Genomic DNA, 576,716 nt, shown 5'->3' on the forward strand with positions numbered 1-576,716 from the left:
CTCCTTTTTTCATCACACATAAGTGTTACTACTTCTAAGACACCAAGAGTGAAACTACGGCCATGACATGTGGCTTCTATGAAGCCTAGGTGAAGGGCAGTCAGTCCAAACCTAAAGGAAAAAAAAAATAATAATATCAAAATGTATTGAGAGTTACTCTCTCTGGCTATAGGGAAAGAAAAGTGAAAACTAGCTTTCTGTGTTTTGAGAAACATTTTGATCGACATGTTTGCGCTAAAATAATTCTGGTTGAAAATGTCCAGTTACAGTGACCATCAATGGTAAAGGCTAGAAGTGCATTATAGGCTTCCCACCTCTAACCATTAATGCTAAGGAATTGGAATGAGTTGAACATCCCGGGTTCTGTTTGATTCAGGTCCTAAATCTGAACCTTGTGGAAGTCAATAAGACTTGAATGTTAAAAAACAGTAATAGCCATTTTCTAGACTAATAAGCAAGTGATTGTAAAAACTAGTTGCATGAGGGTGCCCTTAACCTGACTGTGAAATGGTGCATCTGTATGATATGTGCAACTTTATGCAACAAAACTGACATACAAAGAAAGAAAAACAGCCATTTAAATTTCCAATAAAAGACAACTTGTGTCTGCTTATTTCTGTGTGTAAACAAATGACCAGGGATTCCATTCATTTATATCAGACCCCATCCTAGATAAGGGTCTGGTATAGATGAAGCCATTTGCTCAATCACTTCAATACAGGGCACTTATAATCTCTTCCTGCCCAGACCAATTTTCAGCTTTCAGTGCTCTCACATTCTGAATGACAATTATTCAGTCATGCAACACTTTACCCAAACAAAATTGTTATAATTTTTTCTACACCAATAGAGATTTATTTTTGTGGCATTTAGTCACCACTGGGTTTTTTATTTTTAGCGATATAAGTAAAAAATTACTGAAAATTTCGAAAAATAAAAACCTTAGTTTCTATTATAAAAGTCAGCAAATAAGTAATTTATGTTCATAAATTTGGGCCACAATTTATACTGCTACATATCTTTGGTAAAAAGAACTCAAATTAGTGTATATTATTTAATCTGTGTGAAAGTTAAAGTGTCTACAAGCTATGTTGCAAATCATTAAAAAATGATCACACCTGTTGAACTGACATCTCATTTTTTGAGGCTCTGGAATGCCATTACAGTACAAATACCGCCCAAATTACCACTTTTTGGAAAGGAGACAGTCCAAGGTATTTAGTAAGAGACATGGTGAGTTTTTTAAAGTTGTATTTTTTTCCCCAATATATATATATTTTTTTACACAATAATACCAAGTTATTACTTACACACAGCATAGTCATGCTTCCAATGACACCCCTAAATACATTCTGCTACTCCTCCTGAGTATGGCGATACCACATATGTGAGACTATTTCACAGCCTGACCACAAAGAGAGGCACACCATGCACAGAACACCATCAGGTGTTCTAGGAGCATACATTGCACATCTAATTTAATTCCTACCTATCACACTTTTGAAGGTCCTGGAGAACCAGTACAGTGCAATTGCCCACAGAATTACAGAATTTTGTAAAGTAAACATCCCAACGTATCATCTATGAGGCATTATGAGTCTTTTGACTATGTTATTTATTCCACAAGTTTTTGGAAAATGTGGAAAGAAAATTAAAACTCATTTTTTCTTACACAAAAGTTGTCAATTTTATAAGATTTTTCTAACACAAAAAATGTACATAGCAAACCCAACACACACCAAAATACATTCTGCTACTCCTAAGTATGGCAATACCCCATGTGTGAGACTTTTTCACAGCATGGCCACATACAGAGGCCCAGTATGCAGGGAGCACTGTCAGAACAATGTCTGCCTACCTGACGCAAGAAAAGAAAATCCAGTGGCCATCATGATCTCATCACTCACCAGCATCATATGACATCTCTGGGTCCCTGCCACTAAAAGTAAACAAAGGGGTAGGGATTTCTATTATGTATGATTCCCTGTTGCCATATTTGTTCAGTGATGTCAGCGTTATCCTCACCAGTAAATTAATTGGGCTAGGTAACTCCCTAGTTGCTAAGGACACGGTGAATCCTGGCTGGGTTTACATTTCTGGGTGATGCAATTGGCATTGAACTTACATCAAGGAACATTAATATGTTTATATATATATATATATATATATATATATATATATATATATATATATATATTAGAGGTTGCCAATCTTTTCAAAAACAAGATCTATACAATTTTCAATGAGAAATCCACTGTCTAACTATCTCCCTCAATCAACATACAAGGTCTACCACCAGACCCAGTACTGTTTTGACTCTGTTACTACTGAGGACGTCACAAAATATATTTCTTAAACCCACCTAACCACCTGTTCCATGGTCCATATTCCTGCTCTCTTTTACATGCTCTAACTCACACATCTTCAATCTCTCTGTCTACTGGTATCTACCCCACTCCTTTCAAATGGCTTGTTAACAATTGTCTGAATGGCTACCGAGCTGATAATGACCTTCTTGTTCCCCTAAAGTCTTGCTTCCATCCCTTGCTTCCACCCACATCATTCAGCTGAAGCTACCCTAATAAAAGTGACTTAGGACCTACTAACTGATAAAACAAATGGTCACTGTTTAACACCCATACTCTTAAGCTTTTATTACTGCCTTTGATACAGTTGACAATCCACTTCTTTCAACAAAACTCCACTCTCTTGACCTCTTAGTCTGTGTTCTGTCTTGATTCCCCTCCTGCCTTAGTCAGTGTCACCTACCATTCTATTTAATCCTCTCTTATTATCTTTCTGTTGGGGTCTCCTAAGGCCCTGCCCTCAGACCCCTTCTACTCTCTCTACACTTCTTCCCTGGGCCAGTTAACCCTCTGAGCGGTATTCCCGAGTGTGGCTCGGGGTGAGATTTTTAGGCTACGATCGGTAACCCCGAGCCACACTCGGGTTTGCTTCGCTAGATGCAGAAAGAGGTTACTTACCTTTTCCCTGCGATCCAGCGATGTCTTTCCCCTGTGCACGGTGGCCGGATGTCCGCCCGATGCACTGTGTTCCCCTGATTTCCTTCCCTGCGAGCGTCGCGACGCAGGGGGGCGGAACGGGGGGGGGGAGACGGCGCGAAATTCAAAAAGTATAAGTAGCAACATAGTAAAATACACTGATACAATTGGATAGAAATTAAAAAGAATATACAGTGACCTTTGATTGCCCCCATTGCTTTCTCCAGTGCCCTGTCTGCAGATTGACTGTACCTGTGTCTGCAAACTGCACAGCGATCATGGCAAAGCGCGCCTCTACCTCAAAATCACTATGCGACCTGCTGCAAAACAGCAACAGCGATATGGAATCACTTGCGGAGGAGCTGAGTGACTGCGACGCTTGAAAAAGTTTGTCATCAGACGCAGAAAGTGATATATGCGACGATCCTTTGACTGTGCCCAGCGATGTGCCCAGCGATGTGCGGACTTGGTGCGCAATTGATTGCAGTGAGGAGCACGTAGCGCCCCCAAGATTTCCATTTACAGGAGCACCTGGGATAAAAGTGGACGTTGAGGATGACAACCCCCTGGAATACCTCCAACAGATGAAGTGATCGCCAAAATAGTTTTTGAGACGAATCGATACCAAGAACAACAAGCTGCTACCCCTCAGCGATTTTCAAGGTGCAGAAAATGGGAGCCTGTAACCAGCGACGACATTTGGAAGTTTATGGGCCTCATCATTTTACAGGGAGTGGTGTGGAAACCCCTGCAAAAATGGTACTGGACAACTAATAAATTATTGGCCACACCTTTTTTTGGAACCATCATGTCGGAGTATAGATTTTCATTGATCATGAAATATTTGCACTTTGCAAATAATGAGGACCTTGATGAGCGTTCTCATCCAGCTCCAAAGCTGAAAAAAATTTGGGAGGTTTACCAGCTTATTTTGCAGAACTTCCAGCGGACCTTTGTTCCTGAGCGAGACATTACCATCGATGAAGGTCTCATGGCCTACAAAGGTCGGCTCAGCTGGATACAGTTCATCGCATCAAAGCACGCTCGCTTTGGCATAAAATCTTTTATGCTGTGTGAATCCAGCTCTGGATATATCTGGAACTCAGTCCTATATACTGGGAAAGGGACCAAGTTCTGCGAGCGATTCAGCGGTTTCGGGATGGCAACCGCTTCCGTTCTTTCATTGATAGAGCCCTTGCTGAATCAGAGCTACTGTGAACCATGAGGCCTAACCGGTGTGACATGCCGTCAGCATTTACCAGCAAAAAGCTTGGGAAAGGAGAAGTAGCTGCATGGCAAAAAGGGAAAATGTTGGCACTGAAGTGGCGGGACAAAAAAGACGTTTCCCTTATGAGCACAGTCCATAACACCTCGACCGTCATGGTACATACCAAAGGTGGCAAGGATGTTATGAAGCCACAGGTTGTGTTAGACTACAACCACACGATGGTAGGTGTGGACAGGACTGACCAGGCCATGACCTTTAACCCAGCGATGAGGAAGCAGCAGAAAAAGTACTATAAAAAAAATTCCGACATCTTGTGGAACAATGTCTCTGGAATGCCTTCATCCTGATGAAAAAAAAAAAGTGACAGGCCTATGGTCCATGCGGACTTTGTGTGGAAGGTGGCAGAACTAATCTTTCTGAAGCACCAAACGCCAATGGCGGTAAACCAATCTGGACGTCGGGCTGCTGGTGTTGTGAACCCTGAACGACTGACTGGTTGTCATTTTTTGGACCACATTCCACCTACTGAAAAAAAACAGCACCCACAAGGATGTGTGTGGTTTGCTGCTCCAAACGTGACAAAAAAGGAAGAAAAATTTGTAAAGAAACGCGTTTCTATTGTGCCGACTGCGACGTTGGACTTTGTGCTGTACCTTGCTTTAAAAATTTTCATACCCGAAACGTTTACTGAATAATTATTTTGCACCCTTGTTTGACCCCCCAAAAAATCAGAGTATCTGAATATATTATTTGTTGAGATTTATTGAATAAAAAGTATTGTTATTATTAAATTATTATTTGTTATTATTTATTATATTATAATTTATGATTTTATGTTTCAAACTTTATCATAGTCTACTAGAGACTCTGGTTTGGACAGATTTAGGTGAGTTATTCCTAAGAATTACAGGCCTGCAATCTAAAACGGCAAATTTCCATGAAAAATAATGGTACCGCTTTCAGCACCTTTTTTCTGAAAGAATCATACCGCCAGGGAGGTTAATAACTTCCCATAGCTTTCAATACCATCTTTAATCTGATGACAGTTAAAGATATTTTCTAATCCTCAGCTCACCCTTTTGCATTACTATTTTACTGACTGACATATCACTAGCATAGCACAACTATCAAGCTATCATACCAGGGTGCTATGTGCAATCCTATACTCTGACAAATCTGTCAGGCCCCGCATCCAATCATTGACTAAATATTGCCACATTAACCTCCTTAACATTCCCAAAATTCTCAGCTTCCTAACTAATAACACCACAAAGCTACCAATTCACTCCTTGGCCATCTCCTGCCTCAACTATTGCAACACCATTCTTGGCTTACCTTTACACAGGCTGTGCCCCTTTAGTCTATCATGAATGTTGTTACTAGATTCATCCACCTTACTAACCAATCTTCAGCTGCCTTCTTTCTCTATCATTCCTTTCACTGACTTTCATTAGCCCAGCGTTCAAAATTCTAAAAGCTAACAAAAACATACAAATCAATCCACATTTCTTTCTCCAACTACACCACCCGAACCGTCCTCTCTGTTCCTCCCAAGCCCTACTGCTCTCCAGTTCACTTATCACCTCTTCCTTGCTCACTTACAGGACCTTTCAAGATCATCTCCTATCCTCTAAAACTCCAATCTGTCCAGTTATCTCTTATCTGGCTTTGGAAGATCCCTGAATACTCATCTCTTCAGGGTAACCTATCCTGGCTCCATCCATAAACTCCTAATTCCCCCTTCTCCTTCATCCCTCACAGTAATTATATTTTATACTACTTGCCCCTCCCATTGAGATTGAAAGCAGCCACAAGCAGTGCCTTCCTAACCCTCTTGTATTGCACTAGCCAATGGCAGAGAAGGTATCTAGTGCACCAAATTGTTTGTACTGTAATTGTTAATGGTGAGGGGATGCACTGGATCCCTTTGGTGCCACTGTGCTATTGGAGGGTTGGGCTCCCTTCAGGCATACCTGCCCTCAATATATAAATGACTATATACTGTATATATATATATATATATACAGTGAGGAAAATAAGTATTTGAACACACTGCTATTTTGCAAGTTCTCCCACTTGGAAATCATGGAGGGGTCTGAAATTGTTATCGTAGGTGCATGTCCACTGTGAGAGACATAATCAAAAAAAAAAATCCAGAAATCACAATGTATGATTTTTTTAACTATTTATTTGTATGACACAGCTGCAAATAAGTATTTGAACACCTGAGAAAATCAATGTTAATATTTGGTACAGTAGCCTTTGTTTGCAATTACAGAGGTCAAACGTTTCTTGTAGTTTTTCACCAGGTTTGCACACACTGGAGGAGGGATTTTGGCCCACTCCTCCACACAGATCTTCTCTACATCAGTCAGGTTTCTGGGCTGTTGCTGAGAAACACGGAGTTTGAGCTCCCTCCAAAGATTCTCTATTGGGTTTAGGTCTGGAGACTGGCTAGGCCACGCCAGAACCTTGATATGCTTCTTACAGAGCCACTCCTTGGTTATCCTGGCTGTGTGCTTCAGGTCATTGTCATGTTGGAAGACCCAGCCTCGACCCATCTTCAAAGCTCTAACTGAGGGAAGGAGGCTGTTGCCCAAAATCTCGCAATACATGGCCCCGGTCATCCTCTCCTTAATACAGTGCAGTCGCCCTGTCCCATGTGCAGAAAAACACCCCCAAAGCATGATGCTACCACCCCCATGCTTCACGGTAGGGATGGTGTTCTTGGGATGGTACTCATCATTCTTCTTCCTCCAAACACGGTTAGTGGAATTATGACCAAAAAGTTCTATTTTGGTCTCATCTGACCACATGACTTTCTCCCATGACTCCTCTGGATCATCCAAATGGTCATTGGCAAACTTAAGACGGGCCTTGACATGTGCTGGTTTAAGCAGGGGAACCTTCCATGCCATGCATGATTTCAAACCATGACGTCTTAGTGTATTACCAACAGTAACCTTGGAAACGGTGGTCCCAGCTCTTTTCAGGTCATTGACCAGCTCCTCCCGTGTAGTCCTGGGCTGATTTCTCACCTTTCTTAGGATCATTGAGACCCCACGAGGTGAGATTTTGCATGGAGCCCCAGTCCGAGGGAGATTGACAGTCATGTTTAGCTTCTTCCATTTTCTAATGATTGCTCCAACAGTGGACCTTTTTTCACCAAGCTGCTTGGCAATTTCCCCGTAGCCCTTTCCAGCCTTGTGGAGGTGTACAATTTTGTCTCTAGTGTCTTTGGACAGCTCTTTGGTCTTGGCCATGTTAGTAGTTGGATTCTTACTGATTGTATGGGGTGGACAGGTGTCTTTATGCAGCTAATGACCTCAAACAGGTGCATCTAATTTAGGATAATAAATGGAGTGGAGGTGGACATTTTAAAGGCAGACTAACAGGTCTTTGAGGGTCAGAATTCTAGCTGATAGACAGGTGTTCAAATACTTATTTGCAGCTGTATCATACAAATAAATAGTTAAAAAATCATAAATTGTGATTTCTGGAATTTTTTTTTTTGATTATGTCTCTCACAGTGGACATGCACCTACGATGACAATTTCAGACCCCTCCATGATTTCCAAGTGGGAGAACTTGCAAAATAGCAGGGTGTTCAAATACTTATTTTCCTCACTGTATATATATATATATATATATATATATATATTAACCAAAAAAGAGAGTGGCACTCACGGGTCTTGAAAGGTGATACTCTTGAGGAAGACGAGCTTGTGCCTCATTGAAGAGTCAAATTAAACCGCCATCTTGCGTTCACCTTTAAAGACACGTGAGCAACACTCTCTTTTTTTTGTTTATATGCACTACAGTCTTTGCTGTGAACCCAGGCCTATTTAGTATCCCTGATGTGTGTATGGTGACAACCATTGGATATTTTATATATATATATATATATATATATATATATATATATATATATATATATATATATATATATATATATATATATATACACACAGTACAGACCAAAAGTTTGGACACACCTTCTCATTCAAAGAGTTTTCTTTATTTTCATGACTATAAAAATTGTAGATTCACACTGAAGGTATCAAAACTATGAATTAACACATGTGGAATTATACATAACAAAAAAGTGTGAAACAACTGAAAATATATTTCATAGGTTAGGTTAGGTTTCATAGGATAGGTTACAGTACAAAAACATTGCCCCCTGCCCCTTAAAATCCATACCAAACCCTTTTCCAGGCATGCAGTCTGGATGGCCAGAAAAGGGAAGGACAGTGAGCTTTAACCCCCCCCCCCCCAAAATGACATACCCTATGTTGAAGCAGACAAGGGCCTCATCCTCACAACCCTGACCCAGTGAATGTGCTTTTGCTGCTGCTGTCTCTTTCCCTATTAGAAAGACATATAGTACCATACTTTCACAGTTGACCTGAAAAAAACAATGTTTTGGCTAGAGCTGCCCCTAAAAGAGTGCAGAATTCCCAATGTGTAAACTTTTCCAGAGGAGGTGGAATTCGCCTGAGGGAGCACCAGAGAGAAAGATTCCCTCTAGGTCAGGTATTTATTAAAACTGCCTGGCCTAAACTATAATAAGAGAGAAAAAGAGCAGTCCACGTGGAAATTAATATAGAGATATACTGTCTCACAATTTCTGAACAAACTTGCCAGCTGGTAGGGCATAGAAACCTAAGGCTCAACCATGTTGGCTGACATGCATCTAATCAGAATTTTTTGCAGAGATTCTGTAACCTTATTGTATTAATTAAAATTAATATACAGTATATTTAGTTGGTTAAAAATGCTATCATTGTTCATATAATTATTTCAAATGCTACCATAAGTGGAACTACAATGTATCTGAGCACCACAAACCCCCAAAAAAATTTACTTTTAATATCCAAAGCAAACGTATCCATCCATCCATGTCTCCCTGCTTTATTTTGTTGAGAAATCACTTTAAAAAACAACTCCCTAACATTTCTGGCCATGGCCATATTGAGTAATGGTAGGTGATGCATGTAGCATTTACTTCTTGGATTTCATCAGCCCTTAGTTTAGGCATGCAACAGGGTGTGCTTAGCTGAGAAGACCCCTTTTCCTCCGCTAAAGACTTCTGGATGCATAGCATCATTTGCCTAAGAAAGAAACTGAAGAAACACAAAAAAAAAAAAATATGGTATCCATTCTTGTCTATTTACTAATGCTAGCTGCATAAGGAATAATAATAGTCAATGTTGATAGCGAGAATGATGCCTTATAAAAACCTTGGTTTATAAAGTTGGTTCCCAGGCTCAAGCTGGGTAAATCTATTCTCTATGAAGGGAGAGCAATGCAAGGTTTAAAGAAAGTGGTTCAAAGCACTGTGATAGACCCACCAAAGAAAACAATGAAGATTCTCCTTTCTGTAGCTATACAATGCCTTGCTCGGATTTTGAAACTCATAACTGTGAAGCCAGCTTCTGTGATGAGAATACCTGTTGACTGGAAATAAAAGTAAAGCCCACAGATAGTGTCACAGAGGTCACTGGGCAGCTTTTTAAATGGTAATGTTTTTAGGACAGAAACAACACAGGTCATATTTGATCATTCATCCTAGAAGTAAAGGGATTTTCACCACATGTCATCTGGCTGAGGCATCAACAGACCTAGGATTAAAATCTTCACCAAGATGAAGATTATTATATGAATAAATGGTATGAATATTATAAAACCCTTATAAAACCATTACGATTATTGTTATTTTTAGGTTATAATTGTCAAAATATAATTCAAACTCAAGTCAAAATCCAAGTAACATATTTGTCCTTTTAAAATTGTTTTCATAATAAATCTGTAACACATATTTATTTCATCATTTGTATAAGATATATTTACAGCATTAACTCATCAGAGCAAATATTTGTAACATGGCATTTCTTATGTAGTTTCTGTAACAGTATAGCCACACCAACATTTATAAACCACACAGGCTGAAAAGTCATATCATTATAATCAGAGTTCAAAGTAAATACTGTTTAAAAATAACCCACTAAACTTAGCAAATTCAGCTTTTACACCTGTACACCCATAACAATGAGTACGTTTTACATTTCTACTATGGGACTGTTTATTTGCCAGTCAATAACTTTGTAATTACCTAAACTGGAAGTTCACCCTCAAAATACTCTGTGAAAATTAAAGTGGAACTTTACCCATAACAACTTGATACAAAATCATTGTTCTTTAGCAAGGAACATACAGTACACTCCACAATAATAATTATGCTATCAAAATTAGTGTGTGCTGTAAATTGGCTCTAGCATTGCTTCTGTTTCTTCTTGCTCTAAGTCGCCTTTTTGATGAAGCTCAGAGCAATCACTTCTTTATTGAGAACTCTCCTTGGTCTCAAAACTATATGTCACTTCCTGCAATTAATGTGTTTATTTCCAGCCTTAATTGTATGTCTTGGCTCAGCTAGAGGGGAAGGCTTCAGTAGCTGACAGTTCTCAGGTTCACAACTGCTGATGCTGAAGGAGAAAGTAGAGACTAACACAGAGATAAGAAAATACACTACCCTTGTAAACTTTTGTGTCTTCCTTGGCAGCAAAGTTTATCTTATTACTTCCCCTACTGTTTTTTTCTCATTACCTAATCTGTCTTCCATTGACAAAATCTCTGTTATAAATCTCTAAGTTGGCCAGTGACTAAGTGATTAGAACTTCTGCCTAGCAACACTAGGATCGTTGGTTCAAATCTCGACACTACCTGCACAGAGTTTGCATATTTTCCCATTCCGAAAACAAGTTTCCTCTGGGTACTCTGGTTTCCTTCCATACTTCAGAGACATACTAGTGGGTTAATTAGCTCCTGTGTAATATAAGTACCTGTAATAAATGCATTAATCAAAATTTGGCTGGTTCAGCAGGGACTGGCTGAATGTTGATTCATGTGTGGACAGGCCTATTGTACTAAAGTCGATCTACTGATTGACTTCTGTTCAACCAGATTGTTTGAAAAATTCCACACGATCAGTGCTGTCTGCTATAATCATCAGCACTGATCAGTGTACTCTAATGCTGCCAGAACAAAATCATTCAGTGGGAGTAATTCCCCATATCTACACTGAATCTGTGAATAAGAGAATCAGGTATTTTTTTAAATTTAGTTGAACAAAAAAAATTACTAATGTATGGGCTTAACCACTTAAGGACCGCTGCACAACGATATACGTCGACAGAATGGCATGGCTGGGCACATGGAAGTACAGGTACATCCCCTTTAAGAGCCCAGCCGGTCCAAAGCTCAGTGACCACGCCCACGGGACCCGCGGACCCGATCGCTGCCAGTGTCCCGCAATCGGGTCACAGGAGCTGAAGAACTGGGAGAGGTGAGTGTAAACAAACCTTCCCCATTCTTCGCTGTGGCTTGTCACTGATCGTCTGTTCCCTGTCATAGGGAACGACGATCAGTGACATCACACGTTCAGGCACGCCCCCCTACAGTTGGAAAAAACACATTAATACATACTTAACGCTTTAGCGCCCCCTAGTGGTTAACCCCTTCACTGCCATTGTCATTTTCACAGTAATCGGTGCATTTTTATAGCACTTTTCGCTGTGAAAATGACAATAGTCCCAAAAATGTGTCAAAAGTGTCTGATGTGTCCGCCATGATGTCGCAGTCATGAAAAAAAAATCACTGATCGCCGCCATTACTAGTAAAAAAAAAAAAATGCCATAAAACTATCCCCTATTTTGTAAACGCTATAAATTTTGCGCAAACCAATCAATAAACGCTTATTGCGATTTTTTTACCAAAAATATGTAGAAGAAACTGAGGGGAAAAAAATGTATATATTTTTGGGGGATATTTATTATACCAAAAAGTACAAAAATATAGAATTTTTTTCAAAATTGCCGCTCTACTTTTGTTTATAGCGCAAAAAAAAACCTGCAGCGGTGATCAAATACCACCAAAAGAAATCTCTATTTGTGGAAAAAAAAGGACGCCAATTTTTTTTGGGAGCCACGTCGCACGACTGCGCAATTGTCAGTTAAAGCGACGCAGTGTCAAATCGCATAAAGGGGCCAGGTCCTTAAGCTGCATATTAGTCTGGATCTTAACCGGTTAAGATGTCAGCAGATCGGCTTCTACTCACTCACTGAATATCTGCACAGTGTCAATAATAAGAGCAACTGACGATGCACAGAGTAGGGTGAGACCATGCCTCTGGATTTTAAACAGCATAGGCACTTATTTTTTAATGTTTTACATAGCCATACCTGCAAAAGAGGTCATCATGAAGTGATCTATCAGGATTTAATTTACTGACTAAAGTTCCACTTTAAACCCTTTAAACGGTTGCAGACATCCCAATAGATATGAATCATGTATAAGCTGTTCATACCTAATTGACATAAGAATTTTGTATCCTACATGCAATTGGTTTGAACGATAGCTGAACAAGTAATTCCCTATACATATGGCACCCATATTTTGAAAACTTCAAAAAACTGTTTGAAAAAAAAAAAGTTATTCAAACAGATTGCAGCTGACAGGTTCCTCAGTAAGATTCCTAGGGATACTAGTTTGAGAAAAAAACTATCCATTGCTTTTCACAGGTGTAGACAGTTTACAAAATGATGATAACCCAAACCATTAGCTCTTGATGCCATTGTTTAAATTATCTCCAACAACATATGTACATGAAGTATTCAACTCCACACTGACATTTGGTGCTGAGCATGAATAAATATACCTTTGGTGTAAGGGTTCTGTATGTGACAGAAGAATCATTGGATGAAATATGATGCCACTTATGGCATTTAACAAATAACTACAGCTTTATCATGTAAAAGTCTATTTTTTTTAACAATATATATCATAGAAAACACATTGAACTAAGACACTGCAGTTTTATGGGTGAACTTTTTCTTAAATCTGAATACAATAGTGAAGCGTGAGTTTTTTTTATTATTGTCTATAGCCACATGCCTAGTACACACGGCGATGGTTTTCCTGACAGAATACCTCTCAGCCTGCCTTGCATACACACGGTCACACAAAAGCCCAGTGAACTTTTGACTGCCAAGAACGCAGTGACGTAAAAGACTAAGACGAGCCGACAAAATGAAGTTCTATGCTTCTGAACATGCGTCAAATTGTTTCTGAGCATGCACGTTTTTTTCCCCTTGGAAAAGCATACAGATGAACGGTTTTCCCGCCAGGATTTTTTCCTGACGGGAAAAAAAGAGATCCTGCTTTCTTTTTTTGTCCAGCAGTTTTCCCGTCAGTTTTCCCATCAGAAAAACTGCGATGGCGCATACACACGGCCAGGATTCCCAATGAAAAGCTCTCATAGCAGTTTTCCTGTCAGAAAAAACGGTCGTGTGTACGAGGCAACACTGTACCTACTAGAACATTGTTCTGAGTGAAAAACAACGTTTCATTTTCCTTATATTGCTTTAGATATTTTCTAGTAGATGCTCGACAGTAATATATGCAGAAGGCAATCAACTGGGTGGAAACAAGAAGCTCTTAGTGGTCACTGGCCCAGGATCTAAGTGGAAATCACTAAAAGGTGATGCAGACAGCAATATAAATATGACAAAATATCTAAGGTCTCTAACTTCAAAACAAATAAAAACATTTTGTCTGGTCTTCCACTTAAAACATATCTATACATGTTAACATGCAAAAAAAAAAAAAAAATAGCATACATATCTTATCTAACTCTCATCTTCTGCATAGGGCATGATGTCACTAAACTTCCTTGGAGATTCCTGGAGAACCATGAGCTCTTCAAATCTCACAAAAAGACAATCCAGCTCAGTGCAAGAGTGTCTTTTTGTGAGACTTAAAGTGGAAGTAAACCCTCCTATCGTTTTCAGCCAAGGAAGCGGCCATCTTGACCTCTGTTTAATCTGCAACTGCCATGATGCTGTACATGTGACCCGTTATGAAACCAGCCATTGGATGGTTTGGCAGTTTGGTTGGGAGCACAAACAAATGTGACAGCTAGCATTTCCGGCATGCCGGGAATGTTAACTGTTTTTGTAACTATCAAATTGAAGGGTTTACTTCCACTTTAAGATACCCATTATTCCCATGATCTCTTTAGGAAGAACATGACATAACTCATACCTAGATGTCATGAGTGGAAGACAGGGTAAGGTGAGTATACATGTCTAACCTTTTCCGTAGGGTTACTTTTTTCCACTAGCAATTGTTACTGAGGGAGGGAGGTCTCTGAGCCAATAAGTTGACCATGCTTTTACTGCAATGTCTACTTTGGAGTCCACTTTTAAACTAGTCCTTCTGGAATGGATGAATAAAGAATAACAGTAGGGCTGAAATGCTTAGATTTCCCTGAGAAAAAGCTGCTCCAAGCAACCTCTAGTGCTGGCCAGTGGCCACCTGACCAAAAGCATTTGACATTTGGCTGTGTGATCATTGATGAGTGGTAGAACTGGATTTTTGACTGTCTGATCCTTACATGATCAAGGGGCTAGACTTTTGGTCATGAAACCAATGCTAAAAGAAACCTGAAAAAGCATTTCCTTCTTTTCTCCCTTCTTTTACTTTTACCTAAATGTCCAAGCAAGAGATTAAAGTTAAAGGAGTTGTAAAGGCAGAAGGTTTTTTATCTTAAAGTGGTTGTAAACCCACTTGTTTGACTTCTACCTATAGGTAAGCCTAGAATAAGGCTTACCTATAGGTAGTGGAAATATCTCCTAAATGTGAGCTGTTTAGAAGATATTTCACTTGTAGTCCGCCGCTAATCTTTACTGTGCATGCGCGGAAAAGAAACAAAACTAAGTGCCGTTTCTTCCCCAGCCAGTGTCGTGAATCACGGCTCCCATGCGCATGCGCGGGAATGACGTCATGCGGCTTCGGCAAATCACAGCACCGGAGTCAGCAACCCGGAAGGAAGAGAAGGCAGAAGATGGACGCTGCCTACTATGGGGACATCGCTGGATTCTTTTCCAGGTAAGTGGCACATAATGGGCTAGTATGCGATGCATACTAGCCCATTATGCGTTTCATTTGCAGGATGTACAGTGGACTAAAGAGGAAGTAAAGCCCATCAGGGTTTCCTTCCTCTTTAATGCATTCTATACATAAAAAATAAAAAAAACATTATTTGTGTAGCAGCCTCTCCAGTACATGCACCATTTTTTTGCAACATAGCCCATAACAATGCATTACCATGTATGGATGCGCACTACAATGCAGATGCATTAAGATGCAATTGAGAACAAATGGCACATCATCAAAAGAATTCAGATAATGTGCATGTTACCACACCCAAACAATGGACTATGCACCCTAAAAGGTTGATTTACTATGCACTTCACAGCTTAGTAAATGAGCAGAAGCTTGTCTGACTTCCAATCATGTGCAAGTAAAATGCACATTTTTTTTATTTTGCTTGCACATGATTGGGTATTCTTTTCAAAGTGAAGCTTCCCTCGCTTACTAGGTCCTGAAGCAAATGCACTTTCAGAGTGCAGTCTATTTGTCTTTATTAAATCAACCTCTATATGGCCCCAGCTAATTGTGGAAGCGTTAAGTGAAGTAACGGGGGCAGAACATAGGTGCTTATTCATGAAAAATGGAGATAAGAAAAAGCGCAAAACATTGGTTGTTACCCAAGGGGACCAGAATGCTTTTATACTTTTACATATAATAAAAGTTGAAACCTTATTGGTTGCTTTGGCAAAATATCATTGTGTTTATTTTATTTTGTCAATTTTTCATGAAATAGTTTTATCAATCAAACAGCTTCCAGGTTTTTTGTCAAGACTTAATTGAACAAGCTAAAGTTAGAAGCTGATTGGCTACCAAGAATCGATGCACCGGATTTTGCACTCCCTAGTTTTAACACATTAACCCTATACTGTTCACTATAACCAATATGTATACCATGTTTACATATTTTTTTATTTTCAGTAGGTAAGAAGTCTGTGTTTTATTACATGTTAAATAAATTAGAGACTGCGCACTGCATATATCCTGCGAGAGGGTGGCTCTATTGAGCGAAATAACGTACCTGTATGTTGTTTCATGCATGAGATACTGTGGGCACACGCACGCGTAAACAAGGCAGATACCTGTTCTGACAGCAAAGTATACAAAGATATTCTGTTCCTAGTAAAAAGGAACAGCGATCTCTGTGTTCTACCTGTCAGTCCATCCCCCACACAGTTAGTACACACTAGCAGGGAACACTTTCAACCTTTTGATCGCCCCTGATCTTAACCCCTTCCCTGCCTGTGAAATTTATGCATTAATCAGTGCATTTTTTTTTAGCACTGATCACTGTATTGGTGTCACTGGTCCCCAAAAAGTGTCACTTAAGGTCAGATTTGTCCATCGCAATGTTGCAGTGCCGCTAAAAATCACTGATCCCCGCCATTATCAGAAACTCTGTGATAAATAGTATCCGAAATATGGTAGTTCATCCGTCAAGAGGACAGAGGTATGTTAAGCAGAAAAAATGGGGGAAAAAAGAAAAGCCTCCACATGGCATAAGTCTTTTTTGGGGAAAAATAGCTGCTCCTTTCACCAGACTGATCCTGACTGGGAGGGGCTCATTCGTTAACATTTTATATAAGGCTTACTTTCAGATATATGCATTACCAGTGAACACACTGATTTTGAGTATAATCCTTTCTCACTTCAGGATCATAGACCTATCAATGGTTCATTTATATGATTTATATGGGTCTCTTTTTGCACAGTGAACACACCGATTTTGAATTGAATTTTTTTCCTTTAGGATCATAGCCACTACTCCATGAGTAAGCCTTTGGTTTGTTTACATATTTTGTTTTATACATATATGTCACCATTTGTTCATTTATTGGACACACCAGAGTTGCTTATATTAAGAATTACACACCCCTTGTATACCAGTTGTTTTATTTTCCACAGCACTGCACATTTTACTTACACTTTATTATACAAATAGTCTTTTTGTTTGTGTCAGCAGCTTAGTCAGGTTCATTTTGGCAGCACAGTAATATCCCACATTTACAAAGGTAGCAATAACAACCTAACAGGTGTTCTAATCCAATGTTTCTCAACTCTATTCCTGAAGTACCCCCAACAGGTAATGGTTTCAGGCTGTCCATTATTTTACACAGGTGATTTGATCAGTTTCACTGCTTTAGTAATTACCACAGTAATTTCATCTGAGGGAAATCTTGAAAACATGACCTGTTGGGGGTACTTGAGGACTGGAGTTGATAAACATTGTTCTAATCCACTCCGCTCTATCCAAAACTAAAAAAAAAGGTTTGCCTTCAGTTATGTTTTAAACTTTTTTGAGTAATAAAATCATAAAAAAATCATAGCTGCATAAGTCAAGCAACAGAGATTTTAGCCTGGTAATTGGCAGACTACAACTGGGAGAGTTACAATATATATATATATATATATATATATATATATATATATATATATATATATATATATATATATATATATATATATATATATCCCCTAGTTACAAACATCTGACTTACAAATGACTTCTACTTATCTACTCACAAACGGAGGGCGACAACAGGAAGTGAGAAGAAATCTACCCCTAGGAAGGGAAAATTCACTCCTGTAAGAGTTATTATGGGAAAAAGGTACCCCCACTGATGCTTTATCACCAAGGCTTGCTTCCACAACAACCCAACATTTTCAAAATCTAATGCCGCGTACACGTGATCGGTCCATCCGATGAAAACGGTCTGATGGATTTTTCCATCGGTTAACTGATGAAGCTGACTGGTGGTCAATAGTGCCTACACACCATCAGTTAAAAAACGGATCGTGTCAGAACGCGGTGACATAAAACACAACAACGTGCTAAAAAAAAATGAAGTTCAATGCTTCCAAGCATGCGTCGACTTGATTCTGAGAATGCGTGGATTTTTAACCTACAAATGATCGTTTTTTTCTATCGGTTAGGTATCCATCTGTTAAATTTAAAACAATATTGAATTTTTTTAACTGATGGATAAATAACCGATGGGGCATACACACGATCGGTTTGGTCTGATGAAAACGGTCCATCAGACCGTTCTCTTCGGTTTGGCCAATCGTGTGTATGCGGCATAATTGTCACTGGGACAGAAAGTGAGGTGAAATCTTCTGAACAGGGTCACAGACAGCAAAACAAATGTTACAGGGGTGATAACCCTTTCCTATGTTTTCCAGAAAGCTTAACTTGTACCTGTTCCGACTTACAAACAGATTTAACTTAAGAACAAACCTACAGACCCTATCTTGTTTGTAACCCACGGACCGCATATATATATATATATATATATATATATATATATATATATATATATAGAGACATTTACAAGCATTTTATGTGTGCTATGTGAGAGAAAGGAACAGAAAGAGAAAGATACATATTGATGTAAAGTTCAACCACACTAAAGATCAAAAAGTATTCCTTAGCAATATACCTGTTTTTAAGTCGGTTTAATCCCAAACATAGGCGTGCGCAGGGGGTGTGGCAGGTGTGCCTGGGCACACCCTAATAACTCTGTGCAGTGCTGATTACCCCTTCTGCCTGGGATTTCCCCTGTGTTACGCCCCCCACAGTGCTGCTGGCTTCCATCTACCCCCCCCCCCCCGGCTGCTGTGAGGATGTTTCAGGAGGGAGAGCAGGGGAAGGGGCTAGTCAATATGTAATTTACTTGCTCCTTTTCTAAATTAACATAGTGAACCCACTCACTGGGCCAGATCCACAAAGAACTTACGCCGGCGTATCTTTTGATATGCCGCGTAAGTTCTACGATGCACCGTCGTATCTTTGTTTTGTATCCACAAAACAAGATACGACTGAATGTGGGCTCAATCCGACTGACATACGTCTTAGTACGCTGTCGGATCTTAGGTGCATATTTACGCTGGCCGCTAGGTGACGCTTCCGCTGATTTCCGCGTAGAGTAAGCAAATGAGCTAGATACGCCGATTCTCAAACGTACGTCCGGCCGGCGCATTTTTTTACGTTGTTTACGTAAGGCTTTTTCCGGCGTAACGTTACCCCTGCCTCTATGAGGTGTACGCAATGTTAGGTATGGACGTCGGGACAGCGTCAAATTTTCCGTTGTTTGCATAAATCGTTCGTGAATTGGGCTTTGCATAAGTTACGTTCACATCGTCTAGGCATTGAGCGGGCGTAATTTAATTTGAAAATTCGACGTGATACTGAGCATGCCCACGTGCGCCGTTCAAAAAAAGCGCCATTTACGTGGGGTCATGCTTAGTTTACATAAAACACGCCCCCCTGTTTCTCATTTGATTTAGGCGCGCTTACGCCAGCACATTTACGGTACGCCACCGTAACTTACGGCCCAAATTTTTTCTGGATAAGGAAACTACACTCTAAGTTACGGCGGCGTAGTGTATCTGAGATACGCTATGCCTGCCTAATGATAGGCAGTTATTTGTGGATCTGGCCCACTGTGTTCATTCATAGCTGAAGTATAGTAAAGTGTTTTATTTAGTAAGTGTTTACTATGCTTCAGTTTCTGAATGAACAGGAAGCCACTCAGCACAGAACCCTTCCCATTCATTCACTGTCTAGGTCAGCTGAGGCTGTAGAGAAAGGCATGTGTGTTTGAACTTTGTGGTGCACACCCTAATGCAATAGGCTGTGCACACCTATGACCCCAAATTAAGTCTCATGCCATTTTGTTTCTTTACATTAATGTACAAATGTGTATAATGATTTTTTTTTTTTTTTGCTTCTTATATGCCCTATACCAAACCTATGCTTTGCCATTGCAGGACAAAGAAACAAGTCTGTTTTGACCCCCCCCCCCATCCTTAGCAGTATGTGTTTACATTTCCTTTGCTCCCTACCATTTTGTTTTGCATTCAAAGTAGAAGGAAATACCTGGTATGTCCAAGTATGCAGGAGCATTTGTCAGTGATAGGCCAACCAGCACCCTTATGCCACGTACACACGATCATTTTTCGGCTTGTAAAAAAACAACGTTTTTCAGCATCTAGAAAAAACGTTGTTTTTTCCAACTTCATCATTAAAATGACGTTGCCCACACACGATCATTTAAAAAAATGCTCTAGCAAAGCGCGGTGACGTACAACACATACGACGGCACTATAAAGGCGAAGTTCCATGCAGATGGCGCCACCCTTGGCTGCTTTAGCTGATTTTTTGTTAGTAAAAGACGATTCGCGCTTTTCTGTCTGTTACAGCGTGATGAATGTGCTTACTCCATTACGAACGGTAGTTTTACCAGAACGAGCGCTCCCATCTCATAACTTGCTTCTGAGCATGCGCAAGTTTTTCATGTCGTTTTAGCCCCCGCACGATCATTTTTTACAACACGAAAAACTACATTGTTTAAAACGTCATTTAAAAATGCAGCATGTTCAAAAAAAATGTGTCGTTTTTCAGAAGCCGAAAAATGATGTGAAGCCCACACATGATCATTTTAAATTACATTTAAAAAAAACATAGTTTTTTTACAAGCCGAGAAATGATCGTGTGTACGCGGCATTACACATGGCGTCAATAGCCTTGTGTGAGCTGTAAATGCAGTGACTTGTACATTACACATGGTTAGTATTCCATTTTCTCTCCCAGAAGCCAAACAGAAAAGTGACAGAGCAAAAGGAACACCAGTATATGAATATGTGAAGGTTTCATGAAAGTGAACCTGTAGTGCAAAGCTTATATTTACTTTAAATCACATTTTTCTTAGTGAAAATATTATTTTTGCTATCACTCTCCAGGACTGTCTGTTGATATAGACGAGTAAAGCCTGGTACACACCATTCATTTTTTTCCATTCAACACAGCGAGTGAATGAAAAAAAAAACTGTCAGCTTCAGTCGGAGCCGCTATACTAACTATGCAAAGTTAGTACAGTGAAGTCACCTATTGAGTTATCGTGTTCTGACAGGGGGATGCCCCCCCCCCCAGAACACTCTAATCAGCACTCTCTGTTATTGGCTGAGAGCACTAATCGGGAGTCATCGGCTGCTGGTTTTCCAGCATGCACGTACGACAGAAGCCGACCTGCAGACAGACATACATTCGGCAAACGGCGGCTGTTTTTTTTTTAACAGCCCAATGTCTCCCGACATTCAGCCCGTGTGTACCAGGCTTTACAGACATAACCTTAAACAGAAGTGTCCTCACATAGAATTGCAGTAATAAGAAACAGAGGTATATGCCTGACCGGGTCTGGTAGATTATAGCGTGGACTGGGCAACGTTGTCAAAAACTGGTGTTTTTTGTACTGCACAGTCTTATGTTAACACATTGAGATACTAGGGTTGATTTAAGAAAACTGGAGAGTGCAAAATCAGGTGTAGCTCTGCATAGAAACCAATTAGCTTCCATTTTTTTTTTAATCAAAGTTTAATTGAACAAGCTGAAGTTAGAAGCTGATTAGCTACCATTCACAGCTGCACCAGATTTTCCACTCTCCAGTTTTAGTAAGCAAACCCCACTGTTATAACAGGAAATTGGTATAACTATTAAAATAGAGTTAGTACAATATCTATCTGGCTGAAGACATATTCCTGTGGCATCAACTGGGCTTTAATCATGTAACTGTTTCTTGGACTTTAACCAGTTAAGCCCCGGACCAATATGCAGCCTAAAGACCCAAGGTGTTTTTACAGTTCGGGACTGCGTCGCTTTAACAGACAATTGCGCGGTCGTGCGACATGGCTCCCAAACAAAATTGGCGTCCTTTTTCCCCCCACAAATAGAGCTTTCTTTTGGTGGTATTTGATCACATCTGCGGTTTTTAGTTTTTGCGCTATAAACAAAAATAGAGCGTCAATTTTGAAAAAAATGCAATATTTTTTACTTTTTGCTGTAATAAATATCCCCCAAAAACATATATAAAAACATTTTTTTTCCTCAGTTTAGGCCGATACGTATTCTTCTACCTATTTTTAGTAAAAAAAATCGCAATAAGCGTTTATCGATTGGTTTGCGCAAAATTTATAGTGTTTACAAAATAAGGGATAGTTTTATTGCATTTTTATAATTTTTTTTTTTTTTACTACTAATGGCGGCGATCAGCAATTTTTTTCGTGACTGCGACATTATGGCGGACACTTCGGACAATTTTGACACATTTTTGGGACCATTGTCATTTTCACAGAAAAAAATGCATTTAAATTGCATTCTTTATTGTGAAAATGACAGTTGCAGTTTGGGAGTTAACCACAGGTGGCGCTGTAGGAGTTAGGGTGCACCTAGTATGTGTTTACAACTGTAGGGGGGTGTGGCTGTAGGAATGACGTCATCGATCGTGTCTTCCCTATAAAGGGAATGACGCGATCGATGCGCTGCCATAGTGAAGGACGGGGAAGCCGTGTTTACATACGGCTCTCCCCGTTCTTCAGCTCCGGGGAGCGATCGCGACGGAGCGGCTATAAACAAATAGCCGCGCCGTGGTCCCGGATCGCTCCCCGAGCGGACCCGACCTCCGCATGTAGCGGGGGGGTCCCGATCGGACCCCCCACCCGCTAATAGGCGAGGACGTACGTGTACGCCCATGTGCCTGTACGTGCCATATTGTGGACGTATATGTACATGCGGGGGTCGGGAACTGGTTAAGTTGTTTTCACATTTTTTTTTTTTAATTTTTTCACATTTTCCATGCAGATTACATTTTTAGCAGTTTCAAAAGAAGCAAAGCTTAAAAAAAGCACCAAAACTGAAAGGAAATTCAAATGAAATTAAACAAGGTTGGATTTTCTACCTTTGAAGTCTTCCTCTGCCAACTTTCTATCCCAGCAATATAGTGTACAACCCAGCTGTCATGGAATTCTTTCTATTCATTGTGACAGACATTATAAAAATTTTATGTAATTGAAAACTTGCCAGATTAGCTGATTTGTGTATCTGGAGCTGAAAATTAGGTTTGGCTTATTCTAACCAATGGAGTAGCTAGCCCCATTTTGCACCAATTCTTCCCTGCAATAAATGATGGATCATTAGCAAATGATTTGTTTTTTTTCCAGCCAACAACTAGATACGCTTAATTTGGTTACCCATGTGTGTGGCCAGCTTTGCCCACAGGCAGTAAGGAACCATTCTAAATCAAACGTAATGTCTTCTGATAATATAGCTGTTTGCCATTACTTACTCAGGCTAGATGAGAACAGTTGTTTGTTTGTAGAGCAATTACAAGGCAATTGTTCATGAGACAGATAAGAATAAGTAGCTGATATGCTTGATTTAAGTACGCCTGGCGTCAATAGAATCTAAATTATTTTTAACAGGCTGGAAATAGGTGAAACTGTTGGCATTGATACCTACATTTTAACAAGTAGCATGTGTTTTACGATTAATAGAATAATGTAAAAGAAATGGAATCAATAAAAATATTAAAAAACAAGTTATGGTATATTGAAAGAGCCGTTAAAAAAAGTTATGCCTGAGTAAGCTTAGGACTAAAAAGTACAATGATTGAATCATGACTGTAAATTATTGCAGAATCCCACAAATTAGCTCAGGCTATGGGGTTGATTTACTAAAAAATCTGGTGCAGCTCTGCATAGAAACCAATCAGCTTCCAGGTTTTATTGTCAAAGCCTAATTGAACAAGCTGAATTTAGAAGTTGATTGGCTACCATGCACAACTGCACCAGATTTTGCACTCTCTACTCTTATAAAAACAACCCCTATGTGTTATAATATTCCATATGCATGAATTGACAAGACAATTTGACATAGGTGGTGACAATAGGTTCAACAGGTTGCTAATATATTAACTACAGATGGTGGAGTAACCTCTTCATCCCGAATATCGACACTAAACAGTTCTTCACGCCATATTGACACTTTTTAATTTAAAAAATGCTATATTCTCTTGTTGTTTGCCTGGAGTTTTTTTCATTAGACCCTGTACACACGGCCTGGAATCCCATCAGGAAAAAAACGGGATGGGATTCCTGGCAAGCTTGTCTTGCAAAGCCGTGCATACAGACGGCCGTTCTTTTGGCAAGAACGCAGTGATGTCATTGACTACGACGAGCCGGCGCTTGTCACATTCAATGTCGTTGCCGCCATCTTGCTACACTCCACACTAAACTTGTATGCTACCGCGCATGCGTCAAACTCTTATCGAGCATGCACGGGTTTACCTGGGACAGGTAAGCATACAGACGACCGGTTTTCTCGGCAGGAAACACTCTGCCGGGAATCCCAATGGGAAAATAAAGAGCAGGGTTCTCTATTTTACCTTCTGGATTCTCGGCTGTTTTCTTGATTGGAAAACTGCTAGGGAGCATACACACGGCCGGGATTCCCGGCCAAATGCTCTCCTGGCAGTTTTCCTTCCGGGAAAACCGGTCGTGTGTATGAAGCTTTAAACAGGATTATCAGACCCCCAATATTTTTGTCCCATCCCTCAATCATGCAAAGCTGCAGGTCTCTGCCCCGTCCCAAACATGTGCAGACAATGCTTGTATCTGTTACCTTGATGCCTGGGGCTTCTGCAGTCATGCACAGGAAAACCCTTACATGTCCACAAGATGTGCCACAGGACTAGTGACACATTTGAGCATATGCAGGATCATGCAGCACTCTTGTTCCTGTCAGAGATATTGTCTCCTATGATGCATTAACGTCATTCTTGCCTTGGCAAAAAAAATAGCAAATATTCTCCAATTATGGGGGAGGAGCCAGAAAGAAAAAAAAGTTATTTTAATAGATGAAGTTTCACTTAAAGTTCCTTGAGACTACAGATAATGAGCAATGACATCACAAGGGCTGGTTTAAAAAAAATGGGGGGATACAAAAGAACATAATCAGAAATCACCCAGCAATTACTTAATAGTGAAGGTGAATTGACAGTCATGATTATCCAAGAATCTGACCAGTCAACACTGATATATCAAATCCCAATATTAAATTCCTCCATTTATGGTCAGTTTAGGAAATTCAAAGTACAGGCACTGCAAAATCCACACAGTACAGTCTGAGAGACCATTGCATTCTGTGGGGAAATTTTACCCACTTTAAGCACAGGCCTTTTTTGTAAAAATCTGTATTATTTGCTAGAAAATGGATTAAAACCCCCAAACATTATATTTTTTTTAGCAGAGGCCCTAGAGAATAAAATGTTGGGTTTTGCAATTTTTTATGTCACACAGAATTTATGCAGCAGTTTTTCAAAAGCAATATTTTTGTAAATATACAATTTAATGATTTTAATGCATACTTACACAATATAATACCACATTTTGGGGTAAAATACAAAGGATGTTATTTAGAGTTACACGGGATGTCTGGTGCTAGAATTATTGCTTTTGCTCTGTTGTTCCATGGCAAAATCTCACATGCTTGGTGCGATTGCCGTTTAAGTATGCATGCAGGTCTGGTGAATGGGGTTGCCTTTGCTAGTGGGCACAGTGGGACAGGGGAGCTTTACATTTTTTATTTTATTTCATTATTTATTTTATTTCGTATCACTTTTATTGTTATCACAAGGAATATAAACATCCCTTATGATAACAATAAGCAGTGACAGGTACTCTTTACTGAAACATCTAGGGTCTACTAGACCAGAAGTGGCAAAATACATCAGTTTCCTTCACCATAGAGATGATATGGGACATTACAGTCCACGATCAGTTCTATGGTAAGCCACTGGCTTCATTCCAGGCTCACCAGTGGGACGGTAGAGTCAGAAGAGGCACCGCCGGGTGGCGGGGGGGTAAATCCTCCCACAGCCTGTAAAAGCCATCCAGCAGCTAATTAGCTGCTAGTATGGCTTTTACAAAATGGCAGCTGTAGCTGTAGGCATCGTCCAGGTATACCAAGTGAAACTTCCAATGTAAATGTACATTAGGCAGTCTTTAAGTAGTTAATTGACAAATGATACACATGAAACAGTGCTTCTACAGATAACATTTATAATAAAAAAATTCAATAAGTGCCTGTTTAGAAGGTCCATGATGTGCCATAAGTGTACATGCATATAAATACTGTAGAATGCCTTTGGTTCTGTACTGAATATAAGACCCTCATAGCACTGTGCTGTGGATACACTTTGCTGTGTTGATAATGCATCACTGCACTTTACCTTAGTAATTGGAAGCTATAATGTGATGTTTCAACATGCCCAGTTTTTACTGCTAACTTTCATTATAGAAAAAAAATGATGCTTGAAAATAATCAATGCTCAAATCCTTTAAAAACTGCATCAACAATCACCACCAGTGGTTGAGGTGTCAGACCAATTGAAGGCATACAGATAAATAACTACTCTGCACCCTATTTTCAAAATGCCTCCTGGGACAAAAGACACTGATAACCAAGATATATCGTATGTATAAAGATACCACAGTTAATCCTAGCCTAAGCAGAAGGCTGTAGGGAGGAAGTGAAACCATAGCTCACCACCAGCTCTCAATAAGGGTACAAAGTTTTAGGTCTTTTGCTAAAGCTAATTTCTACTATCTCCTATAGAATTTCACGGCTTCACAGCAAGTCTGGGTGTTATTCACATGTAAAATAGGTTCATTCATGTGAAGAACACACATTACTTATATCTAATCCATGCTGCACTCAGCAGTTTTAGAACTGGTGGTCAATAATGGAAAGAACTCGCTTTTGGCCTGAAGAAAACAGAAGTTTGCTGCTATTTATCTTTAAAACCCTTGACCTGTAAAACAGGTCAGCTTGCATGACCTTACCGTACAAGAAGGCAGTTGTAATTTGTTAAGACTTTAGCTCAAGATTATAAATGTCCTCAATTAGTTTCACCTTACATTTAAATAAACTATCCTCACTGGCATATTAAACCCTCACAATATATATGTAGACTCACACACACACACCATTCTTATGTTTTTTAAATATTATTTCAATGTTATGGCAAATTAAAGATTGATTTAAATTAGTAGTATGTTAGTTCTTATTGGAGTTCAAGTTATTTCCTGCAGCCCACATGGAGTTGCCTCCATAGACAGTCACAACATACATAAACAGTATTCTATTGCAACCTACATGGGCCTTTGTAACAAAGCTTATTCATGAAGTGAGCCAGCATAGCAAAAACTGTTCGAGGCCATGTTAGTATATTGACATTTTTTATTTTTTAATCATTTGTAGTGCTTTATTTCAAGCATAACAATGAGGTGGGGGGCAAATCAATTCATAATACTTATAATACTATTATTACATCTTACATCTATCTATCTATCTAGTTAGTAAAATCTTTTTAATATATTTCCACATTTTGTTCACAATTTAAATTACTAGAATTTGGAAAAATGTTGCAGATTTGTAGCTTCAGGAACATCAACTAAATTTACCAAAGGATTGCATAATCAAGGTGACTAAGCACTTGTCCAACTCAATCTTTAAAATCCCTTCACCTGATGACCCTTGACAATGCTTCATAAAAGTAATCTCTATGAGAGCTGTGATAGGGCTAAAAATAAATATATAAAACAATAGTCATCTAAATTCACAAGATTTTACCAAGAGTGCATAGCCATTAGGGTTAAGGATTGCATCATGCTTTTGTTTTACAGACTGAAAAATACATGTGCAGTGCTTTTTGTCCCACAGGCATAAATTGTTATACACTCTTATTAATTGCTGTTCAAAAATTAAGAAAAAATTGGCAGCATGTAATTTTCAACATCTAGATATAGTATATTAAATGATGGCACAGTATAGCAATCACGTGATGTGCAAAGAAATCACATGATCCCCCAGCTATTCAAAGCCAGGTACCCATAGCCACAATCCACTTTGTCCAGTGGCTAAATGCGACTAACTTAGAAGAGGCAGGATCCCATACATGTATGTGATCCTTCTTGGACTTGCCACTCTACAGCAGTAAATTTGCTGTGGCTGGGTGACAAGCGGTTATCCAAGATGTTGAACATACAGAGCATGGCAATTAAGCTGGCCATAGAAGGTCTTTTAATTGATTTTTAATTTTGATAGCTTGTCAATTAGAAATGGGCGAACAGTTCGAGCCAAGCATAAGTCCGCCCTGAACTTTGCCTATTCAACCGCTTGGCGAACATCCTAATTTGTGGATAGCCTGGCGGGATGTTTGCCTGCTGAGCACCCCACAACAAACTGCATGCTTCACAGTGCATTCTAGGGCCCTAATTAGTGCAAATTAGCATTGGCAGAGCCCTGATTGGACAAAGTGATGATTACTTTCTACAATTACGGCTGAATACTCGTACTCATACTCACCCCACACTATAAAAGCTAACTTCCCATAGCCAGCTCTTGTAGTGTGTTGGAGTGGATATAGATAGAGCGGGTCTTGTTTTGCTACTAGCAGTTAGTGTGTTCACTGTTCACTTATTGTGACTCTTGAGTGCAGAGTGTTCATTTTTTGTTAGTATAGCGTGTGAGAATAGTGTGTAAGTGTAGTGTGTTAGTGTAGTGCAGTGTTTAACATAGCTTTACATAACATTTGACTAAGTTTAGTATGTTAGTTTATTGTTAGACCCCTTTCACACTGGGGCCACGGCCCCACTCATTTTACCGCTGTTTAAGCATCGATTTTTGGTTGCTAGAAGGCATTAGAAACTCCTGTGTTGCAGCGCTTCCAAAGCACTTTTCAGGCAATTCAGAAGCGCGGCCCATTCATTCCAATGGGTAAAGTGTTTTGGAGCGCCAAATACAGCGCTCCCAAACCACCCAAAAGATGCTGCTTGCAGGACTTTTCGGAACGTCCTGCAAGCACACCGCCCCAGTGTGAAAAGTCACACTTGAATGAATGGGAGGCGGTTTTCGGGTGCTTAGCAGAAGCTAAAGCTAAAGCACCTGAAAAACACCCCAGTGTGGAAGGGGTCTTATACACACGGTCTGACTTTTGGCGGAAAGAAAGAGAACTGGTTCTCTATATAGGGTCCATCGGACTTCCGCCTGTCTGACTTTTTTTCTCGGAAAGTCAGACCGTGTGTACGAGGCATAATTATAGTGTCTGAGAATAGTGTGTTTTTTGTGTCTCTTTTTTTGTCCCCTGACTTCCCCCTTTTTTTAATTGTTAGCCGCAGTTGATTGCAAATTGGTAACCCGTTTTTTTTGTAGTTTTTACATTTCTGTCATTGTCAGTCCTCAATTTAAAGTGCACAAACGCCACTTTTTAGGGAATAAAGTGCATCCAATTACACATTTCCCTGTGCCTATAAAATTTGGGTATCCCCCCCCCCATCATGTTTTAGAGGCCAACAAAGAGAGGCAGATGTTTCCATGCAACTATGAGGGGACCCACAGGCAAAAGTGGACGTGGTCCATCCTCGGGCATAACACCTTTGTCTCTGTTAAGTGATTTCGTCCATGCTATACAGTCACAGTATGTAGAGGAGGTGTTGGACTGGCTTACTAAACCCTCCTCATCCTCATCCTCATCTAGTGCACAGTCCACCGCAGCTGCCAAAGCAGTTTTTTCTGCCTCCTTGTCCGCAGCTGCTCCTGCCATAGCCCCAGCAGGAGTCAGCTGAATTATTTGAACACAGCATCAGTCACTTGCCTCTTGAGGATGCTCAGACAATACTTGATTCAGATGTTGGTTCTGAGGTAGAGGAAGGGACTATCATAAGCCAACATAGAGGGAAGAACAATGTTAAAAACAATAAATTGTCAGTCATATACCCCCAGCCACAGTGTTTTGCCAAGTTGGCTCCAGTGATGAGGAGGATGGAGGGGATGCTGATGATTAGGTCACTGACGTGACTTGGATGCCAGGTGGAGCAGAGGAGAAAAGTGAGGGAAAGAAACAACCCCAATGAGGCATGATGTCCTCCAGAGGCAAGCATCATAGAAGAGTAGAGAGCAGCCCTCTATGCCATCTGATTGTGAAGCTGTTGTCTCCTGGCCCCTCTTCCCAGAGCTCAGCTGTGTGGGCCTTTTTCAGCACATGTACAGTCGATTGCACGGTTGCAATTTGCAATCTGTTTTTTTATTTTCTAAATAGAGTCCTATAAGCTAGTGCATAGAACAGCTTACTGAGGAGAAACAGGAAGTGAGAAATTCAGACAAAGAAAACAAAGAAAAAAAAACATTTAGAAGGGAAATCGAAGGAAAGGGTTAGTGAACCAACAATCCACTAGCTTAAAGGAACCTATTTAGATAATAAAAAAACGAACCTTTAAAACCCCTTTAAGTGTTTTTGAAATGTGTAATCTCTACAAGATTGTCTAGGCTGCCTAGCTATGTGGGTATAAAATTTTTTCTTGAAGTTTTTTTTTGGCACAGTTAATACCCAAAGACCAATTTTTCTGCACCTGTTTGACAATTGCATCCATTTTTTTTTTTTTTTTGCAGCTAGGTAAATTCTTGCTTTCATCAAGACTACCTCTAGAAGGTTACGTGGTGAGGACACCAACACCCAAAGACCAATTTTTGCACATCTGTGTGACAGAGGCATCAAATTTCATTTTTTAAAATCTTGGCCTGAGTATAATTTGACTTCTTCACACAAGGCTTGCTCACTGTGGTGCTAAACATTGTTATTTCCATCCAAAGTCTGCCAAAGAGACACCAAAATGTATCCTAAAAATCTCTAATCTTGTTCCGAGTGCACTAAATTGTTTACTAAATAAAGAAAGCTTGCAGGGAAAATAAATCTAAATGTAATTTATAAATGTCAGTTTTTCTACAGCAGGTTATATACACGTTACAGATGAAAAACAATACAGACAGACTAATGGGACCCCCCAGGAACTATATTTAAATAGATTTTTTATTTTTTAATGTTTCACTTTAAGCATTATTAAAATCACTGCTCCTTTAAAAACAATCTTTTTTTAAAGTGTTTTTTTTTCATTGGTTCATGTCCCCTATGGCAATTCCAAGGCCCCCATACCCATTTGATGGACAATAACTTGCATATAAGCCTTCAAACTGATTTCTCCTGTTTAGGTCTTATAGACTTCAATGAGGTTCATTGTTCATATCAAAACTTTTGCAAAAGTTTGAGAGTTCTGGCGCAAACCATACAAGGGGTCATTTGGCCCATCTCTTTTGTCAATATTAGGATAGCACTGAACGTATGTGTAATGGGCTATATGGTGCCGTTCATATATGACTTAGATAGCATTATTTTATTTTATTTAAAAATATTTTATAATCATTTTTTATTATATTAATTCATAATGTCATTGTAGTAGTAGTAGTTTTTTATGCATAGCTGTATTTTATACTTTATATTTTTTGTCATAATTATGTTTTTATTGTGTTCGTGTTTTTGGGTGTAGTAAGATGGCTGTAGCATCAAGTTAAGGATATTAGAAGCCGGGTATACCCATTTTAGAGTTTAAGATGGCCGATTTTGGAAGGGAAAGTGATCTTTGGGACTTACAGGTAGTGATGCCAAGCATTAGAGCAGGAAATGCATTGTTGGGAGTAGTAGGTACAGTATAAAACAGCACTAATGGGATATGGTTTCAGCCTCTGATGATGCCTCTGGGAGGGGTGAAACAGGTTGGGTGGAGACCTTTTCTGACAATACATCCAGACAATGGAAAGCACAGTGTGGCAGTACTTCTAGTTTGGCACACATGTTTTATTAAGTGAGTGTAAACCAATTTTGCAAAAGTTTTTAGTAAACCTAATCAAGTCTGCCCTTCTTGCTATTTGTTCTACATGTGAACATCAACCCTTAATAGGATTCAAGTGGTGGATAACTACAAAGCCCAGCAGTTCCAATTAATTTTCACTGTTGCGGATACTAACACCAGCTTTTCTTATAATTCTATATGCCTGGAGGGACAATTTAAGGATATATGATAGAGAGGAGGAATAGTAATCCCAGCAAGTCCAGGATATCTGCAATCTAAAATGCATCTGACTTCTAACATTTATTTGTTAGGGTCAACAACACTAGGTGAGTGTGGGACCATATGAGGGGAGCATATCTGATAAATTAAAGTTTGAAGAGGAGAAGAACTATTTCTCATCTCATCATTTTTTTTTTTTCGTTTTAATTTTTTTTTTTCTGTTTTTTGGCCACTTAAGGACTGAACCTCTTTCTGAGATTTGGTGTTTACAAGTTAAAAACAGTTTTTTTATTACTAGAAAATTACTTAGAAACCCCAAATCTTACATTTTTATCTTTCTTATTTATTTTACTTTTATTTTTTTATTTTGACACAGTTTTTTTTTAATTGGGTCACTTTTATTCATATTACAAGGAATGTAAAAAATTATTTCATTTAAAACAAAAATTGTCCCTTTGAGAGCATTGGGCGGAAGTGACATTTTGACAGGATGAGGGACAGGACCAAATCACCTACCGCCGCTTATCGGAGCCATCAGCACCCCACTCCCACCACTGATAAAAGTGATCTTGCAGCGAATCCGCCGCAGAGACCACTTTTATCTGAAAGCGGAGCACCTGCTCTTGAAGAGGGTACCGGGGTTATGGTAGCTATATATAGATATAGATATATATTGCAAGGGGTTCACTCCAAGTGTAGAACTTTAAGGACTAGTTGTTTCTGCTTCTAAGGGCTTTGTTTGCCCATTTTTATTAAAAGAAAGTTCAGCAAACATAAACACAGGTTTACCTCACAGGGGCTTTCAGCATTCCTTCAACGCAAATGACATTCAGCCCTTTTGGCTCTCGCTTGCAGCACTGCTGCTCTGGCCTTACACTCCAGGCACTTGTCTGTCTCCTACAGACTGTTCACCGACCAACTTGGTGCACACAGCTAGCAGCCTCTTGCTGCACTGGCTCCCACTTGAAGCCCTCCTGACTCCTGGGCCAGACTTCCTGTCTGCCAGGGTGGAGCCCAGAACAATGGTCAGGTTACTACTAAAAGCCCAGCAAACACCTGACCAATCTGTATGCTGGCTGTTCTGAATACCTGGACCCAGGATTGGATATTTCATCCCACCCAGATCACTTAAGAAATCTCCAGGTCCCGAAACAAACTTTAAAAAAACACTGAGGAAACTGAAAGGCCTGTTTCCTTTTCATGTTACAAGCTCCCTGGAGCTCCTCAACCCATCCGGTTGAGAATTCTGGGTCACAATCTCCTTCTAGACACTGGCAGGACAACGCTCTGCCACAATGTATGTATATATATATATATATATATATATATATATATATATATATATATTTTTTTTTATTATTTTTTTATTTTACAGGTACTTATATAGCACCATCAATTTATTCAGAGCTTTACCTAAATATTGTAAATTCACATCAGTCTCTGGTCTCAAGGAGCTTACAATCTAAGGTCCTTAACTCACATTTATTCATACACATATTAGGGCCAATTTAGACATGAGACAATTAACCTACCAGAATGTCTTTGGCATATGTGAGAAAACTCATGCAGGAACAGGGAAGACATGCAAACTCCATAGAGGTAGTGCCACGGTTTGGATTCAAACCGGCAATCCTAGTTCTGCTAGACAGAAATGCTTACCACTTAGCCACTGTGCTTACCCAAGTGGATATACAGACTTAATTTAAATCACCAAATCTGTCTAATAACTGGTGTAATTACCTTTCAGCCACATATAGATATAGAGAATTAATTCCCAGAGTGGGAAACTCACAACATAAAATTTAAAAGTATTGTTGTACCCATTGTGCAGCACTACTAAACTAATCAGAGCCTTCACATGGTTGCTCCCATGTACACGTATAATCACAGACTATATAAAGAGAACATTTTTAATCCAATTACCACCAGTTGATGAGATTATTTACATTAAAGGAGTTGTAAAGTCACAGGGTTATTGATTTTAATGTATTCTATGCATTAAGGTGAACACCTCCTAAGCTGCAGCTTCTTACCTGAACCCGATTGTACTAGGAATGAGCATGAGCTCAGCAGCTCCAGACGCTGTCTCGGGTCCTCATTGGATAGATTGATAGCAGTAGGAGCCATTAATTCCCATCGCTGTCAATAAAATCCAGTGACATGGGAGCCAGGGGCAGGGCTGAGTCCTGTTGTCTGTGTCGATCGACGCAGCAGCAGGACTCTGGAGCGCACCTGCATGGGTGCCCCCATGGAAAACGGCTTTCCGTGGGGGCACTCACCAAAGAGGAGGAGCCAGGAGTGTCACAGGGGTACCCCAGAAAAGAAGGATCAGGGCTGCTCTGTGTAAAACTCTTGCAAAGAGCAAGTACAGTAAATATGACATGTTTGTTGTTTTAAAAAAAAACATAAAACAAACCTTTTCAATTACTTTAACCACCTCAATATAGGGCACTTTGACCCCCTTCCTGCCCAAGCCATGTTTTAGCTTTCAGCACTGTCACAACTGCGAGGTCATGCAACACTGTACCCAAATGAAATTTTTATCATCCCCCCCCCCCACAAATAGAGCTTTCTTTTGTTGGTATTTAATCACCTCTGCGGTTTTCATTTCTTGAACTATAAACAAAAGAAGAGTGACAAGTTTGAAAAAAACACAATATTTTTTACTTTTTGCTATAATAAATATCATTTTTTTTTTTTTATAATTTTTTCCTCAGTTTAGGCCGATATGTATTCTTCATATTTTTGGTAAAAATTGATTGGTTTGCACAAAAAGTAGTGTCTACAAAATAGGGGATAGATTTATAGCATTGTTGTTATTATTTTTTTACTAGTAATGGCAGAGATCTGCGATTTTTATTGTGACTGCGATATTGCGGTGGACATATCGGACACCATTGAGACTATTTTGGGACCATTCAAATTTATACTGCGATCTGTGCTATAAAAATGCATTGATTACTGTATAAATGTGACTGGCAGGAAAGGGGTTAACACTAGGGGGCGATCAAGGGGTTAAATATGTGTCCTAGGGAATGATTCTAATTATAGGGGGAGGGGACTCACAAGGGGAGGAGACCGATCGGTGTTCCTCTGTACAAGGAACGCACCATCGGTCTCCTCTTACCTGACAGGACATGGATCTGTGTGTTTACACACACAGATCCACAGTCCTGCTCTGTTACTGGTCAATCGTGGGTGCCAGTCGACATCGCAGCCACCCGACATGTGCATCCGGGTTCCCCCTAGAGGCCCGGGAAGGCGAGGACGTCATATGATGCCCACCCAGAACAAGAGACGCAGCCTTCATTTTGCAGCCGGCGGGCGGCAACGGCTAAATTGATTGCATTGAACTGTACAGCTATAAAAAATAAAAAAAAATTCTCAGGTGTGCAGGCTATGTTCCTTATAGATAATGCAACTGGAGGGGTTGAAACAACCTAAGGATACCATTAACAATGAAAGAAAGGGAGCTCTTGCCACCAGAATCACTAGTTAATAAAAATGCAATGCGTCATTCAGCCCATAAATATATGATATGAAATATGAAACTGTAATGCCGCGTACACACGATCAGATTTTCCGTCGGAAAAAGCTTGGATGGTTTTACCGATGGAATTCCGCTCAAGCTTGGCTTGCATACACACGGTCACACACAAGTTCTCTGAACTTTCAACCATCAAGAACACGGTGACGTACAACACTACAACGAGCCGAGAAAATTAAGTTCAATGCTTCCGAGCATGCGTCAAATTGTTTCCAAGCATGCGTTGGAATTTTGCGCGTCGGAATTGCTACAGACAATCGGAATTTCAGATTGGAATTTTTTCCATCTGAAAATTGAAGAACCACCAAATTTAAGAACCACCAAATTATCGGAAATTCCGATAGGAAAAGTCCGATGGAGCCTACACACGGTCGGAATTTCCGACCAAAAGCTCACATCGGACTTTTCTTGTTGGAAATTCCGACCGTGTGTACGGGGCATACGTTTTATGTTCTACAGAACAGTCTACTTCTTCAAAGAAATTTTATTGTACATAACAACAGCATCATATAATGACATATTACAGTACATATTCTCGTACATTATAACTAGGTCACATTGATAAACAAACTTAGAGCCATATAGTTACAGCATGTACCATATTTCAGGTAGAAATGTACAGATTCAAGCAACAAAAAACAAAAACAGTGGCATAACTTCCATAGATTTCAGACGTGTCCTCCATTGAGTAGCATCTCTTACTATCCTACCGTCTAACGTATCAGCAGACTTCCACATCCATCCCCATTCATATTGCAACTATCGTATCTATTACAATCTTTGCTGCATGAATCAACTTGCAGCCCATAGGACCGGCTCCTTCCTTCCCTTCGTGGGCCCCTCTCTTCAGGTAAGACCCTGTCTTTCAGGGCCATCTTTCCACCCCCAGGAATCGCTAGTGACCGTCCTTTTCAGGACAGCCACTCCAGCGATCCAAATTGCGGCTGTTTACCTTCTCTTAGAGCCGCATGCACCCCAATCAGTCACCCATAATCACCCTGGCCACCCGCCACGATCTGCGGCTCCTTCCCGCATCGGCGCCAGACCAGGCCTTATTCGCGGCCGCCGCAATTAGGAAAGACCGCGGCTTCAGCCGCAAAAAGGAGCACTGACAGCCTGGAAATTTTCCTGGAATTGTCAGGGATCATCCCCCTATCCCTGGAGGATCCCATCCTCCCCTGGATTAACAACCAGCTCATACCCACCAAGCCAAACAGCCCCCAAACCTGAGGCCTGTGGCCCGGTCGGCGGCCATCTTGGTACTCCTCAGCTACAGTGACACCCTTCTTCCCCCCCTTCCCCCCCATTCCAAACAGTACTTGATCCAGGGTTTCGTCCGATCGCCTTTCAGGGATCAGGAAGGAATTTTTTTCCCTGCGGCAGCAAATTGGCTTAGCACTGCCAGGGTTTGTTTGCCTTCCTCTGGACCAAGGCCAAGCGAGAGGATTCAGCGAATCTTCCCTCTATTGAAATTAATCCCCCCCCCCGTGACTGGCAACAATGGTTAAACTGCGATACTCTGCAGAAACGATTTGGGGTCTGAGACAATTCGCAACAGTATTACCAGCTGTCACCAAAAAGGCCTTAAAAATAGACCAACTTTTGAGATTCGATCAACGATCGACCATCAAAAATTTCAACCATTTAACCCAGCTCAAGCACATATCATGTGCTTTGATCAACACAAGATCGGCAGTAAAACACCGATCAGAAATCCACGATTTCTTACTACAAAACGATCTAGACTGCCTCTTTATCACAGAAAGCTGGCTTTCAGACGACTGCAACACCATTCTTGGAGAATTGGTGCCAGAAAATTATCGAATTATAACGGAAAACAGAATAGGGCAAAGAGGAGGAGGCCTGGCGGTGATCCATAAGTTTCATATTGCAATCACTAAGCCGGTCCTTCAAAATCCTCTTCCATTTATGGAAACCCTTACTCTTCAACTTCAAACTAACCCCCAGGAGACTGTTCACATTCTCCTCTGCTATAGGCCACCTGGGCCAAAATCGCAGCTTCTACCATCATTAACGGAGTTCATATCCACTTATACCCTTAACAGCAAACATCTTTTGCTGCTCGGGGACTTCAATCTGTGGGCCAACTCCTCACAGGATCCCATTGCGGATGCCTGCATCGATCACCTGGAAGGATTAGGACTACAGCAACTTATATGCGGACCCACGCATGCTTCAGGTCACACACTCGACCTAATTTTCAGACAAAATCTGAAAATAAACATTTTGGGAAATTAACCTTTGCCATGGACAGACCACCATGCAATTAGTTTCATAATTTCCAAAATTCCACCAGTTATAAAAGCACCCAAGCCGGTGACAATACACTGGGCTAGATCTCAGAAGAAGCTCCATTCGGAACTCTTCAAATCTACCTTGGGAAACCGAATCGAAACTATTCATCCTCAGTTAACAGCCTCAGATACACTGGATGCCATAAATGCAGCTCTGCTACAATCAGCCGACTTAGTAGCACCGAAACGCAAAGTCCGCATCCGGAAAAAAAAGTCCGGCTGGTTCAACAACCAGCTGTCCCTAGTGAAGCAAGAGCGCAGAAGGGCGGAAGCCGCCTGGAAAAGAAGCCCTTCAGAAGATCACCTCATCATCTACAAGGCAATAACAACACAATATCATAAAGAAATCTTCAAAGCCAAGAAACATCATTTTTCTATGACGATTAACAGCGCCATGAACCGCCCCCGAGAACACTTCAAGATGGTCACCCAGACCATGAATCCGGGATGTCTTGAAGTCCCCAATTCAGACACCCAAGAGTTCTGTAATGAACTATCGGATTTCTTCATCGACAAAATCGAAAGAATCCGGGTAAGTATTCTGCAAAATAATACCCCCCTCAGCCCCCTCTTCAATCAACTACAAAACACCAACAGAAACCTTCTACAATCAACTAAGTTCACTCTGGAACCCATCTCCATCGATACCACCAAAAATATCATTGGTGCGTTGCGGAACAGCACAGCACCCAATGACATCATTCCCACCAAGCTGCTGAAGGAATGCACAGACATTCTGGCGCCTCCCATCACACAGATTATAAATCAGTCATTTAAGGAAGGCATAGTGCCATCCCTGCTGAAAGAGGGCACAATCCAGCCCATCTTGAAAAAACCTAACTTGGATCCCAAGGACCCAACTCACCGCCGCCCCATAACAGGCCTAAATATTCTCTCCAAGATAATGGAGAAAATAGTGGTACAACAGCTGCAACAGCATCTGGATACCCACAATCTACTCGATCCATTTCAATCAGGTTTCCGTCCCGGACACGGGACAGAAACGGCCTTACTCAAAATATGGGACGATGCCCTCGAGGCCGCAGACGAGGGAGAATCCTGTCTCCTGGTTCTGCTGGACCTAAGCGCAGCCTTTGACACAGTAGACCACAAAATGTTACTGATGCGACTGGCCGAGGTAGCCAGAATCGCAGAAGGTGATTTACCATGGTTTTCCTCCTTTCTTGAAAACCGATCACAAACAGTGAAACTGGGATCTTTCACGTCGGAAAAACGCACGGTGCCATGTGGAGTCCCCCGTGGAGTCCCCCAAGGATCCCCCCTGTCACCGGTACTGTTCAACATCTATCTTCGCCCTCTCTTTGATATTATCAGTAGCCAAGAACTACTTTATCACTCTTATGCAGACGATACGCAATTGTATTTTCGCATCTGCAACAAAAAGGATCATCATCTCAGTTTAGAGAAATGTCTCTCTTCGATAGAAAACTGGATGACTAATGCCCCGTACACACCATCACTTTATGTGATGAAAAAAAACGACATTTTCTGTGAAGTAAAAAATGGCGTTTTTGAAACTTCAATTTTCAAAGACGAAGTTGCCTACACACCATCGTTTTTCTCACAATGTTCTAGCAAAGCGAGGTTACGTTCTCACCACTTTTTCCATTGAAGCTCGCTTCATAAGCAGCTTCTAGGCATGCGCGGGTGAAAAAACGTCGTTTTAAACGACGTTTTTGCTACACACGGTCAATTTCTGTGAAGTAAAAGTTGACGTTTTGAAAAACGACACATAAAATTGAAGCATGCTTCAATTTTTTTTGGTCGTTTTTTAGAAGACATAAAACGACGTTTTCCCCCACACACGGTCAATTAAAGTGACGTTTTTAAAAACGTCATTTTTTTTCATCACATAAAGTGATGGTGTGTACGCGGCATAAGAGTTATCTTAAACTCAACAGTTCCAAAACAGAACTTTTTATGTTTCACGCCAGCCGAAAGAGTCAACTGGCAACAACCTGGACACCGCCGCCCATTCTGGGCCAAAGCATCACCCCTAGCTCAAAAGTCAAAAGTCTAGGAGTCATTTTTGACACCTTCATGACAATGGATGCACAAATAGGGTCAGTAGTCAGCGGATCACACCATTTGTTGCGCCTACTACGCAGACTTATTCCATTTATCCCCAAAGAAGACGTAGCAGTCGTGGTGGGAACAATCGTAAATTCCAGACTGGACTATGCAAATGCCCTTTACCTCAGGCTCCCAAAGTACCAAATCGCTCGTCTGCAAGTCGTACAGAATACGGCCGCCAGACTGGTGACTGGGAAAAGGACATGGGAATCAATCTCACCTTCGCTGAGAACCCTTCACTGGTTGCCAGTAAAAGACAGAATTGTATTTAAAGCACTCTGCCTGACACATAAGTGCATCCATGGGAAGGCGCCGCAATATCTTTGCGACAAGATAGAGCCTCACAATTCTAATCGCGTTCTGCGATCCACTGACCAAAATCTGGTCAAGGTGCCAAAAACCAAATACAAGTCCAAAGGAGAAAGAAGGTTTGCTTTTCAAGGTCCGAGACTATGGAACGCTTTACCAACCAGCGTTCGGTTGGAGGAAAACCACCTGACTTTCATAAGACAGATTAAAACTCTGCTCTTTTGATGTCATGAGACACGAAACATCAAGCGCCCAGAGGCGATTCAGTTCGCATGTGCCGCGCTATATAAGTTTTTCATTCATTCATTCATTCATTATACTGCCACTTCTCCCGAAACTTTCTCAATCCATCCCGCCCACACTATCTTAATTTTTTTAGGGCATCCTCTAGCTATATAGGTCAATTTGTACATTGGTAGGGCATTGTTCACTAATTTCATCCATCCTCGCAGAGTTGGAGGTGACGGGTTCCGCCATTTGAGAGCCAGCGCCTTCTTAGCATAACAAAACAGTATTCTAAGCAGGGTTTTCTGCGGGGTGGATATTTCTTCTTCCTCCAGATCTCCCAAGAGACATCTGGCCGGAGAATAAATATTTGGGAGTTCCAGGGCATCCTCTAAAAATGATAGAATTTCCCTCCAAAAGCTCTCCACCCGGGGGCACTGTCATATCATATGAACAGCATGACAGCGAGGGCATTCCGGGGAGGCCCCCCTACCCATTCTATGTAGTCTCAGGGGGGTGTAGTATATTCTATGAAGAAAATTAAACTGAGTCAACTTATCCCTGGCCGAAATCATCGAGGGCACCAGCGTGTCCAAGACCTCTGACCAGGACTCCTCCGATAGGGACGGTATGTCATCCCGCCATTGTGTCGCCACCCTCTCCATTCTAGGGGAGGAAGATGTTAGTATCATAAAATAATATCTAGAAATCAGCTTCAAATGATCCCCATCAGTGAGTACCATCTCCATACTGGAAGGGGAGAGCACCACCATCTTCAAAGAATTCTTAAACTGGCCAATGGCTAAAAAAAGAAATAGCTAAAGGGACAACACCAGTTTGACGTGCCTTGCGCAGATAATGGCACCATGTATGATCAGTAAAACTTATCTCCATACAACGTGGATTTATTGCAACTATCTTATAATTTTTCAGCACGTTGACAATTTCTGTTTCCTTTTGCTGAAAATAGTTCTTCTAAGTAATGAAATGTAACTTTACAATCCCTGTGCATGCAATCTAGTGTTAATTATTTTAAATTATTATTGTTGCAGCTACACAGCAACCATTTAGACAATACATGGATTTCAGTATCATAGTAACAGGGACTGCAGCAATCTTAGCAACAGGACCTTATGAATCAAACCCCTCACATAATTGTTTAAATAAATATATAAAACAGAGAAATCTTCCCATCATAGACATTTCCTAGCACAGGAGGTGGGAAAATCACTTCTACTGTAACAAGCTATAAATCCTTCACATGGAGTATTATCCTTCACCAAATCTATCCAAAAACGAAAAAAAAAAAAAAAAAAAGTAGTTTTTGCTAAATCACATATAAATATAACAACTGCATTTAAAAATAAAACTGCTTCTTTTTTTTTTTTTTTTGCATAATTAAGTATTGTACTTGATATGTATGCCCAAATTGGCACTTTGTAATTTATTTTATAAACAATGACACCTTTGCCTACAGCTTTTTGATGATCATGCGGTCATCTGCACAAGCCTATTAACACTTTCATGCTAACAGCTACATCTGTCCTCCTTGGCCTAGTCTTGCATTAATCTCTGCCACTTCATAAACCTGTGGGGGGTTATTGCCATTTGCCTTTTCTTTGTGTTTTTTGTTTCCCTCACTGCCTTTCTTTATTATTTTGTGTTTTAACCTTTTAAATCATCTAAGCAAAACTTGCAAACTGAGAGAGAGAAAAAAAAGAAGGCGGAAAGAGAAGGGATAATCTGCTTAAATAAACAACTGCAGCAAACTGCCATCCTACTGGGAATGGTGACTCTGCAATTATTGCTGGCTCTATAAATGCAGATGTCATCAGATTTAATTTCCTATGTGATCCCTCTGATTAGGGAGTATAGAACATTGGCTGCAGTAGATAACACATTAGCTTTTATTTAATCAAATTAAAATACACTATCAAAAGAAAAGTTGAACAAAAATGTACATGTGATCATGTTTTTTCTGCCCTTTTAGATCCCCCATGCACACAGACAGTGATTTGCTACATAGAAAATGAGCAGTATTTCAATGTAGTATGGTATTGATTTGAATGTGATCACATTTCCCTCTACTATACAAGCATGTGAACCCACTTGTGTGACATCATCCTTTATAAGGTTTGTTGATTGGAGGTACGGATTATGGTGAGGTTCAGAGCTTTGCAGATTATCTTAAATTGTGAGAGCCAGGCAGCCATCTGATAGCACTGTAGTGCATTTGTATGCATTTTTCCACTGCATCAAAATACAGAAACAGTGAAGATACAATACAAGTTTATCGTGCCACAGAGGCTGCATTGCAGTAAAAAATAAATAAAAATCATCTGCCTGTATTTTTCAACACATTTTATCACTATTCATAAATGCTGCATGCTGTATTTGTCGGTGGCATTAGAATCCTTAAAGCGTTAATAAAAACAAAAACAAAAATGTAATATATTGCAGCGTACCAATCATTAGATGTGATTTTAGGCTTTTTTTCACCTCTGCAACACACCTGTGTTAAAGTGCCCCCTACTCTGGAAGAAGGAGCACAGGGGGCACCTCTGGGCAGAAACATTGTCAGTCTGAGAGGAGGGGAGTGTTAAAGTGATACTAAAGGTTCAAATTTTTGTTAAAAAAATAACAAACTTGACATACTTACCTCCACTGTGCAGCTCGTTTTGCACAGAGTGGCCCCGAATGCTGTCTTCTGGGTTCCCTCGGCGGCGCTCGTGCCCCCCCCCCCCCCCCCCCACATCAGATAACTTGCTAGGAGAAGTGCTCTCCCAGGGGGTTACTTTGCGGGTGCACTCCCATGTCCAGCGTTCGGTGTCCATAGCCGCCGAATGCAAGACTCGGCCCCGCCACCCGGTGCCCGTGTCATTGGATTTAATTGACAGCAGCAAGAGCTAATGGCTGCGCTGATATCAATCTATCCAATCAAGATCTGAGATCCCCCAGACAGAGAGACTGTGCGTCCTGAGAGTGGGACATTCCAGGGCTCAGGTAAGTAAAACGGGGGCAGGGGGGCCAGTAACTGACACAAGTTTTCTCACCTTAATGCATAGGATGCTTTAAGGTGAAAAAACAGGCCCTTTAAGCCTAGTACACACAATGAGATTATCAAATGAATGATCTACCGTTTTTTTTCATGCTAGTCTCCATATCAAAAATGAATCTTCTATATATATAAAACTCAACGTGTGTGTGTGTGTTTGTATGTATGTATGTTCCAGCATCACGTCCAAACGGCTAAAGATATTAACATGAAACTTGGCACACATGTTACTTATATGTCAGCAACAAACATAGGATAGGTGGTTTAACCCTTACCCACCCCCATTTGCCATGGTCGGGGTTTTCCTTTAAAGTCCCATTCAACTCTATGGGAAATACATGTTACTTCATAACTTCCAAACGGCTGTAGATATTTCGATAACACTTGGTCACATGTTACTTATATGTCCACTTAAACTATAGGATAGTTCATTTATCCCTTAACTACCCCCATTTGTGAGGGTCTGGGTTTTTGTTTAAAGTCCCATGCAAATCAATGGGAAATGTATGTTCCCACATAACTTCTGTACGCCTGGAGATATTTCAATAATACCTGGTACACATATTACTTATATGCCAAATAAAAATATATGACAGTTAAATTAACCCTTACCTACACCCTTATATAAAAGATGGGTATATTTATATTACTATGATTTTCCTCCCCAAAAGGTTAAGATAGGAAGACCGGGCAACGCCGGCTATTCAGCTAGTATGTTACTAAAGTATGAAAAAGTGATGTAAGGTATTTCTATTGTATATTTATATGAAAACTATACTAATTAAGTGAAAACCCTATGATCTGGTATCATATGAGAAAATATTTCATGTTTGTCCCTTTAGAAAATGTTGTACGAAATTTTGTACGAAAGCTGTGTACTAACGATCATATTATTGTACAATCGCTTCAAAAGCAGTATTTTTTGCACACTATTCTGATTGTGTGTACAGGGCTTTATATGCACTAGTAGATTTAAATTAACAAATCTAAGCCAAACTTCAACTAACACGTTTGGGCCTAGTACACACTAGTAGTTTTTGTTTGTTCAACCCAACAGTTCTAAATGAATAAAAAAAACTGACAGCTCTGGAGGAGCCGTTGTACTATCTGATGTGAGTACATAAATCTCCCCCGCTGTGCTATTGAGTACTGAATGGGGGCGGCCCTCTCATTTTGGTCAGCGCCATTGGCTGAGAGCACTGATCGGCAGACCTTTTTCGGTCATGCCCCATCAACAGAAGCTGGCCAAATGGCCACCTTGTGTCAGACCAGCTGCAGTACATCCGGGCCAAATGTGGGCCAGTTTCTATTGAACCTGTCGATGCCAGCCAACATTCTGCCCCTGTGTACTATACTTAACCACTTTAAGACCAGGCCTATTTCTGAAATTAGTTATTTACAAGTTAAAATCTGTATATTTTGCTAGAAAAATACTTAGAACTCCAAAACATTATATATTTTTTTTAGCATAGATCCTAGAGAATAAAATGGTGATCATTGCAATATTTTATGTCACACTGTATTTGTGCAGCAGTCTTACAAACGCAATTATTTTGGAAAAAATGCAATTTTGAATAAAAAAAAAGAAAACAGTAAAGTTAGCCCATATTTTTTGTATAATGTGAAAGATGATGTTATGTCGAGTAAATAGATACCAAATGAAGAGAAAAAGACCGCCGCTCCAGGTGAGTGCAATGAGCAATCCATGTCCTCCTCAGACACCGTGGGTGCTGGCAATGCACAAGGCAAAAATTAGGAGAAAAGTAGATGAACAGCTGCACACCAAAAAATAACCTTTAAAGGCAGCTTTTTTTTGTGCAAAAGGATAAAAGCACTACAAAGCACAGCAAGCAGTGGGATATAAATAGCTGACACGGTTCTATGACTAAGCACTAGACCTCTGTGCGAAATGCGTCAGCTATTTATATCCCACTGCTTGCTGTGCCTTGTATTGTTTTTGTCCTTTTGCACAAATAAAGGCTGTCTTTTAAAGGTTATTTTTTGGTGTGCGGCTGTCCATCTACTTTTCTCCTAAATAGATACCAAACATGAAATGCTTTAAAATTGCGCATGCTCGTGGAATGGCAACAAACTACAGTACTTTAAAATCTTCATAGGTGAGCCTTTAATTTCTTATACAGGTTACCTGTTTAGAGTAACTGAGGAGGTCTAGTGCTATAATTATTGCTCTCACTCGAACGATCGTGATGTTCCCTTCAATGTGTGGTTTTAACACTGTTTACATATGTACGCATGACTTACGTGTGTGTTCGCTTCTGCACGCAAGCTCAGATGGACGGATTGACAATTATTCTGTCCAAAGGTGTCTCTGTTGCTCCTCCGTCCAGAATGGAGACACCCTAAAACAGAAAGTGTGTTACTGACCAGATCACCAGGTGAATGTCAAGCTCAAAATAAAACTAATTTAAAACAGCCACCACATTTAAGGATTGGTAAACTCCAGTATATTACATTTTTGTTTTGGGGTTCAACCACTTCAACCCTGGAAGATTTGGCTGCTCAATGACCAGTCCATTTTTTGCGATATGGCACTGTGCCAATTTAACTGACAATTGCACGGTCGTGCAACGCTGTACCCAAACAAAATTGGCAACCTTTTTTTCCCACAAATAGAGCTTTCTTTTGGTGGTATTTGATTATCTCTGCAGTTTTTATTCTTTGTGTTACAAACAAAAAAAAGAGCGACAATTTTGAAAAAAACACAATATTTTGTATTTTTTGCTAAAATAAATATCCCCAATTTGTTTTTAAAAAAGCATATTTTATCCTCAGAATATTCTTCTACATATTTTTGGTAATAAAAATCACAATAAGCATATATTTATTGGTTCACACAAAAGTTATAGCGTCTACAAAATAGGGGATAGAATTATGGCATTTTTATTTTTATTTGTTTTGCTAGTAATGGCGGTGATCAGCGATTTTTATCGGGACTACGACATTATGGCAGACAGATCGGACACTTTTGGGACCATTCACAATTATACAGCGATCAGTGTAATAAAAAAGCACTGATTTCTGTGAAACTGTCACTGGCAGGGAAGGTGTTAACACTAGCGGGCGATCAAGGGGGTTAACTGTGTTCCCCCGTGTGTGTTCTAACTGTATGGGGATGGGACTGACTAGAGGAGATGACAGATCGTGGTTCCTAGCTAGTAGAAACACAAAATCTGTCTCTCCTCTCAGAACAGGGATTTGTGTTTACACACACACGTCCCTGTTCTGGCTATCACGCCCGCAAACGCGCATGGCCGGCGGTCATCGGCAGAGAGCACTGATCATAGTGTTCTGGTGGGAGGGCCACCCCCCTGTCAAACACACAGCACCTCAGCGGGGAGATCGCTGGACTAACCTTACATAGTTAGTACAGTGTCTCTGACCAGAGATGTCAGTTTTTTTTTTTTAGTGCAACTGTAGTGTGTACATAGCTTAACCGCTTGCCGACCAGCCGCCGGCGGCAGGTCGGCTCTGCTGGGCGAGATCACGTAGATCTACTTCATCTCGCCGAGCAGCCAATAGGGGCGCGCACATGCCTGTTGGGCGTGATCACTGCCAGGCACCCGCGATCGCTCATTACAGAGCGAGAACCCGGGAGCTGTGTGTGTAAACACACAGCTTCCGGTCCTGTCAGGGGGGGAAATTACCTATAGTCTGTTTCATACAATGTATGAACAGCGATTTGTCATTTCCCCTAGTCAGTCCACCCCCCTTCAGTTAGAACACACCCAGGGAACATACTTAACCCCTTCCTCACCCCCTAGTGTTAACCCCTTCCCTGCCAGTGGCATTTTTATAGTAATCAAGACATTTTTATAGCACTGATCGCTATAAAAATGCCAATGGTTCCAAAAATGTGTCAAAAGTGTTTGAAGTGTCCGCCATAATGTCGCAGTACCGTTAAAAATCGCTGATCATCGCCATTATTAGTAAAAAAAAATATTAATAAAAATGGCATAAAACTATCCCCTATTTTGTAAACGCTATAACTTTTGTGCAAAGCAATCAATAAACGCTTATTGCGATTTTTTTTTATACAAAAACTATGTAGAAGAATACGTATTGGCCTAAACTGAGGGAAAAAATGTATATATATTTTTGGGGGATATTTATTATAGCAAAAAGTAAAAAATATTAATTTTTTTCAAAATTGTCGCTCTATTTTTGTTTATAGCGCAAAAACTAAAAACCGCAGAAGTGATAAAATACCACCAAAATTTGTGGGGAAAAAAGGACGCCAATTTTGTTTGGGAGCCACGTCGTATGACCGTGCAATTGTCAGTTAAAGCAACGCAGTGCCGAATCGCAAAAAGTGGCCTGGTCTTTGACCAGCAATTTGGTTCGGGGCTTAAGTGCATAAGGCCCCTTTCACACATGCAGACCGTTTGTCTCATCAGTTCATTGCCTTTTTTTTTTTAAACGTATGAAGTTTACATCAGTTTTTCATCAGTTTTTTACCAGTTTTTTTGTCCGTTAGGAAGAAAAAATAGGATGTTGACATCCATTTACATTCGTTTTTCCATTGAGATGCATTGATGTCAGTTTTTCTTGATGGAAAAATGGACAAACAGTCCACATGTGTGAAAGGGGCCTAATGCCGCGTACACACGATCGGTCCATCCGATGAGAACGGTCTGATGGACCGTTTTTATCGGTTAACCGATGAAGCTGACTGATGGGTAAAAAAACTATCGTGTCATAACGCAGTGACGTAAAACAGAACGACGTGCTGAAAAAAACGAAGTTCAATGCTTCCAAGCATGCGTCGACTTGATTCTGAGCATGCGTGGATTTTTAACCGATGGTTGTGCCTACAAACGATCGTTTTTTTTAGGTATCCATCGGTTAAATTTAAAACAAGATTGCTTTTTTTTAACCTATGGATAAATAACTGATAAAGGCCCAGACACGATCGGTTTGGTCCGTTCTCATCGGTTTGACCGATCGTGTGTAGGCGGCATAAGTCCTTTGTGTTACTCCATGCTTTATCATCAATGTCCCTAATTATTAACAAGATCAGATGCCAGTTTTTAAAAAGAAGTCAGAATCTTTTAAGACAAACCTCTAGATGACAACCTCCAAGGACTTTGTGACTGAAAAATATGATTATCTTACTTATCATTCTCTACATTTCACACATACAGGGCCAGATTCACAAAAGAGATACCCCTTCGTATCTCTGTTTTAGGGCCGTTCTAACTATGCGACTGTTTCATAGAATCAGTTACGCATAGCTAGCCCTAAGATGTAATTGAATTACACCGTCGGATCCTAGGATGCAATACTTCGGCCTCCGCTGGGGGGAGTTTGCGTCGTAAACCAGCGTCGGGTATGCAAATTAGCAGTTACGGCGATCCACAAAGGTTTTTCCGGTCGTTACGTCGTCGCAAGTTTTAGATTCCCGTCGCAAACATAGGGCTGCTATTAACATGGTGTAAAATTACTCCACCATGTTAAAGTATGCCCGTCTTTCCCGCGTCGCTTTTGAATTTTTTTGTTTTCCCGGCGTAAGTACGTTACGCACGTCGCAAAACTCAACACGTTGGCGCGTCGTAATTTCACGCAAAGCGCGTCGGGAAACTTGCGACCGGAGCATGCGCAGTACGTCCGGCGCGGTAGCGCGCCTAATTTAAATGGTACCCGCCCCATTTGAATTGGGCCGCCTTGCGCCGGACGTGTTTACGATACACCGCCGCAAGTTTACAGGTAAGTGCTTTGTGGATCGGGCACTTAGACTGAAAACTTGCGGTGGTGTAACGTAAACGGGTTACGTTACGCTGCGCCGCAGGTACGAGAATCTGGCCCACAGTTTCTGTGCTGTATTACCTATTGCTGAGAATGGCATATGGCAATGGAATATATATATATATATATATATATATATATATATATATATATATATATATATATATATATATATATATATATATGTATATATATATTACAAACACTTACAGTGTATATATATAATATACAATTTAAAATGCAGTAACATAGTATCTCTGCATTGTTTGTGTCAAAAAAGCCTGCTTCACACAGAGAAAGGTTAAGGCTACATGTAATTATATACTAGATACAGACCAAATTACTCTCATGTACAGATTCTTTGATTTGCTTTTGTGTGAGCAAGGATTGTGAATGGTGATCTTTCTTCATGATAGCTGTAACGTAGTATAATGACTCCATTTGCATATCCAGTGTTGTATTCTCTGCTCAGCACAGCAATGGAGCATCATTTATGTGTTGTGCACACCATTGTTTAAAATGTATAATGGCAGAAAATTAATTAGGCAAATGCAGCAAATAATCTGAAAATGGCATGAATTCCTTTACAGAGTGAATGTCTGTGGTAATCCCTGCAATACAGACAGGAGCCTCTTGTCATTGAAGACCTTTAATCCAATGCCTGAAGCATGAAAGTATTCTGGAGTCTGGATAGAACAAGTGTGGGAATCACCAAAATCAACTTTTTCTCTTAAGCAGACATTTTATTTACACAATACCATTACTGATCAATAGAAATGTTGAATTTGGCAGATGCTAAATGGTGGGAGTGACAAATACAGTTCAGGAAGCAAAAGAGTTTGTGAAAACTGATTTTCTTTCCCTTTATTATGTACGTTAGTTAGCTATTAATGGCACTGATGACAGGATGCTTCGGGTTTTATCACACCGTGAAATTAAATCTTTAACGTATTAGCATCTAATGCTGCTTAATTAAAACAAAACCTTTATATCACTTTAAATAATATGACCTGCAAGGTTGAAGGTCTCCTGTGCGTTTTTTTTTCCCTCTCCACATTCAAATGAAGAGGTTAGGCTATTGCAATTAGATTATGAGATTTCAAAGCTTCTGCAATTTGCTCAATTGCTTTGAGATTGAAGCACATTAGAGGGGAATGGTCTAACCTGCTTTGAGTATCTTGTTTGTGAAGGCTTACTTCTGCTGTGTTTACAGGAGTAATTGACTAGAAGCATGGCATGGAAAATTGTATCTCTCCAACTGGAAAGGGATTTGACACATCCTCACAAACCCTTTGCTTTGTGGGGGGGTTTGGTGGGTGAGACTGGTGTAATTTGACTAATGGAATAATCAGGGGATTTCCGAAGAGGCTGGAAGTGTGCTGATATGTTTGAATTGGAAGAATCCTGTGGAGAATCAGCAAATATGATTTATAATCCCCAGCAGAGTGACTCTTGTCTTGAACAGATTGCTCTGAGAGCTCTAACCAGGAAATTCCCACTAGGATTGTCAAGAAAAAGGAGCATGGTTAAAGAATAAATACAAGTCAAGTTTATTGGCATGCTGTTTAACTAGTGACCTGCCTATGAAATGTGCAGTGATGTTTCATTGACAAGCTGGATGCTGTGCTGCTGTTGTTCTCTTTCAATAAAGTTCAAGCCAGCCTATGCCTTTAAAGGTAAATTCTGGCTGCTTGCCTTCCACATGCTTGGTGCAGGTTTCTGCTCCCTCCTCTAATCTCTACTAGATGTTTTTTGCATGTGTTATGTGACAGCAGGAAAAGGCAGTGGGTTGAGCTTGCCTGTTCTCCCATTGTCAGTTTGCCTTTGCTGTTCCAGGGAAAACCTGTCTGAGAGATCCTGTATCATCTGTGTGCATGTGGACAGAAAAAAGTCAGTAGTACAGCTCTGTAAGCTCCTGTCTTCCTTTCATTCAGCTCCCACACAGTGAACTGAAGCACAAAGAGCTGTGATTCCTCCACCGGGCAGCAGCAGAGCAGAGAGCAGAGGAGATCCTTCAATGAAGCAAATGGATCTTTAAGCCCCAGCACTGCAGCACTCATTCTTTTTTCCTCTCGCTACACAACAGTTGTGCCTCATTATCCGGTGCCTGCTTCATATTGCTCCAGATTGCCTGAACTTTGCAATCTTTTTCCAGACGGAGGGATGGTGAGCTTAATTGTACCTGTGTGGGTGAAATGAAACTGACCTAAGTCACCTGTTCCCCAGACTTGTAAGAACCCTTAAGACTGCAGCAAGGGGACACCAAGCTGCAGAGAGATCTAGGATCTGCTTGCTCCTCAGCATGGGCTCCTTTACTGGGATTGCATTTCTTTTCTTGGGAGTATCAGTAACAACAAGGGTGAACTGTCAGAATGTCAAAAATAACGTGCCAAGGGTCAAATTATCCTACAGAGGTAAGCTCTTTTTTTTGTGCTCTATACTTTTTAAACTAATCCCTAAGTTTATTTGCTTTGCACGTGGCTACAATGCAGCAAATCACCGAAATACTAGATTAACCCTGATCAGCATAAATGCTATAGAAAACACTTTATTTTCAGACAAATTAGAATCTATTTGGATGTAAACTCTGTGCAACTCCTTTGCCATTTATTTGTAGGGAACACAGTAACCGTGACTGTAAAAATTGACTGAGTGGATTTTTTTGTGATTTGGTAACATAAGAAGATTAATATAATGTAGTTTATGCTAGTTGGGACTGGTGCCAGTTTGTGGTTTACTTAATTTCTTTTGTAAACAGGTCTGATGGGAAAAGCATTTTATTTAGAATAAACTCACTAGAGATTTATCACACAAAGGCTACAACAATCTGGAAAGAATAAAAGTAGCTCTGGAAGGCTTGTAATATATAGCTGTGTTATGAAGGTGAACATGCCATAACTGTAATTGGAGTGATATTGCAGCCTTGGAAGAGAAGATAAATGTACTGGCTCGGTTTCTTTTGCTTTCTACCACACAATGGAAATGAACCTATAAGGGCTACGAAATGGAAATATGGATAGAAAGTAGGAGCATGGGGAAAGAGAGGCACCTCATGGAATGTAGCACACTCTGCTTGTGGCTTTTAGCAGAATACTAAAACAAGCCAGATTTGTTTATATAGCTGTGGTGTGGGGATAAGCAGCATAATGCATGGTAAAATTGTGTACTGGAGGAAATAAGTTCTTTTTTATGGTACTAGCATGCCATCTCTGTGATAGGAAGATATGACACAAGTGTGAAAAACACATCTGTGAGAGCAGAATGCTGTTTTCACACTTCATTTCAAAGAAGAAACTGCTTGTACATACATTTAATAGTCCCGTCACGTTTCTGCCTTTTGTAAATAAAGTACTGTCTGTGTAATATATATATATATATATATATATATATATATATATATATATATCATTTTTTTTCTCTCTGTTTTATTGTGATGCATTTTTTGCCTAACTTTTGCTAAATTTCTCATCATTTTATCTTGTATATGCCTTTGTCTAACTGCACAATTTAAGTGTGTTAACAAGTCCTGGTAATAAAGCTGTCACATATAATAAAATGAGCCTTAATTGAATGAACTCCTTCAAGTCTCATTTTCTGCTGATTTTCAGTGTATTCCTTTACAGACTGTCACTCCCCTCCCCATAAAACAATTCATAGGCAAAACAGGTATGAAGGCAATAAAATTCCGCTGGAAGATGAGCTTAGCATAATAGACACTAAATTAGAAGGTTGTGAGCTGCCTTGTGTGAACTAAGGATTCCTGTAACTTCTTCAAGCTTTGATTGAGATCAAATTCTATTACATATCTCCTACAATTAGTTTAGGTTCCTTCAGATTGAGCACTTAGGTTTTTTTTTTTTTCTTTTAAGGCTCAGCTAAGTGAGAAGACACATGCAGAGTAAAAGAATATAATTTGTACTTGCTTTTTTTTCTTTTGTTATTTGTAGCATCAATAGTCCTTTCTTTCCTTGTGTATAATTGTTTTGTCGAAGTGCAATGCTTGTTACCAGTCGTAAGTATTTTGTTTTGAAGAATAATAGTGATTTTGGGCTTTTTGTTTTTTTTAGGCTAATTAGATGTCAAACACATCTGAAATGTGCAGAACACTTGTTCTAAAAACATTTCCAGAGTGATTCATGAAGGGGTTAAATCCCTGCCAGACCTAATTTCCTATGGTCACTAGTTTTCAAAGGTCCATTTCTGGCTCTGTCATTTCTCAGACTGCCAAATGCATGTCTAAGTGGTAAAAGTTAACATGCACAATTCGTTTTACTTAGGTGTCTGAGGCTGGAATAAAAGAGGACCATGAGAGTTAGACATTAACCACATGTTTACTTTCTGATGTCCTATTAGTGCAAGATGCATAGCTAGGCAGGAGACTAGGCTAACACTTCACCTTTACCTAAACAAATAAGCAATATGTAATACTGACTAAATTGCAGGAAGTTTGGCTTTCCATTTGGTTGTGCAAATGTTGTAGAGTGTAAATCTCCAATGACATCTTTAGAACAGACTGAATTTATGAAGTCCCTTTAAGTATAGAATAGTTGTTCCTTACACTAAACACATATGAACTTATTAGAATATGAATGATTAATTCAAAAGATTAGCTAATTAATTATGTTTTTGAATTTTTTGGAATACTTTATATACATTGTGATCTATGCAACTGTTAAATTATACCATATACTGCACATTGGACATGCGTGTATTTGCAACAAGACAATTTAAAGATTTGCCTGTTTTTTCAAACTAATTTACTTGATTCTAGTTTTTGAGTCTTTTTTTCTTGATTGGAAAACTTTGTACTAATTGAAAAAAAAATGTCTACTCAAAAGCAAATTAACTTATATAGAGTTTTAAAAATATATATATTTTTTTGAATTCCAACTTGAGGAATGTGTCAACAAGAAACCACCACTAATTAGAATGAGGTTTCCATCAAGTCAGTTGGTATCCAGATTATTGTTACAGGAATGGTATACTAAATTCACTATGGGCAGCCATGTTGAATAATTCTCTACAGCATCCAGGATTGGAGCATTAGTGAGAGCTCGTACTCTCAAAAGCAACGTTTTTGAAAACTTTAGTAAAAGGGTTAAATGGTACATTTTCCACTGTTGATTACTTGCAAATTGACACACAAATTAAGAAAGTACAAAAGAAATCTGCTACATCTCCATCTGTCTTTTAATATTATTCTGTCACCCATGACATGATACTACTGTATTAAAGTGATATATTGCTCAACGCGTGTGGCTAAATGAGAAAATGTATTTCCAATGTTTGCTATTTAAAGATTTAGTACCTCTGAGACTTTTTTTTGCACACAGTTATCATTGACTGATGTTTGGTACCTAGAACAAAATTATAACATGTTATCAGAGTGTCCTTAAATATAAATTATCTATAGAATTCTCAATAACTGCATATGCTATTAGCTTCCCCAACACGTGAACACTACACATTAAGGAATGAGCAAAACTTTAAAATAATTTCAAGCATGTTTGCTGTGTTTGAACATCTTTAAGTTGAAATCTCATACCATATGAAAGGAAGTTTTCTTTGATGTTTTACAAAAATCAAAGTTTTGACATCTGATGGAAATAACAATGATAGTTTTAAAATCAGGAATGTTCTTGAATTAGTCTTGATTGTCTGCATATGTAAAGTTATGCAACCTGTATTTATAATGTTCGGTAACATAGGCAAATCTTCTTGAAATTAATAACTCTATAGTAAATTGACTCAGCAGTAGAGCGTTAGAGATTGACATTGCAGTGGCATGTGAATGACATTGAAGATTTCTATACTTTGTTGTATTCCTGCATGCACAATTGTGCCTGAAAATGAAATATCACATGTCAAGAAGCTTATTCATTACTATAAGGCAAGTCTAAAGGTGAAAACCCACATACTTTTCCTTTCAGTTTTATATCTACAGTACTAATGTGACAAATTTCTTCCTCATGTTTATTCAAGCAATAGTCGTTCATCCTGCACCAGAACAGTGATGTTTAAGCCATGCCTTTGTTTTGGCCTAGTGCTTGCATATGCCATTATAAGGGTATACATCTCCTGGGCTCTCCTTGTTATTTTCTCAATTATACAATGTAACCATCTTGGTGCACTTCAGTTGGTGCACTTCAGTTTTCCAATTTTATGTTGCCATGAGTTAATATCTGGCTTTGCTTTCTGGTCTACAGTCCAATAGCATGATGTGTTTAAACTGATGTCGACTTCATAACTTTTTTAAAGAGTAGTTTTATTTTAAAGTAAATTGTTTCTGTAGGGTGTGGTTTTACTTTTTATGGCCATAAAAGGAGTTTGTGAATTCACAAAAACCTGCCTATTACAGTGGTTATTTGTATGTTTGATGAACGCATGAAAGTGAGAGTATCAAGGCATCTCCCCTTGCAAAAATAAAACCTACTAAAAAGTTAGTGACCTCCTTTACCCATGAAAGTTAGGACCTACTTTTCTCATCTCAAAAAGTTATTGGCAACTGAATCACTAGCAATGTTATTTTTGTTTTTAGCTCCCAAAGACTAGAAAGCACCTGCTTTGCACACACTCTTTTCCTTACTCTCCAATTACCCAAACATGGCCGCTGGTATGGGTGCTTATAAGGGACAAAATAAAACACAAAGCAAACTTTTTTACTTTACTTGGGTTGTGTGTTTTGCACTGTGTTATGTTGACCTGTGTTTTATATGCATTGACCTTCATTGCATTGCATTAAACTGCATACATGTTGCATTTTAACTCAATAAAATGAAATGCAGGTCAATGAAGTAATGCAGTGAACAGGACACATATAAACAATTGTTTTTTAGGTGTCCTTGCATTTACCAGCATGTTACAGCTGCGCTAAAATGCAGATCAATGTACTAGTGTTAATTAGCCATGACATTTGGGACTTCCTTTTCCCATCTCAAAAAGTTATTGGCAACTGAAACACCAGAGATGTTAATTCTTTTTTTTAGCACCATAAGAGTTAGCATTTCTGCCTTTACAGTTATATAACACGTTTTAAACATGTTCATTGATGGCATCAGATCACTGTTTTGATGTGAACACAAAGGCAAGGTGATCAAATGTTAAATTAGCATGTTTGGCCTGCCAGATTCTTAATACATTATGCTAATGAGGATTTTCTACCACATATCTTATGAGAATCTGTAAATTAGGATGAAAATCCTTTTAGGGACATGTGCCAGGCTAATAAACTAATCACCCACTGGGCCTGTTTATTACCGCCTACAATTTACATGCCGGGTGTGTGTTTGTGCGTGCGTGCGTGTGTAAGAAAAATAATTTATGCACAGCTTTAGAACAACAAAAGCATGAGTTGGAGGTGTTAAAATCTGACTGGGTAAACAGCAGAGTGTTGAGAGTATACCATGCAGCACAATAATGATAATAGACCAGTTTGGAGTATGTTAGAACACAGAACAGCTACATCCAATTGCTGCTATAATACACATATAACAAGGCAGCATTAAAACTATCCTAACTTTTAATGGCTAGTCAGGATGTCTTTGATACAACTTCCCTAAACTGAAATGTATATGTTAGTGCACTTTCTGATTTTCAATGATTTTAATAAACTTTTTCTCCAGTTTGTTAAAGCAGTATTGCCTGTTTACAATTTCAGTGTGATTGTCTGAAATAAAGCTATGATAGTGTTATAGATGACATTTAACTTTTAATCTTATATGGATTCTTTTTTTTTTTTGCAAAGTTTAACGTATACAGATGTCAACATTTCTCTGTACAGTATTATCTGTCTAGACATTGAGCTTCAAAAAAAGAAACCAACATGGGGAAATTTAAAACATTTCTGATGCCTGCATTACTTGGTCTTTATCTGAGATCCTCTAAGCTCTGGGGTCTAAACATGGCATTCCTTTATCGAGGGCTTGTATTCTTGCCACTTGACATACGTGCAGTAAATAGGAGCTAGTGTTTGTTCACATTGCCCCTGGACTTGTTCGGCTTTGTTCATCAGCAAAATTTATTTTACCCATGTAGCATAAAAGCCTCGATCCTTGAAAGGACAATGTGAGGTCAAGAAAATTTTCATTTCACAATATCTCATTACTGCCTGAAAACTGAGCCCTGTATGCTCTTCTAAAGGTGTGAAGTTAATCATAAAGAAATGTATTATGTCATGTTATCTATGCCCTAGAAGGTGCATAATAAAGATCCATAACCTAATACTTTAGGAAACATTTTTTCAGAAGAGTGTACACATTTTACTTATCAGTTAGTCGATGACTGTTAACAAGTAACACTAATCTATTTAACTTGACACAGTATCAGATAAAAAAGTAACCCTTACAAAAAAAAAAAGAATCACCTTTAAAAAAGCAACATTATTTAAAGGAGCCCATTCTGGCTTTGTTATTCTGAAGAATAAATTAACTTTCACGGAAAAGTGTTCATTTTTTTGTAGTATATTTATTATTTATTCATAAAGTTAATTATTAGTAGTAATTTAGATGGTTTATTGATTGTCACTGATTTCTTCAGTTTACCAGACTTTCTTTTAAAAACATTGGTAAGTTTAGCATGCATAGCCTAGTAGTTGGCTTGATGGATGAACATTGTTTATGGCCAGATTAAACAGTATGTACTATGCACTTGTTTAAAAATTCATGTGAACGAAAGTGATTCCCCATGCAGTGTATAAAAAAATCAGGATTCCACCAGAAAAAAAAATGACAGCAAAGCACAGTAGGCATCTCTAAATCTCTAAATACCTGTAGCGTAACTGAAGGGCTTGCACAGGGAACAGCAGTAAAACTAAAAGTCTTGCTGAGCATAAAGAAGCATTCTGACCCCAAAATTTGACTTATGACCTGACCCCACTGAATTTTTTTTTTTTTTTTGAATAACTGCTGCTCCACCATATGTATTTGTAGCAGGGCTGATCACTTATATTTTACGCAGAGAATTTTTTTTTTTTTTTAAGCAATAGTTTTAAAGAGACTAGTATCAGCTTTAAAGTGTCATAGTTGTGATAGTGCAAGTGAAGATGGTTAGGTTAAGGGCTATGGGGTTCAGATAAATTATGTTAGTTTTAGGAGGTGGGTACAAGCAAGGCTAGGCTACAATAGTGGCTGAAGCGTCAACTGCAATAGGCGGAACTGGGACTCTCCTGCCTATGCATCACTCAGTTAACACAAAACATCTGGAATCTCCATATAATATCTAAGTTTTGTATGATAAAGCAGGTGCCCCATTTAAAAGATTCTGCACAGCTCTCTAAGACTGGTTGATTTTGGGCTGCTACTGCTCCTGATCCACTGCTGCTTTTCCTCGGAGGCTCAAGGCAGGAGCACAGCAGGCTTGAGCTGGGAACCAGGTGGCATTTCCTTTGAGTATCAGAATGAATGGCATTGCATCACACCAATGCATGACATTTTTCATGTAGCTCATGTTTAACCCTTAGTAACCCATAGTTGCTTTGGCATCCTCATCTTGAGCGCCAGAGGACCTTGTTCAATTACTGGGTACAGGTATCTGCAGCAGGAGGGTAATCAATTGACTCCTATGGCTGTAGTGGAATATACAGATATCAGTACATAGGACCCACTCTGGCAAACTCTGTAAAGGGTGCCAAGGACTTTTAGGTCACAGCAGCAAGAAAATTGTGAGGCCACAGTCTGAAGTCTATATTGTTATTGCATGCGTTGTTTTAAAGGGCAAGTAGTGTCTTTAGTCATTATTTTTAGGAAATAATTAGTTTAATACATTTGCTAATACATTTACAATTACCTTTTTAATTGTAAGTTTATCTTATGTCCATGCATCAGCAATTTTTTTTAAACTACCGTATTTATCGGCGTGTAACACGCACAGGCGTATAACATGCACCCTAACTTTAAGAGGGAAGTTTCAGGGAAAAAAATGTCCACAGCCCCCTGCGTTAAAACACGCAGGCACAGTTTACCCTCTATTTTCAGGGTAAAAAAGTGAGTGTTATACGCCAATAAATACAGTAATCACTTGTTGAAGAGAACCAGTCCCGATTAGACCTATGTAGGAATCTGAAGACTTAGCTTTTTTATGACTGCACAAGCTTATTTTTGGAAAATAAAAATATTCGATACCACCTCATTTAGTGTTACATTTTGTCTCAACTAAACAATATAGCTAGAGAGCCGAGGAGCTGAGACGTCACCTGAAATATGCCAACTGTCTGAGCAAATATACTCCATGCTCAGTGTGCGTTTAGTTAGTGGACAGGCCAGCAACTGCCAGACTTTAGGTGACCACTGATTTCTTCAGCAATAACAGCTTCCATTTTTCTGCCTTGACATGCAGTATGGCATGGAATAAATCCAGAAAAACTATTTTCCAGCAAATGTTTCTGCTAATGTACATTCCATGGTAGGGAAACATGATTTATAAATGATATAAAAGTATATTCTTGATATGTTGATATTTCAAGTTTTTGGTGAAGAGTACCAGCTACGAGAGAGGCAGCGTTAAAGATAAAGAAGACATTTACAGGCTGATATTATACTGCCATATTGTGGTCTGTAATTGAAGAAACTCATTCCAATTTCCTATTTTTTTTAATCATTCTGCAAAAAACAACTTGACAGCTATGAGAAAACCCCCACATATACACATACCCTCTGACTCTGCTTTGAGAAATTTGCTTTCCAAGGCAAAGTTTTTGGTTTTCTACAGTAAAACAAAAGTGAAAACAGACATTGAGAGAAGGCCTAAAACTGTGTGGATGTTGGAATTCAGGTGTGAAAATGTCATTGTGGGAATACCCTAGCGTCACAAAAAATTTCCAGCAATTATCCCACACCGCAAAAGCAATTCCTATTATGTTGACCTTTGATAACTGTGGAAGCATTTAATTAATTTTACCTTCTGTTTAAAATCAGGTGAAATAAGGGAAAAAGACATGGACAACATTAGGTCAGGATTTAAAAACGTTTAGGCTGCAGATGGATAGCTCACTTTTTGTTATATTATTTATTAAGAAAATGCAAGTATATTTGAAGTTTTGCCAGATGCTTTCTTCTCTATTTTTCTGAACTTTGTGTATTTTTTATGATTATTAATATTTTGTTATATATTACATATTTTTTGTTCTGTACTTACTGTATGCTTGTTTTTTTTTCATAGCTTCAGTTTAGTAAAAAAAAAAACTGTCAAGCTATTTAAATTACAAAGCTTACTGGATATAAATAAAGAACCTGTTAAGGGGGTGGATTAGACTGAAGCTGAAGTAAAGCCACTGGAATTAATAACTTCTCAAAGAATAAACATCTCTAAAAGATTCCACTGCTAGTGCACTATGACTATGTTTCCATGGAGATTAATTGGGAAGAATTGAGTAGTTAAATAAATACATGCAACTTGTCTTTGTATCTAGCTAAAGCGCATAAGATACAGGAACAATTTTCACTTCAGTGAGTTGGAAACATGATTTAAGCCCACCATTTACCAAGGCTGACTTTGAAAAAATATACTTAAGAAAATATACACTCTTTTAGTGTGTAGCATTTTTGATGTAGTAGGTGGTAAACAAAAAATGTAGCGCTAAATAAAATGTGGGATGCCAAGTGGGGTACCGACATTAAATAGTGCAAGTGCACATATCTGACTGACATGAAAGTCAGAAATAAAGTTCCATATAAAAAGGGAAAACAAAAACACACACACAAAACATGTAGCCAAGTCTCTGTTGGGAACTTGAAGTGGATCATCAATTAAACAATTGGTGTGAGGTGTAGGGTGGATAGATGTCCAATGATTGAAGAAACAAACAGGTGATCAATTTGTCTGCAGTAATCTATACGAATCACAATGACATCAGATGTATGGTAGGTATGAATACGCTTACCGGATAAGTTGGACTCTGATACTGTACAGCAAAAGAGTCAAACGGGCATAGTGGTCATTAGGGAACTGGGACCACTGCAACCAGGTATAGGACAAGAAGTTTGTGGATGAAACTCCAACTGGCATGGACACCAGGAACCAGTGATGTTCAAATGGCGTGCTGTAGAACTGCAACGGATTCCGGATGGGATCCTTAGACTGCGTGTCCAAGGGTACAAGCAATGAACTCAGCTGAAGCTCCGGTCAGACCATGAGATAAAATAAAGAAAAAAGGGGGCTCCAATAGCGCAGGTCAATAAAACCAAATTAAGGTTTATTCAATAAAAGTCATACATGAATGATGACATAAAAGTAATCACGTGATGAAGCAATATGGGGTGCTCAATGGCGTACCCGACGCGTTTCGGCCACAGAAGCGCTACATTTTTTGTTTACCATTTACTCAGCTTTGTTTGTTTGTATGTAGCAGCTTAATCATTGTTTTAGTTAGCGCAGTTTTTTCCCTATTTTTGCATTTTTGATGTAACCATAGCTATTACCGCAAAATAGACAGTCTATCTATGATCTTAGCTTATTATACTGGTCCTGTGATTCTCAAAATGGAAGTGAGGTATCAGCTAAGTGCAGGGGTAGGCAACCTTAAAGAGATGGATATCTACCTGAACAACATGGGAAAAGTCAAAGATCACTGGGCACAGTGTCACCTCCTCACACCTGATTTAAAGCTCTAATTGCCATACTACTATGTTGTAATCATGTGCATTAGAGGGCTTAAATCAGGTGGAGAGGAGGCAACATACCACCTCCACACCACCTGTCAAACTCAGTCGGATAGCTTTTCACAGGAACAGCAGTGTCTGCTGCACTTGTGAATAAGCCCTTAGTTGCATTTGGCAGCGGCACCCTTAGGGCTCGTTCACAAGTAAAGTTGGGGGGTAAAAACCTGCAGTTGAGTCCGTTTTACTGCCCCCAACCCCTGCCCTATTTAGTGGGTGCTACCGCCTGCCAATCGCAACCCATTCAAGTAAATGTATGCTTCTGCAAGGTCCAAGGGGTTAAAAAAGGTGGTGAGAAAGCAACAGAATGCTGCCTGCTTTAACCCCTTGTTTGCTGTACTGCACAAGATTGCAGATAATAGCCTCATTCACTTGAATATGCCGTGCTTGGCAAGTGCTAAACCCACAAACCAAGATAGGGCATATAACTCCTGCTGCTGGGATATGTGTACACCCCTGACCACTGCAGCTAAAGGGGATGCGGTTGGGGTGGGGTTGGTAAAAACACATTTTAACTATGGGTATTTACCACCCCCCAGAGTTCAAATGTAAATACTTTTCTGAGCCCCCTGTAATGCTGTGTACACACGGTCTGAATTTCAAACAACAAAAATTTGAGAGCTGGTTCTCAAATTTTCCGACCATGTGTACACAATTCAATGCACAAAAATGATATGCATGCTCGGAATCAATTTGACGCATGCTTCATTGAACTTCATTTTTCTTGGCTTGTCGTAGTGTTGTACGTCACCGCGTTCTTGACGTTTTCCGTGTGTATGCAAGACAAGTTTCAGTGAACATCCATTGGAAAAAAATCCACAGTTTTGATGTCGGAATGTCCGATCGTGTGTACGCAGCATTAGGCTGCTTTCACACTGTTGTGCTGCAGTTTACCTGTACAGTGGGTCCAGCACAGTGCATCTGCAACTTTCCTGTGCTAGCTGCGCTTTGCCATAGACTTCTATTATATCCTGCAGGTGTGGTGTACTTTCATAAAGCACACCAAAACTCCTGCATTCAGAAAGTGCACCAAACCCACAGGATATATTTGAAGTCTATGGTTAAGTGCAGCAAACCCACAGGAAAGCTGTAGGTACACTGTACTGCACCTGCGGTGTGGCTAAACTGCAGCACATCAGTGTTAAATAGCCTTATATTATTATACAAAGTGTATTGCTGCTAGCTGGGATAAGAGGTGGAGTGCAGTTGGTATTACTCTGCATGGGATAGGAGCCAGCACCAAAGAGGAGGCATTGGCTTATTCGGCTCTTGCTCCCTACTACAGCTTCAACTTTACAATTAGTCACTCTGCATTGCATTATGATTGATGCTCTGGGATGGTGGGACAGCAAGCCCAGACTGCGATCTACCAGTCACCTAACTGTGATTTAACTGGTAGATCACGATCTACTGGTTGATGACCCCCAGCTTAGGGAGACCTGTTCCTACTGATTATGAAAAGGCAGAGGAACAGAAACCAATATATTATGTTTCTGTAAATAGGGAGTCCTTTAAACCATTTGCCTTTTAGATGAGGAAAGGTTACTCAAAAACGCTCATGCATAATTTCTCATTGTGAATATATGATATTTTCAGTCCCTTTTTTTCTTTACCGTATAATATTATGTGATCCCTTGACTTATTCTCACCATAAACTACTGCTCTTGCAGTCACAACACTGATGGTACCACTGTAAAGATTTAATTGTTTGAGAGAATGCGTGCGTTTCCAGCTCACATTTTGGTTCAGGACATTAAGCTTTGCCATTTCCATACTAACAGCAGTTATGCCCTTAGGCAAAGGATTTGTGTGAGTATAATGGCAAAAGAGTATGACGCTGATAACAGCAGAGGCTGCATGAAGAGTTAAGTGTAATGGTTTTTGGATGGTTCCATTAAAGTCTCTTGAAAAGCATGGGAGAGAATTTTTGTTAGGGCTCTTTAGCGTCTTTGAAAAACATCTATCAATTGTTTGAAATGGCTATTCACAAACAGTCTGTTCCAAACTGACAGTTTTAAAAGGCATGCTCCCCAAAAAGCTTGAAGCTACATGATTGTCTCATTTGTTCACATTATGGAGAAGCCAATTCACTACTGGTACCATAGAGGAATAAAATGTTCTGTTGATTATGATAGGATTATTATTTGTATTATTATTATTATAATTATTATTATTATTATTATTGTCATTATCATATGTAACATCATTGTTGTTATTAACCCCATTTGATTTAGGAAGCATGGAGATACAGCTTGGTTTACTGCAAATGGATGAAGTGAAAAGGGATGAGTTTTATACTTGCTCAGTTGAAATTATTATTATTATTATTATTATTATTATTATTATTATTATTGTCAACAGTTTGCACAGGGCTTTACAAAATGAAGGAAGACAGTACAGTCATAATACAGTTCAATACAACAAGATGGATCAGAAGTCCCTGCTCATTAGAGCTTACAATCTAAAAGGAAGTGTCAAGTGATGCAAAAGGCAATAACTGCTAGGGATGAGCTGATGAAGAAAGGTACAGTTTATTAGTTAAAGGCAGGATAGGCTTCTCTGTAGAGATGGGTTTTCAGGGATCACTTTAAGACAGATAGAGTAAAGCCCTGTACACACAATCAGATATCTGATGGAATCTAATCCGATTTTTTCGTCGGATATCCGATCAAGCTGACTTTCATCAGTCTTGCCTACACACCATCAGTCAAAAATCCGACCGTGCCAAAACGCGGTGACGTACAACACTACGACGAGCCGAAAAAAATTAAGTTCAATGTTTCCAAGCATGGGTCGACTTGATTCTGAGCATGCGTGGATTTTTCTCCGATGGAGCTCCACACAGACGATCAGATTTTTCTCTCTGTTTTTTATCTATAGGAAAAATTTAAAACATGTTCTATTTTTTTTCATCGATGGAAAAAAGACCGATGGGGCCCACACACAATCGGTTTGTTCCGATGAAAACAGTCCATCGGTCTGTTTTCATCGGAAAAACCGATCGTGTGTACACGGCTTAAGAGATAGATTGGGGTAAGGAGTTCCAGAGGATGAGAGAGGCACTGGAAAAGTCATAGGCCCCGTACACACGTCCGAGGAACTCGACGTGCCAAACACATCAAGTTCCTCATCGAGTTCAGTGTGGAAGCCACCATGTTCTCGGCGGGCCGACTTTCCTCATTGAACAATGAGGAAATAGAGAACATGTTCTCTTTTCGGCCCGACGAGTTCCTCGCTGAAAAGTGTACACACGACCAAGTTTCTCGGCAGAATCCAGCTCCGGTCGAGTTTCTGGCTGAATTCTGCCGAGAAACTCGGTCGTGTGTACGGGGCCATAGAGGTGACCATGGGAGGAGTTGGTAAGAGAGCTAGCGAGAAGTAGATCTTGAGAGGAGCAAAAACTATGGTTTGGTTTGGTGTTTTAGGATAAGGTTGGTGATGTAGCTGGGGGGCAGAGCTATGGTTGGTGATGTAGATTTTTTTTTTAGTACTTTGAATTTTATTCATTGGGCGAGTGGATATAGAAACTCTGATTCAGTTTTAAGTTTTGACAATTGCATTGTCTATAAGCACATAAATTCTTCAGCATGTAGATGTGTGCCCCAGACAGCAATGTTAATAACATTTTAGAACTGATAGTACAAACCCATGACTGACACAAAACTCTTTTGTTCATTTATTCCCTTGAGCAATACAGTCACAATATGAGGGGAGGAGAAGTAATTAGACAACTACACCTTTGAAAAGTTGCCTCAGGAAGGGGAAAGTAGAGACAGTGCTTACATAGAACATTGAAAGCTTGTGTTTTGTATACTCTAACACATTTGGAAATATTTTACTATGTGATACAGTAATAGGCAAGTCTGATACACAAACAATTATGAAAATGTAAATTATAGCATGGGAAATGTCAAATTATCTACACTGGTCCCCATTGCATATGTAGCTTTTTCTTAGGGAGTTATATGTTTAAGAAATACTGAAAAATATGCCTGCAATAAATATGTGGAGCCCTTTTTGGGAAACTTGATAGACAAGAAACATGATGGTAGAGCACTGGAATTTCAAGTAATATGTTGGAGAATACAGGTTTTCTTTTCATGCACTAGAACTAATCATGTGGTAAATGTAGAGCCTTTCACTTCAAATTAGTGTGGACTTTCACTAAATATGTAACTGATTTAAGTTTTTGTAGTAGACAGTGAAGAAAATATGAGTTAGCCTGCACCAAGCACATTGTAGCATCTTTGCTGCTCATTATTTAATAATTGACATTTTAACAAAAAACATCTTCAGTGATAATACATCAAATACTATACAGTATAATGGGGTCAATTCACTAATGTTTACCGCATGCAATAACATGGCCATGTGTCTATTTTGCATAAATTATTGCATGCAGTAAATAAAGTCCAATTCACCAAAAAATAAAAACAATGATTATGCAGTATTTACTGGAAAAAAAAACGTGACAGAAAATATTGTACAAAAAAAAAATGAAGTAAGCTCCTAAGTCCAATTCACAATAGAACAGAGAGTAAAAAAATCATGCTGGCGGTATCACATGCGGTATTTGTCAGAAACAGGCTGGGAGCCCCCCCCCAATAGCTAATTGATAAGGAGCAGGCTGGAAAGCCTGTCGCTGCATGCTTAACAACTGTTGACTCATCAGCTGTCAGCGGAATCTCCACTGACAGGTGAATGTAAAAAAACATGCCCATAATTAAAAATTATGAAAACAAAAACAGTGTGGGGGTCCCCTCCAATGCATACCTTGGGTCTGGTAGAAAATTTAAGGGAAACCCCATGCCAAAATGTAAAAAAAAAAAAATGGTGTGGGGATCCCCAAATATCCATACCAGACCCTTATCTAATCATGCAGCCTGGCAGGTCAGGAAAGGGTGGGGGGACAAGCGAGCAGCATACCCTAGTGCAAAGCACATTGTTCCTATGTTGATGGGGACAAGAGCCACTTCCCCATAACCCTGGGCTGTGGGGGTCTGCATGATCTGGATTAATAAGGGATCCTCCCTCCATGTGAATGAGTAGGGGGTACCCCTACCCAATTTACTAAACAATGTGTAAAAGTAAATAAAGACCGTACTCAAGATTTTGCCAATTCCTTTTTTTTATATATAAAAAATGACGCTGCCATAGCCAGAGCTGAAAAAAGAAGAAAAAAGCTCTGCTCGCCACGAATGCTCCCGTGGTCTGGCTGCCCTGCCGTTTAACATTTCTTAAGTAGCTATGGGGCAGGGCCACCCGGCGACATCACCTGGTGGCACTCTTGTGACATCACCAACCAGTGGGGGAAGCTCCTTTGGGGCATTTCCTTAATTTCCTGTTTGATAACAAGCTTGTCCCCAGTAGAGGAAGTGAGGAAAAATCACTATTTTTTAAGGTAAATAGGAGAATAGTAATAACATTTTTATTTGTATTGCCTGTTGCACAGTTTTCTTTATTACTGTCTGGTAAAAGGTTGTCTCCAGAAAGTGAAGGGAAATCTCCTTATAAAGCAATAAAACCTGACAGGGGTTCCAACCTTTCCTCATTCTATATAAAACTAAAGCAAATGGTTCTAGGTATAGATACACTTTAAGATTGCAAAGCTATCCAGTATTACGTGATTGTAAGGACAACTGACTATTGATAAACAAACTAATTCATAAATCAAGAAAATTAAAAAAATGTTTCAATCAAATGTAAAATATATATATAAATACTCCTGATTTGATCATCACTCCAGCTCCCCCCCCCCCACTTCCCTTTATTAGTTATATGCATTTGATATGTGATTATAATTACCACTAATTTAGTTCTTACATTTTAGTAGAGTAAGGTAATGCATCATGGGAGCAATATATATAAACTAATTATAACTTCTCATCGATTACCTATGCTATTGGTTACCTATATACATTATACATCTTAAACTGTTATTAAGAAGACTGATTTTTTTAAATGGTGGTCTTAGTTTGAAATTCATAGGTGATACTGTTACTGCAAGGGTGTTTGTCTAACTTTTCAGTAGCATTTGTTTTTCTAACCCTTACATTCACCTCTGGCCATCAAACGAGCAGTCAGTTTGCTGCAGGATTTTTGGAAAACCAAATCTCATGCAGCCTGTCACAAATAGACAGGGGATCTGAGTGACGTGTTTCCATTATCTGAGTGTATGTAGTCTAATGAAAGGGATTAGCCGCAGAGATAAAATCAGACCTAGATTCCTGGTGTCTGCATTTTCCACGCTTTGTTGTTGCTGTAATGTAATGATTGTAAGTACCTGCTTGGAGGAGAAAGGGATCTTACATAGTGTTAGGTGGTTCCTAAGTATAGCACCATATGTACATCGTTGTGTTAAAGAAAAGTCCACTTAAGGCATTACTAGAGGTCCCTTGTAATAACCGTTCACTAGCATATTCAGTTGTGTATCATTCTTCTATGGCACATTGAGTGGTGACAGAAATATGTTAAACTGAATGACTCTGGAATGAGGTAAAGAAAATTTGTCAAGTTTACAAGTCTCGTAAGCTGTCAAGCTGCATATTCCCAAATTCTGCCAGTATCAATCCATACATTTATGTGTAGGATAAAAACTAGGTTTTAGATAAGACTTGTTACTAGACATGTGCATTCGTTTTCGTCCGAATGCATTTTCGTCCGAATTTCGGGTATTTTCGTTACCGTTTTAACAAGCGAAAACGAACGTGCAGAATCCGAAATCCGAAAGATCTGACATAAAAAAATGCTTTATTTTTGTTTTCATTGCTACAACAGTATGATGTAGATAGGAGATTTGATATGATGCTGGCAATAGCAATCTGTGTTTATCGAATCTGCGGTCGAATGTGCCTAACCTTAACTCTTTTAGTCCAAGATTATTCTACATAGAGAGGAAAGATTCGACATAGAGAGAAAAGATTCAACATTATAGAGACAGTGTTGGGGTAGACCATTCAACATGAACGACAGTCTGTCGAAAGTTCTAAGAAGATTCGACAAGCAGCTAAACTGTACGACGCTGCAATTGTACATTTGCGGTCAAATGCTCGGCCCATAGGCTATAGAAGAATTTGAATGTTGGTTGACTAGTAATAATAATTTATAAATAGAATTTATTACTAGTCATACAACATTAGAATTCTTCTATAGCTTGTAGGCGGAACATTCCACCGGAAATGTATGATTCGACATACAGTTTAGCTGCTCCGTCGAATCTTCTTAGAACATTTGACAGACACCATAAGCCTTCAATGACAGATTCGACCTTAATTAATTTGGATTGTCAGGCAAATGCATTTTTTACGAAACAGAATAAATAAAACGAATTTCGTGAGTAACTAAATAAATGTATTTTTTGGACGAAAACAATATCAATTATGTAATTTTTTGTTAGTTTAGGCGCTAGTGAAAGAATATACGTTTTATAAGTGTGATGGCTACATTTGTTTTCTTTTTTTCTAGCTTTTTTTTTCATTTGTCACCTGGTCATCCTGCAAATGCCATGCTTCCTGTTACTTTATGGCTACACTCATTTCTTAATAGTGCTTTGGAAAAAGCCACAGATGTCCCATTGACCTTCTGTTCATCTCCATGATCTAGTGCAGGGGTCTCCAAACTGTCTAAACAAAAGGCCAGTTTGCTGTCCTTCAGAATTTAGGGGGGCTGGACTGTGGCCAGTGAGAGTAGAAAATTCCCCCTGAATCAGTGGAAGTAAACAATGTCCCATCATTGGTTTAGTGGAAGGAATAGTGCCCAATTGTTGATATCAGTGGGAGGAATAGTACCCCGTCCTTGGTGTATGTGAGAGGAATAGTGCCCCATTGTTGATATCAATGGGAGGAATAGCACCCTATCCTTGGTGTAAGTGGAAGGAATATTGCCCCATCATTAGTCTCAGTGGTGGATGGAACAGTGCTCCAAGGGCTGGATAGAGGCAAGCAAAGGGCCAAATCGGGCCCTAGGGCCACAGTTTGGAGACCACTGATCTAGTGGATGGTTGTGGTCAGTATTTTACACAAGAAAGATAAGGATGTTTGTGCTTTAATTTCAGCTCACATAAAGTGACAAGGGCACTGCATTCTGGCAAGATCTGGAAGTACTTTCTATATTTGAATAAAATGTTCTGAGTCTTGAAAAATAACTAATGCAGCCACGACGTGGTGACTGGGAAGCTGCAATATATTACATTTTGAGTTTACAACATGTACTATGACTAAGACTAAGCCCATTGGTAGGATAAAACGCATTAGACGGGCATGGCTTTTGGACGAGATGAAGCTGTTTTACACTAAGACTGGGTGGTTTGCTGTTGTGCACTCAGGTGCTTCCTTCTGACAGATATCTTATATTTTGAGTGCAGCTATGTTATACCCTCAGAGTCAGAGGGGTCCATTTTTAGAAAATGCATTGTGCAAATTCCTTAAAATTTTCACAGCCATAGCGAATAATTTCTGTACAGTGTCTAAAATGTTTTTTAACCAGTGATTGTTGGCTTTATCTAGTGGCCAAAATGCAGTATTTTCCTTAATGAGGCATTTCAGGAAAATGCTGCATTATGGCCACTATAAGGAGCTGATCATAATAGGAAAATAATATATTGGACACATTACGAGGTTTAAATGCTGAGGCACTCAAACAGCATTTATTTATTTTTTATATATGCATCCCATGGTGTATCTGAAGCCAACATGTCTGACTTTTTTCTTCGCTAGAGAGGTATATGGTTAGAAACTCCTGTCTTGTTTTTCTTTTTTTGTGTCCCTGTTATAAACATGTTATAAACATCCACCCTCTCTGTTTGTCCCCATTACTACTGTTACCCAGACCAAAAGAGAGGGTAAATGACAAAAAAATTATCTGTAATCAGAACAGTAATAGAGGGAAAAGCTTACACTGGGGGCACTGGACATGACAGCTGACAGCTGTTTCCTTCACTTTGAAGTGATCATCTTGCTTCCTATAGGACAAAACGTGAACCCAAATCTCACCAATGAGATGGCAAAAAAAATGTTTTTTTCCTTTCCTTACTTAATCCAAAATAGTGTCTTGAAGATTATTGATCTATGAGTGCATTTACACAGAATGGCAAAACTAAGGAAAAATGAAGGGCCTAGTGTTGTGACCCATACACTCACAATTGTATATCCATTATTACTGGGTGTCCAAGCTTGTGCTGATCAGCCTTTTAGAAGAAGTAGTTTGCTCACCATGGCAATAGGAGCATGATCCCAATTAGATCTTTTCATCTGACTTCTAAAATATATAGCATGAGCACCTTCTTGAGAGATGAAACTGCTCCAAAAACTGCTGATCCCTTGGCTTTGCTTCAGTCCCACCAAGGGCACTGGCTATGCACAGGTGCGTTGGATAGAAGAAGATCCTGGACTGCCGCACTCCTCAAAACGATGTCTCCACTGCACAAATGAAATCCAAAAAACAACCAAAGCAACACGAAGTGAACAACAGGAAAAAGGTGGCCGACATTCCTCACATCATGCAACGCTTGACATCAACTATGAGTAAGCGTCGCATGGTGTGAGGCATGTCGGACACCTTTTTCCTGTTGTTCACTTCATTTTGACTGTGTTGCTTTGGTTGTTTTTTGGATTTCATGTGTGCAGTGGAGACATCGCTTTGAGGAGTGCGGTAGTCCAGGATCTTCTTTTATCCATGAGCACCTTCTTATTTCTGTGAAAAAAAGAAATACACCCCAATAAAAAATACAAGAAAAAAAGTTACTTTAAGCTCTCTTGTCTACAAAGTCATATGGATTTTAAATATGTGCAAATAAACAGGTGTTGGCATACACCTTATTAGTTGCCTTAAACTTACATTGGTAAAATGACCCCCCTTTTAAATGCACTAAAAGCATAAATGACATTGACACAGAGCCAACATGGCTCATTTAAAAATAGGTGAGAGCTAGACTTACGAGGCAAGTTCACTGAAATAAAAGCATGGAGATGAAATTGGCCACAACAAATGCTAAATGGGAATTTCAAGAGTAGGAAACGGCTTTGAAATATTTCCTTCACAGCCTGAATAATAATTTTAGGCTATGATGACAAAACCTTGCTTTAATGTGTGTTACCAGCACTGTGGCTCACAGAAACTATGCAGCCAGAAGCCAAACATGTGGTTGTGATCAGGCTGCATATACCGTGCGTGTCTGAGGTATGGGAAGGTGACAATATGGAAATGTGCGAGTACAGCGTACATTATAATTTCACATAATCTATTAAAAGAATAAATACTATAGTTGGCTTGTTCTACTTAAGCTTGAGATAGATTTTTCCTTTTACTTTACTAAAATTAGAGAGCTTTGCTATGTTAAGATATAGTTTTGACATCCTGTTGTAATAATGACAGGTTAGGTACCTAGAAGTGGTATTTTAACTTGATATTACAGAGAATAAAATTGGAAGCACTACACCCAAGCAGGTTAAATAAAATAACAATTATTAGGGGCAGGAAACTTCAATGATTCCAAGATGAATTAAACCGTTTATATTTTTTTCTGCAATAATACTTTCTAGTCTTTCCCCCTCTCTCCAAAAAAGTTAGGTATGTGGTGATTATTTTGTTCTGTGATGTACACCAAGGCAGACCATGGGCCGGATTCAGATAGGAGATACGACGGCGTATCTCCTGATACGCAGTCGTATCTCTGAGTGCGGGTCGTCGTATCTATGCACCTGATTCAGAGAATCAGTTACGCATAGATTTCCCTAAGATCCGACCGGCGTAAGTGTCTTACACCGTCGTATCTTAGGCTGCATATTTACGCTGGCCGCTAGGTGGCGCTTCCGTATAGTTGCGCAAGGAATATGCTAATTAGGTATTTACGCCGATTCAGAAACGTACGTCCCGCCGGCGCATTTTACGTAAAGTTACCCCTGCTATATGAGGCGTAGCTAATGTTAAGTATGGACGTCGTTCCCGCGCCAAGTTTTAAACATTTTACATCGTTTGCGTAAGTCATTCGCGAATAGGGCTTTGCGTAAGTTACGTTCACGTTGAAACCAATGAGGCTTTGCGGCATAATTTCCAGCATGCGCACTGGGATTCTTTCACGAACGGCGCATGCGCCGTTCACAAAAAAACGGAAAATACGCGGGGTCAAGTGAAATTTGAATTAAACATGCCCACAACATCCCCATTTGAATTAGGCGGGCTTACGCCGGCCCACATACGTTACGTCGCCGTAACTTAGGGCGCAAGTTCTGAATCTGAATACGGAACTTGCGCCCAAATTTACGGTGGCGTAACGTATCTGATATACATTACGTCGGCACATAGAGCATTCTATCTGAATCCACCCCCATGTTTCTAAGGGTCACGTTTCAAGTGAATGTAAATTAAAACTATATTTCTATAAAATCAAAAAGTTTTTGTTTAGACATGGATTTGCAATCTGAAAATTCTGGTATGACGTTTTGTGGTCTGCTTAGTAACAATCAGTTCAAATTTAATACAACTTTCATTGAAGCCCTCCTGTTTACTAAACTTTTCAATTCAATGTATGGGGCATGGACAATAATGGCCATTTACCTGTGCTTTATTGAATTTATCGAATGTTTGAGCATTCTAGTTCTAGCTGAGCTTTGGTGTCACTAGTTTCAGCAAAGAAGTTAAGAGACTTGTTTGAAATAGTCACTGTGTACAGGGTTGCTGTACTACGTAGAGAATGCAGCTTGGGGGCAGGGAAGGAGGTCAGATTATTTATGGCCCCCTCTTTCTAGATCTGATTGCCCATGAACTAGTGTCAGTCACAGCAGAAGATGAAGTTTTTTTTCTTTGCATGTAAACTAGTGTAGTCCTTTAAGTTTATAACTATAGGTGCATTTAATATGTGTGTGCATACTCTTTTACTTTTACTCTGATACCCTTTACTAAAATCTAATGAAAAAAATTGCCTTCAGAAGTCACCTAATTAGTAATTAGTCCATTTGTGTACAGCTGTTCTGTAAAGCTCTGAGGCCCCGTACACACGACAGAGTTTCTCGGCAGAATTCACCGAGAAACTCGGTCAAAACCCGGATTCTGCCGAGAAACTCTGTCGTCTGTACAGTTTTGGCTCGATGGAGCCGCCGAGGAACTCGACGAGAAAATAGAGAACATGTTCTCTATTTTCTCGTTGTTCTATGGGAGAAGGCGGCCCGCCGAGCTCCTCGGCGGCTTCATCCCAAAACTCGACGAGGAACTCGACGTGCCAAGCACGTCGAGTTCCTCTGTCGTGTGTACGGGGCCTCAGAGGTTCCTTAGAGAACCTTAGTGAACAAACAGCATCATCAAGGCCAAAACAGGTCAGGGATAAAGTTGTGGAGAAGTTTAAAGCAGGGTTAGGTTATAAAAAAAGATCCCAAACTTTGAACATCTAACAGAGCACTGCTCAATCCATCATCTGAAAATGAAAAAATTATGGCACAACTGCAAACCTACCAAGACATGGCCCCTATGAAGTTTGGAAGTTCCCATAGACTTGTATGAGGCCAACTGGTTTTATTAATTAAAAAAGTATAAGGTCTGCGAGGGGGGGGGGGGGGGCATGCAATGACTGAACAGCAGGGATAGATGAGATTTTGCTGTGACTGATCTAGCAAAGGATACCATAGAAACATACCATTGAAAAAAAAAATATGAAACAAAGTACATTTGAAATAAAATGTCAGGGTCAGCTCCAGTGAGCATAACTGTTTTGTTGTAAACCAGTTTGCTTTTGGTAAGGTAGGAGGTCATTCACATATGGAGCATACAATATTAGACACATGGTTTCATATCTCCTGCTACTAAGAGATTTATCTACTTGGCTTCTTGTTTATCGGAAGCTTGATTTTAATGTAGTTTGAAGGTCTGACTAATTAAACATTATTGTAATGAGCTGATTTAGGTAGGTCTTTTTTAATTTACATATTGTATAGGTAAGTACTTTGGTCTAAAGGGCTGCTGATACTGAGAACATATTTTTTGTTAGCTGCAGACTATTTTACAGATGGGTTTATATGCAATTTATAGTGATTGTAAATTCTGGATTTTTTGTTATTAAAATAAGAAATATGTTATACTTGCCCGCACTGTGCAATGGTTTTGCACAAAGCAGCTCCAATCCTACTCTTATTGTGTCCCCCCGCTGGTGCTCCTGGTCCCTTGCCACTGAGTCCCCCCTAGAAAACTGCTTGCTATGGGGGGCACTCATGCTTGCTCACTCCTGAGCACCGCTCTGTGTGTCCATTGACACACACACCAGCGATGGACCCTGTCCCCCTTTCCATCAAATGCTGCCACTGTGCCCATCAAAAGCTGCCACTGTGCGCATTAATTTCCATCACTGTGCCCATAAATTGCCACCACTGTGCCCATCAAAAGCTGCCGCTGTGCCCATCAATTGCTGCCAGTGTGCATCCCCGCCCGCCTGGCACTTACCCTGTCTTTGTGGGGCAGCAGGTCACAGCGGCGGTGTCCTCCATGCTCCTTGATGTTTTCTCCCATCCTCTGTTCCCGCCCTCTGCTATGATTGGATGCCTGATAGGCGTCGAATAACAGCGCCTGTCGTTTCAGCCAATCAGGTGACAGGTAACAGACCCGGGCACCTAATTGGCAGAAATGCAGTTCAGTGTTAGGAAAGCGAATGTTCATTCGCTTTCCTAACACACAGCTGAGTGAACTGCGACGCCCAGCATGGCGCTCGCTGTTCACATTTTTTAACGCCTATTAGAGCCTACGGCTCTAGTCAGGTGCTTCAAAAAAATACGCCGCTGCTCTAATTCAGGCTCCCGGGTGCCTGAATAGGAGGTGGCATCAGCGAATATAGATAGATTCATGCAATTGGTGATAGAGGGGTGGCAGGAGATAGGGGGCGGCACCGTGCACCCCTTATGGACACACCGCCACTGCTATCTGTGCTGCCAATCAGTGTCCATCAGTTCTCATCAGTGCTGTATATCAGTGCACACTATCAGTGTCTATCAGTGCTGTATATCAGTGCACACTATCAGTGTCAACTCATCAGTGCCCTTCAGTGCTGTCTCATCAGTGCTTATCAGTGAAGAAGAAAAATTACTTACTTACAAAATGTTATAACAGAAAGTACCTTTTTGGTCTTTTTTTTAGCAAAAATAAAAAACACAGTGGTGATTAAATACCACCAAAAAAAAGCTCCATCTGTCTCAAAAAATCATAAAAAGTTTGTTTGGGTACAGTGTTGCATGGCCACGCAACTGTCATTCAGTGCTGAAAGCTGAAAATTGGCCTGGGCAGGAAGGTGCTCAGTAGGCAAGTAGTTAATGTTCATATAAAATAATGCATATTTTTTTGTAATAGGCTTCTATTGATTACCTTCTGGAAATGCAAGTTGCCTGGATGCTTCTGGCTTAAGTGCTGATCTGGAACATACGTGTATCATGTGAAAGTCAGAGGAAAATCAGGAATCATGTTTTTCATACCTGTTTTGACTTAGCGGCTAGGTGCGGTTACTATAATGACAGATGAACGGCGGATGCAGCTATTCGCAGCTGTCTATTCAGCCAGTGATTACCTGTGATGATCACTGACTGTGTTGAGAGCCACATACAGACATCTGCCACTACAATTCACCCTGGCCTTAATCACTGGCATGAATGTAGCTTTTTAGAACCTGTAAGGGTTGGCTTGAAGTTGTACAGCATTTGTAAATATATTATTAAAGCCACACCTCCCTGTCAAGGCTCTTCTGTATGTGGCAGTCCTAACTCTAGTCTATGAGAGCCACCATGTTGGAGCATGCATAGCAATGGATAAATTAGAAGTATATGTGGAAGAAGCCCACTGCCCCTTAAAGGCACACTACTCCAGATTGACACCAGTCCATGAAGGCATTTTTATGTTGGCATAGCGCCTCACAAGATCCAGCCCATTGCTTGCATTAGGGTCAAGGGCTTTTGAGAAGTAGAGTTCTGTGATATTTGCAGGAACTTGTTTACAGCACTCTGCTAGTCCCACCCACCAGCAATGATTATCCAATGATAAAATTAGTGGGTGTAAAATAAAGTATGTAAAGAAAACTGGTTTAAATTAATAATATTAGCATGTTGAAGAGGGAAAAAATAGTAATCCACCAAGTCAAAATATAGGCAGGTTAAACTTAATCTTCAACAACATTACTTTTAAATAGCAAATAACCATAATAAGACTCCCCAGTCTATGCTGTTGAACACTCTATTGTCTGATATATGCCATGTATGCAGTTCATGTTTTAGACCTTACCGTATATACCAATTTCTTATATTACCCAAATTAATATGTATCAAAGCAAGTCCTGTCCTCTTTGTGTGTATGTGTGTGTGTGTCTGTGGGTTTTGTTTTTTATTTCTGACTGCTTAACGGAAAGCTACTTGTACTTGCTTATGTATGTAGGCTGTTGTTTGTATCGGTATTTAATTATTACAAAGAAGATAGCATGTGTTGTCATTACACATGTTTCAGATCAAATACCCGTTCATAACATGTTGAAGCTTTCTTAAAGTGGTAGTAAACTTGTTCTGCCTATTTTTACCTACAGGAAAGCTTATAATAAAGCTAACTTGTAGGTAAAATTAATATTTCCTTAATATGCACCATTTAGGAGATATTCCAGTGAGCTGCAGCCAGTGACATACCCGGGCACTCGGGAGTGTTGTCATCACGGCTCGGTCAGTCGGAAACCAGCAAACCCAGGAGGAAGACCGAGTAAGGATGAAAGCCCTGTCAGCAGTGACATCGTGCCACTGGAGGGCTTCATTTTAAGGTATTTCATTTGCTAGTATGTGATTAAAAAAATGTATACAATGACCAATGATTTAAAGCGCTAGTAAAGCTTGTTCTATGTGATGCATACTAGCACTTTTGATCTTACCTCGCAGAGTAAAACAAGCTTTACTACCGCTTTAACTCTTTTCTGTAAATTACTGTAGTCAAAAGAAGGAAGTGAAATATCTTCATTTGAGAATCAGCGCGTGCCTCTGACAATTTCTCATGTGGGAGTGAAACTGTGCGACCCCTACAAGTGAGTGTGAATGTGCAGGATAATAACTATCAACCTGTGGGTGGAATGCAGGAGGATACAGAGTGCATATCTAATCATCAAGAGATGTGTGCCTTGGATACCAGTTCTAACAAGTGTGCTGCAAAGTTCAAAAGGATATGTAAGCTTAGTTTCCAAACTTTAACTTCACTGAAATATGTATAAAAAGGCTAACCAAATAAATAGTTAAGAATAAGTCATCTGGACATTGTTAGCATATCAAAGTGATCAGTCATGTCAGTAAATCATTCTACTATATCAGCCAAGCATGAAAAGTGTTTGTGTATCCGTAATGGATTTATGACATCCAGACTTTTCAACAAGAATAACGTGAATGTGCATCAAATACTGATCATAATGCTTTATCATATTGCTTTAATCCACTTAATGCAATTTATGCACTGTATGGTCAAAAAATTGTTGACACCTGGCCATCACAATTAGCTCTATGGCCAATAAATATGTTATGATAAACATTCCTCCAGTGTTTACAGTGAAGGCACTATACGGCATACAAAGTCATTTAGGCCTTCCAACAGTTTCGGGGAGGCACTTGTGACACTGTTCCTGTATTAATTCACGGACCTATCATTAACCTCACTGGACACCTTCTAGTTGTATCAGAATGCCAACTGTGTATCAGATATCAGTACCTGACATCACAGGAATGGAGGCTGTTATAGTTGCAGAAATAATATAAACTCTGTAATAGCACCTATGGTTTTAAAATTGGATTTTCACCGCATGTTTGGTCACATTGAGCATGTCTTGAAGTTAAACACAATGCATTTTTTTTTAAAACCAAGACAGCATCAGATATATTTTACATAATCTGTAAAGTGTAACAATTATAGGTATTACTGCTCACAGGAAACACAGGGCCCTCTCTCCACAAATGCACATATCCACAATCTGTTTTGCTCTCCACAAGGACAGAGCCATATTGCATACGGCATCTTCCAGAGTTAACATCTACTCCATTCCTGCTCTGAGGTGCTGGTTTATAGTCACAGTTATGTAAATCTTATGCCTAACATAGATCAGCCCCCTGCTACCGCCTTCAGTAGGATGACTGTTGGAAAGGAGATGGATGAAATGCTTCCAACAAGCTGAAGCAGAATGATTACTGCCTTGTAATGATAAAAAGGTATAGTTTTCTTGGAAAATGATACTATTGCTGTATATTCTTGTATATTGTGAAATGTCAGAAATGAGCTATTAGCTATAAATTAGCTACTTCAAAAACATTTATAATTGACCTCTAGTCAAAAGTGAATGTTTCCTTATTTGTCTTATGGAACACTGCCTGTCTGGGAAATACCTACGGTTTATCCTGGCAAACATTATGTGTAGTCAGCTGCTATGCCAGCTTAACCCCAAGGTTTAATGATGTACTTTCTTTTTTTTTCAGTGTAGCATCTTTTTTTTTTATTACAATAAGTTTTTATTGAATTTTCGACGATATACAATAAAATAAAGACATAAAGAAATGGTCTAAAAGTCACATTAGTTGCCAAGTAGGGCCTAGCAGCAGTAATGTCACGTACACACGGCCGTTTTTCTTGCCCTTGAAAAAACAAAGTTTTTCTCGACATGATTCTTGTCAAGCCTGCCTTGCCTACACATGATCGTGAAAAAAAATGCTGGAGCAAAGCGCGGTGATGTACAGCACGTACGACGGCACTATAAAGGGGACGTTTCATTCAGATGGCACCACCCTTTGGGCTGCTGTTGCTGATTTTGTGTTAGTAAAAGTTTGTTGAGAGACGATTCGTGCTTTTCAGTCTTCATGCTTTTCAGTCTGTTACAGCGTGATGAACATGCTATCTCCATTACAAATGCTAGTTTTACCAGAATGACTGCTCCCGTCTAATAACTTGCTTCTGAGCATGCATGTTTTTTCCCCGTCGTTAAAGCCTACACACGATCATTTTTCACAACGTGAAAAACAACAACGTGAGATACAATGCGAAAATTTAGAGCATGTTCCAAATTTTTAATGCCCATTTTTCATGTCGAGAAAAATGCTCTGGAGTCCACACACGATCGTTTTTAATGACATAAAAAAATATTGCATTTTTCACGTCATGAAAAACGGTCGTGTGTATGCAGCATAAGTAATGCCAGTTCAACAGTTATATAATACAGATGAAAGAAATTACAGCTTTTTTAATACATATACCACTATGTTAGCAGAACCGAGTGTCAAGTGTACCAATCCACCCAAGCCTTTCAATTTTTATTAAGGGAGGAGCAAGAGGCTTCTCTAGAGTTAATTAAGATTAACTTGGGCAACAACTTCAGATGGTTTTGGTGTTAGGTCATCCTTCCAGTGTCTAGCAATAACCAATTTGGCTGATATCTATCTTTTCTGAATGAATCTGTATCCTATCCTGTGAAACTATGAACGTTGTTATCACCTTTTGAAGCCAAAGTATCTTTCTGAACCCACTGCAGCCTTGCCAACACACATAGCTAAACAGAGAAGAACCTTACAAACACAGAAACATGAAGAGATGTTACAATACTCATGGAAGCTTTAAAATAATCCTGCCAAATCTGGCTTTACTGAATTCTTCTAAAGCTCACATCAGTATTAATTAAGTAGACTTTCTGACTTTAGCACTTTCTTGGAGAGCATTACAATTTGACTAATAGGATTTTCTTGTTGCCTGAAGTTACTCTTTAACTAAATTCAAAGTTAAAGCTAGTTTCAACTATAGTTGGCTTATTTTATTATACCTAATTTTTACTTTGCCCAAATGTAGAATGAAGTGAGCTACTTACCTGCGGATCTTTTTCCTGGCAGTTTTCATATGTGAAAAACTACGATGGAGCTTACACACAGCGGGGATTCCTGACCAAAGCTCAATCGCAGTTTTCCTGTCGGGAAAACCTCTTGTGTGTAGGGGGAAAAACTTACCGAGCAGGTTCTCAGTTTTCCCCTGGGGGTTCCCGGTGGACTTTTTACTGCCGGGAATCCCATCAGGTGTACTAGGCATTAGTGTACACCAGGCTTTAGTATACAGTATAGAATAACCACTGAAATAAATATTTAGGACTATTTGATTCATAATAAAATCATTATATACAACTAAGGTCCCTTTCCCACGTACGGATGCTGTGAGGATACGTACCGTTCTTATCCGCTTGCTCAGCGGGGATCGCTCCGTTGATCCCCGCTGAGCCGGCAGATGACTGTGAGATCTCCGCTCTCCCCTATGGGGGGATCGGATGAACACAGACCGTCTGTCCGTGTTCACCCGATCCACTCTGCAGACGGATGGAAAAAAATGATTTTTTGCTAGTTTATTTGTATGATTTACTTGAAAGCTAGTGCAGAACCATATAGGGTGATCATTATCTCAACATTATGCTACATCTAACCTGTGCATACCATCCCATTTACCCCACTAGGACAATCTCTGCTGTTCATCAAAATCTGGCTGAAATTGATAAATTTGACATATGACCATCTTAGCTTTCCATATACTTGGCCAATTAAGAACCATTTTTTTTACAACCAGATTATGTTCTTGGATATTTAGTTAGACACCAGCTACCTGGATTTCCCCTGGCCAAATGCATGTGAACCTGGCAGTCAGAACAATAACCTCTTCAAAATGACACAAATAAGCAGAAACATATAGTGTTACGCATGTATCACTAAGCTGTATATAAAGAAGCAATTTTATGCAATTTGTTTGCAGCATAATTACAAATAACCCATTAATTTTCACATAAATGACTGTCAGATACTTTTGAAAGGTCACATTACTATCTGGAGCACCATATGTCCGACTGCTATTTCCAAGATGGAAGGTTGTAGTTTTATGCATCTGTTTCTATGTCAGACACATTCTCTTATTTAATGAAGTGAGATGAAAATTTTACATACTGGAGTATTTATTTTTCATTTCATCTACTCTCTTTATGTATTGTATGTATGAAACATTTTTTTTTCAATTTTTTTAATACCATCGCTTATGGTCCATAATTTTTATAATTTTTCTGCAAATATTTGGGTCTTAACTGGAAGAAAAAGCTTTTCAGCTTGCTCTCTAATATTTTATGACACCTGAAAATGCATTATGCTAAGACGCGCTTCATTTCCAAATCTAATAAAGGAAAAGGCTTGATTTATGTATTGTAAAATAATGTAAAGGAATTCTTTTTGATGGCTCCGCTGGCTACGTGTATTGGAAGCATATTTTATTTGTGGGCAGCCCGCTTGCAACAATATTTGAAATGTGATTTAAGTTGCCTAAAAAGAACCAAACCTGGCAAGACAAAGCTTGGCTGGAGCACAATATAGAGGGACTGAATAGATTGATAATCAGTATGGGGTGTCCTGTGAATACATTCCATATGCTACATGTTTAAACCATCATTTAACAGTAATTTAACACTCACTGGTAGAGCTCAGTATGCTGTAAGATAAATACTGTTCATAAAAATAATGGACAATAAGCAGAGAAAGAATAAGGAAGGTTAAACAAAGTGCAGTAAATATAACATAATTAAGTATATATTCACTATAAGCTCAACTTCCTATTACTTTACCATGTGATGCCAGGAGTCCTTACTCATAAAACACCTGATCTGAATTTGTCATAATGGGATCTTTGCCCTTTTTTCTGGTTTTATTTACCAAAAGTATTCTGCAAGAAGGCTCTTTATAGTTATTGGTCATCGTGTTTAACTCATTATCCTGAAGAAATGTGAAAAAAAAATCACTTACGTTATTAAATTTTTGAGAAGCAAGCTTGTGCACCCTAAAGTGATGTTTGATTTCTTGAGGGTATAAAACATTATATAGTAGGATGTTTCAAGTTAATTATTTCATCATTTTTTATAAGACCAGATTGAAGTTGCATTCTATTACATAACATTTTGACAAGGAACACATTATATGTCTTCACTTATATCGATAAAAATAAAAAACTAATATAATTTTGCTGATTACTGTCACCATGGGAAGTTATTTTTCTTGTATGTTAGCCTGAGGCCTAGTACACACGAGAGGATTTATCCGCGGATACGGTCCACCGGACCGTTTCCGCAGATAAATCCTCTCGAGGATTTGCGAGGATTTGGATCCGATGGAGTGTACTCACCATCGGATCGAAATCCGCGCCGAAATCCCCTCGCGATGACGTGTCACGCCGTCGCTGCGATGATGACGCGGCGACGTGCGCGACGCTGTCGTATAAGGAATTCCACGCATGCGTCGAATCATTACGACGCATGCGGGGGATCCCTTCGGACGGATTGATCCGGTGAGTCTGTACAGACCAGCGGATCAATCCGTTGGGATGGATTCAAGCAGATAGATTTGAAAGCATGTCTTCAAATTTCTATCCGCTTGAAATCCATCCCAGGGGATAAAAATCCGCGGAAAAAAATCCGCTGGATTGTACACACCAGGGGATCTATCCGCTGGAGCCGGTCCGCGGATCAATTCCAGCGGATGGATCCTCTCGTGTGTTCGGGGCCTGAAGGTTGCGCATACACAACCTTTTTTTTTTTCTTTCGAAAGACTTAAGGAAAATTAAAATATTTGACCTAAAATGATTATCAAAGATTTTACAAATGAATGGAGATTTTTACTAATGATAAAAAAAAAAAAATCCATTTATGGATATCTTATAACTAGTTACATTGGTCCAGCTTGGGGCAATATAATATGCATATACCATACCTGGATGATGCCCCTGAAAGCTGAAGATCACTGAAGTAGACAGTACTACTCCAGTGATTTACACTTGCTTCTGGGTCTTGTGCCAAGCGGCTGTCCTGATGCATTTTGAACACAGGGGTCAGCAGCTTGGCACAGCTCCCATTCAGAGACTGCTTTACGTTTTTTTGACTGAATGAAAATCATTCCCTGATTGAGCAAAGTGACAAGCATAACATCATTGCCTCTCCAAATGGCACCCATGTACAGTTGCCAACATCCTGTGTTCAATAAGCAGAAGTGTAGCTGCTTAGCATGGAAGACAGAGGTAAGTGGAGAAGCATTGTTTATTGCGGTAATTCCCAGCTTCCAGGGTCATTGGCCAGTTATGGTATATGCAAAGTTGCATTGGTCCAAGACACATCAAAGTCAGTGTAAATTATCTATACCTGGAATTTTTTAAAGTAAGTGCAGCTCCCCCATCAGCCCCCATCCCCATTCTTACCTGAGTCTAAATTCAATTCAGTGATGTGCACCATAGCCAGGGCTCTCAGCTCTCTCACTCCTCATTGGCTTAGAGACAGCATTTTGAGCCATTGGTACCCACTGCTTTCAATCGCAGACAGTAAGGAGGGGGCAGGGCAAAGTGGTAACGAATGGTTATTTGAGTTACTGTTGACTTTTTATCATTTTGAACCAATCTGCCCATTCTCCTCTGATATCAACAAGGCATTTCTGTCCACACAACTGATGCTCACTGGATATTTTCTCTTTTTCGGACCATTCTCTATAAATCCTAGAAATGGTTGTGTGCCAGTTTTTGAAATACTCAGACCAGCCCATCTGGCACCAACAACCATGCTACATTCAGATTTACTTAAATCCCATTTCTTCATCATTCTGATTCTCAGTTTGAACTTGTCATCAGAAGTCTTGTCTTCACTATGTCTAGATGTTTAAATACATTGTGTTGCTGCCATGTGATTGGCTGATTAGCAATTTGTGTTACCAAGCAATTAAACAGGTATACCTAATAAAGTGGCCAGTGAGTGTGTATTTATCACTGGTAATGTACTGTTTGTACAGTCGTGGAGTACTTTAGATAAAAAAAAAAAATCAAAATATGTATTTGACATGTGTCTGACATATATGTCTCAGAGATACATCATTTTAGAAACATTCAGATCTCTGCACAGCAGCATAGTGATGACTTTAGGTGCCTCATGGTGCACTGTGAAAAAGTGTGGCATGTCTGCATTTTATCACACAGCACTTCACATCATGCCAACATTGTGGTGTGAATGGGGCACATAGAAAGCAACTGTTTTTTTCAATGGCATTGATACAATGTAAAAAAATGCACATAATGTGAACAAGCCCTAAATATAACTGACAAAGGCTGCACTATATGACAGATGTCATTTCTGTCAGGGTGTCACTACATACAGTGTATGTGTATATATATATATATATATATATACAGTGATACCTCGGTTCACGAACGCTTCTGTTCACGAACAACTCGGTTCACGAACAGGAAAGTTCATAAAAATATGCTCCGGTTCACGAACTCCGCCTCGGTTCACGAACAGGAGCCGCGGCCATTTTAATGCTATTTCCAGGCTGTCACATGGTCGTGACTTTCTGTAGGAAGACCGTGGAGAGAAGAAGACACACAGAAAGAAGTACTGTGAGTACTCTGCAAACATTTTGAGTGATTTTTAGATTTTTGGTGTGCTTTTTAGCACATACAGTACTGTACTGTACTACAGTACTGTCCTTGCTGTATTGTACAGTTCACTGAAGGAGATCCCCCTGATGTCCTTATGGAGGGGGACTCTCCCTCCAAACAATAACTGCCTCCCACCTGCCTTCCTCCATGCCAGAAGTCATCTCAAGCAAGGTTAGTGTCCTCTCTTTATACATTACTATACTGCACTAATGTGTATTGTAATTTGTTTCATATTTTTGTGCTTCAAAAACCCCCAAAAAAAGGTCAGCACGGATTAACTGGATTTACATTGAACCCTATGGGAAAATGTGCCTCGGTTCGCGACCAATTCGGTTCGCGACCAGAGTCAGTTCACGAATTAAGTTCGTGAACCGAGGTATCACTGTATGTTGTAGACTGAAAGTGTATGTGAATGTTAAATGATCCATTTTCTAATAACGGAAAAAAATCCTAAATTTAGAAAAAAGCAAATACAAATTGTCGCCTGAACATTTATTGTATATTTAAGGAGTCCTGAAAACCGACTTGCTTCTTATGCCGCGTACACACCATCACTTTATGTGATGAAAAAAAACGACACTTTCTGTGAAGTAAAAAATGACGTTTTTGAAACTTCAATTTTCAAAGACGAAGTTGCCTACACACCATCGTTTTTCTCACAATGTTCTAGCAAAGTGAGGTTACGTTCCACCACGTTTTACCATTGAAGCTTGCTTCATAAGTAGCTTCTGGGCATGCGTGGATGAAAAAACGTCTTAGAAAACGACGTTTTTTGCTACACACGGTCAATTTCTGTGAAGTAAAAAGTGCACTTTTGAAAAACGACACATAAAATTGAAGCATGCTTCAATTTTTTTTGGTCGTTTTTTACAAGACATAAAACGACGTTTTCCCCCACACACGGTCAATTAAAGTGACGTTTTTAAAAACGTCATTTTTTTTCATCACATAAAGTGATGGTGTGTACGCGGCATTAGGATGAAAGCATGCAGGTGTTATGGAGCCCTATCTGCCAATGCTGGCAAATGTCACTGAACACTTTCAAAAGCATATAACTAGAGTTATATGCCATGCCACTAAGCTAGAGCTCTTTCAACATAGCACCTAACTTCTTGCTCCTTACTTGGAGCACTTTCCCTCTCTTGGAACAAAATAGCAGTGTCCCTGTTTCCAGCTCTGATATCCCTCTTTTTTTCTAATACAGTATCTAGATCTCTATAATAAAAAAATAAATAATTTTTTTATAAAGTCTGACTTCATGTTTAATTTTACTTTAAGTAGTTGATTTAGGCCGAGGTGGCCAAAAAAAACTACTTCCTTTACCAACTGATGCAGCCGCTGTTAGCACTTATAAACTGTATGTATCAGCTTCATAAATTATGCAATGGTGTGTTTCAGCAGTGATACAGGGACTTCCTGTCTGATGCTGGGTCACAATTGAGTCAGGCAGAGAGATGTTTAGCCATTCACAGAAAGCTTTGTAATTTTATTAATAAATGCTAATCTTCCTCTAATTGGCTGAGGTAGAAATTGTGACATCATATGCCCACCGGAGAACAGAATAGAGGCCTCACTGCAGTAAAACAGACTCCTTTTTTATTGTCCGTCTATAAAACGGGATACAACAGGAGGAGTGGAACTTTCAAATTTCAAGCTGAAGAGTGAGTATACATTGAAACATAATGCTACTCTTTTACTATATCTTCCCCTCCTCCCTTCCAGGACTGTAATCCTTGAGCTCAAACGAATTTGTTAATAGACACACAATTACATTAAAAGATAAAAACATACACGTTCTGTCATTTAAAAATTTAAGAAAGAAGTGCCAACAGCATCAAGACTTATGAAATTAGAACATGTATGCATGCATAACCTAGGTTTAATAAACATACATTATTTCAAGATGCATAGAAAATATCAAAAATACCAAAAAAGTTCACATTGCAACAGATTTTTTTAAATCACAAAATCCAGACTTGGGTTTAAAGATTTCATTTAATAAAAGAGTCTGCTTTACTGAGTGTGGTCATCCACTATTATGTTCTCTGATGAGAAAAATCTATTGTAGTTTTAACCAATAATTTTTTTCGGTGTATTATTTGTTCTGAAATGTGTAACTTGGGACATGGCAGAGGTGTGTCCTTTTCCTACACACTTTGTGCATAAAGATGTCCCTGTTTATTCTCTTAAAATGTTGGGAGGCACGATTTTAAACCAGCAATAGGGTTTGACTGTAATGAATAAGGCTGAAACACTTCACTTGGCATGCACGTTGCTGCACTGCAGTGAGATAGATCCTGTGTACTGAGCTGTTCGGCTCAGCACTTCAATTATTCCCAGTTTGTGGTTAACACCTGGAAAGAATTAATGCTACATGCACGCTAGAGATTATGGTTGGTGTAGTATGTGGCCACAAATATATTTTGCCTATAGCTGCCAAGCCCGTTTGATATAATGGCAGGTCACTGGTAGCCACATCTATTCATGGTTCTCCACACACCCCCAGCGATTACTTGTGGTAATCGTTGCTGGATGCACTCTGATCACCACAGGTAATCACTGGCTGTGCAGAGAGCTGCAGATAGCTGTGACCGCCTGTGACCTGTCATTATAGTGAACGGGGCTGACAGCTGCACCTAACCAATCTTATCCGCAGCTGTAAACAAAGGATTACTGCCGCTGCAATTCCCACTGGCCTTAATCACCAGAGTAAATGAAACCTATGTTTTTGTAAAGGCTCTTCTAGAGTCCCCCACTGGCACTGTCCACCCTCGCTTTCGCGTGGGTGCCCACATAGCGTGACTCAGTCTTGCCCGCTGCTCCCTCCCTCACAGGATTTGATTTACAGCAGCAACTGCCGGTGCCTCCTTTGAGACCAGGAAGTGAAAGGAAAAGACCTGCAGTAAGCCACAGTGCTGGATTGCTGACAGGCCCATGTAAGTGTTTGGGAGGGTTAGAGGGAACAGTTAGTGAGGAGTTTTTGGAAATGCATTGGGGTTAAAAAAAAATAAAAAATTCCAAGCACTTTCAACCCACCTGAACACAGCATGCCACTAACACATTTAGGGCTGGGTTCACACTTAAAACCAATGCAGTGTTTTCAGGGACGAATCAGAATCCAATTGTTGCCTGAATTTGTACCTGAGACAGAGCCAAAGATGCACAGGCACCCTGGTGATGTGTGAACCGGCTCCATTTCATCCATTTGGCATAAGTGTGGACCCAGCTTCAATCAATGTTCATAGAAATTGTTGGTGATGGTTGCATTCTTCTATTTTATAACTTTGAGATAGAAATTGATTCAGATTGCTTGAATATTAACAAACCTACATTACTAGTGACTCAAGAAGACCACATTACCGTTGGCTTATAATGATTTAATTCAGGGGTAAAATTAATTATTTTTCAACAACCTATGGAGAAAGAGATACATAGAATGGTTATTAAAAGTCAATAGCAATTCGGACGTTAGGGATTTGAATTGCAATTTCATTTTTGTTTAATACCAAAGAATGGCCTCCTGCGGGATTTAAATGTATTCTTTTTGTTAACTTAGCCTTAAGGAAAGCTTGTGTATTTCCTTTGAACCTTGTGATACATATTTAAAAGTGGTAACATGGCCCAGGGTCAGAAATGAAACGTGCACTCACTGAAAAAATAGAATATTCTACCTGGGGAAGTAGTATAGGCTAATTCATCTTTGATTTCCTAATGGTCCCAGCTGTGCAGCTGACCTATACAGGGCTCCCATCACTCCCTGATGGGGCAGGCTATACAGCAAGGCCATGGAGCAATGTAGGAAGCAAATTGAGCAATCTATCATTCCACAAATAAGAGCAGGGTTAAACTGTTCAAAAATTACTTTTCTTTGCAACTGCATTTATAATGCATGCAGTCAAAGCTACAGTATGTAATATGTTGGTTCCTTGTTTATGAAAGATGTGCAATCTAGGTAGTCTGGCCTGAAAGTGTTAAGTATTTTTTTTTTTAAATGATTAGTGCTTTATAACTGATTACTATTTCTTTCATGTGATAGCTTTGCAGATAAATGGTTCCTGAACTTTATAATGTTTCAACATTTTTCTTTTCCTTGTTTCACTGTTTAGACAATGTGGTGTTCAGTACTAGATATCTATTTCACATTGTATGTGATTATAAACAAATAGGATTTATGCTTGAGGATTGAAACAAAATCCAGTGACTATGATGGGCACATGAGGGATGTTTTATATTATGTTCGGAAATGAAAAACAATTGCGGTGTACAAGCAATGGGAAACATATTTGTAGCACCAAAAGTTTTAGCCTTAAATTGCACTTGGAACTTTAACAAGTGTAGTCTGATCAGTTTTGTTAATTTTTCACAGAAATTTACTGGATTAACTCTGGATGGAGTTATGCTGAGCATTTTAAATTAAATGTAACATATGATCTGTGTATAGAAAATCATATGTTTAGAAGTCTCTCTTCCTTGTCAGTGCATACTTTGCATAGCTAAACATTGCTAAGCACATAATATACAATTTTCACATTTTAACCAGCCCTGGCAAATAATGCTGAAGCTGATCAAAAAAAGGGTTAATACTAACACTAAAAAATACACCAATAAAATTACAGCCTGCATAAAAGCTGGAATGTGATATATGGTTGCTGCCAGCTATGAAATTCTTCCCCTCCCCACATCTCCGGTGCCACCAGCAAGTATGTCTAGCCACTAGGTGTATATGGGAAGGAAGAAAGTAACTCTCTATAATAGATTGGAGACTTTTTGTAAGTCCTGGTGGAGCCTATATACAGTAAAACCTTGGTTTGCGAGCATAATTCGTTCCAGAAACATGCATGTAATCCAAAGCACTTGTATATCAAAGCATTTTTTACAGGGTATAAAACAGAAGAGAGGCACCTCTAAGTGTAGCAATAAGTTGCTAAATGTTGTACCTTCATTAAATGTAACCATAATGCTAGACTTAGAGGCTCCTCTCTTCTTTTTTATACTCAGTTGTGACATGATCCTAATCTTATATCAAGACATGGCTTGTATATCAAGGCAAACTTTATTAAAACATTTTGCTTGTCTTGCAAAATGCTCTCAAACCAAGGTTTTACTGTATAGTCATTATTTTATGTTGGATAGGTTAAAATACATATTAGGTACATTTTTTCTTGTCTGTGTCCTGCTGGGAAGAATTAATTATTTTCCAGTTCCAAAGGGAATTAGATTTTAAATAGTTTTTGAATTATTTATTCTCCCCTCCTGTTCTGGTAACAACTCACTTTCTGTCTTAGGCTGCGTACACACAGTCGTTCCAAACCGATGAGAATGGTCCGACGGGCCATTTCCATCGGTTCACCGCTGAAGTGGCCTGATGGTCTGATGTGCGTACACACCATCGTTCCAAAAACCGATCTGGTCAGAACGCGGTGACGTCAAACACACAACGTGCTGAATAAAACAAAGTTCAATGCTTCCAAGCATGCGTCGACTTGATTCTGAGCATGCGCGGGTTTTGAACCAATGCGTTCTGTACTAACCATCGGTTGGGACCGATCGGGCAGCGGGCCATCGGTTCGATTTTAAAGCATGTTTTAAAATTTTGGACCGAAGGACAACAAACCGATGGGCTATACACATGGTCGGTTTGGACCGATGAAACTGAACCTCGGTCCATTCTCATCGGTTTTGTCCGACCGTGTGTACGCGGCCTTAGAGTCAGTCACCTGTCCACTGGGATGACTCGATAGAATGCATAAGAGTCCAATACATGTGTGGGTGAGGCTTCAGTTGATTCCACCTGCCACAAGAACGATTAAACCCAATTTGATCTCAACCCTGAAATAAGACACACCCTCACGGTTTATGTGACAGCTGATATTTACTTACTGCAGGAACGTTTTGACAATGGCAGTCCCTCAGTGATAGATTTACAGAGCGGTTAACAGACAGGAGGTAGTATCACACAAACACTTATTCTAAAAGAGTGTTGTCAAGGATTCAAAGTGGTACTCAGCTCCCACCTCATGTTTGTTTTTTTATCTGTAGTGCTGCCACCTCTTCAAAACACATACTCACCTGCACAGAAAATCCAGCTTTATTCCACTGAAACCACTGTTTAGGTGGCCTACATGGGGTCCTGCACTGCCATCTTGGTACGCTTCAGCTGTTTGCCTCTTCTGGTTGCACGAAGCTAGCTACTGATGACCCGCTTGCTGACCCACCCACCCCTAGCTGATCTTCCCAGGCATTCTGTGTACCTGATCATGCAGCCTCCTAGGAGATGTGCTACAAGTGTAACACTATTCGTTTCACTCTATGTGGCTACTGGGGGAATGATGGTGCCACCTGCATAGTATTTAGGAGCAGAGTCTTTACAATCTGTGTGATCAGGACAAGATCTCCAACAAGCACAAGTGCCTGCACTCAATTGAGGTCTGTGGATAGCAAGTGAAATCCCAATTGAGAAATGTATCATCCACATAGACAGTAATCCACCCAGCATTATATTTGAAAGTCCATGTATTGAAGAAATAACCATGTATTGAAGAAATAACATTCAGTGAACCATCCAACACAAGGTATGTTCCAAACAGGAACATGAAATCATTAACAGTCTCTATGCATGGGGCAGCTGCAACAACTTGCAGTATGTGCTCTCTCAGCAGGAATACACTGTTCTATTTCTGCCACATGTGCTCTCTCCTCACCCACACCTACCCAAAAATCCTTGCCATACCTCTGCTCTTCTTTATGACCTCAACCTCGGTGCAGAGAGATATAAGGGCCATATTGGAAAAGGGCAAAACAAACACTGCATAACAGGAGTATACACTTGGCATATGGGCAAAGAAATTATAGCATCACTACACAAGTAAATCGGGAGCTTGCAGGACCAGATGCATATGTTTAAACAGAACTCGCCCAATGAAAATTGTATTTGTTTCCCCTTTACCTTTGGAGCTCTATATAGGCTGTGTTAATATGCATGCAAGCTCAGTGGATCCAGCAATGTCCTCTTTTTTGCCATTGCTCTCCTACTCCTGATCCTTTTCTGTACCGCCATTTTCTTTTTTATGTCACTGGGAGCTGGCTGTCTCTTCCTCTTTGCCAACCCCCAATGATGTGTTGCCAGATCTCACACATATCCAGAGAACTGGTGCTGTGTCTGCTTACATGTTGGTCTATTAATGGAAGAAAATAATGCCTCTTGGGATATCAATGGTACATATCCCTGGAGACATTATTTTCCTCCATTCATAGAGCAACATGTAAACAGATCTGGTATCACCTATATTTACTTGTTTTTCTATAAATGGCACAAGTAAAGTGATGCTGCTATCCAAGAAGGCAGAAGGGGAAGACTAAAATGTCATTCTTGCTTAAGCGTGAACAAAAAAAATAAAAGTTTGAAAAGGTTGGCTTTATTTTTTTAAGTTGAGGGGAGATTTGACTGGTGCAAAATGCTATTTTTAAGTGAAGATCCTCTTTAACAGGACATGAGCAAGGCCCTTTGACATTGCTTAGGAAGAGTAAATGTAAAGCAGGCTATAGATGGATCGAAAAATTAATTGTCAAACATCAAAACTTTTGTTAGATTTTTCAATGCGATTATGTCATCATTGTTTTTAAAATGTTGTCCTGTGAAAACCATATGTTTTCCCTTCATTACCTGGAAATGATGCAAGGCAGTTTGACCGTACAGACACATACCAGAAAATAGCACCCTGATCAGACTTCATTTGTCTGCTTCTTTTCATTGGTAAACACCTTGCCTGCAATTCAATTACCATTAAATATGGATTACACATGGAGACAAGCTGCTTACATCTTGAAAAATTAATATATTCCTTTCAAGATAACCATTCCATCCTATTCATAAATATATCTTCTTTGCAAGGGGACAGTGAATCCTGGTCAAGAAATTTTGTGGCATGGAATGTTCTTTCCCTTCCCAGGCTTTCCTGGCTCATGAGCATTTATTTTTCCATTTGTTCTCCCCAACGTATCTCCCATCAATGATTAGAAAATCATTTGGTCTCCCACAAATTTCCAATTTGTTTGATCATCTTCATTTAGCCATCTTCAATGGTCTCACGAAAATCACCTGTCACTGTGGGCACACAAATTATTGGAAAATTGAACAATAATTCTTTCAACATTAATTTGTATCCATTTTTCGACCATGTATCCGTGTATTTTTGTCCAAATGGGCATTGGTCATGAACTTGTTCTGCATACACACGGCATGACATTTTCAGCCAACATTCACTAAATCACATGGTTTTTCAGCTCTTTACCACCACCCTTTGGGCAACTTGTGCTATTGTTGGCTGATGTTTAGCATTGGTTCTGAGTATGCGTGTTTGTCCTTTAGATTTTAGTCTGATGGACTTGTGTACACATGATCAGATCAGACATTTGTTGTCCCAAAGTTTGAGAGCATGCACAGCCAACATTTGTCTGTTGAAAAACCAACAATTGTCTGATGGAGCATACAAACGATCGGATTGCCCGATAAAACATGTCTGTCGGACCGTTGTGGTTGAAAAGTCCAATAAGGCCCGGGAACAAACCCCTTCTTGGAAGACATGTCAGGTAGATGTTAACATCTATCTATGGTCTACCTTGAGCAAAATTGCTGCTGAATTTTTGGAGACCGTTGCTCTTTACTGGAAAAACTTAGGAAACAAGATATGTGTAATTTAAATAAAGAAGCATTATAGTCACACTACTGTACATTTATGTACCTATAAGCTGGGCTAAGGAGGGTTATTTAAAAATAACTCTAGACAGATATAAAGGGCACAAATCAGTTCAGCCCTGTGCACGATAATTTGTCAGTAAATATATACAGTGTTATAAAAGCAAGTACCTGAAATTGACATAGGATCAACCTCCTGAATTATCTGTACAGGAAGGCCGTAATGTAAGAGGAAGAAGCAACACAAGAAGCCAGCCAGTTCATATGCCTACAAAGGCATACTGATACAGTGAGAATCAGAGTGACAAAGAGATGGGCTCATTATTAGGCTACTTTTCCTTTCACTTTCCAGTCACAGGCTGGTCTGGTCTAACCTAGGATCAGATGAAGTGAGTAGGATGATGCTGGTGGACAGACTCAGGACATATAGCAGCAGAAACAAGTAATTGGGGGATTTTGTCTTTCAGTATGTAATTGTTTTTTATCTCTTTTTTTTTTGTTGAATGAGTTCTGTTCTCACATCCAAACTCTGGCTAAACATTATGGTCAACTTTAATTGCTGCACTGTTCAGCAATGGTGACCTGTTTCAATCATGCTCCGCTAGCAAATGAGCTTATTATTAGACCTGCTTATGAGACAACATTTTGAAAATCACACATTTTGCCTGGAGATCATATTGCCAGAACCTTCCTTGAACAATTTTCTCAGGATTAGCTACCTAGTCTCTTAATTTTCTACAGAAATGTTTGAGAATCAAATTTGAGTTAGAAATGCAGCTTGCTAATTGTGATTCTCTCGCTCTGTCTCCTTGTTTTTAATGCTTACTGCACAGACAGCTGAAAGGCATCACTTCTTACATGCAATTTTCAGTACATTTTGGCAGTGATTGTTGAGTATGCTTGCAATCAAGAATAAAAAAGGGGGTGTTTGTCTCTTTAGAATTGAATGGTAAATAACAAACAGCTTTTGATTTCATGAATCTATGTAATTATTTGTGGATAGTAAAAAATCACATACAGGAGACTTGTTAAAGTACAGCCTGAGCATTTTGTTTCCCTGACTGAGAGGTGGCTACTGACTAAAATATGAGCAGTTGTGGATCTTTTTCATAGTGTGAGAATTGGCGTTATTCAGTTACACACGAAAGTCCACAAGGCACATTTTGGTCTTCTGAATGTGTCTCCACAGTGCTGAGGTAACATGTAAATGTTGCTATGACTCAGCCTAAAATCAGCATGATCTAATTATCAGCTTCTCCCCAAAGCACCAGGTGCAGGGTTTCCATATCTACAGCCGTGATATACCTAGCACTAGTACTTAACAAAATAGCAGGTGCATTGTGTCATCGTATAGAGCACTTCTTTCAATACCAGGGCAAAGTTCATAAGAATATCACCACACAAACTAAAATGTAGACAAAATCACTCATTTGCTAATGCAGATTATAGCTGTAAAAACAGGCATATATGTCAGCATGTTATACACGGCTGTGTCAACAAAGACCAAGCTTCATTGAGTTACCTTGTTTTGAAATGTAAATTTTTGTTATTGGGTTTCCTTTTTTTATGCTTCCTTTTTTTTTCTTTGCAAAGGTGTCTATATCAGTGTTATGTGATGCACCATACTCTCCTGCAATAGTTTGTTATTTGAGATCACTAGAAAACGCAGTAAGGTCAATATGCTAAGATGACTAAAGTTTATCACAAGACTTGTTTTGATTGCCGAAGAATTACTGTTATCAAAGATGATTAATTCTAATCTAATCAAAGAAGGCAAATTCTTGGGTTAGATATAGTCTCTAGGAATGCTTGGAATAGTAAACATGACTGAGAATAGTGATTTGAGATACAAAGAGTCGACTAAACAGTTAAATTGGATGTAATTTTTTATTTTATTTTATACCTTTGGGAGATTTCCCTTCACTTCTTGTCCCAGAGACACGTCAGGAAGTTAGGGAAAATCTATATAAAGAGAGGGATATCTTCTCCTTAACAGTTTTTAATGGTGCAAATGTACCTATTGAAAGATTTTCCTCACTCCCCGGTCTTGTGACAACTTAAAGTGGAACTTCCCTCTCTTGATTAACATTGACTATTTTGAATCATTATGCTGATAGCATTAGTAAATAGATAGGAAAGTATATCATATTTACTTGTTATAAACAGTTTTGTTACATTTTCCATGCCTAGGCAAATTATGTCATACATCCCAGGCGTCTTCAGGAGGGGAGAATAGGTTTTCTCAGCTAAGCACAACCTCCTGCCTGTATACCAGAGCATAGGGCAGATTGATTCCAGGAAGTATATGCTACGTGAATCATCTGCCCTTACTCACGATGACCAGGCCAGAAATGCTAGTGAGTGCTCTTCTAAGTGATTTCTCGGCAAAATAAAGCATTGAGACATAAATGGATGAGTTAGATTGCTTTGAGTGCTCAGATTGGTAAAACATAACTGAGTGCTTATGTTAGAAAATATTTGTCTAGATCCCCTCAGCTTGGACCCTAGCAGACCCCCTTAATCCAGTAAGTCTTGTTGGGAAGACATTGTTGTTCAGGGTGAAATACTTGTCTAATAGCTTTTCAAGCTTCTCCTAACAAAGCCTCTTTCTGACATCCTAAAAAGCAAAAGCAAGCTCTTGTAGAGGCCAAAAGGGTTCATTATAGCTCTGGTAGATTTCACTTGATTGAAAATTTTGTATTAAGGACCTTTTCACACAGGCGCCTCAACTAAGCGGAATACGGGGGATCTCTCTCCACTGATCCCCACTGAGCAGGCGGATTACAGGTCCGCTTTGCTATGTAGAGCAGACATGGACACAGTCCCGCTCTCCTCTATGGGGCAATTGGATGGAAATGGACTGCCTGTCCATTTCTATCTGATGCTATCCGATCCGATCGAGGGATGGGGAATGAGACCACCATCTGTTTGTTTTTGGCAGACAGGATTTGATCACATGTGTCTGCTGACATCCGCTGATCCATAGAAGAAACTGAAGGGTCCAATCAGGTCCACCTGAAAAACTTACAGACATTCAAGTCAGATTCTAACTACAGCAACCCAGTAACATGAGCCAGCTTCAGTGTAGAGGAGTCTGATCTTTCCTTAAATCACACATGTGCATCTTTTATTATCAGGTTAGATTCACAATGATTCCCAACACTTCAGTCACTCATTCAAGCCTGATCAGATATATTCTTGTCCACTGTTCTTAGGGAGACATTTGCCTGTCTGTTTAGAGATTTAAAATCTATTAATAAAAGAATGAAGGTGGACGATCCGTTTCACACAAAGTCTCACAAATGCAACGGTCTTATTAATGTTTGTACAAAAAAAAATTGATAATACATACTTAGGCATCTAGGAGAGCTGAGCCCTCCAAATCCTGCTAGAAGGTACTCCAGCCAATTGTCTCCCAGAAGCATTTAATTTTTTTTCTACAAACTTTTTTTTTCATTGGCTTTTAAAACTATTGGCATGCAGGAGGATGGAGTTTATATGTAAAGCGACCATTATATGTTCATAAAATGTCAACCTCAAAGGGAACCTCTAGTGTTTTTGAATTTTTTTTTCATATAAATGTAAATTTGGTTAGCTTAATGTGAATATTTTTTTCAATTAGTTTTAGGTTTTGAACAAAAAAAATTTCTTCTACGTATACTTTGTAAATCTATACAGACATGGGGCATCCATTTTTGCTATGTACAGTATGTTCATATATATGTTCTTCTTACTGGAAAACTGGGCAGCCTTGCTACTTTCTTTGAAAAGCTTAATCTGCCTGACGGGAAACTATGATCACATCTCAACCAATAAACAGTCTAGGCAAGCAAAACCAGATAGTGAGTTTCTAACAGATTTCAGCCTATTGAAGCTGTGATAAAACCAGATAATACTGTGATAAAATCAAATTACTTTAATCTGAGTTCTCTGCATCCACTTCAGCAAAAGCACACATAGATCACCTCACGGGGTCAGTGCAAAGGCATTTGGAGAGGACTTCCTAAAGCCACTAAACATTTCTCTCTCTGCTTCTCTCTTTCTCACTCTCTCAGAGACATATTGGAATCTGATTGGTGGTTGCAAAAAACGTCTTAAACTTGGGTTCACACTAAATGCGGGTTTGATATCGTGCAAGATTTCAAACCGGCATTTCAGTCCGACTTCTGGGGCAATTTGAAAGACATCTGTGCTGGTTCATGCACAGATGTCTATTGAAAATGCCCCTAAAGTCAACAAACGTAGTGAAGAAATTACTTTTGGGAATCGGTGTGACGCCGCAATTTGGCATGCGATTTGACTTGTCAGCCTGGTGTGAACGAGGGCTAATACAGGTATTTGTTTGCACAGACTTTCTATATGTGAGTAGCAGTAATCTTACTGCTGCCTACAAGTGTATCTACCCTTGTGAAAAGACAAGCGGGTGCAATGCTTTGCTCAATTGCTCTATCTCCCAGAGCCAGATGCAGGACTCTTGCATGTCTCCTGGTCTCCGGTGCAGGCCTTTTTTGGGCATGATGTAGCTTTGTAGTAAAGTGAAGATGAACTTGCGCTATAGATGGAGCCCCTATTAAATTAATCCTGTTGCCTTCTATGCATGGGCTAAGCACAGATCATGTTTTACCAATGGCACAGAAAGGTAAGCAAGTATTTGCTAATACAAGCTTTCTGTGTTTAATCATTTAACATTAAAATAACTAGTGATGTATTGTATTGGGACATCACTAGTTATAGAGAGCATCACATGAAACACTTGTCATGGAATGTATTTTTTTTTCCACATTGAAAAATCTCTAAGCAATGAACTGTCAGTTATACTGTTTCCTGTGGAGAACTGAAATTGAACCTTTCACCTCAGGTTCACCCCACCTATTTATCAGTTGATAGAGAGAGAAGGGCACTGATGGCTCAAGCAGCGCAGGAAATTGATTAATGGGTAGACGTCTTTCAGCAAATCTTTATGGAAGAGATATGTTCTGTCTATGAACAACCCAATGTATTGGGCTGTTTTCATAAATGCAAAGAAACATACATTTGGTGCAGGATTCGTTATATGCTTGTTATGTCAGCCTAAGCACTACATCATTTACAGACACATAGAATGACGATTATTATTAATTTCTCATTCAGATGCTTAAAGAGTTCCTGTCACCAACCTAAAAAAAATTGCAGGTTGAGGCACAGAATAATGAAGTATTTTACATGCTTACTTGCAGTGTTTTTCCTTTCTATAAATTATTTTTATTCACTTGCCTGTTTATTTTGCTAAACCAGAAAGAGTCAATTTCCTGGCCCTGACCCTTCCTTATGTGCACATCATAGCTCTATCATATTCTGGAATGTCTAAATATTGTCTAGCTGGTCCAGCTTCTCTACCCCTTACTTCCTTACATAACCTTTTAGGTTGCATTCAAACTTGCAAATGGGTCCATTAGCAATTAAATGCGGGAGACCCTGCAAGGGTTCACAGAGAGTAGCTGCGAGCGCCAGCCCGATTGAAAGCATTTGGAGGTTGACCATTACATTCAGCCTGTCACATGTAATCGCTCATGGAGCAATTACCCGCAAATGATCAGCCCTGGATGCACGCTGTCTGCAATTGGGGCCTTATGCCGCGTACACACGATCAGGCTTTTGCCCGGCCAAATCACATCAAAATTCCAACGGAATTTCATCTGAGAAAAATAGAACATGTTCTATATCTAAACTCCGAAGGAATTCATCGGAATTTCCGATGAAAAAACTCAGATAGGGCTACACACGATCGGAATATCCGATGGAAAAAGTTTGTCTGACTTGTGTATGGGGCATTATGTAGCTGCTAATGGAGGAATGAATGTGAATATTATAGAGCTTCATCTGAGTATGAGCTCTGGGTCTGCTGAAGCTGCTCACATCACATCTAAGATGGCCAGTGCCCAGTAGTGGACTTAGGTATTTGGATGTCTACAAAAGGAAGGGTTTTACAGGTAAATTACATGCATAAAATATATTAAATGTAAGCATAATTTTAATGGAAGATCTTTGCTGAAATCAATGGTTTGCTGATACTGTCTCTTTAAAGACAAGACAAATAAGTTACAACTGGAACCGTTGTGTACAATTTAAAGTTTGGAAGCTATATATCAGAATTGCTGAAGTTTTAAAACACAGATCTGCCATTTATATTATGGTTGACAATTATTCTCATCTATAATGCCAGTAGAATTTTGATTGGTGTGAATCGTGGGCTGCTATGAATGGCTTAAAAAGATTTGTCATTGTTAGCAATTGAGCTAGGTCACGGTTTGTCTAAGAACCATGCAATGAATGCACCTTGTAGCGTGACTTGTAAACAATGCAGCAAAAATAGTAGCACTATATTGAAGGTAAAATGTGAAGTGCAATGAGAGAATGGGCAGCAGGCAAAGCTGAAGCTGTTATTGAAATAATGAGTCTCAGTGGTGTGCTGGTTAGTGCTTGTTAAGAGCTAATAGATATTTGTGTGGGTCAGGAGCAGTGTGTATGTAATATGCCTGCAAGTCAGTTTGACAGAACTGGCAACTGTGTTTTCTGGGGCTATTTTATTTCCTGTAATGAGATTCTAGGACTGTACAGAATGGCATCATTTTTTTTTAACTGCAATGCTGTATAAACCCCATGCCTAAATCAAAAATTCATCAACTATACCTCTACAATTCATATTTAGGATAAATCTTTCTGAGCACCTTTCTGTTTTCTTTCTGCACTGAAAATCATGAACTCAAATCAGAACAGGAGTACATTAGCCTGAGTAGTACCAAGATTCTTTGAAATAATCTGTTATAATAAAGCATTGTTTCCTTGGCTGTGGGCAGAATTGCATTATTGAGCCCCATAGAAAATGTAGATGACACAGATAAGAAGCTTCGAAGAGAAAAAGGAAACCTCACACAGCCACAAGTATTCATGTATTAAAATGTAGGATCTGGTTTTCCTTTGAGCCCTGGAATGCTGCGTGGGGCGATCAGTATTTCTTTTACTTATGATTATGTCACAGTGCTTTGTCATTTCGGAGGTTATCTGCTTTCTAGTGGTATTGTGACTCTTGTATACTTATATAACCTAAAAGGCATAATGAGTGATTTGGCAGGACAAACATGTGATTCTGTTTCATTAATTTAACAGTTGAGGACAAATCATAAAAATTTGATGAGTGATCCATTTTGAATTTTGTTTATGATGTTTTCATTCCAGTCTGACATCCAGCATCATTCTGTGCACAGTTTTTTTTCATTCATAAAAGCAGCGCTATCTTTGAGAAGTCACTAGAGAAATAAAGATAAAACCAAAAGTGACACTGTACCTATGTAGGACAAATAGAATTATTTTAATTTTGGTTCTCTCAGGAGTGAGGAAACGCAGCCCCAAGTCACAGCACAGGTTCACTTTAAAACATATGTTCACTTTAGCCCCCATTCACATTGTAACGCCGCGTACGCGGCGTATTTTGCCGCGATTAGGTTACTTTTTTTTTTTTTTTTTACAAAGAATTGCCATTGATGTCTATGGCCGAACGCCAATGCCGCCTGAAAAAAAGGGTCCCGCTTCATTGGATTTGATTGACAGCAGCGGGAGCCAATGGCTGTGCTGCTATCATTCTATCCAATCAAAGCCAGGACTCCGTGGAGAGAAGGACGGCAGGGACGCACCCATGGAAATTTGGGGCTCAGGTAAGTAAAATGGGGGGCTAGACACTGCAAGGTGTTTTTTCACCTTAATGCATAGGATGCATTAAGGTGAAAAAACACATAGGTTTACAGCCCCTTTAAAGTAGAAGTCCAGTGAAATCCTATTGAAACTTAAACCTGCTCCTAACCCCCCGTCTAAGCCTGACTCTCACTATCCTGTAGAGGAAAGATGCTTCTAATTACACTCATTGTGATCTCACTAGCAGACAGCTTCAGTGAAGAGGAGAGATTGTTGACAACGGCTGCAATGCCTATGCAGCGATGTCACCCATAGGCTTACTATGGGGAATCTGTTGTCAGCTCTTCCTCCTCTATCCTGAAGCTGGCACTGGAAGTTGATCATGTGACCAGACTCGGTCACCCAGGGGATAGATATGTATACACATTTTCCTGTATCCAGGGTAATTAAAATAGGGCTTATAATGGGGGTCAGAGCAGGTTTATTAAGTTTTGACAGGATTTGACCGGGCTTCTATGATAAAACATGCAAAGTGGGAAAATATTTTTTTAAGTGCATTTCAAGACTGTTGTTTTCTGCATTTTTTTAACTTCCATTCTGAATTATACTACATGTGCAGTGTAGACTTTATTTATTTAAACAGTTGGGGAGATATCTTCCCAGAAATTTCATCTACCTTTCTCCTACACTGTACATCAGCATACTTTGCATCATTTCTTGCTACACAGTTGGCAGCCACCCAATGCTGGATTTTTCCCTAGGAATAAGGAAAGAATCAAACATAGGTGCCCATATTACTTGGAAAAAAACTGAGCAGCATTTGTTACTGTGACAGATGCGTAAGCCATCAAATGTGTTCGCCATAGATAGTGAATTAATACTTCTATGTGAATACTATTGCAGAGTAATGACTTTATTTATTTGTACATCTCTAAGCCATTAAAAAAGAAAAACAAACTCTGTAAAGTGCTTGTAAGCTATAGCAAGGGACATTTCCTATTTGCTCATGTTAGGTCTGGTAAATTGTATTGCAATATTTGTCTGATAGGAGTAAAAACACCTAAATGTATGTGCTCTCTTCTCCTGATTGCATGATGGTCCTTAGTGAGGACTACTGAGCAACTCCCCATGCTATGGAGATAAAGCAAGGTATTGGTTTCCTGTAGTCTTAACACTCTGTCTGTCTTAAGATAACAACACTGCTTCTACACAGATATATATTATAAAGTGAAAGAGCATTATCACCCTAGGATAGGAGTGGCATTGCCCTCAAGTTTAAATAAAGAAAAAATAAATCTAATATAGCCATCACACCTAAGGACTGGTAAGCTTCAATATATAAAATGTTTGTTCTTGAGCTTCAAAGGAAATATGTGGAATGCCATGTTTTACCTATTTCTTAAAATGTTGGCATTATTAGGCCTCAATACTTTTTTAAATAATTGACCAAAGAAAAAACATGCAAAAAGTGAAGTCAGTGCTAGTAATCTTGCATACCTGTTCTGGGTCACAGACTCAATTATTGAACTCTATGGATCACCATGGCAGTTGAACAACTACTAATTTAAAAAGAAACAGTCAGCATTATCAGCTCATGATGTTCACAGTAGAGGTTTACTTTAATTTACAAGCTGTCAATGTAATGTATATACTTTGTCTATAGCATGAGCTAAAGGAAGTCTGTGTTATTCAGAAACCTTGTAACAGATTCCTCCTTACTAGCCGACATCCATTTATCAAAGGGTCAGAACTGCTTTCCACACCTAATGACAAGATCATGCTTACTAAGCCATTTCTATATGAAGTGTCATCCATCTTTACTCAAATTAACATACAGTTGGTTATATCAGACACTGAATGTATCTGCTAGCCATCAGTGTGACACTTTTACAGGGGGAAAAAGTCATCATATTTTGTATTCATTTTGGGCTCCTAAATCTTTCACCAGCCAGCTCATAACTCTGCTGTCTGGTCACTGTGTATAGGGGTTTTCATAAATGTAGGGATTCAGTCTGAGCTTGTAACTATACAAACATCTGCTTGTCCTAAAATATATTTTTCCAAAATTTGCAACAATTTGCCATGATGACATGGTCTTAAATGGACTGTGTGTTTTGGCTTAAATCACAGCCAAAATTATGAGCTTTTTGGCATTTGTCATTTGAGCACAAAGTCTACCCTTTAGGCTTTTACTGACAGAGCTGCCCTAACTATAACATGTTAACTTTTTTTTATAAGTTTCAGAAATAAGGAAGGTGGTGACATGTGGAGAATCTGCTCTTTTAAACTAGATGCCACAATTTTTTTTTGTTTGTGCCTACCCTGTTTTACACTAATTCACAGAAACATTATTCCATGTGACTGCTACATTTTTAATGATTCCACATGTCTATGAAAGTTAAGTCTTGTACACACGGCCGGTTTTCCCAACGGGAAAACTGCAAGGAGAGCTTTTGGCCAGGAATCCCGGCCGTGTGTGTATGCTCCTCACAGTTTTTCAGATGGGAAAACTGCCCAAAAACTGCCTGTTTTCCTATGGGGAAAAACTGCAATGGAGCATACACACGTCCGGGATTCCCGACCAAAGCTCCATCACAGTTTTCCTGTTGGTAAAACCGGCCGTGTGTAGGGAAAAGACTGACTGAGCAGGTTCTCGGCTTTCCGCTCGGGAAATCCTGCATGTGTGTACGGGGCATTAGAGTCATGGGACCCCAAAAACATGTTTTTTTGGTCACCGAAATTATACTTTTTTGAATTAGCATTTTGAAAAAGTATTTTAGAGATTATTTTTTGCAGTTGTTGTTATTCACTTTAGAATTGTAGAACAAAGGTGTGAATAATTGCTAAAGAAAGAAAGATACTACCAAAAGCGACCATGTGCCGACAGGAAGTGGTTAAAGACAAAATATAGTGTGTTCTGTGTAACTTTATGTCACTTTAAAAATGTTTAAATGCATGTGTTTTCCACCATCTAATTGGCTGAGACACAGCAGCAGTGCCATTGGCTCCCACTGCTGTCAATCAAAGTCAGCTAGCCAATCAGGAGGGAGAGGGGGCATGGCCGAACGGAATCTCAGTGTCTGAATAGCAAGCTGCTTGCTGTGGGGGCACGTGACGGGAGGCAGAGGCCAATAGCAGTGAAGAGGGACCCAAGAAGAGGAGGATACGGGCTGCCCTGTGCAAAACCAATGCACAGAGAAGGGAACTATAACATGTTTGTTTTTTTGAAAAAAAATTGACTTTACAATCACTTTAATTCTCTTTAACAGAAAATATCCATAGACTGTTGTATATAGAAATTTGTATTGCCATCAAAGACAATGAAATGCTCAGCTTCTAAGAAGTAGTGACTGTTAGATTTTCTTTCAGAAGCATGACAAATCTCTTACATGTGAATGGAGAGTTAAGAGTTTGGTTCATATGCTTATCTGTTTTGTGTCCACAGCTACATTTTTGCATGACATATATTTTTTTTTTTAATTTTACTGCTATAAATCACCATTTCTTCTATAGATAGCAATTATCTTAGATACATGTAATGTTCCCTGCACCAATTATTGAAATTGTGTGCATCTGTGTCTTTGATTCATTTTGTAAAAAAGTTTAAGATACTCTTCTCTGAATGTTCCATATTTTCATGTTCCTCTTGTGCTCTCTGTGTTTTCCCTTTTGTCCCATAAGGTTTTCTTCCACATGCTATTCCCATTTTGCCTTAGACACCTCCCTTCTCTCTTCCTTCACTCTCACCTTGCATTCATTGTCTGTATTAGTCAGTATATCCCTAGAGAAGCGGCTATATTACATTCTCAGGTTTTCATGCAACCTTTCAGTTTATAAAGGAGTTTGTCTGGTATTAATAACAGGGCCTATTATGCATTAACTAGCCATGATATTGCCTGTTGTTCTCTGGGAGAAAAGTATTGTAAGATTTCTTCCTAGTCTGTTTACTAAAAGCTAGTCAAGGAACAGCTGAATAGGTGAAAAAATATATCAGTGTAACATCACTGCAAGAGAGAAATTGCTACTGAAATGTAATATTTGACATTGAATAAAGATAATATAGGCAGAGGAATTCAATAGGGGTTATTTACGAAAGGCAAATCCACTTTGCACTACAAGTGCACTTGAAAGTGCAGTCGCTGTAGAAATGAGGGGGACATGCAAGGACAATAAAAAACAGCATTTTTGCTTGCACATGATTGGACGATAAAATCAGCAGAGCTTCCCCTAATTTCAGAGCTTCCCCTCAGATCTATAGTGATCTACAGCGCAAAGTGGATTTGCCTTTCGTAAAGAACCCCCAATCAGTGCTAAATGTGGGAGTAATTTGTCGCTGTAAATGTATAGACTGCCAGTTTCCCGACTTTATCTGCAGTAGATGAATGCTGTGGTTGTTATATTGTCTATGGTATTTACAAATAAGTGCATTGTGTTTACTTTTTTTTTTTTTACATCACAATGTATCCATATACAAGAGATATGCAATTAGTGAACCTCCAGCTGTTGCAAAACTACAAGTCCCATCTTGCCACTGCCTCTGGGTGTCATGCTTGTCGCTGTCAGAGACTTGCTTTGCATCATGGGACTTGTAGTTCTGCAACAGCTGAAGGTCCACTAATTGCATATCCCTGCAATATACCTTTCCTTCTCTGGCCGTCTTCATCCACTTTTACACTCAAGATTCAAGAATTTCCTAACATTATAGGCTAAGAACAAGTGACCAACAAGGGTAATAATATGACAGTGACTGTGTACAGTCTATGAGGAATCCTGTTCGAACAGCCAAATGAATGGGTGTTTAGACAAGTACATCTCATGCTGCAGTGTGAAATATTTAGTAATTAGTGTTATTACCACTGCTATATGTGATGGGTTCCTTATGGTTGTTAGGAAGATGGCACCTACAGCCCTCCTAACATCCAGTGACTCATCTTAGCCTGGGAATTCCTGACTGACAGGTGAATGTAAAAAAACACAAGGGACACTGTAAAAAAAAGTGATGTGGGGTCCTTCTTAGTCTCAGAAAGTTATACCATGCCCTTTAGGTCTCATTCCTGAACCATACCAGGCCACATGCACTCAAAATGGGGGGTAGCTTGCCTGGGGAGCACCTGGCAAAAAAACTTGTCCTCATGTTCTTGGGGTCAGTGAGCAGGGGATTTATTGAAATCTGGAAGTCATCTTAAATAAATAGGGTGCTCAGATATCCCCCCTCCCACATATGAATGCGTAAGGGGTACATCCTTATGCTCATTCTCAAAATAAAGAGCCAATAGTAAATAAACATGTACACAATGTTTCTGAATAGTCCTTTAATTAAAAAAGAAAACTTTCCATGATGTATACTCATGCCAATCACAATGTCTGAGGCCTCGTACACACGACTGAGTTTCTCGGCAAAAACCAGCAAGAAACTTGCTGGGATTTTTTTTTTGTTCGAGGAAACCGGTCGTATGTACATTTTTCGACGAGGAAACTGTTGAGGATCCCGTCGAGCCAAAAGGGAGCATGTTCTCTTTTTCCTCGACGGAAATTGAGAAAATTGTCACGTCGAGTTCCTCGACAGCCTAACAAGGAATTCGACGAGCAAAACGATGTGTTTCACCCGTCGAGTTCCTCAGTCGTGTGTACGAGGCCTGACACCCATCAAAAGAAAAAAGTCTTAGCCCGATTAATTCCCATCAAATATCATATCCTGGTCCCCGTCACCACAATAAAAGCAAGGGGGCAGAGTCTCTGGGTGACATCTTTGATATTATATGGACGTGACCCCCCCTTGGCATTTTTCATGTTTTGTTGCCTCACAACCTGGAATTAACATGGTTTGTTTGAGGATTTGCATCATTTAAATAACAGAACATGCCCACAACTTTGAAGATTTTTTTTTATTGTGAAGCAAACAACAAATAGGACAAAATAATAGAAAAAGACAATGTGCATAACTATTCACCCCCCTAAAGACAATACTTTGTAGAGCCATCTTTTGCAGCTATCACAGCTCCAAGTCGCTTCGGATATGTCTCTATGAGCTTGCCACATCTTACCACTAGAATTTTTGCCCATTCCTCTTTTGTGCTTGTGAACAGCAATCTTTAAAATATAGTTATACCCATATAAAGGTCAGCAGCTACAAAAAGTGTAGGTGCTGACTTTTATTAATCGAACACTCACCTGTCCCAGGTTCCAGGGATGCAGGCATATGAAAGCCCCACTCGTCTCCCCCTCCTCTCTGCTGCACCAGCATCGTGACTTCACAGCCAGGCACACACTGTGCACGAGCCGCGCCACGCACTGTGATTGGCCGTGGCAATCATCTGGGACCTGTGACATGTCTCAGATGATTGCCGAGAGGGAGGGGGAGAGGTGAACTTCCTTCTGGTGTTGCAGAGCTCCGGGAGGAAGTGGGAGCTGGAACCCTCTAAAAAGTTGGTTTCCGCTCCCCCCCCCCCCCCCCAAAAAAAAATGACATGCCAAATGTGGCATGTCAGGGGGTCACCTGCCCTTAAAGCGGAAGTTCCATTTTTGTGTGGAACTCCGCTTTAAGTCTGACCCTCAGATTTTCTATTGGATTGAAGTCTGGACTTTGACTAGGCCATTCCAACACATTTACATGTTTCCCCTTAAACCATTCCAACACCAAGTGTTGCTTTAGCAGTGTGTTTGGGGTCATTGTCCTGCTGGAAGGTGAACCTCTGTCCTAGCCTAAAATCACACACAGAGTGGTACAAGTTTTGCTCAAGAATATCCCTGTATTTAGCGCCATCCATCTTTCCCTTAACTCTGACCAGTTTCCCAGTCCCGACTGCTGAAAAACATCCCAACAGCACGATGATGCCACCACCATGTTTCACCATGGTGTTCTTTGGGTGATGTGATGTGTTGGATTTGCGCCAGACATAGCATTTTCTTTGATGGCCAAAAAGATACATTTTAGTCTCATCATACTAGATCACCCTCCTCCATACAGACACTGTAACTTCTGAAGGTAATTGGTTGCACCAGAGCTTTTTATGGGCTTCATAACAAAGGGGGGGAATACATACGCACATGTCAATTATAATTTTTTATTTCTGAAAAATAGTTTTATATATATATTTCTCTAATTTTACTTCACCAAATTAGACTATTGTGTTCTGATCCATCACATATAATTCAGATTAAAAAACAACATTGAAACAAAGGCTGTAATGTAACAAAAAAGGTAAAAAGCCGGGGGGGGGGGATGAATACCTTTGCAAGGCACTGTGCATTCCTAAAATGGTCCAAAAATATTTGACAAGGCAAGTGTCTCAAAAACATCAGATGTGCTTGCTGTAAAAAGCCGTATGTCTTGTTCACAACACTGCCTTGAAGTAGTAAATACAATAAGGAATAATTTTGTTTTGTCATAGTTTTTATAGGCAAATGCCATAATTTACATAGGAACATATCTAACACCCCTTAGACATAGTAGAGAAGTGAATGTAGTAAATAAATACTATGAAAATGGTTAATAACAAAATCCTGTATTAACAACATGTTTACACATTTTTTTTTGTACTATATGCATACAATCTGCACAGGCATTTTCCATCATTTACTAAATCCTCACCAGGAAACAAGTTGAAATTTGATCATCAAAGGTCAAAATGAATATATTTAAGACCAGATAATTTCTTGGAATCTTTCATATAATGTAATTAATAGCATGTGGTTTCTGAGCAAGAGTTGAAAAGACATTTAAAGATATGTGTTCTGTTATGGATGTTTCAATAGGAAAAATTTACAAGCAAGCTATTATGTAGTATGTTCCATTGTATGAGCACATCAAGGGAGAGATGAGTCCTATTTCTGCACAAATAATTCCCCCACCTCCATCCAAATAATTAGAAGTGTGTGCTTATACAAGAAAACATTTCCTTAAAAAATTGAGGTACTGCACTGCATACCTGCATCTTAAAATGCTAGTTGCTTGGCTGGCTTCAATAGGCTAAACACTGAATTTACGCAAACTTTTTTTTTAAACAGCACAAGGGACAGTACATACTATCGATGTTGAAATCTAGTCTTCCCCCACCCCACAGTGGTAATATGCAGGTTCTGCAGGGGTTAACAAAGCCAACAAACCTGTGACAGGCACTCATCAAGATTGTTGACTATGCTTGCCCTTTCTGCCCCAAAGCTTTATTCATGAAAACTATGCCATAGCTTCAATGAATAAAAATATATTTATGAATGGAGGATGGTTAGACTTTGATTCCTTTTTAACCACTTCCTGTCCGTAGGATGTAATATGACATCCTGGACTTTAAGTGGAGATATCTGAATGATTTTGGCCTCATTCAGATATTTTTTTTTTCAACCGACAATTCCCTCACATTTAAAAGCCATTTTAGTGTCCCCCACCCCTTCCCACCACCCTTCGGTGCTTCTTCAGGCTCGCCCATGCAATCAGCCAGCCAGAGAATGAACATGCTGACAGCAGCGTTTTACCATAGAGCTGACCACAGACCAGATGGTCCCTGGCCATCTCTATGACCCCTGGGGGCCGTAAATGCCGTCATGAGGTCACTTCCGGTGCCGACAGATGAAAAAACCTTACCTTTTTTTTCTGGAAAGCCTGAGATCTTTTTTTTTTTTTTATCTCAGGCTTTCCAGTATAGAGGAGGGATGTGGGGACTTATAGACCCCAGATCTCTCAGTAAAGAGGACCTGTCATGCCCTATTCCTCATACAAAGGATGCTTAAATTCCTTGAAATAGAATAAAAGTAATACAAAAATAAAAATATATAGGGAAAGTGTAAATATATATTTTTTATAAATAATAATAAAACAATTTTTAAATCGACCCTGGTACCTCATGCTTGCACGTAGAAGCGAAATCATTTATTGGTCACGTCCCCGCATATGTAAACAGCATTCAAACCATACATGTGAAGTATTGCCGTGAACGTTAGAGTGAGAGCAATAATTCTAGTGCAAGACCTCCTCTGTAACTCTAAACAAGGTAACCTGTAAGAATTTTAAAGCGTTGCCTATGGAGATTTTTAAACACCAAAGTTTGGCACCATTTTTAAGGTGTGACAAGTTAGGTATCTATTTACTCAGTGTAACATCAGCTTTAACATTATACAAAAAAATTAGGCTAAGTGATTTTTCCCCTCAAAAATAGCATTTGAAAAATTGCTGCGCAAATACCATGTAACATAAATTATTCCCTAGGGTCTCTTTTATTTATATGTATGTATGTATGTATGTATGTATGTATGTATGTATGTGTATATATATATATATATATATATACACATATATATATATATATATATATATATATATATATATATATATATATATATATATATATATATATATATATATATAATGTTTGGGAATTCTGAGCCATTTTCTAGTGAAAAAAATATGATGCTTACATGTAGGAGAGGAATGCCAGGATTGGCCCGGTATGGAAGTGGTTAAATATAGGCATCACACTGACCTTTACAAAATCATGTCATCTCTGATCACTGTCAATAAAATATGAATTGAGAGTGGTCAGAGCCGATTTGATATATAAATAATTTGCTGAGCAGCTACCCTACACCACCAATAGCCTGTCTGTAGAGCTTACGCCAAAAAGTATATCACATATACCTTAAGATTAATTTGTATGCAAAAAATGTTCTCACCATCAGGATTTGACACCTATATGTAGAAAGTTAATCACATAGATATTATAGCCAAGCCCTCTATCACACTCTCCTTGTGGAATGCCAGCCGATGCACAAAATCCTCCTCTTCGGGAGACATCTCCCTTCTTGATAATTCAGCCTTCACCACATAAAGCAATTTCTCAAAAAGACACAAAAGGGCCATCTTATGCGTAAAATAAAGCTTATTGCCTGCAAATTAGTACTCCCATGAAATAATTTGTGATACTGTATGTAATGGCACCTACAAATTCACTCCATCACCTGATCTTACTGCAATCGCTTAAGCCATACGACTCACTGGACGACTTTGCTGAAACTCTTCCCAGTAGTATGCTGATGTCACAGATCAATGCCGCTTGATGTGTTGCATCCCAGTGAGACTTCCTCAGAAGCTTTTTTGCACAAGTGTGGTGATCATAAGGTGATATTGAATAAAGAGCATATTGGATGAGTACTTATAATTTCTTTTATTTTTGTGGACACTTAAATTAACTTTTAAAGCCCTGTACACACGATCGGTTTGTCTGATGAAAACAGAACGATGGACTGTTTTCATCAGACAAACCGATCATGTGTGGGCCCCATCGTTTTTTTTTCCATTGGTGAAAAAAAATATACCCTGTTTTAAAATGTTCTTATGGATAATAAACCCATAGAAAAAAAACGATCGTCTGTGTGGAACTCCATCGGAGAAAAATCCACGCATGCTCAGAATCAAGTCGGAAGCATTGAACTTCATTTTTCTCAGCACGTCGTAGTGTTTTACGTCACCGCGTTGGACACAGTCGGATTTTTGACTGATGGTGTGTAGGCAAGACTGATGAAAGTCGGCTTCATCGGATGTCCGACGAAAAAACCCATCGGATTAGATTCCATCATATATCCGATCGTGTGTACAGGGCATAAGTGTTAATAATCACATAATACTGGAGCACAGATGTGTGTGACACTTTTAGGTAGAGTACTATTTTATTTTTTTGGGTTTTTTTTCACTAAATTTGGCATCTTGAATGTATTAGTATTTTTTTATTTCTTTTGGTGCATATATATTCACATTGTGATTTCATCACTATAAGAAGTAGATCACTATTTTTTTGTCATATACTGTAAATCAGAGCCGAGGTGATGCCTTTTCCCATCAAGTCCTCTCACTTTTAATTGATAGAAGACACCATATAACCACATTTACCTTGAGATGGGCTTTAATTTCCTTTGGAAATGAAAGGATTCCACACAAATACTTTTGTGAATTTAACTTTTTGATGTGAAAACTCTCAGGAGATAAAATAACAAACGTATGAAAAAAAATTCAAGTGGCTTTATGAATTGTTGCTAATAGGAAAGCCATCTGCTTCAGCTACCTGATATGTAAATACAGACGTAATGTTATTATGACTGTTAATTTTTCAAAACATGTTTTAGCTGTACAACACAATTCTCAGACTTAAAGCTGCATTATATTATTTCATCATTTGAGATTTCTTAGCATAACTACTGTATCTACAAGGAAAAAACAAGATAAGCTAGATTTGATTTCATATTAAAAGCTGTGACATTAGTCATCACAGCAGGCAAATTACATTATATATTTTCCAAGCAATTTTGCTCTTTTGTGAAGAATGAAAAAACCCATAATTTGTTTCAATTAACAAATTCTAGGCATGAAACACTTGGCATCTCCTCAATTACAAAACAGACTTTTGGCCATATTGTAAAAATTAGTGGAATTCCTACTGTTGGAAACCATTAATTGGCATTTTAATAAATGAACATCAAACACTACATGCCAGGAGGCCCTATAAAATGGCATAGCGGCTGAGTCTAAAGAACAGGGAAATCATTTATGTTTGCAGTAATTTATATTAGTCTAGTCAGGGAAATAAAATTGTTGTATTACTGGCCTTAGCCCAAATGTTACAAAACAAAATATATGTAAAGACATCATCCTAAAGTAATCTTTCAAAGCAAACACTGGCATTTGTGATTTACTGAAATAAAAACAAAGCACAAAATGTGTTTTTAATGCAATATTAATCATACATTATTATATTATTATTAATATACAGTATTTATATAGCGCCAACAGTTTGTGCAGCACTTTACAACATAAGCGCAGACAGTACAGCTACAATACAATTCAATACAAGAGGAATCAGAGGGGCCTGTTCGTTAGAGATTACAATCTAAAAGGGAGGGTCAAAGGATACAAAAGGCAATAACTGTGGGGGGGTGAGCTAATGGAGAAAGTGAAAGTACAGTTGTTAGGTGGAGGCCGGATAGGCTTCTCTGAAGAGAAGGGTTTTCAGGGATCACCTAAAAATGGATGGAGTATGAGATAGTCAGGCATATTGAGGTTCGATAGAATGCGAGAAGCTCGGGAGAAGTCTTGGAGGCAAGCATGGGAGGAGGTGACGAGGGAGCTAGACAGCACGAGGTCTTGGGAGGAATGAAGAGAAAGATTTGGTTTGTATTTTGCAACTAGGTTAGTTATGTAGCTGAGGCATAGTTGTGGATGGCTTTGTAAGTTATTGTTAGTATTTTGAATTGAAGCAGAAGCCAGTGGATGGATTAGCGGAGAAGAGTAGCAGACACTGAATGATTAGTGCATTGGATGAGTCTGGAAGCATCATTTATGATTAACTAAAGGGGAGATAGCCTATGTAAAGGTAATCCAGCAAGGAGGAAGTTTCAGTAGTCGAGGTGAGACATAACAAGAAAATTAATTACATGATTTATCTCTAAATTTCTGCCTTATGCTATAGTTTTTTAATACTAAAAATGGATTCCACTGTAATGGAATTCCCCCATATGTTTAACCACCCCGTGTTTTATAAATAGTCCCACAATTCTACAATTCACACTGTGAACTATATAGAATTATAATATTTCCTGATTCACAGGAAACAGGCTTGCCAATTCAAATGAACCTTAATTTAATAATATGTCTAATAGCATTGTCAATCTCCCTGCTTATTCAGAACAACCATTTCAAGGGATGCCAAACTCAAACACTCCCACATGTCACTTCAAAAAACCTCTACTTGGTGTTTTCAGTGATACTAGAAACAGCAAATGGGGGGAGGGATGGCAGTAGAAAGTAGAAGGTTTGAAGTGTTGCTTTCTTAAAGCGTGTGTAAAAAAAATGCAGTCCCATACAGAGCCATATAATAATAATAATAATGCATCTATAACACATGCACATTTCATCTTGTTTTATCCCTTTATCCACTTCCCAACCACCACACGCCGATATGATATAGGTTGGCAGAATGGCACGGGTAGGCAAATGGGCGTACCTTTGAATTTTCGCCCAGCAATACAAGTGGGTCATGGCTAGGGATGAGCCGAACACCCCGCCCCCCCCCCAGTAGGGATGAGCTTTATGTTCACGTTGAATATGAGTTTGACCCAAATATTGGCTATTCGCCCGTTCGGCGAACAGCGAACAATTTGAGATGTTTGCAGCAAATTCGAAAAGCAGCGGAACACCCTTTAAAAGTCTATGGGAGAGAATGATAGAATGTTAATTTTAAAGGTTAATATGCAAGTTATTGTTTGGTGACCCGGGTCCTGCCTCAGGGGACATGTATTAATGCAAAAAAAAGTCACTGTCATGTCACTTGCAGCTCAGCCCCCTTACAGTTAGAATTACTCCCTAGGACACACTTAACTCCGTCATCACCCCCTAGTGTTTAACCCCTTCCCTGCCAGTGTCATTTACACAGTAATCAATGCATTTTTATAGCACTGATCGCTGTATAAATGACAATGGTCCCAAAAATGTGTCAAAAGTGTCCGATGTGTCCACCATAATATAGCAGTCATGATAAAAATTGCAGATCGCCACCATTACTAGAAAAATGTATAATAATAAAAATGCCATAAAACTACCCCCTATTTTGTAGACTCTATAAAGTTTGTGCAAACCAATCAATATACGCTTATTGCATTTTTTTTACCAAAAATATGTAGAATACATATCGGCCTAAACTGAGGAATTTTTTTTTTTTAAATTGGGGATATTTATTATAGCAAAAATTAAAAGATATTGTTTTTTTTTTCTAAATTGTCTCTCTTCTTTTGTTTATAGCGCAAAAAATAAAAACCACAGAGGTGATCAAATACCACCAAAATAAATCTATATTTGTGGGAAAAAAAGGGCATCAATTTTGTTTGGGTACCATGTTGCATGACCGGGCAATTTTCAGCTAAACGACGCAGTGCGGAATTGCAAATAATGGCCCGGTCATTGGGCAGCCAATTCTTCTGGGGCTGAAGTGGTTCAAGACCCTGCAAGTACACAAACATACCTGTTGATCTACCAAAAATGCACTCAGCTACTAACTCCTACTGTGGCTAGAAACACACAGCAATTTTGGGGACTAAGTGTTGTCAGCCTTGTTGAGTAGTTTTGCCACACAACCACTGTTACTCTTGGATGTCTGACACAGGACAGCTCTGAATTTTTGAAAAGATCAAGAGGTTTTTTGCACTTATGAAACTGATATAAAAATATATAATATAAGTATTTTAATGGTATATTAATCATGTCAATACTGTGCACCCCTTCCTGTTCAGTGATTAAATACCACCAAAAGAAAACTTTATTTGTGGGGAAAATGATCCCTAAAAACCCTTCTCTTCAGAGAAGCATTTCTGGACTCCACCTAACAACTGTACTTTCACTTTCTCCTTTAGCTCACCCCCCACAGTTATTACCTTTTGTATCCCTTGACCCTCCCTTTTAGATTGTAATCTCTAATGAGCAGGCCCCTCTGATTCCTACTGTATTAAAGTGTATTGTATTTGTACTGTCTACACTCAAGTTGTAAAGCACTACTTAAACTGTTGGCACTATATAAATCCTGTATAATAATTTAGTGTGAAGTGGTGCATCTGTAGGATGTACTACAGCATAAGTGACATTTAGAAAGAAACAAAAATACTATTTGCTACTAAATTAAATTTCTCTTTTGGATTGTTCTATTGTTGTTAAAAAAAAACCAGCATGGAGACACTTCAAAATAAAGCAAATGACATCAGGAGCTGGGCACTGTCCTTTGGACCATGTATGAATGCCAACAATTTTAAAATACTGTTTGGTGGGGAGCAGCTTTTTTTAAGAGAAGCTACAGTCTGTAGAAAAAACAAAAAAGTATATAAAGACACATACCTGTCCAGGGATTCCACGATGTTGGCAACCCGAGCCGACTTGTCAATCAGTTTCGGGTGCAGGTCCTGGCTGTGTAAGTTAGGCCTTGTACACACGATAGGATCGCCAGAGGAGAACGGTCTGAAGGACCGTTTTCATCGGTCCAAACCGATCGTGTGTAGGCCCCATAGGTTATTTAACCTTCAGTCAAAAAAATTAGAACTTGCTTTAAAATTTAACCGATGGACGTCAAAACCGATGGTTAGTATGCAAAAGCATCGGTTAAAAACCTGTGCATGCTCAGAATCAAGTCGACGCATGCTTGGAAGCATTGAACTTTGTTTTTTCAGCACGTTGTTGTGTTTTACGTCACCGCATTCTGACACGATCGTTTTTTTAAATGATGGTGTGTACGCACGACGGACCATCAGTCAGCTTCATCGGTTAACCTAAGACAACGGTCCTTCAGACCGTTGTCCTCTGGCTATCCTATCGTGTGTACAAGGCCTAAGGCCTTCACAGCCTGTTTCCTACTGCACATGCTCAAGTCATGCTGCACTTTCTGAATGGTACCACCATTTTGTGGGACCTGTGTGTGTCTCAGAAGGCAGTGGGCGTAAGGACTGGAGGAAGGGTCAGAAATGTCATAGATCGCCGATCGGCGATCTGACCCGGAAGTGGGAGCAGGTACTTGTCATGACCAGGTACCCGCTCCCCCACCCAAAAAAGTGCCAAATGTGACAGTGGATGGGGGGGAGGGTGTGAAACATGGAGCTTACCCTTAGAACTTGCTTTAAAATTTAACCGATGGACGTCAAAACCGATGGTTAGTATGCAAAAGCATCGGTTAAAAACCTGTGCATGCTCAGAATCAAGTCGACGCATGCTTGGAAGCATTGAACTTTGTTTTTTCAGCACGTTGTTGTGTTTTACGTCACCGCATTCTGACACGATCGTTTTTTTAAATGATGGTGTGTACGCACGACGGACCATCAGTCAGCTTCATCGGTTAACCTAAGACAACGGTCCTTCAGACCGTTGTCCTCTGGCTATCCTATCGTGTGTACAAGGCCTAAGGCCTTCACAGCCTGTTTCCTACTGCACATGCTCAAGTCATGCTGCACTTTCTGAATGGTACCACCATTTTGTGGGACCTGTGTGTGTCTCAGAAGGCAGTGGGCGTAAGGACTGGAGGAAGGGTCAGAAATGTCATAGATCGCCGATCGCCGATCTGACCCGGAAGTGGGAGCAGGTACTTGTCATGACCAGGTACCCGCTCCCCCACCCAAAAAAGTGCCAAATGTGACAGTGGATGGGGGGGAGGGTGTGAAACATGGAGCTTACCCTTTTTTGGGTGGAGCTCTGCTCTAATATGGCTTAAAATAAACCATTAACAATGCACTATTCCTTTAAAAAACATGTTAGGTGGGACCTTCTAGTGAAGTTGTGCACACATAAAAAACAAAAAAGGCATAGCATTCCCCCTAAAAATACATACCAGGTCATCGTCAGGAGAATTATGCTGACAAATGCCAAGTAGCATTCCTTGGCATGAGTGCATGTAGACAGAAACCGTTGCAGAAAATCGTCAGCACTGTGATACCCCAAAGAATGAAAAAAGAACCATAAATGTTAAAAAAGCTTTAGCAAACAATGTCCTCCAATCAAAATGTATGTCTACCATAAGCAGTAATGTTTGCAATAATCTTTGTGAATTGACTTTTATCATAATGGTCATTAAAATAACATAGAAAGTGTGATAATAGCACATGAAGTGATAAAACACCACTACTTACACAATCAGCTATGTAAATTGTATTATGCTAATGTAGTGTGCTCAGGATACAAGTGGCACTGTTTTCCTCTACCACAAGTTTCTGGTATGGTCTCATTGATGTAGCAGCAACGTATTGAGGGTGCCACCAACTAAAACATGAGTCAGATGGTATATTTAAAGAATAAAATATAATCCAAAAGCTAGTTCCAGATGAGTGTTGTGGTTAAAATAAACATGCAAATGTTCCCAGAGGGTGGAGTAAATCATATTTATCTCAAACTTCACGAGGGGAAGGGTGTTGGTGTCTGTGTGATAGATTTCTGTCTTAAAGTAAGACGTCAGAAGGTCTCTGCTTTGCGTCCTCTTGAAAGGAAGCTGGAATGACGCCCTAAAAAGAAGCAGTATTGTAATTAATGTTGTGCTACAGAGATGAAAAAGAAAGGAAGGACAGAAAATGAAAGCCTACCCTCACTGTTTGATATATTGTCTCCCTTCTCTTTATCAGCATGCAGCTTAATTGCTAGAAGTTAAAACAGAGACATACTTGTGTACTGTACTTTATTGTTCTTTTCCTTGGGAAATTTATGATGTGCTGATAGCATAGGAAATAATTCAACATGCCTTACTACATACTTGCCTGGCCACCCTTGGGGTTCTTTCTATATGTAATCCATGTAATGCTACATTACTCATATTTATTCGATATGGGTCCATGTGGTTTACTTGTAAACCTTATCCAAGCAATTTATACAGAATTTGTCTTTTTTAAAAGTTATCTTATAAATAATAAAGATCTGCTTTTACTTTTAACAGTTCTAGCTCTGCATTCTGCAAGTGATAGGTACTTTTCATTTGGGCTGCAAACCAATGTCTCACGCAAAATATTCATTTTGTGAGCAGTAAAAAACATTGAAAAAGGCAGCGTTATAACAAAAAAGGAGCAAAAATTACAAAATTGAATAACAAAAAAAGTTTGAATATTCAGTATGTGCTTAATTCCGCATGTATGTCACTAGCACACTACTAGCCTTCACTAATGATTGAAGAGCAGCTCACCAAATATAACTGACCTATAAACAAACTGCAAATCAAAGCAGGCAGAAATCTCTCATCCACGCTATCAACACTCTCCAAATCATCTTATAGTGAATAGCCAGAGAGATTTTGTAACTCCATGTAGAAATTTCAACCCATTTAATCACTAGGAATTACTTTGATGAAGTTGTTCTTACAGCTAAATACAGTACATTGGGCAAAAATTGATGGGGGTCACCACAATGATACTGAAAATAGTACATTTTGCCTGGAGTTCAGAGCTACTTATGATGACATAATGTCTGGCCATTTTCACCTACTTTCATGCTTTGTCAATGGTACTGTGCTGCATTATCCACATGAGAGTGTCCATTTTTTTTAATACATTTTTAAACATAATTTTACAATTGGAACCACTTTTATGCTGTTTTCCCTTTAACTGATAATTATATGAGGGGCGTTCTCTGGCAATCCACTTTAAGGCCTCATGTGCACTGCAGCTTAAAGATGCTCAGTACAGCTTCTTTTTTTTTTTACTGAGCTAAAATACAGCCCATTAAACAAGCGCTGTGTATTCTGCAGTGAAAAAAAAATAATAGAAAAATTTGCGCTAATTTTTGCCTAATCGAGCATGTTCGCTAGCAAATTCTCACAGGTTTTCCATTAACATTGTCAATGCGAGAACAAGCTTACGCTCATGTGTGGAAATGTGCATGCATTTGCGTGAAAATTGCGCAAACGGATATGTGTGAAAGTGCATAAGTACATAAAAAAAGGCCTAAGAAGATTTAGAGGTTGTTATGTGGATACTACTTTAGTCCATGTTTTTACCTGCCATTTGTGTGGAGGTCAATTATATTTGGTGAGCTGCATTTCAATTGTGGGTAGAGGCTCATGGTATACTAGTGCTGTGATTGTGGATCGAAATGCAAATTCACTGGTTGGAACTGTTTGATCATCTGTTTTAGTATGGGCATATTTATAGTGTGTGTATATATATATATATATATAATTATTTTGTAATTTTTTTTCTAGATAACAACTTTTTTTATATAGTACATATCATCTTAGCCTGGTGTTGATCACCAATTTTGAGCATGAAAGCCTTTCTATCCATTTGAATGTGTAAGTACAGTCAAAATCAAACACAACATACACTACATGATGCAGTCTGTCACTACAATGTTAAAGGATCACTAAAGAGAATTTTTTTATTTAAATAACAAACATGTTATACTTACCGCCACTGTGCAGCTCGTTTTGCACAGAGTGGCCCCAAACCTGGTCTTCTGGGGTCCCTCGGCGGCTGTCTCGGCTTCTCCCTGCAAGAACTCAACACCTTCATGCGAGCAAGCTCGCATGGTGTGGAGTTCCTGCGTGCGCGCTCCCGTGATTCAGCTGGCGGCTATTGTCGCTCACTGTATCACTGGATCCCGCCCCCGGCGTGACACGTCATTGAACATGATTGACAGCAGTGCAAGTCTATGGCTGCGCTGCTTTCAATCCATCCACTCTAGCCAATCAACAGTGAGGCTCAGCGGCAAAGAGGATGTCGTGCGCGAGTGTGGGACTTTTGAGGGCTCAGGTAAGTAAAACGGGGGCTCCGGGGGGGGGGGGGCGGTATTGTCGGATGTTTTTTCACCTTAATGCATAGGATGCATTAAGGTGAAAAGACATGAACCTTTAGTGTCCCTTTAACACAGCATCTTTGTGATTTCTCCTTGTACCAAAGTTTTATTACTTATTGATCCTTCCAGTAGATTCATATTTTTCCAATTCCTTTTAGGCCGAGTACTCACGAGCAGACATGTCCGATGAAACCGGTCCGCGGACCGTTTTCATCGGACATGTCTGCCCGGGGACTGCCCGGGGACTTCTGTCCGATGGCTGTACACACCATCGAACAGAGGTCCGCGCGTAAACAATACGCGGGGCGTGTCCGCGGTGTCGCCGCAACAATGACGCGGCGACGTGGGCGGCCTGCCTTTAAAATGCTTCCACACATGCGTCGAAGTCATTCGACGCATGCGAGGGATGGCGGGCGGCAGGACATGTAGGTAGGTCTGTACAGACGACCGTACATGTCCGGGCGGACAGGTTTCCAGCGGACTGTTTTAAAGCAAGTCCAGGAAACAGTTGTCCGCTGGAAACCTGTCCGATCCGCCCGAAAATGGTCCGCTCGGGCCTACACACGGCCAAACATGTCTGCTGAAACTGGTCCGCGGACCAGTTTCAGCAGACATGTTTGGTCGTGAGTACGGGGCCTTAAAGTGATTGTAAACGATCACCTTGTAAAACAACCCATTCCGTGTATCTATACACAACCGATTGTGTATAGATTTAAAATAAAAACAGTTATAAATATATATATTTTATTTTTTTATAAGTGATCACAATCCCTTTGTTCTCAGCTGCATAAGAGCTAGGGGGAGGAGAAGCACCAGTTAACTGATCTTCCCAGTGAATGGCTGTGCAGGACAAGTCAGGACAAGTCTAATCAGGACAAGTCTAATCCTTAGAGGAGAGCACACTGAGTTCCCAGCACAACTAGGGAATTGACCATGATGAGCTCTCCTGCCCCCGCCCCCCCAAAAGAAGATAATAGGATACTTTTTCTTACAAGTACATGGTACAGCAGGCACATATCAGGAATTTGAAATGCTGGGGTAACAAACACAGGGTGACACAGAACAGCAGCATTGTCACCCTGTGAAAATAATGGTCTTGGGTGGACTTGGGTGAAGATTTAAAGAGTAACTCCACTTGTGTTGAGAACAAACTCATCTGGGTGATTTATATACATTGCACGGATTTAAAAAAACTTTTTTTGTAAATTCCTACATTTTTTTTTTGTTTGTCTGTGCCCATGTGCATGTGAATAGGAGTGACTTCATAGTAATCAGTCAGCTGCTGCACTTGCAGGGTGCTAATAATGAAAATGGCAGGGTCTTAATCCTTTTAGATATGATTTCCCTTTGGGAGTATCTCACAAAAATGGTAATTTTTGTTGCAAAAGATGCCCAAAATATGACTTGTCTCTTCATGGAGACTTCTGGGAAAATCAGTAAGCCAATCACACAAGCTAGAAATTACAAATCTGGGGGGTTCCGAACACCCCTTGTGTACAGAACACGTTCAGGTTGCTATATTACATTGCATTTTACAGAAAATTACAGTGCTGCAGACTGAAAAGGAAATGTAATTTTTAATAACATTAAATTACAATATGACTTGTGTAGCAATAGTAAATTATATACCCTTTACAGAGCTTTTTTCCTCAGAAAATAGGTGCAGGAACTCAACCACAACCTGTTCAGATATCACAAACAGTAGAAGGGTCTTAAAGGGGTATTAAATACCAGAATTGCATTACATACATAGTGCAGAGTTCAGGGGGTTACAAAGCTGTCACTTGTAAACACAGAAACCAGACTTCTGTGTTTACAAGTGATTGTGGAGAGCAGGCACCAAAGGGTCTGAGCCAAAGGTGGTGGAACTGAGTTCCCCCAAGTTCCCCCTGAAAAAAAGCCCTGACCCTTTATAGTATGTATTTTTTGTATTCAATATTTTTTGTATTTTCTATTTTCCCATTAACGTGGAGTTATCCTTTAATGTACGTTTATTACAAGCCTGTTCAATTAAAGACATAAGCTGATGCTATCATAATGTAAATGTTACTATGCCCTCTTTTTCCTTAAAGCCTGCCTCCAGAAGTTTGAAAAACAATCTACCCTTGCAGTGCACCCCCTTCCTTCCCTTCCCCTTCACTGTAAAGGATGCTTGTCAGCTTTAGGGGATGAGGATGTTCCTGCAGGCGTTGGTCCTCTACTTCACTTCCCCTTGCCATCCTTACATACAATGCAGAGCTATTGGTCCTGTTTTGTACTTGATGATGTCATCATGTAGTCATGGCCTGGAATGTCTTATAGAAGATGTTTCGGGTAACCAGTCCAGGGAGCCTGCTGAAACAAAGAGTATGGTAAGAATTAGACCAAGTCAAACATAAAAACAGTGCAGTGCAACTATCACAATAACATTAAAGATTAAATGCACTTATGTAAGTATAACTCTAAAAAATGGTACAGTGATAATAGCACCAATTAATCGTGACAGACACCACAGTGTGATAAGTGATTCACAACTCTTCTATATTCATCTTGTGTCATGTGAACCCACACCTCTAGGTGAAAAACCTGCTCACCTCCAGATTAGACCCCACCACAGGGTAAAAAAATCACGTATAACAATCTCAATCAGCATGGTTATCGGCTCCTCCTCCTCCTCCTAGTCCTGATTGCACAATGTTTTTTCTCCTTACACCATGCTCAGTCTGTGATATCAGACGATCACTTACACTTGCCTCAAAGCAAACAGGAAGCACATTTGGGATGCCTTTTCAAAATAGATACTTTTACTCCTACCCATCAGAAACCCATGACTATGGTGGAAATGTATGAGCCTTATGGCCAATATGTGCAAGCAGCACCGGTGCCCGTAGAAGTGCCAGACATTCAGGCCAAAAGCAGACGAGGACAGCTGAGAGACTCCGGGTAGAAGAGGTGGCAAAGGAGCAGTTCATACACTCATTAGGCAGCTGTGTGATGTGGAGCCTAAGGAGCCACTATTTTTCGCATTCACCACAACCTGCCTCTCTCTACCCCGCCTGTCAGCCTAGCGTGTGTGCCTGAATGGCATTTTGTTGTTTATTGATTCATTTTTTGCTTTAGACATTTGTCCTGGAAAGTTACGCTAATTTCACTTTTGAGTTTAAGTATTCGACCTTAATTCTCATCACCTAGAGTTAATGAACATCTAACCCTTGCAGTGCAGGGGCTCCACTGCATACGTATTTTTTTTTTTAGTCATTGCTGGAGTTTTGTTATAAACACTTGTGCATAGTTTGCCTTATTGTAAGACAAGTGTGTCACTTATTGTTATGCAAAAAATGTAATTCCATATTTTGCCCATCATTTAATAACAAGCATTCTTGTAAGCATGTTAATTTGCACTGCTGGCTCATTCCTTACATTTTTTTTTTCTTTTTTTTACGAAGGCTATACCTTTTTTCGTTTTCCTGTTGTCAGGGGCTTTGCTAGAAACAGATTCTGTTCTCATTAAGAGTTGTTTTACTCTTTTGTTGTGTCTTTGTGTTTAATCAGACTTTTTAGAACTGGTTTTCAATAATATGTTATTGTTTCTTGCTATGTTTCTAATTCATAATACCTTCTGCCTTTGGTGTTTGCCTTTTAGGAAGCTGACAGCTAATAGAAAACAAATGTCCACTCCAAAAACTTTTCCCCATGGAAAATTATGAAGACCTCATATAAAAGCGGTTTATGACTCTTAGGGGCACAATGAAATATTGTTGACCCCAGCTCGTTTTGCTAAGCTTTAAAGTAGTTAACGGCATGTAACAATTTTATAACTCAATTTCTTTTCATTTAAATTAAGCACCCGACAAAATCAGGTAGCTTTAGAATATTTAATGCATACTTCCACAGAAAATTGGATACATTAAAACCGTTCTTTTGACATTGTGAAATCATGTTTTATATGACCAATTGTATATTCACAATGTGGTTGTACTAATATATTGCTAGAAAAGATAAAAATACAGCTACTTTATATAACATTGAGACTTAAGGAGAAGTTTGGGGTATATAAAAATGCTCATACTCGCATCTATGACACTGATACTGCAGCTGTCCCAGGTCATCTCTAAGAACTGGGCAATTACTTGGCCACTGATCACTCACTTCTTGGTCTGTCGGTCACTGCTCTCCTCTCTGCTCCTCCAATACTCACTGGAGTGCTGGGTTGGGGGGGGTGGCAGGAGCAGCTGGCTTTGGCTCTCAGCTGCTTGCTGAGAGCAGGAGCCAGCTGTCAATCAGGCAGCTGGGTAGGTCCTAGCAATATTTCTGGGAACTTTCCAGAGTGGGCAATAGCCACTATAAGCTGACTCTGGGTCTCAAGAGAGCAGAAGTAAGTGCACTCCTATGACCCAGAAGATAACTATGGACAACAAAATGGCCATACTTCTCCTTCAATAGGAGGGTAGAAGTGAGCTTGCTATTTGTTTTATTGGTATGTTTATTTATTTAGGTACATTTGATAGTTGTTTTAGTTGTCTTTGTGTACTTTTAAGGCAAATTACTTATTACATATTTAACTGACTGTGCAATGCAGATTCAACAGTCGAACCCCTGTTACCTTAAATTGACCAAATGAAAATAGAAATATGGAAGCTGCCATTGCAGAAGCTATAAATGGGTCAGATGTCACTTGAAGTCTGACAGATGCTGACCTGTCATACACTGTCACCCACCTTCTGTGCATGCAATGTAAAATGTAGTTGACAGACATCAACTGGGTTTCTTCAATTGGCAAGTAAAAAAGGGAGACATTGATATCCTTCAGGGGAATTTTTTTACATTTATAATGACTGAATGTTTATATTCCTTGATAAGCCCAGTTTTGATTGGTTCTTTTTTTGAAAGCGAACATTTTAGCCTCAGGCCCCGTACACACGGCCGAGGAACTCGACGTGCCAAACACATCGAGTTCCTCGGCGTGTTCAGTCCTGGAGCCGCCGAGGAGCTCGGCGGGCCGAGTTCTCCCATAGAACAACGAGGAAATGGAGAACATGTTCTCTATTTCCTCGCCGAGGTCCTCGTCGGCTTCCTCGGCCGAAAGTGTACACACGGCCGGGTTTCTCGGCAGAATTCAGCTCTGAACCGAGTTTCTGGCTGAATTCTGCCGAGAAACTCGGTCGTGTGTACGGGGCCTCATACACACATATTATATATGATCCGATGGATTTTTTCATCGGATATCCGATGAAGCTGAATTTCATCAGTCTTGCGCATGCGTGGATTTTTGACCGATGGAGTTCCATACAGACGATCTGATTTTTCTATCGTTTTTTCATCCATAGGAAAAATGTAAAACATGTTCTATTTTTTTTTTTTACCGATGGAAATCAAACCGATGGGGCCCACACACGATTGGTCTGACCGATGAAAACAGTCCATCGGTCTGTTTTCATCGGACAAACCGATCGTGTGTACAGGGCTTTTGAGTTTAGGTCTTAAAATGTCATGGCTAACACAATAGATATAAAATGCTAATTAGCACATAACTTTAATATGTAAGACAACAAAGCCTCACAGATCTTAAAAAGCTACTGATTCAGAAAATACATAGCACATCAGTAACACAATTTATACTTACTTTAATAAAATAATTGAAAATTGCTTCCAAATACTAATGGTAATGTATGAATAGTGGAGCAATATGACTGTGGCTATTTCTCTTAGCAACAAATCATTCCTTGTTTAAATGTGTTTATACAGGAAACAATGATCAAATCAGATTTTTTGCTTTGAGCAACACTTCTACTTTAAGACTAAAAATATTTATTATACATTTTATTATGCAGTCCTGTTGTATTGTTACAAGGTGTTCATAACTTTAAAATTATGTAAGCTAGAAAAAAAATCGACTTTCTTACACAGTGCTAGCTATGTCTTTTTCCAGTAGTAGTAGTAACAGTAGCAGCAACAGTAGTGTTTCTAAGCTTGATCTTTTTTTCTTTTTAATTAGTGGCATACACATAATCTTTCATATTGTATTCATAAGTTTTATCAGGTTTCATAGAAGCCAGCATGTCTTTTTGCAATACCAGTATACCAGGACAGACTACCCTGCATGCCATCGATAATCATGATAGTATCCCTTGGAGTAGGAACTGTAGAGTCCTGACTTTCAATATTTACAGCTAAATTATCATACATTCAGGTAGAAGCAAAGCCCTATATCGCAGCAAGACAAAAACATGGTGGCAAAACAAAAATTTCATACAAGATTTTGTCAGTGTACATATTGGCTTGGGTATTGAAACATCTTCCTGAATTTACAGTAGTTGACATAGTACGCATAATTTAACATTTATATCAGGTGATGTTAAGTGCAAACTGACAAATCACATTTCACTTCAGAAAAAAAAAATATATATATGAATACTGTATAGTAAATATGTGCTCCCATAGAACATATATCCTCCCATACAATTGAACTAATGCCTCGTACAAACGATCGGAATTTCCGATGGAAAAAGTCCGACAAACTTTTTCCATCGGAAATTCCTTCGGAGTTTACATAGAGAACATGTTCTGTTTCCTCCGATGAAATTCCGTCGGAATTACGATGTGAATTTGGTCGGACAAAGGTCCGATCGTATGTACAGTGCATTAGGGGAATACTTCTAACCAACTTAAAAAATAAATGTGCTGTAAGTCTAATTTAAAAAACACATTTTGTAGTTTTTACCTTTTAAATACAGAGACCACACCATCTTGTTAATTTCCCTTTTTTATCAATCTTGGATTTATATTTGCTAGACAATCGTAGTGTTCCTTCACACTTGGTTACATGTTGATGAGTTGCTAGTCAGTACTCATGAACTGTTTCCAATACTAACATACATCTAAATATCCTCTAGGTATTTTTATAGTGGGATTTTCTTTTCTTTTAACATAGAGAGCATAATTAACATAGAGCATGTTCAAGCTTTGCAATATTGGAGTGTAGATCTTGTTCCCTGTAGAGCTTACAGTACATTGATGAAAGTAAAACATATGTGATGACAAGGCAGAAACACTTTGTGACATGTGCAGATAAGGTGGCATGAAACTCAAGGTCACAAAAAGGGTCAGCTTGCAAGACAATATTAGAACAAAGATCTTTTCAAGTCATGCCGTATGTCTTATGTCTCCAGATATATTCCATTCATCTACACAATCAAGAATGTGCAATAATGTATGTTTTCTTAACATTTATTTGCAATACTGATGTACCATAAAATTAAAAAAATGTCGCATAATTACTTCCATCTTGTATTCTTACAGAATACTGCGTAATTGGGGAATGCATTCCAGCTTCTTGCTGCAGCATAAAACAAATCTGTTATTATAAATTACCCAATATTAAATCAAGGAAATTGACTGTATCCTGTTCCTAACCATTGTAGTCCTTATGACTGTAAAAGGTTTGGCAGGAATGTGTGAAGCATTTTATTGTCCTTCAAGACCACTAAGCCTGCACAAATACAGTGCCTGCTTTTGATATGGAAATAAGTTACTTGAGATTTAAATTAACAAAAAAAGGACTTTCTTAAGGTGACATTTATTTGTGAATTTGCAGATAAATCATTGATGTGTGAACAAAAGATAATGCATAATAGTTTAGTGGATTGCTAGTAGAAATTTGGTCCTAACTCTAGTTTTATTTTAAAGAGGACCTTAAATAAAAATGTATTCTGAGAAAATGTAAAATATACTTACTTTACACCCCCGCCTCCTGCCTGCTGTGCCTAAGTGATTCTAAAATTGCAGCTTTCCTTCACCTGTGCCTACAGGAAGCAGCCAGAAGGCTTGGTGTATGGAGAGAATATTTTACATTTTCTCCTAATGTTCGATATTTTCTTTGTATTTAACTCAGAATTTCTACATGGTGACTGTGGTCAAAAGAAAAGGGGATCTGGCATTAGCTCTGCTTTAAGACTTCTATTGCTTCTCTATAGCAACCCTAATTATAATCGATGGTCATTTTTCTTTCACTTTCTGGATTTTGGAAGTTTCTAATATTTATATTGAAAGATCTTCTCATTGAGGCATCCAGGATATTCTGCTTTTGTATTTTTTATTTTTATGGAAACCATGGAAAGGATGTAGGTTTTTTCGGAAATGACATTGGTATAGATATTATTAGTTTTCTGCAGAAGTATTTTTTTTAAGAAATACGGTATTACGAATGTTTGTTGCTTTTACAGTGTGTCAGAATTCTGAAAATGTAGTTCATACAAATTTTAGCAACCAAGTAACACTTTTAAATTCTTTACAGTTCACAAGTAATTTTAGTTTTTTTGTAAAGTGTTAACATAAAACACAAACATATTATACCTCATGCTTATGCATTTTTATGTGAGGTTTTACTATTACTACATTTTCAAAAATGGAACCAAAATATTTAATTAAATGTATTGATATAATCTACACTATTGACGACAACAACAGTAGGTCATGGTCAATAATGCAACTGGTCTGTGAAATCAAAGTAATATGGCTTTCTTCATCTTGTAATTAAGGTTAAAAGTTCAGTTCCCCTATAAGGCTATGACATCTAAACATTTAGGACATGGTCAAAGTGAGCATATGACCCTTGTGGCTTATAGAAACATCTACCAAACCTCCTTTGTGGCAACTGGTCAGCATGTGTAGGTCAGAGTTTGCATTATACTTGTTTAGAAAGCTTTATTTAGGGTGAGGTTAGGGCCTTTAATGCTTGACCAGTTGCTTTTTTTACCTTTGAAAGGATCCTAGCACACTTCTTTCATTGCTCAAAATGTATTTATTTATTTATACTGTGATGCAATTAAACCTGGTACTAAGTGAAGTTTATTTACAGTAGTTGGGGAATATTGTCAAAATGTATCTTACTTGTTTCAGTTTTCAATGAGATAAACTCTAGGCAAAAAGCTAAATGCAGAGGTGAAATCTATATAAGGCAGCTATATTATACACTTATATGTTCTTCAGATATCTTTGAAAACAGTGATTGTCTTTAAAGTGGAACAATACTCACCTTGGATCCAGCGATGCAGAGCCCCTAAACTCCCTACCTGGCCACTGACATCTTCGGCTTCCAGGTCTCAGTTGTCATTGACGGGGCGATGATGATGTCACTCTGTGTGGGAGCTCAGTTAGATTCAGCATTGCCAAATTTGTACAGTGAGCTGCGCGACTCACTGTTCAAGGGCGGACAGGCAGTTAAGTAACTTTAATGCAGAAGAGAGACAAAGCTTTAAAATGCCTGTCTGTCCACCCATTTTAAAATTCAGGACTAAAGTTCCACTTTAAGGTACATTTGAAAATAAAGCCTTAACATGCTCATAAAGCCTAGCCATTGTTTACCCTAATGCATTCTCTGCATTAGGGTAAAAAGAGTCCCAGTGTTTGTATCAGCGCTGCGTAAATTGACGGCGCTATATAAGGACCTGAAATAAATAAAATTAATCCCCCCTCGCCCTTTTTATAAATACCTGAATCCTAGCTCGATCCAGCACTGGGGCAGTGGCTCCCTCTGATCACAGAGACAGTCAATAGATGCCCACATTCCAGCTTGGGGTCAAGCATACATGCCTTCCCCAAAGCAAGTTGTTTGCTATGGGGCAGATGGAGAAGAAGAGGCATGGAAAACACCAGTGGGGGACCCCAGAAGAGGAGGTTTGGGGCCACATTGTGCTAAATCATTGCACAGAGCATGTAAAGTATAACATGTTTCTTATTTAATTAAAACATCTTTTTATTTTGAGCTTTGAATAGCGTACGGAAGGTTTTTTTCCATTACTTCCTGTCCTGGAGACTGAATAAGAAATGAGAGAACTTTTTTCCAAAATGAGGGGAATTCATTCTAAAGCCCTTTACACACGACCAGGATTCCTGGCGGTAAAAAGTCCGCCTCGAATCCTAGGGGGAAAACCGAGAACCTGGTTGGTAACTTTCCCCCTGTACACACCAGAGGTTTTCCCGTTGGGAAAACTGCAGTGAGAGCTTTGGCCGGGAATCCCGGCAATGTGTATGGTCCACCGCAGGGAAAAAGCAAGTTCTCATTTTTCCTGACAGGATTCCCGGCAGTTTTCCTGTCGGGAAAACTGCCATGAAGCATGCACACGGCCAGTTTTCCTGGCCAAAAGCTGTCATGGAAGTTTTCCCGATGGGAAAACTGGTCGTGTGTACGAGGCATTAGACAGCCAAAACAAGTGTCCCCATTAAAAGATTTTCTTTCACCTTTGTGATTCTGGTAACATACTTAGTATAACATTTTGGGTTTCCTACCACTATCAGTCTTGGTGTTTATGGTCACAAAGACAAATAAAGTGCGTGAATCTATTCAGAGGGTACACAGATGACAGGGAAGCTAACCTTTCCACATTCTGGGAAAAAAATGTTTGGCTATTGTGAATTTTAAGGAAGTTATTAAGTGTTTTTTATCAACTGCAGTAGCGTTGTAGTTCAAGTATATACTTCAATTATGAGGATTGACACCAGATATGCAGCTAACAGAAAAAAAAGTTTCAGTTCCCTGTTTTTTGCGCTTACACCAAAACATTTTTTGTAGTACCATACAACTTTAGAGTGAATGTACTTTATTTTGTTATACAGTTTATTTTAACCAGTTTGTTTATATTTTTCAGAAATGGTGGACTCCAACAGTCTAATAACATTCAATGGCTTGGCCAACAGCTCAAACTACAACACATTTGTATTAGATGAAGAGCGGGGAAGACTATATGTTGGAGCTAAAGATCATATATTTTCTTTCAATGTGGCAAACATCAAAGAATTTCAAAAGGTATTTATTCCAAATTCTGCCTGTTTGTTATGCAGTGCATTCTCAAAATATTTAGAAACCTTTCTTCTGATGTGTTATAATTATGATCATGATAAATATGCATCTTTTTGTATTTCATGGAGTCAATCACAGCATGTTATGTGTTTGTGTTTCGTACCTCTATATAGATAAGCCATTTTAATCTGAAGAGCATTGTAGGAAATTGAATTAAAAACATATATATAGTGCATTGTTAGAGTTTTGATTTGAATCAGTGATGATAAAGTTAACTGAATGTACATTGCATACATTTACAGTGGTTTGTATAAATGTTTGTTTATCTAATGTATGTATTTGATAAGGCCTTTTTAGGAGCAGCCATCCAACACTTTGATGTGTTATCTAGAATGTTTTATACTTACATTTTTGTTTTCTCTGTGCACAAAGTATACATTTGTTTATTTAACCCTTTCCATTTTCACACCTGTTTACCTATTATAGACCTAAGTACATTTTTCATTTCAGCAAAGGGCCTAATGTCATTACGTATGATACTGAAGTAAAACACTTATTTTTTTTATTTTTTTTTGGGGGGGGCACAAGAGGTAAGATATGCTGATGGCAAAATCAACATTTAACAAAAAAAATTATATGTTGCATATAGATAGAAAGACATAACAAAAAAAAAAAAAATTGGCCAGTTTTTGTTTTAATTGTGATATGTGTATATGAGTTGTACAAGTTATGAGGGTGCAAAGCGTAAGAATCCATTACAAATTGAATAAAGGCATTTGTAGGCTTTGTTCATGCAGAATTTGTTGTCTGCAATAGAGAGCATACTGATAGCTGTCCATGTGATTTAGCTGGGTAGAGCAGGCAAATTGTGGGAGGGAGCCCTGGATATACGCGATATGCCAAAAGTACTAATTTACATATTTTTTTCTGTCTACTTCATTCGCTAAAGTCCACAACTTGTTAACCACTTGCCAACCAGTTGCCGTCATTCTACAGCGGCGGTTCAGCAAGATCCCGCGAACTGGCGTAGCTGTACGTTGGTCCCTTTAAGTGGGATAGCAGGCACACGTGCGCCCCCTGCATTGAGGGGGTGCCGATGCTTGTGACCGGCAGTCACGATGTTCTGTTCTGTGAAGGGAGAGAGATTGTGAGTTCCTAAAAGCTAGAAACCACGATCTGTCATTTCCTCTAGGTCAGTCCCCTCCTCCCATGGTTAGAAACACACCTAGGGAACACAATTAACCCCTTGATCGCCCCCTAATTTTAACCCCTTTCCTGCCAGTGGAATTTTTACAGTAATAAGTGCATTTTTCTAGCACCGATTGCTGTATAAATGCCAAATGTCCCAAAAATTTGTCAAAAGTGTCCAATGTGTCTGTCATAATGTCGCAGTTCAGATAAAAATCGCAGATCACCACCATTACTAGTAAAAAAATAATAATAAAAATGCTATAAATCTATCCCCTATTTTGTAGACGCTATAACTTTTGCGCAAACCAATCAATATACGCTTATGTAGAAGAATACATATTGGCCTAAACTGAGAAGAAAAAATGCTTTTTTTTAAAAAAAAAATTGCAGAGATGATCAAATACCACCAAAATAAAGCTCTATTTGTGGGAAAAAAAGGACGTCAATTTTCTTTGGGCACACGACCGCGCAATTGCCAGTTAGAGACGCATTGCCGAATCGCAAAAAATAGCCTGGTTATAGAGCAGCCAATTCTTCCAGGCTGAAGTGGTTAATAATGAAATAATGGGTACTGTGAAATAGTATATAGCAATGATTCCTAGCTCAGAAATCAGCTCATTAGAATGAGAAGTAATTCTCTTACATTTTGGTTGCTGTACTTTGTTGCTTACACTTAAAGCGGAGCTTCACCCAAAAGGGCAAGTTCCACTTTGAGGCCTCCTCCCCTGTTTCTCATTTACAAATTACACCTTTTGGGTGGGAGAGCGGGTATCTGGTTTTAAAAGGTACCCGCTCTCACTTCCCCTTGGATAGCCTAGGCAATCCGAGTAGAAGTTCTCCTCCCTCTCTGCAGTCTTCTGGACACATCAGCGATCCCATTCACAATGCACAGCATGCGCAGTGGACAGCCTGCTGTGAAGCCGCAAGCTGTCACAGCTGGGTGCCCACAGTAAAGATGCCACTGCCAAGGACAAAATATCAGTGGAACAAAAGGCTCAGGTGAGCACAGTGCTGGACCCTGGGACAGGTAAGTATTCAGTTTTCGTAGCTGCTGACTTTTAATTTTTTAAAATAAGACTGGAGTTCATCGTTAAGTAATATCACTTAAGTGTACAGTAGAATTTAAAACACATGTACATGTGTTTATAGTAATAACTAGAAGTAAACAAACAGCAATATCTGCATAGAACATAAAGTCACCCCACGACCTTTCCTAAACTAGACCACTAATCCTGAGCCCAGGCCTATAGGTCGATACTATACCATTTGTGATGGATCTTCTAGTTCAGCATAGGCTGTGATCGATATTGCATTCATTCAGAGGCCACCCATGTAGTAATGAACTTACCTGTGAGTCCTTTCTCCTTCTCAAAGGCTAGTTAAAGTGGTTGTAAAGCCTCAAGGTTTTTCACTTTAATGCATCATATGCATTAAGGTGAAAAACTTTCTCTGCTGAAGTTCCCACCAGACCCCCCCCCCCTTTTTCTTACCTGAGCCCTATACGATAAATCGATGTGCATGAGCGCAGCTGCTTCAGCCACTGTCCCTCTCCTCATTGGACAGATTGATAGTAGAAGGAGCCATTGGCTCCCACTGCTGTCAAACAAACACAGGAGAGGTGGATGGGGCTGAGTCCCACTGTCTGTATCAATGGATGCGGGCTGTTAGGGAAAGTGGCTTTCTGTGGGGGCACCCGATGAAGAGGAGGGGCTTGAAGCACCAGTGGGACACCCATAAGACGAGGATCAGGGCTGCTCTTTGCAAAATGATCACACAGAGGAGGTAAGTATAGGCATGTTTGTTATTTTATTAATCTGCTAGTATGTCAGTGCAATGGTAAGATGCCTGCTCATTACAGGTTTATTGTTCAAGTATATCTAAAGCTAATATGTGTGTCTCTCTAGACACAGTAGTTTGTTTTGGCTTCAGATATGCTTTAAATGTTAATACAAGGCATTCCTCTATATACCATGTGTGATAGAATTACAGCCATATGGTATAAAAAAATCTAGTTTGGAGTCATTTAGCATTAAAAATTATTCGGAAGGAATGTTATGACGACCATGAATGAATAATAATCTAGTCAAAACACCATCTTTCACATTATTATCAATTCAAGTTTCATATTCCAGAGGTCTGGCTAAGAGGTCTATGTCATATGGTCTGTAATCTACCTTCAGCTCTAACAGTCTTTAAGTGTGACATGTCAAATAAGGTGCATAGCTTACAGACAGCAGCATATGGAGCCAGCTGACAGAACAGAAACTGTGCTGTGTTTTGCACAGTAGGTAGACCACATATTCACTTCTTCAAATTGCAAATAAAATGTAGTTTATAAACCTTACACATTTTCATAAACATAAAATGTCATTTTCATTTTTTCAGGATCAAATGTACAAAAATTTAAAAAAAGATACGGAAAATAATATTTATAGAAGTACACTTTAATCAGTTGCTAATTTTCATGATGCATTCAACACAATTTAGTGTATGTGCTGTATTTACTTGCAATAACTAGTATATTGTGGTGATTTTTTTAATGTTTAGAAGCCTACATATTTTTTTCTTTCTTGCTTTTATTATTTAGGAAGAAAATACCTCCTATAGAAAATCTGTCTCTACTTAAAAGAAGTTTTAGTGCAAGATAATGATGGATATTTACCCTTTTCGATGCACATTCTGCAGATTTCTGCAGTCTTTAATCACTGCATTTGCTTTTTCATTGAACACACTAAAGTTTGTGTTGAATTCTTGGTCTCCCACTATGTGCTGTGGCTCTTTCTGCTGCATATGTCGGCCCGGATTCAGAAAGAAGTTACGACGGCGTATCTCCAGATACGCCGTCGTAACTCCGAATGCGGCCCGTCGCAACTAGGCGCCTGATTCATAGAATCAGATACGCCTCACAGTTGCCTAGATATGAGCGGTGTAAGTCTCTTACGCCGTCGTATCTTAGTTGCATATTTACGCTGGCCGCTAGGTGGCGCTTCTGTAGATTTACGCGTCGAATAGGGTAATGAGCTAGATACAACGAATCAGAAATGTAGGTGCATAGTTACCCCTGCTCTATGAGGCGTAGCCAATGTTAGGTATGGACGTCGGGCCAGCGCCAAATTTTGCATTGTTTACGTAAGTCGTACGCGAATAGGGCTGTGCGTAATTTACGTTCACGTCTAAAGCAATCACTATTTGCAGCGTAATTTGGAGCATGCGCACTGGGATACTTTCACAGACGGCGCATGCGCCGTTCGTTAGTAATGTCAATTACGTTGGGTCACGACTATTTAGCATACAACACGCCCTCTACCAGCCTATTTTGAATTACGCAGGCTTACGCCGGCCCATATACGCAAGTTCTTTCTGAATACGGGACTTGCCTCTCAAAGTTACGGCGGCGTAGCGTATATGAGATACGCTACGTCCGCCTAAAGATAGGCATGTGTATCTGAATCCGGGGCGTCTTACCTAAAGTTGGTCATAGATGGGTTGAGATTTGGCCATTTCAGCAGAAACCAGCTGCATTCCAATGTGTGTGTGTATTCGTACCTGTTTGACCAAAGTTTAGATCGATGTCTGTTGACTGGACACGTTGGAAAACTTTTTTTGATGTTTTCTGTTAGTAGCAGGAGCCACTTTATAGAACAAAATTGTCTCTGTATGGTGGATTCCTTAATCCGGAATCATTTTTTTTTCATTCTAACCATTTATGTCCAGCTTTAGCCTTCTCATGCAATAGTTTTTGCAAAGTATGTGCCTGAAGCCCTGTACACACAGCCGGGAATCCTGTCAGGAAAAAAAACGTTGGTTTTCCTGACGAAATTCCTGGCAAGCTTGCCATGCATACAGACGGGCATTCAAAAGAACCGCCGTTCTTTTGAATGGGAAGAACGCGGTGACATCATCGATCACGATGAGCCGGCGCCCGTCACATTTGATTACCGTCGCCGCCATCTTGCTACACCCTATGCGGGTTTACCTGGGGACAGGTTAGCATACCGACAAACGTTTTTCTCAGCAGGAAACACTCTGCCGAGAATCCCGATGAGAAAATAGAGAGCAGGTTCTCAATTTTTCTCGTTGGGATTCCCGGCAGTTTTCTCGATGAGAAAGCATACACACACACGGTTTTCACAGCAAAAAGCTATCCCAGCAGCTTTCTTGCCGAGAAAACCGATCATGTTTTTTATTTCTGCCATCAAAGACTAATGACTGTTGGCAGTCTGATCATTCCTACCATTTTATTTAAATCCAGTGTACTTCTGGATGTAAAGAAACTCTTAAAACGCCTATCCCCTTTGAGTTCAAGAACAAATTATGCAAATTCAGACAAACAGTTACAGCAAAAGCCCAATCCAACCTTCATCCAATTCAGATTTATGATCTCTAGTGTGCTCACTCTCTAAATATAGATAGCATGAAGTAGAAATTGTTAAGCTTATTTAATAATGCAACACACAAAAATTGGAAACCTACTACAACCATTCAGACTTTTGTTCAAAGTGACGTTATTGAAAGATGAAACTTGATACATTATTATAGGTTACTGCACATTGCACATCATTCTAATTCTGTATACTTATTGAATAAACCAAACAAAAGCATGCCTTTCTCCAATCTAAATACATTTGCAGTCTTTCCAACTCAGAAAAATCAGTCCAGCCTATAACCTCGGCATCTTTAGACAATTTGTTAAATCTCTGAGACTGTTTCATAAGCTTATTTTTTAGTATCCGGAATCTGACTCTTAGGAGCCATATGCTACTAAGACTGTAGTGCCAACTGAGTTATGTGCCAGATTTTCCATTAGACAGAAAAGCAGATCAGCCATGAAAATAGAAGGAAAATAGCCCAGTGTGTTTTTTTATGAACAATACATGTCTTTCTAGTAATAATGGAGCTTAATCACACTACAGTTCCATTTTACTACATTTAAATGCTTGTTAAATTAAATCAAGAAATGGGATAGCTAGTGAAAAATTAACATTCACATAGTTATGATCAGGTCATCTGCTGACCTGAAATTAAAGTTTGGGATGTAAAGTGAATTGTGACCCTCAGTTTTAAACTATCTGTTTTAATGAGTTAACAATACTTTTGTTGGATAAAGGCCAACATACTGTACATGAACGTATATGATTGCAGAACCCACTATGTATTGTGTGACACATTTCTGAATTGGATTAACTGTAAATGATTAGGTCCTTATTTTTATGGCAGCCTTAGGTTTTTTAGTGCCATATTAGGCATATTCAGGAGTATTTTTTTGTACTTGTCAATATTTGTGTGTCATGTTTAGTGTAAAATAGTCACTATTTTGGAATATTCTTTGCATATGTAGAACATAATGTAATGAAATTATGAAAAATGTAGGAAAATGTCATTTCCCCCCCTTAATGACCAGGCCATTTTTTGCGATACGACTCTGCGTCACTTTAACTGACAATTGCACGGTCATGCGATGCTGTACCCAAACAAAATTGACAATCTTTTTTTTCCACAAATAGAGCTTTTTTTTGGTGGTATTTGATCACTTCTGTGGTTTGTATTTTGTGTCCCCCAAAAAATGTAAAACAATTCATTTCTTCATCAGTCTAGGCTATATATTTTTCTACATATTTTTGTAAAAAAAAATGCAAAAGGCATATCATGATTGGTTTGCCCAAAAGTTATAGGCCCGGATTCACAAAGGACTTACGACAGCGTATCTCCATGTACGCCGTCGTAAGTCCGAATGTGTGCCGTCGTATCTATGCGGCTGATTCTTAGAATCAGTTACGCATAGATTTGGCCAAGATACGAGCGGCGTAAGTCTCCTACGCCGTCGTATCTTGGGGTGCATATTTGCGCTGGCCGCTAGGTGGCTCTTCTGTTGATTTCCGCGTTGAATATGCAAATGAGCTAGATACACCGATTCACGAATGTACGTGCACCCGGCGGATCAAGATACGTCTTTTATGTAAGGCATCTGACCAGCGTAAAGTTACCCCTCATAAAGTAGCGGTAAATCATGTTAGGTATGGACGTCGGAAACGTCCGAACAGCGTCGTATTTTACGTTGTATGCGTAAGTCGTCCGTGAATGAGGCTGGGCGTAGGTTACGTTCACGTCGACTAAGCATTGAGCGGGCGTAATTTACTTTGAAAATTCGACGTGATACTGAGCATGCGCGTGCATGCGCCGTTCGTTAAGCACGTCATTTACGTGGGGTCCCAAATTATTTACATACAACACGCCCCCTACCAGCCTAGTTTGAATTAGGTGGGCTTACACCGGCCCATTTACACTACGCCGCCGTAACTTAGAGCGCAAGTTCTTTCTGAATATGGGACCTGCCGCTCTAAGTTACGGCAGCATAGCGTATCTGAGATACGCTACGCCCGCCTAAAGATAGGCGCTTCTTTGTGAATCTGGCCCATAGGGTATGGATTTATGGATTTATGGCATTTTTATTATTATTATTTTTATTTTACCAGTAATGGCGGCAATCTGGATATCTGTGTTTCCTCCCCTGTCAGAACAGGGACTGTGTGTTTACATACACACATCCCCGTTCTGGCTCTCCTGGCCAGCAGACATGCCTGCTATCGCCCTTAATTTATTTTTTTACCAAAATAACAAACATGTCATCCTTACCTGCTCTGTTCAATGGTTTTGCACAGAGTAGCCCAATCCTCCTCTTCTCATGTACCCTGTTGGTGTTCATGGCTCCTCCTCTTTATTCAGTGCCCCTATAGGAATTCTCTTCCTATAGGGGCACTTTTACAGGCTCGCTCCCAGGCCCCACACATCGGGGCATGGCCCCATCCCTGCTCCCTCATCACAGAGTTTGATTGACAGCAGCAGGAAGCCAATGGGAAGCTTTCTCCTTCAGAAGGATTATAACAGTGCATGTGTGAATAGTGAGCACTTGGGATTTACAGGCAGAATTCATACAGATGAATTGTAGATAACATTTTTCTTTTGCTTTTCTTTTCCATATTTGTATTGATTTTACAATATAGATTTTCAAAAGCATGTAAAAGATAATATTTGAGTCACGGCCAACATGGCCACATTTTGAAGTAGGAGTAAGAAGAACAATGTTGCACTTAGTGCACAGTACAAAGAAACTAATTGTGCATTCTAAGCATTGATCGGCACATCTACGTACAGGTACGTCCTGTACTAGTACCCAGCCATGGGTCGCGGGCGCACACCCACGGCGCGCTCCCAGGACCCGGTCCGAAGCTCCGGGACCGCGGGACTCGCGGACTCGATCGCCGCTGGAGTCCCGTGATCGGTCCACGGAGCTGAAGAACGAAGAGAGCCGTGTGTAAACACGGCTTTCCCGTTCTTCACTGTGGCGGCAGCATTGATCGTGTCATCCCTTTTATAGGGGGGACGCAACACCTACAGCCACACCCCCCTACAGTTGTAAACAAACTTCAGGTCACACATAACCCCCATTAAATGCATTTTTTGCTGTGAAAATGACAATGGTCCCAAAAATGTGTCAAAATTGTCCGAAGTGTCCGCCATAATGTCGCAGTCACGAAAAAAATCGCTGATCGCCGCCATTAGTAGTAAAAAAATATCTTTTTATAAAAATGCAATAAAACTATCCCCTATTTTGTAAACGCTATAAATTTTGCGCAAACCAACCGTTAAACGCTTATTGCGATTTTTTTAACCAAAAATAGGTAGAAGAATACATATTGGCCTAAACTGAGGAAAACTATTTTTTTATATATTTTTGGGGGATATTTATTGGAGATAGATTACTTGCTTCCGATCATGAATCTTACACCAATAATAGCGAGTGCTGAGCAGGGGAGTGCTACACTCCAGCAAAGAGAGGGGAAAGAGAGGCAGAAGAGAAAGGAGTTAGGAAATAGGAGAGGGTTAGAGAAGATGGTCCAACTAGAGGGGTGCATTAATAGGAGAGATAGAGTGTACAGTAAGTATGAGGTCAAGTGTGTAGCAAAACATTTGTGAAGCTTGCCCAAGGTTCTCAGATCGAATCAAACTTCTTGGTGCGGTCCAGGTGTATAAATGCTTTTTTTCCCTTGAGCCATGATCCATGAGATTTTTCTTTTTGCTAGCAGAGACAGTTGACTTTTTCCAAGATTTGGCCATGGTGAGTTTGGCACCCAAGAGAATGAAGAAGTTGAGAAGGGCGATATGCAGAGATTTCTGTACTGGAATACTGGAGACCTTTTGGATAATGGCAAATCTCGGGGTCCCTGGCTGGAGCTCCTGGTCCCTTAATCCTGTCGAGTGCCCCACAGCAAGTAGCTTGCTATGGGGGCACTTGAGCTGAGTCAGAGCTCTGTGTGCCCATTTAGACATGGATCCCTGACCAAAGCTCTGCCCCCTCTCTCTCTTCTGATTAGCTAACTGACTTTGATTGACAGCCGCAGGAGCCAATAGCGCCGCTGCTGTGTCTCAGCCAATCAAGAGTGGATAACGCTGGAGAGAGACAGGGTTTAGGATGGTAATTATTGGGTGCTGGTGAGAATGCTACACACAGAAGGTTTTTTATCTTAATGCATAGAATGCATTAAGATAAAAAAAACTCTGCCTTTACAACTCATTTAAGCTTTACCTTGACAGATAATTGGTTGTACATTCTGGAAAAAGACAACGTAGCTCTCACACAGATGTATAAAACACAAATCCAATAAAAAGGATTTAAAGGAAGTTAATTTCCATCCAGGTGTTTAGACAGTTTTTTCACCCAATAGCATACAAGAGCCAATCTCTGGTCAATGTCACATGTAAATGATATTGTGCAAGAATACAATCTGTAACGTGTTTCTATTTATATTACATTATCTGAGGTTCCCAGCAGAATCACAGTATGGTATTAAATGAGGATCATGTTTTATTCTATACCTAATTCCTAAAAGCCTTTCAACAAGCATGAATAATTGTCTGTGAGGATCTCTGGATTTTACAGTGGGTTAGAAGACCATTTAATACTATGAAGCATTAAGATCTTAGTGATAATCACAGGCATTATTAGCAAAGTATCCCTGCCCAAATACATAACATATATTAATAAACTATTTATAATACATATAGTAAAAACATGTTGCCACAGTTTAGCTAATATAATTTCAAATTGAACTGCTATAATAACATTTTAACATAATAATATATAAGATATATACCGTATTTATCTGCCTATAGCGCGCACCGGCGTATAGCGCGCACCCCTAATCTAGAAGGGAAATTCCAGAAAAAAATGAATTACTTACAGTTTTGGTGTCTTTCCCGTCGTCCATCAGCGGCCTTGTTTGGTCCGGCGTCCGTTTGCGGCCGTGCGCGGGGTCTGTCCAGCCTTCCTCGCGGCGTCCGTCCAGGTGTCCGTCTGCGGCTTCCTCGCGGGGTTCGTCCTGGTGTCTGTCTGCGGGGTCCATCCAGTCTTCCATCCGCACGTTGCTCGGGGTTGTGGCGGTGTTCGTTTTTGAATTAGGCGCCGAGCCGAGAGGAGCCGGATTTCCTGTTTGTTCGGCTCCTATCGGCTCCTCTCGCGTGGCTGCGGGCGTAGCCGAGCATATCCGAGTGTGCAGTACACTCGGCTTGGCTCGGCTCTAGGCTTCGGTGCTCGGCGCCTAATTAATAAAACAAACACCTCTGCAACAGTATCGGCGTATATCGCGCACCCACGATTTCCCCCTGATTTTAAGGGGAAAAAGGTGCGCGGTATACGCTGATAAATACGGTAAGTGTAATGTGACTACTGGTCTTTCTGGTTTAAATATTTAATTTACACCATTTTGAAATAGCACAAGTCACACAGGTGCATTGAGATGATGCTAAGTGGACAGATACGATGAATTGTGAGATGTAAATGTGTTCTGTCCTGTGCATATACAGCACTGTACTCTTAACGAGAGATTATCTGAGATTTTAGATTTCAGAATGGAGATAACACATTTGTCACGCTGTAACGGACTGAAAAGCACGAAGACTGAAAAGCGCAAATCGTCTCTCACCAAACTTTTACTAACACGAGGATCAGCAAAAGCAGCCCAAAGGGTGGCGCCATTTGAAAGGAACTTGCCCTTTATAGTCTGGTCATATGTGTTGTATGTCACCGCGCTTTGGTCGGATGTTTTTTTGCATGAACCTGTGTATGCAAGTCAGGCTGGAGAGGAATCATGTCATGAAAAATTACAGCTTTTTGAACGCCAGGAAAAACAATGGTGTGTACGCGGCATTAGACCATTACCGCTGCTTTTGACAAAGTCGACCACACGCTCCTCCTCAATAAACTCAACTTCCTTTGGCTCCACAATTTTTTATTTTTCCTGGTTCTTCTCCTACTTATCTCGTTGCACCTTCAGTGTCACCTAGAACTGTATCTCCTCTGCTCCTCTTCCTCTTTCTGCACGGGTACCCCAATACTCTCTCCACCTGTTCTCTCTCTACCCTCTTCCTTGGGCCAGCTGATAACCTTCCATGACTTCCAATACCATATCTACATTTATGACACCCAGATCAATCTCTCTAGTCCCCAGCTTACTCCATCAGTCTAATGTATCACAAATTTACTGAGAAAGATATCAGTATGAATATCATACCATTTATTCAAACTTAGTCTGTCTAAAACTGAGCTTGTAATATTTCCTCCTCATGTTCCCCCCATGACTTGACAATTGAGCTCAGAAGCACAGTTATTAGCCCCTCCACACATGCCAGGAAGCTATGTGTAGACCTAGATTCTAACCTCGCCTACGGGGCCCACATCCAATCATTGACTACATTTTGCCTCCTTAGCCTCTGTAACATTAACATAATGTGCCCCTTCTTATCTAGCAACACCACAAAATGACTTACTTTTTCCCTGGATTTTATCCCATCTTGACTATTGCAGCTCCCTTCTCATGTACAGTATGTCCGATTAGCTCCTACCTCTCTGTCTTTAGAAAATCCCTGAAAACTAGTTTATTCAGTTAAGTTTACCCCACTTCTACCTAATAATTGTACTGCAGCCATCTCCATCAGATTATCACCCACCCAGCTTTCTGCAAGTGAATTGGTTGGAACTGAAATTATCTGCTATACCTACCAGTGAGGTCTTTTTGTACACGTTTACACGCTGAACACGAGAGTGTAAGGCAATTTGAGTTGGTAAGTTTTGCATCTGACGGGAGAGGATTCACTGACACCGGGTGTGGTGGAAGATTGGAAGCTATTATGATTATTTTTTCACAAACCTACTTGATGTGTTTTATGGACTTAGATTTAATTAATATTTAAACACATTTATATATATTTTTGGGAATTTGTGCACATATTCACTTTTGTCGCATGGTGATGTTTATGGACATTAGCATTATTTTTGAATACCTGTGAAAACTGATATTTTTTCTTACATTGTTTACAGCGCTGCTTATATTTTATTACACTAATTTTAGGGTTTTAGAATATGTTTTTCACAGTTTGATTTTTTAAAAGTAGCTGCTTCACTCTTTTGACAATTTGATTATCACTATTTGTTCATAAGCGCAGTGGTGGGAACACAGAAAGGGCGGATCTATCTTTGTTACCATTATTTACAACCTTTTTAGTAAACCTGTTCTAAAATGCATCCACTGTACGCAAGTCATTTAGGCACATCAAGGTCTTGGGTGTTAACTAATTTATTTTGCTAGAATAATTATTTATGCTGCTCATTGAAATTAATTACTGTTTAAGTGATAAACCGCCAAGTGCATTTAGGTCCTTTGAGCGTGCTTTTCTGCCAAAACTCTACTGCTCCTGGATGTACTGGCTTTTGTGTTTTTTTTTTCTGCCACCTCAAAACATCCCTGCCTCTAAACTCCCATAAAGGCCTAGGCTAACATGCAACAGAGTTTAGAGGCAGGAAAAAAGATGCCAAATGCCCCTGGAAGCAGCAGAAAAAACGTCCAGTGTGCATGAGGCCTAAGATTTTTTTGCCTTCCTCTGGACTAAAAAAATACATATTTTTTTAGTTCTTCCCTGTTGGACAAGTGTCTTTTTAGTAGCCTATTTTACTACTCATTGCTACCAATAACATCGAATCCTGTGTTGGTGAATGAGATTGGTGCTACCTTAAGCAAAAATCTGAGTCTACTTTCTGAGTCCAGCTGCAGTAATTCTGGATAGAACAGCTGACTGTACTTACCTGGGAATTCTTTTTTATGGTAGAAGAAAGAATACATGCTTATTACATTGGCTGAATATGGAAAAGTTTCAGGGATAAAGTTTGCTGGAAAAATCATAAATAACCAATCGGCTCTGGAACATTTTATGTGTATTTTATAGTATAGTTGATCAATTCCACCCTTTTTTTTTAAATTAAGTTAATGTGGAACATTGTGTGCCTTTTAAAAGTGTCAGGGAAAAAATATATTTATTTGAGCAGAAACAGGTGCTTTTTATCTAGCACATTCTACATTAAACAATACTGCCTTGAAGAATTATTTGTTTTTGAGAAATTCTGGTCACACATGCATTGACATTTTTCCAAATACCTTTAAAGTTACCCATACAAAAAGATTTAAGTTATTTTACAAAACAAATGATTATTATGGTACACTTGTGAAAGTTTTCTCTTAAATCACTGCTGACGGAACTCGGATATCATGAAAGGACACAGAAGCCCAGTGGTTTAATTGTTCCTGCCAGCTTCTCTTCCATATGGGTTACTTGTTTTTTTTTTAAAGATAAAGTCCTTTTTCACATTTAGAAACATGGCTAGAACACATTTAAACTTTGGGAATGTTGTTCTTGACTATTATGTGTAAATAAAAAATGTAATAAATTGTAATTTATTTTAATTTTAATCTATTTAGATTATTTGGCCTGTAACTAACACCCGAAGAGATGAATGCAAATGGGCTGGGAAAGACATTACAGTAAGTATTCATAGTTCTCACATAGTAGTGTGTTCAATTCTTATGCTTGGATTTTACTGGTGCAAGTTTAACCCACATACATCCAGTATTGTAAGGATTTCTCTCCATCATTTGCTTGAATATATTTTCTTGGTTTTATTGTGATTATTACATTAACATATAACTCTAGCTAAAACTCTTAATAAGAAAGGTTAGTATTTCTGTCTTATTTTGATTGATGTGTTCACCCAAACTAGGGTTCTCCCCTTCTGTCACTCATCATGTGACAGAAAGAGAAAGACAGCAGTAACAGACTGATAATTTGTAACCTGCCCCTATTCTATTAAAGAAAATCACAATATTCAAAGTTTAAGAAATGTTAAACCAATCTAAGCTTCCTTAATCTCAAAGGGACTAGAACCACTTTCTTTGAGTTCACAGGTTTGTAAAATAATATGGTCACTGTAAAACATTCCCATTCTCCCTGCAGTATTATTTTATTTTAAGAGGGATGAATAGATAATGATGATGATATGAAAACAATTACATACGTGTTAGTTTCACTGACTGGTCCAGGCATTCCTTGATTTTTCCTTTCTGGTAGTAATTTTTACAACAGCTGTATTTCTTTAGGCTCAAGTTGTATAGAGATGCCTAATGTGTCTTTTAACACACATACTAAAATCATGTGATGTTTCAGATAACCAGTGCAGCTTAGATTTTAGGAGGAGGGAGATTGCAATTACAAGATAGTGACAGTTCTGTTTAATGGCTCATTCACACCTAGGTGTGCAGGGCATTGCACATGCATAGTTGTCAATGGGCCCTTATTGTGGCCTTTAATAAAACACACTAAGTTCCAGCACAGAAATGTAAATCGGCCACACAGGAATGAATGGTATTTCACTGACATGCATTTTCATGTACTAAAACTGATGTGTTCTACGGTGGAAAAACTGCAATAGGCAACATAATAGGCTAGGACAGACGCTTCTATATATTTTTTATTTTACACAGCTGAGGTGGTAATAGTGATTACACAGATTGTTGTTTTTGCATACATGCCGTTCTTTAAGAGGTTATTACAGTGCCTTAAGTATGTTAAACCTTTTACATACAAAGTACTATTACATATCAATGCTTTTTTTCCCCATGGCACGAGTAGCAAAAGGTTATGTGCATAAAGCATTACTGTTCGACTTCAAGTGCAAAGTTCATCGAGAAACCTTTTTTCTGCAAACTAAGAAATAGAATGTTTGTCTTTGATCTCTGTTTGAGAACACAAAACAAATGTCTGACCTTAAGTCTTTATTGTTCCTGTAATAAACCCTTAATATGTTAACAAAGGAGACATCTGTTTTACTAACTTGCAAGCCTATTTAAACTATCTTAGATAAAACATAGAATATTTTATTTAGGTGTCACTCTAGTTAAAAACACAACAGCAGAAAAAAAAACACTGAAAAAATATTCAGCTGTTTGCATTAGAATTAGATTGACACCATTTACCAAATTACTGATGCATTAGGTACTGTAATGCAGGTTGATGAGATAATGAAGCTTACAATCAACATTCATTGTCAACTTTCGTAAATTTTGCCTATGCAGAGTGTTGAGTGGAGTTGAGTGGCATAGCGCGGTCATTTACCCCATAGGATCCCAATGCGCTTAACGTGTTAATATGGCCCTTTTGTCCACGTTATACTTTCTAATTGCAATGTTTTTTGTCTATTACCAAACTACAGTTAGATCTGAACTTTAGATAACCCGCTAAATTCACAGGTGAAATATACACATGGGAGTCATTTTACCTGCTTAAGGATTAAAATTCCTGTCTAAGGCTGGCCATAGACAGTTCAAATCTGGATTTCCCTGTCAGCACTATCTGTGTTAATCATGATCATCACCCATGGCTTTAGGAAATAGCCTACAGGTGGCCTATCAGTGCCACCTATTAGTGCCACTTCTCAGTGCCCACCAGTGCCATCTATCAATGCCCTTCACTGGCACCTCTCAGTGCCACCTCTAAGTGCCACTTCTCAGTGCCCACTAGTGCCACCTATCAGTGCCCATCAGTACCGCCTTATCAGTGCCCATCAATGCAGCCTATCGGTGCCCATCAGTGCAGCCTATCAGTGCACATCAGTGCAGCTTCATCAGCGTACATCAATGAAGGAGAAAAATTACCTGTTTGCAAAATTTTATAACAAAATATAAAATGGTTTTGTATTTTTTTTTTCTTATTCTGTAATTTTTTTATCTTTTTAACAAAAAATAAAAACTGCAGAGGTGATCAAATGAAACCAAAAGAAAGCTCTATTTGTGGGAAAAAATTATAAAAATATTATTATTATTATTATTATTATTATTATTATTTTTATTAACTAAAGACAAATTGATTGTTCACTTTGCAGGGGAATTTTCCCTAGAGATCAGTAAACGAGTTGAAGCTCTGCTGACTTCCATCATCCAATCATGCCCAAGCAAAGTTCTGTTTTTTTATTTTCAAAGCACATGATTGGGCATTCTTTGCAATTTGAAATGTAACCACATTCACTAATCTCTGGTGAAAATTCTCTTGCAAAGTACAACTTCTCTTGTCCTTAGTAAATCAATCCCAATATCTTATAAATGTGTGATGCCCGTAGCAATCATTTATATTAGATGTCTCTCTTTATTCTAAACAGTATGCAAGAATAAAAGAAAGAAACTGATTGACAGTTTTAAAAAAATATATTATTCAAGTCAATTCACACTAGAAAATTAGGGCAACTGGCTTTTGTTTCCAATACATTTGAAACAGAAACAATTTCTGATTATTTTAAGTAGTGGAATAAAATTCTTACAACACAGCACACAAAAGACAGGTATAGCTACAAGCTCAAAAAGTACCATTATTTGCACTAGCCTCTCTCTGTCAATGTGACCATGTTTCTACCATGTGCCAATAAGGTGATTACACATTTGAACACCATATTATACAGTAACTGTGTTTTACAGGTATTGCATGTATGTCAGTTCTCTAAGTGCTGTGGTAGACCTTAAACATTAAGATAAACAGAGAGGTCACTTTATAGGAATAATCCAGCTCAAAGACCTCATAAACCTATCAACATCATTGATTGATGATTTAATGAGTGTTCCCTGCTTCTGGAGATAAATATTTAGCTTTACCTCCAGCTTCCTGAATGTATTCACAATTGGCAGGCTTCTGAAGTAATACCAATCCCATTCAGCCTATGATTTGTTACTACTTAGACAGGTTTTCTTCAGAGCCATACATTCGACCAGCAACATCCATGTTGCCTCTTTAAAAGTGATAATTGGGATAATTTGGGTTTATTTATTGGTACTATCCCATAACATTGTATAATAGGTTGTTAAAAATGGCTGCCGACAAAAACTTGTAAATCTTCATGGTAACTAATAAAACAGCCAACATGAAGAATAAAGGAAAGCTCCAATGATGTTATGAGTAGAGACAATTTTCCCCAAGTTATACATTAAGTTATATTTTGAGTTGAGTGGCTGACTCCTGGAAGCATTGAGACCTTATACGCATATTTTTTTTTTTCACCGAAAATGGATTTTACTGAAATACAAAGGGTTTTTAAGTTCTATAGCATTATTATGCAAGTATTGCATAGCAGGATTCTATTTAAAACTTTACACGTTAAAAAAAAAGTCTTGATATAACTAAAATGTAAACTTTAATGGACATAGTGTACTTGGCCATAAACAGGTAAAATATATCTAACAAAGGCTCTGACATTGTGCCAAGCTAGTTTTACACCCTGTCTTTATCTGGGTTTTTTCTCTGAAGTTTACAATATCTTACATAAACTGGTTGAAGTGCCACTGTTCTGGCACAAGAAGACAAGTATTTCCTGTATTAAAGCTACTCTGTAGGCAAACAGCTAATTACAACAATGAAATACATATATAAGAGATATTTTATCTTTCAAAAGATTTGTCTTTCTGTCTATCCAGTTCAATGATGTATACATCACTTCCAAGCATCATCCTGGCAGGGAAAGGGACCTGACATTTCTCTGCTGCAGGTTTACTTTCACTAAGGCCCCGTACACACGACCAGTTTCCTCGGCAGAATTCAGCTTCCGACCGAGTTTCTGGCTGAATTCTGCCGAGAAACCCAGCCGTGTGTACACTTTCGGCAGAGGAAGCCGACGAGGACCTCGGCAAGGAAATAGAGAACATGTTCTCTATTTCCTCGTTGTTCTATGGGAGAACTCGGCCCGCCGAGGTCCTCGGCGGCTGCAGGACTGAACTGGCCGAGGAACTCGATGTGTTTGGCACGTCGAGTTCCTCGGCCGTGTGTACGGGGCCTTACAGACCTCATAGCCACCCTTGTCCTGTGACTGGACAGTAAAAGGAGAAGCAACACACTATGATCTTGTCTCTTTTTCAGTGTGCTATTTATACTGCAACACACCAGGCTGGCGCCTTGTGCTGTTTTTCCCTCTACATTTCTACTTTACAGGGACTACAAGTAGAAACCAAGTCAAATTCAGATGCTTACACTACTAGCATTACAAAAATCTGTAATAATGTATTATTAATTAGAGTTACATTATTACATTATTGTCTTATTTACTTTGCCTATAGTTCATTTGCAAACAGACAAACATTAACCTCCCTGGCGGTATGATTCTGTCTGGAATTACGTACCAAAAGCGGTACAATTATTTTGCAAGGAAATTTGGCGTTTTATACTGTAGGCCTGTAATTTTTAGAAATAACTCACTTAAATCTGACCAAGCAAGAGTCTTGTAGGCATCCCGGGTATGATTTTTTTTTTAAAACAAAATGATAAATTATAATATAATAAATAATTATAACAAATAATAATATAATTATAATAAAAATGATTCAATAATGTAATCAACTCAAAATCACTGAAATTTGCTCAGTTGCAGAATTGTCGCTGTCATTATTATTTTTTTGTTATGACGAATTTCCCCACAAATCGCTATCGCACAATTCTGCAAGTGATTGTAATTTATTATCGCTGTTTTCTAGCTGATCTAAAACCATTTTTGACATAAAGGGACACTTTTGGACAATCTACAGTTTTTAGGCAGAAAGAAATGTTTTTATTATATAAAAGTACATGTAGGGCACTGGGCAGACCACTAGGGACAATGAGGGTGTGTATTTTTTACATACAGTACTGTAATCTATAAGATTACAGTATACTGTATGTAAAGTGTTTGTTTACTTTTTTGAATTTGGCGCCGTTCTCCGCTCCCGTGCGTCGTAACGTCGCAGGGAACGGAGATCGGCGGCACACGGGGAGACTGTGAATCGAGCGAGGAGGTCCCGCTCGCTCACACAGCGGGGTGGCATCGCTGGATCCAGGGACAAGGTAAGTAACTTGCCTGTGGATCCAGCGAAAGGTAAGCCGCGCCGCTGCACACTCTGCACGTCCAGCTCGAGCGTGACTCGGGGATAACGATCCTAACATTGGAAACCTACCCCGAGTCACGCTCGGGTTTACCGCCAGGGAGGTTAACTGTGCACCTCTCTAATTTAGTTTCATTTTGATACCCTGATATTTTCCATTGCAACATTCATGAGACTTAAAGGAGAAGTCCAGCCTGAAATTTTTAGGCTGGGCTTCTCCTATGGGTCACAGGTGTGCAATTCGTTTTGCACTCCTGTGACCCATTTTCAACAGAGAGTGGTCTGAAGTTCGCTCTCCACTGACGTCACAGTCATCAGTCGGGGCAGCATACCATCCCGATTTCAAGTCTTGATCCACCAGCTGACCTGATTGATGTCACTCCTAGCATCTCAGTGAGCCGCTGCAAAACCTTTCCCCGCACCTCCATTGCTCAGCGCGCCAATGAGCGCTGAGAAGTAGAGCAGAAGCGATGCTAACTGATAGTCAGCATCGTTCTGCTCAGGGAGGAGTGAGAACTGAGCCATCAGCGGTGTTTGGTGGCTCCGTTCTCAGTGCAGAGACGCCGGGGGTCAGTCTGATGCTGACTTCTTTTTTAACAGTAATGCCCTGTACACACGATCGGAATTTCCGATGGGATAAAATCTGATGGAATTTTTTGTCGGAATTCCGTTCAAGCTGTCTTGCATACACACTGTCAATCCAAATTCCGACTGTCCAAAACGCAGTGACGTAAAACACTACAACGAGCCGAGAAAAATTAAGTTCAATGCTTCCGAGCATGCGTCGACTTGATTCTGAGCATGCATGTTTTTTTTCCACACAGACGATCAGAATTTCTGATAGGATTTTTTTCCATCGGAAAAAAATAAAACATGTTCTATTTCTAAACTCCGACAGAAAAAAGTCAGATGGGGCCCACACACAGTCGGAATATCCAATGAAAAAATTCCGTCTGACTTTTTTCATCGGAAACTCCGATCGTGTGTACAAGGCATAAGTAATGGTAGGAGGATTGCAGTTAGCCACAAAGATATGGAAGGTCAGTACACAGCAATAAAATGAAACAGAATTACAGAGAGGCACAGAAGAAACTTCTCTGACTAAGGCCTATTTCACACAGGTGATCTGATCAAGTCTGCCAGTCAGTTTAACAAGTGGACCTGATCAGATGGCTCGTGTAGCCCTCTGAGACTGGCGGGTGTAAACGGACTGTTTACAGCAAGCTACCTTCAATCTGATCCGGTCTGCTAAAAAAAAAAAACACATATGGGGATCCATTCCCCTCCATGTAGGCGGATTGGATCGGAGCATGGTCAGGTGTAAATGGACAGTGGGGTCCACTTACACCCGACTACCCATAGAGCAGAGTGGGCTCTGTCCACTCTGCATAAGCTGAGTGGACAGGAGCCTGTCATTCGCCCACTGTATTCTGATTAGCAGGGGATCAGCGGGCAGATCCCTTGCTGAGCAAAGCAGATTCTGCCTCGTGTGGAAGTGACCTTACAAAGGTTATAGTCTGCTCATTGTGGTGTCTCCTCTTAGGAAAAACATTTATAAGTTTACAGGTACAGTTGAAACAAAAATAATACCATTTAACCCTGAGCAAGTCTAAAAAAAAAAATTCAATATACACTGGGACTTTTAGAATGAACTATAGGAAGTATCACACAGAGCCTGTCCTCGATGAATAAGCATGCTGTACTGTATTGGCCAATGGCCACAGCCTCTCACATATGGTTGGTATCGGAGGGTAGCACATTTGAATCTGAACAGCATGTGCTCTGTATAACCGCTGCCCCTAAAAAATTGGATAACACAGACACATGGCAATTAGCACAATAACTGACAAATGGTGTATGAATAATGGCGTGCAAATGTGCTCCAGAAAATGTACAAATGCAGACAGTGCAGTAAAGTTGGTTAATCTATCCATCACTAATGGTAATGCTGTTTTTTGGCATCTGATTCAGCAATTGAAAATGTTAAATGTCTGCATTTCCTGAAAACCGCTGTGAACTAAGTGTTGTATTCATACTTAGCACCTGACTGTACACAAAAATATTAATGTGTTCCATAGCATCAATAAACCAGTGTCATGTTCACTCTGTTAAAAGTCTTTTGCTTGAACGTTGGGTGTCTTCCAGATGGCAGGATGTGCTGCATTCTTTTGTGTTGCCAATTTCTTGGATGGATTTTTCTTTCTTCAAAACCACTGACATGATTTATAATGAAATCCAAGACATTCTCAAAATGTACTGAGTTTTATGTTAACAGTTACTTTGTGTAAATCTGTGCGTATTTTTTTAGAGCATTGGTATATCCATCATGTTTTATTATACCTGATTTCATTGTTTTATTTTGTAGTGACAGTATATGAAGTTTAGAAACACTTGTTATTACTCTGTAAAGGTTCTATTTTATTTTTTAAATAACAAGCATGTTATACTTACCGGCTCTGTGCAATGGTTTTTCACAGAGCAGCCCCAATCCTTCTCATCTCGTGTCCCCCACTGGTGCTCCTGGCTCCTCTCCTTACTGAGTGCCACCATAGTAAGCTGCTTGCTCTGGGGGCACTTGTGTGGGCTTGCTCCCGAGCCAGCTCTGTGTTTTCATTGACACACAGAGCGTGTCTCTGCCGCAACTTAAAGCAGTTGTAAAGGCAAAAGTTTTTTTTTATCTTAATGCATTCTACACACAAACCTTTTGTGTGTAGCAGGACCCCCAGAACCCCCTAATGCTTACCCTGAGCCCCTCCTCTATCCAGCGATGTCCACAATTCCCATTGGCTCCCATGGCTGTCAATCAAAGTCAGTTAGCCAATCAGGGGAGAGGGGGCAGGGTCGGGGCCCCGTGTCTGAATGGATACACAGAGCTCTGACTCAGCTTGGGTGCCCCCATAGAAAGATGCAGGCTGTGGGGGCACCCGTCAGTGAAAGTGAGACTTTACAATTACTTTAATGTAATTGCTACATACACATGCACAGCAGCTTTGGGTCCTCGGGACCTACCTGCGCAATTTCTACCCACCCTTATCTAGCAAAGCAGGGAACAAATCAGTGGTGATATTCAATTGGCTGTTACCCAGAGCAACCAATCAGATATCTGTTTACTGAAGTCTGTCATTGATACATGAATTGTGTTAAAGTTTTTATTCGTGTTTTTTGCTTGATTAAGTCTATGCGGTTGATTTTCAAGAGGTAAAAAGGCTATTCACCTTGCAAAGGAATTTTCACTTAGATAAGTTAATGTACTGCACTCTGCTGAATTTAATCTTCCAATCATGTGCAACTAGAAATAGTTTTTTTTTTCAATTCTCCTTGAATGTAATTGGACATTCTTTGCAAAGTGAAATTTCACCACATTGATTAAGTTAAATGAAAATTCACTTACAAAGTGAACAGCCTATTTGCCTTTAGTAAATAAACTCCCATGAATGTTATCACATTACTGCATTAACCAACATGACCTCAGGGCAAGGCAAGTTCCGACTTATGAATTACAGAGAGACTTGCAAACAAAGTACAGGGAAACTTATAGTACTTGGTATTAATTTTGGATTTTTTTTTCTCTTAATTATTTCACAGTCCAAGCACTTTGTGAGTGTACAGGTGGGTTTGTAGACTTTTTAGAGTATAAAGTGCAATGTATGCCAAACACTAACAACCCTTTTCTTTTTTATAAAGTCATGCAATGAGTAATAACTATGTGAAAAGCTTAATGGCATGTAGAAAATCTAATTAGATACAGAAGAGGAATTTTGAAAAGATGTCTGTGATATGTGATGTATATATATATGATGTCCCTTCATAGCAAAATCACAGTTTATACCGAGCTGGAATGGCTTTTCACAGATTTAGGCTGTTTTACTCACCATCACACCTCTACATATTCAGCGGAAGTCGGATTGTCTCACTAAGGACTAGGAGGATGGAATTAAAGTGCTGAAGTGTTAGAGAGGCAGGTTAGCAGTACTTCAGCTGTCATTGCACAGTCATCTGAATGTTGACAGATTGGCCAGTGTCAACAGCCCCAGGAGACTGTTTGTTAGAAAATGCTGCGTAGTGTGGATGTACAAATGGGGGCTGACAACAGAGAATATATCACCAGTCCTTTTTTTGGATTTCTTGAAAATGATGATAACTTTCTATAAATGTGAAATATGCTAGCAGAATTTACAATTGCTGTCTGTGTATTCTGCTTTGTGACTCCTTGGTGTTGTCAGTCTTGTTGTAGCTTTAGTTATAATGCATATACTACGTTTTATATAATACAGGGTTGCCTTAAGCTCACCATATACTTTACAATCTGACCATACTTTTCTAAGATTTACCAAAACTATACAAGAAAAAACCTATTCAAATTATATCTTTACAGGCAAGTCCTTTTTCTACATAGTTATTGCAGATTGTACTGTTAGATTGTAACTTGTGTGGTGAGCTTTAATCTTACAGGTTTATCAAATCTGACATCTCCAAATTGTAAAGCATTTCCGGAGAGTTTGCAGAAAATGAGTGTCTGCACTCTTCTTTCATTTTCAGTTGTGATTGTTTACATTATTTTAAACAAGATCAAACTAATTTCCTTGAATTGCATTTGAATCTAATCCAAGTGATAGTTTTGGCTACTCACCAGACAGGTTGTGAGTTAAATATAAAATTCCTATCATTCTATGAGGGTAGGATTTCTCTAGCAATAATAACATCATTCTTAATGCACAGATCGAGTAGAGAAACCCAGAGAGAACCATTTGGTTGACCACATTTTTAAAAATCAATCTGTAGTTAGAAATAATTAAACAAAGCTAAACAGCAAAAACTTTCCAACTTAAAGTATATTGTGAGATTTACCTTCAAGTGTGAGTTTTTGAATGACTCAGTAATATCAGTTTTCCTTTTTCTTGCCAACTTGTATTCATCCAAATGTTCAAAATAGCACAGTGGGGGTTATTTACGAAAGGCAAATCCACTTTGCACTACAAGTACACTTGAAAGTGCACTAGGAAGTGCAGTCGCTGTAAATCTGAGGAGTAGATCTGAAATTAGGAGAAGCTCTGCTGATTTTACCAATCGTGTGCAAGCTAAAATGCTGTTTTTTATTTTCCTTGCATGTCACCCTCGGATCTACAGCGACTGCACTTCCAATTGCACTTTCAAGTGCACTTGCAGTGTAAAAGTGGATTTGCCTTTCGTAAATAACCCCCAGTGTTCTGCCCAAACACAGGTTATTTAGCATAACGATGAACATAAATATCTATCAGTCTCCTGACTATTATGTAGCATAGCTCTATCTATTCCTCTTTAGGACAGAGCCTAGCTTAGGACAATTTTAGGGTAGAGTATCAGTCTTAATTAGATGTCAGGCCTCATACACACGATAGGTTAAACAGAGGACAGCGGTCTGATGGACCGTTTTCATTGGTCAAAACCGATCTTATGTGGGCCCCATAGGTTATTTAACCATCGGTTAAAAAAAAGCCAACTTGCTTTAAATTTAACCAATGGAGTCCTAACCGATTGGAAAAAAACGATCGTTAGTAGGCACAACAATCGGTTAAAAATCCATGCATGCTCAGAATCATTGAACTTCGTTTTTTCAGCACGTCGTTGTGTTTTACGTCACCGCATTCTGACATGATTGTTTTTTTAACCGATGGTGTGTAGGCGCGATGGACTATCAGTCAGCTTCATCGGTTAACCGATGACAATGGTCCATCAGACCGTTCTCATTTGATGGACTGATCGTGTATACGTGGCTTTAGTCTGCCTCAATGGCTGTGTAGGCCGGACAGACCTGGACATGCTTTCCCCAAGTGTCCAGTTTCAAACTGCTCTTGCAGAATACGGCAAGTATGCAAACACTGACCAGAGAACACACCTCTTTGTGGGAAACACCAACCTTAATTAGCTTCACACGTGTTCAGGGACCCCTTTCTTGCTGAAACAGGCAATAACTGCATCTGGTGTCAAAATATGTTTTAACAAACTTCTTTTATTTTCTCTCTAGTGGTTAGTAAAAGCCAAAGTAAACCCATTGATTTAACAGTTTCAAAAAACAGTTACATTTCCAGCATGTGCCTGGAATGTAACTTTCACATTGCTTGTGCTCTCAACCAAACTGTCACAACTGATCACATGGGCAGCATTATGGCAGTTGAAGATTAAACAGGCCAAGATGGCAGCTTTCTTGGCTGAAAACTGTAGGAGGGTTTACTTCCACTGTAAATACTCCAATGCAAGTACTTTGTTATATCTGTTAAATAGGTGCAAAGAAAAATATACCTGTTGATCTTCCAGAAATCCAATGATTCCCCAAATTCTTGGGGTTAGCTGATGACACAGAGCCTGTGCTTCAACATGTAACTTTGCACATGTTCATTTTAAAGAAAAGCTTTGATCACAGCATACACTTCCAGTAAATGATATCAGCATTGTAATAGCAATACAAACAATAGTTATTTTTGACAGTCCATATAAATTTACTTGCAAAATCACCTTTTATGTTGTGAGTGCTGCCTGTCTGTGGCCATCCCTTTACACAAAACTTCCTGGATTCCCTACATGCTTTGCAGCTTCACCTCTGCTATTTACTTTTCATTTCTAAGGACTATATATTCCATGGTACCTTGTTGCTGGTAAACAATGATTCCTGTACTGACTCTGCTTCCTGAAACTCCTCCCTCAGCTCCTCCATAGTTCAGAAGGCAGGCTCTGTGAATTGGATGTCACGGCAGTCTCTATAAACAGGGTGAAATAAATACATATCACACAATTCAAGGAAGTAAATGTGTGGGAATCTACCACAATGTAAATTCACAAAACAATTGTTAAGATTTAAAGGAGTAGGCTAAATTAATATATGATTTTACATTTTCATCATACATATGCTTGTATGTATACGTATGTATTTCTACTGTATGCTATGGTGACATCTAAATACATGTTGATTATTTAATAGATAATTCTTATTCTTAAAGGGTTTGTAAAGAAAAACTTTAACCACTTACCCCCCGGACCATATTGCTGCCCAAAGACCAGAGTACTTTTTGCGATTCGGGACTGCGTCGCTTTAACAGACAATTGCGCGGTCGTGCGACGTGGCTCCCAAACAAAATTGGCGTCCTTTTTTTCCCACAAATAGAGCTTTCTTTTGGTGGTATTTGATCACCTCTGCGTTTTTTATTTTTTGCGCTATAAACAAAAATAGAACGACAATTTTGAAAAAAATGAATATTTTTTACTTTTTGCTGTAATAAATATCCCCCAAAAATATATAAAAAAACATTTTTTTTCCTCAGTTTAGGCCGATACGTATTCTTCTACATATTTTTCGTAAAAAAAAATCGCAATAAGCGTTTATTGATTGGTTTGCGCAAAAGTTATAGCGTTTACAAAATAGGGGGTATTTTTATGGCATTTTTATTAATATTTTTTTTTACTAGTAATGGCGGCGATCAGCGATTTTTTTTTCGGTATTGCGACATTATGGCGGACACTTCGGACATTTTTGACACATTTTTGGGACCATTGGCATTTTTATAGCGATCAGTGCTATAAAAATGCATTAGATTACTATAAAAATGCCACTGGCAGTGAAGGGGTTAACACTAGGGGGCGGGGAAGGGGTTAAGTATGCCTGGGTGTGTTCTTACTGTGGGGGGAGGGGTGGCCTCACTAGGGGAAACACTGATCCTCGGTTCATACATTGTATGAACAGAAAATCAGCATTTCCCCTGCTGACAGGAACGAGAGCTGTGTGTTTACACACACAGCTCCCGATCCCCGCTCTGTACCGAGCGATCGCGTGTGCCCGCCGGCGATCGCGCCCGCCGGGCACACGCACGGGAGTCGGGGGCGTGCGCCCCTAGTGGCGGCTAAAAGGCAGGACGTCATAATACGTGATCTCGCCTAGGAGAGCCACCTTGTGGACGTATTATGACGGTGCGGCGACGGCAAGTGGTTAAAGTGGATTTAAACCCTCCATACACCCAGTGAAGTGAACAGCCTCAGATGATACACAGGGATGAACCAAATCTCCATATATAAGGTTTACATGTACATCTGCTGTCTTCACATTTATATACTGTTTTATATACTGTTTAGAAAGTTCAGATTGTGCTAGGAAATGTTCTCTTCCTGTTTAACACTAAGTGTGATGTCTGGGCATACAGCCAAGATAGCTACAATTGCTGATTGGAGGAAAGGCACACCCCCCTCTCATCATAGGCAGAGATTCTCAGAGGTGTTTTGTAACAGGGCTAGCTCCCTGCTAATATATTTATAGCTACCCCCCAACAGAAATGTCAGGCTGCTTTTATCTGATGTGTCCGAGAATTTGTCAGGAGTTCTCAGGCTGATAACTTGGTTCAAGAGAGAGCTATGGAAGAAGAGAGATAGCAAAATATTGCAAATATATGTGCCCAGCTCAAATTTCACGAATTGGGTTTACATCCACTTTAAAAACAAATAACAAACATGTTATACTTACCTTCTCTGTGCAATGGTTTTGTATAGAGCAGCCCTAATACTCCTCTTCTCAGGTCCACCGCCAGCGCTCTGGGCCTCTCCCCCTTGCCGGGTGCCCCTATAGCAAGCTGCTTGCTATGGGGTCCACTTATGCATGCTCACTCCTGAGACAGCTCTCTGTGTCTGTCCATAAGAAGCAGAGGGAATGCCCCACCTCACTGGCTGTGATTGACAGAAGTGGGATCCAATGACAGCAAATTTACACTGTTATACTCACTAATTTCAATTGTAGCAAAGTGTAATTTCTTCAGTGTTGTTACATGAAAAGATATAATAAAATATTTACAAAAATGTGAGGGGTGTACTCACTTGTGTGAGATACTTTGTGTAGCTATATATATATATATATAATATATATATATATATATATATATATATATATATATATATATATATATATATATATATATATATATATATATATATATATATATATATATATATATATATATATATATTACAAAAGCTATAGCACTTTAAGTTCACTGCTTTCTTGTTACACTTACAAACACTAATTTTGTGACTTGTTGATGTCAAATAGGATTTAGTAGAAATTATCCATCCACACCTACAGTATCTAGATGAATGAATCACTCTGCACTGTGTGACACCTGTCCCTCACATAGTAATTCCAGATTCCCTTAAAACAAGACAAAAGCTAATAGGACACAGCTTGTAACGCTGCTACAAAAGCATTTGTAAACACAAGAAAATTAGCAAAAAGCCCACCAAGGAAGAAAAGTCAGAAACAAAATAAAACAATCTATGAATGCTCTTTAGTCATCCAAATGATCATACGGTTTTCTCACACACACACACACACACACACACCTAACTCAAAGACTACATTTGGAAAACACCAATGCAACAGTTTAAACTATATGAAAACCATTACAAATAATATCCTTACTTGACAAGCTTAGTATGACCCATAATAAAAGCAATAAATCCGTAGAGTTGACATCTGCTATTGATAACTTTTAATCATAATGCATTGCAGTGTGTTACTATGGCCCATTCATTTTAAAGAAATTGCAACTGTCTAATTTTTAATTAATTAATTTATGTTTTTATTTATTTTTTACTACAGTACATCTCAGTGAACATTGTACATGGTTATTGCACAGCAATGCTCTGTAGTGCAAGTGCTATCCAATGATATGTTGAGGATTTATTAAGTGCACCACAGGGCATTACAACATATACAGTATCTCACAAAAGTGAGTACACCCCTCACATTTTTGTAAACATTCTATTATATCTTTTCATGTGACAAAGCTGAAGAAATTACACTTTGCTACAATGTAAAGTAAAGAGTTTAAAGCTTGTATAACAGTGTCAATTTGCTGTCCTCTCAAAATAGCTCAACACGCAGCCATTAATGTCTAAACCGCTGGCAACAAAAGTGAGGCAAAATGCCAATATGTACTGTGACATACTGAAGTAGAGAAGGTAAAGGTGGTGGACTGGCCAAGCATGTTTCAGACCTAAACCCTATTGAGCATCTGTAGGGCATCCTCAAATGGGAAGTGGAGGAACGCAAGGTCTCTAACATGCACCAGCTCTGTGATGTCGTCATTGAGGAGTGGAAGAGGACTCCAGGCAACCTGTGAAGCTCTGGGGGACTCCATGCCCAAGAGGCTTAAGACCGTGCTAGAAAATAATGGTGGCCACACTAAATATTGACACGTTGGGCCCAATTTGGACATTTTAACTTGGGGTGTACTCACTTTTGTTGCTAGTGGTTTAGACATTAATGGCTATGTTTTGAGTTTGTTTGAGGGGACAGAAAATTTACACTGGTATACAAGCTGTACACTCACTATTTTACATTGTAGCAAAGTGTAATTTCTTCAGTGTTGTCACGTAAAAAGATATAATAAAATATTTACAAAAATGTGAGGGATTCACTCACTTTTGTGAGATACTGTGTATATATATATATATATATATATATATATATATATATATATATATATATATATATATATATATATATATATATATATATATATATATATATAGTTGCAATAAAAAGTATGTGAACCCTTTTGGAATGATATGAATTTCTGCACAAATTGCTCATACAATGTGATCTGATCTTTATCTAAGTCACAACAATAGACAATCACAGTCTGCTTAAACTAATAACACACAAAGAATTAAATGTTACCATGTTTTTATTGAACACACCATGTAAACATTCACAGTGTAGGTGGAAAAAGTATGTGAACCCCTAGACTAATGACATCTCCAAGAGCTAATTGGAGTGAGGTGTCAGCCAACTGGAGTCCAATCAATAAGATGAGACTGGAGGTGTTGGTTACAGCTGCCCTGTCCTATAAAAAACACACACCACTTCTGGGTTTGCTTTTCACAAGAAGCATTGTCTGATGTAAATGATGCCCTGCACAAAAGAGCTCTCAGAAGAACTACAATTAAGAATTGTTGACTTGCATAAAGCTGGAAAGGGTTATAAAAGTATCTCCAAAAGCCTTGCTGTTCATCAGTCCACGGTAAGAAAAATTGTCCATAAATGGAGAAACTTCAGAACTGCTGCTACTCTCCCTAGGAGTGGCTGTCCTGTAAAGATGACTGCAAGAGCACAGCGCAGACTGCTCAATGAGGTGAAGAAGAATCCTAGACTGTCAGCTAAAGACTTACAAAAGTCTAGTGAATCTACGATATGTAAAACACTAAACAAGAATGGATTTCATGGGAGGATACCACAGAGGAAGCCACTGCTATCCAAAAAAACATTGCTGCACGTTTACAGTTTGCACAAGAGCACCTGGATGTTCCACAGCAGTACTGGCAAAATATTCTGTGGACAAATAAAACCAAAGTTGAGTTGTTTGGAAGAAACACACAACACTATGTGTGGAGAAAAGAGGCACAGCACAACAACATCAAAACCTCATCCCAACTGTGAAGTATGGTGGTGGGGGCATCATGGTTTGGGGCTGCTTTGCTGCATCAGGGCCTGGACGGATTGCTATCATCAAAGGAAAAATTAATTCCCAAGTTTATCAAGATATTTTGCAGGAGAACTTAAGGCCATCTGTCCACCAGCTGAAGCTCAACAGAAGATGGGTGTTGCAACAGGACAACGACCTAAAGCTTAGAAGTAAATCAACAACAGAATGTCTTTAACAGACGAAAATATGCCCTTTGGAGTGGCCCAGTCAGAGTCCTGACCTCAACCCGATTGAGATGCTGTGGCATGACCTCAAGAAAGCGATTCACACCAGACATCCCAAGAATATTCCTGAACTGAAACAGTTCTGTAAAGAGGAATGGTCAAGAATTACTCCTGACCGTTGTGCATGTCTGATCTGCAACTACAGGAAACGTTTGGTTGAAGTTATTGCTGCCAAAGGAGGTTCATGCAGTTATTAATTCCAAGGGTTCACATACTTTTTCCACTCGCACTGTGAATGTTTACATGGTGTGTTCAATAAAAACATGGTAACATTTAATTCTTTGTGTGTTATAAGTTTAAGCAGACTGTGATTGTCAATTGTTGTGACTTAGATGAAGATCAGATCACATTTCATGACCAATTTGTGCAGAAATCCATATAATTCCAAAAGGGTTCACATACTTTTTATTGCAACTGTATACATATACATAATTACATAGTTAGTCAGATTGAAAAAAGACACAAGTCCATCCAGTTCAACCACAAAAAAAATAAACAAACAAAATAAAAAAACACAGTACAATCACATACACCCAACTCCATACCCACAGTTGATCCAGAGGAAGGCAAAACACCCCAGCAGAGCATGATCCAATTTGCTACAGCAGGGGAAAAAATTGCTTCCTGATCCCCTGAGAGGCAATCGGATTTACCCTGGATCTACTTTACCTACAAATCTTAGTACTCAGGCAGGGGCATGATGGGGCAAGAAAGAACTTGTAGTTTCGCAACAGCTGGAGGGCCGCCAGCTTGAAACCCTTGCTCTAAATGGTACCTGTGCCAAGTGAGCAAATTCTGTTTCCACAATGTAGCAGGACAGCCACTCAGCACAGAACCCGGAAACTAGTGAAAATCACTCTAGTAGTGGGGCCTACTACAGTAATTTTCAGCTACAATGGGGGTACCACAGGTATAGTACATACATACTTGCACTGGTCCAAGCTGAACTAACGTAACTATGTAAACATTTCCATACTTAAACTTCAGCTTTAATATATCTAGCATTAATCCACATGTAAGACCTGGCTTCAGTGTAATATTCTGCCACCACCGGTTGTGAAAATTCTGTATTAGCATACATACAGAACTATTCAGACACGTTGTCTATCTTATGATATATCATTATTGCAAAAATTCTTGGCAGTAGCAGTACACATATAAACACAAAAGGTGCAGTGCTAAAAAGGGTGTTTTAAAGGAGAATATAAAGCATAAAGTTCATAATGATAAAAGTCCAGATATTGTGATTCTGAATGGTGAACAAGAAATCTTGTGAGGAATTCTCCACCAGCGGGTATGCACACACTGCCTCTTACTGTAAACTGTGGACCACCCTATAAAGTGGTCACTGGCGCTCTTTACAAATCAGATAATTTCACATCAAAACGTCAAAATAATTCCTTCCACATCAGACTCCATATGATAGAAACTCCGCCAGATATATAGGGCCAGATTCACAGAAGAAATACGCCGGAGTATCTACTGATACTCCGGCGTATTTTCAAATTTGCCGCGTTGTGTCTTAATTTGTGATTCACAAACAAGATACGACGGCATTTGGCTAAGATCCGACAGGCTTGCGGCTTCGTATGCAAAATCCACACTCACCATACAGAAGAAAAACTTGCTTCTGAATCAATATAAAAAAGAGATGTTTCCAATCAACAAGATGGCTGACCTGGTGGGTGGCGACGTCACATGATCCTGGCTTCATCCAACATGTATCATTATAAAAAAACATCATCAGGGTCATTAGTAGCAGTATACATTCTAATCTAAAAAAAAAAAAAAACACAACAAAACAAAATTTGTACTTGCAATAAATCGTTAAAGTAAAATAAAATGTAAAATGCTGACAAAATTGCTCCTTAGTCTTAGCTCACATAAATGTTTCTAACAAGATATATAAATAATGCTTATCTGTTAGAAGGACCGTGTTTAATTACATAATGAACAATTTTGCTTATTACATTCCAGGAATATATAATAATAATAATAACAGCTAAATTAAATACAAATGAAACAACCAGTATTTCTGAATAAAACATTGGTGATTGCAGTCTCTGTGTATATCTCAGTAAATGTTTCATTTAAATAAGCCCAATGGTATATAAATACATATTTTTACATTTAATTGTAAGCTATCCTTTAACCTACAGTATCTCTCTTGAGTAGAGAGAGCTGGTAGAGAGATTATACACAAGTGCGTTTTTCTGTGTGTATAATGCAATCTACACATCTAGTTTCAGGATTTGAAGAAAAATGATATGGATATGCACCTAATAGTGCTTTGTGATTATTGTTTCATGATCCAGCATGCCTTATAATAAAATACCATTGCTTCCCTTATAGATTTAAAAGGTATATGACCATAGCATAAAAAAGCAGAAAAGAAGTGGCATTAATCCTTACATAGCCCAGGAAAAAGCCTTTGTTTTCAAAACCCAACATCTGCTGCTTGTTTATGTGAACAATATGAACCTTTAACAGTCATTCCGTATTCATCCTAACCTAAAACATATATTGTTGAAAATTCCACATTTCAATCCATTTGCCTGTGAAACAAAATGTTGCCATTTGGATGACCCAATGTTTATGTTTCTTGGCTGGTGATTTAATGATAACATTTTAGATTAACTAGGGTTTGCTCCATTTCATCTTCAGCGTTGATCTTTCAGTATGATAAAACATTTCCTGGAAAAGATTCACTAATCAGTATGCGCTTACACTGACTTCAGACTGCACATGCAACGTCCGCCAATTTGCAGATTGGCTATATGAACCTTATGTGGTTACCATTTTGAAATACAGTTAAACAAAAATGTCACTTATGGTTTTATGCTGCTTTTTCATTGGAATGATACAGATTTAGCACCTGTATTCCGTACTGTAGCGCTGACCCACAGGAGTCACTGGTTATTTTGGGTCCTTCTGTCCTTCAAGAGGGTAACCTGCTCTACCTTTGTTTTTGTTTTGTTTTTTATCAAAATTTATTGGACAGAATTGCCCTGCAGAAAAAAAAACAGTTAAATACAACAAACAGCAATGCACTATGGATTAGGTTACTGTTATATTAAACTACAGTAAGAGTGAGTTTTAGTCAATAGTTTCAGGGATTACAGTCCACATTTATGCAATATATGTACCAAGTAAAAAGATAAGTCTGAGGCCCCATACACACGACCGAGTTTCTCGGCAGAATTCAGCCAGAAACTCGACCGGAGCCATATTCTGCCGAGAAACCCGGTGGTGTGTACACTTTTGGCCGAGGAAGCCGACGAGGATCTCGTCGGGCCAAATAGAGAACATGTTTTCTATTTCCTCGTTAGTCAATGAGGAAACTTGGCTCGCCGAGATCCTTGGCGGCTTCACAAGGAACTCGACGAGCAAAACGATGTGTTTTGCCCGTCGAGTTCCTCGGATGTGTGTACGGGGCCTCAATTGTGTCTAACTAAAGCCACTAACAGCTTTTAAAGAACTGACACTGGATATACTGTACTAACCATACAAGGTTGATCCAGCGATCTCCCCACTAAGCTGTTGGGTTCGGACAGGGGGACTGCACCCCCTCCAGAACACTCTGATCAGCGCTCTCTGCCATTGGCTGAAAGTGCTGATCCAGAGTCGATCGGCTGCTGGTTTTCTAGCATGCACGTCCGACAGAAGCCAGCCAAATGACTGGCTTCTGTCGGACAGACCGATACACACAATGGCAGAATGTCGGTCCTTTTTTTTGAACCGGCAAATGTCTCCTGACATTATGCCATGTGTATGGGGCTTAAGGAACTGTTCCTATAAAATTGACCACTGGATTCTATACATACTGTAGATGGTTGGTGTCTGGACCATGGATCTCCTGTTTGAGCACTCACTTCCATTTGGAAGTATCTGTCATCCCACATGTTGGCAAAGCGAACTAGAAAAATAGACAGATGCCTATCACCGTTCTAGATAACCTGGCAGTATCCTCAGTGCAAGGCTGGCCATACAATATACAAGGTGAGAGCTGAATGAGGTGCATGGTACTCACAAGTAGCAAACTCTGTCTCTCTGCTTAGAAATATGCAGCATGTCTCCCTCCAAACACAGCCACATGCTCTCTCTCTCTTTCTTCTGGATCGTGTAGGGCACACAGCAGCCAGAAAACAACATATCCCAGAAACACTACATCACATGCACAGCAGTAATTCTGGTTCAACTCAACACTGAAACAGTCACATCAAGAAAATCTTTCCCATGTGAAAAACAGATCTTTTCATAAACACTGTTGGCCCTACTGTGGGACATACATCTGTCATTTGGTGTCTGATATTGAATGTTATCCCTAAATAAGATATCCTTTAGTCATTGTGGTAAATACATTGAGCCATGTAGGGCAGAAATTGTGAAATGCATAATTTGCTTAAAAGAGTAGGGAAGAAGTGGCTTTGCCACTGAGGTATAATGGAAGGCAAGGGTGGAACAGAGATGAGCAAGTGGTATATTAAACAAATAATAATAAGACAGCTAATAAATGAATATGAGCACATTTTGAAAAACACTGAACTCCTTCTGGTACAGTATAAACTGCAGTTCTACACATTGAGATCTAATGAAAATTGAACACATCCAAAATCTGTGTTCATTTTACACTAGTATATCAGAGTGTTATTACTGTATTATTATGCAGGATTTATATAATGCCAACATTTTGCAGAGGTCTTTACAATATGAAGAAAATGGTAACAATACAGTAGTGGATTACTTTTTAGAGGAATGCCAAGAGATATATCATCTACTCCCCACCTTTTTTTAACCCTGAGAATTCCAACCCACCACACTGGAACCTCGTAAGTGCTACATGTCGTTACATTTTTGCCATGGCCACAGCATGTGTATGGCACTGAACTGTAATGCCCTTGTTGAGGGGAACTATTGGGGAAGAGGAGGTGGCATTAAAACTTTTGCTTAACTATCTGATTTAACACCGTACGGCAGTCTTAGTAAATGAGCCCTTAAAACTGGAAAGGAATGCACCTAAAAGAATACTTAAATATTTTCAGTTATTAATGAGAATAAATCTATACTATGATATATGTTCTGTGAAAGTTATCCTTATGTTTGGAACACACAGAAGGAAATGTTCTAGAAAGACTTGATTTGCTACCAAAAGTTGGATGGAAATGTATTTTCTTCCAAACAAGCACCCCCCCCCCTCCAAAAAAAGTTACCATGGGCATACGTTTTCCTTTTTATTTATTTATTACTAAATCTACATTTTTTTGTTTTCCTTTTAAACCTGTGAACCTAACGTGTAACTGAAAGGTAAGCTACTACAATACAATACAGTGTAGCTGCATATGATTTGCCTTCATCTGTATATGTAATCTATACCCTGGCCTTTTGTTTTTATTGATTCAATTTTGAACATTTCTGTGACAGTAATAAAGGGCATATGATTTCTGCTGGTCATCACATGGAAAGTGTTAAACAGTCATACAGAAAGCATTTTGTAATAAAGGATGTACGTGATTCATACTTTGTTTAAATCAGGAGAGATGGTATGCTAAAGATATATTGTCTCTCTGCAAAGGATTTTCTATTACAAGCATATGCAATTTGCTTAGATTTTTTTTTCTCCTGTGCTAGCCAAAAAGGAAGCAAATATAGAGTTTCTTTTGAGAAAATAATGCTTGGGATCTATATAAACATTCCTACATTTTGTTTGAATCTCTCTGTGTGTGGCAGATGTTTGACAGATGGATAGACTTTATTTTCGTAACTGTTCATGTAGTCTGCTTGAAATAGCTAAACCATTGTTCTCTGCATGTAGGACCTGAAGTACCAATGCTTTTCATGTTTAATGTATCAATGTAGTCTCCAAAAGTGATGTGTTTATTACTAATCTAATTTGTGAATTGTTACTTATAATAGCCCAGCAAAGCAGAGGAACATCATTTTATTATTTTTTAAGAAGCTTGTCAGATGTTGCCAGTGTGATGATATTCAAACGTAGAATATACTACAGTTTTTAATAAATGAAATTTCTACATCTAATTGCATGAAATTCAACTATTGTCAGCATGCAGATTATCTAATCAAGTGTGCTAGGTAATGTGCAGTATTTTAATAAGGATTAGCAGTGATGCTGGACAGCACCAACATTCAGAAGTTACATCCTTTAACCACTTCCATACAGGGCATTTTCACCCCCTTCCTGCCCAGACCAATTTTTTGTTTTCAGCTCTTTGAATGACAATTACGCGGTCATGCAACACTGTACCCAAATTAAATCTTTATGTTTTCCCCCTCACAAATAGAGCTTTCGTTTGGTGGTATTTGATCATCCCTACGGTTTTTATTTTTTGCGCTATAAACCAAAAGCAGAGCAACAATTTTGAAAAAACACCATATTTTACTTTAATAAATATAAAAAAAAATATTTTCCACAGCTTTGACTGATACGTATTCTTCTACATATTTTTGGTAAAAAAAAATTGCAATAAGCGTATATTGATTGGTTTGCGCAAAAGTTATAGCGTCTACAAAATAGGGGATAGATTTATGGCATTTTTTTTTACTAGTAATGGCGGCGATCTGCGATTTTTATTGTGATCGTGACATTGCGGCGGACATATCGGACACTTTTGACATGTTTTTGGGACCATTCACATTTATACAGCGATTAGTGCTATAAAACTGCACTGATTCCTGTGTAAATGTGACTGTCAGGGAAGGGGTTAACACTAGGGGGCTCTGAAGGGGTTAAGTTCCCTGGGAGTGATTTCTAACTGTAGGGGCAGGGGGACTCACAAGGTGAGGAGACCGATCTGTGTTTCTCTGTACTGGGAACACACATCGGTCTCCTTACCTCTGACAGGAGGTGGATCTGTGTGTTTACACGTGCGCCCCCTAGCGGCCGCGATGCACAGGACGTCATATTAAGTCCACTCTGAAGGACGGACAGTTCCTGCCAACGTCATATTATTATGGCTCGGTAGGGAACTGGTTAAGACCCAACTACTGTATATGGAATGTATCATCAATTCCAAATAATTAGGCTTCATGCACATGAGCAGAAGAAAGGCCGCTTTTAGAGGCATTTTTCATTTTTATGTCTCCAGACACAGCCCTATTTTGGACAATGGGTTGGATTTACTAAAGGCAAATAGACTGTGCACTTTTCAAGTGCAGTTGCACCAATTTTCCATAGTAAATTCAAATGTGGTAAAGCATCACTTTGTGAAGAATTGGGTGCAAGGAAAAAAAATGAATTTTTGCTTGCATATGATCAGATTGGAAATCAGCAGAGCTTTACCACATTTACTAAGCTGTCGGGGAAATGGGTGCAATTGCACTTGCAGAGTGTTTGCCTACAGAAAATCTACCCAATTGTATCCATGATACCATGAACATTTCAGCGTTTAGGTTTCGATTTTAGAGTAGCATTCAGATGCATAAAAACCCCATTCCTGCATTTAGAGAGGATATTACTGGCATACTTTTCTCTAATAATCGCAAAAATGTGTGTAAACGTGAGCGTATGCACATTACAGTTAACAAAATAGATTAATATTACAGTCAACAGAATGAGTTTATGGAATGAGCTTCTAAATGACATATGCCTGTACATAAATGCAAACAAATGTGTGCAGCTACATGCAAAAACAAGAATTTTTTACTGCTAGCTCCTGAAAGAAAGATCAAGCATAAATTGGAATATTTTTTATACCACATGTTCATGAAGCTCAAACTTTATCTTCTTACATTAGTGTGCCAAAATTATCTGTTACATGTAAGTATTGTTAATGTAAATGTTTTTACATTTTTCTCTCATATTTCAGGTAAATATGCCACATATATTTAAATTCCTTTATAATATAACACAGATGCTGTTTATCAGATTAGTTCAAATAGGGACATAAACACAAAGGCTGGGTCACACTATTGCGAATTGGATGTGAGTTTCGTGGCATCCACTGAAATGGTGAATGGAGACGCACCAGACTCCTGCTGTGAGCCGTTGCGTTCTTCAGTGTGAACCCAGCCAAATTCCTTTACCCAAAGCAACCAGGAAAACACATACTATGTCCACTAACTAAGGTTATTAAGCCTTTCAACAAATGCAAAAAAAAATGGATCAAAAATTACAACCATTTATAGTGTTCATGATTACAAGAGGGTGTCTCATACATCCAAGCAATGCTGTATCCTGGCCTAGGCCAACAAGGCCCAGGCCTAGGGCAGCACTTTGCAGGGAGGCAGCACGGAAAGAGTCCCCAGTTTGCGCTACACTGTTAGTGTAGTGCCAGTCTTATGGGGCGTACTGGGCTAAGAGGCAAATTAGTCTGGCGCCCCCATAAAGCGCCCGCACTGTTTCCGGTATGCGGGTGGCCGGCATTCCGCAACTATGGGGTGGCACTGCTTATAATTTTGACTGTCCTATCATCCTGGACCACAAAACTTCCTCACTGTGCTATGTTTTCTGCTGCACTATTGGCATGGTTATATCTTCTTAGTCCTCTCCATAAATGTATCAGAAATTTGTGCTTAAAGTAGAACTATAGGCAACTATAGGTCCTATTGCAGAGATTTCCCTTCACTTCCTCCCCCATAGCCAAACAGGAAGTGAGTGGAAATCTATGCAAATTAAGGGAATCCATTGCCCCCCAGGCCCTCAGAACTTTTTGAGTGTCCCCACTCGAAAATGTTTAGGGTCTTAAACAGAAAGGGATGGGGCCTTGACAGGAAGGGGTGGATCATACTTAAATAAGGGGGTGCATGAGTTTAGTCAGGCCTAGGGCAGCACAAATCCTAAAACACACTACTGCATCCAAGTGTTCCTTGGGTCATGCCCCTTCTTCAGGATAGGGGAGCCCCAATTAGGACAGCACATTATATCATACAATTTATACTAGTGTCTACATTTGTACAGTTAAATCCGCATCTGAAAGTCATTCTATTAAAACATGGCTGCAGATCATTGTATGTAGATAGAAATTGTGCACATAGCCATCCACCTGCCAAACAATATGAAAGCCTGTCCCTCTGGAATGGTGGCCTTTACATGGCCCTCTAAGGGGCCTCTCTCCCAGGCTGGAGTAGTGGATTGATACTCCCTGTTTTTTTACAATTTTTGTTTGGTTGCATGTGTTGATTTCCTTGACAACTTCAGTTAGTGGACAACAAATGAATATTCCTGTATTTAGAGGTGATCAACATCTCAGCAATTATGGGATTGGAATATATATTAGAGGATCACCAACCTATCATGAACCTAGGGGATAGTTACCCATAGTAGCCAATCAGATTCTTGTATCACTCTGAAAACGAGAATTGTAATTGGGTGCAAAAACAATGAACCATTTAAATCAGCCACACACCCTCCCCCGAAGACATAAATTCCACATTACTATTTAGGGTGCACCAATAAACCTAAAAGTCAAACAGATAATTGTGAATATTTACTTTATCAGAATAGATACCTACAGATTGCTGTTGTTTGCACTCAACGATTGCATGATTCTTTTTTCATCAAACAAATCTACATGCAAATATTCAGATGAATCTGTAGTATTTGGATTGCTAATTCTGTCATTATGAAATACCAATAATACAGATACATAAACAGACTTTGACTAACTTTTTCTAAAGTCAAATTTGGAAGCCAAATAACCTACTAGTATTTTTGTGGGTTGTGTTAGGAAGGCAAAACACCCAATGGAAACACACACAAGAACAGAAAGAGCATAGAAACTGCAGGAGGAAAGTGTCCCTGATGGGAAATGAACCCTGGATCATAGTGTTGTAAGACCACATATATAACCTCAAAGCTTTTATACTACCTCTATATTGGATCTGCATTCATTTTAATTAGCTACAATTTATATGTTTATAAAATGATGGGTAGCCTTGGATCTAGTGTGACTCATTTAGAACAATGATACAAAACAAATCTCTTATTAAAATACAATTTATTTCCTATTTGCCGAATGTGAAACGGTTAAATGTAAAGGTTTAATGCAAAAAAATGTAACAAAATCTGGTCATATTTATACAGTTAAGCACAACTATTGCTAGCCTAGACACTGGCTATAACCACAAAAGACAAATTTATGATATCTTACAATAGTTTATTTATAAGTCCATCCAACCAGTTCGATTTAGACTAAAGGGAAAGTTTAAACACTGCAGTTGACATATTGATAAGAATATGTAGACAATGTGCTTTAAATAATAAATAGGCTAAATATACATTCCTGTGCAGCGGGGTTGTATTTCTGTTTACTGAACATGCCTAGTTGTAGTCTTTGCTCTCATTGTTTATTTAAACCATGGAAAGACCTGAGTATAAAATATTAATGTATTTGTACATGTTTCTCACAGTACCGCTGTGCCAGACTGTCATAGCTCATCTCTTGTATGTTAGGGTATGGGAAGGTTTAGGCAAATCATATCTTTTAATTTACCAGTATTAATTTTATGTTTGTTGATGGTTAAATGTGCTCTTGGATGTTTAGGCCAATGTTTATCTCAAACCAAACATATGTTTCACAGAAAGAACAATGAGTATCTATCTACATGTGATATATGGGAAAGAAGAACATTTGACTTTAGACCAAAATGAATTCAAGTGCAGGCTGTTCTGTTCTGACAGCTTTGTCTAAAAGTATGACATAATGTTATTAAAAATATTAAATAGTAATTTATACACAAGTATAAGGTTGACCATACTCAGGTAGTTAACAACATGTTAGACATCAAACACCTCAACCTCTAGCATTTAAGTGGCTTCATAATTACCAGCTTTTCTCAAAAATGTAAATGTCTTGCATTTTATTAAGCATTCTTTTTCCAGAGAGAGAGAGAGAGAGAGAGAGAGAGAAAGAAAAGAAAAAAAAAAAGGAAATCATTGTAGGTATAAGATACAAGGTGCTAGAGGCACCTGCCCATAGCTGCAGCAGCCTCTAAAACCACCTAGCAGATGAGTTTGTCAACTGGAATGTACATGAGAATGCATGTTTTTTTATGGTACAGTAGCACCTTACTTTTACTAATGTACATCAACTTTTTGTATTTTGTGAACCGCAACCAAACTATTTGTTTACAAAAATAAATAAATTCCTTTACCTTGGGGTTTTTGGTGATGTCACACACACAGAGTGGTAAACATAAAGCTGAGAGCATAGGGCCAGATTCACAAAGGGGATACGACGGCGTATCTCCTGATACGCCGTCGTATCTCTGTTTCTATCTATGCGACTGATTCATAGAATCGGTTACGCATAGATATCCATAAGATCCGACAGGTGTAATTGATTTACACTGTCGGATCTTAGGATGCAGTACCACGGCCGCCGCTGGGGGGAGTTTGCGTCGTAAACCAGCGTCGGGTATGCAAATTAGGAGTTACGGCGATCCACGGCGGATCTTCCCGTTCGCTACATCGCTGCTAGTCTGGTTTCCCGTCGCAAATTTAGTCGTCGTTTTGGGTGCCCTAACTTTACTCAGCAATCGCATTGCTGTCTAAAGTATGGCCGTCGTTCCCGCGTCGAAATTTAAAATTTAACGTCGTTTGCGTAACACGTCCAGGAATACGGAAGTACGCTACGCACTTTGCCGTTCGAGAAAATGACATCACGGCGCGCAAAGCACGACGGGAATTGCGAAACGAAGCATGCACAGTAGGTCCGGCGCGGGAGCGCGCCTAATTTAAATGGCACACGCCCATTTGAATTGGCCCGCCTTGCGCCGGAGGCCGCCGGCGTAGTTTTCATTGTAAGTGCTTTGTGAATCAGGCACTTGCGATGAAAACTTGCGGCGGTGTAACTTATCTACGATACGTTACGCCGCCGCGATTCTACGTGAATCTGGCCCATAGTCTCCCAAATTGCACCTGACAAATGTTTGGGTGTCTGTGAGCAACATCAAAGCACTGAACCCGCTCCCCACCAAATGGTTCTCTGGCTAACCAACATTTATGTTCAGCTGGAGGTTATTGCTCATTATTAGGATTGTGCTGGTGCTGATGGTTTTTGTCAGCTCTCCCCTACCTCTTCCAGAAGTATAAACATGTATGCTCCGGTGATCTTACCTTGCATGTTTTGGGCTTTTCTTTGTTAAAAAATGACCCTTTAGCAATTAGATATGTTTTCTCTCTTTTGGGATTGACAGTTTATTGTGCTAAGTGTTGTTATAATGGATGTTGTAGCATATTTAAGTGCATTCAGATGTGACTGCCAAAATTTAAATAAGACCTTATCTGCCTAAGGCTTCCTACACATGATCAAACACCAGCTTTTTACAAGATTCAAGCAGAGCTAAGCGTGCTGATATCACCAAGAGCCTGCTAAAATAAATTCCATAAAACTAGCATAAGAAACTGACTCGGTCTTCATATTTGACTTATGTAGAAGACTATGCAACAATATTCAGACTGGGAAAGGTGAAGATGAAGAGCAACATTATGAGCCAAACATAGCTCTACTGGTTACATTGTGCACATGTAAATGTGCTTATAGGAAAAGAGAACACAACAAATTCATTGTGTCATTCTGAAACTCATGTGATGCTGCTCCTTTCTTGGAATAAGGTTACATAAATGGGTGTAAACATTTTACCAATCCAATTACACATGTTTTTTTCAGCAAATTTCCCATTAGTAAACACTTGCGTAAAATCTTTTTTTCCAGTACCTACATTTAGCATATGTTCTCAGGTGCAGATTTTTGGATTTGTGTTACAGATCTACTAAGTATGAACAGTGATCGGTCTCCTCCTCCGGGCAGTCCTATCCCTTCACAGTAAGGCCTGGTACACACGAGCAAACATGTACGATGAAACCGGTCCGTCGGACCGTTTTCACCGTACATGCCTGCCAGAGGGCTTCTGTACGATGGTTGTACTAACCATCGTACAGAAGTCCGCGCGTAAACAATACGCGGGGCGTGTCCGCGTCGTCGCCGCGACGATGACGCGGCGACATGGGCGGGCCTGCCATTTAAAGGCTTCCACGCATGCGTCAAAGTCATTCGACGCATGCGAGGGACGGCGGGCGCTCGGACATGTACGGTAGGTCTGTACTGACGACTGTACATGTCCGAGCGGGCAGGATTCCAGTGGACGGTTTTAAAACACGTCCAGGAATATTTGTCTGCTGGGAAAAGGCCCGGCGGGCAAATGTTTGCTGGAATTCGGCCCGCTCGCGCCTACACACGACCGAACATGTATGCTGAAACTGGCCCGCGGACCAGTTTCAGCATACATGTTTGGTCGTGTGTACGGGGCCTTAGAATCACTCCCTGTCCCTAGGACACACATTTAACCACTTGATCACCCCCTAGTGTTAACCCCTTCCCTGCCAATGACATTTATACAGTAATCAGTGTCTTTTTTTGGCTCTGATCACTGTATGAATGTCAATGGTCCTAAAAAAGTGTCAAAAGTGTCCGATCATTCCACCGCAATGTTGCAGTCCAGCAAAAATCGCAGATCACCCTCATTACTAGTAAAAAAAGTATAATAAAAATGCCATAAATATATCCCCTATTTTGTAAACGCTATAACTTTTGCACAAACCAATCAATACACACTTATTGCAATTATTGTTATAAAAAATATGTGGAAGAATACATATTGTCCTAAACTGAGAAAGAATCTTTAGTCTTTTTTTTGGGGGGGGGGGGGGTATTATAGCAAAAAGTAAAAAATATTGTTTTTTTTTCAAAATTTACAATTTTTCTTGTTTATAGAGCAAAAAATAAAAACCGCAGAGGTGATCAAATACCACCAAAAGAAAGCTCTATTTGTGGGAACAAAAGGACGTAAATTTTGTTTGGGTACAGCGTTGCACGACAGGGCAATTGTCAGTTAAAGCAATGCAGTTGCATATCACAAAAAAATGGCCTGGTCATTAAGGGGGAAAATCCTTCCAGGGCTTAAGTGGTTAACCTACCAGCATGTCTTTAGATAGTTGGAAGAAACCAGAGTCCCCGGAGGAACCCACACAGGTACAGGGAGAACATGCATACTCAATGCAGTTAGTGTGATTGTTGGTATTCAAACCAATTACCCTAATGCTGCCAAACAGACGTATTGTCACTGGTACAAAAAATTATGGGAAATTCATATTTATTTAGTTGCAGCAGTTACAGTAGGTGATAGTAAATCTTACAGTAGAAAAACCTGCTCTGGTAACAACTGTTTTGGAGGGGATATTGTTAGTTACTGCTGTGTCTCAGAGAAAAAACTGACAAGGGTCTTAACAACTACCTAACTTTTTTTGAAACAAAAACATTTAGCATTTTCATACACATTTGGGCCTCTTGTATGTGGCGTAATGCCTCGTGTATGGGCATACCTTGTGAAATATATCTATTGCTGTGGCGTTCGTGAGCCCATTTGTCTATATTACAGAAAACACTGTGTGCATGTAATCACTGATACTGGCATGTACTCACCTAAAATTTTACTTTTTGAAAACTACACCCATATGCCTGTGCAAGTACACGATGATATTAGCCGTTATTTGTGAACATAATTTCTTTTATATATTCCTATGGACAAAAATACTCTTCAGCTGTGGCTTTGGGGTGCCACAACAACAGATGAGTTTTACACTGTACATCCATATGCTTGACATTATGACCATGAGCAAGAGGCCTAAAACATTTATAATATTTTTTACTCATACACAAAAACTATATTTTTTAATTTCAACTCTGTGACACGACATACTTTACGGTTTATTTTTATACTAAGCTGTTGAAGTTATGAATATATTGATCTGTGCAGGAGAGGTTGGAATGAATGTTTTTTTAGGCCCAGAGCCAAGAAGGAGGTGAGAGTTGTGTCGTGGTTATGACACACGTCCATATACAAAACGCCTTTGGAACTGTTCTGTCTCAGATCTGAAAATCTGCTGCAAACTATTTTAACAAGCAGTTAGGTTAACAAAATATCAGTCTGCTCTCTAAGTGTAACTGACATTAACCCTGTAGCATGCCAGAGTCACACAACATCAAGTTTACAACACAACAAATGTACGACTGAATCTTAAAGTGGGCCACATATGCGCTAAACAGATTTGTTTCTCTTTATAGTTTGAATTTACCGTTTTAGCAAGTCCCTTTGGATCTACAATGAGCAAAAAAATCTGAATGTGTGTGGACACAGAACAAGGGATCCTAACATTTGATAGCTCTGATTTTAACCCCTTCCCATGTGCGCTATAGCCAAATGCCGGCTACAACGCGGACCTACATTGCTGGGAGGCCGTCAATAAACGTGCTAGCCTTTGCATTCTTCCAGCGCGCCCCCTGTAATCGCAGATTCAATGAGACTCGGGTGATCACAGATCCCGACCCCTTACCATGTGATCAGCTGTCAGCCGATCACCTGATGTAAACAGTAGATCGATAATCGTTGATTTTTTTCTCCTCACGCTAACAGTGTGAGGAGAAAAAAAAGATGATTGCCGGCTTCTGTGAAAGGGACATCAGTCCCAAAGAGGAATAAGTGCAGCCACCTCAATTGTGCCCACCAGTGCCGCCTGTCAGTGCCACCTATCAATGCCAACCAGTGCCACATATAAATGCCTATCAGTGCCACCCATCAGTGCCACCCATCAGTGTCCACCAGTGCCACCTATCGGTGCCCTTCAGTACCGCCTTATTAGTGCCCATCAGTGCAGCCTATCGGTAACCATCAGTGCCACCTATTAATGCCATTCAGTGAAGCCTATTAGTGCCCACCAGTGCAGCCTCATCAGCGTACATCAATGAAGGAGAACATTTTTTTAACAAAAAATTTAAACCACAGTGGTAATCAAATACCACCAAAAGAAAGCTTTATTTGTCAAAAAAATAATAATAATTCATATGGATATCGTTTTGCATGACCGCACAATGGTCATTCAAAGAGTGACAGTATGTATACCAAAATGTATTCAGGGGAGGTTATAAAGAGTATCTATGACTATACAGGGCACATGTTAGTGAGGGTGACAAATTAATGTACCTGTTATAAACAGATACATGAAACCGAAGCATGCACTGCCTGCAGAGGTACAGTAAGACATGGTGTGTCTACATGGAGTTACGTGTGCTCTTTCCCTGCCTCTGCAGCTATCACACAGACAATGCAGTGCAAGGGAGTTTTACATTTGGGTGGTCTGAGCCCGATGGGGATTCACATATGCTAGTTCCCCTTTAGGCCTGTTCCCCTTGTGATTGACAACATGGAAGTGGGTTGATTCATATCCAATAGAAAGCCTGCTATTGGCTATAAAATCCACCCACTACATACTGTGAATCACAAGTTGAGGGTGGATCTGATAGGGAGCTAGTGACTAAGCTTTCCCATCAGGCTCTGCACACCATCAGCATAACTGATTGATAGGAGGCCTCCTAACAACCAGATATGCAGACAGTAAGGGAGAGGAGGCCTTATGCCTTGTACACACGATTGTAATTTCCGATGGAAAAAGTCAGTTAAGAAGCCCTAACATCGGTCGTAGATTCAAGTGAATATCGTATCCTGCTGATGTTGTTGGACTTCTGCTGTATTGTCTTTCAAGGCTTGATTTTAAACTCCACTTTGTGAGTACAATGATTTATTTTAACAATTTTAATAAAATTCATTTAGCAGTATCACACTAGGTCGGTGCGCCCTCCGTTCTCTTTTTTCTTTTTTAGTACTAATGAAATACCACATTTACTGCTAAACTATGATTTTAAGATATGCCACGTTTTACAAAGTCACCATATGAAAGCATGTGGGACAAGTTGCCACAATGAAGCTACATACAGCAACCTGCTATGTTCTTTTGCTTTATGAAATGTGCCCAATGGCCCACAGTGCATACCTTACAGACTTCCGTTATCATTGGATGAAAAATAAACTGGAGGCATATACTATACACAAGAGACCTACAAGAGTGGCACTGTGAAGGAAGAGGCATCTATAAAGAAATAAAAAACATTTATTGACAGGGAAATTAATTACTAGAAATTAAAGTGTTTTTTTTTCCAAGAAATGTATTCTTTAATGAGTGCATGATTGGAATGGGAATCTGAATAATCTTAGTTATATATGCACCTAAGCTATGTATTTACTGTGCCCGAATATACTAATTTTCTATTTCTGTTTCTTTCCACAGAGAGAATGTGCCAATTTTATTAAGGTTCTGAAGGTTTACAACCAAACTCATTTGTATGCATGTGGAACTGGAGCTTTTCACCCTGTCTGTACCTATGTTGATGTTGGCCACTATCCGGAGGTAAAATTAAAAATGTGTTTATGTAGTATGTCAAGTAGATGTTAGTGAATGTGGTAGGCCATTAGCTAACCATGTCATCAGCATTGCAAAGCCTACTCCCAGCAACAGATGCCATCTTTTTAGTCAAGCATAAAGAAATGATGTATAGGCAGATATAAATATATAAACAGAGCCACTCCTGAACTTACACATTTTGTATGTTCACGCCATATGTGTGGAGACTGTACAGCAATTATTCACTGTTTAATGTGCACAAATCAAACATGATGGTTTTCACCAAGACTGGGAATATTTCTATAGTTTATTTAAACATATTAAAATACTTTTGTTTGGTCTACACACATTCTGTTGGAAGAGTTTAGTGAAATATGATACGGGTTAAGTCTATATAGAAATGTGTACAGTTCAAATGCTGTATAACCAAATATCACTGTGGTTTTTTTGAAGCTCGGAACTGTTATGGGCAATTGCCGGGGCTACCCACAACCACTTCATTCCACTTTCTTATCTGACAGATTCGGCCAAACTTCCATTCCTGCTTAAAAAATAAAGCAGGGAGTAGGGTTCCAAAAGCAATGATGTGTTGCAGCCAACAGCAATCGTTCCTCTTTTTAATTTTGGAAATGTAGTTTATAAAAAAAATAAAATAAGATGGGATTCCTCAACTGTACGGTACATGGTTTGTTTTTGGTACTTCATTAATCAAATTGATCTGCAAAATGTTGCTTATACAGTATTAATTTTTTTTACAAACATAATTCTGTTTCCCATAGCTATAGATTAGAATTCCCTTTTCACTGACCTGACTACAGCAAACTGAAAGGAGATACTGACTATTTTGAAAAAAATCCTTATAGCTATATTTAAATCACTTACCTGTAATGAAGGATGTCTTAAATTGTGCAGGCAGCAGAATCCTGTAAAAGTCTTCACTTGCAGGGATGCCTGTTTTCTTCCTGTCTCTGAACTTCTGGTGCTGTAATTATTATTATTTTACAGGATTTATTATAGCGCTAACAGTTTGCGCAGCACTTTACAACACTAGGGAGGGTTAAAGAGAAAGTACCCCCCCCCCCCCCGATAAACAGGGAGAAAACAAATTCTGCAAGAGAAAGGCATAATGAGCTAGTATAGCATAGCATACTAGCTCATTATGTGGCACTTACCTGAAATCGAAGCCCCCAAAGTGTTCCTCGTTCCCCGCCGCCGCCATGTCCCCTTGCAGATCCTTCCTTGTATCACCGCTCCAGCACTGTGATTGGCCAGAACGACGATAACGTCACTCCCACGCGCGAGACCGGCAGATCCGCGCGCATGCGCGGGAATATGGCATTAACCCAAATTATGCCATTCAGAAAAACGGCACGCTCAGTTCGCCTGCGCCGTTGTCCATGGCGCCTGTCATTATTGTAAATATCTCCTAAACCATGCAGGTTTAGGAGATATTTCTTGCACCCACAGGTAAGCCTTAATCTAGGCTTACCTGTAGGTGCAAGTTGTGTGGTTGGGTTTACAACCACTTTAACAGTGTCTTCAGGCAATGCAGCATTACAGATAGTCTAGGGGTTCCTCTTTCCCCCTCCTCCATTGAGAAACGTTATTTAATTTATTACACAACTTGTAATGCAATCTGTGAGTGAAGGCAAGAATTATGTGTCTGAATAGGCTATTCCCAATTCACAGTGTAATTAACAAAATACATTTTCTATAGAGAAGGAGGAAAAAGGAGGCATTCTGCATTGGACCATCTGTACTGCTGTTCTGCCTGTGTATACTTTATATAAGGTATAACAGTGCTGAGAAGCATGGCCAAAGCTTTTTTGGTCATTCTTCTCTTCTGGGTCACGTGTGCTTTTTTTTGACCCAGAATCAGCTGACAGCTAAAGTCCACTGTCAGCTGATGTCACAGAGCCTCTCCAGGATCTGGAAGGACCCCAACCATTTTGTTGGTATCTACCCAGCTGCCTTACTGACAGCTAGCTCCATTTCTCAGCACGCAGCTAAGACTCAAATCCAGCTGCTCCCACCCCCTCTCCAGCCAGTGCTCCAATGAGTTCTGGAAGAGAAGAGCAGAGAGCATTCCCTCCAGAGCTCGATCATGTAATCGCTCAGTTATCAGGCAGGCTTAGCGTCAGGGGACAGCTGCAGCATCACACCAATGCTGCAGAATGGAGATGACTATGTATGTTTGTTTTTTTTAGTCACCCTAAACTTCTCCTTTAACTCCTAATTATTTGTAGCAAAATGTAGATAGCATTAATATTATTTACATTCAATACTGAAGGATGTGCCTAAAGCTGCATTTAATACAATCAGCAGTGAGGACAATAAATATGATTGTTTGAATTTAGATGCAGAATTACTGCCACATTGGATTTTATTAACATAATATGCTAGCTGTGTCTTATATGTTTTCTGGAATTAATTATTTTCAGATACTTCTATTTGTTTTAACAGCTAAGTGGTTAGAAACAAAGATTGCTGTGGTCTCAGCACTGATTGGGTTCAGAGAGGGCAAGAAATGCAATGTTGCCACTGGCAGCCTTGTACTTCTATCCGTCCATCATCTATATAATAACCTTCTTCATGACATGACTTTGCATCTTTACGGCAGCTCTCATTCTTCAGCTATTAAAATGTTCAAGACATTAAGATGTTGCACCTGGGCTCAGGACAAATGTTTCTTAACTTAAACATAGAACTTCTATAATTCCTAAAGGTTGTGCCTTTTATTAAAACATATACTGAGAGAAATATGGAAGTTGCTATTGCTAATTTCTTTCTGAAAATGCTGGTTACATGGCTGTGTCTGGTCTCAATACTTCCTAAACTGCTACACTGGAACAAAAAGGCATCTAGTGAAGTCAGGGGATATCGAACATCCTGCACATTTCAACCATGTTAGTTATTGAATCCATTGAACCAATAGAAAGCCAGGCAGCTAGCATTTTCAAAATGGATAGTGGAGGCCTATATTGTTTCTCAGTGCAGGGTTCTATTAAATAAGTGTGTAATTTAAATGTAATGGTCAAAAATTCAAAACAAGTTGAAATAGCACAGAAGGTTATTACATTTTAGCCAATAATAACTAAAAGAAAGATTACAACCTGGCCCACACATCATAAATAAGGTTTGTACATGTCCCAGAACTCTGATAGCAAATCACATTTATTACAGCGTCTTTTTTGGGTACAATGGGGTGGATTCGAGAAGCAATTGCGCCTGTGTAACCATAGGTTACACAGCGCAATTGCTTACTTGCCCCGGCGTAACGAGTGCTCCTGATTTAGGAACCTTGTTAGGCTCTTATGCCCGCATATCTTAGGCTGCATTATTGCGATGGCCGCTAGGTGGCGTTCCCGTTGTGCTCAGCGTATAGTATGCAAATTGCACACTAACACCGATTCACAACGTTGCGTGAGCCCTGCGTACGCAATTTACGTTGTTTCCGTACGGCAGTTTTTGCGTAAGGCTGCCCCTGCTATTAGCAGGGGCAGCCAATGTTACGTATACCCGTCGTTCCCGCGTCACAAAATTTGAATTTTACGTACTTTGCGTAAGTGATTCGTGAATGGCGCTGGACGCCATTCACGTTCACTTTGAAGCAAATGACGTCCTTGCGACGTCATTTGCCGCAATGCACATCGGGAAAGTGTCCCGACGGAGCATGCGCTCTACGATCGGCGCGGGAACGCGCCTAATTTAAATAAATCCTGCCCCCTACGGGATCATTTAAATTGCGCAAGCTTGCGCTGGGCATTTTGCCGGCGCGCCCGAGCAATTTACGGAGCTTCTGCTCCGTGAATCGAGGGCAGCGCAAAAAAATTGCGGGGGCGCAGGGCAAAATCGTTGCCCTGCGCCTCCGTAATAAATGCGCAAATGTAGCTGAATCTGGGCCAATGTCTATAGCATACAAACAGAAATTATGCTAAGAAGACTGCTAAAGCAATTTGTATGCCATGTCGACCATGGTATAGGACAGTGATGGCCAACCTTGGCACCACAGATGTTTTGGAACTACATGCCATTATGCTCCATTACACTACACTTCAGAGTGTATGAGCATCATGGGAAATATAGTTCCAAAACATCTGGGTTGCCAAGGTTCACCATCACTGGTATAGGAATGTCTGTAAAGCTAAAAAAGTGCTATTAATGAAAAAAGTTACTTATATGGGGTGGCCCGTATATATTTATGCATACTGTACAAACTGAAGAAGTTCATATATATAGATTTATAGTTTTTCCATGCATATTTATTTAATTTTTTTTTAAAGATTTTATTTTCCAAGTGTACATACAGGTCATGAACAATTGTAGACAAGTTACAGCCATAAGTATGTAAAACATCATAATATGTCAAAAGAAGTCTTTCTCACCTCTATAACAGTGTAGTGTAATCTTCAGTACAAATAGCTTGTTTTTTTTTTTTTTTTAAAACGTTAGTCACCTCATGTGCTTAATTATATAAAAGGAACATAATAACCCAAACTTCAAACAAGAGGTAAACTCCTACTTTCCATGCATATTTTTAAATTTGTTTAGTATCAATAAAGTTTTACTAAGCCCAGGTTCACACTGGGTACGATTTGGTACGATTTGAGATGCGATTTCACATGTCAAATCGCATCTCAAATCGGCGGCATTTGCCGGCAATTGTCTGCAATGGTACCGTCCTAATCGGTGCGACGCCGCATCTGCGGCGCTGCACCGATTTCAAAAAGTAGTTCCTGTACTACTTTTTGCGATTTCGGGCTGCAATTTACATTGACATCTGTGCAGAAACCTGCACAGATGTCTCTTAAATCGCGGCCGAAATCGGGACTGCCAGCGGGAGTGAAATCATGCGAGTTCAGCTGAACTCGCACGGCTTCACTCCTGCAGCCCAGTGTGAACCAGGGCTAAAGGTTATTTTTTTTTATTAAAATAACAGACATAGTACCTATTTACCTGGTATTGCACAGAACAGCCCTGAACCTCCTCTTCTGGGGTTCCCTTCCAGTGCTGTCCACTCCTCCTCTTCAGTGCCTGCTATGGGGGGGGGGGGCAGATGTTACGGGCTTGCTCCTGAGCCAGGATCTAATCTTGGAAGATATTTTATTAAGTAAAAAAAAACTTTATCCTTTACAACCACTTTAATTTTGGCAACAGCTTGTGTTAAAGCATGACACTGTATAATATGTTGCTTCGTATGTGTGCTGTTTTCAAGAGTACCTTTTCCTCATTTGTTCAGTTCCCTGTTTTTTATTCCATATATACAATGTTTTAGAGAGGCACATTCTGTGATGCTGAATATTTATGAAAAAATATGTTGGCATGCCAAGTTTATTATCAGCCTCCCTAGATACATATAAATATATGCCCCCTGAGACCACATGACAAAGTACAATTATGATAAATGGCTTCAGGGTTCCTGTGACATTTGCATCTTGCTCTTTTTTAGCAAAATGGTTATACAGTGAACATTTTTCCTATAGAATATCTCCATGGAATGTAGAATTTTCTGCTTTACCTGTCCCCTCTGGCCTCTAATCCCTAGTAATAACCCAACAGGAAATTCCATCTCCATAGTAAAGTTTTCCTGTTGTTAACAGAAGGTTACAAACTTTGCTGGTTAAGAAAGCATAGGTTAACAGTCCTTACTTAACTGACACTTTTAGGTTTAATTTCTTAAAAAATTGGCTAAAGGGTTTGGAAATACAGATTACACTATATTGCTGAGTGAAGATTAAATAGGGTTCCCCCCAAGAGTTCCATTGGTTTTTAAGGTCACATGGATAATAAATTACACTTGGTTGCTTTGTATTTTCTGTGTATTAAAAGATTACAACTACTCACAAAATGAGTCTATCAGTTAGAAATTATATGAGTATATAATGTATGCATGTACATACAGTACAGTGTGTATATACAAACAGCTGGGTGAGCTACATGTGTCAAAGGCTAGAGAAAAGCCGAATGTACCTGGGTTCAATTTGAGACAGATTTGACAAATATTACTATAAGTTCCAGTGCCAATAGTGAAACCAGATTGAATTCAGCTGAATGGTGAAAACAAATAATGGGAATTTTCTAGAATAATAGGTGAAGTATTGTCAAACAAATGATATTTGAGTAAAAAATCAACAACAAAATAGATGAATGACACGCCATACTTTTACCTTTATATTGATATTTGGATTTCTGAGCAGACAGCAGTGGAAACTCAACAATTATGTCACTAACAAATACATCTCTGATAAGATCTGGGGGCTTACAAAAGTTCTGGTCAATGGAAATGATTCAAAATTGCCCGGACTATAACATAGTTAACCACTTCAATACCGGGCATTTTCACCCCCTTCCTGCGCAGGCCAATTTTCAGCTTTCAGCACCGTCACGCTTTGAATGAGATGTTGCTCCTTTTTTCCCCACAAATAGAGCTTTATTTTGGTGATATTTGATCATTAAGCGCCAATTTCGAAAAAAACACAATATTTTAAAATTTTTGCTATAATAAATATCCCAATAAAAAAAAAAAAAAAACTTTTTTTTATTAGTTTATTCCGATACGTATTCTTCTAGATATTTTTGGAAAAAAAATCGTAATAAACATTTATTGATTGGTTTGCGCAAAAGTTAAAGCACCTACAATATAGGGGATAGATTTATGCCTTTTTTTTTTATTATTATTTTTTTACTAGTAATGGCGGCGATCTGTGATTTTTGTCAGGACTGCAATATTGCGGCAGACAGATCAGACACTTTTGACACTATTTTGGGACCATTCATACAGCAAACAGTGCTATAAATATGCACTGATTACTGTATAAATGTGACTGGCAGGGAGAGGGTTAACACTGGGGGGCGATCAAGGGGTTAATGTGTTCCCTAGGGAGTGATTCGTACTGTGGGGGGAGGGCACTCACAAGGGGAGGAGCCAGATCAGTGTCCCTATGTACAAGGGACACACCATATGTCTCCTCTCCCTGACAGGACGTTGATCTCTTTACACACAGAGATCCACGTCCCTGGCTCTGTAACGAGCAATCATGGGTGCCCGGCGGACATCGCGGCCACCGGGCACGCGCATTGGGTCCCCAGTGATGCGAGCGCGCGCTCCACACTATGGGTTCCCAGGACGTCATATGACGACCGCCTGGATCAATGAAAGGTTTCTGCGGCCGTCATAATACTATGGGCTGGGCAGGAAGTGGTGAAGCCAATGTCACATCTTTATATAATTCTCTGTATTTTGTTTTGTTATGTGCCCCAGTCTCTGTGTTTTATAAAAAAAAATGCCATCTATACCTCATTTCAGAGCGCCGCTCGGCACTCACGTGACCAGCCACCTCTCTCCTATCTTGATTTGCCAGCTAGGGCGGGAGGAGCCAAGATTCCCCCGCTGACGTCAGTCGGGACGAGAGGAGGAGAGAGGCAATCAGTCTAAGCAGTGACAGATTTTTTTATGTTATGTTAAGTAAATAAATGCTGCATGCCCAAGTATACGTTATTCTCTTGGTGCTGTTTACTTTTAAAGAGCTATGAGAACACAAGATCATGAAACTTTTTTAGGCATGTTTAAAAATGCTTACTTACAGTAGAAATAATTTACTGTGGTTTTCTCTTTGACATCCGTCATGCTTTCCATTACAGCAATAATTTAGCAAGTGACAGATAAAAAAAAAAATCATAATATATTTCTTCCAAGGTCCTTCTTCTTAAATCATTACATAGCAATTAATCACTTGTTCTTTTCAGCTGTCATTTAGTGCATTCAGTTTTGCCCATGCATATTTCATAATTATACATTAGTGTTTTTCATTCTATTTGTGTCTAAATGACAGATATACAAGTCAGTAATTATGCTGCTGCTCTTTAAATGGTACCGTTCATGCTTTCACATGCTGGAAGGAGAAGTTGGGAACTGCCAGAAATTAGACAGTGAATGTGTCTACTTTCTTCTTATTGTGTGTAGGTATTTGCTTTAGTCTGTCATTTGGCATTGTCTGCCTGGGGATGTGACTGTCATGTATGTCATAAAATACCTTAGTGCTCGAATTGGAATTGACCTGTAAATAGATAATTTTTTCATAAATAGTGCAGAAAGCTAAGTTTTATGTCATAATTTTCAGAATTTGTTGCCTCTTGCAAAGAGCAGACTACACCCCTGTTACTGCTTTCATCTGCTTTTCTCTCTAAACGGGCAGTGTCACCTTCATTTAATCATTTTCCAGGGTCAGCATATACTTCCTTGACTGATATGATGGCTTAGAGATGGAGAAATTATGTAAATAATGGTGCCTGTACATTTGCCATTGTTCATGAATGTCAGACACAGAGCAGACCCCTGTTGTAAACTCTTTCTTTGTGACTTGCTGCAAAGTTGCAGTGTTGCAGTTTGAACACTTGGGAAATAAAGAATGGGGCAATGCTTTTTGCTGCCTGCAGCAGACTGATCACCATATATACTCGAGTATAAGTCGACCTGAATATAAGCCGAGGCACCTCATTTTACCACAAAAAACTTGGAAAACATATTGACTCGAGTATAAGCCTAGGGTGTCCATCTGCATGCCTCACTGTGCCTCACTTTGCCTCACTGTGTCCATGTGCATGCCTCACTGTGTCCATGTCTCACTGTGTCCATGCCTCACTGTGTCCATGCCTCACTGTGTCCATGCCTCACTGTGTCCATGCCTCACTGTGTCCATGTGCATGCCTCACTGTGTCCATGTCTCACTGTGTCCATGTCTCACTGTGTCCATGTCTCACTGTGTCCATGCCTCACTGTGTCCATGCCTCACTGCGCCCATTCCTCACTATGCCCATGCCTTACTGTGTCCATGACTAGACTGATGTTTAACATGGGAGTCTATGGAAGGGGTGCCCGGCTTTGAAAATTCGGTGCTCCTCAGACAACAAACTTTGCACACTTGCAGAGGAGAAATGGGGCTACACGTGTGCCAAGTTGCGGGTCCAGGGGACCTATGACCGGCCGGTACGGGGTCCCCAAATTCACCCGAGAAATTGCCGTTTAACATGGGAGTCTATGGAAGGGGTGCCCGGTTTGAAAAATTGGTGCTCCCCGGCCGTAGGTCCCCCGGACAACAAACTTTGCACACTCGTAGAGGAAGAGTGGGGCTACATGGGGGACCTAAGGCCGACCAGTACCAGGTCCCCAAAGTCCAGGAGATCAGGCGCAAAAAGGTGACTCGAGTATAAGCCGAGGGGGGCATTTTCAGCACAAAAAAAATTGTCCGAAGGACCGCTTTCATCGGTTAACCGATGAAGCAGACTGATGGTCTGATGTGCCTACACACCATCAGTTCAAAAACCGATCGAGTCCAACGCAGTGACGTAAAACACAACGAATGTGCAGAGAAAAATTAAGTTCAATGCTTCCAAGCATTCGTCGACTTGATTCTGAGCATGCATGGGTTTTGAACCAATGCTTTTGCGTACTAACCATCGGTTTTGACCTATCAGTTAGGCGTCCATCGGTTGAATTTTAAAGTGAATATTTCACTTTTATTGTTTCACTTTAAGCATTTTTAAATTCACTGCTCCCGAAAAAACTTCTATTTTTAAAACGTTTTTGCATTGATACATGTCCCCTGGGGCAGGACCCAGGTCCCCAAACACTTTTTAGGACAATGACTTGCATATTAGCCTTTAAAATGAGCACTTTAGATTTCTCCCATAGACTTTAACAGGGTGTTCCGCGGCTTTTCGAATTTGCCGCGAACACCCCAAATTGTTCGCCAAACAGACGAACAGGCAATGTTCAAGTTGAACATGAGTTCGACTCGAACTCGAAGCTCATCCCTAATGCTAAGTTTACCTTTTGTAAAAAAAATATAATAAATGCACATGATTTTGCAGGTAAAAACATTTTTTCTGCAAAATTTTACAGTTACTGACAGATCAACTCTAATGCCGCGTACACACGATCGGAAATTCCGACAACAAACATGGATTTTTTTCCGATGGAATTTTGGCTCAAACTTGTCTTGCATACACATGGAGAAAGATAGAGATTTCTTTTGGTGTTATTTAATCACCACTGATAAAATATATCACCCTTTAACAATATTGAAATTAATGTCTAAATGTCTAATACCTACATTTCATAATCAATTGTATCCTTGATTGAATGGCTCATATGCACACTGTAAGAAAATGCCTCCTCATGGCAGTCATCACAGAGTAATTAAATGTCTAATGCCATTAAGAGATTGATTGCTATTTAATTATTTTATAGTTTAATACATATATGTGTATGGAGCTTTGAATAGCATGCAGCAAAGTGTTTTACTGCACAAACGCAAGCCACTTTAAAATCTGCTTTCAAAGCAAGGACCATGTACTGTAACACCTGCACAGCTTTTGCCTGTGTTCCAGTTTTTAAATATATACTGTTGTAATTATACACCTGACATTAAAGCTATAAATAATACAAAAATGCAGACAAAAAAAGCCTGACAAGAGCAAAATAATAGAATGCTGTATAGAATCACTTTTCCTCAAGTAGGTAAAGCTCACCTTACACATACTAGGTACAAACCATAGTCAGTGTACAAACCATACTCCGTTCTGACATGCATAGACAGCAGCAGTCAAGCTGAAGCACAAATTACATGTAAACTGCCCATAGTTGAGTCCGGCCTCCCTTTCGTAGGATGTAATCCTTCTTTCCTGCATATAAAGAATATAGCTGGTGCAGAATGACACAGCGAGCAGTACAATTAGATATGGTGCTATGACAATAAAGTCAATGAAAAGAAAAGAGACCATTGAACCTGGACTAATGGCTTTCTTTGCAGCATGGAACAGCCACTTGCTGAGTGTTTGATCAATACCACGCATAATCCGATTTGAGACTGTGGTAGAGACTGTCATTATAGTCAAGTGATTAGTGCTAAAAAATTACAGTACTGCAATCCAATACCTTATATTCTTTCCTTCTAGCATCTGTTAATTGAACACGATAAGCCAATGCTACCAGTATCATTGTGTGCATTTTCTTTATAATGTGATGTTGCAGAGTTATGAGCAAAAGGCAGATCAATTAAAGATAACAAAAGACAAAGCTTTTCTTTTAGTTTTAGATACAGTGGAGAGTGATTAGAACACCTCTCATGTTTTTTGTTTTTTTTTAGCTGTCTGTGTCCCCTTTCAGCAGTTCTACCCTTTCTATTTTAAAAAAAAAAAAGAATAAAAAAAATAAAGAATGACAAAGGGGACATGTATCCCTTGCTATAGCACACTAGGGGGAAGATCACATTGTAGCACCTACACTGTGTGTAGGTGCTACAAAGAATCTGGCTATAGCATCATCTCTCCTGCTTCTATGGCAGGGTTCCATCTGGTCAGTAGTGGCTGAGCCGATCCCTCTGATCCAACTTGGACAGATTTCAATACCGAGACATGCTCACTATTTTTCTCAATTTGTGAGTGCAATATACAGTATATTCTTTGTTTTTAAGCATTTGACCACCCTGGAGGTATGAATATGTCCGATTTTTGATGCTCAAAGCGGTATATGTTTTGCATGGAAATTTGGTGTTTTATATTGTAGGCCTGTAATTCTTAGGAATAAAGCCCCATACACATGGTCAGACTTTTGTCCGACCAAAATCACGTAGTAAAAGAGAACATGTTCTCTATCTAAACTCTGATGGAATTCTCGGAATTCCAATGGAAATAATCTGATGGGGCATGCACACGGTCGGAATTTCCAATGGAAAAAGTTAGTCAGACTTTTTCCATCGGAAATTCCGATCGTGTGTACGGGGCATAACACACTTGAGTCCAGTAGACATCCCGGGTATGATAAAGTTTGAAACACAAAATCATAAATTATAATATAATAACTATAAATAATTATAACAAATAATAATATAAAAAAATTATAAAAATTATTCAATAATGTAATCAAATCAAAAACACTGACATTTGCTCAATTGCAGAATTGTCGCTGTCATCACTTTGAGTGTTTGATGACACATTTTCCCACAAATCATTATCGCTTTTGGTTGCTATTTACAATCTCCAGTTTCCAGGCAGAAAGTACAGTATTTATAATATAAAACGACATGCAGGGCACTGGACAAACCACTAGGAACAAAAGGGATGTGAAATAATTTGATACAGTAATGTAATCTGTAAGATTATAGTGTACTGTATGTGTAATGTGTTTTGAATTTGGCGCCGTGCTCCATCCCTGTGCGTTTCGACGCTGGCAGGGAATGGAGCTCGGCACTGGGAATCAAGCAGAGGAGACACGGCTCACACACACAGCAGGGAGACATTGCAGGATCCTAGTAACTTTGCCTGGATCCTACGATGCGATCCCGATTGTGGTATGGGGTTAACGCTTTTGGTACTGAAAATTTAACCCGAGCCACATGGGATTACCGTTAAGGAGGTTAATAAAAGGACATACTACACCATATGGTTGATTGGAGCCCTTCTCTCACCTTGTTTTACCCTCTCTATTTGTCCTGTTTACCATTATCATCAGAAGTGAAGTTAAAAGAAAATCCAAAGTTTTGAGTTGTTCTCAGAACATGAATATAAGGCAAATCTTCCAATGGGGACAGTAGTTTTGGCATGACGACCAAGTATTTGCCTCGCTGTGGAAGGATTTCCTCTCAGTTCTCCTTTAAAGTTAAATTCTCTTTAGTTACCACGGAGATTGACATAAAAATGTGTACAGTAAACTCATTCTGAACATATTAGGGCACAAGGCTTGTTCCTTTACTGTGTCCTATTGAGTGAACTCTTTTTTCGTTTCACTTGTACCAGCAGTATAATTATTATATTATTATTATACAGGATTTAGATAACGCCAAAAGTTTACACATTGATTTACAACATAAGGGCAGACAGAATAGTTACAATACAAAATCTAAAAAGATTATGTTCTCTGATCATATTTTATAAAAGGTTACAGTTGTGACCAACTGTAAAAATCATTTCCCAACTGAATCTATGGTTAGTTGCATTTTAACATTTACACTGAGCTACACATAATGTAAGGGGGATTTACTTAAATTGGTGAACACAGTATCTGGTACAGCTGTGCATAGTAAAGCCTAGTACACACCAGTTTTTCTTTTGCTCAACCCAGGGATCTCCCCTTCTTTTATTTTGTGTTCTGACAGGGAGTCGGTCACCTACTGGTTTTCCAGCAAGCTTGTCCAAAAGAAGCTGACCAAGTGGCCAGCTTCTGTGGGAACGGCTGCCATACACACAGGCCGAATATCAGCCAGTTTTTATCGAACTGGCCGATGTTGCCCGACATTCAGCTTGTGTGTACTAGACTTTACTGATCAGCTTCTAACTTTGGCTTGTTCGAATAAGCTTTGACAGAAAAGCCTAGTAGCTGATTGGTTACTATTTACAGATGCACTAGATTCTGTGTGCACTCGTTTTAGTAAATCTCCCCTATAGACTCTGGGCAGGGGTTTCTGGGCAAACAACATGCTCATGTATTTGGAAAAAAAAGGACCTGTTTAAACTCACTTCTGCAAAACACACTTGATTGCAGATCTGAAACATACAATTTATGTTTTCAACCTACTGTTTTTTTATTTAAAATTTCATACAAATAAATGATGTGCTATACACTGGCACTTATGAAACTATTCAACAGACACCTTTTACCCCACATGTTTCTATGCTGAGGTTTCTTTCTTCTAAGCATAAAATGATGCTATTTGGGAATGCTGAGTGCTGCTTTCACTTAACCTAAACAGTTCAAATCTCTACAAAAGGTGAGCACAGCATGTGAAGCATATTACGTTTAATCAAGTATTCAGGAACCTGATCATAACTGTTACTGTGTAGTGTATAATAATGAATAGAAGATCCTGACAAAAGAGTCACATTTTTTCCATTACATGTCAAAACATTAAAATATGTGCACTGATATTATGTGCATGTGTGTATAGTTATATAGTAACAGTTATGGGGGGGCATTAATTTTGTATGACAGGCAAAGTTTTTATCCTGCAGCAACTGTCTAATCCAAGTGCCAATGAATGGTTTGTTTTTTATTTTTTAACAATTATTAATGATAAAAGTAGCATTACAGATGAGCAAGCTGATCTGTGTAAATCCATTTCAATGGCAGACCTGCTGGTGTGGGAGCATACCATATGGCACAAAGAATTTTGGAACTGCTGTTTTGCTTGAAAAAACCTATCAAGTGTTCCATTCTCTCAGTGCAAAAAGATACATTGGTTTATAGGGGATTATCTTATACTTTTACTTTGCTTTTGCTTTTTTAAATAAGCATAACATGACATGATTTCTCACAACACCCATTTTCAAAGGGTTTATTCAGCTTTAATTGCTGTTTTCCCCGAAATTCCCCATGCATCCCAGCATCCCCAGCACATTATATACCACTCCTCTTCAGTACACATAGTTGCTCCAGTCCTTAACATAGGCCATGTGCAGCTTGTCCAAAAAAATGCCTTAATAGGTGACCCCGGCTGTCTATCATGGGGGGCAGGGGTTAGCCGGTAAGAAATGTATTTATTGGGAAGGGCAAGAGCAGATATTTAAAAAGTAAAGGAGTGGTATGTAATTTGCTTTGGGGATGCTGAAATGCATACAGGATTTTGTGGACACCACTTCAACACTGGGCCAATTCTGACACTTCTCACATATACAGTAGGTGCCTCCGATTTTGTATATCCAGCACAATGGGATCGTGCTGGATATGGCCGTTAGAGGCTGTGCTTCTCGCGCTCGCTGCCCCCATGAGATGCTGCACAGCGGGAGGAGCGTCATATCTCGGCACTGGCTCCCGTGACGGGGATCGCGGGTGGTCAATCTTGCCGCTAGCAGAGGCGAGATTGACACAAAATCGGCGGCACCTACTGTACAGTATGTAAAAAAAGCATAGGCCCATGAAAATAAAATGGTGAGTGTTGTTATTTTTTATGTCACTCTGTATATGTGCAGTGGTTTTTCAAATGTAATTTGTTTGGAAAGAATACACTTTAGTGAATTTGAATGCACAAAAATACGATATAATACCCAATTGTTTGGTAAAATATAAAAGGTGATGTTATGTCACACTTTAAAATTACGCACATTCTGTGCCAAACTATGGTACTCAAAAATCTCCAAAGCTGACACTCTATAAGCCTTTACAGGTTACCAGTTTAGAGTTACACAGGCGGTCATTATTGCTCTCACTATAAGATTCATGGAGATACCTCACATGTGTGGTGTGAACACACCGTATGTGTTCACCTTTGCGCGTCAGCATAGGGGCACAGGGGGCGCTTTAATTAATTCATTAATTTATTTATTTTTTAACCTCTTGCCGCCCGCAGTATAGCTGAAATACGGCTACAGCACAGGCCTAAATTGCCGGGAGAGCGTCCATGTAATGCCTGCACGCCCCCTGCGGGATGTGCACGGCTTGTTCTGTGATCAGCGAGTCCACTAGTCCTCGACTGATCACAGATCAGAGTAAAGAGCAGCCAATAAAAGCTGATCATGTGATGTAAACAGAAGCGGTAATCAGCTTTTTTCCCCCTCTTGCTGTAAAAAAAAGCTTATTATCGTCTGGAGTAAACACATCGATCCTGCACACTTCAGACCCACTGCTGCTAAGCAGTGCCCACCAATGCCACCTATCAGTGCCCATCAGTGCCACCTATCAGTGCCCATCAGTGATGCCAATCAGTGCCCATCAGTGCCTCATTATCAGTGCTGCCTATCAGTGTCGCCCATCAGTGCCCTTCATTGCTGCCTATCAGTGTCACCTACCAGTGTCCCTAAGTGCCATCTTTTAGTGCAGCCTCATTAGTGCCCTAAAGTGACTTTACATGTATCCCATGTAGATATGCTGCCATTAATGTAAATGTAAGTGTTTGCATGGAAAAAATACCTTTTCTGACACTGCAGCTGTGTGGTCACATGGTTCCCCTGTGCTGGCCAGCCTTGATTTTTTAGGACTACAAATGACCTCTCCCTTTCCTCATCTCAATAGTAAAGGGGGAAGTGTTCTGAACACCACAAGGAGATTTAAATACATATCAGTGATCATGGTCAGAAGAGACAAAACATAGAGGAAGTTATAAGCTCAGTGGATTTCTGAAAGGATCAACTGATTTTCTTTTGCTTATATAAAATCCTTTCAACTGTGTATTTACCAGACCAAAAGAAAGCAAATAAGAGAAATTCATTGTTAGGGTTTTTACATGCTTGTTAACCATTCCATATTTTATCCAAAATGTAAAAAAAAAAGCTTTAACTTTACCTACACTATAAGTTTCATAGACAAAAGCAAACTAGGCAGGCATGACATTTATCTGAGCTATTGGACTTTTAAATGGACTGAAATGAAAAGGGCAGCAAACTTTATTTTGTGAAGACTTTTATAACTACTATTACCTGTTCTGTGCAATTCACTTTTGTGTGGTTAAGTACATTTTGAATATTTAAAACCTATTCACACTTAAAGGGGTTTTCCACCCATTTTTTAAGTTTATTAAAAGTCAGCAGCTACAAAAAGTGTAGCTGCTGGCTTTTAATAAACTGACACTTACCTGCTCCAGCCTTCCAGCGACGCGCCGGCCGGGGGTCCGCTCCTCTCCCCCCCTCCCCGGCCGGCGTCTTCATTGTCACTGTGGGCACCCGGCCGTGACAGCTTTCGGCTTCACGGGCATGCACCCACTGCGCATGCGCGAGCGGCACTGCGCATGCCTGGGACCTGTCACGTGTCCCAGGCGATCGCCTACAGGGAGGGGCTGCCAAAAGGCGATATGACGTATCGCCTTAGCAGCCCCTCGGCGGAAGGAGGAAGTGGGACAGGAAGTCCCCTTCTCCTGAAGCCCTCACTCCCCCCCCAATGCTCATTATGCATTATTTACCTTACATCAAAGCCCCCGAAGCCATCTTCGTCTCCCCCTCCAGCTGCAGACATCTCTCCCGGAGGTTACTTCCGGGTATCGCCGCTCCGGGGGTCTGATTGCCCAGAGCGGTGATGACGTCACTTCGCGCATGTGCACAGGAGCCGTCAAATCCGGGATTATCCATTCAGAAAACCGTCATTCTCAGTGCCCCTGTGCCGTTGTGCGCCTGCGCCGTTGTGCATTCTTTGTGGCAAATATCTACTAAACATGTAGGTTTAGGAGATATTGCAAACAGGTCAGAGAGGGTTTACAACCACTTTAACATGCCACGTGTTATGGAATCCATTACAGTGTACTGCATTAAGGCAGCCGGTTCATTATGAATGGGCTTCCAATGGATGAAAATTACATGTGACCCCTTATTACCAATGCAGTACACCAACACACATGGGGGTTATTTACTAAAGGCAAATCCACTTTGCATTACAAGTGCACTTGGAAGTGCAGTCGCTGTATTTCTGAGGGGGACGTGCAAGGAAAATAAAAAACAAACATTTTAGCTTGCACATGATTGGATGATAAAATCAGGAGAGCTTCCACTCATTTCAGATCTACCCCTCAGATTTACAGCCACTGCACTTCCAAGTGCACTTTCAGTGCAATTTCAAGTGCACTTTGTACTTGTAGTGGATTTGCCTTTCGTAAATAACCCCCATGGTGTTTGCCTTGTGAGGTTATGTTTTGCAATCAATTATACAGTGCTTTGGGTTGCCATTCACAATGAATGTCACCACACATAGAGCAGGAGTGTTGCCATGCATGTGGCAACAAGCATTAATGAGCGTCATTTAGTTTCAATGGGTCCTAAGATTGTGAGCTAGGGTTGAATTTTTCTATTTTTGTTCAGGATTCCATCTCCTAAAATAAACCCTTGATGTCTCTTCACTCATTACATTCACTTGCTTCTTTCTCTTTGAAGGCATCATTTTGTCTGGCAGATATCAGTCATTAGATAGGTATGGTATTTATTAGAGGTGATCAGCTAGAAAATAGCTGTTCATCAAGCTTATAATCTTGTTTGTGAATTGACCCATTTCTTTTGAACGGCAGTTCAATTACAGAATCATTTGTTCAAGGCTGGATGAAAATGTTTAACAAGCAAAGTGGGGAAGTGACATTTAGACTTCTGATGAAAAAATTGCAACTTTCAACTAAAGATATTTTGAGCCAGCATACACTGTGCTTCACAGATGTACAAATTTATTTTTAATTTAAATGATGCATTACTGTTTTAGGAACTTTTCTTTTTTACCAGAATGCATTCTAATTACCAGGTACATGAAGCATGGGTAACCCCTCAGCATTGTCACTCTTTGCAATTTAAATCTTTTTAAGTAGCTTGGATAATGTTTCTTGCTAAAGTAATCTCCAGAGGAATAAATTATACGAAGAGTTTTATGCTGCAAACTCTTTTTTTTTTTAGATCATTTCATGTATTACTAACTTTCTGACGGTGATAGATTATGTATACAGCCATTATTATACTGCACAATAATCTTTGTTCTTTTAGACTTTTGCCTATGAAAAAGTAGAGTCTATTTTTAGTTTATAAGAAAATTAATAGTATAGCAACATTTGATTTATTTTATGGGAGGACCTTTTAGGACCAGGTTTCCATTATGAGCCATTCCACAGCTCTTTTATTATATAGCTAGCCCTCCATCACCACAGAAGGTTTAATGTGATAGTAAAGTCTTTGTTATTTTTATTAAAAAAAAAACATGTTATACTTACCTGCTCTGTGCAGTTGGCTTTGTACAGAACAGCCTGGATCTTACTCTTCTTGGGTCCCTCTTTGGCTCTCCTGGCCCCTCCCTCCCCTTGAGGGCCCCCACAGCAAGCAGCTTGCTACGGGGCCACCTGGGCCGAGCAGCAGCACTGTGTGTCCATTCAGACACAGAGCTGTGGTTCGGCCCTGCCCCCTCTCTCTCCTCATTGGCTAACTGAATTTGATTCACAGCAACGGGAGACAATGGCACCGCTGCTGTGTCTCAGCCATTAAGGAGGGGCGTCCTGGATAGAGATGGGGCTCAGGTAAGTATTAGAGGGGCTAAGGGGGGCTGCTGCACACAGAAGATGTTTAATCTTCATGCACATGCATGAAGATAAAACACCTTCTGACTTTACGACTACTTTAAAATCTTCTGCTGATTGTGCATTATTTCTAATTAAGTAAAACTGTATGCAAAACTAGGTGTTTTGTTTTAAGCTTGCACCATATTTAGTAAAAATGCTAACATGTATTTTTTGTATTTTATTTCACATGTATTTTTATCAAAAAGCCATTGCAAATTTAGGTAAAAAAAGGGTTTCAGGTACCACATTGTATACTTTAGGCTCTTAAATGAAGGTTTTAAAGTCAATAGATTATTTTTTTACCCCTTTTGGGTAGAGTGAGGAAGGTTAATCCCCCCTCCCCTCTTCCTTTTTTTTATATGTTCTATTCAAAAGGTTTTCCCTCACTTCTTGCCTCAGAGACACAACAGGAAAAAAGAAGTAATGATGACAAAGTAGTGGAAATCCCCTCTTAGGCTGGCCATGCAAAGAGCACATTTCTTTCCTGGCACAGGTTACAGGTAAAACAATTAGCTTGATCCCCCCATCAAAACTGACTGTATCCCTCTTGTTGATCCATTGTCTTCTCCAGGGGGGGGAGGAGGAAGTGATCATTATTAGCAGCTATAGCAGCCGCTAGCATTAATTATAGTTAAAACCCGGCATTCTGGTTGTTACCAGGTTGACCGATTAATCAACTGCCCATTCAAATCATATATATGGCCTGCCTTAGGCTAGGTTTACAATAGCCTTTGCCGTGAAAAATTATCTGAGACCACAATTAGGCATCCATGGGGTCATTTTTTTTTGCTGAATGTCATTTTACAATGAGGGTAATGCACCTTGAGCCAAGTGTTTGATTCATGATGGCGGTGCTGCCCCTTGCACTTTGATTTATTGCCACATGATAACTCAGCATGCCACATTCAATTTTCCCTGACATATGAACTACAAACTCTGTCTGTATTTTAGATCTTAGTGGGGTGAAACCACAGGTCTGCCACCTGTTTTTACCACCCCTCCAAGCTGCCCATGTGAAAAAGGCATTAGCTTGCAGAAAAAGTGTCTCCTTTTTTTTATATGTTCTATTCAAAAGGTTTTCCCTCACTTCTTGCCTCAGAGACACAACAGGAAAAAAGAAGTAATGATGACAAAGTAGTGGAAATCCCCTCTTAGGCTGGCCATGCAAAGAGCACATTTCTTTCCTGGCACAGGTTACAGGTAAAACAATTAGCTTGATCCCCCCATCAAAACTGACTGTATCCCTCTTGTTGATCCATTGTCTTCTCCAGGGGGGGGGAGGAGGAAGTGATCATTATTAGCAGCTATAGCAGCCGCTAGCATTAGTTATAGTTAAAACCCGGCATTCTGGTTGTTACCAGGTTGACCGATTAATCAACTGCCCATTCAAATCATATATATGGCCTGCCTTAGGCTAGGTTTACAATAGCCTTTGCCGTGAAAAATTATCTGAGACCACTATTAGGCATCCATGGGGTCATTTTTTTTTGCTGAATGTCATTTTACAATGAGGGTAATGCACCTTGAGCCAAGTGTTTGATTCATGATGGCGGTGCTGCCACATTCAATTTTCCCTGACATATGAACTACCAACTCTGTCTGTATTTTAGATCTTAGTGGGGTGAAACCACAGGTCTGCCACCTGTTTTTACCACCCCTCCAAGCTGTCCATGTAAAAAAGGCATTAGTTTGCAAAAAAAGTGTATCCTTTAAAATGATTTCCCCTCTATTCCTGTTCATTAACAACTCAAACTTTGTGTATTATTCCTTCAGTGACAATGACTACCAGAACTAATAAATACTTAAAAAAACTTGCTTACCCTTCCATACAAAAGAATTGGCTTTAGATATACCTTAATATTAGAAAGTGGGGTGAAATGAAGTGAAACTGGATCCAAGTTACAAGTGTTAAATAGTGTAAACCTGTATTCACCTCAAGCATCTAGTTGTGATAAAGGTGGTCAGATGCTTCTAATTCACCTGGAAATAATTGAATGTTTAAAATGAACACAGATTTGCAGATGTTTACATCACACTATATTATGTATCAAGCTTACAGTATCAAAAAATTAAATTGAGTGAATAAATAAACCACACTGACTTTATTAGGTCATATTAATTTCATAAACACATTTCCTTATAATACTTTAGTTTTATAATTGGACCCAGAAATGTATGTATCAAACTTCTTAATAAACACATTTAGTATGAGACCTGTGTGCAAAAAGCCCCATTTTCCATCTGTAAATTGTTCACCTAATTATTTTGCATGCTAACAGAGCAAGGTTGTGTAGGAAGAGCCTGGAATGTTTCATTCAAGGACGTATATTTTCTAAGGGAATAGGCTGTCAGCCCAGGCTCCTGCTTAACTTGTCATATCTGAACTTAAACTGATCTCACCTTTCAATGAGAAAGTCTTAAAAACAAATCTTGAGCTAACAAAAATATGGCATATGTTTTATTTGTTTCCATCTATTATATCTCAAAGTGATAAAAAGCAGAAGAGCAGTTAAAAGGCAATTATACATAGCAAAGTAACACTGCATATAGTTTGGAGTGATATATGTTTATATGACTTTGGCTTGCACAGATCTTGTAGGATAAAGTGATTTGTAAATGTGATACACACCTAGTTATTTGTGAACTACACAGACTTGAAAAAGCTTACATAATTATTCTTGAGATTTTTTTTATCAATGCTGCTGTAATTTTTCTTCTACTAAAAATAGGACTCATGCATGAGAGTTCCCTGAAGGAACAACTGTCTTTGTCCGCCCTTAGACATGTAGATATCTATACAGTAGCAATAGGTCCTTAATAAGAGGACCCTATCTGTAAAAACTGTGCCCAAAGTAGAGTGCAAAGGACTTGTCACCAGTATTGCATGTGAGCTCCCTGCAGTTGATCTTTTTCCCATTAATTACTTACCATTCCCTTTTCCACACTATGGGGTTGATTTAAAGGATAAGTTTGCCCTTGTAAAAAAAATAATAATAAATGCATATCTTTTTGCAGGTACAAAAATTGACATTTCGTATTTTTTTTACTAGGAGCATGCAAAGCATTGCACCCGCGATCAGCAGATTGCAGTTGCAATCTCAGACTCCTGCAGACTGTCAGTGTATCTGTCTGCTCATATCTCATACGGCAGTTACACAATGACAGGGAGCATCAATAAACTACCTAGAGGGCTCAAGGGTGCCTGGGTAGTTCATTGAGAGCTTCAAACCATCAGCCGCAAAGGCCATCGGTACTTGTAGGTCTCCCATTCACAGAACTCTGTGAATGAATGATGCTGCCATGTGGGCGAGGCAACACATGGCTGCATTTTATTTTTTATTGTGAAAGCAGCCATGTGAGGCCTTGCCCACGTGGCAGCATCATTCATTCACAGAGTTCTGTGAATGGGAGACCTACAAGTACCGATGGCCTTTGTGGCTGATGGTTTGAAGCTCTCAATGAACTACCCAGGCACCCTTGAGCCCTCTAAGTAGAATCCCTGGCCCTCTGTCACAATGGGGGATTGGGTGGGTGTGAGGGCTGCTGAAACATGTTACATCCTGAATATGGGTGTAACATGTTACAAAAGGTGAACTTATCCATTAATAAAACAAATGTAAACACAGTGAGCACTTCAGGGGTGAAGCCACTTTAACAAAGGGTACCAACCCTAAATATAAACCTGTTGGGAAAAAGTCCAGCTCTTCAAATTATCAACCGTATATATTTTTTTACATATATATATATATATATATATATATATATATATATATATATATATATATATATATATATATATATATATATAATGTATGTACATATAAAACACAATTTCTAAATGCTTTATGTTACCCCTATAGTAATCCTAAATAGTCCATAAAGTGCAATGAGTGTGCAAAAGATATAAAGGTCATCCAATAAAAGTATATCATTTCATGCAACAGTATGTCATTTCATGCAACAGCCAATGGGGGCGCCAATGGCCACATGGGGAGCCAATCAGCGGGTCGGCCAGACGCAATGTCAGCCAGCCACCCGCGATCGCTCCCCAGAGAGATAAAATGACGGTATGCCGGAGTAAACAAGGCAGACCGCCGTTCTATCCGAGATGAACACAGTGGGGCAGATTCATCAATAGATACGCCGGCGGATCTCCTGATCCGCCGTCGTATCTGTGAGACCCGACGGTCGGATCTGTGAGATCCCACCGTTGGAGCTATGCGACTGATTCATAAGAATCAGTTCTGCATAGATCTCCCTTGGATCCGACTGGTGTAAGTGACTTACACCAGTCGAATCTTAGGCTGTAATCTCCCGCCGGCCGCTAGGTGTCGTCGCGATTTTTTACCCGTCGCATATGCAAATGAGGAAAACCGCCGATTCACGTCCGTACGCCCGCCCGTCGCTCGTTTTCTACGTCGTTTGCGTTCGGGTTTTTCCGGCGGATAGCTACCCCTGCTTCTATGAGGGGTAGCTAATGTTAAGTATGGCCGACGTTCCCGCGCCGATTTTAAAATTTTCTACGTCGTTTGCGTACCGCGATCGGGAATACCGATGGCCGCAAACGACGTAACCGCCGCAAACAATGACGTCGTAGCGACGTCATTTGGAGCATGCGCACTGGGCTTTTTCGCCCCGGCGCATGCGCAGTTAAATCGGCGCGGGAACGCGCCTGATTTAAATTTTACACTCCCCCTAGCCGCGGAATTTGCATTCCGCCGGGGGGAGTTAGGATCCGACGGTGCAGTTTGCGAGGTAAGTGCTTTATGAATCATGCACTTGCCTCGCTAAATTGCACCGGCGGATCGTAAACCAGGTAGATCTAGCGGATCTAAAGATCCGCAGATCTATATGAATCTGCCCCAGTAATATTATCTTCCTTCTTATCAGAAACACAGATCACTGTGTTCATCTAGTGAATCCATTTCTCACACAGTTAGAAAGCATACCCTAGTCACACACTGTTTGATCGCCCCTGGTGTTAACTCCTTCCCTGCCAGTGTTATTAGTACAGTAACAGTATATATTTTTAGCACTGATTACTGTAGCAATGTCACTGGTTCCCTAAAAAGTGTCAGATGTCCGATTTGTCTGCTGCAATGTCGCAGTCCCACTAAAAATCATATCTCCGACATTACTAGTGAATAGAATAAAAACAAATAAAAATGTCATAAATCATTCCCCTAGTTTGTAGACTTTTGCAAAAACTAATCAATATACGCTTATTGGGATTTTTTTTACCAAAAATATGTAGCAGAATACATATTGGCCTAAATTGATGAAGAATTTTTTTTACATTTTTTACTGGATACGTTTTATAACAGAAAGTAAAACATTTTTTTTTCTTTTAAATTGTCACTATAAATTTTTTTTATTTATTTTCCAGGACCACTTTAAGTGAGTGGCTTTAGAATAACTGTTAAATGATTGCAATGTAAAAGTATGCTAGTTTAGTTTTAACCCTTATCCTAGACAAGGGAAGGGTTGAGCTCTACTAGGATAGAGATTTTCCAAAAAGAAGATCTCCATGTGCAATAACAGACTCCTCCAAGTGTCCATGTCACGTGTTATTGCTCCTTGGTGGGGTCATAAATGGAACAGCCACCATTAGAGATGCTTTAATTGGGAACAACACTTGTGATTAATAATTTGTTAGGCGCAACCCTTACCAATAACAAGGAACCATATTTTCATAATGAAGTAAACCTGAATAGTTAAATCTTAAGCTAGGGCTACATGGGCAATTAAATCATTTGCTACTTAAAGGTTTAACCAATTGTTGACAGTCATCTTATTTGCAGCACACTGAAAGCAATGTGATGCTAATGGGATAACATTACCTTATTATTTGCGGTCTCAGTAGCCCTAGGCTAAGTGGTTGCTTACAGTGGACAGCTTAGGCAGCTCCCACAACAAGTGGTGTAAGCTCAGTAGACACAGTACTTGACCATTGTAGAAAATTAATGAGGATCACCATGAGATTCATGAGAGAGACTCCATAATTCTTATTCAGCATAAAGAAAAAAAAATGCAAAAACAGTTACCCGTAACAACCAATTACATTTCTATTTAGGGCTCATGCACAAAGGAGCATTAAAAACATTTTTTTTGCATTCAGTCGCGTTTTTATATTAGCGCTAAAGAGCGTTTTTGTGTGTTTTCCCACGTGTTTTTGGTATTAGTGTTTTTGCATGTTTTTTTCATTAAAAACACTCCCTATATTGTAAAGACGCCTAAAGATGTCAAATGCGGCTAAACGCAGCTAGATATGACTTGATGCTTTCAGCCACGTTTAGACATGTTTTTTTGGGATTTTTTGTTTTTACTGCTGCTGGAAGCACAGGCTGTCATTTTTTTCTACTGTCCCTAAACGCTTATGCCTCTAAACGCCTCTGACTGTTTATGTGTGCATGGACACATAGGGTAACATAGAGGGGCTTTAAGAGGCAGTTAAAAAAAAGTCAAACGCTCCTAACAGCAGCTGTAAAAACATCCTGTGCGTGTGAACCCTTAGGCCCCGTACACACGCAGAATTCAGCGAGAAACTCGGTCAGAGCCGGATTCTGCCGAGAAACTCTGTCGTGTGTACACTTTCGGCCCAATGGAGCCGCCGAGGAACTCGTCGAGAAAATAGAGAACATGTTCTCTATTTTCTCGTTGTTCTATGGGAGAACTCGGCCCGCTGAGCTCCTCGGCGGCTTCAGGGCTGAACTCGCCGAGGAACTCGACGTGTTTGGCACGTCGAGTTCCTCGGCCGTGTGTACGAGGCCTGAGAGCTGGTTCACACTGGGGCGACCTGGGATCCGACTTCAAGTCCCCCCAAGTTGCCCCAAGTCGTGCGGTCGAGAAAATGAATGGAAGTGAATGGGAGCCATCTTAAATGTACACTACTGAAGTCGCTCCAACTTCAGAAAAGGTTCCTGTACTACTTCAATCCAACTTGTAGGCAACTTGTACCCATTGATTTCAATGGAAGTTGCCTCAGAAGTCGGATCACTGTCTTAACTGAAGCAACAATACAGGAAGATAACATACATTTCTCAGGCAAACCCCTCCCTCCCCCTCCCTCCCACAGAGCTAATGTTGTTTGATTGGCCACTGGAAAGCCTCCTGTCTTAGAGGCGACTTGAAGTTGCCTTGTACTGTCCTGGAGGCAACTTGAAGTTGCCTTGTAAGTTGCCTGATGATTCATACTCAAGTCGTGTCCAAGTTGCCTCCCAAAGTCGTGCTAGAAGTCGTGTTGCCCCTGTGTGAATGGGCTCTTACTGAAGGCAGATGACATAAGATAAATACTGACCGGTTGGTTTGTGCATTCCAGCCACTTGTTTTTTGCCTTAATAAATAACTTTGCAAGACTGTATGTAAACAATATTGCATGAATTAAGTAAATGTGAACAAATACACACTGTGGGGGAGATTTACTAAAACTGAAGCATTTAGAATCTGGTGCAGCTGTGCATGGTAGCCAATCAGCTTCTAACCTCAGCTTGTGCAGTTAAGCTTTGTCAATGGAACCTGGAAGCTTATTGGTTTCTATGTGGAGTTGCATTAGATTTTGCACTCTCCCTATGTTTTTTTCTGTTTTTGTTTTTAAGAAGATGATCTAGCAAGGCCCAATTAAAAAAAAAAAAAAAGGTTTGGATCAGTAGTAAGTAATGCAGAGATGAGGGGTCAGTAGTAAGTAATGCAGAGGTCATAAGTCATGAATAAGTAATGCAGCTTTTACCACTTAGCCTAGTTAATGCAAATATATATATATATATATATATATATATATATATATATATATATATATATATACACACACACACACGCCTTTTAATATAAGAAAATATATTGTGCTTTTTCATCTCAATTCTATAGTTTGTACAGGAATATCTGTTCATTTCTAGTTTCAGTATTCTATACTTTTCCAGTTTTGCCGTTTTAGTGCTGTACTTATTTACAAGATGTCATTTAAATGATGAATGAAATGCTGATTATTGTCATCACTTTGTAACTCTGAGAAATAACAACTAGGAGAGAGGTTACAATTCCAGGGATTGAAAAGGATTAAAAGGGCATGCTGACTGGAGCAAAGGGAGTCAATAGTTTGGGCAGTATTATAAATGATTTGTAGTTCCATGGATCTATTTTATACTTAGAAGTATTCAGCCTATTTGAGATTTGTTATTCTATATCAGCTTTATTAGATGCCACTTATACATGTCATATTATTCTTAATTAACGTTTAACCTTTTTAATTAGGTTGTCTAAAGTGTATATTGAAAATGTAAATCCAGGACATCTATGATGAAACACATCTTTCATTAGAGTCAAATTTGGTTATTTATTGACTGTTTTAAGTACGTTAAACATGTGCTATGACAACACTGCCTGTGAAACAGTTCTGAACTATGAACCTCTATACTATAAAGATACCAACGTTTTTAACTTCGTAGATTACAGACTTTTTTTACTTAAATTAATACTTTGCTTACATTTTTCTTGTATGATACTATAATCCATTTTTTAAAGCTCAGGGATGTTTATACAGACAACCTTTACTCTGCCTCTCTAAATATAAACATCCAATCATTTTACAGTTTTCACAAGAAATTTAAAATTGGGTATCATTGCTTATATAGTAGCATTGCTTAAACTGTTTTCCACATGCTACAAAAAAATGTTAAAATGTCTGATTTTTTGTAACTTGCTTTCCACGTACTGTACATAGTGTGTGACACTGTGGTATGGCCATTAGGCTGTAGGTTTCTTCAAGATTAGGGAATTAAGCCTGCCAGAATGTATGGAATGTATGGTGTATATGGTACAGCATTCAAAACTTGATTGCGAACCCCTCCAGTTATACCAACTTCACAAATAACACAACCAGGTCCATACAAAAGAATGGAAACCAGTTTATTGTTATCTGGTTGTATCACGGATACTGTAGCTGAGTTTCTTGCCTAGAACCCCTATAATCTATGGGCTGCCTAAATATATACTAATAATATTAAATGAAGATCCGTTGTTTCTAGCATTGATTCTGTGGTCCAAGTTTTTGACTTTTATCTGCAACCCATTGTGAAGGGTCTCCCAGCCTATATAAAGGACCCCAGAAACATATTTTGTAAATTGACACAAGTAGTGGACTTGGAACCAGACTGGTTTCTTTGTACAATTAATATATCTTCTTTATGTACAGTACCTCAATATCAAATGAGGCAGAACTTAAGGCAGTGGAAAGCTTCCTTGGAAAAAAAAACTGAACTTCTATTACCCAGCACATATTTTTAGGAAGGCTTCAAATTAGTCCTTGATGGTAATTTATTTCATTTTGAACACAGTATGTTTATACAAATTAAAAGCACAGCTATGGGCAGTGCTGCTTCACCAGCATTTGCTAGTCCATTTGTTGAGGGAAAGTTAATCTTTCAACTAAATTTAAGTCATTTGTGTACATCTGAGTATGCTATATAGATGGTGTGTTTGTCATTTGGAATAGTAGTGATGCATTTTTCTCTGTATTTGTAACCTTTTAGAACAGTATTTTCAAATATATCTTATTAAACCTTGAAACACAGCAGTGCTTTTTTATGTAATAGTCACAGTAAATGGACAAAAGCTGGATGCCTCATTTTACATAAAACCTACTGACAGGAACACCGTACTTCACTATAAAATATCACATCCCACGCATCTCACCCAGTGTCTTCCCTGTAGTTAGTAAACAAGCCAAAGGTTATTCATATGTGGTTGCAGGTTGGGATCAAGCAGAAGCATAGTTTAGGATTACAAGCCAAAGGTTGGTAATGAGTGGTAGTGAAGATATTGATGGCATCAGGAACAAAAGGAGTAAGATATTGGCTGTAGAAGAACACAATAATCTGACAAACAGGTAACAAGATACAAAGTAAGGTTGTCCAAGGGATCAGACTAAAGCCCACTGTCTGATGACATCACAAATAGTCCAGACACTGGGAAAACTGTAAAGAAGTCATAAAGGCAAAAGGTTTTTGATCTTAAAGTGCATGTAAAACCTCACATATACCCAATGAAGTGAACAGACTCAGATGATACACAGGGATGAAACAAATCTCCCTACATAAGTTTTACATGCGTATCTGATGTCTTCAGCTTTATATATTCTTTGGAAAGTTCAGATTGTGTTAGGATATTTTTCTCTTCCTGTTCAGCACTGCAGTGAAGCCTGGCCATACAGCCAAGAAAGCTGATTGGAAGAAAGACACACACCCCCTCTCCTCATAGGTAGAGACGTTCAGATTGTTTGTTGAATAGTTCAGCACACTGCTAATCTATTTACAGCATCCTCTACAACACAAACTCAGGCTGCTTTTTTTCAGTTGACAGGGAACTTTTCAGAAGTTATCAGGCTCATAACAGAAAAATGGAGCAGGCAACAGTTACGGAACATAGTGCTTTGAAGAGAGATAAGAAAACTCTGCAGATATACAGTATCTCACAAAATGAGTACACCCCTCACATTTTTGTAAATATTTTATTATATCTTTTCATGTGACAACATTGAAGAAATTACACTTTGCTACAATGTAAAGTAGTGTGTGTGTGTACAGCTTGTATAACAGTGTAAATTTACAGTCCCCTCAAAATAACTCAACACAAAGCCATTAATGTCTAAACCGCTGGCAACAAAAGCGAGTAAACCCCTAAGAGCTGATTCACACTGGGGCGACATGGGATCCGACTTCAAGTCGGCCCAAGTTGCCCCGTCGAAAAAATGAATTGAAGTGAATGGGAGCCGTCTTAATGCACACTACTGAAGTCGCTCCGACATTAGAAAAGGTACCTGTACTACTTCAATCTGGCTTCTAGGTGACTTTTAGGCAACTTGTACCCATTTATTTCAATGGAAGTCACCTCAGAAGTCGGATCACTGTCTTAACTGAAGCAACAAAACAGGAAGATAACATACATTTCTCAGGCAAACCCCTCCCTCCCCCTCCCTCCCACAGAGCTGATTGTTGTTTGATTGGCCACTGAAAAGCCTCCTGTCCTGGAGGCGACTTGAAGTTGCCTTGTACTGTCCTGGAGGCAATACTGGTCAGTCTCCAAAGAGAGGGATCATGCTTGGCTTCAAGTCTGTCACAGTACATGTTGGCATTCATGGTTCCTTTAATGAACTATAGCTCTCCAGTGCTGCCAACACTCATGCAGCCCCAGACCATGACGCTCCCACCACCATGCTCGACTGTGGGCAAGACACACTTTGTACTCACCTGGTTGCCGCCACTCATGCTTGACACCATCTGAACCAAATACGTTTATCTTGATTTCATCAGACCACAGGGCATGGTTCCAGTAATCTATGTCCCTAGTCTGCTTGTCTTCAACAAACTGTTTGCAGGCTTACTTGCGCATCATCTGTAGAATAGGCTTTCTTCTGGGATGACAGCCATGCAGACCAATTTGATGCTGTGTGCGGCGTATGGTCTGAGCACTGACAAGCTGACCCTCCACCGCTTCAACCTCTGCAGAAATGCTGGCAACACTCATATGTCTATTTCCCAAAGACAGCCTCTGGATATGACATTGAGCATGTGCACTCAACTCCTTTGGTCGACCATAGCGAGGTTCTGAGTTGAACCTGTCCTGTTAAACCACTATATGGTCTTGGCCACCATGCTCCTGCTCAGTTTCAGGGTCTTGACAATCTTTTTATAGCCTAGGCCATCTTTATGTAGAGCAACATTTTTTTTTTCAGATCCTCAGAGAGTTCTTTGCCATGAGGTATCATGTTGAACTTCCAGTGACCAGTATGAGAAAGTGAGAGTGATAACACCAAATTTACACACCTGCTTCCCATTCATACCTGAGACCTTGTAAGGCCTAGTACACACGACAAGGAACTTGTCGTAAATTAAACATCATTTTCCTCAACAAGTTCCTTGTTAGGCTTGTCGAGAATCTTGACAAGCTTTCTTTGCGTACACACTGTCAAGACAAAATCTTGTTGTTCTCAAACGTGGTGACGTACAACGGCACTATAAAGGGGAAGTTTGATTCCACTGGCGCCACCCTTGGGGCTGCTTTTGCTAATCTCATGTTACTGTGTGTTAAGTAAAAGTTTGGTGAGAGACGATTCGCGCTTTTCAGTCTGTTACAGTGTGACGAATGTGCTATCTCCATTACAAACCCTACTTTTACCGAAGGCATGCTCTCATCTCATACTTTATTCTGAGCATGCGCGGGTTTCTAAGCATACACACGAACATGTTTCTCGTCATAAACCAGCCCGATGAGAAACACGACGAGGACATTGAAACTCCCGGCGAGGCAAAAGAGAACTTGTTCTCTTTTTTTCTCATGAGTTCCACGACAGTTTTCCTGACGAAAAACATACACACAACCGTTTTTCTCTGCAAAAAAGCTCTGCCACCAAGTTTCTTGGTGGATTCTGTCGAGGAAAACGGTTGTGTGTACGAGGCCTAACACTGGGGAGGGAAAATGGCTAATTGAGCCCAATTTGGACATTTTCACTTAGGGGTTTACTCACTTTTGTTGCCAGCGGTTTAGATATTAATGGCTGTGTTGAGTTATTTTGAGGGGACAGCAAATTTACACTGTTATACAAGCTGTACACTCACTACTTTACATTGTAGCAAAGTGTAATTGTTTCAGTGTTGTCACAATAATAAAATATTTACAAAAATGTGAGGGGTGTACTCACTTTTGTGAGATACTGTATGTGCCCAGCTCAAATTTCATGAATCGGGTTTACATCCACTTTAATGCATTCTATGCAATAAGATAAACAGCCTTCTGTGTGTATCAGCCTCTCCAGAACCCCCTAGTACTTACCTGAGCCCCATCTCTGTCAAGCTATGTCCACAAGTCCCTTGACTGTTGGCCTCTCTCTCCTTATTGACTGAGACACCGCAGTGGTGCCATTGGCTCTTACGGCTGTCAATCAAAGTCAGTTAGCCCATCAGGAGAGAGATGGGGCAGGGATAAATGATAACCCCCTGTCTGAATGGACACAAAGGGCTGCAGCTCAGCTTGGGTGCCCCCATAGCAAGCTGCTTGCTATGGGGGCACTCGACAGGAGGGAGGAGCCAGGGGAAGCAAAGAAGTACCCGAGAAGAGGAGGATCCAGGCTGCCGTGTGCAAAAAACAGCTGCACAGAGCACATAAGAATAACAAGTTTGTTATTATTATTTTTTTTTTAACTAGACTTTATTATCACTTTAAGGTCACAGGATTCACCTAGACACTGGCACGATTGGTGAAAGTAGGCTAAATGAAATGATTCAGATCTAGATGTCTACTGATTCTCTTTATGAACAATATGTGATTATTAACCCAACCATCCAAGAAAATTAACCGAAATATAATTTGGTTTTGAAATGCACGTGTACATGCATGTACTGTATACCTAGGTAGAAATATCTCTCAATTATATTCCCATGTGTAGTTCAAAAAACATATAATTAACAATAATGCATGTGAGCTGAAACTAAAGTGCATTTTTATTCTAATAATACTAATAATATTCTAAATAAATACCCCCTTTTTTTAACCACCCCCCCATCCACAACCTAAAGCATTGTAATTTGCCCATGTGCTCCAATCACGTTCAATTTAGTAATGTATGGCTCCATATTCTACAAGCTTTGTGCCATGTACTCAGAAATGTCTCTTTTAATCAGCCTGAAATGAAAGGAATGCTGCAGAAGAGTAAATGTTTTTATTGCCGGGTCCTGTGGGTCTACTTGTGAATCAATTCAGAGAGTGCATCCAGTTATGATGATGGTGGTTATATGATACAGAAATAGACTTCACATGTCATCACAGTATTTGAATTGCAGCACATAAACAGTCATTTATTACACTCTAATAACCTATTCTTTTATAATGTAACAAATTGCATTATTGGGTGAATATGTAATTTAAAAGAAAAGCCTTGCTTTTGTCCTAAATGAAAGACTGCTATTAATTATTTTTACTATTAGCAAAGATTTAAAAGTAAAGTGTCAATCATGTACACAGTTTGATAATGGAATTCTACGTTGCCAGCATAAAATGCAATGTGCTGTTTGAAAGTCAGGTTTAATGACATAAAATGCACTACACATTGATTTATTCATGTGTATCTTTACCATAAATTGTTACCTTCAAGATAATTTAGTGTATTATGAAAGAAAGTAAAGCTTTGTGTTAGCACTGACCATCTTCTTTTCACCAGCAATGTAGGGCTTCATAGCTTCACTATTTATTTTTATTTTTTATGTATATGCTTTTGCATGTAGATCAGTTATTTTCTTAAAGAGTACAGTAACTCCACTTTTAAAATCAGTTTTTGTTTCAGTGCTGTCTCTCCCTCGCTGTTACAGCCAGGGAAGCATCTGATCAAACAAAATCTGTGTTTAATTTGATGCTTTGAAGAGCAGGGAGATAACAGGGGTCTGTAGACCCCTAATGTCTTCATAAAGGGTACCTGTCCCTGCCCAAAGCTAAAATAAAAGAAATGTAAATAAAATAATCATAAAAAAATAAGCACCTGTCTGTCCCTTTACGCTAATGAGCAAACGCAAACATGCAGATAGGTCCATCACCCATATGTAAATGGTAATTGCACGACAGATGTGAGGTATTACCATGTTGGAGCGAGAGCGATAATTCTAGTGTCAAAACTCATGTTTAAACTGATTACCTGTAAAGGCTTTTAGAGCATTGCATACTGTCGCCATTTTGCTGGTGTGTGCAATTTTAAATCTTGACATGTTTGGCATCTATTTACTATTTATTATTTTGATGCATGTATGAGCAGGGAGGTTGTACAGAAGTCGATCTACCAACTGTAAAACCACCCTGCTCGATTTTCCCTAGTCAATTAGCATTGCAGGCTATACTGATCAGTATATTCTAATGGTGGGACATCTCCCCTATTACAATACAATGACTCAGCGAGGTGGATTCACACACTCGATGTGGATGGGGGAATCAAGTCAGTTTTTTTTGTCCACTCCACTGGTTGAATGACAAAACTTACTAATCTATGGGCTGTATTTCTCTCAATGTGCTTGCTAGTTCCAAGAATTAATTTTAATTGAAGCTGAAGAGATTCAATGTTGCTGATCAGTGTCAACTCTCTATGTAACTTAAATGGGAATGGTGAGTCAGAAAACGCCTGCTTGAATTAGAGACTCTAGTGACTTAGAATTTAAAGTGGTTGTAAAGGCATAAGGTTTTTTATACTAAAGCCCTGTACACACGATCAGATATCTGATGGAATCTAATCTGGTGGATTTTTTTGTCGGATATCCGATGAAGCTGGCTTTCATCAATCTTGCCTACACACCATCAGTCAAAAATCCGACCGTGCCAAAACGCAGTGATGTAAAACACCAAGACGTGCTGAGAAAAATTAAGTTTGATGCTTCCGAGCATGCGTCGACTTGATTCTGAGCATGCATGGATTTTTGACCGATGGACTTCCACACAGACGATCGTTTTTTTCTATCGTTTTTTTATCCATAGGAAAAATTTAAAACATGTTCTATTTTTTTTTTACCGATGGAAAACAAACCGATGGGGCCCACACACAATCAGTTTGTCCGATGAAAACAGTCCATCGGTCTGTTTTTATCAGACAAACCGATCGTGTGTACAGGGCTTAATGCATTCTATGCATTAAAATAAAAAGCCTTCTGTATGCGGAAGCCCCCCTAATACTTACCTGAGCCCGATCTCTATCCAGCAATGTTGCGCAAGAGATTTCACTGTCTGGGACTCTCCCTCCTCATTTGGCTGAGACAGTAGCAACGCAGAATTAGTTCCCACTGCTGTAAATCAAAGTCAGTGAGCCAATGAGGAGAGAGAGAGGGGGTGGGGCTGAGCCACGGCTCCTTGCCTGAATAGACACACAGAGCTGTGGTTGGGGTTCCCCCATAGCAAACTGCTTGCTGTGGGGGCACTCAGCAGGAGGGAGGGGCCGGAAACAAAGAAGAGGGCCCCAAGAAGAGGAGGATCTAGGCTGTTCTGTACAAAATTACTACCCAGAGCAGGTAAGTATAACATGTTTGTTATTTTTAACAAAATTTTTTTACTTTAGTATCACTTTAAGTACTTTCAGACTGTTTGGCTTACACTAAGGCCTTGTACTCACGACCGGATCTGTGCGCTGGAAACTGTCTGCCCGACAGTTTCCGGCGTACAAGGCTGATTTGTGTTTTGTTCCGCTGGCGTGTACACACCAGCGGACCAAATTCCCGTCGTACCGGAACGCGTGCACGTAAACTACGTACGACGTCACTATAAAGGGGAAGACCAAAGTTAATGGCGCCGCCCTCTGTTCCTCTTTTGCTAGTTACGGGTTTGCTCGTGTTAGTGAAGGTTTGGTTAGAGCTGATTCACGCTTCTCGGTCTCCAGGCTTTGACAGCGTGTATTCACGGGTTCAGTGCGTGTGCTTGCGGTAACGTAGTTGTCATTCGGCTATAGGCAAGCAGGTTGTTTCTGCTTTAGCAGTTGCATCCTGTGCGCTCGTATCTGTTTGTCACGCGTTTGTCGCAGGTAGTGCTGGATTTGCGAGTGCTTTCTGTTTCAGTGTGTTCTTGACTGACCAGCCGGCCGGTTTGAAGCCATGATGGAGCAGCAGCGTCAATTTTCGCGAGTTGGTGCTGTTTATGGGATGGCTGCTGGATATGTTCATTTGTCCAGTACTTTGGCCAGAAACAGGGGGCGGAGGCGTTTCTGGACCAAGAATTGGTTGCGCCAGCGTGACCAGTTCTCACATATGCCTCTGCTTAGGGAACTCCAGGAGAATAATCCTAATGACTTTAGGAATTTTCTCCGCATGACGGACCCCGTATTCAACCGTCTGCTGGATCTTCTGTCCCCCTATATCACGAGGCAGGACACTGTGATGCGCCAAGCCATCACGGCCGAGCAGAGGCTTATTGCCACGTTGCGGTACCTGGCGACTGGGAGGAGCCTGCAGGACCTCAAGTTCTCGACAGGCATCTCTCCGCAGGCGCTTGGGGTCATCATACCGGACACGTGTGCTGCCATCATCAAAGTTATGCATGAGGAGTATATTAAGGTAAGTTTCCTGGCTCTAATAATGTGGCCAACTAACTTTATTTTTATTTTCCCAGATATGCTGTGTGTTTAACTAACGTTACCTTTTCTCCCTATGCATGTTGATATCAGCTTTACATGTTTTATTCTTGGCCTACCTGCATATTTGTCCCTTACCCAATATTAACCTGTCCAGCATGCTATCCTAGGGACAAACCCACCTTGCCATTTTTTCAAACAGGACTTTTTGGTTTTTGTGTCCCCCCCCCCCCCTTCAAACTTTTATTGTCCCCATCAGAGGGCTGTGGAGTCTCTTAATGAAGTGGCCCTATATATTTCATTTCCCAAATTCTCCATGCACATTTTTCTAATGCAATTTTAATACTGTGAACTGTCACAAGGATGCTTGTAGGATGTTTTTGTTACAAAGTACTAAATCTCTTTTTTGGTTTGTCCCCACAGCTACCCTCCACACCACAGGAATGGCAGTCTGTGGCTTCCCAATTTGCCCAGCGGTGTGATTTTCCAAACTGCGGTGGAGCAATAGATGGGAAACACGTCCGCATTGTGCCCCCACCCCGCTCGGGGTCGTACTATTATAATTACAAGGGTTATCATAGTATTGTGTTGATGGCGGTGGTGTCGGCACAGTATGAGTTTCTATATGTGGACGTGGGGAAGAACGGCCGGATGTCTGATGGGGGAGTGTTCGCACGGACTGATTTCTATGATCGTCTCCAAGCTGGTGGTCTGGCATTGCCACCAGATGAAGATAATGTGGAAGGACTTCCGTTTGTGTTCCTAGCGGACGAGGCTTTCGGGCTTGGTCCTCACCTCATGCGGCCTTTTCCCCAGAGGACCCTCACCTCAGAGAGGAGTGTGTTTAATTTTCGGTTGGGCAGGGCTCGGAGGGTAGTCGAGAATGCCTTTGGGATACTCACCAACCGGTTCCGCCTGTTCAGGACATCGATACATCTGGCGGAATATAAATTGGACACCGTTGTATTTGCCTGCTGCATTTTGCACAACTTTTTACGCAGGCACTCCCAGACGTACCTACCCGACATCGGTTCTGAGGCAAGACTACCCTCAGATCCCCTTCCCGGGCTGGACACTGGTCGCGCTGGCTTGGCCCCCCAATCAGCTCGTGAGGTACGCGACAAATATGTTGAGTACTTCATGGGTCGGGGGGCCATTGCTATGCCAGATCATATTTCTTTCTAATTCGGCCCCCAAAGAAAGGAATATTCTCAAAATTAATAAATAATTAGACCATTGGACTTTATACAGTTGTTTGTCATTAATGCTTTTTCTCTTTTTCTCTGTCTTCCTGGTTCTCTAACTAACTTCTTCAATTGTAATGCCTAATTGATTTCTCCACTTTTAGTAACTAACCACATTTTGCACAGTATTCACTCATCTACAAACAGGGTATTGAGTCTAGAAATAAAGAAGCAACTCCATTTGTAAATTTTGAGGTCAAGTATTTTAATTTTTGCTTGTTCATGACCCCAAAAATTATTTTATATTTTTTTCATTACTCCCTGCTTTTGTACTTTAGGAGTCAAAAAAAAATTTTAAAATTTTTTTTTTGTTTTCAGGTAATTCAACCAAAAATATTATGCAGATTATACATTTATTAACAAGTTCACTTTTTTTTTTATCAAATATAGTTAGATTTATGGTTTACATATATATATAGATATATATAGATTATATTTGGTGGGGTGTTTAGCGCCTTAATGTTTTTTTTGGGCATATTTTTTAGGCACAAAAAACAATAATTTTTTTAATAATTTTTTTTTTATTTTGGTGTGTTTTTCTCAAACTAAATTTTTAGGTGTGAATTTGGAGTCAAATCTCTACTTCACTAAATTCAGTGATTAGAGAGATTTATAATTCTATATATATATTTTTTAAAATTTTTACCGTTGTTTATTCTTTATGGTCTAAACTTTATAGTATCCCAAAATGTTCAACATGGTCAAAAAGTAACAAAATCCAAATCCAAAAATATAAAACCTCACAACAGCAGTCAGTCATGGTGTGCTTTCACACTGGAACACGCCAAAATTGGAAGATACACACATTCAGTGCAAACTCGCCAAATGTCATTGGTTCAACAGACAAATGGCCACATGTGCTATCTGACATCATGGGTGATCAATGTCTGTGTTTTGTGGGAGCAAACCCTTCCTCTCAACTACTTGAGGATGGAGGAGGGGGTTGGACCCACAAAGCACAGACATTAGATATTCTGTGATGGCAGATAGCACATGTTGGCACACTGTGTGTGTATCTTCAAATTTTGGCGTATTCATTATTCAAACTGTAAAAATGTTTTTGGGGGCGGGGGATGGGCGGGGGGTGTTTCAGTCTTTGACACGGCCCATCATGTCAATAATGTTCTTAAAATTAGATTCGATGACCATCATTCTTTGCCGCATATTGTCCATTTCCGTGCTGCATTCCAAAAGCACATTTGTTACATTCTGTTCCATGAGAAACATCCTTTCACGCATATTGTGCATTTCAGTGCTGCACTCCATTACCTGCTGAATAATTATAGCAGCACTTGCACGTGAAAATATTGGCACACCATCCTCCTCCCCTAAAACCAACAAAAAAAAAGGCATTTACAACATTATTTTTCGATGAGGCCTATCTACATATGTTTTTTTGAATCAAGCTAGGGTGACACTGACCTGATGGGCTTCTCCTTTCCACCTCTTCGACATCTTCTATCACTCCTCCTTCTTCCACCACCTCCCCATCATCTTCAATCACTCCTCCTTCTTCCACCACTTCCCCATCATCTTGGACTCCTCCTTCATCCATCAATCCACCTTCTTTCAATTCGCCAAATTGTTCTTCCGCCACTTGCCCTTCATCTGCTATGACTTCTAAGTCCAAAATTACTTCTTCCTCCTCTCTTCCTTCCTCCTTTCTTCCTTCCTCCTCTCCTTCCACATCCTCCTCTCCTTCCACATCCTCTTCTCCTTCCACATCCTCTTCTCCTTCCACATCCTCTTCTCCTTCCACATCCTCCTCCTCCTCCACATGTTGAGATGGCAGATTTTGGCCTTGTCTGGCCCTCTCTGCCTCCTCCAAATGCTGGCGACTTCTTTCCCCTGAAATAAACCAAAAAAAATGTAGACTCATCAGCACACAGATATTGGAGAGCATAAATCGCACACATTGCTTAGAAGATGCTTTCATTTAGTTACTTTTATCTTTCACCAAACCTACATTTTGCAATTACTTCTATATGGCAAGCTCTGATCCTGCCCCTTTTTAGCAAAGTGACACACATGGATGTCCCCCCTAAACTGTATTTCTGGGAGACCCTACCAAAACCCATTTTTGATTTGTGGAGACACAGGTGCTCTGCATTGCAGATGTGAAAACATCTGCTTTATTACCACTGTTTTTAGAATGAATCCTGTTTGCCTTTCCCATTCTCATACTTTTTTTTTCTAGAACTAGCTTTTACACAATGTTTACAAACAAAGTTTTTGGCCAGTGAGCCATGTCCAGGTGTGTTGTTCCTGGAATAACCGAGCCTTTCTGATAAACTATGTGATGTTACGTTGTTTACTAAGAACACTGTTTGTAAATATGTAGTTATTTATGTCCTAAAAAATAAATGACAACATGTCTTTAAAATTACAAGCAGGCCAAGGAGGCAGATGGTGAAATATACATGGCAACACATTATTGCAGACAATCCCCCCCCCCCCCCAACCCCAATATATATTTACTTACTTTTACGCAGAATTTTAAGTATTTTCTTCATCTGATGTGGCTCCCTCAATTTTAAGTCTGACCATCGTTTCCTCAGCTGTTCCTTGGACCTGGTGATCCCAAACATCCTCTGCATTCTCCTCGCCACCTTGTCCATAATATGTGCCTTTCGGCGGTTAGGGGTCTTGTATGGCCCTAATTCACCATCATAGTCCTTCTTTCGCATGATGTAAACTAACTCCACCATTTCCTGGAACCGCATATTAGTGGCTTTATATCTTCTTTTCCTTGATCGGGACGTCCCTGCCTCTGTCCCTTCACTTGTGGCATGAGAGCATCGTGCCCGCTCGTGTGACATCGCCATCTTTCCTTTCCCACAGAGATTATGGGCGTGGAAAAGATGAATTCTTACGCCATGGGCGGAGAAGAGGGCGGCGTTTAATACATACGCGGAGTGTAGAGAATGCAAACAACGTGTTTACGTCCGTTACGCGGAGAATCTTCGAGCGCATCCAGAACATACACAGTTAACGCCATATTTCCTAAACTCATTGATTAGGGGCCTCGCAAAGGTGACGAGGGCGGGGTTTCATAAATACGCGGAGTGTTTAAAAGGTTTACGCCGTGATTACGCATCTTACGCGGTAATTAGGCGAGCGTGAGAAACGAGGAGCGAGAGACAGGAAGGTAAGGAAATTAAAAATGTGATCAGCAGAGGCCTTGAAAATGTAGACACATGGGATGGGGGTTTGGGCTGTTGGTTGCACCCTTTTTAAGCTATTCTGTCTATGGGGTACCACAATGTTATTTTGGTATCCAAATGCTTTTGGACACCTCACAAAATAGAGATGTGAACAATGCTGTACCTCATTGACAAGTTTTTGAATGGTGTATTCAGATCAGGCAAAGTATTGTTCAAGTGTTGGTTGTACAGAGGTCATTAGGAAGTGTCTTTTATGTCATCCATTGTCAGGGGCATGAGATTTACACATGAAATAGTGCCTAGATGAAAACTGTCATTTGTAAGCATTGTTTAATTTTATATATTTTAAATATTTACTGCAATGTGAACAATGGCTCTGCATCTAGCAAATCAATGTTTGGTACAAGCAATGCGGCCGAGCTGCCAATCATTGTTTAAACAAGAGAGACTGTGTTTGGAATTAGATATAGGTAATAAATTTGAAGACACATATTAGATCAAGGTCAACGCTGATCCTTTGGAATATTTATTTTTCTGTGGTTTATGTTTTTGTAATCTAGACTCAAAAAGAAAAATGATTTAGCAAAAATTACAATGGACATCCTACAAAGCAAGGAATCTATAGAGGCCTTACTTCAAAAATACCAGGACACGCCCATCCTGTGGAATTCAAAGCACTCTTTATATTGCAATAAAGAGGTACGAGCGGCAGCACTAGAAGAGCTAGCAAATTATATGCAAACTTGGGTGCCAGGATGCACTGCCAACATGGTGAAGGATAAACTTGCCAACCTCAGAAGCACATACAGGAGAGCATACAAAGCTAATAAAAGCCAAAAATCGGGAGCAGCAGCAAGACAAGCAAAGGAACCCAAACTGTGGTATTATAAACAGATGGCTTTTTTGCGGGACGAAATGGAAGGCAGGAAAACGATGTCCAGTCTTTCTTCCAACCTTTCCTCCATGCTACCTTCCAGCGGACCTTCCCCAGATGACCACAGCCCTGCAGAGTCGGAGGAAGAGGGCCTGGCTGACAGAGATGCAGATCTGCCACCCTTCGATGAGGAGGTATAGTAGTTTCCTCTATATTTATGGCGTAAATAATTCTTGGTGGATTAATGATTAGATATTGTAAAAAAAAAACCAAGCAGGGAAAAAGCAAACAAAAAGGTGTACAGACAAATAGGTGTCAGGGATGACAACTGCAGGGGTCAGAAGTAGAGTGTATTCAAGTAATAATGAACAGAAAATACTAAACGAAAAAAATGAAAATGAGTGTGGTTTTATTTAGCGAAATTGTAAAAAAATTCATTTTTTTTCCACACAGGAAGAAGAGATCAGCCAGGAGGTGGCAGATCCTCAGGTGTCTGTCAGCCAGGAGGAGGCCGGGGTCAGTGGCAGCCAGGAGGAGGCCGGGGTCAGTGGCAGCCAGGAGGAGGCCGGGGTCAGTGGCAGCCAGGAGGAGGCTGGGCCCAGTGGCCTGCAGCAGGTCCACCCGGCCAGGAGAACCACCACCAGCCAGTCTTCTCCCCCCCAGGTGAGGCCATCAGGCCGAAGGAGGCAGTTGAGGCCTGTGGAGGAGGCAAGCCTCCGCATGATCCAGGAGGCAAGCGCCATCATGAGGGCCCCCCTCAACCCCACAGAGGCCTTCAGTGCCTCATTGGCCCATGATTTAAATGAAGGGGAGGAGGACCAGAGAAGACTGGCAAAGGCCCTGATGAACCAGGTCCTTTGGTGGATGCAGAGGGGCCTGCTGACCACAGACACTGGACTATGTGACCCGGCCCGGCTTGCGGAACACCATCCTCCTGCTGCCACATCAACCCCACCTGCAAGACCCCGTGTTCGATCCGCTGGAAGGCTGCCTGGAGGGAAGGCTGGAAAGAGGAGGAAACGTTGATTTTCTGCCTTCCATTTCCTTCCACATAAAGGACATCTTGTTTGTACTACCACAGTTTGGGTTCCTTTGTTTGTGTGCTGCTGCTTCATATTTTTGTGTTTGGCTCCTGAGGCTTGGAAGTTTATCCTTCACCATGTTGGAAATGCAAGTTTGCATATAGTTTGCTATCTATTCTAGTGCTGCCGTTCTTTTTATTTTTTGTGCTGACATTTGCCTGAATAAAAGGCTTTTTGCTTTCATTTGAAAACATGTCTATTGTTTGATATACTGTGGGGATTATTAGGCAGCAAACCTTTAAAATAAATATACAATGGGTAATTTACAAAGGACACACTCCTTGGGGGGGGGGGACATTTGGTGTGCCAACATGGTTTAATATTCTCTAATGAAACACCAAAAAAAAAAAAAAAATGAAAAAAACATGTAAAAAAAAAATAGTTTAAATGGTGACATAACTAGAAACAAAAAAAAAATTTAAAATAATGCACATTCCTTTACAAAAATGACTACTCTAAATTATGGAGGACCACCAACCAAAACACACGTCTGGCATAGAAAACATTATTAAAGGATTACATCACAAGCAAGAAATGTGACATTTTAGTATGGGACAACTCTAATGAAATTGCATCAGCAAGAGAACGGGGTTATTCTAGCAAGAGAAGAATTAATAAAACGAGGCTTTAAAATGTGGTTTAGTGCGCCTTTTTAAGACATTGTTCTCTTGCTAGAATAAAAGGTTTCTAATGACGAATGTGCCATATCCCAAAGAAACGCGAGTTTTACCTGAACGAGCGCTCCCGTCTCCTCATTTGGACTGAGCATGCGCGTGGTTTTTGTACGCTGCTTTTGTGTACAGACGAACGAACATGTCTGACGGACACGATTCCAGCAGACTGTTTTAAAGCAAGACCAGGAAACAGTTGTTCGTTGGAAAACGGTCTGGCCGACGATTGTTTGCTGGAATTCTGTACGTTACTGCCTACACACGAACGAACATGTCCGCTGAAACTGGTCCGCGGACCAGTTTCAGCAGACATGTTTGGTCGTGAGTACGAGGCCTAAGAGAAACTATATGGTGGGGTTGTTGTATTGTCAATTGCTATTTAAAAAATATTATTGTACATCATACTGTTCTGCATCATAAGTGGTCCAGACCCATGTATAATAGCCAATCCCACACCATTATTATTACTTGGTGCTTCAAGCTAGTTTAAAATCTGGTTGTCTGCCTATAGCAAATTTATATGATTATGTGTTGCTTATAAAATTGTCATCAGTGCTCTATAGAACAGAGACTAAGGAATAAATGTATGTATAAAGTTAATAAGAAGGGCCATCTGTGGGTATGCATTTCATGTAGGTTAGTTTACAAGGTAAACACAATTTACATATCGGCATCATGTGTATTGCCTTTTTTCTATGAACTGTAAGTGTTTAGTCTTATTTAGAAAGGCATCGCAAAGAGCAATGATGATGTACATAGTGCAGCACTCCCATAGCAACCATGTTCACCTTTCATAAGTCTGAACCAGACACTACTTAAAAAGCCTATTTGTTTTCTGGTGCATTCAATGTCTTGAACTAAATTTTTATTATTTTTGAAGAATATAGCAATTTTCTAAATAATATGATTTTTTTCTTAACAGGATAACATATTTAAGCTTGAAGATGCACATTTTGAGAATGGCAGAGGGAAGAGTCCATACGACCCTAAACTATTAACTGCTTCCATTCTAATTGGTGAGTATGTAAGTGAATTTTTTTACAAAAATATTAACTTATTCACTGTTTGTCTCTGTGGGCATGGTTTGTTTTCCTTCCAGGATGCTTTAAATGTAATCATGAATGAATGAATGAATGAAAAACTTATATAGCGCGGCACATGCGAACTGAATCGCCTCTGGGCGCTGGTTGTTTGTGTCTCATGCCATCAGAAAAGCAGGGTTTTGATCTGCCTTCTGAAGGACAGGTGGTTTTGCTCCAACCGAATGCTGGTTGGTAAAGCATTCCAAAGCCTGGGGCCTTGGAACGCAAACCTTCTTTCTCCTTTGGACTTGTATTTGGTTTTTGGAACCTTGACCAGATTTTGGTCGGTGGATCGCAGAATGCGGTTGCAATTGTGAGGTTTGATCTTGTCGCATAGATATCTTGGAGCCTTCCCATGGATGCACTTATGTGTCAGGCAGAGTGCTTTGAATGCAATTCTGTCTTTCACTGGCAACCAGTGAAGGGATCTCAGTGAAGGTGAGATTGATTCCCAAGATTTTTTCCCAGTCACCAGTCTGGCGGCCGTATTCTGTACGACTTGTAGACGAGCGATTTGGTACTTGGGGAGCCCGAGGTAAAGGGCATTTGCATAGTCCAGTCTGGAATTCACGATTGTTCCCACCACGACTGCTACGTCTTCTTTGGGGATAAATGGAATAAGTCTGCGTAGTAGGCGCATCAAATGGTGCGACCCGCTGACTACTGACCCTATTTGTGCGTCCATTGTCATGAAGGTGTCAAACGTGACTCCTAGACTTTTGACTTTGGAGCTAGGGGAGATGATTTGTCCCAGAATGGGCGATGGTGTCCAGTTTGTTGCCAGTTGACTCTTCCGACTGGCCTCAAACATAAAGAGTTCTGTTTTAGCGCTATTGAGTTTAAGATAACTCTTAGTCATCCAGTTTTCTATTGAAGAGAGACATTTCTCTAATCTGAGATGATGATCCTTTTTGTGGCAGATGCGAAAATACAGTTGCGTGTCGTCTGCATAAGAGTGATAGAGTAGTTCTTGGCTACTGATAATATCAAAGAGAGGACGAAGATAGATATTAAACAGCACCGGTGATAGGGGGGATCCTTGGGGGACCCCACATGGCACCGTGCGTTTTTCTGACGTGAAAGATCCCAGTTTCACTGTTTGTGATCGGTTTCCGAGAAAAGAGGAGAACCATGGTAAAGCATCTTCTGTGACTCCGGCGACTTCTGCTAGTCGTCTCAGTAACAATTTATGGTCTACTGTGTCGAAGGCTGCGCTTAGGTCCAGCAGAACCAGGAGACAAGATTCTCCTTCGTCTGCGGCCTCGAGCGCATCGTCCCATATTTTCAGTAAGGCCGTTTCTGTCCCGTGTCCGGGACGGAAACCGGATTGAAATGGATCAAGTAGGTTGTGGGTATCCAGATGCTGTTGCAGCTGTTTTACCACCACTTTCTCCATTATCTTGGACAGAGCATTTAGACCTGTTATGGGACGGCGGTGAGTTGGGTCCATAGGATCCAAATTAGGTTTTTTCAAGATCGGCAGGATTGTGCCCTCTTTCAGCAGGGAAGGCACTATGCCTTCTTTAAATGACTGATTTATAAGCTGTGTGATTGGAGGCGCCAGGATGTCGGCACATTCCTTCAGTAGCTTGGTGGGAATGATGTCATTGGGTGCTGTGCTGTTCCGCAACGCACCAATGATATTTTTGGTGGTATTGACGGAGATTGGTTCCAGAATGAACTTAGTTGATTGTAGAGGATTTCTGTCGGTGTTTTGTAGTTGATTGAAGAGGGGGCTGAGTGGAGTATTGTTTTGCAGAATACTTACCCGAATTTTTTCAATTTTGTTGATGAAGAAATCCGATAGTTCATTACAGAACTCTTGGGTGTCTGAAGTGGGGACTTCAAGACATCCCGGATTCATGGTCTGGGTGACCATCCTGAAGAGTTCTCGTTGGCGATTCATTGCGCTGTTAATCACCATGGAAAAGTGATGTTTTTTTTCTTTGAAAATTTCTTTGTGATATCGTGTTGTTACTGCTTTGTAGAAGTTGAGGCGGTCTTCTGAAGGACTTCTTTTCCAGGCGGCTTCCGCCCTTCTGCGCTCTTGCTTCAGTAGCGATAGCTGGTTATTGAACCAGCTGGACTTTTTTTCCCGGCTGCGGACTTTGCGCTTTGGTGCTGCTAAGTCGGCTGACTGTAGCAGAGCTGCATTTATGGCATCCAGTGTATCTGAGGCTGCTAGCTGAGGAGGAATAGCCCCAATTCGGTTTCCCAGGGTAGATTTGAAGAGTTCCGAGTGGAGCTTCTTCTGAGATCTAGCCCAGTGTATTGTCACCGGCTTGGGTGCTTTTATAACTAGTGGAATTCTGGGAATTATGAAGCTAATTGCATGGTGGTCTGTCCATGGCAAAGGTTCATTACCCAAAATGTTTATTTTCAGATTTTGTCTGAAAATAAGGTCGAGTGTGTGACCTGAAGCATGCGTGGGTCCGCATATAAGTTGCTGTAGTCCTAACCCTTCCAGGTGGTCGATGCAGGCCTCCGCGATGGGATCCTGTGAGGAGTTGGCCCACAGATTGAAATCCCCGAGCAGCAAAAGATGATTGCTGTTGAGGGAGTAAGTGGATATGAACTCTGTTAATGCTGGTAGCAACTGCGATTTGGGCCCAGGGGGCCTATAGCAGAGGAGAATGTGAACGGTCTCCTGGGAGTGAGATTGAAGTTGAAGCGTAAGGGTTTCCATAAAGGGTAGAGGATTTTGAAGGACCGGTTTAGTGATTGCAATATGAGACTTATGAATCACCGCCAGGCCTCCTCCTCTTTGCCCTATTCTATTTTCCGTTAAGATGCGATAATTTGCTGGTACCAGTTCTCCGAGAATGGTGTTGCAGTCGTCTGAAAGCCAACTTTCTGTAATAAAGAGGCAGTCTAGATCGTTTTGTAGTAAGAAATCATGGATTTCTGATCGGTGTTTTACTGCCGATCTAGTGTTAAGCAACGCACATGATATGTGCTTGAGCTGTGTTGAATGGTTGAAATTTTTGATGATCGATCGACGATCGACTCTCAAGAGTTGATCTGTTTTTAAGGCTTTTGTGGTGACGGCAGGTAATATTGTTGCGAATTGTCTCAGACCCCAAATGGTTTCTGCAGAGTATCGCAATTTAACCATTGTTGCCAGTCACCGTGGGCGGGGGTGCGGGTGTTGGGTGAGAGAGGATTCGCAGAATCCTCGCTCTCGTCAATTTTTGGTCCAGAGGAAGGCAAAAAAACCCTGGGCAAGCTTGCCAATGTGCTGCGGCAGGGAAAAAAATTCCTTCCTGATCCCTAAAGGCGATCGGATCAAACCCTGGATCAAAGACTGTTGGCTTATGGAGGGGAGAAGGGGGGGATGCTGGGTGTCACTGCTGCTGAGGTGTACCAAGATGGCCGCCAGGCAAAACACAGGACCCAGGCTGGGGGGGCAGTCAGCTTGGTAAAAAAATAATTTTACCGATCTGGTTGCTGAACAGGGGGTGGAGGGGACCTCTAGGGGTGCGGGGGCGATAATCCAGAGAGATCTGCACTATTGGTAGCAAGTGCAGGGAGAACGGTCGGCGCGCCGGTAGGCCGCGGCTGAAGCCGCGGACTTTCCTGAGGCGCGGCGGCCGCGAAAAGGAGCAGGCTGGCGCGGGCGTGTAGAAATGCCAAAAAGCGCCAAAAATACACCCAGGGGGGTGTCTGGGGGCCACCACAATCGTGGGTGGCCGTGCGGGCGGCGATGCCGGGCGAAAGACGGGGCAGAGAGCCGCAGTGTGGGGTCTGTGTGACGGCTGCCCTGAGAAGGACGGCCGTCAGTGGTTCCCCAGGATGGCAGGCCCTGAGAGACAGGGTCTTACCTGCGGAGAAAGATGGAGTCCACGAGGAGAGAAAGGAGCTGGTTCCTGGTTCCTAGGAGCTGTTCCTTGTGTAGCACAGGTATGGAGAGTCTGCCTAGCTTCTGACTGCCAGGTCTGGGTGAGAGCAGGCTCGTAAGCGGAAGGTCCGAAGCACCCTACTCCACCGCTGACACTGACTGACTGACTGACTGACTGACTCAGATGATATCATAATGCAGTACACCCTATAAATATTGTGCCATTGGTGTCTATAGATATCCAGTTTCCATTTAGTAGAAATTAGGTTTACAGATGTATTATACTGTGATTTGTATCAAGCTAAACCCCCAGCACTTTATCTAACCCCTCATCAGGTAAGGGAGGACCACCAGCCCCGGGCAACTAACAAGTCTTTCTGCAGCTGCCAAGCTCCACTTTGTTTCACAGCCTCCTGTGTCCTGTCATTTTCTCACAGAGCAGCTCAGTGCTCTGATGATAGCTGCACTCCCAGTGTGACTGTTCCTGTTGCCATCTGTATACCTCTTATTGTAACTTTGTTTCTCTGCTCTTCCTCCTGCCAGATTCTTGCCTTCCTCACTCTCAGATATTGCCCCTCCTTCTCCCTGCAATTAAGCTCTGATCCTTCTCCTTAATATCTGATTGTGCCCCTCTGTCTCTGAGCAGTCCTTCTCTCCTGTATTCCTCATTCTGTCCGATCTTTCTTCTCTCCTGATCTTTCCTGCCGCCCTGTAGTTTTCATCGCAAGTTCTTTGTGAATCAGGCACTTGCGATGAAAACTTGCGGCGGTGTAACGTATCTACGATACGTTACGCCGCCGCAATTCTACCTGAATCTGGCCCCTAGTGAGCACAGCTGTGGGCAGCAAAAAGTAGAATAGCCAGCTGCCCACAGTTAGGATGCCAGCGCTGGGAATCTGAAGGCTAGTGAAGAACAAGCCTGGGTGGGGACAGCGCTGGATCCCTGGAAAGGTAATTGTTCCGTTATCAAAGTCAACAGCTACAGGATTTGTTGATGCAGACTTCTAATTATTTTTTTTCCAGAGTGGAGAATGGCTTTAATGTGTCCCATCACCTACAGTTCAGATCTAGCAATATTATACGATTCCTAAAATAATTTCACTGCTAGTACATATGCTTTCACACTTCCAGGTCGGTCCCATTCCCTTGCTTGTGTTGCAAGAGCATACATTTTTCTGCACTGCAAGGAAACACATTGCCCTCTGCAGATGTGCACAGCTGCCACAATTGGTGGTTGGTGCAACACAATTGACACAATAAAAAAACATATATATATATATATATATATATATATATAATAGTGGGCCAGAGCACTGTGAATGTGGCATATTTTGCAATATATATGAACAAGTGGGTTGTTCCTGTGGTTGGATTCATCTGTTACAATGTGGAGACACAGCAGCTATATATTTTTTTTTTTTTTTTTTTTTTTATATTTTTCGCCCCTCCCACAAGCCACCCCCAACCCTTATCCCCGCCCTCCCACCCTCCCCTATCTCCGGAGTTCTGTCTCCTATTGAATCACTCTTTGCCCGTTCACCTTCCTACACTATATCATCCTATCTATATACCTTGGTCCAAGTTTAAAATTAACCCAATCCTGCCATTTTCGTTTAAATCCGCCTTCTCCCTCCTCTCCCATGTACCTGAGCTGTTCAGCATAATATATATCATTAATTCTACAAAACCAGCTCTTCTCTGTCGGGCTTATAGGGTCCTTCCATTGTTTAGGGATCAGACTCTTTGCTGCATCTATTACATGGGGAAGTAAGGTTCTCATGTACTGTTTAGTTGACATTTCTGTCCCATGAAACAGGCAGACCCATGGGTAAGCTATATGCAGCTATATGAACACAGCCACAAGATTTAATCTGATAGGTGTGCAGGTGTGGGTGAGTGGCCATGAATGCATATTGTCTGTGTTCAGGGTCGTACACCTGCACCCACATGCTTGTCAAATTAGGATCGATGGCTATGTTCGCACAGCTGCTGTATACTCATAGCATAACATCAGAAACCAGCCACATAAACAAACCACCAATTAACACTGCACAGGCCACAGCACCCATGTGAATGAGCCCCAATACCGCATTCACACACAAAACAGTTTTATATTTTAGACTTAGCAGGAATTTTGTACGTTTTGTTGCATTTGTGTTTGCTAATAATTATTTTAGTGTATTTTTTATCGGAAATATAATTGTAATCCTTTTTGAAGGGGCCCCATCAGGTATGCTGTCCGGCCCCCTGTAATATCTAACAACAGCCCTGCCCCTCATAAAAACTGGAAAAAGGAAGTTTCATGTTTTTTGAAAACAGTATTTTCAGGACAAACCATTCCTAAGATTTGGTCCAACTTTCATCTAAAACACAGTAACAAAACAGATACATCATTTTGCATTGCTGTATGTTTATTGCGTAATAATCAGTCAAAAATATTGGTGGAAAAAAGTGTGCAAATGATTATATTTAGTAACTAGTAGAACCTCCATTATTAGTAACAACTTTTGTGCTTTCTGTAACTGTTGTTAAGACATGCTTAGTAAGGGAGTTTGACTAACTGCTATATAAAAAAACTGCTTTAGTGCAAATTTGTGGGATGCATTGTCAGAGTTGTATGTTTTAGGTCCTATTTTAATGGGATTGACAATTCTAGGATAGAATGGAGAGAAAAAAGTCTACTGCTTGAGTTACTCTCATTTTGATGTATACCTGCACTTTGGGTCATTGTCATGTTTTAATCTTGGGTGATTATAGTATGTGTAGTCTAAAATTTCTTGCAAATGAAGATCTGAAGGAGGGGAAAAATAATCTGTATTGGCCCATTAAAAATATGTTTTATTTGGTTTCAGATGAAGTAGGCAGAGGTTTGTTTGATTATTTTCTTTGGTTTCAGATAGAGTGGGCAGGGGTTAGAATCCTTGTGTATGTGATACAGCCGACCATTAGAATACATCAGTGTGGGGAACAGACAAACAAAATCTGACAGTGCTGTTTTATAGCAAAAAATCATAAATCCTTCTGTTAAATTTTAGTCCTTGTATTATTTTCTTATTGATGTATATTCATATGTTTGGTGTTTCCCTTTTAATAAATAAAATCTGGTGTGTTTTTCCTTTCAACACTGCTTTGTAATTGTTTCTTTTGCCCTTATTCACCTGTGTCTCATCTGTTTTGTGTTTGTGGCTCTGTTCTCACCAGTGATTGCTGGTGCATTAAATTTGGCCTCTACTGACCCTTGAGCTCCAACCACTGTCTGCTTTTCTGACCTGCGCTGTCTTCAACTTCTGAGCCAGTTTTTCTGCATTGGTTAATGGTTTATACTAGGGTTGTCCCGATACCACTTTTTTAGGACCGAGTATAAGTACCGATACTTTTTTTATGTACTCGGGATACCCATTACCTATACTTTTTTTTAATGCCACATGGCAGTTTGACTGATGGTCACTGATAGGTGGCACTGACTGATGGGGATAGATAGATGGCACTGATAGATGGCACTGACTGATAGGTGGCACCTACGGGCACTGGCACTGACAGGTGGCTGGCACTGATGGGAGGCACTGACAGGTGGATCTGATAGGCGGCAGTTATGGGCACTAATGGCACTGACAGGTGGCTGGCACTGATAGGTGGCAGTTATGGGCACTGATGGCACTCACAGGTGGCTGGCACTGATAGGCGGCAGTTATGAGCACTGACTCCATTGTATTCTGACAGCCACTGGAAACAGTGACTGCATCTAACACTGGAGAAGTACAATGCTGCCCAGTCCATCTAACATTGGAGAAGTACAATGCTACCTACTGCATCTAATGAGTGAAGATGCACTTTATATGAGCTGAAAAGTGATGTGGTGGTGAGGTCATTTTAAATAAAAACATCGCTCCACCTGCCAAAGAAGCATGAAATCAGAGAAAGCCCTTGCCTAGCCGAGGAGGGTTTAAGGACAAATTACATCCAAACTGCAGACGCTGTTGTCTTGTGCATTCTTTTCTGCCTCCTTTGTGAAAGGCAAATGTCTTGTAGCAGCTTCTGGTGAGCATGCTCAGTGGGCAGGATCTGGGTCTAGCACATAACTGGCCACAGACTCGTTCTTCCACAATGTTTAGTGATTAGAGTCCGCATGCCCACTTAGGCCGCACACCAATCCGCCTACTGACTCTGCCCGATACGGCCCAACGAGCTAGTATTGGGTCAGGCATCGGGAGCATTTGTGTGAGTACAAGTACTCGCACAAATGCTCTGTATCGGTCTCTATACCGATACTAGTATCGGTATCGGGACAACCCTAGTTTATACCTACTGGAACATGTGCATACATGTACATTTATCCTGCAATCCCATGCAGTCTGGAAACTGGAACACAAAAAAAGTAGAGCAAGCATTACTTTTTTCAGAACGCACTGCACCAAACCACCTCATGCTGTTGTACCATGCATTTTGGGACTTGCAAAGATGTGTTTGGAGTGCCCGTAACAGTTCATAGAACCTGAATACTCTTGCAAGGGCAGTGCGTTCATCTGCAGTGCAGAAAGCATGCACAGAACAAGCCTTTCATGTTTTGGTGTGAAACGCCCCTCAGTCTTCTGTTGCTATCATTTTTCTGTGTACTTGTATTCTGTCTGTTCCTGTCTGTCTGAAGGTTCCCAGCTAGCCAATTCTGCAGTTTGTATATTGAAATTTGTCCAACATTACAAGTCCATCATGATCATAAAATTTAACTAATCTTTCCTATCCTTAATAGCCAAGGATGAAGCCATCTTAGCCTCTCTTTAGATCTGCAGTTGCTATGGTTCTGTGCATGTGATCAGCTAAAACACCAAATATTTGAGGGCTTGAAAGCTAGGATGAGAGCGACATTAGCACACTGACAACTGTTACAATTATCAACAGAGGCATGCCTAAAATGTAACTGTTGGAAAGCGGTGTAATTGGAAATTTAGTTCCCCAAGTGGCTCAGGTGAAGATTTCTATTAAGGTCACCCTAGTGAGAGTCATTCTGCATCAGGTGGCAACTTCTATCTACTGCCTTTCTGGCCACGTACCTGCTTACCTGTGTCACCACACTGTGCTCAGATTTGTGTTCTTCGGCGTACTCCCTCCAAGCCCCATCTATATAAGTCTGGAAGTCCGCGTTTTTGTATAGGTAAGAAGGGAATCGCCACATACGAGCAGGAGAATTAGGAGTCATGTCTTTTAAGTTAATAGATATTGGAACATGGTCAGAAATAGCTATTTCATGTATTTCAGTTTCAGAGATCCAAGGGATCACATTGTCTGTACCGAAAAATAAATCAATTCTCGTAAACACCTTATGGGGGATGGAGTAAAATGTGTACTCTCTGTCCAGGGGGTGAGAAAGTCGCCACAGGTCAGTGAAATGGACAGAGTCCATGGTAGAGGCTAACTGAGTTTAATTGGAGTGTGATTCTGTTTTAGCAATTTGTTTGTGGTGGATCTGTCTTCTAACAAGTGCAAGGTACAGTTGAAGTCACCTCCGACAATATGTGGTATGAGGGGGTGTTGTAGGAGTTTGGAAGACAGGTCTCCCAGAAAGTGTTTGCCAGGGGAGTTAGGTGCATAGACATTGGAGACCATAAAATCCCTATCACCAAATTGGACATGTATAGTGAGAAATCTACCCTGGTCATCTGTGGAAGTCAAGAGTATTTTGCAAGGAAGGCGTTTGTGTATCAAAATGATAACCCCTGGCCTTCTGGCCAACTGTGTCGGATCCTAGAACTGAACCCACCCACAGTTTTTGCATGCGGTGAAAGTCCGAACGAGTCAGGTGAGTTTCCTGGAGTAGAGCTATGTCCGTTTTGAGTCTTTTAAGGTGCCTTAAGATCTAAAGTCGCTTGATAGGGGATCGAAGCCCCTTTACAATCAATGAGACTATTCTCATGGGGGGTGGAGAGTGTATGGAAGTGTGCGGATGTAGTAGCTTTATGAGCCGAAGGCAAGCATGGGGGGCCGGACACTCTTGAGGCAGGAAAATCAAAATTCCTGGGTGGTTTGTTATGTGTTCGGCATGTGGGTATGCAATGGTCGCTATGCGGGAGGAAAAAGGTGCAGGGTAAAAAACAAAAGAGAATGGCAACATAACCATACAAACTAACAAAACAGGTAAAATAAACAGAATAAACAGAGGACTTCACTTTTTTCCTCATGGGAACCCAGTAAAAGCCAGCTAGATTTATGTTCTTAATCTTCTATGGTTTCCTTCCAGGCTCCTGTCAAAGATTTGTTTACCCCAGAGATTTATAAAACTCCTAGATACAACCTGTAAAGCTCTGGTGAACTCCATGCCCAAGAGGGCTAAAGGCTCGTACACACGGTCACACATCCAACAAACTTTCCCTTGGATTTTTTTCTTAATTGATTTGTCCAGTCACACCCATAGCATACACACGGTCAGACTTTTCTGCAAACTTTTCTAAAAATTACCCAACATCACATGGTTTTTCTGCTCTTTACCGCCAGCCTTTGGTTAACTTCTGCTATTGTTGGTTGATTTTAACATTGGTTCTGAGCATGCGTATTTGCACTTTGTACAAAAGTTGGTTGGCTTGCTGTACACACGGTCAGACAAGGCACCATCGGACTTTTGTTGCCGAAAAGTTGGTCCATTTGCAGACCCAACTTTTGTTGGATGAAACCCAAAAAAGTTGGTCCGATGGAGCGTACACACGGTCAGACAAATTAGAAAACTTGCAGATTTTGAAGTTGGTTGGCAAAAAGTGTGACCGTGTGTATGGGGCTTTAGACAGTGCTGGAAAATAATGGTGGCCACACAAAATATTGACACTTTGGGCCAAATTTTGACATTTTCATTTAGGGGTGTACTCACTTTTGTTGCCAGTGGTTTAGACATTAGTGGCTGTGTGTTGAGTTATTTTGACAGCAAAATTAAACTGTTATACAGGCTGTACATTCACTACTTTGCATTGTAGCAAAGTGTAATTTCTTCAGTGTTGCCACATGAATGTGATGATACATGAACTATCTTTGAGTACCTTCAAACTAAGGATGCCCATAGATCCTTGAAAATGACTTCTAAAGGGTAGGTACCATCTTGCATTTTGCAAGAGATGACTGAGCACACTCAGTTAGAATTGGGCTTGCTCACATGGCACTATTCCAAGATAACTTTACCAGAATCACTTATTATGTCCACCTAGGAGGATCTCAGTATTTTCAAGCGATGCTCAAAATTAGGAGCCAGTTTATGTTCCAAAAAATTCTGTTTAAAAGAATGAGCAAAATAATTAATAGAGGATAACTGCTGACCTTCTGCAAACAGCCTTATTGTTTTCCTCTCTAGAGTATGTTGCCACTTGACTATGTAGCTATTATTGGTCTCTACAATGCATCTTGTTTTATGTGTAAGTGAGAATACATCTGTTCTCCAGTTACATTTGGTTTTGTAATTCACCCATTCCACAGACGGTTTCCTTGAAGCCGATTGTTGACCTTCCTGCTTGAAATGGCAATCATTTCTTTAGAATATTTCACAGTTAATAAGCACAGACTGGTTTCCTGCGAGGATCGTTTGAGTCAACTACCAGCTTTGTGTTTGAAATTAAAGTTCACTGACAAGGAGTTGTGTAAATGGATGTTTAACATTTCCAACCTTACAGTTTATATTAGTGAGTGCATACAATTCTGACTGATAAAACTGTGATAAAGCACAAATTCTACAAGCCATCTTATAAGCTGTTTTGATAGGTTCAGTCATGGAGTGTTATCTATTTCAGTCACTTATTCATATGAATCCTTTGACATGTTTTCTTGACATCTTTAAACCTCAAAACATTCACTCAGTTTTAACCCAGTGATTTCAGATTGTATGCAACATGTTTGTAATTTTCTTGTCTTTTATTTATTTTTCATTTTTACAATAATATTTAATATTCAAATTTTTTATAGGTTTATAGTCTTAACATAGAAAACATTGAAACATTAAGAAAACTTTTTTTTTTTTTCAAATCTCTTCCATAGTGAAATGGAGCATTTCTAGGAGGAAACAATCTGTTTTTTTTTTATTATCATTATTATTATTATTAATTATTATTATCATTAGCATTATTCTCTAAATCAGCACTGGTTCTTCAAATCAAAACATTCATCTATTACATCTAAACTGTAGAAAAAAAAAGAAAAAAAAGTCAGCCAGGCTTTTTTTCTCGGAAAGTCCAACTGTGTGTAGCCTCCATCAGACTTTTTTTGGTCGGAAGTCTAACAGACCTTAGATAGAGATTCTGTTCTCTTTTTGTCTGTTGGACTTCCGACTGGCTCACTGCGGACTTTTGCGGGGTCAAAAGTCTGACCGTGTGTACTAGGCATAAGGGGGTATTTCTTCCCAATGACCACAAGCTTAAGGGACATTCTTCCCACTGACTATTGCATTAACGTATTACCAGTTGTAGACATAGTCATTTTTAGCAGGGGTTCTTTTAGACCGAAAAGTAATTTCAAGGGTTCTTCTGAGTTAAAAAGGTTGAAAAAGGCTGCTCTAGATGATATCTAGGCATCAACCCCCACCACATGCTCCCCTAACTAATCACAATGTTGGTAAAAAAAAACTAATCTAAAAGCCCACTTAAATTCAATAAAATCTGTGGTCACATAATGTGCCTAGTCCCATGGATTTTCTCTTTCCCACTGCAGAGTGCACGGGTTTTTTTTTGGTCTATATGTTGCTGCCAGGGTAAAGTGGACAATTTTTATTAGCTCTCCAATGATGGGGCCCTCTCAAGTTCTGAATTCCACAGACGTTTGATGACATTATGTTGAATGGACTGATTAGCATGGGCACAGTGTGCAGTGGTGGATCATGGGTCTCCACTCCTGGTAGAGGCTCTGGTGGGGGACACATGATAGTGTATGTAGGTAAGCAAGAAAGAAAAAAAGAGGGTTAACTTGCCTGATGTTGAGATGCACCCATGAAGTACAGCCTGTCTTCTCAGTGATTAGTTTTTTTTGTTCAGGCATTGTTGTATTGCACCAGCCCACCCCATTTCCTGTGATGGTAATCTAAATATCTGAGAACCCCCTATTTTTGAAGCAAGAGAAGTATTCCCAAACACACACATATATTTGGCCCCTTTCATTCAGAAAGCCAGAAAGAAAGAAAAGTCACAGATTTCCCTTTGTTACCTTTCAGAATTAGACCTGCCTCGGAACTTTGAATCTGACTGGAAACGTTTAATCTAAGCAGAGAAGAGAGTTAGCTGTGGCTTCAGAAAGTCTAATTACAATGGCCCTGTTAGATGGTCTGTGGAATATGACTGAACTGAACTGAAATTAATTACTATCTAGATGGGCAGTAATAGCTACTGATTTATAAAAAAAAAAATTCTCTAAAATTACTCCAATATTACCAAATATGCTGATGGGGGTTGTATCACTTCAATGAACGTTGACAGTACGGTCTGAGAAAATGTTTAGCTTTATTGTTTTCTACTCCAACATTAAATTATGTTCTTATAGCATCGGGTGTTGTGTGTGTGTGAGAGAAGTAAAAAAAGGCATGTTGCAGTGTCACGATGGTTAAAATAAACCTGTTGCTTTGCCCTGGATGGTAAAAGTGCTTGTGTTCATTGTGTGCCAACATAGTGTTGTGATTTTTCCTGTTTCTCCTTCGTAATGTGTACTCAGGTCTTTACACCTTATCCTGGACCCACAATTTTAAAGGGGAAGTAGGGCCAAAGCTTTTTTGGCCCTACTTCTATTATCACATGATCACAGGGGTGCAGAGTGAACCATCAGCCAACAGTGGGATAAAGCCTGTTGCCGGTTGATGTCACTTGGCTAGTCCAAGATTTGGGTCGATTCCAACTTCACAGTTGGGATCCACTCAGCAGCTTGGACCAGCAACTGGCTCAGCCTCTCAGTGAGAGGCCCCCTTCCTACCCCCTGTACAGCTCAGAGCTCCAGTGAGTGCTGAAGGGGCAGAGCAGAGAGCCAGTGGCTGACGGTAAGAGCACTCTGTTCAGAACAGTGGGGAGAATCGCTGGTGTTTGATCGCTCAGTTCTCATTGTGGAGGCAGTGGGGAAGAGATGCATATCGATGCTGCATCCACCTAGGCGAGTATAACTTTTTTTTCTTTTTTTGTGAAACCCATACTTCTCTTTTAAAGACCAAATATGTTAGTATACACCCATAACATGGAATGTAACCCAAAACTGCGTATAATGTTTTAAAAACCATATTTAATTATCTGCTTATATCATTTAGAGCATTCAACTGCAGCACTTATCTGACATAATGTAATTCTTCTCTTCAGCACATAACTGAACATAATTCTATTATATAATTCATATATATATATATATATATATATATATATATATATATATATATATATATATATATATATATATATCACACAATATACGTTTTTCTTCAGCACATAGCTGAGCAAATATCTGTCTGCTCCTGTAAAATGGCCAGAACATTAATATACAATGTGATAGTACACTGACTATGACAGCTGGGCTTCCCTCTTCTACATAGAACAGTAAAGGATTATCCTCTCCCACGCAGGGCTGGACAATCTGCCTGTTTACATTATAGATATAAATTGCATGTATTCTCATATATGCAGTTTAAGAAACAATATAACTATATATATATATATATATATATATATATATATATATATATATATATATCTCTATCTATCTATCTATCCATATATATATATATATGTGGATAGATCTAAATATAATATATAGATATATATATATATATATATATATATATATATATATATATAGAGATAGATAGATAGATAGATAGATAGATAGATAGATAGATAGATAGATAGAGATCTTTATCTGCTTACACCAAGTTCACATATTACAAAAATCTATAGTAACCAATCGGATTTCAGTTTACAGCAGTTAGATCAATGAGAGATGATTGGTTGCTACGGGCTACTGCACTTTTTACTTTGCTCTTTGCTTTATTGAACAAGTGTGCTGGAGTCAAGCGCTGTTTCTTAACTGACCTTATCCGTTCAGCAAAAGAACTGATACTTTCATTTAAGTTTCATTGATTTCTTTCTTTTTTTTTTCTCCCAGGCGCCTGTAGAGTAAGTGATAACAAAACAGGGATAAGGTTATATAAAGGTTGAGCAAAACATCAAAGTCACTTTACTACTTAAAGTTTTTAGTGAGTTTTTTTTTCTTGTTCCTTAAAATTACCCAGGCAATGCTATAATTAAGGGTATTTTTGTACATCACAGTGGAACCCACACACAAATTGTTAAGAAGACTGCAGTGCTGGTGCATTTTTGATCATGTACCTCATGCTGAGCAAGCAAAATCATTTATAGCACTTGTAATCTTTGAAGTATATATATTTAATTCCAGGCCTATATTTACTACTATACCGTTTCTAAATTTAATTGCTTTTACACTATTTTCTTTTCTAATTATATTTGCACATTACCTTTATTTCTTTTTGGCTTTTTCAAATTTTAAACTTAAACAATAAATTTTTTGGGCATTTCATGTAGTTTGATATATGAAAACTTTTCATAGTTCACTTTACATTGGCACATATACTGTGAAATACAGTATATGTTGAAATGGCCCTGCCTTTTGTGTGATGAAATTATTTGAATTCTTATAACAATTGCACATCCTTTTAAGGTTTATTGGTTTATTCATAGAGACCTAAAGAACATATAGCCACTTCAGTGTTTCATATGGGTGATTTTTCAGCAGAAAAGGATATATTTGGTATGCAAAGTCAGTCTTAGGCAGGGTCCTAATGGTTTCTTGCTGACCAAAGCACTTCTTGGGTGAGGATTAGATCTTGTAGGGGTGCCCCTAGCAAGTAATTATGAAGACTTTGAGTATCAGAACTGCTTAATAGTGCTCACGGAAAATGACAAAGGAATGGCAGCCTGCATTTACACATGCAAAAGGTTATTGCTTAGCTAAAGTAGGATGTTGTTGCTGAGTTTTTAAATGTCCACAACAATAGTTAGTCAGGTTGAAAAAAGACACAAGTCCACCCGGTTCAAACATAAAAAAAAAAAAAAATAATAATAATATCATACAGTCCCATATACCCAATTCTATACCCACAGTTGATCCAGAGAAAGGCGAAAAACCCCAGCAGAGCATAATCCAATTTGCTACAGCAGGGGAAACAAATTCCTTCCTGATCTTCCGAGAGGCAATCGGATTTTCCCTGGATCAACTTTACCTATAAATGTTAGTATCCAGTTATATTATGTACATTTAGGAAATAATCCAAGCCTTTCTTAAAGCACTCTACTGAGCTGGCCAGAACCACCTCTGGAGGGAGTCTATTCCATATTTTCACAGCTCTTACTGTGAAGAAACCTTTTGTATTTGGAGATTGAGGGGCAGATCCACGTACATCGGTGCATATTACCGCCGGGCGTAGCGTATCTAAGATACTGCGCATGCGCCGTCCGTGGGGGTATCCAAGTGCGCATGCTCAAAATTAAACCGGAACAAGCCAATGCTTACGACGGTGACGTCATTCTACGCAAATCCCTATTCGCGAACGACTTACGCAAACAACGTAAAAAATTCAAATTTAGACGCGGGAATGACGGCCATACTTAACATTAAGTACGCCACCATATAGCAGCTCTAACTATACGCCTGAAAGAGCCGAACGCAAACGAAGTAAAAAAAAGCGCCGCCCGGACGTACGTTCATGGATCGCCGTATCTAGCTAATTTGCTTACTCGACGCGGAATTCGACGGAAACGCCACCTAGCGGGCAGCGTAAAATTACACCTACGATCCGACGGCGTACTGAGACGTACGCCTGTCGGATCGATCCCTCATTCCGTCGTATCTTGTTTTGTGGATACAAAACAAAGATACGACGCAGGAACTTTGAAATTACGCAGCGTATCAATAGATACGCCGGCATAATTTCTTTGTGGATCTGCCCCTAAATCTCTTTTTTCCTTTAGACGTATAGAGTGCCCCCTTGTCCTTTGTGTTAAATGTAAAGTGAATAACTCAACACCAAGTTCACTCTATGGACCCCTTATATATTTGATAGTTACATAGTTAGTCAGAAGCAACCATACTTTATAAAGTGTATGTACAGTCAAAACTTTTTTCTGAATTTTGGATAGCTTGGGAAGTGTTTAGAACAGGGGTGTCCAACCTTTTGACCCTTCTTGGGCCACATTGGAAGAAGAGGAATTGTCTTGGGCCACAAATAAACTACACTAATAATAAAGCTGTGTACACACTATCCAAATGTTGGGCAGTTAAGCAGGAACCAGCCTACAATAGGTACGTATGCACAGCTGCCTGTCAGATAGAAGCCAGCCTCACAACCAGTTTTTGTTGAATGGGCAAGTTGGAAAACCAGCATCTGACCAGCATCTGATCAGTGCTGGCAGCCAATGGCTGCCAGCGCTGATCAGTGTGTTCTGGTTGGGTATGGGCAGCTTCCCTATCAGAACACAAGAGATTTTTTTAAACATGGTTGCTAAACAGTGGTGTTGCTAAGAATTCACACTCAGGGACTTCTCAAAGTCTTCTTTGAAATAAATACTGCCATTTTCTCAAGTATGATCCTGTAGACAACCATACCTCAGTCTAGGCTGAACCTTTACTTTGAGGTTTCTATATCTCGTGCATCTATGTCCCCACTAGTAATAACTTTTTTTAAAGCACAATCTTTTGCCATCCTTCCTCTTACCAGATACCAGATACTGTAGTGCATGCAGCGGCATCTCAGGTTTTGCCTCAGCTGGAGTGCCCCGGACCTTATCTGGCCTGACTCCTTGAGTGGGGACCTCTCAACTTCATCTACCATCTCCTCCACCATCCCATCCTTCTATCCTATGCCCATGGGTGGTGAGTTGCAGGGCTGGGCCCGATTATTTAAGTCGGCTGTGGTCTCCTGAGGCCTAGTGCAAAACACTGTCCGTTCATTGTGGGGGATTGGAGGGCTGCAGGGTGAACGCTGCCTTTCTGCCTTGAATGTGAACTGCTGGGGCCTAGCAAGTAATAACATCTCATACCTTTGTTATTATCTTGGTCACGGATTGTTCTCTTTTCTGGAATTTTTCCCCTGTGGCATTACCACAGGGCAGTACCATAGCAGATGTTTTTTCTGAATTTTCAACTCTAGATCACTTCAGTAAGCTGGAAGATGCGAGGAGAGCGTTGTCTCTACATCTTGCCTCGGCTGCACATTTGGAACTTGGTTCCCTGGCTGGTCGGATCTTTGAGTTTGGCGAAGCAAACTCCATAGCAAATTTTGTAGCAAATTCTAAAATGTAAACGGTGGTGTTGGAAATCCGCTGTTCAGATGTCAGTTAAGTCGTTGACCCCGAACGAATACTGAATACATTTAGAACCTTTTATGAAAAACTGTACAAAGAAGTCCCGGTATGGCCTGAAGTGCAACTTAAAGATTTTCTTCAAGCATTACACTTGTCCATCCTCTCACAAGCAGACATTGAAATGGCAATGTCCTCTTTTCCCAGTAGTAAAACACTGGGACCGGATGGTTTTCTGGGTGAGTGGTACCAAATGTATGAGGCCCTGCTTGCACCCAAACTACAGCTGTTTTTTGCGGATTGTAAAGAACAAATGTTCTTACCTCTCTCTATGTACCAGGCACATATTGTCCTCATACCTAAACCTGGTAAACATAAAAAATCAGCGTGCCTCTTAGGCCTCGTACACACGACCGAGGAACTCATTGTAAATGAAACATTGTTTTCCTCGACGAGTTCCTTGTCAGGCTTGTGGAGAAACTTGATAAGCTTTCTTTGCGTACACACTGTCAAGAACAAATCTCCTCATTCTCAAACGCAGTGACGTACAACACATACGACGGCAGGGGAAGTTCGATTCCACTGGCACAACCCTTGGGGCTGCTTTTGCTAATCTCATGTTACTGCGTGTTAAGTAAAAGTTTGGTAAGAGACGATTTGCACTTTTCAGACTGTTACAGCGTGACAAATGTGTTATCTCCCTTACAAACGCTACTTTTACCGAAGGTGTGCTCCCGTCTCATTCTTTATTCTGAGCATGCGCGGGTTTCTAAGCATACACACGAACGTGTTTCTCGTCAAAAACCAGACAGACGGGGAACACAACGAGGAAATTGAGACTCCCGTTGCTACAATGTAAAGTAGTGAGTGTGCAGCTTGTATAACAGAGGGTACATTTGCTGTCCCCTCAAAATAACTCAACACACAGTTATTAATGTATAAACCACTGGCAACAAATGTGAGTACATACCTAACTGAAAATGTCCAAATTAGGCCCAAAGTGTCAATATTTTGTGTGGCCACCATTATTTTCCATCACTGCTTTAACCCTCTTGGGCATGCAGTTCACCAGAGCTTCACAGGTTGCCACAGAAGTCCTCTTCCACTCCTCCATTATGACATTATGGATCTGGTGGATGATAGAGACCTTGTGCTCCTCCACCTTCCGTTTGAGGATGCCCAACAGATGCTCAATAGGGTTTAGGTCTGGAGACATGCTTGGTCAGTCCATCACCTTTCCCCTCAGCTTCTTTTTCAAGGCAGTCTTGGAGGTGTGTTTGAGGTCTTTATCGTGTTGGAATACTGCCCTATGGCCCAGTCTCCTAAGAGAGGGGATCATGCTCTGCTTCAGTATGTCACAGTAGATGTTGTCATTCAATACACTATGGCTCCCCAGTGCCGGAAGCACTCATGCAGCCACAGACCATGACACTCCCACCACTCCCACCACTATGGTTGACTGTAGGCAAGACACACTTGTCTTTGTACTCCTCACCTGGTTGCTGCCACACACGTTTGACACCATCTGAACCAAATAAGTTTATCTTGGTCTCATCAGACCACAGGACATGGTTACCTTAATCCATGTCCTTACTCTGCTTTTCTTCAAACTGTTTGCGGGCTTTCTTCTTCATCATCTTTAGAAGCATGTGCACTCAACTTCTTTGGTTGACCATGGCGAGGCCTGTTCTGAGTGGAACCTGTCCTGTTAAACCACTGTATGGTCTTGTAGACCAACAATACTTTTTTCAGATCCTCAGAGAGTTCTTTGCCATGAGGTGCCATGTTGAACTTCCAGTGACCAGTATGAGAGAATGAAAGCGATAACACCAAATTTAACACACCTTCCCCCTATTCACACCTGAGACCTTGTAACACTAATGAGTCATGTGACACCGGGGAGGGTAAATTGTTAATTGGGCCCAATTTGGATATTTTCCCTTAGGGTTAACTCACTTTTGTTGCCAGCGGTTTAGACATTAATGGCTGTGTGTTGAGTTAATTTGAGGGGACAGCAAATTTACACTGATATACAAGCTGCACATTCACTAAATAACATTGAAGCAAAGTGTAATTGGAATTTCCATACATCTCAGCCTTCACTGGCGAATAGAGCATACCACTTGTAACTACTAGATTTAGGTAACTAGATTATGTTGGTTATGTTGTTATTGATATGTAAGTGAGCCTGGGTATGCCCAATATGCTTTGTTTTGTAATTCTACCTTGGAAAACTGCAATAAAGATAATAAAAAAATTATAATCAAGTTCCTTTAAATTATGCTGAGTATAGTCTTTAGATAATTAGATAATTTAGCATTTAACTGAACGGTGAACTTTTCTTAGTTAATACTTTTTGGCCTGTTAAATATACCATTTAATTGGTTATGTTATATCTGTTCAATGAACAAATACCTGTTATGTCCAAGAGTCGAATTATCCCTCATTATTCTTATCTTAAACCACAAAATGATTTGTACAGTATATATGTATATGTATTAGAGATAGGAGAGTGTCCGGGAGTAGTTTAGAAAAAGACAACTTGGCAAAGTTTACAGTAGCCCACCGATTATACATTTATTTTTTTCATTCAACCAGCAGGTTGAACAAAGTGAACTGACTTGATTCCCCTATCCACCCACTTGATGTGGGAATCACCCCACTGAGCTATTGTAGTCTGAGAGTGGGGAGACTTCCAAATCAGAATACACTGATCAGCGCTGCCGACTATAGCCGGAGGCGCTGATCAAGCAGGGAAAATTCAACAGGGTAGTTATAGAGAAGATGATTGATAAATCAACTTCTGTACAACCTCCATGCCCATATTGTACATCATGGATTAACCACCGCCTACAGAGCACTTTCACCCCTTTATTGCCCAGGCCAATTTCCAGCTTTCAGTGCTTTCACAATTTGAATGACAAATATACCCAAACAACATGTTTGTGATTTTTTTTAGATATAGCTTTCTTTTCATGGTATTTTATCACCATTGGGTTTTTTATTTTTGTTAAACAAACAAAAAAAGACAGAACATTTTGAAAGAAATATGTTTTTCTTAGTTTCTGTATTTTTTCTCCTTCACTGATGTGCACTGATGAGGCTGCAATGATGGGCACTGATAAGCTACACTAATGGGCACTGATGAGGCTGCACGGATGGGCACTGACAAGGCGGCACTGATGAGCACTGATGATGCAGCACTGATGGGCACTGATGAGGCAACACTGATGATGCAGCACTGATGGGCACTGATGAGGCAACACTGAAGGCACTGATAAGGAGACACTAATAAGCAGCACTGATAGGCAACACTGATAGGCAGCAATTATAGGCACTCATAGGCATCACTGATGGGTACTGATTGATGGCACTCATAGGTAGCACTGATAGGCACTGACAAGCATCACTGACGGGCACTGAAAGGCATAACTGGTGCGCAGTGATGTTTTTGGCCTTGGTCCACTATCCACAAATGGTCAGAGGACTAATGGCTTTGCATTGATTGCAGTAGGAATGGGTAAAGAGACAAAAGAAAGGGAACACCATATAGAGAAAGGAGAAGGGAGACACAAGAAACATTGTTTGTTTGTTTGTTTTTCATTATGTTTTGCCACAAGCCCATACATTTCCATCAAGGTGCCCTGCACTTCCCCAGGTCTCATAGGACCCTAGCAATGTCCCCAATGTTCATATAACCGATTTTCACTTATATGCTGTAATGGCAGAATACATGTAAAAAGAGAGAAACACTTGGCATTATTTTGAACTGATCTAAAACTCTGTGATTGTGTTTTACATTTTTCAAATTCTTTTTAAATGGGACAATAGATGATAAGTATATAGGAACAAATAGGAATGGAGGGTAGGTATATAGGAACAAAATCTGTAATAATAGCCCCAATTATTATATTCCTAAAAATTCACTTTAACAGACTGATTTATTAACACAGTGAAGATTTGGGTGAAGTACAGTACAGCTGATGTATGAAATACGGTGATATAACTTTTAAGGGTCCAAGCATATGAACAAAAACCTTTATTTTTTCTCATTCTTCTGAAGGTGATTGGATCTTTGGAAGTGCATACATCCTCACTATTCCTCACCCAAACATCTTAACGCCAACTTCTTTTCTGCTCTTCACCTAACTTCACACCTTAGTAAAACTTTTCCTAAGTGTGAATCATCTTAAAAAAGGATATTCGGGAGGCACATTACTTCAGGAGACCCCATACAGCTATTTTTAAATATATATATATATTTTTTTGAAGATCCGTTTTCTGTGCACACAAATACTGCAAAATGTTTTTAAAGCATAAAAAATATATAATGCTGAACAAGTTTGAATTAACAATAGCCAGTTTTGTAGGTATTCAGTGAAGAATTCTAGTATTGTGCACTGTTAGCTCCATACAGATGTGGAATTGGAAAGTTTGATATTGGCATTTATGAATGTTACAAGTGACATTACATGGATCAGTTTTTATTTGGTGTTTTGTGGCACTTCGGGGTTAAGTTGGCTCTTATGCATTTACCCGAGTTCTTTATGCTACAGTAGATATCACAGTTCAGAGTATAATAAAAAGTTACCAAACATCTGGTGTGAAGGAGATTACAGCAATGGCTTTGAATGAATGATTAGTATGCTATACCTATTTTAGACGGGGTATAACTCAGTGTGCCTTCATGTAAGACTTGCTAGAAATATAATTTAAATGGTTCCAACAAATAAAATTTGCCAAATTTTGTTTTATTTCACAGATGGGGAACTATATTCTGGGACTGCAGCAGATTTTATGGGAAGAGATTTTGCTATTTTCCGCACGCTTGGAAATCATCATCCAATTAGAACAGAGCAGCATGACTCCAGATGGTTAAATGGTAAGCAGAACACCTATTATAAATCAAAGTAGATGTGGAAACACTTAGATTTTAGGTTTGGAATGAGCTATACAGTAAACTCTAAATGCTTAGTTGCCTATCTTTTTAATACACTTTATTCATATCTACAAAACTAATGACCTGAAACTTACTGAAACAACTGATAATTGTATAGCATTATGATGTTCATGTTATTTTTTGGAATGTCTAGAGGCAAGAATGATTAGGTTTTGAGTTTTAGTGAAGGCTAGCTATTTGGGAAATGCTAACTATTCTTGCTCTTGGAGGCAAGAAGAGTCACTGACAACATCATGACTAGAAATGAGGTTTGATTCACCAAGGATTCAGCAAATCCATACAACAAGCTGAAAACTGTGAATTCCTCTGCTAACCCCATTAAAGTCAAATTTTGATTTTCATGAGCAAATGTTACCTCCTGAGGGGCTGCTTGGCAAATTATTTCCAAACAAATTACATGGGGAGTCTGAAACCATTGTGCTAATGCAAAAAAAAAATGTAATTATTTTTACAGTGGCAGAGGACATTTTTATGTGGCTTTGAGAGCAACATGAAAAATTCACAAATCATTTGAGTTTAGGTGATGCATTAACGATTTACTTGCTGTTTCATGGGTGGCCTCAAGAAAAGTGTACTTTGGCAACATATTTTGGCTGTGGATTTTTTTATCAGCTTTTTTGTAGTTGATGTTGCTGGATTGGTCAGTCACTGTGTGTGCAGCCTTACCACTGTTTTGTGCTGCAGGACCTATTTGCCTCTCGACTTCCATGGACAACATTGCTGCCTCTCATTTAGGCCCATGTGTCTTTTTTTGGCGATTGTGCTTTTATTTAGAGTTGTTGTTAAAGCGGAGTTCCTACTAAATAAAATATTTTTGGGGGGATAAATATAGTTTTTAGAATATTGTAATCTTAAACACTCACCTATTACACTTTGATTGCCGCCCCAACTTTGTGGGAACAGTTTGGGGACGTCCCCTCCCTATTCCAATATGACTGCGCACCAGTGCACAAAGCAAGGTCCATAAAGACATGGATGAGCAAGTTTGGGGCGGAGGAACTTGACTGGCCTGTACAGAGTCCTGACCTCAACTTGATACTGTCCAACATCAGCGCCTGACCTCACGAATGCACTTTTGGAAGAATGGTCAAACATTCCCATAGACACATGCCTAAACCTTGTGGGCAGCCTTCCCAGAAGGGTTGAAGCTGTTGTAGCTGCAAAGGGTGGGCCAAGTCAATATAGAACCCTGCGGACTATAACAAGGGTGCCCTTAAAGTTCATGTGCATGTAAAGGCAGGTGTCCCAATACAGTTTGCTGAGTGCATTCACAGTCTGATCAAGCTCCCTCACAGCTGATGTACAGTTTTGCTGAGAATGGGAAGTTCGGTCTCATCTGACGGACATTCTTTACCAGCTACATGGGCCTCCTGGAGCATGGGCTGGGTTGCCATTGTGCCCCCTATAGTTATGCCAGTGCTCCTATTCATTTTAGTGTGGATTTAGTTCTACATTTAAACCAGGGTTGCCAACATTTACAGACAGTTTGTAAAAAGGCTGTAAATTTGTCATGCTGTATTGACTTTTTAAGTGTAAACCAGGCACATTACTTATTATAAGTATTGTCAGTGTTTCCATGTTGTGTTTATACTGTTTAACGCCTTGCCTACAGGACACTTTCATCCCCTTCCTGCCCAGGTCATTTTTTCAACTTTCAGTGCTGTCGCAATTTGAATGACAATTGCACGGTCATGCAACACTGTATCCAAATACATTTTTAATCATTTTTTTCACACATATATAGCTTTCTTTTGGTGGTATTTGATCACTGCTGGATTTTTATTTTTTTACAAAAAAAGACCGAAAAATTTGAAAAAGACAAGTTTTTTTTGTTTATGTCAGTAAATTTTGTAAATAAGTAATTTGTCTGCTTCACTGATGGGCACTGATAGGCTGCATTGATGGGCACTGATTAAGGGGACTGATGATGAGGCACTAATATGCCACACTGATGGGCACTGATAGTTGGCACAGATATGCGCACTGATGGGCACTGATAGGTGGCACTGATATGTGGCACTGATAGGTGGTACTGGTGGGCACTAATAGGTGGCACGGATAGGCTGATTGGTGGCACTGATGGGCAGCACTGATTGTTTTCACTGATTGGCACTGATTTGTGTGTGGAGGGGGGCTTTACTGTAATCAGGGCCCTGATGATCAGTGCCCTGTTTAAATGTCCAGGTTTTCCCACACGCTCTGGTTGTCTTAATTTTTGATAGGGGTTCTGTCATTTCAGGTTGTCAGTAAAAAATGTGTTCTGTCAGTTAATTTACCATGTTTTGTCAGTAAAAAATGCTTGGCAGCACTGATCCAAACTTCTTTGAAGTTTGCCAAACTCTTCTCAAACTCAAACCTTGGTCATTTTGGCTCAACCCTACACAGTGGCAGGGAGTTCTAGAAAAAAAGAATGTGCTAGCTAGTCCTGATTTCTCAGCAGTTCAATCTTCTTGTACAATACTCAATCATATCTGATATATATATTTTTTAATGATCCTGGCCCCACAGGGTCACTTTCATCCAAGAGGTCATCTGTAAAGAAGCAATTGTATATTTACCTTCCTGGAAGACCTTGGATTTAAAATCGAACTTTAACCATCAGATGAGTTGAATACTTGCTCCCCCCGTGGGCTTGTGCAACCTGTAGTGACATGCAAGCTGGTAGGAGGCACCATAGCAACCGGAGGGGGAAGAAGTATTTACCATATCCAGTAGTGTAGAATACTTGCACGGGCTGGGAAACAGGAGTGGCACCTTTTAATACATGGGCTACCAGAGAGGAAAGTATAGAAAAGATTCTTTTACAGGTGACCCCTTGACCAAAAGTGACTCTGTGAGGCAATGGCAGCTTTACATTGCAGTCACTCTCTGATCATTACTGAGCAATAGAACAGCTGCCCCTTCCACATACCAACAAACTTCCATTGTGTTCTCCAAAATGTATTCTTAGAATACTAGGTCTTTGTGAAGAAAAACATGTAGTGAAAGTCTTTAGATTGATATGCTTGGATTTTAAGGCTATCATTGACACTGCAAAGTTTCTAACCATACTGGCCAATAGTTGACCCTATACTTCACAGCAGGTGCATCTAAAACACACCAATTTTTAAAAGTCATGTGATATACACAAAAGCTCAGCTTCAGAAAAACAAAGCAACCAGCAAAGCATGGTTTTCTCTGCTGTAGTTAAATAATACTTCCAGGTCTTCTTTCAATGCCCTTAACCTGTAAAAGGACTACAAATAGGAAGCAGCATGCAATGAGTTCATCTCTCTGTCACTCTGCTTACTGTTTTCATCAGCATGCTCCTTGTGTTGTTTTCACTCTCCCAGTCTGAGCCGTGTTGTATAGGGACTGCGAGTGGGTGATACCTAATCAAATTTAAGTACTTATACTGCTTACAATAAAAAGTAAATTTAATGACATATTAATAAATACAGAGATGTGTTAAATTGTCCCTTTTATAGTTGTCTGGCGTTTAGCTGTAAGTCCTCTAAACTTTAAAGCTTAAGGGTGACAGGTGGCTTCAATCTATCTTCTCTACTTGATTGTAATGATTCTAAATGCAAGCTGTTTGGCTCGTAAGTTATATATTGAATGTCAGACTGGCCTTGTCTATGTGTGTGGTCAAATGAAGCAGTGATTTCCTATCTTTTTAGTTGTGGTCAAAGGATATTGTCTTGTTGGTGTCCTTGTGAGATTACTACAAACCTTTTCCAATTGTTAATAATAGTTGTCTTTTTCCACTGTGTTTCTGATGTATATTTTCTTTAACAAAAATGTGTACTGATTGCTAAAATATATTAATGAATTGTTTGGCTTTGCCAGACTGACCAGACACACCAACTTTACTTGAAAACATTAAGCTATATAGTATGTTGCAAATGGATTACATTTTTTAAGTGTTGATAATGAGCTTGGTTGCGATAAGAAATACAAAAAAAAATCAATGATTGAGAGATATAAATCTTACCATCTGCAGTAAATCATCTTCATTCAGACCACCACATTGAACCTTTATCTGCCGTTCAATGGAGATTTACTCTTGATTGGGTAATTTGAGTTCATGTGCATGGGCGAAGTTAAGAATCTTACCAGAAGGAAGATGTCATGACAATGCATGTCACTATGGTGTGACTGGCTTAACTGACATAGCTTTGTAAAGATCTCCTTCTGTGAAAATAAGGCCCATTTGCAAATTAATTAGTTACTGGCGGCAGCCTGATAGCTGACCTAAAGTTTTTAGAATTGAAAAACAATCGGATTAGTGTGTGCTTTACAAAAAGCCATTGCAGCATTGGAGTGCTGTTTTTTCCAATCTACTGAAGACAAATTCTCTTGCTATAGAGAGTCAGCAATGAAGGTTAAGTGTGAAATAACTATAGTAACAGAGAGACAGAAGAGCCCTATGGTCCATTGAGTTTGACCATCCCACTTGATTCTTGCTGCACTGTGTGTGTATACAATACAGCTGCAAATGGAACCCCACATGATATGCAAATTATCCCTACATTCATTAGCTGTTTACAAAAAAAAAAGATGCTAAAGAGGTTTGACTGATACGTCTTCAGAAATTCAAATGTGATGCCTAGTCCATACGTCTGGGCTTGCAATCAATGCTGTTTTCCATGTCACAGTATATGTGAGGACAAGTTAGATCCTTATAACATGTTACATAAACAATTTCAATATTATTAATACTTGAAAAGCATAGCATCATTTATTACAAAGTACTCGCACAGAACATTGTATTTTACCTTCTTTTAACCAGGTCACTCTGCTTTTAAACATATTTTTTTTTCTTTTCATTATCCTATTGAACTAGGAACATATAGGGAAACTGATTCTTTGCAGTCCTAGTTGGGAAGTATATAAATTCTACTAATTAAGACAGCAATGTCATACAATTTCAAGAAACCTTAATGCATATTTTTTAAAGGTATAACAAATTTCAAGGTACCCCATTTCACAGTTATCCTAAAACATATCAACCCAACTGCTCACATGATACCAGACTATATTTGTATGTGAGTATTTACTTATTCTCAGTCATACTGCTCCTGCAAGTACTGTCACTTTTCACCAATGTCTAAGGCCTCGTACACACGACCGAGAAACTCGACAGAATCCATTAACCTGCCTGGCGGTCTTCCCGTGTGTGACTCGGGGTGAGATTTTCAGGCTGCGAATGTTCACCCCGAGTCACACACGGGCTTGCCTCGCTCGATGCAGAAAAAAGGTTTTCTTACCTTTTCTCCGCGATCCAGCGTTGAATCCTCGCAGTGCACGGCGGGCGGATGTCCGCTCGATGCTGTGTGTTCCCCTGATTCCCTTCCCTGCGAGCGTCGCGACGCAGGGGGCGGAAGGAGGGGGGGGGCGGCGGGAAATTCAAACGTATAAAAAGTAAAACAAAGTAAAACACAGTAAAAACACACTGATATCATTGGATTAAATTTTAAAAAAATACAGTGACCTTTGATTGCCCCCCCCAGTGCTTTCCAGTGCCCTGTCTGCAGAATTACTGTATCAGTGTCTGTATATTGCACAGCAATAATGGCAAAGCGCGCCTCTGCATCAAACTTATTATGCGACTTGCTGCCAAACAGCGACAGCGATGCCGAATCCATTGCGGAGGAGCTGAGCGACAGCGACGCGTGGGAAAGTTCATCGTCGGATGCAGAAAGTGATGTGGTTGACGATCCTGCACCTGTGCCCAGCGACGTGCGGACCTGGTGCGCAATTGATTGCGCTACGGAGCACGTAGCGCCCCCTAGGTTTCCGTTTACAGGATCACCTGGAATAAAAGTGGACATAGAGGATGACAATCCCTTAGAATACCTCCAACTATTTTTGACCGATGAGGTGATCGACAAAATTGTTTTGGAGACCAATCGGTATGAAGAACAGCAATCTGCTACCCAGCAGTTATTTTCAAGACGCAGAAAATGGGAGCCTGTGACCAGCGAGGATATATGGAAATTCCTTGGCCTGGACGACGGGCTTCTGGGGTTGTAAATCCAGAGCGACTAACTGGTCGACATTTTTTGGAATATGCACCACCCACTCCAAAAAAAGCAGCACCCACACGGATGTGTGTGGTTTGCTGCTCCAAGCGCGACGCCAGCGGAAGGAAAATTCGCAAAGAAACGCGCTACTGTTGTCTCGACTGTGATGTTGGACTTTGCGCCATACCGTGCTTTAAGGATTTCCACACCCGAGACATTTATTGAATTATCATTTTGCACCCCTGTTTGACCCCCCAAAAAATCAGAGTATCTGAATATATTATTTGTTAAAATTTATTGAATAAAAACTATTGTTATTATTAAATTATTATTTGTTATTATTTATTATATTATAATTTATGATTTTGTGTTTCAAACTTTGTCATAGTCTATTAGAGACTCTGGTTTGGACAGATTTAGGTGAGTTATTCCTAAGAATTGCAGGCCTGCAATCTAAAACGCCAAATTTCCATGCAAAATAATGGTACCGCTTTCAGCACCTTTTTTCAGAAAGAATCATACCGCCAGGGAGGTTAAGAAACTTGGTGGCAGAGCATTTTTGCAGAGGAAAAGAGAGGAAAACGGTCGTGTGTATGCTTTTCATCGAGAAAACTGACAAGGAGCCCGTCATGTTCCTCGTCGGCTGGTTTTCGACGAGAAACTTGAGCGTGTGTATGCTAAGAAACCCGCGCATGCTCAGAATAAAGTATGAGACGGGAGTAAAAGTAGCATTTGTAATGCACATTTGTCACGCTGTAACAGACTAAAAAGTGCAAATCGTCTCTTACCAAACTTTTACTTAACACGCAGTAACATGAGATTAGCAAAAGCAGCCCCAAGGGTTGTGCCAGTGGAATTGAACTTCACCAGCCATTGTATGTGTTGTACATCACCGCATTTGAGAACGAGGAGATTTTGTCTTGACCATGTGTACGCAAAGCAAGCTTGTCGAGTTCCTCGACAAGCCTAACAAGGAACTCGTCAAGGAAAATGATGTGTCTTTTCCGACGAGTTCCTCGGTCGTGTGTACGAGGCCTAACCCAACTGCGCTCTATCTTAATCATACCATCTCATTGGTTGACTGGTTCATGCAGCATCAAGATACCATTATTAGTTCTAATTTAATAAGGCTGTTTATTTGTGTATATATAGGGGAGATTTGCTGTAACTGTTGCACACATAATTTGGTGCAGCTGTGCATAGTAACCAATCAACTTCATACTTCAGCTTTCTCAATTAAGCTTTGACAATAAAGCCTAGAAGCTGATTGGTTTCTATGCAGAGCTGCACCAGATTCTGTATGCACCAGCTTTAGTAAATCTCTGCCATAATGACTTGTTCCTCATATATTATCTCCACCATTTCATTTATATTGTAAGCTCTCGATGGCCTTATCATCTTTTGTAAGCTCTAGATGGCCTTATCATCTTTTGGTTAACTTCCTCATATATTATGTTAGGTATTGTTCACCACAGGTTCAGTAAACTGTGTTGATCATCATTGATCAATGCAGGCTCAACACGACATATAAAAAAACAATGGTTTGCCAAGTGTCTTATTCACACAGTACATGGGTGTTGATGTGCATTGTGTAAAAATGCAGACTTGCTGACACAAAAACACATGCCAAAGCACTGTAGCGCATCACATGTGCTATTATTAAAAAAAGTACAATGAAGCTAAAAAAAGGAAAAATGTAAACACTGCAATATATTGTAACAACCAACCATCTACCCTACACAACTCACACCAGCACTTCCATTATGCAGACCATAAAACACAACCACTGGTGTGAACAGACTGTTAAAATACACCAGCCAGGCAACTGGGCTTTTAAGAAGGAGGTTCGAGATGGTAGTCCATATGCATCTATTGTAACAGATGTATGATAATCCCTGTAGGTTTTTGTTTGTGATTTATTCAGCTTAAATATGCTGCAGAACAATTTAGAGCTATATACTGTACATGACCTGTGTACTGTGAACAGCAAGTGCAAAGATATTCACTTTTGAACATTGTCCTCGTAGTTTATTGTGGTACTGCAACTTTATTTATTTTTGGACAACTGCTGCTTTTACAAACATTTAACCTGCCCATAGACAGATTGAAATCCAGCCATTTCAGCAGGGACTGGTTAAATTCTGATCCATGTGTGGCTATCCCCATGCAACAGCCAATCGTTACATTGACTTCTGTTGAATGGAAGTCTATTTTATTGATCTGCAGCTGCTGATCAGTGTATTTTAAGTCAGATGCAATGTTTTTGGTGGAGGATTCCTCCATTCACTTCACTTTATGGATGGAGGAATCATTTTTTTGTTTAATTCAGCCAGCAGTCTGACTAAAAAAAACAATCTATGGCTACATTCTACTGTTACTATAAGAGCCCATTCACACAGGGGCGCCCCAAGTCGCGGTTGAGAAAGTCAATGTAAGTGAATGGAGCCCTTCTAATGTACACTACTAAAGTCGCTCCGACTTCAGAAAAGGTTCCTGTACTACTTCAATCCGACTTCTAGGTGACTTGTAGGCAACTTGTACCCATTGATTTCAATGGAAGTCACCTCCAAATCGGATCCCCTGTCTTAACTGAAGCAACAATACAGGAAGAGAAAATTGTTTTCTCAGGCAAACCCCTTATTCCCCCCTCCCTCCCAGGGCCGATTGTTGTTTGATTGGCCACTGGAAATCATCCTGTCCTGGAGGCGACTTGAAGCCGCCTTGTAAGTTGCCCAAAATTGCGCTGTGGCGCGCGCTCAGGTCGCCTCGCAAAGTCGCGGCCAGAGTCGTGTTGCCCCTGTGTGAACTGGCTCTAAGTCATTTATTTATCACTTATTTTTTATGATAGTTTGTATACATGGCAGAAAATAAAGTTTGGCAGGCTTGTTTGGCAGGTTGTAAAGCTTGTTGGCAGCTACACTGTTGTTCATCATATACATTGTTTGTAAATCTGTGTGGAAGTAGTAGTAATTTTATAATTGTCATGAAAATTATGATGCCCCAGGTCTGTAAGCATTAAAGATCATTGTTGTGCTGGTTATTTGCAGCAATTTGCAATAGGAGGTATTTAAATGATTTGTTAAAGTAATTTTGTGTTCTAAAGGAACCAATCACAACTGGACTCATGATATCAATATTCAATCTTTAACTATTATAAGGATGCATGTCAAGGGGTCCAAGGCGCCTGAAGCCTGATATTTGCTTCCTTGCAAATACGACTTCAGTCAGTGTGCTCTCAGAAGGTGTATAAGGTCAGGAAGGTAACAAGCAGCGATTATCAGGCTTCAGGTAACCTCTGACCCCTTGATTGCAATGGTGACCGATTTCGTTTTTTTTTATTATTATTATTCACTTCCCTGTATGATCATTTATTCCACAAAAAAAAAATCACTTCACAATATTAACTGAGGACTGTAATCTTTTTAAAGAACATGTCTGGGAATTCAGTTCAGTAAAGACATTTTGACAATTGCAGTTTAAAATTAACTACTCAATAACTCTTTCAGTCTGAAAATTGGTCATTTATGGCCATCATTTTATTGTTTGGAATAAACCATGTAAAGAGCATTTTCAAAGTTCTGTTGTTAAGTTAATGATGCGTTAAAGATGAAAAAGTGTCTAATGTTTGTAAAATGAGTACAAACACACACATGTTTTTGTTTAGACATTTCGCAGCATTAGTGTAGGTATTTTGCTCAGTACAGTTGAAAGGCTCTGAGACATGCAATGCACTGTTAACGTCTGGAGGTTCCAAACATAAAATACAACTTAGGATCAAATATGACATAATATTTTACAACAGGCTGAAAGATAGACATGCTAAGTAAGGCATGCTGCTTTCATCTGATCTTAACTCTCCATGTTTCTGTTTCTCATCTTTTTAAGAAAAGCATTGCTTGTTTGTTATTCCCTGTCAAGAGATGATTGTATTGGCCTGACTTTTTCTTATTTACAGTGTTTGATGCAAACCTAATTTTACTGAATGTGTGTACATGGATATATCAATGCAAATTTGTACATCATGTTACCATTTAACCATTTCAATACAGGGCAATTTTATCCCATTCCTGCCCAGACCAATTTTCATCTTTTAGCGCTGTAATACTATGAATGACAATTGCAGCAATGCATCCAAACAAAATATTTTGATCTTTTTTTATACAGAGTTTTCTTTTGATAGAATTTAATCACCACTGGGTTTTTACATTTTTGCTAAACAAATGAAGAAAGACTGAAAAAAAATTTCTTAGTTTCTGTTATAAAATTTTGTAAATATGTAATTTTTCTCCTTCACCGATGTGTGCTAATGAGGCTGCACTGATGGGCACTGATAGGCTGCACTGATGATGTGGCACTGATGGGCACTAATAAGATGGCACTGATGGGCACTGATAAGGAGGCATTGGTATGCAGCACTAATGGGCACTGATAGGTGGCACTAATGGGTACTGATAGGTGGCACCAATGGGCAACATTTATGGGCACTGATGCTCACTCATAGACGTCACTGATAAGGAAGCACTAATGGGCACTGACAGGCATCACAGATGGGCACTGAAAGGCAGCACTAATGGGCACTGATTGGTATCACTGATGGGCACTGATTGATATCACTGGTGGGCACTGATTGGCATCACTGATGGGGCTGCACTGATAAGCATTGCACTGATTAACAGTGCAGATGTCCCCACTGAGGAAAGCTGCTTATCGTCTCGCCTCTCCTCACACGCCGTCAGCGCGAGGCAAGGAATTCCGATAACTGGCACTTCCTATTTACACTGTGATCATCTGTAATTGGAAGCGAGGTGGAACCTGGCATGGTTAGGCCAATTTACAAAGAAGTTAACCCACCAGCATGTCTTTGGAGTGTAAGAGTAAACAGGAGTACTGGGAGGAAACCCATGCAAAAACAGGGAGAACAGGCAAACTCCAGGCAGGTAGTGCCATGGTTGGGATTCAAACCAATGACCCTAGTGCAGCTAGGTGCAAGTGCTAACCACTTAGCCACTAAGAATGGTCACAGAATACAACTTCTTTTTCTACAACTTTCTGGATTCCCTGCATGCTTTGCAGCTTCTCCTCTGCTGTTTACTTTCAAATTCCAATGTGCTACATATCCCATGGTACCTTTTAGCCTGCAAGAACTGATTCCTTTACTGAACTCACCTCCTGAAACTCCTACTCTTAGCACCTCTTTAGTTCAAAAGGCAGGCTCTGTGAGATATGTGACACAGCAGTGCCTACTCACAAGATATAGTGAACACAGAATTCATGGAGGTAAATGTGTGGGGATCCCCTCAAAGTAAGTTCACAAACTTAAAGATCCTTCTGATTAATACAAGTCAGCCAGAAAAAAATTGACATTTAATATGAAAATTAATATAATAATTTTACATGTTGACCTAGATCTGTTTAGTGGAGGCATATTAGACTAATTCAACTAATTCCACTTTCAGCAAGCAAACCCTTTCTAACTAACAGTGCTTTCAAATCATAGTCTTGCGACTGGTTTGTGAGGTTTTTTTTTATACAGCTCTTCTGACACTAATTCAACATTTGCTAATGGATGTGAATTGCTTATTTGAGAGTTTGAGCCACTGGTGGATTGATCTGAAAACCTTGCATATGGTTACTTCATTGTATTGCCTGTCAAACCTGTGTTTTTCTGCATTTGTGATAACAATTATTGAGTTTACATCTCCTACCTGCTTGCCTGTGAGTCACCAAAATTCACATTTCTATGCAACATACCTAACTTTAGTGAAGGGCCTGTGCTGAGGAGAGATGACAAAATAAATCTGCATTTCTTTCCAGTATTACAAATAATAATAACTCTGGCTTCCCTAGATGTTCATGCACTTTGCTTACCCTAACTATTCAAACATGTGCTAACCAAGAGGGGCAGCATATTTTCTGCTATGCCTTCTTCGATATAACTTTATATATAGACTTATGTATCTTCATGCAGCCTTATAAACCCTTCTCATCCAGCCTCATGGGGGTGGGACAGACATCCTGATTATATTACCACTGTAATTTTCTGTCTGTGAACATGACTCAAGACCAGCTCAGTCATTGCGCTTGGAATGCACATTGAGTGCACTCTCAGCATGGACACCTAGCCATCCATGGATTCAGTCAGGAAGGTCCTTGGACTACATAGCTTTTGGAGATTGGCGATCAGATTGCAATGTGTATGATAAGCCCAAGACAGGTTATTTATTTTACCAAACCAGTTGGGGTATATATATTATTGAGCAATTTATATCACTGAAAGTATATATCACTGAAATTTTGAGTATTGATCTGAACAGGAATAGAATGGAAACTATTTTTGGTGACTACCATGTATTTCCCTCAATTTTCTGTTGTGACTATGGAACAAAAGTGAAGGGAAATCTGCCTAATGGGACACCAATGGCAATAAAACCTGCAGGTGTTATAATCCTCCCTTATGTTATCCAAAGTGTAAAAAGGTTTTGCCTTCATTTCTAATTTAAGCAAGTCCAACACATTATGTACCCACTAAAGTAATCCTAATCTTCAGATCAAACATAGCTCTTCCATTTGTACACACCTTTCTTTATCTTGTATGCTCTCTTTAACATCACATAGATAAAAAAAATCCAGAATTAAACTGATATTAAACTGATATTTAGAATGTATTATTTTTAATTTCTCTAAAATCTTTTCAAAAGTGAATTAAGCTATTCCATTTTTTCTTATTATTAAATGTTATTAACTTTAATTGACATTGTTGTCACGTGTAGAGATTTTGAGCATATAAGAGACCTTGAGAATAAGGAATTCCTGTTACATTTTCCAAAGCAAGATGAAATCCTGTATGCTGAAAATGTTCTGGATCATGATCTGCTATTTGTTAGCAATAATGGAAACCGGAAGTGTTAACCCTCGGAGTCCATTACATTAGCACATGCTCTGTTAAATAATTTTGAACACCTTCCAAGTTTCATTTAAGATTAAGAACCAGGTGGTGGAATTCATTGGAAATATGAATTGTTGGTCATTCTGGCACAAGTAGTAATTTTTATGAGTTTATAGGGAATAGTAAAACACCAATGAGTGAAGGAGTTACAAAGCAGATTGATTTTTAGAGCTTTTATTATGACCAAGATACTTTAAATAGCAGATATCCTGTCTCAAGTGCTTAACAATGCAAACAAAGTCATAAAAAGCAAAATAGAAAAAGTCAAGACAAAGTCAAATAGTCTGAACCTGGAAAAAAGAAAATCCATCATTGCGGTCATTGTTTTTTGCCGGGGAAATGAATAAAAATAAATGCGTTCAGTTGCTTTTGTAGCAAGCTGTAGCTACAAATGAGTTTTCATTGTGCTTGAAAGATGAATTAGGCACCAGGAAAGATTCAGCTTGTAATCAGTCAATGTCTATTTTGGCAAGTCAAGAGAACAAGAAATGTGTGGTGTCATTGTACATCACAAGTAAATGGGGATGCCACCCAAATACTTCACATACGGAGATTTGTAAGTTGAACATTTACCTTATGCCAAATGAGAAGTCCTAGCCAGGCAACCACTAATGAGATTCTCTTGTTTCCTCCCTTTCCTTTGGAATTGATGCTTGGCAAATCTAGTACTACTTTACTACCATCCTAAATTAAGTTAGTGATTCAAATGTTCTGTCTAAAGCTAATGTAACCAATGAAACTGTAAAAACTGTGGGCAAAATGTAATTTGTTTACATTGTAACTATTCCACTTTTCAGTTTTAAAATTAGATTATCTTTTTTTTTTACATTTATAGTTTGCTTTGTTTAACTTAGCATATTTTTTATTGTGTTTTTTTTTTGGAAGTATGGAGGATTCCCAAATACTATTTTCCAAAAAACATGAATCATCTTGGTACTCAAATTTTTTTATCCAGGTGTTTTCTTTTTCATATATGTGTCTGTATGTGTTACTGTGTTAGGCTTGTGTTATATTTTAACTGTGGACAGTATATGTGATGAAAATCAGTTATTTTGTTGCATCATATATTTAATTTTAATTCTAAATATTTTAATTATACCTACATTACTATGAACCTGACTATCCTTCGTCTGATATTTTTTTATTCAGCTTTCAACAATTTGAAATAATAAATTAAAAAGAGCACTCACACTAACATGGTTCTTTTAAAATTAATATACAACATACGTTGGAGAGCTGAAATGCCGTGTCTTGATTTGTAGCAAAAGTAGCTTAATTTGCAACATGCAAAAAGAGAAAAAATCCTGTTTACGTTATTACAACAGTAAAAGGCTTACCTATTTTGCACATGCTGGGTAGACCCTTTATACACATAGCACTCTGCTCATTGATTTAACCTATAAAATATAAAACTCAGTATATATAGTATTTATTCAATCTATATACCAATTTTGATATGTATGAATGTGCTAAAGACTGGAGCACACCTTTACCCGCATGTCTTCAGTGTTGGTGACTTGGTTGACTCTCAGACATGTCCCCTCTTCCTTAATGGACCATCCTTTCATGGGCCCCACCATGAGGTGTTTCCAAGAGGTTTGCAAGAAACCTACATCCAACTGCACCACTTTCTCAAGAACTCAGACCAAATGAACTTCTAGGTTCATCCTCTTACTCCCTTCCAATCCCTGTGCTCTAAAAATACACCTCAACAACATTTGGTTTCTAGTATATACAGTACATGCTCCTATATAGTGCTCAATCACCAAAGGCAAGCAAGGCATGCTTGTCTTAGAAAAAATTCCTGACTCTAGACTTATGTGAGGAGACATTGGAATGCATTCATGCTTCCACTATCCACAAAGTGTATGTGACAGTCCAGGAAAATGGCTACAAGATGCAATTTCATTTGTACAGAACTCTGATGCAGATCCACAAGTTCTCTCTTTCCACATACAACCTATGCTGTAGATGTGATTCAGAATTAGGCTCCCTAATACATATCTGGTGGACCTTTCCAGTCCAAAGCCCCTCTGGTTCAAGGTTTACCATATAATTTCTTTGGTCACTAACTACACGCTAGACTTCTTTCCAGCCCAATTTCTTTTGCATTACCCTTCCTTCTCCAGGAGATCATACTTCAAATCACTGGCAATGCATACAGTGGATGCAGCCAAGCTTTTATTCCAGTGCTTTGGGTCTTCACTCAGGCCCAGCTGTCTGGGAATGGCTCTTGAGACTTCACAAAAGAGCAGAGATGGATGGATGAATCTCTAACACACCATAACCCCTCAAAATTCACAAAGAACTGATCCTTCACTTTCAAACAGGTGTGGAATGCATCTGTCTTACTGGTAATTCCCCTTGAACCAGTACTTTTTCAAGAAAACGTTCACTGGGACAGATGTCCCTCATCCCTATGCTACTATTGAACGCACCCGGGTAGCTACAGTGTTCAGTACAGATGACAAGTACATAGGGAAAGTTGGCTCCTCCTTCCCCTGCCTCTACATTTTTTTTCCTCTTTTTCTCTTTTCTTTTCCCTCTCCCCCTCCTTCTACTTCTTCTTACCCCTTTCTTCTTGATCTTCTTCTCCACACCCTCCTATTTTGACTTCACCACTTCTCTTATGGGGTTACCTGCTAGACTGTCAGTCCCTCCACACAGGGTTACCTTTTTGACTAAAAATTGTCACTGATTTCCCCTTCATGAGCAAAGAGGAATTTGTTCATTGTACATAACGGGGGATGCAAACTTTTTACATTTCCATATAATTATAAATATCACAATGTCCAAAGAAAAGGACAAATACATGTATTCCTAAATTCCTTCCTTAACAGGTTGTGAGATATACAAGAAATAAAAGTTAGAGGGCCAGCATGAAAAGGAAAGGGTAAAGAGTAGAAATAAAGGTAAGGTCTAACATCTATAGATATACAGACTAAAACATGTTTGGAATCGGACCTAAGGCCATTTATGGTAAGGCTTTATATGTTGTCTTTTATCTTGATTTCCTTTTTAATGTATCCCATACCATGGTATGTAGAAAAGCGGAGTTATATGGTTGCTCATGGTATATTTCCTGTCAGTGTATATTGATCAATGGAAAAATAAAAATGTGCCCTTATTCCTTCCAGATCCCAGGTTTGTTGGTGCATATATAGTACCAGAAAATGACAACTCAGAAGATGATAAAGTCTACTTTTTCTTTCGTGAAAATGCAATAGATGGCGAACATACAGGAAAGGCCACACATGCACGAATAGGACAGCTTTGCAAGGTAAATACAAAATATAAACAAATCTGTGAATAATGACCAAGAATAACCAGTAGTCTGTTAAAAGCCATAAATGGCTCATTATCCCTGTCTGGTAATTTACATGATGTATACATCAATGTTGTAATAGGTAGATGAAGTTGAATCCCCAAAATGGGTAACTCCCCTATAATGCTCCTAATACCCTTTCACCATATTTTAACTTATCTTGTTGGATTATATTGAAATATACAACGAGGACTAGGGGTGAGCTTTAGGTTCGAGTCGAACATGAGTTTGACTCGAACAGTGAACAATGTGGGGTGTTCGGGCAAATTCAAAAAGCCGCGGAACACACTTTAAAAGTCTATGGGAGAAATCAAAAGTGTTAATTTCAAAGGTTAATATGCAAATTATTGTCATAAAAAGTGTTTGGGGACATGTATCAATGCACAAAAAGTTTTAAAAACTGACGTTTTTTCAGGAGCAGGGATTGTAATAATGCTTAAAGTGAAACAGTAAAAGTGAAATATTCCTTTAAATTTTGTACCTGGGGGTGTCTAAAGTATGCATGTTAAGTAGCGCATGTTTCCCGTGTTTAGAATTTTCCCTGCACAAAGTGTCATATCTGAAGGAAAAAAAAGTAACTTTTATCTGTATTGCCGGGATTCAACAATTCATTAATAGCGCAAGTAGTTTTAAATTACTTTTTTTCCTTCAAAAATGACATTTTGTGCAGGGAACCAAAATTAACCTTTAAAATTAGCATTTTTGATTTTTCATGTTCATGTCCAATAGACTTTAATGGTGTTCGCGTGTTCGAAACACATTTTTTGCCTGTTCGCATGTTCTGGCGTGAACCAAACTAGGGGGTGTTCAGCTCATTCCTAATGAGGACAAGTACTGAATGTAAAAAAACTGCTGGTGTCAGCCTAAACTTGGTATATCAAGCTGCCCTTTGAAATAATCTAAACATACAAACCTAATGTATTGTGTCTAACATTATATTATGATCGTGTTATCAGACATGTCTGCTTTTTAGACTCTAAAATATATCACTTTAATTCTTCTTTTATTTCTGCTTTTATCAATTACATAAAAAGACAGAGCAGGTTACTTTGATAAACTTGAGCTCATAAATATCATTCTTGCTCACCTTTTGTTCTCTGCTTAGGGCTTTCTCTGTGCTATAAATATTTCTAGTCTTGAGTCCCAGAGCTTTTAACCTCTGTTATCTTTGAAATATTTTAACACTAGCCAAAGTCATCCTAGAACAAACTTCTATTAAGTAAGAATTCCCAAAACTCAGGGATAAGATTACAAATCTTTAATACATACAGTGTATGCAAGAATTCAGCAAAACAAGCAAAAAAATAAGTATTTGTATATGTATTGCCATTTCGATTATGTAACGTGTAACCACAGTTTCATAATATAAATATGAATATTCCTACGTAAATTTGATACACATACAGTTGGACTGCATACCTCTGTTGGTTTTATCTTTTCACAATAATTCTGCACTATTTTTGGTGTCCTTTCTTTGTCAAATAAAATATTACAAGTAGTTGAAGGCAACAGAAGGTAGATCTCCAGGTACCTGCAGAAAACCTCAACTTATTTTGGTTGGGAAATCTGAGTTTTTTTCACCTACTTTGAATGTACCCTTTCAATCAATGGGCAAGTAAGGGTGGAAAGTGACAGGCTTTACCTCTGAAGCTTTATATCATATACAAAAAAAATGAAAGGATAGGTATGGCCAAATCTCTGTTTTTTTGGGTTTTTTTTCTGCACTTCTCTTTTAAAGTTTGATCTTTTTCAGTAAAATGGTATTTAATTTTAAGATTATATCCACAAATGTATTTTATTTGTCCTTGCCTTTATGGAATAAGTTGCATGTAGACATCTTAAGCCTAGTAAACACTAGTATTTTTTTTTATTTTTAAAACCAGCAGGTCTGAACAAAAAAACCTGACAGCTCAGGAGGAGCCGCTGTACTTACTATCCCCTGCTGTGCTATTGTATTCTGACAGGGGGACAGCCCCCTGACAGAACACTCTGGTCAGCTCTCTCAGCCATTGGCTGAGAGAGCTGATCCAAAGCCCATGAGCAGACCTTTTTTTGATCATGTCCTATCAACAGAAGACGGCTGAAAGGCTGGCTTCTGTTGAACCGGCTGCAGTACAGAAATGTTGGCTGGTTTCTATTGAGCCCACCACTGCTGCCTGGCATTTGTCCCCATGTATACTAGGCTTTAGTTAGGTTGTAACAAACCACTGTGCAAAAGGACGAGGGCAGAACTCTCAAAAGATTGCCCAAAAAATTAATGGTTAAAGTGAGTAGCTTAAAGAAATACTAAAGATATATATTTCTTTCTTTAAAATAAAAAATATGTTATATTAACTTGCTCTGTGCAATGGTATTGCACAGAGTGGTCCCTTACCTCCTCTATTGGAGTCCCCCTGGGGGCGCTGTCTACTCCTCCTTACTTTGAGTGTTCCCTCTTCAAGCTGTCTGCTACAGGGGCACCTGTGTGTCATGCTCCAGCTTCTTCCTCACAGAAGTTTGACACTGCTACCTGTGTCTCCTGTGAGACCAGGAAGTGAAGGAGCAGTGCTGCAGCTGGAACAGCGCTGGATTGGTGAGAGGAGCCAGGTAAGCGCTTAGTAGTGGGGGGTAATGGAGCATGTTTTACCTTAATGCAAAGAATGCATTAAAGTAAAACAAGTTTTGACTTTTAAACAACTTTGAAGCTGGGTTTACTGTGCAGAGCAACTCATAGCAGGGGTTCAGTGCATCCCTCTTTACCATTTCAGGTCCGATTTCTGTTCACATTTTTAGATAAATTCAGAATGGTGAAATTCATCAGAAGACCCACAGGACTCATGTGCAATTTGCTCAGCATCCATCCCAAAGCTGTGTGAACTGGCTCCATTGAGATCCGGTCACAGTCTCCTGACATGCGAATTGGATGCGGGGAAACCGGCATCAAATTTGCAATAGTGTGAACCTAGCCTAAAGAGATTTTTCTGCTGCTCATTATCCATAGGTAACACAATAACTCCTCGTCAACATAGAAACAAAACACATGCTGCACTTCTGAGTTTCTGCCTGTTGAAGGCTTATACTTTTTATAGTTTAAAGAGTAACAATTATTTGGCAACAGATTGCTGTCAACTATGTTTGCACTTTTCTCATAAAAAAAACTTTGTATTACTTTATAATAAGGGATTGAGTGCCAGATGTTCAAAGTGTTTTGGAGAAAAATACATATGTATCCTTATGCCCAATGGCATTTAAATATGTTATTCATCAAGAAGTCCTCAATAGTGAATGCTGTGATGACAAAAAAACATGAATCCATATGACCAACACATTTTGAAATCCTTTCCAAATGTGCAACAAAGTGATTTTTCTCTCCCTAGAGTCTAAACACACTAACAACATTTCATAGCAATGTACTTTATATCCAAAATAAACCTTACATTGTGGAACTGTGCTATGACCCGAGGAACAAGTTTGATGCATTTTCATATTGAAATGGTTACATTGACTGAAAGTTTTATTTCAGGTGATCATTGAGAAATATTATCAGTCAGACAAGTTAGGTGGCTGTAGGAAGGATTATTTTCCCATAGCAACAATGCATAAAGTAGCTCTGTAGAAGTGTGTGGGGGGTAGGTAAGGTTAAGCCTTACAGGTACCATATATTATTTAGCCAGGGCTCCTGTTTTTCACCCAGGCATAGCTATAGTGATTACATTTTTCTAGTTGCTACGAATCTGCTTTGCTGGACACACAAGTAATTTGAACAAGAATGTGCAGAACAGGTTTTCTTGACGTGGCCTGTTCTGTGGGCTCCTTGCTTTCTCTGAGATGGGTAGAGTGTGATCCTGCACAGCACTGGGCCATGTGACAAGAAGTTGCTGTCTTGTTCAGACAGATTTGTTTCACTAGATGTCTGGAGTTGCTAGAATAATCTAATTGCTATGGTCAACATAGTCTATTTTGACACTTTGATAAATAATATCTAATCAAGGTTTATCTGCATGGAAGCTTACTAGGAGAATGTGTTGTTTTCATTGTGCATAAAATATTTTACAGCTATCCCTAGACTTGTACAGGTCTAATCTTGTCTAATTGTTGGCAGAATGACTTTGGCGGGCACAGAAGTCTGGTTAACAAATGGACCACATTTCTAAAGGCTAGATTAATTTGCTCTGTTCCCGGTCCTAATGGAATTGATACACATTTTGATGAATTGCGTAAGTATATCAACTTGTACATTGATTTGATGTGTTTTCTACATGGATGAATTAATGAGTCAGCACTTAAAGTTTTCCATTCTAAGTAAATCACACTTTTGCTGTATGTTGATATTTAAAAAGTGTTGTAATGTTACAGCAAATCATTTTGTTTTCTTCCATATACGTTTTTATTAAGAACAGAATAATAATACACAATTTTTATATAAACAGAAGGCGATTGAACATTGTGAACATATACAGCTTTGGTGTAGCCTTACTCTCAAGAATATAGAGGAACAGAAAGAATAATAATAATACAACAAATAAAAACAAGAAAAAAAAACACAGTCATCAGGGGTCTGTAACTAGATATAAACAGGGCAGTCACGCTAATCCCAACCCATGTATAGGTAGCGCTTAGTTTAAATGTACATATATGTCTATCTGTACCTGACTTGGTAGGGAAAGGATAAGTCTTTAACGTGGTGTGGGGTTGTGTGGGGGGTCAGTTGTGGCCGTTTAGTATGGTTTAGAGAGTAGGGGTAATAGTCAATCACCTGGGCTAGTATATAAGTGGGAATGTGTATGTTGGCTAGTATCACCACGGGCAGGGGGAGTAAAAGAAAAAGAGGGCAGAGGTAGCATGGTGAGGGGGCAGAGGTAAAAGGCAAGAAATAAAGGGAAGAGGAGGGGATAAAAAGAAGGGGGTGGGGGGGGGAGGGGAGATGGAGCTCCGAGGGTAAGCAAATCCTATCATTTTAAAAATATATAAATAATTATCATAAATATCCTATTTGTCTGTACAGAACATAGCTTTGCAATTTTATTTCCTTTATAAACTCATAAACAATTTAATTTGTAATGGTTCTTACTTCCAACTTTCAAGGCAGCAGTTTGGACATAGGAACCATAATGTGTCCACTTTTACTCGTCTAATTCTTCTGCGCTGCCCTGTCACCAGCAAAGCACCAACAAAACACCCAATACTTCTTAGTATAGGTAATCAAGGGACACCTCCTTTAATCTCCTGCAATTCAGCTTCAGGTGTCTAAGCAGCGAATTGCAGAGCCCACAACCTGTCACAAGAGGGAGGTGAGATCATGGTTGGTCTTGCAAAACTATAAACTCTCAAAAAGTTGTCAGCTACATAGGGATTTTGGGGATGTCCTAGATCAGATGGCAAAGGAAGGTAACAACAGGACTCTTTTGAAAGATGACACTTTTAGTATATTGTCCAGAAAAGCTTCCAATTAACTTCACAATAGAAATCTAAGTGATTGCACATTCATGCATGCAATATTTTTTTTTTTCCGATGCACTAAATATGAAATAATGTTTTTCAAGATATCATATACATTTTTCCCATCTAATGTTTTAGGGAATCTATAAAGGATTTTGGACAATTACATTTCAAATTGTTTCTCGTTTAGAAGCTTAAAGTTTGTTTTTAATTTTTTTATTTTTCATTACTTATATAAACATTTATTTTACAAATGCACTTTTAATGCAGGATTCATCCATTACTTTTTGTATGAAAAACATGCTGGGCCTTTTAATAGGAATCACCAGCACAGTCTGCTCGCTTGTTGATTGACTTAATGCTCATACACACCACAGCTCAAAATAAAAACTGCTTTTACAGGCATTTGAGCTTTTTTTTCAGCTTGAAGAAGTGCTCTTGTGCACGTTTTTATTTAGCTTCTTCAAGCTCTTTTGAGCATAAGCGTTTTTTTTTTTTTTTTTTACACAAACACTCGTAGATAGTATTTTCTTAACCACTGTATAAGCAAAACAAAAAGCGGTAACAAACATTTGTGTGTGTTTTCAAGCTTTTTTGAGCCTTTTTAAGCTCTTTGGGGCACTATCTCCTCTTTAGAAATGTGAGTTTGGTGCTGGGGGGGGGGGGGGGTCTGTCTGTAGAAACATATGCCTAAAAAAAAACTGAAAAAGCCAAAGTGTGCATGGGCACATTGGCTAACATAGAGAGGAGCTTCTAGAGCTCAAAAGAGCTCAAAAGCCTGCAGGAGCTGCTTATTTAAGCTCCTTTGAGCTGCAGTGTGCATGAGCCCTATGTCTAGCTAAAAATCTTTACAGGTTCCTATGAGCAAGTAGAGAGATAAGGGACATCCCTTCAGTGTGTGAGAAATAGAGTTGAATTGGCTAACATAGAGGGGAGCTTCTAGAGCTCAAAAGAGCTTAAAACCCTGCAGGAGCTGCTTTGTTGAGCTCCTTTGAGCTGCAGTGTGCATGAGCCCTATGTCTAGCTAAAAATCTTTACAGGTTCCTACGAGCAAGTAGAGATATAGGAGATGTCCCTTCAGTGGTGTGTGAGAGATAGGCTGCGTACACACGATCGGTTAGACCGATGAGAACGGTCTGATGGACAGTTTTCATCGGTCCAAACCGATCTTGTGTAGGCACCATCGGTTATTTATCCATCGGTTAAAAAAAAGCCAACTTGTTTTAAATTTAACCGATGGATTCCTAACCGATAGAAAAAAAATGATCGTTTGTAGGCACGTCCATCGGTTAAAAATCCACGCATGCTCAGAATCAAGTCGACGCATGCTTGGAAGCATTGAACTTCGTTTTTTCAGCACGTTGTTGTGTTTTATGTCACCGCGTTCTGACACGATCGTTTTTTTAACCAATGGTGTGTAGGCACGACTGACCATCAGTCAGCTTCATCGGTTAACCGATGAAAACGGTCCATCAGACCATTTTCATCGGATGGACCGATCGTGTGTACAGGGCTATAGAGTTGAATCACAGTAGATCAAATGACACAGGCTATTTAGTCTATTCAGTTTTATTTCAGCTCAGTGAAAAACAGTATCCTCAAGCTCCACCTGCTGCTTGTAAGGGATGAATATGAGGTATTTACATACATTGTTCAACTGTACCTGAGCAAGCAGAATGTCATTAGTTTTTTTTTGGTTTCATATATTAATAAAATATGAAAAATTGATTTGATTCTCTTTAGAATGTACTAGGGATGGTGTACAAAAGCTTGACAATATGAGTGAGTCACATTCACAGAAGGGCACATAACAAGATAAATGTGCACTGTTGTGCTATAAAGTAGATGAGGGTAAGCCCTGGTTTACACTGGTGTGGCTTTGAATCACTCTACTTCAGCACAATTTTAAAGCTGTAGATCAGTGCGATTTGCACCTCTGATTTCATTGCACAGTAACTAATTTCTACGACATGAGTCGTGGCGATATGAACTGTTCCATTGCCGGAAATGAGGTGCGACTTGTCCTGCGATTTGTAACTGTCGCATGACAAATCGCTCCGGTGTTAATGGGGGGGGGAAACTTTTAGGATGTTTTCATGTATAATATCCACCTTTTTTCTATTATAGAGGATGTGTATTTAATGAATTCCAAAGATCCTAAGAACCCAGTCGTGTATGCTGTTTTTACAACATCAAGGTATTTACAACTACTTATTTCTATTTTATTTATTTGATTTTTAAATATTCAAATGGTGACTATCATGGAAGAAATTGAGGTGAGGTGGTGTGGCAATATTACCTGCCTTACTTTCTTACTCAACCTTACTTTAGTCCTATAACAAGCATTTTTTTATCTCATTATTCTTTTGTCCTGAGCCTGGTTCTATACACTTTTAAAGAATGGCTGTGTATTGGTGGCTGGCACCAAAAGTTTCTCCGTTCTAAGGCCTCATTCACACTTTCAAATGGGACCATTTGCAATTAGATGCAGAAGACCCAACTAGGTTTCCATGCATTTAGCTTTAGGGTGAACCCCTATTGAAAGCAATGGGAGACTGACGGCTCCTACAGCTATTCAAAACCACTCACATGTAATTTCTCATGGACCTCATTGATTCTGCTGGGTCTCCATCATCTTATCAAAACAAGCCCATTCACAGGTATAAATGGGGCCTAAACTTGTGAGTTCCAAGCATTTAGTTATCCTTAAACATGCTAATAGCTTTCCATTTAGATTTTTGAAAGCATGCTGGTGAATATTCAAAGTTCATGCAAGTGCAGTTATCTTAATATGAAATATTTAGTATAGTGATTGCTTGATATAATTCAATTGAAAAGCTGCACACTGATGATCTTCACAGGCAAAAGGGACCATCTACTGAATCATGTTGGCTAATTAAAATTTTTCCTGTGAATACATCTACAGTGTGTGGCTTTTTCTTTGGATTATACCAAATGCATGGAGGAGTCACAGACTCCAAGCCAGCGCCTGATTTTTAGCATATAAGGGGAGCACTTGGAGGGTTGGAGCATTACTTTTGACTCTACAAATTACAGTGGAGTTATGTTTCTTTAATGTTAATATTTTGCACTACAATAAAGATTGTGGAAACTGTAAATCTATGTTAATGCCTTAGATTTAATCAGATTAAAATTGTTAATGATGCTGTTCTTTCTGTATTTGTAGTAATGTATTCAAGGGTTCAGCTGTATGCCTGTACAGCTTGTCAGATATACGACGAGTGTTTCTGGGTCCATATGCTCACAGAGATGGTCCAAACTATCAGTGGGTGCCGTATCAAGGACGAGTTCCTTACCCAAGGCCAGGAACTGTAAGTTGAATTAAAACCACATTAAAATGTGCATTAATGTTTTTGTATTGTGAGATGATGAATCAAAGCTAAAGCTTATGTTTAATTTTATTTATACCTGCCTAGATGTTGGCTTTAATAAATATCAACAATATCTTGAAAAAAAAAATTCTCTTTTGCATTTGAAATATTTATGCAGGTAAAATATGAACTTGATAATTTTCCCAACAGATAGGGATGCTAGCTTGTTTGTAATGTTATTGATTTTTATTCCGTTGCTATTTAAATATTAATAATGCTCAGGTCAAGGTTAAGACAAAGATTATTGATTTTTTTCCTCTATTGTGTTTTCTAAAGAAATCTACACTTCTGGTTTGAATTTGTGTTTTATAGTAGCTGTGCTTTAAAATGTGATATAATGAATTTATGCAGTGCGTAAAGTTGATTCGTAGATGTGATCAGTTTAAAGCTGTAAAGTTATTTCAGTGGGAAAATAAAGTGTTGATATATTTATGTAGACATCAAATACTCTTTATTAAGAGATGTTAATTTTCAATTGTATGTCAATTGGGAATGGGAACAAATGTGTAAATTATATAAATGATGTTTCGCAATATGCTGTCTACCAATTGTTTACCAGTTATCTGAGTTCAGCCAATAATGTAATTCTTGACTAACTACTAAACTATTGAATACAGCTAGTTTATAGAAACTGATATTATGTTCATTTACAAAAGTGTTAATTCCTCTAAATATATAGTACCTCTCACTCTGCAAATGATATACTTATTTTCTCAATCATTAAGGTGAAGCCTAAGAAAATGATATTAAAATTAACCGCTTAAGGACTGTCTAACGCCCATATACGTCGGCAGAATGGCATGGCTGGGCACAGGCACGTACAGGTACGTCGCCTTTAAGAGCCCAGCCGTGGGTCGCGCGCATGCGACCCGGTCCAAAGTTCCGTGCCCACGGGACCCGTGGACCTGATCTCTGCTGGTGTCCCACGATCAGTCACAGGAGCTGAAGAACGGGTAGATTGCCGTTCCCTGATATAGGGAACGACGATCACTGACGTCACATGTGCAGCCCCTACAGTTACAAACACACATGAGGTCACACCTAACCCCTTCAGCGCCCCCTAGTGGTTAACTCCTAAACTGCAATTGTCATTTTCACAGTAATCAGTGCATTTTTATAGCACTTTTAGCTGTGAAAATTACAATGGTCCCAAAAATGTGTCAAAATTGTCCGATGTGTCCACCATAATGTTGCAGTCACGCTGATCGCTGATCAAAAAAAATTATTAATAAAAATGCCATTAAACTATCCCCGATTTTGAAAACGCTATACATTTTGCGCAAACCAATCGATAAACGCTTATTGCGATTTTTTTACTAAAAATAGGTAGAAGAATACGTATCGGCCTAAACTGAGAAAAAATAATGTTTTTTTTAGATCTTTTTTGGGGATATTTATTATAGCAAAAGGTAAAAAAAATTTTTTTTTTCAAAATTGTCGCTCTATTTTTGTTTATAGCACAAAAAAAAAAAACGCAGAGGTGATCAAATACCACCAAAAGAAAGCTCTATTTGTGGGAAAAAAGGACGCCAATTTTGTTTGGGAGCCACATTGCACGACCACGCAATTGTCAGTTAAAGCAACGCAGTGCCGAATCGCAAAAACTGGTCAGGTCCTTTACCTGCATAATGGTCCGGGTCTTAAGTGGTTAACAATTTAGATCATTTTCAAAAGAATGACTAGTTTAAAGATAATGCCTTAGTAGATGTAGACAGATACCACCGTTATTTGGAAATATTTAAGTACATAAATGCAAATCTCTAGATACATAATATACATTTAGAGATTGATCCCAAATTTGCAAAATATAATTTTCAGACTCTCCTGTTCATCATCTCAAAGTATGGCGAAGAAACTTAAGTCCCAACTCTAGGCAAAACATTTTTTTAAAAGGTCAGCACCTCTGTTGAGTTTATTTCTCTAGAAGTCTTGTAAGATGTGCTGTACGGATCATTTAATAACAGATGTAAGTAGTTGATGATGATGGATCAAAAGCTGCTCATAAGCTAAGGGTTCACTTTGGAAACCCTCAGAGGAATTTGGTGAAGGAAAACAAGGCTGGACTCTAGAATAGCTTGGACTTGAGAATTGATAACCTTGGTTTTGCAGCTATCTTGAGTGTGTGTGTGCCAAGCTTTTTCTTCTCCTCACTAAGTTTATATTGCTGTCTGTGTCCTCTTTGGGGATATTTTTTTACTTTCAGTCTTTATCCAAAGTAATGGCTGTAGGAACAGAAATTAAGGTAAAATGTCCCCAAGTGGGTTTAAACCTTTCTGCATTTTATGCAAATAAAAAAATGTCTAGAGTAATGCCGCGTACACACGATCGGTTTGTCTGATGAAAACGGTCTGATGGACCATTTTCATCAGACTAACCGATCGTGTGTGGGCCCCATCGGTTTTTTATCCATCGGTTAAAAAACTTGTTTTAAAATTATCTGATGGTTAACTAACCGATAGGAAAAAAACGATCGTCTGTAGGCACGTCCATCGGTTAAAAATCCACGCATGCTCACACTAAATTAGGGGACGGGAGCGCTCGTTCTGTTAAAACTAGCATTCGTTATGGAGATAGCACATTCATCATGCTGTAACACAGAAAAGCGCGAATCGTCTTTTACTAACACAAAATCAGCTAAAGCAGCCCCAAGGGTGGCGCCATTGGATTTGAACTTCCCCTCTATAGTGCCATTGTACGTGGTTTACGTGACCGCATTATAAAACGATCGTTTTTTTAACCGATGGTGTGTAGGCATGACTGATCATCAGTCAGCTTCATCGGATAACTGATGAAAAAATCCATCAGTCCGTTTTCATCGGATGGACCGATCGTGTGCACAGGGCATAAGGCTTTAAACCCTGGATGAAGGTATCGGTAATGGAAGCAATACTGCTCAGGAGAGAAAAAAATATCTCACAGTCATGAAAGCATGTATAAAAATGTATATGATATATATTTTGAATATTGGAATCAATGCACACACTTCACTGTTACTATTTTATTTCATTTTGCTATATTGTATTGAGCATGATGGGACTAAGCACAAATGTTCCAAGGAACCAAAGCAACTTTGTATGGCAAATGTATATCTTTTCAAATCTTCACAGAGAACTGAGAATGAATAAAAAAAAATTGTGATATCGGTTAGTATTTGATTGGCTGTGATAGAATGTCAAATGGAAGACTATATTTTGTAATGTATTTTATGACAAGTCTTCTGGTGTGTGCATAAACAGCACAACCTAGAGCACACAAGTAATCAGGTGGATTTGTTTAACATAATATAATCCATTTTACAGCCTTTACTTGTTTGGTGTTGGCGCATGGTGACTGGCACATGACCCCCTTAAAGACATTCTGTCTTTCTGCCTGATCATTTTACAAATAAACCCTCACCAACGCCACCGGCACAAGCGGATACTAACCTTTATTTTGGTCTCCTTTTTTTGGAGCCTTTATTAAAATAATGTTTTTTTTTTATGGTAAAAAGAAGCATGTGCAATGTTTGTGCCTAAGTGACTAATTGCCAGGTTTGAGTTTAGTCATGCGAGCATAATGCGTTATTACACTATTGGACCTGGGAACCTGCCATGTTTTTTTGTACAAATTGCTTTAGTCTCTTATGATAATCTCAAATAAAAAAAAAAATCTTTCTCTCAATAATAAACTGCTAATACATACAGCTTCTTGTATATTTTTAGTGTCCCAGCAAGACTTTTGGAGGCTTTGATTCAACAAAAGATCTCCCAGATGAAGTTATAACATTTGCTCGGAGCCATCCAGCTATGTTCAATGCAGTTTTTCCCATCAACAACCGACCCATTATAATTAAAGCAGAAGTTGATTATCAGTTTTCCCAGATCGTGGTTGACCGTGTGGAAGCAGAGGATGGCCAGTATGATGTAATGTTTATTGGAACAGGTAAACTTTATTCCATCATTTACTAGATTTATTTTCTAATGAATATTTCTGTTATGAAAAAGCATTGGGAAGTTTAGACTTCAGACTAAACAGGAAAGTCCCAGTCACTGGCAATAAATATGTATAAAAGGAATAGCTTAAATATTGGCACAGGGATGAGATCACAGTAAAAGGACGTGTGTTGGAAGGATCTGTTTCGTTCTGTGAGTGTGATATTATTGCTAAATGCCGCCATCAAAGAATGCAATTGGGTACACAGGGTCAGTTTTCAGATTCCAGTGCTGTAAATCTCCTGACTCAGTTCAAATTGATGCCTGACATAAATCAGAAGAAAACTGAATGCTGGAGTTGAGGCTTTACTTCCTAACATCTTACATCTGTGGGAAAGTCTTACAGTTAGTTCAGGGAGAGGGCATTTGTGGATTGAGAATTAAAGTGTGAAATAATTTTTGGTATGGGTGTTATGGCGTTGAGCTTTTACAATTAGTTCCTTTTCTGCTAATCTGATTCTGTGGGAGCTGTAAAACATTCTTTGTCGTTCTAATGTATTTTGACCTTACTATAGCTCTTGGCACTAATTCCTTAAGGATTCAAAGTCCTTAGTAACTAGAGCTATGCTTGCTGCAATATTAAAAGTAATTCAATGCACATATTATGTTTCTTTAGCACACATGGTATAGCTAGCAACCTGCTATATACTTCAAAGAAAATGCATTTAATTGATGCATGATGCAACCTCCATAATGTATTTGATTTTTCAATTAGATTTTTCTACTGGGACTTTATTTGACTGTCCATCCTCTTCTTTTTCTAGACAGTCTTTTTCTTCTTTCATCTTTTTATGATGACTTTCTTTTCCATTTAAGCTTTCTGTAGCTATCCTCAGTTTGGAATAGATATGTTGCAGGTTGAGGGACTGTGAGGTCTGAAGACATGTGTAACCTAGCAAGGAATTTGTGTGAGACACTGTGTGACAGATGTGGGAATTCACAAGTGAAAGCAGGTGATGACCGAGGAAATGTTTAGCAAGTCTTACATGAGATGCTAGTATACTAGGAAACCGGCATTCTGTCAGTACTAAAAAATCCTGCTATATCCTCAGTACATTCTGGGATTCTCCGCTTTTTATCCTTTAGCTCCTTTCAAGCTGTAATAGACAGTCTTTCCAAATGTTCTACCATCCAGAGAAGTGCTACTCTATAATCATTGAGAGACTTTTTTTTTAGGGACCTACAAGGTTTTTCACCTCTTTACCACCGGGCTAATTTTTCAGATTCGGTGTTTACGAGACTAAAACATTTTTTTTTGCTAGAAAATTACTTAAAACCCCCAAACATTATATATATATATTTTTTTCTAACACCCTAGAGAATAAAATGGTAGTAATTGCAATACTTTTTGTCACACCGTATTTGCGCAGCGGTCTTACAAGCGCACTTTTTTTGGAAAAAAAAACACTTTTTTGAATTAAAAAATAAGACAACAATAAATTTTGCCCAATTTTTTTATATATTGTGAAAGATAATGTTACGCCGCGTAAAATGATACCCAACATGTCACGCTTAAAAATTGCGCCCACTCGTGGCATGGCGTCAAACTTTTACCCTTAAAAATCTCGATAGGCGACGTTTAAAAAATTCTACAGGTTGCATTTTTTGAGCTACAGAGTAGCTCTAGGGCTAGAATTATTGCTCTCGCTCTAACGATCGCGGCGATACCTCACTTGTGTTGTTTGAGCACCGTTTTCATATGCGGGCGCTACTCGCGTATGCGTTCGCTTCTGTGCGCGAGCTCGTCGGGACAGGGCGCTTTAAAAAATTTTTTTTTGTTTTCTTATTTATTTTTATTTAGTTTTATAATTTTTTACACTGAAATAAAAAAAAAACACTTTTATTCCTATTACAAGGAATGTAAACATCCCTTGTAATAGAAAAAAGCATGACAGGTCCTCTTAAATATGAGATCTGGGGTCAAAAAGACCTCAGATCTCATATTTAGGCTTAAATGCAAAAAAAAGAGGCTGGGCGGGACTGACGTTTTGACGTCACTTCCGCCCAGCAGAGCTATGGGGACGGGTGAAGGAGATTTTTCCTTCAGTCTCGTCCCCGCTCAGCTCCCGAACGGTCGCGATCTCCTCCGCCGCTACCGACGGCTCCGGTAAGCGGCGGAGGGTGCGGGAGAGCGGCGGGAGGGGGGGGCCCTCTCCCGCCACCGATAACGGCGATCTCGCGGTGAATCCGCCGCGGAGACCGCCGTTATCGTGTACACCACCGCCCACTGAAGAGATAGATATCTCGGTTGTGGCAGCAGCTGCTGCCGTTACCGAGATATTCATCTTTAAAAATAGGACGTCTTTTAGACATGGGGCGGTGGTCAAGAGGTTAATTATATGACCAAGCAAAGGAAAATATTTTTTTTTTCATAAATCTTGTAGCAAGGGAAAAAAGGTGTGTTATAATAATAGGGACAGGGATTTCTTGATTAGAAACTATACCCAGATTGCAAGGGAACAGGGGCCGTTTTCTACATATCTTGAATGTGCACTGCTGCCCTTTATACTTGTAGTAGTAATAATAATAATAATAATAATAATATTGACAATGATATTATCTTCATAGTGCACACTGTAAGCTAATTACCTAACAAATAAATAGTGCTGTTCCATGTCAAGACAAGTTTTACAGCTTGCACATTGCCTGCAGTCAATACATAAATTAATGGTATATGTAGAACATTAGTATTTTTTACACAGGCATGTCTTTAAAGCTGACAGAACAGTTAAGTAGTATATTACAGAAAGGGCCAAAGCAGCCCACAGGAACTGTCATATGTCCAATTGGTTACATTTTTTCAGCATTGATAACAATTGTGTGTCAATTGACAAACACTTGCCTTCTAGATAAATACATTGATTTGCCAGATTATAAGTGTAATTGTTCCCCAATCCCCAAATATAAACAGCATTGGCACCACCCATTTACTTTTCTCATCTACAAATTAATTACTTTAAATGAAATGATTGGTAAAGCCAAATAATCGTGTTCTTCAAAGCACTGTTCATAATAGCAGCAGTTAGGTTGGTCACCTCCCTATTTCTATAAGTATACAGAAAGATAAGCATGAAATTAATCTGCACAACACATTTAAGTATTAAAAAAATGGCTGCTGATTAGCACATGTAAAATGAAGCTATTAATGCCACATATTTTACAATGGGATGGTAGTGGGTTATTTTACTAATGAGTACTCCAGTAGCGCATTGAACACTGAAATGCTAACAACCCTATTGTTACTTGTGTCATCAATTTTATTATTCAGTTTGAAATGTAAATATGAATGGCCTAAATGCATCAGTACTACTCTTTCACATTATTTGGGCTAAAAGCCAGCTGTTTGTTATCTCTTGTGAGGGGGAACTATATAATCCAAAGTGGATATGTCATGGATGCCAATGTACAGCCTTCTTCCTTAGATAATCCCCTTCAGTGTCACGTCCTTAACTTCCAACATTTCTACAAGCTGTTAGCAGTCAAAACAACTAAACTGGTGGTCTAAGGCTTGAGCTGATGACTTAAAACATATTCACAGGATAAAAAAAAGCTGGGAAGGATGTTATTTTAACCAGTTGGTACAGTAGGCCAGGAAATTAAATAAAAAGATATCTTGCTTTCTGATTATATGTGATCCATATGTTTTCTACAATATGCACGCGAGTAACAGAAATAGAATTTGCATTGGTGCTTATTCTCTATAAATCAAAATACTGGCAAAGTGCAATCAATGTCTTGGTGGATCAGTTCCCTAAATTTATAGCTAGAGGTAATATTTCAAACTGTGTAAGTGCATCTGTCATTGGTGTGAATTAATGTCTCTCACATCCTTTAGCTGAGCTTCAAACTGGAGCCTATTGATCTTAAAAGGAGTAGATGTTTAATTTTGTGTGAAAGTATTTGAAATTCTACTCTAACTCGATCTGTAACTCAGATACAGTAGAGCTCTGGTACCTGAGGCCGGATCAGTCTCCATAGTGATTAACTCATTTTACCTTTGACCTCCAATGTTTCTGCACATGCAAGACCTATGAAAAAAAGTAACGTGTGTATTCTGTAGAGAGAATCAATTCATTTTAATTATGTGCCCAGAGGTTAGCTGTCAAATTTCATCAATTTCTTATCAAGGTCTACATCTGTACTGGAACATTGTGAGCTAATAAGTGCTGAAAGTTTTCATTAAAACTTTTAGTTCTTGACACATTTCTTAAATCGAATGCAGTGCTCCAAGATTGCCCTTCCACTCTGTTTTATGACTCCAATTTAGTCAATCATGATTTCACTTCTGAAAATAATCTTATGTCTTGCTGCAATATACGCATGCTGATGGATTGCTATTAATCATGGTAACATTTCAGAATTGTGTTAAATGATATGAAAGCCCTCCCTGAACAGCTTGTTGGTACGAAGGCAATGTTGCCCACCCGGTGCTATTCCCGGGTGTGTTCAGCTGTCCTGTTCTCCTGGCAAGGCAGGCTAAATTCAAGCTGTTTCTCTGGAATGACAGAGCTGCTTTGATCACAGATCAACAACAAAAATAAAAAAGCATGGATTGCACAGCGAGCATTGTGCAGATTACAGAACCTCTGCACGTTTCAGAACTAAGCTACAATAGAAATATACATTGTAAATACAACACACACATAGATAAATAAGTATATATTACCAGAAAAAGCATGTGTATACAACAGAAAAAGCAGAAAAAGCATGCATATATCACATGAAAACTGTTTGAAGCATCTAGATCGCAATTGCAAAGACAACTCCATATCATGGTTGACTGCCATCAACAAAAAGGAAGTGTGCTTGGAAATTGAGGACACACAGTCATATACTCTTATCTGGATATTTGCGTAAGGTTACAAAATACAGCTCCCATATTATGTTAGGATCAAACAAGCACTTTGTGACCCAGTCTCTACAAAATCTTTGAATGGGGGAACTACATATAGTTCACATCTATGGCTTCGGAATCACTTATATTGAAGTCAATGCACAGTTTCCTAACTGGATATAAGGAGCCAAATCATTTTTTCCTTCAACCTTTAGGTTGAACAAAAAAAAAGGATTTGATTCACCCATCAACACATTGGGTAATCCCTCCCGTGGAGCTATTGTAATCTGAAAGCAGGGAAAGTTTCCCACCATCAGAATACACTCATCAGTGAAGCCAGCTATAGTCAGTGGCACTGATCTAGCGAAAACAACCCAACAGGCTGGTTGTATGGAAGCCGATCGAGAGATTGACTTAGGTGCAACCAGTCTGCCCATGGATGGATATAAACTCTGCTAAACTAGATGAATTTTGATCCATCTATGGCCTTCTTTTCCCCTTACCAATGGGTTTATGTTTTAACAGCAGTAAAGAATCCTTTTAACCTTCCTAGCTGTAATCCTGCGCGTGGCTCGAGGTGATTTTTCATTACCAAAAGCGGTAACCCCGATCCACACTCGGGATTGCATGGCAGGATCCAGGCAAAATTACTTACCTTGTCCCCAGGATCCTGCCATGTCTCCCTGCTGTGTCTGCAGGCTGTACTTCGCTCGATGTATCACATTGCTGGGCTCCATTCCCTGCGAGCGTTGTGATGCATGGGGACGGAGCCCGGCGCCAAATTCAAAAAGTGAAAAACACATATAATTCTGCAACTGAGCAAATTTCAAATTGTTTTTGATTTGATTACATTTTTGAATACATTTTATTATTATTATATTATTATTTGTTGTAATTATTTATAGTTATGTATTATATTATAATTTTATGATTTTGTATTTCAAACTTTATCAAACCCGTGATGTCTACTAGACCCTTGTTTGTACAGATTTAAGTGTGTTATTCCTAAGAATTACAGGCCTACAATATAAAACGCCAAATTTCCATGCAAAACAATATATCGCTTTGAGCATCAAAAATCTGACATAATCAGTGCCGATCCTGACCTCCCCGGGGCCCTAAGCAAAATGACATGTCACATTAAAGTTGAGAAGCAGGGGGATGCCGAAAATGACATGTCACATCATTAAGGTTGAGAAGCGGTGAGGGGGCTACCGGCAGTGACATGTCAGATTAAAGTTGAGAAACGGGGGGGGTGGTTTTCTGCTGTCGGAAAAAAGGACATCTTACTTTAAAGTGAGAAGCGGGGGGGTGCTGACTTTTTACCTCTTCTCCCATGCAGCCAGCAAGTTGAGAAGCAGGGTGAGGGGCCTCCAGTAATTTGGGGGGCCCTAAGCGGCTTGCATAGTGAGCCTATAGGGCGGATCGGCCCTGGACATAATCATACCACCAGGGAGGTTAATTCACAATGCCTTTTGCCAGCTATTAAGCATGGCAGGGGATATGGAGAAGTTTGGACAAAATCAGATTCCTATGTTGTCAAATCTATTCTCTTATGATGTTCTATATCTTAGAATGATCATGCCCACTTTCCTGCTGGCAAATACATTTTATTAGTTATCAAACGTAGTTGTGAAACACAAGGTGTTAAACAGAATCATACTTTTTCATGCTAAAAGAGCTGGAGGCTGTACTTCATAAAGAATACCACTAGACACAGAGCAACATTTTTTTGATGACATTCCAAAAATGACTGAAGCTGTTCTGTAAGAAAAAGGTTGCTCAGCAACTGATTAGTTTTTTTATTTTTGTCTCTCTTTATTCTCTTATATATGCATAGGAGAGGGTAAAAACAATTCATTCAAACCAGTAAGAACAATAGGATCAGATTAACCCCCCTGGCGGTATTCCCGAGTCTGACTCGGGGTGAGATTTTCATACCAAAAGCGGTAACCCCGAGTCAGACTCGGGCTTGCCTCGCTGCAGCCAGAGACAAAGTTACTTACCTTGTCCCTGGATCCAGCGATGCCACCGCGCTGTGTGAGCGAGCGGGACCTCGCTCGATTCACACAGTGTCCTCCTGTGCCGCCGATCTCCGTTCCCTGCGACGTTACGACGCACAGGAGCGGAGAACGGCGCCAAATTCAAAAACGTAAACAAACACATTACATACAGTATACTGTAATCTTATAGATTACAGTACTGTATGTAAAAAATACACACCCCCCTTGTCCCTAGTGGTCTGCCCAGTGCCCTACATGTTCTTTTATATAATAAAAACCTTTCTTTCTCCCTGCAAACTGTAGATTGTCCATAGCAACCAAAAGTGTCCCTTTATGTCAAAAATGGTTTTAGATCAGCTAGAAAACAGCGATAATAAATTATAATCACTTGCAGAATTGTGCGATAGCGATTTGTGGGGAAATTCGTCATAAAAAAAATAATAATGACAGCAACAATTCTGCAACTGAGCAAATTTCAGTGATTTTGAGTTGATTACATTATTGAATAATTTTTATTAGAATTATATTATTATTTGTTATAATTATTTATAATTATTTATTATATTATAATTTATAATTTTGTTTTTAAAAAAATGTCATACCCGGGATGCCTACAAGACTCTTGTTTGGTCAGATTTAAGTGAGTTATTCCTAAAAATTACAGACCTACAGTAAAAAACACCAAATTTCCTTGCAAATAATGGTACCGCTTTCAGCATCTTTTTTCTGAAAGAATCATACCGCCAGGGAGGTTAAGGGGACTGAAAACCCTACTGCTTTTAATAGATTCAGTAAATGTGGTTGACTTTTTCTATGTCCTTTCTGTGCCCTTTTACTGGTATGGCCGTAATAAACTGGAATGCGTGTCATATATGAGGAACATAAAAAAATCCTACTCTAGTGTTGCACAGAACACCCACCTAAATAATGACCTCCTGTACAATTGTGATGGGAATTTTTTAAAGTTTGTAAATATATTATCGATAACTGATGTAAGGCACAGGCTAACAGAATCTACAGGTAAGCCTTATTATAAACTTACTTGTAGGCAACACCTAAATATATGTATGGCCTTTACTACTACTTTAAGATCTGAGAAAAACAACTAAGTTTGTATCCTCCATAATATACACAAACTCATCAAACGAGACATGTATGTGAGAAGCCTAGGTGACACCAATACATTATCAGCAATCATCACTGTTATAAGCAATACTAGTGTAAGAAAAACAAACCCTGATCAACTGCCCAGAGTAGTACAGTGTCACTATGGTATAACTACTCTGAAGACAGGATGTTAAAAAAAAAAAATTAAACAAAAGGGTTTTTAAAAAAGTAAATATTTTTTTTAATACTAGTCAGCATCACTGATCATCGTCACACCAGTCATATGATAATGCTGTGCTGCACTGGTGACAGTATGTGAAATAAATTGTGAAAAAAAATAATTTCTTCTTTTTCTAAAACATTTTGACAACAGATTACAACTTTAAAAACTCAACATGCCTCCTACTAAATACACAGGCTATTTTCCAAAAGGGGGTCATTTGGGGAGTATTTGTATTGTACTGGCATTTTAGGGCCTCAAGAAATGAGGCCATCAGCACATCAGGATTGTTCAATTAAGAAAAAAAAAAAAAAAAAAAAAATATATATATATATATATATATATATATATATATATATATATATATATATATATATATATATGTATATATATATATATATCAAGGACATGCGGTCAGGGGAGGCAGGTGATGTCATGAACATAAAAAAAAGAAAATCGGGCTTTGAGGCGTATGTAACCGGTGTGTATCTGGCTCTGATATTAGCCTGTGCCTCACCAGCCACTGACCTCACTGAACTACGTCCCTGATATATATATATATATATATATATATATATATATATATATATATATATATATATAGTTTGTAGACTCTATAACTTTCACACACAGACTAAATAATATACATTGAATTTGGTCATTTTTACAGAGGAAATGCAACAGACTACATTTTGGCCTAAATGTATTTGTTTACAACATTCTATAACAGAAACTAAGAAAATTTTTTTTTTTTTCAAAATTGTTGGTAGTCCTTCACTTATATGGCCATAAATTATAAACCCACTGTGCAGTGGATTTGCACAGGGCAACCTGGATCCTCCTCTTCTCATGTCCCTCTTCAGCTCTCCTGACCCCTCCCTCCTGACGAGTGCCCCCCCCCCACAGCAGGCAGCTTGCTTTGGGGCACCCGAGCCGAACTGCAGCACCATCTATCAATTCAGACATGGAGCTGTGACCCGGCCCTGCCCGCTTTCTCTCCTTATTAGCTGACTGACTTTGATTGACAGCAGCGGAAAAGATAACCTACATAAAAAAAAGCTGACAAATTTACCATCCGATTAAAGAAAGGTTACTATATAAATTGGTATGGATTTAGTTGTTTCTATTATTTACAAAGTGACACCTGTTTGCAGAAAGCTCTATTCTTTATTTACCATAAAGAGTCCAAAAACGATTTATGTCAAAACAGGATAAAAAATAATATAGGAAAAAAACGTTTCCTTTTCAAGCTCATGTTTACATAAAAAAAAAAGATTAAAAAAAATGTGTTATTTTGATCATACTTTTATCTTTTTTTAGATAAATAATTAATTCTCTAAGGTCAGCTGGTAGGCCAGTCTTTACATCTGTTTGTCCTTGCCTACATTTTTAGCATTACATTTTATATTCAGAGGTGCATAAAGGAAGACAACAAAATTTTACAGGGCTTTAAAACAATGAAATGTGGATGTGTCAGATTATTGCTAAGTGCTATACTTTGGGCCGGAATGTAGCACAGTAAGGTTAATGAACTGCCTCCAGCATGCAGCTGCATAGGTTGTGAAGTGTAAATTTAGCCATACTCCAGCTTGACAAGTGCCCTCAAAGATCAACAAAGATGTTATCTGGACGTTTGTACATGTGACACTTTCTGTTCTCCTTAAAGGAACTATAAAACTGACACGACTTACATCAAAGTAAAAGTTATTAATTTCCTACTTTTACATTTCAGAAGTTTGCTGTACACATGATGCTGGACAATTTAAAGGAACCAGCAAAATGTTTTGCTTTTTGTTTGTAGACCATGTGAAGTTGTTAATGTAACTCTTACTTTTTAAAAATGTCTTGAGGCACTGGAAAATATCCATAACATTTTTGGGGAATATTCAGCTCTTCCTCTAATACGGTTGTCAAATTTTTTTTTCTTAATAAGGCTTTATGGAAGAAAATAGCATTACATTTTTCTGTAATTTAATATAGCCAGGCCAGTGAAATATTTAATTGTCTACTTCTGTATTTGCCCTGATCCTGCCTTAAAGGGCAATTCTAAGCACAGTCACTGTGCTATGTTTTCTAACTGGCACAACAGAGCAAGGGGGAGGAGGTACAACACCGGACCTAATGATTACTTCTAAATGAGGCAATGAGAAAACAAAAGTGTAATACCAGTAAGACATTCAAAGTGTTCTTCATCATAGATTTCCACTAATTATAATATATACTATTATATCACAGGACTGCTTGTATATAAAAACATAGGGCCTGATTCCCAAAAGAGATACGCAGACTTAACTGCTGTTCAGTCTGTGCCTAACTTTGGAAACGATTCTCAAAAGGCTTTTTCCAAAGTTAGGCAGAAAATCTGACATGTGTAAGACACTTACACGGTCAGATCTTAGGATGCAGTACCGCTGCAGTAGGATGCAGTATGGAAATGCAGCTTTGAGTATGCAAATGAGGACTTAAGCAGATTCTCAAAGCATTTCAGCATTGTGATTTCTGCGTAAGTTCAGATTTTGCTTGCGCAAAACTAGGGCTGGTTTTACAATGTGTAAAGTTAGTCACACCTTGTAAAGGCCCATTCAAGCGACGGCATTTGGTATGCATTACTGAGGGAGAACTCCACGGCAATTTTTAAATTCAAAACCGGCATGGGTTCCCCCCCCCAGGAGCATACCAGGCCCTTAGGTCTGGTATGGGTTGTAAGGAGACCCCCCCACGCCGAAAAATCGACGTAGGGGGTCCCCCTACAATCCATACCAGACCCTTATCCAAAGCACGCTACCCGGCCGGTCAGGAATGGGAGTGGGGACGAGCGAGTGTCCCCCCCCCCCTCCTAAGCCGTGCCAGGCCGCATGCCCTCAACATGGGGGGGTTGGGTGCTCTGGGGCAGGGGGGCGCACTGCGAGCCCCCCCACCCCAGAGCACCCTGTCCCCATGTTGATGAGGACAGGACCTCTTCCCGACAACCCTTGCCGTTGGTTGTCGGGGTCTGCGGGCAGGGGCTTATCGGAATCTGGGAGTCCCCTCAAATAAGGGGGCCCCCAGATACCGGCCCCCCACCCTAAGTGAATGGATATGGGGTACATCGTACCCCTACCCATTCACCTGGAGGCAAAAAGTAAAAGTTAGTAAACACACAACACAAGGGTTTTTAAAATAATTTATTATTCTGCTCCGGAGGCCCCCCTGTCTTCTTTATTAGCTCTATTACCAGGGGGGGCTTCTTCTTCCACTCTCCGGGGGTCTTCTTCCACTCTCCGGGGGTCTTCTTCCACTCTCCGGGGGGGGGGTTTCGTCTTCCGCTCTCCGGGGGGGGGCTTCTCCGCTCTTCGGGGGTCTTCTTCTCTCTTCGCCGCTCTCCGCTGTTGACTCGGCGAACCCCGGTTCTTCTCCAGATGTCCGGTGCCTTCTTCTTCAGCGCTGGCTGCCTGCTATCTTTGTGTGTTAGCTCAATTAGTAACAGGCAGCCAGTGCGGTCTTCTGTGACGTCACCTTCTTCTCTTCTGTTCTTCTCCCCTCTTCCGATGTTGACTCGTCGCCTCTTGTCGCTGTAATGATGGAAGCGCGCCTTGCATCCCATTTATATAGGCATCACCGTCCCATCATGCTCCGGCAGGTACCCACGTGGTGGGTGCCTACCCACGTGCACCCACCACGTGGGTACCTACCGGAGCATGATGGGACGGTGATGCCTATATAAATGGGATGCAAGGCGCGCTTCCATCATTACAGCGACAAGAGGCGACGAGTCAACATCGGAAGAGGGGAGAAGAACAGAAGAGAAGAAGGTGACGTCACAGAAGACCGCACTGGCTGCCTGTTACTAATTGAGCTAACACACAAAGATAGCAGGCAGCCAGCGCTGAAGAAGAAGGCACCGGACAGCTGCAGAAGAACCGGGGTTCGCCGAGTCAACAGCGGAGAGCGGCGAAGAGAGAAGAAGACCCCCGGAGAGCGGAGAAGCCCCCCCCGGAGAGCGGAAGACGAAACCCCCCCCCCGGAGAGTGGAAGAAGAAGCCCCCCCTGGTAATAGAGCTAATAAAGAAGACAGGGGGGCCTCCGGAGCAGAATAATAAATTATTTTAAAAACCCTTGTGTTGTGTGTTTACTAACTTTTACTTTTTGCCTCCAGGTGAATGGGTAGGGGTACGATGTACCCCATATCCATTCACTTAGGGTGGGGGGCCGGTATCTGGGGGCCCCCTTATTTGAGGGGACTCCCAGATTCCGATAAGCCCCCGCCCGCAGACCCCGACAACCAACGGCAAGGGTTGTCGGGAAGAGGTCCTGTCCTCATCAACATGGGGACAGGGTGCTCTGGGGTGGGGGGGCCCGCAGTGCGCCCCCCTGCCCCAGAGAACCCAACCCCCCCATGTTGAGGGCATGCGGCCTGGCACGGCTCAGGAGGGGGGGAGGCGCTCGCTCGTCCCCACTCCCTTCCTGGCCGGCCGGGTAGCGTGCTTTGGATACGGGTCTGGTATGGATTGTAGGGGGACCCCCTACGTCGATTTTTCGGCGTGGAGGGGTCTCCTTACAACCCATACCAGACCTAAGGGCCTGGTATGCTCCTGGGGGGGGGGAACCCATGCCGGTTTTTTCTTTGAAAATTGGCATGGAGTTCTCCCTCTCAGGAATGCATGCTGAGCGACGCTGTCATTTTTTTTTTATAATTATTTGTTTTCCCGGCGCGTATATTTTTTTTCACCCGTCGCAACTTTAGTGTCCCGTCGCAATCTTCAAAGCCGCCCGGCGTCAATTACGTTCGCGCGCTGTACGTCGGGAAAATGACGTCACACGCATGCGCAGTACGGCCGGCGCGGGAGCGCGCCTCATTTAAATTTTAAACGCCCCCCGGAGAGGAGGACCGCCTTGCGACGGCGACACTTAAGTTACACGGCCTGAAATTTCTAGGTAAGTGCTTTGAAGATCGGGCACTTAGGTAGAGATTTTAAGTCAGTGTAACTTAACTGCTGAAAGTTAAGTTAGGCAGCTTTTTTGGGAATCAGGCCCATAATCTGTACTCCCTTTTACTATGTCTCTTTGCAGAATTCCTGCATATATCTACAGTTATATCATAAATCCCCTGAAACTTTTGGTGCTCTATTGCACATTTACTGAATTCCATTAAGAAGCTGGGGCTAGATTCACAGCGGAGATACGACGGAGTATCTCAGGTACTCCGTCGTATCTCTCAGAGTATCTATGCGACTGATTCATAGAACCAGTTACGCATAGATATCCCTAAGATCCGACAGGTGTAATTGTTTTACACTGTCGGATCTTAGGATGCAGCACCGCGGCCGCCGCTGGGGGGAGTTTGCGTCGTAAACCAGCGTCGGGTATGCAAATTAGGAGTTAAGGCGATCCACAATGTTTTTTTGCGTTCGCTACGTCGCCGCTAGTCTAGTTTCCCGTCGCAAAGTTAGTTGTCGTTTTTGGTGCCTTAACTTTACACAGCACACGTACGTGCTGTATAAAGTATGGCCGTCGTTCCCGCGTCGAATTTTAAAAATTCACGTCGTTTGCGTAAGACGTCCGGGAATACGGAAGTACGCTACGCATGTCGCCGATCGAAAAAATGACGTCAGTTCACGCAAAGCACGGCGGGAATTTCGAAACGGAGCATGCGCAGTAGGTCCGGCGCGGGAACGCGCCTAATTTAAATGGCACACGCCCCTTTAAATTACGCGGGTCTTACGCCGGAGGCCGCCAGCGTAGGTTTTCATTGCAAATGCTTTGTGAATCAGGCACTTGCGATGAAAACTTGCGACGGTGTAACGTATCTATGATACGTTACGCCGCCGCAGGTCTACGGGAATCTGGCCCATGGTTCCTAATTATGCCATCTTTTGTCCTTTAGCATATGTAATGGTCTATTTAAGTGACCAAAAGAGAGATGTCCGATGAAGGAAAGTAATGCCTTGTAAACACGATCAGTTTTCCTGGCGGTATAAACTCCGCCGGAAAAACCGAGGGGAAAACCGGGAACGTGCTTGGTAGCTTTTTCCCCCTACACACGGCAGGTTTTCCTGGCAGGAAAACTGCCATGAGAGCTTTGGTCAGGAAACCCAGCCATGTGTATGCTCCACCGCAGGCTTTCCCCATAGAAAAACTGCCGGCTTAAAAACTGCCGGGAATCACGGCGGGAAAAAAGAAAACATGTTCTAATTTTTCCCAGCAGTTTTCTTGTTGGGAAAACTGCTATGGCGAGTACACATGGCTGGTTTTCCCAGGCAAAAGCTGTCATGGCAGTTTTCCCGATGGGAAAACCGGTCGTGTGTACAAGGCATAAGAACCAAGTGCCAATGTTATAATACCTGACAGAGTTTTTCAGGTTTCTGGTGTTTCCAGGATCCTTTGATACATACCTTTGGTAACTGTATTACCATTTTGCTGTATATTTTAAAACGTACAATTAAGAACGGGTATACTTTGTTTTAGTGGAGTTACCAAAGAGGACATCTATATTTTGTTTTAGTAGAATAGCAAAAACTGCCACAAAACATAAGACTATGAATTTCCTCTTGTTGCATCAATGAGCAATTGTCACTCTCTTATCTATACTAAAGAGGCTTTTGTGTTAACCATTTTTTGTAATGGTAAGGCTTTTGCATATATAGTAGTTATTATTGACACAATGCTAAACATTTTTGCAGGAAAATATGTGCATTTATTATTTTATAGTGGGCCCTGCAGAGCATTGAACCAACAATCAGTAGATTGCAGGTGCAGTGTCAGTCTCCTACAGATAAGTCCTCCAGCTTTGTGCCCGTACTGTATGGGCTTTCAGTTACAATAACAGTTTATTGAGTACTTTCTTCCATGGTGACAGGTGGGACTTGTAATATCTCTATTTACAGGTTGAAAATGAATGATGCAGCTGTGTGGGCAGGTGAATGATGCAGAGCCCGTACAGCCATACCAGTTTGGAAATGTGACAGTGGGTGTGGAGAGAAGAAGCCCTACCCACTGTCACAAGGGGGAGGTTCAGGGGTTAGCGAGGCATGAGCTGGATCAGGTTACATGTTATACTAAATATGGGTGTAACATGTTCCAAAATGTGAACCTATCCTATAGTAGATACTTTTTATTTGCATGTAGTCAATTTTTATACAAACCAGCATAAATTCTCTTTTTATTTCATGCTTGCTAATAATAAAACAGAAACCATTGTGTTGTGTGTTTACATGCGATGTTAATTGGTTTCTGATTTTGGTCTTTCCTACTGTATGCTCATACACTAAGTTAACAATGATTGATTTTTTTTAGGTCTGAAACCTTCCAATGCAAATAGAAAAATAAAGTAACATTTGTTTTTATTCTAGGGTCCTAATAACAGCTCACAGGGACCACCTTTTTTCAAAATAAGCTTGCTGAATATATATTATTTGTATAACTTGCACCTATGATAACACGATGAGACACTGTACATTAATACTTTGGTCTTCTTTTTTCTTCCTTCTACAGATATAGGAACAGTTCTAAAGGTAGTTTCTGTTCCCAAGGAAACTTGGCATGACTTGGAAGAAGTCCTTTTGGAAGAAATGACTGTGTTCAGAGTGAGTATGATCAATGTTTTCTAGTGAAAATAATGCTCCTAATGAACATATCAAATCTGAAGCTTTTGCCTCTGTGCTCCAATCTGACCAAAAAATCTGCTAAAAAAAAAAAAACAGTAATATAACCCAGGATGGAGCTGCATGTTTCTGGGCAGTCACATCTCTTGGAGATCCAGTAAAATGTGTATATCCAGGGCGCTCCAAGAATTTGAATCCTGACATATAAAGTCTGTGTTGGAGAGGGTAGCAGATCTTCACACACTTTAGGCAGCACTCAGGGAGACAAGCAATCTCTAATGGGAACAGAAAAACAAGGCGCCTCTAAGTGCAGAAATATAAAACTTTTGGGGATGATGTCAGAGGAAGCGAGACAAAAACCAGCATGGAACACAAACAGGAAGAGGGCAGGAAGTGTGTCATAGAGGCAGGACGCGTTTCGGAACAGCTCATTGGTTCCTTCTTGTCACTGGCTGAAGAAGGAACCAATGAGCTGTTCCGAAACGCATCCCGCCTCTATGACACACTTCCTGCCCTCTTCCTGTTTGTGTTCCATGCTGGTTTTTGTCTCGCTTCCTCTGACATCATCCCCAGGCCCCATCACCATTGTGTTCCCTAAACACTCACAGCACAAATTGGCTGTATCTTGTGGACTTCCCTGGAAGCTTTATCATCAGACTGGGACTGCCCTGCCACTGGAACATCTTCTGGACACATTTACCTGCTACATGCCTGCTTCATCCACCATCTTGTAGGTGTTTTAAACCCTTTTAGGGGATATTAAAAGTTTTATATTTCTGCACTTAGAGGCGCCTTGTTTTTCACATCTCTTGGAGACCCTTTCTTACACAAACATGCTTACTTTGAGTGCTAGAGATGAGTGTATCAGCCTTTAGCTCAGATCACATAGTCAAGGGCGAGTGTGATCCTAAATACACATAGAAGTCATTTTGTTACATATAGGCTTTTGGGGTTATACACCACAATGCACATATGGTGCACTGAAATGCAAACTACCTGCATTGGGTTTCTCTTCAAAACGAATAGCGGTGCAGTCCATTTCATGCATTAACATGCATTGCAGTAATGTGCAGTGAACTGGATTCACAGGTCTGAATCCAACCTTACACATGTTGACCCATTGCTTTTTTGTCTGTTCTGATTTTGCTTGATTTCACTGTGTTTAGACAGACATATTTATATTTCAAACAGTGATGATGAGAAGGCTGTAAAAGGATTTCAGCTTTTCTTACACGATCAATATTCAAATATTACATAATATGGTTATGCAATACAGTAACACCAAAGCTTTCTAATTGCGTTGCCAAGTATTTAACATATGTCTTAAAACAATTTAATAGATTTGTATTTTTTTTTTTTACAGGTTGGCTTACAATGTGCTGGTCTTGTTATGCATTGTGTTAAATAGTTGTCATAGTAACAAACCTACATGCATATGCAGATGCTAAACTTTATAATAATTATAATTTATTTTTAGTTGAAGTAATTGGCTATCTGCAAGGTGCACCAATCACAGCACAAACAGTTTTGTGCCTTAGGGCTCGTCGAATGTTAACAATGTATTAGTACAACTTTCAGAACTTAAATTAAGTCTGTCTTATAGTGTATAGCCTTCTTAGCTGTTAAATGTATGGTTAAGTAAATGTTACTTGCAAATGACTTGTTGCAGCAATTTGCATAAAAAAATGCTGAAAAGCTGAACTCAAGTCCAGGCTGACATACAAAGATAATAATGTATGCACTCATGTATTATTACAAATAAATATAGTTATGTAATGTATTTGTATATGCAGTGCACTTTGGACCAATCACACTCTACTGCAACTAATGTATGGCAATGGTTACCTTGTTTTCAGATTATAAACCACCAGAATGCTATTGCTGCTCGTTCATTGTGCAGTAGGCAGGCAATCATGTGCTTCCACCACTCGATCTCTTTAGTCTTAAATATGATTCTAAAGGCATAATTTTTTTTTTACCTTAATGCAGTTTATGTATTAGGTAAAAAACCTTCTGCATGCACCTACCCCCCAGCCCCTCCTAATTGCTTACCTGAGCCCAATCTTGATCCAGTGACGTGCTTGAGAGCAGCAGCTCTCACTGCTCCCCCTCTCCTCACTGAACAGAGAGGCACCAGCATTAGTCATTGGCTTCTGCTGTTTTCAATTACAGCCAATGAGGAAGGGAGCAGGAGGCAGGGCTGATCTGTGCTCTGTGTGTCAATGGACACACTGAGATTACTCAGGAGTGAGTTTGCACGAGTGCCCCTATAGCGAGTAGCTTGCTATGGGGGCAGTCAGCAGGGGGGGGGGTCAGGAGCACCTGCGGGGGACCCAAGAAGAAGAGGATCGGGTCTGCTCTGTGCAAAAGCATTACACAGAGCAGCCAACTTCAGGAATAAAGGAAAATACCTCAAGGAATGCTCATTACCTCAAGGAATGAGAAATAAGGTGTATGACTTATCTTATTCCTCACTCAGACTTGTGGGTACTTCTTCGCTACCCTCGCAAACAATGCAGAGTCATTGTGTGACCATGCCCCAGAGCACCTTACAAAAGGAAACTTATGGGGCTGTTCGCACAGATGAAGGGAGCCTGCTGGAGTGAGGAATAAGGGAAACATTATATCTTATTCCTCATCCACTAATGATCAGGATAATTTAACTCTTGCTGTGTGGCAGAATAGCATTGCAAGGATAGTTTTGTTGTAATTTTAAGAGTTAGGCAGGCCATACATGGTCGAATTTCGAAAGAATTTTCTTTTGAAAATCTGAAAATTTGTGCATTTTGTGATCCGATGGTGCCACCATTGATTTCGAAAATTCGACCAACCAAACCTTCCATTTCACCTCATGTTCCTACAGGAAATAATTTTTGTGTCTGGGAATCTTCTTTTCTTTCCAAGAATTTTCTTTTCTTGCACATGCGCATTTTTTTCAATTACATTTCTCACAAGATTCTACCATCATTGATTAGAAAATCATTTGTTTTTTTTAAATTTCCAACATGTCCAATTATTAACTGCTTGAGGCCTGCCGCACGACGATATACATTGAAAAAATGGCACGGCTGGGCACAAGGGCGTACATGTACGTCCCCTTTAAGATCCCAGCCATGGGTCGCAAGCGCCTGCGGGAACAGTGGACCCAATCACGGCCGGTGTCCCACGATCGGGTCACAGTGAGGAAGAACGGGGAGAGGTAAGTGTAAACAAAACTCTCCCTGTTCTTCCTAGTGAGCCTGTCACTGATCATCTGTTCCCTGTCATAGGGAACAACGATCAGTGACGTCACACGCCCAGCCACGCCCCCCACAGTAAGAATCACTCCCTTAGGGCACACTTAACCCCTACAGCGCCCCTTCCTGGTTAACCCCTTCACTGCCAGTGTTATTTTTACAGTAACTAGTGCATTTTTATAGCACTGTTCGCTGTAAAAATGACCATGGTCCCAAAATAGTGTCAAAAGTGTCCGATGTGTTCACCATAATCTCGCAGTCATGATAAAAATCGCTAATCGCTGCCATTACTAGAAAAAAAATATTAATAAATGTAATAAAACTATCCCCTATTTGGTAGACGCTATACATTTTGCGCAAACCAATCAATAAACACTTATTGTGTTTTTGTTTTTTTACCAAAAATATGTAGAATACATATTGGCCTAAACTGAGGGAAAAAAATGTATATCTTTTTTGGGGAAATTTATAAATTTGAGAGCTGGTTCTCAAATTTTCCGACAACAAAATTTGTTGTCGGAAATTCTGAGCATGTGTGGACAATTCTGACACAAAATTCCACGCATGCTCGCAATCAAGCAGAAGAGCCACACTGGCTATTGAACTTTATTTTTCTCTGCATTGTCGTACGTGTTGTACGACGCCGCGTTCTTGACGTTCGCAATTTCGGACAACATTTGTGTGTCCGATCGTCTGTACGCGGCATAATGGAAATACGAACAAAAATTCTTAGATAAGATTTTCAAAAGAAAAATCTTTCGAAATTTGACCCATGTATGACCCTTAGGCCCCGTACACACGACCGGATCGATCCGCTGGGATTGATCCGCGGATCAGTTCCAGCAGATAGATCCGGTCGTGTGTACGGCCTAGCGGACATTTTCAGGCGGATAAAAATCCAGCCGACGGATTTTCAGCGGATAAAAATTTCTTAGCATGCTAAGAAATCTATCCGCTGGAATCCTGTCCGCCGGACTTATCCGGTCGTCTGTACAGACTCACCGGATAAGTCCATCCGATCCCATCCCTCGCATGCGTCGTAATGATTCGACGCATGCGTGGAAGTATTTACCTTCCAGGGTCGCGCACGTCGTCGTGGCGACGGCGCGGCCACGTCACCGCGGATGTATTCCGCTGGGATTTTGATCTAATGGTGTGTACAGCCATCAGATCAAAATCCTCCAGAGGATTTATCCGCTGGAAACGGTCCGGCGGACCATTTCCAGCGGAAATCCTCTTGTGTGTACAAGGCCTTAGGCTTTAGTGATTTAAATGTGCACCATTGGAAAAAAAATGTTCTTATGACAGTTGTTTTATAAAATTAACAAGACAAATTGGAGTCTGATATATTGAAAATGGGATAAAATGTGAATTGTTCCTCACAACATCCAGTTAGACTACAGCTGTGTTTTTTCTAGCAGAGTTTAGAATGTCTAAAGTTTGTCTGACTGGAATTGGGATCAACTTCATAGTTTTTATACATTCATTGTGCCTTCTGGTTGTAAGCAAAAGTTATTTTATGCTAACCTGGGTTTTTCTTCTCGCTACAGGAGCCTACTGCTATTACAGCCATGGAGATTTCCACAAAGCAAGTATGCAGTGGTTTTTACATTACTTACTATGTTTCTGTTGTTCTACAGCATAGCTACTAGACAACATCTAAGCAAAATGTTTTGTTGTATTATTAAATTGGCATTTAGCGTTGTTCCAGCAAAAAGTTTAAAAATGCAATTAGTTTATTAATATTGAACATGCATAATAATACATTGCATTATTTTACCAAACTGTTTACAGCATTTTACTTTTCCAGTAAAAATACATTATGTCCTTTTTAAGCTCAGAACAAATCAAAATTCTACAGCAATCACCCTGATATATGATAATATATGTGAATGTATATATTGTCACAGGTTTCATAATAATGGGTCCCATAGCAGTTACTCTAGCAGTCAATTTCAAGCATGGCTTATAAAATGGAAGTAATCATCATACATGCCTACTTAAAGCAAAGCTTTAAAATTGCCAGCACGCTGAATCAATTCTCTGCGGTGAAAATCAGGACAATCTGTTTATGTAACTAGCTTCTATTGTCACCAGCTCTACGCTGGCTTCTGTGCTTCACTATTTTTTAGTGAGCACACCTTTGTTGTTGATCAATAATAAAGTGTAGGAGGAGATAGGCAGGGCTAGAGACCAGAAGAGTTGGTTGCTGTACTGTATGTAAAAAAAAACTCCCCGGTTCTGAGTACAACATTAAGATGATCTTCAGAGTTTCAGACAAGACATATAAAGCCCCGTACACACGGTTGGACCTTTGTCCGACCAAAATCATATCTGAATTCCGACGGAATTCCATCAGAGTAAAAGAGAACATGTTCTCTATCTAAACTCTTTTTTTGAATTCAAGTATTCTTTATTCGTTTTCTTCAGTGCAAAAAACAAGGTAAACATTAAAAATCATTTTACATTTCGTATATCCTTATATCGTGCACTTCTAGGTTTACAATTTATAATACTCCTTTTACCATTCCCTCTTCCCACCCCCCTACTTATTTGAATATTTATTTGTACCCACTCTGACGGAATTCCTCGGAATTTCCGATGGAAATGATCTGATGGGGTCCTAACGTGTGTACGGTGGACTTTTTCCATCGGAAATTCCAATCGTGTGTATGGGGTATGTTTGCGTTACAATATAAGTTTAATGATTCAGACACAGTTTTGAAATCTACAGCAGATTAATTAACAGGAATATTTGACTGCTTTTGTTACAATCTTTGACTCTCTCTCTTGCATATCTGCCTAGAGCTGTGAGCTTCTGGTCCTGATATGCATGGGCCACTGGCTGCTTCTCCATTACCCAAGATTCTTCTTTTGTGACCAATTATTTTTAATTATCCAGGTAGCAGTAGGAATGTGCAAGGGAATGTAACTTACAGCAATGAGGAATTTTGGGATGCTGCAGTCAGATACGATAGATGCATTCCTATGCATTGCTATGGGTTACTGCACTGTACACATCAATATTTGTTTCAGACATATTTTAGCACATGTTTATAATGAAAAATATTTGATATCAGGCTGTTTATCTTGAATTAAAGAATAACATGACCCAGCAAGCTTTTTAATCAGAATTAAGAAGATAAACTAGATTTGTATTGGGTGGAATGCACTTCCACATTTTAAATTACTTCTTTTAAATCATTAACTGTCAATGCAGAATATTTAGCTATGTATTTTTAAACTTGGAAAGCAAAACTTGAAGTTAGACATTAAATGTTCTGCCATCCCTTGATAGTTTCTTTTCACGCTCAAATGCAGTTTTCTCAAATTCCAGATGAGGTTATGCATAATACATAGCCAAAACAATGTAGCAAAGAATTTATTTTAAATGAAGATAACAGTGGATCTGTCATATAGTTGTTATGCTGTTGCACAATACAAATGATCACATATTAGGCCTTTATCAGAATTTTTTTTTTATGTCATACAATTCCAGCTGAATATTTGGTATTGTGCACATTGTTATGGAAGCATATTACAGACATTTAAACAAATGCTACAGCACAGTTTGGAAACAGCTTGTGCAAAGCATATGGGCTCTTTTTTCTGTCTGTTTGAGTTAATTGTGTTTGGCAAAGAAACATGTTTTATTTGAGATGAGGGAAGGATCTGTTGTGCTGGCAATAGTACAGTTAAATGCATCAAAATCTATATACTTTGCATAACCCCGGAAACACTAAAGAAAATCTACAGGCCTGCTGATTTTCTGCCTTTTAAAAAGTTCTAGATTCATAGCAAGGTGAAAATGAACTGCTTCTCGCATGTTTTTGAAAAAAAAATGTATATCATACTTTCCAGACACTGGCTTCAGCTGCTGACTAAAATTAGTATTTTTTTTTTAAAGCATGTTTAACACCTTCAGCTCCAGAAGGATTTGCCCCTTAATGGCCAGGCCATTTTTTGTGATACAGCACCTTGTCGCGCACCATGGTACTCAAACAAAATTGAAATCCTTTTTTTCCCACAAATAGAGCTTTCTTTTGGTGGTATTTGATCACCTCTGTGGTTTTTACTTTGTGCGCTTTTTTACTTTGTGCGCTATAAACAAAAAAATAGCGTACATTTTGAAAAAAAAGTATTCTTTTTCGTTTTTGCTAAAAATAAATATCCCAATTAAAAAAAAATCGTCAGTTTAGGCCGATATATATTCTTCTGCATATTTTTGGTAAACAAAAATTGCAAAAGACATATTGATTGGTTTGTGCAAAAGTTATAGCGTCTACAAAATAGGGAATAGATTTTTTCATTAATTTTATTTTTTTACTAGTAATGGCAGCGATTAGCGATTTTTATCGGCACTGCAACATTGCGGTGGACAGAATGAACGCTTTTGGGACCATTAATATTTACACAGCAATCAGTGCTATAAAAATGCACTGATTGCTGTGTAAATGTCACTGGTAGGGAAGGGGTTAACACTAGGGGACAATCAAGGGGTTAACACTAGGGGACGATCAAGGGGTTAACTGCGTTCCCTCAGTGTGTTTCTTTCTGTGGGGGCAGGTGACTGACTAGAGAAAAAGCCAGATCGTGGTTCCTATCTAGTAGGAATAGACAATCTGTCTCTTCTCTCATGGCAGAACTGGGATTAGTGTATTTACACACCCAAATGCCTGTTCTGTCTCTCATGCCCGCGATCACACGTGTCTGCCAGTCATCGCTACCGCTGGCTACATGCATTAGCTTCCCGCCGTGCAGCGGGCACGCACACCAGCTATTTAAAGGGCCGACATACAGCTATGGTGATTTGGAGGAGAGAGCCAAACTTCATTATATTCCATAAAGGGACAGCTGCATTAAAAACTGCTTTTGCTCAGTTTTTTTTTTTATTTCTCTTTTCCCACTGATGTGGATGATTCATTTTAGGGCTAGTATATTTAAATGTGTGATCCTATGCCTGAAGCCTAAAGGATCCTGAAGCAGATGATGTAATAATGCACCCAAGCGGATGAGTTCCCTGGAGGGTGGGTTAGGAAGAGGGTAAGTATGAAGAGAGACTTCAGCCTTATTCACATGGGCTTTAGCCTGTATAGGAACGATGTGCACAGCAAGCTCCTACAAGGCATTTTTGGAGCTTTTTGCAAGCTTTGGGAAAGCGTTTAAATTACCATACCGCTCTAATTTAGAAACTCAAACACAGATTGTATTGGGAGTGCTGACTGTCACAGGAAATAAAGAGTTTTTTAAAGCTGCTTGGATGTTTGCTAAAAGCTGTGCAAAAGCTAGTCGAAGGCTTTGCAAAAGTTTGCTGTACACAGTAAAGTCTACTATACAAGCTGAAGGCTATCTGGACAAGGCCTTTAGGGTAGGCTATTGCTGTCTGTGCTGGGAGCTTAGTGTTCAAAACAGCCCCAATGTCCTGGTACCAAAAGTCTGAAGCTTTCCGGATCAATAAATGTGTGAAATCTCTTAAGGAGATTTAGATTTCTACAGAACAAAATAGACATATTTAAAATGTTTCCATCAGTAATATTGAGAGCTGAAAATTCCTGCCTTTTGGATGTTAAAATAAAATGAAAATTATTGCAAGACTTCTATTTTCCAATTTGTAATGCCGTTAGTGTTACATTATATGTTATTCTAAGCCTTCAGTAACATTTTACTGAACCAATACATAAATTCTATGTAAGCATGCGGTTTACTTAACCAACTTTTTTTTTCAATGTCCACTTTACAGCAACAACTGTACATTGGCTCCCCTGTTGGAGTTTCCCAGCTCCCTTTACACCGCTGTGATGTTTATGGAAAAGCATGTGCTGAATGTTGTCTTGCCAGGGACCCCTATTGTGCCTGGGATGGTTCTTCATGCTCCCGCTACTTCCCAACTGCTAAAAGGTGATAACCTTTAAGACATACTGCTTATTGTATTAGCCTTTTGGGTATTATGTTGTGTACCTCTTTTACATTCTTCTGACATGTCATAATCTCCGTAACATATGGCGCTGTGGTAGTAAGAGAAAAAGCAAAGGAAGGCAGATGGTATGTATTACGTTTTATTTTGTAGCATGAGATTATATACCTTGAATATGCACACGTCCTTTTGCCCTGAAATTGCCTTTATTATTTTAAGACTGAGGTAGCTGTCATATTAAGATAATATTCATAATAACCTAGAGGTTAGCATATTGATCTAACAGATAAGAGATAGGGGTTCTACCTGCATTACCAACGAGAAGCTAAGCAAGCAGAGTTTTATAATTGTAACAACATAACAAAATAACATGTTATGTGTAAGGTTTAAACTGGATCTTCCCACTTTATATATTTTTTTGCTCTGTAGAAAGAAGTGGTGAGTGAAAATTTAGGTTGTCATTGCTGACCTCGTCTTTAAAACATACTAGGTGCATGGCTGTCATGCTAATCTAATGACGTCAATATTTATAAGTATTGGATTGTTTTTTTTTTTGTTTTTTTTTTACTGAGCAGAGTTTTTGATCTGAATACTGTGCAAGAGCCATGTTACATGACAGCTGAAGTCTGGACAGCTTCTGTCACACTGCAAAGTTCTGCATCTCACACATACTGCTGAATAAGGGGAGGTTTGCATAGAACTGCAGCATTATGTAATAATAAAAATATAACATAGTACAGTACTTTAATTTTCAATAAAACATTTTTTTACAATTGGACACATCCTGCACACACCATCAATAAATAAATATCATTTTTTACATGAGAAAACATATAAAAAAAGCATATGGGTCAATGTGATCCATATTAAATATCAGACATGACAATTGAGAATGTGAAGTGAAGTGAAGGAATGCAAACATTTAAATGCCCGCCCCCTTAATCCTGTGCATTAACGTGATATGGGATAAATCCTGATTTTCTGATCTTCTTTACTAATCTCTAAATATGTGTTTTGGCTAATGTAATCATCATCAACATGATACACCAACAGTAGTTATTGTGGCGGAAGAGTGTAGAACTTAATAAAGACATTAATACATAATTAAATTACTTCTATTATTTGTAACAAATATATGCATGCCTCCTCTCTTTCACTAATTTCAAAGAGCTCCAACAACAGTTGAGAGGATACAAAGTTACCACTTAACTACTTGAACATGCTTTGTGGCTCAAATTTCATAATCTCATCTGTTGACTTAGTTTCCACACTTGACATTTGTTTGATATCTTCATTAGTGCTATAAATACAGTAGGTCTGTAGATTTTCCCAGCCCTATTCTTTGAATAAATAAACGCAAATTTATTTTGAAAAAAGCCTCCTGTGTCCAGTTGTTTATTTTAAAATAGAAATGTCAAATAGCCGTAGTCAGCTGTGGATTTGTTTAATAGAACAAATGAATGCACTGCTTATGAAAATCAGATTTGTAAGGGGCTCTTGTATTTAAATGTTATTGCTTTCTATTGAAAATGTCCTTGAACAAATTGAATCACCTCTATGCAATTTTGCAATCTGCTCTTAGCCTGCACAGAGTAGACTGTAAGTAATCTATTCAATAAACATCCTTCCAAGACATAGAAGACACCCTGCACTCCCCTTTCAGCCTTTGTATGAAATGACTTTGATCCCCAGCAGAAAATAACTGATTATCCCTCTATAACAGCTGACATGACTGATGCAACCAAGTGTCTCTACACCAAGAATACTTGACTTTTGTATACAGGAAGCTGAGTGAGATGATTAGAAGCGGATTTACAGCTCTGTTCGGAGACTAATCCCCTTTGCTGTGTCCTGACTTTGCAAATCCTCTAGCAGTTTTCTACAATGACATTTTACTATTTAGACCAAGCTTTGTGTGCTCAGCTTTTATTTGTGAATGAAGTCCTGGTAGTGTATAGTGAAAACATGTAAAAAAAAGGATATGTTCTTATATAAAGAAAAACAATAATTATAGATTTTGTTTTGCAAACATTTTAAGAATTATAATGGTTTTTATGATGATCATCATTTACGCAATATAATCATATTTTAAATATGCAGGTTTTAAATCAATGATACGCATTGATTGAGGTGCTGTTCAGAATGGAACATAATTCCTAAATAATATATTTACATTTGGTGGTCAGGGTAACATAGGACTGATCTTGCAGCTTTAGCAAGCAGATAGTTAAATCAATGGTTGTTGTACCTTCCAAAGCTTCTAGCAGCTGAATGTTGTATACTAGGTTGGATCTTGTATGAAGCCAGTATTGTCTTGTTCTTGCTGCTTTCTCCTGTTAATAAAGATGAACTTCAGGCAAGCAGCTAAATGCCCAGATGACATGCATACAATATAAGAGAGGTATTTTACCTAACACAGTATTTGTATTTTTGTCCATCTGATCCTGAAACTTGCACTACAGCTGCAAATACAGCAGCAGCTGAATTTTAATATATGGACACTTACCTGTCCTGGGTGCCTGTGATGTCAGCACCCAAAGTCGATCTCTCCCTCGGCTCTCGGGTGCCCCCACCACCATCTTCGGTAAGGGAATCAGGAAGTGAAGCCTTGCGGCTTCACTTCCTGATTCCCTACTGCACACACGCGAGTCGCGCTGTGTGACCCCACTGGTCCCTGCTGTCTTCTGGGACCTGTGTGTCTCCCAGAAGATTGCGGGCGGGACAGAGTAGGCGACAGACGTGGCGTAGGTCACCGTGGTGATCTATGCCCGTAAGTGGGAGAACATACGTGTATTACACAGATATCTGCTCCCTCCTCCCCCCTGAAAGGTGCCAAATGTGACACCGGAGGGGGGGTTCCAAAAAGCCAATTTTTGGGTGGAACTCCGCTTTAAGTAAGATTTATATACTAAAAACTAGCTATACTTTCTCCCTGTATATCCCACTTCTTATTATTTTGGAGCTCTTTATATTTCCTCTCAATAAAAGCTGATTGTTTCTGTTTTGTCTTGGTTTTACTTGGATGATTTATTTTCAAGAACTATTTGGTGGCTGAGTTTGCTATCATTTATATTTTTATAAATGGCTATGACTGCCCAAAAAAGTTTTGGCAAAAACAGACAGCTACAGTATATTGTATGCATATAACCGTCTTTAGGTTTTATATTTCTCAGGTGCCAAAAGTGCTAGAAAGTATTTAGCTAAGCTTTTCCTTTGCTGTATTCTGCTTTTCTGATTGCAAACAACTGTTGTATAAGTATTAGGAAACACAGTTTAAAGTAAAACTTCTTAGAGTCTTGTATTCTTTAAAAAGATAATGAGGCCACTTTAAATTCTGCAGAACTGCAGGAAAAGGCAAAATACCTTTCTGACAATGCTTCTGTGTCTTATCGAACAAAGCGTCGGCAGTCACAGCTTGAGATGTAACTTAAATCAATATTTCCAATTGGCATAGAAGGAGCTGCGTACACTTTCCCAATAAACGTATTCTGAACAGAATCTATCGATCCTTGTGCAACATGTTATTAGATGTGTAAAGGACTTGATAAAAACTATTACATGACAATGGATGACAAAGACCACTTGTCTAGATCTGCTTTATCAAATGTGTAACTGCTTGAATGCACTCTGCGAGTTGCATGCATTTCTGAAAGAACATTCCCTTTGAGAGAATCTGCAATTATGACTTGAAATGCACTCATTTGACCAAATAATACATTTTGTATTTAACTTACACTTATAAAAATGAAAGAAAATAATTATTTGAGAAGTAAATTGATAAGATAGGCAGTGTAGACCCATAGTTTGCAGCAGAAAACAAAGCAATGTGATTATTGTATGAGTCATCTATAGCTATCTAATAACTTTCTGCAAAAATTGTTGAACAGTTGTTGTCTCTTTTCTATTCAATCAAATGCTTTCCATTAGTAATACAGGACAACAATTGACTAATTTTGTCTAGTGATGACTGTATTGGGGAGTAGTAATGAGCAGAGGAATTTAATAACTTTTTGCAGCATTTGATCTAAAATGGTTTTAAATTGTTGCTATTAATGAATTAATTTCTTTCTCAATTGGTCAAAAAGGAACTACTGTATTTATTGGCGTATAACACTCACTTTTTTACCCTTAAAATAGAGCGTAAACTGTGCCTGCGTGTTATATGCAGGGGGCTGTGGAATTATTTTTTCCTGAAACTTCCCTCTTAAAGTTAGGGTGCGTGTTATATGCATGTGCGTGTTCTACGCCGATAAATACGGTATATTTGTATTGTGCACCTATTCAAAAATTGCCTGTAAAAAATTACATGTTCCCTTTTTGTAGACAAGTGGGAAATCTCAACAAAACAGAGATCTGTAGATTTTTAGATTTCTCTCACCCTGTTGAATATTTAATTTATACCATATAATAAAGAGTTAAGTAATAGGTGAAAATCCACATCTTAAAGCAGTAGGAACGAGGCCATAGATCATGGGTGCTCAACCTGTGGCTCTCCAGCTGTTGCAGAACTACAATTCCCATGAGGCATTGGAAGCAGCTGACAGTTACAAGCATGACTCTCGAAGGCAGAGGCATGATGGGACTTGTAGTTCCGCAACAGCTGGAGAGCCACAGGTTGAGCACCCATGCCATAGATGAACTGGAACTGACTCAAAACATATTCAGTTGATCTCACCTCTGTAGAACTCAAGAAGCTAGCAGGTGACCCAGCCCAAGTAGCTAAATTATGCCTTTTGGGCAAACTGACCATTTAGAGCTGTTCTAAGCAAAGCAGGAGGTGCAGGCTTCTTAGCTTAGCTGCAGTAGCTCTGTAACTGTTCTCTGGCAGCATTTGCGGAAAGTTTCAAAGATCACCTTAAAGTGTATCTTTAGATATTAAACTGTGACTATAGGGCCGCGTACACACGATCAGTCAAAACCGATGAAAACGGACTGAAGGACCGTTTCATCGGTCCAAACCGATCATGTGTGGGCCCCATCGGTCAGTTATCCTTCGGTCAAAAAAAAGAGAACTTGCTTTAAAATTTGACCGATGGACGCCTAACCGATGGGTCAAAACCGATCGTTAGTATGCAAAAGCATCGGTCAAAATGCCGCGCATGCTCAGAATCAAGTCGACACATGCTTGGAAACATTGAACTTCGTTTTTTTAGCACGTCGTGTGTTTTACGTCACCGCGTTCTGACACAATCGTTTTTTTAACCGATGGTGTGTAGGCACATCAGACCATCAGTCAGCTTAATCGGGTAACCGATAAAACGGTCCTTTAGTCCGTTTTCATCAGTTTTGACTGATCGTGTGTACGCGGCCTAAGACATACTATTTCTTTAATACTTCCATTCTCTGATGAACATTTGCATCATACTAGTTAGTTCTAGTCTAGGATTGCTGGAATATGTGTTTGCCTAAAAATAGAATGAATCAGTTCATTATCTTAATAACAACCTCCTAATTGCAGCAGTTCTAATGCCGCATACACACAATTGGTCAAACCGATGAGAACGGTCTGATGAACCATTTTCATCGGACCAAACCGATCGTGTGTGGGCCCCATTGGTTATTTATCCATAGGTTAAAAAAAGCAATCTTGGTTTAAATGTAACCGATGGATACCTAACCGATAGAAAAAAAACGATCGTTTGTAGGCACGTCCATCGGTTAAAAATCCACGCATGCTCAGAATTAATTTGACGCATGCTTGGAAGAATTGAACTTCGTTATTTTTTCAGCACATCGTTGTGTTTTACGTCACCGCGTTCTGACACGATCGTTTTTTAAACCGATGGTGTGTAGGCACGACTGACCATCAGTCAGCTTTATCGGTTAACCAATGAAAATGGTCTATCAGACCGTTCTCATCAGTTTGACCGATCGTGTGTACAGGGCTTAAGATTGATTAGGAATAGGAGTTAACAAATTGTAACTAATCATTGAATGATATAAAGTATATGTCTGCAACATGCTAGACCAAAACCTGTCCAACTGAATTTTTCTCCATTCTTTGAACAAAACATTAAATATATATTGTTCTCAAACCTTAGGCGTACAAGACGGCAAGATATCAGAAATGGTGACCCACTAACACACTGTTCAGATCTACAACACCAGGGTAAGTAGAGAACATATTTTTTTTTGTGAAAATTTGGAAAATCTGAACATAGTTTTGAAGAAATAGATGTAGGCCTGGTATGACCTTTGTTTTTTAGCTGTAGGTTTTGCGTTTTCTAAGCCTAACTAGGCCTGTTTTGAATTATTTATTACGGTTTAAAAACTATATTTTTTAAGACTTTAAAGCAAAACCTGTACTGCCTTCCAGGATTTTAAAGCACCATCATTCTTGTCTTTACAGGGCTCATTGAGCATGTATTGTATTTACAACCAACAATGTGCCTGTATAGATCTAGTAGAGTTTACAAATTGCTGCCATATTTTCTGTTTGTGACTTTGCAAGTGTTTTGTGTCCTTGCAAGTGAATGAAGGACAGAGTGGCTCGTGTAATATATATCATGGGCAGCCTTTGTATCATGAGTCATTGCATAGAAATTGCACACTATTCTTTATTTTTGATTTGTGTCTTTCCTGTTATGATGACAATCTTAATCTCATCTTTGCAACATTTGATCAGTTGCTGTATTGTTTTATTCACTGTGAAGCCTGTTATAGACCACTTTAAGAGATTTTTTTGTAATGCCCTTTTATTGGGTACATTATGACTTTCGTATGGAATCACAAATGAGGGCTTATTATGGGTCCTTCGGTGTGATTATCATTCTTTTTATTGTCTTTTTGTAAGGAGAGCAACATATGTGTTTTATTATGGTATATAGTATATAAAAAAATAGAGTTATTGCATTCATAAATTCTCTTTTTTTTCTTGGCTAAAGCTTTCCTGTGAAAGAAAAACGAAAAACAAGGGCAAACTTTTCATGGAATTAGAAATTGGAACATTTTGAAATAAAAAAATCACCTGTACAATGTACTACATTTCTATTCAATATATATATATATATATATATATATATATATATATATATATATATATATATATATATATACACGCACACATTATATATATATATATATATATATATATATATACACAGGGCTTTTTTTCAGGGGGAACTCAGTTCCACCACCTCTGGCTCAGACCCTTTGGTGCCTGCTCACGACAAACACTTGTAAACACAGAAGTCTGGTTTCTGTGTTAACAAGTGACAGCTCTGCACTGTGTGTAACCCCCCTAAACTCTGCACTCTGTATGTAATGCAATCCTCGTATTTAATGCCCCTTTAAGACCCTCTTACTGTTCGGGAAATCTGAACATGGTTGTGGTTGAGTTCCTGCACCTATTTTCTGAGAAAAAAAGCTCTATATATATATATATATATATATATATATATATATATATATGCTTGAATGAATCCACTGAGCTTAAACTTTAGGCCACATCACCAAATCAAATTCACTTGCATTTAATGCAACCATCCTGATGCTAACCAATATCAAGTATTTCCACGGTGGCCTTAGCAGGTCATGAGAGAATTGAGGGCAGAGACATTAACTAACCTGCTCTCTCATTGGAGAAGGCATTTGCTATGTCTTTTCCAGGAAAACTGACAATGAAGTTTAGTAGAACCTATTCCTATCCACCGCAGTGCTGAAAAGGAAATAATGGATAACATTATTCATTTACACATTCATTTAACATAGCTTTAGTAGAAATATAGACCAACTACTTCCTTTGGTCATAAATATATGTAATACAAGTTTTAAATGTGACTGTGTCGGTCTTAGGTGTTCTCCAATAACCAGCTGAACCTCTTCAAATGTGTGCTTATTGTTAACAAAACCATAGATAAACTGTAAAACAAATCCTCAGTGATATTAAAATAACAAACATGTTACACTTAACTGCCCTCTGCAATAATTTTGAACAGAGCAGCCCTGATCCTCCTCTTCTGCCCCCCCACCCCCCACATTGTACATTGTTGGTTTGAGATTGGGTTTAGGTATGTATTTGGGGGCTAGGGGTGCTCTGCATGCAGATAGTTTTTTTACCTTAGTGACCAGGCACGCAAAGGCAGAGTATGCTCGGGCCAGATAGGGGCACGCATACGCAATCGCCCCTGGTCACACATGCTGACATAACACGCATGAATGAGATGACCCCACAGCTGTAGGTGGCCCCGCCCCATCAAATTAGGACGGGGGAAACCTCCCTTATACACATCGCAGCTCCCGAGCCGGATGGTGACCAATGCCACCAAAAGGGAGCAGCACCAGGAACCCAAATCAGCCTATGGGAGAAGTGGTACCAAAGCATTGAACAGAGCAGCTGAAAAAGGCTAATGAATGTTGTAAGTAATATGGCTAGTGGTGGCAGCAGTAAAAATAGAGAAGGAATTCCGCGCTGGAAAAATTACACAACAAAACTTAAAAATGCAAGCCAGCACTGGAGGATAAATTCAAATAGAAATCCCAATAGTGATCAGTAACAATAAAGTGCAGCGCAAAGACATATAAATTAAACAATAGTGATCAAATGTACAAAAATATAACTCTGATAAGAACACAAGAAGTCCATAAAGTGCATCAGTGAAAAAGGTCCAAAAGGTGCTCCAAATAATGTAGTGACTAGTTGTGATAAATCTCAAAATCTGTGATCAACAGGAAGGTTCCTCCACCAATAGCTAAAGATGGCCCCTCACCTCAGCCATTCGACCATGGCTAGGTCACAAAACTTTTGAAAAACCTCCAAGGTAAGTATAAGGACGCTTCCAAGCTTTAAAAGGTTAACAGCAGGCAGCAGACGGCTCAGCACTCCCAAAGACCACGGAGAAATATATAAGACAAAAAGGGGACAGACTAGTGCTCTCTGTCTTAAACTGGATTTAATAAATAAAAATATCAAAATAAACTCACATAATAAAACACTCAGAGCCGAGTGTGAAGCGTGACAGCATAACACGGAGCTCCAGGGCTTCCGAATCTTTACACTTCCTCACACGTGTGGAGAGCCCCACGCTGAGGAAGTTCCGCCCATAGGAACGTAACGCGTACGAGGGGGAGGAGCTTCGTGACGTCACCCGCGCTCGCCGACCCAACGCCGACGTGTGAGCTGTGTAAAGATTCGGAAGCCCTGGAGCTCCGTGTTATGCTGTCACGCTTCACACTCGGCTCTGAGTGTTTTATTATGTGAGTTTATTTTGATATTTTTATTTATTAAATCCAGTTTAAGACAGAGAGCACTAGTCTGTCCCCTTTTTGTCTTATATATTTCTCCGTGGTCTTTGGGAGTGCTGAGCCGTCTGCTGCCTGCTGTTAACCTTTTAAAGCTTGGAAGCGTCCTTATACTTACCTTGGAGGTTTTTCAAAAGTTTTGTGACCTAGCCATGGTCGAATGGCTGAGGTGAGGGGCCATCTTTAGCTATTGGTGGAGGAACCTTCCTGTTGATCACAGATTTTGAGATTTATCACAACTAGTCACTACATTATTTGGAGCACCTTTTGGACCTTTTTCACTGATGCACTTTATGGACTTCTTGTGTTCTTATCAGAGTTATATTTTTGTACATTTGATCACTATTGTTTAATTTATATGTCTTTGCGCTGCACTTTATTGTTACTGATCACTAGTGGTGGCAGCAGACCAAGGTTGGGATAAATGGGTGCCTTCCACCCGGGTTCAATGAGCAAAAAGAAAAAATGGTCTAATGTGACCCAAAAAACACATCCATTCCAATATATACAAAACACAAAAAGTAACCCCAAGACTTTAAATGAGGTGAATGCAGTTAGCCAGTAACAGGACACAAGTAAATACCATATCAAAGTTTATTAAAAATGATCATGCATACATTAACATGAAAAATTGCCAAGCCGATGAGCTGATAACAATGTATTATAGTGTCATTACATGTATAATATATACATTGCAATATACGCAGGCATAAAGAGTGATCCTTCGCATTTCACAAGACCATGCTCACTTCATCAGGGGTAGATGCGTGTGTATTACAGCTGTAAAAAAATATGATAAACCACATAGGTATCTGCACAATAAGGGTATCGTGACAAATTATTATTATTATTATACAAGATTTAAATAGCGCCAACAGTTTGTGCATTGCTTTACAACATCGAGGAAGACAGTACAATTACAATACAATACAGGAGGAATCAGAGGGCCCTGCTCATTAGAGCTTAAAATCTAGAAGGGAGGGTCAAGTGGAACAAAAGGTAGTAACTGTGGGGGATGATCAGATGAAAATACAGTTTTAGGTGTGGGTAGGAAAGGCTTCTCCAAAGAGAAGGGTTTCCTGGGATTGTCTAAAAGCCAATAGAGTAGGACATAAGTGGACAGATTGGGGTAAGGCATTCCATAGGCTTGGAGAGGCTCTGAAAAAGTCCTGGAGGTGAGCGTGGGACGTGGTGATGAGTGAGCTAGTGAGCAGGAGGTCTTGCGAAGAACGAAGAGATTGGTATTTTGAGACTAGGCCAGTGATGTAGCTGGGGCAGAGTTGTGCATGGCTTTGTAGGTAGTCATTAGTATTTTGAATTTAATTTGTTGGGTGAGCGGAAGCCAGTGGAGGGATTGACAGATGGGAGTAGCAGACACTGAGCGATTAGTAAGGTGGATGAGTCTGGCAGCAGCATTCATGATATATTAAAGGGGGATAGAGCATGTAGAGGTAAGCCAATGAGGAGGGAGTTGCAGTAATCAAGGGGAGAGATAACCAGGGAGTAAAATAAGAGCTTTGTGGTGTCATTGGTTAGAAAGGGGCGTATTTTGGAGATGTTGCAGAGGTTGAGGCGGCAAGATTTGGACAGTGATTAGATGTGGGGCTTAAAGGAGAGTTCAGAGTCCCGAACTACACCTAGAACCTTGGCATGCAGGGATGGGCTGATAGTTGTGCCATTGATTTCTGACAGACAGATCGGGGGAGGGGCACGTGGGGGAGGAAAAATTATAAGTTTGGTTTTGGATAAATTAAGTTTGAGGAAGTGGTGTGACATCCATACTGATATATCTGATAGTAAATTAGTGATACGTGAGGAGAATGATAGAGTGAGTTGAGGGGTAGAGAATTGGTCTACCAGAAATGGTGAAAGGGGTCTGAAACATAAGGCCCCATACTCACCATTGGCTAGATCAGACTTCCAGATACTGGATTCCCAGAGGCAGCAGCAATAAATGTCCAGCTCAGGAGCTGAGGAGGCAGGAGAAACCCAGACTCAACAGAGCGCAAACAGAGGGCAGGCATGGCCACGGTGTGTGTACTTGAAGATCTCCCAATACCCATTGAGAATATTAGCTGAAACATAATTGCTTGTTTATGAATTAATACTGTCATAGCAGCATAAATATAAAGTAGTACTATGTAAATGTGTATATACATGAGCCAAACTGGTCCAATATTGGTATGGACTTATAAAGTGAAAGACGGTAATTTTAGTAATATAAATAAGCTGCTTCCCTCAAAGTGCAAAATGCTGAAACAAATAAAAACAGGACCATATAACACTGTTTATTACAAAAGGATTAAAAACATATGCCAAATAGCTGCTTACATGAGTTGGTGCCTTTGCCTGGAACTGAGGATAACAGCATGAGTCACCAGGCAGATAGATGGTGCAGCCATTCAGCTTCCACTTGTTTAGACTGGCGTGCGTTCCACCACTGTGGTGTAGTGAAACTGGAAGTGGCCGGAAATGACATGACCGGAATGCTCCTCGATGTACGTTTCGTCTTACAACGTCATTAGATGTTAACCACTTGCCTACCGGGCACTTTTACCACTTTCCTGCCTAGGCCAATTTTCAGCTTTCAGCTGTTGCACATGACAATTGCGCGGTCATTCAACACTGTACCCAAATTATATTTTTAAGACAGATAGAACTTTATTTTTGTGTATTTATTCAACACTGGGTTTTTATTGTTTTCTAATTTCTGTTAGAAAATTTTTAAAATACGTAATGTTTCTTCTTTTCTTCTTCACTGATATGTACTGATGAGGCACCACTGATGGGCTTTGATAGGCGACACTGATGGGCGCTGATAGGCTGCACTGATAGCCACTGATGAGGTGGCACTCATGGACACCAAGCAGGGGGGCACTGATGAGGCTGCACTGATAACTACCACTGATGAGCACTGATGGCATCACTTATGGGCACTGATGAGGAGTCACCAATAGACGGTACTAATAGGCAGCACTGATGGGCACTTATAAGGAGGCACTGCTGCACTGATGGGTACTGATAGGTGGTACTAATAGGCAGCACTAATGGTTTGCACTGATTATTAGTGTAAATGTTCCTGTCAGAATTGCTGGTTACCAGCTCTCCTTTCCTCACACTATGACAGCTCGTAAGGAAAGGACTGCCGATAACTGACAAGTCTGTTTACAATGTGATCAGCTGTGATTGAACACATCTGATCACATGTAAAGGGCTGCTGTGATTGGCTATTTACCTCGACCTGTGATCAGCAGGGTCCGAAGAGGGCACACAGGGTTCTGGGAGGACGTCCATAGATGTCCTCTCAGAACAAGCCGACCTCAGAAAACTAAATCAGCTGCCCAGAGCTGCATGTCTGGGGTGACTGGCAATAGGAATTGTTCATGCCTGGGAATGGACTGACAGAATCCCAGGAGCCAGGATACAATTTCTAGCATCTGGAACCTGCGATTTGTCGAGCCCTGAGTTAACCTATGTGTGCCAATTACAGAGATCTTTTTTTGGAGCCCCACTGTAAAACATGCACCCTTTACATGGCTTTTGGTGAACAAGACATCAGATGCAAATTGGCTAAAGGTAGAATGGAGAACCCTCCACTCCTAGAATGTTTTTTTTTTTTTCATGAAACTGTGAAAGAGACAGGAAGGATGCTGACTTTTGTTGGCTGCTGTGCTGATACAAATGTTTCAATAGTTTAAATGATCAACTTGAAACAAATATGTAAATCAAGAATTTCCTGGGTTTGAATGAGTGCAAAAGCCAGACAACATGCATTTTTAGAATGAGCACATCAGCCTATATGTTTTCCCAGTATTGGTTTTCTTAGTAAATGAAGGACAGACGAAGGAGCATTTTATTTCTAATCAACTTATTTGAAGACCTTTTTTTAATGTTTCCTGCATTTTCTATGGACCTCTTACTAAACTACTGCAAAGGGGTTAACAATTAACATGTTCTCCAGTGGACAAGTTACACATAAACCCCCAAAGTCCAGTACCCCTTCCTGGGCCATTGATAGTGTGAAAGATTTTTTTTTGAGGAAAACTAATCTGGGACCTGACAGATATTATTGCAAAAACAGAATTGTAATTAATAATTTATCTCTAAAAATTGTTTTAAAAATTGTACCCAATCTCCAGCATGAAACATAAACATTACATAAACATTTTCTTTTTTTTTATGGTTGAACTGGATGGACTTGTGTCTTTTTTCAACCTGACTATGTAACTATGTAACATATTTTTAAGGGTTATACAGCTGAATCTTGCAGTTGCTTGCAAGCATAATCATTAATGATTTGTAATGACAACTTTATATTTATGACTGTTAATGCCTGGATTACATCTAATATCCATGGAATGCCTGCCTATTGGCAGTAAACTAAGAATCAAACTTATTGCATTTACAACCACCCTGTTGTTTAGATGATATTGGACGAACTTTGTATTGATCCTTGGCATTTCATATTAGATCAAGTGAAATGGTTGCAAACCATATTTTGTCTATTTAATACAATGTGAATAACTTCTATCAGTTATTTTCTGTTACCTCATATAAAAAGGTTTGTTCTTGACTGATTGTTTCTGAATATTCACTAGCTGTAAGATTTGATGTTTCAAAAATATATGCATATACCGCTATTTTAGAATTGTACACAGATTGACACATGGGTCTTATTCAATACATTTCATATTCTTATTTTCAGTAACCTATTGCAACCAATCAGAATTCATTTTGTACTTGTCTGACCTCCTCAGTGGCTGCTTTGGGTTACTGAACCTAATTATTGGCACTCAAGGAGACATACAGCTAGATTCACGTAGGGTGTTCTAACTTTGCAGCGGCGTAGCTTGGCGTGTTTAGACTACGCCGCCGTAAGTTAGCGAGGCAAGTACATGATTCAAATAGTACTTGCCTGCTAAGTTACGGCGGCGTAGCCTAAATCGGGCGGGCGTAAGGGCGCCTAATTCAAAATAGGCTGATGGGGGCGTGTTTTATGTTAATTTGTGTTGACCTTACGTTATTGACGTTTTTTTGGAACGGCGCATGCGTCGTCCGCCTACATTTCCCAGTATGCATTGCGGCAACATACGCCGCACGGGCCTATTGATTTCGACGTGGACGTAAATGACGTAAATCCCTATTCACGGACGACTTACGCAAACAACGTAAATAGCGGCCATACTTTAACATTGGAAACGCCACCTAGGGGGCATCTTTAACTTTAGGCGGCCTATCTCTTATGGAAACGGCGTATCTGTACTGCGTCGGCCGGGCGTACGTTCGTGAATAGGCGTATCTAGTGTTTTACATATTCTACGCGACCGCAATGGATGCGCCACCTAGCAGCCAGCCTAAATATTGCACCCTAAGATAGGACGGCGCAAGCCGTCGTATCTTACATAGGTTTAAGTGTATCTCTGTTTGAGAATACACTTTAACTTAGGTCGGCGCAGATTCTGAGTTAGGTCGGCGTATCTACTGATACGCCAACCTAACTCTACCTGAATCTAGCTAACACTCTTTATTAAATAAGACAGATAGGGGTTCATTTAATAAAGGCAAATAGTCTGCTTACTGAGCTCTGTGACCATGCCTGCGGGACCCGACCCACGGACTCGATGTCCGTTTTTGTCCCGCGATCGGGTCACAGAGCTGAAGAATGGGGAGATGTCAGTGTAAACACAACATCTCCCCGTTCTTTCTAGTGACATGTCACTGATCGAATGCTCCCTCTCATCGGGAGCAGCGATCAGTGACATGTCACTCGTAGCCATGCCCCCTAACAGTTAGAGTCACTCCCTAGGACACACTTAACCTCTTCAGCGCCCCTACAGGTTAACCCCTTCACTGCCAGTGTATTTTTTACAGTTATCTGTGCAATTTTATAGCACTGATCGCTGTAAAAATGACAATGGTCCCAAAATGGTGTCAAAAGTGTCCGATGTGTCCGCCATAATGTCGCAGTCACGATAAAAGTCGCTGATCACCACCATTACTAGTAAAAAAATATTACCAAAAATGCCGTAAAACTATCCTCTATTTTGTAGACGCTATAACTTTTGCTCAAACCAATCAATAAACGCTTATTGCGATTTTTTTTTACCAAAAATATGTAGAAGAATACGTATCGGCCTAAACTGAGGAAAAATAAATGTTTTTTAGATATAGTTTTGGGGGATATTTATTATAGCAAAAAGTAAAAAAATATATATTTTTTTCAAAATTGTCGCTCTATTTTTGTTTATAGTGCAAAAAAACAAACAAACGCAGAGGTGATCAAATACCACCAAAAGAAAGCTCTATTTGTGTGGGAAAAAAAGGACATACATTTTGTTGGGAGCCACGTCGCACGACCGCTTAATTGTCAGTTAAAGCGACGCAGTGCCGAATCAAAATGTGGCCTGGTCTTTGGCCAGCCAAATGGTCCGGGGCTTAAGTGGTTAAAGAGATGCCTCCATTCTTTTTTTTCTACAGGGTTTCTTCTTTCAGAAAACATGTAATGGTTTTGATGTTTTAAGTCATCTTTAGGCCTAAAATGATTTTGTAAACGTGTGCAAAACATTCAAAAAGGGCTCTGGCAGTGAAAGGGTCAATCTGCTTGAAACTTTCACAATTCTTTTGTGTGTTTCTAGTTTAGTTTTAGAATCCAGTGACAACAGAAAAACGAATCAATGTCAGTTAATATATTGTGTTCGCTAGACTGCAGCATTGTAGAAATATACATCTGCTTAAATGGGTTTATAATGTAAAATAGAAAACACAACATATGGTTTACTCTAACCGTAACATCAAACTGTAAAAAGATAATTCACACATGAGTTATATCAAAATAAATAATTTCTATGACTGTTTAAATGTTTATCTGGCACAAAATATTAGTGAGAATTCTGCTTTTCTAATACATTTTGCATGATAGAACTTATGTAATAGTAGGTGTATGTTGGGGAGTTTTTGCGAATTAAAGGAACTTTGACCTTTCTTTAACCACTTAAGGACCGCCTCCTGCACATATACGTCGCCGCTGGAGTCCCGTGATCGGTTCCTGGAGCTGAAGAACGGGGAGAGCTGTGTGTAAACACAGCTTCCCCGTTCTTCACTGTGGCGCCGTCATCGATCGTGTGTTCCCTTATATAGGGAACCACAATCAATGACGTCACAGCTACAGCCACACCCCCTACAGTTAGAAACACAGATGAGGTCATACATAACCCCATCAGCGCCCCCTTGTGGTTAACTCCCAAACTGCAATTGTAATTTTCACAGTAAACAATGCATTTTAAATGCATTTTTTGCTGTGAAAATGACAATGGTCCCAAAAATGTGTCAAAATTGTCTGAAGTGTCCGCCATAATGTTGCAGTCACGAAAAAAAACGCTGATCGCCGCCATTAGTAGTAAAAAAAAAAAATAATAAAAATGCAATAAAACTATCCCCTATTTTGTAAACACTATAAATTTTGCGCAAACCAACCGATAAACGCTTATTGCGATTTTGTTTACCAACAATAGGTAGAAGAATACGTATCAGCCTAAACTGAGGAAAATTATTTTTTTTATATATATTTTTGGGGGATATTTATTGCAAAAAGCAAAAAATATTGAATTTTTTTCAAAATTGTCGCTCTATTTTTGTTTATAGCGCAAAAAATAAAAACCGCAGAGGTGATCAAATACCACCAAAAGAAAGCTCTATTTGTGGGAAAAAAAGGACGCCAATTTTGTTTGGGAGCCACGTCGCACGACCGCGCAATTGTCAGTTAAAGTGACGCAGTGCTGAATCGCAAAACCTGCCCGGGTCCTTTAGCTGCCTAAAGGTCCGGGTCTTAAGTGGTTAAAGGAAATGTGTACTTAGAATGTAAAACATTTAACCGGATGATCATTTGGTATTTTTTTTTTTATAAGGTCCTGTATCTAAGGTTAAAACTCAATTCCCAATAGTTTTCTTGAGGTTCTTAATAAAGCATGATAAACATCAAAAGTTATTTTTGTAGGATTGTCTTACCTTGTATGCAGTGCCTAGCTTTGTCTAGAGTCAGCAGGATACAAGTAGGCTGCTTTCAATGCACAAAGTATGTTTTTACTGGGTTATTGTGTTTATGGGGGTCCATTAAGGCTCATGTACATCAAGCAGTTTTGAGAATTTGCTGCATTTTCCAGCACTGATAACAATGGAGTCTGACAATTAATATCATTTTATCACTACACTGGGATGTGTTTGCATTAAAGTCCATCCAAGTGTCAGTCCTTAACCACTAGCCTGTACGGCTGCTCACACAGGCGCAGTTACAGTTACAGGCGCACATTCTCGCTTGCGCTGCAAGCTGCGGGAGCGTGCCCGTGAGTTGGGCTGACTCAGTGTCCGCCGGCGACCCACGATCGCCTAGTAGAGAGGCAGAACAGGGATCCCTGTGTTCCCAGTGAACATGAACAGTGATCTCTGTCGTGTCCCAGTGAGCCCACCGCCCCCCTACAGTTAGAGCACAATTAGAGAAACACTTAATCCCTTGATTGCCCCCTAGTGTTAACCCATTTCCTGCATTTTTATAGCACTGATCAATGTAATATACTTTATGGGGGCGCAGACTCCGGCTCTGTGACTGCCCGAAGCCGCGTGATGTCACACCCATGTATGTGCATGGGAGCCATCAGTCACGGCACATGCTGGGGAAGAAACAGCATGGCGGTCTGTTTCTTCACAGTGCATGTGCCGATTATGAAATTGGCGCACTACAAGTGAAATATCTCCTAAATGGTGCACGTTTCGGAGATATTTCCACTATGTATAGGTAAGCCTTATTATAGGCTTACCTATAAAAAACTAAGACAAAAAGGGTTTGCAAGCACTTTAACATCTGCATTATCATAACCATACAAACAATAGTTATCTTTGACAATCCAATGTAAGCTTACTTCTAATATCTCATTTCATGTTTTGAGTACTGCCTGTCTGCTGGCCATCTCTTTCCACAACTTCTTTGATTGCCTGCATGCTTTGCAGATTCCCCTCTGCTGTTTGCATTTGATCCCTAAGGACTACACATCCCATGGTACCTTGCTGTCTGCAAGCAGTGATTCCTCTACTGACTCTAACTCCTGAAACTCCTCCTCTCAGCAGCTCTGTGGTTCATAAGGCATTATCTGTGAAATGTGTGACAAAGCAATGCCTACTCACTGAACATAGTATTATCTGTCACAGATTTTAAGAAAGTAAAGAAAAAATTATCTGAATTTGATATGTGGGTATGATTTTTGAAACGGCAACAGAAAGATTGTTGGCCAATAATAACAAGTCAGATTTTTTCTTTTATTTTATAGCCTGTACTGTGAATATAACCTGGATTAGAGAGCTTATTTTCTTTGCACTAGGTTGCAGAAGTCAGGATCTGCCTGTCTAGAACACCAAAGTTCCAACAATTAGCAAAGTGTGGACAAAGAGACCAATTGTATCATTGTCAAAGCTGACATGGCTATTTAGGAAAAATAACAGTTTCACGTGAGGGTTCTTCTATATCTCTGCATTTAATTTAAAAAAATGATGATTGTAAAGATCAACAATTTATTTGATAGAATATAGAAATTCATGAGATCCTTTCAAAGAACTGAGCATTTTGCCAAATGGTTAGGGTTAATCATTAACAAATCTGCCTATTTAAAGAAATCTAACACGATGTGTGACTAATGCCACCTTGTGGAACTATATAGGTATTTCTTTTTTTCTATTTATGTATTATTTATTAAAAATGTTGGTTTGCTATATTGCAATAAATGCAGGTCTGTTGCTGCTTCTTTTGGTGTCCCTAAACCCCTTTTAGACATGATGCTGAAGTTTATAAGAGGCATTTTAACTATATAATGGAAAGGTGACAGTTTCAGGAGTTGTTCACAATATGTGAGATGTATGCTAACTGTTTTTAGCGTGTGTACACCGCAGCCAGATTTCTCACAAATTCCCAGGGACCTTTTCCTGTTTTGAACCTTTGTCTCTGCAAAGAGTTATTTCTGGGAATATCCTTCTTTTTAGGTTGTGGCCATCTGTGCAATGAAAAGAAAAATATTTCTCCACACATTGAATGCAGTTCTAATTACAGTTGAACCTCGGATTGCGAGCATAATCTGTTCCAGGAGTATGCTTGTGATCCAAAGTACTCGCATATCAAAGCGAGTTTTCCCATTGAGGTCAATGGAAACGAAAATAATTTGTTCTGCATTGACTTTAATGCGATGCAATACCGAATGCGGCCAGAGGTGGGGGGCGCCAGAGAGCGCCAAACACATCCGAAAAGGTCAGAGGACACTTTGGCTCGTTTCCTGCGTCCCCGTACCTCAGGCTAAATAAGGTACTGCAGGCCAATGTTCAGCTTTTCTCAGCTCCTGCGCCCCCGTACCTCAGGCCAAATGAGGTACTGCAGGCCTATTTTCGGCTCTGCTCTGCTTCTGTGTCTCCATACCGCAGGCCAAATGAGGTACTGCAGTCAACACTCCCAAACCGAGTCAGAATTAAAAAAGTTGCTCGCAAATCAAAACGCTCTGAAACCAAGTTACTCTTAAACCGAGGTTCCGCTGTATTTCTTAGGCTTGTTTTAATTTTTTTGGAAGGAAACACTTATTAAAGAGTGTGATTTGATTTTCAAATTTCCATCACCTTTGGACATACCTGCTTTTATCATGAGGATATCATATTAGAAGAAATCGCCAGCAACTCAAAGCTTCTTCTTTTATTTGTCACAATAGCAGTGTACAATGAGAAAGGCTTCAGCCGATATTCATTAGCATTATGAGGATTGTACACTGCTATTGTGCCAAATAAAATGCTTATAAAAAGAAGCTTTGGAAATGTCTTATTTTTATGGACTCAGTGAACTACACAGCCAGTGCGCCACCTCCGCTCATCAACTTCCATATAGCAGTAGCGCTTGGGTGAGCCTCTTCCTAGCAATGCTGATATGCTTAATTTCAACTGTTGGGTGTCTCTAGGAAAATTCTGCCAATTGCCACTTACTCCTGTCTTTAACATGACCGATCCCATAAAAGGTCACTTTACTAATACTGTACATCCCATATAACAGCAACACCACTTACTCACTTGTACTACCAATTCTTCAACATAACAGTGCTGGAGATGTTAGCCATGATTGTCCAGGGAGTTTTGTTTTGTCTTTATATTGGCCAAATCAGCTGGGTTTATTGATAAGCATATATTTTTAACCGAGTTTACATGAATTCAAGACACTGCAGAAAAAAAAAACATTCTGACTACCATTTTAACCAATATTACTCCACTGAATGTGTTTTATAGAGCTGTACAATTACTTAAAATAATGACCCTAGTCACAACTTTAGTGACAGTAGAAAAAGACAAAATGGTTCTTCGAGTCTTAAAAAAAAAAGTGTGGGGTCTCTTGAACAAAGTCCATACAAGACCCTTATTAGTCATACAGCCTGGCTGACCAGGAGCACAACAGGTCAACAAGGCTAAACCATACCAGGCCACATGTTGATGGGAAAAGAACCTCATCTTTACATCTCTGACCTGTTGAATATGAGAGTCTGCAGGGGGAACATAATCTGGAAGATAAAGGTGCACCCATAAATCCAGCCCCTTTTTGACAAGGAGTAAGGGGTACATAGTAAATAAGCAAACACCATGACAAAGCTCCTTGTTAAAAATAGATGATGTCCGTGATGTAAATCAAACATTAAACAAGTAGTCCACTGACATAGATCCAATGTCAATGATGATGATAAATTACACCCCAATGACCCACACAATGACAATCCTGTCTTGTCAACACACCCGTTGCACATTAACTGGTTCCTGACTGACTTGCGTCTTTTTACGGGGGCAGAATGGCACCCCTGCGTGAAACCCGGGATATATACGACGGTCCCTTTAAGAGCCGCAGGAGGGTGCGCCTGCACGCCCGCTGCACGGTGGGGATTCAATGCGCGTGGCCGGTGGTCGCATGCATGAGAGCCAACACAGGGATTTGTGTCAGGGGAGAGGAGACATAAAATTTGTTCCTACTAAGTAGGAACAAAAATATGTCTCCTCCCCTAGTCAGTCCTATCCCCATACAGTGAGAACACACTGAGGGGACACACATTTAACCCCTTGGTGTTATCCCCTTCCCTACCAGTGACATTTACACAGTAATCAGTGCATATTTATAGCACTGATCGTTGTATAAATGTCAAAAGTGTCCGATCTGTCTGTTGCAATACCGCTAAAAATCGCAGATCATTACTAGTAAAAATAAAAATGCCATAAAAATGCAATAACTCTTTCCCATAGTTTGTAGACGCTATAACTTTTGCGCAAACCAATCATTATACGCTTATTGCAATTTTTTTTACCAAAAATATGTAGAAGAATATATATTCTAAACTTATGAAGAAATGTGTTCTTTAAAAACATTTTTGGGGATATTTATTATAGCAAAAAATTAAAATTTTCAAAATTGTTGCTCTTTTTTTGTTTATAGTGCAAACGTTAAAACCATAGAGGTCATCACCAAAAGAAAGCTCTATTTGTGGGAAAAAAAGGATGCAAATTTTGTTTGGGTACAGCATTGCATGATCGCCCAATTACCAGTTAAAGCAGTGCAGCGTCTTTTAATGTTAAAAAAAAAAAACAGCACAGTGCAAATTGTAAAAAATGCTCTGGTCAGGAAGGGGGGCAAAACCTTCCGGGGCTGAAGTGGTTAAAGCACCTCAGCCATCTTCTGAATGTCAGCAAACCGGTCACATATGCTGGGTGATGTCATTGATCAAATAGTGGTACACGTTTATCAAACAGATAATTTATCTCATTTCAGTTCTCAGAGAAAAATCCTCTCCTCTGGCACCCTGTTTATGAAGCGGAGAACATTTGTTCTCAGAAAGACAAGAGAGGAGAAGTTTTTCTTCTGGGAACACCTGAGATCTGAGTAGAAGGGGGAGGGGCTGCCTGTGATCTCCAGAGATACCTCTGTGATTACAGAGCAGCCGAGTTTTAAAAGTGAAACCAAAGTTAAAAAGATCATGTAATTACATGAAAATAATAAGCACTGGCGCTTTTTTTTTTTACACACATATATTTGTAATTTGACCCTTTTTTATTGCAAATTTTGCCATTATTTATGTGCATTTTGCCATTTTCTAACATGGCAAATTTTTTTAAACGTGCATTTGGCTGTGGGTTTTTTTTTTTTATTGTGCATTTTGACACTTTTTTAGACAAACATTTTGACCCTTTAGAACACATTTTGGCACAGGTTATTTTAACACACATTTTGGTGTGGTTTGTAATGCACATCTTGGCGCTTCTTTTAGCATGTAGTTTGACACTTTAACATGCACTTTGATTTGTTTTGTATGCGTATTTTGGCAAACAGCACATTTTCTAGACACTTTTGTGATGCCATTAACAATTAATTGCACCGCAAGCATATTATGCATTTTGCATATGTTTCCAGAATGCACACAAAAACACAGGTTAAAAATGAGCCAAAATACATGTTAAAAAAAGCAGCAAAATGCATATAAAAATGCGCCAAAGTGCATTTTAAAAAACAAGCCAAAATGTGTATTAAAAAAAAAAACAGCAAAAAATGCATCAAAAACTGTACCAAAATGTGCTAAAAAAAGGCCCAAAAAACGATTTTTTTGGCCATGGAACCTTGTGCATTTTTTCAAGGCGCATTTTGTGTGGCATTTGACACATTTTGTGTGCGCATTTTTGGGGAGCCATTATCAATGAATGCCACCCAAAAGCGCATTGCGTATTTTGACACAATTTTACAGCAATTTGGAATTGTGGCAAGAACTTCACAATTATGCATTGCTCAGATGTGAATAGGTCCTAAAAGAAAATACATTATAACTATACTTTGTGTCTGTGTATATATTTAATCCCCAAACATGGAAAGGTTTCTTCACAGTAAGAGCTGTGAGAATTTGGAATAGACTCCCTCCAGAGGTGGTTCTGGCCAGCTCAGTAGATTGCTTTAGGAAAGGCCTGGATACTTTCCTAAATGTACATAATATAACTGGGTATTAACATTTATAGTGCCTCTCGGGGGATCAGTAAGGATTTGTTTCCCCCTGCTCTAGCAAATTGGATCATGCTCTGTTGGGGTTTTTCGCCTTCCTCTGGATACATATTCTACGCCTCTGAGCTTGAGAATCTGGGACGGAGGTAATTTACAGAGATGGCCAGTGAGATCTTCAGATCTCACCTTTATAAACTGGTCATCTGTTTAAACGCCCATACACACAATCGGACTTTCTGACAACAACGCTCCGACGGACGTGTTTTATCGGACAATCCGATCATCTGTATGCTCCATCCAACAATTTTTGTTGTTTTTTCAACAGACAAATGTTCGCTGTGCATGTTCTCAAACTTTACGACAACAAATGTCCGATAGAGGATCATCCGATCGTGTGTACACAAGTCCACCGGTACTAAAGTCCAAAGTACAAACACGCATGCTCCGAACCAATGCTAAAGATCAGACAACAATAGCAGAAGTTGCCCAAAGTGTAGCGGTAAAGAACTGAAAAAACACGTGATTTGGTGAATGTTGGCGGAAAAATTCTGCTGTGTGTATGCATACCAAGTTCACGGCCAACGCCCCTTCGGACAAAAATCGATGGAAGTCCGATCGTGTGTATGAGGCTTAAAAGTGAATGACAGAAGGGTGTGTCCTGTGATGAGACGTGAAAAACATGTTCATTCCTCATCTCAGCTTTATAAACTGTCACACCTGAGAAGTTAGCCACAATCATCAGAATCTTGGCTCTTCTCTATTTGATAAACGTACACCATTGTCATGACCAATGGCATCTTCCAGCATCACAAGCAAACTTGTTTTTTTTTGGTGCTTTTTGCAGAAAAGCACTACAGCTCATTACACGTGGTTTCCTGTGGGACACGTTCACATCTATGCTTTTTTCAACCGCTGCATTTTTGGAAAGTGTCAGGAACTTTTTTAAATGCAAGACGGTGCTTTTTTGGTTCACTAGACTTCAATGGGGAAACTGCAGAAAAGCATGCAGTGTGTTTTTGCTGCAATTTTACAGCAATTTGCGTTTTGCATTTTTAATCTGCCCAACAAAAAATGCAAAAACGCAAATGTTTCACAATGTGTGTGTTTTTTTAAATGTTCCCTTTTTTTGGTAAATGAGTAACTAAGTTATTATGCACCCTTACTCAATCACGTGAGAGGCAGGGCAGATGTCTAGATTTTGATAAATCAGCCCCAGCACAGACCCTCATATTTACTAGACCAGATGTTGTAGGGATGATGCCCTTGTTTTCATCAACTCGAGGACGCTGTACTTTTCCCATCAACTTGAGGACATGGTGCCATGCCAGGGGTGCCCTCCCCATGTCGAAGGCATGTGGTCTGGTGTAGGTAAGGAGTGGAGGCACTTGCTCACTGCCACCCTCTTTCCTTGCCAGCCAGACTACATGCCTGGAGTACTGTACTAAAAGTACAGTACATATTTTGGCGGATACCCATGTTGTTTTTCTTTCTTTGTTGTTGTTTTTTCTTGGGGTCCCCTCTAAATCTATACCAGACCCTTATCCTTGATAACAGCCTGATATGGATTTTTTTATTGTGCACTTCATGTTATTTTTTGTATGATGTCTCCCTCACAAATCTACATCAGATCCCTATCTAGGATAAGGGTTTATTGTGAATTTAGGGGGGACCCTACACTGTTTTTTTTTTACTTCTGTGAGCCATGTGACCTGGTATATTTGAAGAGGGGTGGCAAGGGTCAGTGCTACAGACATTCTAAAGCCTGGTACACACAATCGGATTTTCCGCAGACAAATCGTACAACTTTTGTCCGAAGGGCATTGGTCATGAACTTGTATTGCATACAATTGGCAAATCATTTTTATCTGAAACCAGACCGCTCACTGAGGATACTGGGGTTATTGCAGCTAGTTGCTGCCATAACAACGATTTTCATCTTCAAAGTGCTGACGTATATCGCCATGAGCTGGTCTGGAAGTGGTTTAGATTATAGTGGAGCAAAGATGGAAGTCAACAGTACAACAATTGTAATGAAAGTATAGTACCTGTTTGCATGTTGTAACTGTTGCTGCTTAGGTGTCCTTTTATGAAAGTGAGATCAGCGGTGATCCAGATTCTCACCGCTGATCTCAGGTCATACACAGTTTATGAAGCTGAGGTAATCAGCTGAGAACATGTTCTTCACTGATTACCTCAGCACAGTGAGAATCTGTAACTGACTGTCACAGAAACGGCCAGTTTATGAGGGTGCGATTTCAACACCTCACTGGCGATCTGTGACAGAATTCTCACTTTCTGATTCACCATCTTAGAGGTGGAGAATCAGAGAGAGAAGCCGAAGCTGGCTGAGTATTGTGGAGGAAGAAGGAAGTCTTTTGACTTCCATGCTTCACACACAAGCAGCCATACAGTCAGATCACATCTTCCCCACTATTACACACCCCAAAATGAGCAGGTTAGGAATTTATAGTATATATATATATATATATATATATATATATATTACACACACACACATATATTTTTTATATTTATAAATATATATATATATATATATATATATATATACACTACCTGCATTAAAATTCCATTATTAAAGTCATTTTTATATAATTTTTTTATTTATTAGTAAAAAAAAAAAAATTGTAAACCCTAGAATATGGTTTTACCCATGGACTGTTCTATTACAGTTATACGGGGTTTATATTTGTATACTTTATTAAAAAAAAAAAAAAAAAATTAAGATTATAAATGTATTTTTCATTTATATGAATGGTGTATAGCTGCATTACATATGTGGGATTCCGTTCATATACAATACACCATTCACATTTAGCAAATCAAAATGCACGTTAAAAAGGTGTCAAACTATATGCTAAAAAAAGCGCCAAAGTGTGCATTACAAACCACACCAAAATGCATCTTAAAATATCCTGTGCCAAAATGTGTGCTAAAGGACCAAAATGTGTGTTTAAAAAAATGCACAATAAAATAACCTACGGCCAGATGTGTGTTAAAAAAATATGCCATGTTAAAAAATATGTATAAATAATGCCAAAATTAGCAATTAAAAACACACATTTAAACAATGTGCCAAAATGTGTGTAAAAAAACTGAGTTAAAAAAGCGCTTATTATTTTCATGTAATAACAGTCTTTTTAACTTTGGTTTCACTTTTAAAACTCAGCTGCTCTGTAATCACACAGGTGTATGAGGAGATCACAGGCAGCCCCTCCCCCTTCTACTCAGATCTCAGGTGTTCTCAGAGGAAAAACTTCTCCTCTCATCTCCTGAGAACAAATGTTCTCCGCTTCATAAACAGGGTGCCAGAGGAGAAGATTTTTCTCTGAGAACTGCTGAGAACTGAAATGAGATAAATTATCACCGTTTGATAAACGTACACCTTAAAGCGGTTGTAAAGGCAAAAAAATGTTTTTCCTAAATAGCTTCCTTTACCTTAGTGCAGTCCTCCTTCACTTACCTCATCCTTCCATTTTGCTTTTAAATGTCCTTATTTCTTCTGAGAAATCCTCACTTCTTGTTCTTCTGTCTGTAACTCCACACAGTAATGCAAGGCTTTAAAGCAGAATGGAAGGATGAGGTAAGTGAAGGAGGACTGCACTAAGGTAAAGGAAGCTATTTAGGAAAAAAAAATTGTACACTTACAACCCCTTTAAGCAAACCATAGATGTTGCAATTTTGTTTCCTGCAGCTGACTGTGTTGATGGGGAATCCCTCCCGTAGCATACTTGTGCTATGCCGGCGGGAAGCCTTTCCTGTTGGCAGAACACAATGATTACTGCTGGTGGCTATAGCAAAAATATGAAACATATCTGATAGGCAGGTTGTACTGAAGTTGATCCATCAGTACAACTAGCCTGTCCATTGATGGATTGAATCTCAGATGGTCCCTGCTGAACTGGCTGAAATGTGATCCATTTATGACCAGCTCTATACATGTACAATCTGATTGTGTAATATCCATTAGATCTAGGAACAAATATTCAGAGCCAAAGGCCCTGCCAATTTGGACATAGATTGTATGGATATTTTTGCTCCACACTAAACAGTGTTTGTCTAGATTGTATTCGATTGAATGAATCTGTAGTACTATACAGTCATTGACTATGGCCAGCTTTGTACAAACAACATTTTTACTTATTTTTGTCTGATTTCTTCTCCTGAACAAAAAGACAGTTCACTGTCTGTCATGCTGATCCAGTGGCTTCATTACTTTCAGTGACCTGGAACAAGTTACGCAGATTAGTAGTTGTGACCTAACTTTGATTTTTCTGATCTGATTGCTTGTTCTAGGCCTGAAAGTACTGATGACAGAGTCAACCAGGCAACTAGAATGTTCAGAAGAAAGTCTGCAATGGCAGCCTCTATATTTCTCTCAGCAAAGGCTTCCTTTAACATTTTTTGCTAAGCCTACCTGCTAGTTTGTGTAACTAAGAACTATGTCTAAAATTCCCTTGATGCCTTCACACTTCTTTAAGACTAATGGGGAATTTCCTGGTTTAAGTGTTCCAGCACTAACAAGACTTCAGACATAGCCCCTCAGGAACTGGCTGGCTTGTTGCACCTTTACGCATTCACGCTTATTTCTGTAAATGCTACTTCATGTGTTCTTGTGTTACACTAGGAATGCAAACCGTATCAGGTAACTGCAGTAATAACCACAGTACTTAGTTATATATTGCATCATATTTCTCTCATCTGTTACATTTAACCTGGTCATTTTCCCATGCTTACTTATTAGTGCCATACTTGAATATACTGTTACATTGAAATAGTGAGATATCAGAGTGTCCGAACTAGTGTCAGGCAGCCATAAAGCTCTGGCTTTTGTAGAACTACATGTCACATCATACCTTGCAATCCAACAAACATCACAGATTAATGAGAAATGCTGGCTTTGTAATTACAATTCTAGCTTTATTTTTGTCTTAAAAGCTGATTCTGACAAACATAAAAATGTAATATGTTCTTTAACTACTTGCCGACCGTCTAACGACGATATACATCGGCAGAATGGCACGGCAAGTAAATTTCCACCGCGAGCTCCGTGACGGCGGGACCCTCAGACTCAATGTCCACTGGTGTCCCCCGATCGTGTCACAGAGCTGTAGAACAGGGAGATGCCTATGTAAACAAGGCATTTCCCTGTTCTGCCTAGTGACAGGACAGTGATCTACTGCTCCCTATCATCAGGAGCAGTGATCACTGTTGTGCCACTTGTAGCCCAGCCCCCACACAGTTGCCAGTGTCATTTACTAAGTAAGCAGTGCATTTGTATAGCACTGATCGCTGTATAAATGACAATGGTCCCAAAATAGTGTCTGATGTGTCCGCCATAATGTCGCAGTCACGTTAAAAAAAAAAACGCTGATCGCCGCCATTACTATTAAAAACATTTTTTTAATAAAAATGCCATAAAAACTATCCCCTATTTTGTAGACGCTATAACTTTTGTGCAAACCAATCAATATATGCTTATTGCGATTTTTTTTTTTTAACAAAAATATGTAGAAGCATACATATCGGCTTAAACAGATAAATTATTTTTTTATATATTTTTTTGGCATATTTATTATAGCAAAAAAAATTTTTTTTTTCAAAATTGTTGTTCTTTTTTTGTTTATAGCGCAAACAATTTAAACCACAGAGGTGATCAAATACCACCAAAAGAAAGCTCTATTTGTGGGAAAAATGTTGTTTGGGTGCAACATCGCATGGCCGCACAATTGTCAGTTAAAGCGACACAGTGCCGAAAAAGTGCTCTGGTCAGGAAGGGGGTAAATTCTTCTGGGGCTTAAGTGGCTAAAAAATAAAAAGGCTACTGACAGGTATGAGGTGAATGCTGGACCTTGCTGACCTTCAATACTTCTTTCTATAGTACTAGAGTTTGCTTGTTTTTTCTTGCTCACTCCATATTCTCTCATGGCCAATTGAAATTTGGAGGGACAAGAAAGTGCTGATTCTTTAAACTATCAATGGGCCTGGCATTTGAGCAGAATGGAGACATTGAATGATGATGAAGGTATGTGAAGCCGTTACTAGTGTTAAAGTGGCAGAGTCATTTTTAGAACAGCCTCCTGTAATCTTAAGCAGCAGCACTCACGCTGGAAGAGGGAGAATCTGCATTTTTAGTCAGTTAGACTCTGCTGTTCTGCAAATGGCTTGACATGGGAAGAGAGCGCAGTAAGTGGAGTGATGGCTCATTGTGCCAGCAGGCTGACAGACTGGGAGTGTGTTATCTAAGCCAGTGGTCATCAACCCTGTCCTCAGGGCCCACTAATAGGCCAGGTTTGCAAGATACATCACAGGTGATATCAATTGCTGCTCAGTGATTTCAGTATTCTAGTCTGCATCTCCCCAAGGTAATACATAAAATCTGGCTTGTTAGTGGGCCCTGAGGACAGGGTTGATGACCACTGATCTACAGTAAGCTATGCCATTGCAGCAAAGGCTGAAGATATATCTATGCTGTCGGTTCCTGTATAACACAAATGATCATAAACCTAGTTGTTTACATTTGCAGAAAAAAATAGCACCATTTAGGCATTATGTTCAGATTATGTTATTAAGTTTTTGGGCCAAGTTTGCTACAAGAAATAGGGAACAGTCTATAAAGCATTTTTTGTTGTGGGGGGGTGTCATGGATATTATAAAATAATTCATTGGATATCAAGATTCACCCCCTATAGACTTCAGTAGGGTTTGGGAAAAAGTTAACATTTTTAACATTTTGTGGATGTTTTGTGAAGCTGACCACAAATTTAACCCAGGCAAATTTGCTCATTCCTATTTGTGAATTCAAGCAATATTCACAAGCCGAGTTCAGATAGATTTGCTGATCCAACACCATTCTCATTTATCTGTTTGCCTCGATTTCAGCTTCAGCTGTGCGATCTCCGTTTTCGTGTTAAGCTTTTTTTCTTTTTTTTTTTTTTTTTTTTTTTTAACAGATATGATTTAGAAAACATATGAAACCATTAAAAACCATATGATGCATGCTTGCAGTTTTTTTTTTTTGTATATGAAGATCAGATGGTTGTATCCAGTATGAAAATGATGAAAGCTAGCAAAAACAAAAGGCTATTTCACAAAAGTTTATTTTTTTTAGAGAGTCTGATGTTTAAACAGTTTTCTTGGAATAAGAATTTCAGTCATATACAATCACTGATCAAAGCTTTATGATCGTTGGGTATTGTTTGAAATCTGTACATACAGCTTTCAGAGAAAGATAAATAACGTACACTTCACAAAATTCAGTCTTTGCTGTAGTTTGCATTATTTCATTATATCTCCTTCAAATCTGTTTCAGCTGGATGATTTATATTTCCTCAAGTTTTAAGAAAAGTAACATAATTTTTGAAAATGGTAGATATTCATTGCATTTCATTATCACTTATACCTACTAAAAAAAATGCATGTACTTGCAACACATGCATATCCTTCCATGTACTGTACATTTATCAAACTGTAAAGTTTTTGGGAATATTGGCCCTAGAGTTTATTTTTAACTGGTACATATCATTGAACATACTGTATCCTTTCGGGTCCATTCTGAGAACATAAAAAAATAAGTTATGTTACTTTTTAAAAGTAAAATGTGTATCTTAAAAAGCAATTAGGCAGTTATGTTTCTACAAAGAGCCTAACTTATATTAACTGTATCTCCACTGACCAGAGGTTCCTTAAAAAACATATGAAGGCTACATGTGCTGACTTCTCCTAAAAATGCTTATGCGTCGTACACATGATCGGAATTTCCGATGAAAAAAGTCAGACGGAATTTTTCCATCGGATATTCTGAGGAATTCCATTGGAGTTTACATAGATAACATGTTCTCTTTTCCTCCGATGGAATTCTGTCGGAATTCCGATGTGAGTTTGGTCGGGCAAAAGCCCGATCGTGTGTACGAGGCATTACTGTTTTATGGTCATGCAGATCCAATGGATTAAAAAATGTAGGTTACTAACCTTGAACAAGTTAACAGGTTAAAAGCCGGCTCACACTGGGGCGGCATGACTTCAGGGCGACCTGGCAAGGCGCCCTGAAGACGACTTCAGAGGCGACTTGCAAAATGACTTCTGTATAGAAGTCAATGCAAGTCACCCCGAGTCGCCCCCAAAGTCATACAAGAACCTTTTTCTAAGTCGGAGCGACTTGCGTCGCTCCTATTAGAACGGTTCTATTGAATACAATGGAACGCCTGACGAGTCGCCCCAGTGTGAACAGGCTATAAGACCTCCATCACATGGGTGTTTACCTACATACACAAGATTCCAGTAGCAAGAATCTGTAGCTTCCTACAGCTGGAATGACAGGAGCATGCAAGTAGTGATGGCCACTCAACTTGTATAAAATAAAAATAGGTTGAGAGTGGCACCGTTCACATGTAGCCACACACCAAGCAGTTACCTGCAGTTAGGAATAAATGTCTGAGCATGGACTTAGCCAGATGCATCCAGGGCTTGACATCCATCCCTAACTGCAGGTAACCGAAGTGTGTGGCTATGCTGTCAGGTAGTCATTACTATTCATAGGCTGAGTGGCAATTACTATTTGCATGCACCTGTCATCCAGCTGCAAAAATCCGCTGAATATTTCCAATGGATTCTGGTGTATAAGAGTAAATGATGGTATGTTCACACTGAATGCAGGTTCAGCTAAACTTGCACGATTTCAAACCTGTATTTCAGTGCGAGTTTGGGGGAGATTTGAAAGACATATGTGTGAGTTCATGCACAGATGTCTATTGAAATCTCCCCCAAAGTCACCTAAAGTAATACAGGAACTACTTTTGGAAATTGGTGCAGCGTCGATTGGGACAGTGACAATTTTTGGGGGTTCTTTTGCTTGCCTTCCACCCTGACTGGCTTAAGGTGAATCTGTTGCTTTGCTCATGCAGGGCAAAGAAACAGGTTCATTTAACACAGTAGTAAAGTCTACCACTTTTTTTTTCATTTGCCCCCCTGCACAGTTATGCCATAATGTGCTAGTATGCACTGCATGCTAGCACATCATTGAAGACTTACCTGTAAAACAGAGCCCTCCAGCACTGCACTGTTACCACTGACAATCCCATATTCACCTGGTCTTCCTTCAGGGTTTGCGTTGTCCAGCCATTTGAATGGTCGGGCCACAATGATATCATTCCCACATATGTGCATGGGAGTAATTTTTGTGGCACCCCACTCAGTATTTATGGCACACTTTTATTATGCAGTGACTGCAGAACATCATTGCACAGTGATGTCATTGGCTACAGCTGATGTAAATACATCCTAAATAGCACAGGTTTGGGAGATATTCACTGTAACTACAGTTACACTGTACCTATAAGTTTAACTGTAGGTATCAGTTCCATAGAAGAGTTTACCACTGCTTTAATTGCTGAATTTGCTTACCTACTCTTTACTCCTTTGCTGCCCTGTTTACACATTAGATCCAAGCTGTACTGCCTGGAGCTTACACAGTATTAAGGACTCTCTCTTTCTCTCTGCCCCAACATGATAGCACTGGTGCCTACTGCCTAGCATTGGGTTGCTTTTGTACCTAACACTACATTGTGGGAGGAAGAAGTGAGTCAAAGGATAGGAAGTGAGGTGGAAACTCCCTAACAATATTACAGCAATAAAAACTTGATAACGTATTTACTCTTTGCAAGTCTGTCCAAAACTGAAAGAAACATTTTGGCTGAAGTTAGACTTCTATCAATACAGCAGGGACATGCTTCAGCAGACCTTCCAGTTAGTGAATAAACATAGAACAGGCTCAGTATGTAAAAGCAGAAAATAACCTGATATGGGTCTTGTGTGTAGAGTATATATATATATATATATATATATATATATATATATATATATATATAAAAAAAAAAAATCTAGTTCAAGAGTCACCCAACCAATTTTAGTGCAAGATTTTTGGAACATTTTTCTAATTTCTATTAGTGATAAAAGTTAACATTTTAATGCACCTTCCTCTAATATTGTAAAACTGTGCTGATTGTAAGTATTTTTGAGTTCAAGAAAATATTTAGCTAGATATAAAAGAAAATATTCTGAATTATGTACTATAATTTTCCATTCTGACCAGAACCACTTTATTGTGAAAAAAAGAACAGTGTAAACACACTTCTACTTGTGTGGCACAGAAGCAGAACACCTTCCCTTGTAGAGTGTTTGTGCAATTTCCACTCTCTTTTTAATTACCTATAGCAGGTTACTGAAGAAATGTGACCTTGTCACTTCATGTTCTGGTGGTCCCTCTTTATTAGGCATTGTAAATTGTTTTGTTATGCTACAGTGTTTTTATCAGCTAAGGTGTGATGTTCATGCTTTATGTCAGTCATCTGGTGTAAATGCTAATTTTCTCAACTGTGTGGAGTGTTTAGAAGATTTGGAAGTATAAACACCATTTTCAGTGAAGTAGGCCAAGGGGATAATAGCCTATAATTGCAAACTGATTTTTTACAACATGATTAATACTCAGGAAATTCTGCTCCAGTGAAAGGAAATAATTAGCAGTACAATTTAAACAACGGAGTTTGTTCTCCCAATTCATGGAATACAAATATATTATGGAAATAATTGATTGAAGATTGCTTCCTCAATAACATTGCCACTAGTTGTAAATCTCCCCCCATAAATTTGCACACAACGAATGCCTGCTGCAGTATATTACAAAAAACATGTTTGTAACCATGCAAACATTAATTTAGTTTAAATAAAAAAATCTACAGACTTTGTAAACGATATCTCCCAGTTTTCTTGTAAAAAGAAAGTTGAACACCAATATAACTTCTTTATGAAGGCTCTGCTACAACTGACACTCCAAATTAGAGGTCAATATTTTTTTCCATGTGAAAAATTACAAGGTTTACAAAGTGTATCATTTGATGAAGTCATGGCCATTATTTAAGTTCATTGTGCTATTATACATTGCATTTGTTTTGTTTTTTCAATCCTTAAACTTAGAAACATCTTTGGGATGGCCATGTAGAACATTATGGGCCAGATTCACAGAACAGATACGACGGCGTATCTGTTGTTCTATCTATGCGGCTGATTCATAGAATCAGTTCCGCATAGATAGCCCTAAGATCCGACAGGTGTAATTGACTTACACCGTCGGATCTTAGGATGCAGTACCTCGGCCGCCGCTGGGTGGAGTTTGCGTCGTATTCCAGCGTCGGGTATGCAAATTATCAGTTACGGCGATCCACTAAGGTTTTTCCCGTCGTTACATTGGCGCAAGTCTTAGTTTCCCGTCGCAAAATTAGGGGTACTTTAACATGGTGTAAAATTACTCCACCATGTTAAAGTATGCCCGTCGTTCCCGCGTCGCTTTTGAATTTTTTTTTCCGGCGTAAGTACGTTACGCATGTCGCGATTCACAAACACGTCGCGCCGCCGTAATTTCGCGCAAAGCACGTCGGGAAAATTGCGAACGGAGCTTGCGGTGTACGTCCGGCACGGGAGCGCGCCTAATTTAAATGGTACCCGCCCCATTTGATTTGGGCGGGCTTGCGCCGGACGTGTTTACAATACACTGCCAAAAGTTTACAGGTAAGTGCTTTGTGGATCGGGCACTAACACTGAAAACTTGCGGTGGTGTAACGTAAACGGGTTACGTTACACGGCCGCAATTCTATGTGAATCTGGCCCTAAATGTATTGTAGCCTGGAAAAAAAAATACCCTGAATCCCACCTGGCATATGAAACCACTAGTGAAATCACTAAATATAATTCTATATATATATAATTTGCTTACTACAAATGCAACTTGTGCTAGTTTAGATTGGGTGTTTGTGCACCTACTGTATAGCTGAGTGAAAGCCTATCAATTTGCTCTAAATTATTGAAAAAAGTGTGGCAGATGTATCAAAGCTAAATAAAAATTAAGACAAAATTAGATTTTTTCCAATAACAAAAAGTAGGACTTCTTGTTTTTTTTTTTTTTTATATATATTGACAGTTAGATCCTAATTGGTTACTATTTGCTGCAACACCAATTTTGATGTTTCAATTAATTAGCTTAACGGTGTCTTGATGTTCATATCTCTGCAGTGGTTCAGCTGATAAGCAAATTGTATTCCCTAATAAACAGCCACTAGAGCCAGTATGTACAAAAATCTCCTTTTGTGAAAACATTTTTCTGACATTGAATGTTTCCTGCTTGCAGATGATCCACACAGACAGAACCTGGAAGAGAAGATAATCTATGGTGTAGAGAACAGTAGCACATTCCTGGAATGTAGCCCTAAATCACAGAGAGCCATGGTTTTCTGGCAGTTCCAGAAACAGCATGAAGACAAAAAGGAGGAGGTAATGAGACTCTCAATGCTGTCAAGCAGCCTACAATAATGTTTGGTTTATATGTAAAATGTTTACAACAGGTTCAGTTGTATGGGAATTTTGTATTAAAATATGTACTCAAGTTTATGGCAGCGGTATGTGATATGCAGAGGTTTTCATTTTTTAGTACTTAATTGCATCAAAATGTGTTTTCTTTTATATTATTCGATATTAATTCTTCTAGTGCTGCCTTTTAAATACCTTGCCATGGTTCATAAGCCATTTATTCATTTGTAAGCAACCGGACCCGTGGAGTATCTGTTAACGACAAAGACATATTCAGCCTTCATTACAAGTTTGGCAGGCTTCCCACTGGTAATGAAGCACAACACCACAAAAGGAGAGGAAATGAACCAAAATTTCCAGTCTGGCTTTCCAGTGGTCTCTTGAGGTCAGGGCTGAGATGTTTAACATAGGCAGGAGAAGCAGATGATTGGACTTGGTGCTTACCCCTCTTTTTATGGGCGCATCTTGCATAATTTCCAATTTACGCAGTTCATGTAACAGACTTGCTCTATTTGTGGTCAGCTTGGATAAAACACCCAACAGAAAATGAAGATGAGAATCATGCATATTATTTCCTATTATTTTATACCTCAGGGGGTAAAAATAGTATAATACAGATTGAAGAGGAAAAAAGCCTTAAAGTGACTCTGCCTAAGTTAAAAAAATTAAATAAATGAAAGGGAGCTACTCTGTAAAAAAAAAAGAAGGCTCCTGCTTGTCTTTCTGGCATAATTCCTTGTTTTCTTGAAAAGTTCTGGCAACCACTGATATCAGGCATTTTGTCTTGGATATTGTGTTCTCTGCTGGATTCTGCAGTTCCTCCCACTAGCTGCTACGTTACCATTGTGTTCAGTAATGACAGGGTCACTTTAAAGTAGAACCCAAGCTGAACAATTTAAGGGTGCAAGCACATGGTTGCCTGTGGTTATACAGCATAAAATATAAATGTATTTACCTGTCTTGGAGCCACATGTATGTTGTGCAGCTGCCCTGTAGACATGAATGGCTGTATGCAAGAATATGCAGATAATTGCGTAAGTTTGCACAGACATTAAACCCCAAAATGCCGAAAGTTTGTGTTCAGGGTTTTATATCTTTATGCTTTGGAAAAGTTCACGCAGGTACAGGCATATACCAGAATTCAGCCAGTTACAGCCATTTATGTCTTTAGGCCACTGTATGAAGCTTCTTTGATTCCTGGGCTTGGAAATATTCCTGAACATTACGCTGTGTTGCCAAAAGTGGCCATGTGCATACACCCTTACACAGAGTTCCTATGTGTAACGTCATCAAACTGACTTGGAGCATAGGCCTAAATATTTTTTTTCACACCCCCACATGAAAATACTGAGGCATGGCAATTGGCAACTCAGGCACCCAGTGCTTCATGGTGGGTGTAAGGGGAGAGAGTCACATGCTCTCAATACCCAAAACCTTCTCTTTGCTCCTTGTGGCTGAACACAATGCAAGGGGAGCAAATGGGGTGTCATTATGTGGGTATGGTTTATACTGCTCTCTGAAGAATTGTTAGCTAGATTTATCCTCACCTCACAATGTTGTCACCTTGATCAGTGGTCAGCGGAAGTCTCCAGAGGAGTCACATCATTACAGCTGATCAGGATTCTAGCTTTTTCCTACTCTACTAATACACATTTATTGCTCTCTGTTTCCAACTGTCCCTCATTATCTGCCTTACTGACCTGTTGTGAATGTCATGAAAACATGGCAATAGCCTAGTTATTATAGTGTAGGTATCCATGCAGATAATGTGCCCTGGCAGTAAGAAGAGTTCAATTAAAAACAGCATGTAAGTTTTAAATTGGACATATATATGTAAAGCAGCTAGTTTCAAAACACATCTAGATTTGTGAAAAAAATTCTGCATTTGATTTAAAAGAACCAAAGCTCATTGTACAGCATATGTATGAATGCAAAATGTTCACCTTTTAGGCAGTTTCTGAAAAGATAGTGGTATGATTTAGATTTAAAATGTGCACTTTATGTTAAGACAAGTTTGTTAAAGCTAAACTCTAGGCAAAAAAATGTAATGCGTTCATTAAATAAATAATAATCATCAAATGAATTTTGGAATAGAACTAGAGCAATTACTTGATGTTGTCTCGAAGTTAGCCTGACACTGGGCTAGGGAGGGTCAGCAGTGTCAATGAGTGGGCTTTTATTGGCAGCACAGTGTGGCAGGAGTGGGGGGATTAGATAACAAGTCTGACTGAGTACCATAGTATTACAAATCATTTCAGGTAACACCAGTCACATATATGTATGTAGTACACTGTTTGCCTTACTTTATAGCATTACTATCCCCATCCCTCTGTTTTTAGTATAATTAAAAAAAAAAAAAAAAAGGGAACATTACAGTATTTTTGTAACTCTACAGGGAATACATTTTATTTGTCCCTAATAACACCATGTCTTTGTCTTAAATTACTGGCAGTGGAATTTTACTAATTGCTTTTTAAGCCTCAGATCACTTTAAAACATAAACACGCTGGACAACTCCTCATAACATACAACACAAACAAGAAGTTTTTTTCTAAACCAGTTTACAAATGACATATGTGACATAGTTAGAAAAACGATACTGTTCCCGCTCTATCTGTAAAGTGTTTTTTATAAACATTACAAGACTGATAAATGACTGGGTTTGCTTAGCTGGGTGTTTACAGCAATTTTGATAAACAGATATGCTGATAAAATTTTGAACTTTCTTACATCACAGCATTATTTTTGGAATTCAAAATGATGTCTGTGACTACTACTATTAGTTAATGTTTATTGCACCTTAAACAGCTAGCTAGAGCTTCACATTATTTGTAATTCATAACAATGCTCTAATATGGGTAAAATCTATAAATTTGTAATTAAAGTTGACCTGTAGTTTCCAGAGCATTAGCGTCAATGGCCATTAATCTAGAGTTGTATGTTGTTAGAAGGTTGCAATAGCTTTAATGTCCCCAGATCTAGAGTTGTATTTTGTTAGAAGTTTGCATTGTGTTAGGATTATAATATTGATATCTACATAAAATGTTTTTAAACATTTCTATTACAATACATTCAGTTTTTTTTATAAGAACTATGGGCCAGATTCACAGAGCAGATATGACGGCGTATCTCCTGATACGCTGTCCTATCTGTTGTTCTATCTATGCGACTGATTCATAGAATCAGTTACGCATAGATAGCCATAAGATCCGACAGGTGTAATTGTTTTACACTGTCGGATCTTAAGATGCAATACCGCGGCCACCGCTGGGGGGAGTTTGCGTCGTAAACCAGCGTTGGGTATGCAAATTAGGAGTTACGGCGATTTCCGACGGTTTTTTGCGTTCGCTACGTCGCCGCTAGTCTAGTTTCCCGTCGCAAAGTTAGTCGTTTTTTTGGTGCCTTAACTTTACACAGCAATCGTATTGCTGTATAAAGTATGGCCGTCGTTCCCGCGTCGAAATTTAAAAAATAACGTCCGGGAATACGGAATTACGCTACGCGCGTCGCCGTTCGAAAAAATTACGTCACTTTGCGCAAAGCACGGCGGGAGTTCGGAAACTGAGCATGCGCGGTAGGTCTGGCGCGGGAGCGCACCTAATTTAAATGGCACACGCCCATTTAAATTGGCCCGCCTTGCGCCGGAGGCGTAGGTTTTCATCGCAAGTGCTTGGTGAATCAGGCACTTGCGATGAAAAATTGCGGCGGTCTAACGTATCTACGATACGTTACGCCGCCGCTCTTCTATGTGAATCTGGCCCCATATATCAAATATGATATAGACATATATGAATATATTTTCCAGAGGAAAAACCTATTCAGTGTTTATTAACTCAAGTCCTATGCACTACAGAGGTTTAGGTGTTCCCACCCTTCTCTTTGTGTACCTGAACATCCTGTGGCATGTTCCATAATATCAAATAAAACATTCAATAGGGGCCTCTTTATAATGTCCAAAGAAAGCATACAGACCCAGAGCTCTTATCAATAGCATCCCCAGGAAATATAACTTACTATTGGGTGCTTTGATGCTCTGTCACCTTCCAAAAACTGGAATGTTTTAAGTGTAAAATCCTCCAAAACTACATGGACTTTTAACACCAGTGAATACCAGAGAGAGTGTTTCTAAGACAAATGTAGAACATGCTTCTACAAATATATAAACTCACATCAATAATATAACAATTTTTTCTTTCTTATTTCTGTAAGGAGTAGCACAATATAAACTGTTTATAACAGGATGACTATAGTCTTCTTTTCTTTATTATAGATGAGGATGGATGATCGTATAATTAAAACCGACCATGGCCTACTCCTTCGCACTCTGAAAAAGAGGGATTCAGGGGTATATTACTGTAATGCAGTAGAACATGGATTTATGCAAACTCTCCTCAAAGTAACTTTGGAGATTATTGATACAGAACATTTAGATGAGCTTCTGCACAAAGATGAGGATGGAGAAACCCAAAAGCACAAAGAACCATCAAACAGCATGTCTCCAACACAGAAAATATGGTATAGAGACTTCATGCAACTAATTAGTCACCCAAATCTTAACACAATGGATGAATTCTGTGAACAAGTATGGAAACGAGACCGCAAACAACGTCGGCAAAAAAATACAAATGCCCAAGTTAGTTCCAATAAATGGAAGCACCTACAAGAAAATAAGAAAGGCAGGAACAGGAGGACCCATGAATTTGAAAGGGCGCCAAGGAGTGTCTGATCTGAATTACCTCTTCAAACCTCATCCGAGTAGGATTTGTATAGACATTAAACTGGAAAAATGCAATATTCATGAATATTTTCATGGCATTATTTGGATGTTTACAGGGTGGAAAGTTCCACAAATTTTCCACTACTTAAAATACATTAGTAATTTTCCAAATAGACTTAGACTACATAGTCAAAAATGTAAGGTTTTAAAGACAAAGTGTCTCAGCTTGGTTTTCCCATTTCTAAACAATTCTCATCAGGTTGTTGATATTTGTACTTCCTTCCTTTCCCAAGAAGAAACTGTTTACCATCCTGCCATTGAAATGAGAATTGCCTAGCATCAGTCATCAACACCGCCCCACAACTAAGAATAAGGTTGAAATCCTTGCTACTATTTCATATAACTGAAAAGCCTATTGGATGCATATATATATTTTTCCCAACATGAGAAGTCGGAATGGTGCCTGGGAATACACAAAAGAAAATGAACAGCTGCAAGAAGACTAAGTCCACTAAACAGCAAACAAGTTGGGCTTAGTGATCTACTACTGATAATAACTCCAACCAGCTTTGACCTGAAGTTGCAATGTACTTTAATTTAAATGACAAATATGCAGTGAATTTAAGATGCTTTTATTTTTTATTTTATTTTTGCCCTTAATAGTTGTAGCACAGACTTTTCTTTTTCTGGCATGTATAATTTCACAAAAAATATATTTTTTATTTTATTTTTGGTTTAATGTTTTCGTTTTAAAAAAGTGACACATTGGATTAGTGATGAATAATTATAGAAATGGGAATAATATTTAACAAATGTTAAAGTACATTTAAAAAAAATGTAGGCAATGTCCTACATTCGACTAATCAGAAAACAAATATTCTGAATAAAAGATGTTTTGGATCCACTAAATAATGACTAACCATTAAGAGTACAAATCGGTAATTACAGAATTTTCTGTATGTTATGGTGAATTAAGGTGTTATGCCAGCTGCATTCATTTTGGTTTATAACTATGCCACATGCATGTTCCAACATAATTTATATATTCAGATTTCAGAAAGAAAGTAGAGCAGACAACACAGGTACAGATGCATAAAAACTGGAGACACAAGAACCATATATATTAAACCTCATGACCAGATTCCAGCTCCAATATTTTATTTTCAATTAGAACATTTAATATAAACCTTTAGCCTGTATATTAACAGTAAGCCTACCTGTGCAGTTCTGTTGCTCCAGTTTTAATACATTGGGCCTATGTGTCTGGTATAACTGCTCTGTGAACTGTACCTGTACATATGTCAATATTTGCAATCATTTTTTGCAGATTATTTTAAACATACATTAATATTTGTGAAGTTATGTACAAATGGAGGTGTTTCAAATATTCTCTTTGTCCCAACGCTGTTTAATAAAGTTTGCATCCAGTAGTTACTTGGAGCAAAATACGTGTTTGATAGAAATTAAATTGTACAAATTTTCCACTACAGGGTTTTAATTTACATGTACTAATAAAAATAACGAACTTTTCATGAAATCCTACATTGACAGCAGTATGATGCCAAAGAGGTTCGTGCACTATTGGTTTGTATTAAATATGCTAAGAATGCATCTAGTTAGAAAAAAAAAAAAAGCAATCTTGAAACTGTAGTATCCAGTGATCTGACTACATTAGACTTGCTATGGCATTTTTCAAATTATCATAATTTGTTGCAGTGCTTATTTTCAAAATGTATGTGTTAATATAATATATATTTATAACAAAGTAGAACTATGTGGACCCAGATAAATATACAGTTGAAATATGGGAACTGTTCAACCTGCATAAAGATTTGCATTCTGTTCAGTCAGATTTGAGTCTCACACCTTTCCTACACCAAACAGCAAGTCAGAAAACGTCCCTATTTTGTGAGCTTAGCAATTGGTCTGAACGTTAGGTTGGACCAAACTTGCCTGAACACCATAAGTTTAGGGCATTTGGCATAGATGAACAAGAGAGCTTGTGGCTGTAAAGGGTTGCTAAGGAAGTAGCAGATGTTTGCAGCCGTTGCATCCTTACCGACCACTGACACATAAGTGTGTCACCCCACACTCATTTACATAAGCGAATGGATGGGGAATGGAGACAGTTAAATCATTGCCTAATTATTGCCACAAATGACGATATTTAGGTAAAGATATCCCCACTATCCTGGCTGTCAATGGTCGTTAAGGAAGCAGTGACTGTTTGCACAATTGCTGGTAGCACCCATCCCATTCACTTACAATGGCAGGGAATCTCCAGCCATGCAAGAAAATAGGCAGGGATGGGACCTTACATTATTGCCCAAATATGGCCATGGGGCCACCATATTTGGGCAATGATGTCACCACAATCCTTTCCTCTTCCTTTATATATACAATGTCAGCTCAAGGGAGCTGCAATTTGGATAGTGTTTCCATTGAGGATTGGTTGTGTGTGACAGGTCATCTGTTTTTTTTTTCCAAGTCAGCAGTGATGGACATCTCTAGGGATCTGCCATGTATTTTAGTGGACATTTGGAGTTTGTGTGCCATTTGCCCTTAAAAAAGAGGCAAGAAGGAGATTGTATTGCTTTATAAATGTCAGTGCTAAAATATCCCTTCTCCTAGCTGCATGGAATACAAAAATAAAAAAACTTTTCATTGGTACATGTTTCACAGGGTAGTGCCCCTCCCAATGCTATGTTTTGGCAATGCTCTCCTATCAATCCAGAAAATAGGCATTTTTATTTTGAAAGATTCACCTCCAATTTTTTTAGTTCAGGTTCGGCATCTGACTTTATCTGGCTCATCACTACTGATGATTGAACAATAAATGAGCATCATCACACTGCTCTAATGAGCAGGTAAGTGACATGAGAAACTGTGAAACAGAGCAATGAAATAGAGGGATTTTTTTTCTGGCTATGCAGTGTGACAGTATGTGAAATGTGTACAGCCGAAGACTGAATAGAATTATAAATTTCTTGTCAATACAGTAGTTCAGATGTGTGATTTCAACAGTATTTTAGCAGATTGCCTGTAGTCATCCTGTAATTTCTACTCTAGAATAAAGTTATTAATAAAAACGAGTCTGCATTTTGGAAACCATGTAGCAAAACAAATAATGTAGATCATTCCATAAAGAAAATTTAGAGCTAGTTACTAACATAAATCTGAACTTCATCTTATGCACTGTCAGTGTATATACTGTACCCTACATTTAGACACTAGTCAATGCTGTCATTGCTACAGTTTATTCACAGAGGGAATATATATACTGGACATACTGTATGTTGCATTGGCAAAATGAATAACAAGGATTGTTTTTATTTTATTCTAAAGAAATAGGGTAAAACGTGTTATATACATTTATAATCCATATTTATTAAATATTATTTACACAGGTTACACTGAGCATTAGTAACATGTTTTTTGTCAGTATTGTTCTACAGTATTTAATTTTTCTATGTAATGGTAAATTTAATGTCATTGTAATTCAAAAAATCCTAAAGTGAGACTGTTCTTACAGCACTCTGCAGTTTATAATATGCATGTTGTACTGTGAGAGTATTAGTGGACTCAAACTGGGCCTGAAAAGCAGATCCATGCTGCTCAGTTTGACTTTGAAGGTTGTGTTAGTATAGCTTTATGCTTGGCTCACTAGGGATTTAATATAAGACTCATTATATTTTTCATGGGTTATATGTTTAAAAACAGAATGTAGTCCTTTCGGAACCCATGCAAAAGTTTACAAGCACAGGTTTGATCTTTATAGATGTTCCAAGCACACTATTTTTTACATGTATATGTCTACAATACATTTTCCACTCCTTAGTAAGTTACAATAAAAGAAATAGGACTCAAAATAACTGTATAGTTTTTTTTTTTAACCTATGAGGATATGAATAGTAAAATCATAAAAATGTGAATGAGAGATAGTATGATTAAGACAGATAATGATTGGGTTAACCAGTTACTTGACTATGCTGCTTGGTGGCTCTTGGTGTGTTATCATTTACGTTGATGAGGCAAATACACAACAACTTATTTAATAAACAGGTCCAAAGATCCATGCTGGCATTTTATAACAACAAAGCCAATATCCTCTCTAACTAATCTGACACTGGTAAATACAATTCTGATAAGTACTATGGGATACTAGTCTTTGCCATAAAGAGTACAGTGATGATAGGGTCTCTTTAAGGCAAAGATTAACATTCTATAGCTAATTGTTTGACTAAAAGTAGGCAATGAGCTGTTACTGAAGCTTCATATGTGATATTACTCTGTTCTTTTCATCCCACATACCCTTACATCACTATGGACCTGGAAGCTGCATAGGACCCCTTCGATGAGACTGTGCTTGAAAGAAAATCAAGGATTCCTCATCTAATTAGAGAGTAGGGGTGAGCTTCGAGTTCGAGTCAAACTCATGTTCGACTCGAACATTGCCTGTTCGCCAAACATCGAGCAATTTGGGGTGTTCGCAGGAAATTCGAAAAGCTACAGAACACCCTGAAAAAGTCTATGGGAGAAATCTAAAGTGCTAATTTTAAAGGCTTATATGCATGTTATTGTCATAAAAAGTGTTTGGGGACCTGGGTCCTGCATGGGGACATATATCAATACAATTTTTTTCGGGAGCAGTGATTTTAATAATGCTTAAAGTGAAACAATAAAATTTAAATATTCCTTTAAATTTCATACCTAGGGGGTGTGTATAGTATGCCTGTAGAGCAGCGCTTGTTTCCCTTGCTTAGAACTCTCCCTGCACAAAGTTTCATTTCTGAAGGTTAAAAAGTCATTTAAATTCACTGCTCCCGAAAAAAATGCAGCTTTCATTGATACATGTCCCCAGGAGGGACCTGGGTCCCCAAACACGTTTTAGGATAATAACTTGCATATTAGCCTTTAAAATTAGCACTTTAGATTTCAAACGTTTGAGTCCCATAGACTTTAATGGGGTTCTAAAGTTCACACAAACTTTTGGTCTGTTCATAGGTTCTGGTGCGAACCGAATGGGAGGATATTCGGCTCATCCCTGCTAGAGAGCCATGTGAGCGTTAGCAGTCACATTACCTCTTATTTTACACCAATTCATTCTGAGTTCATCACAGTCAAATTGTGTGATTTAACACATTTTGTCAATTGTACAGTTCATGTACAGTCATCATTAACCCAAATGTTCTGACACGTGGATAGCATGAGCAGATAGAAAGGTGAAGTGCAACTAAAAGAATGCCCTAATAACCCTTCACAATATACTATTATGTGCTGTTAAGTGGCATTATTGTTCCCATAAAAGATGTGGAAAGGTACCATCTGTTTTGTATGAAAACTAAAATACACCACAGCCAAATCTGCTGCAGGAGATGTTCTTTTCTCTAAACAGGGTGATTATGAGAAAATTAAATCCTCTATTGCAGATTATTATGCTGACTCCTGGGCAAATTTTCAGTTACATCACACATAACTGAACATCTGTTCCTGAGAAACAAAGCAAATATGCCATAAAAAAAACGATGGTGTCTTACAGGAACAGTGAGATATGAATTGATTTTACTCAATTGCATGTGGTGCTAGAGGCATTTAAGGCACTCATTGTTTAGTTTGAATTTTTGCAGTGTTTGAAAGTTGACAAAAAGTAATTTTTCTTGCAAAATATTCAATCAATCACAGTATCATTAACAGGTTGGTGTGACATAGGCCTAAAGCTGAACTCTGTCAGATATAAAAATATATAAAAACAACAAATGAACGCAGTTATGTATTTAATAAGAAATTCATAAAAACATGATATTCCTTTTAAATACAACTGATATACCTAAATTTAACTTGGCTTTAGACTCCCGTAATACCCTCTATGCCAGAACACTGGTATTCCTGCCCCTTCATTATATAATCACAAGGGGGGAGGGGAAGAGGGGTGACCAAGTCTTCTGCTATCTGCAGCTCTTTTGGCAGGTAAAATGACTCCCATGCACGCATTCCAAGGACCTATATAACTGTTTGCCTGGAGTTCAGCTCTAAAATATTTATTTGGTTCTCAGCCTTGTTTATAGAGTGTTTTTTTAGTAGAGAGAAACTGGGTTCATAACGCAAGAGCCAATAATGATCCTGAAGAAATCAGTGATGGTTTTTGTCAGCCTATTTACTTAATGCAAGTGTATCCATTTACCTAAAGCAGGTCTTTCTATCAATATTTTAAGCTTTCCTTGTCTTACTTTGGTTTTGAAACCGTAAAATTTGGAAATTGTTACCTACCATAAGGCATAAATATGGGTCCAAAACATTAATCTTATTCAGAATATTTGCTTGTTACTTTGTAATGAATCCTCCTGAAATGGTTGCAGTAGCACAATGTGGTTTCCAAGTGACACCTGTGTGTTGGCACAACAGTCTTACATATCCCAGCTTTGTTTTACCATCATCATGACCTGAGGTAAATAGCACAGCTGGGCAATGTGCAGTAGTTACGGTAAATACATTGTACAATTGCTCTAAAAGAAAAGTTAAACTATATAGAGCTGGAAAGCACACATTTGCATGTACTTAGTACTGCACATCTTTTAAACTGTCTTCCACTGTCATTTTCATACATTATAAAACATGACTATTCTGTACTAATCAACCAATGACTGCAGAGATTGCAAAATGGAGATTGTGCAAAATGTGGCTTAGCATTTACTGTACAGATCCATGGCCCACTTAGAGCAACTACTGTATGTTAAAAGACCTCAAAGAAGCTAAATGCATGTGAGACCATCAGTTTCTGATCCCATTTTATGCAGTATTTAGTGATATCATGGTATGTGTTTAAATAGTTTGGTTTTGCTACCTAAACATTAGCCAAAAGAGATGTAAATATTTTTAAGTATTTAGGAGAGGTACAGTGTAATGTACTGATATCCATAGGTACTCCATTTCAATGTGCTCACGTACAGTATAACCATACAGTACGAAAGCCCAAAGGTCAGCTGCATACCATGGCCTAACAGTGGTAATTTTTGCTGTTTTAGGTGTTTTTTTCTATCAACAGGCAAGAACAAAGAACAAGAACAAAGTGTATATGTTTCATTGCTATATTTATCAATACAATGTATGGGGGAATTGAAAACTGGAGAGGAATTGTATTAAGACTTGCTGCTGTAAATTATTCATTTTGGCATGTATTCAGTTGTTAAATAAACATTTCTTCAAAATAAAGGAATGCTGTTTTTTTAATATAAAAAATGGTACATTACAAAAATTCTCTACAATCCAATGTATCTTTTACTGAATGTTGCAATGTATGACACTATATGGCACTAATGTATTTTCTAGGGTCTAGTTGGAGCTCATTAGTAAAAAGTACATTACCAACTTGTTTCAAAGTTGCATGCAGGAATTTAAATTGAGACTGACAGAGCTTGCACCTTTAAAAAAAAAATCAGCAATGGCAGTATTCAGTCTGATATGACTTTCATTTAAAGGGTAACTCCACTTTGGTGGGAAAAAAAGAATAGCAAATAATCTAGAGCAGTGGTCATCAACCCTGTCCTCAGGGCCCACTAAGGCCTGTACACACGTTCGGACCAAACCGATGTGACTGGTCCGTCGGACCGTTTTCATCGGTTCACCTCTGAAGTGGCCGTATGGCCTGATATGTGTACACACCGTCAGTCCAAAATCTGATCGGGTCAGAACGCGGTGACGTCAAACACACGACGTGCTGAATAAAACTAAGTTCAATGCTTCCAAGCATGCGTCGACTTGATTCTGAGCATGCGCAGGTTTTAAACCGATGCTTTTCTGTACTAACCATCGGTTTGGTCCGATGGGGCAGCGGTCCATCGGTTCGGTTTTGAAGCAAGTTTTAAAATTTTGGACCGAAGGAAAACAGACTGATGGCCTATACACACGGTCGGTTTGGTCTGATGAAACTGAGCCTCGGTTCATTCTCATCGGTTCGGTCCGACCGTGTGTACGGGGCCTAACAGGCCAGGTTTTCAAGAGAACTGAAATACATCACAGGTGATATAATTTGCTGCTCAGTGATTGCAGTATTCTAGTCTGCATCTCCCCAAGGTAATACATAAAACCTGGCCTGTTAGTGGGCCCTGAGGACAGGGTTGATGGCCACTGATCTAGAGTACAGTGGAGCCTTGGATTACGAGCATAATTCGTTCCAGGAGAATGCTCGTAATCCAAAGTACTCGGATGTCAAGGCGAGTTTCCCCATTGAAGTCAATGAAAATGAAAATAAGTTGTTCCACATTGACATCAATGGCATGTAATACCGCATGTGGCCAAAGAGGGGGAGAGCCTCGGAAACAGCCGGAAAGGCCTTAGGACAGTTTGGAAAGGCTTGGGAACGTAGTATTTCCGAGTCTTTCCGAAACGGCCCCTAGCTCTAACGCACGCGGCGATACCTCACATGTGTGGTTTGAACGGCATTTACATATGTGGGCAGGACTTATGTGTGTGTTCACTTCTGAGCGCGAGCTACCGGGGACAGGGGTGTTTTTAATTTCAATTACCCTGCAGTATTGAGGTGGTTAAACACTTCAGCCCCGGAAGATTTGGCTGCTCAATGACCAGGCCATTTTTTGCGATACAGCACTGTATCGCTTTAACTGACAATTGCGTGGTCGTGCGATGCTGTACCCAAACAAAAAAAATCCTTTTTTCCCACAATTAGAGCTTTCTTTTGGTGGTATTTGATGTTCTCTGCGGTTTTTATTTTTGGTTTCATCGTGAGCGTAACTTACGTCCAGATCTTTTGTGAATCGACTTACGCAAACAACGTAAAATTTCAAAATTTGACGCGGGAACGACGGCCATACTTAACATTGGCTGCGCCTCATAAACCCAGGGGTAACTATACACTGGAAAAAGCCAAACGCAAACGACATAAAAAAAAAGCGCCGGGCGGTCGTTCGTTTCTGAATCGGCGTAACTCCTCATTTACATAATCGTCGCATAAAAGATATGGAAGCGCCACCTAGCAGCCGGCCTGGAATTGCAGCCTAAGATCCGATGGTGTAACACAGTTACACCTGTCGGATCTTAGGGATATCTATGTGTAACTGATCCTATGAATCAGTCGCATAGATACGACCGGCAGAACTCAGAGATACGACGGTGTATCAGGAGATACACCGTCGTATCTCTTTGTGAATCTGGCCCATAGTGTCTACAAAATAAGGGATAGATTTATGGCATTTTTATTATTATTATTATTATTATTTATTTTTTTTACTAGTAATGGCGGCGATCTGTGATTTTTATTGGGACTGCGACATTATGGCGGACAGATCAGACACTTTTGACACATTTTTGGGACCATTAACAATTACACAGTGATCAGTGCTATAAAAATGCACTGATTACTATGTAAATGTCACTGGCAGGGAAGGGGTTAACACTAGGGGGCGATCAAGGTGTTAACTGTGTTACCTAGTGAGTGTTCTAACTGTGGGGGGAGGGGACTGACTATAGAAGATGACAGATTGTGGTTCCCAGCTAGTAGGAACTCACAATCTCTCTCTCCTCTCCTCACAGAACTGGGATGTGTATGTTTACACACACATGTCCCTGTTCTGCCTCTCATGCCTACGATCGCGCCGTGGCCAGCGGTCATCGCGACCACCGGCCACGAGCATCGGCACCCACGCAGTGCAGCGGGCACACGCCTGCTATCCCGCTTAAAGGGGTCGGTGTACAGCTACGATGATAAATAACAAAAAAAGGGGGGGACTAAAGCGCTGGTCAAAACTAACAAAGTGAGGGTGAAAATTGGTGTATAAACTACCTAAATAAATATTAATGCAGCTCAAATCTAAATTGTGCTAACAACAAATATGAGAATGAATAAAAAGTGATGAGCGCAAAAATTTGAATAAATGGTGCATATATCACATCAACAATGTGTATAATGAATAAAATATAAGCAGTGAATGAAATCCACCACTAAGAAGGTTAGACCCTTCTTAGTGGTGGATTTCATTCACTGCTTATATTTTATTCATTATACACATTGTTGATGTGATATATGCACCATTTATTCAAATTTTTGCGCTCATCACTTTTTATTCATACAGCTACGATGGCTCGCGGGATCGTTCCGACCTGCCACAGTGTAATGACGACAACTGGTCGGCAAGGGGTTAAGCACTTCTATTATGAGGTTACAACTTTCTGCCAATTGTGCTCTTTCACTGTCCTCGTGACATTCCCGTGACATATTACAGAACATCACAGTTGGGCATCAGTGTTGATAACCCTCCGAAGTGAATTTTACTGCCAGCATCAATTTTTTACTGACAAAAACCATGGAACTTATTGACAGATCCACATTTTTTATTGACACTTCAAAAAAAGTACATAAAAAATTTAATTTTAAGTGTAAAACATAGCAAATATCAATATTTAAGCTATAAACATATAGCTAGTGCGATTAGCAATGTGTTTCAGATAAGTTAAAAACTATATTTCTCCATTCCCATGAAGGTCAGGTTAATATAACCCAGCAGTTTTGTCACCTGCATTAAGCTGGAGATATTTCCCTTAAATTTCAGTCCCATCGACAACTAGCCACCAACACAGAAATTGAGGGTAAATCCCAGGTAGCCAACAGGATCAATAGAATAGAGGCCCCCTCAAAATCTTAATTCTAAATTTGGTGGAATGGTAAAAAGGGCAACTGGAGGGTGAATGTTCCCAGCTGGAGCAAAGGTACATCATTAAAAACTGACATAGCAGTTACCAGAGACAGTAATTCTAATGCATTGTTCAAATAACAATTTGTTAAAAGAGCTTGCATCAGTTTTCAGTCAAAAAGGTGTCCTTTCACCACCTGTTCCAGTGAAAATTGCCGCAAGAGATATATAGAAAACAATTTAGGCCTGGAATGGATGTAACTGTAAGCAATATTTTCAGAAGTCAAACTGTTTTCAGTGAAACGTGTCCCCATGTGAAGGTTTCCCCTCAACACCTGTTCCAATAAAAACTTCTGCAATAGACCATCTTCCAGTAAAGGGGGGGGTTACTGATATAAGGGGGAACCTTTATATCGGTGCCCCTTACCTTTTTGTATTCACTCCCCCTTTCAACAGTGACTCCCCCTTAGATTGTTCAGGTGGCACTGTCAAGCCTCGTACACACGATAGGTTTACCAGAGGACAATGGTCTGAAAGACCGTTGTCATAGGTTAACCGATGAAGCTGACTGATGGTCAGTCAGGTCTACACACCATAGGTTAAACAACCGATTGTGTCAGGCCTTGTACACACGACAGAGAAACTCGACGGGCAAAACACATCGTTTTGCTCGTCGAGTTCCTTGTGAAGCCGCCGAGGATCTCGGCGAGCCAAATTTTCCCATTGCCGTCGAGCAAAAAGAAGACATGCTTTATTTTTGGCCCGACGAGATCCTCGGCGGTTTCCTCGTCGAAAAGTGTACACACGACCGGTTTCCTCGGCAAAAAAAAAAACCCAGCAAGCTTCTTGCTGGTTTTTGCCGAGAAACTAGGCCGTATGTACGAGGCCTCATAACGCGGTGATATAAAACACGACGTGCTGAAAAAAACGAAGTTCAATGCTTCCAAGCATGCATCGATTTGATTCTGAGCATGCGTAGATTTTTAACCGATGGTTGTGCCTACTAACGATCAGTTTTTTTTTTGTTTTGTTTACAAACAATTTTATTGTAGAAAAGGTCAAGGTACAAAAAAAAAGTAACAATGATTGTACAGGAATGTATACAAGTTTCGTTGACGGTAAACATTGTACAGGAAGAAAAGGGTATGATTAGTAAAAGTTAATCTTGAACCAGAAAGGTGGCATCCCAGAGGGACCATTTTTTTTTATACCGAGGCATAGAATCATATAAAACGTATGGTGAATTCTCTCAGAGAGTTTGATGCTTGTCATGCGGTTGAGAATCTGTGGCCAGGGTACCGAAGTGGAGCGCCAATTAAAGGCTATGGCCCAATGAATGGAGTCGAGAAATGTGTGAATAAGCCTTGTGCTAGGTGTTGGAATATCTTGAATAGGGGAGAATAAAAGGCAGATTTTGGGTGTAAGTGGGATCCTTCGACTGGAGATTTTGTCAATAACGATGCTGGCCTTGTGCCAAATGTCCTTTTAGATGGGGACAGTCCCAAAATATATGTAATACTAACGATCAGTTTTGACCTATCGGTTAGGAATCCATAGATTAATTTTAAAGCAAGTTTTTTTTTATTTTTTATCTATGGTTAAATAACCTATGGGGCCCACACACGATCGGTTTTGACCGATGAAAACGGTCCTTCAGACCAATTTTCTCTGATTAACCTATTGTGTGTACGAGGCCTAACTGTCCTCTCAGCTGCACCGTGAAGGGCTCAGTCAGACGGTCCTCTCCAGGCTCCACCATGGTGGCTTTGATTTCATCCTATATTCTCCTCTGCACAGTCCACACGTCTGACTCCTGCGATGACCCCCATCTCAGAAGTGTTATCACTCTTGGCTCCTTTCCAGACATCCCTTCAGAGACTACAGAGATGATACAAGACAAGAGATGGTCAGAGACTGTGGATATTATACAAGGGACTGTGGACACGATACAGGTGATGGTTAGAGGCTGTGGATATGGTAAAGGAGATGGTTTGGGGGTGCGAACATGATACAGGAGATGGTTAGGGGCTGTGGACATGATACAGAAGATGCAGAAGATGGTTAGGGGCTGCTGACATGATACAGAAAATGATTAAGCTGCAGACATGCTACAGGAAAATGGAGATGATTAGGTCGCGAACATGGTACAGCAGATGGTTAGACTGCGGACATGGTACAGTAGAATTGAGACTGTAATGCCCCGTACACAAATTAGTTTTTTTTAACGTCATTAAAAACGATCGTGCGTGGGTTTCAGAGCATTTTTCGAGTTCTAAAAAATGGCCAAAAAAATCTGGTAAAACTACCGCTCGTAATGGAGTAAGCACATTCATCATGCTGTAACAGACAGAAAAGCGCAAATCGTCTTTTACTAACACAAAATCAGCTAAAACAGCCCAAAGGGTGGCGTCAACCCAATGGAACTTCCCCTTTATAGTGCTGTCGTACGTGTTGTACGTCACCGCGCTTTGCTAGAGCATTTTTTTTCCACGATCGTGTGTAGGCAAGGCCGTTTTAATGATTGGGTTGAAAAAACCTTGTTTTTTCTAGACCCTTAAAAACGTAATTTTTTAGAACCCAAAAAACGGTCACGTGTATGCCGCATTAGGCTGTGGACATGGTACAGCAGAATGCTGTAACCTGTAAATGGTTAAAATTGATGGACTGTGCATACATTTATGAACTGTTAGCAACCCTGTTGGGCATGTTGACACAGCCATAGCCCGTATTAGCAAGCCAGACCAGCGTGATAATGTGCAGGGATAGTAGCTGACAGAGGAGATAGATAGATAGATAGATAGAGGAGATTAGCAGCACCAATATGGTAAGAGGTTGGGCAAAAGTGATGCACGGTGATTTAGCAAACTTATTGACATGCGATTTAGGGGTTTTCATCTACTTTAACCACTTGAGGTACAAAAAGTGCAGCGCTAACAGACAATAATAAGGACATATCAACATAACAAAGTGCGCAGTGCAAAATAAAACCATATAAGTGGCATAGCATCATCTATTTAAATAGTCCAAAATTGTGAACAAAGACAAAAGTTCATGAATGGTGATTATGAAAATAGAAATCCGTTACAGGAATATTTGACACAGGGGTGTCTAGTCTAGGAGTTGTTTCATGCTGGATTACTGCACATATCTTGAAAAATTACACAGAGGACACCAAGATTTGATTAATTTAATGCCTTGTACACACAATCAGAATTTCCGATGGAAAAGGTCAGACGGATATTCCGACCGTGTGTGTGCCGCATCTGAGTTTTTCCATCGGAAATTCCGACGGACTCAGAAAGAGAACATGTTCTCTATTTTTCCCGATGTCTGTATGGAACTCTGACAGAGAAAAAACATGCATGCTCAGAATCAAGTCGACGCATGCTTGGAAGCACGCTCGTCGTAGTGTTGTATGTCACCGCGTTTTGGATGGTCGGAATTTGGTGTGACAGTGTGTATGCAAGACAGCTTGATCGGAATTCCGTCAGAAAAATCCGTCTGAGTTTATACTAATGGAATTTCCGATCGCGTGTACGGGGCATAAGCTGTTTTGCAGTCTACTCTTGGACAACATGCCTGTGACTACCATCCCAACCATCACTACTACATGCTTGGTTAAAGCTGCCTTATGGTAAACGTATTCAATCTCCTCTTCTGGGTGGTGGATGCACTCGTTGTGGTGACTCCTTAAGTCAACTTTTGGATTTCTATTTTCACAATCACCATTGAACATGAACAAATAAATAGATGACGTTATGCCACTTATATTGTTTTATTTTGCACTGAGCACTTATGTTGATATGTAACTATTATTGGCTGTTTAGATATATTTAGCACTGCACTTTTTGTACCTCATATATTTACACAATTTTTATTGAATTGTAGTGCTGGCTGCTACTGGTTTTTAGTATAGCGCCATCATTTTTTAAAACCATTTTACTTAAACCTCTTCCTGACTGCACTGATTATCAGTGCATTCCCAACAGTGCCCACCAGTGCTGCTAATCAGTGCTGCCAATCAGTGCCCATCAGTGTCACCTATCAGTGCCCATCAGTGCCTCCTCATCAGTACCCACCAGTGCAGCCTATCAGTCCCCATCAGTGCAGTTTCATTAGAACACATCAGTGAAAGAAAAAAAATACCTGTTTACAAAATTGTATAACAAACTATGAAAACCTTTTTTGTTTCAACACTTGTTCAACACAACACAAAACAATGTTTTGTTTATTTAGAAAAAAAAACAGTAGTGATTAAAGGAGTTGTAAAGGAATTATTTGTTTTGCTGAAATGACGGTTTACAGGGTATAGAGACATAATAGTTAATTGATTCCTTTTAAAATTGATTAAAAATAGATAAAAATCAATCATATAATGTACCTGTAGTTTCGTTTTTGCATCTACTTTCGCTTTTGCATGTTATCCTGCCTGTGTGCATGTACAGAGCCATAGAGCAGTGATGGTTTGGAAAATGAAACTAGAATCTCCCAGTACTGTGGTCCTCAGGAAACAGACAACCAGGAAGTGTCCAGAACAGAGAACAATTACAGCAACATCAGAGCAAAAACGAACAATGAGGACATGAAACCAGGACTGCAGTAAGGTAAAGGAAGCTACTTAGCTAAAAAAAAAAAATCCTTTAGAGTGACCCTTTAAATACCACCAAAAAAAGCTCTATTTGTGTGAAAAAAAGGATAAAAATTCCATATGGTTGGGGTGTAGCATGGCCGTGCAATTGTCAAACAAAGTGTGACAGTACTGACCAATAATATCACTCAATTTTACTCTGTGTTTGTCTTCACATCTTGTTTGACGTAATTAAAATCACACCATGATAAAATAACAAATGACTAAAATCACATATCTCTGTGAAATTTTTAGCCCTGGTAATCAGGTGTTTAACCACCCATCCAGGGACGCACCGGTACAAGCTGCAGCGATGACCAGAGGTATCAGTGTTTCCAGCTGGCGATTCTGAAGGCGGTAAAATAATCCAAACAGCTGGAAGAAGCATAGGGGCAGCTTCGGACAGCAGCTTTGATAATTCGGGGGATGGGGAGTGTTATGCCGCATACAGTCCATCCGATCAGTCCATCCGATGAGAACGGACCGATGGACCGTTTTCATCGGTTAACTGATGAAGCTGACTGATGGTCCGTCGCACCTCCACACCATCGGTTAAAAAAACGATCGTGTCAGAACGGGGTGACGTAAAACACAACGATGTGCTGAAAAAAACGAAGTTCAATGCTTCCAAGCATGCGTCGACTTGATTCTGAGCATGCGTGGATTTTTAACCGATGGTTGTGCCTACTAACGATCGTTTTTTTCCCATTGGTTAGGAATCCATCGGTTAAATTTAAAGCAAGTTGGCTTTTTTTTAACCAATGGTTAAATAACCTATGGGGCCCACACAGGATCGGTTTTGACCGATGAAAACGGTCCATCAGACCGTTGTCCTCTGTTCGACCTATCGTGTGTACGAGGCCTTAGGCCGCGTACACATGATCGGTCAAAACCGATGAAAACAGACTGAAGGTCCGTTTTCATCGGTCCAAACCGATCGTGTGTGGGCCCCATCGGTCAGTTAACCTTCGGTCAAAAAATTTTGAACTTGCTTTAAAATTTAACCGATGGACTGATAACCGATAGGTCAAAACCGATGGTTAGTATGCAAAAGCATCGGTTAAAAACCCTTGCATGCTCTGAATCAAGTCGACGCATGCTTGGAAGCATTGAACTTCGTTTTTTTCTGCACGTCGTTGTGTTTTACGTCACTGCGTTCTGACACAATCGTTTTTTTAACTGATGGTGTGTAGGCACATCAGACCATCAGTCAGCTTCTTCGGACCGTTGTCATCGGATAAACCGATTGTGTGTACACGGCCTTAGATGTACTACAAGATTTAGATACTAGCCAAACTTCAGCTTAGGCTTTATAAGCAGTTACAGCAACAGGTTTTTTCCTTTTGGGATACAGTTTTTACATAAATAATAGCAATTCATTTTAAGCACCCCTGTCAGTGGTAAATGTTTTTTCTCATCCCTGTAAACTGATACATCTGGAAGAGAGCTTGTTCTTTTGAAAAACAACAGACTTACTGTCCAGAAAACCAGACGAAAAAGGAAGAAGGACAGCCTGAAAAAGAAAACAAATGCAGCCACATCTAAGAACTGGTAAGCTGCAATATAATAAATTCTTTTTTTGGGGTTTAATATGGCTATAAATGAACAGGTTCTGCACTAGCAGCCACTGAATGTTAAATTATACTTAGTACTGTCCCTTGAGGCGATTTAGTTCGCTGTTGTATCACTATACAAGTTACTCACTCACACTCACTCACTCAGAGTAGATTCCCTATCTAGTTTTATCCTATCCTAGTTTTATTTAGGCATGTGTACTGATTAAATACGTAATGGATGCTTTAGCCATCCATACTGATAGAGATCCCTCTCAGAAGCTGAGGAAGATGAAGTTCACCTTGAACCAAGTTTTGACATATGTTAGGGTGGAGGAGAGCAGTGTTTTCTTCTGGCATTCCTGTGTGATGAGTGAGTGATGGCTGGAATCAATTGTATACAAGGCTACAGACAAGCGGCCCCTTTCAAAGCCAGAGGTACTGCCTCACTAGACTGATTACAAATGTGTTCTTATTAAGGCCGATTTGCACTACTGTTCTTATGAGTGCAATTCCTATTGTGTGCTTATTGTGCTTTTATTTATATTAATAGTTTTTACCTACTATAGTCTTAGCCCTCCTGGACCACTGTTTTTTTATTGCCTTTCAGATATTTTAAATTAGTCCTATATCCTCACAGAGATTTGTCTTTCTTCCTGTAGTGACACTTGGAAAGGAAGTAAGGAAAAACCTCCATTGTAGGGACACAAACAGCAATAAAAATGTTGACAAAGGTTGGAACATCCCTTGCTTTCTTAACCACTTGTCCACCGGGCCTATATGGCACTTCTCTCCTTCATGTAATAATCACAATTTTTTTGCTAGAAAATTAATCAGAACCCCCAAACATTATATATTTTTTTTGGCAGACACCCATTGCAACTTTTTTTCTCGCACAGTATTTGCGCAATCATTTTTCAAACGTCTTTTTTTGAAAAAAAAAACGGTTTCATGAATTAAAAAATAACAAAACAGTAAAGTTAGCCCAATTTTTTTGTATAACATAAAAGATGATGTTACGCTGAGTAAATAGATACCTAACATGTCACGCTTTAAAATTGTGCACACTCATGGAATGGCGCCAAACTTCGGTACTTAAAAATCTCCATAGGTGACGCTTTAACATTTTTTACAGGTTACTATTTTCAAGTTACAGAGGAGGTCTAGTGCTAGAATTGTTGCACACGCTCTGACGCACGTGACGATACCTCACATGTGGGGTTTGAATGGCGTTTACATATGTGGGCGGGACTTGCATGCGTGTTTGCTTCTGCGCGTGAGATAACAGGGACAGGGGCGTTCTGAAAAAAAAAAAATTATTTTTATTTTACTTAATTTTTTTTATTTTTACACTTTTTTTTTACATTTTTTTTGTTTATCACTTTTATTCCTATAACAAGGAATTTAAACATCCCTTGTAATAGGAATCAGTGTGACAGGTCCTCTTTATGGAGAGATGTGGGGTCAATAAGACCCCACATCTCTCCTGCAGGCTTACAAGCATGAAATCGGTGAAAAAAAATCACCGATCACATGCCGACAGCCGCGATTGCGGCTTTGTTTACTTCCGGGCCTCCGACGGTCAAAGAGATGACTGGTGACCATCTGGTCACCAGTCATCTCTATGCTTTCCAGGCAGCGCTGACCAATTCGCTCCCCGGGCCCCCGATGGCACGGGAGAGCCCGGAGAAGCACCGGATGGTGGACGTCCCCTCCCGCTGCCTAGAAGAACAATCAAGCGGCGGGACCGCCGCTTTGATCATTCTTATCATGCACAGAATCGGCGGCTGAAGACGGCGATATCTGATGGATGCCTGTAGCTGCAGGCATCATTCAGATATCACCGCACAAAGTCGAGGACGTCATATGACGTCCTCCGGTGGACAAGTGGTTAAGCCATGCACACACAATCGGACTTCCACCTGACAAATCCATGAATTCTTGTCCAAAGGGTGTTGTCCGTGAACTTGGTATGCATACACAAGGCAGAACATTTTCAGCCAACAAACACGTAGTGACGTACTAGACATACTACGTGGTTTTTCAGCTCTTTAGTGCATCCCCTTTGGGCAATTGTTGTCAGAATATCCGATCGTGTGTAGGGGCCTTAAAGGCCCCTACACACGACCGGATATTCCGACAACAATTGTCCGATGGGTGTGTTTTGTCGGCTAATCCGTCCGTCTGTATGCTCCATCGAACAATTGTTTTTGGAATTTCCAACAACAAATGCTGGCTGTGCATGCTTTCTGACAACAAATGTGTTACAATGGATCACCCGATCACGTGTACACAAAAAATACTAAAATGAGTCCAAAAAGTACAAACACGCATGCTCAGAAGCAATGCTAACCATAAGACAACATTAGCAGAAGTTGCACAAAGGATGGCGCTAAAGAGCTGAAAAATCACGTAGTATGTCTAGTACGTTACTACGTTCGTGTTTGTAAGCTGAAAATGTTCTGCCGTGTGTATGCATACCAAGTTCACAGACTCAACGCCCTTCGGAAAAAAAAAATCCATGGATTTGTCCAATGGAAGTCCGATCGTGTGTACGAGGCTTTAGATCCCAAACCATTTAGACAGATAATGCTTCCACATTTTCAGCTACTGTCAGGAGCTTTCTTCTACCTCCTGCCTCCACATGTCCTATGGACCTATCACTATGATGGGCATCCTCACTGGTTAATAGGAATGTGGAGAAGGTAGAAAAGGGTAGGGTAGACTTTCCTATATCAGAAAGACTAGGGATTCAGCTGTAAAAGCAGGTTATTAGAAGCTTCATGTATGCAGCGGTTACCTCTAGCTTGCACTATATATACCTACAGACGTCTTTCTTTTTTAAGACAGGTCTAATAATTTTTATTTTTAATATGCTTCTGTTTCCCGTGATTTGAATGAATCTGTAGCTAAAATGTGGAAGGTTAAGCAAAAACAAAGCAATGTATAGATTAGAAAAGTTGCATTATGCATGTATGAGTAAGACATCATTGGTCTTTCAAACATTTTAAACATATAAAAAAAATGCTTATGTTCTTAAAAAAAAAAAAAAAAGACTTCAGAAAGAATCATTAGAAATGCCAGACCTTAGGGCTAAATATTGCACAGGCTTCTTCCACAATGTAGTTATTGCCATGTGGCCTGGTGTTCCTATTGCCATTAGTAAAAGAACAATGGTGTTTTCAAACACACAATGTCAATGCCAACCACCAGCCCAAATCAAGCAATGAAGATGTTGGCATAGTTAATTATGGTCTGTGCAACTTTCTCAAGTACAAATCCTTTTAACAAACTCTTAAACAATGTGCCATTATAACCTAATAGAACAAAAGGCGCAATGTTTTCACTGTCAAAGGGATTCCTTTTATAGAGATTTTCTCATTTAGCATACTTAAAGGAAACATGCTACATATTCTGTCCCAAAGACTTTGTTTCTTTTCTTCAGTAGCTAAGCAGGTCTATTAAAACTGTTCTTCACCTAATGTAAGCCATATGACAAAAAAAAAAAAAATGCTGGTATCTTCTTGTTAAAGTTGAACCTGTTAGCTTTTTAATATCTGCAAGGTAAAAGTCCTAGAAAAATAATCAAAGCCCTATGTTGCCTGCTGCTGCGTTACTAGCCAAAAAAACAATTTTCTCAGTGCCCAAATAAGAGTTTAAGCTAGTTGACGGAGTAGCTGATATCATCAACCCTGTGCAAACTCTGGTGCCATCTGTCATGTAGCTTACACAGGGTGTTCTATGGCTACTGAGAAAGAAGTAGTGGAAGGCCTCGTACACACGACCGAGAAACTCGTCGGGCGAGACGCATCGTTTTCCTCGACGAGTTCCTTGTTAGGCTTGTCAAGGAAATCGACAAGCTTGCTTTGCGTACACACAGTCAAGACCAAATCTCCTCGTTCTCAAATGCGGTGACGTACAACACATACAATGGCAGGGGAAGTTCGATTCCACTGGCACAACCCTTGGGGCTGCTTTTGCTAATCTCATGTTACTGCGTGTTAAGTAAAAGTTTGGTCGGAGACGATTTGCACTTTTCAGTCTGTTACAGCGTGAAAAATGTGTTATCTCCATTACAAATGCTACTTTTACTCCTGTCTCATACTTTATTCTGAGCATGCGAGGGTTTCTTAGCATACACAAGCTCGAGTTTCTCGTCGAAAACCAGCCCGGCGAGGAACACGACGAGGAAATTGAGACTCCCGTCGAGGAAAAAGAGAACTTGTTTCCTCGATGAAAAACGTACACACGACCAGTTTCCTCCACAAAAAAAGCTCTCCCACCAAGTTTCTGTTGAGTTTCTCGGTCGTGTGTACGAGGCCGAAGAGTGCTGCAAATGTGAGTATACGTGAATCTAAGAAAGTCCATCATTTTGCCCTAAAAATCTATGAACTCCCGTTACTTAGCATTAATGTGCGACTACTGTCAGATGTGCAAAAAAAATAAAAGAAGATATATCTTAATTATACAGCACAGGGCACAGGAATTGTATAAAAAAAGCAAGGGAAGAGGTGCCTCTGAGTGTAGACGTTTAAAACAATTTAATAGACAAGTTAGTACAGGCAACTCACATTTAGCGAGGTAAAAGTAGGCATAGTACAAATTCATCGTACACCGATTTGGAGCGTGGCTGCCACAACACACGCAGTACGCCCGCTCACGAAACGCTTCTCTTGCCAGTGACGTCACTGCCCCTCGCCTCGCTCTGAAGCTCCCCCACCGCCGCCGGCTTCCTACCACCTATCAGCGGTGTACGATGACTTCATGCAGCACAGCGCCCCAGCAGGAGAAGGAACAGATGGACTGATCTGAGGATCCCTTTTCCATTCACGGAATTTGTACTATGCCTACTTTTACCTCGCTAAATGTGAGTTGCCTGTACTAACTTGTCTATTCAATTGTTTTAAACGTCTACACTGAGAGGCGCCTCTTCCCTTGCTTTTGTCTACAGTATTGGAACACGGTTTCTGTCTCCCCCATGATGGCAGCCCTGAGAATGTATTTGTGACCACTGCAACAATTCTCCTCCAATTTTCCTTGGACTCTCTTCCACATATCCCCTGAGCTCGGACTTTTTTCCCACTGATTTTACATCCCTGTGTACATAATTTCCATAACTTTTTAAAAACTACCAAGATTTTGTTGCTATTGGGCTCTTGCGCATTTTACTTGTGCACAGGAATTGTATACATATGATGGGTTATATGCAGGCTACCTTCAGGTGAATGGACAAATGGACACTGGCAAAAATAAACTTATTAGGATTGCGCCTACTGCACACACATTTAACACAACCCACTCTGTGAGACTCCAGTTTTTTTGCTACTGTCCTTAGGCAATGGATCTGTACACCTCTGGAGACGTATTTTCCTTTTTAAACATTCACATTTTTTCTCTGATGTGTCTATGAAGATCTGACTGTTTTTTGCACTAGATTTTCTAGCAATTTCTGAATTTGTGACTTTTAGTGTGTGCTTTGGGGGCTGTACCAGAACTCTGGCATATGGGACTGACATGTAATGTTGCTTTGGGCACTGAATCATGTTTTAGACTCTCACCATGGTACAAAGTGCAACAAAGTGCAACAAAGGGCAACAAAGTGCCACTGGATGCTATATAGGCCCTGGGCTATGATCAATTTCTATGGTTCCCAGATCATAAACCTCTATCAGGCCCAGCATCATAGGCATAGGTATGCACAGCCTATTGCATTAGGATGTGCACCTTAAAGCTCCAACACATGCATTTGACGTCTTTACCGGCCTCTTTTCAGCTCCCTATCTTGAAACAATGGGAGGAAGGGGGAGCAGGGGAGCACATGGGGGACCTGGGCAACAGAAGGAAGAGGAACAGGGAAATGAGGGGTGACATATATTAGTACCAATCCCCTATATTTTCCTCTTGTGGCAGGTGAAAGTTGACAAAAGGGAGAGGAGGCAAAGCCTACTTTAAGCTGCTGCAGGAGGAAATTACAGATTGGTTCCACTTAATTCCACCCAGTGCCGGCCCAAGACATGGTGCTGCCTGGGACCAAGAATGAAATGCTGCTTTCACACTGGGGCGATGCGCTGGCAGGACGTTAAAAAAAGTCCTGCAAGCAGAATCTATAGGGCGGTGGAGGAACTGTGTATACACCACTCCTGCCCATTGAAATGAATGGGCAGAGCTGCTGAAGCACCTGCAAAGTGCTTCGGCAGCGGCGCTACACAGGCGCATTTAACCATTTCTTCTGCCACTAGCGGGGGTCAAAAGCGTCCGGATAGCGCCACTAAGACGACAGTAAAGCGCCGCTAAAACTACAGTAGCAGTGTCTTACCGTTAAAGCCCGCCCGCCCCTGTGTGAAAGCAGCCTAAATGTTTTTTTTAAATTGTGTCCCTTTCGCTAATGCTGTACATACAGGACAGGCATTCTGAGAAGAACATGTGCTTTATCGCCATATGTCACCTCTTACTGACAATCTGATCTATCTTGCACAGAGAGGGTGTTGAAGCATAGCAGTAATTAACCTTTTTTATGCCTGTTCCCAACAAAATTTACCACTATCGTACCACTTTTGCATCTTGATTAGAAGCCATAAAAAAAATATATAATTTTATAGTTTGTATTTTAAAAGCGTGTTTCTTTTGTAAATCTGCATGATCAGTTTTTTTAAAGGAATAACGTTTTTCAACTACAGGGAAAACATGGGTACGATACAAAGATCAGTCATAGAAACCACTTAGGCCCCATACACACGACTGAGTTTCTCGGCAGAATTCAGCCAGAAACTCGGTCGGAGCTGGATTCTGCCGAGAAACTCGGTCGTGTGTACACTTTTCAGCGAGGAAGCCGACGAGGAACTCGTCGGGCCGAAAAGAGAACATGTTTTCTATTTCCTCGTTGTTCAATGAGGAAAGTCGGCCCGCCGAGATCCTCGGCAGCTTCCACACTGAACTCGACGAGGAACTCGATGTGTTTGGCACGTCGAGTTCCTTGGACGTGTGCACGGGGCCTCAAAGTTGTACTCTACACTGTTACTACCCACTTTCCTTTTTTTTCAGATAGGCAGAGAGCATGGGCGTCCCCTGAACTTTTTTCAGGGGGGGCATCATTTTAAGGTCATCCATGCTCGGTCCCTTTTTGACAATGTCATGAAGGGGAGGGGCTTAATCATTATCACATAACTATCAAGCAACTAGGAACTTTGAATAACAATATCATAAAAAATGGAGTCCACCACCCCCCCCAAGGAAATAACAACCCCCAGGATCAGTGCCAGTTTCTGCAATAACAATCTCCAGCTTTGCTGTCAGTTTCCGCAATAAAAAAATCGCCAGCATTGGTGTCAGTAGCAAAAATAATAACCCCCCACATCGGTGCAGATTTCTAGAATAAAAACTTCTGCATCTATACCAATGTACATAATAATGACCCTCAGCACTAGTGTCAGTTTCCTCACTAAATACAGGTACGTTGCTTTGAAATTCCCACCGTGCACAGGTGCGCCTGCCACAAGCTCCGTGGCCACCGGACCCGCAGACTCAATGTCTGTCGGTTTCCCGTGATCATGTCACAAGGCATTTCCCTGTTCTGCCTTGTGACATGACACTGATTTACTGCTCCCTGTGATTGGGAGCAGTGATTAATGTTGTGTCACATGTAGCCCAGCCCCAACACATGCCTGGATTTTTAATAGTTTTTTTTTCTATCGATTAGGTATCCATCGGTTAAATTTAAAACAAAATTGCTTTTTTTAACCTATGGATAAATAACCGATGAGGCCCACACACAATCGGTTTGGTCCGATGAAAACGGTCCATCAGACCGTTCTCATCAGTTTGACCAATCGTGTGTATGCAGTTTTCCTGCAGGTTTTTCTCTTCAGGTTTACCAAAACCATCTAATATGAGGTCAAACCTCAAGAGTTTCAATTTGTATGCAATCAGGCAGGCCCTTGCACTACATGGTTTTGGTAAACCTGAAGAGAAAAACCTGCAGGAAAACTGATAGTGTGTATGGGGCTTTAGTTCCATTATTCTCTATAGGCATTCCATCGCCCTGTTAAAGTCTATGGGAATTCCATTCTGTCATTCCTTTTGTGACCTGGAGTCAGAACCATTGGTCATATCAGATCAATCTTTAGCAGACATACTCTCTATGTTCAGGGATGATGTCCAAATTTGACGTTAAGAGGGATTATTATTGTTTTCTATTGAGATAACAAACATAAAACAAAATGGAATGCCCATAGAGTATAATGGGAAGCAAGATGTCACCCGGAGTCAGAACCATTAGTCATATCAGATCAATCTTTAGCAGACATACTCTCTATGTTCAGGAATGATGTCCAAACTTGACATTAAGAGGGATTATTTTTGTTTTCTATGGAATGACAAACATAAGGCTGAGTATGTTTGGGTATTGCTGGGTATGGCTGAGTGTGGTTGGGATGCCTGAGCATGGATGGGTGGATGAGTGCTGCAATGGGCACAGAGCAGCGCTTTTGGAACTACAGATACAGCCCACAGTGCTGCTGCACCCGATCTTTCCCCTGTCCGCTCACACTGTGCCGATCGGTACAGAGAGGGGAGAGAGGAACCGCACGTAACGCCGGTTTGTTTACAAGTGATTGCTCCGTCATTTGTCAGAGCGATCACGTGGTAAACGACTGCTGTCAGCGGCCATTTACCCCGATACGTGATGCGCTGGGTCTGGTCACGGATACTCCTGTGTGTGCGCCTGCGATTCTGGGAGGACGTCATAATAGGCCGTCCCTGAGTTATCGAGCCACAATGTAGCCTTCATTTGGCAATAGCGTGGTTGTTAAAGGGTTAAATCAAGGTTGGACACTTATGCAGTTTAGCCAGTATACTTCTTTTAAGATTGCATCCAATGGGGACCTCCTCAATTTTGCAACGAACACACATCAAAAAAATTGAACATACAATCCCAATCTTTGCAATATTCTCTTTAATTGAAATATTAGTATAAATTGAAGGTAATCTGAGATCAGCAAGTGCACAGTTTCGACAATAACATGTTCTTCATCAAGCAGCATGTGTGCTTGATGAAGAACATTGTTATGTTCGAAACTGTGCATCCGCGTACAGACGGTCGTTTTTTGTGTTGAAAAAAACAACAACGTTTTAAATCATGAAATAAAACGACGTTTTTGAAACATCATTTTCAAAAACGATGTTGCCTACACACCATCGTTTTTTCACAATGCTCTAGCAAAGCGAGGTTACGTTTCACCACTTTTTTCCATTGAAGCTCACTTCATAACTAGCTTCTGGGCATGCGCGGGTTTAAAAACGTTGTTTTAAACGTCGTTTTTTTGCTACACACGGTCAATTTCTGTGAAACAAAAAACGACGTTTTGAAAAACGACACAAAAAATTCGAGCATGTTCGAATTTTTTTTTGGTCGTTTTTTTGAAGACAAAAAACTACGTTTTGCCCACACACGATCATTTTAAATGACGTTTTTTAAAACGTCGTTTTTTTTCATCACAAAAAACGACCGTCTGTACGTGGCATCAGATTACCTGTAATGTATATGATTATTTGAAGTAAAGAGAATATTGCAAAGATCGGGATTGCATCTTCAATTTTTATACATAAAATAAAGGCAAAGCTTTTAAATGAGGCTGTTGTCTCAGAAGGAATGCATGTCCCTTTTAATAGCTATATCTTTCAGGGTTGCCTGCAAAAGAGTTGATATATATTATACTCTATCTGCATTTCATTCTTTCATTCCTTAGAAAACAATTATAATCCAATTTGTCTTGATTTTAAATATTGACACTGAATTTGGAGAGTATGTCTGCTAAAGATTTATTTGATATGTTGAATGGTTCTGACTCCAGGTCACATCTTACTTCCCATTAATACTCTATGGGCATTCCTTTCTATCATTTATCTGCCATTCAATAGAAAACAACTGTAATCCTAAATAATCTCAAATTTAGAATCTGCTACTCTACTCGAGGAAAACCTGTGGGAAAGGGAGAAATTAATATGTCTCTCAGATTGGCCTACAAACTAGTTTATATTTTCTTCCCATTATACTCTATGGGCATTCCCTTCTGTCATTCACCTTTGTCATTCTATAGAAAACAATAATAATCCTGCTTTATCTAAATTTTGAACATCACCACCAAACATTGAGAGTATGTCTACTAAAGATCGATCTGATATGACCAATGGTTCTGACTCCAGGTCACATCTTGCTTCCCATTATACTCTATGGGAATTCCATTTTGTCCTATGTTTATCATTCCATAGAAAACAAGAATAATCCCTCCTAACGTCAAGTTTAGACATCATCCCTGAACATAGAGGTTATGGGCCAGATTCACAAAGAGTTACAAAGGTGCAATATTTCCACTGGCCGCTAGGTGGCGCTTCCATTGAGTTCGACGTAGAATATGCAAATGGATAGCCAATGTTAAGTATGGCCGTCGTTCCAGCGTCTAAATTTTACGTCGTTTGTGTAAGTCGTCCGTGAATGGGGCTGGACGTAATTTACGTTCACGTCGAAACCAATACGTCCTTGCGGCGTACTTTGCCGCAATGCACACTGGGATATGTACATGGATGGCGCATGCGCCGTTCGTAAAAAAACGTCAATCACGTCGGGTCACCATTCATTTAAATAAAACACGCCCTCCTCATTTGAATTACGCACGCTTACGCCGGCCCCATTTTCGCTACGCCTCCGTAACTTAGGAGGCAAGTGCTTTGAGAATACAGCACTTGCCTCTCTGACTTAAGGCGGCGTAGTGTAAATAGGATACGCTACGCCACCTCAAAGATGCGCCGCCGTACCTGAATCTGGCCCTATGTCTGCTAAAGATTGATCTGATATGACCAATGGTTCTGACTCCAGGTGACATCTTGCTTCCCATTATACTCTATGGGCATTTCTTTCTATCATTTATCAGCCATTCCATAGAAAACAGCTGTAATCCCAAATAATCTCAATCTTACAATCTGTTATTCTACTTGAGGAACACCTGTGGAAAAGATAAATGTCTCTCAGATTTGCCTGCAAATGAGTTTATATTTTACTTCCCAGTATACTCTATGGCAGGGGTGCCCAACCAGTGGCCTGGGGGCCACATGTGGCCCGTGGAGCCCTCTGTTGTGGCCTGCAACCTCCTGCTCTGGGATGGTGGTTTGGCAAGCCCAGATCGCAGGTTGCCAACTTGCCATCCCAGAGCATCAGTGTTGTGAATAAAGCCGGCGGTAGAGAAAGCAAGCAGCTGCAGAGCAGAGCCACATAAGCTGATGCTTCCTGTGTAGCGCTAGCTCCTGTCACAATCAATACCAAATGCACTCTGCTGGGACAGCAACAGCCGAGGAAAACTGAATGGAAGGTAAGTTTATTACTGAAATCACAGTGTATATATGGGCATATCTTTTTTGCAGTGGTTACTAGGCTGCTTTCAAACTAACCCACAGGTGCAGCACAGTGCACCTGCATTGAGCCATAGATTTCTGTTATTACCTGTGGGTTTGGTGCGCTTTCAGAAATTGAACCACACCTGCAGTATATAATAGAAGTCTATGGCCCCGTACACACGATAGAATCCATCCGCTGAAAAATCTCAGCGGATCGGTTTCAGCGGATAGATTCTATGGTGTGTACATTCCAGCGGATATTTATCCGCGGATATTTCCGAATTCCAGCAGATAAAAATTTGTTGACATGCCAACAAATATATCCGCTGGAATCGGATCCCACGGATCGATCCGCTGGTCTGTACAGACTCACCGGATCGATCCGTCCGAGGGGATCCCCCGCATGCGTCGTAATGATTCGACGCATGCGTGGAATTCCTTATATGACTGCGTCGCGCACGTCGCCGCGTCATCATCGCGGCGACGTTCGCGACACGTCATCGCCAGAGGATTTCGGCGCGGATTTCGATTCGATGGTGAGTACACTCCATCGGATGGAAATCCGTGCAAATCCTCGAGAGGATTTATCCGCGGATACGGTCCGCTGGACCGCATCCGCGGATAAATCCTCTTGTGTGTATGGGGCCTATGACAAAGTGCAGCTAACCTGCAGACAAGCCACAGGTGCATGCGGTGCATCAGTATGAATGCAGCCTCGGACCCAATCGGACCCTCCATTCACCTCTATGTCCATTCACCCCCACTTACCTCCAATCTGATCCGGTTAAAAAAGAAAAAACAGAAGGGGATCCTTCTCCTTGCATCTGGGTGGATTGAATTGGAGGGTCCATAGAGTAGCAGGGGCTGTGTCCGTGTCCGTTCAGCATATGCAGCATGGACACAGACCTGTCATCAGCCCATTACACTCATTTTGTCCCGCGACCAGTTACCAAGTTGCTTCAGTGGCCCTCACTCTTCAAAAGGTTGGGCACCCCTGCTCTATGGGCATTCCATTTTGTCCTAGGTTTGTCATTCCATAGAAAACAATAGACATTGAAATATTTTGTTTCGGAATTTCGTTTTCGTCCAAAAAATACATTTATTTAGTTACTCACGAAATGTGTTTTTATTTATTTTGTTTTTCGTTAGAAATTGCATTTGTCCGAAAATCCGAATGAATTAAGGTTTAATCTGCCATTGAAGGCTTATGGTGTCTGTCGAATGTTCAAAGAAGTTTCGACGGAGCAGCAAAACTGTACGTCGAATCGTACATTTCCGGTCGAATGTTCCACCTACAAGCTATAGAAGAATTCTAATGTCGTATGACTAGTAATAATTATATTTATTAATTATTATTACTAGTCAACCAACATTAGAGTTTTTCTATAGCCTATGGGCCGAGCATTTGACCAGAAATGTACGATTGCAGTGTCGTACAGTTTAGCTGCTCCATCTAATGTTCTTTGAACATTCAACAGACACCATAAGCCTTCATTGACAGATTCAACGTTTGTATGTTTTTCGATGCTTTGTCAAATCTGCGTCGTTCATGTTGAATTGTCAAGTTAGTTCCAGCTATTTTACTGCTTCTCCTTTTTGGTTACAATCAGCCAACAACATTCATCATCATCATCATTATTTTTATTTTACTTCCCCCACCCAATTCCAGCAGCAATCTTTTCTCTCTATAACGTCGAATCTTTTCTCTCTATAATGTCAAATCTTTTATCTCTATAATGTTGAATCTTTTCTCTCTATAATGTCGAATCTTTTCTCTCTATAATATCGAATCTTTTCTCTCTATGTAGAATAATCTTGGACTAACAGAATTAAGGTTAGGCACATTCGACCAACGAAAACGAAAATAAAGCATTATGTTGGATCTTTCGTATTCTGCACTTTCTTTTTCGTTTGTTAAAACAGTAACGAAAATAGCTGAAATTCGGACGAAAATGTATTCGGACGAAAACGAATGCACATGTCTACTGATTGCTGTATAAATGACAATGGTACCAAAATAGTGTCAAAAGTGTCCCATGTGTCTGCCATACATGTCGCAGTCACAATAAAAATCTCAGATCGCTGACATTTCTAATAAAAAAAAAATATTAATAAAAATGCCATAAAACTATCCCCTATTTTGTAAACGCTATAAATTTTGTGCAAACCAATCAATATACGCTTATTGCGATTTTTTTTACTAAAAATATGTAGAAGAATACATATCAGTCTAAACTGAGGAAAAAAAATGTTTTTTTATATATATATTTTTGGGGGATATTTATTATAGCAAAAAGTAAAAAAATATTGCATCTATGGGCCAGATTCACATAGGTTAGCGGATCGTCATTGGTTTCGACGTTAACGTAAATGGTGTCCAGCCCCATTCACGGACGAGTTACCCAAACAACGTAAAATGTTTAAATCGCAACGCGGGAACAACGGCCATACTTAACATTGGCTGCGCCTCATAGACCCAGGGGTAACTATCCGCCGGAAAAAGGCGAAAAAAGCCGAACGCAAACGATGTAAAAAAAAAGTGCCGGGCGGTTGTTCGTTTCTGAATCAGCGTATCTCCTCATTTGCATATTTGTCACATAAATAAACCGAAATGCCACCTAGCGGCCGGCCTGGAATTGCAGCCTAAGATCCGACGGTGTAACACAGTTGCACCTGTCGGATCTTAGGCATATCTATGCGTAACTGATTCTATGAATCAGTCGCATAGATACGACTGACGTAAATCAGAGATACGACGGTGTATCATGAGATACACCGTCGTATCTCTTTGTGAATCTGGCCCAATGTGTCTATGGGACTATTGTTTCTATGGGAATATTTGATCATTCTCCAGAAGCGCATTTGTGAGGTTAAGCACTGTTGTTGGATGAGAAGGCCTGGCTCGCAGTCTCTGCTGTAATTAGATTTATAGCCAGATTCAGAAAGAGTTAAGCCGGCCTATCAGTAGATACGCCATCGTAACTCTGAATCTAAGCCGTCGTATATTTAAGTGTATTCTCAAAATGAGATACACTTAAATCTAGCTAACATACGACGGCCTGCACCATCGTATCTTAGCTTTCTATTTAGGCCGGCCGCTAGGGGCGTGAACGCTGATTTACGCCTAGAATGCGTAAATCAGCGAGATACGCCTTTTCACGAACGTACGCTTGCCTGTCGCAGTAAAGATATGCCATTTATGTAAGGCGTTTTCAGGCGTAAAGTTAGTCCAACAAAAAGCTGGCCCAGCCAATGTTAATTATGGACGTCGGTCCTGCGTCGAATTTTGAAATGTTTACGTCGTTTGCGTAAGTCGTCCATGAATGGGACTGGGCGCAATTTACGTTCACGTCGAAACCAATAAGTCTTTGCGGCGTAATTTGGAGCATGCGCACTGGGATATGTCCACGGACGGCGCATGCGTCGTTCATAAAAAACGGCAATCACGTCGGGTCACGATTAATTTGCATAAAACACGCCCACCTCTTCACAATTTGAATTAGGCGCGCTTAGGCCGGCACATTTACGCTACCCCGCCGTAACTTAGGACGCAAGTGCTTTGTGAATACAGCACTTGCCTCTCTAACTTACGGCGGCGTAGCGTAAATAGGATACGCTACGCCGGCTAAAAAATACGCCGCCCTACGTGAATCTAGCTATTAGACTTAGAATGGGGGTGGGAGTAGATTTAAACTTAGTTAGGTTTTGACTTGCCTTCCAATTCAAGCTAAGACTTTTACCAAACACACCAGCCATCCACACATCAGACAACAATTATTAAAAGAAATGTGTTTTTTTCTGGAGTTCCACCTTAACATTAACAGCAGTTTCAAAATGCAAAGTATCAACAATTATTGTAAATTGTATAAAAGCAAGAAGTTTAGGATAATTTAGTATAGAATGGTTAATTATATCACACCATGTTTATAATGGTGAAACAGTGCTGTTTTATGTCACATAAACTGGAGAATGTTGATGACATGTTCTGCTGGCCTTAGCTTCTACATTTGCCTTATTAGCTAGGTGACAAAACGGAACTATAATTACTGCTATGTTTTTAAATGTCTTGAAAGCTAAAAATGTGTGAAAATGAAATAGACCTTTTAGTTGTTATTTGATTCTAAAGGCATACATTTTAGATGTATTTTCACACTATAAAACTGTTCCCTATTTGGAAATTAAATTGACCTTTCACCCCAACCCCTTTCCTCTAAAATAAATGAATGTCACAAATTTAAATGTGTAGGAAAAAGACAACTGTGCCAGTTAAACTTATTTTTCCTTTTTTCCCATTATGTAATAAAGTTTATATGATCTGTAGCTACTATGTGTTCCAGGATCTGTAATAAAGATGTCAAACTGTGCATACTCCTGTGCCAACAGTATGACCAAATTCCATCAAACACATAAACACTAGTATACGTTTATAACAGCCCCTACAGGAGATCAGCCTGTGCAAACTGGCACAGTATTAATTAGCTGAGAGCATGGTCAATATTAAGGTAAAATAATAATAAATACAAACACATTTAACAAAAAAAAGGGACTTTAATTTTCTTGGTGAAAGCAAGAAAAGATAAATAATCTTAATACACAAAAGTTTCAAGTCACTAATGTCTACTTAATACAACAGCATCATTTGGGACTATTGGGAGCAATGACGTTATGATAATAAATAATACTAAGTATTATTTTAATAATAAAAATAATATTTTTTTTCCAATAAAACAGCTCTGCACAAGAGCAATAGCACTGTAAAGTAAAACCAAATTAGCCAACCACATTTAGGTTGCTTTAGTTTGTTCAGTAACAGATGATTTCTGATTGGTCAATATAGACCACTAATGTACTGTACTTATATACTGTAAATAATTTTTCAAATATAATAACCTCTATCAAAATGATACAGGCCCTGTACCATGTGATTGCTGTGACTAATTACAGCATCACAGTAGTAAGCAAGGTTTCATGAATGAAACCTTTGAACAGTGTTGGAGATTGCTTATTACCATAATCATTACTGTAATAAGCAGTGAGAGTACAAACAAACACAAAAAATCCCATCACCCCCCAGAGTAGTGCAGTGTCACTATTATAATACTGCAATGCTCTGGTGACAGTACGTAAAAACAAATGGTAAAAATCAGTATATCAGAGCCACCAGCCATTATCTCTGATCACCGCCACAGCAGTACAATGTCACCAGACCAGTGCAGTCAGTCAGTATCGCTAATCACCGTTGCACTAGTCAGTGTCCCTAATCACTGACACATCATTTACTGTGTTCCTAATCACACTTACTCCAGATAGTGGGGGTTATTTACTAAAGAAAAATCCACTTTGCACTGCAAGTGCACTTGAATGTGCACTGAAAGTGCACTTGGAAGTGCAGTCGCTGTAGATCCAAAGGGGACATGCAAGGAAAAAAAAAAAGAATTTTAGCTTGCACACGATTGGATGATAAAATCAGCAGAGCTTCCCCTCATTTCAGATCTACCCCTCATATTTACAGTGACTGCACTTCCAGATGCACTTTCAAGTGCACTTGCAGTGTACTTGTAGTGCAAAGTGGATTTGCCTTTCGTAAATAACCCCCAGTGTGTCCCTGATCACCACAATACCAAATACTATGTTCCTGATCACTGCCACACAGGTACTAAGTTCATGATCATCTCCACTAGGGATGAACCGAACACCCCCCCGTTTGGTTCGCACCAGAACCTGCAAACATACCAAAAGTTTGTGTGAACTTTAGAACCCTGTTAAAGTCTATGGGACTCAAACGTTTGAAATCTAAAGTGCTAATTTTAAAGGCTAATATGCAAGTTATTGTCCCAAAAAGTGTTTGGGGACCCGAGTCCAGCCCCAGGGGACAATGCAAAAAAAGTTTTAAAAATGGTCGTTTTTCGGGAGTAGTGATTTTAATAATGCTTAAAGTGAAACGATAAAAGTGAAATATTCCTTTAAATTTCGTAACTAGGTATAGTATGCCCGTGAAGTAGCGCTTGTTTCCTGTGCTTAGAACTGCCCCTGCACAAAATGTAATTTCTGAACGAAAAAAAGTAATTTTAAATCACTCGCGGCTATCATGAATTGTCGGCTCCCGGCAATACAGAGAAAAGTCATTCATAAAAAAGAAAAATGCCAAAAATAGGGGGCCAAATTCAATTTCCAGGCCCTTCAGGTCTGGTATGAATATTAAGGGGAACCCTGTGTCAAATTTAAAAAAAACATGATGTGGGGTTTCCCCCAAATATCCATACCAGACCCTTCAATTCTGGTATGGATATTAAGGGGAACTCCACCCCCCAAAAAAATGGTGTGGAGTTCCCCCCAAAAATAAATACCAGACCCTTTATCCGAGCATGCAACCTGGCAGGCTGCAGGAAAAGAGGGGGGATGAGAGAGCGCCCCCCTCCTGAACCATACCAGGCCACATGCCCTCAACATGGGGAGGATGCTTTGGGGGTTAGTGACCCCTCAAAGCACCATGTCCCCATGTTGATGGGGACAAGGGCTTCATCCCCACAACCCTTTCCCGGTGGTTGTGGGGGTCTGCGGGGGGGGGACTTATCGGAATCTGGAAGACCCCTTTAACAAAGGGGACCCCCAGATACCGGCCCCTCCCATGTGAATGGGTAATGGGGTACATTGTACCCCTACCATTTCACAAAGAAAGTGTAACAAATTGTAAAAAAAACACAGACACTGTTAGGAAAGTCCTTTATTAAAAATTAAAAAATGTAAATAAAAAAAAAATGATTCCAGAGGTGGTAATCCACTCTCGGTCTCTGCTCCAATGCTGTCGGTATCCTGCTATGGGTGATCTCCTCTCCTGGGTCCAGCAATGAGAAGATCTCTCTTCATCCAGGTCCAGGATCCAGAGATGAGATGTCTGCAGCGCATCCTGTCTCCACCGGAGACACCGGGGAATGATGCAGCGGGAGCCAGTGACAGCTCTTATGTAGCTGCGGACTGGGCCTCTGACGCAAGGGGAAACCCAGGCTTTCCCAGTGACGTGTGGGTGACCCCGCCCCCTCTGATGCAACAGGAAACCTGCGTTACATCAGATGGGGCGGGGTCACCCGCACGTCATTGGGTAAGCCCTGGTTTCCCCTTGCGTCAGAGGGGGATGGGTCACGTGATGGGTGGCCCCGCCTTCAGCTACATAAGAAATGTCACTGGCTGAAGCCGCCTCATTCCTGGGCTGTCTCCGGTGGAGACAGGTAATGCGTGTGCTGGATGGACATCTCATCGATGGATCCTGGACCTGGGTGAAGAGGAGATCTTCTAATCGCTGGACCCCAGAGAGGAGATCACCCATTGCAGGATACTGACAGCATTGGAGCGGAGACCGAGAGTGAATTACCACCGCTGGAATCTTTTTTTATTTTTTTATTTTTAATAAATGACTTTCCCAACGGTGTCTGTGTTTTTTTTTTTTTTTTTACAATTTGTTACACTTTCTTTGTGAAATGTTAGGGATACAATGTACCCCATTACCAATTCACATAGGGGGGGGCCGGGATCTGGGGGTCCCCTTTGTTAAAGGGGTCTTCCAGATTTCGATAAGCCCCCAGCCCGCAGACCCCCACAACCACCAGGCAAGGGTTGTGGGGATGAGGCCCTTGTCCCCATCAACATGGGGGGGTCTGGTATGGATATTTGGGGGGAACCCCACGTCATTTTTTTTTTATTTGACGCAGGGTTCCCCCTAATATCCATACCAGACCTGAAGGGCCTGGTAATTGAATTTGGGGGACTTTGGGGGACATTTCTCTGTATTGCCGGGAGCCGTCAATTCATTATAGCCGCGAGTGGTTTTAAATTACTTTTTGTTACTTCAGAAATGACACTTTGTGCAGGGACAGTTCTAAGCACGGGAAACATGAGCTGGCATACTTTACACACCCCCTAGGCACGAAATTTAAAGGAATTCTTCACTTTTATTGTTTCACTTTAAGCATTATTAAAATCACTGCTCCCGAAAAAACTGCAGTTTTTAAAACTTTTTTTGCATTTATACATGTCCCCTGGGGCAGGACCTAGGTCCCCAAACACTTTTTATGACAATAACTTGCATAGAAAGCCTTTAAAATGAGCACTTTAGATTTCTCCCATAGATTTTTTACAGGGTGTTCCGCGGCTTTTTAAATTTGCTGCGAACACCCCAAATTGTTCGCTGTTCGGCAAACAGGCAATGTTTGAGTCGAACTCGAAGTTCATCCCTAATCTCCACACCAGTTACTGCACCTCTGATTACTGCCACACCAATCATATTGTCCCTAACCAATCATATTGACCCTAATCAGCACCACACCTGTTAAAATGCCCCTGATCACCATTTACTTGTTTATTTTCTAAACTGTGATTATTTTGTGGGTGTTTCTACTGTCCGGGTGCTCCAGGGACTACAAAAAATTGATAGTTAGGATGAATAATTTATGCCCAGAGAACACCTTAATGAGCTCCCTGGATTTTGGGCCCCTCTGAATGTATAGGCTGTAAAAAAAAGTCTCACGCATGTGATATCATCATATTCAGGTGGAGTAGCAGAATATGCTTTGAGGTGTTCATGATTTGTGTATGAAATATCTTATTAATGGACAACTCTTTGTAAAAATAAAATAAAAAATTGCCTGCATTTTCCAAAAACTTGTCAATGACAATTTAAAAAAACTCACTACGCCTTTCAGAAAATACCCGGAAGTGTTTGCTTTCTAAAAATTGGGTAATTTTTGTAGGTTGTGTGGTGCTCCAGGACTTTCAAAATGTGATAGGTAGTCAGGAAATTGGATGCATAATTTACATGTAATTTATGCTCTTTGAAAGCCCAAATTCCCATATTCAGGAAGCATATCAGAATGTGTTTTGGGGGTGTGATTATAAGTACAGTATGTCTATGCTGTGTGTGAGAAATAGAAACTTTATGAAAAAAATCCCCCAAAATTAACAAAAAATCATGACGAAAAAATTACAACTTACAAAACTCATCATGCCTCTTACTAAAATACCTTGGACTGTCTACTTTTCAAGAGGTCTTTTGTACTGTCCTGGCATTTTAGGGTCTCAAGAAATGAGCAGTCAGTACATCAGGAATGATCAATTTTCAAATATATATATACCTTAGTTTGTAGACTCTATATTTTTCACACAGACTAAAGCTAAATAATATACACTGATCTGGTTTATTTTTGCTATGGAAATGTAGCACAATGCTTTTTTTCCTAGATTCATGAAGAAAGATAATTTGCAATTTTTTTACAACAGACTTCTTTTTTTTTTCAAAATGTGCTGTGTTTTTGTGTTTACATTAGCACAAAATGAAAACCCAGTGGTAAATAGATACCACCAAAAGAAAGCTCTATCAGTCTCAAGAAAATCGTATACATTTTATTTTGGGTACATTATCATTTGAAGTGTGAAGCGCTGAAACTTGGCCCAGGCAGGAAGGTGTAAAAGTGCTTGGTATTGAGGTGGCTAAAGTGATACTATGGCAAACAGAAATAACTGTATACCATACTTTAAATTAGTGTGGCAAAGAGCCATGAAGTTGCAGACTGAGTAAGAGCAAAACAATGTTGTAATTTGAGTTCCTAAAATATCTGACGATATATGGAATGTTTCAAACAATTAATGGAAATAGGAGGAGGCAGTTATGCAAAGCCTATGCCCCTGCAGGAAAGCACACATGGCCCACGATAAATTACAGTACTTATTGTTGGTAAGTAGAATTGACCCAAATATCAGATTACGTTAATGAGTATCTAAACCTCAAAACAAAAATGTAATACATTGCAGCTTACCAGTACTTAGATGTGGTAGCAGTTAGTAAAAATGTTGTGTTCTTTTTTCAATATGTTTTTCCTTTATTTTTACTTGGTAATTCTTCTAGTAACACACCTCCTGTACTAGGATAACAACTCCTACTCACTCTCCTGTATCAGGACAACAGAAACAACATAGGATTTTGGACCACATTTCACAGACTCATATAACATTTGGTTTTAGTGGTTTAGAATTTAAAAGCTTTCTGGTGGAAAGGAACCTTAAAGGGGTTGTAAAGGTTATTTTTTTTTTTTTTAATAATAAACATGTTTTACTTACCTCCACTGTGCAGCTCGTTTTGCACAGAGTGGCCCCGATCCTGGTCTTCTGGGGTCCCTTGGCGACTGTCTCGGCTCCTCCCCACATCAGCTAACCCCCTTCATGGAAAGCTCTCTCCCAAGGGAGTTATATTGCAGGCTGGCTATAGCTGCCGACTGTATCACTCGCCCCTGCCCCCCCGGCGCGCCACGTCATTGGTTTGATTGACAGCAGTGGGAGCCAATGGGTGTGCTGCTATCAATCATCCAATGAATGAGCCGAGAAGAGGCGAAAAGCCCGGTCGAGAAGCCTGCTCGTATACGATGCGGGACTTTCGAGGGCTCAGGTAGGTAAATGAGGCGGCAAACATCATAGAATGCATTAAGATAAAAAAACATGAACCTTTACAACCCCTTAAAGGCTGTTTCTGCCTTATATCTGCTTATACGGTTGTCTAGGCATTTATACTGGCTTACCAACCTGCTCTTATAGGAAGTAGGTTGAATGATGCTGGCTGTCATTCGATCCAGAAAGCTGAGGACATCTTGTGGTAGATAAGGAGTACTGCAGGAAACAGCTCCAGAGTGTAAGGTGCAGATTCACATAGAGCCGCGTAAAATTGTGCGGGCGTAACGTATCTGATTTACGTTACACCTCCGCAACTTACACGGGCAAGTGCTGTATTCTCAAAGCACTTGCTCCGTAAGTTGCGACGGCGTAGCGTAAATCGGCCGGCATAAGCCCGCTTATTCAAATTTGGATCAGGGGGGTGTGTTTTAATGCAAAACTACTGTGACCCGACGTGATTGACCTTTTTTTGGAACGGCGCATGCGCCGTCCGTGGAATTTCCCAGTGTGCATTGCTCCAAATTACGCCGCAAGGACATCATTGGTTTCGACGTGAACGTAAATGACGTCCAGCCCCATTCACAGGTGACTTACGCAAACGACGTAACTTTTTCAAATTTCGACGCGGGAACGACGGCCATACTTAACATTGGCTGCGCCTCATATAGCAGGGGCAACTTTACACCGGGAAAAGCCTAACGTAAACGTCGTAACTTTACTGCGTCTGCCGCGCGTACATTCGGGAATTCGCGTATCTAGCTAATTTGCATACTCGGCGTGGAATTCGACGGAAGCGCCACCTAGCGGTCAAAAAAAAAATGCAGTTAAGATCCGACGACATAAGAGACTTACGCCTGTCAGATCTATTGGATATCTATGCGTAACTGTTTCTAAGAATCAGGCGCATAGATACGACGGCGCAACTCAGAGATACGACGGCGTATCTGGAGATACACCGTCGTATCTCGGTTGTGAATTTGGGCCTAAGTGTGTATTTTTTAATCTTTTAATAGGATATTCTATATTTTGGTTATATGTTTTATGTTTTACTGCATTAACTGTCACTGGAATTATTTCTACATAAATAGTAAGATTTTTAAAAGACAGTAACTTTTGATTCTGTTCATAAGGAACATACTGTAGATCAATGTACAGTAAATTTAAACCGATGAATGCTAGAAGTCACAAAGGAGTTTTATAACCTAAATAAAAGTATGTGCCTTGAGGCCTTATGGTTGTAGTATTCATCACTATCCTCTAATATCCTCATTTTTCAATAGGGAGTACTATATTTCCATGATAAACAAATCATGCAGCTCCACGCTTTGGTTGAACACATAATGAATAGACGTCCCTTAGACAAAAGGGAACAGACATGTTACTGGCACATAATTATGCTACAAATGGAAAGTTTAAAAGAAAGTGAAAGCAATCCATAAATGTTTCTTGGTAGACGCTATGTCTACATATTTTTTATTTTTTTTACCTCAGCAATGTCTGGTGGAGTGTGTTTTACCTGAGTGCATTCTCATTTGATCATTTTAAGAACAGGAAAAAGGAAATTGCACACTGGCTGGCTTTATGCTGAAAGTCCGGCAATCCCTTTATTGTTTAAACACACCAAATTCATATTTCTTCTTGTGATTCTGTCCTCCAAACAAAGACCAAATTGCTTTTAATAGACAGACCATGCAGACCATGTATAAAATATATTATGTTTTGGGAAATAGAATGCTGCTTTACTGTATCTGGATTTATATACATCTTGAAATGATTAACTGCACCTGCATTATTCATGAGAATAGATTCATTTAAAGCCTGGTGCATTGCACACATGAAGAAAAAAACAAAAGGTTAAAATAAGAGTGCATTATCTCCAAAAGAAAGCATCCTTCTGCCATCTAGTGGTGGATTTTTAGTACAGCAACATTACGGTGCATAGCTGTTAGGAGTTAGTTTAAATTTTCCAGGACTTATTCTGTAACATCAAATTCTAACTCCCACCATATATACTACAACCTAAAAAAGAAAAACCTTCACAGACATGTTGGCAATCATTTTGTATACCCCGAAACTGGTGCAGGAATATGAAGAAGTGGGATGAAAAATGTGTCAACATCATGGACTCACCCCTAACAGATTTGGGTTGTAAAGGTCCTAGGGCCAACAAGAATTTAGAAAGTACTCAAAAACAACTGCTTCAAGCCCAACTCTGGGAAATGTGAACGTTATCTATTACAGTGGTGCTGCATCCAGACTAGGGGAGAGAAAAATCAGTTTAATTTACCTGATCCTCTGCTCTGCTGGTAGATGATGCTCCCCTATGCTGTGGCAATGGACAGTCTATTAGTGTCATCACATCCAATGCAGGGTTATGGACGCTGCATTGCTCTTAATAATGTCAGGACCTTAGACCACTGAAGCATAGGGGAGAAGTTGCTGTGGGGACAGGTCCAGCATCTCTGAGGACTGGTTAAGTAAATCTATATTAACTTTAGATTGATCCTATGACCTGGAGAATAAGAATCTCCATAGACACTAAAAGGGCATTATTATAAAGCAGCAAATTCTCTGACAAAAGCTTCCCCAGTATTTATAAAACACATTTGCTGAGAAGATTAAGGGTCCTTTCACACCAGCGGACCGTATGTCCGTTTTTTCATCCATCTGTTTACGGATGAAAAAGGGACATACATGTATCCCTATGGGATAGCGGGTGTCAGCAGATGAATATCCGCTGACACTCGATCTCATCGGTGTCCGCTATGCTCTGATTCTGCAGATGGAGGAAAATCCTATTTTTTCCATCCATCTGCAGAGCGGATCGGGTGAACACGGACAGCCGGTCCGTGTTCATCCAATCCCCCCATAGGGGAGAGCGGAGATCTGCCGCCCTGTCATCTGTCGGCTCAGCGGGGATCAACGGAGCGATCCCTGCTGAGCAAGCGGATATATAAGGAATGGATCCTCACGGGATCCGATAGTGTGAAAGGGCGTTACTATTTTGTAGCCCAATGTAAGGCATATTTAAAACATATTTGCTCAACGTTCACCAAAGATCCTTAATTTAGCAATGGCTGTCTGATATATGTCAACATGCACACTTTTAAAGATAGAGAGAGATTTTAAAGTCAGAAGTTTTTTTTTATCTTAAAGCATTTCATGCATTAAGGTGGTTGTTAACACACTTATGTAAGCTTATATAATCCTGCTTGTTTCTTAAAGGGTTACTAAAGGAAATGTTTTCTTTAAAATAACAAACATGTTATACAGTACTTACCTCCACTGTGCAGTTCGTTTTGCACAGAGTGGCCCCGATCTACGTCTTCTGGGGTCCCTCGGCGGCTGTCTCTGGTCCTCCCCGCAAGAACTCACCACATTCATGCGAGAGAGCTTGCATGGTAATGAGTCCTTGCGGGCGCGCTCCCGTGATACAGCGAACGGCCATAGCCGCTCACTGTATCACTCGGCCCCGCCCCTCGGCGCGCCGCGACACTGGATGTGATTGACAGCAGCACCAGCCAATGGCTGCGCTGCTCTCAATCCATCCGCTCTAGCCAATCAGCGGCCAGGCTGAGCGGCAAAGAGGATCTCGGGACCGAGCGCGGGACTTTCAAAGGGTCAGGTAAGTAAAATGGGGGCTCAGGGGGGGCCGGCATCATCAGATGTTTTTTCACCTTAATGCATAGATTGCATGAAGGTGACATTTGTTTTTTCCTTTACAACTCCTTTAATGACAGGGGCTGTGTTTTACAAAAAAAAGCAGTTTATATCTTATTTGCTAGCGCCGATCAGTGATCACGTGACTTGCCAACTCTCTTCTCTACCCACCTGAGAGCTGCAGCGGGCAGGGCCAAGATTCCCCCGCTGACGTCAGCCGGGACGAAAGAAAGAGAGAAGGAGAGTGCCAGCCGGTCACAAAATCGCGGGAAGCTGCTCTGAAATACAGTAAAGAAGGCTTTTTTTGTTTTATAAAACACAGAGACAGGAGCTCCCAATGGCAGCTGTTTTTTTGCCCCCCTGGGCGGCAGCACCCCCCCTTCGTCTGCCTGCCCGCTATCTGCTGGTCAGTCCGGCACTCACCCTATCTAGGTGGTGGGTGGCGGGCATCAGGCAGCTGGCAGCGGCTCCTGCGTCCCCTTCTTCATCACTAGGTGCCCAATAGGATCGCCTGTCCTTTTAGCCAATCGGGTGATGGGTTTCAAGATTGGCAAGGAGGAGGTTTAGTGTTACAAATAGTGAATATTAATTAGCTTTTTATAACATACCTGGGTGGGCTCAATTTGCATTCTCTGCGCTCCGAGCCCACCTTATTTTGAAGCCTATTTGAGCCTCTGTCTCTAATTAGGTGCTTTTAAAAAAACACCCCCATTGGAATTTATGCATCTGGCATTCTGTATAAGGGCCGGATGCATGGATGGGGGGCGGCACCCATACACCCTTAATGGACAGGCCCGCTGGGAGAACCTGTTATTAAGTAACAAGTAGCATTATATAAGATTTTAAAAGTTATTACAGCAAAGGGGGGGGGGCGTGACACAGGAGCAGACAGGCAGGGAGGAGAAGGGGGAGAGGGACACAGGGAGACAGAGGAGAGCTGCAGATAGCAGCGCATGATGGAGGGATGTAAACTGACTAAGGTGTCAGGGCTCAGCAGCCATGATATTACAGAGGGGAGGGTCGAAACTGTCAGGATCAGCCAGGTATTTCAGGTGATACAGGGGGCCAAATTACACAACACAAATACTGTGCTGTTATTTATGCTTCCAAAGGACAGGATCCGCTGTTGTCAATCAGTCAGTCAGCCAATGAGGAGAGAGAGAGAGGGAGTGGGGCAGGGCCGCAGCTCTGTGTCTTAATGGAAACAGGGAGTTGTGACTTGGCTCGGGTGCCCCCATTGCAAGCTGATTGCTGTGGGGGGACTTGACAGGAGGGAGTGACCAGGAGCACAGAAAAGTGACCCGAGAAGAGGAGGATTTGGGCTGCTATGTGCAAATCCACTGCCACAGGGCAGGTAAATATAACATGTTTGTTATTTTTATAGAAAAAAACAAGACTTTACAATCACTTTAAGCCCTGGAAAGAGTCAAACTACAAGCCTCACAGGGGTCTGTCAGTATAGGAAGACATACAGAAAATACCATCATTATACAGAAACACTTTAGCACATGGTAAGAGTGCCTGTAAGTAGGCTAAACAAAGAATGTCTCTATAGTATCACAGGGAATGTCATTTTCATTGTGTTAAATAATTCACATATATATATATATATATATATAACACACATCAGTAAAACTGCTTCATTTGCTAGCACCAACATTTTAAGAAACTTGATTGGGTTCATTAATTAATACTAATCAGTACATGATTATGCAAGTAGACTTATTTACATATATAGCATAAAAGAATCAGGATTATCTTGATTGCAAATAACAATGCCTGTGACCTATAATAAGGTGATAATTCACATTTATAAAGAGTAAGGATGAAGTTCAGGTTAACCCTCACCATGAAAATCCAGCATGTTTATAATTTTTAATCATTTTATTGTAGATTTACCATAATGCACTGCATGGCTTTTAAAGTGTTACTAAACCCAGGACCTTGCATTCATTATATCTGGTCTCCGACAGTACACAGAACATGGAAATGCAATCTTTTGAGTAAATATAAACTGCCAAATACCTTTTCTCATCAGCAGTATATAGCAGTATTGTGTCCAGCTAAGCATTGGTAAAGCTTGTAGGAGGAGTTTTCATTCTCCTCTGACTCTGCTATGAGTCTGCATGACCCCTGACCCTCTGTCTGGACAGTACTGATGCTGTCACATGCACCCTTCCAAAAAATAAATACAGTAAATAAAAAAAACTCTCTATCAATACACACCAAACTGAAAATGTGCTGACCAAGGCTCTGTATTATCAGGAGATGGATTAGGGATGGTGGAAGAAGGGGATTATCAGAGAAGACAGAAACAAACAGCAATTTTACACAATGCAGAGGTTCCACAGTGAGTATAACAAGCATGCTTTACTGCATATACTGATTTTACTGTTGTGGGTTTAGTAACACTTTAATCTATGGCCAGCAGGCTTAAAAAGCCCATTCAAGGGCTTTGGATAAGCCAGTCCCCTCTCTATAAAAGGTTGGGCACTGAGCAGTCATAGAGGTTGATTTAATAAAACTGGAGAGTGCAAAATCTGGTGCAGCTGTGCATTATAGCCAATCAGCCTCTAACTTCAGCTTGTTCAATTAAGTTTTGACAAATAAAAAAAAACTGTAAGCTGATTTAGGTTTCTATGCAGAGCTACACCAGATTTTGCACTCTCCAATGTTAGAAAGTCAACCCCCATAGTGTTCATCTATTATAGAAAATGGATCGGTCATTGTGCAAATAACCCAATTTTTTTATTCTTATTATCTGGGATGTTTTTGTTTTTAATTAAATTTTGTGTGTGTGTGTGTTTTTTTCAGTCCAATGGTTAGCTTTGTTTTATTTTAGGTCACTGGTTAGCAATTTAAAGTGTTACTAAACCCTGGACCCTGCATTCACTATATCTGGACTCCGACAGTACACAGAACATGGAAATGCAATTATTTTAGTAAATAATAGCAGTCTTGTGACTTCTATCAGTGTCCGGCCATGCACTGGTTAGAGCTTTTAGGAGGAGTTTTCATTCTCCTCTAAATGGCCTATGAGGCTGCATGGCTCCTGATCCTTTGTCTGGCCCTGTGCTGATTACATGAAGCTTCCTGGAAAAAAAAAACTCTCTTTCACTACACACCAAACTGAGCATGTGCAGATTGCCTCCTAGGACTCAACCGATGGATTGGAGACAGTAAAAGAAGGGAGGATCAGAGAAGACAGGATACAACAGCCCTTTTACACGGAGGAGGAGGATCAACCTCGTAAGTTCCACAGTGAGCATAACATGCATGCTTTACTACATATATAGATTGATTTTACTGTTGTGAGTTCCGTGAATTCCGCCCCAAAAAATATATGGACACTTACCTGTCCAGAGTGCCCGCAATGTCAGAAGCCGATCTGTCCATCAGCTCTCGGATGCTGCTGACGCCATCTTCTGTAAAGGAATCAGGAAGTGAAGCCTTGAGGCTTCACTTCCTGGTTCCCTACTGCACATGCGTGAGTCACGCTGCGCATTCTCACTGGTCCCTGCTGGCTTCTGGGACCTGTGTGTCTCCCAGAAGACAGCAGAGGGGGACAGAGTAGGCACCAAACGTGGCGTAGGTCCCTGCGATCACCGCAGTGATCTATGCCCGGAAGTGGGAGCAAATACCTGTATTACACAGGTATCTGCTCCCTCCTGAAAGGTGTCCAATGGTGACACCGGAGGGGGGAGGATTCCAAAAAGCCGAAGTTCCATTTTTGTCCCATCCATGGCACACTTTTTTTTGCAAGGCTTAAATAAAAAGGGCTTTTGTTATTTTGGGGCTATATTGTTTATCATTTATGTTGATAGTGGCATTTTTGCTCAAAGTGCAGCACTTATATGTTGATATCTGATCTTTTGTTTGCATCATGCTGTTGCATAATTTAAAAGAAAAACAAAATACGAACAAGAACAATGTCCACCCAACCTTCCTCAAATTATATGACTCACACTCATCACATGGCCAATCCCTGTTGTAAGTATAGAAGCTAGGCAGCACCTATCCAGTATGCAGTATGCATACCCTCCCACCTCTAGGGCAGCATCCATTTTAGATTCATTCTGAACCTGTATTCTTAGTGAGAGGAGGGACAGTGTTGCTGCTGCAGATTTTAGAAAAGCGCTAGCTAGGCCAGTGTACTCCAGTCCTGAAAGACTCCTGAAAGACTCATCTGATCTCTGCTGTTATAACAGCACCCCAAACAGCCCTTGTTAGGGCTAATCAATCAGTCTGCTTTTTTTTTCTCTGTAATCTGTGCTGCGTGGTTTACAGAGAGAGACAGACAGATAGAGAGAGAGAGAGAGAGAGAGAGAGAGAGAGAGAGAGAGAGAGAGAGAGAGAGTGTAATTTTTTGGAGTTAGGCAGGCTAGTCAGTTAATGTTACAGTGTGTAGAGGATATATATACATCCCCAGAGTTGCACATATATTTATACACTGTATAGTTTAGTTAGATTAGAGGTGCAGGGTGCTGTGTAATATAAAGGGATCCAGTGGTGCAGGGTGCTATGTAAAGGGGCCCAGAGCTGTGGGGTGCTGTGTATTGTTAGGGGCCCAGTGGTGCAAGCTGCTGTGTAATATAAAGGGGTCCAGTGGTGCTGGGTGCTATGTAGAGGGGCCCAGAGCTGTGGGGTGCTGTGTAATGTAAGGGGCCCAGGCTCACAGTATTAACTGTGCCCACCTGCCTGCCAGTGCCACATCTCATCTATATTGTGATGGCACAGTTGATAAGATATAAAAACAAAATTCACTGCAATACTAAATAGTAGTCTTTTGTCTGCCAGGGTGTCTTTGCCTCACAGGGTAAACTGTGCCCACCTGCCTGCCAGTGCCACATCTCATCTATATTGTGTTGGCACAGTTGATAAGATATAAAAACAAAATTCACTGCAATACTAAATAGTAGTCTTTTGTCTGCCAGGGTGTCTTTGCCTCACAGGGTAAACTGTGCCCACCTGCCTGCCAGTGCCACATCTCATCGATATTGTGTTGGCACAGTAGCTTGCACGCATAGTACAACTAAACTAATCTAAAAAAAATGACAGGCAGAGGCAGGCCACCCCGCAGGGGCCGTCGGGGTCGTGGTGCTGTGATTCCCTTTGGCCCTAGAATAATGCCCAGTGTTCAGAGGCCACGTACCCTGAACTCAAAAAGTTCTGAGGACATAGTTGACTGGCTAACACAGGACACCCAATCTTCTACAGCTTCCGCTTGGAACCTTGACGCACCATCCTCCTCCAGCTCAGCTTCGGGCACCTCTCAAGTTACCACTCGCCCGCATGCCGCCACCACCAACACTAGCATCACAGCTGCTTCACTTGATCTGTCAGAGGAGTTATTTAACCATTATTGCCAGAGGATGTAGATAAAAGGGATATGAGTCAGGCAGCATTACACACATGGACGTATGGTGTAATGATGATGATGTACCCGCTGCCGCTTCCTTTGCTGAGTTGTCAGATACAAGTGAATCGGTTGATGATGACGATGTGTCCGGGGATGTCACGTGGGTGCCCACTCGAAGAGAAGAAGAACAGGGGGAAAGTTCAGATGGGGAGACAGAGAGGAGGAGGAGGAGACGAGTTGGAAGCAGGGGGAGGTCATCGCAAGGAGCTAGTGGCACAGTCAGACAGCATGTATCGGCACCAGGGGTCAGCCAGACAGCACGCCAATCAACGCATGCTGTTGCCACCACCAGAATGCCGGTATTGCAAAGCTCAGCAGTGTGGCATTTTTTTGTGTGTCTGCCTCTGATAACAGCGATGCCATTTGCAACCTGTGCCAAAAGAAACTGAGTCATGGGAAATCCAACACCCACCTAGGTACAACTGCTTTGCGAAGGCACATGATCGCACATCACAAACGCCTATGGGATCAACACATGATGACGAGTACAAGCACCACACAAGCTCAAAGCCACCATCCTCCTCCTGGTGCAGCATCTTCACTCCCGTCAACCACTGCTGTCCTCCTTGCCCCCTCTCAACCATCCGCCACTCAGTCTCTCACCTTGAACAGTTCCTGCTCATCTGCCCACAGTCAGGTGTCTGTCAAGGACATGTTTGAGTGTAAGAAGCCAATGTCACAGAGTCATCCCCTTGCCCGGCGTCTGACAGCTGGCTTGTCGGAACTATTAGCCCGCCAGCTTTTACCATACAAGCTGGTGGAGTCTGAGGCCTTCAAAAAATGTGTAGCTATTGGGACACCGCAGTGGAAGGTACCCGGCCAAAATTTATTTTCACAAAAGGCAATTCCCAACCTGTACTCTATTGTGCAAAGGGAGGTCATGGCATCCCTGGCACACAGTGTTGGGGCAAGGGTCCATCTGACCACTGATACCTGGTCTGCAAAGCACGGTCAGGGCAGGTATATCACCTACACTGTGCATTGGGTAAACCTGCTGATGGCTGCCAAGCATGTAATGCGTGGCTCTGCAGAGGGGTTGGTGACACCGCCACAACTTGCAGGCAGGTCTGCTGCCACCTCCTCTACTCCTCCTACTCCATCCTCTTTGATAACCTCCTCAGCTGAGTCCTCTTCTGCTGCTGCGTCTTGCTCCACATCAAATGCACCCCCCAGCTCCCCAGGGGCTATTCCACATCCCGGATACGACAGTGTCACGCCATCTTGGGGTTGACTTGCCTGAAAGCAGAGAGTCACACCGGACCAGCACTCCTGTCCTCCCTAAACGCACAGGTGGATCAGTGGCTGACTCCGCACCAACTGGAGATTGGCAAAGTGGAGTGTGACAATGGAAGCAATTTGTTGGCGGCATTGAATTTGGGCAAGTTGACACATGTCCCGTGCATGGCACATGTGTTGAATCTGATTGTACAACGCTTTGTGCATAAGTACCCAGACTTACAGGACGTCCTCAAGCAGGCCAGGAAGGTGTCTGACCATTTCAGGCGTTCCTACACAGCCATGGCGCACTTTTCAGATATCCAGCGGCGAAACAACATGCCAGTGAGGCGCTTGATTTGCGTTGAATTTCAACACTCCTAATGTTCGACCGCCTGCTCCAACAAGAAAAAGCCGTCAACGAGTATTTGTATGACCGGGGTGCTAGGACAGCCTCTGCGCAGCTGGGAATTTTTTTGGCACGTTACTGGATGCTCATGCGCAATGCCTGTAGGCTCATGCGTCCTTTTGAGGAGGTGACAAACCTAGTTAGTTGCACTGAAGGCACCATCAGCGACATCATCCCATTTGTTTTCTTCCTGGAACGGGCCCTGCGAAGAGTGCTGGATCAGGCCGTAGATGAGCGTGAAGAGGAAGAGGAAGAGTTGTGGTCACCATCACCACCAGAAACAGCCTTATCAGCATCACTTGCTGGACCTGCAGAAACGCTGGAAGAGGAGTGTGAGGAAGAGGAGTCAGAGGAGGAATGTGGCTTTGAGGAGGAGGAAGACCAACCCAAGCAGGCATCCCAGGGTGCTCGTTGTCACCTATCTGGTACCCGTGGTGTTGTACGTGGCTGGAAGGAAGAACAGACCTTCAGTGAGATCAGTGAGGACGAGGAACGGGACATGAGTAGCTCGAAGGAGAACGACCTGTACTGGGTGGCCACGCTACTAGACCCCCTGTATAAGCAGAAAGTGCCTGAAATGTTACCAAATTACCGGAAGTCGGAAAGGATGTAGCAGTTCCAAAATAAATTGAAAAGTATGCTTTACACAGCATACAAGGGTGATGTCACACCACAATGGGAATCTAACAGTGGAAGAGGTGAAAGAAATCCTCCTCCTACCATGACCACGCCGGTAAGGACAGGACACTTTACAGACGTGTTGTTGATGGAGGACATGCAGAGCTTTTTCAGTCCTACGCATCGCCACAGCCCTTCGGGGTCCACCCTCAGAGAACGACTTGAACAACAGGTAGCAGTCTACCTCGCTTAACTGCAAATATCAACACTCTGAGGAGCGATGAACCCCTTGACTACTGGGTGTGCAGGCTTGACCTGTGGCCTGAGCTATCCCAATTTGTGATAGAACTTCTGGCCTGCCCCGCTTCAAGTGTCCTTTCAGAAAGGACCTTCAGTGCAGCAGGAGGTATTGTCACTGAGAAGAGAAGTCGCCTAGGTCAAAAAAGTCTAGATTGCCTCACCTTTATTAAGATGAATGAGGCATGGATCCCGAAGGGACTGACAGTGGGCGATACATTTTGACTAAAGGCCTGATGAGATGAACTTCCTTGGGCTAAAAATGGTCCACACGCTGCTGTATTTTATCTCTGCATGCCGGATGACTTGCATGACTTATCCGCCACCAACTAGGATTCAAGCCTCAATGTTTTAGTGCACTTTCTGCCTTGAAAACATCAATTTTTCTGGCCGCTGCTACAATACCTAATTTTTCAGGCATGTGTATATGCCTAATTTGTCTGGCTTCTGGTGCAGCACTGTGGCTGCAAAAACAAAACAAAAAAAAAGGCACATACATGTGTCAATTCCCCTTCGTGGTCGTTACCTTGTTGTGGTGAAGGGGCTTGCGTATCACAATGAAACGACCACCTCTATGAGTGTGTTGGCAATGGCAATGTTGGCACACCCCAGATGATACGGTCGCTGCTTCATTGTGAACAGACCAAAAGCGATCGGCTGGATAATTTTGCATAGAAAAAACACATTATTTTTCTTTGTGATCATCTAAGGTGACCATTAAAGCCTACTAGGCCAACAATGGGACCACACTGCAGAATCATTTGTTTTCTGGGTCACTTAACTGTCACTGAACTACCTCAGCACGACCATAGGCTTTGAAAAAACCCCATCGCCTGCAATCTCCAAAACGTGCGCATGAGCACAGTCATCACTATACCAAGATTGACGCATAGAGGAATAAAATTTATGTCATGAGTGTGTCAACTATTGACAACTCTTTGCGGTTGTCTAAATTCTATTCCATACATGTCTCCTGATAGGGGACGTAACAGGGATTAAACTGATAGGAATAGTACTACTTAACATACCACTCATATTGGGATAGCACAGTACATTACACGGCGCACGCACAGATTTTTGTTAATTTAAAAAAAAAAGAGCACAGCCTCTGCGGAGCTGGGTATTTTTTGGCCGCATTACTGAACGCTCATGCACAATGGCTATAAGCTCATGCGTCCTTTTGCAGAGGTGACAAACCTGGTCAGTCAAAGAAAAAATTAAGGGTTCAGGGAACCCCCGTAAACCCTGAAACACCAACAGTAAAGGTGGGCGGGGAGGACTATAGCAGTACTTGGTAAAGTAGATACACTCAGAATCGAGCTATCATTAAAATAAGTTTAACAAAATTTATTGACATAGTATAAAAAACAAGAATTAAAAACAGAAAATATATTGATAAAATAATACACAAGACGTGACGGCAAACTGATCATCAAGCGTGCAATCCCTCGAAGAGGGGGGAGTTTCAGGTGAGGAGTTGGGGTCACGTAATGGACAATCTCGGGTCTCTACTAGTTTTGCGATTAATATCGCTTCGTCAGGAGACAATCTATAAATTAAAAACACAGAAATTACAATAATATCAACAAAATATACATAAGTTTATCCAAAAGGTGTGTAGAATACACACCCTCTGGAGTACATAGTGTAACATTTAATAGAGGGATTAAGGGTCATGTCTCCTACCTAGGGGCACAATGTCCCAACAGCCCAAACAAGTCCAGAACGACCACAGAGTTGGTGACTCAAACGGAGGCCAGAAAGAGGTCTGAAGGACATCTATTGATATAATTGGATATCAGTGAAAATAATACAAGAAGTGCTAACTGAAAAAGAAGGGGGGGGAGGGGGGTGAAGAAGGGGACAGGGTTGGGTACGAGGTGGGAGAGGGGAAGAGAGGGGAAGGAAGGGAGGGGGGGGGGAGTGAGGAAGAAGGGAAAGGCAGGGAACTGTGAGGGAGAGGAAGAGTAAAAGAACCAGATAGCCAGGGTAGGTGACCCCCTGAACATCACATAGTCAAGGGTGGGGACGAGGGAGATGAGGGAAGAGGAAGGTTTGGGGGTGACTAAGGAAGTGCATACGGGCTATGATGAACCAGAGCCAGGTGAGCAGTGAGCAATTAGGGTGATCCCAAAAGGTGAAAAATAAATAAATGAATAAGTCATAAGGTATACCTAATTACCCGACAGGTAAAAGGGTATCACAGGTGATAATGGGTCCCAGGACCAGAAAAGTCCCAAGCGATGAGACCAACAAGATAGTGAGCGTGGACCAGGATAAAGTGAAAAATTCCAAGTGTGTAAGTGAAAAAACATAAGGTTACCAAATCAATGCTGGTCACAGCGCTAACACCTAGGCGGTTAATAAGAAGGATGAAACATTAGAATGGATAAGCAGCGCCACAGTAAGTATCAGAGGTAAAGGCAGAAAGACTTACTCTAAAGTGCATGGTGATGCACTTCTCCTGGGACCCAGGCTCCAATGCAAGGAACCTGGAGAAAACTCCAGGTTTATGTAGGTCAGATGGGACGTGCGTGGGCGTCGGTTGTGGATGACGTCACCACAGCGTCACCGCATCGGTAGACGTGCGGATGCATCTGTGGGGATTCACCATCCACACCGACATGTATAGCCACTCAAAGTTAGAGGGCTGGATAAAATGCTGTGGGGCGGGCCCAGATTGTTGCCGGACGTCAGCACGCTCAGTCGGCGTATGTGCGCATGCGCATCGTGAACTAAGGGCTGATGCCGGTCTGGAATCTGCCATTAGTGTGGGCATAGCGTGAGAGTGGTGAAAAGACAAACGTGAAGGGGTGGGGCGGAGGGACTAGAACGTCAGAGTCAATTAAACAACCATGGTCACTGGGCAAGTCGGGGGAGGAGGGACAATAAGGCTGGAGACATGAACCTGTGTGAAGTAAGGTATAAATGGGTAAACAAAATAGGTAATAACAATTGAATATACATGAAAAAAATATAAATCTTTGTACAGGAACAGTAAGGTATTGGTATAGTAATAAGTAGCACCGTAACATACAATGATGCTTGCAACAAAAACAGAACAATTTGTTTACACAACATGGTCTATTACATAGGGCAATTACCAAGATTACAAGGCAAATGACAGTGAATGATTCAATAACCTGGATGGTCGAAGAGACCCAAAGGGGCAGACAACAAATCATCCAAAGCTCTAGGGCGTTTATACGGAGGGGGGGGAGAAAAAGCAGACTAAATATGGGAATACAATCCAGGGTGTGGGTGGCACTGCCATGGCAGTAGACAAAAAGATATTATGGTAATTAAAGGAAGGGTCTAAAAGAGTTAATTTCATTGAGGCCAGGGGGTATAGTGGCCTGCAATCTTTCGATCCACAGGGTCTCTCGTTGTAGCAGAGCTTTATCTCTGTCTCCACCCCTGGGGTCGATGGGCAATACTTCCAATACCAAGAATTTAACTGCACGGGGGTTATACCGATGGTAGAGGCCTATGTGTCGGCCTATTGTGGTAAGTTTGCCGTTAGTAGAGCAATACAGATGGTCCCCTATCCTTTGTCTTAATTCTCTTATGGTTTTGCCCACATAGAATGCATGACAATCACAAATCATTAAGTAAATGATGACTCCAGTAGTGCCACATTGTGCTGAGAAATGTGGAGAAAAATGTTCTCCATTCGGGAGTATGTACCGGTGCCTCGAAAAGATCCAGGGGCAACGGGGGCACTGGCCACAGGCTGACGTGCCTCGTGGACCCGGCGCCACAGATTTGTCAGGTTTGTCATGACTACTTATTAACCGGTCTTTGAGAGAATGTGCTCTACGAAAGACATTTTTCTCCACATTTCTCAGCACAATGTGGCACTACTGGAGTCATTTACTTAATGATTTGTGATTGTCATGCATTCTATGTGGGCAAAACCATAAGAGAATTAAGACAAAGAATAGGGGACCATCTGTATTGCTCTACTAACGACAAACTTACGAGAGACCCTGTGGATCCTTCCTTTAATTACCATAATATCTTTTTGTCTACTGTGCCACCCACACCCTGGATTTTATTCCCATATTTAGTCTGCTTTTCCTCCCCCCCCTTTGTTTAAACGCCCTGGAGCTTTGAATGATTTGTTGTCTGCCCCTTCGGGTCTCTTCGACCATCCAGGTTATTGAATCATTCACTGTTATTTGCCTTGTAATCTTGGTAATTGCCCTATGTAATAGACCATGTTGTGTAAACAAATTGTTCTGTTTTTGTTGCAAGCATTGTTGTATGTTACGGTGCTACTTATTACTATACCAATACCTTACTGTTCCTGTACAAAGATTTATGTTTTTTTGCATGTATATTCAATTGTTATTACCTATTTTGTTTACCCATTTATACCTTACTTCACACAGGTTCATGTCTCCAGCCTTATTGTCCCTCCTCCCCCGACTTGCCCAGTGACCATGGTTGTTTAATTGACTCTGACGTTCTAGTCCCTCCACCCCGCCCCTTCACGTTTGTCTTTTCACCACTTTCACGCTATGCCCACACTAATGGCAGATTTCAGACTGGCATCAGCCCTTAGTTCACGTTGCGCATGCGCGCATACGCCGACTGAGCGTGCTGACGTCCGGCAACAATCTGGGCCCGCCCCACAGCATTTTATCCAGCCCTCTAACTTTGAGTGGCTATACATGTCGGTGTGGATGGCGAATCCCCACAGACGCATCCGCACGTCTACCGACGTGGTGACGTCATCCACAACCGACGCCCACGCACGTCCCATCTGACCTACATAAACCTGGAGTTTTCTCCAGGTTCCTTGCATTGGAGCCTGGGGCCCCATACACACGGGAGGATTTATCCGCGGATACGGTCCAGCGGACCGTTTCCGCGGATAAATCCTCTCGAGGATTTCAGCAGATTTTAATGCGATGGAGTGTACTCACCATCGCATTGAAATCCGCGCCAAAATCCTCTGGAGATGACGTGTCGCGCCGTCGCCGCGATTATGACGCGGCGATGGGCGCGACGCTATCATATAAGGAATTCCACGCATGCGTTGAATCATTGCGACGCATGCGGGGGATCCCTTCGAACGGATGGATTCGGTGAGTCTGTACAGACCAGCGGATCCATCCGTTGGGATGGACTTCAGCAGATGGATATGTTGTGCATGTCAGCAAATATCCATCTGCTGGAAATCCATCCCAGGGGAGATTTATCCGCGGAAAAAGATCCGCTGGCGTGTACACACCATAGGATCTATCCGCTGAAACCCATTTGCTGGGATTTATCTGCGGATGGATTCTATGGTGTGTATGGGGCCTGGGTCCCAGGAGAAGTGCATCACCATGCACTTTAGAGTAAGTCTTTCTGCCTTTACCTCTGATACTTACTGTGGCGCTGCTTATACATTCTAATGTTTCATCCTTCTTATTATCCGCCTAGGTGTTAGCGCTGTGACCAGCATTGATTTGGTAACCTTATGTTTTTTCACTTACACACTTGGAATTTTTCACTTTATCCTGGTCCATGCTCACTATTTTGTTAGTCTCATCGCTTGGGACATTTCTGGTCCTTATTCATTTATTTATTTTTCACCTTTTGGGATCACCCTAATTGCTCACTGCTCACCTGACTCTGGTTCATCATAGCCCGTATGCACTTCCTTAGTCACCCTCAAACCTTCCTCTTCCCTCATCTCCCTTGTCCCCACCCTTGACTTTGTGATGTTCAGGGGGTCACCTACCATGGCTATCTGGTTCTTTTACTCTTCCTCTCCCTCACAGTTCCCTGCCTTTCCCTGTTTCCCAATCCCCCTCCCTTTCCCTTCTTCCTCACTTTCTCCCCCCCTCCCTTCCTTTCCCTCTCTTCCCCTCTCCCACCTCGTACCCAACCCTGTCCCCTTCTTCACCCCCCTCCCCCCCTTCTTTTTCAGTTAGCACTTCTTGTATTATTTTCACTGATATCCAATTATATCAATAGATGTCCTTCAGACCTCTTTCTGGCCTCCATTTGAGTCACCAACTCTGTGGTCGTTCTGGACTTGTTTGGGCTGTTGGGACATTGTGCCCCTAGGTAGGAGACATGACCCTTAATCCCTCTATTAAAGGTTACACTATGTACTCCAGAGGGTGTGTGTTCTACACACCTTTTGGATAAACTTATGTATATTTTGTTGATATTATTGTAATTTCTGTGTTTTTAAGTTATAGATTGTCTCCTGACGAAGCGATATTAATCGCGAAACTAGTAGAGACTCGAGATTGTCTATTATGTGACCCCAACTCCTCACCTGAAACTCCCCCCTCTTCGAGGGATTGCACGCTTGGTGATCTGTTTGCCGTCAAGTCTTGTGTATTGTTTTATCAATATCTTTTCTGTTTTTAATTCTTGTTTCTTATACTATGTCAATAAATTTTGTTACATTTAAAATCGAGCTATCATTGAAATAAGCTTATCTACTTTACCAAGTACCGCTATAGTCCTCCCCGCCCACCTTTACTGTTGGTGTTTCAGGTTTTACGGGGGTTCCCTGAACCCTTCATTTTTTCTTTGAATACTAGGATGATGGTACAGCTTTAACTAACTTATATTTTCTAATGCTAGAGGTTCAATTTATTCAGTCAAACCCAAGGCAACATCATCGACCTCATCCCATATGCAATTTTTCTGGAGTGTGCCCTGCGAAGAGTGCTGGATCAGGCCGTAGATGAGCATGAAGAGGAAGAGTTGTGCTCACCATCACCACCAGAAGCAGCCTTGTCGTCATCGATTGCTGGACCTGCGGCAACGCACAGTAAGTGAGTGAGTGAGAAACTTATATAGCGCAGCAACATACGAACTGAATCGCCTCTGGGCGCTTGTTGTCTTTTTCTCCTTTGTCCTCAAAAGAGATGGGTTTTGATCTTTCTCCTAAAGGCCAAGTGATTCTCCTACAACCGAATGCTGGTTGGTAAAGCGTTCCATAGTCTAGGTCCTTGGACCGCAAATCTTCTTTCTGAGAGAGAGGAGTCTGAAGAAGAGGAGTCAGAGGAGGAAGGTGACTTTGAGGAAGTGGAAGACCAACCATAGCCGGCATCCCAGGGGGCTTGTTGTCACCTTTCAGGGACCCTTGGTGTTGTACGTGGCTGGGTGGAGGAAGAGACATTCAATGATGTCAGTGAGGACAAGGAACGGGACATGGCTAGCTTGGTATCCAACCTTGTGTAAATGGGGAGTTTGCGGTTGTGCAAATGGACTGTTTGCAGTTGTTTGCTGTGCGGTAAACGGGGAGTTTGGTCTGTCACTGTGAACCCTAACCCTAACCCTGTTACAGACAGGGTTAGGGTTACAGATAGGGTTAGGGTTACAGACAGGGTTAGGGTTACAGATAGGGTTAGGGTTACAGACAGGGATAGGGTTAGGGTTACCCTGTCTGTAACCCTAACCCTGTCTGTAACCCTAACCATGTCTGTAACCCTAATCCTAACCCTATCTGTTACCCTAACCCTAACCCTGTCTGTAACCCTAACCCTAACCCTATCTGTAACCCTAACCCTTATACTACCTGATCGATACAACATCATACCTGATGTTTTAAAGCATGTTATTCCAATTTATGAATGTTAGGTGATTTATGCCCTTTATGGATTAAAAATGGACTCTGCGACAACTACGTAATTTTCCATGGGAGTTTTGCCATGGATCCCCCTCCGGCATGCCACAGTCCAGGTGTTAGTCCCCTTGAAACAACTTTTCCATCACTATTGTGACCAGAAAGAGTCCCTGTGGGTTTTAAAATTTGCCTGCCCATAGAAGTCTATGGCGGTTCGCCCGGTTCGTCCCGTTCGCGAACATTTGCGGAAGTTCGCGTTCGCCGTTCGCGAACCAAAAATTTTAGGTTCGCGACACCACTAGTATGCAGTAGTTTGTGCGTTGGGGAAAGCAAAACGAGGTACACAGTGGCCACTGAACTGTGTAAAAAGCTACCACAATAATGAGTCAACAGAGTCCCCCAGGAAAATGGAAATTTCACAAGCCTTAAAACAATATGCCACATTGTGAACATTACACATGGGAAGTCACAGAGGTCGTTCCTCCAGGAAAAATTAGTAGTGGGTTAGCCATTTGAAGCTACTGCACAATGGACAATGAATTTTCTGAGAAAGTGGTAGTCCATAATTGTCAATTGCTGTATAGCACAATTTAACTATTTACTAGACTTACTAGAGAATTCATGGAATAAGTGAAGAGTCCTCATTAAAGAACATTGCTATTATTAAAGTAGATGTGTTGCCACAAGTATAACATGTTCATTAAATCCCCCCTGTGCACATTGCAATTGTTCTTGTTCCAATCTAAATAGTATTTAGGAAATACAATTACATGTTGCTGCGCCTACTACGCAGACTTATCCCATTTATCCCTAAGGAAGACGTAGCAGTCGTGATGGGAACAATTGTGAACTCCAGATTGGATTACGCAAATGCTCTTTACCTCGGACTCCCAAAGTACCAAATCTCTCGTCTGCAAGTCGTTCAGAATACGGCCGCCAGACTTGTGACTGGGAAAAAAACATGGGAATCAATCTCACCTTCACTGAGAACCCTTCACTGGTTGCCAGTAAAGGACAGAATTGCTTTTAAAGCACTCTGTCTGACACATAAGTGCATCCATGGGAAGGCTCCGCAATATCTTTGCGACAAGATAGAACCCCACAATTCCAATCGCCTTCTGCGATCTACGGGTCAAAACCTGGTCAAGGTACCCAAAGCCAGATACAAATCCAAAGGAGAAAGAAGGTTTGCATTCCAGGGTCCAAGACTATGGAACGCTTTACCAACCAGCATTCGGTTGGAGGAAAACCACCTGGCCTTCAGAAGACCGATTAAAACTCTGCTCTTTTGATGTCAAGAGACAGGAACCATCAAGCGCCCAGAAGCGATTCAGTTCGCATGTGCCGCGCTATATAAGTTTTTCATTCATTCATTCATTCATGTTATTACTGTCAGGACTTGCTTTAGTTCCTCTTCAGGCCTAGGCCAAAATAATTGGTATTTCTATGAAGGATATACAGCCAGTAATGAAACCTCTACATCCTGCAGTCCTGTAATATTGCAACCCTATATGTGCCTTCTTTGCTATTTTACTTCTACATAAAACACTAACTTGACTAAGCCAAGAATCACCTCCCAGCCACCCAGCCAACTGTTATTTTAGAGATAAACCATCAAGCTGTCAGCTTGTTTTCTTATGAATGACAGTGGCTGACAGGTACTACATTTGTCTGAGAGAGGCTAGCGTAGTAGGTGATAGAAACACAGAAACATAAAAGAGTGACAGCAGAAAAAAGACCAAATGGTTCATCGAGACAGGCACAATTGTTAACATTTATACTTTTTTTTTATGTAAACTTTTTTTGTTTTTTTGGGAATGTTTTTGTTAGCTTTTGCATTCATGTTTTTGTAGGGTTGATGTACATTGTTGAAAATCTGTGCTCTTTTGCAGAAGAAGGAATGGTCTAGGCCCAGTCAAGCTAGTTTATTATGTACATGTAAGGTAATAGAGGAGGCACAGTGCTGCACTGTTAGAAGGAGAGCTGGCAGTTTGCACGCTCCATCATGCTTATTCTCCTCTGAACTGTCACTCACAATAGTGGAGGGGCCAGCTATCTGAGGCTGCATTTACACCTGAGCATTTTCAGCTCATAAAACGCTTGTAAAAGGCCTGAAAAAAAACGCCTAAATAATGGCCAACAAGCACAGTTCCATTCATTTCAATGGCACCTGTTCACATCTGAGCATTTTTTCACCTGAAGCAAAAAAACTCAAAAATGTCTGAAGTTAAAAGAAAGAACATGCATATAGGCATCTTTCTGCTTTTTACATTGGTGACATGTACAAAATCGTGGCAAAATTGTGGCAAAAATGCATTAAAGCGTTGTAAAAACGCACAACTTTGAAATGCTCAGGTGTGAATGCAACATTATGCTCAAGAACCCTAGCATAGATTTAAATTAAGACATATGCTTTGTGCACTGGGTCCCCTGGGGGATTTACCAATCATTTTATACTTGTGGTGACACTACTTCTTTAATGCTGGCCAAAGAAGATGTGCAGAAATGTTACCATAGTGTGACAATTTCTTCTAACATCATTCTTGCACATGAAACATACACTAGGCATTGTTTCAGTATAAAGGATTTAGATATTTTATCACGGCTGCTCTTTAGAGAACATTCTATGTATTTTAGAGCCCATTCACACAGGGGCAACACGACTTCCAGCACGACTTTGGGAGGCAACTTGGACACGACTTGAGTATGAATCATCAGGCAACTTACAAGGTAACTTCAAGTTGCCTCCAGGTCAGTACAAGGCAACTTCAAGTCGCCTCCAGGACAGGAGGCTTTCCAGTGGTCAATCAAACAACAATCAGCTCTGTGGGAGGGAGGGGGAGGGAGGGTTTTGCCTGAGAAATGTATGTTATCTTCCTGTATTGTTGCTTCAGTTAAGACAGTGATCCGACTTCTGAGGCAACTTCCATTGAAATGAATGGGTACAAGTTGCCTAGAAGTTGGATTGAAGTAGTACAGGAACCTTTTATGAAGTCGGAGCGACTTCAGTAGTGTACATTAAAACGGCTCCCATTCACTTCCATTAATTTTCTCGACCGCGCGACTTGGGGCGAGTTGAAGTCGGATCCCAGGTCGCCCCAGTGTGAACCGACTCTAAAGGTTAAAGTGGATGAAGTGATAGTAATAAAAATGACAAACCTTGACTAGAAATGGCCCATGGTTTGTTTGGAGGTAAAATTAGGAGTGGGACCTTTTTTTTTTAAAAAACTAAGGAGATACAGTATGTGTGAGGGCAATGCACAAGTGGTGTCAAATGTTCAGCTAAGAAGTGGTCTGCCTCTATGAGTTATTTTTTATTTTTTTTAGCAGGGTGAGAAAATTAAACGAAAAAAGATATCAGCATGTTTTAAGCAAGCTGGACTTTGGCAGTGATGGATTTGTAAACTTGGATGTGAAACACTTCAGAAAAAATGTACCATTCACAGTGTAGAGTAATTAACATTTTAAATATTGTGGTGATGGAAACATGCAGTCAGTGAATGGAATTCCATAAATTATTTTTTTGCTAGATTATTCAGTCAACACATGGTCAAGACAGTACTAAGAAAAAAGCCCACATGTTGAAGTTGTCTTTAGGGAAGCTTGCAGAAGAGACCTTATACGTGAACAGATTAGTTTTACAGTACTATATTGAATTATTGAGGACAGACTAAGGAATTCTTTGGCAATTCTAACACATAGTGAGCTAATGCACAAAGCTATGCACACTACAAAATCCACTGATGAGGGATAGGTGACAGCCAAGGAAAGCCTTTCTTTGATATAAGCCAACATTTTAAATTGGCAAGAGAGTTTGGCGTTGGAATAACTGACTAAAGCCAAAGACTGCATTTTGTTTCACTATTTATTCACTGGTAAAAACTATGCTTTGGCATTACTGAGCCAACATAGTGTTTATATACTGTATTTTACAAAAGTAAGTTTCCATTTACTATTTATATATTTTACATACATTGCATTAAGGAAATAACTAAGCCGTAAAAAAACATAATAAAGATATATTTTTAAAATCACACATTTTACATTAAATCCCAATTCCAGCAAAAACAATTAATTTGCTTGGGATATAAAAGGTGTCGGGATGCTGTCCACAATAAAGGCTCACATGCATTGAAACAAAGACCTGGCATTCCTGACATTATTCTAAATGGTCACATTTGTCTGCGCAAGAAACACGCATGGTTGCATCCAGGATTGGCACCAAATGGCCTTTATAAGAGAGTTAGCTGCCTCTAGAGATTTTCTGATTAACCAGACTAATTATGCTCTCCTGTGTATGACTCTGGCCTACCCTCCTGACCACGCTTTGTCATAATGTCTACACCTGGTACCCAACCTTGGCTTTGAACTGGCTATGCTTCTGGCTTCTATTCTACCTGTAACCTTCTACTTATTGAGGGGGTCTCCAGTCACTGCAGCAATCCTACCGTGTTTCCCCAAAAATAAGACCGGGTCTTATATTAATTTTGGCAAAAAAAACACACTATGGCTTATTTTTAGGGGATGTCTTATTTATTTACGGTATGTACAAAAAGTTCCACCCCCTGTCCGCTTAAGAGTCAGCATTGTGAAATTCTGTAATCCCAATTAACCTTAGTTAAAGTCCTTGTAAAATCATGTAATCCATTCTGTAAAAAGATTATATAATATCCAGTGTGTCTCCTTGTGTAACTTTATTGTGGAAATACCTTATTTACAGCGCCACTGTTCACTCACGTGACCCGCTGGAGAGAGAAAGGCCGAGATTCCCACTGGCGTCAGCCTGCTCTGAGCACTGCAGAGGGAAGGGCTGCTGACGTCAGCCAGGAGGAGAAGAGAAGAGCTCTGATGGGTCACTGAGCACTCAGCGGCACTGTAAGGCCCTGTACACACGATCGGACAAACCGATGAAAACTGAAGTTCAGTTTCATTGGTCCAAACCAAATTTAGAACTTGCTTTAAAATTCAACCGATGGATGCCTAACCGATAGGTCAAAACCGATGGTTAGTACGCAAAAGCATCGGTTCCAAACCCGCGCATGCTCAGAATCAAGTCGACGCATTCTTGGAAGCATTGAACTTAATTTTTCTCTGCACGTCATTGTGTTTTACGTCACCGCGTTGGACTCGATCGGTTTTTGAACTGATGGTGTGTAGGCACATCAGACCATCAGTCTGCTTCATCGGTTAACCGATGAAAACGGTCCTTCGGACCGTTCTCATCAGATGGACCGACCGTACATGGCCTAAGGCTACTTTCACACTGAAAGCACCGGGCATCGGAGGTAAAAAAGCCCTGCAAACAGCATCTTTGGGGAGGTTTGTGACCGGTGTATACACTGCTCCCAAAACCCCCTGCCTATTGAAATTAATTGGCAGCACTGCCGAAGCACTTTGCAGGTGCTTCAGCAGTGCTGCCTATTCCTTTCAATGGGCAGGGGGTTTTGGGAGCGGTGTACACACTGCTCCCAAACCTCCCTAAAGATGCTGCTTGCAGGACTTTTCAGAATGTCCCACAAGCAGGGTAGGGCTTATTTTCAGGGAAACGGGTACTTCATCTGCTCCAGTGCCTCGGCTGACTACCTGTCAGGGCTGGGCTCTCGCTATTTACTAGCAGCTCTTTCTTTCAGTGCACAGAGCCTGCTCAGCTTTCGGTTAATTACCAGCCATTCATTGTTTCCACAGTGACTCACCTGGTTATCATTACCTGCCTCATTAGTCCAGCCTACAGCCAGCCCCTTTGGGCTGTTTAAACAGCTTTGGTCATTCCCTCCATGCCCTTGCGTGGTCAACATCTCCAGTGCTTTCCTGCTGTGTACTGTCTGTGTATGATGGCCTGGCTGATTTCTCTTCTGATTCCTGCTCCTGATTTTTGGCTCCTGACAATGCTGACTTCTGGTTCCCTGATCTTGGTTTATCTGATTGACTGCTCTGGCTTCCAAACCCTGGCTTCTTTTTTTGACTATGTTCCTGAACTGTTGTTATTTTATATATTACATTAAAAGTGTGATTTTAACATAATTTTCTGTCTCTGCCTGGTTTATGGTTCCTGACATTACGCAAGGGCCATGAATTCAGAAGATGCAGGCAATCCACCTAGTTGTAATATTTTTTTCAGATTGGATGAGCAGGGCCACTGCATGGATCCGTTTGCCATATCATTACAGACACTCCTGATTCAAACTGCTTATCTGGATCCTCCCACTCTGGCTGCTCTGGTACAACCAGTGTTGCAAGCTCCGATCTCTGTGCCGGAACCTGCCTCTAATACTACCTCTGTAAGAGTTATGACTGGTTCTGCTATGCTTCCCCAGAGTTTTGGGGTGATCCAGCTCATGTCAGAGGGTCTTTCAACCAGGTTGGAATATATTTTGAGATGCTGCCCATGGGTGTTTCCTATGAACAGAAGCAAAGTAGGCATCATTATTTCTTTGCTTTATGACAGAGCCTTGGCTTGGGCAAACCCTCTATGGGAGACACAAAAACCTATTGCCCGGAATTTCCCTGAGTTTGTGACCTTCTTTAAAAGGGTATTTGATATTCCTGCTCGCTCCACCTCTGCTGCCAAAAACCTCATGTCCATTAAACAGAGTACGAGAAATGCTGCGGACAGCGCTTTTGAATTCTGTACTCTGGCAGCAGAGGTTGGTTGGAACAATGAGGCTCTCTTGGCTTCTTTTTCATCCAGATGACCTTAAAGGGGAGATTGCAGCTTAAGATATACCAAGAAATCTTGATGAATTGATCATGTTTGCCATTTTCATTGATACCAGACTCTGAGAGAGGCCTTTCTTTAAGGAGCACTTTTGGAACCCCTTTGTACATTTGGCTCCAAGCTTTGCTTTCCCAACCATGCCTCCCTCACCTCTCATGCCTTCTGGGCCCAAGTTTTCCAGTGAAGTAGAGCCCATGCAGCTGGGTTTCACATATCTCTGCTGAAGAAAGGGTCTTTAGGAGGAGGGAGAGATTGTTGGTTTACTGTGGCCAGGCAGGTCACTTATTAAAGTCTTGTCCTACCTGTCTGTAGGGGACAGACATTGGGGGGCATCTTTACATCCCCAGCTATCCTGAAGGAGAAATCTCTAGTTCCGGTCACCTTTTCCTGGCCTAAGTTTTCCATCAAAACCCAGGCACTAATGAATTCTGGGTCTGCAGGCCTGTTCATAGATGGTGCCTTTGTGTCAAAACACTTGATACCGCTACAGCCTTGTGCCTCCCAAATTGACATTGAGGCTATTGATGGGAGACCTCTACAACCTTACCATGTAGACTCATGAAACCGCTCCATTGACCATGGCTGTAGCAGTGACCATAACATGATTGCATTTAATGTTAGCTGTAAGCAACAAACACATGCAGGAAAGATAAAAACACTTTATTTTAATAGAGCAAATTTTCCAAAAATGAGGGATGCTTTCCAGGACTTGGACAGGGAGGGAATATTGGCATCAATGGACACAGAACAGAAATAGGAATTCTTCAAAAAGACTGTATGCATACTTAGTGCTAAGTATATTCCCATGGGCAATAAGTTTAAAAGCCTAAAAATAAAACATATATGGCTCACGGACAAAGTTAAAATGGTTATAAAAAAAATATAAACATGAAGGAACACTATCACCATTTAAATGCTACAACGAATATAACAGAACATGTAAAAAGGAAATCAAGGACCCAAAAATTCTAAACAAATGACAGATTGCAAAATATAGTAGGACAAACCCCCCAAAATTCTTAAAATATATTAATAGTAAAAAGGTTAGGTCTGAGCAGGTCCTTTACAAAATACAGATAATCTAGAGTGAGTTACTGGGGACAAAGAGAAGGCTAATTTATTATTTTCTTCAGCTCTGTGAATACAAAGGAGCATTGGGGAGCTCATGTCCATAATGGGGGTGGTATTGGCACAACCCCAGATGATCCACAATGGCTCAAAAGTGATATGGTCGAGAAATATTTAGATAGAATAAAGGTGGATAAAGGACCTGGACCAAATGGCATCCACCCACGGATCTTAAAATAATTAAGCTTGGTCATTTCAAAGCCGTTGGTTCTAATTTTTAGGGACTCGTTAAAGGGGTGGTTCCCCCTAAAACAAATTTCTAACAATACATTCGTAAGACTGCTTACACTGCGGGTAGGCTGGCTTTTGTTTTGTTTTTTTAGTACATACCTCGATATCGCCGTTTTGTCCCTTGGCGGTGGGCGTTCCTAGTTGATTGACGTTCCTCCGACGGGCACATACGTGACGTCACGACTTTCCGAAAGAAGCCGAACGTCGCTGCGCAGGTGCCGTATAGAGCCGACTCTATACGGCGCCTGCGCAATGACGTTCGGCTTCTGTCGGAAAGTCGTGACGCGCAGTATGCGCCCGTCGGAGGAACGTCAATCAACTAGGAACGCCCACCGCCAAGGGACGAAACGGCGATATCGAGGTATGTACTAAAAAAACAAAACAAAAGCCAGCCTACCCGCAGTGTAAGCAGTCTTACGAATGTATTGTTAGAAATTTGTTTTAGGGGGAACCACCGCTTTAATGATTGGAATAGTACCAGTGGATTTACATAGGGCCAATGTGGTGCCCCTATTTAAAAACAGATCAAAGTCTATAGACTATAGACTATAGAAATATAACTATAGAAATGTTAGTTTAACTTCTATAGTGAGGACGATACTGGAGAATTTAATAAAAGACCACATAGATGAGTTTTTGATGGGAAAACATATTTTAGGCAATAATTTAGCCCAACACTAGCCTCTGCAGCCTAAAAATCCAGCTGATTTGGAGCATATAAAGTCTGATGCCCTTGGAAATAAATGCAGTTTGATATTCATCTCTGAACTGTCTTTCTTGCTGTGAATGCTGCAAGTTTCTGTTATTCCTATCTATTGGCTCCCTCTAGTGGCCGATAAAGGAAACTGCAGCTTCTAAATCTTTTAAACCAGCTATAGATCCCTAGATGAGCACTTTGGTTCTCCTATGATACACTGATGTACTCAATATTTGATGGTCCAGAGGCCCCAGTGTGTTGCGTACTGACCTGAAATTGATACAAAACAGATTATAGCGCATACATGCAAAAATGACATTTATCCTGCAAGGCTAGTTAAAAACACCTGAACATATTAAAAAATATGGGGGTTTGGTCATACTATATGGTGAGTTATGTTAAGCCCACTTACTGCGACAAAGTACCCTGTTTGTTTGTTTGTTCTGAAATTAATATTGGGTGAATACGCTGTACAAAGACAATAAAGAGTCTCCTAAAGAAGCTATATAGTTTAGCAAAACATGTTGAGAAATACGTAGATGTACTAATATTTTGGTCTGATCATATCCATTTATCAAGAAGACTGTTATATCTTTTTTAACAAATGTATTTAACAAAATGTGTCATTTTATATTAAATATTTAGGCACCTTTAAAGTCCTCTGCTCCATAAGTTTTGTTCAGAGAATACTGTTTAATAATTCTTACTCTGAATGGTTTTAGGTTATCAGTGGTGTACCCCATGGTTCAGTGTTGGGACCCTTACTTTTTAATATCTTTATACATGATATGGGATTTAGCCTGGGATCACACATATGCAAACACAGACACATCGCATGTGATTTGCACCCGCATTGCTGTGCTGATCACATGCAATGCTTGTGCAATGCGAAATCAGCCATATAGTTGTATGGCTGAACTCGCATTGGATTTGCACAAAAAAAGGGGAAGGTACTTTTATTTTCCCGCACTGGAATCGGATCGCATGGGTGTCAACACCCATGCAATCTGATTCCTGTTTGAATCCACAGTTTTCACTGCAATCTGTGAACCCATTTGGGGTTGTCTTTAAGATTGTATCGACACCCGCAGTGGTTCACAGAGGGCAGTGTTAACTGCTTACAGGATGTCTCTAATTTACAAGCCAACCTCAATGCACTGTTTGATTGGGCAACTAAGTGGCAAATGAGGTTTAATGTTGATAAATGTAAAAAAGTTATGCACTTTGGGGCTAAGAATATGCATGCATCATACAGTGGATATAAAACATCTACACACCCCTGTTAAAATGTCAGGTCTCTGTGATGTAAAAAAATGATACAAAGATAAATAATTTTAGAACGTTTTCAACCCTAAAGGTGAGTTCCAGCCTTTTTTGAGGTTTATTAAAAGTCAGCAGCTACAAAAAGTGTAGCTGCTGGCTTTTAATAAACAGACACTTACCTGCTCCACGGCTCCAGCGACGCGCCGGCCGGGGCTCCGCTCCTCGCCGGCCGTCGTCTTCATTCCTAGTGTGGGCACCTGGCAGTGACAGATTGGACAGGCGCTCGCCTACAGGGAGGGGCTGCAAGAAGGCGATTAAGCTAATTGCCTTTCCAGCCCCTCGGCGGAAGGAGGAAGTGGGACAGGAAGTCCCCTTCTCCTGAAGCCCCCACTCCCCCCCCAAAAAAAATTACATGCCAAATGTAAGGGGGCGAGGAGTGGGTTAAGCGGAAGTTCCATTTTTAGGTGGAACGCCGCTTTAATAATGTGACCTATAAACTGCACAACAAACTGAATTATTTTAGGTGGAGGGAAGTTAAAATAAAATAATATGGTTGCATAAGTGTGCCCCCCCCTAAACTAATACTTTGTTGAAGCACCTTTTTGATTGTATTACATCGTTGATGCCGCGTACACACCATCACTTTATGTGATGAAAAAAAAACGATGTTTTTAAAAACGTCAATTTAAATGACCGTGTGTGGGGGAAAACGTAGTTTTATGTCTTGTGAAAAACGACAAAAAAAAATTGAAGCATGCTTCAATTTTTTGTGTCGTTTTTCAAAACGTTGTTTTTTGTTTCACAAAAATTGACCGTGTGTAGCAAAAAACGACGTTTAAAATTACGTTTTTAAACCTGCGCATGGCCAGAAGCTAGTTATGAAGCAAGCTTCAATGGAAAAAAGTTTCTTCCTTGATTTGTATGTATGCTTTGGGTCGTTGTCATGCTGAAAGATGAAGTTCCTCTTCATAGTCAGCTTTCTGGCAGAAGCCTGAAGGTTTTGCGCCAATATTAACTGGTATTTAGTAGACATGTGCGTCCGAATTTTGGGTATTTTCGTTATCGTTTTAACAAACGAAAAGGAACGCACAAAATGGCAGATCAGCTCTGTTGTTTATGCTGGCAGCTCTGATATCCCAATGTAAACACAGCAGCATGGCTGACCTGGTAACAGCTCTTACATTGCTCATTGCTCATTTTTTTTCATTCATTTTTTTTCATTCATTCATTCATTCATGATAAAAAGAGTGCATAATAAAGCTTATTGCACTGGGAGAAACAATCTTTCAGTGTTATTTTTAGTGACAGGTCAATTCTGCTTTTCATTAAAGTAGTTGTAAACCTGAAAAATTAAAAACAATGTGATAAGTAAGTTAAAAAAAAGATCAGCAGTAGAAAGCATTTAAGCTTAGTTTGACATCTGTCCACTCTTCCTTTCGGTAGCAATTCTCCCTGGTGTTCTTAGCAGAGTAAAGCCAATACCAGGAAATATATGGGGGCTCTCTCCTTCTGTTTTAACCCTCCTAGCAGTATTCCTGAGTCTGACTCGGGGGTGAGATTTTTATACCAAAAGCGGTAACCTCGAGTCAGACTCGGGCTTGCCTCGCTTCAGCAGCAGACAAAGTTACTTACCTTGTCCCTGGATCCAGCGATGCCACCGCGCTGTGTGAGCGAGCGGGACCTCGCTTGATTCACACAGTGTCCTCCTGTGCCGCCGATCTCCATTCCATGCAACGTTACGACGCACGGGAGCGGAGAACGGCGCCAAATTCAAAAATGTAAACAAACACAATACACACAGTATACTGTAATCTTATAGATTACAGTACTGTATGTAAAAAATACACCCCCCCCCCCCTTGTCCCTAGTGGTCTGCCCAGTGTCCTACATGTACTTTTATAAAATAAAAACTGTTCTTTCTGCCTGCAAACTGTAGATTGTCCATAGCAACCGAAAGTGTCCCTTTATGTAAAAAATGATTTTAGAGCAGCTAAAAAACAGCGATAATAAATTATAATCACTTGCAGAATTGTGCGATAGCGATTTGTGGGGAAATTCATCATAAAAAAATAAAAGTAATGACAGCGACAATTCTGCAACTGAGCAAATTTCTGTGATTTTGAGTTGATTACATTATTGAATAATTTTTATTATAATTATATTATTACTTGTTATAATTATTTATAATTATTTATTATATTATAATTTTGTTTTTAAAAAAATGTCATACCCGGGATGCCTACTAGTCTCTTGTTTGGTCAGATTTAAGTGAGTTATTCCTAAGAATTACAGACCTACAGTATAAAACGCCAAATTTCCTTGCAAATAATGGTACCGCTTTTCAGCACCTTTTTTCTGAAATAATCATACCGCCAGGGAGGTTAAGTGCCAGGCAGTAAAGAGGGGAGATCTGCTTGAGCCTTGCCTTAGAGGATGTGATGTGGCTTCTGATTTGTGGATCCATAGTGAAAAGGTAGATTGGAAGGAGAGAGTTTGAAGGGGGGCGTGATAGAGAGGGGAGAGAGAGAGGGGGAGAGAGAGAGGGGGGGGAGAAAGAGAGAGGGGAGGGAGAGAGTGAGGTGAGAGTGAGATAGAGCAAGAGAGAGTAGGGAGAGAGAGAGAGGGAAAGGGAGAGAGAGAGGGAAAGGGAGAGAGGAAGAGAGAAGATAGACTGTGTATGTTTGGGAGGAGGATAGTGTGATGTCATGTCTCTGCCCCTAAGCTCTAGTGCTATGCCACACCCACAGAATAACAAATGTATGAGGGCTACATCTAAATAAAGATCAATTAGGCCAACTAGGTCTTGGAGCAGTTTCTACATTGCTATATTTCTGACCACCATAACAACTGGTTAGACCTTTTACCTTGGGCAGAGTTTGCTCACAATAGCACCATCAATGGCGATTCTCGATTTTTTACGTTTATGGCGAACTATAGGTTCCACCCATCCATGTTGTCTGACACATTTGTTCCGTAAGGAATTCCTGCATTAGAGGTACATCTTCAGGAATGTCATTCCACTTAGGTGCAGGTCCAAGAATCCTTGCAAAATGCCGGTAAGAGGTACAGACTCCATGCTGACCACCAATGCCTACATTCGCCCTTCTGCGAAATTGGGGAGGGGTCTGGCTGTCTTCTCATAACCTCCATCTTTCTGCATATTCCGTAGGATTAACCCACTGGCCTACACATTGGATCTTCCTTCCAACATGCGTATTGTTAATGTACTCCATGTTTCCTTATTAAAACCTTTGGTGTGCAACCGCTATAACACCTCGGTACCACGTCCTCGCCTGGTTCAGGTTGGCAATCATGAGCAATATGAGATACAATATATCATTGACACCTGTAGATTTCGTGGATGCATACAATACTTGTTCATTGGAGGGGATATGATCTGAAACAACGCTCTCAGGTCTCATCCTCGGATGTACATGTAAAGTCTGGAGCAACGCTCTTGGGTCTTATCCTCTGATTACCCGCTCTGGCTTCCAAACCCTGGCTTCTTTTTTTGAATGCATTGCTGAACTGTTGTTATTTTTGCTATTACATTAAAGGTGTGATTTTTATTTGCATTTTCTGTCTCTGTCTGATTTATGGTTCCTGATACTACCTGGACTACTTGTCCATCAACACTCCAGTCGGGAGAGTTTTCCAAGCATTTCCAGCAGACAACCATGTTTCTTTGAGCCTGGAACCTCCTATTCTGACCTTCAGGGGTGCCTGGAGCTTAGTCACAAAGGGAAGCCTTCTCACCATTTGGCCTCCAACCAGGTAAGTGATAAAAAGGGAGGCTCTAATTTTAACTAAAATCTCAGTTTAAGTAAAACATTTCTGGTAAAAAGGATTTTGTTTCATGTAATGCTACAAAACAATTCACATTTTTAAAGTTTATAAATGAATAGTAAAATATGGAATGCATTTCCGTAGAATACAAATTTATAAATGAAAACAATAACTGTAGCTTTCATTAATAAATTAAAGTGGGTGTAAACCCAAATCCCCAAAACAACATTCTTATGCACAATTTGGTAGATAAATGTTATAACCTAAATTGTGGTTGATTTACTAAAACTGGAGAGTGTTAAATCTGGTGCATCTCTGCATAAAAAACAATCAGCTTCCAGTTTTTGTTGTCAAAGCTTATTTGAACAAGCTGAAGTTTGAAGCTGATTGGCTACCATGCACATCTGCACCAGTTTTAGTAGATTAACCCCACAATGTGTACCTGTGAAAAATTGATCCATATTTAGTGGTAGCCCTCATACATTTGTTATTCTGTGGGTGTGGCATATCACTAGAGCTTAGGGACAGAGACATGACATCACACTATCCTCCTCCCAAACATACACAGTCTATCTTCTCTCTCCCTTTCTCCCTTTCCCTCTCTCTCCCCCCTCTCTCCTCCTCTCTTTCCCTCTCTCTCTCTCTCCCTACTCTCTCTTGCTCTATCTCACTCTCTCCTCTCTCTCCCTCCCCTCTCTCTTGCTCCCTCCCCTCTCTCTCCCATGCCCCCCTTCAAGCTCTCTCCCTCCAATCTACCTTTTCACTATGGATCCACAAATCAGAAGCCACATCACATCCTCTAAGGTAAGGCTCAAGCAGTTCTCCCCTCTTTACTGCCTGGCACTCAAAACAGAAGGAAAGAGCCCCCATATATTTCCTGGTATCGGCTTTACTCTGCTCAGAACACCAGGGAGAATTGCTACCGAAAGGAAAAGTGGACAGATGTCAAACTAAGCTTAGATGCTTTCTACTGCAGATCTTTTTTCAACTTACTGATCACATTGTTCTTCATTTTTCAGGTTTACAACTACTTTAATGAAGAGCAGAATTGACCTGCCACTAAAAATAACACTGAAAGATTGGCTCTCCCAGTGCAATAAGCTTTATTATGTGCTCTTTTTATCAAGAGCAATGTAAGAGCTGTCACCAGGTCAGCCGCGCTGCTGTGTTTACATTGGGATATCAGAGCTGCCAGCATAAACAACAGGGCTGATCTGCCATTTTGTCAGTCTGGCAAAGAACAATCAAAGAATGGGGCAATACAGAGCCAAGGGAGTCTTCTACCCCAGCTGCCGCCCACCTACCATCTGTGTCTGGATTAGCCAGGACCTGCCTCCCCCCCTCTCTTTTTAGAACAGGAAGTGCTGAGAAAGCTCTCCAAAAGGGACATAAATAAAAACATTTATTTTGATTGTGAGGCTTAGAACTGCACAATTTTGTTCTCTGCTGTCTGTTGCTTCTTGTTCTAACAACATTGACTTTTTTATTTATTGTAACAATATCATAGAAGGAAGAAATGATGGAAATTTTCACCACTGGAGTCATAGACATATTTTTAATTCCCAAGTGTTACAATGTTTAGGTCTGAATAAACACTGAAAGCTGCTTTATATGTGCAAGCAAATATTTGTGCTTTTATACAGTACAGTGAATACATTTTTCTAATATATAAGTGGTTTAAATCATTCTATAATATTTTTTTGAATACAAGGTAGCAAAATTAGGACTCCAGCTCCATATCTGTGTGTTTTGGTGTGATGTTCAGTGATGTGCACATCAGGCAAATTTCAGTTCACTGGACATTTGACAACATTTGAAAACCATGAACATAGTGCCAAACCCTATTGCTAAGGGAGCATAACCTTGTTATTTTCATAGGCGGCTGAGCACTGTCATACGGGATATGTATCAATGCAAACATTTAATAACTGTTTAGTGGGCAGAGGTTATTTTAATGTGGCTTAAGGAGCAGCATTAAAAACACAGAACTTATTTTAATAATATACTTGTGAGATGCCTAAAAGCTGCGTTATTGCGCAGTATGATCTAACACTTTGAAAGTGATTGGTTTGTTTACAACAACTGTGGATCTTTCATCTAGTGTTTTTTTGTAGCACTAAGCTCAGGTTCACACTGGGCTGTGGGAATGAATCCGTGCGAGTTTAGTTGAACGCGCACAATTTCAATCCCACTTGTCAGGACCGATTTTGGCCGTGATTACAGAGACATATTTTTGCATAGAATTTCATAATTAGTGTTGCTCACGAATATTCGCATTGCGAATATTCGACTCGAATATAGCATATTCGAGAAATCGCGCTATATTTCGAAATTCGCGGTGAATATTCGCAATTCCGAATATTCGATTTTTTACAATTTTTTTTTTGAATCAGATCACATCCTAGATATCTCCATCGACGTCTAAAAGCATTGCTGGTATCATTAGAGACCCTGGGCCGAGTAGCTGAAGCGTTCATTGAATTTTCCAGAAAGATCGCAATGCGATTATTCGGCAAACGCAATATCGCGCGATTATTTTCCTCGCCCCGATCTTCCGCATCAGAGCGATTTTTACAGTTTCATTTTTAAAACAGATCACATCCTAGTGATCTCCATAGACGTCTGAAAGCATTGCTGGTATGATTAGAGCCATTGGGCCGAGTAGCTGAAGCGATCATTTTATATTGCCGAATATTCGCAATGCGAATATTCGGCAATAGGAATATTGCGCGATTATTTGCTCCGCCCTTTTGCATCAGAGCCAATCAGAGTTCTCCTTCCACACTCGTCACAGGTTAGCAACCAATAGGAACCTGCCTGCATGGACATTATATAAGCTCACTCCCAGCACCATTTCATTGCAGATTCAGAAGCTGGCTATAGAGTGTGGAGGCTGTTTCTGTGTTCCTGGTTTCCTGTGTCTTTGTTCTTGATTGATTTAGATCATCACCAGCATTGCTATTTAGTGATTCCAGTGGATCTTTTCCAGTATATCAACTGCTTTTTTCAAAGCAATAGACCCAAGAGCTTTTTTCAAAGCTACGTTTTGTGCTGTTTTGTGCTGTTTTTTTCATTTGTGTTACTGTTTGATCCTGCAATCCTCCCTGTTCAGTTATATTTGCAAGAGATTTCAGAACACATATTGATCTGAGCTTTATAAAAGAGCTTTTCTAAAAGCTAAGTTTTGTTCATCTTGTGTTACTGTTAGATCTTGCAGGTTCGCTGTTCAGTGATATTTGATAGGCATCTCAGTTCAAATTTTGTTTAGTTTTCCCTAAAGAGCTTTTATAAAAGCTAAGTTTTGTGTTCAGTTTAGTTAAATTTTGTGTAGTAAGTGTACACACTGTTAGTGTACATTTATTTCATCTAGCTTAGCTTAGTGTGTGTTTAGTGTCTGTGTTTTGTGTTTAAAAAAAAAAAAAAAAAAAAAAGTTAGTGTTTGTTTAGTGCTTTTTTTTTTTTTCTTTAATTTTGTAGTCCTTGTCTGGTGTACTACTTTTCTTATAGTTTAGTAGCTGTCTGTGTACGTCTTTGTCTGCGTGCCTGTCTTGTAAAAAAAACACAAAAACACATTTTGTTCACATTTTCCCCCCCAATAAAGTTTAACCCCCCCACACACATATCAGCAATAATGAGCGGCATCCGTGGCCGTGGCAGCAGGGGTAGGGGAGTTACTCCCAGTGCTGGATCGCTGCCAGCACGGGGTACCTCTCGTGCCCCTACTAGTGGTAGAGGATCGGGTGCAAGGGGAGTACGCCTGATCCGGGAGTTCTTCCCATCGGGCAGCCGCCCGATATTGCCATCTCAGGCTCAAGTAGTGGTGGACTACATGGGGCACAGCAGTGCCACTGAGTCGTCGGTCCCGACTCACAGTAGTACCACCATTACACCGTTGCCTGTACTACCCCCCCCCAGCCCCCAAGAGTCCAGCATCTTACTGTTCGACAGCGACAGTGATAGGGATCTCTTGGGGGAGGCCATGCATCAGGCAGACCTCCAGCTCTGTCCTGATGGTCAGGACCTTTTTGAAGGGATGGATGAGGAGGATGGGATACCTGCTGGCAGTATCCCAGAGACATCCCTTCAAACTGGTGCTGCTGTTTTGGTGCAGGAAACAGCAGCACCTAGTCAGACCCAGGCGTGGGTGAGGGGACAGCGGAGCCAGGCTAGAGGCTCCATGTCACGTGGTTCCCTCAGACCAACACATCTCAGCCCTTGGTCTGACATCTCTGGGGGCGAAGAGGGTGACCCATCATGGTTGCCATCTGACGCGTCGGCTCACTACGTCAGTGACGACGGGGAAGGTAGGCACCCTGGTGAAACGGTGCGCCAGGTCACCACCAGGGAGACCATCGTCAGGGTCTCCACTGGTGATGGCAGCAGGAGGTGTCAGGAGGAGGAGCAGCAGCAGCAGCAGCAGCAGCAGGCAGCTCCACCTGTGCGCACCGAATCCCAGCAGGTGCAAGTAAGCGTCACCCCATCTGACAGGAGGGCGGTGCTGAAGTCACCTGTCTGGAATTTCTTTACCCTGGTGGCAGACAACCCTACCGTGGCCATCTGCCGGATTTGTAAAGTGAGGGTGAAGAGAGGGAAGTGTTTGGCTCGGGTGGGTACCACAGCCCTGAACCAGCACCTGAGGATAAACCACTGGGCGTTGTATGAAGAGATGAAGCGTGGTGGTGGTAGCAGCGCCACCACCACACGTGAGCAGGGTACAGCAGCCCCTGCCACATCTTCATCTGTTTCCAGCAGGTCATGCCCCCCCGCTCCCTCTAGTAGAGGTACTGGTACCGGCAGCCAGACCTCTACTTCCACAGCACCCTCCACGTCTGTGTCCCGCACTGCCGTCCGGCGCCAGGCGTCGATTTCAGACGCCTTTGACCGCACCACTCCCTTCCCCCCTGGAGACCGACGTGTGCGTTCCCTCAATGGGCTCCTGGCAAGGGTTATTGCCCAACATCTGCTGCCCTTCAACATAGTTGACAGCAACCCCTTCAGGCAGATGTTGGAGCAGGCCCAACCCCAATGGCGTGTCCCCAGCCGCCATTTCTTTGCCAGGACTGGTGTCCCTGCCCTACACCAGCACATTGTGCAGAATGTAACCCTGTCGCTGGATCACGCTGTCAGCGACAGGGTTCATCTGACAATGGATGGCTGGACCAGCAGGCATGGGCAGGGACGCTACATCAGCTTCACGGCCCATTGGGTTTCCCTCCGAGGCGTCGGTGAGGGATCGTCGGCAACCGATCTTGTGGTGCCGCCCCGGGGTGTCCAGGGGAGAACTGCTGGTCTCCCTCAAGCCACTGTCTCCGCAGCTGCTGAGCCTCCCAGCAAGCGCCCCCGTAGCTACTCAAGTGTGGGGCACGTGCGCTGTCAGGCCGTGCTCCAGCTTGTTAGTTTAGGGGACCGGAGACACACTGCAGAAGAAGTGCTGAAAGCACTTCAAGCTCAGGTCCAGAAGTGGCTGACACCCCGAAGGCTCCAGCCAGGTATGGTTGTCTGCGATAACGGCAGCAACCTACTCGCCGCCCTCCATGCTGGCAGTCTGACGCACGTGCCCTGTCTGGCACATGTCCTCAACCTGGTGGTGCAGAAGTTCCTGCGCACTTATCCAGGGTTGAGTGACATTGTGGCAAAGGCGCGTAGGATTGCCAGCCACTTCAGGCGCTCCCCAACCGCTACCGCGTCCCTGTCCAAATTGCAGCGGAAGTACAATCTGCCCCTTCACAGGCTGATTGTGGACAGTGTGACGCGGTGGAACTCCACCCTCCACATGCTGAAGAGGTTGTGGGAGCAGCAAAGGGCGGTGAGGGAGTACCTGATGGAACTAGGCACTCAGAGGGCTTCACCACAACTCCCTTTCATCGCCTGTGCGGAGTGGGGGCAGATAAACCAGGTCTGCCAAGTGTTGTCCTCCTTCGAGCAGGCGACCAAGATGGTCAGCAGTGAGCAAATTGGCCTCAATAGCGTGCTGCCAATACTGTTCATGCTGGAGAGGACACTAGATCGCCTGCTCGAGGCTGGGGAGAGTGCCTTGGTGGAGCAGGAGGAGTCAGCAATGCTCCACCGAGACCAGGGCCAGGACGAGGAGGAGGAGGAGGAGGATGATGATGAAGAGGAGGAGGAGGTGGTTGCTGGTGTCGTCCCGGAGTCAGGGCCTGGTCAGGAGGGAGAGCCGGTGTTGGGGGCACCGATAGTCCGGGGGTTGGGCATGTCTGAGTTTGACCAGCAGCGCCTCAGGGAAGAAGAGTCGCACCTCATTCACCTGGCCAGCATTGAGGAGTCACAGCGGGCTGTGCTCTTCCCCATGGCTGCCCACATGCTGAGATGCCTCAGGAGGGACCCCCGGGTTAAGACCATCAAGACGAGGGATGATTTCTGGATGGCCACCCTTTTGGATCCCAGGTGCAAGGGGAAACTGGAGCAGTTCATCCCAGCCAGCCGGAGGCAGCACCGGATGGAGGAACTGCAGGCAGCCATTGTCAGACGGTTGGAGCAGGCAACTCCCCGGCCTCCAGTTGTCCCCCCTCATCTCACCCAGCAGGTGGCTGCACCCAGCTGCAGCCGAGCAGGGGACCTAATGGAAGAGATGAGGATGTTCTTCCAAACCGAGCGACCCAGTACCACCACCAGCAGCAGCAGCAGCAGTCACCACCAGCGGCTGGCCCACATGGTGGCAGACTACATGGCGTCCGTCGGTGCTTCTGACAGTATGAGCACCGACGACCCCATGGAGTACTGGGTTGCCAGATTGGACACCTGCCGCGAGCTCGCTCAGTATGCGCTGGAGTTATTGTCTTGCCCCCCCTCCAGCGTACTATCTGAGCGGACATTCAGCGCGGCAGGTGGGGTGGTCACGGACAAGAGGACCCGTCTGTCCACAGACTCCGTGGACAGACTCACATTCATAAAGATGAATGAGTCCTGGATCGGCGGTGACTTTCTGGCACCCGTCGTCGGTTCAGGGCGCTGAAGGGTCCCTTGCCATGCATTCCCTGATGAAGCCCCGGACCTGATGTATTTACAGTGCTGAATATAACTATTTCAACATCAGAGAAAATCAATGTTAATATTTGGTACAGTAGGCTTTCTTTGCAATTACAGCGGTCAAACATTTCTTGTAGTTTTACACCAGCTTTGCACACACTGGAGGAGGGATTTTGGCCCACTCCTCCACACAGATCTTCTCTACATCAGTCATGTTTCTGGGCTATCGCTGAGAAACACGGAGTTTGAGCTCCCTCCAAAGATTCTCTATTGGGTTTAGGTCTGGAGACTGGCTAGGCCACGCCAGAACCTTGATATGCTCCTTACAGAGCCAATCCTTGGTTATCCTGGCTGTGTGCTTTGGGTCATTCTCATGTTGGAAGACCCAGCCTCGACCCATCTTCAAAGCTCTAACTCAGGGAAGGAGGTTGTTGCCCAAAATCTTGCAATACATGGCCCCGGTCATCCTCTCCTTAATACAGTGCAGTCACCCTGTCCCATGTGCAGAAAAACACCACCAAAGCATGATGCTACCACCCCCATGCTTCACATTAGGGATGGCGTTCTTGGCATGGTACTCATCATTATTCTTCCTCCGAACACGGTTAGTGAAATTATGATCAAAAAATTATATTATAGTCTCATCTGACCACATGATTTTCTCCCATGACTCCTTTGGATCAGTCAAGACAATTATGTCAGCAGTTATTTCACACCCTATATACTCTTATTAAGACTGCTGTACATCATGGCAACTCCTGCCCATGTGATATGACTCTGTATCAACTACTACTGTTAATACTGCTACTGCTGCTTCTGCTGCCCAGTCAAGACACCTATGTCAGCAGTTATTTCACACCCTATATACTCTTATTAAGACTGCTGTACATCATGGCACCTCCTGCCCATGTGATATGACTCTGTATCAACTACTACTGTTAATACTACTGCTGCTGCTTCTGCTGCTGCTGCTGCCCAGTCAAGACACCTATGTCAGCAGTTATTTGACACTCTATATACTCCTATTCCTACTGCTGTTCATGATGGCACCTCCTGCCCATGTGATATGACTCTGTATCAACTACTACTGTTAATACTACTGCTGCTTCTGCTGCTGCTGCCCAGTCAAGACACCTATGTCAGCAGTTATTTGACACTCTATATACTCCTATTCCTACTGCTGTTCATCATGGCACCTCCTGCCCATGTGATATGACTCTGTATCAACTACTACTGTTAATACTACTGCTGCTGCTTCTGCTGCTGCTGCTGCCCAGTCAAGACACCTATGTCAGCAGTTATTTGACACTCTATATACTCCTATTCCTACTGCTGTTCATCATGGCACCTCCTGCCCATGTGATATGACTCTGTATCAACTACTACTGTTAATACTACTGCTGCTTCTGCTGCTGCTGCCCAGTCAAGACACCTATGTCAGCAGTTATTTGACACTCTATATACTCCTATTCCTACTGCTGTTCATCATGGCACCTCCTGCCCATGTGATATGACTCTGTATCAACTACTACTGTTAATACTACTGCTGCTGCTTCTGCTGCTGCTGCTGCCCAGTCAAGACACCTATGTCAGCAGTTATTTGACACTCTATATACTCCTATTCCTACTGCTGTTCATCATGGCACCTCCTGCCCATGTGATATGACTCTGTATCAACTACTACTGTTAATACTACTGCTGCTTCTGCTGCTGCTGCCCAGTCAAGACACCTATGTCAGCAGTTATTTGACACTCTATATACTCCTATTCCTACTGCTGTTCATCATGGCACCTCCTGCCCATGTGATATGACTCTGTATCAACTACTACTGTTAATACTACTGCTGCTTCTGCCCAGTCAAGACACCTATGTCAGCAGTTATTTGACACTCTATATACTCCTATTCCTACTGCTGTTCATCATGGCACCTCCTGCCCATGTGATATGACTCTGTATCAACTACTACTGTTAATACTACTGCTGCTGCTTCTGCTGCTGCTGCTGCCCAGTCAAGACACCTATGTCAGCAGTTATTTGACACTCTATATACTCCTATTCCTACTGCTGTTCATCATGGCACCTCCTGCCCATGTGATATGACTCTGTATCAACTACTACTGTTAATACTACTGCTGCTTCTGCTGCTGCTGCCCAGTCAAGACACCTATGTCAGCAGTTATTTGACACTCTATATACTCCTATTCCTACTGCTGTTCATCATGGCACCTCCTGCCCATGTGATATGACTCTGTATCAACTACTACTGTTAATACTACTGCTGCTGCTTCTGCTGCTGCTGCTGCCCAGTCAAGACACCTATGTCAGCAGTTATTTGACACTCTATATACTCCTATTCCTACTGCTGTTCATCATGGCACCTCCTGCCCATGTGATATGACTCTGTATCAACTACTACTGTTAATACTACTGCTGCTTCTGCTGCTGCTGCCCAGTCAAGACACCTATGTCAGCAGTTATTTGACACTCTATATACTCCTATTCCTACTGCTGTTCATCATGGCACCTCCTGCCCATGTGATATGACTCTGTATCAACTACTACTGTTAATACTACTGCTGCTGCTTCTGCTGCTGCTGCTGCCCAGTCAAGACACCTATGTCAGCAGTTATTTGACACTCTATATACTCCTATTCCTACTGCTGTTCATCATGGCACCTCCTGCCCATGTGATATGACTCTGTATCAACTACTACTGTTAATACTACTGCTGCTTCTGCTGCTGCTGCCCAGTCAAGACACCTATGTCAGCAGTTATTTGACACTCTATATACTCCTATTCCTACTGCTGTTCATCATGGCACCTCCTGCCCATGTGATATGACTCTGTATCAACTACTACTGTTAATACTACTGCTGCTGCTTCTGCTGCTGCTGCTGCCCAGTCAAGACACCTATGTCAGCAGTTATTTGACACTCTATATACTCCTATTCCTACTGCTGTTCATCATGGCACCTCCTGCCCATGTGATATGACTCTGTATCAACTACTACTGTTAATACTACTGCTGCTTCTGCTGCTGCTGCCCAGTCAAGACACCTATGTCAGCAGTTATTTGACACTCTATATACTCCTATTCCTACTGCTGTTCATCATGGCACCTCCTGCCCATGTGATATGACTCTGTATCAACTACTACTGTTCATACTACTGCTGCTGCTTCTGCTGCTGCTGCTGCCCAGTCAAGACACCTATGTCAGCAGTTATTTGACACTCTATATACTCCTATTCCTACTGCTGTTCATCATGGCACCTCCTGCCCATGTGATATGACTCTGTATCAACTACTACTGTTAATACTACTGCTGCTTCTGCTGCTGCTGCCCAGTCAAGACACCTATGTCAGCAGTTATTTGACACTCTATATACTCCTATTCCTACTGCTGTTCATCATGGCACCTCCTGCCCATGTGATATGACTCTGTATCAACTACTACTGTTAATACTACTGCTGCTTCTGCTGCTGCTGCCCAGTCAAGACACCTATGTCAGCAGTTATTTGACACTCTATATACTCCTATTCCTACTGCTGTTCATCATGGCACCTCCTGCCCATGTGATATGACTCTGTATCAACTACTACTGTTAATACTACTGCTGCTGCTTCTGCTGCTGCTGCTGCCCAGTCAAGACACCTATGTCAGCAGTTATTTGACACTCTATATACTCCTATTCCTACTGCTGTTCATCATGGCACCTCCTGCCCATGTGATATGACTCTGTATCAACTACTACTGTTAATACTACTGCTGCTGCTTCTGCTGCTGCTGCTGCCCAGTCAAGACACCTATGTCAGCAGTTATTTGACACTCTATATACTCCTATTCCTACTGCTGTTCATGATGGCACCTCCTGCCCATGTGATATGACTCTGTATCAACTACTACTGTTAATACTACTGCTGCTTCTGCTGCTGCTGCCCAGTCAAGACACCTATGTCAGCAGTTATTTGACACTCTATATACTCCTATTCCTACTGCTGTTCATCATGGCACCTCCTGCCCATGTGATATGACTCTGTATCAACTACTACTGTTAATACTACTGCTGCTTCTGCTGCTGCTGCCCAGTCAAGACACCTATGTCAGCAGTTATTTGACACTCTATATACTCCTATTCCTACTGCTGTTCATGATGGCACCTCCTGCCCATGTGATATGACTCTGTATCAACTACTACTGTTAATACTACTGCTGCTTCTGCTGCTGCTGCCCAGTCAAGACACCTATGTCAGCAGTTATTTGACACTCTATATACTCCTATTCCTACTGCTGTTCATCATGGCACCTCCTGCCCATGTGATATGACTCTGTATCAACTACTACTGTTAATACTACTACTGCTGCTTCTGCTGCCCAGTCAAGACACCTATGTCATCAGTTATTTCACACCCTATATACTCTTATTAAGACTGCTGTTCATCATGGCACCTCTTGCCCGAGTGATTTGACACTGTATTGTCAATGTCTACTACTACTATTACAGCTCAGTCAAGACACCTGTGTCCCAATTTTTTGGTACACTATTGACTACTATGACCACTACTGATGCTGTAAAGTATTCCCCAAGTGTTTTTATGCTATGTATTACTATTACCACTACTGCTTGTAAATCATGCCTGTGTGATACTTAGTGGGAATGCTTTAATAAGCATTCCTAGTATGGATACCCGTAAATGTATTAATCTTAATTAGTGTGAATGCTTTAATAAACATTTCCAGTATTGATATCCGTAAATTTAGTAATCTTATTATTCCTTACGTTTTTTGGTTCTGCGTAACTTCGGCATACTTTCAGCTATTGAGACCATTCAACTGTAAAAATGTTCGTCTCGTTCAGCTAATGATGGGACTTCTTCAAGTTTTTTTCTACTTTTTACACTTTTATAAATTTTAAGCTTTTAGACCCTTTTTTTAAACATTGAAGTCAATGAGAACATCCTTTTCCCCTTTGAATTCACATGCCATGCCAAAAGTTTCAGCTACTTCATACTTTCACTTACAGACACTGAAAAACCTTTAAAGCGGTCACAAAATATTTAGCTATCCGGCTATGACTTTTCAGATCGTTATCGTTTACAATTTTTTGGTGAAAACGCAATTTACGTTTTGCGAATTTTTCAAAAAAATGCAATAGGTTATAATGTAATCCTATGGAGGGGATTTAGAGTCTGTCATGTGACCTTAACATTGGAGATCTTTGTAATTAAAAATATCTTTACAAAAAGGGGAAACAAATTGGTCTCACGCCCACAAGATCTACTTTTCATACACAATTTTTATATCAAAACGTAGCTATGCTTGTCTGGTTTATGGCAATGTGACCAATTCTGCGATACGTATTTTAGTTTTAATTATTGGAGCAACAGCCAGAAATTATGTCTCATAGACTCTCATGTGAAATTATCTAAAAAATGTTGCTGCAGAACTCACAAAGACGCTCTTTTCTAAATCGCAGACATGGCCACATTTTTAAGTTTATCTACATAAATTTCATATCGATGCGTTTACAAGGGCCGTGTATTTCAAACGGTGTAGTCGTTGTATCAATTGCATGTACGTTTGAGGATTTATTAAGCTTTGTTTGGAGGCTTAAATCATGTATTAGATCTGTGAATTAAAAGCGTTTGTAATGTTATTTCTTTCCATAAATAACTTTCCTGACCTCAGTGCAATATTCCTCCTCACTGACCTGGGGGGGAGGGGAAACCTATTGAGGGGGGAGGGGCGACCAGGAAGTCAGCATACTCTATACTTTGCAGATAGAGAAAGAAGCTGTGTGTCCTAAAGATAGTGTAGTGGTTATGGTGAATGTCTTTGGCAAGGGGCTCACCAATTAAGCTATTCAGCATTCCCACTCGCATTTTCCTCAGGAAATGCATTGTCTAGTTATATTATATTTTAATACTCCTGCTGCTGCCTCCATGCTGAGTAAAGCTTCATGACCTTTCTGGCACAGCGGATCCACCAACAGCCTCCGCTACAAGCTACCAGACCGGACTACCAGACCGGATCTAAACAGCAAGTGTAACTATAACAATGAACCTTATGTTAAACCCTGTTTTGCGGCATTTATACTGCAACCATTGGGCTGACTGCAAGAGCTCATCTGCATTCTCTCTCTTTCTTGCTCTCCCTCTCTCTCTCTTTGTATATATATATATATTGTTGCTTTTGTTATGTTCATTTTTCAACAGTTTATTTTGTGTTCGTCGTGTCTGTGTCGTGTGCTTTAGTTTGTCCTAGGTTAATGTTAAATAAAATAATAGTATAAAATGTTTTTGCTTATTATGAAGTTAAATGTGTTGATGTTGATTTGTTTGATGTGAAGTTAGATGTGTTTAAAAACCTACAACTCTATCTCAAAAAGAAATGAAACATTTCCAAAAAATAAGTTTTTTTAATACAAAAATAAATTTAAATATAGCTCTCAATCCGTTTCTGAATGCGGTGCATTTCCGCAATCTGACCCGATAGCTGCTGCTCTAGCAGAGCATTTTGTTGGTTGAGGTAGCTCATCTTCCGCTGGTTCTGAAGGATCTTCTGGTGCGTCTTTTGGATGAGTATATTTTGCCTCCTCAGATCTCTTGATGCTTTTAGGATATAATAAAAAAACATTTGGATTTCAAATAACGTTACCAAATAAATAAATATTTTTTTTTGCTTATTAATCAATCATTATCATGTGTATACACTTGTTATGTGTCTAACACATCCCGGGAGTGCAGAATTATTAGGCAAATGAGTATTTGGACCACATCATCCTCTTTATGCATGTTGTCTTACTCCAAGCTGTATAGGCTCGAAAGCCTACTACAGATTAGGCATATTAGGTAATGTACATCTCTGTAATGAGAAGGTGTGTGGTCTAATGACATCAACACTCTATATCAGGTGTGCATAATTATTAGTCAATTTCCTTTTCTTTGGCAAAATTGGCCAAAAGAAGGATTTGACAGACTCTGAAAAGTCCAAAATAGAGAGATATCTAGCAGAGGGATGCAGCACTCTTAAAGTTGCAAAGCTTCTGAAGCGTGATCATCAAACAAAAGAAGCGTGTGGAAAAACAAAGGTGCAAAATAACTGCCCATGAACTGAGAAAAGTTAAGCGTGCAGCTGCCAAGATGCCACTTGCCACAAGATTGGCCATATTTCAGAGCTGCAACATCACTGGGGTGCCCAAAAGCACAAGGTGTGCAATACCCAGAGACATGGCCAAGGTAAGAAAGGCTGAAAGACGATGACCACTGAACAAGACACACAAGCTGCAACGTCAAGACTGTGCCAATAAATATCTCAAGAAAGATTTTTCTAAGGTTTTATGGACTGCTGAAATGAGAGTGAGTCTTGATGGGCCAGATGGAAGAGCCCGTGGCTGGATTGGTAAAGGGCAGGGAGCTCCAGTCCGACTCAGACGCCAGCAAGGTGGTGGTGGAGTACTGGTTTGGGCTGGTATCATCAAAGATGAGCTTGTGGGGCCTTTTCGGATTGAGGATGGAGTCAAGCTCAACTCCCAGTCCTACTGCCAGATTATGGAAGAGACCTTCTTCAAGCAGTGGTACAGGAAAAAGTCACCATCCTTCAAGAAAAACATGATTTTCATGCAGGACAATGCTCCATCACACGTGTCAAAGTACTCCACAGCGTGGCTGGCAAGAAAGGGTATTAAATAAAAAAAAGTAATGACATGGCCTCCTTGTTCACCTGATCTGAACCCCATTGAGAACCTGTGGTCCATCATCAAATGTGGGATTTACAAGGAGGGAAAACAGTACACCTCTCTGAACAGTGTCTGGCAGGCTGTGGTTGCTGCTGCACGCAATGTTGATGGTGAACAGATCAAAACACTGACAGAATCCATGGATGTCAGGCTTTTGAGTGTCCTTGCAAAGAAAGGTGGCTATATTGGTCACTGATTTGTTTTTGTTTTGTTTTTAAATGTCAGAAATGTGTATTTGTGAATGTTGAGATGTTATATTGGTTTCACTGTTAAAAATAAATCATTGAAATGGCTATCTATTTATTTTTTGGTTAAGTTGCCTAATAATTCTGCACAGTAATAGTAGTCACCTGCACACACAGATATCCCCCGAAAATAACTAACACTAAAAACAAACTAAAAACTACTTCCAAAAAAATTCAGCTTTGATATTAATGAGTTTTTTGGGTTCATTGAGAACATGGTTGTTGTTCAATAATAAAATGAATCCTCAAAAAATACAACTTGCCTAATAATTATGCACTACCTGTATACTTCTAGCATCAATACCATATTATGGTTCTACAATCTGACAGGTGCGCTTTATATGTTGTCCATTTTTATATCTACATTTTGTTGTTGAAATGTTATTAATCATTGTGCACATATTTACCTTCCTGAATGAGGCTCACAGGACCGCTCTCTTCCTCCTGCTCTTCTGCTTGAGAAGTTGGGGTGGTGGGGGGGGGAAGCTCCTCAGCTTGCTCCTCAACAGGAGCTGGGGTTGGGGAGTGGGAGGGCCCTGGCTGCTCCTCCTCATCCATCTCCTCCTCTGCCGCATCCTCCTCTGCCGCATCCTCCTCCTCCTCATCGGCCTGGCGCCTTCTGCGCTTGGCGCGGACAACTGGCATTGGAGCTCCTATAATAACACAATGTTCATATATTATAAAAATGTTTTCTAATGACGTATGCAAATTCTGTGTACTGTGCTGTATTGTATATGAATACAAATTGATTTATATAGACAGTTAACCAATGGGACAATGTTATATTAAAGGGTCTTGTGGGCACTACAGGGGACTGAGCGTGAGCTGGGATGCAACCATGTTAAAATGAGCTGTTTTTGTCTCCTTTGTTTTGTTCAGACCATCTCATGTTAAAAAAAGGGCCTGATGGAGCACACGGGATTACTATAACAACCCCACTCCTAACACAGGAATTTAGTGGTAATCTATATATATAAAACTCAACGTGTGTGTGTGCATAAATGTATGTATGTATGTATGTATGTATGTATGTTCCAGCATCACGTACAAACGGCTAAAGATATTTATATGAAACTTGGCACACAGGTTACTTATATGTCAGCCACAAACATAGGATAGGTGGTTTAAACCTTACCCACCCCCACTTGCCATGGTCGGGGTTTTTCTTTAAAGTCCCATGCAAAGCAATGGGAAAATTATGTTCCCACATAACTTCTGTGTTCCTGTCTGCTGCCCCATGTATTTTTTCAACAGTACTATGAATACCTTGGCCGGTGGTGATATATGTTAGCACAACATGGCATCTTGGTTAACAACATCTGACCTTACATGAATTACATATGACCTTACATAACTGTCACCAAAGGAGCTGCGGTGGCTCCACGCGATTGCCACTGCACTGACAACTGATTCACCTCTGCAGCTAGGGGTTCGGATCCCGCTCTCGGCTACCTGTGAATTGAGTTTGGTGGTCTCAGCCCCGCCCCTGGTGGGTGTGCTATGCGAGGTTGGGTTGGGAGGACCCCCTCACACCCGCCATTGCCAACCGGGGCATGGAGAAAGGTGGCAGATTGCCTCTGGGGGAGGCCTCCCAACTCCTGCAGGCCGGCTCCTCTCTCTTTCGAGTTCACGCACAAAATACACTTTTTAAAAAAAAAACATAACTGTCAACAATAACTTACCTGGATGATATTTAGCCCGAAGACGTCTGACATGAACCATTTGGCGCCTCTTCAGGTCAGACCACTTCTTAACAATGGCCTTGTGGTCATGTTGGCCGCCAAAGTCAGCGATTAGGGCGCTGACCACAGCCCTTTTCTGTGGCTGCCTCCGCAGCTCATCGTATCCTGTTTCCAGGAACTTCTGCAAGATGAAGAACAAAGTATATTGTAATACTTCTGTTGACAGCCTTATGGATATATGACGTAAATGTATGCTATTCAACAATTGGAAGCATTCTCGCCTTATTAATCAATGACAGGGGTAACATGAAAGATTTTATATCCTGCCATTTCGGTCGCCACCTTTTTTGCATAAATATAGCAGCCATTATCATTTGCATAATTATGAATATATTATTAACAACACAGGATACACGTATAGGGGAGATATGCGTTGCTAACTCTTTTCCCTGTCAGGAGCCTAACGCCCCGGGGGGTCAGAGACGGGACCTTTTTCGGAGGACCACTGACGTATGTACCAGTCGCAGTTTTTTGTGATGTCACTCTTTAGGTGTGTGCACATTTTTCACTGCATCCGGGTGGAGTTTTTGGGTTGTGTTTTGCACGCCACAGGCTTTTCAACAGGAAAAAAACAGCTGGAGGCAGAATGGTTGCAAAACACTACGTGTTTGTTACTTAACTCTGGGTTTCAAGACCAGTCCACCTCCAGCTGTTGCAAAACTACTACTCCCATCAGCCACGGTCTGTCAGTGCATGCTAAGAATTTTACTTTTGCTGCATTTAGGGTGCCACAGTTTAGAGACCCGTGCATAAAGGCCTGAAAAATGGGGGCCTGCAGAACTTACAATACTAGAAGTGCCAGCATTCCCAGGCATGCTGGAAGTTGTAGTTCTGCAACATCTAAAGGGCAATATGTATTCGAACGTCCTTGGGCCTTGAGGACACTGAAGTCAGGACGTTCGCATACGTCCTATGTCCAAAAAAATTTTAAATTCATTATGCTAAATAACAAGGAAAAGTGCCTAAATACACATTTGCCAACCAGGGTGTCTGCAGCTGTCCAGGCATGCTGGGACTTGTAGTTTTGTAAAAGCAGGAGACACATTTTTTGTGAAATACTAATATATGATCATATATACTAACTTTTAAACTAGACTTAAATGCTGGGCTGGGCTGGGACTTGTAGTTTTGTAAAAGCAGGAGACACATTTTTGGTTAAATACTAATATCTGATCATATATACTAACTTTTAAACTAGACTTAAATGCAGTTGAAGATGATGAAATAACAGTGGTCAAAATACTTACACAAATCAGCAACTTTTCCTCAGACTTAGTGAAATTGCTTCCAACCATGTTGCTGTGTGATTGCGCTGCGATCATAAGTTGGAAACTGGCAAGGCTCCAGGAAATGGTCGCGTGTTGTTCGCGTGTTGATTGCGCTGCTTGGACCGAGATGGGTCCATATGGCTTCGGCTGTATGGACCACAGTAACTCTTTTCCCTGTCAGGAGCCTAGGAGCCTAACGCCCCGGGGGGTCAGAGACGGGACCTTTTCGGAGGACCACTGACGTATGCAACCGTCGCAGTTTTTTGTGATGTCACTCTTTAGGTGTGTGCAAATTTTTCCTTGCACCGGGTGGAGTTTTTGGGTTGTGTTTTGCACGCCACAGGCTTTTCAACAGAAAATAACCAGCTGGAGGCAGAATGGTTGCAAAACACTACGGGTTTGTTACCTAACTCTGGGTTTCAAGACCAGTCCACCTCCAGCTGTTGCAAAACTACTACTCCCATCAGCCACGGTCTGTCAGTGCATGCTAAGAATTTTACTTTTGCTGCATCTAGGGTGCCACAGTTTAGAGACCCGTGCATAAAGGCCTGAAAAATGTGGGCCTGCAGAACTTACAATACTAGAAGTGCCAGCATTCCCAGGCATGCTGGAAGTTGTAGTTCTGCAACATCTAAAGGGCAATATGTATTCGAACGTCCTTGGGCCTTGAGGACACTGAAGTCAGGACGTTCGCATACGTCCTATGTCCAAAAAAATTTTAAATTCATTATGCTAAATAACAAGGAAAAGTGCCTAAATACACATTTGCCAACCAGGGTGTCTGCAGCTGTCCAGGCATGCTGGGACTTGTAGTTTTGTAAAAGCAGGAGACACATTTTTGGTTAAATACTAATATCTGATCATATATACTAACTTTTAAACTAGACTTAAATGCAGTTGAAGATGATGAAATAACAGTGGTCAAAATACTTACACAAATCAGCAACTTTTCCTCAGACTTTGTGAAATTGCTTCCCACCATGTTGCTGTAATATTGGGAAACTGGCAAGGCTCCAGGAAATGGTCGCGTGTTGTTCGCGCAATTGCGCATGCGCGATCGAAAAATCGCAATCGCAATATGTATTTTGGTTAAAATATCATACATATTCGATTTCAGAGTGCTGCTACAGCAGTTTTCGAAATATCTGCAATAAATTTCGCATTCGCATGTTGCGATATTTCGATAAAATATCAGGAATATTCTGAGCCAATCAGAGCGCTCCTCCAGCATATCTCGAAATTGCGCAATAAATATCGCATTCGCATGTTGCGATATTTCGATAAAATATCAGGAATATTCTGAGCCAATCAGAGCGCTCCTCCAGCATATCTCGAAATTGCGCAATAAATATCGCATTCGCATGTTGCGATATTTAGATAAAATATCACGAATATTCTGAGCCAATCAGAGCGCTCCTCCAGCATATCTCGAAATTGCGCAATAAATATCGCATTCGCATGTTGCGATATTTCGATAAAATATCACGAATATTCTGAGCCAATCAGAGCGCTCCTCCAGCATATCTCGAAATTGCGCAATAAATATCGCATTCGCATGTTGCGATATTTCGATAAAATATCACGAATATTCTAAGCCAATCAGAGCGCTCCTACCGCAGTTATTAAAAAAATCGCAATTATTTTCGCATTCGCAATAGCGAAAAATCGCATTCAATTAATTTCGATAAAATATCACGAATATTCGAATTTAGCGAATATATCTCGAATATTCGAATATATATTCGAGATATATCGCGAAATCGAATATGGCATATTCTGCTCAACACTATTCATAATATATTTCCAATGGTTTATATTTATCTTTAAGAAGGTGGTAGGCAGGGCCAGACTTACCATTGGGCTTGACTGGCCTCAAGCCCATGGGCCCCACCCAATAGGGGGACCCGGATGGCAACCCCCTTTTTTTAGGGGTCCGGAGGTCCCCAGGGCCCCAGATGGCAACCCCCCTGTTTTTATTTATTTTTTATTAAAACAAAATGATTTTATATATATATATATATATATATATATATATATATATATATATATATATATATATATATATATTTATATATATATATATATATATATATATATATATATATATATTATTATTATTATTATTATTAAAGGGCCCAGAGGTCTCCAGGGCCCCCGAATGGCAACCCCCCTTGTTTTTTTTAATAAAAAAAATACATTTTTTTTTATATATTTTTTTTTATTAAAGGGCTCAGAGGTCCCCAGGGCCCCATGTTTATTTTTTAATTTTTTTTATATTTTTTTTTTTTTATTAAAAGGCCCAGAGGGCCCCAGGGCCCCAGATGGCAACCTCCCTTTTTTATGTATTTTTTATAAATGTTTAGGGGCCCCAAAATTCCTGTTGGCGGCCCTGCGCATACCTCCCAACACGCACAGATTCTGCGGGACTTTACCGCACAGACAGCTTCTTCCCGCAGTCCCGCGAAAGGGTTAATTTTCCTGCACTGCAAGAGGAGGCAGCATGGAAGCAGGAGGAACCGGAGCGGTGTGTGGAGGACTGTAGCTGCTGAAGGGAAGAAAGCCGACAACCGGGCTAATGACAGTCTGTGGCCCCGGCTGTCAGCACAGGTGAGAGGCACTCCCCCGCTCAACAACTGCAAACCCCCCCCAGGAGGAACCGGAGCGGTGTGTGGATGTCTGCTGAAGGGTAGAGACCCGACACATTTCCGTGCCCAGGTGAGAGGCACCCCCCCGCTCAACAACTTTAATGAGCCCCCCCGCTCAACAACTTCAATTCGCCCCCCCACTCAACAACTTTAATGCGCACCCCCCCTGCTCAACAACTTTAATGCGCCCCCCCGCTCACCAACTTCAATTCGCCCCCCGCTCAACAACTTTAATGGGCACCCCCCCTCTCAACAACCATGATCCCCCCTCGCTCAACATCTTCGATCCCCCCCCCCAATTCTCGGCTCCAGGGGGCCCCTTTTAACACTCAAGCCCAGGGGCCCCCACCACCCTAAGTCCTGCCCTGGTGGTAGGTGCAATTTATAAACACTAAATCATGCACAGATTGGGGGGTGAAAAGACCTTTATTGAATGCCAAATTAGGAATACAAAAATAAAAAAAATCCTTTAAACTATGTAAATGCTGCTTTGTACTAAGATGCAATCATAAAATGTAGTTATAAAAGACAAACCTTTCTTTAGGTTGGGTTCACACTGTCCTCGCATGCGGCTCACAGCAGGTGCCTGCTGGTTCATCGGTTCAGGTCTGATTTCAGCCCGAATTTTGGGCTGAAATTGAACCTGAAACATACCAAAAAGGCATGCGTTTTTTCCAGCACAAACCGCACCAGACCCGCTGCAGAGATATGTGAACCGGCTCCTAGGAGAGCCAGTCACATTCTCCTGCTATGCAAATTAAATGCCCGCTGACATAACTGGGTGACCCTGCCCCCCTGATGTCACATTAAATCACATGACATCAGAATGGGGCGTGGTCACTTAGTTACATTACTGGGTGGCCCCGCCCCTTGCCTATATAACAGTTATCACAGCCAAGAGACAGCAGCCTCCCATCGAGGCAGAACTTTTTTCTATTTTTCAGGCTTGTCGGGCATCAGGATTAAAGATGGATGGACATCGCGGGACACTTTTTTTTTTTTAAATAAAGAAATTCTCAAAAAATGTCTGTTGTAGTTTTTACTTTTTGACAATTTTTGGGTGAATGGGTAGGGGTACAATGTACCCAATACCATTCACATGGGGGGCTGGGATCTGGGACTGTTAAAGGGGGCTTCCAGATTCTGATAAGCCCCCTGCCCACAGACCCCGACAACCAATGCTCAGGGTTGTCTGGAAGAGGTTCTTGTCCCCATCAACATGGGGAAAAGGTGCTTTGAGGGGGACTCCAAAGCACCCTCCCCATGTTGAGGGAAAGCGGCCTGGTATGGTTCAGGAGGGGGGGTGGCGCTCACTCACCCCCCATTTCCTGGCCTGCCAGGCTGCTTGCTCGGATAAGGGTCTGGTATGGATTTTGGGGGGACCCCACACCATTTTTTTTACATTTGTCGTGGCGTTCTTCTTAACATATATGCCAGACCCAAAGGGCCTGGTATGGATTTTGGGGGGGACCCCATGCATTTTTTCTTCATTCTGTCATAGGGTTCCCCTTAACCACTTCAATGCATTGTGTTATATACTGTACACTGACTGCATATCTATATACAGGTATCTATATCTATCTATATATCTATATATAGATAGATATAGATATACACACACACACTACATGGTATATATATATATATATATATATATATATATATATATATATATATATATATATATTAATACACTGCCTTCACTGTATATATAGGCCCAGATTCTCAACCGAGATACGATGGCGTATCTCCAGATACGCCGTTGTATCTCTGCGTTGAGCCGTCGTATCTATGCGACTGATTCTTAGAATCAGTTACGATTAGATATCCATTAGATCCGACAGGCGTAAGTCTCTTACGCCGTCGGATCTAAACTGCATTTTTTTTGACCGATAGGTGTCGATTTCCGCGTCAAGTATGCAAATTAGCTAGATACGCGAATTCCCGAATGTACGCACGGTCGACGCAGTAACGTTACGACGTTTACGTTAGGCTTTTCCCGGCGTATAGTTTCCCCTGCTATATGAGGGGCAGCCAATGTTAAGTATGGCCGTCGTACCCACGTTGAAATTTGAAAAAGTTACGTTCTTTGCGTAACTCGTCCGTGAATGGGGCTGGACGTAATTTACGTCCACGTCAAAACCAATACGTCCTTGCGGTGTATTAGGAGTAATGCACACTGGGAGATTTCCATGGACGGCGCATGCGCGTCAATCACGTCGGGTCACAGTAGATTAACATAATGTGATGGCAGGGTGATATTCCCACGTTGGATGCTGATGACTGGGATGATGTGTGGGATCTCCCCTTCCGCACTCTGGTCTCCATTCGTGACAGGCTGGTACAGTTTAAGATTGTCCACAGAGCTTATTTCACCCCACATAGACTTCACAAGATGAACCCTGCTCATTCCCCGGAATGTTGGAGGTGTAGCGCCTCCCCGGGCGACTTCTCCCACATTTTTTGGCGATGCCCCGCAGTAAAACAGTACTGGGAAGAGATACTAGAAACGGTCAATAAGATTGCGGCAGTTCAACTGTCATTAGCGATGGAAGTGTGTCTCCTGGGTATTGTTGAGAATGTAGTTCAGTCCTCCGCTAAACGCACATTGATCAGCCTACTACTTTTCTATGCACGCAAGAACATTGCCATGCATTGGAAGAAGCCTAAACCCCCCTCCCTGGTGCAGTGGAGACGCCTGGTGAACACCAGCCTTCCCCTGTATAAGGACACATACATCAATCGGGGGTGCCCGCAGAAATATGACAAAATATGGCGAGCCTGGCTGGCGGAATCTGAAACTGCTGGCTAGATACCTGAAGTGAATGACATGCTTGACCTAGGGGCCTAGACATTACTCCATTACTGAATATGCCGACTGGTGCGCCGGCGCGCCGAGGGAGTATGATAGCGGTGGGGGGGCGCTTTCTACCCCCCCCCCCCTGCCTGTATTCATTTGTCAAGAGTAGCACATTGATAAAGTATATGATGGCATGTATATCGATTCATGGTGTATGCATATGAGCTGTGTATCTAAGTATTGTCTTCTGTCTTGTTGTTGTATTGTTTGAAAATCTTAATAAAAACAATAAAAAAAAAAAAAGATATGCCAGTCTACGAGAATCTGGCCCATAGTCTACACTGATTTTATATATATATATATATATATATATATATATATATATATATATATATATATATATATAGAGAGAGAGAGAGAGAGAGAGAGAGAGAGAGAGAGAGAGAGAGAGAGACTAAACTGCCTGCATGCCACTAACTAACCTGCCTAATCTAGCTCAAGTTCTCTCAATTTCCTCCACGTATCACACTATATATGACTGCCGTTTAAGCAGCCTTATATAGTGTGGGGCATGGACACTTGGCTCCCTGAGCCATGATTGGCCAAAAGCAGATCGCGCTGGGATTGGCCAGAGCATGCAGGTCAGGTGAATGCTTTGGCCAATCAGCAGCTGTCAATGCAGTGCGATCTCGCAGTGCATTATGGGGTGCTCAAATTTGCCACGAAAGCCCCATATGTTCAGTTCATCTGCGAACAAACGAACGCCCAATGTTCGTGTCAAACTTACGTTTGATTCAAACATTGGTACCATCACTATTATTAATCAATAGATGTGATTCATTTTTTGTTATACTACATTTTTGATACTTTTGTAATTAATTGTAACCTTGTAACCTTGATGTAGATCAGGAATGTGCCATTTATTACACAATACTCTTAACTAAGCTTGATAACTGTATTCTGGCCTTAAAGTGATCTCTAATTTTGTTATCCATGGTAGAATACATTGTTTTGAAGATTACTGAAAGGGAAGTAGCACTTAATCATGCATGATAGTTTTTTTTTTATCTAAGGGTGAAAATGGAGGCTGATGGTTAAAGAATAATCTGGAAAATGTGTTCTGGAATGTCTAATACAGCAATTCCATAGTCATGCCTAAAAAAATCATTATTTGAAAGAACATGTTTAATATAAACACTAGATGGCATCAAAAACTTTATAATGTTGGAACTGTGGCAATCAATAGCCACTCTTCTAACTGTAGCAGACCAAAAGCAAATTTTAAACACTGTCAAATTGAAAATATGTATTACAAAGAAATCTAAGAAACATATTTAATGGGTTTACTATACTGTACTTTCACAAAGCATAATCCGTACAATTCTCTCTTTCTCATTCTTTCATTGACAGACACAGCGCTTCCTTATTCAGAACCATAGGGTTATATCGACCCCTACAGGAGTAGGACACTACAGGCAGAAAAAAGACTTGGTGACGCCTATTGGCAGTCCTAGGTGATATACACACCACTCTCTGCTACAGGCCTTCAGGTTTTTTTCTGCCTAGTTAGGAGTAAGGACCTAGGGCCAAATTCACAAAGCAGATGCGCCGACTTAACTTGAGATACGCGGCGTAATTGAAACTTGCGCCGCGCGTATTTTTGCGCCTGATCCTCAAAACGAGATACGCCTGAAATCCAGGTTTTTCCGTCCTACCTAAAATAATTACACCGGCGCTTCTTCGCACGCAAAATACGCTAGACACGCCAATGTTTTGATAGGCAAAGATGCAAATGAGGGAGATAAGGTGATCCACAAAATTAAGTGTGTGCGGCGTAGATTACGCCCTGTGCGCTTCTGTTAGTTTCATGGTGTAAAATACACTTTTTAAAAGGTGCCCTAATTTTACACAAGCCGTGTAAAGGTCAGCTAAAGCAACACCATTAATGAAGAGCTGAGCACACACACTTGCAGGACAACAATCTGTATGCCAACATGCCAGGGGCATCCATGCTCATAACTATACTAGTGACTTTAGTAACCGAGGGTACCCCCTCTTCTGAGGGAACAGCAGTCAGGAGACGCCTCGCAGAATGCATCTTTGCACAGTAAACACACACATTAATCATGTCACAATGAGAATGCATGAATGCACACCCACTGTGGTCCCTAGCACAGACACATCACATGCACATCTAATTGGATTAGATCCAAGTACCCCCAATGGTACTTGGGAGCAGTAACGCCACGCCACGGCTCAAATTATGTCACTGTGGATTCATACACCATTCACATGGACCTGGGATCACTTCTCCCTGGTCCTGGGGATCCCTACTCCACCAAAACTGAGGGTGACACCCTTATTTAATCAGGAATGGCACCCCCACATTCACACATCATTCACACACATTAAACAAATCATAAGTACAGTATACTAAAAAAAATTATAAAAATCAAAAATCAAAAGTACCCCCAAAAATTAACGGTGGTGGCGTAAGCTACGCCTGGGCCGCCCACGGGCACGGCCAACCAAGGTAGACTCCTGGGGGGGGTGAGCAGGGGAAGGAGGAGCCTCCCCTGGTGACTGTCCTCTTGCTGGCCTGCCCTCCAAGGCCACTGCTATCCTGGTCAGACTGAGAGTGAGGGCAGCTGTATTGGCCTGGACAGCCCGGGTGTTGTCCTGGACAGCCTGGGTCAGGGCACTCACCTCTTGGGCCACGCCTGTTGTGGCGGTCTGCAGGTCACAAATGCATGTGATGACCACCAAGGAGTTTGTGGCCACATCAGTGAGTGACTCCTTAATTGAACCCAGGCTGTCCTCCATCTGGGTCAGAGTCTGTTTGATCTGAGCCAGATGGCAGGTCTGCCGGGCATTGTCCCTCTGCAGACTGGCCGGCAGACGCTCGGCCACCCCCCTGGTCTCATGGGTCGCCATCCTGCCTGCAGCTGAGTCTTGTGGCCTGGGAGGAGGGGAGAGAGGGACCCTTGTGGGTGGAGGCCTGTTGGGGGAGGAGTGGGAGGGGCTACCCCTGATGGTGGCCTGACTGCTGCCAGCCTCAGGGGTAGCCTCAGGGGTAAACAAATCCGAGGCCAAAAGGACTTCCCTGGCAATGTCCATATCCTCAGCCTCCCCCCTCATCCTCCTCCCCCTCAACCTCCTCATGAGGGGAGGTGTGGCCACTCCCCTCCCCTGGGGACTCCTGCCCTTCTTGGGACTCTTCTGCAGCCTGTTGTCCAGGGGATGGTGCAGCAGCCTGTCCTGATGGCCCAGCAATTTCCTGGCCTGATGGCCCAGCAATCTCCTGGCCATCTGTGGAGGACACAAAACATTCACAGGTTGGAGGATCCACACACTTGGCACATCTTCCCTTCCCCCACCCACACATGCTAATCACCAGATAGAAAAACCCCAAAATGATCTGTCCTCACAGGAGAATCAGATTGATAGCCAGGCAGGCCCACCACCTGCTGTGGGTGGAAACAGCGGGCCACTGCCCATTCCTCCTCACTCAGCCTGACGGGGCAGGGTGCGCCTCCTCCAGTGCCCGTGGCATGGGCATTGATCTTGGCCATCTTGTCACGGACCAGGCTCTTAAGATCGTTGATCTTCTTTTGTATCCCACTGGGGGTCCTCGTCTCCCCCCCCCCCCCGCCGCATTGATCTGATCAGTAATTTTCTGAATGATCTCCTTCCTCCTGGCTGGGGGGGTGTTCCGGCTCTCAGGGCCATGTAAATAACGCCCATATCGGGTGATGGCCCGAGCAAGTATCTGCTTCTCTGCGACAAAAAAATTCAGCTTCCTGCGCTTGGGTGCCATAACACCCACCACTCAGCAACAACAAAAAACAAACACAACAAACAAACAAAAATACTCACACAACAAACAAACAAAAATACTCGCACAACAAACAAAAATACTCACACAACAAACAAACACAAAAATCAAACCACACAAGCAGACAGCTAATACAAATTCAAAAACAAACTCAGAAAAAAACAAACAGAAAATACACTCAGAAAAAAACAATCAGAAAAAACAAACAGAAAATACAATAAAAAAAACACACAGCTACTACACTCTACTACTCCTCCATTTTTTTTTAACTAACACTAAACTCACCAACACACACCAACAGACGACAGAGCAGAAGCAACTTGCTCTAGGAAGGGGAACACAGGGATGTACTTTTGCAAGGGAAGTGTGTTTGTCTGGGGCTATTTATACACAGGGTGATTCTCAAACTAAGTACGCTTGGCCTTTTTCCTATCTCACTGATTGCACTGGACGGGGTTGCTACAGGGGGTATTCCTAGGGCCCATGTGCTGCATTGTTGGCCCAGGAGGTGAGTGACTGGATGTCTGCAAACTGGGGTGGCACTCCCGTAATTTAGGCTGCGGCTTTGCGGCCTACCGACAGGGCGCTGTGGGGCGACCACAGGGTGGGCGGGAGAGGCCACCGTTGTCTGTTTTTGAGTGTCCACCCTCCGTTCAGTGCACCCACAATTGGCAGCCAAAAATGTAGGCCCCCGGGCTGGCGGCGGAGGTTTTTTTGGGTCTCCACCCTCCATTTTGTGGATAGGATCAGTCCAGTCTCCCCGCGGGCCACGCGCTCCCGTGTAGAAAATTTAGGCCTCGGCTTTTGCATCCTACTAGTCCGCAGCTTTTGCAGCCTGCTGGACCTCGTGGTCGCCTCCTACCAGCGGGGCCTTGGTCTGTGACCCCTGTGAGGGACCTTGGTCTGTGACCCCTGAAAGGGGCCTCGTGGCTCTGCCGACATGGACATGGCCCACCTTTCGGGGTTGGTGGCCATACTCCCTGTCCTGTCAGGGAGTAATGATGATTCCTCCACAACTGCAGTGGTGCACGAATAGGCGTTGATTGTCACACTTATTACATCTGTGCGGGAACTTGTCAGATGTGGCATGTAGCGGTGGCTGTGGCGGAGGGGCTGGTTCCCCTTTGGCACCTATACACCCATAAGTCATCTTGTGCGGCAAAAGCGTTTCCTTCTCACTCTTATTTTGCCAAATTTGCCCATGAAGACTGGGAGTGTACAAAGTGCTTTTTGTGCTTCCTTAAATGCTTGCTGTGAGGGACCCCTTTGGGGAGTCCCTCCTTCAGAAGTGGACTGTTCCACCAGTAGTGGACCCCCCTGTCTCTATGCTGCTCAAGGCAACCATGATTCCAAAAGAGAAATCTCTGGGATCCAGCTGACATACCTGGAGGGGGAGCAGAATCCCCCTGCCTTTGCTGCATTGGCAGACCTGGTGGTCTAGGCACTGCAGTTTGTCTTCTATGCCTCTTGGCTGCAGTTTCCCTGGTTGCTGAGCTCTCTGTTTCCACAGTGGTGCTTAGATATGTATTGTGGGGGGCAACCCTGGGTGACATCATGACGCGTCTTGATTTTGGTCGGTTACAAGACAGCTTTTCGGCCTTGCTCCCAAAAAATGTTTTGCTTCCAATGTGCGTCTGTCGCCAGACCGTTTGCTGTTCTTCTTGTGGGGCTGTGCAAGCCCTGCTGCTTCAGGATGTGATGGTACTGGTTCCCATGTTGGGAACAGTTTCAGGGGTTTTATTCAAACCTGTTCGCAGTCCAAAAGATAGAGGGCATGGTAAATCCAATTCTGGTCCTCATGGCCCTGACTAGGGATGAGCCGAACACCCCTCAGTTCAGTTTGCACCAGAACATGTGAACAGGCAAAACATTTGTTTGAACATGCGAACACCATTAAAGTCTATGGGACATGAACATGAAAAATCAAAAGTGCTAATTTTAAAGGATAATATGCAAGTTATTGGCCCATATTCTCGTAGATCAGCGCATATTTAGTGAGGCGTAGCGGATCTCCGATGCGCACCACCGGCTTAACTTGGCGAGAGCCGGACCATATTCCTGGACCACATGCGTCCTACGCTGCGCTCGCGTAACTTAAATGTGTCGGCGTAAGTAGGTGCAAGTGATGGTAGGAGGGATGTGGGCGTGAAGCATTCTAATGAACCGTGACCCCATGCAAATGATGTCCAGATCGAACAGCGCATGCGCCGGACGTAAATCCCTGCTGAGTTGGGCCGGCCCAGTGTATAAAAGCCTCAGCACATCCGCCCAGCTAGTGCAAAGTGACTCCCTTGGATTTCGTTTTTTGGAGTTTTCACTTTGCTGCTGCTATGCCAGGCCCAAGGAAAGACCGACGAAAAAAAAACTTCAGCCATGCTGAGAGGGCAGTTGTTGTCTCAGCAATGGAGCGCTTTGATGCCAGGCTCCATGGTGCTGATAGTGGCAGAACGAAAAAAATAAAAAAGGAGGAGATTTTAAAAAGAGTGGTGGCACAGGTCAATGCCCTTGGCCATGAGGTGAGGACCCCCCAGGACATAATAAAGAAAATGAATGACCTGAGGGGTGTGGTCCGAAATAAAATGGCCACCATTGCCAAACATGCCAGGGGCACTGGAGGTGGGCCACCCTGTCCGATCCGGCTTACAGAGGAGGAGGAAGTGATAGCCCGCTGCCTGCGGAGGGAGCAGGTGGAGGGCCTGGAGGGCCATGACTCCAGTGAGCCGCCCATGAGGACAGGTAAGTGTGTTTTATCTTCTATCTGCTGTGTAGCATGTTTGGGGGGGGGACATGTGACAAGTGTGTGGGTCCACCAACATGTGAATTTTTTGTGTCATCCACAGGTGTGCAGGAGGGAGCTGGGCCATCTACTGCTGGCAGTGTTCGTCCAACACCACCCCCCCAGCAGCCTGCTTCAGTGGCTGACCACCTGGGAAGCCAACAGGCTTTGTTGGAGGGGAGTGGGCAGTCCTCCGCGCTGGAGGTGGTTGAGGAGGAGATTGCCCATGAGGAGGTGGTGGGCAATGAAGAGAAGGTGGTCCAGAGCGAGCAGGAGGTGTTTTTATTTCTAGAGGACTCGCATGAGGTGCCCGGACCATCACACCACCACCGCATCTCCAGCCCCTCAGGGTCTTCCAATACCCTCTCCAGCCCCTCCCGTCCCATGCCCCTCACCACCAGCCCCTCACGGCCCTCCCCTATTCAAGGGCCACAGGCACTCCTGTCCCCAGGAAGGCCACTCATAAGACCAGGGGTGTGGCAGGAGTCCTGCAGGAAAAGCTGGCCAGGCAGCAGGACCAGCAGAGCCGCCATATGGGGGACATTGTGGAGGAGTTGAGGCGGCTGAATAATAGCCTGTCCTCCTCTGGAGCAGTGCCCGATGCTCTCCAGGATGTGGCTGGAAACGCTGCAGCCACAATCACCAGCCTGGGTGAGCTGCATACCACCACAGCCGAACTTGTGGGGGAGGTCAGGTGCCTGCGGAAGGCTGTTCAGGCCCAGACTGCTTGCCAGGAGGCCCTGCTCACCCGCATAGCAGTGGCTCTAGAGGGCAGACAGCCAGCCAGGGAGGCACCTGGGGATGCTCCTCCACCTGATGCCCCACCCCCCCCAAACGAGGCTCCCCCCAGGCAAGTGAGGGCCAGGAACCTGGGCACCAGGCGCAGTCCGCGCCAGGGCCAGTGATTTTTTTTTATTTATGCTCTGAGTAAGAGCTTATTTTTCTTATTTATGCTCTGAGTAAGAGCTTATTTTTTTTTGGGTGCTGCACAAAGTAGTGCATAGTACAGTGTGAATGGTGTGTGAATGTGGGGGGGGTGACACTCCTGCCAGTAAGGGGTGTCACCCTCGGTCGCTGGGGATAAGTTCTCCCCAGGTCCGTGTGAAAGGTGTATGAATGGACAGCAACATCATTGGAGCCTTGATGCGTCGTTGCTGCTCCTTAGTACCGTGCGGTGTACTTCGGTCTAATCCAATGGGATGTGCATGTGGGGAGTGTGTGCTAGGGACCACAGTGGTGTGCATGCGTGCATTCTCATTGTGCAATGTTTAATGTGTATTTTTAACGTTCAAAGATTCGTTCCACGAGACATCTCCTGATTGCTGATCCCTCAGAAGACGGGGTACCCTCGGTTAGGGGGGTAATGTCTGGTTGGGGGGTCAGGTCATCACGTAGCTCAATCTCCAGGCCCTTTCTCACAGCAAAGTTGTGCAGCACGCAACATGCAGCGATGATCTGGCACACAAAGTTTGGGGAATACAGCAGGGTACCCCCAGTCTTATCCAGGCATCGGAAACGTGACTTCAGGATGCCAAATGTGCGCTCCACCACTGCACGGGTACGTATGTGTACAGCATTGTATCTTTCCTCTCCTGGGGTTTGGGGGTTCCGGAATGGGGTCATTAGATGAGGTCCCAGTGCATATGCAGAGTCACCTGGAAGGGAAAAGACAGGAGGATGTTAGTCATGCATGTGCCCCTTGTGATGTCTGCATCATGGGGGGGGGCAGTCATACCTGACACCCATGTCACTCACCAACCAGCCAGCTGTCCCCATACACGTTCTCTTCAAATTGTCTTGGGATGTCGCTTTGACGGTAGATGAAGCTGTCATGGCTGGATCCTGGGTGTTTGGCACGGACGTGCCATATGAGGCCATGGGCATCCACGATCACCTGCACATTGATGGAATGCCAGTGCTTCCTATTCATATAAATGTGGTGTGTCTCATGGGGGGGCTGTATTGCCACATGGGTGCAATCAATGGCCCCGATGGTGCGTGGGAATCCATCAATTTCGCATTACGCATTACCTTCAGCTGCTGGACCTCCTGGGTGGGTCTGATGATGTGGTGGGACATGCGTCTTAGGATTGCAGGGACAATCTGGTGCACACATCTGCTCATGCTGGTTTGTGATATCCCAATCACGTCTCCACTTGTTCTTTGAAAAGAACCAGTGGCCAGGAAATGCAATGTTGCTAGGACCTTCACCAGTGGCTGCACTGCATGTGAGCGTTGTGTTGGGCTGGTGATGTCATCCTGCAGGGCTCTGGTAATTTCCAGGATGGCATCAGGGCTGAATCTGAAACGCCGATACACCTCCACATCAGCCATGCCAAAGAGGCTAATGCGCTGTGGGTATACCCTCTCAAGTGCCCTCCTACGTGCCCTCCTCCTTCTACGCGCCTCTGCCTCTTCCTCTGCCTCTGCATACACTAGTAGTGCTAAGACCTCGCCTGCCCCTGGCATGTTGGCATACGAATGTGTTGTCCTATAAGTGTGGTTGCTCAGCTCGTCCGGTATGGTGCTGCTGTATTTGCTTTCAAGCTGACTTACTCAGGTCTGGAGCAAAGTTAACCGAGCTTTATGAGGAGTAACTTTCAGCCGGACATTCGTCTTACGCGCACAGCGCGTAGCCTACGCCGATCACGCGTAGGTTCGGGAATCTGCTTATGTACATCATTTGCATATTTGAATACTAATTCTATGGCCGCGTAGGATGCCTTCAGCGGAAATATGCGCCTACGCCGCGTAAACTTAAACGAGCTAGGACGGACGGGAGCAGTCTTGTTTCTGGCGGATCTGGTTCTGTGACTGCGGCGCTTAGATAGGACGGCGCATCTTTACACTTACGCCACGCATCTCCATATACGCCGGCGGAACTTCTTTAAGAATATGGGCCTAAGTCATAAAAAGTGTTTGGGGACCTGGGTCCTGCCCCAGGGGACATGTATCAATGCAAAAAAACTTTTTTAAAAATGACGTTTTTTCGGGAGTAGTGATTTTAATAATGCTTAAAGTGAAACAATAAAAGTGAAATATTCCTTAAAATTTTGTAGCTGGGGGTGTCTAAAGTATGCATGTAAAGTAGCGCATGTTTCCCGTGTTTAGAATTGTCCCTGCACAAAGTGTCATTTTTGAAGGAAAAAAAGTAATTTAAAACTACTCGCGGCTATTCATGAATTGTCTGGCCCGGCAATACAGAGAAAAGTAATTGAAAAAAATGACAGGGGTCCCCCCAGTCAATTACCAGTCCCTTTGGGTCTGGTATAAATATAAAGGGGAACCCCTGCCATTCTTTTCAATGACTTTTATCTGTATTTCCAGGACTCGACAATTCATTAATAGCGCTAGTAGTTTTAAATTACTTTTTTTTCTTCAATAATTGCATTTTGCGCAGGGAACCAAGTTTTAAAAAAAAATGTGTGTGGGTCCCCCCAAATTCCATATTAGGCCCTTCAGGTCTGGTATGGATATTAAGGGGAACCCCGCATAATTGGAAAAAAAAATATGTGGGGTTCCCCCAAAAAATCCATACCAGACCCAAGGGGTCTGGTATGGGTTTTAAAGGGGAACTCCACCCAAAGGGCCTAGTAATGGACTAGGGAGGGGGACCCCTGTAATTTTTTTCAATGACTTTTCTCTGTATTGCTGGGACCGACAATTCATGAAGTAGTATTGAATTCCTTTTTTTCCTTTAGAAATCACACTTGCAGAGACAATTCTAAACACGGGAAACATGCGCTACTTTACATGCATACTTTAGACACCCCCAGGTAATTTAAAGGAATATTTCACTTTTATTGTTTCACTTTAAGCATTATTAATTTGCATTGATACAGTGGGGATCGAAAGTTTGGGCACCCCAGGTAAAAATTTGTATTAATGTGCATAACGAAGCCAAGGAAAGATGGAAAAATCTCCAAAAAGCATCAAATTACAGATTAGACGTTCTTATAATATGTAAAAAAAGTTAGATTTTATTTCCATCAATTACACTTTCAAAATTACAGAAAACAAAACAATGGCATCTGCAAAAGTTTGGGCACCCTGGAGAATTTATAGCATGCACTGCCCCCTTTGCAAAGCTGAGACCTGCCAGTGTCATGGATTGTTCTCAATCATCGTCTGGGAAGACCAGGTGATGTCAATCTCAAAGGTTTTAAATGCCCAGACTCATCTGACCTTGCCCCAACAATCAGCAACATGGGTTCTTCTAAGAAGTTGTCTAGAAAACTGAAACTGAAAATAGTTGACGCTCACAAAGCTGGAGAAGGCTATAAGAAGATAGCAAAATGTTTTCAGATGACAATATCCTCTGTTCGGAATGTAATTAAGAAATGGCAGTCATCAGGAACATTGGAAGTTAAAGCAAGATCTGGAAGACCAAGAAAAATATCAGACAGAACAGCTCGCAGGATTGTGAGAAAAGCAATTCAAAACCCACATTTGACTGCACAATCCCTCCAGAAAGATCTGGCAGACACTGGAGTTGTGGTACACTATTTCACTATAAAGAGATACTTGTACAAATATGGTCTTCATGGAAGAGTCATCAGAAGAAAACCCCTTCTACGCCCTCACCTCAAAAATCAGCGTTTGAACTTTGCAAATGAACATATAGACAAGCCTGATGCATTTTGGAAACAAGTTCTGTGGACCGATGAGGTTAAAATAGAACTTTTTGGCCGGAATGAGCAAAGGTACATTTGGAGAAGAAAGGGCACAGAATTTAATGAAAAGAACCTCTGTCCAACTGTTACGCATGGGGGTGGATCAATCATGCTTTGGGGTTGTATTGCAGCCAGTGGCACAGGGAACATTTTACGAGAGAAGGAACAATGGATTCAATAAAATTTCAGCAAATTTTGGATGGTAACTTGATGCCATCTGTGAAAAAGCTGAAGTTAAAGAGAGGATGGCTTCTACAAAAAGATAATGATCCTAAACACACCTCAAAATCCACGGGGGATTACATCAAGAGGCATAAACTGAAGGTTTTGCCATGGCCTTCACAATCTTCTGACCTCAACATAATTTAAAATCTATGGATAAACCTTAAAAGAGCAGTGCGTGACAGACAGCCCAGAAATCTCAAAGAACTGGAAGACTTTTGTAAGGAGGAATGGGCAATGATACCTCAAACAAGAATTGAAAGACTCTTGGCTTGCTACAAAAAGCGTTTACAAGCTGTAATACTTGCCAAAGGGGGCAGTATAAGATATTAACTGCAGGATGTCCAAACTTTTGCAGACGCCATTTTTTTGTTATCTGTAATTTTGAAAGTGTAAATGATGGAAATAAAATCTAACTTTTTTTGACATATTATAAGAAGAATGTCTAATGTGTAGTTTGATGCCTTTTGGAGATTTTTCCATCTTTCCTTGGCTTCGTTATGCACATTAATACAAATTTTTACTGGGGGTGCCCAAACTTTCGATCCCCACTGACTTTTAAAGGGTGTTCCGTGGCTTTTCAAATTTGCCACGAACATCCCATGCTGGACTAGAAGATAAGGCTCATCCCTAGTATTGATGGGCTCAGTGAGGCTGCACTTGATGGGCAGAGTGAGGCTCTGTTGATGGGCACTGTGAGGCTACAATTATGGCACAGTGAGGCTGCATTGATGGGCACATTGAGTCTGTATTGAAGAGAACAGTGAGGCTGCGTTGATGTGCACAATGAATCTGTAATGATGGGCAGAGTAAGTCTGCATTAATGGGCACAGTGAGGCTGCCTTGATGGGCACAGTAAGTCTGCATTTGATGGGCACAGTGATTCAGCAATGATGGGCATAGTGAGGCTGCAATGGTGGGCACAATAAGGCTGTGTTGATGGGCACAGTGAGGCTGCATTGATGGGCACAATGAGTCTGTGTTGATGGGCACCGTGAGTCCATGTTGATGAGCAAAGTGAGGCTGCTATTGATGGGCACAGTGGGGTTGAATTCATGGGCACAGTGCAGCTACGATGATGGGCACAGTGAGTCTACAGTGATGGGAACAGTGAGGCTGCATTTATGGGCACAATAAGGCTGCATTGATGGGTACATTGAGTCTGCAAAGATGGTCATATCAATGGCATAGTATTGATAAGAGCTATTTTATCTAAGGAAAGTTACTAAGCTCTGTAGCAACTCGCAAACTGCACAGTCTGTTTGCCTTAAAGTAGAACTATAGGCAACTATGAGTTGGGAGTAAGGGAGGGTTATAATCCCTGTCAGGTTTTTTTGCCATCTGTGTCCACATTGGAAGATTTTCCTCCTTTTACTTTGCTGGTGATAAACCAAAATTGGAGATTTTCTTTTCATTTCACAATAGAGAGGGTGAATCACCTTAATGGAGGCACAGGAAGCAAAACAAAACCTGACAGGTGTTCTAATCCACCTCCACGCTAATCCTTGAAGTGGATGTAAACCCTCACATATATCCAGTGAAGTGAACAGCTTCAGATGATACACAGGGATGGAAAAAATCTTCCTACATATGTTTTACACTATGGGGTAGATTCAGGTAGATTGGCGCATCTTTATACCGGCGTAGCGCATCTCATTTGCGATACGCCGACATATATCAGGGAGGCAAGTACAATATTCACAATGCACTTGCTCCTAACGTTGCGCCGGCGTAACTTAATTTCGACGGCGTAAGCCGGCGTAAGTGTAAGTGGGTGTGACCTTATGCAAATGATGGTCGGAATGTGGAGTAGTGATATATGCCCGGTGTATCCTGAATGGAGCATGCGCAGTGAAGTGGACGAATGATCGCTCCCCTGTGCGCATGCTCACAACTACGCCGGCCCAACTTCCTGGGATACGCTGAGCCTATAAATACGCCCAGACATGCGCCCGTCCAGCGCAAAAGTACATCCTGATCCTCCCCCCCATAGAGAAAGTACTTTTCCTAAGCAATGGTGGCTGGTGCAAATACCGAGAAAAAGGATCGGAGGAAGAGAAACTATTGCCCGGAGGAGAGGGCAATTATTGTTGCGGGCATAGTGGCACATGATAAGTATCTCCATGGTGCCCTCAGTAATCAGACAAGCAAAGCCTGCAAAAAGGAGATCCTGACGGAGCTCATCCTGCAGGTCAGTGCCGTGGGCAATGCCACCAGGACCACACAAGATATCCAAAAGAAGATCAATGATCTTAAAAGGAAGGTCCGTGAGAAGTTGCAGCAGGTCTGCCAGCATGAGAATTTCTCTGCCCTATCTGCTTAATCAAAAAAAATACAGTCACTGCCACCCACATGCCCAGCATCTAAATTCAAGCTTTTTAAAGCTTTTGGCTTTACAACTCCTGCCTTTCTGTAAGGTGGATTCTGCCTCTTTAAGTGAATTTGCAGAATGTGCTGAACCACAATGGCAGGTTCGCAATTGCTTTTTCATTTCGCGTAAGGCTATTCTAGCTCTCTACCATCATGTGAAAGGCAATGTTGTGGCATTGTTGGGCAAGGGTGTCAGCCGCAAGGTCTACGTTACTGCTGACACGTGGTCCAGCAAACATGGTCAGCTATGATATATTTTGTTAACAGCACACTGGGTAACTCTGCTTGCAACTAGGAAGAATGCAGGACAGGCCTCAGTGCTGCAGCTTGTTGTGCCGCCATGTCTCCATACAGTTAGTGGTGATGATGTGAGATTTGTTAGCTCTACCCCCTTCTCTATGCACTTCTCCTGCTGAATTGTCTTATAAACCACAAGTACCCACTAAGCATTCAAGGGGCAATTTAATGAGTGAGGCTAAAAGGTGCCATGCAGTTCTTTAGCTGGTCTGTGTAGAGGACAGGAGTAACACCAGAGCAGCCATGCATGGGCAGGCCCAAAGTTGGTTCACAGGAATGGTGTTGTGCGATAATGGCACAAAGCTCCTCTCCACCCTTAGACAGGGAAAGTTGACATCTGCTATGTCTGGCACATATCCTCAATTTGGTAGTGCAGCATTTCTTAAATAGGTACCCACAGTTGGAAGATCTGCTAAAGCAGACCAGAATAGTCTGTAGTGGTCATACACAGTAATTTCAGGCGGTCATACACAGCCAGTGCTCGGTTGGCTGATACTCTACCTGTCCATAATCCACCTGAATTGTGACATGCCCACCAGGGGGAACTTGACATGCATCAGAGCAGAGTACCTGTGTGAGTATGGCACAACGACAGGCTCAGGCCAGCTCAACTTTTTTACCACACGCCAATGGCTGCTGATAAAGGATGCATGCACTGTACTGTCACCATTTAAGGTGGCCACAAGGATGGTGAGCCGTGACAATGCATGCATCAGTGACACAATCACTGTTGTGTTCCTGCTGGAGCAGACTCTGTGTGGCATTATGAACAGGGCACTCGAGGCAGAGCAGTGGGAGAAAGAGGAGGACTTCCTTTCCTCTCAAGCCCCGCTTTATGTAGACAACATTCTTGCCACGCCCCAGAACACACAAGAGGAAAGGGAGAAGGAAGAGGAGGATTCTGGCCGTTTTGGAGGCATTGAAGCAGAGCAAGACATACGTCAACCCTTAACAGATGGTTTTCCATCTCCAGAACCCTTGGGAGTAGTACGTGGCTGGGAGGAGGAAGTTCAAGATACTAAAATTCCGTAGTGACCACGAAAAGTCTCTCTCCACGCCAAAATCACATTGAAAATGGCTGCCATTGAATACTTTTATACTGTGGGGCGGGAATGAGCCATGATTGGATAAAGTCATGATAACAGTGTCCAATCATGACTCTGACAGTGCTCTCTGCTCTGATTGGCTGAAGCGTTCACTGCTTCAGCCAATCAGGGCTTGCAATGCACTATTCAGCACTGCAATGGATTGTGGTCGGTTCGGGGGCCGAACAACCAGTTTGACCAAATGACCGAACAACGAAAATTCGACCCAAACTTATGCCCGGGCCAAACCGTTCACCCATCCCTATTGACGATCCACTGGGTTACTGGGTCATAAGAATAGACCACGGGCCAGAACTTGCCCAGCATGCAATTGAGATGGTGGGCTGCCCTGCATCCATCGTGCTTTCTGAACGGCATTCAGTGCTGCTAGAGGTTTTGTGACAGATAAGAGAGCATGTCTGTCCACAGACTCCGTGGACTGGCTGACATTTATCAAAATGAATCAGTACTGGATTAGCAGCAGCTATCAAGCCCCTGATGCCGATCATTACATGTTTTCCGGATCTGAAATCTCTGAAAGATTGTCTAGGCTGCCTAGATCTGTTGGTGTTGATTTCATCTGGAAGATTTTTTTTGGTGTAGGTTTCATGGGGACAATTAACGCCAAATTTTTCCCAACCTGTTTGACAGGGGCATATCAATTACATTTTTGACAGAAAGGCCAATTCTTTCTTTTATCAAGAGTACCTGTACAGGGTTATGGTATGAAGACACCACCAACACCTAAAGACCATTTTTTCTGCATCTGTTGCTTCTATTCAAAGTCTGCAAAAGAGACATCCAAAAAATCTCTAATCTTGTTCTAAGTGCAGAAAATGGTGGCCTCATAATACAGACTCGCTCCCCATGTTTTTTTTTTGTTAAATAAAGCAAGCTTGAATGAAAAATTAAATATTTTGTTAGCTTTATAAATGTTATTAATGCTGCAGCAGGCTCTATACACAGTACAAATGTGGCACTTTACAGGCAGACTAATGCCGGGTACACACAAGAGGATTGATCCGCGGATACGGTCCTCCGGACCGTTTCCGCGGATAAATCCTCTGAGGATTTTGATCCGCTGGATTGTACTCACCATCGGATCGAAATCTGCGCCGAATTCACACCGGGGTGACGTGTCGCGCCGTCGCCGCGATGATGACGCGGCGACGTGCGCGACGCTGTCATATAAGCAATTCCACGCATGCGTCGAATCATTACGACGCATGCGAGGGATGGGTTCGGACGGATCGATCCGGTGAGTCTGTACAGACCACCGGATCGATCCGCTGGAGCCGATTCCAGCGGATAGATTTCTTAGCATGTTAGGAAATTTGTATCCGCTGGAAATCGGTCGGCCCGAAATATATCCGCAGATAAATATCTGCTGGATCATACACACCAGCGGATCTATCCGCTGAAACCGATCCGCGGATCAATTTCAGCGGATCGATCCTCTCGTGTGTACGGGGCCTTAGGGGACCACCAGGCATTATATTTAAAGGAATTTGTCATTTTTATTGTTTTTGTGCAAAATAAAAAAGAGAGGGCAAAAATCACCCAGGGTCGGACTTTCAGGGCAAAATGAGCAGTGAAGAGTATACAAACTTACTAGAATAATATTTATTAGATACAGTACATGGTACAAAAAACATGAAAATAATTTAAAAAGCACATATATAAAATACATGATATGAAGTGAGCCCCTGTGCATCAATGTGTTTCGCTGTTACGCTTTGTCAGAACACATTCAGGGATCGTTGGAAAAGAAAACAGGTCTCGCTGTCTAAAGTAAAGCATATGTATAGTAATCTATATATATAAAACTCAACGTGTGTGTGTGTGTATGTATGTATGTATGTATGTATGTATGTATGTATGTTCCAGCATCACGTCCAAACGGCTAAAGATATTAACATGAAACTTGGCACACATGTTACTTATATGTCAGCAACAAACATAGGATAGGTGGTTTAACCCTTACCCACCCCCATTTGCCATGGTCGGGGTTTTTCTTTAAAGTCCCATTCAACTCTATGGGAAATACATGTTACTTCATGTTCCAGCATCACGTCCAAACGGCTAAAGATATTAACATGAAACTTGGCACACATGTTACTTATATGTCAGCAACAAACATAGGATAGGTGGTTTAATCCTTACCCACCCCCATTTGCCATGGTCGGGGTTTTCCTTTAAAGTCCCATTCAACTCTATGGGAAATACATGTTACTTCATAACTTCCAAACGGCTGTAGATATTTCGATAACACTTGGTCACATGTTACTTATATGTCCACTTAAACTATAGGATAGTTAATTTATCCCTTAACTACCCCCATTTGTGAGGGTCTGGGTTTTTGTTTAAAGTCCCATGCAAATCAATGGGAAATGTATGTTCACACATAACTTCTGTCTGCCTGGAGATATTTCAATAATACCTGGTACACATATTACTTATAGGCCAAATAAAAATATATGACAGTTAAATTAACCCTTACCTACACCCTTATATAAAAGATGGGTATATTTATATTACTATGATTTTCCTCCCCAAAAGGTTAAGATAGGAAGACCGGGGAACGCCGGGTATTCAGCTAGTTTATAATATAGTAACATACATCTTAACAATAGACCATCATCATATCCAGGCAACAAAAATGGCACACAGAATACAAGACCAAGAAAGTACCTTGTGGCAGGGAGTCCCTATGGGGATAATCTTACCCATAGAATTTAGAGTAGCCTATCCAAAGGTATATCAGATATTAAGAGTATTCAGAGAGCCAGCTATAATGTGTAATGTAGTAAATATATATTAGTACAACCAGAAAAATAAACACAGAGTATCTGAATTTTAAACACCAGAATAAATACCTAATAGCTCAGGCAACCCATATAGCAAATTATGCTGAGATTATTCCAAAAAAGGGGTAGAAGCAAACGGTAGACAGGGAGGAAACACTGGTTCAGAAGTCAGAATTAATTTCCTTTAGAATTTATATGTCTGTCGCCTTACAGTCAGTTCCATATACGTGGTCACTGAAGCCAAAAAAGCCACACTGCGATCAGGCAGAAAACCAGTGTATAGTTCAAAGGGAAATATGAACCCATGGAACCATCTAAGTAAAACAGGTAAAAAACAAAAACTTTCATACGGATGTGGCCATAGGAGTGCTTTTCTTTAAATGTTAATTTTTATTGTTATGTCTCATTTTTATGGTTTCACTTTAACCACTTCAGCCCCGGACCATATTGCTGGTCAATGACCATGCCCCTTTTTGCGATTCGGCACTGTGTCGATTTAACTGACAATTGTGCGGTCGTGCGACGTGGCTCCCAAACAAAATTGGCTCCTTTTTTTCCCAGAAATAGAGCTTTCTTTTGATGGTAATAAATATCCCCCAAAAATATATAAAAAAACGTTTTTTTTTTCCTCAGTTAAGGCCGATACGTATTCTTCTACATATTTTTCGTAAAAAAAATCGCAATAAGCGTTTATTGATTGGTTTGCGCAAAAAGTTATAGCATTTACAAAATAGGGGATAGTTTTATGGCATTTTTATTAATATTTTTTTTTTACTAGTAATGGCGGCGATCAGCGATTTTTATCGGTACTGCGACATTATGACGGACTCTTCGGACACTTTTGATACATTTTTGGGACCATTGGCATTTTTATAGCGATCAGTGCTATAAAAATGACACTGGCAGGGAAGGGGTTAACACTAGGGGCGAGGAAGGGGTTAAGTATGTTCCCTGGGTGTGTTCTAACTGAAGGGGGGGGGTGGACTGACTTGGGGAAATGACTGATCGCTGTTCATACATTGTATGAACAGACAATCAGGCATTTCTCCCCCTAACAGGACAGGGAGCTGTGTGTTTACACACACAGCTCCCATTTCTCGCTCTATAATGAGCGATCGCGGGTGCCCGGCGGTGATCGCGCCCGCCGGGCGCGCGCATCGGTGTCAGGGGCGAGCGGCCCCCTATTGACGTAGATCTACGCGATCTCGCCCAGCAGAGCCAACCTGCCGCTGTATAACTGCGGTGGCTGGTCGACAAGCAGTTAAGCATCAGTAAATCTCTGCTCATTTAAAAATTATGTTTTTTACAAACTTTTTTTCATTGATACATGTTCCCCAGGGCAGTACCCCAGCCCCCGTAGACATTGTATGCCCAATTACTTGCATATAAGCCTTCAAAATGGGCACTTTAAAATTTTCCAGTTTGGGTCCCATAGACTTCAATGGGGTTTGGTATTTGGTTCTGAACATTTGCAATGTTCAAAAGGTCTGCCGCAAACTGAACAGGGGGTTGTTCAGTCCATCTCTTCTACCCATCTGAAACTACACCTACAGTTTTCCCCTACTTTTTGGTATTCCCCATTTTGTATATAATGTATATAGTTAGTTGTTAGGCTTCTGTTTGTTAGTTATTAGTCAGGTATTCTGTCATTGAGTTTTTTGGTTCACTTATATTTTCATGTTTGCTGTGTGCTGGTGTTTGGAAGGATTTTGTTTCACTATAAATCAATCTCACTTAAAGCATACACAATTTGGTCCCAGTTTTCAGAGTGTGCTAGGCAGATTTGGCAATCTCTGCTGTTGATCTTTGCAACAGGAGTTCCAACTTGTGGCCGAGATTCCTTATCTAGATGAGTGGGCCACTTTGCAGCAATGGCATCTTGACATCCCACAAACAAATAAGTTTCTCTCAAGGGATCTTCAGCCCACATATTGAGAGGATGGAAGGCTTTCAGACACCGTCAGACAATCACTTTGGCAGTGGGATCGCCTAGAGATTTGAAATGGACTGAGGGCCAGCATTTTGACAAAAAAAAAACACCTTCCAATTTGTGATTCCACCTCCCTGAAAGTCTGCTGAGTCATACATGGCATGTAAGATATTTTAGCGTAGATCAGACTAAAGTCGTCCAGTGTTATCTGGGTACAGGAAGTGTTAACATTTTGTGCTTCATAAGGGGTCATCTGAATGTACTATTTCCCTTGAGATCTCCATGTCAGAGCAGTGGCTGAAACATCGTCAGGATATTTTCGTAGACCATTTTTCCAAGTTCACTATCATGGTCTCTACTCATGACCAAACAGCAGTCACCACAGCCAAACTTTTCAGGACCGATGTGGCCCAACTCTATGGTTATCCAAAATGTATTCTTTTTGACCAGGGTTCCAACTTTGAGTCACAGATCTTCTCTAAGCTATGTTTCCTAAGCAGAATCAGGAACAAGGCCTGTGAGCGATTCGGTAAAACATTCTTATACATGATCCAGACCCTGGAGCAAGGGTACCAGGATCAGTTGTCACAACATTTTGGAGGTTTCGTGTGGGCCTATAATGACACAGTACACAAACGCTACTAGATATACTCCCTGTTTTCTGATGTTTGGTCAATGCCCTTATAGAGTGGAAGCACAACCTTCTCCAGACTTCACAGTGTGTGTAGCAGCTGAGTTTCAAGAAAAGAAAACCCTACATAGAAACATGTTACAGCCTTGTGTTTTCAGTCCTGATATTGATCTTGGAATTGGAAACGTGTCCCTATTCTAAACATGCCCATGGAGTGGTAACTGCCTCTGATAGTGACCCGCCCCCCTGATCCAGGAGTTCAGCATGAACCACCAGTAAGGATTTCTGATAGTGTTGAAACTGTAAATAAACTGACATTGAAGGAAGTGATCAATCTGGCAGACTGCCTCCCAGGAACAAACTGTTGTGGATATTCCACTTGTAGGAAGTAACAACAAGAGACTTCATCCTAAGTGATGTAACTAGAGGACTAATGTCTGTTACATATTCTGCTTATGTGCTATCACCTTTATGTCCACCACCCTCTCAGCCATGGTAGATACTGCACAGAGAGACCCCGCCAAATGCAAGTTTTAGCGTGATGTGTGTGGGGCACAAACGGAACACTGAGCCAGGGTAGAAAATCAAAGAAAGACCTTTGCTGACCTGGTGACAGAGGATTTTAAAAAATACACAGTATTTGGAATCGCCGTTTTTGGCGATCTGAATACTTTTAGACCCCCACCCCCTTCATAAAGAGTACCTTTCATCACTTATTACTGTCACAAGGGATGTTTACATTCCTTGTGACAGCAATAAAAGTGATCAAAAAATGTTTTTTTTAGAAACACAGTTTTATATTATAAAAATCAATAAAAAATTAAAGCGCCCCTGGAACGCATACATAAATCGCTCCCGCATGTGTAAACAGTGTTCAAATTACACATGTGAGGTATCACTGTGATCGTCAGAGCGAGAGCAATAATTCTAGACATAGACCTCCTCTGTAGCTCTAACCTGGTAACCGTAAAAATAAATAAAGCGTTGCCTATGGAGATTTTTAGGTACTGTAGTTTGTCGCCATTCCAGGAGTGCATGCAATTATAAAGCATGACATGTTTGGTATCTTTTTACTCGGCGTAACATCATCTTTTACATTATATAAAAAAATTGGGCTAACTTTAATTTTAAATTTATTTAAAATTCATGAAAGTTGATTTTTCCAAAAAAGTTGCGTTTAAAACACTGCTGCACAAATACCTTGTGACATAAAATATTGCAACAGTCGCCATTTTATTCTATAGATTCTCTGCTAAAAAATATATATAAGCAAAACGAGATCTTAAAGCTGTTTTAGATTGAAACTCAGAGCAGACAAATTGGATATAACTATTGAATATGACATCATAGAAAATACCAATTTTCACTACCCATTGGAGAAAGCAAACACAGTGCAGTTAGCTCTTTTCAAACAAAAAATGAATGTGAATGTGAAGAAAAAGACATGCTAAGTAAAAAAACATAAATGTGTTATATTTCTGACATGTTAGTGAATGTGTGGCCTAAAAATCTGGATAATGGTATAATAAAGAAGTTTAAAATGCATATGTCCCTTCCTGCAGAGTAAAGCTATATGTCATGTGTTATTTATAAACTATTCTCCAGTGTGTTGACATCCACCATGGAAGTTGTTGTTTTCACAGCTTTGCTACCACATGGAGTTTTCTTAGAAAACAAAACCACACTTTCTCTTTTTTCCTTTAACAAACTTGCTCTTGAGCTCATATAACAAGTTACGGAATTCAGTGAGGTTACTGGACATAGGAGATGTTCATTTGCAGGCAAGATCAGATGTGAGCTGCAGGAGGCTATTGATAAAATACACATTTATTTCACAGCATCCTCAGCGATCACAGGTTGTCTCCAGCTGTGTTATTCACCCTTGCTAAATGTCAAGATTTGGTCAATGGCGCCCAGTGTGTGTGATCATGTTGTCAAAGTCATTAGGCTTTCCACTGAGTAATTCTCCTGGTGTTTGTCCGCTAAATAGCTCTGAGCCACAGTCACCTCTGGCTATGGAATGTAGCCCTCATCTAAATGGTCAGCCACTGATAAGGCTCAAGTGTTTTGAAAAAATAAATATCACGGTGGGAGAAGAACAAAACAATCTTTTTTTTCCAGAAAATATCCTGTTATTACACTTTGTTGTGTTTGGAAGCATAAGTTAGCCATTAATCAGGCAAAGTTTTGTGTGATCGCATTACATTATTTTACATTCCAAATCAAAAAGCAGATGGACATAAGCACAAAAGAAGATGCACAATCTGCATTAGATTCTTCTAATTCACCTCTTTCTTTTTGTTGACAAGTAGATATACAAAAAGGTCAACCTTGTAGACTGAATGTAAATTCAGCCCTAAATCCTACCTGAGCTGATCACCATGTTTAAATCCTTAAAAAATTCTCATATTTAATGAAATAAGTAAACAAAGAAAATGTTTATAATACATTAGTGCATATTTCTTCTTATAATAATATAAATACAAAAGGCTTGGCGTGTAAGATGGTGGACAGTGTGAGAGCCGAGCTCCGGTCCTTGTCTCCTTTTATGCGGCTCCTGCACTGCAACTTCAACATCCACAGCCCCAGGAGCAACTCCATCAGCAATCAGTGGCCCCTGGGCATCCTATGGGAAAAATTGGATACCAAATAGGTATATACTGCAGATTTATCTCGCCATCACATTTCCGGCCTAGCCAGCACATGGATCGCTACCTTCTTAGGCCGCAATCCCCTGCCTCGAGTAGCCATGCCGACCCTCCAAAACACACTGACCTCCACATAGTGGCGTAAAACACACCTCCAGAGGACTACATGTCCCAGCAAACCCAGCCACCTGAGTCTACAGCAGCGCTGACAGTTGCCGTGCTGGATTTAAAGCTACAATCCCTACTCCAGGATCTGACTCACAACATGCCAAAGAGGTGGGTAAAATTGCACATGAGCTCAGAGGGGAGATACATCTACTTGGAGAATGCACCGATACTTTGGACACACATTTGATGAACTAGAACAGTATGTACATGTTTTAGAAGAAGACAAGGCTGCCATGAAACACACAGTCTCACAACTCCAATTACAATGAGAAGATTTGGAGAATAGGGAATGCCGTCAAAATTTAAGGATCTGCGGGGTCCCTGAGACTGTCAGTGACAAAGAATTACATTTATACCTACTGGGCCTGTTTGTCACCCTGGGGAAAAAAACATTTTCATGAATTAAACAAAAAAAAAAACAGTAAAGTTAGCCCAATTTTTTTGTATAATGTGAAATATAATGTTATACCGAGTAAATAGATACCCAACAAGTCACGCTTTAAAATTGTCCACACTCATGGAATGGTGCCAAACTTTGGTACTTAAAAATCTCGAAGTTCAAGAAAATATGGAAATATGGAAGATAAAAACTCACCTACCCCCAAATTGTATTGATTCTGTTCTTCAGCCATGGTAACTGTTTATTAACAAAACCGAGAAACCACACTTTTATTCATACAGGTAATTACTGTGCTGAACCGCGCTCTGGTACATGGAGCGACCTTGTGAACTTACCCTCTATCTAATCTTTCCTTTACCCCCTTTATCTTACCTTTCTTCTTCTTCTTCTCCTTTTTTTCTATTATGAGTTAATTTATAATATTTGTTTATATATATATATGTCAGCTCAATATTAACACGTTTGACCTACACATGTACAATTTCTTAAAGGATTATTTTTATTAGGTATTAATAGTTACAATACTTATACTAACATGATAAAATAACATAGAACAGGTAATTATATGTATGCGTTGAAATTTAGCACTAACTGGAACATACCATGTTACCTTTGGAGAAAGATAATTGGACAGTTTCCAGAATAGACACGATACTCCAGACCTTGAAGTATTAAAAGAAAATTTGGGTAGAATAAACTGAGCAGGTATTCGCCAACTCAGAATAATTAGGACCTTATTGGAGAAGGTGTGTCTATTAGTAGCATAGATAACACAAGGGTTTTATGCAAAAAATACAAAATGTATTAAATAAAATTTAACGAACAATGATAAAATCATTTTTGCCCTTATAGAATGCTGATGACAGAGTTAATAGACGCAGATAGTGCTGGTCGCCAACATGTTTCACAATTAAGCGTCATTAGGGCGCCGCATCCATCTATTTCTTAATCTGGTCATATACAAAACAAAGCACAAGGCATGTTAATAGTATAGATCTACATTCAGGGCTATAATATAATTTTTAAATCATATTTTAATAGTAATCTAATCCGCGGACCGTTTTCATCGGACATGTCCGCTCGGAGATTTCGGTCTGATGGTTGTACACATCATCAAACCAAAATCCCCGCGGACAGACATCACGGTGACGTGGCCGTGACGTTGACGCCGCCACGTCCGCAAACCCGGAAGTTCAATGCTTCCACGCATGCGTCGAATCACTTCGACGCCATGCGCGGCTTCTCGGGCCAGCGGACATGTCCGATGAGTCGTACTGACCATCGGACATGTCCGACGGACAGGCTTCCAGCGGACAAGTTTCTTAGCATGCTAAGAAACTTTTGTCCGCTGGAAACCTGTCCGCTAGGCCGGGAAACTGTCCGGTCGGCCCTACACACGACCGAACATGTCCGCGGAAACTGGTCCGACGGACCAGTTTCATCGGACATGTTCGGTTGTGTGTACGAGGCCTAAAGGACTTTTTTGTCCTGAATGTGGTCAAACCACCATCTAAGGTCAGATTATTTTTTCATGCCGCAGGTCTAAAATGTGTAGTATCATTGGTAGAGCTAGATACTTTGTTTCTTGTGGTACATCTAAATCATATGAATCTGAGAGAATATTTGCTTGACCAGGCTGGTAGTGCATCTTCTTCAATGTCCATGTGGTATTCAGTATGTTGGCAGGATCAGACAGGCACTGCAGGTTAAACTTAATGAACACATAGCCAACAGGGATGAGCCCAATGTTGAATCACGTTGCATCACGGTCCGTGACGTCATCCCGCCCAACGCCACGTTCCAGGCCTTGCTCTGGTTTCCACCTGAGATCCGGAAATCATCCATTGGACAGAATACCGACTCCCCTGCTCAACAGGATATTTCTGGCACGAGCGGAGATGGACATCTCACTGGACCTCTACATGCCGTTATAAAGAAACTTTATAGGGGGTTTGTGAGGAGGTGAGAATCACCGCATGCACCTTTTTCAAGCTGCTGGGCGGAAGCGACGTCAAAACGTCACTTCCGCCCAATGCTCTTGAAGAGACATTTTTATTGCATTTTTATTGCATTTGTGTCTAAATACAATATGAGATCTGAGGTCTTTTTGATGACCTGTCATGCTTTTTTGTATTACACGGGATGTTTACATTCCTTGTAATAGGAATAAAAGTGACCCAAAATTTTATTTAACCACTTTACCACTGGGCCAATTTTGGCACTTCTCTCCTTCATATAAAAATCAAAGAATTGGAAAAGGAAAAAAAAAATCAAATTTTTTTACTAGAAAATTAATCAGAACCCCCAAACATTATATAGTATTTGCGCAATAATTTTCATGAATTAAAAAATAACAAAACAGTAAAGTTAGCCCAATTTTTTTGTATAATGTAAAAGATGATGTTACGCCGAGTAAATAGATACCTAACATGTCACGCTTTGAAATTGCACACACTCATGGAATGGCGCCAAACTCATTTTTTAGGTTACTATTTTTGAGTTACAGAGGAGGTCTAGTGCTAGAATTGTTGCTCTCGCTCTAACGCATGCAACGATACCTCACATGTGGGATTTCAATGGCGTTTACATATGTGGGCGGGACCTGCATGCATGTTCGCTTCTGCGTGCGAGATAACGGGGACAGGGGCGTTTTGAATTTTTTTTATTTTACTTAATTCTTTTTATTTTTACACTTTTTTTTCATTTTTTTTATCACTTTTATTTCTATTACAAGGAATGTAAACATCCCTTGTAATAGGAATCGGTGTGACAGGTCCTCTTTATGGAGGCTTACAAGCATGAAATCGGTGAAAAAAATCACAGATCACATGCCGACAGCCGCGATTGCGTCTTTTTTTACTTCCGGGTACGTCATAACGTCGCGCCCGGGCCTCGGACGGTCATAGAGATCACCAGTCATCTCTATGCTTTCCAGCACCGCCGACCGATTCGCTCTCCGGGCCCCCGATGGCACGGGAGAGCCCGGAGAAGCATAGGATGGCGGTGGGAGGGGGGGATGTCCCCTCCCGCTGCCTATAAGAACGATCAAGCGGCGCTTTGATCATTCTTATCATGCACAGAATCGGCGGCTGAAGACGTCCTCGTTCGTCAAGAGGATAAAGAAAAACAGTGTCAAAATAAAAAAAACTTTAGTAAAATAAATAAGAAAAAAATCTTTTTTAAAGCGCCCTGTCCTGACGAGCTCACATAAGCATATGTATTCTAGGGGGACCCCTACGCTATTTGAAAAAAAAATGGCGCAGGGTTCCCTTTAATATCTATACCAGACCTGAAGGGCCTTGCTTGTTGTGCTCCTGTTCCCTTGACAATGCTTATTGACTGAAAAATGCATTGGGATGGGTTTGACTAGTCATCACGCCCACCGAGTGGTGTAGTCGTAGTGTTCTCTCTATTGTGCTGATTTTAACATACTTTTGTGAGTATCTGCCTTTTTTATAATGCATGTTAATTTAGCAGTTTTACACTATGTGGGCCTCTGTTCCATTTTAAATGTATGAGGATTTCTTGCCTGGTGTGTGGATTTCTTGGAGTGGATTGGACCTGACAGTGGGCAGTGGGCTAATTGCTTTAATATAAGGGATCAATACCATTGGGTAAAAAGATGTTATGTTTATCGGTGGAGGGCACAAGGTGCTTATTTATTCAATCCAATGTGCATCACTGATAGAAGGCTGAAGATTTTTTTACTTTGGATATTTGGTTCATGGACTTTCCACTTGGAAAACTTTTGATGTGTTAATTATTGAACGATTCTACACTATTGATTGCACATTTATTTATGATGTTTGCTTTATTTTCTTCTTACTTCTTTGTTGTTTGTATTTGTTTGTATGTGTGCACACTTATTTTATTACGCATTTTATCATCTACAGTGCCTTGAAAAAGTATTCACACCCCTCCAAATTTTGCACATTTTGTCATGTTACAACCAAAAACATAAATGTATTTTATTGGGGTTTTATGTGATAGAGTCCCGGGGATAAGCAATTAGCGGACCTCCAGCTGTTGCCAAACTACAAGTCCCATCATGCCACTGCCTCTGGGTGTCATGCTTGATGCTGTCAGAGTCTCGCTATGCCTCATGGGACTTGTAGTTTGGCAACATCTGGAGGTCCGCTAATTGCTTATCCCTGTGATAGACCAACACAAAGTGACACATAATTGTGAAGTGGAAAGAAAATGATAAATATTTTTCGATTTTTTTTTTACAAATAAATATCTGAGAAGTGTGGCATACATTTGTATTCAATATCTTATACTGCTTATACATCAATACTTTGTAGAATCACCTTTCGCTGCAATTACAGCTGCAAGTCTTTTTGGGTATGTCTCTACCAGTTTTGCACAGAGATTGAAATTTTTGGCCGTTTTTCTTTGCAAAATAGCTCAAGCTCTGTCAGATTGGATGGAGAGTGTCTGTGAACAGCATTGTTCAAGTCTTGCCACAGTTTATCAATTGGATTTAGGTCTGAACTTTGACTGGGCCATTCTAACATATGACTATTCTTTGATCTAAATCATTCCATTGTAGCTCTTGCTGTATGTTTAGGGTCATTGTCCTGCTGAAAGGTTAACCTCCGCCCCAGTCTTAAGTCTTTTGCAGACTCTAATGTTTTTTTTCTAAGATTGCCTGTATTTGGCTCCATCCATCTTCCCATCAACTCTGACCAACTTCCCTGTCCCAGCTAAAGAAAAGCATGCCCATAATATGATGCTGCTACCACAATGTTTCACATGTGCAGTGTTATTTTTCCACCACACATAGCATTTTGCTTCTAGGCCAAAAAGTTAAATGTTGGTCTCACCTGACTAGAGCACCTTCTTCTGCATGTTTGTTGTGTCCCTCACATGGCTTCTTGTAAATGGGATTTCTTATGACTTTCTTTAAACAATGGCTTTCTTTTTGTCACTCTTCCATAAAGACCAGATTTGTGGAGTGCACGACTAGTATTTGTTCTGCAGAGAGATTCTCCCACCTGAGCTTTGGATCTCTGCAGCTCCTCCTAAGTTACCATGGGCCTCTTGGCAGCTTCTCTGATTAATGCTCTTTTTGCCCGGCCTGTCAGCTTAGGTGGACGGCCACGTCTTGGTAGGTTTGCAGTTGTGCCATACGCTTTCCATTTTCAGATGATGGATTGAACAGTGCTCCATGAGATGTTTAACCACTTGCCGCCCGACAATGACAAATTGACGTCGGCAAAGTGGTTGTAGAATCCTGACCGGACGTCATATGACATCCTCAGGATTCTGGGGCGCGCATCGCAGCGATCGTTGTTGCAGGGTGTCAGTCTGACACCCCGCAACACCGATCTTGGTAAAGAGTCTCTCACGGAGGCTCTTTACCACGTGATCAGCTGTGTCCAACCACAGCTGATCACGATGTAAACAGGAAGAGCTGTTGACGGCTCTTCCTCACTCGCGTCTGACAGACGCGAGTAGAGGAGAGCCGATCGGCGGCTCTCCTGACAGGGGGGGTTCGCGCTGATTGTTTATCAGCGCAGCCCCCCCCTCGGATCACCACACTGGACCACCAGGGAAGCCCACCCTGGAAAACCAGGGAAGGGCAACAACAAAAAAAAAAGTCTCAAAAAAAAAAAAAAAGTCTAAAAAAAAAGTTTAAAAAAAAACACAACCATTAAAAAATAAAAAAAATATGCCAATCAGTGCCCACAAATGGGCACTGACTGGCAACATAGGAAAAATAAGTGCCGCCCCACAGTGTCCATCAGTGCCACCCCACAGTGCCCATCCATGCCCAGTGCCCACCTATCAGTGCCCATCTGTGCCACCCATAAGTATCCATCAGTGCCGCCCATAAGTGCAACCCATGAGTGCCCATCTGTGCCGCCTATGAGTGCCCATCAGTGCCGCCCATGAGTGCCCATCAGTGCCGCCTATGTGCCCACCAGTGCCGCCGATGTGCCCATCAGTGCCGCCTATGTGTGCCCATCAGTGCCGCCTATGTGTGCCCATCAGTGCCGCATACCAGCGCCGCCAATCAGTGCCACCTTATCTGTGCCCGTCAGTACTACCTCATCGATGTCCATCAGTGCCATCTCACCAGTGCCGCCATATCAGTGCCCGTAATTGAAAGAGAAAACGTACTTATTTACAAAAAAATTAACAGAAAATAATAAAAACGTAATTTTTTTTCAAAATGTTCAGTATTTTTTTAGTTGTTGCTCAAAAAAAAAATCGCAGAGGTGATCAAATACCACCAAAAGAAAGCTCTATTTGTGGGGAAAAAAGGACGCCAATTTTGTTTGGGTACAGTGTAGCATGACCGCGCAATTTCCATTCAAAGTGCGACATGGCTGAAAGCTGAAAATTGGCTTGGGCAGGAAGCTGCGTAAGTGCCCTGTATGGAAGTGGTTAAAGTTTGAATTTTTTTTATATATTTTTTTTATAACCTAGCCCTGCTTTAAACTTCACAACTTTATCCTGGACCTGTTTGGTGTGTTCCTTGGCCTTCATGAGGCTTTTGTTCACTACGGTTCTCTAACAAACCTTCACAGGCTTCACAGAACAGCTGTATTCCTACTGAGTTTGAATTAGGCCTTGTACACACGGACGGACTGTCCGCTGAAAAAGGTCCGCCGGACCGTTTTCAGCGGACATGTCCGCCCGGAGATTTCTGTGTGATGGTTGTACACACCATCAGACAGAAATCCGCGCGTACGCGATACGCGGTGACGTGGCCGCGCCGTCGCCGCGACGATGATGCGGCGACGTGCGCGGCCCTGGAAGTTCAATGCTTCCACGCATGCGTCAAATCACTTTGACGCATGCGAGGGATGGCGGCCAATCGGACATGTACGGTGAGTCTGTACAGACAACCGAACATGTCCGACGGACAGGCTTCCAGCGGACATGTCTCTTAGTATGCTAAGAAACATTTGTCCGCTGGAAAACGGTCGGCTAGACAAATGTCTGCTGGAAACCTGTCCGGTCGGCCGTACACACGACCTAACATGTCTGCTGAAACTGGTCCGTGGACCAGTTTCAGCAGACATGTTCGGTCGTGTGTACGGGGCCTAACACACAGGGGGACTCTATTTACTAATTAAGTGACTTCTGAAGGCAATTGGTTCCACTAGATTTTAGTTAGGGGTGTCAGAGTAAAGGGGGCTGAATCCAAATGCACGCCACACCTTTTAGATATTTATTTGAAAACAATAATTAAAACTATTTATCCTTTCCCTTCCACTACCCAATTATGTGCCGCTTTGTGTTGGTCTATCACATTAAATCCCAATAAAATACATTTATGTTTTTGTTTATAACATGATTAAATGTGGAAAATTTGGGGTATTAATACTTTGCCAAGGCACTATATTATTCAGATGTGTAGCAGGTGCTGCTCTGAGCACGCATTTTTACACTAAGTGCAGAATAGTTTTAGGATTAAATATTTCTAACATGTCAATTAAACGACTGATGTTTTTTTTTCTATATTGCCCTCAAAGCTGTATTAAAAGGTTTTAATGTGCTCACAGGGCATTACCATCTCAATTAAGCCATTGTGCATATTTCGGATCACACAAAGGGGAATTTGGGTACATAAAAACATAGTCAGAAATTACAAAAACACACAAAAAGATTACAGTGTGTTTTACTAATGCTTCAGGAGAGCTTATATAGTTGATTCCTTCTTATCTGTTTATGCTCTCTCCTGAAAGTACACATAAAGTTGCTGCCCCTATGTGCTACATAGCTACAAGGTTTACAAAAAGCTTTTTATTGTTGTCATATTGTACCTAGACTCCCACATGCATGCTGGCAAACATCTCATATGACAGATATGCATTTTAAAAAATGTCATTCTATGGAAACGCAGGGATGTGTGGTGAGGTCAGTGGCTGGTGAGGCACTAGCTGGTTTCAGAGCCAAATACACACAAGTTACATACGCTACAATCATTAGAGCGAGAGCAATAATTCCAGCACTAGACCTCCTCTGTTACTCTAAACATGTAATCTGTAAAAAAAAATAAAGCGTTGCCTATGGAGATTTTTAAGTACTGAAGTTTGGTGCCATTCATTGAGTGTGCACAATTTTAAAGTGTGACATGTTAGGTAAGGTAATTTACTATATTTTCAAAAACTGGACTCAAGCAGGTGGCTTAACAGACACATTACTGAAGTTTGAAGTTATAACTTCAAGCCAGTCGTTTTACAGTAAATAGATACCATATTTATCTTCCTATAGCGCACCCCCGCGTATAGCGCGCACCCATACTCTAGAGGGAAATTCCTGTAAAAAAAATGAATTACTTACAGTTTGTCAGTGTCTTGCCCGGCGTCCATCGGCGGCCTTGTCCGGTCCGGCGTCCGTCTGCGGCCTCGGTGGTGTCCTCCCCGCTTCTCCCGCGCTGTCTCTGAGCTCTCCCGCGCTGTCTCTGAGCGCCGCCGCCGACATATACCGAGCGCAGTACACTTGGGTACACCGGCTATGCTCGGCCACACTCGGCTCCTCTCGCATTAAAAGGCTAGGAGGCGGCACAGGGCGTGAAGGCGAGCGGAGCCAAGCGCGGCCAAGCATAGCCGAGTATACCCGAGTGTACTGCACTCAGTATATGTCGGCGGCGGCACTCGGAGACAGCGGATCGGCGTATAACGCGCACCCACGATTTTCCCCTTATTTTAAGGGGAAAAAAGTGCACGTTATACGCCGATAAATACGTTAAATAATAAATTATTATGTTAGAACATATAGTATAATAATATATGATTTAGCTTGGTTATAACAGTATCTTTTCAACATTAGCATATTCTATTTCTCCCTCTTACCTGTGTGAGAAAAACATTGGATTGTGGGTAAATCTTAAACCCATAAACCTATGTATTTCCTTGTAGTTAAAAGGGCTGGGCTGGAAGGGAGCATTTGTCTTTTAGACACATGCCCCTTCTATGACACTGCAGTGAGAGGCATGCCTCCACTGCAGTATTTATATTTGACAGCTGGGGCTAATAGTACTTTATCATTGGTCCAAGACTCCAAGCTGTCCATTGAGCTCAGTGCCTCTGACAAAAAGTAAAAAGAGGCACTGTGAGCTCATCCTCTCAGTCTGCGGCAAACAGCTTGTGTGCCAGCTTGTATTTAAACTGGGAACCATAGGTCGTAGGAGCACCTTTACCAGTGGTGGGGTAGGACTTCTGTAGGCTACCTACTACACAAAATTCGTAGAGCAACGACCCTCTGCGATTTATTTTTTTAATGTTTTTTAAGCTCCCCTGACTGCATGTCCCTGTGGAAATGTAAATTAGATTGAGAGGATCCTTTAGTCATTTAATTTATGTAAAATATTAAATAGGTAAACACTGTGTTCAGCAGACCTATTGATGGAGAAACATTTAGGTTTCTGTACTGGATCACAAAAAAATATGTTACAAAGCATCTAATCACTGGAACTTAATTTTGTCATCTGGCAAATGATATACCTGCTTTCAATGAAATTCACTCCACTCATGGGTGGTCCTGGAATAATATCAGTTGAAAATATGAGGGAAAATCTCTTGGAAACAAGCCTATGAATGCAGAATACTTTGCCAGAAATAAAACAGGCTTTTCGCCAGAGCTGCAGTCATCTCACATATTTTGTAATTGGTACCGAGAATATTCTGGGTTTATTTTTTAACTCCATAAAAAAAACAATACAAAGTCAGCAAAAGAGATAACAGGTTCTGGTTACTTGTCAATTGTGTGTGTGTGTGTATGCCTGTAAATGTGAGTGTGTTTCCATTGTATATTCATAACTTTTATGTTATAGTTCTAGTTACAAACAAAAATACCTGCCTTGGTTTGTAGATCATCAGTACCAAGTGTACATTTATGAATTTTATGATGGTCTCTATTTCATTCTATTTACCCAAACATGGCAAATTATGTTCCATAATTTTTTTTTAAGAATTAAGTTGAGCATAGAAAAATGACCAGAATGGTGACATTGGAAAACAGATCTCAAACACCATAAGATAACCAAGTCACCTGGTCAAATACATCAAATACCATACATAAAGAAACACGGCTAATTCAACAAATTGACAAACCACAAATAGGGCTTCCGAGTAGTGTTGGGTGAGCAGTTCGGATCAAGCATAAATTTGGCCCGAACAGCGCCCGTTCACCTGTTCGCTGGACACCTGAATTTGTGGGGTGCTCGGCTTGATGTTCGCCCGCCGAGCATCCCACAATGCTACTGCATCGCCGGTCAGGTGCAATGCTTTGCCCAATCAGGGCACAATGGATAGCTGGTCATTGAGGAGGAGGCTGGAAAGCCTCAAACAGATGAGTCATCAGCTGAATGAAAGAAAAAACATTGCCTGCAATACAAAAATCTGAAAAATAAAAAAAATTCCCTCCATTTCTGTATTGCTGACAATGGTGAACAGTATTGCCGGATTTTTTTTTTAAATGGTCGGGGTCCCCCCAAAATCCATACCAGACCCTTATCCAAGCATGCAGCCTGGCAGGCCAGGAAAGGGGGGGCGAGCAAGCACTCCCCTGAACCATATTAGGCCACATGCCCACAACACTGGGGGATGCTTTGGGGCAGAGAATCTTATCCTTGTGTTGACTGCCTGCTCCGCCATTTACCAGTCCTTAAATGGGTAAGGGGCAAGGCCCCCTGACAATGTCACCTGGCTGCACTGCCCCCATGTGACCCTTCTCTGACCCAGCATGCACCAATTGGTGATGTCACATGCCACAACCACACCCTAGGATTGTGGGGAATAGGCCATTGTACCCATCAACATGGCGAAAGGTGATCAAAACACCATCCCCCCCATGTTGAGGGCATGTGGCTTTGTATGGTTCAGGAAGGGGGGAACTCACTCACCCCCCCCATTCCTGCATGCTCTGATAAGGGTCTGGCATGGATATGATCTGGTAAGGGTCTGGCATGGATTTGGGGGGCCCACACCATTTAAAAACAAATTGGTGTGGGGTTCCCTTTAAAATCCATACTAAACCCAAAGGGCCCGGTATGGATTTTGGGGGGCCCTCATTTTTGTATTATTGGCAATGACTTGCAGCCAGGAAAATACATTTAAATGTCCTTCTTTTTCTTTATATAAGAAAGATGCACCACTTTACAGGCAGACTATGGGAACCTCCCAGGCACTATATTTAAAGGAATTTTTCATTTTTATTGTTTCACTTTAAGCTTAATTAACCACTTCAGCCCCAAAAGGATTTACCCACTTCCTGACCAGGCCGTTTTTATGATACCGCACTGCCTTACTTTAACTGACAATTGCGCACTTGTGTGATGCTGTACCCAAACAAAATTGATTTCCCTTTTCCCACAAATAAAGCTTTCCTTTGGTGGTATTTGATCACCTTTGCAGTTTTTATTTTTTGCACTATAAACAAAAAAAGAATAATTTAGAAAAAAATAACTATATTTTTTACATTCTGCTATAATACATATCCCAAAAAAATATAAAAAACAAATTTGTTCATCATATAATGCCAATATGTATTCTGCTACATATTTTTGGTAAAAAAAATCGCAGTACGCGTATATTGATTGGTTTGCGCAAAAGTCTACAAAATAGGGGAAAGATTTATATTTATTGTTTTTACTAGTAATGGCGGCAATCTTCGATTTTTAGTGGGACTCCGACATTGCAGCGGACAAATCTGACACCAATAAAGAGATCAGTGCAATAAAAATGCACTGATCACTGTATAAATGGCACTGGCAGGGATGGGGTTAACACTAGTGGTGATCAAAGGGTCAAATGTTCCCTATAGAGGTGCTTTCTAACTGTCAGGGGGATGGGCTCACTGGAAGTAGAGAGAGATTGCTGTTCCTGATCACTCTCTCTCCTCCCCTGTCAGAACGGGGATCCGCCTTGTTTACAAAATACAGATCACCATTGTGTCTTTCATTCCCACACGCCTGAAAAAGACAGTGCAGGAACCGACATACCAGTATGTCGTTTCACGCAGTTGAACAACCTTACTGCAGTATAACTGCGGCGGCTGATCTGCAACTGGTTAAAATCACTGCTCCAGTAAAAATATTTCTTAAAAAAAGTTTGCATTGATACATGTCCCCCAGGGCAGTACCTGGGCCCCCATACCCTTTTTATGAGCAATACCTTGCATATACAGTATAATCCTTCAAAATAGGGACTTTTATTTTTTCAAGTTCGGGTCCCATAGACTTTAATAGGGTCTTTGCTTAGGACTATGAAAGCCCCGGTGTCAAATGAACTTGAAAAAGTCAAAGGGTGCACCACCCTAGTGCATTATCTTTATTAGATAAAGCTTTATAAAGATAATGCACTAGGTTGATGAGCCTTTTGTTTATTTTCTAGTTTCGATCTGAGTCTGCCTGTACCAGCTCAACAGAAATCAGTCATTTGATTGACCCTCTGTCACAGGGGCATACCAGAAATCTTTTCTCAATTAGTGGCTACAGTCAATTGGCCAGTGACAATTTCTGTTAAATTGTTCATTCATTTTATAATATAGAAAATACAACAGGAAGGCCCCGTACACACGACCAAACATGTCTGCTGAAACTGGTCCGCGGACCAGTTTCAGCAGACATGTTCGGTCGTGTGTAGGCCCGAGCGGACAGGATTCCAGCATACATTTGCCCGCCGGGCCTTTTTCCAGCAGGCAAATATTTCTGGACTTGTTTTAAAACAGCCCGCTGAAATCCTGTCCGCTCGGACATGTTCGGTCGTCTGTACAGACCTACCGTACATGTCCGAGCGCCCGCCATCCCTCGCATGCGTCGAATGACTTTGACGCATGCGTGGAAGCATTGAACTGGCAGGGCTGCCTACGTCGCCGCGTATTGTTTACGCGCGGATTTCTGTATGATGGTGAGTACAGCCACCATACAGAAATCCCCGGGCTGACAGAAATTCCAACAGAAAAAGTCCGATGGAGCATACACACAGTCGGAATTCCCTTCCAAAAGCTCACATCTGACTTTTCTTGTCGGAATTTCAGATCGTGTGTACGCGGCATGACAGTTTTTAACACTTAACTGCTGCAGATTGGACTTTTTGTTTTTCTATACATTGGAGTTTGGGTTATTCTCCATTGTTTGCTTTGTACCTGAAAGATCCTCTATAGGTGTGTATATATATATATATATATATATATATATATATATATATATATATATATATATATATTATATATATTTATTTCTACTATAAACAATAATTGGAATTACACTGAAAAGACAGAGGAAAAAGTTTAGTTTGTATGTAGTCAAATAGATTTTAGGAACAATCAAATTACTAAATTGTGTTTCAGTAGTAGAGTAGTAGAGTTGGGTCAAATGCTCCCAGGTTTGGCTTGCATCACTCTCGAACAAGATGGCCATACACTATAGAATCTGATTGTTTAATCTCCTTTAGATCTGCCATAAATTATGTAGTGCAAGGGCCTGCCTGATTGGATAAATAGTGATTGGCTAGATAGGTGTTCCTCCTATTATATCAATTTGGTAAATCTAAAAGAGATTGTTCAATCAGATTGCATAGTGTATGGCCTCCTTTATACACCTAAAATTACTAGTTGCACTTTCAGTGCAATTAATTGTTAATGGCACACCAAACACAGAAGTAAATACAAATTTTTCCATATAAAAAATAAGTGGCAAATGATGAAAAATGCACAGTAAAAACATGCAACCAAACGACAAAATGTCTCATAAGTCACATATAACACAGCCAATTAAAATCAACCTATGCATGTCACAAGAAAAACGAGCCACAAAACGTGCGCTCCCACTATGCTAGATGTGAATGGGGCCTGAAAGTGAAATTGGTGCGGTAACACAAGAACAATGCGGCTATGTTCTCATCTGCTTGCATTTCAGAAGTGCGCTACAAAAATCACAGTAAAAACACACCAAGCCCTGCTTTAACAAAAAGTTCTGAAGCTTCTTTGTGTTGCAATTGCTGTGTGCAGAGCAGCCCATTCAGCTGTGTGATGAGTGAAAATGCTCCGCTAAAAAATAAAAAAATAAAACATGTGGGAATGCAAGTTCTCGCCATGCAGAGATGTGACTGGGGCTTGACAGCTGAGTGTTTCTGTCCACTCCCTTCTATGTACTTGTATAAAGATAGCCATACACTATGCAATCTGATTGTATATTGTGAATTTAGTGAGAAGGGTGATCACTGATTACATTTCATTTAAAAAACGTGTAGCTGGGAGTGGGTGGGTGATGCAGGGTGTGTGCTAATGAGCTGGACAACTCCTTCCTGTGTCATAACCTCAAGTCTGTAAGGAAGTAATACAGAAGCAATAGATATGTTTGGAAACCTGGATGGAGTACAGTACGGTAAGTTTCTGTATATTTTATGAAAAGTGTTGATATTTTTGCAAAAAAATTACATGATTGTTATATGGGTACATAGGGGAGCTGGAATTTAGAAAAATAAAATAAAAATAAACTTAGCCTTTGACTACTTCCCGACCTGCCGCCGCAGTTCTACGGCGGCAGGTCGGCTCCCCTGCGCGAGAGCCCATACAATAACGTAGGGTCTCTCTACGGCCACTAGGGGCGTGCGGGTGCCCGGCGGGCGCGATCGCCGCTGGGCACCCGCGATTGCTCGTTACAGAGCGGGGACCGGGAGCTGTGTGTGTAAACACACAGCACCCGGTCCTGTCAGGGAGGGAAATGCTGATCTTCTGTTCATACAATGTATGAACAGAAGATCGGTCATTTCCCCTAGTGAGGCCACCCCCCTACAGTTAGAACACACCCAGGGACATACTTAACTCCTTCCCCACTCCCTAGTGTTAACCCCTTCCCTGCCAGTGGCATTTTTATAGTAATCCAATGCATTTTTATAGCACTGATCGCTATAAAAATGCCAATGGTCTCAAAAATGTGTCAAAAGTGTCCGAAGTGTCCGCCATAATGTCGCAGTACCGAAAAAAAATCGTTGATCGCCGCCATTACTAGTAAAAAAAAAATATTTATAAAAATGCCATAAAACTACCCTCTATTTTGTAAACGCTATAACTTTTGCGCAAACCAATCAATAAACGTTTATTGCGATTTTTTTTTACGAAAAATATGTAGAATAATACGTTTTGGCCAAAACTGAGGAAAAAATTGTTTTTTTTATATATTTTTGGGGGATATTTATTATGGTAAAAAGTAAAAAAATATTCATTTTTTTCCAAATTTTCGCTCTATTTTTGTTTATAGCGCAAAAACTAAAAAACGCAGAGGTGATCAAATACCACCAAAAGAAAGCTCTATTTGTGGGAAAAAAAGGACGCCAATTTTGTTTGGGAGCCACGTCGAATGACCATGCAAGTGTCAGTTAAAGCGACGCAGTGCCGAATCGCAAAAGTGCTCTGGTCTTTGACCAGCAAAATGGTCCGGGGGTTAAGTGGTTAAGCCTATTGAGGTTTGAACAAAGTTCAGTTTTCAGGTGAACAAAGCTGAACTTTCTGCAAACACAGTACTGAGCCCCATTGAAGTCTGTAGGGGCCAATCTTGTTATTTTTGTTTGTTCTTTTTAAGGTAGATATATAAGCTTTTGTTAAAATTGGACATGGGAAGATGGGCACAGTCATAGGAGACATGCACTGTTGATTTTTTATTTTTTTTTAAATCACTGCTCATCAGAGAGAGGATATTTTATTGCCCCTTAACAACATTACCAATACACAAATCCTTTAAATGACATGCCTGGGGGATGTATTAAACCTGAACATTAATTTCCATTCAAGCAATATTATGTTCTTCAAACACTACTGACAGTTCCTTATCAGTTTGTTTATAAACAGTGGGCCAGGGATCCTTTAAAGGAATCATGAACAAAATATAATTATCATAATATTTGGTCAATGACGTTTCCCAGTATCCCCATCTTTGGGTTTTCATTTCAGCGCTGCTGGGGAGCTAATATTTGTGACAGGATTAGCAGAGCAGCAGCATCATCTTAGAGGTGGATTGCCATGATGGTGAGTCCTCATGATCATGCGTCCTCATCATGATTGATGGATGACATGATTCATATTGCAATCCCATGGGCTAGCACAAAGGTACTTCAATAAAGAGACAAACAATATTATAATACAACTCATATTTATTTATCTTAGATTTAATATGGCCACGGTGTTATCCATAAGGGGTTAACATGAATTATTTAAATAAAATAAATAAGCCATCCTGGCTAAAATTTATTTAACAAAGAATTAAATGGTGTCCATCCAGCCAAAGCTGGATGACTACTCCCCTATTGGACAACCACGTGACTTCGAAGATAGGGAGGGACGGATGTCACTGTCCATCAGGAAACGGTCTGAGGGGACCGCCGCACTTGGCTCCTTTATCAGCTTCGTCCGCGCAGGATAACCGATCGCTCAAAGGGACCAATCAGCTGCTCGGCTACAAGCACCAATCCCCTGGCTGTTGCTGCCCGGAGATAGCGCAGCTAAACGGCACCTGCGGAGTAAAACAAAAACAGGGAAAAGACTGCCAGCTCTCCCCTTTGCGCCAGCCCATGCCGGTCCAGCCTTATGCTGTGACCTCTCATACTAAGGACAGGCACCCAGGAGCTGCAGGAATGTAAACAGCATGGGTAACCTGGCTTATGGCATTGCCCAAATACAGTAGCTGGATGTTCAAAGTGCAGGTGAATGAACTGCCCCAATCTAGCCAGTTGTTTTGTCCATTCTCTGAACTGTGAACATGCTGGGTTTGGATCCCACTTATGTTTAACTTAAACCCAAAGTTCATCCCTACTTAGGACCAGTTCTATTTTGTAGTATTATACCTGGCTACTTAGATGCATATCGTTCCTTACACAGCATACTGTAGCTTAATTATCAGTGAAGAACTGATCATTGAATTACTTGAAGACAGATTCTGGGACATCTTACAGCTCATCTTATATTAGTGCCTGGAAGGAAAACCTGAATGATGTCATCCTACTTTTGCCTCCCTCTATGTCTTTGTGCTTCAATAGCGTAATATGAAGAATTTCCTTTAGCTATGATACATTTAAATTCCATATTTTCCATATTTTTCTGATAAACATCACTACCACTCCACTTTTGTCTTTATTATCTGTCTGTCATTATGTTTTGTAGAGTGAGCATAGACAAATTGTGCTGAAAGATCTACTTTACGGAACACATACTGTATAGTAGGCATTAGGATCACCTGAAAGATAGGGACTTTGCACTCTTCACAGCTCTAATCAAAGCTTGAAATCTACCTGAGAATTTGGTCTTAGCATTTAAACGTACACGGTTTAAACACCGTTCATAGGCAAATTGTAGATTTTTTATGGTATACAATAACTATAAATAGTCTATAAAATGTGTTGCTCTATCAAAAGCCATGATGCAGCTACACTTTTCCATTCCTATATCTGCACTGAAAGTATAATTACCTGAATACACAGCATATACTGTACTTTCATTGTATAATGCCAGTATTGTAATATCAATACAACAATAGTTATTACTGACAATCCAACATAAGCTTACCTCAAAAATCTTCTTTTATGTTGTGAGTGTTGCTTGTCTGCTGGCCATCTCTTTCCACAACTTCTTAAATCCACTACATACTTTGCAGCTTCTCCTATGTTGTTTACTTTTAATTTCTAAGGACTACATATTCCATGGTACTTTGCTGTCTGTAAGTTGTAATTCCTGCACTGTCCCCACATCCTGGTCCTGGAGATCTTCTACTCACCAGCTCTGTAGTTCAGAGGCAGGATCTGTGAATTCTGTGACAAAGCAGTACCTATTAACATAGAATAGGGAATATATTTAACAGAATTCAAGTAAATATGTGAGCTTCAAGATCATACAGAGTAATAGGTGGAAATGGATATAGGATTTCATTTTGATCACATATACGCGTTAAGAAAACTGTGATAAGTAGGAGAATATTTCCCAAAGGACTCAAGTTATAGAGCTGGGGGAGTCAAGGCGTTAAATGTATGGTTTGCCAAAAATACTTTAAAAAAAGTTTCTATCCATTTTTTTGGAAAATTGTTTTTTGTGTTACAGTTCCTTCCACTCTTTGTCTTTGTATACTGAATTAGGTGAGCTCACTAAAGCAGACATGTCACTTTTCTGGCCTTGGTTCCTTTTAGAACAACCTGTGCCTCATGTAGGTAAGCATTTGCAGCAGTTTTGGTAACATAATCGTCGCATGCACCAAATTCAGATATTTCCAACTACAGCTACTTTAAGAACCTGTTGCTATGGCAGTGACGGGATTACTGTCAGTTTGCATATTAGGAGAACTTGTGGTAATTAAAACCAACTCTCAGTTTGTGTACCAAAGTATGCCAGTGCTCAAATGTCTGTGGTGCGAAGATGTTGAGAAGATGTCATTAAAGTGGCTGTAACCCTAAAAAAAATGCTTGTGTCCCTTTAAGACAAGATATACAGCATAGTGCTTTTGCAGTGTCAGTTGGCCTTTTCCATGTTGTACAATACCTGGTTGATCATGCCTGTTCCTATGTTCCCCTGTGTGTACTGATCAAAATCTCACAGTTACCTCACAGTTATCTCACAGTTATCCTGGGCCATCTCGAGATGGCCCAGGATAACATCAGCAGATGGGCACTGTCCCCTGACGTCATCCCACTGCCATCTCCACAAGTGACATGCCTTGATAGGCAACACTGCTCAAGTGCTTTGTTTGTGAGTATTTTAGCATATTTTATTGGAGCACTAAAACTTTCACCAAATAGAAAGCACTAGATTCTGCTTTGTGTTCCTCCCTTTATCCAATATCACCAAGCATGATTGAGGCTCATTGAGTCAGAAGGAAGGAGTGGTAGATATGTAGGAGCATTGCGCCAGCAGCACACCACACATATCTCTTAATTATGCCCAGAGGGGAACTGGTAAATTTGACCCGCTGGTGAAACGGGTCAAAATTTGAGGTGAGCAGCCAGAATCACATTGGTGAAGGAGAGCACTAGCACATTGAAGGAATATTTGCACATTATGGTGGATCAGCACGTGCACTGAGCATCTACTATGGATTTTCTTGTTTATTAATACGTGGACACTTTATTATCTTCTTGACTATTTATGTTTAGGATCATCAGTCATATTGTCACTGAGGAGCCATACACAGATGATAAAGACACTATTGATATTTTGTTTGTTTATATAGAACAGCACAGTCTTTTGGATTATTTGTTGAAGTGTAGTAAAAGCGCTTTTTTGGTGGCAGCAGCAATGTGTTTTTTTTCTACCACATTTCACATTTTATAATATAATACATTGCTTTTTTTAGATTAAGATTGCGCTGATGGGTTTGTTATAGATTCATGTACCTCTCTGAGAGGTACATACATTGGGCACAAGTACAGATAAACTTGGTGCAGTTCCTCAACAAAATTCTAAAAGGTGTTTATGACCCCCACTCTCTCAAGGGTACATTTATAAAGTTAAGGCATGCCTAGTTTCATCCTATTCATTGCTTCCCTTTCATGTACTGTAGGTGCATGTCTTTTACAACATTTGATTAATAGATATTCTATGGCAGCTGCAAAAGGCTAATGCAAGTTAAAACATTTAGGTAAACAATAATTATTTACATTAAAAAAAGTGGTAGTACACAGACCACAGGATGGAACTGTGGGTGTCCTAGGATAATACAGTGCCACGTCCTAACTAGGATAGAAAAATTAATGTTGGAGAGAATCAAAAGTGGACTTTATAGGCACTAATCGTTGTCAAAAAAGATAAGTTTTATTGATGCAATCCCACAAGGGTCATTGAATCAACATTACAGTGGATACATTTATAAAATACATTAAAAACATGAAAATCATTATCACAAAAATTTGCAATAATTTACAAAACATTAATATTAAACCAATACTGGTCCAAGAGAGACATCAAAATCTTATGATGGCTAGCATGTATATTGGTAGATTTCAAACAAGCTCTACATGTTTCGCGGATGGCCGCTTCATCGGGAGCTATTGATATTTCTGGAATAGAGACAGGCTGTTATTGGTTTATACAAGTATGTTAATATGCAGATAAAAATTTCAAGGTACCAAACAGAGCATATCACATGTGCAATACAGCACCGTAAAAAAAACATGCAAATGTTACCATGGTTGCCAAAGATGTCACCGAAGGGACAGCACGCTAAGGGACCCATAGGGAGGAGATGTAGGGACACACCAGATAGCAGTGATACAGTAAAGTAAGTAGGTTCATACACGAGTAAAAGCATACTAGATTAGTATACTTAGATAGTGCATAAGATCCGAGTAGTAGTCCGGAAGTGTTTGTGAGCGGTAGGGGTGTGTATAAAGGCAGAAGAACTTAGATAAAAGAAGTGACGATGACTAGAGAGTGCAGGTGGCCACAATAAAAAGACCAGAAATAGTAGTTATGCCTACCATCCACGGTAATGGATAGGGTTCAATATTGAACTCGGTGGGAAGTACTAAATAAGGTAGATAAAGTTCACTTTTAATCGAACGGTCCTGGTGGTTAGGGCAGCTGGAAATCTATCTGGTAGAGAGATGATTCCACACAAAAAATAATAATAAAAAGAGAGAGAATAAATTAATAAATCCTTTTAGGAGAGGCTCAAAGGGCCAATAATAAAGATCATTAGTAAAGATAGTTACTGAATATGTATATAGGGACCATACATCTCCATACATACAAAGAGAATAATTATTTACAGCTGATGATTAAATCATATCAGTCATTTTTGGATTTATAAATGTGCCCCCGATTGCTACATTCTGTTGTATATTTATTCATGGGTGCTAACTGCACAACTTGATGCAGACCTAGCTAGTACAGGAATAATATGCACTTATATTTGTAAAAAAGCCTTGTGGTTATATGGAGCAGCAGGAAAGTACAATTCTATTAGCTAATAGCATCTACCAGCTAATGAAAATATGTTGTTGTACAGGACACACTTCAACATCTCTAAAACAAAGTCATTATGAATACCAGCACAAGGAATTTTTTTCAGGAAGTAGGCTGTGGTTGACGTGGAATCAATGTGTAAAATATTCTACATCTTTCCTTATCAGAGGGTATTCTCTTCAAGCTCAAGGCTCTCTAATTTAGCCAAAGACAATCCTTGTATCCAGCACAAATGAACATAGCTTCTGAATCAAAGATTTTGGTTACTGTTCCACAAACTACTCCACCCTACTAAAGTAGAGAATATACATCTGAGACTCTTAGGCCTCGTACACACGGTCGGACAAAACCGATGAGAATGGACCGAGGTTCAGTTTCATCGGTCCAAACCGACCGTGTGTATAGCCCATCAGTCTGTTGTCCTTCGGTCCAAAATTTAGAGTCAAGTTTAGAGTCAAGTTTAGAATCAAGTCGACGCATGCTTGGAAGCATTGAACTTCGTTTTATTCAGCACATCGTGTGTTTGACGTCACCGCGTTCTGACCCGATCGGTTTTTGGAACAATGTTGTGTGTACGCACTTCAGACCATCAGGCCACTTCAGCGGTGAACCGATGGAAATGGCCTGTCGGACCATTCTCATCGGTTTGGAACGACCGCGTGTACGCGGCCTTAGGCAGTCAGGGGATACAGCAAAAAAGTAGAAATATTTGATTCATTCAAATTGTGACAAATTTAGATGCAAATCAGGCTACCTGTCAGATAAAGTCTATTCAATATATACAGTATATATATATATATATTTTTTTTTTGTGCATTTGCAATCCCTGTGTCATCTTTAATTCTAGGCAGCAGATTTAAAAGATGACATATTTGCAAAGATCTACCACTTAAGATGGGGCAGATTTCCATCAAGATAACACATATTTTCAAACAGATGTACAATTAGTAAGTTACCAAAGGCAGGTTTTTGTCTGTTCCAGTGTTATTTTGGAGCATCTGAGGGGAAATGTGTGATTGAAACGGCCTAATTACTGTATATCTGTACCTGTATATGCTGCAAAAATGTTATTAATACTGTTTAGTATTGCCCAGCAGTGCAATATGATTTAGAAATTACCCCACTGTATTCTTGTCCCATAAAATTATTTACATTCCCCCTGGAATTCATAACTTTCATGGACTTTTAAGATCGCTTCCAGTTAAGTATTGAGAGTAATCAAGGAATGGGTCTGAGTTTTCACCTAATACTCCCTTCCATAGGCGATTTGCCTTATTCAAATTATAGATCTCAGAAATACGTATTATGGGCCAGATTCACGTAGAATCGCGGCGGCGTAACGTATCGTAGCTACGTTACACCGCCGCAAGTTTTCATCGCAAGTGCCTGATTCACAAAGCACTTGCGAGAAAACTTCCACCGGCGTAATTCCACCGGCGTAATTCAAAGGGGCGTGTGCCATTTAAATTAGCCGCCCTCCCGCCCTGGCCCTACTGCGCATGCTCCCTTTTGAATTTCCCGCGGTGCTTTGCGCGAAGTGACGTCATTTTTTCGAACGGCGACGTGCGTAGCGTACTTCCGTATTCCCGGACGTCTTACGCAAGAAGGAAACATTTTTAAATTTCGACGCTGGAACGATGGCCATACTTTATACAGCACATACGTGTGCTGTGTAAAGTTAGGGCACCTAAAACGACGACTAACTTTGCGACGGGAAACTAGACTAGCAGCGACGTAGCGAACGCGAAAAACCGTTGTGGGTCGCCGTAACTACTCATTTGCATACCCGACGCTGGTTTGCAACGCTAACTCCCCCCAGCGGCGGCCACAGTATTGCATCCTAAGATCCGACAGTGTAAAACAATTACACCTGTCGGATCTAAGGGATATCTATGCGTAACTGATTCTATGAATCAATCGCATAGATACTCTGAGAGATACGACGGAGTATCTGAGATACTCCGTCGTATCTCGGCTGTGAATCTGGCCCAATGTTACCAACCCTATAACTTGGTCTCATGAGTATATCTTTTCTTGAGACCTATTTCTTCAAGGGCCTTGCATTCTTTCCCTGTAATATTAAAATGTTTGTCGCCATAAACTGAGCCTGTAGCACAGCAACAACACTGTTTTTTCATATTTTTTACAATGATATAGCTTATATATGTAATACTAATACATACCATAAAACAAAATTGTATCTTCTGTCTAGATAAGGTCCATGATTTTCATAATTTATTATAAAAAGCCATAAAAAATATTCTTTTATGTATATTTATAAAACACTTCAGTTTCGTATTCCTTGTAAATTTGCAATTTTTTTCTCTATTTGTTCTCATGGAAACTGTATCAATGATGCAAATGCTGTATGTATTCAGCATAATTATAATAACCAAAAAGACCCCTTGTAGCATACACTGTTTCATACTGGAATGACTTTGTTTGCCTTAAAATCTGGATTAAAATTTTAAAACGCAATATGATGAGGGTGTAGCTCTTGAGTGTAGTCAAAGTTGTTTCAGGTTGTCTTTTGCTATTTTGCCATAACACTTGTGCGGTAATTGTTTTGCATTACCAATTGTTACATGATATGCAGAGATGAAAATGTAAGCTTTTCCAGCCATAACTTTTTCTGACTCATTTTCACCGGTTTTCCCCAGTTAAACATGAGCTAAATGTGTTGCTTAATTACATTTCAAGCTTAGACTTCAGCAGACAGGCACATTATTTATGTAGCAAAAGAATCTTTAAAGCACTGGGAAGTCTCATTTTGTGTCACTGCCTGTTTAATATGGAAAGAATTCACGTTTTCTGTTATCCTTATGTGACTCAGTAATACGTTCACCAGTAGATTATCAAAAGTTCAGGCATTAATTGCTCTATTTGCTTGCAGATGTTCATGCTGGGCACACATGACATTTCAGGAAAATATAATATATTATTAGCCTCTATATTTTTAACAAGTAGAACATGTCCAAGAGGTTGCAAAATCAGCAGCAAAACTCTGTATATAGTTTTTTACTGCATTCTGTCTATCAAGAGCCTGCAAATTATCGATATATAATTATTCAAGGACACTTACTGTCATATGTATATTCAATACACAATGCAAGAAGTAACTGGGCTACTGTATCAAACGCGTGATAACAGAAAAAAATGATTGTCTGCAGCACCCCAATCAATATTATTGTTTAATTTTTAAACCAGGCCTGACAGCTGGAGGATAACTAGTTACTATCGGCAAGAAGAATGCATCACCATCTGATAGGTAAGTCCTGAAACCCTTAGCAAATTATCAAGTACCTTCTTGTACTGGCTTCAATAAAAAATGCAATGCTGACTTGTTAACAAGTGGATGGTGGTTTGTTACACTGTATAAAAGCTCAACTTTCTCCATTTGTGTAGCAATTCTTATTAATGGAATCTATAGTACAGGTTCTTTGAATGGAGTAGGGGGGTAGAAAGTGTGGGCATAATCAGCACACTGGATAGAGAAATACAGTAGATAGACAGACATATACTTAGATTGTAACCTACATTGAATCATATCATATGATCTATGTTGCCTATATTATCTGAACATTGTTTGAGCATTTAATGGGTTAATTCTGTTTCTCCTGACAATGGATAATAATTTTACGGAGCACTTGATATACTCTGATATACAGTACTGTGCATTTCTATATTTATCAGTAACTGGTAACGCATTTGAACCATTACATCTTAAAGGATTATACTAACCCATTGTGGCTGTCTATTGAGTTCACAATATTGCAAATAAAGGACATTATAAACTGCACTGTAGAGAATCAATTATTTTTAAGAAATAATGGGAAGGGATTACTTTTATATTCCACCCATTCCACCATCACGCTATTCACATGTGCCATTGAGATCTTCTCCCATATGTTATTATTGGCTTTAACAGCCTAAAGCCTCGTACACACGATCGGACTTCAAACAAACTTCCCCTTGGATTTTTGTCTGAAGGGAGTCGGCCGGGCACACCCATAGCATACACACGCTCAGACTTTTCTGCAAACTTTCCTAACACTTTCCTCCCATTTTTCTGCTCTTTTCTGCTCTTTACGCCACCCTTTGGTCAACTTCTGCTATTGTTGGTTGATTTTAACATGGCTTGCTGTACACACGGTCGGACTAGGCACCATCGGACTTTTGTTGCCGAAAACGTTGTCCATTTGCAGAGCGAACTTTTGTCCGATGAAAACCGAAAAAGTTTGTTCGATGGAGCGTACGCACGGTCAGATTTTTTGCAAACTTGCTCATTTTGAAGTTTGTTGGAAAAAAGTCAGACCATGTGTACGGGCCTTAAAGCGGGAGTTCACCTGAAATTTTTTTTAACATTAGATTCATGCTCATTTTGTCAAGGGGAATCGGGTAGTTTTTTAAAATTGAAGCAGTACTTACCGTTTTAGAGAGCGATCTTCTCCGCCGCTTCTGGGTATGGTCTTCGGGACTGGGCGTTCCTATTTGATTGACAGGCTTCCGACAGGCTTCCGATGGTCGCATACATCGCGTCACGAGTAGCCGAAAGAAGCCGAACGTCGGTGCGGCTCTATACGGCGCCTGCGCACCGACGTTCGGCTACTTTCAGAAAATCGTGATGAAATGTATGCGACCATCGGAAGCCTGTCGGAAGCCTAAAACGGTAAGTACTGCTTCGATTCCCCTTGACAAAACGAGCCTCAATCTAATGTTAAAAAAAAGGTTTTTGGGTGAACCTCCACTTTAAGTTTGTTTCACAAATCCCTGAAGATAAGCATTTAGGGTTTCCCAAATTGCCAAAGGAGAAGCTGTGGAATAATTCCAGGGTGAATGGAGAAGACCCTGGAAACAATCTTTAAGGGTTTGTTAACCCATATATATATAAAACTATGCCAGCCCCTCTTTTAGAGCCTAGCATAGCATTCCGTGTCAGTAGTTTTAGAAAACGTGTGTTGTAAATACCTAATTTGAGCTGTCACTAGGCCAGTGGCTTGACTCATGGCCGCTTTCAAGCTCTGATCGATGACTTCTGAGGGAGGGGATGTGAGCTCCCTCTGTTGTCAGCCGGGGAGATCACGTGGCCACTTGTCTCCTCCACAGAAGCCGCGTATCGGAGCTGGACCAGACTATCCTGAAGACAGCTGAAATTAGGTATTTACACTGTTCCTTTTTGTAAAGCTAATGACATAGTGTGATATGCCAGCCTCTAATAGAAAGGCTGGCAGTGAAAATGTTATGATTTTATTTTACAAGCAATACCAGCAGGGGAGGGTGAGCCAGAGACAGGGAGGAAGGAGGGGGATGAGGGGGAGAGAGAAGAGCAGAGGGGACAGCATATGACGAAGGGCATACAGGAAGTGCAATGTTCAGGTTTTTTTTTTTTTTACAGATTAGAGGGAGGCAGATTACGCAGTACAAACACTGTGCTGTATAATCTGCTTTAAGGAACCATAATCTAATTATTATTATTTTTTGGGGTTAACAAACACTGTAACCACTTAAGCCCAGGACCTTTAGGCAGCTAAATGCCCAGGCCAGTTTTTGAGATTCGGCACTGCTTTGCTTTAACTGACAATTGCGCGGTCGTGCGACGTGGCTCCCAAACAAAATTGGCGTAATTTTTTCCCCACAAATAGAGCTTTATTTTGGTGGTATTTGATCACCTCTGCGGTTTTAATTTTTTGCGCTATAAACAAAAATAGAGCGACAATTTTGAAAAAACATCTATACTTTTTACTTTTTGCTATAATAAATATCCCCCAAAAACATATATAACATTTTTTCCCCTCAGTTTAGGCCAATACGTATTCTTCTACCTAGTTTTGGTAAAAAAAAATCGCAATAAGCATTTATCGATTGGTTTACACAACATGTATTGCGTTTACAAAATAGGGGATAGTTTTATTGCATTTTTATTATTATTTTTTTTACTACTAATGGCGGCGATCAGCGATTTTTTCCGTGACTGCGACATTATGGCGGACACTTTGGACAATTTTGACACATTTTCTGGTTCCATTGTCACTTTCACAGCAAAAAATTGCATTTAAATTGCATTGTTTATTGTGAAAATGACAGTTGCAGTTTGGGAGTTAACCACAGGGGGCGCTGAAGGAGTTATGATTCACCTAGTGTGTGTTTGCAACTGTAGGGGGGTGTGACTGTAGGTCTGACGTCATCGATTGTGTCTTCCCTATAAAAGGGATGACACGATCCATGCAGCCGCCACAGTGAAGCACGGGGAAGCCGTGTTTACATACGGCTCTCCCCGTTCTTCAGCTCTGGGGAGCGATCGTGAGGGGGCGGCTAGAAACGAATAGCCGCGTTCTCGTCCCAGATTGCTCCCCGCGGGTTTCCGACCGCCGCATGTAGCGGGGGGGTCTCGATCGGACCCCTGACCCGCGGAAAGGCAGGGACGTACATGTACACCCATATGCCTGTACGTGCCATTCTGTGGACGTACATATACATGCGGCAGTCATTTAGCGGATAAAGTGTTTTTTTTTCTTTTGCTGTCACAATGTAGAGTATAAGATTTCCTATTATCTGTAACCAGTCTGGCCACAAAGTTAATCCAGCTCTGAGCAATCCTTGTTTATTGTAAGATAAACCTTGACAAACAGGAGAAATTATTTTTCAAATCCCCCCCCCCCCCTGGTGTGAGTGACAGGTTATTTACATATCTCATGCACTAGCCTGAGACAGACAAAAGAGAGAAGCGCCTCTGAGTATACTGCTTTTAATTTTAAAACATAAAAATATATCCAGCACTTACATCATAGTAGTATGGTGCAGTCGTGGGAGCTGGTGTACATCTGTAGCAGACAGTCCGCAAAGCATGAGAGCTGGGCAGCCGGAGGGAGCCGGGGAGAGAAACGGCTAAGTCCTCGTTGTTATGCCGCTGCTAGGCAATAAGTTCATCAGCTGTTGCGTGACGTCAGATCGGACGGAGGCTGAGGGGGACCACAACGCGTTTCAGAGCCTGCGCACGGAAAAGACCAGCGCGCTCCTTTTTCAAGTGTAATGAATGGAGGACAGGGCTCATATTTTAAACAGTCTTGTGATCAGTGCTGACCAATAGGAGTGCAAGGATAACGAGCAAATGAAAATAAATAAAATTGCTTAGTTAAAACTGACAGCGGGACAAAAAATATATACTTAAAATGGAAGATATTGTAAAGTGTAATCTGAAGAGGGTGAATATAGCTGTAATAAGTATATATGAAGAGGTTATCTGTAATAAATATATGTATAGTCCAAGTAGCTATGTCTATATATACATATAGAGGGGGAAGCATGATTGACAAATAGAGGCGACGTGTTACAAACATTGGACACTAGGGGGCCACCAGAGTAAGACTATATAGACGGCACCTCAATTTAAAATTATATTATAATGGGAATGCTTATAAAAGGCATTACTACGGGTAGTGGCAATAAAACCCGCAAAGCCATGATGGGGCATAACATAAAATTGAATGTGAATTTAAATGGATAAAAAATGATCATATCAAAAAATGGAATACAATACAAGGACAAGTAAGAGCAATCATTGAGCATATCAGGCCCGAATGTAAATAGAGACTGATACATAATAGAGTGTGAGAGGATACATATATAAATATAAATATATATGTAAAAAATATATACATAAAAAAATAATATATATATAAAAAAAATACATATATAAAAATAACAGTGTAGAAATGTGAGGGGGAGGGACTCTTGGAAAAAAGGGGGGGCGTATATGTAGGGGTACATACATAAACACACATATGCATGTATCCACATACACGTATAGATATATACTAACACAATAAAGTTAAAATGTAAAGAATATGTATATTTGGATATTTAAAGAATGGCATTAACGTCTAATTCTTCGTTGAGGCCGAGAGGAGAGAGACAATCAAGAGTGAATATCCAGAAGGTCTCGCGTTCGCACAGTCTGGAAAAACGCTCAGCCTCAGAGAGGCCCCTAGGTATGGATTCAATGACCCATACCCGTAGGCCCTCCGTAGATTGATCGTGATGCTCCAGGAAATGGCGAGGCACACTGTGTTCGTCACACCCAGCCTCAACGAAGCGTCGGTGCGCACCAAAACGCTGTCTCAAAGGATTAATGGTGCGACCAACATAGAGTAGTTTACAGGGGCATGTGATGCAGTAAACCACATAGTCACTGGAACAATTGTAAAAGTTGTCCAGTGAGTATGATTTACCTCTATGAAAAAAGTCTTTTTGGCCATGGGTAACGAATGGACAGGTTTTACACCTGGGTTTGTTGCACCTGTACATCCCTTTAAGTGGGATCAGACAGGTGGGATCTAACGGTTTAAGACTTTTTAACCTACTGGGTGCTATCTTGTTTTTAAGGGTAGGGGCCCTTCTGTACGTGACTTTGGGTTTATCACACAAAGTGGTAGCCAAATGGGGGTCTTGTTTAAGTATGTTCCAATGTTTTGAAAGAATTTGTTCCATTTTTTTGTATTGTCCATGGAAACCGGTGATAAAACGCACAGCAGGTTTTTCAGGTGATTTAACAGTTTTGGGTTTTTTTCCGGGGAGAAAGATATTGTAAGCATGATCTATCAAGGGTTCAGGGTACCCTTTTTCAAGGAATTTTTGTTTTAAATGAACACTTTGGAGAATATAATCGCTATCTTTGGTACAGTTTTGGCGTAATCGGCAGAATTGGCCTTTGGGTATGTTTTTAACCCAAAGCGGGTGGTGACAACTGTCATAATGCAGGTAAGAATTTCCTGCAGTTGGTTTAGTGTAGTTGCGGACAAATATGTTGTTCTGTTCGTGACATAGTTCTAAATCAAGAAAGGCCAGAGACTCCTGATTCCACACGAAAGAGAAAGAGAGTCCTAACTGATTGGCATTACAGTGATCGACAAAGCTATTCACCAAACTGGAGGGACCATCCCAGATGATGACAATGTCATCGATGTATCGGCCGTAAAATATGATGTGTCTCGAGAAAGGGTTGTCTTTCCATATAGCCGAGTTCTCCCACAGGCCCATGGTCAGGTTGGCATAGGATGGGGCAAAATTTGCCCCCATGGCTGTCCCATGGGTCTGTAGGTAGAAGTCGCCTTCAAAATGAAAATAATTATGGTTAAGACAAAAGGAGGTGGCCTCTAAAATGAAGGCCATCTGTTTTGAATTAAGCAAAGGGTCAGAGAATAAGAATTCCTGTATGGCACGAAGGCCAATGTTATGGGGAATGGAAGTGTATAGGGAATTGACATCCAAAGACAACCAGGAATAGTTCTCCTGCCAAGCATAGGGGGACAAGAGTTCCATAAGATGTATAGAATCACGTATGTAAGATGGGAGTTTCTGAGCTAGGGGCTGCAGAAAAGAATCTATGTATAATGAAAAGCCACTGGTTACACTGTTCATAGAGGCAACAATAGGCCTACCGGGTGGGTGTAATGAATCCTTATGTACCTTTGGTAGATGGTAAAAATATGGTGTGCTATAGAAGTCTTTTCGTAGAAAAGCTGCTTCTTTCTTGTCAATGACTAGGTCAGCTGTGGCTTGTGAGATAAGAGTGTCGGATTCTTCACGAAAAAGGGGGAGGGGATCAATTGTTAGTTTTTTTTTCATAGAGGTAAATCATACTCACTGGACAACTTTTACAATTGTTCCAGTGACTATGTGGTTTACTGCATCACATGCCCCTGTAAACTACTCTATGTTGGTCGCACCATTAATCCTTTGAGACAGCGTTTTGGTGCGCACCGACGCTTCGTTGAGGCTGGGTGTGACGAACACAGTGTGCCTCGCCATTTCCTGGAGCATCACGATCAATCTACGGAGGGCCTACGGGTATGGGTCATTGAATCCATACCTAGGGGCCTCTCTGAGGCTGAGCGTTTTTCCAGACTGTGCGAACGCGAGACCTTCTGGATATTCACTCTTGATTGTCTCTCTCCTCTCGGCCTCAACGAAGAATTAGACGTTAATGCCATTCTTTAAATATCCAAATATACATATTCTTTACATTTTAACTTTATTGTGTTAGTATATATCTATACGTGTATGTGGATACATGCATATGTGTGTTTATGTATGTACCCCTACATATACGCCCCCCCTTTTTTCCAAGAGTCCCTCCCCCTCACATTTCTACACTGTTATTTTTATATATGTATTTTTTTTATATATATATTATTTTTTTATGTATATATTTTTTACATATATATTTATATTTATATATGTATCCTCTCACACTCTATTACGTATCAGTCTCTATTTACATTCGGGCCTGATATGCTCAATGATTGCTCTTACTTGTCCTTGTATTGTATTCCATTTTTTGATATGATCATTTTTTATCCATTTAAATTCACATTCAATTTTATGTTATGCCCCATCATGGCTTTGCGGGTTTTATTGCCACTACCCGTAGTAATGCCTTTTATAAGCATTCCCATTATAATATAATTTTAAATTGAGGTGCCGTCTATATAGTCTTACTCTGGTGGCCCCCTAGTGTCCAATGTTTGTAACACGTCGCCTCTATTTGTCAATCATGCTTCCCCCTCTATATGTATATATAGACATAGCTACTTGGACTATACATATATTTATTACAGATAACCTCTTCATATATACTTATTACAGCTATATTCACCCTCTTCAGATTACACTTTACAATATCTTCCATTTTAAGTATATATTTTTTGTCCCGCTGTCAGTTTTAACTAAGCAATTTCATTTATTTTCATTTGCTCGTTATCCTTGCACTCCTATTGGTCAGCACTGATCACAAGACTGTTTAAAATATGAGCCCTGTCCTCCATTCATTACACTTGAAAAAGGAGCGCGCTGGTCTTTTCCGTGCGCAGGCTCTGAAACGCGTTGTGGTCCCCCTCAGCCTCCGTCCGATCTGACGTCACGCAACAGCTGATGAACTTATTGCCTAGCAGCGGCATAACAACGAGGACTTAGCCGTTTCTCTCCCCGGCTCCCTCCGGCTGCCCAGCTCTCATGCTTTGCGGACTGTCTGCTACAGACTGCACCATACTACTATGATGTAAGTGCTGGATATATTTTTATGTTTTAAAATTAAAAGCAGTATACTCAGAGGCGCTTCTCTCTTTTGTCTTTCTCCTGTATACATTGAGCTGGCTTCGCTCCCGGATAGCAGCCCTGAATTACTGCCTTCAACCACAACAGTTCCTCATTATCATCAATCACAGCCTTTGTTGGCATTTTGCTGGGACTGAACCTATCATGGATTTTTGAATATGAACAGTCATATCGTATATCCCCAATGTGGTTTGTGACTTTTATCTTAAATTAATTGATCCTTTAATTTTATTATTATTACTTTTATTATTATTATCTTTTAACCCTTTGTTGATTGCTTTGTGCAAACACCCTGAGCGCTGTACTCCATCCATTTTTACTAGCCTGAGACAGGCATTGTTTTTTAATTCCCACCCCCACTCCTTTTCTGAAGGTATGTGGTTACTTTTCTGAATTTTGATTGGATGTTAGTGATCATAGCAGAATTTAGTGTAAGGAATACACAGGAAAAATGCATGTTGACAAGGGGAGTGTAGAGGTGGATGGGAGTCTACTGACATCACGACTCCACCCACGAGCTTCAGACAACAGAAATTTTCCTGGAACTTGACCCTTTTCCTCTGAACCTCTGAAGAAAAATCAGGATACAATGAAATCTTGATTCCATTCATCAAAATGCCATGTGCATTTTTCAGGGAAAAAAATGTGTGCTGATAGGCTAATTAGACTAACTAAAATCAGTTTTGGCAACCCTCCAGGTTGAGGGGTATGTTGAAATCCAATGTGCTTTCTTCAATTCCAAAACTGGAGAAAATGCATGTTTCGAAAATACAGAGAGAAGCCATTTCTTAATGTGCTCATTTGTGTTAACCCCTTCAGTTTTTTTCTCCAGAACACCAACTATTCTGATATTATTCTGACATCGTCCTACATACATCTAACCTTGGTGTGGTTATAACACGTATAAAGTACTTTTTTATTTAATTTTAGTGTTTGCTTTGCCCTACTCGTGCCTTTGCTAGCTTTTTATTTGGTACGTAATGACCAGAACACCTTAAATAAAGCATATCTAATACATATTTTACAATTGTAAAATGATAAATATGATTTTTTCATAACAAGGATTTGGTTTATTTAAACTGTGATTTGTATTTTGCAGCCTAATCATCATTGCATATTTCTATATATGACAAGCTTCCTGGAAGATTTAAAATAGTTTAACAGTACTTTAGCATGCCTCTTCATGCTTGTCAGAGTACATTACTACATTGCATGCATCTTTCATGAAATAAATACTCACATACACAATTCTTAGTACGACTTTCTCCAAATCCTAAAATAAAGGTATTTTACTATCAAGAAAATGTTATTCTAAATTTATACAGATATCCTGTTTCTAAGCTGTAATATATTGTGTTGCCAATGATACCTTGGCATCAAGTCCTAATAGAAACAAAAAGGATGATGTGATTATAAGACTAGATGTTGGATTTCACTTATACCTGATAGATTATTGAGGGCCATTGCAGTAACAGTTCCAACATATTATACAAAGCTAGGAGGCCTCTTGTTCAAATCTGATCGGTTACACTCAGAAAATGTTTATTTAGTCAGCCTCCATTTATTTATTTTAACTTTAAAAAATGTGTGGTTCGACTTTGAAAATATTCAGTTTAAGAGCAGAGCAGTCAGGGTTTAGTTCATACCTCAATTTGATACTCCAATTCAAGCATAGCCTGGGATCATAAGATCATACTAGCTATTTCATTGTTGCTATTTGATATAGGTATAGCACCACATGCCACATGGCAGTTGCCATGTCTGCCAATAGCTAGGTTGCTAATACACTTAGTATGAAGAAGTATTAATGCTTGGGAGGGTTTTAAGGAGCATTTGTGGGGCAGATAGTAAAATAAAGTATACAGTATATCAGTGGCGGCCCATCCATAGAGGGCGCACAGGTGCCGCCTCCCCTTATCCATGCACCTGGCCCCCTGATTTATATATCAGTGGTGCCGGACCATGGATTTCAATGTGGGGTGTTTTTTTTTTAAGCACCTGATAAGAGCCAGAGGCTTAAATAGGCTTAAAAAAAGGGTGGCCTCGGAGCACAAAGAATTGCGCTCAGAGGTCACCAAGTTGTGTGACCATAGTGAATGAATTTAGTTTAATTTAAACAAACATATCCCTTACTGTACCTGTCGCCGAGAATGTATTTATAGCACGGCGGCATTGCGCTGATTCTCTGCGACATGGTGCCGATATCTCGCACTCGCTGGAATAGAAAAAGCACATTCCAGCGAGCATGTCATAGAAGCGACGGGGATCCGACTTGCATTCTCGCCAATTCTAGCCGCGGCGTTTGGCCAGGGGCATACTGGGCCCTTAGGTCTGGTATGGGTTGTAAGGAGAACCCCTACACCGAAAAAACAGCGTGGGGGTTCCACCACAATCCAGGAGGGGTTCCACCACAATTCAGGAGGGGGGACGAGCGAGCACCCCCCTCCTGAGCCGTACCAGGCTGCATGCCCTCAACATAAGGGGGTGGGTGCTCTGGGGCAGGGGGGTGCCCTGCGGCCCCCCCACCCCAAAGCACCCTGTCCCCATGATGATAAGGACAGGGCAAGATGTAGGGGGTGTGGCTACCTTGCTGCTAAATGGACGCCTGACATTACAGCTCCACTCCAACAACAGAAATCCGAGCATTCCGAAGCGCTTCTGAAGTGCTCTACTCACCCTGACATTTGCCTTAAGTGCCGCACAGTGCCCGAAGTTGGCCCACAAGAGAAAAGAATCTGCTCACCTGAAGAAATTTCAACACTTCGTTTCTCCTGCAGCCCGAGGCAAAAATCAAGATGGCGCCGGCGGCTCTCACTCTGCTACAACGAGTCCAAGCTCCCAGAGGTGCACTAATCAACATTATTTATTATTACTATTTGTTTATGAAGCGCACATATACCACCAGCCGGTGGTGTCAAAGCGCTTTGTGACAGATTGCCCGGATGTTCTAGCGAGGGTAGCATAAATAAACAAAACTGCTGCAGAGCAGAGGAGGAGACAGAGAAGAAAAGAGAAGAAGAGAAAAGGGAAAGGGAGAAAAAGATTTCAAAGTCAGCAAATGAATAAACGGAAGAAAATTGATTGAGTCGTAAAAAATGGGTAGCTCTCGAAACCGATTGCCTGACCTGGGGAATCATACTTAGTTTTTCATCCAAGATAGCCCCCAGGACCGTCACCTTATCTTTCGGTTTTGGTGTCAAGCCTAACTCGGGGGGCCAGTTTTGAAGGAAATTGGTCTTGCCTTTTCCAACTACCATGACCTCTGTTTTGTTACCATTGAGGCACAATTTGTTGATGGCCATCCAGTGGTAAAAATTGCACAGACAATTAGCCAATCTTAGGGGCATGTCTGGGTAAGTTAGATCATCAGCTACCAACTGGACGTCGTCTGCGTACAGATGGAACCAGAGTCCATATTTGGCAATAATGTCGGGTAAAGGCCTAAGATAAGCGTTAAAGAGAATGGGGGACAGGGCAGATCCCTGTGGGACCCCGTTCTCCACTGTGGTAATCGGGGATAGGAAAGTGCCCATCTTAACTTGGTGGGTGCGGGCTGTTAGAAAATCACGGAACCAAGCGAGAACAGTGTCTCCCAGCCCCAGAGTGGACTCGAGTCTGGTTAGCAGGATGGAGTGATCAATGGTGTCGAAGGCTGCTGACAGGTCAAGCAGCACCAGGGCTGCTGACCCGCCCGCATCCACCACGTTGAGAAGCTTCTCTAGGGTGGACAGAGCTACCAGCTCAGTTCCCCTGCCAGGGCGGAAGCCCGACTGTAGGTCGTGGAAGAGCAGGCCATCCTCGCAATGAGTTTGAAGCTGGAGAAGGGCCTCTCTTTCAATAACTCTAGCTAAAAGATGAGAAACTGAGATGGGTCAAAAGTTGTTGGTATCGGTCGGGTCCAAGCCGGCTTTTTTTAGAAGTGGAGTCAGAAAGCCGTGTTGCGGGAACAATCCCATGTTGGAGTGAGAGATTGACTAGGTAGCATAAGTCATCAATAATAGTATGTAGATTCTCCTGCTTGAGCCAAGTGGGGCAAACTTCTCCAGGGTAATAAGTAGTCTTTAATTTCAAAATCAAGGCTTCCAGGTCATGGGTTTTTACTGGTATAAAATTAAAAAGTTTTTTTTGGGCAGTGGTTCGTGTTAAGCGGAACTTGCTTGGGGAGGCCTAGAGAGTTGTTGGCACTTTGCTCGAGAATCCCAACGAGATGTTGTTGCATAGCTCTTGGGATGGCACAATGTGTCGCTGGAATCTTTTGGGGGCACAAAGTTCGTTCATAACTTTGAACAATTCAGATTGTTTGTTGTTCGCTTTCCTGATCTGTGTCTGGAGGAATGTTCTTTTTGCTAAACGGATTCTTTTAGCATAGCTTTTACTGGCGATTTTATACGCTAAGAGATCTTTGGCAGAATTGGTTTTGATCCATTTTCTTTCGTGACGACGGCAGATGGCACATTCATCAGATGCCTCTACACCGCTGTCCCGCAGCCCTGCAAAATACAAACTGTGTATGGCCGCTGACAGCATCACGGTAAGTGCACACCAGGAGATCTCTGAATGACATGAGAGAACTCACAGAATCAATCAATGCCATTCCCATCACTAACCATGTCAGACACCACATTAAAAGACATGCTTATCTCTCTCCGCAGCTCTCTCCATGGGGACATAATGGAATGCATGAGAAATTTCAAACATGAGGTGGAAGTGCTGGGAGGTAGAGTTGATCATGTAGGGAAAAAAATGGGTGAATATGACTCCTCTTATAACTCCTTGGTGGACGCACACAATGACCAGTCTCATGAGGTAACATGGCTTAACACAAAAGTAGCTGACCTTGAAGATAGGTCAAGCAGGAACAACCTCAAAGTGCGTGGTGTTCCTGAAACTATTCAACCTGCACAACTTCAGCCCTTGACCTCATGAAAACTTTCTTACCTTCTGTGTCTGATACAGACCTGGTTATTGATAGAATTCACTGTCTCCCCAAAGCATCTAATTTTCCAGAAAACATCCCTAGAGACGTGTTGATGCGAGCACACTTCTTCCACATTAAAGAGCAGTTTATGCTAGCTTTCTGCAAACACCCTCATCCCCCAGAAAAGTACTAATTTCTTCAACTGTTTGCGGACCTCTCACAATACACTATGCATTAGTTAGCCATAACAAAAGCACTTCACAATCATAGCAATGGGTATAGATGGGGTTATTCAGCCAAACTAACCTTCGCCCATGCTGGCAAATCTTCATTGATCACATCACTAGAAGAAGGCCTCACCCTGCTCTGTGCTTGGGACCTTCTTCCTGCAGAGTCCCCTTAAAGTTCCTCTTCCTCCTCTAAACTGGATACTCACAATGAATGGCAAGTGATCTTACATACAAGGAAAAACAAAACCTCTGCCAAAATATATATATATATATATATATATATATATATATATATATATATATCCCCATGGCGCCGAGCGTACACATATATGCAGCCTTGGGTTATACTGGGGTGATGCCTGCAATTGCAAGCATCATCCCTGTTCGATTTTTTAGAGCGGGCGGTTGGCTTTCCAGGAATAACAACCGATGCGGCTAAAAGCCGCTCGGCTGTTATACCAGAGGAGCGGAAGGGAACACCCCCCCCCCCTCCTGCCACTTTACGCCGCTCTTACTGGCTGGCACTCGGCTGCCAATGGCGCAGGTTTTAAAAAAAATGTTGGTAGGATTATTATTTTTTTTTAATTAGTATCAGTGTCAGTGTTTTAGGTAGAATGGAAAAAAGGAAAACACGTACCATTACTTCTGGGCCCTACAACGGGTGCAAACAACACATAACATACACATATGTGGTATTTCTGTGATAGTCAGGAGCAGAAAAATTTACTTTGGGTTATTCTTTGGTGGCAAATTATGGTAATAGTAAGAAATTTAAAGCTACATTTTTTTTTAAAAAGTGCTCCTTTTTACTAGTTGGGCCAGTTTTCCTTTGATTAAAAAAACAACAAAAACTGGGACTGTTACCATTTACCGCCAAAAGAAAGCCCAGTTTGTCCTGAAATATAAAAAAATTCAACTGGATACATAAAGTAGCTGTGATTTGTACAGATTTCTTAACACAAAAATTGTGTTCAGGCACTCAAGTTTAGGCATGTGCATTTCGTTTCATTCCGAATCGAAATTCGGACGAATTTTTCATTATTCGGACATTCGGATGCATACGAATTCCCGAATTGCAATATTAATGAATTTACCGAATCCGAACGAACGTTTTCGATTCCGCATCGAAAACCCGCGGACGAAATTCGATCGGAATTCGAATATTTTTTTTTTTTTTTTCGAATTCCGATCGAATTTCGTCCGCGGGTTTTCGATTTGGAATTCAATTTTTTTTTTTTTTTTTTTTTCGAATTCCGATCGAATTTCGAAATTATATTCGAAGAGAGAATTTTCGAATTCGACCGGATTTTTCGAAATTCGGTCGAAAACGAACGAGTTCCGAAAACGAATTTAACACATGTAACGAACCTAACTTAACAAAATTAATTAAATAACGAGTGGTAGAAAAAAGTCCTTGTGGATTTAATTAACCTTTTTTTGTTAATTCTCTTTTAAGGGGGTGTGTCCTATGCCAACACACGTTTGTTAGTAGGTGTCCCTCTTTACCATCCAAAAATGTTGGGAGGTATGGTCACTGTGGAAGGAAGAGTCTTTGGCAATTAACCGACAGCTGAGTACAGATCTCTGAGAAGGAAGGGCTGAGCCCAGCCCTGACAGGAGCCTGGATTGCTCAAGGGTCAACCAGTATATAAATCTTGTACAGTATAGGTTTAAGTATTTTTAAACCCTTAGATTGGAGTAAAACCACATGTGCACATTCCTTCTAAATACATAGGGCCAGATTCACAGAAAAAGTATGCCGGAGTATCTACTGATAATCCGGCGTACTTTCAAACTTGCCGCCTTGTATCTTTAGTTTGAATCGTCAAACCAAGATACGACGGCTTTTGGCTTCGATCCGACAGGCGTACGGCTTCGTACGCCTTCGGATCATAGGTGTAATACTTCGGCGCCCGCTGGGTGGAGTCGGCTTTTTTTTTTTGCGTAAGTCGTCCGTGAATAGGAAAGGACGTAACTCACATCTACGTTCAAAAAATGACGTCGGTGCGACGTCATTTCGCGCAAAGCACGGCGGGAAATTTCAAAATGGAGCATGCGCAGTACGTTCGGCGCGGGAACGCGCCTAATTTAAATGATCCATGCCCCCTACCCGATCAATTGAATTAGGCGGGCTTGCGCTGGAGGGATTTACGCTACGCCGCCACAACTTTACAGGCAAGTGCTTTGTGAATCAAGCACTTGCACGTAAAATTTGCGGCGGTGTAACGTAAATGCGATACGTTACGCCGCCGCAAATGTACCTGAATCTGGCCCATAGTTGCTAATACAGAACTATGGTATTGAGTTAATTTTATAATAGTTTTTACTTAGGTTCCTTTTTGACGATCTCTAAGGCTGAAGGCCAGGACAAGTGAATTAATTAGCCTTATGTTATTTTTATTTACTTTTTTATTTATTGGCTTTTGAATGGGGTAACCTCCAGGTATGCTTGCTATAAGTTCTGCATACTGTAGTAGATACACACACATGATATACTGTATGTGTGCATATATATATATTTTTTTTCCTCAGTTTAGGCCGATACGTATTCTTCTACATATTTTTCGTAAAAAAAATTGCAATAAGCGTTTATTGATTGGTTTGCACAAAAGTTATAGCTTCTACAAAATAGGGGATAGTTTTATGGCATTTTTATTAATATTTTTTTTTCACTAGTAATGGCGGTGATCTGCGATTTTTATTGGTGCTGCGACCTTATGGCGGACACATCGGACATATTTGACACATTTTTGGGACCATTGGCATTTCTATAAAAATGTATTGATAACTGTAAAAATGTCACTGGCAGGGAAGGGGTTAACACCAGGGGGCGATCAAGGGGTTAATTATGTTCCCTCAATGTGTTTTAACTAAAGGGGGGATGGGACTGACTAGGGGATATGGCAGATCGCTGTTCATACATTGTAAGAACACACGATCAGTTATTTCTCCCCCTGAAAGAACCTGGAGCTGTGTGTTTACATGATTTTGCGCAGCCGAGCCAACCTGCCGCCGTAAAACTACGGTGGGCGGTCGGCAAGCGGTTAAAAACTGCATTTTGTATTTACTCAGGTTATCTTTGTGTAATAAATGCCTCAGATCATCAAACAAACTTTATTAAAGCGGTGGTTCACCCAATAAAAAAAATTCTAACACTACATCCAGCCAAGTTCTGCAAATAAAATTTCACTGACCTTTTTTTTTTTGTCGCCGTAGATAGCGTTTATCGTTAGAATTCACCGCGGCTTCCGGGTAGCGAATCCCACGGGAGTGGGCGTTCCTATTGACATGCCAATTGATTGACATGCTAAACGACGGCGCATACAGCGCGTCACGACTTCCCGAAAGAAGTTTGGGTCAGCTCGGCTCGGCGCCGAATAGAGCCGAGCCGACCCGAGCTTCTTTCGGGAAGTCGTGACGCGCTCTATGCGCCGTTGTTTAGCATGTCAATCATGTCATGTCAATCTAACGATAAACGCTATCTACGGTGACAAAAAAAAAAGGTCAGTGTAATTTTATTTGCAGAACTGGGCTGGATGTAGTGTTAGAAATTTTTTATAGGGTGAACCACCGCTTTAAGTGTGACAAATATGCGAAAAAATTATAAATCGGAAAGGGGGCAATACTTTTACACAGCATTGTATTATATATATATATATATATATATATATATATATATATATATATATATATATATATATATATATATATATATATATATATATATATATATATATATATATATATATATATATATATATATATATTATAATGACACATAGAAATTGTACTTTGAAAGATATCATGAAATGAAAGGAACTGTATACCAACTCTGAACAGCACATGAGAAGGAGAAAAAGTAGATATTGTAAAGTTCCTCAGCTTTAGGGATTTATGGCTTTGAAAGCATCTCAACCACATTCACCTCTAGCCAGAAATGTGTCAAAAGTTCACTAAGCACCATATGTGTTTCCTTTTAATCTGGTAATTTAATATATATTTTCACTTTGGTAAATTACAGTGCCCTTTAGGGACAAATATCCAGATTACACTCAGAAGTACTTTTTAGTTAAAACCGCAGCATTGAATTTAAACGCTGTGCTAAGTACAATAAATCTATTCAAAACACAAATGTTACCAAAAAGATTTACCAGTGATATATGAGAACACTTATGCTATAGAGGCATAGCTGAAATATATACTATATACTATTTGAAAGAAATATTTTCAAAGTTGGAAGCTTCCCCTGATTTCCAAGGACACTTCATGGCTTTGATTTTTTTTTTCAAAAATGTTTGTCCCAGGAAATATTTCTGCTGTTCAGTCTAACCACCTGCACACAAATACCTCATTTTTTTAAAGTTAAGCATTTGGTTCTAATCTGCAAGTCTAATACCTAAGGTCTATTAAGGCTCAGTATGTCAAAGTCAAATACAGTATATACAGTGTGTAAAGAAGTTAAGGATACATAGAAAGGAATTTGCTAAAACTGGAGCAGGCAAAAACTGGATCAGCTCTGCATAGCAACCAATCATCTTCTAGCTTCAGCTTATTTAGTAAAGTTTTGAATACAGAAGCTAAAAGCTGATCCAGATTCTGTCTGCTCTAGTTTCAGCAAATCCCTCCCATCATTAACTAGTATTGCAGTGATATGTAGTCCCCTGATAATGAATTGCAAATGATTGGGTGAGATTAACTGGTGAGATTTATGCCTTGTACACACGATAGGAATTTCTGATGGACTAAAATCTGATGGAATTTTACGACCGTACAAAACGCGGTGATGTAAAACACTATGACGAGACAAGAAAAATTAAGTTCAATGCTTCCGAGCATGCGTCAACTTGATTCTGAGCATGCGTAGGAATTTTCTCAGACGGAGTTGCACACAGACGATCGGAATTTCCCATAGGATTTTATCCCATGTTCTATTTTTTCCTCTGATGGAGAAAAATCCTATGGGCCCACACACGATAGGAATTTCTGATGAAAAAATTCCATCAGACTGTTTTCATCAGAAATTCCTATCGTGTGTACAAGGCATTGCTGACTCATCTGCAAAGTATATATGCAATACGTAGTGCTGGCAAAACATCAACTATGTGATATGATTATTAATGTAACATACGCAGCATAGCCAGGTAGAACACCTTAGTACAGTTAAAATTGCTTCTGTCACTTTAGCTTCTCTGTTCTGTCATTTCCATTGCCTCCTGCTACCCCCAGAGGCATGCTGTGCAATCATTTAGTGAGCGTTCAACGTTCCAGATAGGTTCATGTGCTACTTTGGTGTGACTTCAGTGGAATTTGGCTCCACATACTACGCTAACCACATCTAAAGTTGCACTGAAAATTGCATCAAAATCGCATTGCAGTAGTGTGAACAGAGTCTTAGGCCACGTACACACGGTCGAACCAAACCGATGAGAATGGTCCGACGGACCGTTTTCATTGGTTCACCACTGAAGTGGCCTGATGGTCTGATATGCGTACACACCATCAGTTCAAAAAAAGACCGGGTCAGAACGCGGTGACGTAAAACACACGACGTGCTGAAAAAAACGAACTTCAATGCTTGATTCTGAGCATGCGCGGGTTTTCAACCGATGCTTTTGTGTACTAACCATCGGTTTGGACCTATCGGACAGCGGTCCATCGGTTCGATTTTAAAGCAAGTTCTAAAATTTTGGACCAAAGGACAACAGACCGATGGACCGATGAAACTGGACTTCAGGCCGTTTTCATTGGTTTGGACCGACCGTGTGTACGTGGCCTTAGAAGTAGTAATGTAGCCATAGTGGTAGGTGACTGAGTCCAAGGAGTGGTCTGGTATATAGTTTATTTGGTTGACAATAATCTAGGCATGTTCACAAGAGTAGTAGGTAAGTCTAGAAATAAGTAGGTAAGTCTAGGGGGTTAAGATGATGCAGATGACCCCATAATCCTGGGAGGGATTTGATTGGGTTGGGGAGTGCCGTATCCAATAGACATGGGTCTGTGAGACCAGGTTTTAGGAGGGGGCAGCTGTGAATCTCAAAAAGGCAGTTCAGCATCAGTCAGGGCACCAGCATTCAAACTTCACGTGTGAAATCACTATGATGCCATCCTACATCTTAACCATGTAAAAATTGTGCCATGCCCACTTTCCTTGTCAAGAATATCTTTATTAAATGCAAGAATAAATTGTACATGAAGCATACATTCGTTACAGTAATCAGGTGGTTATTATAACATAAGATTGACTAACAGTATCATCTTTCTTAAACAACAATAAACGGGAATATTTTAGCCATGTTCTGTGTACTATCGCAGGAAGAGTTTAAGTAGTTAACATAGCCAAATATGTAATCCTTACAACTTGTCCTAGTGGCTAGTGGATAATATATCAAAGATAATACGTCCTTATTTAATGTAACCTTACTACCTATCAACTTTAAATTTCTAAAATGTGCTACCTTTTCAAAGTTAATGGTAGATACACGAGGGTACTACCTTATGCAGTATCAGATCAGGAAAAGGAAGAAGGGAAGAAAAGGAAGGAAAATGGGGGGGGTCAGGTAAGGAAGTCTGCAGGGATGGGCTAGGATCCGTCGTCAAAGCATGAAATGTACAACGGTTATTTTTGTATAGGAAAGCTACCATGGCATCATTACACCTTTATTAAAATTTTCTGGTATAGCATATTGTATCCAAGGGTTCCATATTTTTTCAAAGTTGGCGATCTTGTCCGTTTCTAACGCTTCCATTTTGGCGTGCGTCATAGCAATATTCATTCTATTTTTTGTTTCCGTCGTTGATAAAATTTGAGTTTTTTGCTATGGTTTGTTTGGCTGCCGTAAAGAGTTGTGTTAGTAGCTTGAAGTGCGTGTGTGTTAGATTGATGGGCTTTAAATTCAGTAGTGCCAATTTAGGGTCTGGAAGTATTCTTAATTTAGTCACCGCATTTACCATCTTGAAAATCTTATCCCAGAATTTCTGTACTATTGGACACGTCCACCAAGTATGAAAATATGTGCCTTCGGTGATGCAACCCCTATAGCAATGTCCGGTGCAGTTTGGTGCATATTTAGCTATTCTGCTTGGCACCAGGTACCATCTCATTAATACCTTATAGCCCGCTTCCAATGCTATTATATTCGAGGAAGCCGATTTAGTGTTTCGCCATATTTGATTCCAATCCGAGGTATTAAGTTCTATACCCAGGTCACTCTCCCATTTCTGAACATAAGGAAGCTTTGTTGTGTTATTGTGGGATAGTGACTGCAAGTACAGAACCGAAATTGTACCTCTTACATGTGGATTATCTTTACATATACTTTCAAAAGGTGACATCTGTTTTTTCAGAGCCGAAGAGGTCAGATGTGTTTCCACAAAATTTTTTATTTGGAGGTATCGAAACAATTCTGATTGAGGTATACCGTATTTTTTACATACTGTCGGGAAGGGCATGACACCCGATGAATCCAAAAATTTATAGACATATATACAGTCTTTCCTTACCCATTCCTTGAATGTGTTAGGGAAGATCCATGCCGGATAAAATGTTGGGTTTTTATAAAATGAAAGCAGTGGGTTGAGAGGGGACACCAGTGAATACTTGGATTTATAGCTATCCCATAGTGAGAGAGAATGTTTAATAATTGGATTGCAGATTTTCCCGCGTAGCTTGGGAAGAATCCATAGTAAGTTAGCTGGAGGGATGGGATCACACTCGGTTGCCTCAATCGCTACCCAGAGAGGTGTTTCCTTTTTTGCATGATATTTGGCCAAGGTTGAAATTTGCGCTGCCCTATAGTAGTTTGTAAAATTCGGATATCCTAACCCTCCTTGAGTTTTGGGGAGATGCAAGATTTTCGCCTTTATTCTGGGCCTAGATGTGCCCCATATAAAGGTCGTCATTCTGTTTTGTATTATCCTCAGAAAGTAAGCCGGTATTGGACTCGGGAGCACTCTAAAAAGATACAACAATTTTGGTAATATTGTCATCTTAACTGCGTTGATCCTACTTAACCAGGATAATGGGAGCTGGGACCAGGATTTGAGTAAGTTTGTTATCTGTTTAAGAAGAGGGGGATAATTATTAGAGAATAAATCAGATGTATCAGCCGTTACGTGTGTTCCTAAGTACGGGATGCTCTTATCCGACCATGTAAATGGAAGACCTACTGTGGCTGCACTTAATTCTAGTCTTGAGAGGGATATGTTTAGTGCTACACATTTCTTGGGATTAATGGCTAGACCTGAGAACGTCGCGAATCTATCAAGTATTGGGATGAGATTAGGGCCAGTTACTTGCGGGGAAGAAAGAAATAAAAGAATGTCATCCGCAAATAGGCATAATTTATGTTTATGACCTCCTAATTCTATACCTAGGATAGTGGGGTCTGATCTGATTTTCTGAGCAAGCGGTTCGATAAGGAGGGCAAATAATAACGGGGATAACGGGCAGCCCTGACGTGTTCCTCTTCTGATATCAAATGTGTCAGACTTATATCCTGCGTATTTAACATAAGCTTTAGGGTTATTATAAAGTTCCATAATCCAATTAGTGAAATTAGGGCCAAAGCCCCATTTCTGTAGAGTATATTTTAAATACGCCCAGGAAACAGAATCAAAAGCTTGTTTGATGTCCAGAGAGAGAAAACACGCCGGTATACCCCTTTTCTTTGCTATGTTGGCCAAGAGGCATGCCCTGCGTATATTATCGCCCGCTTGTCTGGATGGCATGAAACCTACTTGATCTCGATTGATTAGAGTACCGATAACATTGTTAAGGCGGGTAGCTAGTATTTTACCTAATAGTTTTATATCTATGTTAAGCATAGATATGGGACGATAATTGCTACAAAGTGTGTCATCCGAATGTGGTTTGGGAATCATACAAACCGTTGCTAGCAACGTTTCAGGTCTGAAGGTTTTTTGCTCTAGTAAGTTGTTAAATGCCTCTGCCAGTCTGGGTGAAAGTAACTCAGTAAAAGTTTTGAGGTAGTTTGCCGAGAACCCGTCAGGTCCCGGTCTTTTGTTAATTTTGAGTTCCCGAATGGCTAAAGCTACATCCTCTTGCGTAATTGGTTCTTCCAACTGTTCTTTCTGTGATTGACTTATTTGTGGAAGATTAATTTGTGCAAAAAAGGAGTCAGCTTTAGATTCGTCAAATACAGTAGTTTCTGAGTAGAGTTGTTTTAGATGTGAGCTAAACTTTTGAACTATTTTAAGTGGGTTGCTGGAGAGAACCCTGTTGGCAATTTTTAACTTTATGGGTTTAAAAGTCTTATTGAGTGTGTTTAGCGCTCTAGCTAAATATGTCCCTGGTTTATTAGCTTGCTTGTAGAAAGCATTTCTAGATCTATTAAGTGTTCTATTTGCCGAATCGGTTAAGAACAAGTCGTATTCCAGACGTGCTTTGTCCAGCCGAGTTCTATTAGTTTGAGTTTGGCAGTTTTGTAGGGCCAGAAATGCTAAGTTGAATTCTGTTTCCAATTTTCTTGCCATCAGTGCTCGCTCCTTTTTTAAGATCCCTATTTGCCGCTGGAATGCTCCTCTGAGGACTGGCTTATGTGCTTCCCATAATGTAAGTGGGGATATTTCAGGGCTTGCATTGAGTTCTAGATAGTCTTTTAGAGCTTGTTCAATCAATTGGCAATGGGCAGGGTGTTTGAGTATAATTCCAGGAAGATACCAAGTGGGATCATGGTTTTTCGGAATGGTTGATGCCATTGTGGTGTACACCGCATTGTGATCTGACCAAGGGATGGGTATTATATTTGAATATAGTATTTCAGGGACCATACCGATTGTCACAAAAATATGATCAATTCGGCTGAAGGATTGGTGTGGGTTTGAAAAGTATGTGTAGTTACGTTTTGTGGAATTGTGTTCTCTCCACGTGTCTACCAAATTGTATTTGGCTAATAAGTTGGGAAGGGTCCATTTAGCTTGGTGTTTAGGTGTGACATAGGGGGTTTTATCTAAGAATGAAAGAAGGACTTGGTTAGAGTCTCCGCAGATGAGGAGAGTCCCTATTTTATGTGAATTAATTATTTGGAAAAGATGCGATAAGAAGGGTAACGGGTTTAGATTAGGAGCATAATAAGATACTATCGTGATCTCCGTATCTAACACTTGGCCTGTTAATAGTATGTATCTGCCCTCTGGATCTTTGATTTCCGTTTTTAGAGTGAATGGTGTGGTGCGATGAAAAGCGATAAGGGTTCCCCTTTTTTTGACTGAAGCAGAGGCTGAATAGACTTGTGGATAGGAGGGGTTAAAAAATCTAGGAGTCGTGTTCGTAGTAAAGTGAGTTTCCTGTAGGCAAACAATATGGGCTTTTTTGGCCTGAAATGTTCTGAAGGCCTTGGTTCTTTTCTGTGGCACATTCAATCCCTGTACATTTAACGACAATATATTCAATGGTGCCATGGTAGCTTTACTTCTCTGTCCATCTTACCGTGATAAACCGGAGGACATCTGGCCAGCCCAATCCCTGCAGACTTGGGGAAAGAAAAGGAAAAGGGGTCTATGGGGTATTCAACCTTGAAAAGGAAGGTAAACACAGAAAAAAATTGTAAATAAACAGTCAACAATAAACCAATAAAGTTTGTTAGGTTTACCCGTGGCGGGGATGGACTACCCCCGCCAGGGGAAAAGGGGATCCCATCAATCCCCCGCTTAATCTTGCGGGGAACTGAGGAGATCATGGTGGAGCACAGGTTGGTTCCGTGCGGTGGAAAACCGCTGTAAATATGTTCAAGTAAACACCGTCTGAGGTGTTTTTTCTCAACTAAGCTGTTAATAACATTTCGAACAGGATAACACTAACTACTCGCCTTCTGTTGTTTAGGCGAGAGATATGAGAGGGGGTTAACTATCCTTAATTAATTAAATAAAGAGATTGTAGAATTCATTAGCCTATACCAAAGATGTTTTAATTGGATCATGTGTTCCATTGGAATTTTAGGAAAAAATTCCTCAAGTAGGTCCAATAGTTTGGGTAAGATTAGGCTTCTATTGATCAGATATATGTCAGATTGGGTATCTACCTATTGACCATTAAAACAATGCAGATTCTACACACCAAAACTCGCCTTGCGCCTGGACGCTGACTGGGCTACTAGTGCACGAGGTGGTGTAATGTGGTGAAGCAACTTTGGATATTATAACTAGAGGAGGATAAGAGAATGGGTTTTAGAGGTGTCTCTTAGGTCCCCGGGGTGTAATTAAATGGTGTGGGATGTCATAAGTCTGAGGGACCCTGCGAATGAAGGGGCAGGCCTTGTCGTTTCCCCCCCCCTCCTCCCCACCCTGAGGTGAGGAGGAGGTGAGGAAATAAAAAGTGGGGGGGAAAGTGGAAAAAAAATGGAAAGAAGTAAGAATGTGATAAAGGTAGGAGTGCAAGGTAAAAAATGAAAAATAAGAATCGCAATAAGCGGTGAAAATGAGAATAAAATTGGGTCAAAAGAGAAAAATTTAAAAGTAGAAATAAAAAATAAGAGTAAAATAAAAATAAAAATAAAAATAAAAAACATCAAGTTCTCAATCCATGCAATCTGTACATCTTTTCTTGTGAAGTGTTCTTGTGACCAGGGGAAGAAGAAATTCATGAGGTCCTCTGGAAGGTGGTCAGTCCATGGTATCCTCTTGGTCTTGGGGTTGAGACACAAATCTTCCTCGCTTGTTTGTGTGATGAGTTCCATTGTTCTTTTCAGGTTGAATGATGCCATTGCGGGAAGATGTTGATGCTGATCTTCTGCGGGAGGAGTTGTGTGTGATACTGTGATCAATGAGCTTCAGATCAATTAAAGCTTGGTGTAATTGATCAGGTGATCTGCACACTATCTTTGAGCCCTGGAATGTAAATCTGAGGGAGAAGGGAAATCCCCATTGGTACTTTATGTTTCGCTGTTGTAATTCCACTAAAAGGGGTTTCATTGCACGCCATTTGGTAATTGTCAGTTGCGATAGATCGGAGAATATCTGGAAATTGTTTCCCTGGAATGTTAAACTGCTCTTCTCTCTGGCTGCTTCCAGAACCTGCTCTTTTGTTCTGTAGTAGTGGAATTTTGCAATGATATCCCTGGGGGGTCCCTCAGATTTTTTGGGGGCTAATGCCCTATGTATTCTATCAAATTCCAGGCGTTCTACAGGCAGTCCCGGCACTAGCTCCTGACACAGTGCTAGAATGGTACCTGAAAGGTCCAGGACCGTCTCAGGAATTCCCCTGAATCTCAAATTCGATCTCCTGGCGCGGTTCTCAAAATCTTCTAGTTTGCTATGAAGTACCAAGTTCTCCTCTTTAAGCGCATCTAGTTCTGATTGGCAATCTTGAGTATAAATTTCAATTTCGTCCATTTTTGCCTCTAAAGTCTCTGTGCGGCAGCCCAAGTCTCTTATTTCCTTAGTTAGACTAGTAGTGATTTGCTCTGAGGTGCGCTTTAGCGCTTTATTCAGCATTTTCTCGAATTGACTTAGGAGCTCTGAGGGGACTGTCTTACTTAATGTAGCTATTTGTGGGGTATTAGACAAGTCCTCCTCCTCACTGTCCGTGTCCATGTTCCTCAGAGAAGCTGCGGATTTCATTCCCTTTAACAAGCATTGCTTGCCTTTCCCCTCAGTATTAGACTCTGAGGTAGCTGAGGTGGCTGAGGAGAATGCCGCCTTTTTTACAGAGCCCTTCATCTGCTGGGCCGTGCTATTAGGGTTGGATTTACCCTTATTTCTGGCACCCCCCCAGCACCATATTTCAATAAAATGGTTCTCCTCACCTCCTGGGAACTCGACCCGTCGTTTTCTGTTCGTTTGCAGCTCTATTAAAATCAATTATTTGCGGTTTTCTTTCCCCACAGAGCGGAGCTCTAGTGCAGCATGACTGTGCAGCTAGACCCCGCCTCCTGGCTCCCGCCATGCCCACTTTCATAAACTTTACACTACACATACAGTACATAATGTATCCCCAAGTAGAGTTTGAGCTGTTCCTGCATGAATGAATATCTGTGGTATAATAGGGTCCCTTAAGGAACCCTTAATTATATACAAAAATACAGAGTTGGAATTGGATTTATGTTCTTTTTAAATATTCTCTTTTGTAGTTATTATGACCAGCAGAAGTTAACAGAATTAAACAGAAGATAAGCACAATTAAATGTAATGCAACTCCTCCAGGGTGCACAATCAGAGATTATCTGCAGATGATCATCTTGTTACAGTATTTTCACCTTAATTTGAATTTAACCTTTAACTATCTTAAACCATTACCATGTCTTTCACCCTTTTCACCATATCCCTTTTTACTAAATGTCCTACTCCTCTGTGTTTCTTATCATTTTAAGCCCTCTGCTCTCTCTCAGCAGTGATGTCTCCTCTAATCTCAGGGAACCTCTCTTTACAGCTATTGGTACTGTGCATTCATCGCATCTTCTCTTCAGTGAAATTCTCCCTTCACCATCTGCAACCTCAGGAACGTGCGGTGAGGTCAGTGGCTGGTGAGGCACTGGCTAGTATCAGAGCCAGATACACACAGGTTGCATATGCCTCAATCATTAGCGAGGGAGCAATGATTCTAGCACTAGACCTCCTCTGTAACTCTAAACATGTAACCTGTAAAAAAAATTAAAGCGTCTCCTATAGGGATTTAAAAGTACTGAAGTTTGGCGCCATTTCACAAGTGTGCGCAATTTTAACCACTTAAAGACCGGGCCTATTTTTCAACTTATATAAACATTATATATATATATATATATATTTTTTTTTTATATATATATTTTTTCTAACATCCTAGAGTTAACCACTTGCCGTCGCCGCACCGTCATATTACGTCCACAAGGTGGCTCTCCTAGGCGAGACCACGTAAATGGACGTCCTGCCTTTTAGCCGCCACTAGGGGCGCACGCGCGCCCCCCGCTCGCCCCCGACTCCCGTGCGTGTGCCCGGCGGGCGCGATCGCCGCCGGGCACACGCGATCGCTCGGTACAGAGCGGGGAACGGGAGCTGTGTGTGTAAACACACAGCTCTCGTTCCTGTCAGCAGGGGAAATGCTGATTTTCTGTTCATACACTGTATGAACAGAAGATCAGTGTTTCCCCTAGTGAGGCCACCCCCCCCCCCCACAGTAAGAACACACCCAGGCATACTTAACCCCTTCCCCGCCCCCTAGTGTTAACCCCTTCACTGCCAGTGGCATTTTTATAGTAATCTAATGCATTTTTATAGCACTGATCGCTATAAAAATGCCAATGGTCCCAAAAATGTGTCAAAAATGTCCGAAGTGTCCGCCATAATGTCGCAATACCGAAAAAAAAATCGCTGATCGCCGCCATTACTAGTAAAAAAAAATATTAATAAAAATGCCATAAAAATACCCCCTATTTTGTAAACGCTATAACTTTTGCGCAAACCAATCAATAAACGCTTATTGCGATTTTTTTTTACGAAAAATATGTAGAAGAATACGTATCGGCCTAAACTGAGGAAAAAAAATGTTTTTTTATATATTTTTGGGGGATATTTATTACAGCAAAAAGTAAAAAATATTAATTTTTTTCAAAATTGTCGTTCTATTTTTGTTTATAGCGCAAAAAATAAAAAACGCAGAGGTGATAAAATACCACCAAAAGAAAGCTCTATTTGTGGGAAAAAAAGGACGCCAATTTTGTTTGGGAGCCACGTCGCACGACCGCGCAATTGTCTGTTAAAGCGACGCAGTCCCGAATCGCAAAAAGTACTCTGGTCTTTAGGCAGCAATATGGTCCGGGGGGTAAGTGGTTAAAATGGTGGTCGTTGCAATACTTTCTGTCACACTGTATTTGCGGTCTTACAGGTGCACTTTCTTTCTAATTTATTTTATTTTTACACTGTTCTTTTAAAAAAAATTGTGTCAATTTTATTCCTATTACTGTAATAGAAAAAAAGCATGGGGTCAAAAAGACCTCAGATCTCATATTTACACTAAAATACAATAAAAAAAAAGTCCCTTTAAGAGCCATGGGCAGAAGTGACGTTTTGATGTCGCTTCCACCCTGCAATGGTATGGAGCCGAGTGGGGGCCATCTTCCCCTCACTCAGCTCCATGCCAAGCAGAAGAAATGGACACGATCGCCTCCGCTGCTGCTGGCGGCTCCGGTAAGCAGCGGAGGTCACGCGGAGGTCACGCGGAGCGTGGTGGCAGAGGGGGCCCTCTCCCGCCACCGATAAAAGTGATCTTGCATCCTCCCTCAATGCTTCTTGGGCAGGGCGCATTGTCCTGCCTAAAATGTACCTTCTACCACACTTTCTTTTACTTTTACTTTTACACTCCCTTTCTAACACCCACTAAACATGATTGGGCAGCACAGTGGTGTAGTGAGTAGCACTCTCACCTAGCAGTAAAAAGGGTTGCTGGTTTGAATGCCGACCACGACACTACCTGCCTGGAGTTTGCATGTTCTCCCTGTGCCTGCATGGGTTTCCTCCGGGTACTCCGGTTTCCTCCCACACTCCAAAGACATGCTGGTAGGTTAATTGGCTTCTGCCTAAATTGGCCCTAGTATATGAATGTGAGTTAGGGACCTTAGATTGTAAGGCTCCTTGAGAGTAGGGACTGATGTGAATGTGCATTGTATATGTAAAGCGCTGCGTACATTTATGGCGCTATATAAGTACCTAAATAATAATGATACACCTGAGTGCAGATAACTGGCTCTCCCCATAAGTGATGCTACCATACCACTACTAGACTAAACAGAGCCGCCGTTCCTAATACACCTGTTTAGGTTCATAAAAAGCTATGCTATCACATAAACTCGAGCTCCTTCTTCTACTTTCCTCCTCCTGCCTTTCCTCTTTTCTCCCCCAACTCTGGACATCACCTCTCCTCTGAGGAGCAGTGTCCTTGCTGACTATCTATATGCTCCCTTATGGACTTTTGACTATGAATGTAACCATCAACTGTACACCCATTTCCATGTAAGATGTATACACTATAATTGAGGGGAGGACTTCCCCCCTCATATGTCATGCTCTTTAATTTTGTGAACTTTTATTTTCACAATAAAAAAAAGAAAAGAAGATAAAGCATTAAAAAGTGATCTTCCCGCGATTCCACCTCTGAGGCCTCGTACACACGACAGAGTTTCTCGGCAGAATTCACCGAGAAACTCGGTCAAAACCCGGATTCTGCCGAGAAACTCTGTCGTCTGTACAGTTTTGGCTCGATGGAGCCGCCGAGGAACTCGACGAGAAAATAGAGAACATGTTCTCTATTTTCTCGTTGTCCGCGTTGCTCTATGGGAGAAGGCGGCCCACCAAGCTCCTCGGCGGCTTCATCCCAAAACTTGACGAGGAACTCGACGTGCCAAGCACGTCGAGTTCCTCTGTCGTGTGTACGGGGCCTGAGACCACTTTTATCTGAAAGTGGACCGCTTTTTTTTACAATACATTGTTTGGGGATGATTAACTAAAGGTTGCCAAGTCCCCAAGTCAGTATCTACAGGAAACTGCCCTTGGATTTGGATAGTGCACAAAGTATTGAGGTAAGATGTTTTCCTCTGAGACAGTCAATGCCCAGATTAAAGATACCATGTAATAGAAGATTTAGGGCTCTTTCACACGGGCGGACCGCATGTCCGCTTTTTCATCCATCCATTTACGGATGAAAATGGGACATACATTGATCCCTATGAGATTGTGGGTGTCAGCGGATAAACATCCGCTGATAGCCGATCTCATACGGGTCCGCAATTCTCAGATTCTGCAGACGGAGGAAAACCCTATTTTTCCATCCGTCATCGGATCGGGTAAACACGGACAGGTGGGCCGTGTTCATCCGTTCCCCCCATAGGGGAGAGTGGAGATCTGACAGGGCGGTCCCTGCACAGTGTGCAATGACCTCCCTGTCATCCACCGGATCCCGGCTGAGCAAGCGGAGGTTCACGGGGCGGATCATCGCGGATCCGTCCCGTGTGAAAGAGCCCTCACTCTGAACAAATACAAGTTAAGAAAATATCTGCAGCGCCCATGTTCATCTATCTTTCTTCTACACTGCTTTCTGCATATGTCTCAGTTTCTAATAGTAGCATTAAAACCCTGATTTTTCACAGATACTTACTTGGCAGGGATATTATTGGTTTACAACTGCTGTACAGTCTGCTGTACAACTCAGTGTTCTTAAAACTATATATGATTTATTTTAACTTCAGATTTGAATTACAGCATATGCCACATGTGGCATGTCCACTCACACTCTTGCAAAAAGTAAACTGCTGCAAACATATTACTAATGAAAGGTAACCAGTTTCTCTAACATCTGGGAAATTCACTCAGCCATTCATTCTTATAGAAACAATTCCTGTAAGTATATACTGTAAATATTAGCCACTCACTAAGCCCTTTAGGGTGTTTGTTGAAATGTGAATTTTATGCACGTGACAACTCCAACTTTTATAATAAAAGTAGTGTAAATATAACTATACATCTTTAAATGTAATCAGTTTATTTTATGTTTATTCTAAATGAAAATAACCAACATTAGACAGCACAGCCTGACCTTCTAGGAGTCATGGGCCAAATTCTCAAAAGAGATACGCAGACTTAACTGCTGTTCAGCCTGCGTATCTCTGTGCCTAACTTTGGAAACGATTCTCAAAAGGCTTTTTCCAAAGTTAGGCAGAAAATCTGACATGTGTAAGACACTTACACGGTCAGATTTTAGGATGCAGTACCGCATCCGCCACTGGGGGCATTTCTCATTGAAATCCAGCTTTGCGTATGCAAATGAGGACTTAAGTAGATTTTCAAAGCATTTCAGCACTTTGATTTCTGCCTAAGTTCCGAATTTGCCGGCGCAAAATTAGGGCTGGTTTTACAATGTGGAAAGTTAGCCAAACCTTGTAAAGGCCCATTCCAGCGACGGCATTTGGTATACATTCCTGAGGGAGAACTCCACGGCAATTTTGAAATTCAAAACCGGCATGGGTTCCCCCCCAGGAGCATACCAGGCCCTTAGGTCTGGTATGGGTTGTAAGGAGACCCCCCCACGCCGAAAAATTGACGTAGGGGGTCCCCCTACAATCCATACCAGACCCGTATCCAAAGCACGCTACCCGGCCGGCCAGGAAGGGAGTGGGGACGAGCGAGCGTCCCCCCCCCCTCCTGAGCCGTGCCAGGCCGCATGCCCTCAACATGGGGGGGTTGGGTGCTCTGGGGCAGGGGGGCGCACTGCGGGCCCCCCCACCCCAGAGCACCCTGTCCCCATGTTGATGAGGACAGGACCTCTTCCCGACAACCCTTGCCATTGGTTGTCGGGGTCTGCGGGCGGAGGCTTATCGGAATCTGGGAGTCCCCTTTAATAAGGGGGCCCCCAGATACCGGCCCCCCACCCTAAGTGAATGGATATGGGGTACATCGTACCCCTATCCATTCACCTGTAGGCAAAAAGTAAAATGTAGTAAACACACAACACAAGGCTTTTTAAAATATTTTATTATTCTGCTCCGGAGGCCCCCCCTGTCTTCGTTATTAGCTCAATTACCAGGGGGGGCTTCTTCTTCCACTCTCCGGGGGTCTTCTCCGCTCTCCGGGGGGGCTTCTCCGGACTCCGGGGGGCTTCTTCCATCTTCTCCCCTCTTCCGCTCTTGACTCGGCGAACCCCGGTTCTTCTGCAGCTCTCCGGTGCCTTCTTCTTCAGCGCTGGCTGCCTGCTATGTTTGTGTGTTAGCTCGATTTCAAACAGGCAGCCAGCGCGGTCTTCTGTGACGCCAGGGTCTTCTGGTCTTCTGTTCTTCCGATGTTGCCTCGTCGCCTGTTGTCGCTGTAATGATGGAAGCGCGCCTTGCATCCCATTTATATAGGCATCACCGTCCCATCATGCTCCGGTAGGTACCCACGTGGTGGGTGCACGTGGGTAGGCACCCACCACGTGGGTACCTGCCGGAGCATGATGGGACGGTGATGCCTATATAAATGGGATGCAAGGCGCGCTTCCATCATTACAGCGACAACAGGCGACGAGGCAACATCGGAAGAACAGAAGACCAGAAGACCCTGGCGTCACAGAAGACCGCGCCGGCTGCCTGTTTGAAATCGAGCTAACACACAAACATAGCAGGCAGCCAGCGCTGAAGAAGAAGGCACCGGAGAGCTGCAGAAGAACCGGGGTTCGCCGAGTCAAGAGCGGAAGAGGGGAGAAGATGGAAGAAGCCCCCCGGAGTCCGGAGAAGCCCCCCCGGAGAGTGGAGAAGACCCCCGGAGAGCGGAGAAGACCCCCGGAGAGCGGAGAAGACCCCCGGAGAGTGGAAGAAGAAGCCCCCCCTGGTAATTGAGCTAATAACGAAGACAGGGGGGGCCTCCGGAGCAGAATAATAAAATATTTTAAAAAGCCTTGTGTTGTGTGTTTACTACATTTTACTTTTTGCCTACAGGTGAATGGATAGGGGTACGATGTACCCCATATCCATTCACTTAGGGTGGGGGGCCGGTATCTGGGGGCCCCCTTATTAAAGGGGACTCCCAGATTCCGATAAGCCTCCGCCCGCAGACCCCGACAACCAATGGCAAGGGTTGTCGGGAAGAGGTCCTGTCCTCATCAACATGGGGACAGGGTGCTCTGGGGTGGGGGGGCCCGCAGTGCGCCCCCCTGCCCCAGAGCACCCAACCCCCCCATGTTGAGGGCATGCGGCCTGGCACGGCTCAGGAGGGGGGGGGGACGCTCGCTCGTCCCCACTCCCTTCCTGGCCGGCCGGGTAGCGTGCTTTGGATACGGGTCTGGTATGGATTGTAGGGGGACCCCCTACGTCAATTTTTCGGCGTGGGGGGGTCTCCTTACAACCCATAACAGACCTAAGGGCCTGGTATGCTCCTGGGGGGGGAACCCATGCCGTTTTTTTCTTTGAAAATTGGCATGGAGTTCTCCCTCTCAGGAATGCATGCTGAGCGACGCTGTCATTTTTTTTTATAATTAATTGTTTTCCCGTCGCGTCTTTTTTTTTCACCCGTCGCAACTTTAGTGTCCCGTCGAAATTCTCAAAGCCGACCGGCGTTAATTACGTTCGCGCGCTGCACGTCGGGAAAATGACGTCACACGCATGCGCAGTACGGCCGGCGCGGGAGCGCGCCTCATTTAAATTTAAAACGCCCCCAGGAGAGGAGGACCGCCTTACGACGGCGGCACTTAAGTTACACAGCGTGTAATTTCTACCTAAGTGCTTTGACGATCAGGCACTTAGGTAGAAATTTTAAGTCAGTGTAACTTAACTGCTGAAATTTAAGTTACGCCGAGTTTTTGAGAATTTGGCCCCATGTTTTCAAGTAATTCTTACATAAACATTGTATGCTAACTTCTACAACCCAAGAGTCAATAGGCAGGGAGTTTGGAAGTGTGTAAGACACAATATGGTTTAGGAAGACTAGTCTTATATGTTCCTAATGTAGGAACTTAAGTTTTTTTTCTTTTGATGTATACATGTATTAAAAACAATACCCCAAGTTTCAACATTTCCACTTTGACTGCATAAACATCTCATAGTGAATACTGACTGGCAAATGTTTTACTTCCTTTATTTCCTCTTGCTCAACACCTCTGTCGCCCATTACCCCCCCCCCCCCCTAACAAACTCACTTTTTTCCTATACCTGTGGAAGTTTATTTTGACATCCCATACCCAACTGGAACTTCTCTTTGTTAACAATGTAGTGAAGAGTTTATGCATCTATGCTTCACTTTTCTATTGCATACTTTCTTATTTCATCTGCCCATTGCATACCCTTTAATCCAAAATATTTTTATTGCAGAAAATGTATATTATACAAACAAAATTGAACAAACGTTTGTTACATGCTTGTCATCTGTACAATTTATCAAATGACTAATAGAAGATGTAATTATTTATTTTATATAAAACATGTGTATATAATAATTTAGCTTTAGTGCTTAGCAGTTTTACCTACATTACTTTTACTGTCCACTAGGTGTCTCTACAGCAAAGTCCAACTTTGACTTTTTATAATCGACTTCAGTGCTAAGTACCTCTTTTCTTCTTTACATCAAAGATGAAGCAAAGGGAAACTACCACAAATCTGCCAAAGAAAAGACCACTCACATTCCTTTCCCCCTCACTTTTGACAGGTTATACGAAGATATTTTTCAAGCCTTTAAAACAAGCAAAGTACTGTTTTAGTGCTGCTGCATCAGGAATTTAGAAACATGATACACAGTCAGAGAAAGAAAATGCTATAAGATGTTTGTACAAATTTATATACAAATATATGTACTTTATTGATGCACAAATAACTTAGTGGTATGCAGAATAAGGAGTGAATATATTCTGGTAATTACATTTGAAAATAAAAAGGAGAAAATGTGTCAAATATTCAATATAATAGCTAGTTAAAACTATTTTTGAATAGTTTTATGACTTATTCACAGAAGCAGGCCATGCTAAACACATGGTGTGTTCTGTGAGCAAAAGTGCTGAAGCTTCAATCATGATGCATCACACTATAACATGTTTTCTTTTTTTTTGTTAGAACTTTATTTAAAAGTCACAAGTGACATTTCATTCAGATATTTTCACTGCATCAGTGTTAGGATGTGGTAGTTTGCATCGTAACACAGTGTTGTGCACTGATTTAATATAATTTTTTTTTCTTTTGTTTGTTTTTTCTCGCTTATTTGAGATAATTTTTAATGTGAGCATCCTGCTATAGATGCCTTACTAAAGCAATCTTGATACTATGGTACATTATTCTTCCATGTTTCAAGACTAAACGTAGTAATATCTCCAAAATCAGATATTATTTTGGTAACCAAACCTTTTGTAAAAAGGAACATATATTGGTACTTGTACTTCAGATTGCTGATTATAGCCTCTTCAATGTAATTTTATTATATTTTATCTTATTTTATTTGTGCCTTTATTAAAAAAAAATAAGATTTTTACATGTAGGAGAGAAATGTGAGAATTGGACTGGGTATAAAGTGGTTAAACATGTAGGTTTGGGAAATCCCACATCCTCTAACATGCCTGTACCTCCCACAACAAGGATTGCTATATACATACTTTAAATTCTCTCAAACAAGCCTGGAAAACCTGAATAAAATACTAGATAAGGTTAACAAGAAAACGATAATGCTCTTCAAAATAAACATCTGTTTTAAGGGGGAGAGAAATAAAACTTCAAAGACCATTGATCTTCTAGCTGAGAGAATGCTATACCACCAGAGGCTAATTCTGCTTTGCTTCTTTTGCCTTAATAATGTTAATCAAGATCTCATTACCATTTAATAACAGATAAACAATAGATAATAAAATTGTAGTAGCGTTAGTCTTAGGAACACAAAACTATGATGAGCAGTTTTTAGATGCTATCTAAATCTAATACACTCAATTACTCTAATTACCATAAAAAGGGCTATGGTTATTTTCTGGAAAAAAAATACTTTTTTAAAGAGAGCATTAAGCACAGGAATTTACAAAGCTTACATGTTTATAAGGTTAGAGCTACATAGATTGTTTTGAGTAGATCAGTTATACTACTAGAATGAGTAACATTTATCTATAGGGATAGAACTGATCCTTTAAAGCTAAACCCTGGGCACAAAACATAAATTTGAATATATTTCTTAATAGCCAAAAAGGATACAAATTCACAGATATTACCCTGTAAAAGTAGCAGTGATGTCATCACTGTGCTGTACACAGCCTGGCCAGAGATGTGGGGCCCAGCAGGCCCCACCCACTACAGAATATCTACAGAAACTACAGGAGGGTTTAGTGACAAGACCAGTCATCCTGGATAAGGATGAGCCGAACACCCCCCCGCTCGGTTCGCACCAGAACCATCGAACGGACCGATTGTTCGCGCAAACATTTAGAACCCCTTTGACGTCAATTGTCGTATTATCATAAAATCAGGGGAGGGCTGGGCCGGGTGGCAGGGTGGCAATTGCCTCCCAGGCCGCCCTGACTTATGGCTGGCAGCCGCTGCCCGCTACCATTTTCTTTTTTATTCTGGTCTAGGAAGTTGGGCTGAGGGCATGGCAACGGCGGCCGACCACTAGCTGTTGCATTCCGGGAGTTGTAGTCCACACTCAAGCTCCCGGTGGGTGGAAAACAGAGCAGCGCAGAGGAAACTACAACTCCCGGAGACTGGATTCTTGGAAGCAGGGTGTGCCAGGGAGTCGGAACGCAGGGCTGGGTGCTGGCTGCAACTTGACCCCAGGACCAAGAGCATTACTCCCCCAGGAGGCCGTGGCGTGCAAGGACCTGCTGAGATCACTGTGGTGAGAGGCCCTGACACCCATAGCTGACCCCTCCATCCCATACACCCCATGTAACCTACCCCAGTTAGGCTGCATTGATGGGCACTGGAGTTGACTGCACTGGTAAGGCTGCATTGAAATACCAGATGGGCTATGGATGGGCATGCTGATTCGGCGGTTAAATGGGGCAATTGCCTGAACCTGCCCCCCAGGCCTAAGGCTACCAGCCCTCCCCTGCATAAAATTGTCGCCACTGTGCCACAAAATTGTCGCCACTGTGCCATGCCATCAAACGCAGCCACTGTGCCATGCCATCAAACGCAGCCACTGTGCCCATTAATTGTCGCCATGTGCCATGCCAAATCCAGCCACTGTGCCATCACTTGTGGCCACTATGCCATGCCAAACGCAGCCACTGTGCCATCAAGTGTCGCCACTGTGCCCATCAATTGTTGCCACTGTGTCATGCCATTGTCGCCACTATGCCCATCAATTGTCGCCACTGTGCCATGCCATTGTCGCCACTGTGCCATTAATTGTTGCCACTGTGCCCATCAATTGTCGCCACTGTGCCATCAATTGTTGCCACTGTGCCCATCAATTGTTGCCACTGTGCCCATCAATTGTCGCCACTGTGCCATGCCATGCCATTGTCGCCAGTTTGCCCCTAAAATGCTGCCAGATTTTCCTCCGCCTGGCACTTGCCTTTCTCGGTCAGCCATCCTCGGATCTTCCTCCATGATCCCTTGAAGTAGTCCCGCCCTTGATGCCGCTTCAGCCAATCAGGTTACCGGTAACCAGAACCAGTGAACCCGATTGGCTGAGATGCCTGTCAGTGTTAACCAGGGAACGCACACCCCCTGCGTCCCCTGGTTAACTATTTGCATGAATCTATGTATTGTTTTTCATTTGTAGTGCATGAGCGAGAGGGGGCGGCGCTCCTGCGCCCTCTATGGACGCACCGCCAATGGGCAGCTGGTTCTATTAAACTGCATATTTAATATTACCAGCATTCAAGGAAGCACCTTCACAGTGTGGGTTCTATATTTCACTAAGTATACTATTAACTATACTATTAACTAATAAAGCATCTGCAATAGCCATGTCATTATTAAAAAGCCTAGCATACTTTACACCATACTAAGATCCAACTTCTAAACAGTTATCTTGAGCACGATCAACTAACAGCACATTATAGAATGACAAAACATGAACAGTTATGTGTCTTTCAACAGTTGTTACTGAGCCAAAAAGAATTTCAAAACATTTTTTTAGTGCTTTGAATTGTATATTGTAGAAATTTCAATGTTTTATATCCCATAATTCATCCTCAAAGTTGTGCACCTGTTACATGGTTTATGTGTTATTTTGTCTACTAATGGCATACAAATATATACTACCTAATAGTAACCTAGGATATACACACAGAGTAACTTAGAGAGTGAAAAGAAAAGTGTACAAGGTTTAAATTCATAGAACAAATAAGTAATAGAATACAATGAAATTTCATTAGGTTATAAGAAAACGTTACTTACAGTACCTGTTGCCGAGAATGTGTTTCCAGCACGACAGCATCGCGCTGATTCTTGGCGACAGGGTGTCGATATCTCGCACTCGCTGGAATAGACAAAGCACATTCCAGCGAGAGCGTCATAGAAGCAACAGGGATCCGACTTGGATTCCCGCCAATTCTAGCCGCAGCGTTTGTTATGAATCCTGAGAGGGAACTTCACACCAAATTTTAAATAAAAAACCGGCATGGGTCCCCCCCTACGCTTAAAACCCGGCGTGGGGGTCCCCCCACAATCCATACCAGACCCGTATCCAAAGCACGCTGCCCGGCCGGTCAGGAAAGGAGTGGGGACGAGCGAGCCCCCCCTCCTGAGCCGTACCAGGCCGCATGCCCTCAACTGTCCCCATGTTGATAAGGACAGGGCCTCTTCCCGACAACCATGACCGTTGGTTGTTGGGGTCTGCGGGCGGGGGGCTTATCAGAATCTGGGAGCCCCCTTTAATAAGGGGGCCCCCAGATACCAGCCCCCCACCCTAGGTGAATGAATATGGAGGCAAAGTGTAAAAGAAAATAAACACACGACACAGGATTTTTAAAGTAATTTATTAGTCAGCTCTGGGGGCCCCCCTCTCTTCTTTAGCTCTTTTACCAGAGGGGGCCTTCTTCTTCCGCTCTCCGAGGGGTCTTCTCCGCTCTCCGGGGTCTTCTCCACTCTCCGGGGGTCTTCTCCGCTCTCCAGGGGTCTTCTCCACTCTCCGGGGGTCTTCTCCCATCTTCTCCGAACTCCGCTGTCACCTCGGCGCTCCCCGGTTCTTCTCCCGCTCGCTCTCCGGTGCCTTCTTCTTCAGGGCTGGCCATTGCTATCTTCGTGTTATCTCAATTACTAGCGGCGGCCAGCCCGCTCTTCTTCTGTCTTCTTCTGTCTTCTTCTGTCTTCTTCTGCCTTCTTCTGCCTTCTTCTGCCTTCTTCTCTTCTTCCGATGTTGACACAACGCTTCTTTCCGCTGTAATGCCGGGTGCGCGGTTCGCACTGATTTATATAGGCCTCTTATGATGTCACAGTCCCATCATGCTCCGGTACCTACCCACGTGGGTAGGTACCACGTGGGTAGGTACCGGAGCATGATGGGACTGTGACCAGGCCTGGATTTACTCCCTTTGCCGCCCCAAGGCCAGGCCCTTCAATGCCGCCCCCTGCCCAAAAAAAAAATGAAATTCCCCCAACCCTGAAAACGCACATATTCTAACGGAAAAATCAGGTGATTTAGGGGTGATATGTGTGCATGCAAGTACCCCCCCTTTCCCCAAGTACAGATCTCTCCTCTCCCCAGATCAATACACATTCCACTGGCATCAACCCCCCTTCTTCCCTATTTCAATAGTGAGCATTCCGATCACCTAACTAACATCAGAGATGGGCTGCAGAAGAGAAGCTGTAACTCACCGCATGTCCGTGGAGCAGCTCCTGCCTGTGTACATCCTCCACCTCTTCCCCCCTGCCCTCTCTGCTCTGACATAGAGATAGATAGACAATGGGGGTTATTTACAAAAGGCAAATCCACTTTGCACTACAAGTGCAAAGAGCACCTGAATTGGCACTGAAAGTGCAGTTGCTGTAGATCTAAGGGGGACATGCAAGAAAAATAAAAAATAAACAGTATTTTAGCTTGCACAAAATTGGATAATAAAATCAGCAGAGCTTCCCCTCATTTCAGATCTGCCCCTCAGATTTACAGTGATTGCATGTCCAAGTGCACTTTTAGGGCAATTTCAACTGCACTTTGCACTTGTAGTGCAAAGTGGATTTGCCTTTCATAAATAACCCCCAATGTGTTTTGTAGAGCATAGAGGGTTCTAAACGGCCATCGGGAGGAGAGCGCTGTCACTTGTAAATACAGCAGCGCATCTGTATTTACAAGTGACAGTCGAGAGGAATTTTCACCCCCCCTGTTGCCTCAGCGCCTAGGGTGACCAAATTTCAAAACTGCCATTCAGGGACACCACTCCCCCCCCCCCTTCTTGAGGGACCTGTTTCGTGGAACAAACTTTTGCCAATGACCGAGGGGGTGGAGGCAACTGGCGGTTGGGTGGTGGCATGCGAGGTGGAATGTAGTCTATGGAGTTGATGGGGAATTTGGCAGCGGGTGATTTGTTGGGTTAATGGCTAGTGTTAGCACTTTATTCATCCTGACACCATGCTTGATATGGTGTCAGGATGATCAAATCACATTATTTCTGTTACTACATTGTAATATATAATGAAATAGTTGAACTCACCATAATGCAGAATCAGTGGGAACCCTGAGCTTGTCACCAGATGCAGAGTGTCCAATTTGTCCACTGCAACATCGCAGTCCCGCTATAAGTCACTGTTTGCCACCATTATGAGTAGAAGAAAAATAAATAAAAATTCCATAAATGTTTCATGTAGACGCTATAACCATATAGGCGCAAACCAAACAATATACGCTTATTGGGATTTTTTTACCAAGAATATGTAGCAGAATATGTATTGGCCTAAATTGATGAAGAAAGTCGATTTTTTTCCATTTTTTTATTGGATAGCAGAACATAAAAAAATATATATATCATTTTTTTAATTGTTGGTCTTTTTTTGTTTATAGCGCAAAAAATTAAAACCACAGAGATGATCAATTACCACCAAAAGAAAGTTCTATTTGTGGGGGAAAAAAGGGACGCCAATTTTGTTTGGTTACAGTGTCGCATGACGCAGTGACATTTTGCAAAAAATGGCCTAGTCATTAAGGAGGGGTAAATCTTTCGGAGAGCAAGTGGATAATAAGGACTGTTTCTTTAATGGACTGTCTATAACATGGAACCCCTCCATACATTAGGGACTGTGCTTATCAATCAGGGATTAGAACTATGATAGTTACACTTGGTAGAGGGACAGAAGACAATAAAAGAACAGAGGGGTAGGTTTATAAAACAAGGACTGTCCCTATTAATCAGGGATATTGCCATACACAGTAGTGGGTGAAGGAGGGGGACTGGTCTCCAGGTCAGGGACTGCCTCTCTGTGTACCGTGACATGCTGTGATTGGGTGAGCAGTCTCTTTGCACACAGCCAGTTTTGTTTTGTGTCTCAGTGTAGCACACATAGGCAGTAGACATGTACAAACACACTGACAGCTGTACATTCCCCCCTCCCTCCTGAGCACTCGTTCATGGTCCCCTCACAGTGATTTATGATTCTTCTAGCATGGCCACCGCGGAGCATTCCAAGCTGGCAGGTTAGGGAGGGGGGAGATAAAGAAAGTAACTGACAAAAGGCACAGGCTCATCCATCAAACAGACAGCTCTATAGAACTCCTAAAACTCCTTCTGACAATCCAGTGTGTCCCCGGCGGTTCTCCTTATGGTGTGGGCAGAGGCTGGCAGGTCCCCCCCCTACTATAATAACACTTACTGTGCAGTGTGATCAGGAACATCGCTGGTGTCAGCTGCTCGTGCTGTGAAGGGTCAGACTCAGGTGCCCAGTAGAGACTGAAGTGAAGTAGCATTGACTCCTGTTTTGGGATGCCGTGAGTGGGGCCCCCACTGACAGCCCAGATGCACTTGCCAGACGATAGATGAGGACATGCAGCATGGTGGAGAGCACTCCTCCTCCGCTTTAAGTGCTGAGCAGGGAGTCGCATCTATGACGTCACTGGTTGCTACACGTCGGGCGGCTGTAGCAACCAATGGCCAGTAGAATATCAGGTGGTAGAGGTGGAGGTGGAGTAAGTTTCACTGTATTGTCCCGGAATTAATGTGGAAGTGGGCACCCTAGCGGCGCCGCCCCGAGGCCTGGCCTCGGTGGCCTTGTCGGAAATCCGGCCCTGACTGTGACATCATAGGAGGCTTATATAAATTGGTGTGAGTCGCACACCCGGCATTGCAGCAGGAAGAAGCGTTGTGTCAACATCGGAGGAAGAGAAGAAAGCAGAAGACGGCAAAGAAGAACCGGCGAGCGAGCGGGAGAAGAATCAGGGAGCGCCAACTTGACAGCGGAAAGCGGAGAAGATGGAAGAAGACCCCCGGAGAGCGGAGAAGACCCCAGGAGAGTGGAGAAGATCCCGGAGAGCGGAGAAGACCCCCGGAGAGCAGAAGAAGAAGGCCCCCCTGGTAAAAGATCTAAAGAAGAGAGGGGGGCCCCTGGAGCTGACTAATTAATTACTTTTAAAAACCTGTGTCGTGTGTTTATTTTCTTTTACACTTTGCCTCCAGGTGAATGGGTAGGGGTACGATGTACCCCATATTCATTCACCTAGGGTGGGGGGCCGGTATCTGGGGGCCCCCTTATTAAAGGGGGCTCCCAGATTCCGATAAGCCCCCCGCCTGCAGACCCCGACAACCAACGGCCAGGGTTGTCGGGAAGAGGAAGAGACTAAAACTAGGGTACTACATTTAGAGAGTAGTAGAAGATATCTCCTTAGAAAAACTGAAAAAAATGTTCTAATGACAAATCATAAAAGAACCAAAACTTTACAAATTACCATATCATTTATACATGTTACTTCCCACAGTCAAAAGCAAAATCTGATGATTACATTAATCAGAAATACATCTGACAAGCCTAACACATCCAGCCTGGGGGTGTAGCATTTGATGAGAGCATATAAGCACTGATTGACATTCTTTAGTTTCTGGGAACACTTACTGTATATAAGCTATTCCAGATCTCCTGAATTTTTCAGGCTTCCAAATAAACAAATGCTTGTATTTCCTCTAAGTTTGCAAAACTTTTATTAAATGCACTATACTATAGAGCAGGGATATGCATTAGCGCACCTTCAGCTGTTACAAAACTACAAGTCCCATCATACCTCCACCTCTGGGAGTCATGCTTGTGGCTGTCAGAGTCCTGCTATGCCTCATAGGACTTGTAGTTCTGCAACAGCTGGATGTCTGATAATTGCATATCCCTGCCATAGAGTATAACCATAAACTTTGACCCATCTACACACAAACAGTAATTAAATAGCTTTATAAGACAATGCAAACTTCCAAAATGGTAAAATACTTTTATACAATATTATAGATGATGCCTTCCAATGTCAAATGACATGTACAATAGCACCAGAAAAAAAAACATATAAAAAAAGACTGAAAGTAATTTCGATGGATAGATAAATGGACATTTTCCAGTGCCAAGGACAATATTGCATGCAAAAAAAGATATTTAATGGCTGTGTTCATTCATTAACCACTTGCCGTCGCCGCACCGTCATTATACGTCCACAAGGTGGCTCTCCTAGGCGAGACCACGTAAATGGACGTCCTGCCTTTTAGCCGCCACTAGGGGCGCACGTGCGCCGCCGGAGGCGCGCGCGCGCGCCCCCCGCTCGCCCCCGACTCCCGTGCGTGTGCCCGGCGGGCGCGATCGCCGCCGGGCACACGCGATCGCTCGGTACAGAGCGGGGAACGGGAGCTGTGTGTGTAAACACACAGCTCTCGTTCCTGTCAGCAGGGGAAATGCTGATTTTCTGTTCATACACTGTATGAACAGAAGATCAGTGTTTCCCCTAGTGAGGCCACCCCCCCCCACAGTAAGAACACACCCAGGCATACTTAACCCCTTCCCCGCCCCCTAGTGTTAACCCCTTCACTGCCAGTGGCATTTTTATAGTAATCTAATGCATTTTTATAGCACTGATCGCTATAAAAATGCCAATGGTGCCAAAAATGTGTCAAAAATGTCCGAAGTGTCCGCCATAATGTCGCAATACCGAAAAAAAAATCGCTGATCGCCGCCATTATTAGTAAAAAAAAATATTAATAAAAATGCCATAAAAATACCCCCTATTTTGTAAACGCTATAACTTTTGCGCAAACCAATCAATAAACGCTTATTGCGATTTTTTTTTACGAAAAATATGTAGAAGAATACGTATCGGCCTAAACTGAGGAAAAAAAATGTTTTTTTATATATTTTTGGGGGATATTTATTACAGCAAAAAGTAAAAAATATTAATTTTTTTCAAAATTGTCATTCTATTTTTGTTTATAGCGCAAAAAATAAAAAACGCAGAGGTGATCAAATACCACCAAAAGAAAGCTCTATTTGTGGGAAAAAAAGGACGCCAATTTTGTTTGGGAGCCACGTCGCACGACCGCGCAATTGTCTGTTAAAGCGACGCAGTCCCGAATCGCAAAAAGTACTCTGGTCTTTGGGCAGCAATATGGTCCGGGGGGTAAGTGGTTAATAAGCTATTAAATATTTATTGACTGATCCATGCTAAATGTTTAAAATACCAGATGATACCATTATTATGAAGGAAACAATGTTTTACTAATGAAAAACAGTTTTGACACAGATTATTCTTATTGTAAGGAATGAAAACAATTATTTTATGTTGAAATATAGTTTTCAATGCAGATTATCACCATTTTTGTTTATAAAAAATGAATGATTTATTGATTTAAAGCAGAACTCCTATGAAAATAAGAAAATGAATAGCCCATTAGAGGTAAAATAACAAATGTTGCAATATTCACCTTTATTTCAAAGCCATCTCCCTCCCTGATTCTGTTCCACCACAAAATGTTCTTTGTCTTCCAGGTTTAATGACAGCTGGCATCATTCAACTCACTTCCTCTGAGTCCCAGCTGTCACATACCTGTCCCATCCTGTTACTGGACAGTGAAGGAGAAGCAGCGAAGTGATGAGTTAATCTCTCTGCCACTCTTGTTTCTGCAGAGTGGCATTCAGCATTCTCTTTGCCAGTACATAAACTGATTGTCCCTTTCTGCTACTTTTTCCTCTTTCTCTTCTGCTCTAGGCTAGTACACAGTCATATACAAGTATTTACACTGCTTGCAATGTTCCCGTACTCATTCATTTAGGGCAAGTGATATCTAGCCTTTTTTTTCAGATAAGCCCTCTACCTGCAAACCCCCAAAACCATTGGGCCAGGGTTGTGGGAAAGAGATCCTTGTCCTCCTTAACATGGGCAAAATGTGCTTTGCCAGGGCCTCGCTCCTGGAAAGATATGCCCTCAGGCATGTGGCTTGGTATGGTTTGGGGGCTCATACTTACATCCCACTTTCTTGGCCACTCAGGCCGCGTGCTCGTATACAGGCCTGGTATGGATTTTGAGGGAGGACCTCACGCATTCTTTAATTGTTTTTCTTTTCATAATATTCCCTCTTACAATCGATACAAAACTCAAATGGTATGACATGAAGGGGACACTATGCTTGTTTTGTTTATTTTGCATAAGGTCACCCTTAAAAGCCATTCCATACCTAAAGGGGCTGATCTGAATTTTGGGGGGTGGCATGCCTTTTTTTTTTGTTGTTTTTTTTTATGGGGGACCAGTACTATGCCATGCTTTTTATGCTATCTATGCAGTTTGTTTACATTTAACGGCCAGTTAAAATACCCAGCTGACACCTGTTTGTGCCAGGTGGGGATGAGACACTGGTAGCTGGGACACTGGAAGATGCCAGCTTCCTAACAATCAGGAAGAAGCTGTCACATTTAGCAGTGGTAATAATATTACTTTCTATTGCAGCTAGAGGTTCATTTTGCTGAACACTTATCCATCTGTCCTCTCACACACAGTGACTGTAGACAGTAGACATAGACTATTTTCTCTATTAGTGAATGCTAGGGAATGTTACAGTATATTTTACTGGTGAAAAGGCAAAAAAATAACTATTACGCACATATTACAAATGTTATTCATTATGCTTGCACAAATATTGAGACATTAACAAAGCATATTTTTTTTAAATAGACCGCAAAGTGTTTGACAAGAAAGGGGTTTGTCTACAATTCAAATACATCTCAATACATCTCAATGTGTTATGCTTCATCCAAAGAAATGGAGTGCAATGCAAAGCAGGTTAAGTGCAGGCTCTGAAATGCTCAGGTAAGTGCATGAGATGAAAATCAATGAGATTTTGCTGACCCAAATTTGATGTGTGTTCCAAAAGTACTCCAAGGGCAGAAAAACAATACCTACACAAGTATATTAAAAATACTCTATTCTCAGCTAATTGGTCAAAGCAGTCCACCTTGGAATCCCTACTACTCTGATCCCCTAAAAGGGGAAGAAGAACAGGGATTTCAAATCCTACCTCTGCTACACTGGCTGTGTAGGCACTGACAGCTTATCACTCATGTAGCTAAATACAGTGGGGACCATAGGGGGGAAGATGTAGGATATTAGTTCGCCTTTGAATTTTTTTCAGAATAGTCAAACTAACTCTTTACATTTAAAGTGCCTCAAGTGCATGTCTACAACCAGAGTGAGACTATATGTACGCATGGCTTTCAGTGTAAATGTCCTAGAAAATTGCTTTAGAAGAGTGCTGTTAGATTTTTACTGCTATTTAGGGCTTTGTTAGAGACATTTCCGCTCATTTACTCCATGGGCAGCAACAGTTTCATTAGACAAGAAGTGAGGAAAAAGCTACAGGGATGAAGACATCAAAGAGCTGGCAGTGGTTTAAACTATTCCCGACGGTGTAAAAATAAAAACTACATATTTTCTGTATTTTTGCAAGTTTTCCCCTCACTTGTTATCCTTTCTCACTCTAACTAAAACTTAAAAAAAATGGCATGCCTCAACTTTTTTATGTTGGACATTTTTTAAAATGAATCCTAAATCTTTTTTTAGTTGATTATCTATGGTAAGCTATATCCCAGTAATTTACTACTAAGGGTAGCCAAGCTTTTTCATGTGAATGCACATACAGTGTATAGAAATGAATGAACAAAGAAACGTATTTGGTTAATGACTGAAAACTGTTCATGCTTGCTGGTAGCAATAGCTATGATTCATCATGGTAGTGTTCACTCTACCCATTACATTTTGATCCAAGCTCCTAACCCTCCTGTACGGTTATCACAAATTGTACTTGTACTGTATTTGTACTATACCTTTCTCTGTATCCTCCCTTTTTATGTATGTGAAAATACAATAAAACATATATATAAAAAAAGAAGCTCTTTGATTGATTTTTGCATTTATAATGAAAAAATAGGCAGCTAATTACTTTAAAGTGTCAGGTGGAGAGATTATCATCTATCCTTTCTTAAGTAGGTCTTTGCAATAGCAGGAAATTACATCATCCTTGCTCAGTGATAAGAGTAATGTCCATGGGCTATCCTTTGCTCTTCATCAAAAAAGACAGGTAGATCCAGTACTCACATAAATGAGTTCCTCCCATGCAATAGCTAGTGCCCTGACCACCAGGGAAGTACATAAATGCTCCCCATGAGGTCCAAAACTATTTTAACATGGTTACATTTATGTTCAGAGAAGGGTTTAGACTCTCAACAGAGGTATCTGATTGTTTAAACAGTCCAGCCAATGATATTCGCCTCAGAACACATTTTCAAGGAGATCATTGTTTTAGCAAACGTAGCTAGCTTATTTTTTCCTCATTTGTGTCCTTTGTTATATTGTATACTTAATAGTAAATGCAATGCAAGTAAACAAACATCATCATCGTTGAAATTATAATATTGTATTGCTAGTTTTGCCACTGGCTACACACTCAGAGTACTTCATAAACTATTGCAAACAGATGTTGCCATGCTCTCTAGCAACACATTATCTTTGAGTTCATTAGTATTTAGCAAATTAATATATACACAAGGGTCCAATAATTTGGTTTTAGGTCAAATATGCCAAAGAGAATACTTTTTTTCGGATGTGTTGACAATGGAGCCCCTTTTTGAAACTACACTAAAACAACTAATACAAACAAAAAAGCAGATGTTTATAATTCAAAAGAACAAAACTGTATCCGTTGTTTAATCTAGCCATTATGTTTTTACTATAATTTTGTAAATGGCTTTTCATAAAATGTGCTTATTGAAAAATTAGTTGTTGCTTTCTTCAGATGTTTAATATCTTCCTTTTGATATTTTAAAAATCAAAGTCACATTACTAAGCCACAAACATTTCTATTTTGACATTTTTACTATAAGATATTATGCTGCTGATCTTAGATAGCCTTTTTAGCGTGGGTGCTATACAATTGTAAACTAATGATTTAACCTAGCAAATAGCAAGCAAATTTACAGTATATACTCTAATGTTTTTTTTTTCTTATGTACATAATTCTAAGCAATATTTCTGCAGAAGAAAAGCTAACTGAAGTCTAATGTATATGTTACTCCCATTGTACTATGCCATCTTGATTGCGTCAATTGTTTTGCCAACTACATAATGTGGGAACTTCTCAAAAAAAGTGACATAAGATGACATATCTGCCTAATATATATGGGACTGAATCATCACTGAAATTGCCACATGTCACCTACCTGCATTTGGCTAGCATTTGGATGCAGTACATATACAGTAAAAAAATCCTTGTTTATGATTAAAAGTAAAACATATTAAATCCAAAATTGATGGGATTCCATGAGTTTAAAAATCTCTTCAAACTATTACAAGTACATTTGATACTAGCAAGGGCACCCTTACCATAATCCTTATCAGTAGCCTTTTTCAGTATCAGTAATCCTTTCTCGTATGAGAACCCCTTGTATGTTAAACCTATCTGCACATGGAACAAAAACCTTGACAACATACTAATACCCAGGATACTTTTAACACAACCTAAGCTCAAATAAACATTTCTCACTTCACTTTATGCATTTCCATGTATATATTGTCATTAAAGTGGATGTAAACCCACTCTCATCCTTTCTAAACTACTGCCATAGTGCTGATCTATAAGGATATAGATGCCTCCTGCATGTATCCTTACCTGTCAAATGTCTCCCCTCTGTCTGTTATGAGACCTGAAAAACTGCAGATTTTGTGGGTGGATCTGTTGTCTGGAGCTCGGTGGGTGGAGTTGTGATGTCAGTAGACTCTCCGCCCACCTCTACACTCCCCTTATCAACATGCATTTTTTCCTTTGTATTTCTTACACTGAATTCTGCTATGATCACTAACCTCCAGTCAAAATCCAGAAAAGTAACCACATGACTTCAGAAAAGGAGTGGGGGTGGGAATTAAAAATAATGCCTGTCTGAAGCTAGTGCATGAGATATGTAAATAACCTGTCACTCACAGCAAGGGGGCAGATTGGACTTTTTCTCTGTAAGTCCGTTATATTTCACTGAACAATAAAAGAGGATTGCTCAGAGCTGGATTAACTCTGTGTGGCAAGTTTGGGCACAGATGTTAGGAAATCCTATACTCTACATTGTGACATCAAAAAAATAAAAATAAAATTGCGGGTTTACATCCACTTTAAATGCTTTTTAGAGATTCACTTTTAGATTTTTTTTTCTTTATACATCATTTAAGGACAGATTCTCTGATTTATTGGATAAGCTGTTCCTAGATTAGAATATGGCTACAATTAAAAAATTTAATTTCCTAAAACAATTTGCCTTTAGTCGTTTTAGGTCAATGAAAGTTGAACATGTGCATGTTGTATATAGTTTATGCCATACGTTGCAAAAATTCTAGCATCTCAAAACAATTTACAGCCCATCTCTGGCTAAAATATGTCCAATGCCATACCTCATACCCACTCCACTCCTACCAATTCACAACCTTTTTGTTTAAAATAATCTCATGTTAAGCTGTTTTTCACTGTGCCATCCTCATCCATCTCCTCTTTACGCAGCGGGAGACAGTGATTCAATGCTGCAGTTAGGGTTGGCCATTATTGATCTTGCTTTTGACCCTTGTGATGCCATCATGCTGCTACAGTCTTCTGGAGGCAAAAAATACCCCATCACTGAACAGTCAATGGCAAGTGTTCCTAGTGACATGCAGATGTGATGTGGGCACCCAAAGAGGGACACTTGCACTTTGAAGTCCAGAAGATAGAAGACTTGAAGATTTTTTTTCATTTATTTTATCAGGCAGTTACCGTAGCTAGCTGTACTAGGAAAAAATAATTTTAGTTGTTTTTTTGCTTTAATTACAAAGAGAGCCTAAAAACACAAAATGATTCTGCAGATGTTGGCTGTAATTCTAGTGCATTATTTTATTTTTTTTCAGATTTTGGATTATGTACTGTATACATATACATACCTACATACATATGACTGCTGTCCAATGCCTAGCTTTAGCTGCAAAACAAGTTTTTATTTACAAAAATCATTAAAAACAATGGTATATTAATTTGGCAGTATACTACATATACAACAAGTAAAAATAGGATCCCTTTACACTTAGTCTTCTACATGTTTTACCTTCCTGGCTTTCTCAGGAAGTATATGTAAGGGATGCTACTTAACAAAAGAGAAAAAACTATACAGAAAAAACAAAAAAACAATTACTTGAAATATAGGATAACCGTCTGATTGGACTATGTTATGAAGAATCAAACCCACTGGATGAGCACAGGTCCCAAAGATTCCTGACCCCCAACTGCTTCTCAGGAAGGCCAAGGTCAAGTGAAAGAAAACAGGGGAAACATTTGCTTGCTACACCACAGAAAACCCCCAACAGGGAAATTAAAACCAGCTCCCAGAGACTGACACAACAGCTGCTCAATATGTGGGAGTTTCTATTCCCACCTGGCTCCCTGGGCAATAAAGGATTGGCTACCTTGATGGTGGGTGGAGGAAGGAGCAGTGACGTGGCACTCATGCTCAGTTCCCTGTTTCTCATCCACATCCCGCCGTGACATTACATGCCAGCGGGATGGAGGGGGTATATAACACCCTAGATGTTCCTACCAGTACTTAGGTAGAAAACAGCCAAATTGTCACTGTTATAATATTTATAAAATAAAATTCCAGTTCAAGGCTGCTTATTTATTTTCTTAAATTGTCTGCCTTGCTTTTACATTTTTTTGGACATATTTTTATTTTATTTTTAGCCAATAAACATCTGCAAAATGTAAAACAGTATGCATTGTAAAACTACTGATTAGTCATCCAGTTTACCAAGCATTGTTATGCCACTATTATAAATGGTATTTCATTTTTCCTCAGAGGAATCCTGGTCATTTATTATGCAAAAAATGGTCTTGTTATGAAATTTCTCCAAGAAATTCTAATTATAAAAGAGTTTTGCCTATTTTTTTTTATTATTATTATTATTATTATTAGACTCGAACGGATAGTTAGTACATATTTTAATTCCTTGTTAGGATTGAAGATAAGGGTAAGTGCAATAATTTATATTTATTGACATTCAAACCAGCTGTGAATCATATTCATGTGAACTTAAGTAATACCACGTAACTAAAATGTTGCTTTACTTGTCATACGCTGTATACCACCTTTTCATCAATAAAAACTTTTTTGTTGGATTAAAAAAAAAAATGTTGCTTTACTTGAGATTGTAATCTGCAATGCATAACACAAAAACTAGAACAAGTTAACCTTGCAAAAAAAAAAAGATATGATATCATTATAGCAGGAGCTTTCACTGTGGTTATTACTTATTCATGGGTGGAATTATCAAACAGCAAATAAAATACTGAATTTGTGCAAGCAAATAAATAATATGAGATCCATCTGTAAGTGATGTTAAGAGTTTTTTGTTTTGTTTTTTCATCCCAACTGACTGCATATCAGCACAGAATCATATTGTAAATGTTAAACGTATATGTTGTAATTAGTCATTAAAAGGCCTGCTTGTTTTAGCTATAATCATTTAGTGGAATGAATTGTAATAAATAAGGGTGCATTTTACCCGCTTTGAAGCTGAGCTATGTAAACATCTTTAATAGTTCAGGTCACTGGATTACCATTTATTAGACACCTTTGCCATTGTGGAAGACCTTTGTCAAGATCAAAGAACATTTGTATCTTATCTGATTAAACATATTTACGAGCCGTGAACAGGTCTACATACTGATTGAAAAGATAAGTTGATTTGACAGAAGCTTATAAGTCAGCACTTTATTATGAGTTTTACCTAAACAGGGTGTTACAGTTATTAGTTTTCATTATTTGGACAAGTGTGACAACTTTTTAAATTCTGTGATAAAAAAGGGATAAGTAGATGTACGACTTTATTACTTTAACACTCTATTTTTAGTTAGCAGAATTTTAGGTGTAAACATCGCATGATAATAATGGTTATAAGTTTAAAATAAATTCAGATTTTTTTTTCTAAGGGCAGATTAGAGGGTTTACCTCTTACCTGCTGAAATATTTACTACTTATTCTCTAGATTTAGCACAAGATGGTATTTCAGTCATCATTAATTTTAAATAAATAAAAAAAAATCTTACAGATAAAATGTTGCCTAGTATAAAAGGTTGAAATGCAAACTCAGACTGCAATTTGTATCTGTCTGGGGCTGAAGTAGCAAATGATGGTCCAGGACATCAAATACGGTGTACAGTAGAGTAATAAAATCGTAAAAGTAAAAGTATCTCTACTTTAATAAAAAATGTGTATATAAAAAAAAGTGCACTTTCAGGCACCAATTGGTAACCAAATGGATTTAGGTTGATGAAAGCCCAGCTGATATTTCATAGTTTTAGGTTCTTTGGGGGTAATCCACAAAGATCCGGCGTAACGTAAATTTTCCCATTTAAGTTACACTGCCTTAAAATTTCGACCTAAGTGCCCGATCCACAAAGCACTTACCTAGAAATTTTTGGCTGTGTAACTGAAATTCCGCCGGCGCAAGGCGTTCCTCTTTTCATGGGGGCGATTCCCATTTAAATTAGGCGCGCTCCCGCACCGGCCGTACTGCGCATGCTCGTGACGTCATTTTCCCGACGTGCATAGCGTGAAATTACGTTACGCCAAGCTTTGTGGATCGCGACGGGTCAAAAAAAGTTGCGTCGAAAAAAAAAAAAGATACGGCGAAAAAAAAAAAATTCAAAACAAAAAAAAAATTGCGTCGCTGGACAGAAGGGTCTGCTTTTACATGGTGTAAACAGTTTACACTTTGTAAAAGCAGCCCTAATTTTGCGTTTGCAAACTAAAACTTACGGAGAAAAAACGAAGCTGAAAAGCTTTGTGGATCTCCGTAAGTGCTAATTTGCATACCCGAGGCGACATTTCGACACGAAATGCCCCCAGCGGCGGATGCGGTACTGCATCCTAAGATCCGGCAGTGTAAGTCCCTTACACATGTCGGATCTTCTGCCTAACTATGGAAAACTGATTCTGTGGATCAGTTCCATAGTTAGAAACAGGGATACGACGGCGTAACAGCAGTTACGCCGGCGTATCCCTTTTGAGGATCTGGCCCTTGGATTATAATTTTTTCTTTGTGTGTCTTTTTGTAACATACACCCGAAAATGGAAGTGGCACTTTTTTTATTAATTATGGAATAATTTGGAAATATAAGCTATAGTTCTGAATTTTAAATTTGTTTTTTGTTCTTTACATATACATTTACTTATTAGGGAGGATTTGTGAAAGTAATAGGATCTGGGGTGTGGCCTGGACATGGCTGAGTGAGGCTGCTTCTTTTTAGAGCTCCCAGGCTGTCCACCCAATTCTCGGCTAATATCACCCTTTACACCGGCATGTACTCTGCCAAAAAGTACAAGACTAGGGCGACTACCAAGGGGACCCCAGCTGGCAAAGTTTTGGGAGAAATACACAAATACTTCAAGCTGCTGCAGGAGCTTTCTCCCGGAGGAGACTTAACAGCACCACGAGGCTCCCCACGTGGAGCCGGAGAGGAGGCCCCGACGCCGATCCTTGAAGGAGCAGACATCGAGGCTGACCCTGCCCGTGTCCCTTCACCGGGACCCCCCCAGATGGAGATGCCTTTACCGTGCTAACCGGAGGTGGGAGAGATGGCTCAAGACATCAGGGCGTTGTTGCAGGCCCTCCCCACCATTAACGACATTGAGGCCTTGATCCTGCGCCTGGAGGAGACACACAGGCGTGACATCCAGGAGGTGAGAGGGGAAGTCTCAAATCTTGCAGACCGCGTGACGACGGGAGAGGAGTCGGTCTCCACGCTAGAAGCACAGGTCGCAGTGCTCGAACAGTCCCGGGAACATCACCGGGAGGCGGCGATTTCATTGCAGCTCCATTTAGAGGACATGGAGGACCGTAGCCGCCGCAACAACCTGCGGCTCCGGGGGGTGCCTGAATCCGCCGGACCGGAGGACGTCGGGGCCCACGTCACGGAGATCTTCAGAGAAGTCCTCGGGGAACCGGAGGCAACCATCGAGCTGGACAGAGCGCACACAGCGCTCAGACCCAAGTCGGCAGATCCGGACAGGCCAAGAGACATAGTGTGTCGAATCCACCGCTACGTCCTAAGGGAAACCATTCTCCACAGAGCCTGGGACCTGGAGGAGTTGGAGGTGGAGGGCTTGCGGATCAAGATACTGCCCGACCTATCCAGGGCAAAGCTGCGACGCAGGGCACTGCTGAGGCCTGTACTGGATCTTGCCAGACAATCGGGACAAACCTACAGATGGAGCTACCCCCTCGCCGTTACCCTCCGCAAGGAGTTCGGCACATTTACACTCCAGACGCCGGCGGATCTCCCAGCTCTCTTTGGATTCATGGAGGCCGAACCCATCCCAGTGCCTGACTGGCTCCAGTTCCTTCCCCGCCAGGTCGGTCGTTTGGGTGCTGCAGCCTACCGGGGCCCCATACCACCTCGATAACAGAGAGGCAGACGGAGGCGCCAGTTGATCCGAGGGGAGGCGGCACGTGAGTAGGCCCTGGGCCATGCAATCCTGATCCCTCGCTCTTTCGGCCCTGAGACACTTCCTGACCTGCATTTGGGTGCTGGGGGACAGACCCCGATAGTGTGGCTACTGCCGCACGATGTTGATCGCTCTTAAGGTTTGCACTTACTATGTTACTTTTACCTATGCCTTAGTTACTGTGATATCCTGCCACTTTATTTACAATAAGTCTGTTAATTACGATATGCCGAGTTGTATTGTTTTCTATGTTACATTTTTTTTTACACCTGCCGGGATTGGGTGGGGGGGCTCGCTCCCTGGCCCTGTCTGGTTTTATCCCCCACTTAGGAATGCGCTCGATTCATGTTTTTTTTTTCTCTTCCGGTGAGCGCTTTAGCCGTTTTTTTATCTGGCTACCATAATAGACCTCTTTTGGCTGCATGCTCTAGTGTAAGCCCTCTGATCTTACTCTTCTCTGTTGCTATCCCATCTTTCTCCTGCTTTCCTCTCCCTGATACCCTTCTCTCTCTCTCTATCTTCTTCCTCTGAAGTTCCTCCACGCCCCCCCCATCTGCCCTTTGTTGCACGGACATGGAGGTACTTAATGTAGTATCGCTTAATGCTAAGGGCCTCAATACGCCCGAAAAGAGACGCATGCTGCTGCATGACATGCCCCTCATGAAAGCTGACGTTGTTATGTTGCAGGAGACTAATTTCAGGGACAGAAATTTACCCCTCCTGAAAAACAGGTACTTCCCTGTTGCCTACCACTCTCGGTTCACGGAAGCGAAATCTAGAGGGGTGTCCATTCTCGTGGCTGCGAGAGTACCGTGGAAGCTGCTTGATGTCCGGATGGACAAAGACGGGCGCTTCTTGTTCCTGAAGGGTATGATAGGGGACAGGAAAATATCCTTTGCCAATTTATACACTCCCAACGTCCGACAAGACGGGTTCCTTAAGAATCAGCTGGAGAAATTCCACCGCTTCACGGAGGGCCATTTGATAGTAGGGGGTGACCTTAACGATCCTCTGGGACATCATCCACGACTCGCGATCTGCGCAGACGAATAGTTGTGACCTTACACTCCATGCAACTTGTGGACGCCTGTCGTCTGATGCATGCGGGTGAACGGGACTACACCTTCTTCTCCAGGCCGCATCAATCCTACTCACGGATCGATTATTTCCTGCTATCGCACGGGCAACTCCATGCGATACAGAACGTGTCCATCGGAACGATTACCTGGTCCGATCATGCCCCGATTACCCTAAAATACACAATTTCTGACTCCACAGGAGGACACAGGCCTGTATGGAGGCTCACTGAAAGCCTTCTGCAGGACTCTGAGGTTGTAGCAGATGTGATTATCGAACTGGGACACTATTTCTCCACCAACATCACCCCAGATAGCACTGTTGGCACTGTCTGGGAAGCCCACAAGGCAGTGGTCTGGGGGGTGCTTATGAAACACGGCGCACGACTGAAACACGAGAGGACAGCGCAGTTGACCACACACCTCGAAACAATGCACACTCTAGAGACTGCCCATAAACAGACTCCTACTAGACAGCTAGGCACGGAACTCGACACTGTGCGCTCTCAGGTGACAGACATCTTACACTTTAAGGCCAAATCAGCATTGCAGGTGTGTAGACAGAAAGCCTACGTATCGGGCAACAAGTGTAACAAACTTCTGGCTAACGTATTGAGAACACAACGACTTGCGTCCTACATTCCCTGTGTTATGTCTAAGACTGGGAAAAAACGATCTATACCCCAACAGATCTCACAGGAATTTAGGGACTTTTACAGTTCCCTCTACAACCTAGACAAAAGCCAGATCGCCTGGGAAACAGCCCTGGACTACATCTCTACGTCCTTGATGTTCCTACCACACTGCAGGCCCATATATCCGTAATCCCTAAAGAGGGCAAGGACCCAATCCATTGTGGGAGTTACTGCCCGATTTCCCTCCTGAACACGGACCTCAAATTGTTCACAAAGATTCTGGCAACTAGGTTACAGGAGCATCTCCCACAACTGGTCCATTTGGACCAGGTGGGATTTGTTCCTTCCAGGGAGGCTCGTGATAACACTACCAAAGTTCTCAACCTGCTGCACATTGCGACCGACGGTAAAGTGCCCTGCTTGTTCCTGGGGACAGATGCCGAAAAGGCATTTGACCGGGTCGGCTGGCAGTTCATGCAGTCGACTTTGAAGCATATAGGACTGGGGGACAGAATGCAGAGCTGGGTTTCTGCAGTATATAGAGAACCGACGGCAAGAGTTAGGGCCAATGGAGTGCTCGCTGACCTATTTTCCATCACTAATGGGACGAGACAGGGGTGTCCTTTGTCCCCTCTCTTATTTGCACTTTCCCTAGAACCCTTTCTGTGTTACGTGAGATGAAACCCTGACATTACCGGCATACAGGCCAAGGACACGCAGTACAAGGTGTCTGCCTATGCAGATGACCTAATGTTCACCCTTACCACACCAGACATATCCCTACCAAACCTCCTGCGGGAATTTGACACTTACGGGCATCTGTCTAATCTGAAGATCAACCTGACTAGATCTGAAGCCATGGGGGTGGGAATACCGCAGGAACAGCTCTCCCACCTCAAGAACAATTTCCGTTTTAGTTGGACGGAGGTAGCGCTGAAATACCTAGGGACATATATAACCCCCTTCCTCTCGCAATTATTCAAATTAAATTCCCCCCCTCCAAAGAGAAGTCCAAAAGTTGCTCCCTCAGTGGTCCGGCGGTCTACACTCCTGGGTAGGCCGAAGCAATATCCTTAAAATGACGATATTGCCAAAATTTCTATACCTTATGCAGGCATTCCCGATCCACATCCCTGGGAGCTACTTTAAACAAGTACACTCGGCATTCACCCACTTCCTCTGGGCCGGGAAGAGACCACGTCTGCAGAGGAAGGTGCTGTCCCTGCCGAAGGTGCACGGCGGCCTAGCACTTCTGGAAACTCGGACATACTACCAGGCAGCTCATCTGGTGCGTCTCCTTGACTGGTGTCGTCATGGTGCCTCCAATTCTCCCTATCTAGCAATGACTCCCCTCTTTGCCCTATTATTGGGCACCCCAAATTTGAACCTGGGCTGCATGACCGTAGATTTTTAGAACTTAGACGGGCTGGGCTCTTTCAGGCATCCCACTTTAGTGCTAGGGGACGATGGAAATCCGTCGCAGAACTGGCAGACCCCTTCGGAGTGTACGGACTGGACTTTCTGAGGGCTAACCAACTGACCCACTTTCTACATAGCTTCCCCCCCCCTGTAGAACCACTAGCCCCCCTTACGACTCTGGAAGACCTATGTGTTGAATCTGGGATACTTCCACATGCGCTTTCCCTGCTGTACTCCATGTTGATCACCCCCCGGGAGATTATCAGTTACCGGCTCTCGCTATATGGGAGAGAGATCTGAACACTCAATTTTCCACAGCCAAAAGACAAAACATACTCAGATTTACCCATAAATCCTCTATCTGCTCCAAAACACAAGAGACGAACTACAAGATCCTCGTACGGTGGTATAAAACGCCGGATCTCCTGAATAACATTTTTACTACCTCTACGGCCACCTGTTGGAGATGTCAACAAGATAGGGGTACACTTTTACTTGTTTTTTGGTCTTGTCCTCGGGTCAGGGGCTTCTGGGAGGAGGTATTACCCAGAAATTTACAGAGAGGGTAGTGCCGGATGACCCGGCGTACTTCCTGCTCCACGCGACAGACCAGCCAGCCAGGGTCTACAAAAAGTCGATCGTGCGTCACCTTTTAGACGCGGCCAAGGCCTGCGTGCCTCTTCACTGGAAGTCCCCTCACCCACCGACAATTGCTCTCTGGCTTGGAAAAGTTGATGAGATAAGCCGTATGGAGGATTTGGTCCTCTCTAACCAGCAGAGACAGGAGGTATACACCAATACCTGGCAGTTGTGGAACATGTTCAAATATTCAGAGGAAGGACAGTCACTTAGAGAGACAGGATGACCTTCGATCACCCCACTGTGGTGGCTGAGCTTATTCTGTCAGGTTTTGGAATACCCATTAGGGTAGACTATGCCCTTTGGGGCGCTTTGGTACACCCATGCCCGTGCAACCCCTCCCCCCCTCCTTTCTTTCTTTTTCTTTTTCTCTTCTCCCCTCTCCCCTCTCTTTTCCGCTTTTCTTTCCCTCTGTTCCTCTTTTATCGCTTTTATTCTTGCTCTCTCGGGAAAATGGAAAATGGAAGGGAGGCTGGGTTTCCTGGACCCTGATACCTGTTGTTCACCCATGTCCATGCAGTCACGCACATTGAACAGGATAGATGGAGACAGCTTGTGGGGACCACATTATCGTGAGGAAAGAGACTTGTGGTAGCTCACTCACTCGGGCCCTCGTGGCCCCCCTCAGCGGACACGAATCCATCGGGAACTAGTTAATGTCAGGAGCCACCTGTGACACCATGTATTCACTGTCCATATCTTCCCCTTTGTTGATGCTGTTGATTTTGTTGTGATGACTGTATGTGTACTGGTCCGGTCGGGCCGGCTTCTCTGTTTACAAATAAAAAAATTGAAAAAAAAAAGTAATAGGATCTGACCACTTAAAGTGAATGTTGACTATTAAAATTGTATTTTCACTTTGAAAATGTAATAGTAGCAAAAATTGTGAAACTGGTTCACTGTGACCCTAATAAATGGTGATGCGCTAGGGGAAATGTATCGATGCAAAACATTTTTTTTACATATCAGTTTTACAGGAGCAGTAATTTTTATGATGCTTAAAGTGAAACAAAATTTTTTTTAAATTTCTTTAACCACTTCCCATCCACCTGCTGTACATATACTGGGGAGCGCATGCGCACCGCCATAGCCATTTTTTTTTATTTTGGCATGGGGTTTTCTTTTAAATCAATACCACACCAAAAGGGCCTGGTATGGATTGAGGGGTGGGGGGGGGGGGCAATGCCATTGTTTTATGTTTTATTGCTGGCAAATTCTGCAATGTTTCCGCTAACAGCTGAGGACTTATTTGTTGTTAAGGATGCGGTGGCCGGCTTCCCGACCCCGTTCCTTAACAACCTATTGACTGTGTGCTCAGGAAAACAGCTCGCCCATCCCTACTAATAAAAAAGAATTTCTGCTACCTCATGATTGCTTGGTTGTAGTAAACAGCTTTACCTTATTTACAAACATTCAAGTTGCAAAAATAATGTTTACTTTGCCAAGTAAACAACTATACAAGTTAACTAATAAATAATTCAAAAGATTTAATAATGTACATCGCAAATGTTATGTCCTATTTTACTGTCACCTGGGTATTACCAAAATGGTTTGACTACCATTTGATAAAACAAATACTGTACACAAACTTTTAAATGTGGAGACTACATTTGAAATATCCATTCTCAACTAGCATTGTTAAATAACACATGAAAACATATGCATGACTGTTTAGGAGAGATAACCCTTAAAAAAAAAAAAAAAACTGTATACCAAGCTATGAGCTAAGCACATATTGTTCTTATAAATTGCTAGATAATTGCAACATATTTTTTCTTACATTATACACATGAGGTAAAGTTCTACTTCAAACATTGACCTGAAAAAATGTTTGTCTATGCAGTAAAACTGCCAATTTTTAATGAAGCAAAATTAATTTAATATACACAATTATAAAGACACCTCTTTATATGTAATTTCTGCATAGATCTAAATGCACAGGAGGATAATCAACCCAAGGGTCATCTCTGGTATCCTACAACCCAATCTATGTGTCAACTTTAATCACATTATTAAAATGCAGAAGTTGGAACTATGAGCCAAACACAAAACCCTGTAATAAGTCAGAAGAAAAGCTACTTATTAATACCTCAAACTTCATGACTGTAGAATTTGCACAAAAAATCTTCAATTACACTATATTTTCCAGTGACATTCAGTACATCAGGAAGTGTAAACATTTAATATCAAACCTTTAAACACCTTAGGACAACTGTGTAGAAACAAAACCAAAAATAAACTGTGTGCATGGTCACTGAGATTAACACAAACAATTGAAAAATGATTAAACCTTGATATAGAGGTGTTCTTATTCATATGGGGTTTAAATGCAATATGACTATATGGGATTGATTTATTAAAGGCTGTTCACTTTGAAAATCTGGTGAATATGGTGAAAATTCCCTTTGCAAAGTAAATAATAAAACATTATTTTTGCTTGTGCATGAATGAATAATAGAAGTCAGCAAGGCTTTACCTCATTTACCAAGCTAAAAGAAAATTCTCTCTTAGAGTTAAATTCTCTTACCAAATCAACAGCCTATTTGGCTTTAGTAAGTCAGCCCCTATGCGTATATACATTGTGGTTTGCAATTAGTTTACCGGGGTTATGGCTGAAGACATCAGCCATAACCTGGTATTTGTTTTCAACTGGCTGATGAAAGCAGTCCAAGCAACTCATTAGCTGCTGAATTATTTCAGAAGCGTCCCCTCCTCCCCCGTGGCTCACCAGTGTTTCTCTGGCTAACCGTTTTTACTGGTGCACCTGATAAATGATTTGATGTTGTGAATGGCTGGCACAGAGGCGGACAGAGATCTACTTCTAAGTTCATTAAAGTGTATTTTTTTAATTGCGTTTGAAAAACCGCTGCACAAGTAACGTGTGACATAAAAACGTGCAACAAACGCCATTTTTTTCCCTAAAGGGTCTCTGTTAAAAAAACATACATCATGTTTATGGGTTCTAAGTAATTTTCTAGCAAACAATATTGATTTAAACTTGTAATTTGGTATCGTAAGTGCCGTATCCACAGCGCATTTGCGCCTAAATTTGCACCAGCGTAACTTAAATTCCGAGGCGTAAGGCGGGCTTATTGCAAGTGGGAAGGAAGTGGGCGTGCTTCATTGTAATGAGCAGTGACCCCATGCAAATGAGGCGCCGGCCTTACTGCGCATGCGCGCACAAATCTGGACCTCACTGGGCATGTGCTGAACTGGGCTCGGCGCAATCAGTGAGATAGGTAAAAGGCCAAGCGTACTTAGTTTGAGGATCGCCCTGTGTATAAAAAGCCCCAGTCAAACACACTTCCCTTGCAAAAGTATATCCCCGTGTTTCCCTTCCTAGAGCAAGTTGCTTCTGCTCTGAATGTTTGTTGTTGTTTGTTGGTAAGTTGTGTTTGTGAGAAAAGTTGTTGAGGAGTTGGAGAGTATAGTTGGTGTTTGTTTTTGATAAGTGTTTTTTTTTGGGGTTTGTGATTGTATTTTCTGATTGTTTGTTTGTGATTGTATTTTCTGATTGTTTGTTTGTGATTGTATTTTTTTTTTGCATGTTTGTTTTTGAATTGATAGTAGCTGTCTGCTTGTGTGTTTAGATTTTTGGTTGTTTTTTCAGTGAGTTTGTTTGTTTGTTGTGTGTGTGTGTATTGTTGATTGCTTTTTGGGTGAGTTTCTTGTTGCTGGGTGGTGTCTGTGATGGCCCCCAAGCGCAGGAAGCTGAATTTTACCCTGGGAGAGAAGCAAATTCTTGCTCGGGGCATCGTCCGATATGGGCGTTATCTGCATGACCCTGAGAGCCGGAACACCCCCCCGGCCAGGAGGAAGGAGATACTTAAAAAGATCACGGATCAGATCAATGCAGATCAATGCGGCGGGGGGGGGAGACCAGGACCCCCGCTGGCATACAAAAAAAAAATAAACGATCTTAGGAGTGTGGTCCGGAACAAGATGGCAAGGATCGATGCCCATACCAGGGGCACTGGAGGTGGGCCTGCGTGGCTATCAGTCAGATGTTCCTGTGAGGACAGGTACGTTTTTGGTTTTTCTCTCTGGTGATTAGCATGTGTGGGTGGGGGAAGGGAAGATGTGCCAAGTGTGTGGATCCTCAAATCTGTGATTGTTTTGTGTCCTCCACAGATGGCCAGGAGGTTGCAGGCCCATCAGGCCAGGAGGTTGCAGGCCCATCAGGCCAGGAGGTTGCAGGCCCATCAGGCCAGGCTGCTGCACCACCCCCAAGACAGGCTGATCATGAGTCCCAAGAAGGGCAGGATTCCCAAGGGGAGGGGGTGGCCAAACCTCCCCTCATGAGGAGGTTGAGGGGGAGGAGGTTGAGGGGAGGAGGATGAGGGGGAGGAGGAGGAAAATCTACAGATTGGCCGGGAAGTCCTGTTGGCCTCTGATAGGATGACCTTTGAGTCTTCCCCTGAGGCTACCCCAGAGGCTGGCAGCAGTCAGGCCACCATCAGGGGTAGCCCCTCCCACTTCTCCCCCAACAGGCCCCAACTCACAAGGGTCACTCTCTCCACTCCTCCAGGGCCGCAAGACTCAGCGGCAGGCAGGATGCAGACCCAGGAGACCAGGGGGGTGGCCGAGCGTTTTCCGGTCAGTGTGATGAGGGACAATGCCCGGCAGACCCGCACTCTGGTTAAAATGCATCAAAAACTGACCCAGATGGAGCACAGCCTGGGTGTAATGAAGGAGGCACTCGGTGATGTGGCCACCAACTCAGTGGCGGTCATTACATGCTTGAATGACCTGCAGACCGCCACAACAGGCATGGCCCAGGAGGTGAGTGCCCTGACCCAGGCTGTGCAGGACAATACCAGGTCTGGCCAGGCCAATGCGGCTGCCCTCACTGCCTGTCTCAGAAGAATAGCAGTGGCCTTGGAGGGCAGGCCAGCAGGGGAGGCTCCTCCTTCCCCTGCTCACCCCCCCCCAGGAGGATCCTCCTTCCCCTGCTCAAACCCCCCCAATGGAGATCCTCCGGTCGGCCGTGGCCGTGCCCGTCCCCTGTGCCCGTGGCCAGCCAAGGCGTAGCAATCGCCGCCGCAACTGAATTAGCAGGGATACTTTTGTTTTTTTATTTTTATGTTTTTTTGTTATTTTTATTATTTAATTTGGTATTCTGTACTTATGATTTGATTTATGTGTGTGAATGATGTGTGAATGTGGGGGGGGTGGCATTCCTGATAAAATAAGGGTGTCACCCTCAGTTTTGGTGGAGTAGGGATCCCCAGGACCAGGGAGAAGTGTAATCCCAGGTTCCTGAATGGTGTATGAGGGGGGGGGGGGTACTTGGATCTAATCCAATTCGATGTGCATGTGATGTGTCTGTGCTAGGGACCACAGTGGCGTGCATTCATGCATTCTCATTGTGACATAATTAATGTGTGTTTACTGTGCAAATATGCATTTTGGGAGGCGTCTCCTGACTGCTGTTCCCTCAGAAGTGGGGGTACCCTGGGTTACTAAAGTCACTATTATAGATATGGGCATGGATGCCCCTGGCATGGTGGCATACAGATTGTAGTCCAGCAAGTGTGTGTGCTCAGCTCTTCCTTCATGGTATTGCTTTAGCTGACATATTTACACGGCATGTGTAAAATTAGGGCTGCTTTTATAAAGTGTAAAATTGCTCCGGGAAACTAACAGAAGCGCACAGGTCGTAATCTACGCCGCACACACTTAATTTTGTGGATCGCCCTATCTCCCTCATTTGCATCTTTGCCTATCAAAAACAGCGGCGTGCCTAGCGTAATTTGCGCACAAAGAAGCGCCGGTGTAATTATTTTAGGTAGGACGGACATACCGGAATTTCAGGCGTATCTCGTTTTGAGGATCAGGCGCAAAGATACGCGCCGTGTAAATTTAGAAATCTCGAGTTAAGTTGGCGTATCTCTTTTGTGGATCTGGCCCACAGTTCCTATATTACAGTCAGAATTGGCAGACAATTATCCTTGATTAGGCAAACCTAATGGGATCACAATGAATAGAATTCTTACCCATTAGTGGCTAATATCTTTGCACGTTTTTAAACTCATACTATTGGTATGTTTAGGTTCATTGTTCAAATAATTGCATGACCTATTTAGACATATTTCTTTAGCCGTTCGCTAGTCTTTTATCATTACACATAATGGATTTTTCACATTGATTGACATTACCTTATGGCATATGGATTCTATACATTTGGGTTTCATTGGCTATTGAGGCTTATTGCTCAAGTATACTGTGTCATCTTTATATACAGACTGTTAAATATGTTCTTCAAGAGATGGATTACTATATTATCTGCTAGATTTTTGTTGAAGTTACTTGAATACACAATGGCCCAGATTCAAGAAGCACTTGCGCCCGCGCAACCATAGGTTGCGCGGCTCAAGTGCTTACTTGCTCCGGTGTAACGAGTGCTCCTGATTCAGGAACCTCGTTACACCGACTGCAGCCTAAGATATGACAGGCATAAGCCTCCTTATGCCTTCATATCTTTGGCTGCATTCTTGCGTTGGCCGCTAGGGGGCGCGGCCATTGTGATCTGTGTATAGTATGCAAATTGCATACTAACACCGATTCACAAAAGTTGCGCGGGACCTGCGCACGCAAGGTACGGAGTTTCCGTACGGCGACTTTAGCATAAGGCTGCTCCTACTCATAGTAGGCGCAGCCAATGCTAAAGTATAGCCACCCTTCCCGCTCGTGAAATTTGAATTTCACGTCGTTTACGTAAGTGATTCGTGAATGGCGCTGGACGCCATTCACGTTCACTTAGAAGCAAATTACGTCCTTGCGACGTCATTTGCCGCAATGCACGTCGGGAAAGTTTCCCGACGGAGCATGCGCTGTTCACTCGGCGCGGGAGCGCGCCTAATTTAAATGATTCCCGCCCCCGGCGGGATCATTTACATTAGGCGCCCTTACGCAGGGCAAATTAGCATAGCGCCCGCGCAATTTACGGAGCTACTGCTCCGTGAATCGTGGGCAAATCGAAATATTTGCGTGGGCGCAGAGCAAAAATCGTTGCCCTTTGCCCACGCAAATATTACGCGGCTCTTCCTGAATCTGGGCCAATGTATTTGTGTTTGGATACTCCATCTACCTCCACATACAGGCATTACTTGCAAACAAACATGTATGCAAAGTGTTAGGAGATATTATCTGTCAGTAGATGTCATTTAAAGCAGGAGTAGGCAACCTTTGAGAGGTGTAGATCATCATGAATAATAGGGAGGAGATCAAAGACCACAGGATGCAGCACACTTTTATAAAAGAAATTAACTAACAAGGCCCAATCATAAAGTAAAGCTGGCATGAAGGAAACGTAGGAAAATATAATAAAACAAATTTATTCTAAAATATAAACATAGGGGCAGATCCACAAAGCACTTACGCCGGCGTATCTCGAGATGCGCGGCGTAAGTGTAAATATGCGCCGGCGTATCTATGCGCCGTATCCCCAAAACGAAATATGCCTGAAAACTAGGTTTTTCCGACCGACATAATTTTTATACAGCTAAAGCAACACCGTTAGGGACGAGCTGAGCAGCCACACTTGCAGGACAACAATCTGTATGCCAACATGCCAGGGGCATCCATGGTCATAGCTATACTACTGGCTTTAGATGCGCGTAGAAGGAGGAGGGCACGGAGGAGGAGGAGGGCACGGGAGAGGATATACCGACCGCGCATAAACGTCTTTGGCATGGGTGATTCGGAGGTGTATCACATCTTCAGATTCACCCCTACTGCCATCATGGAATTAACCACAACCCTGAAAGATGACATCACCAGCCAGACAAAACGCTCACATGCAGTGGCTCTTTTCAGCGTACAAGTGGAGTGGTGGCTGGGATGGCACAATCCTCCATTAGCAGATGTGTGCACCAGGTTGTCCCCGCAATCCTCAGATGCATGGCCAACCAAATCAGACCCATCCAGGAGGATCTGCGGGTGAAGGCAATAGCAGATTTCTATAGAATTGCAGGATTCCCATGCACTGTGGGGGCCATTGATTGCACGCATGTGGCACTACGGCCCCCCCGTGAGACAGAGCACATATACCGCAATCGGAAGCACTGGCATTCCATCAACGTACAGGTAATAGCCGATGCCCAATGCCTCATATGGCACATACGTGCCAAACACCCAGGGTCCAGCCACGACAGCTACATATTCCGTCAAAGCCCCATCCCAATGGAATTCGAACAGAACGTGTATGGGGACAGCTGGCTGGTTGGTGAGTGACATGGGTGTCAGGCATGTCTGTCCCCCCCCATGATGCAGACATCACGAGGGGCACATGCACGACTAACATCCTCCTGTCTTTTCCCTTCCAGGTGACTCTGCATATGCACTTGGGCCCCATCTCATGACTCCATTCCGGAATCCCCAAACCCCAGGAGAGCAAAGATACAATGAAGCACACGCACGTACCCGTGGAGTGGTGGAACGCACCTTTGGCCTCATGAAGTCCCGTTTCCGATGCCTGGATAAGTCTGGGGGTACCCTGTTGTATTCCCCAAACTTTGTGTGCCAGATCATCGCTGCATGTTGCATGCTGCACAACTTCGCCATGAGAAAGGGCCTGGAGATTGACATACGTGATGACCTGACCCCCCAACCAGACATTCCCCCCCTGACCAAGGATACCCCATCTTCTGAGGAAGCAGCCGTCAGGAGATGCCTCGCGGAACGCATCTTTGCACGTTAAACACACACATTAATCATAGCACAAGGAGAATGCACGCATGCACACCACTGTGGTCCCTAGCACACACCCTACATCCTCATCAAATTGGATTAGCACAAGTCCACCATGCAGGACTTTGGAGCAGCAACGCCACGCCAAGGCTCCAATTATGTCACTGTACATTCATACACCATTCACACGGACCTGGGGATCACTTCTCCCTGGTCCTGGGGATCCCTTCTCCACCACAACAAAGGGTGACACCCCTTTTCCGGCAGGAATGTCACCCCCACATTCAAACATCATTCACACTGTAGCCTGCCTGGGCTACAAAAAAATAAAACAAATCATAATCACAGTAAAATAACAAAGAAACATAAAACACTCATCACCTGAGTAAAAAAAAAATACCTAACGGCGCTGGCGTGCCCCACGCCTGGGGCGGCCACGGCCATGGCCCCGGCTCCTCAGGGGAGACTCAATGGGGGGGGGAATCAGGGGAAGGAGGAGCACCCCCTGGTCTCTGCCCACCTGGCGGCCTGCCCTCCAATGCCAGGGCGATGCGGGTGAGGCCCACATTGAGGGCTGCCGTGTTGGCCTGGACAGCCTAGGTCAGGGCGCGCACCTCCTGACCCACGCCTGCTGTGGTGGTCTGCAGGTCGTTAATGCATGTTATCATAGCCAGGGAGTTGCAACCCATGTCCTGCACAGACTCCTTTATGGAGGCCATGCTGTCCTCCATGCGGTGCAAAGTCTGGGTAACCTGACCCAGATGGCGGGTCTGACGGGCCTGGTCCCTCCAGAGATTTTCAGGCAGAACCTCTGCCACCCCCCTTGTATTCCGGGTCGCCTTCCTGCCTCCTGATGAGGCTTGGGGCCTACGAGAAGGGGAGACCCTTGGGGGAAGCCCTGTTGGGGGAGGAGTGGGAGTGGCTAGCCCTGATGGAGGCCTGACTGGTGCCAGCACCAGGGCTAGACTCCTCCAAATGGAGCGTGACCTCATTCCCAGACATCACCTCCTCCTCCTCAACCTCCTCCTGAGGAGAGCTGTGGCCACTCCCCTCCTCAGAGGACTCCTGGCTTGCCTGGGGGTCTGCATCAGACTCATGTCCGGGGGATGGTGCGGACTGGCCAGATGGCCCAGCATCCTCCTGCACTTCTGCGGATGACACAAAACATTCACAGGTTGGAGGATCCACACACTTGTCACATATTCCCTTCCCCCCCACACATGCTACACACCAGATTAAAAAAAAAAACACTTACCTGTCCTCAAGGCCTCCTCAATGGAGTCAAACCCAGGCACTCCCTCCACTTGATGCCTGTGGAGGCACTGGGCAACCACCCACTCCTCAGCAGTGAGCCTGATAGTGGTTGATGGTCCCCCTCCAGTGCCCCTGGCATGAGCGGTAATCTTAGCCAGCTTACCTATAACCATGCGGCGGAGATCATTAATCTTTTTCAAGATCTCATTGGGGGTCCTGGTCTCACCCCCCAACGCATTGATATCATCTGCAATAATTTGCAGGATCTCCCTCCTCCTGGCCACGGTGGTATTCAGACTCTCAGGCCCATGGAGAAACCGATCATATTGGGTAATGGCCCTGACAATGATGGCCTTCTCCCGCAGGGAGTAGTTCAGCTTCCTCTTCCTCGCTGACATCACTCCAAAACACACGCTCCAAAAAACACACCGACACAAACCTACAAACACCAACAAACAACAGAACAAAAGCACCTTGCTCCAGGGGGGGAAACAAATGGATGTACTTTTGCAATGGACGGGCGTATGTTTGGGCGTATTTATGCCCTGGGCGTATCTCACTAATTACGCTGGGCCTAGTTCATATTTCACTGATTACGCCGGCCTCAGTTCTGAGCATGCGCAGAGAGGCGCTGACCATAGTCAGCGTCATGCGCATGCGCAGTCTGGCCGGCCCTTCATTTGCATGGGGTCACGGCTCATTTCAATGGAACATGCCCACTTCCTTCCCACTTTCAATTACGCAGGCTTACGCCTCGAAATTTACGTTGCGCCGGCGCAACGTTGTGCGGAAATACTATGAGGATACGGTACTTGCCTCTCTAAGTTGAGCCGGCGTAACGGAAATGAGATGCGCTACGCCGATCTATATATGCGCCGATGTAGGTGGATCTGCCCCTTAGTCTACCTTAACAGTTAGCTTCAGTAAAAAACTTCATTCATATTTTCCCATGTCTGGAGAGTAATTAGTCTGATGCAGGTGTCCACTATGAAGACAGAACATCTGGTACTGATGGCTGAAACTCTTGACTTGTTTCAGGCCTATCTGGCCTCAATTAAGGCATGGCTGTCTGGTCTGAGTTCTGGCTGGTCTGGCTTGATTGAGCACTGGTCAGTATATGTAGGATATAGGGCATTGTCCAGTGGGTCAGTATTATGCAGAGCATGGTACATAGGTAAATAGATTGTTGAGCAATGTACAGAGCTCAATAGTATATAGGGAGGTGTACAGAGATTAGTCACTTGTAGGGCATCGTACAGGGTCACACAGCTTGTATTGCAGAGTACAGGGTTCATTTATATGCAGGGCAGTGTACATGTGACAATAGTTTGTAGGAAAGTGTACTAAGGGTCAGCAGTTTGTAAAGCAGTATATAGAGATTATAAGTCTTTAGATCAGAGTACAGGGGTCAGTCGAGCAGTGTATAGGGGTCAGAAGGGCAGAGAAAGGACATGGAAGTGTACAGGGGATCAGCAGAAAAGTGTACAGGGATCAGAAGGTATGTCTACAGGGGGTCAGCAGGGCAGTGTACAGAGGTCCTCAGGGAAGAATAACGTATACTGGGGGCAGCAGGACAGTATACAGATATTATGAGGGCAGAGTATAGGGGACAACTGGGCAATATATAGAGGAAGGACATGAAACTGTATATGGGTCAGCAGGAAAGTGTACAGGGATCAGAAGAGAAGTATACAGGGGGACAGTAGGACAGAGTACAGGGGTCCACAGGGAAGTGTACAGAGGTCAGTAAGAGTATGGTCAGCAGGACAGTCAAGTAGCACCATTTTAGCTATATTAATCTGCAATTGGATATATTAGACAAAGATATACATGGCTATGGTCATTTACAGGCATACCCTGCTTTTAACTACACAATGGGGTTCAATTACTATCGCTGGAAAGCGCAAAATCAGGCTCACTTCTGCATAGAAACCAATGAGCTTCTAACACCAGCTTGTTCAATTGAGCCTGGTAATAAAACCTGAAAGCTCATTGGTTTCTGTGCAGAAGTGAGCCTGATTTTGCGCTTTCCAGCGATAGTAAATAAACCCCATTGTGTACTTAAAAGTGGGGTATGCCTGTATATATATTTTATTTTTCACTTTAGTTAGTGTATATAATATATGTATTGTTATGTAGTAAATGTGTGACGTTTGTTGTTTCTTCTTGTTCCTTATTGTTTCTTTATGCTATCTTTTTTTGCACACCTATTTGGGTCAGGTTCTTGAAACCACACATATGGCATGGATATAAATATATGTTTTTTTTTATCACATTGCCATGCTGCATTAGTAGAAATTTACAATGGATTGTGTATTGTTGATGCAATAATTGTATAATACTATCAGGCAGTCCCAATAACCACATGTCTGTTTTCAGGCTATGCATTATGGTATTGTCACTGGAGTGATGAATGGAGGGTGAACAGAGGGTGAATGAAAAGCAGAGGTTGCTAAATAATTATGCAGTTTTTGTTATCACTCAAAACATTTCATATTTGATATGAACTATTTAAGGCAGCTTTGTTTATAGCATGCTGAGGTCTCCTGGAAGGTTACTTTTTTTGCTGTCAATTGCTGTTCTGTTCTCCGACAATGTTGTCTGACACAGTACAAAAGGAAAGAAAAATATTTATGTATCAAGTGTTGTATCTTTCATAATGCATTTTTAAACATATTTGGTACAAAAGTGACATACAAATCACAGTAGCCTGTTACAGTATTTATAGATACATTCTGTGTGCTTTATCACCCCATGGTCAGCATATGCATAATGTTCGTTGTTTAAACCAAGGAAACAAATGGTTCTATTTCATCCAAATCACCAGCTTTCCTTGCCAGCATCAATGTTTTCAGTATAAATGTTCCCTCTTCTCTTTAAGAGCTTTGTTTTCCATTTAGATAGCTGAATCCAGATGTATAACATATGTTACCTGTTAAACACAGAGATTTCTGCTTTCCATGTGCTGCCATGTGTAGGCCCCATCAGATTTATATCTCTCCACCATTCCCTTTTCTCTGCACCATCTCTGTCTGACACTGTCTTCTCTCAGGTCTATGTTTTTTTTTTTTTTGGAGATGAGACATTTAGCTGGTACAAGCAGACTAAATTCACAAATGCAAAAAATTATTTAGGGAAATAATTCTGGTGTAAACAACAATGCAGAGACATGCAGGAAACCTTGAATGACATAAAAACCCCCCATTATTTAAAGACTGTGTGCCATGGAGTACAAGTGTATAATTTATTTTAATTTCATCATAAAAAAAACAAGGAATTCTAAGGGGTTGAGTTACTTAAAGCAAAGGAATTTTCCCCGGTGTTCACGTGTAAGCAAAAAATGATTTAAAAAAAAATTCCTGGCATATGATTGGGTATTCGTTGCAAAGTGCAGTTTGACTACATTCACTAAGCTCAGGGGAAAATTCCTTTATGTTGTGCAATTTCCCTTGCAAAGTGAACAATCTATGTGCCTTTAGTAAATAAAGCCCCAATTATGCGCACATAATTTGGGCATGAGTGGGCTTATTTAATAGATTGCATTGTTTTCTAGTGAAGTCAATTGCTGTTTTTATTATAAAAAAAAATCAAAGCGCAATGTCAAGAATCTTTGTCAATTGAACAGATTTCTTAACATGGTTTAATTTGTATTTCTTGTTGGCTTCTTGGTTGCTTCAAAGGCTTATTTAACTTTACTTTTAATCTACAATGTTTGCATTGCCTTACTTAAAGTAAAAATAAAAGCAGATTTGTTTTCAGCTTTATTCAGTACTGTAAGTCTTAACTTCTACATTAATATTCTTCAGTCAAAATTATTTATGAATGTAGGATCTCATCCCCAACCTGCTAACCATTCTAAAGAATAGTATTGGCAATAAAATTACTGCAATTTTGTCACTCCTGGTGCCACAGCAGCGGAATATGCTCCAGGTGACACCCCCCCCCCCCCACTACCTCTATCTCTGACATTAGATGATGATTTACAGCATAGTGCCACCTTGTCTAATGCTTACCATTCTCCAAGCAAATCTCCTTCTAAGGTTATGTGACAGTATTATATATTCTCAGGTAGAGCGTCTGCAACAATCCCATCTTCAAGGTTGCATGTTTTGAAATAGGACCAGACAATAATAAAGTAACATATATATATATATATATATATATATATATATATATATATATATATATATATATATATATATATATATGTAGCACTGACCCCCGAAGGAGCTGCTGGTTTAATTTGGGCCTGCACTCTACTAATAAACCCCACTAACTTGGCTCAATCCCCTTGGCACAGCTGTGATGCAATACAATACAATGTAAGACAATACAAAATACCTGTATTATAACCCCAGGATCCACTGACTGCATTTGGAGTGAGAAAAACAGTACGCTACAACAACTGGATACTTAACCAGAGATATATTTTACTGTGAAATATGCAAATAAGTGATTACAGTAATTGTGCTGTCATCCCAACGTAAGACGACAGCACAATTGATTTAAACATAAGCTATTTGAAAACAGTATACATAAACATTTTATACCTGGGAGCTCCCCCTACTTTATTAGCTATGCGTGAGATCTCACTTAAAGTACTTGGTCTTGGATCTTCTTTTCTTCGCTAGCTAAAGTGATTTGTAATCCACAGTTTTGATGAGTCAAATTGAAGTGAAAATGCTCCTGGTGTAACTGCAACAACTATTTTAAAATCGCTTGAAATGTCAAATTAGATAGGCCTCAAGCCTTCTCAGTTTCAGTTCCTCTGCTCCTCTGTGGAACTATAAATCCCAGTGAGGCCTGTATATGAGTCTAACTGTGTGTAAACTTAGCAAACTGTGGGTCGTGACCCGCTCACCCACTGGATCGGAGCTCCGGGTAGTAACATTTGTTCAGGGTCCTGTGACTGCAACTTGCTTCTCCGTCAGCTCTGTTCAGCTCCGCTGGATGGATCCGGTACTCTGATGCTCGGATGAGTGTCTCTCAGTCTCTGCAATCCGGCCACTGTCCTCTAGCTCTCCGAGCTCAGCCTTTTGCTCCCCAGCAGCTCGGCATCAGCCTCCAGAAGCCTTTTGTTTACACTCCTGTCTCCCCCCGTCTCCCAAGCAACCAAAATCCTCAACCAAAACATCTCTCTGCATTACCAGTATTTGGGTCTCTCCTCGTCTCCAAGGCAACCAAAATACTAAACAAAACATCTCTCTGCATTACCAGTATTTGGTCACTAGATGGCTCCAAATACTTAAACATAGCAATGTCCATAGACGTTGTATTAAAGTATGCAAACACACATCAATATACAAGAATGCCAGCGCTACACACTCCCCCTACTTTATCTCTTTGGTCCTCCAAAGAGGTTCAAATTGCTAACTCTATTCTGCATTTTAGCCTCTATACGGTTATACAATACAGACAGAGGAGCTTCCCACCAATTGTCATATGATGGGGAGCTATCCTGTGCACTCACAGCTGATACTACTGTGTCTGGTACAGATGTGCCAAGGGGTGAGGTGGGGTTGTCCCTTACTGAATCAAAAGTAGAGGGACCAGACAGTTCAAGGTTTCTTTTGCTGACAAACTGAGATGCTTCAGAGCATTCGCCCAATGTATCATAAGTCAGTCTGCGTGGTGGGCGAATGTCTCTCTTTGCTCTTTGCACTTTCGGGGTATCCATTCCTTTTTGACAAATGTTGTCATCCCTCCTCTCAGTGACTAAAAATGGAGAGTAAATAAGAGTACTGGGCTCTTCTGCAAGATGAGTTGCCGGCACTAATTCTGGGGCCTCTGCCCTGAGAGTTCCGTTATTATCCTCCTCTACTTCTGAAGAGATATCAGCATCTGTTTCTGAAGTTTCCGGAGGCCACAGCCAACTCATCTCCACTTCCTCATCTTCATCTGTAGAGGGTGCAGGCTGAGATCTGGTTATTGGCCTACACACATCGGTGGATGTGGATGGGAATTCCTCCTCTGTGCTTATCCTGACTGCCTCAGTGAGAGGTAAAAGGTGATTCCGATGCCAGGTTTTTATTGGCCCAGTGTTTCCTTCTGGCTTGATTTCATACACTGGGAGCCCTGGAAGCTTCCTACACACAACATAAGGCTGTGATCTCCAACGATCAGCCAACTTATGCTTGCCTGGGATGCCTAGATTCCTCAGCAAAACCCGGTCACCTGGTTGAAGATCCTGAACTCTTACTTTCAGGTCAAAGTTTCTCTTGTTCCTGTTGACTCTGGAGTTCGAGGTGGCTTGAGCCTGCTCGTAAGCTATCTTCAGGCTCCTCCGCAGCCTATCCACATACCCTCTATGAGAGGTCTCTGATGTATGATCCAAGGAGGAACCAAAAGCCAGGTCGACTGGTAATCGGGCTTCACGGCCGAACATCAATCTGTAAGGTGAATACCCAGTGGCGTCACTTTTGGTACTGTTGTAGGCATGAACCAGTGCAGTAATGTGTTTACTCCAATGGGGTTTCTGTTCCGCAGTCAACGTCCCCAACATATTCAGGAGAGTCCTGTTGAACCTTTCCGGTTGAGGGTCCCCTTGTGGGTGATAAGGAGTAGTCCTGGACTTTTGTATGCCTAGTAGATCCAACAGTCTTTTTATTAATTTGCTCTCAAAGTCCCTTCCTTGGTCCGAATGTATCCGTTGAGGTAAGCCATAATGGACGAAGAACTTTTCCACGAGAGTCTTTGCTACTGTGGTTGCTTGCTGGTCTCTAGTAGGAAATGCTTGGGCATAACGGGTAAAGTGATCTGTTACCACCAAGATGTCCCCCTGCCCACTCAGATCGGATTCCAAACAAAGAAAGTCTATGCAGACCAGGTCCATTGGTCCCTGGCTCTCCAAATGGCCCATTGGGGCAGCCCTCTGGGGCAATGTCTTTCGTTGTATACACCTGAGGCAGGAATGACAGTAACTCTCCACTTCTTTCCTCATGTGAGGCCAGTAGAACCTGTCCCTTACTAGTTGGAAAGTCCTCTCGGCTCCCAAATGACCATGATGATCGTGTAAAGCAATCAGTACCCTCTCTCTGTGCTTTTCCGGCAGGAGCAGCTGCCACTTTGCTTCTGGATCATCAGAGGGGCCCCTTCGGTAGACCACCCCTTGTTGCAACTGCAACCGATCCCATTCTTTCAGTATCAGCCGGGCTTCCTTCTTGGGGCTCTTCTGCAGCACATCAGACTGTTGATGTTCCAATGCCTTCAGCACCAGCCCACACAGTGGATCGTCCTCCTGATCTCTCCTGAGATCCTTTCTGGATAGCTTGGGGAGACCCTCTTGTACAACCTGGGAGACGTTGCAATAGCACCTGGGTACTCCCGCTGAGGATACTCCCACTTCTTCAGCTCTGGCCCCACCTCTACCATGTAGACTTGTCCCTTCACAAAGGGCTCTTACCCCCTCTGGAGTTAGTTGAGTCCAGTCTTCTGATGGATTTCGGGGGTCATGAGGCCTTCTTGATAGAGCATCCGCATCTCGATTACCAACCCCTGGTCTGTACTTCAGGCTGAAGGTAAATGCCGAGAGAGCAGCTAGCCACCTGTGACCGGTGGCGTCCAGCTTTGCAGTGGTGAGCAGGTATGTGAGGGGGTTGTTGTCCGTCTTTACCACGAATTCAGCCCCATAAAGGTAATCCTTCAACTTGTCTACCACTGCCCACTTCAGAGCCAGAAATTCAAGCTTGTGAGTCGGATAGTTTCTTTCGGCAGGAATCAAACTTCTGCTCACATAGGCGATCGGCTGCAGATGCCCTTCATGCTCTTGATAGAGCACTCCTCCCAGTCCGTCATGGCTGGCATCCACATGCAACTCGTATGGTTTGGCAGGGTCTGCATAGGCCAAAACCGGAGCAGTGGTAAGGCTCCACTTCAATTGTCTGAAGGCTTCCTCACATCCTGGAGTCCACTGGTCCTGGATGGACTCTTTCTTCCTTCTGGGCCCTTCTTTTGGCTTCCTTGACTGATCTGGGCTTACACTAACTTCTTCCTGTTTCTTCAGGAGCTCAGTGAGTGGGTGGGCTATTTTAGCGAACCCCTCCACGAACCTTCTGTAGTACGAACAGAAGCCTAAGAATGACCTGAGTTCAGTCACGTTGGTGGGCCTTGGCCAAGAAGTGACAGCTTCTAACTTCTTGGGATCGGTTGCCACTCCCTCTTCAGACACAATGTGTCCCAGGTAATTCACTGAGGGCTGGTAGAACTGGCATTTTTCCATAGAGAGCTTCAGACCTTCATCATGAAGTCTCTTCAGGACCTTCTCCAGGCGTTCTTCGTGCTCTTCCAACGTTCTTCCAAATACTATGACGTCATCCAGGTAAACTAGTACTTCAAGTAGGTTCATGTCACCCACTGTTTTTTCCATCAACCTCTGGAACGTTGCTGGGGCCCCAGACAGGCCTTGCGGCATTCGGTTGAACTCAAAGAATCCGACTGGGGTGATAAAAGCGGTCTTCTCTTTGTCTTCAGGGCACATGGGGATCTGATAATACCCACTCTTTAAGTCCAGCACACTGAACCACTTTGCTCCCGACAGGCTCTGCAGAGCATCCTCTATCCGAGGTGTGGTGTACTGGTCAGGAATGGTCCTCCGGTTCAGGGTCCTGTAATCGATACATAGGCGTAGGGACCCGTTCTTCTTCCTGACCACCACTATTGGGGAGGCATAAGGACTCCTGGACTCCCGGATAATGCCAGTCCTCTTGAGTTCAGCCAGTTGTTCCCGCAAATCTTCCAGATCTCCCAATGGGATTCGCCTAACCCTTTCACGAAACGGCTTGTCTTCCTCCAGTCGAATTCGGTGGGTGGCACTCTTTGCCAAACCCACATCAAATTCACTTTTTGAGAAAGCTGCCCTCCATCTCAGAAGTTGGGCTTTAGCTCTTTCTCTCCATGCAGGAGTAAGAGGCGTATTCTTTGGGCAGAATTCTTCTACAGGGATTTCTGCTGCTGGTCCTTCCGTCGAACCACATGCTGGAACTGGAGTTGCTGGGCTGACCTGTCCTAACAGTAGTCTGGCTGGCACCCTAACTGGCACAGCTGCTGTGTTGCGGACACTGACTGGAACTTTGCCGTGAGTCCTTTTCAATGCCCTGGTGGGCAATACTTCAGGGATAAGTTCTAACCCCTTTTTTTCTTCCTGGCTTGTATTTTCAAGGACAATAAAAGGACCTGTTTTTTTCCAGCTTAACTTGACGGAGGCTCTCAGGCAGACTACTTCACCTGGCTGGACTAACCTCTTTTCCCTATCCAGGAGCCAGATTTTTCCCACTCCCTCTTCAGCAGCCTCTTCCTCCTGTCTAAGGTCTCGGTATGTCTGGGCCAACATTGGATGTATTTTAGTGGGGAGGGTCCCCTTCTGCAACACAAGCGGTGCAAGTAGCCTCCTCACCAAGTCAGTGTTCGTCCCAATGATGAGGGAATTTTTGTCAGCCCCTGGGGGACGAGGGCACACTATGGCCAAGGTGTCGAAAGTCTCAGCCTCTCCTGCTGTACTTGGGTCGAAGGTGAGTCTGACCGGCAGGTAACCATCATATGGGAAGTTCTGGGTGCCTAATCCCCATATCTCTAGTTCCTCCAATTTCTGTAACGGCAGGTGCTTGAGATGTCTGTCATAGAAATCCCTGTAGAGCAAGGTTACTTGGGCTCCAGTGTCCAGCAGGGCTTTCGTATAAATCTCCTCGACTTGGATGGGAACAATTGGGGAGGGTCCCACTAGCTTGGGGGGAAATCCACTGATTGCAGTACCTTTGACCTGCCTGGTGGCTTGTACCTTCGCCTTTGGTTTTGGGGGTCTCTCTCTTTTCCCTCCTGGCTTGTTGGTGACCTCAGTGGTCAGGGGTATATGAGTCAGTGTGGAGTTCGCTATTGCAACCGGGCGCCCAGTTGACTCCTTCACTGGGGCCCTCTGAAGTTTTTCCCCCAGTTGTTTGGATTTTGTTTCAGTTACTGGGCTTGGGCACACTCGCCTGAGATGTCCTACTCCTCCACATTTGAAGCAGACTCTCTGTGTTTGTTTCATAGGATGATTAATGGTAGGAGTCTCTGGAGCCTTGAGTGGCAGGACTTCTTCTGTCTGGGGTTTCACCAGACGAATCATCAACATGGTCATCATCTCCAGTATTTCTTTCTGGGTTTGGAACAGCTTCTCCAGTTCAGTCTGACCTACGGGTAGGTGGTGAATAGGTGAAAGCCATGATCCCTGTTCAACGCTTGTTGCCAATACATTAAGTTCCTGAGTGTCTGAGGGGACACCTATCTGCTGTATTTTAGCACTTGTGGTGCTAGGAGGTTGAAGTTTCCCCTGTTTTTGGTCCCTCTCAATCTCCATTTTATCCGCTTCATTCACTTTCTCAATGAGGACCTCATCCGGAGTTGAGGGATCTTCCAAATACTGCTTCAGTTGTAGCTTGATATAGTCACTCCTCAATCCCGTAGTCACAGATCTCCTAAATTTCCTCTTAACTAGCTCGGCTCCAAAATGCTCTCCATTTCCTTCTTCCTTTGATGTGAACAGCAGGCGGTCCTTGAGCTCAATGGCCCGAAATAGGAAGTTCTGAGCAGTCTCTCTATTATCCTGTGTCATATTTATCAGTCGATGAAACAGCTCAGTGGCATCTTCCTCCTCATAATAGCTTTTCAGTATCCTCTTTAGCTGGTTCAAGGTCAATCCACTCTTCCTCTCCAACATGCCCCTAACACTTGAACCTGGGCTGATGGCATGGATTACAGCCTCTCTAATTTCCGATTCCAGATATCCTTTCTGTAGCCCCAACTCTATTTGGTGTAGGAGGCTGGTGTAGGACAGTTTGTCCTTCTGCCCTCTTTCTCCTATCTGGCCGTCAATGTGGAAATCCTTCCGGATGGTTACTTCCTGCAAGCGGCCCTGGGTGCGTTTCTTCAGTACCTTCCCAGTGTTGGGCGTTATCTGGCCATCTTTCTGGTCCTCCAAAACGACACGTAACCCATTAATGCGTTCAGCTATCATACTGGAGGTCTCCTGAAACCTCTCCTGTATGTTACAGTACTGTCGCTTCAGATCAGCCAGCTGTCGTTCTGCCAGTGATTTCACAGCAGCCTCTGCTTTCCTGTCTAAAGGTTCTAACTGCTTTTGACTGGGAGAGCGCCCTTCATGTTTGCTGGGGTGTGTCAGGTGGAACTCTGTCTTTTCGGACAATTTTATACTGGCACCGTGGAAGTTTTCAGGGACATCCCGTTCCCACTCTATCAGTGCATAGGTGCAGTCGGTCCCAGGATCGGGTTTCACTGCGACCACGTAAGCCTTTCTGTCCGGGGACAATGCTTGTACCACCTCTTTAATTTGTTTCTTTCCCCAGTCGCTCCCTGGAAGTTCAATGACCACGCTCGCTTCTGAGCATGTCCCTTCTGCTTCGCACCATTGGACTACTTTGATGGGGTCCATGATAGCGTGAAGGGGCGGGCTTGCTTGTAGAGTGACAGGAATCCCGGACGAGCCCCCACGTGTAGCACTGACCCCCGAAGGAGCTGCTGGTTTAATTTGGGCCTGCACTCTACTAATAAACCCCACTAACTTGGCTCAATCCCCTTGGCACAGCTGTGATGCAATGCAATACAATACAATGTAAGACAATACAAAATACCTGTATTATAACCCCAGGATCCACTGACTGCATTTGGAGTGAGAAAAACAGTACGCTACAACAACTGGATACTTAACCAGAGATATATTTTACTGTGAAATATGCAAATAAGTGATTACAGTAATTGTGCTGTCATCCCAACGTAAGACGACAGCACAATTGATTTAAACATAAGCTATTTGAAAACAGTATACATAAACATTTTATACCTGGGAGCTCCCCCTACTTTATTAGCTATGCGTGAGATCTCACTTAAAGTACTTGGTCTTGGATCTTCTTTTCTTCGCTAGCTAAAGTGATTTGTAATCCACAGTTTTGATGAGTCAAATTGAAGTGAAAATGCTCCTGGTGTAACTGCAACAACTATTTTAAAATCGCTTGAAATGTCAAATTAGATAGGCCTCAAGCCTTCTCAGTTTCAGTTCCTCTGCTCCTCTGTGGAACTATAAATCCCAGTGAGGCCTGTATATGAGTCTAACTGTGTGTAAACTTAGCAAACTGTGGGTCGTGACCCGCTCACCCACTGGATCGGAGCTCCGGGTAGTAACTTTTGTTCAGGGTCCTGTGACTGCAACTTGCTTCTCCGTCAGCTCTGTTCAGCTCCGCTGGATGGATCCGGTACTCTGATGCTCGGATGAGTGTCTCTCAGTCTCTGCAATCCGGCCACTGTCCTCTAGCTCTCCGAGCTCAGCCTTTTGCTCCCCAGCAGCTCGGCATCAGCCTCCAGAAGCCTTTTGTTTACACTCCTGTCTCCCCCCGTCTCCAAGGCAACCAAAATCCTCAACCAAAACATCTCTCTGCATTACCAGTATTTGGGTCTCTCCTCGTCTCCAAGGCAACCAAAATACTAAACAAAACATCTCTCTGCATTACCAGTATTTGGTCACTAGATGGCTCCAAATACTTAAACATAGCAATGTCCATAGACGTTGTATTAAAGTATGCAAACACACATCAATATACAAGAATGTCAGCGCTACATATATATATATGTTTCGGCATATGTTGGGGTTTATGGCTGAAGCTATCAGCCAAAACCCCAGTATTTATTTTTTCAACCAGCGATTCTCTTTCTCATGAAAGTGGTTCAAGCAGCTAATTAGCTGCAGGATTGCTTTCAGAAGCAGTGGGAGGGGTCATTCCCCTCCCGCTGCTCATAGTTGTTTCTCGGGCTTACCGATTTTATTGAAGAGATTGTCTCTGATCACCTATATGATCTAGGTGGACCGGAGCGATGTCATGATGTAATTTCTGGTCTAGGGTAGGTAATTGTTTTTTTTAAGCAAAATATCTATTTTTTTGTTTTTAAAGGTAGAGGAGAGATTTGGGGTCTTATAAACCCCATATCTCTACATGAAGAAGAACTGCCATCCTTATTTCTATTACAAAGTATGTTTAAAAGTAAAAAAAAAGGGACAGTGTAAAAATAAAACATTTAATAAATAAGAAATATAAATTAACGCGCACCCTTCCATCTGTGTTTGTGTGCAGAAGTGAATGCATACATACGCATCTGTAAACAGTGTTTGCATAACATGTTTGAGGTATCACCACAAATGTTAGAGAGTGAGAGCAATAATTCTAGTGATAGACCATCTCTGTAACTCTAAACAGGTAACCTGTACACAATTTTAAAGAATGCCATGTTAGGTATCTATTTACTCTGCGTAACATCATTATTATATGTTACCAAAAATTAAGTTAAATATTTGTATTTTTCATTCAAATTAGTTAACGTGTATTTTTCCCCCCCAAAAAAACGCTACTCAAATATCGTGTGACATAGAAAATTGCAAAGATCACCATTTTATTCTCTAGGGTCTCTGCTAAAAAAAAGTATATATAATGTTTGGGGTTCAAAGTAATTTTCTAGCAAAAAATAAAGATTTTTACTTGTAAACAAAAAGTACCAGAAAAGGTTTGGTCCTTAAGTGGTTAATGGGCAGATGGGAAACTTTGGGAAGCATACCTAATTTATGATAAATGTGAAAGCTGCGCTGCTAATATAAGATGTGTCTGTGTCGATGTTAACATATCTCAATGGCAACCACTAAATACCATGAATAAACATATATAGACACAATCAATAATAAAGTGCTCAACGTGCAATATATACAAAACTGAAGATAAGTGCACAGAAGAAGTAATAGTCCATATAGCCGCAACCAGCTGTGACTTCTACAGATAATCAAAGTTCTTCACAGAAGCACCAATATTTGTGTTGAAAAAAAGTCCAAGATAATGGTGTCAAATAGCTGAATAAAAGCACCTCCACCTCAGGTAAATAATCTGCTTACCAGACAAACAGATCAAATACGCATGTATTCCTATGTCAGATAGGCATCCACTGATCCGCTACTGAATTTCTCCACAATAGTGTTTAGCCAGGTCACACCACATACGTTCAAAACCGGGAGTGGAAACAAGAATGGCAAACATAGAGTAGCATTGCAAAACATACGTTTTATTAAAATATTAAAAGTTGCACTCACATTTTACAAATGGTAAAAGTAGCGTGTTAGTTTAAGCCGGCCGGCTTGAATGTTCCGCTCGTCCTTCCGGATAGTCGCGGGTATACAGTGATGACGTCAGCACGCCGCTCCTCCCTACGCCGTTTCGTCAAATGATGACTTCCTCCAGCGCTGTATTACTCCATATACCTAATTTATGGCATGCATAGGCTATAGTTGACAATGTTTTGCAACATACTCTATCTGGTGTAATAAGAAGTATCAGGAAATGATTCATGCGATTCATTAGTATCAGGAAATGATTCATGCGATTCATTGGTATCAGGAAATGATGCATGCAAAAAAGTTACCATCATTCATTGACCAAAATTCTTCTCACAGTTCTGCTGTTTCACTACAGCTTGCCTGCAGTATTGTTTCAGTATTTTTTTTCTTATTTAGAATGTTGGTTTACTACATACCCCTACAGCTGCAATGACTCTGACAGATGTCCATTGGAGCTTGATTGGCAAAACTGATAACCATCTCAATGAAATTGGGAGAAAATTGGATACAATGCAAAATTTTAGGAGTTTGGTCGGCCATATACAGGTCAAATTTCAGCCGGTTCAGCAGGAACATTGGGACATTATCACTGCCACCTTCGTAAAAGAACAATTATATGCAGGGTGGACATGGAAAGGCATTTATTGCTGTGTGAAGTTTCTGAAGTGACAAAATCACCACCCCCTGCACCCTCTCCAGTGCGGATCCCATCATCTAACACCAAAACCTGGGGAATGCCCAGGGAAAAACCAAGCCTCCTTACCGACCAGCCTGCAGAACAACCAATTAACCTGTCTAGCAGTATGCGTTAAAAACAGGGGTTTTGTCCGCACGCATTTGCAAACGCATGCGTGAGCCACAGAGCCGCGCCAAGGCACCCTGTAATCTGTGGTCCTAACACTAAACAGTGAGCGTCCCCACAGTGGAGGTACATGCATTCTAATGGTTAGGTAGGGGAAGGTGGACTGAAGGGGAGCCACCCCTCCTTAAAGGTACAGGAGCACACCAAACACCCAGCATATAGCACAATGGCTGCAAAGGTGTTGGTGCACTGCTGGACCAATATAAGCACCACAGGTGAAACATAAACGTGTCCACCGCCCCCATCTATAGCTGGCAATCGCAGTAAGTGGCATTGGGAGGCTAAAGCAGATAACAACAAAACCTGGGGAATGCCCAGGGAAAAACCAAGCCTCCTTACCGACCAGCCTGCAGAACAACCAATTAACCTGTCTAACAGTATGCGTTAAAAACAGGGGTTTTGTCCGCACGCATTTGCAAACGCATGCGTGAGCCACAGAGCCGTGCCAAGGCACCCTGTAATCTGTGGTCCTAACACTAAGGCCCCATTCACACCTGAGCGTTTTGTCGCCTGAAGCGCAACGCTCCAAAACGCTAGAGGGGAAAAAATACATTATTCTCTATGGAGATGGTTCACACCTCCACTCCAAAACGCCTGACGCCTGAAGCTCAAACAAGTTCCGGACCCTTTTTTGTCACGCAAATTGGGCGGTTTGGGCGTTTTTGAGCATTTGTATTTCCCATAGAAAGTAATGGAAACGCTCGATTCAAGCATCTAGCGCGACAACGAGCGTTTCTACGGCGTTTTGTCGCTTTAATCAATAGAACATTTCACCCAGGCAGAAGATAAAAAAATCTACAAACATAGCAACAAGTGATAAAAAGATGATAATTTTTCCTATTGGCTAAAATAAAAAACGTCAAAGTACAAAAACGTTGGATGACGCTGTATGCAAACGCGCAAATACGCATGAATACGCGCGACAAAACGCCGGAAAAAAAGACCAAAAACGATACGCTCAGGTATGAATGCAGCCTAAACAATGAAACTAAACTGTACCCTCTCCAGTGCAGATCCTATCATTCACTGCACCCTCTCCAGTGCTAATACCACCACCTGCTGCATCCTCCACATCTTTGCTAGAACACACATGCGCACTGCCAGTGTAGCCTTCATGTTCAGAAGATATTGACCAGGCCTGTCATTTAGAGAGTGTAAATATTCATGAGACAGATGGTGCAGAGAAGTACAGTGGGGAAAATAATGATTTGCAGATAGTGTAAGTTTTTCCACTTACAAGGAAATGAAGTCTATTATTTTTATTATAGGTGTATTTTATATGATATAGACAGAATATCAACCAAAAATCCAGAAAAAAACATGATACAAATGTTATAAATGGAGTTGCAGTTCAGTGAGTAAAATAAGTATTTGATCCTCAAGCAAAACATGACTAAGGCCTCGTACACACAACCGAGAAACTCGATAGAATCCATCAAGAAACTTGGTGGCAGAGCTTTTTTGCAGAGGAAAACGGTCGTGTGTACGTTTTTCATCGAGGAAACCGTCGAGGAACTCGACAAGAAAAAAAAAAAACAAGTTCTCTTTTTCCTCAACGGGAGTCTCAATTTCCTCGTCGTGTTCCTCGTCGGGCTGGTTTTCGACGAGAAACTCGAGCATGTGTATGCTCAGAAACCCTTGCATGCTCAGAATAAAGTATGAGACGGGAGTAAAAGTAGCATTTGTAATGGAGATAACACATTTTTCACGCTGTAACAGACTGAAAAGTGCAAATCGTCTCCGACCAAACTTTTACTTGACACGCAGTAACATGAGATTAGCAAAAGCAGCACCAAGGGTTGTGCCAGTGGAATTGAACTTCCCCAGCCATTGTATGTGTTGTACGTCACCGCGTTTGAGAACGAGGAGATTTTGTCTTGACAGTGTGTACGCAAAGCAAGCTTGTCGAGTTCCTCGACAAGCCTAACAAGGAACTCGTCGGGGAAAACGATGCGTCTTTTCCGACGAGTTCCTCGGTCATGTGTATAAGGCCTTAGTAGTTGGTGGAGAAACCCTTGTTGGCAAGCACAGAGGTAAGACGTTTCTTGTAGTTAGTGACCATATTCGCATACATCTTAGGAGGGGTTTTGGTCCACTCTTCTTTACATATCTTCTCTAAATCTTTAATCTTTTCTTTGCTGTCACTTGGCAACTCAAAGTTTCAGCTCCCTCCATAAATTTTCTTCAGGATTAAGGTCTGGAGACTGACTAGGCCACACCATGACCTTAATGTGCTTCTTCTTGAGCCACTCCTTTGTTGCATTGGCAGTAGGATTTGGGTCATTGTCATGCTGGAAGACCCATCCACGACCCATCATCAGTGTTCTGGCTGAGGGAAGAAGGTTGTCATGCACGATTTTACAGTACATGGCCTGTCCATTTGCTCCTCAATGTGGCAAAGTCAGCCTGTACCTTTATTTTAAAATTTTTATAATAACAGAAGATTTGGCAAAATCTTCCAAAGAAAAACTTGTTACAGTGATAAGATAAGAGTTTTCCTAATTAGAGAAATTTCTCTGAAAATAGCTACTGCAATATTTGCTGGCAATGAAGAATGGCTGGCAGAGACTTGGGAGGATGGGAGGCTATGCAAAGACCATGGGTTTGTAGATGTATGAAGTGTGCAAACTGACACAATCCAGGTCTAGTCTCATGCCGCGTACAGACGGTCGTTTTTTGTGATGAAAAAAAACGAAGTTTTTGAAAACGTCATTTAAAATGACCGTGTGTGGCGAAAACGTTGTTTTATGTCTTCTGAAAAACGACAAAAAAAAAATTCGAACATGCTCGATTTTATTGTGTCATTTTTCAAAATGTCGTTTGTTGTTTCACAAAAAATGACCGTGTGTGGGCAAAACGACGTTTAAAACTACGTTTTTAAACACACGCATGCTCAGAAGCTAGTTATGAAGCGAGCTTCAATGGAAAAGAGTGGAGAACGTAACCTCACACTATCCAAGTTACTTGAAATAAAAATAAAAATTTTGGCAGGGAAACTTAGGATGAAACATCTTGTTTCCTGAAATAACAAGAATTCCAATGAAGCACATGAACCACATCATTCAAGTAAAAAGACAAATAAGAATTCAAGCTACCACGAGAAGGTTTAAATGAAGAAAACAATAGCAGCTATGTCACATAAATTTACTAACATCAGTACATACAAATAATAAAAAATATAAATGATGCATTGAGGATCATTTAGTGATGGATTTAAAACTATTATTTGGATTTTGGAAACTACACAGTTGCATAGTTGTTAGCCAGACAATTGTGTGTGTGTGTAATTTTCAATTAGACAATATTTAGGTGATTTTCAGTCAAAGTTTGTGCCATGCATCACAAAGAAAATTCAAATACAAATTTAGAATCAACTAACTTACACTAGCACAGTGAGAGTGTTCATTACTAGGGATGAGCCTGGTTCGGTTTGCAGCAGAACATGCAAAAAGGCAAAAAAAATTGAACACGCGAACATTGTTAAAGTCTATGGGACACGAACATAAAAAATCTAAAGTGCTAATTTTAAAGGTTAATATGCAAGTTATTGTCATAAAAAGTGTGTGGTCTCCTGGGTCCTGCCCCAGGGGACATGTATCAATGCAAAAAAAGTTTTAAATTTTTTTTTTTCGGGAGCAGTGATTATAATAATGCTTGAAGTGAAACAATAAAAGTGAAATATTCCTTTAAATTTCGTACCTGGGGAGTGTCTATAGTATACCTGTAAAGTAGTGCATGTTTCCCGTGTTTAGAACAGTCCCTGAACAAAATGAAATTTCTAAAGGAAAAAAAGCTTTAAAACTACTTGCAGCTATAATTGTCGGGTCCTGGAAATACAGATACAAGTCATTACAAAAACAGCATGGGTTCCCCCTCCAGTCCAGTCCATTACCAGGCCCTTTGGGTCTGGTATGAATATTTAGGGGAACCCTGCGCCAAATAAAAAAAATGGCATAGGGGTCCCCCTCAAAATCCAAACCAGACCCTTCAGGTCTGGTTTGGATTTTAAGGGGAACCCCGCACCAAAATTAAAAAAATGGTGTGGGGTTCCCCCAAAAATTCATACCAGACCCTTATCCGAGCATGCAACCTGGCAGGCCGCAAGAAAAGAGGGGGGACGAGAGAGCGCCCCCTTCCTGAACCGTACCAGGCCACATGCCCTCAACATGGGGACAAGGCCTCATCCCCACAACCCTTGCCCACTGGGTGTGAGGGTCTGCGGTCTGGGGGCTTATCGTAATCTGGAAGCCCTATTTAACAAAGGGGTCCCTCAGACCCCGGCCTCCCCTATGTGAATTGGTAATGGGGTACATTATACCCCTACCATTTCACAAAAAAAAATGTCAAATTTTTTAAAAACCACAGTAGACAGCTTGGGAAAAGTCCTTTATTAAAAAAAAATCCAGCGATGTAATCCATTCTCGATCGATACGGAGGAAAATAAATAAAAGAAAAGCTGACTTGATCCTGCCTCCATGGGAATGACGCTCTTATATAGCTGAGGGTGGGGCAACCAGTCACATGCGCAGGTGACCACGCCCCCTCTGATGCAACGGGGAAATGCTGGGGTTACCCAGTGACATGTATGGGTGACCCCGCCCCTATGACGCCCCACCCTCAGCTGCTCAGGGGCTTCCAGTTTCTGATAAGCCCCTGCCTGCAGATCCCCACAACCACCGGGCAAGGGTTGTTGGGATAAGGCCCTTGTCCCCATCAACATGGGGACATCCTCCCTATGTTGAGGGCATGTGGCCTGGTATGGTTCAGGATAGGGGGCGCTCTCTCGTCCTCCTTTTTTCCTGCGGCCTGCCAGGTTGCATACTCGGATAAGGGTCTGGTATAGATTTTTTGGGGGAACCTCACGCCATTTTTTCTTATTTTGGCACAGGGTTCCCCTAAAAATTCATACCAGACCTGAAGGGTCTGGTATGGAATTTGAGGGGGACCCCTACACTATTTAAAAAAAAATGGAGCAGGGTTCCCCTTAATATCCATACCAGACCTGAAGGGCCTGGTATGGAATTTGGGGGGACCCCAACGCATTTTTTTTTATTTTGGTTTGGGGTTCCCCTTAATATTCATACCAGACCCAAAGGGCCTGGTAATGGACTGGGGGGGACCCATGCCATTTTTTTCAATTACTTTTATCTGTATTGCCGGGACCCGACAATTAATTATAGCCGCAAGCTTTTTTCCTTTAGAAATGTCATGTTGTGCAGGGACTGTTCTTAACATGGGAAATGTGCGCTATTTTACATGCATACTATAGACACCCCCCAGGTACGAAATTTATAGGAATATTTCACTTTTATTGTTTCACTTTAACCATTATTAAAATCACTGCTCCCGAAAAAACGTCCGTTTAAAAAAAAAATGTTTGCATTGATACATGTCCCCTGGGGCAGGACCCAGGTCCCCAATCACTTTTTATGACAATAACTTGCATATTAACCTTTAAAATTAGCACTTTTGATTTCTCCCATAGAATTTTAAAGGGTGTTTCGCGACTTTCAAATTTGCCGCAGACACCCCAAATTGTTCGCTATTCGGCTAACAGGCCAACACCCGATGTTCGAGTCGAACTTATGCTCAGCTCGAACATCGGGCTCATCCATATTCATTACATAAAGTGAGCAAAAAAAGAACGCAGACTATTTGGTAATGACTGCTGATGAAATGAGGCTGCATATTGTAAACATATGCAGCACATTAAAACATGGATTACTGTTAAAGGGGTTGTAAAGGTAAATATTGTTTTCCCTAAATAGCTTCCTTTACCTTAGTGCAGTCCTCCTTCACTTACCTCATCCTTCGATTTTGCTTTTAAATGTCATTATTTCTTCTGAGAAATCCTCACTTCCTGTTCTTCTGTCTGTAACTAAACACAGTAATGCAACACTTTCTCCCTGGTGTGAAGAAAGTCTCTTGAGGGGGCGAGCAGGAGTGTCAGGACGCCCACTAATACACAGCTCCTTTCTCTATCTGCAAAGTAGATAGCGTCCTGACCCTCCTGCTCGCCCCACACCAGGGAGAAAGTGTTGCATTACTGTGTTTAGTTACAGACAGAAGAACAGGAAGTGAGTATTTCTCAGAAGAAATAAGGACATTTAAAAGCAAAATCGAAGGATGAGGTAAGTGAAGGAGGACTGCACTAAGATAAAGGAAGCTATTTAGGGATTTTTTTTTACCTTTACAACTTCCTTTAAAGAATAAAAATACTTTGCAACATTTTTATAAACAAAATCACTGTAATACCCTAGGCATCTAGTATTAAGGTACTTAAAGTGAGAGTAAGTAAAATATTTTATTTCACATAGAAATGTTTATATTTATTTTAGGTAACCTCGTTTGATCCTATCAAAGATCTCCCAAAAGCAGATATGTGCTATAATTTACTTGACTCACTTGGAAAAGAATAATTATGTTCTATCATGTGGTTGTTAGAATCTAGATAGACAATCATTATACCAACAGGAAGCATTTTACATGTTTGAACATAGTTATTTTTCTCAACAGATAGTTTTGTTGCAAAGAAGTACTGTAAAATTAAGATTCAAGATCCAATTTTTACTTAAAATAGACAATAGCATTTTATATAGATGTGTTCAACCTTTGACCTTTTTTAACAAATGAGGTAGATTACCTAACAATAAATAGTAGTATAGCATTTTTACCATCTGATCCATGATGCTCTTCCAAGTCAGTTTTCATAGGTTTTACTTTGAGTGGATCACAGAAACAACGTTTTATGCAAACAATAATTGTTCAGCCATATAACTTGTCTTAATGTTTGACATCTCTTTTGCATTATTTACTATCCATTTTCTATTTTTTATTTCAGTGCTTCGATCAGTTCTAATTGATACAGTCACGTCATTTTGCTTTCTTAGGCACTATTATTATTAGTATTATTATGATGAATTATTCTGTCAGTGTCAATTTAATTTGTAATGGATTAAGCATATAGGTGTCAGAGACAAATGCCTCGTACACACAACTGTTTTTCTCGGCAGGAAAAAAAACAACGCTTTTCCAGACGGGATTCCTCTCAAGCCTACCTTGGGTACACACGTTCAGGGGGCAGTCTCCCTGTAAGAATACAATATGACAGTGGAAGTGATCCCCGCACTATCATTGCTTGAACAACAAAAAAACTTCTAGTGTGTACCCAGCTTTCAAGTAAACTTGCTTCTTTGCCTTACATGGGTGAATCACTTGTTCACTTTAACCCTTTTGCTGCCACAGTGTACAGACCTACTTCACTGCTTCCAGTTGCCCAGGTCTTTACGCCATATGGCAACAGCACAAACAAATGGGCACTGCCCCCACCTATAACTGGCCTTTGCAGCAAGGAGCACATGGAAGGGTGATGCATGTCAAACAAAACCAAAGAAAATTCCCAGCTCAACGTACCAACCAGCCTGCAACCAACCAAATTATCCTGTCTAACAATACACGTTAAAACAGAGGTTTAGTTTTCACACATTTGCAAATACATATGTAAGCTGCAGAGCCACTTCATGGCACCCCAGTATTATCTGGAGTCCTAAATAAATCTTGAGAGCCTCCATAGTAGAAGCACATGCATTATAATGGATAGGTAGAGGGCAGGTGAGCATGGGGGGAGCCCATCACTCTTTAAAGGCACAGGAGAACACTGGACACCCAGCATATAGCACAATGGCAGCAAAGGTGTCCAGTGCGTCACCTCACTAGTATTTCAAAAACACAAATAAATGGCCACTGCCCCGACCTACAACTTGGAGGAGCACAAACAAAACCAAGGAAATTCCCAGCTTAACTTACTGTCCAGCCCGCAACCAACCAAATTATCCTATCTAATAGTATGCTTTAAGAACAGGGGTTTAGTTTGCACACATTTTGCAAATACATATGTAAGCTGCAAAGCCACTTCATGGAAACCCAGTATTATCTGCACTCCTAACTAGTTGCAGATAATTTCCTCACTTCACTTCCTGAAAACCTTTCACTTTCACAGATAATTTCCTCATTACCTATTACAGTTTTGGAGGCCCTAAAATGCAAGGGCAGTTCAGATACCCCTAAATTATCTTTTTTGGATAGTAGACACCCAAATATATTTGCTGAAAAGCATGTTGAGTCCATGGAAGATATGGGTATATGTTGAACTACACCCAAAACATGTTTTGCTACTTCTCTTGAGTATGTGGATACTACATGCATGAGACTTTTTGGAAGCCTAGTTGAGTATGGGAGCCCAAAACTAATGATCACCTTCAGGCTCTCAAAGGGCGTAATTTCCTCATTTTACTTTCTGACTACCTATCACAGTTTCAGAGGCCCTGAAATGCCAGGATAGTACAAATACCCAAATGACTCTTTTTTTTTAAAGTAGACACTCAAGGTATCAGCATCTATGTTTTGTTGGGGCATATACACACCTGCACATTTCTTGGAGAGGTAGTTTAGGAGGGGCCAAATTTTGTGGAACTGATCATAGTCAGGGTAACCCAGAGTGTATTATCACTAAGATGCATAAAACACATTATTGTCTCATATCGTTTCCTGGCCATTGCAGCAGAGAACATTGGCATATAATGAATCAGATCTGTGGAACAATATGAATGCAATTCATTATTTTGTGTAATGCCTATATTAAGGCCCAAAAAAGTCCTAAATTCTGAAATTGTGATTACACGCGAATGGTCTGGCAAGATTTGAATTTGGGTTGGGAGTGATGTATTGTTGTACGTAAAGATCGCTTTAGTCTAC

The 576,716-nt window shown here is 41.0% G+C and overlaps 1 protein-coding gene across 1 annotated transcript; it reads left to right on the forward strand.

Annotated features, from left to right (window-relative positions):
• Positions 1-50,855: 50,855 nt before the first annotated feature.
• SEMA3A (semaphorin 3A) lies at positions 50,856-344,932 on the forward strand. The gene is made up of 17 exons (XM_040343438.1): positions 50,856-51,678; positions 131,633-131,790; positions 145,782-145,844; positions 180,110-180,229; positions 224,265-224,358; positions 247,328-247,447; positions 263,614-263,756; positions 267,883-267,997; positions 271,347-271,416; positions 272,407-272,551; positions 276,313-276,532; positions 292,217-292,308; positions 297,113-297,154; positions 301,303-301,460; positions 307,518-307,585; positions 336,945-337,087; positions 341,394-344,932. Exons 1-17 carry the CDS (start codon positions 51,567-51,569, stop codon positions 341,847-341,849), a joined length of 2,319 nt encoding a protein of 772 aa, XP_040199372.1. The 5' UTR covers positions 50,856-51,566; the 3' UTR covers positions 341,850-344,932.
• Positions 344,933-576,716: the final 231,784 nt, after the last annotated feature.

This window comes from Rana temporaria, chromosome 3 (assembly GCF_905171775.1).
Source record: "Rana temporaria chromosome 3, aRanTem1.1, whole genome shotgun sequence".
Taxonomy (NCBI): domain Eukaryota; kingdom Metazoa; phylum Chordata; class Amphibia; order Anura; family Ranidae; genus Rana; species Rana temporaria.

Excerpts from the sequence above, each read along its gene's own strand:
- SEMA3A (XM_040343438.1), top strand. The coding sequence starts at position 51,567 with ATGGGCTCCTTTACTGGGATTGCATTTCTTTTCTTGGGAGTATCAGTA. Across the intron at positions 272,552-276,312 it reads CTTACCCAAGGCCAGGAACT|TGTCCCAGCAAGACTTTTGG; the intron begins GTAAGTTGAATT and ends GTATATTTTTAG. Across the intron at positions 292,309-297,112 it reads AAGAAATGACTGTGTTCAGA|GAGCCTACTGCTATTACAGC; the intron begins GTGAGTATGATC and ends TTCTCGCTACAG.